Source organism: Syngnathus floridae, chromosome 3, assembly GCF_059516105.1.
Source record: "Syngnathus floridae isolate MCC-2025c chromosome 3, RoL_Sflo_1.0, whole genome shotgun sequence".
In the NCBI taxonomy this organism is placed as follows: Eukaryota; Metazoa; Chordata; class Actinopteri; order Syngnathiformes; family Syngnathidae; genus Syngnathus; species Syngnathus floridae.
In genome coordinates this window covers 12,625,112-13,112,698 of record NC_142415.1, presented here as the reverse complement: position 1 = coordinate 13,112,698, position 487,587 = coordinate 12,625,112, and the positions used below count along the sequence as shown (strand labels likewise).

Sequence of the window (487,587 nt, the reverse complement as noted above, 5' to 3'; positions counted from 1 at the left end):
ATGGGATGACAATGAGGAAAAAAAATCATCCGGAAGTATCACAGGTTATGTAAAGCTGCATAACACAGTGGTTATTAAATATACAGCCGAGGTTTGGCTCGCAAGCGAACCGAGGTAGATAATCAGCGAAAAGGACTTCCCTTTCACTCCAGTGATAAACTCTCTTAAATAAAGTTTGGTTCTTTAACATTCATGGTGGGTGAGATTTTTTTTAAATGACATACAAAACAAATAAAGAGAATAAAAAAAAATGAAAAGAAAATGCCTGCTGACAAAAAAAAATTGTAAAATGGAGCAGGCTTGAAGATGAAGATTAAAAAAATTGTCTCTCACACACACACACACACACACACACACACACACACACACACACACACACACACACACACACACACACACACACACACGCACACACACGCACACACACGCGCGCACACACGCACGCACACACAGGGAATGCATATACACGCACACATAATACACTCACACAACCTCACACACTGAAAGGCCGACCGAGCACTTTGGGCTTCCCGATGACAGCGGAGCTCCTCATCAGACTCCACCAACCTCAAAGTCCGACTGATCATCCTGTGCGAGATGATGCATTTCTACCTCTTCCTCACCACCACCGCTGTCTTCCGCCGTCAGAGACGGCTGGCGGCTGTTCGGACCGGACGATAGATCGGTCATGACTGTGTCGTTTTGCGAAAAGCGACCGGAGTCGCTGCTGGAGGAGCCTTCCGAATCTCCGGCTCCCCCCAGCAGAGAATGCAGGGAGATGGGCTCATCTGCGTTGACCGACAGTTCCTTATTGTAGGTCAGTACGGTGGAGCCTGGCTGGTAGGAGGTGGGCCCGAGTCTCATCTTCTGCAATATACAGAGCAATTGTTCCGCATTGATACGCCCTAATTATTGTGAGAAATCATTAACATTCGGGTAGTGCATCTCTCCAATAAAAATCGATTTGATACATACCTCGACAAATCAACAATGGTATGTGATATAATAGTCGAACCATTTGATTCGGTTCAATTCGATTTGATTCGTGTCTCGATATATTCAAGTTTATGAGTGAAGTGATTCGCTTTAGTTTGACTCATGCACTCATCTTTTAAATTGAAACCAATTTTCCGATTCAAATTGTTGTTTGTTATATTCCATTATTAACATGATCACTGTCTTGACATAAATAAATAGAATTATTCCCGATTCCTTAAATCCAATTGAGATGCTGCGATACATTGACAGATCACCATTCCACTTTTAAAATTCTTGATTTGAGCTATTTACTTACCTGCACGTCCTTAACACTCTTGTTGCCATGACGAATGAAGGAAAACCATTTGCTTTTCTTCTCAGCGCTAGGCTGAACTGGACCAAGGGAATTGATGATGAGATTTGTTCCACCCTGCGACAGCAGACAAAATAAGAATAAGCGTCCTATGAAAAGATAAAGCTCTAGTAACAAAAAACATAGGAATGGAAAATGGACGACTGGATGATTCACGCGGCATTATGTTCTGTGTTAAGCACCTTGCTATCGATGAAATGATTCTGGCTCATCATGGCTACGCTCACGTCGGTGTTCTCAGCCAGGTCATCCGAGTCGGGGCTTTCTCCAGAGGAGGCGGATGGGCTCCTTCCTTTAACACCTGATGGTTTCCTAGAGACAATGGACAAGCAATATAAAACGGACTGAAGCGTGGATACCAAACAAGAAATATTCTGTAGTACCTGTGTTTGCCTCTGCAAAGTATGACGAAAGCACAGATGATGATGCACGTGAGTGCGATGGAGACCCCCACAGTGATGCCTGTCATTGACGTTTGGTCCAGGTGGTAGAAGCCATTGGAAAAGGCTGTAAAAATCAAGATGAAGAGGTCAGAATGTTCCTCGAGGCTCTATGCTGGCTATTTGTTTCCACCTTGCTTGTTTGATGAACCAGTTTGTCTGCATTAATACAAATGGAGTGAAACTTTACAGGGGTGGGGATTTTGGTTTGATTTGATCATGTTCAACTTCAGCTCTTTAAATAGATAAAAAATGAATCTCTTTGTATTCTATCATGGCCACTTTTGGCAAGTATTTTGTAATTCCTTGTTATTTACAGGAATGATTCACAATTTGGATCAAATTTCTTTCATACTAGAGCCAATACTTTTTAAAAAGTGTTCTACCAGATTACATCATTTAACAGTAAAAAAGGGCAAAATTAAATACTACAATAGTCTTAATTTTTGTACGGCATTTCAAATCTTGTCGCACTCCTATGGAACAAATGACTGCCAACTTTAGTTTTAAGAGACTACGCCCTCTGCTGACCAAAAGAAAGTATTACATTTCATTGTAAGTGGATGAAGCTTTCTCTTCTGGATGGAGAAACACTTTGCTTAGCAATTGCAAGTTTTTCCAAAGTGCGCATTGTGTGCAAGGAGCAATATTATTTGCATGACTATGATCACATTAATGAGAAGAACTGGTAAAATTGTAAAAATGAAACAATCATCAACATCTTGGAAATAATAGCCGATACTTAAGGCCAGCAAAATTAAACAAGCCTTTATTTGGAAAAAGAGTAAACATGAAATGAAACGATGACTGACCATTGGAGCTTGTGGAACCTCGTGAGAGCCGCGGGTCGTTGCCGGAGGAGGGATTTGTTTGCACCGTCAGCTCCACCATGTGAGAGAAAGGCCCATCGCCCATGTTGTTGGACGCCGACACTTTTACCAGGTAGAACTGGCCGGCCTTCAAGTTCTCCAGCAGCGCCATGGTGATGCTCCCTGTCAGCCAAACAGACCCAGTGCTCTTATTTTTGTTTTGTTTTCACCAAAATGTTGACACGTAAAGTTGTTAAAGGACAGGAGAAAAAAAATCACACATTATTGAAATATAAACATCTTGTAGGGTTGCAAAGTGGTGATGCCACTGTGTGGTCACAGAACGCACTGACCGAGCAAATAAGTACAAAAAAAAAGACATTGACCACAAGTGAAAAGTCTTCCATTACTCAGTGTATCATCACAATCTAGGACTGGCGCATGAGCTTTGTCCAATTATCTGTCTCCCTCTCTCTTTCCACATACACACATAGTTACCTTCTCTTTGCACCACCTGCCATTCCCCGGTGAGCCACTCATTTCTGGAGGCATACAAGATTGTGTAGTGTGTGACAGAAAGGTTGGCTTCCTCCGGGGGCTTCCATGACACCAGGGCCGTGTTCTCCTCGATCAAAGTCACCTTGATGCTGGTGGGAGGCAGTGTGGGAGCTGGGATGGATGGGAGACAAGACAAGTCAAGTCAATCGAGGTGCCTAAACTTGTCCGACTTCCAATATGTTGTCATTTCTCCCCCTCATAATTGATGTGATCCTAATGTGCATGTTTATAGAAAAAGTCAATGTGCTAACCATTAGACCACTGCAAGTTGCATACAAAGCATTGAATGACAAATTTAAGATTCAATGATGACATTATATTAGGGATTTGTACATGAAAAGGCACTGACCCTGAGGGAAAGTGCTCTGGTAGACCACGGGACTCCATGGACTGGATAGCTGGTCAATATAAAGCCGGATAGCAAATTCATACTTAGTGTTAGCCTGCAGATCTTGCACTAAAAGGCTTTGCTCATTCCTAAATAAAAGATAGACAGAAAAAAAACATAAGCCTGATGCATACATGAAGACAAGGCTACTTACATGTTTGGTTCATGGCACATGTCGAGAGAATAAGATCTTACGTTTGCAGGTAGAGCACCAGGGAGGCGTTCTGCAAGCCGACGGGGTTGCAGCGGACAGTGTAGTTGACTGCTTGGCTGGAGGTAAAAGCTGGTCGGCCCCAGTGAAGTAAAATGCTTGACGAACTGTTGGCCTGCGCGTGCACGTTGTGTGGAGGCGGTGGAGGCGGCACGAGGCGATCCCGAACAGCTGAGAAATAAGAGGAGCGTTAGATTGGTTGGCGTTGGTATCGTGACGACATGAAGATCAGAAGGTAAAATACAGTGAACCTCTGCTAATAGCGTGGTTTGAAAGTGTGTTCGAAGAAGTTCAAATATGCATGAGAGCTTCTCATGAAAACATGTTTACATCTTTTTTTTCAGTGTTGTTGACACATGAAGTGATTTTCATTTGTAAACTTACAGACACATCCAGGGGTGCTGATAGTCTGATCTGCCTGGTAGCCATCTCCGAGGAAATTGTAAGCCAGAAACTTCACATGGTACTTCTTTCGTGGGTCTACATGTTAAGAGAAAAAAAATGACAAAAATCAAATCATGGAAATCAGTTGTAGATGCTGATAAAAGAAGAGTTCTGCTTGTGATTACTGAGAATTAAAAGTACCTTTTCACCCTGACTGAACTGAGTGGCCATTGTGGGCTTTGGATGGGATGATGTGGTGGGACTGAGAGCAATGGACAGATGCTTTCACTATAAGACTGAGTGGATCCATCACCCTGACACCCAGCTTTTGAATGCAAAAAAAAAAAAAGGATTTTCTCCGGCCCAGGTCACCGGCCAGTGGACACTTCTATTCACAGTCACAACTGGGGGTGGAGGGGCGGTGACCGGACTAACAAAATCTCCTGGGAAGGTCACTGGGGGTGGTCAACAGCAGTTGTGAGCCACAGTGACCTTAAGAACCCTGGTCATGTGATCAAATCCAATTCAATTCAATTGTTTATGTCAAATTTCAAAGGTATAGATCAAATCTAGTTATGGAGTGCAAAATATTGAAATATGTAATGTAAGAAATGTTAAGTGCTTCTAAAAACAAACATAGAACTGTGTGATATTGTACTTCCTGAAAAAAACATACAGAAATGACAAATATAATTTAAATAATTTTTTGCCACATTTATTTCCTGGCCATTGTGCAGCTCTTTCTGGTGTCATTCTTGACCACGAGGGGGCAGTAGAATAAAGACATACAGTAAGCAAGCTTAGCAAGCTCTGAAGAAGCCTTATCATGATCATTTGAATCAGGATGTTGGATGAGGTTGATGTAAAACATGCAGGAGAGCGGCACTTGGTTTTGGACACTGTATATGAGCCAGTCTGAAGTATATACTCGCAAGTCAAAGCACAGAAAATAGGCAAGGTTGCTCGTGTTTCAAGGCCAATACTTCTTATACAAAGCTATTGTCACAACTATTGGTGCACGTGTACCTATTTTTGTGATCAGTTACATGTATCATGTTAAAGATTAGCAGAGTAAGCAGAGAAAAAAAGTTGTGTGCATGAAATGTTTAAGAGGGGGAGGAGTAGGCTCTCCTTCCACCCCCCACACAGGCCAGCGGAGTTGCACTGGAGCCGGACCAAGGCCAGGGGGTCAGCCTTAGATAAAACTCTGGAAAACTCAGGTCACGGGTGTGGAATATGAGAAGAACCTCACAGGCATGCTTATTAGTTCCCCTAAATTTGCCATCATACTCTGCATGAAATTACAAACTGTTTGAGCAGAGATTTGGATGTTAAACTCAAACACCTGACTGAACATTTAACTTTGACTCCTCTGTGTCCACCTCAAAAGAGAAGCATTACGTGCATCTCAATACAAAGGAACTGGCTTAATTATGTCACAGAGGATCTTTGACAGAGTGGGTGGGAGCTTTTTTTTGAGGGGAGTGGGGGGTTAGGAGGCGTAAGCTGTGACATCTGGGCTCTGACCTTTGACATAGAATCCGGGCAAGCTAAATCCTGCAAAAGGAGGGGTATAGGGCTTTTTGGGAAGGGGGTGGGGTAGGGAGGGGTGGGCTGTGGGGGTCAAGCACAGGAAGTGAGTGGAAAAACACAGCAATACTACTGAGTGTCAAATTAAAATATTAAACTGATTGAAATGATGAAGGAAGTGTGCGGGGTTCATTATTGTTACCGTTTGTTGTTATGGTTTAGTACAGCCAATCTTCCAAAAACGTGTCCCGGGTCAGTTTGGCTGGTGCATTGCCAAAGTACAACTCAACTCACTACGCATTGAAAGGAATGGGAATGCCATTAGTCCATTTCAACAAAGATTTGTCACTCTTCGCAGAGGATAAATTACACATAGATCTCTGAGACTACTGTTATCTCTGTTGCTGCACCATTTGTGTTCTGTCGCCTAAATCGACCTAAATGTAATTTGTTAATGTTCCCAGTAATGTGTTAGCATCAAGCGAGCAGACTTTAAAGCTTCAATTAAAAAACTGCTGCTTGTTGTGAGTTGACTCGCGTTCACTGCCAAGCCGTATCTCAAATATTTACACCCAAGTCAACGCAAAATAGGTTTGAATGACTGCTCGTGACACGAAAAACGTAAGTCTTGACACACGTTTCTCTAGGCACCAGTGCAATTAAAAACATTTGCCTTTTTCTAAACAATAACATTTCACAATAAAAAATGTCTCTCCCAATCAATAGGCACCAAAGAACCTAATAAAAGTTCCCAAATATTGCTTCTAATTGAAACAATTCATTGGCTACTCAATCCAATAGGATTAAATTATTCATACACCTAGATTACAACAAATTGTTTCATTAGAATACTGGATTCTTTAGTGGGGAGAGATCCCTCGAGTAAAGGATTTTCCTGTCCTTCCCACTGGTGTAAATCTCTCACGGCTTGACTTCCATAAATCATGCTGTTTGTATTAAAGGGCATATTTAGGCCATTAGTGGTCACTCTTTTCTTCTTTTTTTTTTTTACCTCCAAAATGCAGATCCCATTGGCCTCTGAGGTTTTGTTCTGCCCTGCGAAAGGCCCCCCAGGCGAGCCTGGCCTGAACAGGGGTCGTAAATGTCAACTCCCCAAATGAGCCCTCACCCCAGCATCTATCATCCCGTCCCCCGCATCCTTACTCTCACCCTAGCGCACACAAAACAAACACAAATGCCAGTGCAAGAAGTTCACTAAAGTAATTTCAAGAATAATATGCATCATGCATATTGGGGTTGCATTACTGTAGAGCTTCTCAATTATTTTCTTATATGCCCCCCAGGAAGAAGAAAATATTTCACCCCCACCCCTCAGTGACTATAAATAATATAATTTGTCTATAAAATAATTACAAGCGCAATTAAGCCTAATTAATTCAATAAGCCTAATTAACATGCTCCCCCCATCCCCGGCATCGCACTGCAAGCCCACCAGGGAGACCCGCCCGACTATTTGATAAGCACTGTATTAACAGAATAAACAAATGTGTTGTTGTGAGACACGAAGTCACATGACGTGCCTGGTGCCACAAGGTATGAATTATTTGAGCACTTCTCACAGTCCAGGCAAAGGACACAGTCCACAAACACATACGAGGAAAAGGTCACACCTTTTACACCCGAGCGGAACCTCCGGAACACATTCCTGTCCCTCCCGGTGGGCTTTCAATCATTTGGGACTGTCATTTTCAACTTTACCAGACAGTTCAAAGCACGCCCTTGTGCAGCCATACACAAAGAGCTGACTCAGCAACGTCCACTTTGGTCACAGCTGAGCATTCCAAAATCAATGTTATTGACAACAGAAGGACAGGACAAATAGATGGATTGGAAATCCCATTTACAGTACAAGAATATTCAAATGATCAAGATCTTCCCGGCTTCAGGAAAATGAATCTGCAGCATTTGTTAAGGACTTCATGCATATTTGCTTACATTGCAGCCACAATATGTGGTGAAGCCTAAAAAAAACCCATGATGCTCCGGTCTTATTTTTATCCACTCTCATTGAGTGGGTAAAAACACACACACACCCCACAATATAATTTCAGGCACACCAAAAGACAACCCACCAAAAATGGTGTGTGAAAGGAACCTCAAAAATGAAAACGGAAGCCATTGAACAGTTTTAGATGCTGATTGATTCTGCCGTGCAAAGGATCCCTTTAAATGTCCGTAGAGGGTGTTCAAAGTTTATGAAGTCCACAACATGAAGAATTCATGCCTCTAAGCAATATTATCACAATTGAACCCTAACCACCATGAACACAAGCTAGTAAATGTCCCTATTGTGGAACTAATAAAGGTTATCTTGCAACTTTCAAGATGTTAATGGATAGTCCCTGCAGCCCAGCAGGACTTTCACTGGCACAGTTTGTATTGTTGCCTCACAAGAGGCCAGATGCTGTGTTTTCCATATCAGTCACGAGAAAAGAACCACAATACACATACAGTACTCCTATCATGTCTGAACACAATACTTGAAGGTCCTCATAGATTTATTATCCATCTCTCCATTTTGCAAGACTTGTATGATGAGAGTGGATTATCCATCATTGCTTGTCCAATCAAATTTTTGGTTTGGCTGTTTGATATGTCTGATATATGTGTGCTAAATGAACTTTTAAAAAGTTAGGTTTTCCTTAACGCATGGAAACACACCGATTGTTTGGCCTACAGCTTGGCCGGTGAGGGGCCACGTTGCTTTCAAGCCTCGGCTAATAAACCAGCTTTGTGACTTTGAAAGCCAAACACAATGAGAGGCTTTGATGTCAGCAACACTGCTCACAGTGGCCATAAAAGGCTTAATAAATCTGTCCCCGCTCTTCAAAACACCACCAAGGCTCTCCTTTGGAAACGAGGGATCCTTATTTAGTTCAAACTTTGGTTTGATGTCATTTTAAGTTCACAGAGTGGCATCTATTTCCACACAATTGAGGTATTTTATTCAAAGCATTCAGTCTGACATCAAGTGAAAACATCTATATTTTCATACACTGTAATGAAGGAAAGTAAAAGTGACAGCTCAGCTACCATTTGTTCTATTTTAGTTTGCAGTAACGCATGCAGCAGGACTACCTCAAAAGCAAAGAGCTACATGAAATGCTGCACAGTTTTTGCACCGCAGGCAATTTATTGCGCCTGCTCGTTTCTCTTGGATGCTATAGAAGCATCACACGGCCTGATTTACAAGTCAGCTGTTAGCCACCTGGTTGACCCCCTCCGGCCACAGATGGTCAGTTGTCCACTGCATTGCGTGAGACTTCTCCCAAACAAAAAAAAAAAGCCACAATGAATGTGAGTGACCTAAAGGGCCAGAGGAGCTGTGATGTGCTCCCAACACTATCCAGCAGCTGCTGAAAAGCCACACACACACACACACACGCAGTCCGTCCGGCGAGGAGGTCACGGAAGTGAGATGAGGTCCCGTATTGTTCTGAACAAAAGTTAAGCCAATTTATCAGGAAAATCCAGCTCGCCTGCCATAAGATATGCAAAAACAAGCTTCTGCATGGAAGGATTGCGGACTTTTGAGGCCACATCATGTTGCATTGGTTAATGATGGGAACAAATAACAGAGGAACAGTATTGATTTGTGAAAAAAAAGAATTTACCATCATTTAAAATTGACCATATTTGGACACAAGGCCTGACAGCATCAATGTGTACTTATGTCAAATGAAATTATTCCGATAAACTTACCGAGGCCTCCAATCGTATATGAGTGGTCTGATGCACGCAGCTGAAGCGGGGCGCTCTCAGGTTGGCTCTCCTCGTGGTAGAACAGCTTGTAGCCTTGCACGCTGGCTGAATTTCTCGGTGCCAGCAGCCAGCGCACCAAAATTGTCGTGCAGTTTAAAGGCTCCAAATGCAGCTCAGGAGAAAGAGGAACTGTAGGGGGGTGGAAGGGTGTTTAATCATCAGAAAAAGGATAGCATCATATTTTCCAAACAGTCATTTATTTAATATCCAGCTTGGTGGATAGTTATAATTTTTACGAGTCACACAATTCCGCACACCCAAAGGACGACTATCGCACATTAGAAATATAATGTCTTTCTTGTAATGTACAATGTTAACTAGTACAATTTTACGTCACTACTTACTAGTAGTGCTAGTGGCAAACAGTTGTCAACTAGTCAACGGCTTAACCTCAATCGTAATATGAAGTTGTCCAACTAGTAGGCCACATGGATCTTAAGCGAGTTATCAGGTAAAAATCTCAAACGGCTTTCCATGCTGTCAAACTTTTTCTTGGCAGGAAGCTACACTCCCCGCAGGAAGCTGTTTCTAGTCAGAGTCGTCGTCTTTGAAAAGCGAAACTCATTTGATGTTTACCAGCTGCTCCACACTTAATCCACAGCAGGCACGACCTCCGTGACGACAGAGGGAGCGATTTCACACATTCTTATTTTAGGAATGTTAGCAGACACCTGAATTTCAACAGAAGACACACAGCAAAGAGAATCCCACAACCGCCCCAGACTCTTGTACCACCACCTCAAAGCTTCTAAATAGCCATCATCTACTCTTGTCTTTCCCACCCGGAGGGCTGAGTGGCTCCCTTTATGACCCATGACTGAAACCCTTCCAATGTTACTGAAAGCGCAGGGCAAAGGTCAGCGAGTAACAAACGCAATGCCTTAACAAGATTATTGGCAAAACTCTCGAAACAGTGAGACGGAGAGGAGGAATTCAAGGTTGGTGCCTTTGCCACCAGTGTGCAAAAAAATTGAACAGATAGATAGACATTTAGATTTGATGCATTGACACAAAAAACATGTAAAAATGGGGAAAAAATGGATTTGTTAAAGCGATCGATACACTGTTTGTACAATATTCTTGTCTTATCAATTTCTCCTTCTCTCTCTATATATTATACTACATGTTAAAATGTGCTTGTTGTATTTTAAAGTGGAATTAAAGTCCTTTAAAAAAATAATTTCCATAAATGCTATCGAAGTAAGGCTAGGGACTGTTTGGTGCGGCCATGTTCACCTTGAGCATTGGATGCCTTTGGGGTGCGGTGGGAGGTCCAGGCCGACTGCTCACCCCACCCAACGCTTGTGGCGGCAGCAATTCGCAAGAGGTAGATGGTGTCAGGCTGCAGGTTTTCGAGGAGGTACTGCGTCTTCTGTGCCAGCAGCTCAATTTGAGAGGCTAAGCTCTCAGTACTAGTTCGGTACCACAAACGGTAGGCAGAGACTCGGCCCCGGCTCAGCTTAGCGGGAAGTGGTTGCCATGACACCTGAATGTCGGTGGGGCTGTGGCTGGTGAGGCTGAGCTCGGGAGCGCGGAGGGGAACTGTGAACAAACAAGACAGGAGCGATCAACTTTGCGGGCCAGGAGATCAAATGAGGAACTCCAAGAATCTAAGAGAATGTGATATGATGGCTAACACAGCCATAAATAAGCTTGTGTACACAATCAGACAAACACAGGCGGGAGAGATACTCGACCCCCACCTTTACGTCAACAACACCAACGATACTCATTAACTGCAATAAAACATCTTGTAAACAAACTACTAACTTGTTTTAATATTGTAATTTAATATTGTTTGCGATTGTGAAACGACTCACCATCCTCGAGCGTGTGCTGGAACATGTGGTCGGACATGCGACTGGCTCCCATGGGCATGTAAGCCACAACATAGAAGGTGTAGTTACGAGCTGGCTCCAGGTCATCAATAATATAGCGAGTGGTATCGTTTCCGATAACAATCTGGTACTCTTCGTTGTTTAGTCCTGGACAAATGAGAACAATTAAGAGTAGCGAAGGGTCAAGTGTCACAATTTTTAATAAATTACTGCACTCTTCAAAATGAAAATGAACCAATGGTTTAAAAATAATAAAATAATAGTTATTACATTTTTGAAAGGTCCAGAGTTATAATAGATTTGTATTTTCATTTAAGTTCATTTTTATTTCAGGTTGTCTTAACTATGTTTCAATAACTACATTTCCACATCCTAGTTTTTGTAATTTAGTGTATTTAAATAATAATGCAGGCAATTCATTTGTGTTGCGTGGCAAAACTGAATTCATTCAAGATCTGGTAAACAAAGTACTTTAAAAAAATTCCTTCCACTGAATGCCTCTTTCAAGCTTTCCTGAAAAGAGTAACAAAGTCTGCTTGCCTGCTTTTTAATTCATACCCTCCAACTAGCTTCCTAGGATATGCACTTTTGGATACTCCACCACACAGGCTAATTAGTTTGGTCTTTATAGAGACTCTATTTAGTGCAAGCACTTGCAGCTTCAGGTGCAGGGCTGACTGTGTGCCACACTGACATGACAGCTATTCTCACATCCTGTTGAGATGTCACGGCATCTACTAAATCACAATAAGTATAACCAGATGGCCGTATTTAACAATAACTACTTCAAATTTCTTTTTTTTTTCTCTTACAACATCCGGCAGGTGTTCCTTTTCCTCTGTTGCATTCTGTACATTTCACCTCACCAACTGAAGTCAGTGGAATTATAACTAAGTGCAGCTCTTGAATGAACAAGTTTTGTTTCTTTTCTATAGGTGCAACATTGTTCCATTCTGAGTTTTGTTGTCACTAGCAAGAGTTCCCAGGAAGTCTGAAAGTAAATTTTGCTGCCACACTGCTATCCTTGTGAGTTGTTTTCCCTGCTTCCTGAATGTTATCAGCCAGAGGGACCGGCCGGGATTCTTGAAACATCACTGCACTTTTGCTCTAAAAGGGCTCTAATCCTGTTTGTCAAGATAAGGAGGTCTTTCCTCTTTCTTTCTGAGCTCTTCTTTGACTGACCTTCTGTCTGACCATGCATAACAATTGCACATGGTCAGCTACTGCGTGTGATTCAAAGATGTGTACAGTCAAAGGCAGAATTTACTTTCCCATCATACGAGTATCTTCTTATCAAATGATATAAATGTGACATAATAATAAGAGAGTCACTGGATGCACAATGGGTGATTGTTGCAGTGACCAGCAATCCTAATTTCTTCACTCACCTTCAGCTTTCATGTAGTGCACAGAGTAAGCAATAACTTTATCAGCGTTATACAGCGGCCTGTCCCAAGCCAGCAAGATGGCCGAGCTCGACACGGTGTCCGCTCGGATATTTCGCGGAGCGCTGGGCCGGTCCTCTGACATGACCACAATGAGCCTCGCCATGGCGAGCACAGAGCCCTGCTCGTTCTCAGCCTGGCACTGATAGATGGCGTCGTCCTCAGGAATGATTTGGTTAATGACCAGTTTGCTGTAGCACAGACACATACACACAGTTGATCATGTAGTTGATCTCTCAATTCCTTAATTACCTTTAATGAGTATTGAAGGTTAAAGAGCTAGATAAAAAAAATTAAATACAAAAACAACTTCAGCATGCTGTTTTGATGTAAATTATTCACAATGAAAAGATATGTTAGCTTCTCGCGCATGCTGTTAAACTTAAATGAACTAAATATGAAATATATATACTCATATTAAAAGAACTATACCTACCTGTTGTACATCTTGATTCGCCCATTGGAGTGAACTCTCTCTCCATTCTTGAGCCAGGTGATTTGAGGGGTTGGAAACCCCTCAGCTTGGCACACAAAGCGAGCCGTGCCAGCACGTGGACGCGTCAGGCTCTCCGGCCACTCCACCAAAGAAGGCGGTGCTGCGTGGGAAGTGCATCAATAGGAAATTACATTTTAGAAACAGATTGGCGTCCACCAAATTAAAAAATGCTGGATAATCAGTCACAGTGACAACGTTCAGGTACAATATAGCATGAAACATAAAGTGGATTTTTACCAAGTACGGTAACGTTGGCCACTGCGACAGTAAAGTTTCGTGTCCCGGGAGTGGTGGCTCTGCACACGTAGACTCCTCTGTGCTGGGGCTTGATGTCCGTAATGATGAGATTGCCATTTCCCAGCACTTTGGTGTGGTATACATCAATAGATTTGCTGTCTGCTCGACTCCAGGAGATGATAGGACGGGGGTTGCCAGTGGCCATGCACTCCAAAGTGGCACTCTGATGCGCGGACACAGAGATGTTCTGCGGCCCAGCTATGATGCGTGGCCTCTGAGGAAGCCGGGGGCTGGGAGCTGCAACACGGGGACGGAAGCATGTGGCATATGCAATATGACAATGATACATTTGGTAGAGCACAACTGTACCAAATATATTTTTGAATATTTTTTGATGGCATGACAGAATTGAACATTTAAATAAAATACATATCAGTCACCTGAGATGCTCATTATTAAATATATTTAACATGGCCAGAGCACTATACTAGATCTTGCGAGTGGAACAGTTTTGCTCTGACTAACCAATTAAGGATGGAAAAATTATGTTATTATTGTGTACCCAACGCAGGCGGTCAATTTGAGATATGATGATTGATTAAAAAAAAAAAAAAACATTATCATTCTTAATGTAGTTACGTAGACCAACATTACTGATTCTGAAAAGCCATGGGCAAATTAGATTTCACACTAACACAGAGGCTGAAATTTTATTGGACCAAAAAAAAACCTTCCACGTACTAGATTAGAAGTAAGGCAGCAAAGAGAAATGCAAAAGTGAATGCACATGATTGTGTTTTGGGACCCACCAGAGGTAACGGTGAGCATGGCCTCCGTGCTACGCCGGCGGTTCGCAATGTTAGTGGCGACGCAGCGGTAATTGCCGCTGTCTGAGCGCTGTACGCCATGAATCTGAAGAGCGCCACTGGGCAGGACAGTGATTCTGGATGAGACAAAGGTAAGAAATGTAAGATACTACTCGCAGCATTGCAAAACTAACCCTGCTGTCCAGGAAGCAGGAGAAAAATAAATAGCACGAGGTTGGAGTGAGAACATCAGAGTGCATACCTTTCAGTGGCGAGGGGTAATGTAAGCCGATTGAATTCCCAAGTGATGATGGGAGGAGGGTGTGCGCTGATTTTGCAGGAAAATCTGGCAACCGAGCCTTCGGTTGCCACAGTGGGAGTTGGCTGGATTGTAAACGATGAAATACCTGGAGCAGAACAGAGGAAAACATGACTTTTTTTACGTATTCGAAAACAAAATCCGGTATAACAAATATTTCATTGGCATTATTGTGTAAGGATTTAAATTGTCTTGGCCTAGAATAAAATGCTCCACAATGACAGAGGGTATCTCTGGTCTGTTGAAGCACTAAAAGCCACAAGGTCACAAAGGGCTTCCATCCCCCACAAGCCTCAGGTCAGGCATTAAGGAGCCTCTTGTACCTCATTTGTGATTAGTCACCATGTTTGTCAATCCCAAGTCGGTAAAATAAGGTTTTAAATAAAATAATTAATTAGTCTACTAGATTAGATGGTGAAGCCCCTGGTAGGTGACATGGGTGTCAATGAATGAGAGTGTCGGGTTGGCTAGCTGTTAATGGACTAACACGTAAACTAGTTTGCATGATGAGTGACCCTTGTCAGGATCTGGTCCTTTTTTGGGGGGAGGGAGGCAACCAGTGTCATGTTTAATCAGATTAGTCCTGAGCTGTCGCTTCTGTGTTGTAAGATCCACTGTGGCCGCTGGATGTCAAAACACAACTGGGCAATGGCATCCCCCCCCCACTTCTTCACCCCCACCCCCATGTTCTGACCGGAGGGCATGAGAGATGAGCAGCACTGATCCTCTACTTTCCTTCTCAGAAAAATCATGACGGATTGACAAACAACAGGGTGATCATTGATTATTGACCATCTACTGAGTCAAGGTGAAAAATCAATAATTGTATGGACGTATTCACAGCTGAGATTAGACCGCTGACCTCAAGACTTTGGATGGTGATGTTTTACCAAAGGGCATCGAATGTGCGCATTCATTTATCACGGGTAACACATCCCAAGTGATGGAGATTATTTTCATACTTGAGTGTCTTTTTTTGTTTTGACCGATCATTTGTATTTTTTCCCCTAACAATTGGAAGCAGAATAGATGCTAAGTGAGCCCATTCCACAAAAGCAAAAAGAAGCTGACCATCTGCCCTAGCTAACCTCTGACTTTTGACCTCCACAAATCCCGCATAGCACCCAGCACAGGCAAGAGCTATGCATGGCCAGTCCAGCCTTCTGAATTCATCAACAACCACAGTGCATTTCCTACATAATATGGAAATTAACTGTTAAATGGTAACAGATTTGGCTTGTATCGTAATTTAAAATAAACATCCTGCATAAGCTTTAAAGGTTGATGGAACTTTTGTGTGCTGTTCCTTGCAACAGATGCCAACAACTCAGCAAACGGGAGGTCAGTGCACAGGTCAAGCCCAAACAAAGGTTCCCTTACAAATACCAGGAATTAGTTCAGCCACTCTGCTCTGGTTACTGCATCTTTGGTCTATACAGCTAACCACTTCTCTCAAACTACATAGCCATTATAAAAGAGCGGCACATTCTGTGACCAAAGTATAATATAGAATTGCTCTAAATTTTGCCATTGTTTGTTTTGACAAACAAAAAAGAGCCTTTAAAAAAATAAACCGTTTTTATAAAACGTGATTACAGTGGACCCCCGCTATTTGTAAGCTGACACACTGGTCATCACTTCTGTAACTTAACTACATGGATACTTCCAATAATGCTCTCCTATCCCAACTTAACTCCCCCCTGAGGGTTTAATGGGTGACATTAAAATTGATCACCTCATTCATTGCGAAAAGAATCTCCCGTGAAAAATAAATCCCTCCCACAAAGCACCACTAAAAAAAAAAAGGTTTGAAAATTGCCCTTGTCACAGCTGACATCAGTCGCTGCAGTTCTATTGAGTTGGGTCACTAATTAATTGAAGAAAAGAGGCCTTAACAACACGCGGTGGTTCCCAAGAAAGAAAGCTTCCCTGATAAGCGGGAGGAGAAGAATGCAAAGCTGAAAAAACAGCAACAAATCAATCAGCAGCGGGCTGGCGGATGTGCTGCTGCTCTACACAGCCTGCAGGACAGTCAAGTGACCACTGGCCTGACTGCACAAAGAACTATTCCCATGAGGGGCATGACCCCCCCACCCCCAAGAGCGCACATCCCCCACCTTCTGCCTCTTATCTCGTCTCCAAAGTTTTTCAGTCATTCAACACTAGCCTTCTCCTCGCCGCACACAGTGATTGCATTGTCTTTAATCTCCAAAATAAAAGTCAATGTGTAAACAGGGACGGATTGTTTAACAGCACCTTTAAGATATCCCCGAGAATAAGACAAACTAGCACCTGGACAACTTCACAGAATGCAAAACATGGTTATCGACGCAACTGTGGAACTTTAAGTATCACTGGACGGAAGATTAGGGAACTGGGTTCTCCATTGAACAATTTAGGGAGCCCTTTGACCTCGGCGCTCGTCATTGAGGGAAACCATGGTAACCTTTCGGGTTCAGCAGAGGAGGAAAAACAAGGTTCCTCGCTTTCGTTGTCTAACTTAAGGCCACTTCATTCATTTACGCCACAGCTTGCACGCTGCAAAGTTTGCTCTGGCCCTGTTAGTGTTCCTCCACCAGTACAAGTCCTTAGCAACTATGAATAACAGCATGCGACTTTTAATCCATTAAAACAAGCCCGACAAAGGCAGCACAATAAAAATGACACTTGTGAGGACAGCTTGCCACACTGGTATTCCGGGAGGCCGCTGGCTTCACTGCTTAGGTTGTTTTACAAGGTACAAGGCCTAATAGAAGACTAGTGCCCATAACGCTTGAAATAAACTAGCAAGTTGACAATAACAAGCGTGTAATTTCACATTTTCTAACAGATCAGGACAAAAGATAAGTGGTAAGAGGCAAATTGCAGGGGTAGCACACTAATGGTACCTTTTGGGACTCAACTGGAATCCAGTCAGTACCTTGAAATAAAGTACCGTGTAAAAAGTACAGAACTGTTGTTTTAATGACCCTTTTTATAGCAGGTATTTTGACATATAAAAATGCAGTGTTTAGACACTACATCATGGTTAAAATTTGTTTTTTGGGGGTTTGCATGCTTGCAGTGCAGTACCACAACATGCCAGGTGGATAGAAAACGCATCAGAGGCACAGCAGAAGATTTGTGTGCCATTTACACCTAACCCAACAAGTTGTAAGTGCTTTCACACAGTCACCAGTCAGCAATCTGATAATTAAATCACAATATCAACGCCGTCGTCATCAGAGAGGAAGAACGGAATGTCAGGTGTTAAACTCAAACCCCCATCTTTGGCCATGATGGAATACACTGTCCATGTTAAAGGTGTTATACGATCTCTCAAGGGAGAAAATTGAGTAGAGAAAAGAGACAGCACTAACTTTAACAGCCGGTGTGCTACAGTTGTTAGCAATTAGATTAACTATGGTTCTAGTCTATTAAAATTAGGGCAAGATCCTGCTTGAGAGTTTGCAACGGAGTTGTACAAGTAGCCTAAGAGATGTTCATTTATTGTCACAGAAAGTAAACTTGAGCTTAAAAGGCCAAAGCGGCAAACTAAGCTATGGGCTGAAATCCCCCATTAACCTGAAATCTATTGACAAAAATCACATGACGTGGCTAGTGTGTCACATTCCACTTCATCGGGGCCAAATCCCTTCTCACCTTTGTGCCCTAGTGACCGTCGCATTGTCAAACTAGTACCACCGCAGCACAAACAACATGGACACTTAAAATCAATGCCTGATCCTTCCTTTAACTGATCGAATTAGCCTCGCTGGGGTTGAACAGCTCCTGTGGTTCTGATGTCAAAACAGATCGAGAACTTTTCTTTTGGGAATGTATTGGGAATAATGATGGAAAAGAGTGAGGATGAACAAGCTTTTCACTCTGTGGCCAAGGGAGCACGCAGGAAGAACAATTGTGCAAAGCCTGCGGTCGCAACTGACCTGCAATAAAGTTTGGTCATTTAAGCTGGTGGTACAGGGACACAGCAAATCACATTCGTGTGTGTGTATGTGTGTGTGTGTGTGTGTGCGTGTGCCCCCCCCAATTACTGCTATGTCCTTCAACTGAGCATTTCCCAGGTATGTGCAAATTTTATGAGCTTCCAGATAGACCCTCAAGCAGGCCTAAGTGTCGTTTTAAAACAAACTAGCAACGCTTACAAGCTGCTCTTATGTTTATTATTAACTCAATACACTTTTTTTCAATGGGACGACAGCTGCACCAGGAAACGATAGTTGCATTAGCAGAACGAGAGGTTTTGTACTTTTTTTATACATGATTATTTTGTGTGCTGTTTGTGTTTGGATGTCACTATGGTCGTACAGGTGCTGCGTTTTGATTGTTAATAAATGTAAATTCAGTGACTAATGCTTGCGCAATGTATGTCAGATGCTGTTAGCCTTAAATCACTATTGTTCTACTAATGCCAAAGTAGCTACACAATCATCATAAGAAGTTTTCCTTCATTTCACTGAACATGAATTCGGAGATGACATAAAATAATGTCAAATGTGTAAAATGTGATTGCAAAACTTCTGTCTGATTGGTGGGAAGAGGAGGAGAGAGACGTCCGACACCTCTGCCTGGACATTGTCCCTCCTCCCCCCAACAGGGAGAAGCACAGGAGAACACATTCCAAAAGAACAATTCAGCCAACGATCAGGGTGCAATAACATGAAAGCCCGGGCTAGTGAATAGGGGTCATCTGCTCCTTAGCTTTGGGAGGTGGTATCCTGGACAGCGCTGCTCCTTCATTAACACACCAATGGACACATCCCCCTTTCAAACCGTATCTTTCTTTTCCCCACCATGGCTACCCTGAATAATGTAGACCACTGTGCTGCAAAAATAACTTGTTAAATCTCTTGTGCAATTAAATTAGGGTTGAATCATTAATCAAATATAAATTGATATGGAAATGGTCATTTTTATTCAAATGTTTTGAACAATTAGGGAAAAAAAACCTGCTTCATTTCCGTCAGTTGGTAAGCAGGTTAGTTAGTTAGTTAGTTAGTTAGTTAGTTAGTTAGTTAGTTAGTTAGTTAGTTAGTTAGTTAGTTAGTTAGTTAGTTAGTTAGTTAGTTAGTTAGTTAGTTAGTTAGTTAGTTAGTTAGTTAGAACACAGAGCGTGATTCCAATGTCCTACTCACTTGCGATTGTCAGCCGGGCCCTTTGGCTGAGGAGGGCTCCATACTTGTTTTGGGCAAGGCACTGATAGAAGCCCTCATCTGATTTGTCTCCTCGTCTGCTCTCCACTTCGGAAATGTAAAGGGAACTGTTGGAGAGCAGGTACACCCGCTCGTTTTCCACCACTTTGGCGCCGTTTTTCAGCCATTGGACGTCAATGGGCATTTCTCCATGCGCCTGACAGTCCAGAATGACGGCTTCTTTGCGCATGAGTGTCACATCATGGGGCTCCTTGATGAAAAATAACTCACTGAAGCAAAAAACACCTGAAAAAGATAGGAAAAACATGTCAGCGGTAGTTGCCTAATTTCAGTGTAGTACCAAGTGGACCCACAACTGGGGGGGCGCTAAGCTCTAGAAACGCAGTAAAAATTAAGAGCAAGAAAGAGGGAGAGAAGGTCTCCTATTAAGCTACAGTCAATATCCCTGCAGAGCAGAGAGAATATATTACTGGTATTGTTTGTACAAGCTTTGTTTAAAACTATTTTAATTCAAATACAAACAAATGTAACATCATATTTATTTACAAATTTTACATACACTCTTTGACCGAGACTGAAAACGTCTAGTTATAAGATGAAAAAAAAACATCTAAAATTGCATCAGCTATCCAAACAATGATAAAAATGTAAACAGCACAACATCGATGTCTTTCATAATTACCAAGCCCCCCCAACATCTTGGACAACACTCCTTTTATTAAAAAAAAAAAAAAACTTTTGTAAATCAAGCCCAATGTCAACAAGTATTCACTATTGTACCTTGTACATTATTGTAACGTTTTTGATGATTTCAAGTCTGACCTCTATTTATGTACAGTTGACTATTCCAACGATATAGGTGCGTTGAAATGCAAAATGACTTTTTGAATGACAGCACATTTTTCAGAATCCGACACTGTTATTTCTTGTTTTTTTTTTACTAAAGTTTCCAATGAAATAAAAGTACACGGGTTCTTTAAAAGATTAATATGTCAAGTATAATTTCAACACACAGTTGATGCTGAGATCGCCAATAGTCACTCTTGTGATGTCACTGCTCGTGTGCTGACAGACTTGGATAAGTCAAAAAAAAAAACCAAAAAAAAAACAGGTGTTCAATGAAAAAGAGCTCCAAACTTACCTGAGATTGGAAGAAAAGCGGCAAAGAACAGCAAACGCTGATATATTTTCCTATTGACAAGCGCCATTTACGTGAATTGTCCTTGCATGCTAGCTAGTTTGTCAGAGCGACTTCCTCCAAATGAAGCACGATGGCACGCTGACTGACTGAGTGGCCGACTGGCCGGCCTCCCGGGATTGCTGAGTGGAAGCGTGGGGGAGTGTGACCCACCCTCCATGGGACCGCATTATTATCAATCCCGGCTCCCCATTATGAAAGTTTCCAGAGTATGGCGGCATCTAGCGGTAGATGTATACATTGCAACTGCATCAACCACTTTAGTCTCATTATGCCACCTTAAAAAGACACTAAATAAATGATGTGCATTTAAGGTCTATGTTCTAGTATGCACTTTGTCCTCCTTTGGCATAGAACAACTACATGATGAAGCAGTTTAGTGCTACTAGTAGGCCTACTAATAGTTGTTATCAAAAGCTTAACATGTAATTTCCTACTAGTGCAACAAAGTTTCACGAGAGACAGAGACAGGCTGCCCATGAATCATGAATAGTTTGTGTTAAAAGAAGAAAAACACATTTCCGACACTTGTAGTTGAAACCATAAACATACTACAAATAATGCCTCCAAAACACTTACATGGCGTTATGAACATACGTACAGTCTATTGAAAATTCTGACTTGTAAAAATCAAATGCTCTTTGTTTTTCGAATAATGGGGAATAGATTCCTCAAAAAAAATATCTGTGAATTCATGAATTTACAACCCCAACTACAACAATGTATAATTTCACATTTTAAATATGTGTAAAGATGTTCATTTTGATAATAAAATAATAATATCGTTTTTATGAATCAATGTAATTATAATTTTGTGGTGGTGGTGGTGGTTTAATGCAATGAATACATGAATACATTAAAAAAATGTTTTCATTTTTGCCCGTGTAAATAAATACATGAATAAATAAATAAAAACTGAAATAAATTAATCAATGTAAACTAACACTTTTCAGGGAATGAAACAACTAAATCAATGCAACAACTATTACTGCTCTTTTGATAAACATAAATGTGTGTGCATTCCCAGAGTGACCTGTGATTGTTGACACATTTTGAAATAGAGACTTCAGCACCGCAAAGAGCTGACTGCAACACTTTTCTACTAATCTTTCACTTTCCTTTATCAATGCGAGCAAAGCTGAGATGATAAGAGAAGACCTCCCAATATCAGCTGCGAATTGCACACCAAATGTTCTCCGTTGTCTGGGGAAAAAAAACCATCATGGAAATGAGCTTGTCCTTTTAAAGTGGGCACCTTCAATTACAAGGAAGCATTGATAGAAACAGGACAGCTGCCTGGTCAATGTCGATATTGATCCCATGTCCATCACTTATTGTGTAGATGGATCGAACTCCCTCTCCCCCCTTCCCTTTGTAAATCTTTTTGTTCAGCAACCCAGCTGTGAAATATTCTGTCACCACACAAAAGACTGCATAACTCACAATTGCGTTTAAAACAAAAACATAACACAAAAGGCAAAAATTGTGGTGTGCTTGTATAAAAGATCACTGTTGATACATTCTAGCCTATTTGACTGTTGTAGTGTGTGCAGGTTCCATTCACAATACAATGTGAGATGCAAATACTGTTTAGTGTAACACTAATTGTTGGTCCCAATCATACAGCCAAGCATTGAGTGACAATAAGAACATGTAATCTCCGCATTACACAAACTGACCCATTGCTTACATAATGTGGGAAACTGAGTCTTTGCTATCAACCAAACTCTCCCTAGAGTGTCTAATTAAATCACCAACGGTGGCCAAAGTACTTATAGTCTCCTTAAGTACACATACTTGTTAAAAAAGATGGTTAGATTACCATACTTGAGCAAAATTGGAAAAACTATGGCATCATCAAAAAAACCAAATCCTTTAAGCAACATATATTTCGACACATTTTTCTATGGTGACACACATTGACCAATAGTTTACAATACTCACATCACATGCATATATATTTTTTAATCCTGTATGAAAAGCGAAAAATTTTACTGCGACTTACTGAGGAGTTTTGACCAACTCAAAACTAGTTTTTATGTCTTTAGTGGACTGCCATTGAATTGAAGCACAACAAATGTGGCACAGCTTGTTGGCCAATGTGACACCTCTCTGAAGACCTGATAAATGAAGTAAAAGTTATGAATGCTAGCGGGATTGTGAGCCTGGTAGTGAGGGGGTCGGTGAGGCCAGGAGGCCGCCTGACAGCAGGGCAGCCCCCCACCCATCCCCACTGACCTCAGCGGTGTCCGAAAGGCTGGCCTGAATCGTGTGTGACCTGTCCCCTGACCCCTGTGAAGGTGGGGGAGGGTTGTTTTAGTGCCACATCAAGGGGGGTGCTGGAGAAATGATGGCTTGACCACGCAAAAGGTTCCCACCATGAAGATGTGGAGGAGTCCACCCTGGGGAGCACGTGCTTGTTAACAGTAAACATGTGCCGAGTGAGGCAGTGTGAGGGAATTTCATTAGTGGTACTAGTTGGGCCTCATAGAGTTGCTAGTGCTGAGAAGATCCAAAAAACAATAACAAATATGGAGGCCATGTTGTTTTCATGTTTCTTTATTAGTCAAATATATCTCTTTGTTTGCTGTGTTAGCAGCAATTTTCAAAGCTACATTTCATTCCATGCTTTAAAGTGTTTTCATATACATTATGTAGCATGAATGTTTGCTATAATGCACTTACAGGTGACGTTTGAAAGAAAATTTTAATCCACGTGGTATTATCTCATAAACAAAAGGCACATTTAACAGTACTTTTCAGGATTAGAACATCATGTATATCGATGACAAAAATAGGCGATATGTCATTTTCAATACGAGAGAGAAAGAAGAGAATGTGCTTCATTTCAGCAATGTTCACATGTAAACATTTCAACGGGTGCACTTGAAGCAGAGGATCGTTTTAAGAAGTGTGCAGGTGGCAGTTCAGAAGTAAGACTCGTTGATACGAACAAAGTGCGGAACTTTATAAAAGCGTCATATAGCTTTGTTGTCCGTGACGAGAACAATAAAAGGTTGTTAAAAAACTTACTACTTATACCACGGTATGAAAAGACCATCTTGAATAAACAGTATAGAACACAGTTTGTCAAAGCATATAAACATCGTTTCGAGTTGACCGCTGCACTTAGACTCCTGATAAATGATTCAGTCACGTGTCGTAACGTTCTTTTTTTTTTGTACACACGTACAGCAGACGTAATCGTATGAGATACGACAATTAGCATAAAGCGTAATTTTAAAGGTACATAGCTGTACACCAACAACTGTTTTTATTCACCTTGAGTGCCATAATAAAAGCTTCATCATTTTGTAGGAGGCAACAGTTTGTATATGATGCATAGTATTGTAACATAATCAAAGCTCTTTGCATCTGTACACAGACAAGAGAATTAGTCAAGCATTAAACTGGTCCTGGCATTGGTACGTTTTAAGCCCCTTATACTATACATATACTTGGCTTACTTGCACATAACCCGCACATTTTCTGTATTTAAGGCGCATACACTCTCCACCTCAGTGTGTCTAATATACTGGAATGAATAATGTAAAAGCATGTATACAACTTAATAGAAATAATCTGAATTGTGTTAGTTAATAGATGCATCGTTTTAAAATATAGGTTATTTCCTTTTTAAAGGCAAAAAGACTTCAATGTCAGAGTGGATTTTGATTTAAGAATACAGTGATGACTTGGGATACAAGTTACAAGACTAATGGGTTTGTTGACATACCAACTGTCATTCAGCTGATTTCAAATGAAATAAAAAAATGGCCATTTCAAATTGACGTTTACTGTCAAGCTAAACATAAAACAATTGTGTATTGACAGCAGGCACACAACTTTGCCTTTAGGTTTGCTAGCTTAATGCTAACATATAATGTGAAACGCCACTGACGGGCTAATCAAAAACATCTATGGATGTGACGTGTCAGAACCAGTCAAGGAATTAATATTGACATTTTAAACATGTGGAACAATTCATGTGAATAGGTAATATAAAAATCTATTTGGTCTATATTTTTTATCCTCTGTGAAGACAAATTAGCATTAGCTAATTAGCTATTTGTATTTTTTTCATTAAAAAAATACATTCCAATATTTTGGGGAAGGGTCTGGTGGTGTTTTTTTTTTTTTAATTAATGGCATTTATGTTGAGGTGTAAAGAAGATTTGGGATGTGAACATTTTGAGTTACAAGCATGGTCACTGAATGAATTAAAATTGTATCTCAAGGCATCACTGTGGATGACTGGGCAATTCATTAGAGGTAAAAGCAAAGGATCAAGAGGATGGAATTTTAAAAAAGAAAGGTTGAGGTTAAAAAACTACATCTTTTTTTAATTACCATCATTTAATTATTTCATTATTTTATTTATCATTTATGGGGAATTCATTAGAGGTAAGAGCAAAAGAAAGGTTGAGGTTAAAAACCACATATTTTTTTATTACCATCATTTCATTAATTATTTCATTATTTTTATTATCATTTATGGGGAATTCATTAGAGGTAAAAGCAAAAGAAAGGTTGAGGTTAAAAACCACATATCTTTTTTATTACCATCATTTAATTAATTATTTAATTTAATTATTATTCATGGGGTATTTATTAGCGGTAAGAGCAAAAGAAAGGATGAGGTTAAAAACGACATCTTTTTTTTTTAATTACCAGTAGAAGTGGGCAATGATTCCACACCTGGACCCAAGATGCTTGAATTATTTACACAACCCTTTACTCTGTACATGACCTTACTTTACGAGAATAAAGTAGGACAACTATATATTTGTGTAAAAAAAAAAAAAAAAAAAAGTGACGTGAAAACAAAGGCATGAAATGTTGTCAGGTTATATCAAAGTGAATCCAGAGACGCCCTGAAAAGCCCTAAAAATATGGCTGTGGTCTCATGGTTAGTGTTTGTCATTTCACTTGAGACGAAAAGACTCTGATGTGTAAACTTCAGAACACTCGTAGAGATATAACACCTGTCACTCCAAACATTTGTTGAGTTGTCGGTCCTCCAAGCGTCTTCGGCCGCTGGCTGTGGTTTGGAACTTCACAACATTTGCGCATGGGTTCTCACTTAGCGTCATTTAATGTCTAATCGATTTCAAAGCCTTGTGCATTCTCAATGGCGATGTTAAGTTTCTCCCTCAGTTCCTCGAAGGACTCGTAAGGTGGAAGATCCAGGCGGTTAAAGCTTGATTTAAAAAAAAAAAGAGAGAGAGAGGATCCAAAATTAATCGTAATTGGAGTCCAGAGGGAGTTTGCGTGTTCTACCCGTGCTTGCATAGGTTTCCTTCGGGTGCTCCGTTTTTCTCCCTCATTCCAAAAACATGGTAGGCAGATTGACCCCTACAGATTGCCCATAGGTGTGAGTGCAAACCACACTGGGACATGGACCTTGGCTGGATATCAAGAATAAATGACAAACACATTTTTTTTCCTTTTATCACATTAAAGGAATGTGGTAAAAAAAAAAAACTCACGTTGCAAGTATTAAATGAGTCCACTAGAGGACGTCAACATACTGTTAATGTCAGAGTATGCAACGGAGTCAAACAAGCATATGAGTAAAAGCATTCCGTTGGCTCATTACTACTGTGATAAGCGTGTCTTGGGTAACAAGGTTCTCAACACCATTCCGTACAGTAAATGGTGTTTCATGGCTTAAAAAAAAAACCAGTTCCGTTCCAAAAGGGTCTAATTATCGACCTGCTTCAAGGAACGGTCAACACATTACGAAGTTTACATTAACTAGTGGGGTTGAGACGGATGATTTTTTTTTTTTTGGACAGCTCATATTTAATAATGTCAAATCATTAAGAAAGTTGTTTTTTTAATGGGAAAATAACAATGCACCTCATGAAAGAGAGGTGCAGGGCGCTGGGGGCATTCAAGACGATAAAGCAAACCAGACCTTCAGCATTACATATTGAGAATCTTTGGAATGTGGTAAAATCCTAAAAAAAAACACCACCACATTGTCTTGGAAAATTTCCACAATGTGATGTCTCCTTGCAGCAAGAAGAACAGAATGCAACCAAATGCAAGTTTGCTCACATTCACTGTAATTTAAAAAGGTTTAAATTTTGGTAAGTCTATTCAACTAGTTTGAGCCTTATACAACAACTATGTACAGTATTTAACATAATATTTGTGTTATTCTGCATAGGCTGCTCATGAAAAGAATGAATCAAATTCTCATGAGCAGTTGACACAGTCTAAGATTACTCACCATGTGTGTGCTCGGGGCAGTTTGTCACGGGTTCCCCACAGCTCAATGGTGAACCGCTGTGGCCCATTAGAGCCTAGAAAGATCATTAAATAGCAGACAAACAAGAGTCACTCCAGGTGTGCCCAACATGTGAAAGAACAATTCCGAGAAAGACGGAAAACTCATCAACTCAAAATGCTGTATGTTATTGATCTAGCTCACCATAGAGTTCCGCAAAACCGTTCATTGGGACTCGGGAGGTTCCCGTCACAAACTGCAAGAGACGAATTCGTTTTTCGGCATCCATCAGCAGTACTGCCTATAAAAGGACGGAAGAACAATAATGAAGCTCTTCTCAAAGACACAATAAAATATTCACACAGTCCCTTAAGAGATGTGCTTTTTTAATAAGAAAAATAGCAATCTTTCTAAAAATAGTGACATTCACTAATTAAATATTCAACGTGGAATGAAACAGTTTTTGCTTCAATTAAATGGACACTGTTGCTTTTTTAAAATTTAATTCAAATAGAAATCACAGTGAAGTAAAAAGCAGTTATCAAGGTGCAAATTCTGCAAAATGAGGGGGGCAAAATCATTTCAGTCTGTAGCATTGTTTTTAATAAATATATATTTGATTTTATTTATATAGTGTATAGTTAATAGTCAGTGCTCAAGTACATTCTTTGAGTTATCTTAGTTAACTATTTTCATCTCTCTGTATTTTGCTTTTAAATGCATTAAGTTTGGTTTTGAAATTATTTTTCATTTGTCGTATTTTTCCTTGAAATATTGGATTTAATTGTAGTTTTATAACTACGTGTTGCAGATTGTCTTATCTTGTGTACCAAATGTGCTACACTGTGAATAAAGCGGCCTTGCCTTAACAACTCAAGTCCACATGTCTCGTGGCTCCAGGCATGGAATGTTACTTACTTTCCAGAACCAGTGGATAACTACGTGGTCGGCGTTGTAGCCACTCTTGTACTTGGTGTTCTGTCTCCAGTCGTTCACGTCCACATCCCCCAGACCACACATTAGCAACTGTGGGACGAGAAACCAAGCAGCAAATTCATTAGTCATGAAATAAACTAGAGAATCAAAGATGGACAGAAAACTCACCTCAAGCTCGTTCTCGTCAAAGATCTTGATCAGATCTTGAGGGATCAACTCAAAGAATCCCTGGAAATAAAAGCATGCAAACATTTCCACTCAAACGTTGAAATTTTAAACAGTGCAAGTTTTTTTCTGACAATGAATAGTGTCATTACATCCTTGAAGGCGGTCATCTGCTTCTGTATTCGGTTTACAAAGCGCCACTGCATCACAAGACTGTTGATTGGAAAATGCGTACAATGAAAAGTTGAACAATAACAAACAAACATTTTGTTGATCAGATATATTTTTTTGTTACTTACTGGATGTATTCCTTCTTGTTTTCATTAGTGACGACAATCTCCGCGCCATTGGGCTTTAGCTCGTGCTGGTGAGTCTGGTGAGGACAAACAGGATATAAGTGACAGAGGAAATGAATATAATCTTGGTAAAAAGCCAAATATCACATAGAACCGACCTGTCCAAAGAGTTCCTCATCAATGGTGAACATCAAGTCCAGGTCAGTTGGATCATTCTCCAAAATCCATTTGAGTGAATTAAAATATTCACTATCCTGATTTAGTCAGCGCAAAAAAAAAAAAAAGAAAACCACCAGATCATTTGTAAGATTGAAGGAACTCATCATTCACCATAAGAGAATGTAAATGTAGAGACTTCTTGAATATGTCCACTTACGACAGACTCCATGTCCTGCAGAGTGATGGGTTTCTGCAGCATCATCTTGTAGAAAGGCCGAATGAAGAAAGCTTGACGTACAATCATAACATAAGGTCACTATCGTTCTTATTTTATCAGCCATCCTACAGTACAGAACTACACTGCTCACAAAAAGACAGCTGTGTTTCATCCTGAAATTTCACCTGAGAATTTTTTTTTGTGAGTACTAAAGTGAACAAAGACTCACCATCAAGCAGTTTTCCATGCCAGACTGCCATGCCTGCTACACGGCCAATACACTTGAAATAAGTCAGGTGGTCCTCATTACACAGACCCGAGTTGGGATTAATCTGCAGTGTATAGTTGTCCCTAAAAAAAAAAAAAAAAACAATCACAGCAGAATGAATGTTACTTAAAGGCATGCTATTCTTTCTTTTAGATGGTCTAAATTTAAAGATGTTCTCCAACACTCACGTTGCAGAATATTCAAAGAGTCCGTAGTAGGGGTTGAACATCTCCTTCGACATGAGGAAGAACCACTCCCGGGCCAAGCCTCCGTAGTCCAAACCCTTTTCTCCCTCAAACTCCACCCACAGCTTTGCTTTCAACAAGTCCGCCCGCTTCACGACGAGGATTTGCCGGTACGAGTCCTCCAGCACTGCGTTTCGTCTTACCTTTATGCTAAATTTATTTGGTATGTTGACCTACAATAGAAGATGTGTTATGATTCCTTCGCAGAAATCACATCAACAGGTTGCTCAGCAGAGATTGACAACACTTACTGGTTTCTCCAGCTTCTTGCGGAAGTAGTCATACTTTTGTTTATAATCTCTGGAATAAGGCACTGCCTGTGACCAAGCATAGATGGAACCAATCAATCCATAACTTCGTTTTCAATGACGCAATTAATACTTACTGGTCCAGTTATTGCTGAGGTTTGTAATCTAGGATCATCCCACTGTGTGATCTTCGTGTCTAAGAAATACAGACAGAAGATGTTTAGTTCACGAAATCTAGACATACATATATATCTATGATCAGGTGAGTCGCTCACTGTGATCAATGTAGAATATCCTCCCGTCCGTGTGGACTCTCTCCTCCCAACCAGGCTGGGAACAATAAAAATGTTAACAAAAACTCACACTAACATAAAACAAGGCATTCAATAAATCTATTGTATAGACTTACTGGCAATGGGCCAAGATCAGAAGGGTCAAGTGATGCTCTCCTTCTCACATGAACAGGAGTCGTAAGCCTGGGATCTTTCTGATTAGGAGCAAACAAACTTGTGTCACTCAAATGGGGAAATCTAACAACTCAGCATCGTATATCTTTAATTCTCACCCAGGTAGTCGTCTTTGTGTTGTGGTCAATGAAAAAGGGTCTTCCATTGGGAGCACTGCGGACTTCCCAACCAGCTGGCATGGAGCCTGATTCAGATGCAGCTTCCGGGCTGGGAGTGTGCTGGGGAGATGGATGAAGGGTCGCAGACTGGAAGGATGGTGTACCAGAACTATTTCGTGAAGCCGCAGGGGTTGAATTTGTTCTCTGTCGGACAAAAATAGAACATTTAAAGAGATCTTACAGCAGGACTGTTTGTATCTTATTAAACTGCCTGTAAAGTGACCAAAAATATCCGTATCTTGTAAATTGGACAAAAAACAAAGCGTACTAAATTATTGTCAGCCTCACACTTACCTAAAAAAATATATATTTAGAAACAAATGACTTCTTAAAAATAAAAACCATGTGTCGTACATGCAAGGTGGGTCGTATCCATGAGGTGGTTCGGGTATTGTGGTTGATATAATAGCGTCTTCCTTTAGTGTCCCTCTTCTCCTCCCATCCTGTAGGCAGCGCCGCAGAGGTCTGAACCGGCTATTGAATAACATGAAAATAAATAACTGTGATTACTACAGAAATCATTTAAGTATTGCATAATTAAAGTAACAAAAATGTATTTTGAGTTTGACACGCCAGAGTTTGAGAACGCTTAAAGAAATCAGTCTAAGAATGAGGAAAACTGAAATAGTGACAAACACTTTGATGCTATATCTCCACAATTGAGTACGACACATTCCAGCAATTGTCTTTTAACGGATAGTGTAAATCCCTGAATTCACTTTACAGGTGGGGTGGACACTGCGTAAAAAAAAAAACTAAAATTTTGACGTAAAGTTGGGTTGGCAAATCTCAGGAAATGAGTTCATAAAGGGAGGAAATACCACTGAATTAACAGGATGCTCCTCTGATGTTGACAAGTGAAAAGTTCTTGTGCGAACGGAATGGCTCGAATTACATGCATGATCCTGCAAGCAGAGAGAAGAGGACGCATTAATGACAAGACTTCCCCATTAGTGTCGATACTGGCCTCTCTGAGGCACATCATTCACATTATGGCTCTACTTGAGTTTTGTAATCTTAGAGGAGGGATCACAAACACGGAGCCCGCTGATAGGCCTTAAGGAGCATGAGTAGCCCACAGGCCTGTTCTAAATATTAGCTTTCCAATGATGGGACATTGTGATTTTCTAGACATGTTATGGAGATGATCATATGAAAATGTACAAAAGTGGTGCATATTGATATTTATCGCTTTCCTAAATACTATTGTGAGAAATCATTAATATAATGATTCTTCACATAAGTGCATTTTCATTAATTATTCATGTTAACAGCAGTTCTTGGTTTTTAAAAGGTTGGCTAATCCTGTTTTAGAGCAATGTGGAAAAGACATGACTCACCACCTGGTGCTCACGAGTTGTGCCCCCTTGACTATAAAGGTTTCTCAGCTCCTCAACCAACATCTGTGCCTCCGGGGGATTCGGAGGTGGAGGCAATGTGACCTGGTTGGCCTGGCTCAAATTGACATCATCTTCTTGAAAAACCTCCCATTCCTACGGCAATAGGACAGTTCCTTGTCAAGCACACATTGAAATCAGACAAAACACCCAGATAACTCAATCTGGGTTCATCAAATTCAAATTGACATTGCAGTGTTTACTGTACAATGCAATTTTTGCATCGCCGTAAACTGCAATTTGTTGTAGAAAAATAATTTTGGTTAGACTTTTTAATATACTCTATGTGTACTTCATTCATTCATCCATTCATTCATTTATTCATTCATACCATGCCATCCAAGTTAAGTGCCTAAAAAGTGCAGTGTACATGTTTACATATTATTACATCAAACATAAAAAGTTGACATCATAAAGCCACAGATTTGTTTGCATACATAATTGTTGTCACTGTGAGTTATAATCATGTCACATCATAATAAAGTAAGAAAATACCTCATCTTGTGCAGTGGTCTCATCAGGGTCTGAGATCTGTCTACGTGTAATATAATTCTGCGCCCTCTGTCTTGCAGTGTTTTGTCGCCTTGTGTCTGCATTATTGTCACTGTTTAGGGGAGACACAAATGCACTTTGATGCTACGGGCCCAGAACCAGAAATATTACAACATTGTGTCTTAACTGTAAGGCTGGTGGCCTCCACTGTGTGGTCCTGCTCTCGTGGTGGACATAGAAGGTTCTTCCCAGGTTATCTTGACGCTCCTCCCAGCCAGGTGGCAGAACAGGTGTCTGCTCACTCTGCATGGGGCCTGACATGTCCTGAGATTCCAAAAACTCCCATGAAGGCTGCAAAAAAAGAAAAACTACACTGTCATGACTGTTTTGTCTTCAAAATTATTATTGTCTTCGCTGTACACTTTTCTTCAGTAAAATCGGAATTTTTTATTTCACGAATAAATTTAGAATAAAACGCTAAATTTCACGAATATCAGAGATTTTAAGAAATCCTTATTTATAGTTTTTTACAGTATACAGGCAATCAGAATTTAAAGTGTAGCACCACGTTGTGCCACAAGAGCTCTGTGGTGTAAAAGATGCAGTGTCATTTTAGGAGAGCCCCAACTGCGGGGATCGTAAACTCCTTGATAGTCATCGGTCGACATTTATTAACAAATGATGTTCAGCCTCTGCGCACAAAGTTCAGCATATCGGATCCATGACACCTATTTTCTTCACATGTATATTGATTAATCAAAATTCATGCCCATATTTAGATACAAAAAATATAAAGGTATATGGCAGACTTACATCTGTGTTGTCGTTCTGATCTGTTGGTTCTTCAGCTGAATCAGAGTTTCTTGGCATGTATGTCATTTTGAGTCGCAGATGGCCCTTAACTCTGGACTTGTGACTGCACAAAAACGTTTTAAAAAAGGCGTTCATTTTGTTTTTAATACATACGCCAATTATTGGAATGCACAATAGAAAATTAAACGCTTAAATGGATGTGAAGTGACACCAACCTTCTGGGATGAAGCAGAAAATCCTTGAATGTATATGGCCTTCCATAAGATGAATTATTTGTCTAAGGATAAAAAAAAAGTATAATACATTTTAATATTCAAAGCAAGGTTAAGCACTATACCACCACACAGTATATGAATTATTTCCTATTTACTCAGTGAACGTCACATGTACGTACATGTAAGGGTTCATTTGTGAACATTTTGTTTAACATAAAACAAATGGAGTAATGTGCCATAAACATTTTGGTCTGTGTTTTCATAACTGGTGACAATGATGCAGAACAGAGGCAACGCTAAGGGTGTCCATATTTACATGGTGGTAAGCGGAGGTCTGTGCTTGGGCACTAAACCAGATCACATGCAGTGGCCGTGAACAACACAACACAATGAACAAAGGACTTGCTGCTTTTGGCCAATAACTTACTGGTATCTGACTGAGAGGAATATCCACCTGTCCCAGAAAGTCATCACGTGTCTGACGAGAGAAATGGAGACAAAAACACATCAATCATGCACAAACCAAATCATTACAGCATTTTACGCAAGCATACATTCAAGCGTCTGAAGGTAATATACAGTGTTTATATGAACAAATACAGATTGGGGAATCCTTCAAGTGAAAACACTTCAGTCAACATATGTATATGGTATATATATATTTTTTTTTGTGTGGAACCTGCAGGGTCTAATTACACTGTCGAATTGCATTGTCATCAGCCCTGTACTGGAAAATAACAATCAAGATAGTCAAGGCAGCAGCATTCTTATGTGATGATCAATGAAATAGAAAGTCAGGTGGCAAAAAATCACGCCGTGTGTTATCACTGTCAAACTGCCATGCCACGTTTGTGTACATGTTTACTCCCTCTTGAATATGAGTAAGCTGGAAAACTACTAAAAGGCGTCAATTATGACCGTAGTCCATAGTCCAAATAAAGTTGATGTTGATAGTCATAATAACGTGAGTAATTTTTGTATGGGTTGCATATTGCTTATCATCAGTGGATTTGACTTTTACACAATTGTAAAAAGTGTATACAGGAAACTGTTTTTAAACAAGGCAAATTATATCTTCTCCATCTTCCCATGTTTTATCTAAGAACGATGGTTACTTTTCTGGTAAAAGTCAGATTCAAAAGATCAGAGGTCAAATTGTACAAATGATCTTGATTCTAATTGGGAAAATTATCCAGTCAATAAAATGTCAGAGCTGTGTTTCATAAAGGGTTACAGGCCAACGATGATGGCAATCCCAGCTGGCGGAAAAAATATCGTCACTGTTAATCAAGAATGAACATGAACATTGTCAATGGTTAAAAAAAAAAAATCCCCCAAAAGTATGTCAGAAAATTGATGGACGCACTCAATTTTGAGGTTTGTAGCAGAGTCTTAACACAGTGAGGCATCTGGGAAGCAAATAACCTTAAGTGATATTCATCTCCACTTGCCAACTTTAAACTATGTGACAGGTGGAGCGCATAGCTTGTGAAAGTGAAACCTCAACTTCTGACAAGCAAGACCGCTAATGTTATTGAACCGGCAGTACTACAAAGTGTCAAAAATGAAGCCGGCCTGATCAGGTGATTCAAAAGCACCAAAACAACACACTATCTGTGTTGGCTAATAAATAACTAGGACAAAACAAGTCACCCCTCTGTTGCTGTTTTATATGTTTACATTTTATAGCAAGGTGGGGCTTGGAAAATTACTGGGCTTTGTTTTTCTTGGGCTGAATTGTTAAAACAACACTCACGGGAATCTGAATCTGGGAGAGGACAAAGTTGAACTTGGAAATGGAGACAACCCCCAACCCCCAACAAAAATGGCGGCAGGTGCATCGCACCACTTAGCTTGTCAAGTGAATCTATCGTGGCATTTAGGTCAAGTTGAACGTAGCAGATGTTCGAGTTATTCGTCATCGCCGGACATTTTACACGCCATCTAAGCACACTATGATGTGAGAGCAGGCACTGGAACTCTGACTCACAACTTGCGACCCAAATAGCAAAAATTTTCTTAATCTATATTTTAGGCTTTCTTATGTCATTTTTGCTCAGTTGTTCATTAACTCATGACATCATCAATATGCTGATAACAATAGGCCAAAGAGTCAAAGGCACTTTCACTCATCTTTTACAACCTGCTAACCTGATTGTGAAATAAACACATGATGTAGTAGTCTATGGGCCTGGCTCTAAACTTTCCACTCTTAATGTGGACTAAATTGTAAGTTGATTTATGCTTTAATCATTACTAAAGGAAAAAAACATAAGATAAGTAAATTGAAATTGGCATTTCATTCATTTGTTTCTTGGCCACACTTGTACTTGAGTTTGATGGACTTGTACAAGTTGTGCGTTTACAAATTCTACTTTTGTACTTAGATGCAAAGTGGACCACTCGGTCTGTTTGGCAGCGGGTGCTGAAAAGAATAATAATAATGCTTGATTAAGGAAAATGATTGATGGAGACAATACAGAGCAACCTAAACTATTAACATTGTGCAGTCTTAACAGATGTTAATCTTTCAAACTATGCAGGGAATTTGTTTCCAATATCTGAGTGGCAGCCAGTAGAGCGGCACATTTTAATCCATCTGACAGACAGGTATGTTTACATACCTTCACTTAGTGCAATTGTGGTTTGCAACAGAGTTGGCAACAAAGTGGATAATGGGTTTCGCTGTTACGTTTTTAATGTCTATTTGTGAGCAAACATACGAAAATGTTGAAGTGACTATTATTGTCATTTATTTCTTGATAGGAAATGGTGATTCAATTGGACGACGCACATGGCCGGGGTTATTCGTGTTCTTGATTATCATCCAATCTGCCGAATTTTTTTTTTTTTATCTTATTCAAGGAAAAACCTCAGTGATTCTGGACAGAATTAAAAGCATCAAATTTCAGGTGACAAATTAGTCATGATCATAACACACAACCCTCACAACACAGCAAAACACATCTGAGTTCACAGAGAGATTTTTCTAATAGATACACACTGAATCTGCAGACTCTTACTTGACAAGCTGCTAAATGCAGGAGGGACACCCGATACTTCACAAACACGGTATGGAAGGGGCACCCCACAGAGGAGCGAGCACACCGTGCTTTTACTGAGAAAGGCTCACGCTCTCACCCTGCCAAGTTTGACACCCACCAATACCAGCCCACCCCATTTCCAGACATGGTTGGCGTAACTCTGGTATCATGCTGTTAAATTTGAATCCACGGGACTGAGCCGTGCTACAGAGCACCAGACTATCTGGAGTCACACAAAGTATTTCAGAAGCACTTTATTTATATATCAGCAAGGGGCAGTGCTTTTCTCACCACTAATATTAGCTTGGGTAAATACTTAGGGCGATTACTCATGGTGCAAAGAGAATAATGGTATATTGTAAGTGATATAAAACTTAGGCTTGTCCCTCTTAGTGGATGTTGAGTTTACTGTCAGTATCAAGACTTGTAGGGGTAAAAGCGGTGGAGTGTCATGAACGGAATAACCCTGTTATATTAGAAGCTAATAAAGAAAGAAATATTCTCAAACAATGAACAGGAAAATTTCTGCTTGCGCAGTGTTTTGCTGATACATAAATGACGAAAGCAACTTGCTTGAATCTTCTTCAACCGGTTAGACCACAACATACGCAAACCTTTGTTAATCTTAAAACAAAAGTACAAAGAAGCTAATTGCCTTTGAAGTTGGAAAGAAATATTTGAATTTCCACTTCAGGGTGGATTGGATTACGTCGAGCAACGACACTCACCTCAGCACTTTGACTTAAGTTCTTTGCGGTACTGCTTCCTTTGCAGCTTGAGTCTGCATCGTTAGGTAAGCTCGGCAACGTAGTCGGAGCGCACGGAGACAGATGAATATGTACGTGTGGCGAGCACGTACTCCCGAGTTTGGTGTTTGAAACGTGACATGAAATGCCCGTGTTTGCATAGGGCACCTCCAGGGAAAAGCTCCGTTGTATGGCGCGATGACAATTGTTTTTCTCCAACCTTTCGTGTCCTTTTGCTAAGAGTTTTTCCTCTGACGGTTTCACCGAGGAGAACAAACAAGCTGAGGTACTACGGTACAGTTTTTTCTTGGGGTCGCGTGGAGTCTCAGGCTCCGCAAGGAAGGAGGGAGCATCGGGACATTCGGCTTTGACTCCACACAATGATGGTCTTTGATGGGCAAAGTGTAGCAGAACGCTTCTTGAGCGATGATGAGATTTATCGTTCGACGGTGACTGCTCCATCACATCGTTGCCGCCCTCCACTTTGCATTTAGGTTTGTCTTGGAGAGGAATATTAAAGTGGACCATATGTTTGGTGTCCCGACATTCAGGTGCAGGGTCTCCCTTGAGACAATGTTGGCTACTTGTAGATGTGGCCGACTCTTTACAAGTCATTTCCTCTTCATCCCGTGAGGAATCAGCGGCAGGTGTCTGGAGAGGAGTTCTCGTTCCAAAGAAAGCAGGAAGAGCGATTAGGTTTACCGGAGATGCGGGTGGCGTGCTGCAGGGGCTTTTGGGGAAAATAACTAAGGAGGAACAACGTCTCAAGGGAACTTTGGACTTGCAGCAGAGAACACTCTTCTCTTGAGTGGTCCTGTGTTTTTCTGGAGTCTCTGGCTCAAAGATGCTGTTGCTACTCCAGTATCCGGCATCGCTGGCCATACTGCTGCTACACGAACCCCCATCAGAGCTGGCAATCGCTCCCGTTTCACTACTCACGGGATCTCCTTCCCCCACGGTGCAATCCAGGTCCCCGCTGAGCGTGGCGCAGGGCTGTAGTGATATCTGCACGACGCTTTTTTGACTACATCCTTTTGCGTTAACCCTCGGAATCAATACCGAAGAATATCGTTGTAAATTTCCATAGTCAGGTGACGGCGAAGTCACCTTGAAGTGTAGAGAACTGTGCGCCAGACTCTCTGCGAGGCTATCAGCTGACAAAATAACTCCACTCTCCTCACCATGGCTGCTGAGGCACTGTGACAGAGGGTCGGTGTGGCTTCTCCTTGACGCAAAGTCCAAACGGAGCCGGTGTGCCATTCGTTTAACTCTCTAACCCCTGCAGTACTTTGGAGTGCTGCATGACAAAAGTTGGCGGTCGGGCAAAAAAGTAAAGCAAAGCAACTGCTCCGCTCTTTGCGATCACAATCATTAGTGGGTGTACATAGCCAAAATAGCTCTGGGGACATCCTACATTCCACTCCAGGCTGATCTCAACACTTAGTCAGAGGAGGTCAGTGGTTCTCTTTGGAGACATGACCCAAACACACAACCTTTGAAACAAGAGTTCAATTCCAGGGGTTAAATTGTTTTTAAAGGGCAGATACACAAATCTGATGAAGAACCTAAACCTTTCGGCTCGTTAAGTTGCTCCGGGTTCCAGCCTGTTTGCCGTCTCAAAGATTCCGTCTTGTCCGGTCGCCTCACTCGAGTAGAACAGCCGAGACCAAAGATCAACCCGGTATCCTTCTGTGCTGCATCTTAAACCGAAGCACTGGTAAACTGTTACATCTGCCTGTGCCCTCTCACTCAAGACTCTACTTCCTGCTGCGGCTAGCCTTCTAATCTTTCTGCCGCTCCGTGCCCCCACAAATATTTTTACCAGCCGCTATTGAATTTCAGGAAATCAAGGGGAATGAATCTAAATAACTCTCCCGAAATTCAGAGTGGTTAACAAAATCACATGTCCAAAAAGTCTGGTCTCTGTCAATAAATGGTTCTTCACTTGTCTGACTTTACTGGCCGTTGTAAATCTGTAACATTATCTCACCCTCGACAGAAAAGAGCAAGGGCGACCTGATTTGACTGTGGCATAAGTGCTGTTATACGATACCTCATGTAACCCGCCTGTACTGGTCTGATTTCCTTACACTGCTGTTGCTGTTTATTAATGGTGGGCTATTGTGAACCAGGTTGTGCTATTTAAATTGCCATGTTCTAAACCTTGTGACTGGCTATTAATTGATGGACTGAAGAATGGGTGACGCGTGTGTATTTATGTCCAGTCATATGTGATAGGAGAATGAACCGCTCCGCCTCTGAGGTAATATCACCTCTATAGTGGCCTTATTTTAAAGCAGGGAAAACTAAAAGGATCATCATTACGTTTTGATATTGACTACAAAAAAGCACCAGGACACCTTGGGCAGCACATGGACCTTACATTCCAATGCCATATAATAATGGGCAGCTTTTAAGATATGATGTTATAGAACCGAATGGTGGTATTAGTAAGCAAAAGGTCAAGCTCTGGCTATCATTTAAAAAAAATAAAAAAACGTCTTCACATTCTATTCCTGTTAGTGACATTTCACAGTTGACCAATCAATGGAAGGAATGATTCTAGCTCCACCTAACACTAACTTACAGTACTGTTCCATGCCAAGTCAGATGGTAACCCAATGAAAGGGTGATGAAAGGCAGGATTGTAAATCTCCACCATTTTCATGACTCTCACAACTTTTGACAATGGGAACACAAAACAGTGCATACTGCACTCAAATTACCAGAAACATACTGTTTTTTTGGAAACTTGAACATGGGCAGATATTGCAGTTATTAGATCAAGAAAGTTTTTACTTGCCTTAATTTTTAATCATAGAGGAGAATGGACAAGTGCTTGAGTTTCTTTGGGCAGGACACTACTGCCAGCTCAATTTGAGTTGGAAAAGACCCTACGCGTTCTGGTCAGGAACCTTCTTTGTTCATGATTTGCAAACTTTGTATTCGTGCTGTTTATTGTACACGATACATTCCATTTCAGAAGTTGTCTTTGTCTATTTTTGCTAACAAAGTTTTACGCATAAATCAATCAATCAATCAATTAATTAATTATGCACAGATCACCATCAATCATCTGAATATATACGAATCCTAATTTGTATAACTGATTGTTGAAAATAGCAAAAGGGAGTAGCTCACAGGCACTATTTGTTCAGTCACCTCTTGTTTTTGTTCTAAAATGAAACAAGATGTCTGTTACAGGAATTTCAACTCCTTCCACGCAGATGGCCGCAATGGCGGTTCCTCTAGACAACATTATGTTGCTAGCGTCAAATAAGGAATTTAAAACATTTAGAGGAAGTTTAACAGCCACCATGAAAGCAATATTTAAATCAAATCATTTTCAGCTCATAATTTTAATCACAAATCTCTTTGCATTATCTTCTTTGGCTGCAAAACACAAGAAGCCTTTGGATGTGTTTTATGATAAACTCATCCCAGGCAATAACTAATAATCTATAAATGAAGATTCCTATCATCTGGATTCAATAGTCTATGTGACATTTTTTTCATACACCTTTAGGCAACAGGATGCTTTTAGGAGAGATTTACCCATATTGACAGTTTGAGAAAATAAAGTGTTGCGTTTCTCAAACACTGCTGTACATGATGGCAAAATAAGGGCCGCTTAATCTTTAACAGCCAGTCAAACCTACTTTACCTCATCAGTCTTGGCCTCCTCTCCCTAAACAAAACATACTACCCGCAACCATAAAATAGGACACTATCCAGCACTGATATTGTTACAATTTGCTGAATTTCAATGTACAAAATTTTCCTTTGTAACAATCTCTTAAGTCTCAGAAAAACCTCCATAATAGTCAATGTGTTGCAAGGCGCAACACCGCAACTAACTATCCACTCAGGCATGATTCTCAAAGTTTGGTCAATGACCCAATTCCAGCACAATGCCGAAGTCAAGATTACAAACTCAAAGGTCGGCAGAAATATGTCAAGCAGGTGCGTAAAACTTCCAGACATTAGATACATCACAATGAGCTCGACGACAGGCACATACGAAGCAGATATAGGAGGACAAGTTTATGTAACATTCCAGACGCAACATTCCAAACGCAACTCGTTTTCGATTGCAAATGGGCGTAACGCTTACCAGACGGTTTTCGTCAAACACCTCCAGCAGGAGGCGGTGCTTCCTGGGATGGACCTGAAATATGAAGGGAAGGATAACAACGTAATGATTAGCTGTGTGTAATAAAATGACATATTGAGGAAGGCCAAAAGTTTAACTTAAGTAATTCTGGCTCATTGTATGTTCATGAGAGAATTGTGGTTAGCATTAGCATTGAAGTTGCATGTTCTCCAGCTTCATCCCACATTCTTAAAACATGCCTGTTTAAGTTTATTGAAGACACTTAATTGTCCACAGATGTTACTGTGAGCGTGAACGCTTGTTTGTCTACATGTGCATAAGGGGCTGAACAGAATAGTCGACTCGTCAAATTTACAACCCTGCAATGCTAGTTACATAAACTATATACAATTACATATTTAGAATATAAAAATCTGCGGTGCGGTACAGTGAAGCTACAAAAACAATAAAGCACGATTGTACCAAGAGTGAGTGAATGAGCTTCTGTTTGGGGGTGCGCGCAGCAAGTTGGCAACTGAAAGAAAAATCGATGACATCACCGATTAATCGAAGTCAACTATCATCACTATTAAAAATCTGAAGTCATTCAACACCTAATCTTCCCTGACTGGCAACCAGACCAGGATGTGATCAGCCTCTCGGCAAATGTAGACTGGAATAGGTTCCAGCTAATCGGCAACCCTAATTCGCATAAGTGGTTAATGAAAATCATGTATTGCGTTTATGATATACAGGATACACACTTACTCTAAAATAGAATTCCTCGTTCCATTTTGGATCCAGTGACTTCAGGTGACGGGAGATGGAACAAAAAACAAAAACATGAGGACAGACAGTACATACCACCATGGTAGCATATGAACTGTCAATATGCGTTCTCTGTCACCTTTTTTATTGTTTTAGTTTGGTGAATTGCTATTTCCCCACTGGAAGGATCATAGAGAGTCAATCTAGTGTACGGATCACTGCAAAAGAAACAACATATTTTTAAATGCAATCATGAAGTCAACATTGAGTACAGTTGTGTGCATTTGCTCTACGGCGGTTGTTGCCCAACCGTGACCAAAGAAACATTAGCATCATGGTTAATGGCTCGGCTACTTTTTACTTCACGTAAAAAGGACTGTAACTGGTGTTTCATAATGATTTGGGTCAATGACGCATATTAATACCACATTCATTCGAATATTGTCCATTAGTCTTAGACCAGTGCATTAGCAGGCTAGTGTTACATTATAGTTTTACCAATGAATGCACATATATTTCTGGGAAACAGCGGTACAAATCAGTATCAAGTATTGTGGTAAAATACGCAAATACAAATACTAGATCGGAAACTGGTACTTTTAGCAGAAAAAAAGGCAGCTCGTGACGTAACTATTATAACTGTTACACATTAACCTTCATCGCGCTCAGAAGAACCAAAAGCATTTCAAAGGTCAAAGAGCGTCAAGAAATATGAAATAACAAAATGTCTTTGTTACGCATAGCAAAACAGCTTTCTGTGTCTTAATGTCATAATCATAATAATAATAATAATATCTGACTTACCTTGCCCCAAGGATATCTTTTTTGGCTAGGCGAAGCCCAGCAATAACCTCTATTTTAAGGACTCTGGCTTCACCCTAAAATAAATAACAATAACAAAATTATGCATGCAATGTTTTTACATTTTGTTTGAAGGAATCAAAGTCAGAGTCTCTGTTGCCGCGGCACAGTGAAGGTCCTTTTCAAACTGTGCTGCACCCTCATGGATCATCCTGCTCCATAGATCTCTCTTGAGGGCTGCCTCCTCCCAAGTGTTTGGATTGATGTGACACTTTTAGGTGGGTTTTGATATTTTCCTTGTATCGCTTACTCTGTCCCCCTTGAATGTGATATCCTTCCTTCAATTGGCCAGACAGAATTTGTTTAGGAAGGCGGTTACAAGGCACGCTGACAACATGACCTGTCCATCGTAGCTGGTGCCGAACAACGGTTGCGGTAATACTGGCAATGTTGCCCTCCATCAGGACAGTTTGCCTATCCTCCCAACCTATCTTCAGGATCTTGCAAAGATCCTGGTCCAGGGCTTTAAGGTGTCTGCTGTAGGTGGTCCAGCTATGAAGCATAGTGGGCACAACCACTGCTCCGTATACCGGGAGTTTCGTCTCGACCTGGATGTCTCGATTCTCTCTTTCTCAGCCTGGCAAAAGCTACACTGGCACACTCAATACGGTTAATTTCATCATCAATTGCAGCTCTTGTGGAGAAAAGGCTGCCCAGATAAGTGAACTTATCCACATTTTCCAGTAGGCTACTATAGTGGGTGACAAGTGGGAACTCGTTGGGCCAACTAATATTACTCGTGCAGCAAGCAACTTGCTTGTCAAATCTAACTTCATACGGTTAGGCCTAAAGTAGTTTAGAAATGACTGACAAGACCTTTACTTCCACCCTAGTCATTCTAGTGTGCTGAAGTATCTTATTTGCAGTGGTGGAGGGTAAATCACACTACTACACTGCAGTACCTAAGTAGTTTTTTTTCCAGTAACGTGTACTTTACTCAAGTATTTTGTGACTTTCTACTACTTTCTACTTCAATTCACTATGTAAATTTCCTATCCTCAGGGAGCAGAGATAAATGCTAAAAACAACCTGTGACTTCCATCACGTAGAAAGTTGTGAAAGCGTCTTCTGACGTCACGTGTTGATGACGTGTACGAGGATGACGGGCTTTCGCAATGACTGACAAGAACGACTTGAGCCCAAAACAGGAAGCCTACTTTCTCCGGAGATAAATAAATCGATGACGTGTACGAGAATGACGATTTTTCGCAATGATTAACAAGAAAGATGTGATTTGACCACAAAACAGGAAGTGTACTTTCTCCGGAGATAAATAACTCTCGAGCCCAAAATACTGAAAAATAGAAACTCTCTTTGAAAACGAGCCGCGTCAACTTTTTAAGCAGACTTGTCAACAAAAGTCAGTTGCAAGTGAAAAGCAAGCATTCATTCGGTGTTGGCGCTAATTGGCGAGACATTAGAAGTCAATCGTTAGCAAGCTAGCTAGAAGGTCTGGTCACGTGAACCGAGTTCAACAGCGCCAAAATCTGTTGAGACTTTTTTTTCTTTTACCTCCGCGTCGTTCCACTGTCCTCGGATCTCTGGCGAAAGTGCGGCCATGATATCCCAAAACTTTCGCTTCCCGGAGGAAGAGAGCAGATAAACGGCACTTGTTATGAATCCCAAGGTTTGTAGTTGCGACAGCTGGAATGATTCCCTCCGTATGTTTACGCGAGGAAGTGCGACATGGCGGTCACTCCCACCTATCCATCCCTCTCAACCTCCCCGCCTTCGCTTCCTCCCCCCTCTTCTTTTGCCTCCGCCTTTTACTTAAGGAAAACACATTCAACCTCAATTTCAAGCTACTTTGCTCGAGTTGGAAAACGCACACTTTTAAATGATTGTTTTTACCATCCAGTATATATTGGAAGAATATTGAATATGAGTTGCCCAAAACATCTGTTTCTAACCAAAAGCGGCGAGAAAACAAACAGCTTTTGTAAAAAGGAACATGTCAAAGAGAACAACGACTTGACATAAGATGTTTTTTTGCTTTTGTTTAACCCAGGATGATGCCTGTTGGGCTGGTGTCGTCTGGGGCCGATGTGGTTCTATTTGCTTATCAATCAGGGAGGGAGCCAGGATGTTTTCGCAACCGGGGCTAATGGGACAGCCTGTATGTACAAGTATCTACAGTATCTAAAATGAATTAAGTGGTGGAACAAACATTTCTAATGTGGCTGCCTTCGTTAAACTGTGGCGAACTTCGGGACCAGGCCTCTCACTCAACAGGCCTGCACTTAGGGGTTATTTGTTACGATCGTGTTGTCTTTATTGCTTTGATGACTCATCTCGAGTCTCTGTTTAGGCAACAGTCATGGAATAAAAATGTGTTCCTATCACAATAATTACAAATTTTGGCACGGTCTAAATGGATTTAATCAAATTGGTAGGTTAATTACAAATGAATGGAAATTGTGACGAAGGGTAAAAACCTCACACCTTGACATCTTGTTTCTTGCAGGCTGTCCTGGCTAACGAAATGGAACACATCCATTATTTATGGTACGAGTTACACGTGAGGTTTGTTTAAGAGATTGCCTGTGAGTCATAATAGTGGAAAACACCTGTGATGATTGCTTAAGCTATGTTCATCAAATTCTTGTTTTTCATATTTTGTTTGTGAACTATGTTTATAAAATTATTGGTTTTTCATATTTTGTTGTTGAACTGGAAAGGATTTTACATGGGCACTAAACGAAAATACATGTTTGCCTAAAATATATTAGTAAGTTTGCTTGTAGTCCATGTTTTAAATATTATAAATGTTATTTGTATTTAATTTATCAATGGTGCCTGCGTACCTCTTGTGGTACTCGTACAGCGTTTTTGTGACATGCAGGTGTTAACTCAAAGCACTATTCTGGTCTACAGAAAATGGTTTATTCAAATATTTTAAAAAAACTTCAAAAAACCAAACACTTCTCCTTTAAAAAGCACAAAATATATTCTTGTTCACCTGACACAGCAACATTAACTACAGTGGAGGGCAGTTGTACAGCTCTGCACCACTTACAAGAGAAGTCATAAAGTCTTACGAACATAAATGTCAGTGCAAACCAAATTGAGTATTCTTAGACAATAGACACACAATAAAGATCAACATGGAAAAAACAGTAGTGATTTAACATAAATAAAAATGTTCCAAATAAAGTTCAAAACTAATACAATAAAACACATGTTAATAGACCTGTACTTCTCTACTTTGAAAAATAAGTGGTATTCTGTTCACTCATGTATAATGGCATGATGCCGTCAAAGTTATCCTGACAAAGTATAATTAACAATTCAACCGTATCAATAATTTGCGCTTCACTGGATCCTTTTCAACACCATAACAGTACAAGATGACACGGTTTTGACAACACACTCACTTCCAACTGTACAATAAATTAAATGACCAACACACAGCTACTGTGAACGAGGGGGAAAATCATAAATAAATTAGCATTCATCACTTTTTCATCTTGTCAATACAGTGCTAAAATGTCCCCCCCCCCCCTCAAAGTCTTCTTTGTACGTTTGTTAAAGCCCTTGAAAAACGCAACAATATCTCCACTATTCAAGACAAGATGTTAGTGCAGGTTATGTTTTCAAATGGCTCTTTGGTAGGGACATAAGGCCTTTAGAATCTTTTAGTCTCACAGTTTAAAAAGCACAGTGCATTTTTGAAGGAGAACCTCGCAATTTACAGATTGTCTGTGCAGCACGACGCTGGTAACAACCATCTCGATTCAGTTCATCCGTTTTGCACCTGATTGCATATTTTTAGCTTAATTTACGTACAATAAGTTAAGACAAGGCAAGTTTAAATTTTGATTCCAGTTCAGTTCCAGTGCATTATGGCTTCAATTGAACACTGATTTGAAAATGGCTTAACTAACATCTCTTTGGCGCTGAGAGGTGAGTTCATGGATATTTCATAAACAGACAACTGACCTTATAGGACGTGTTTTACATTTATATACAGATTGGACTGGCACCATTGCGTCCACTTATGTTTCTGGTTACTAGATAACCTGCATTCACTCCATCTGTAATACACAAAAAGTAAACACCATGCTAAACTTCCTATACACACACATAGTAATGATTATTATTATACTTATTTACTGAATATTTTGTACAAAGTGCTCCAATTTCCTCATGCCTAGGTTGCATCTCTTGAAATTGCATCATTTTTTTAGTGAGCCCCATTTGAAAACTCAACATTTGAGTTGGATGGAGAATCCACGTTGCACACACCATGGCATGTTTTTAGTATAAAGTTTAGTAGCACACATCATTTTGGGGGACTTTAATAAGTCTTGTCATCTTTGTAAAATAGATTCCACAAATTTATGGATGTTTCAGTAATGTTGAGAAAATACAAAACATTTGTAATTGAGTTTTTTGTATAAAATAAATGGAAACACGTGAAGGAGGTAAAATGATTTCATCCCGAGTTTTTGTTCACGTGTCACAAACAATAGGATATGAAACGTTTGCTCAAAATAAATGACCAGCATTTTGATCAGAGGGCTGCAGCAATTTTTCAGATCAGGTCGGCACTTAAACTGGACAACGCGGCTTGTGTCCAGTGTTTCATGTCAAAGTTGGAAAACAGCAAAAGATTTTCAAAAGGCCCCGCATTCATCCCATCAACCCGACAGTTGTGTGATCTTTGCTCTCGAGCCACTCGAGCCCACTAGAATGCGTCGCGTCGCTGGTGATTTGCTGAAACAGCGGCTGATTAGCCATCTCCTCCGGAGCGGCGCTTTGAAATTGCCCTTGCTGACGACCGGGGTCAAAGAGGAGGTTGGCATCCAGCGTATTCAGGTCATTGATGCTACCGGACAGGTCCGAAGTCATTCTAAGTTCACATGGAAAATCTGCCCCGCCTGCCGCTAACCCCGGCACCTGTTGCACCAGCTGATTGCCGGCGGCAAGGTTGCTGTCCGGTTGGACGCCTTTAAAAGTGTGGCTGAAACCCAACTGCTGTTGGCGTGAGCTCAAAAGTTGCCGTGTCGCCTGATGCTGCTGATGCTGCACCTCAGAGGCCGACTGAGTTGCAGCGGAAAACATTTGTTCACTAGTGAGGTAATTGGGCCTTGGTGTGCCGGAGGAGTCCAGAGCGATCGGGCTGACATTCCCAGACTCGAGGATCTGAGTGAGATTCATCCGCGCCGTGTAGCTCGAAGGCATATTATTCATGCCCATACCTCGTGCGGTGTCGTGGTCCCCGTCCAGCTTACCCAGAAGGACGTCAGTGATATTTATGCCGCCGCATTGCTGGCCCGTCATCGGCGGAACTTCCGTCTGCATCATGATGTTGAGTGGCACGGAGCGACTTCTTTGAGCCACGCTGCTCACCCCGAGATTTCCCTGGTTGTTGGCAAAGATGTTTAACATCTCAGGCGTTACCGGTGAGTTAAACGGGGAGACGCACTGCTGGTGGATATTGTGAAGGCCACTGGCTGCTGTGCTCGCCACCAAGTTCCTCTGGTGTATGGCGGGGCTAACACTGCGACATCGAAAAGATCCACTCGCGGGAAGGTTGCTGCCTTTGTTATCCAGAGGAGCGGGCACGGCGAAGCCCTCCTGCTTGGTCGCGCCGGCCATGCTGGCTACCTGCTGCTGCACGGGGGATATTGGAGTCAACCGGCCAAAACGGCTGTCGTGGTGCCTTGCGTGGGGGACGGCGAAGGCGTGAGGCTTTTGAAAATGGTCATCAATGAGGCCCTGATAGCCGGGTAAAATTCCCACGGCGTTGTTCGATTTATTTAGGCTCCCGTTGCCGCTGTAGCTATTATTCATCCAGTCCAGCCTGGTCTTGTCCGGGTGGGTGGCCGTTGGCCTCTGCATGGGCTTGACGGGGCTGCTGGAGACGGCGCCGCTGTCGTGGAAACTCGTAACGCTGGAGTTAATGGGGGTGAACGCAAAGGGATTCCTGCACTCCACAGGGCTGGGAGGCACAGTGCTGCTGCAGCTGGAGAGCGGAGTGCCGACCGGAGTGTGTCGACTGCTTCCCAGGGCACTGTCGACCGGCGTTATGGGGGTGATACGCGAGCGGGGGCTCTCTCTGGTCAAACCTTGAACGCCCGTCATTTCCGACGTGGGCGTGGGTGTCGGTGTTTGGACTAGATTGCTGAGGCCACTGCTGTTGGCGGCACGGTAAAAAGTATTCACTGTCTGATTGGCGGACATGGTGTTGTGTGTCATCATGGCCTGCTGCGCTTGCAGCGTGACGCTGTTTCCAAACTCTTGTTTATTCAGTTTCATCTGCTCTTCCATCTGGACCAGTTCTTCCACGATGCTGTCTTGAGTAACATCATCGTCAAAGGGGAAGTATTCGATTTCTGTCTGCATAGGGAGTTGGCTTGACGTGGAGGCTCGGTCCAAAAAATCCAGTGGTCCGGAAACGGCTTGAGCGTAGCTCTGCGGCTGAAGGTGTCGTAGACCTGCTGATGAATTTGAATTATCCGCTAAGGTATACGCGTCGGACATCAGGTGCTCCTCCGGTTGCTGCGCTATAGGGTGGCTGACACCGGTACAAGTTTCCATAACATTGAAAGTGTTTTTCCTCTGCATTGAGCTCTGTGTTTTGGCAACAGTGACAAAGCCGCTGGCTCTGGAAGAGGCATTGCCAATTGTATTGACTTGACCGGGCAGAAAAGAGTTCATTTTCATCATTTTCATCTCCATCTCCCGGGCGACTGGCGCGCTCTCGGGTCTCCGACTGTCGTATCCGAGGCCAGCGGTGCCCTCTTCTGGGTGTGGGGACAGAAAAGCCCTCTTGACAGGAGAGGGGGCCGGACTGAGGCCCGAGCGCTTCCGGAAGCTCTTAGCCGCACAGATGCCTTCCCCAAATGAAGATGCTGGGTTGCTGTTGTATGTTGAGATAACTCGCATATTCGGACAGGAGGGAGCTAAATTCAGAGATCTCATATTAGTTGGGGTGTTGTTAACGACTGCTGCGGCGTTGGTGGTCACGGGGACATTTGCATCATATTTTGAGCTGGATGTGGTTTCCATAGTGTGGAAGCCTTTAGTTTGAGGTATTGGAACGCTAGCAGCCCTCTGCGCCATCGTGACACTGCTCACAATTTGTTTTTCTCTATTCATGTGTATCCCTTCGACCTCCATTTCGACATCAATATCATGGGCGTCAACCTGCGGGGCCAGAATGGGGAGGGCGGAGGTACTCCTTGTATTTTGACGGGATCTCAGGATGTCCTCTGACAGGCTGCAGCTACTGATGCCTGCAGATGCCGGCCTTAAAGTGGTGTTCGTAAGGGAAGTAGTGGCATTGCCGCTGTGGGGTGCGAGTGAGATGGCTGTCATCTTGACCAGACTGACAGGACTAACATGACAAGTGGTCATCACAGTCTTGATGGGGTTGTTGCCAATGAGCATGGTGGAGGGCGAGCACAGAGCGATAGCATTGCTGGTCGCCGGCTTGGGAAGGATTTGAGGATAGCGTGGACGAGCTGAGCGTTCCCCGACTGGACTTGGGAGAATATTTACGGAGCTCTTGGCGCTTTGTTTCGGGGGCTGAACTGGCTGCGTCACCACTTGGAAGTTTATAGGCAGCAATTTGCTCTCCCCGGTCCCCACTGGACTGGCAGACATCAGCTGGCCGCTTTGCTGTGTCTGCGGACAAGGAAAGTCGATCAGATACACCCGATTATTTCAGTTTTGCTAGTCAAATGCTATATTAGTACCATACACAAACTTTATATTTTCTTCATAACTTATGTAATTAATCTGAGATGTTCTTGGAGAAAGTGGGGCCTGAGAGTCTGTTATTTATTTTCTTTATGTCTAAGTCAGTTAAATAGAAAACAAAGCGTGAATCCTCCGTATTTCTCACCGTGACGGGTCTTGGGACAGCAGCAACCACGATACCGATGGTCGGCTGAGCAGAAGGAGAGACTGGGCTACCACATTGGCCGCTGCCGTCATCCGTCGTCTTGATTGGACCCTCTCCTGGTATGGGTGAGTGCAGCTTTTGTTCTTGTTGTTTCCTCTGGATTTTCCTCTGGAGCTGCTGCTTGGCGTCGACAGTTGGCGATGACAGAGTTGCCGTTTGAGGCTGGAAGCTGTGTGCGTCGGCGGTCGGCACAAAAGCTGAGACTGCCTGCAGAGGCTTAACTTCTGAAATAAACAAATAAATACAAATTAAAATGTAAATAGTAATGGCAATCATAAGCTTGGTGCTTAACTAAACACTCCCAGACTTCACAATGAAGAAGTCATTTTGTAAATAAATTGAGACATGATCACTATGTCTTACTGCTAATGTTTTTTACCTCTACCGAATGACATTTCTGCACACCAGTAGCCCAACTTTGGGATACTAGCACAACAACTACTTACTCCCAACGACAACAAATTAGAGCAGTACCAAGCTACCACCACTAGATGTCACTGTAAGTGCGCATGAAAGGCCAACCGGCTTCCCACCTGTTGCCGCGCCTGTCATAATGGTGAGAGCTGCCAGGGACTTGTTGCTGATGTAGTGGCTGTCCATCAGGAAGCGAGCCAGCTCTTCCACTGCCTCGAAAGGCCGTTTCAGCACCTTTTGAGCCCACTCGCACACCAAATCACAAGCCGCAAAGCGAACCTCCTCCTTCATACTGCCAAGGTAGCCGCCTGCTGAGTCCAGTCCATCGCACTGTGGCCAAAACACAATGAAATACATGCTTAAATTGGCAATCTAAGATGAGTGAGAAGTTCATCCAAACACAAAGATTAATTCTGAAATGTAAGAAAGAAAGATGCAAATGTGCTCACTCCTTCTCCAGTTTTCTGTAGCTCCAGACTTGGTAAACACGGAAAGTGGACAAAAGGCCTTTTCCTCAGTCCACTATAGCAATATGTAAGGCAGTGTTAAGATAAATTTGTCAGATTGCAACAGATTTTATGAAGCGTTTCTTGGACCGTAAATACGTAATGGAAACTGTGTATTACCACATCCCCCAAAAAATGAGGTTTACTTTAAACACCCAGGGTGAAGGACGGTCAACAAGCCAAAAACAAAAGTTTCACGCGTCATGAAGGTCAAGATCAAAGGTCAAGATCACAGCAAATTCCCCCCAGCACTTGTGTATTATGCCCCTGCTTCGAAGGGGGAATTTATTTCATTTCACGTCTATATTTAGAGAGCTTATGAACTGTAAGAGCAGATGGCCGGTGAGTAGAGACAGGCGGTTACAGTCCATTCCAGGGAAGGATATTTTGATTTTCCTCTCATGCCAAGTCGACGCGCCTTCATGTTGGGGAAGACATTTTTCATCATTTTGCCAAAGTCTGCAGCACTCAGCGGATGGTAATTGAGATTGTCACAGAAGCTTCTGCAGAAAAAAAACAACAACAGAAATTGGAAGTTTGATTCATTTGGACTCGTCCATTCAAACAGTAAAAAAAATCCCCAAAAAATATCACTTTATAATTGACAGAATTCGATTAAAGCATATTTAGATGTCGACCATGGGGTTGCTTACTGCAATTTGTGACTAAAGTTTCTCACTCACACGATGGACTGCAAAAGATGCACACTGCCGCAGTATTAAGGCTGAAACAATTAACTGAATAACTGGAATTACAAAAAAAATTACATTTGCAATGGTCACAATGTGTTACGAGTAACAAAAACAAAAAAAAAAACGCATCCCAATTTTACATTAGCATAATCAGCATTATACATTAGTACAAAAAATAATCTCTGAATCTGCAAAATGGGGAACCGCCATACAGTGACTGCATTATGAAACAGAAATGAATTAGGACTAAAATCGGCTTTTATGTTCAGGAGTGGCGCACATTGTGATCTCTTGGAGCCTTTTCACCTGTCCACCCCAAAGGCGCCAAAATATCTGTGGGTGGGGCCGAATTTAGTCGAAAGACAGTTACATAAGAGTGCCAAAGCATTTCAATGGCCGTCTCAGACTTTCCATTCTAATATTACCAGCACATGCTGCTCTATGATTCTCAGGCCCGCGGCGTCTATTTATAATGAGGCTTCAGTCAACAGCAATTTGGTTTGGTTGTCATGAAGCAGCAATAACGCTTTTTATTGACAGTACTCACTTGTATTCGTCATAAACTTCCTGTTTGGGGAGCGAGGTCTCAGGGTATTCCTCTAAATGATTGTGGATCCAATTGAACGCATGCATCTGCTGCGTGCGGCTGGATGACACAGCACTCTGATCACTGACAAAATACATTTCCATTCAATTTAACATCCAATTGAACTCGTTACCAAAAATAATCTTACGCTTTACCTTTTCTCAACGCTGGCGCTGCTGATGGGGCCTGAAGGCAACTTAAGGTACAAGTAAAGTTTTTCAATGTCTGTGAACTTCTCAACATCTTGCTATGGAAGTAGAACAAGGGGAAAGGAAACATGTTATTTCTTTTTAAGAAAAAACACAAAGACACTAACTAACACACTCCTGCCTGGAATGAGGTATACAATATTGATGAGGCATCCCATATTATCACTGGGCATCCGATTATATAAAAAAGAATGCATATCCAAGATGGATTTTTAATGCAGAGTTTGATTGAATCTAATTCACGTCTACTCCATTAAATCTGAAGTAAGATGATTTAATAACCACACACATGTCTGTCTATGACGGACATGCCTTGATTAGCATTAACATTAGCGCAACAAAGCCAACATGCAACCTTACGCACGACCTCTGGGACTGTTGATGACAGGCTTTGTTTAATTCATGCTCTTCCCCCTCACACATACAAATCAGTATCATGGAAATAAAGACAAAAAGGCAAAGTTCTCCAACATACTAAAGAGAGTTTCACCAAATGGTGCATTTTTGTTAAAAAAAAAATAATAATAATAATGAAAATTAAGCTTGAAAGGGGCCCTTCCTTTTCTGCATGTTTGGAACACAGAAGCATGGTGGTCATTCATCATGCTCAGCTTTGGCTCACTTGTCCTTGACGTTGCCTCCTCAGCAGAGACTGGCACTGTGTACTAATGATGCTCAAGGATAAAGGGACAAGCGAGGATGCTGAGATGCCTGCTAAATGTTCTTTTTGCTGTGGCCAACATGGAAGGACCATGAATAGAATTTTTGTTCTCACATTTGGACTCAAAAGCCCTGGCTAATAGGAAAGTAGTAACTGGTGCCAAGGAAATACGCTCAACTGAGAGAATAGCATCTTTGTATTGTTTGTTAGCTTGAAGCAAAATCGACTGCTACGCACGCAAGTATTGTCACATTATCGGTCTGCATGAGTTGCAGTACCGTTTGTGTTTCAAATATCTGTTGCTTAAAGGATTCTAACGCTGATGCTATTTGTTAGCCTGACTATTGTCTTTTGCATTGTTAAGAACAATCACTGAAATGCAATAAACGTATCTAAGAGCTGTGTCCAAAGACTTTTGTCCAAAACCCAGAAAGGGGCGAATGGGGTCAAATGAAATCAAATCTGTAGCTCAGGATGCCCCACTAAATGCAGAGTGCGCAAACACATCCGCAGTGCCAACATGTGCCCCCACTCAGACATTTCTCTACTTTGACTTCTCAGAATAACCCCATCCAGTTCACCTTTTTTTTAATTCCCCTCCCTGTTATTATGATTGTTGTTGTTGTTGTTAGGGAACCACAAGTTTCCAGGGGCAGCAGGCAGCCAAAATGTCACGATAATCAGGGGGTTGGACATACTGGAGCTTGAGTCCCTATGTCTACATTTACTCACTGGGGATCTTCGGAGCTAATGCAGTGGAAGTGATACAACTTGGAGTTAAACAATTTTTTGGGAAAACCATGCCTCAGAAGTCAAAAAAGGAAGAGTCAGCCCGTCTATGGCATTTTGCTTTCTTTGCTAGCATTCACCTCAACAGAACCAAAGCTATGTGGCTCTTTTAAATACACAACAATTTGTTTCATGTTTAAATTGACAATTATCTTCAACTGGGAGCGGCACTAAACACCTTTTTTCCAAAGAATTGTTACTAACTCGCTACACCCAAAGTCACACATTGCGTCATCGTTATTTTGATCATGGTGATGTTGGCGGTCATCTGAAATTGTATTTGAAAATAATACAATTAACAAACCAAAAAAATACTCACCAGAATGGTGTCCACTTTTGATTGAACCGTTTTGCTGAAAAGAAGAGATAATAGTATCAATTAGTATGCTCGTGGGCCGCCGCTATGTAACATGAGCAGCGCTGGTGCATTTATTTATAAAGTGGAGGAATGTCTGGCATGAGTTGACCCTCCCTTCAGCATCTCTCAGGTCATGTAGCCCACCACCATGGACATATGCTGTCACATGTAAAAAGACATTGTCTCGTCGCCTGTTCCAATCCCAACCTTGAGGTGCAATATTTTCAGGTATTAAATTTTGTGTTCAAACTTTGTAAAAGATGAACGAGTCTCACAGAAAAGTTTAGATATTAAAGTTACAGTATAGCTGTAGCACTCTTGAATGTCCAATCAGAGCGGCTTTTGAATGAATGATGGCAGTTTATTTCATCTACACACCTCTGTCTTTTGAGAACTTTATTTGGGGTAAATCAGAGGCACTTTTATGGTGGTATTTCATTTCAATCGAGTTGTACCACTGTATCACAATAGTGGTGTAAAAAGTTTTGAAATGATTTAGGTTTGTCTCATTTTCTTAATTACAACAACCTTGCATTTGATTAGGGGTGTGTAGACTTTTTATAGTCAATGTACATTTATGGAGTGTGGGTATCCAGAGCAGAGGCAGGAGCAATGGAAGACCAGGTTTAATTCCTAATCTGCAGACAGGTCATTTTGTTGTTGACAGCGAGACAGAAGGTATAGGCGAGTCACATTTAAGGACACCGGCTCGGCCTGGGTCAGCGCGGATGCCTTAAGCCGCGCAGAGAACAGTTCATTATAATTCGCTGTTACCGGGCTGAGTGGCCGGGGATCTCATTATCTTGTTTTCAGGACACATTTAGCAGGCACGCTGGATTAGACCTGAGATGTGTTTCTTTCGACCGACATATTAGAAACAAACTTGTACTTGTAGAGATTAAACAGATCCATGAAATCCCAGTACCACGATTTCCTCACAGCCATCACCTACTCAGAGTGAGCTGGGGTAGGCTCCGACAGGAGATACATGAACATCCTTTTTGTGCAGCACTTGTTAATGTTTTTTCTTCACCAGGAATACACAGTACATCTGTATTTTACACTGTAGCACATTCGTATTTGTCCTTTATCTCAATGTATCAACATAAATTCAAATGCAAAAGGAGGCTTGTAGCTACAGAGATATGCAATCTAGAGGCAAGGCATTGTAAAAACAATCTTCAGTAGGGCTGTGCAATTAATGGAAATTCAATTAAAATTATTACACTTCAGGATTACAAAATTGGCATAACAGTAAAAAATCAATTATCAATATGCATTAATATCCAATGCACTGTGAATTCAAACAAGGAAAACATACTTGAATATATTCATTTGCACCTTTTTTATATTTTAATATACTCATTCTATAAATTTTGTAGGGTCCAAAAAGACCTCACATAATTAGTGTTTCAAAGAGATGTGTCTTAATATTTTTTACATTGAAACATTTTGCACCAAAAAATCATTTGAATAATCGTGATTTCAATTATTACCAAAATAATCATGATTCGTATTTTTTTCATAATCAAGCAGCCCTAACTTTCAGGATACTATGTAAACTACAATCACAATAACACTATAGTTTTGCGAATGTCATGTGACCAAATCCAGGAAACAAGTGAGCCGTGATGTTCGCAGACTATTTTAAAGGGAAAAACTGACTTGACTATTCCTTTGAAATACTGGGGTTTTAGTTTGTGTTCAATTAATCCTTTAAATTACTTTTTAAATTAATTTTGGACGGGACAGGAACTGAGATGAGACCTGCTGTTTTTAGCAAAAATCCACTAGTAAACACCTTCCCTAAAAAGGTTTATACAGTTCTGTAAATAGTAAATAGAACCTAGAGATGCCACAAGATGGTGATAAAAATACAGCACAGCATATGACCTATTCTACTGAAAAGCAGAAATCTTGTCATGTTGTTAATTTTATGCTGTTAATCAGTGGCCCAAAACAAATGGACCTGGACCTGTTTTAGTTGCCTAACCTCAGTTTGAAAACCATGCAATTAATATTTGATCATCTCTCTTTATGCCAGCAACAAATAGTGACAGACAGAACAAATACAGGATATTCTACTAGAATCTCATAACTACATGGTAGAAGCTACAACTTTTAAAGTAAGCACTTTTTGTTTGGCGTGGGTCGTGAGATTTTTCTCATACATATATAGGTTGGCAAATCCAAACATGCAAGCATGGGCGCCCCTCACCAGATGGAGTTCTTGATCCGGAGCTGTAGCGCCCCGGCCTCGGCGCTCTGCAGCCCGGAGAGGAGACCAGGCTGGAAGCTGCCCGCCCCTCGGTCTGCATGCTGCTGATGCTGCTGCTGCTGGGGGTCCTCCTCGGCCATCGCAGGAGTCCCTGGCTGGTGCCGCGGTACACCGGACGAGGAGGCGTGCACGGGGCGACTCGCCCTGGCGGGCTGGCGGCTTAAACAAGAGTAGGAGGTCGCCGAGCTAAGCGGTCATCGTCATCATCATCATCAGCGCGCCGTGTTGTTTTTGTCGTCGTCTGCCCGCAGCCGTCCGACATCTCGCCCCTCCAGCCCACCGCACTTTGCAGTCTTCATGAGAATTCAGCGTCACACACTCACTCGCTTCTGCGCGGATAGAATAGTAAATGTCCAAGTAGTGCGCGCAGACATGTGAAGAACAACAAGCTTGTCCCTCCGGTGCCTCTCACCGAACCTTACGGGAGTTGTGGAAGACTGCATGTGCATGTGCGCCGCGTAGTCGCTGTCACCCATGCGCATGCGTAGTAACGTCCACAGTAATAAAAACAAGACGTAAGCACAACGTAATGATGCCACTTAGAGTATTATGCAGCAAGGGTGGACACACTTGAAGCACATTCTAACCAGTTTTTTTTTTTAAAAGCACATTCGTGTGTGTACTAACTCCAATGTTTTCTTCCTCACGGGGGTCACCAAGTATTTTCTAATAGGTATTAATAACATACTCAATCAAATAGGTCTAGTACTTCTTGTCCTACTATATATACTGTTCTGTGTTTTATTGTTTTATATATATATATATAAATAATATATATAATATATATATGGACTTAGAGATGAGACTTTAAGATATATATATATATATATATATATATATATATATATATATATATATATATATATATATATATATATATATATATATATATATATATATATATATATATATATATATATATATATATATATATATATATGGAATGGGGCAGTACGTGTATAGTACTAGTAGCAGTAGCGCTAGTAACAAATAATTCGTCAGCAAGTTGATTTTATGCGTGACGCATATAACAACCACGTGATAAGGGCAGTCCAATGACGATATACACGATTAAATCGTTTGTTTGTCTTGTCTATCGTTTGTGTTATTTGTTATTTTAAGTCGCTTTAGACGGAAAAGCCACTCAACTAATTTCTAATTCGGCTTCCGTAGTTTAGTGACCGTTGTGGTAGTTGCTAGGCGACTAGGATTGTGTGTACTTTTTGGAAACGCCGCGTCTTGTCGCCCTGGTAAGCCATTACATGGGGGGAAAAAACAATATATCGATAATATAAAACAATTTACGTGTGGCGCTAGAGAAGGTTTGTCTTGATCCAATGGGGAAAAAAAGCTAAAATGCCAGCTCTTGGCTTCTTTGTAGTACACGATACAAAATGTCATTAAACCTACGTTTTTTACTGACATTTAGGAATTGGTTTAGAAAAAACGCTTAATGTGTCCAAATACTCTTGAGACAGTTTACATTTTGTTTGGCTTCACAAAATGCATTTAAAAAAAAAAACAAGATTACTATTTGAGTCACATTGAAACATTGTGGAAATTTTCACCCACAGGAAAAGAATAAGGCCACCAAAGATGCCTGCGAGTGACCTTTTAGCGAAGGAGGAGAAATACAAGTAAGGCCATTCTCTTTCATTATTTGAATTAGAGCTGCAACGAATGATTATTTTAATGATAAATTGATATTTAATGATGAATCAGGTGAAAAAAAACTAGCTTTAATTCCCATCCCGATATTTGAAAACAATTCAAATTGACAGTCCAGACAATAAATAAACATAAGTTAAGATTTGGTCACTCGTCAGGTTCTTAACATGGCAGAAATATTGGTCATTGTGTCAGCAGATGTTTGCAAATTGTATTTTTTGATTCAACCATAACTCTAACACATAAGTCTGCTTTCATAAAGGACTATATTGATATAAATCTAAGAATATTTTGAGGTGAGAGGCTTAAATTTGGAGAGTTGTAAATGAAACAAGATACCAAAATAATCTCACAATTGTCAGAAATAATTATCAATTAATTTGGTAAATGATTAGTTGTCGATTCATTGTCGCAGTACCTCAAATTTGAAAATTAATTTTAATATATTTTACAGAAAAACATTTACTTATATCAGCCCTTCTTTTGATTATCAAGGATGACTATAAAGTCACGTCTTAGAAATAGTATTCTGTCATTTTCACTGCTTATTTTCTTCAGGCTGCTCAATGCAAAGCTGGAGGCCAAAGCGGCAAATCTGGTAATGCAAGCAGATCAACTAAAAGTGAGTTTGTACACAAATGTAAAAAAAAAAAAAAGATGCTTATTAGTGTACTTTCACCTCCATATTGCTTTTTTATTTTTTATTTTATTCTTAGAAAGAACGAGAAGATTTTCTGTCAAAGTCTTCAAGTGCGCTCCCACTCAAGGATTTGGAGGATGAAAAAGCATCAAGGTGACCATCTTGCTGACTAGCGAGTTTGTCTTGCTTTCTGTTCCTTGCGTGGGTTCTCTAAAGCTTCCCACATTCCAAAAAACATCCACATTAGGTTAATTGAAAACTACATAGTTGTTTGGTGTAAATGTGAGTGAATAATCGTTTATCTATCTATACGTGGTCTATGATAGAGTGGCAACCAGTACACGGTCTTGCCTGCCTCTCATCCAAAGTCAGCAATAAAAATTTGATTTATTGCCAATTTCACTGATGTCTCTTACAATAGTTTCCATTCTCTTTCAGTAACACCAAAGACGGAGAAACGCCTGTGCCGAAACCTCGTAAGGTACCAAAAGAAGTTTTAATAAAGCATCTTAAAGTCCAAGTAATAATCCAACACACTAGTAGTAGAAACATACTGCTGTCTGGACCTTTAACTGGATCTCACGATTAGGTAATAAATGCTCAAACAGCAGTCCATCTACCATCATAGCAATCTCCAAATGGCAGTTATCACTTCCTCCAAAGTGAAGGTATAACAATTCATTTTACGACCTGTTCCTAGGTGGAGCCCAAAAAGTCACAAAAGTCAGAAGCACAAGAGCGTCATTCGAACCCTGCGTGAGTTACAAAACGTATGGAATGGCGACAAAAGCAATAATGATGAAAATGGTTTTATATCGACTTTTAGAGTTTGCGGGAACGCTTTAGGAGCGGCGGGAGATTCGGCTGAGTCTTTTGTGGCAATGACGATACAAAATGTGGAGGACAGGATGAACCGCTTGGTTCCTCATGACAACGTCTTCGGTGACGGAGACAACGAAGGGACGGGTACGTGTCTTCCTTTCTCCATCCTTACAATAACTAATACACAACATGGAATCTCAAAAAAGTGAGGAGATCCCATTTTATTTTGATTTTCATCATTTTTCCCCCATGTCAAATATATTTTAAGTGGCTAGGATCTGTGCCCTCTATTTGACTCTTTTATTTCTTTTCAGGCGCTTCATGTGCACAAGTCCACGCCCTGATGGCCAACATTGCGATGATGCAAGAAGAAATTGATCATCTTCTGAGTGACAGAAAAAAGAAGGTACAGAGCAGTTCAACAAAATGTCTGGGCCACCTCTCACCAGTAGGGGGCGACATTGTCACTGTGGCCGGGTCAGGATGATGAAAACGTCAAGCTGAACGCCAAAGTTAAGCAGCTAGAGGAGGAACGGATCAAGCTCCAGAGGACCGTCAACATCCAACAGACAAAGATGGACAAGCTCAAAGCGTCGGAGAGCGAGGCCGCCGTCAAATGTGACAGCCTGCAGCTGCAAGTGTCCGCTTTGCACAAGGTAAGAGAAGATCTTGAGACCATTTTCCCACTGATGGGTGCAAACAGGAAAATGGAAGAAGAGGCTAGTACAACTCATTTACTGTAACGATTGTTTGTTGTTGTAGACCGACCACCTCAGACATGCGTTTTTACCGACAGGAAATGGAGAAGCTGAACAAATCCAGCAAGCAAGGAACGGCCGCCCACAACACTGTTGAGATTCGTCTGACCAGAGCTCTAGATGAGGTGGAGCGCCTGAAGTCAGAACTCAACAAAACCAAACAGATGAACAAGGCAAGAGGGATAATTATTCAAAGACTGAATCTTAAGGGGAAACTCTTCAGTGTGCGTTTGAATGAAAATACTTTCGGGGCAAGGTTCGTCATTGTCACCTTTTGCATCAATCCAGGACAAGACCAGTGAGGAACAGCAGACTCGAGAAAATCTACTGACAGAAAACAAACTGCTAAAAAAGCAGAAAGGGGAGCTTATTGTCGGGTTAAAGAAGCAGCTCAAGCTAATCGACGTTCTTAAAAGACAAAAGGTGCCCGCCCTCCTCTACTCTCTAACTCGGGAACAATCAATCCACTTGTGTGCTAACGTTCATGTCTTTCTGTGCAGATGCATCTTGAGGCCGCCAAGTTGCTTTCTTTCACTGAGGACGAGTTCATGAAGGCCCTCGACTGGGGCAAAACATAAATATGATTAGCAAAAAGTCTGGTTGGATTTTGGAAATGTATTTTTAACATTCTTTCTCAACACAATGTCATTTTGGGACATAGTGAATGACAGAATAAAAAATACGACTTAACATTAAAACCACTGATGTCAACCCCTTCACTTGGGTCTTGTGTGTTTTTCCATATTCACAGAACTGAATTGGATGTGTATATTTTGAACAGGAGTGTCAAACATTGTCCACAGGCTGAATTGGAAAGTAAAATGAAATTATGGGTGCTAAAAGTTTAAATAATTTCGAGGCTCAGACTTGATTTGTGATTGACCGTGAGAGGAGAGAAGAGGCGGACATCCCTGACCACAATCCCTGTGACAATTCTTGCATATACATCAGAGTCAGAACACTGCGTCAGATGGACATTTCAGCGTGGGTGGTTAAAAAAGCAAATGGGGTCACTGGGGTCATCAGCTTTGTTGATAAGGCCTAAGATCAAAATTGGCCATTGGCATCTTGCACATCAGTTGAGATAGGAGACCAATTTTGTTAGGATTTTACTGTTACTTTGCAGCAAGAAAAATATCTTTGAAATATACACGTATACCATCTACTGAGATCCAGTGTAAGAGTTGTATATAAAAAAACTGCCATTAAACAATTTCACTTGTTTTTGACACTGAATACTATTCATTCAACAATATGCTAATCAGTGTACACAGTATAACTGTTTGTAAATACGTTGACCTTGTCATTAGCACTTCTCATGTTAGATATCATGCATGTGATGCGCTGTGAAAGCGGGATCACATTCAGTCCATAGGATTGTTTGAGGCTAAAGTTAAAATGGATTTAAAAAAAAAAAAAGACTTGAAAACAACTCAATCATCTCCACCATGGTCTTCAGAGTTCTCAGCTTGACGTGTCTGCAATTTTTTCTGAAATTCTTCATCAAAGTGCTTCAGGTCATCCTCACGAAGTAAACCCTGAAAAAAGGCAGAGGGACATTTGCTTGCCCAAATAAGATATGTGTATAATATTGCAGTGTAAGTGTTTCATAATGAGTGTTTCATAATGAGCTCGCTTGCGCTAATGGCACTAAGGGTGCTGGGGGGGGGGGGGGGGGGGGCAACACCAAAAAAAACCTAAAAATATAATTTTATAAATTCTAGTTATAGGTATTAACTTTTTAAATGGAAACATAATGTAAAGTAGTACAACGGGTGGGTTACCTTAGGTAGGTGTCCGAGAAGTTTTGTTGCATGTCGTTGGAGAAGCTTGACCCTCTCCTCTTCGATAATCTGCCTGCAGATGGCCACTCTCTCTTGCTCAATTGCCTCCTCTCGAGCCTTCATATCCTACGAGCGAGAAAGAGTCAGAAGGGGAAATTGATGCAAAAGTGAGTGAGCACTAAGTAGTTGATCTCCATCTTAATGTCCGGATACTAAAATGCTCAGCGCACTCGCAGAAGAATTAGCGGGTACCTTGTCGATCTCCTGCTGCCGTCGTCTGTCTTCCAGCAGCTTATCCGCTTCGCGTTTGTGCTCCATCATCTTCATGCGCCGCTTTTGGGCGTTCATTTGCTCGATGCGGTCGTCTTCCGCAAACTTGTCCATGATGGTTTTCCGGAAAATTTCCTCCTCTTCTTTCTCCGCCTGCCGACGCATCTCCTTCATGGCCATCTGCTCCTCGCAGGTCCTCTGCAACGTCAGCCTCAGCCGGATGTTCTTCTCCATGTCTTCCTGGAAGACGGGGATATATTTCCATGTGAGGTTTTGAGCTGAAAGTCCGCACTTCCCTTCAGTACTACGCCAAGTATCACTTCAATGAACGCTCCAAACTGTAGAGAAAGAAAAAAGCATGGGAAATACTCTTACAATCTCTTTCTTCCTATAGGTTTCTTCTTGTTCCTCGAGACAAAGCTCCTGGCGAATTCTCTCCATCTCATCACGCTGTGCATTCTCATTAGCCATCTTCTCTGCGAGCTGGATAAAAGCAGGGACAGTTTGTCGAGTGAGCACTAGTGACATGTTTAACCAAAAAAAAAAGAAAAGAATATCTTGATTCTATTGACCTTGTCTCTGAGGGCCTGTATTGCATCTTCTCGTGCTTTGATCTTGTCCATCCAGGCCTGCTGTGACTTCTGCTGCCTTTTTGCAAACTCCCTGATGCGTCTGTTCTCTTCCTCCATCCTTTCTTTCTCCAAACGCTGCCACTCGATCCGCTGCACCTGGAAGTCCTTGATGTGCTTCTGTGTGGCGTGCACCCTCTCCAGCTTCTTCTGGAGCTCCCTTCAACACAGAACCATTATCAGTTTTTACTTTCCGGACCCGGATTTGATAGCTCTAAACGTGACCATCCAAACTCACATCTGATCCTCTTCATAAATCTTGCGCACAATCTCATCCACCATGAACTTCTCCTTGAGGAAGTCGTCGTAGGCCGCTTGTCTCTTTTGCTCTTGCTCGACAAGCTGCAGGTTGAGCTCGTGCTGGTAGCGGAGCTGTTCCTCTTGTTTCTTCTGCTCCTGCTCCTCCTCTTGAACGGTCGCCTTGTCATACAGGATCTTGATCTTGTCGTCTATCGCCGCCTCTTCACGCTAAGGCCAGAGAGGAGACATGGACAGTGCAGGGGATAACTATTTGTTTTGGGGGGGATACCGTTCAAGGTGCGGACGATGACGTCACCATTGTCTCTAACTTCATAGCTTCATGCTCTGCCATCTGCGCCAACTGCTCCTTGCTCACGTAGGCCAACTTCAACTTGGACTCTAATTCTCTGAGCTCAATGCTGAGAGGGTGATAGAAGAAATGATTCAAAATGAGCCACAAAAAAAGAAGGTCAAAATATAAGAACACCAATTTGTAATTTTACAAGAATAAAGTCAGAGAATGCATTTGGGCAGCCATTACTTCGCATTCCACTAGAGGGTGCCCAAGTACAATAGTTTCTAATAAAACCATTAAATTGAAAGGAGACGTACTCTCTCCCCCTCAAAAAAGAGAGATTGAACCAAAAATGAAATATTTGCCAAATCTGATGACAGCATTCACGTCTTAAGTTTTGGTGAGTAGTGTAGTACCTGTTCTCTCTAATATGCTGCCTGATCTTGCCATCTCTCAGCTTCTCATTGTTGATGCGGGACAGCTCTTTAGCCAGCTTCTCGTCTTGGAGATATTTTTTCTCCCTCAACATTTTCTCGGTGTGGGCCTGCAAGTTGGTTAGGGAGTGGCAGTGAGAGGTGATCACCCAGAGGGGTTGGTAGGTTTAAAAGTCCCTCTAAAGTCAAAATACAACATCTTGTAATTTAACACACAACAAAGAGTTTTGTTGAGACCCCGGCCAAATTCAAATGATGATTTTATTAAAACCACACCCTGCTCAACTATCAGTGAAATAAATCTGGAAAATGGATGCTATTTCATCTATATGAAATCTCTGAATTCTCTCTCCAGAGATGGACAGACAAATAGATGGAGTGATTCAGCACAGCGAAAACACACCTTCAACATGATGTTCTCCAGCTCTCTTTCTTTCTGTTCCTCCTGCACCTGCCTTAAGAACCTTTTCTTGTCCACATTGTCCTCCTCCTGTATAGCTGCCACCATTTTCCGGTCACGGTCTATTCGCAGGGCATCCACATGCTTCTGCTCTTCGAGGGCGCGCCGTTGCGCCACCATCCGATACTGCTGACTGCGGCACAGGTGACGACTCTTGACAAAGCAGAAAAGATAACAAGCACGCTTATGGAAAGCCTTGGAGTATTTATGATGCATATACTAATACTAGTAATAAAAAAAGGGGGCCTTTTGGTTTTACTTTTAGGGTCCAGAAGGCTCGCCAAATGTGGTGTGCAGTAGTTTCTAGTAGTACAATATGAATGTCTTACTAAGAAGACAACACTAGTTGCACAGCATTTTCTTACTTTCTACTATTTTATGACATTTTTTGCACACTCCTGAGACAGTTTTGGCATACTAGTGACACAACTCCATCGTACAAGTGAAGCCAAAATACAATTGAACATTGTGAAGGACACTTGTGCATGATGGCCGCCTGTAAGTTGGACCTACTGTTACTAGTGGTGCAAAAACTTAACAAACCAATCAAAAACCCTTTGACTTGTGTACTAGTAAAGCACACTAGTATTAACAAATGTCTTGAAATAATAGTAGTTTTGCCTCACTAGTAACATATTGTTGTCCAACTAGAACTAGTACTATGCCTAGATAAGTGAGGACAAAGTGGTTACATGCGCGCGCATCTGTAGAACACATACCATCTTTGACGTCCTTTATGCAGTGTTCAGTTCCAGTACCTTGGCACGTGCCGCCTTTGCTTCGAGAAATCTTAAAAACAACAAAACGAGTTCATGCAAAAAGCAGCGTCAACAACGATTCATGTTATGTAGCCTTTCTTTTCAACTGAGCTAGTACCGTGTCGGAGTAAAGCTTTCAACTCGTTTGAAGCGTTTCGACGACGTTTCTGCAAATGTTTGTGGATGTTTCCATGGGAACCGCTGGTTAGTTATTGCGTCACATCCGGTAACTCCGGACTGTCCGCAAGATAGAATTACGCGTTGAAACCAGCCCTCCAAATTACATTCAACAATGGTGTCAAAATGTTGCACGTATACATTTTCATTACTAAAATTAAAATTTAACTAAAATTTATTTTAGTTTGGAACCAAGGCTTTTTCATGATTGTATTTGTGGGCGTGGCTTCGTTTAATACCTGCCCCATGGAACCAATTTGAGCATTTATTTTATATCTAGTTTAAAATGCATATACTGGCTATTCCTCACACTACTACTAGTACTACGTGGGCCTACTAGTTATGTGTCACACACTAGTTTAGACAACCATACTATCAAGAAAACAGTACTTTAACTAATAAATTCTATGAGAACAGTTGTGCATCAGATTTATCATGCTTCTTCAGCTACATTTTTTTTTTTTATATTTTAACTTCAGATTTGAGTTAAACTTTTTCTTGGAATGTGGAAAAGAACCAAAACCAATGTATAAATTCAGCATCTAACTTTTTGGGTTCATGGCCAAAGTATAGAATTATATAGTCAATGTTGAGATCTTAAGTCAGCATTTCATGAAGCAGCAAAGATTCCAAGCGTGAAGACAGCAAATGTTGATTTTTCTTCAGGGTTTGTTAACGTTTGCAATTACTGTTCACCAAGTTTGCTTCGTCATAGATGTTTTTGCAGCTGCTGACAAAAAAACAAAACAACTACCTTCTACTACTTTTACAAACTGTTGCAATCATTCGTCACTCAATATAGGCCTTAATGTCGGGTCATGAATGATTCGGCTTCAAATATAGTGCCTTCTTGTGGCCTATTTTAAAGACATTTATTTCTTATGTTTTTCAGGTCAAATGCAATTAAAATAAAACAAATGGCCCATCTTGGTACATGACATCCAAAGTATTGTAGTAAAGATATTTACATATTAAATACAAGTGTTCTGTACACAAAAAGGTGCACCGGATGGATCATCGCGCAGCTTACCAACGGGAACTAATGATATTTCCAAATGTACCCATAAGAGGTTAACAGCACCCATTTTCATTTCATATCATACATGATGGCTGGACATTTGGAGTGATTTATGTTTAAATAGATGACAAAGACTGAAATAATTTTCTATGGGGAACACCTGAAAGGTTTTAGAACTATGAAAAACGTTCATAGTGATTGGCATTGTTCGTTCCGCCGTTTGTTGATCAATCAGGGATCGAATCAGGGAAATGATCCTCAATGACGTTTTCGCTCGGAGAATCTTCAGCAGCTGAGGACACAAACTGTGTCACGTTTCCGCTGACAGAATCTTCAGCAACTGGTGGCAACACGGGCAAAGATTGAAGTTGTTCAACACTCGTGTGAGGTAAGTGTTGTATCTTGATTTGTACAGGTTCTGAGGTTGTTTCTGTCTGTGAGGATTCCAAAACGGGGATTGGCTGTGAAAAAGCAAAAAAAAAAAAAACATCCATCATCTAGTGTCACTATCAATAAAACAATGACCATGTTGGCTTGAGTGTGGAGGCTACAAACGAGGTGAGTAAGGCTGCAACTAACGATTATTTTTAGTGACGTTCCAGTACTGACACCAGCCTTATTTCCAGGTATAGAATAGTTGTGAAGGCTGCCGATTTCAGCGACCAATACCTGAAGGCAAAAAAAATGATAATCTGACGTTGAATAAAACCTCATCACCAATTCATTGTGCGACAATTACAAGCACATAAAAGAAATTTGGGGGCAAAATATGTTGTGAGCACCTAAGAAAAATTTTTATGCATCGTCTGCCAACCCGAAGAGCATACAATATGAGAGGTAGAAGAAAAATGTTGCATTTGAGGTTCTTTTTTTTTTTTCCAGCTTCAGAAGAAAAAGTGCCTTTGAACATTGTTATACTGTCTATGTCTTTAATATTTGTTATTTGAAGGAATATCGCTGCCAAATTGATGCTAATGTATCTCTAGCATGTCAATAGGATTTTTCATTGACATGAGCATTAGTACTGGCGATGTATTTTTTAATGAAGATGACTTGTACGTAAATATACAATGCATGTAAATATTTTTGTTGTGATTAGTTTGACAGTAAATATCAGTAGATACCTTCGAAGAGTCATCGGACGTTTCTGCGTTGTTTTGGATTTGGATTAACAGTTTGTCCTGTCTCAGGCAGACAATATTCCCCCCTGGTCGAGTTTCCTTCAGCTTTGGGAGTAACTCCTTCCTTTTCAGTCGGACGGCATCACTGTAGTCCTGGCTTGAGTCAAAAAGCCAAAATAACAAATATTTAGACCTATTTTCATCTTGGCACAAATATTGAATTTGAACTGTCGTGTTTCCTACTCACACTCCAGCTTCGCCTTGGACGACTGTTGGGTTAAAAATAGAAGACTTTTAAGAGAAGTGCAACAACACAAAACGTGACGTCCCAATCTGAAAAACTCACCTTTCTCCTCAATGACTTTGCATACATGATTTGGTCTGTCATTTAAATGTTTGCTCATCACATCACCGCCTGATGCATCCACCAGGATGTCGCAGTTGAGACACACCAGTGTTAATCTAAAAGAAAAGTGTCAATGCATCAGATGTGAAACAACATTAAATCATTCATTGCCACCAACCTAAAAAAAAAAAAAACAACCTCAGGCTATTTCGTTTTAGGACAGTGTTGCAGAACAATTTTTTTTCTAGCCTTTTACATTTATTTTTAAAATCACCAGTAGAACTTAACGGAATGTGGAAGAGAAACATGTCGAGCAGAGCACTGATTTTGCCGCTATTATTTGGTTGGAATCCAGCTGACTATAAACATCCACTGAGTACATAAGAAAGCAATAAAGAGTGTCAATTCAAATTAGGAAACCTACTTTACAGCAGATGACTGTTTCCTTTGATCAACTTTGGAAAACCTGCTCTTGTTGATTGTGCTATGAAATCTGGACAAAGAGCAAAAAAGACAAGACTTATTATTAACCCACGCACACTGGAACAAACTGCCTAAAATAATGGTTAGAAAGGTAACCTTATCATGTGATTTCCAATGGCAACTTTGCAACTTGTCCGGTAATTGCACGCGCCACAATCAGACGACAACAGGAAGTGGGAAGAGAAGTCGTCGATTTTGTTGTTGCACTCGATGCAGGTGTGGCAACTTCCATTCGTACTGAAATTTGGAAATGAGCAATTGATAGCGGCATTCTCTTTTTTCTTCTGAATTGTCCTGATTTTTCCAGCTTCGTAAGTGATTCGTTTGGTTTTGACCAAACCGACATGCGGTTTGATTTTTGGACTGCTGCTTAACGTTTCGGACGATAAAATAAAAGAGGATCGATCCGCTGAATTTGCCATGCCGGCCATTTTGCCGCTCAGGGAAGCTCGAATAGTCACCTGTGGAAGTAAAACAAGAGAAAATGAATGTAAGGGGGACACTTTTCCAGAGCGGGTGGGGACGGCGGTCCCACCTTTGTGCCAGCGGGCAGGCCCTCCAGAACTGAAGGCTTTCTAAAAGTCTTGTGGACTTGAGTCCTGTGCTCCATTCGGTCTTTGTGGGTGAGGAAATTCAGTCGACATTTTCCACAGCGATGGATGCCTTTTTTCTGAAACCCAAACCAGATTGTACGCAATGTAAACCGTTGATCATTGTTGCTAAACTTTCTTTCGAAACGTTTTGTTAAATTACTGTAGTATTTTGAACAGCAAATGAAGTGACGCGATTCTCCGGTGCAAATAAATGGAATCAAATTACTTTTGAAAAGTAAAATGTGCGCCATGGTTCAGTGAAGAATGGTATACACAGCCCTCAACTATTGTCATAGGTCACATTCTGAAATGCTCCATTGCTTTATTTGAAAGCATCATTGGAAGGCAGCATCTTACCTGATGTTTCATGAAGTGATGCATGTAACTCTGGCTATTTCTCAGAATCCGGAGACAAAAAGGACACAGCAGGTCTTTTGTGTTCACGTGGACACTTCGGAAATGTGTCTCCAAGTCCGAGAAAAAGGAGGACCTGTAATTGCACACCTGTACGGAAGAGAAAGCCGTGATTTAATCTGCATTGAGATTTGCAACATGTTTTGAGTCAGCAGACCTGGCAGACGTAGGGCATCTCCCCGGGCTTGTGGTTGTCTTTCATGTGCTCCAAGAGCACTTGCTCTGACTCGAACGCCAGCTCACATATCTTGCAATTTGCTAAAAAGAAGGACATAATAGTAAAAAGTGAAACTCGAGCTGATGCAGCAGAGCTGGAGGCCTCAGTGTAACATACTGGACGACTCTATGGGGCTGTGAGCGCTCTCGATGTGGCACTGCAGCTGGAATGGAGTCATGTACTGACGGTAGCAATGCTGGCAAGTTGTGTGGCTCTCCCATGATTCGTTGTTCTGCTTCTCCAGCTCTAGGTGGTGCTTCATGTGGTTCATAAACCTGGAACAGATGAATGGACACACTAATCACTTGAATCTGGGAAGCAGTTGGGTCAGAATAAAGTCTAGAGAGGGTGGTAGAATCTCAAAATGGCTCTCGCGGAAATGAATGAAAATGGTTGAATAAATCTGATTAATTAGACAATTACTTGTTGTTCTGCCTAATGATGCAGTGGCGCTAGAGGCATCCGCAACTATGTGCCACGAGTGCCTGATGAAGTGAGGCCCATTGTTCAGACTGCTTTCTGCTACTTCAGCTCCCCTACTGTAATCTCTTGTGTGAGTGAACTTTGACTCCTGCAGCGAGAGGGCAAGTGGGGTACGCATGTGCTCCATTAAAAACTGCTTACAGAGAGCTTTTTTAAAAGCATTTCCAACGCAATTAATCAACGGAATGATTCATTCGCTGCTCATTTTTCAGCTTTCGACTCACGGGGGTTAAGAGTCTACTAGTCTGCTCGACATTTTGTATTTTAAACGGCTACATGTTTTTAATCCTTATCTACAGTCCATTAAAGAAAAAGCACGGAGTGAGGTGCAGAAACATTTTGCTTAGAATCAACGCAAGTCTCAAGATTTCATGTTGATTATGAACATACCTGATGTTGCTCTTGAGAACTTTGAAGCAGCTTTGACACTTGAAAGTGACACTGCTCTTCTGCACAGATTCCTTGAGAGGATCCCCCTCAAATCTGCCGTAGTAGAATTCTGACACCAGCATGATGCGTTTATGCGTGATAACGTTATCGGATAGCGGCGTGCTAACTTCCACTTTAGCCTGGCAACTCTGAAACAAGAGATTTAGACATGAAAATCCACAAGGCAACAAAATGAAACACTAGCTAACAAAATACACATACATACAGTCATATGATGATTCAATGCCTCCTGCTGAAGAAATTCTTCTTTACAATTGGGGCATTTTTTCTTTATGTCACCATTTGCCACTGGTTTGCTCACATTTGCTTGGCCTAAAGGTACACCAAAGCATAGGAACAACTCGAGTAAGCATTTCCACAATATATTTTTGTTAGTCGTCAGGATTATGCAAACCTTTATTGCAAAATACACAATATAACAGAGGTTAATTTTAGCTGGCAATAAAAGTTATAAAACTTACTACTTACCGACATCTAATTTGATTTTTTTCGCAGCCGTTTCAATTTGCTGAGCTGGCAACACCCGCCTCATTGTCTCTGTGAGGCACCCAAAAACAGGACAAGAAAAACCAGACTGATTCACGTGTTCTCAAATATGCGCGATGCCTTCTAAGAGCGCACCTTTGCTTAAGCTGTTCGCTTGGACAGGCAAGGTAATGGGCTGCAGCGTGGTGGCCTGGCTGACTTGTAGCAGGTGCGGTTTGGCCGTATAAACAGTAGGGTTCTGCACATTGGCCAACGTCACCACGTTGTTTCGGATCTGCTGCACGTGAGGCCGGTGGACAACGCCGGGTATCGCAGTTGTTACTGGGGTGACCCGCTGGATAAGCTGCTGCGGCTGAGTGGCTGGAATACAGAACATACAAACTTTGAAAAGTGCCTTCAAAACCACAACAAAAGATTCACACCATCCCCTTTAATATTAAAAACACTACAAAGTGAATTCAGAGATCTGTTGCTTGGTGCCTATTTGAATGTAATTGTTCAATAAAGATTGAAAACGAAATAGTAGCACAATTTTTAAGATGCAGTATAGCGTTTTTCACCATTCCAGTTGCCCTAATTTTAAGATAACTAATTTTAACATTAAAAAAAAAACTCCAACATGACAGCCACCATGTGGACAGGGATTTCACGTTTATGTGTCCGCTTTAGCATTACTGCCTTGTTATTGTTGTATGGAAAAGCCCCATGTTAGAGTCTATAAACGGTCATATTTGTGCAGCCAAAAGTGACGTTTTGTGGAGGCATAAGAAAGAAGCTAGACTAGCCATACAGTTGAGCAGGGCGTGGTTTCAACATATTTTAACAGACACCCCCACAGCATCTCAGAGTGGAGACAATGGCTGTTGATCTTATCTCTGGTGTTCTTCCAAACCTGGAGCACAGTTTTTACTTAACAAGAACATTTAGTATTTCTGATGACATGCAACTCAACGTTACCTGGTACAATGGCAAATTTGGTCCCAGGAGGATACTGATTCCCAAGAGTGGCAATGAGGTTGTTGTTGCTGGTTAACTGTGAGGTTACGATGAAGCCCTTGGATTAAAACACATCAATATGTAGCATATCATTTACTCAAGTCACATGGAAGAGGAAAAAAAGAAAGTAAAATGGTTTAAATGACAATACCTGATCATTAACAATAACGGGCTGTGGAGTCAGTGTCGTGAAACTGCCTGCAGGAGTACTGATGGCATTTCCAGCTATTTTCAGAGGTAACATTATAGAAGAGGAGGCGAGGGCTGGCGCAGGAGCGAGAGCAGGAGCAAGAGTTGTAGCAGGAACTGTAGCAGGGGCAGGAACTGGAAATGGCGCAGAGTTGACCACTTGCTTCTTTACATTGATTTTGAGAGGAGGTGTAAAGACAGATTGAACCACTTTTTCTTTTTTTGCTGGAAAACAGGTTTAAAACAGGATCACATATGGACATCTGATATTAGGTGCAACAACCAAAATAATTGCTTGGGACAAATATATTGCAATATCAATTAGGAAATCTCTACGTGACCAAACAAGTCAAGTGCTGGAGTGCATCAAATTGGTATCGCTGTCATGAAAATATGTGCAAACAGTAATTCTCATAATAATAGTAAAAGTACATACAAACTACTCCAACAAAAATGGGCTCGTCATCATCGTCGGCATCCTGAATCAACACCTCAGGAGCTGCTTTCTGCCAGGGCTCCAGCTCTTCTTCCTCACACTCCATAAAGAGTTCTGACATTTTGGACCTATAATACAAACCGCATTTACATTAAAGCAAACTATTATCTGTATAGCACCGTAAATACATTCCGATTCACACATACACAATGCATTTTAAGTGGCATTGTAGACTTGCAGGGGTGTCAAACTCATTTTTGTCACAGGCCGCATCGTAGTCATAGTTTGAAGCCACCCCCCCCCAACAATGCATATTTTCCCCATCATGCTGGGTCTCATTCCCTCCATCCGTGCCGCTCTTTGTCTTCTTATTCAGGGACTGTGAAAATCTTTAGGTGTAAGGCCAGCTTTAGGTATATCTGAAGGTGTGACCCAAAACATGAGTTTTGCCATCGGTTTCACTTCAAAATCAGAAGTAACGGATCGTTTTCTGCCTCTTGGTAGGACCCTGCATGATGTTTACAAACATTATGAAATGGTATGATGAAGTAAACACCAACTCAAGTTTTAATCATTGTTTCATGGCCAGTCAGCGCTGTTGTATTACAAACACTAGAAAAAGGTCCATTAGCAAAACGCCCTTTGGCAAGACAATCTTAATCCACCCAAATCACAACCTAAAGCAGTGAAATACAGCCGCAAACAACAATAAACTATGTAATTTAGAGGGCTGCGAACAAGAAAACAACTTGTTGAAATATTTCGACTATTGATACATGTAAAATGTTTCAACGATCTGTTCATGTATTCGCACAAAGCTTCCGTCCAAGATGGCGGCGGAATTGACGACGGGTGCGGGGTGGCCGTAACCACATTGCAAGTAAATTGTTTCAATAAAATAAAATAAAATAACTGCTCACTAATTTTATTTGATGACAAATATGTGTCAGTATAAATGTGGTACATTGCCATACACAAAATAAACGACATACCGTGATAATGTAAACACAAATTTGGGATTTAAAGACAACACACGGCATGGGATTATTTTAGTTGACAATACAGCCCGAGTGAACATGTTTTTCAAATGCATCTTAAAATACAAGAATTAAAGAAAACACGTGCACGAGTAAGCATTTTAAAATGTTAGCGTCAAGTTCTACTGCAGCAAGTAATGCTAACTTGCTAGTAAGGTGGTGTGTTGTTTTTTTTACCCTGCCTTTCCCCCCCTCCCAACAATTTCTGGTACAACAATTTACAACAATTCCACGGCTTTGGTGCATTAATTCAATCATTCAGCCCGCATTGCTTGTTGTGCTCGTCGCAGGAGAACCTTTAGCTAGCATTAGCTTGTTGTCATTGTCTGATATGGATGCTGGAATAAGCTGCATTGTGCAGTGAACGTTTTCATGGAGCACCGAGAGAGCTTTCTGCTTACCTCTCTACCAGCCAATTCAAATGATGAATCACCAGCGTCGCTTTGGTAATTGGATGTGGACGTTGTCTTGCAGATCCTGCCTACTTTTTTTTTTTACCAGCAGTGGAAATGGTGCCCTGTATGTGAGCCGAGCGCGGCGGAAACACTCGATGCGCCTCTGGACCAATCATGGCGAGTTCCTCGGGAAGAGCAGGATGTACTAGCGCCCCCTGAATTAAAAAAAAAAAAAAAAAAACTCGAAGGATAAATGGAAAGCCTGCGAGCATTTAATGGCTGTCTTTGATATCCAGTTTTCTTTACTTTCCATGATCTTTGTCCTCACCAGTAGGGCAACCTTGGCATACTACGAGTACAGTCAGGTTACTTTTCCCCCACTATTGGTACTCGTGCCGTATAAATAGCAACGTTTCCCACAATCCCTTGCGGTCAACCATATTGTCAGTCAATCAGCAATGCTCGTGTAAGCATTTATATTATTAGTTATTGTTATCACAAATCTACTTTTCTAAATAGCAGCATGGTGCGTTGCTGTGTGAAAACATACTGTCCATTGTTCTGGCCGGGTTTGCTGGGTTCTGTGCAAATTTTGGTGGTGTCCTGTAAAGGAAAATGTGCTTTTGGTAGTTTGCAAACATATTTTTAAGGTTGTGTTAAACTTATAATCATATTCATATCTAGTATTGGAGTGCTCGTGTGGATTGGTGGGGGCCGAGGAATGTGCAGGCAAACTGCATGAACTTGTTTTCTTCGAAGTGTTGTGGAATAGGCCCGGATAGGGAGTACCGGAGGAGACCATCTCAAGGTCGGTGAAGGAACGAGAACAACAGCACGTCTATGAGACCGGCCTTCGAGGGGAAAACCCAACCGTCTGACCTCAGCGACACCTGGACTGGGGAGGAGATGGCCGTCGACCAATCATCTCACAATATTTTGCATGCTTTAATATTCATATTGTGTTTCTTTAAAACTGGGCAACCCGGAAGAATGTGTCGTCTTTTGGTGGTCACAAAAACGCACGAGTTTTAGTGTGAGGGACCCGGGACCCAGGCCTGTATTAGTGCGCTTTGTCAGGAATAAATAATTGGTAAATTTGGTCTAATTGATCTACTGGTCTTCTCTTTGACAGAACGAACTCGCAAAATTGTTAGGTGCGCCAGTGTGTGGATTAGGACATTGCAATTTATGTGTTAAGTGTTGATCGCAATTTGGAGTCAGATCAATAACTAAAATCCGTAACCTAACACCTGTTACGGCTCTCATGAGCGGGCCCCTGTGTAAAAGACAATGTCAAAATGATCTGCATTCACACAGAGCTGCAAAAGTATCCGTAGATCTACAGACTTACAAGCAATACTTTCACAGGTTATTTTTAGATGTGTTACTTGGCAAAATTTCGAGCACAATCATTTGTGCCAACACAAATCACTAACTAGATATGAGACTGAATAACAAAAATAATCTAACATGCATTGAGGTTTAATGACTACATATCGAGGGTAAACAATCGGATGGAACTTTTGGCTTTGCATTTGTCCAACAGGTGGCAGTCTAGAATTATTAATACCGATACGTATTCTTGGGTAGCTGTAGATTCCATTTTTATGGGGAATTTGCGCCACCTTGTGGAGACGTAAGGGGCCTTCAAGGATTTTGCTTATAAACGTTGGCGTGAAAGGTAAGCAGTGTCAAAGGTCGTTATTAAATCTGTTTCCTTAATTATATATTTTTATAAGTTGGTTGGGGGGAGAGGCAAAGTTAGGGTGAGCCACTGGTGAGCAGAAGCTGTTTAAAGAGCCGGACTATCATAGGTACATTTGAACTTAATAAGGCTTATGTAGTGTATAATGAATGCATGTTTTACAAGACCATTTGTTTGGTAAAATTACCATAGTTTCTTTTTGTAATTGATATTTGATTAGGTGAAACAGGCCAAAATCAAATGACATTTCCTGATGTCTCCCTTGTCATTCAAGGTTAACTCAAACTTTAGTTTGGGTTCTAAGGTGTATTTTATACCGGGAAATATTTAACTTTAGCGTGTATAACTTTTGGTCAAACCACCCTAATTGCAATAGTTATTTAAATTGTCCTGTTTTAAATAAAAAAGTTGTAAGTCAATTGTAAAAAAAAAACCCACATACCATATGCAATTAAATGCTGATGTCTTGAAAACATTTGATGCATTTTTGAGGGATGAGGACAGCATAAAATGGTGCAATAAAATGGTTTGTGGACTAAAATTGCTGTTAAATTCTTTGTGGAAGCCAAATTCACTGCAGTCCCTGTGAGCTCATCCATCACACACCCACTCTTTGTGCACTGTTTCCTAGTTTTATTGGCTTGGGTCATTCAAGGACAACCACACTCTCACGACAAAGCAGACATGAGCCCTACTGAAAATAAAACCTCACAATATTCGACTGTAAAAAAACGGAACTGCTCTTCAGAAGTAAACATTGGTTGTTTTTAGCTCATTGGGTGTATTTAAAACATCCCAATAGCTTTGCGTTAGACAAGTCGGTTAATCTAAATGCTAACAGTGTAAAATGCCATGGAAGGGCTTGCAAATAGCATCAATGTCAGTGTTATAACCAATTTAAGCAACGGATATTTGAGCACACATGGGACAAATAACAATAGATACATGCACATATTCTTTATCCTCTGTGAAGAGTGACTTTTATAGCCACGTGGATGTATTATACTGCCCTCAGGTGGCCAATGTAAGCACACCTTAATTAGCAACACAATTAAAAGAAAAAAATGCCAAAATATGTTTGAGGTTTTTTTAGATTATGTATGACTATGCCCTTAAGGTTAAAAAAATGAAGGAAAATACAACATCCTTATAAAACCCAATAATTCACTCCAGTTTCATTTGCGTTACCAGCTTTGTCACAGAACAAATGAATTCCTGTCTCATGGCACCAAAAATCTTCTTCTTTTCCCAGAATGTTTTTTACACAAATATGTGTACTTCTACAGATGGGGCATATTTTGCCACCGTTGAATAGTACTAATCAGCACCAACGAGGAGCCTTCAGCCAAAGCAAACATGAAACTGACTTCACTGCAGTCCTCGGAGTCTAGTTCCTCGCCAGCGCGGAAGAAAAAGTAGTCCCAAACAGTTCGTGCCCTGCGACGAACCAGTGACTCATTTGGAGCAAAAAGAAAACAAAAATGCTTTTTATACGTTTTTGTCTACTTGAAGCATTGAAGCAATAAATATAGTGCGTTCTGTTGAAAAGTTTTGCCAAAAGACCATTTTTGTTCACATTTCACACAAGTCTAAACTGTATTGCCCGAATTTGTTCCCAATACTGTGTGATGGAATGGCTTCTTTCTTTCTTTCTTTCTTTCTTTCTTTCTTTCTTTCTTTCTTTCTTTCTTTCTTTCTTTCTTTCTTTCTTTCTTTCTTTCTTTCTTATCATATTATTTGTCCATCTCAACCACTAACCAGTACATTTTTCCATAAGAAATATTACTTGACACAGTTTTCTGTTCATTTTACTTGTTCAGCCTGGTGACGTTACACTGCTTATTCATGAAAAGGTAAAAATATATTTTTGAACAATTCCTTTACAATTAAAGGAAGTTACATTTTATTTAAACACGAACTTAATTTTAGTGTTTGGCCAAATTAAGTAACAGGGTTGCAAATCATTGCTAATTTTTTGCTAGTGCAGTCGCGAGCTGTGTTGGCTACTATACTAACACATCAAGAACAAAGAGCTACAAATTCAACATAGCAACTTTCCTTACAATTGCATGAAACTAATGACATTTTTTTTATTTTTATCATTTTAAATTTCTAGTTCTTGATTGTGAAACAGCCACAAAAGGGTGGCAGATACCGATATTTTAAGGTTGTGAGGCTGGTATCAGCACCGATACCGATGTACTCGTCCATCCCAACAAAAACCTCCAAAGAAAACAAGAAAAAAAGTAAAATATCATCCATAGGCAATCCTGATCTTTTTGAGATTCTAAACAATACTGGACTTTTTTTTTTTTAGAATAACTACACAAGTGCATGTTTCTGTATTTTGTGCATGGATTATTTGACATTTCTTCTCTTTTTTTTCCCATAGTGGGCAGTCATCCATGGATGTTGGTAAAAAGGTAACGAGCCTATTTTGGCAAAGTATAAAGGAGAAAGTATGTTATTAAGTGTATGGAGTCGAGTGTAAACGTTAGACAATAGTCAAGTAAAATACAGATGGATAAAACACGTGCACACAATAACAATAAGTATTTGTACTTCGTTACTCCCCACCACGGGGTTTGACGACGCAGAGGTCGACAACAAATGACTGAAGGACCCACGGATGATCAAGCGAGGCGTTGGAGGCGATTAAACCGAGATGATGCGCGTCCTCAGCCGCTTCAAGAAGCAGCATCTCCCGCTGTGAGGGAGCACCGTGTCGCTGTGCACGGCGGAGGGATACACTAACCCCATGTCATCTTGGTGCTGAGGCACTCGCACAGCAAAAATGTCTGCCTAAGGGGAAACTCTTAAGTGGTACAAATAGAGCATATTTCTCACTGCTATTGCCGTTTAAAGACACACTTTACGCGTGTCGAGGCATACACCGAGGAAGCGAATCTTCACCAGATCACCCTAGTCGGGATTTTACTTGGAAAAAAGGTAAGATAACAGAGGGGACTCGGGCGAAATGGGTTCGGACCTGTGAAAGAAGTTGAGAGTTGAGAGGAGGTCTGTAATTGCGTTTTGTGCTCTGCTGCTGAGATTTCACATTGTCGCTCGTCTATTTCTCATAATGTATATTCGCTCAATCGTGAATTGGCATGACACTTGCTTGCAGGAGGCGTTTTTCTCTCTACTTAATGTTAAAAAAGCGCTCTGGCAGTCTGCTAGCTCGCTCCAAATCCTTGTGAACTATGAAGTCTTACTATAATTGCGGCTAGCGATAGCAACTTAGCAATGTCACTTGTCACCTTATAGCCATCTTTTCTAAAAGCCTTAAATACACAACTACAGTATGTGTTAAACTTACAGTCCGTGTGTGTTTGTAACAACGTGTAGTGTCTGATGATCAGAATATGCAAGGGACGCGATGCTGCTGCATGGCTTGCACTGAATGAACACGAAAAATGCATTTGAATGTGCATAAAATGTCTGTATATTACTTATAACGCACCAATATTCTTGCTTCTTCAATTTTACCCCCCGCGGTGAGGATGCATATCGTGCTGTGCAACACAGCTATTAAAATACCTTAAATGTCATTCCTCTACCCAGACATTCGATGACTACTCCAAAAGTGACCCTAAATACACACAAAAATGTAATTATTTTCTTCTGATGCTGCAAAGTTTGTTCACACTCCATATCTAATGTGATCCATGCCCATGAAAACGGATTTCATTAGGTGATTCAAGTAAAACTGAACATGCCATATATTGGTCTATTTTTTCTTATTGTACAGTGATAACAATGTTAAAGAGGGTGTTTGAAACAATCCCGAGCGTCTTTTCTGACCACATTTGCTCACATTATCACAAAAACATGTACCTGTTGATCTTTGAAGGGAGGGAGCTCATAGCAGTAACATAATCAAATAATGCACAGTCGATTTTGCATCTTCACGAATATGCAAATGAACCTTTTTGATATTTTTTCGATCCCTTTCCCAGAAAAACTTGCCCATTCCTAATTATCTGAAATGCACCAAAAAAGTTTCGATTTTTTTTGTTTTTTGGTTTAGTTTCGTGGTAAAATGCGGTCTCCAGCTTGTATAATAGTTTAGGTCTGCAACAATTATTCAAGTTATTCAACTTAAATAATTGAATAACAAAAACTTATTGAGGCAAAATCTCTGTCTCAAAGCTTTGTAGGGCTCATTTCTACATCGACGAATGTTACTCCGCATGCACGAACAACTCAATGTAGGAACATGTTAGTGCTACGTTAGCATGAGCCGGAAGGAAAGCGTCTCTAAATGACCGGAAATATGCGAACTTTGTAACACAACATTCATAAATTTACCATTATCATTATTATTTACTAAAAATGTAATAGGCATAGTCATATATGAGTTGCAGCTGACTCCAACTGACAGAGACTACATTAGCATGCAGTCAATAACCCTTTCAAAACCCGACTATTGGCAGTATTTGGGTTTTGAAAGGCCATGTAAACAAGCATAAAAACCTAAATATGTGCTTATTTGGATTAAACCTCTCGGATAATGCTTTTCGAACCTGAACATTGGTTGTGTTAGCTATTAAGGAGCCATCACAAACGTCACTCACCAGGCCTTTTAAAGTTACCGTTTCTTTTTATTTTTTCTCCAAAACGTTGATTGAGAATTTATTATCCATTCATTAATTTCAGATAGGCTATTAATACATTTAGAACAAATCAGTGGTTCACAATTTGGTGTAGACAAATTATTAATAGGATGCCAAAATCCACATGGAACATACGACGTGCGCATGGAAAAAGAACAGTGTGTGTGGGTTTACAAAACGATCCCACAGTGATGTGACCTGACGGGAACGTGTTTGTCTGTGTTCCCTCCAGGTCTTAAGCTCGCCAGGATGAATCCTCAGCAGCGGATTGCCGCTCTCGGAACAGACAAGGAATTGAGCGACCTCCTTGATTTTAGTGCGGTAGGAGACACTTTCCAGTGTTTTTTTCCATTCGGGTCTCTCAGAGGTGTTCGGTAGCACTTGAAGCTTTGCTCTTTCATCAACGCGCATTGACGATTGTGATCCCTGATTTCAAGCCGGCTCGTGAACCGCAGCACTTGGAAGGTTGGGATACGTTTTGATTTCTGTTTCATTTAGTCCGTATTCATTTTCACAGATGTTCTCTCCACCCGTCAACGGAGGAAAAAACAGGCCAACGACACTTGGAAGCAGCCAGTTTAGTGCATCAGGTAGGACCCACCGGTGTTGTGCAATAAATGTCTTAGACGTGTCTTAAATATCTTTTCATTCCATTTCAGTGGAAACAGTGTGTCAAAAAATCTAATTACCACTGTAGTGTTTTAGTTCATCAGTTTTATGTCTGCACAGCAAATCATCAGTCCCCCAGAATGACAGCTCTTGCAGTCTTGGAGCACCTTAACTGACAAACAAGTTAGTGGGTGGTTTGTTTCGAATCAACAGAGGTCAGATTTCGCTTCCCCGCCGTGAATGCGACAGGACATTAAACCATAGCGTATCTATTGTGTGACGCCAGAAGAGAAAGTCAACAAAACAAGTATTATGTTTTCTGAGAGCATGTTTTGTGTGCGCCCACAAAGCCTTGTTGTCCTCAGTTATCTGCGAAATGAAAGACACACATCGAGAGGAACTGAACAAAAACACAAAGGCGGGAGAGCAGAGCTGTCCATCCATTAAGTGAATTGGAGGAGGATTTTTTTTTAAACACCTTATCCATCCTTATGAAAGCAAATAACGATGAAAATCATACAGAAATACCCCATTTTAATTTAAGATCCAGACTAGAAACGACTCTTTGATTGAGAAGAGACCAAAGGATTCACTTTCAGAAAGCATCAAACAAAGCGTCCGTATTCCTTGATTACAGCGAGCCTCCTAACACGTGGTTACCTTTGACCAGTCTGAGCTCTCGGCTGCTTGCATCACAACATGGTGAATCGTGCAACAAGAAATGAGCTACAAGCTATGTGAATGTTGTGTATGTGTGTGCGTGTTTTTCTGCGTGTGCGTGTTTGAGCGAGAGATACGCTCTCCCCCTTCTCTGTGCCACATGACAGGCTCAGAAAGAAATCTCCCTTCCGGAGACGGAATAGCAGGAATTTATCATTGATGAATATCTTAATCTTATTTTGATCGTTCAAAATTGGACTTCCCGAGAGAAAATGTGCAATGTAAGGATTATGTTGCCAGGATGAATGTTCTGTACAGCGGTGCCTTCAGATACAAGTTTAATTCGGTCTGTAGCCATTCTCGGGTAAAAAAAATGCTCCGATACTAAGACACCGATACATGGCATTCGGAGTGTCTACTTGATTGTTCGTCTTCGTCTTTTGTTTCTTTCTCTAAACGTCCTTGTTTACTTCTTTTACACAGTGCCCCCTGGTATTAGCGGACAGAAACATGATGAGTCAGCATCCCATATGCACTCATTGGTCACAACATTAGAAACACTTAAGCAATAGAGTTATGAGATCTTTTGTGAATTGATTTTCTGACATTTCATATAAAGTAATTATGTGCAGTAGATTTTCAGTAAGTGGACACTTTCCAATTAACAAAAGCATAATATCAAATAAAAACAAAAATATTATTTAATATACAGCAGAATAGCTTGAATGTTAGTTAGCAACTTTGACACAGTCAAAAGCATATTGCTAGCCATGGAGTTGGCTATTTAGAGGCTGAGCCGTTCTATATTTGTTTACAGCGTCTAAAATTTGAATATATATATAGCAGTGAACTTAAATTCACTCACTTAACAAACAGCCGTTTGGCAGATAAAATGAAAAAATAATCATCAAGCCTTTTCAAGATTTTGCTTCTAAGAGTCATAATCTCACCAATGCCAACGTTTCAACATATTGGCCCAACTTAAATGTCAAAGAGTGCTTGCTACCTGCAGAAAATTCTGATGGCAAAATAAAGTGCTGAGCCTCCAAAGTATATCTGGCCAAGCGCGTGTACATCCCTCCCGCGGCCGGCCTCCAGTTTGTCCTCCTGTGTTTGTGATCCTCAAAGAGGGAAGAAGCGCCTACATAAGTGATTGTGAACATAAGGCGAGGGAGTGTGCAGACAGAGGTGTGGAAATTGGCTGGAATGAGAGTTTGGACTATTGCATCTCAACCGGGCATAGCCGGATAATTGAGGCAGAGCCTAACCGGCAAGACATGCCATGGAAAGATGGATTGGAAGAAAAAATATATTCCCCGGGCCTTTGACAGAGATTCATCACTTCTACCTTCCAACTGTGTTGATGATGCATGTTTACGGGGCCATTGACTCTTCAGGATAGTTGCTGCTGATGAATGGCTAGTGTGAAGTTGGCTTGGTAAAGATGCTGAGACTGTGTGAGAGAAGTTCTGCTTTCACACCATCATGTCTTATTTGGTGGTTTGAAGAAGGAAGCAAATATGAAATTGCAAATACTTGATACAATAGCATTGAATTATATAGCCCGACTACGACCCTTGGGATTTATTTCTGTTCTGGGGCTCCATTTCTTCGCTCTAGCAAACTGCATCGAATGTGTAGTTAAGTTACACTTTGACGTAATTTGTGTTTGGTATTGTTACTTTTTACGGCGTCAATCATTTATTAGGCCTTTTTCTATTTGAAGGTTGAACATATTAGATTGGATTATTTTCTTCAAATGTTCAAAATAACAACGGCGACAATCAATAACTGCCGTTACTGCGAGTGCAATATCGCAACAAGCAGCACAAAAAATCAAACATATTTTACTGACTGCATCACCCAAATCTAATTTTTAAAAATCAGATATGTGTTTCAGCATATGCCAGATGGGCTACCTCTGCAAATGTGGTAGGGGTTATTGATTTTATGTATTTATATGTTTGAACATAGACGTTTACTTTTATTTTGAATGGGGTTTGTTTGAGTGTTTGAATGTTTGTGTGCGACACTTGAAATGCAATTTTGTTTTCCTATGACACCTTAAGATCCACCTCACACTAAGAGATACTACCTGATGTGTCTAGATGTGAAACTTAGAATGTCTCTGTCGTCACACTGCATGGGTGAATGAGGCGATCAGTCATTGCCAAAGCCTCTCAAAATATCCACACTCTCTCCTTTATCGTCGCTCATTTTCTCTTTTTGTGCCATCTGCTTGTTCCTTGAAATCGCGCCATGTTTTTGTAATACAATAAAAAGTAATACGAGCCTCAAAATCCGAGGCTGGGTTATCGTTTTTCTGGTATCGCAGATGCATCAGTAGATGTGAGAACCAATGAAAGTTGAACACTGCATGCATTGTAGACTCTGCACAGCATGCCACAGGCTAGGGCTGAACAATTTTTGGTAAAGATTGAATTTCAATTTTTTTGGCAGGTATTGCGATTTTGATTCAGTTTTCCTCAAAACAAGCTTCTGTGCAATATTCCCTCTGTACACTAACATTTACAAACATGTAGAATGTGTAGTAGTGTTTGTACAAATACATTTTTGAGCCAGAAATGTTTGAAATGGTATACTAATATTCATATTATATAACATATTAATATTGGGGTTTTTTTTTTCTTTCGTTTTTGTCAGAGGCTTAACTATTTCAAATGGAGACTGAGCAATATGGCCTGAGATTCATGTTATGATATAAATGAAATCTCTAATTTTGCAGTAATAGTTGCATTCCCAATATGAACTGAAGTGGATACATTAGATTGGAAGTCATTCTGGATAGGACATTTAAATGGGAAACGTAAATATATCCTGTTAAAAGGGTCAAATAGTATCATATTTCGTATCATATCATATTCTCGTTGCTTCTTTTTATTCAAATTTTGCAGTTTTATGTAGAAATCTGCATTTATCTTTTAATTGCGTTGTTTTAGATTTTGATCTAAAAACTTTCAGCCCTACCACAGATTGTCACTGTGCAGGATTCAGGCTTCATGCGTCATCTTGACTTAATGATTGAGTTGTGTTTGCTCTTCTCCGACAGGTATGGATGAGCGGACCAACCTTCCAGCATCTTGGGCCCCAGGTGGCGATTCCAGTCCTTCGTGCGAACCCTCCAGGGTAAGAAGACCCATACCTTAACAGCTCAGAATGCCCTTTCTGCTCCACAGCACATCATCTAACCGTCATCATGCAGAGGTGGTACATTGACCAGTGAATGACCTGTAATAGACATAGACCGGGTTGATGTTCCGACAGTTGCTGAATATCGTGTAATACTTGCTTTCTTTGTGTCCTAAGATATTTTCCCAAAAAAACGGGAATCGGGTATTATAAAGTATAGAGGTCTGTTTATTTTCTTCTATAGGAGTTTTTTGTGGTTGTACTTTATTGCCAGATTTTCTCTAATCGTGCAGTATTGAAAGAGGGCATCTGTGACAGAGCATACTTGTGAAATGCTGGCATAGTAAAAGTTTGGACCACTGCTGTTTGGTGCGTAAGCACTAACAACTGTCTGGCCAACCGAAGGCAGTGAACCCCAACATATTGGCACTTAACCCAGGGGCAATAGGTATGCTCACTCTTGGCCGGCACCACTTGGCTCTCACCACGTCCAACTCCAGAGGGGAACAGAGTTCAAGAAGACTGGTAGCAGAGACCAAGCTTTGGGTCAACTCGGACTATGTCGAGTTGGAGCTTTGTGACGTTGCATACGACTTTCCTCTTTCTGAAATACACAGTCCCCTCTGAGCTCTCTATGCACCTGACCCACAAGGTCTCTCCCACAGTTGGTGAGGCCTGAGAAAATGAAGTGATGACTCAGGTAGCGCTTCAAATATCTATGTATATTGTGTAATTAGAAACAGATATTGGAATCGTCTTTGCAGGGTCTTCAAATATTGTTGCAGACTTGTGCTAGCCCTTGGATAAATCCAGCATGCTAAACATATCTCCTGGGCATTCCTGGACCATCTTTAATTGTGTGCTCGTGAGCCTCCAGTTAAAGTGTGCAGACACCGGCTAGGGCTTCATAAAAGTATCCAGCTATATTGAAGTGAGATGTGTGAACCACTCATCCTGTTTGTTTGCCCCTCACACATTGGTCGTTCTCCATGTCCTGTATGAATTTCATTTAATGTCAATCTCCTGTCACTTTCCATCAGAATTCAGTTAAATGTCAGCGCCCGCCACTCTGGCCGCCGTGCCTTGTTTATTGCTCCGTGCCCTTCCCGAATGAACATCTACAGGCAATGGTAACGCTGGCAGCTTGATTTGAATTGTAAGACAGTCGCTTGGGATATATTTGCTCCAGGTGCATATAAATGAATGTTTGTGACATTGCAAGGCGCAGCATCAGCCAGCAGACAGCTGTTTACTCCATCACAAGATGCACACATAGACACGGGCGCACGTGCACACACACAGCTGCATAGGCAGTTGACACTGATGCTGAATTGTTTTACATAGCCCGGGAAGAATTATGACACATGAATTGTTATTTAAGTCTCAAGAGGCTTCAGTATATCTATTCTCTGATGATATCATTAAATACGCTTTCACAATCTAATAAAATCCTCATACAATTCAAGCAAGTATGAAATATATTCCAAAATGGTCATGTAAGGTAGCTGAAATATTTAATACACCTTTCACTCTCTTTTATTGGATCTTATCAGATTATTATATACTGTATGTAAACCTATTGGCCAAGTGACTTGTACCTCTATATGACTCCAAACTCTTATATGATTTCAAATTCCCTTTCCAACATTTCCCTGAAAATAAATGTTTTTCAGAGGTTTGATTTGATGACAATGGATTGAGTGCCACAAAAATGTCATTTCCACTGACGACCCATGCTAAACATGCTAAACTCCCCTAACATACCAATGTCTTAATTTGTTGAGGTGTTACCCTGTTAACATGCTTCTGTGACACCATTTACCAGTTTCCTGTTAGCCAGGGCTTTGTCGCCATCTTGTGGCATTTTGATGCGTTACAGAAAGAGCATTGGGAAAAAAATCAAAACGGATAGGTGAGTTTTCCAGCAAATAGCTGAGGAAAAGTTCCACCAAAAACAACACGAAGCTGTTAATAGTGAACTGCAAATAGGTTAGGGTTTACCGTATGTTGTTACGATTGAGTTATTATATCCATCAAAGCAATATTATTTGGGGGGGAAAAGTATATGAGCGTTTCCAACTCCCCAAGACTGAATCCATCAACTTAATGCCTTGGACAGCCAAGCCGTCTTGTGTTTTGTTTGCCACAAAGCAAATTCAGACCTCCTCTGCACTTGTTTGAGCCGCAGAGCCACGAGTGTATGTGATCAGTCGACTGTGAACGGTCCCCAGTCCTGTCGCGCTGACCTTGGCTCCAGGCCAGCCGCTGTATCCTGGCAGCTGCGGCTGTGGGCTGCCACTCTGACAGCCGAGACTTTGCCGCCTCCGCCGCACGACACCGCCTCTTCGCCCCCCGGTGCCTTGCTCCGACTTGATACTGGACCTCGTACGCATCCATCATGAGCGCATCCTCGCCTCCCAAGCTGCGGTCACATAATCACCTGGGATGTAGCGTCAAGAGAGGACTTTTGAAATACTGTTGTGATTTAGAGCCCGGGTGGGCTACGGACGGCCTCCTGCTACAATCATCTGACAGTGATTTAGCCACTAGTGCTCCGAGTGCCCCGTGGCAGCGATGACAGCATGTGTTAGCGTCTTCCATGGATGCGGGCCACTAGTGTTTGATGAAGGTTCCGTGATTGACGATCTAACAGTTCCGGGCGAGCAAACACAAGACTGACCATTATCCCTCCCACCTCCTTTTTCCTTCTCTTCTCGAGCAGCCCTGCTAGCCTTTTCCTGCTTCACACTGGCACTCAAAGACCACATGGACAGGACTGATTAAATTGTCCATTACCAGCAAGCACTTTCTTGTTTTCTTTGATTTAATTATGTCGATAGTTTGACGTCTTTTTCTGGTTCTGCTGCAGTTGGGAGGAAACGCAACTCATGTTAGTTGTGGCCTGTAAATCTGTGAGCGGGTGAGCGTGCATGTATGTTTGCTTGTTCTTCTCACAAGGCTTTTGTTGTCATTGAGGCTGTTCATGGTGTGATTAACAGTGTGTGCGGCCTGGCAGCAGCACAATAGGGAATCTCATAGGATTCCCTCCACACAGAGCAACCCTCTGCCGCCTTTGAAATTCCTCCATCACCATCCTCTCCCGCCTCAAAAAAGATGGATAATAAGATTTTTTTTTCTCCACAATATATTTGATTCAAAGGGTATGAGTTGGCCAAAATAAGTCTAGAAATGCAAGCCAACTGCTGTTTGCGATCTCCCCGGTGGTAGCTAATGCTGCTCGTGGAGTTGTGTTTGACTGAAGCACATAAGGATTTGGGATTAGGACAGTAACAGCGAGTGTCTTTTATTACTTTGGACCTCGAGTTTTCAAAAACCATGCTGTGGACCATATTTAGACCTAAGCCTCTGAAGCAGATGACTGTCATGAAAAGGTACTGTTAAGCTGCTGGAGGGGAAAAACAATTTTTTTGAACCTACGGGTTCCTGTCGATGATGTCGGATTGCATCTTTCAGATATTTTTTTTCCACATAAACAGCACTTTGGTACTTTGAATTATATTTTCAAATAGAAAAAGTTATATTAATTCAACCCAACACCCCAGTTTAAGGTTTGATGCCTGACGATAAGTCTCATGAGACCAAGAAGACGCATCTTACAGCGCTTTAAATTAAACAAGCTTATACACAACTGATTTTGTAATAGAGCTCTCCGCCTACTCATTAAGCGTATGTCACAGGACTCAATTAGGCAAGTTTTCCAATATTGTGCTTAATATTGTGCTCTCTTCCCTCAGGGTTTCACAGACAGCCCTCATTATGGCGATCATTTGAGTGACAGTCGATTAGTGTCCCATGAAGGATTGTCCCCGACACCTTTTATGAACTCCAACATAATGGGTGAGTAAATGATTCTCTTCTGCTCACTCCTATCATGCCCTTTGGTAGCGGACAGACATTGTGTTAAAAAAAAAATGCCTTGATGATGCTGGGGCACATCATTCATCTAGAGGCAGCAGTAGTGAGTGACTTTCCAGGCTACTGGGATATTTTTTTTTTCACTCTCCTGCTGTCTTTATTCCCTCTGTTAATCCCCTTCCCGTTACTGCAAGTCCCTTTTCCGCCTCCTGCCATGACCCTCCCCCAGGCTCCAAGTCGCACGATCAGTATAGCTTTCCATCATAAGAAGCTCTCCTGACCATCATCATCTCCCTAAGCAATTTACATTGTCAGCTGGGTGGAGGATGTTGTTAAACAAGACCATTGCACCTACTCATAATCGAAATCTGGTCCAGACTATTTATTGTTGCTTGATTTTAATGTTGTTGTTCTCTTAATTGGATCAATTCCGTCTGCGTTGCGGCTATCTTGCAGCCACATATTTCCATTTTTTATGGCTAACTAATCATTTGTCCATAAATATCATTGATAGCAGACTTTGCCTGAATAAAAATTGGATTATAAATTGAGGATAATATTATTAAGATATATATATATATTTTTTTTAGTGCAGGTCATTTTAATAGATGTGCAAAGTTAGCGGCATTGCTGCTCCACCGAAACCAGTAAATAAATTAGTAATTTAATTAAATAATTAATAATTACATCCTGCTTTAACTAAGCCACATAGTAAGTAACTTTGCCTTATGAAATTCCACTAGCTTAATGCTAACGCACAAGGCAAAACATCATAGATAGACTAAAACTAGCATCATTCTGACACTGCAAGCAACGGGTATTTGAACAAAGTGCAGCAAAGACTATGGACAGACAAGAATACAATACTAACAGGCTTATATATTTTATCCTCTGGGAAAATTGAATAATAAAACTGCATCTTACTGAGATTAGAGGAGATTCTGTATCTCTTATTGTACTTGATGAAAGTAACCACTGGAGAGGCACCGCTTGACTATGTCACGTAGTTGTCATGTGCGAAAAGGCCACTTGTGCCGCAATCCGCTTCCTAACCTTGACGTCATGCACTGCACGCTGCCTGACAGGTGGACACCACATTGCTCATGTTTATAGTGCAATCAAATGACAAGACTTTCATCAGTGGTGTTTGGTTATGTGACACCATCTGACTCACATCAGCTGGTGTCATATTCAATTTACAATTACGTCAGCATTCTCTTAGACGCTACATACGATATAGCTGGATTATAAATTCTAATAAGGTTGGCTTTAAAGATGACACGTTTGAGGAGTTTTAGTTATCTATTTCAAACTATTACTTTTTTTAGAATTGTATTGTATTATTTTGATGCAATTCACTCCCACCATGACATCTTTATTACCTTATTGTTTTTCTATTGCTTGTATGGAGAAGACTTCCCCCACATTCAGCAGTCCTAATTATCCACACGGATAGAGAGTTCATATCCCCGACAAGAAGTAGTGAGGTGTAATTACCTAATACGATTTTTTTTTTTTTAATTCTTGTGTCAGCTGGATGAGGGATGTCTGGTGGGATGTTGGGAGTGCTTGCTATCAAGCTATCTGCCTAATTACCACACGGAATGAGCTCCAACTGAAGGAACTGAACTCTGCCCCTTTCTATATTGCACCGTGGCTTAATGTTTTGTAATTATTAACTTAATGGACTGACCTAATTTTCCTTTAATTGTGTCTCTGTCTGGTATTGTTCTACACGAAGACAACGAGGACAAAAGACTGATATTCAATTACAAGTTGAAGCAGAACGTAAAAATGTCAACGTTCGAAAGCTGGTAAATACTATAACAGATTGTTTTGAGACATGGTTGATGTAAATCTTGCACGTGTTGTTAGCAACCCTCTCAAACATTCAAAGTTCAGCTTCATCCTCACTACGTCTTTGCATTAAATCCTTCAGTCCATATGTTTTATAGGCGTGACACAACTGCTGAGTTGTAAATTTATAGTCACGTTCCCCCTGGTGTGCTTCCTCCATATTACACATGCAGCTTTGGCTTTGCATACTAACTCATCATCTGAATGGCGTCATCAACACACACAAATAGGAACATGAATCACACATCCACATGATAACGCAGCGTGACTACCTGAGAGGGACTGAGCTGCGCTGTAGATGACATGATGACCACTGAACACATACAATTATTGCAATTACGTACGTATATGCATAGACGAGCCCGTCACTCATGGTGCATTGGACGGAGACTCCGCTTTCTACACAAAACATTCAAAGAAACTTTTGTCACTGTGTCACAATAACATGTATTTGTGAGCTCATGGTCATCACGTTGAAGAATTCAAAGGGGGTGATTAGAACATTGACGAAGAAGTAAGCTAGCAGTGTTCACTCCCACAACGTTCCAATTGCCACTTTCCATGGTTAGACTGCACTTTGCGGTGGGGTGTGAAAATCAGACACTTGAGTTCAAATGCAAAAGCAGTCTCCATTTTTTTATTGAATAAAATGAGTTTTTAGATTTTATTTCTGGTTTGGAACTGGTACATATTAAGCATTAAAAGGCTGATTTGGAAAAAAAAAATCTGGTAATCTGTATTGAAAGGGTCTTTCAAAGATTATTTAATCACAGAACCAGACAACGCATCCCTGTATGGCTTCCTCCATGAACCTGTGTTAAACCTTGATTTTGCGTGAATGTTTGATTTTAAGTGACAAGCGCAAAATGCACATATATATCTCCAGTTGATATGACAAGAACAGGGTGTTGCAGATGGAGGACGAGGCCATGCGGTGCAGTACAGTTTAGAGGATGGAGCCGGTCATTATGCTGAGCTGCAGGGTGTGCTTATCTATTACCGAGGTCAGTGGAGCATGAAGAGCTGAAGACGAGCTGAAAGAGCGCAAATCCTTTTTCTCCATCCCTATGCCGCCCACATCTCTCACGTTCCCCACCCTTGTGCCTCTCTTGGCCCATCTTGGCCCTACCCGGCCTTTCCTTCCTCGGGCCCCGGCCCCCAATAGTTGACTGGGGAGGCGGGCCAGCTGCAGAGGATCAGCTGTAGGCTCAATAGGCCTTCGGGGAGGAGGTGCTGTGTCTTTATAGTGGAAATAACTGAGATTTGACCAAGATATGATGACTTAATGAGTCTCGAGGAATCAGCTGCAGAGGTCACAGCTTCATGGTAATTCTTATCACTGCAGAATATTTTTATATATTTTTTTTATTTTGAATTCGCTGTTCCCATGGGAAATTACTAGATGATGAGCCCAAAAAAAAAAAGAGCCAAAGTGCTATATTTTGTTCCCAATGTGTCATTGGTCCAGGCAGAACAGCGCCAGTGCTGCACCTGCATGAGTTCACAATCCGAGCTCCAAACACCTGCAGCAATACACTCCGCCAACATGGCAGACATGCTGCGCTGAGCACTATATTTAGCCACGAGACGGCTAGATTTTGCCAAACCAGTTCACAATAATCATGAATAAAATTACGTTAATTTAACCACAGTTGCCTACTAATTGAATTAGTACAATGCATTACAAACTACAAAATTCTCTTGACATTTTCGACTTGTGTCCAGTTAGTCAGGGATTATGAATTGGTCACCGAAACCACTGACTGACTGCACCCAATTCTGTAACAGAATGTTAGCATTCAAACTGGAAGTTGTGTTTGCATATATTTAAAGCAAGTGGCACGCAATTTATTGTCCTGCTTTTCCCACCCTAAGCTGTTTTTGTTTAACGGTTTTCTTGAAATGCATCCCTTGTGCTGGTACGGCATTCCAAAGCCATGTGTGTATCACTCTTTGTCCTTCACCTCAGTTCTCTGTTGTTTTGCCGTCCAACAGTTGTTTGGCATCCGATACCAAACATTGACACATACTTGATGTTTCATGCCGACTGGATTGTAATATCCAGCTGGGAGAAATTTTCTCAGCTTGTTAAATGTGCACTGTTTCTCTTAGACAGCTGGTAAAGGGATGCAGGGAACATGTTAGCGGCATCCATTACAGTGTTGGTGTTCGCATGGCGGGAGACGTTATTAGGGAGTGCATCGCCTCACTCCTCTTAAGAGAATGGATGTGTGATTATGAAGTCATCAGCCGTGAACCTGGGCGGCTTTGGAGAAGCACCCCTCCTCATGGGTCCTCAGGGTGCCATTGATTGGTGACCATGTGTTTGTGCCCGATAGACTGTGAAATGGTGTGTTGCTGCACGGCTGTGTCACACCTGCGTCCCACCGATGTGATTGATTGGTTTGGTCATGTGGAATGTTCCCATCTGGTCCACAGTAATGCATTTTTTTCCCCCTCATTTGCGAATAAGAAGCACAGGCGGGAGAAGAGCGGGGCTTGGGAAAAAGGCAAAGGCCATATGAAAATATCCCCCCCCCCCCCCCCTTCATCTTGCCGTTTTTCTTTTTAACGTTTCAGAAAAAAAATTAAATTGACCAAGCTTTGGCATCAGACAATCTGGGCGTGGGCTAAATACTATCAGGAAATCCACATATGTAACAGAAATTGATTTTTTTTCAAATCGTTTTTCCTGTGCCCTAGCAGCAGGAATACCTTTATTAGCCGTGGAGATAATCTTTTCTACCCCCAAGCTTAATGTTATTTTTAGAGCAGTGAAATGACGAATAATGATGATTTGCACATTAGGTCTTTGAATCACTTAAGCACCACAAAAAATGTGGCTAGATTAGTTTCCACTACCTCTCAAGATAGATAAAAAACTGTGATTGCTGGTATCATGCATCAAGCAGTCACAAAAAGGTTAATGCAATACAATTACGAGATGGTTTAAATGCCATCCGTGTTGATTAGTGGACGCTAATGAAACCGCCCTTGTTATTTTCTTTTTCATTCTTGCATTCCCCCAGGCTTGATTTCTCTTAATCCTGATCCTTTTTCTTAAATTGATCTAGTTATTCTACCTAATGGCTAATTACACATCAAGCTGCATAAGTGGAGGTATTTATCATCACGGTACCTAATAATCAGTGGCATTTCAACAAAGGGGGGAAAATGCAAATTAGAACTCATTAACATTTGCTCTTGCTGTGTTGAAGTCACCACTGACAAGGGAGTATGCAGAAATGAAGGTTGATCTTATGGCAAAGGAGATATGTTTCCTCTGAATTGTCATTTTCTGTCCTGCACATATTTGCAATGCTGGGCTGGATTCCAGGAAGCTGATTTGATTGTACCCAACCACCCTCGTCCGCTTGCACGTCCACGTTGACCTAACCTTTAATCCAGTCAGCTTTCATTTACTATCTAACAGAGCTGGTAGAAGCCTCAAAAAGCTTTGTACTTAGGGACATGACAAAAACTCCTAAGGGAAGTAAACAAAAGGGCTATTTCAAAGGTAAGGTGACTGGGACGCAACATCCATCTAACACAATTTTACTGAAGAAAGCCCAGGAAATCATTTCATGTATTGTAACATCAATGCTCAGAACTAAGGCTTTGTCTTGAAAATGATAATATTGTGCTATTTTAAACTTTCAACAGTTAGTTGTAGCCATAAATATGATTACAACATTTGGACTCGGGTGGTTCCACAGCGTTTTCATGAGTTGTAAATTTCAATCACATCAGTTGAGACAATTCTATTAATCCCATTGGGCTCTTCCTTTGCAGCTTGTCTTGACAGTCAGCCGGCATCAAATTAATTGTTAAAATATCAGAGAAGCCAATAAAATGTCATGGGACAAATTATCATGCTATTAGAAGCAATAATTAATTTTGTATGTGATTATTTAGAGTGCCATAAAATGGAAACTATAACCTTAACACATTGGATAGCAACAGCAAAGGTGAGAACTGGAAAGGAAACGTTTGAGCTGGTGTGTGTTAAGCTAATTCTGTTTCAACATTTTCCCATCCCGCACTACATGTTTGTTACCTTAGAGCAAGGAAAATCGACTCACTCGCTGGATGGAAAAAAAAAAGGCTCTTGGAATGTATCTCACGGGTACTGAAGCATGCTCTCTAATTGCTTGTTTTTGTGGTGAGGGTTTTGAATTGATCCCTGGAGACTCTTAGGTCACTACCGCCGGTGTTATCAAAATATGTGTGGCTCAATAGAATGCCACACTGTTCTGCGGTGCAGCCATCAGATCGATAAGTTCACTGAAAAATGGTCAGCTTTGACTTTCCATCACCTAATTCAGTTTTATTTTCAGTTTTCAGATCGTTTCATTTGAAAAATAAACCGCAAGTTTCAAATCCTCTTTTTAAATATGCTATAATGCCCCAAAAAGTGTGTCATGATATTGATACTAACAAGTACATGGACTGACACTGAGTTATATTTATATATGGCGTTCCAATTTCACGATCAACATTTTTGTCATCTTCATTGGAGATGGTGTGAAATGTGACAATAATGTGAGGTGAACATTTGCTTTGCCTTTGGCTCGAACACATGACAAACCCAAGCCGCTTTTGATAAAAGACTCATGACAGCAGCCTGTAGTCTACACAAAAAAAAAACAGCAATAGTCTCAAAGCTTGAGGAAAAATCTTCTGAGGTCTGTGGAAACAATAGTTGAGCTGCAACATAAAGTGCTATATTTAGCTTTTGGACTGGGCACCGACTCCATCGCTCAGATGACGCCATCCTGCGTACACACTGTGGGAGACAAATAACGTTGCTACGACTGTGCAATTATTAAGGCCATTACTTTCTTGTGTTTTTTTCCCCCATTGGTTTTGTTTATCTGCTCACATAATAATGACTCTCAAGCTGAGCGACAGTGAACCGACTGGTAAATAATGCTATTAGGGATTGGTATAGCCATCATCCATTAATCATGACGTATTCTGTTGACTGTATGGAGCTGATTGTTGATTAATCACATCTTAAAGTCATTTAATTAAAGTGGAGCGCACCAATTGGCTAAAACCAGTCATTTAATCTCAACTACTTTGAAGTCTTAAGGCTACACGTTGTTCCCAGCAACCAAGGCAGCTCCGGTTTCTCAAAACAATGTGGGCAGTGGGGCGTTGCGGTGGTTCGTGTACTGACGCTTAACACGCGACAACCTCTGAATCATCTCGTGTACCAAAACATGCAAAAAAGCCTGTTATTTGCATGTACAATGCTCTGCCCCTCCCTCCCACACATTGTCAGATTTATTTGCATGGAGACCATTTGACTGTTCTTGAAACAGGAGTTCAATACATTCTGATAACTTTCAGAGATTGAAGAGATGATTTAAAATCATAATTGTCAGTATTGTGGGTGGTACATGGTGACTATCTATAAAGAAGCCTCTCTTGGTTTATACTATTACGTCCCTGCCCACTGTCAAACATTGAAATATGAAGAAAGTCACAGTCAGACTGAACATTTTTTATAATAAATATTTATTACTTTCATAATTGTTCCATGCCAGTTGTATAAGTAATATTCTGGCTAGTATCTTTGCTGACTATTTTGAGATTAAATTTTCATTAGTCTAATGATTGCTTGTTCTGTATTAAAATGTTACTGTTGAAAGTTTTGCAGGTGTATGCAGGTGAAAATGTCTGACATGTTTCCATAAAAATATAGCTAAAGAAGTACAAACTTCCCCTGTTTTTTTTTTTATTTTGTTTATAGAGGGCAGATTAGTTCAATATAGGAAGTCAAATCCATATAAATTAGTGGAGTGGAGCGAAAAGATTCAAGATTAGATAAAAAGGTCAGAGCTAAGAGATCTGTTAATCTGTGACCTCTATACGTGGCGTGGTGGATTAATTTGCCGGCACTCTGCCACTTGGTCCCGTTCCATCCTTCTCCCCTTGCAGCTGATTTGTCACGCGTTGGGGGAGGAAGGGTGCAATGTTAAAAATGTGCTGCCATGTCCACCGCTTTAGCTTTGTCTCTGATTGTTATCCTCTTATGTATTGTGATTTTGTCTACCACTCATGTTTAGCAGTGCTTCATCTTGTTATCTGCACAAATACATTTTTACACCAAAAACACTATAGTACAAGATTACTCAATCACAATGTCGAGAGCTTTGTTGGATTTAGAAAATCTTGTATCAAGCCCCAAAACGATGTCACTCGCTTGTTTAGACAAAAGTGATTACTTGATGAAAGTTCATCTCCATTGTGTTATTCAACTTATTGGATTTGTGAACATTTTGGATCCTCAAACGAATTATACTTTCAATTAATGGAGAATAGCGTCACTCTCTGATGAACGCAAACATGTACTGAAATTGGCACATTCATACACAAGCGGACACGGACCCACAAATAATTCCAAGTATGTTGATTTTTTTTTTTCTTCCCCCTCCAATACAACTAGGAGATTTAAACTCTCCTTCAGGCAGCAATGACTTTTTGTCTATTGTTTATCAAAACTAGATCATCAACCCTACAGGCTAATGATTGGCGCAAGCTGTGCGACATCATCAGTAAACACTGTGACAGCATCATTGCTGTAAATATTTATGGAAGCATGTCAGGTCTGCATTTCCCCGATTCCCTGACCTGCGTTTACACTACGTTTAGGTGTTATTGCTTCGTGAGTGGATTTGGCAACACGTCCTGTTGTATGATCCGAGTGGGTGTTTGAAAAGGCTAAAACTGCAGCGCCCAGCATCAATTATTCACATCAGACACCAAACATGTGCTGCCAATGAATATTTTACTCGTTACTTTCAACCTCTGTGGACTTTTGCAGAATGATGGCAAATCCGGCGAAAGAATCCTCAGATATTTGCTGAGAGGATATAATGAAATAAAAGTTCGGACGAAAGGAGATAGTTCATCTTCCTCCAGCGATAGCGCAAGGTGGTAGTATCCGACAACTTAATCCTTTTTCCAGAGTGATGGCTTGGAATCGTAGCGTATTGTTGTTACAAGAGAAGCGGCTTTGCGAGATAAACCATCTTCCCCGATAGACTCAGCTCTCATAGTGTTCAGAGATGTAGTCCAGTCTGCACGTTGTAACTTTTTTTCCCCCGTAGAACTGCTCGGATGATGCATTAGCCTTTTCTCAACCGTGCTTGTGATGCAATGTTCACTTCAGATCCATCATTGTGGAACAAAACATTCCCGCCATGCAAGTTTTTAGCTCACCAAAGTAATCACCTGTACTGTGACGTAAACAGAATTTCACACTGACTCTGTGCTGCCTTGTAGTATTTGGACTTCTGGCAAATACTGTGTTATATATGACGCTATTAAGGTTATTTATCTTCCCCATGAAGTAGCTCACGTAGCTTTTGTTTTTCCGGGGGACTAAAACTGCCGAGTTTAGATTTTGTCAAGTGTATGATTAATGTGCTTCTGTGTGCTTGCTTTATTTCTCCCTTTAAAATGATATGCCATGTTTGGTAAATTTGTGGGCATTGATACAATATCGAACATGGATATAGATCGATACTGTAGCTGCTCATGTTTATCGTAGCTCTTGAGGGTGCAGATTTTCCGTTATGCTTTGACCTACTCACTTTGCTGAAGTTCGAATGCGTCACTCTTTTATTCTCGAATTTCTCTGTAATATTCCTAAACATTTCCAGCCCCCTTTTATGATGCATTTGATCAGTTCATAACCGTGTTTGCCTCATAGTTGTGTCACAGAAGATAACCATCAACCTTGTTTTTCAGCCAAATCAGAGAGAGCTGCGTTACATGGCTTTGGAAGGGAAACTGGAGCATCCGGCTGTCAGGTGAGTTCCATACTGGCAAAACTATACTTCACTTCTTTATTTTTTCTTATTTATACAGATACATGTATGTATGTTATAGATTATGCCCTGATTGATTTTTTTAGCCTACATTACACATGGAACAATTCAGTTGGTGTTTGCCAGGTTTATAATCCAAATAATTGAATTAGATCATTGATCTACTTGCCACATGGCCACTTGCCTGACATAGCTAATGACTTCTCATGCTTCAAAAGAAGTCCTGCGGTGGATTGATTTGCACTGCTTTGTTCATTCGCCTCTGCCTGTCAACCTCAGGTGGCACCTCATTTCCATTACATATTAATTTGTTAACAGCTATCACTTCTGTTTGTAAACAGATTCATTTAAATATCTATAACCCTGACTTAATTGAATGCATTGCATGGACTCGGTTCGGTCTCAGAGTCTTCTTTAGCGATTTTTCTCTCCGCCAGAGTGAGAGCAGATTGTGTTGAGGCAATGGTTCAATATCATTGAACAAAGCCAAGAGCACAAATGGGTCAGTGATGTGACATCAGTGACAGCTTGTCATTTTGCACAGCCAGTTTGTTCCTTTTGGATTTCATTTTTGGCACCGCGTCCAATAGTTTTGATGACCTACATTTTGCAAGGAGGCAACTATAAAGCATGTTTTGTGACTTTGACGTTATGTACCGTACATGCAACGCACTGTATAAACAACTTTGAATTGAATTATTTCCATTTCTTTAGTGCTCATGCAAAAAAGCAAAGATGTGTTTAACTTACTAGAGTTTATCCACTAGAAAGGTCAAATATGTCAGTGTGTCAATCGTCAGCCCGCAAAGGGGATTCCCAGAGGCACGCGCCCGAGTTGGCAAGCCAACGACTAAACATAGCTTGCTGTTGTACTCACCATTGTGAGGTGGTCCGTAGCTGATTACTGTAATTGGGAAAATCCCCTAATTGGCCTCTTAAACCTGTTAGCTAAGGTTGTTGGGGTCAGAAAGATATTGGATGACATTGGCATTGGGAGTTTTATGCACGCAATGTAACATTTGAAATTTAGATGCAGTACGATTTGATCATATGCAAATCATGAAATAGGAGACCACTGTCACCACTCATTCCCTCTCATTATGGAACAAGTGTAGTGTGGCAAGTGGCAGCGTTTGTTTGACCGATATCAAACGATGTATTTGCTTATCCTGTATTTCGTTGTAAAAACGCAATTGTTGTTATTTTCCCGTATTTTCAGTCACAGCCATCTCTACGCTCAGACGTGGGAGTGACAAGTCCTAGTTCAGGGACGGCGTCGGCAAAGTCAGCGGCTCCCTTCTTTTCATTCAGTGCTGCCAATCCCAGAAGACGTGCTTTGCAGGACCCTCCGCCCATTGGTCAGTACCACTGAAGTCACAGATCAAAATGAATGTCAATTCTTCTCTTTGGGCAAAACTCTCTTTATGTGGCAGATGCCCAAAACCAAAAAAGAAACTTAAAAAATGGTAAATGTATTTTTCATGTCATGAAACAATATACAATAGTGTAATATGAGGCATATCCTTGCAAAATATTAGGGCTGCAACGCTAAAATTCTGGGGTTGTGACTAACGATTATTTCAATAAGCGATTAATCTGTCTATGAATGAAGTTAAAAAACATGTTTCAATTTGCATCTCTTTATCAAAGAATATGATTGTCTTTCAGATTCATAGTACCTAAAACAAAACTTTCTTTCGATTCAGTTAATGCTCTGGTCGGTCACATGATGAAAAATAGGCAAAAATGTTGATCATGGCTTGCAAAGTTAAAGCCAATGTTTTATTTTGATTCAACGTAAAGAAAATCAAAAATCAGTATTGATTAATTTATGCCATTAGTTGTGATTAATTCATGCACCTCTATGAGCTACAGTGTCTCATTGAGATTCATAATTTTTATAAATTCTTCTAGTTTGGCCTCCCTTGAATAGTTGGTCATTCAAAATTAAATGAATAGATAATTATGATTTATGTTTACTTGCTATTGCCAAATACTTATTGCCAACCTTCAACACTATACACTCTGCAATATCATGTACCAAAATCACATCTTCACCAAAGTCACCAAAAAGATTGTTATCCTATTCTGTTTGGAGTTGTTTTTATAGTGTTGGCAAAGTGTTTTGTTTGGAGCGCATTGTCTTGTGTTTGTTTGCGAATGATTAAATGCGCTTTTCGCTTTCATCTCTTTGCACAGATCCTCTCCAAACAAAAAAGGTTCGCAAGGTCCCTCCTGGCCTGCCTTCATCTGTGAGTGGGAGATCATCTACCTCTCATATAAATAGATTTCACAGTGAGCTCACTTCAGCACACACACTAACACAAACACAAACACACACACACGTAGAGCTGTGCTACTCAGAAAGCCAGCCTGTCAAGGCCTGCACACAAAGAGCGCTCTTGACATTGGCCCCACAACCAGCGAATGGGAATTTGTTGCTTAGTACTCCTGTTTCTCTTTGCTGGCCAAGTTGTGGCATCTTGTATTTGTTGTTTAATGCAGCAGCGCTTAAAGCAGGCTTGTGTTGTGCTGTGCGCCTGCTTGCATGTGTGTTGCACTGGAGGTGATTGATTTTCCGTGGTGCCCTGTCACAGTCCAGCCTCCTCACGGGCTCTCCGGGGAGAGCGAGAGGCTGTCAGAGCGGATCCCCAGCTCTGCTCTTTTGATGTTTAATTAGTCATTACGTCGCTGAACAGGAGGACAGACAGAGATTAATAGCACAGAATATCTGAAAATTCTGCTAGTAATGATCCCAGCGGAGCAGAAACCATTAGGATGCAGAGAAGTGTGGAGCTCAGCTTGCGTTCACTTAGGCGGGGGGTATTTGGGGTTCATTAATATGCAGAAATCACTAAGTCAGATGTTCTTTTGTAAAACCTTAGTGAATTGCCAAAGTTCTTTTTTTTTTTATGTATGTCAAGTCCTTGCTTGAATTTTCGAGACAGGTCTTTTTTTTTAATGAGAAGCAACTGGTTTGCTAAAACCCAATTTTCCCCTCCTTTTATTAAACCATATTTCTTGTTTTGGTAAGGGATTCTGAGACCGGCTTTACCTTTCATTGCTTTGATAATCGTCACCTCTGCTGCTGCCGCCGTTACTCAAAGATCAAATGTTGAACAGGCTTCAGAACATAAAAGGCTGACACGTGTTTTGTTTCTGGATTTGTGTTTGAAGAGAAGTTTGTCAGCGCATGAGGGAGACAAGGCGTCTGTGGCAGCGGCGCTCTTGCCGCTGCCTTCTTCCTCTTAAGTAAGTGATATATCTGAGGTCTTGTCAGACGGAGGAGGAGGGGGGGGGGGGCAGGCAAAGAACGGTTGCCTGGCGGGTTACATCTCTTTGTTGTGTAAATGGACGCTGGGCTTTTATTTGTCACTACTTAACACATGGGTGCAGGTGCGCTTGTGTGACTCATAAGAGTACAATCAAGCAGTACAATGGAGAGACAGGGAGAAACAGTGACAGAGCACGGAATAAAATACAGCTTCTTCTTGTCACTCAGCGCTGCTCAGGCGATAAAGCCTGGAGCTTGGCGGGATTATCCCAGTGAGTCTTTGATCCCATTTGAAAGAAAAGAGATGGAAATGTTCAATTAAAAAGGCTTCAGACCTCTTTAAATTAAAAAAAAAAAAAAAAAAAAGGACCAGTTCTTATGGTTTTATATAAGAGGTCATGGATTTCGGGATGGAAGCGAAAACTATCTATTCTTTTGTCTGATTCATCAATTAATCAACAAAATAATGGCAAGATGAATAATTAATGTAATCATTCGTTGCATCCCTTTGTAAAAATCTTTATGCTCATCGTGCCAATTTGTTTCTAAACAAAAAGATGTTAGTGTGCAGTAACAGTATGTGCGGAAAATGATTTTTCTTCAAATTTTTTTGTAATGAAATGATTCAATTATTCGAATAATGGTTTCACCCTCTATTTAACACATTAATATGAGCACAGAGCAATAACCTTTATATATAACCTATAAGTAAGTGAGCATCAGTGTTTTTACTTGCATCATGGTAAAAAATGTGATTTTAAAAATACCTGCATACGCATAGACTAACAGGAAGCACAGCCAAAGTAAGGCGGCGACAAGGCTTAAAGCAGTACTTGTAGTGCAATTAGATGATTATCAGCTCGGCTCCGTGTTTGCGCCGCCGTCAACGACACAGGAGGTAGCGAGCGGCCGCGGTGCTGAGGAGTACTGAAGCGAAAGCGCACCTGAAGCCAGAGGCAGCTGTGTGAAGAGCCTGCGGCGTACCTGTAAAGCATGAATGCGGCTGCAGATGCCGCTGAAAGGTTCTGCTGGTGTAAGCAAGCGCGAAAGCCTCACCAGAGACCTGAATAGATGCCTGATTAAAAAAAAAAATACAGGGACACACACACACACGAACACAGCGCTTCCTATCATTTTGGTCTCCCCCTGGGAATTGTCCTATTTATTTATTTCTGAAATCCCACGCTTTCCTGCTCGCTTGTCTTGGGACTCTCGGCACCAAAATGAATAAATGCCGTTTCAGATCAGACAGGCAATGGAAGTTGCAGGTCCAAGCATGATGTTTGTGTACAGGATGGGCCTGAATCAAAATATTTAGCGGAGCACATCCTTGCCGCATTTAGGGTTTGACACCACCATGCATCAGGATGTGAAGGCTATCTGGACAGGACAGCTGGTGATTGCAAACAGTAAAAATGTTCATGGGTCTTTTTCATCTTGTACTGTATACAGAAACACTCCTCTCCGAGCCGCACATACTTTCTGCTCGCTGCAGCCACGTACATAGGAGTACAGCTGCATTTTTGGAATTAGAAACATAGTATCTATAGAACAACTAAATAACTTCAAATTGACATCTTTGAATTTGACCTACATCTTGTGAGTCAATAGATTTAAAGGCATTGCTCTTGCAACATTAGCCTCCATTTTGCGTGGATTTATTTTTCCCTGAGTACTCACTCTCGTTCATGTAATTATTTCATGCTCCACTGTCGTCTGTAAATGCTTTCACACTTTGTCGGACTGTGCAAAGCCAGTGTTGAAAGTGAAGGTCGTCGTCGTCGTCGCATGTTGTCACTGAGCTCAGCAGACAGTCTGCTTTGCAAGGGGGATGCTAACAGGCAGCTGCGTGGGCACCTGTGTGACAGGAGCGGTGAGGAGAGATTCTGTCGCTTGTGGGGGGAAAACTTGCATCTCTGAGGATATTTATGGGAAGCCGTTAAGACACAATGCGGATGTGTGTGCATGACAGTTTGTTTGTGTAAATACACCCCCCCTCCCTCTACGATTCCCTGTCAGAGACGCCGAGGCTTGATGTGACACTTCTCCCCAGCTTCAGTGTCGGTGCGGCCGCGGGAGAAAAAAGAAAAAGTGGTGGGCTGAGATTCAGATCCCCTCGGGGACGTTTGCAAGTGAGAACCCTGAGTGGGGATGACAAAAAAGATTGACGGTTGCTTTTGATGGATCATTCAGACACCCTTGTTTCGGAGAGATCTGAACTGTGTGAGCTGTATGAAAGGAGGCCTGCTCTTGGCTCTGATGATCCTGAAATGCTCCTCGATGAGCTGTTTGGGGCTTGACATTCAAAACACTTTTTTACCCCATCCAGCTTTCCTCAACAGTGTATAGACTAGAGATCAAAATATTGTGCTACTGTAACAACACGATGTTTACATTTCTGGGGAAGCTGCTGAACTTATTTCGTCCTTTTATCCACACACAGGGAGACCAGGATATGATAGTCAAAATTCAAACTATGCAGAATTTTTGTCAAAATTCTATTTCTACTTTTTTCTTTCTCGAGTTGAAACCTTCTGCCTACCTTGTGCTGTGGGTGTTAGTGAAATACTATTTTAGAAGCTCATTCAAAATCTGACTATATTATTGTGGTATATTATTTTTATGTCATTGTTTTTTTACCTGATATTCATTGTTAAAGTAACAGCACCAAAAGTAACAGGAATGGGGTTTTAGCAAAATATTAACTAATAAAAAGCCATATGACATTTATGGCACCATTGAAAAAAACACTTTTGTTGAATACTTGATTTACACTTAAAACTATAGCATTTTAGTTCCAATACAAAAAGAACTTCTCATTTTTTGAGCTGCTTCGGTTTAATTTAATATTCATTGTGTATTGCGCACATGATATGCATTATGCATGTCCTTCTGAAATGCCAGGGTCATGAAATGCGTTTATGTAAGGTGTCTCCTGGTGATAAAATCGCAAAATTGGCCCGTGCAGCCAACAGTGTTCCAGTCTTTGCCCTGACCCCAGTTAGCAAGGCTCCCTTGGGATGGCTCCATCAGATGGAAGATTAGATAGACACTGCTGGTTTGACTGGGATGATGTTGAACAGTCGCAGCTTCCTCTGGGATCATGAGCTTAGTGTTTGTCTTTGTCTGGGTTGCTGAGATGTACCACTTACATTAGAGGCTGGAGATAATGGAACAGGCAAACAAGCCAGAGGTGTAACCCTCTTTCATCTGTGAGGAGGGAAAGGAGGGACAGTAAAAGGACAGAGAGTCTGAAAATAATGTAGGCATTTAAGCGGGGCCTGTTGCAAATGATAAATTGCGTGACCTTACGACATTAATGCAAACCTTGATTTCAGATTGCTGGCAAGCCTGACCACAGTCGCAAAGGTGGAGCATGTTTATGAAGCTCACATGTTGACTGATGTTCAAAACTCAGTCCAAGCTTCAAGCGTATGTGGAAGGTGATGTACAAGGCCAGATGAGAAAAAATATTGATCAAATTTGTCTTATCTTTTTAGAATCGATGATTCTATTGACTATTCCATCCATTACTCAAGTAACCACGGTGGTAGTTTATTTATTTGAATCCAGTCTCGTAAAATAAAAGCTCTATAGCAATCTTGAGCATAAAACAAGTGCAAAGTCGTATGAGCTTATATGTATGAGTGGTCCATCGGGCTTGAAAAGAAGAAGGTTGTCCTGGAAGCTGTCAGGGTCTACTGGGTCTCATTTTGAATAAACTAGGTCACTCTTTCCTTGACTCTCGTCCCTTCCAGGATCCCCACTGTTGCTGTGACCTTGCCGATGCAGCCGTAACTGAATATTGAATTAGGATAATTTCTAATTCCGCTGAAACTAATCCTCGAAAAACGGCTCCCTGCTCTTATGTTTCACGATTCAAACCATCTTGTTCACATTTTGTGCTCTTCCTCATACTTCTTTCATACTTATTCCATTGCATCGAGATACATACTGTGCATACAGTTGGTTGATCTGTGACACAGTTCATTATTTTAGGGCTGCTCATATTTTACTTTTTAATAACAGTACTTAAGATCTCAATACAGGGTAAATTGAAATTCATGACATTTGTATTCATGGATTAAACTTGCTAACAGCAATATTCACAATGTCTTTACTGTCAATTATAGTATGAACAGATGAGTAGGCCTCCTCAGTATCTTTAAATGCTTTAAGGCGCTGAAGTTAAAAGGAGAAAATTGCATGTTTACGCTGATGAAAATGTGTGTATTCAGTTATTCATTGCTGAAAAGATAGATCGATAGCAATAGATAGAGAAGTAAAGTCACTTGGGAACGGACAACTTACTTGGAGCCTCCAAAAATGCAGTTTGACAGGAAGTCTGGCAGACACAACACAATCACAAGACGTCTTGACTCGGAAAATGCAGCGCAGTCGTGTCCAAGTTGAGCAATGAGGAAGGAGTTTATGATATGAAAAGAACGCCTTCAGAGGAATTTCAGCAGGGAGACTGCAGAGAGAGTTACTAACAGGGGTTTTGAATCAAGAAAATAGCATTAAGTTGAAGAATTTAAGATTTTTTTGGGGTGTTGACCAAGGTCTTAAAGACAGTCTTAATGGCTTGTTTCAAATCCAACCTGGTCCACTTTCATATGTGGTCCTCGATTTTTTTTCGGATTTTTTTGCAATTCAATCAATCGTCAAGCTGTTGCCTTTTTATACGAGCCTTGATAGAATAAAAACTAACATCCCTTGACGTATACTAAAGCCACAACCAATCATTACCTTTTTGTGATCTGCATATTTGCAACTGTAGAATTCATGCAACTAGTGGATATGGGCGGAAACCTAAATATACATACATTGGGGGATGATGGGGGCCAATACCCCCAAATCCACCCCTGAGATCCCCTAAGTAAGCCCTCCCTAATTAGAAGCAGAGCTTCTTACAGGAAACAATCTTGTCGTCTGGTGACATCATCGTCAAATCCCTGGCTGAGAGTGAGATGATCTCAGCCTGTGGATTTTCTCATTGTTTTTGCAACAGCTCAACAAACTCCAAGAAAAGCACGCCACGGTGACTCGTGCGTCTTTAGCCAGGCTAGCGTAAACAAGTGGGTGGAGCGTGCCCTTCATCTCCTCCAATAATTTAGACTGTTATTTGATCGGATTTCTTTTTCCTGCTCTGTCACGGCTGTTACTTTTCTTTCGTCCTAAAACATTACCCTCACTTGAGACGCCCTGACCTTCAATGTCAGCGTCACAGCTATGCGAGGCCGTCGGCACACTCCTCTAAAACGAAATACCAATTTCCTTTGTGCTTTTATGTTTCCTCATTCACGATGCAGCGCTGGGCCTGGACTTGTTTTAGTCCCCTTCAAACACTTTTATCACAGCCATTTCTTCCCTTAAAGCATCGACTTGAAACGGCTCCAGATATAAAGCGGTTTCAGAATGTAGAGCCAGTGTTTTGGAAGAGTTTAAAAGAGTTCGGCAGAAGAAAGGGGGATAAATAATAACACTAGCAAAGGCAGAGGATAATAAAGACCTAGTTTTTTCGAGGGACTCGGACGCTTTAATCTTTCTATAACAATATTGTCGTAAATGAGTTTGCGGGCCTGCGTTTAGTCCGGGAAGCTTTGAGTGGTAGTCATGAAAGGCTCCAGTAAGGCTGGGCTTTCAATGGAATATCGTATCAATCCTCTCCTTTCTTCTGCTCCCCTTTTGCCCCCCCCCCCCACTCGATAAAGGTGGATAAATGGGAAGCTGTGGGGCTTGGAATGACAGTAAAGCGGGATAAAATGGCTGTTGATGTTTTTGCTTTCCTCTCCAGCGCTCCCAGCTTCTACCCCCCCCCCCCCCCGGGGGAGTTTACGAAACGGTGTATAATTTTCCTGCAGGGACGTCACGAGCCAGCCCCCTTTTGCAGCTGTTGCATGCTTCACAGTGTTTACACGCGCTTCTGAAGTGAAGCTTCTATTCGGGCACTCATATTTTACATCTTGTCCTGTAAATAATACGCGTTCAGATTTTCTTTTGGATGCTGATGTTCATTTTGCTTCATTGAACACATTGTTAATGACTTCTCATTTGCGTGAGAGCTGTCTGTCTGTGTTGCCAAATGAGTGGGTCCAATCAGAAAGGGAAAAAAAAAAAACCTCCGGATTTAAATGTGAAAAAAAAATCTGGATCTCTTTTGAATTACTCATATAGTGTGTATGAAATCCAGCAAAGAATAAAAGTATTTTAGTTCCAGTTTGTTGAGGTACTATTGCATAAAATCAGCATTTTTTATGCTTGGAATTAGACGTGCCCCCATCCGCCCCCGCCAACTCTAAATCGGCTCACACATTTGTTTTCTATCCCACCCACTTCCCTTTATCTTTTTTATACCCACCTCCTCATTGCTTCCCTTCCCCCTCGTCCCTTTCCTCTTTGCCTCAGCACTCAGCGGCTTAAGAGAGGGACGTACCACATGCGCCACTCCCTTCTGACAGTCCCCCCCCACCCCTTCCGCTCAGCACGCAATGGTAGCGTCCTGCTTTGCATAAATTTCCTCTGAGTGGGCAGTGTGGAGGCCAGCACTGAAAGAATTATTAGTCCCTTTTGAACGCTTTGGATGTATGTCCAGAGAGCTTGCGTCCCGTTGTAATATACTTCCGAATTTGTTCACGCTATTATGTATTGCGCGTATCCCGTCCCTGGAATGGGAAATAACTCTTTAATGTACTACTACAATGGCAAATCGGTGAGTAATTTTGGGGGGCAATTTGTGTGTGAGATGGAAGAAGTGTGTTTTGTGTCTACCGCACTCATCTTGCGTCTGTCCTGTGTCGGAGTTGTCTTTTTAATGTAAAAAGTGTGTGTGTGTGAGTTTGCATGTGACCTGTTCAACTGCCTGACTCTAAATTTTATCATACATTTTTGTGGAAATAGTATTTTCATCTTATTTCCTCCACTATTCAAATGTGAAATGCAGGGAAAAAGTTGTGCCAAACTTTTTTCCCAAAGAATCAAACACTGTGGGGTGTTTTCTGAACCAATTTATTTTCACTGGCTGGTTGCTGGAGCTCCGAGGCTGGATTGAAATAATAACAAGTGGGAGTCTGGGAATGATTAGGGAAAAGAGTCTGCCTGTTGAGGTTCGACTTTCCTGTTTGCAGATTGAGCTTCAAGCACCAGTGTTTGCTGTTCTTCCATCTGCTTTTAATCACGTCGACATTCTTGACACCACAGGGAGCCTAATGTGATTTCTGAACATCTCCGTAATAACTTCTTTGATATGTTTGTTTCAAACTTTCAGAACGCCTTTTCGTAAAGGCATGCAGGCTTTTTTTTCCCCACCCCGAGGAATGCTGAAGTTGTTCAGTCACTCAGGATTGGTTGTCGTATTTGTTTCAAATTGAAAGGAAAGCACATTGAGTGAAGGTGAAGTGATGTAATAATCCTTCCGTTGTTATCCTGTCATAAGCAAATAACACCTTGCTGATTTCCACCTGTCATCTTGAAACTAAGAATGACACTATTTTGATGTTGCTGTCGTCAAGGTCATCTTGAGCTTACCATTTCAACTGTCCTTGGAACCACTGACAGCATTTCCTGTGCCCCCAATGAACACAGATGACTTTGATGTTTTTTCATATTAAGTATTAACAGGCTTCGGTTATCGTTAGCGATGGGAAGGAAATGGATAACATGTGGACAAAATGGGTCTCTGATCAAAAGCGCTTGTTGATACCCCCCCCCCCCCCCCTTGATTCCTTTGCAAGGAAATGAGAAATGTGGTGCTCATTCTGCGAATCAACTCGATTAAAATGAATTTGTTGTCATGTCGAGTTGCTTAGCAGGCTCACCATCTGGATCACTGGGAGAATTCACAGCGGGCCATTGACTTGTGAGCCGATGGCACGGAACCAGTACAGATGGAGCCGCTCACTAAGCTTTCTTCCTTCGGAAGTAAACGCCTTGCAGATATCAGGACATTTTTAGTGTTGTTTGCAAATGCGTTTCAGATGCCGTTCTCACTACAAATTTCGAAGTGGTGACAAGTTGCCTGTTAGTGGTTGTTTTGTCATCCATCTTTAGTTTCCAAAGGTTATGCAATCATTAGCTCCCCCAAGTGTGTATGCATGTTATGTTGCACAAGCAGGTTGATTGACATTGGATTCGGTTTCTGCTGTCACTAAAGTTTATCTAAATAGATGTTAAGAGTTTGAAATTGAAGGGATTGATTGCTCTTTTTGTCCAAAATTTACTTTATTTGATTTTTTTTTTGGACATAGTTTATGCAGGATGTTGTTTAATGTAAAGAAATAGCAATGGTACCTCATGAGTTATAGCTTTGTTAGAATCTGTGACTTAACCAGGCAAGTATGAATTATTTTGCTTCAAATATTTCTAATATCATCTGCCCTCAGAAACCTCTTGCCAATGGAATTTGCCCGCGGTGAGGCATTTTAGTATCGATTTTATGCTTGGAAAAAGTCAGGGGTTGTTGGCGGGTATCAAATGTTGAAGCTGAGAAGCAGTTAGAAGATGCAACGTGTGTCATGCACACTAAGGCCTTCAGGAATTCAAAAGCTAATCATAAATTTTCCAGAGATATGGTTTGATTCCAAGTAATGACATGCATCATAAAAACAGGACATGAAGACTGCGCTCGGCCAGCCGTTTTATCATTTACTAATTATCTTTTTATTATTTCTGTGACCTTCCTGTCATAGTTCATAATTAGTGAAGGATCACTGGGTATATGGTATAACCCTTTTCCCATTGAAATGAAGAGTCTATTACCTTTTCCAACTTCTCACCTAAACAACACATTTTATGATATTTAATGAGGGAAATAGTGCCCTGTAACATTATACTACATCATTAAATAGAACAAAAAAATAATAAACACTTTGTCCTTCAATGCACATTGTGTTGCTTATTGGTATGTGCGCCTAAGCCACCTTGGCCTGGAATAGAATTTTTCTCAGCTTCTCTATGACAATAATATTAGCCGTTCTTCACAGAGGATTAAAATTATAGGCCTTTTAGTATTGTTGTATTATCTGTCTACATGTGTTGCTGCAGCATTTGTGTTAATATATCTGCTGCGTGAAGCGTGACAACACTTCTACATCGTTTTGGATTTTGCCATTGCATGTTAGCATTAAGGTAGGGTTAAGAATGAATCCCCATTTACACTGAAGTGACTGGTTAATGTCTGTGCTACCCTGCTTATCCGTGTGAATGATGGCTTTTAATTAATGGTCTTGTAAAAGGAAATCCAGACGGGCACGCTCCTCCATAGGCCGCCGGTCTTTGGAATGGTTTATTAATGCTTTGACCGGTTAGCCTGGGGTGAAAAAAAAGAACAATTAGCATTATCCAGTGCCATATGCTGCCCAATGACTAGCAAAGAACAAAAGCCCGGGCTCCCTTGTGAGGCTAACCTGAGCTCTCCATACAACTAATATCAGCGCCAGTCACATGTGTAAGCCAGAGGACCCAAGAGAGCTCCACCCCTGCCAAAGCACTTTAATTACACACCCTGACAGCAACGGGCTGGAGTCATGCTCGCTCAGCAAAGCAGCCGGAGTTCTCGGTCCAACCGTGTCCTGCATACATATCACCTTCACATGTGTTGTGCAGGCGCAAGCGTGTGTATGGAATTAGCATATTTTCCATCAATTCGCAGACAACTCATAAAACCATTTCAGCAAGTAAACAACCATTATGGGCATCAAGACTTGCAAAAGTAATAAAAGCTCATCCTTTGCTAACATGGATTGCCCTAGTGTTTATGCAAGGTTTGTCAGAAAAGTTACAGGATTAGTGTAACAGAGGATATATTTCAAACATAAACTACGGCTTTTCCCCTTCATTGAGGACTAGGTGATCTACAAAGAGATCATGTGGTGTTTTATTCCATCCTTGTGAACAAGAGCTGTGACAGACCAGTTCATGGCGCCTCACAATGCCCTGAGCATCTGGCAGTTCCTGGCCAAGAAGAACATTGCTGTGCTGGAGCGTGTTATTTGGCCAAGCAGATCCTACATCACTATGTAAAATTATAAAACTCAACAAGTTGTATCTTCCCCAGTCTCCACTTTACTGCTGTGATCATTTTTCTTCCTGTTATTTTCAATTGAAATGGTCACATTACAGCAGTCAACAAATGAGCTCGGATAGAGACACCCTGCAGTGGAAAAGAAACAATTATATAATCTGCTCGCTTCATTTTTTTTTCCCCAGTCATTTTTATACCTGTTCGCGGTTCGGTGATTCGATTTAATTGCCTCATGGAGTGAATCACTTTCTTAAGCTGTGGACACACTACATACATCAGGACATGAAAGAATTAGTGTATACAGTATGACTGCACACATCTGGTCCGTAGTGTGATGCGAGGCCATTTAGAGAGGAATTCACGTGACAAGTGAGTAGAGAGGGAGGCATTTACTGGGAATGGGCAGGTGGAATATAGCTGGAAGGTCTGCCTTTGATTAGCGTGACATGATAAGGGTCATCCAGTGCTCTCTGTGGGAAGTCGAATTTGTCGGAACCTTCCATCTATTCTTCCCCTTCCATGTGCTCTGTCCGCTTTCACTCAGGCTCTTTCCCTCCATCTGGAGTGGATGAAGTCACAAACCACATCAGTGGTTTTTCGCCTCCAGTCTCTTTTGATCCTCCTCCCACCAAGTTGGCACGCACGTAGCTGTACAACAGCGTGCCCATTGTGCTCTCGTTTGGGTACACCGTCCGCTTGCAGGTACAGATCTAAAGACAGGCAGTTTTTGTAGCGTTTATTTGAATTTTTGCCTCTCGGGAATGTGATCATTTGCCACAGTCATTTAGAGTGCGCAAGTGTGCGCGGCTATCATTATACCACCATTAGAGACTGTGCTGATCTAAAATGCAAATACTGCTGTTTGGTGTTACATGAGCTTGATTGCTTGCTTGTCATTAAAGTGGATGCAGATATTTGCATTTGGAGCAACAGAGCTCCAGGGCAAATCATTAAAAAAATATATTGGTGTATACATGCGCAAGGTCAATTCCTTTACATACTGGGGATATTTGGATTTCAGATCAAAAGATTCATATGAGACAAACTTTTAAAAATCCAGCTTTTATTTCAGGGTATTTACATCTAGATGTGTTAGACAACTCTAGACAGAGCACCTTTTGTTTGAAGCACCCACTTTTCAACAGATTGAAAGTAATGTAAGTACAGACATTATACAATTAAAGTGAATAACATTTAATATTTTGAATTGCATCAAGCCTGATGCATTCTTCATTTGAAGTGCTTTTCCAATCCTTTACTGCAGCCTCTTTGGGTTCTTGTTTGTGTCTGGGGACGTTTCTCCTCTTAGTCCCCTCTTCAGGAGGCTCTATTTGGTTAAGGTCAGATGACTGACTTGACCTGTCTAAGACCTTCCACTTTTCCCTCTGATGGAGTCCTTTGTTATGCTTGGCTATCTGGTTGCATAATGAAGCTTCTCCAGATTTTTTTTTTTTTAATATAAATTGCCAGACAAAATGATAGCGATACATCACTGGTTATCTACAATAATCTGTTGTGAAGTTTGCTGCCACCACTAAGCACTCGCAACTCGCATTTTTGCTCATAACTACTCATAATTGGGTCAGTGACAGGTTGAGAGTAATCACATAGGTTGTGAGCCGTTGGATAGTCAGCACCTTGCTTGGTCATGCACGGGAAGTAAAATGGCAGCACAGTTACAAATTGGTCTGTAAAGTGTGTGCTACGCATTTTGTCGTCAGTTTATCCTCCCTTGTTCCTCAAGCCAATTTGTTTTTGTCTTTAGAGGTTGAAAAATTGACCTTGATTTGTCTGGAAGTTAACAAAACACTTTCCTTTAGATCCCTACAACCTTTTGCTTTGTTCCTATTAATATTTATGATGTGTTCGTAGGTGTACGCACCATCTCCAAACTCAGAGGACTTCAACAGAGATTCGCCTTCCTACTCTCCTCCCAAACCCTCCAGCAATATGTTTGCAAGCACTTTTTTTGGTAAGTAAAGTTTTATTGCTCTTTGAGCTCATCCTTTTAATCATACTGGAGCATTCATTATCCGGGCCTTTTGTAGACATAAAAGATGAATTGGTTGTTTGTTCCACTTTTCTATTATCTCAGCTGCGTTGAGAACCCGGATTGAGTTTCATCCCCATGAGTGAAAAATAAAACCCTGCTCTGTGGATGATCCCATGTTGAGGGTTTACAGCTTTGTGTCGGGACTCTAATGCACTCTATAAACACATCCATATATTTTGTCATTAGATGGTACCCACGGTTCATCTGACCTTTGGAACGCAGCCAACGGGATTAGTCAGCCTGGCTATGGAGGAATGCTTCCAGGATCTTCATCTCACATGCCACAGTCGGGAAACTACAGCAGCCTGCACTCGCACGACCGTCTGGTAAGCCAATCGACGGGTGACAATCCCACACCCAAATATTTGGGAGCAGCAATACAGGCCGATCAATTAGGGTTGCACAGGATATATCGGTAGGCTGCTCACAAGAGTACCGCGATTCCTCGTTATCAATTTGAGGCCCGGGGGTTTTCATTGCAGCAATGATCTCTATGTAATTTCCAGATGCAAGCGTGCAGATTATACTCCACCCCCACGTTTTCTCAACACAGCCACCACAGTACGAGGATATGTGTGAAAAGATGCTGAGGATGTTACTTAAGCTCGGTGTTTGATCTCCTCTTGTTTGTATAGTAGACTCCTCTACCCTTTCTTTGACTTTGCTCCACATACAAGAAGGATGAACCTCATCTTTCACGCTTTCAAAGTAGCGTTATGTGATTTTTTATTTTTTTTTCCCCCTCTCAGAACTACCCAGCACACTCCGCTTCCCCAGACGTCAATGCCAGTCTTCCTCCCATGTCCAGCTTCCACAGAAGCAGCACAGGCACTTCACCATTTGTCTCTGCAACAGTCAACAATACAGATGGGGTGCTGGGTAAGTTATCACTTGCTGCTCTTAATGCAAATACGGTGGCTTGTTTGAATGCCGGGCTAACTCGCACTTTCTCTTCACGTGGGAAGCTGCCGCAAATCGGGGGAACGCAACTGGAAGCTCACAGACCGGAGATGCACTTGGCAAGGCTTTAGCCTCGGTGAGCTGCAACCACACAACTGTCGTGCATTTAACTGGAAGCATACTTGCCAAATTTGTGCAAATATGCAGTCGAAAGACTTGATGATGCAAAATTCAGTGTGGAATTGTTTTGTCGTCGTGTCAAATCTGTGCTCTCTCAGGTGTTAACAACAAAATATGGAAGAAACAAATAACATTATTATTGCTACTAATTCTGTTAATCATTTAGATAAAATTCCTCCTTAGATGCATTGCTGCAATTTCTGCACTTTCCCTGTACTAAATTCAGCCTTTATCCTAAATTCTACTTTTCATTAAATAAGCTTACCCAATGTGTGAAATGACATATTTGTATTTCAATGAACATTGCATGTATCACTGCAAAGGCTGGACAGTTTTCTTTTTCTGAATGGAAAGTCTGAGTTTAGGGATGGTAATAACAAATTAAGCCTTTTATATTTGGAGACTCAATTCTATTAGCATGACAAAGCTGAGAGAAATGGACACGGTTGGACAGCGTGGGGGTGGGGGCACTGGGGAGTTTGGAACTGCTGTGGCTCAACTCCACGGGCCGCCCTTTGTAGAGTTTTTGTTCGCCGCCCTTTTAAATTGGCCCTGCTTATTGGCCCCTCGCCGCCTGCGGGAGTGTGACTGATGGAGAGGCGGGGCTTCATTTGTTCCAGTAAAATGAACCGTGTTTCACTTTGAATACGGCGTCCTTGGCCATATATTGCTTGGTCAGAAGTCACGGTTATAAACAACTTGCTTTTGTGAAACTGAGGCATGTTTGGGGATTTGTGTTGAGTCTTGTTTGTATCTGACACAGTGATGACCGCATTATTAATCCGTCTTAGTATTCCACTGAATTGCGTGTCTGAGTGTAGAGGAAAGAGAAAGACGTAGCTCTCCGAGTGTAGAAAAGCTTAAATAGCTATTCTGAACACCCCCCCTCCCTTTTCTTCCATGCTCAGTGATACACTTGCCTGATACTCCAAGTTGATTGAAAACGTAAAGCCCAAGATCAAGATTGAATAAGGAGATTATTAATGAGGACATTCTATCATCACCAAAGAAGTCAAACAGTTTCCTGCCAGCTCAATTTGATCATTACTTAGCGAGGAAATCTGTGTCTATCTGCTCCTTTTTCCTGCTAATTAGAGTGGATCCATTTCTAGCGCCCTTTTCTCAGAGACATGTTCCATTACGGCACAATATCCGCTGATTAAAAGGGAAAAAATCGGGGAAGTGATTGTGCTTTAATCCAGCAGTTGCTTACACAAATGAAATCCCTGTGGGAGTTGAAGAGACAATCTCCTTCCCTTGTAATTGGCATTATCGTAAAACTCGTTGTCCTCAGTGAAACCCAAATGGGAGCCTCAGATACATGACTGTTACTGCTAATTGTTTTTTATTGTCAATAAATGGTAACCAGATACATTAAGTCACGTAGACGAGCATAAGGGCATTTGTTCTATTCTTTAAAATGCGGATGGACAATTAATTTTGCAAAGAGGCCATTTGAGAAACACTTTACGTGGCTCAAAAAGTTAAGGATAACATGTTGGATGTTATCCTTAACTTTGTATATGTATGTCTTGTTTCACTTAACTTGCTACGTGTACATGTGGTAGGTCAAAATTACATATTTACAAATATATTGTGTGCCAACCACCAAATGATATTTGCCGTTCCTCGTCAAGACTCCCAAATATTGTTTAGCGGGAAGTATAATATGATTGATACATTGATGACTTCTAACACACTTAATATGTACAGTATATGAAACTGTAAAATTGCTTACAGAAAAATCTTTTTTCCCACCATGCAGGAAATACGAATGTTGCTAAACTGTTATCATTTTTCCCAGTCTCTTTTTTGGAAGTAATGGTTCAGTAATAGTGGTGGGAATCCACAACATCTATAAGCGTCTTCAAAATATAAGAACACAGTATATTTTACATTTTACTTTGGCTACATGATTACTGTGAGGGCCGTCCAGAGACTGCGGGTGGGGTGGATGTGGCCCCCGAGCCATATTTTGGCTAGTCCTGATCTAAAACCTTAACATGAAATCAAGGTTTTCCAACACTTGATATAGGTAGATAGATGTAAAAAGTACAGGGCAACAAGCGATTGTAATCAAAGCGATTGTCCTCTTGGACGTCTGACGCCGCATTCTGTCTGCTCTCACAGATTTACTCACCTGACCACACGAGCAGCAGTTTTCCTTCCAATCCGTCCACGCCTGTGGGTTCCCCTTCACCTCTCACAGCCACAGCAGGCGCTGCTGGCTCAGCAGGGACTGTGGTAACGTCTGCCAGCAACCCGTCTGGAAGACCAGGTAAAAACTCAATTCTCCTCGTAGGAGCTCGTGTACACAGGCTAAAAAGAAGGTAGGCAGCAGTTCCATCGCTGTGGCCGACAGGAACCTAGAATAAATATAAAGCTTTCTTCACAAGTTAGCTGTCTGAGTGAATCCACTTCTGTTATCCAGGGTTTATCCATGGAAACATTTCTCAGTTTTCAAATGTTTGTGAATGAATGCAACAAAGAGATTAGAAGGTATCCAGCAGTTTGAGTGAGCAGCTACTTTCACTTCTTGCTGGCGCATCTCTTGCCGAAACCTCATGCGATGCAATTTGTGCAAAGTTGACAACAGCGACAGCGCATCTTAAATCAGTACCTGACTTTCCGTGTCCACTATCTTTTATAGTCGCACAACCCACACAGCTTCACAGTGTGACGGAAATTCTCGTCCCATCTTTTGCCCAGAGCTTTGACGCTCATGAATCTATGGCTTGCTGACACGCATCTGTTTATATAATATTTCTTTTTTTTTTTGGAAGTGATTGAAATATTTAATGACAAGCCCCGGAACAACAATGGAATTGAAAGTGACTGAGGCTAGGGCTTTTGAGCTGCTTAAGGATTTAAAAAAAAAAAGATTTGTTTGAAGTGGTTTTGAATTACATCGATGAAAAGCTTTTTTTCTTTTTTGTGTTCGACTGAGCAGAACATTGTGTAGCATTTTAGAAAGTGGCTTGTGGGTCTTTGCGTAGTTTTAATAATACGCCTCTATTTTTGAGCGAAGATTTTGTTACACTTTTAATATCCCCATTATTATTATTTTTAATTCTAGGAGACTTTTGTAGCCCATGTCTGACTTCTTGACATTTAAAAGCATTTAAAAGACTGGCATGGATCCTTGCAGACATATTAAGGCACTAATGCGGGAAAAAAGGAGAGGGAGACACCAAGCAGGAAAGCCCAGTGTGTTATTTTAATGGACAGTTGTGTCAAGTATGGTAATGGACTGCTGACAGCTGTCTCTACCTATGCTCCCCTCATCCTCAGCTGTTGCCCTGCCCCGTGGACAGCTGTTCCACCAACACACAACCCTCACACATGCACACACACACACAGAGCTGCAAGAACCCTTTTTTTTAATCTGGCTACCCAAAAGTATGGAGCCCAAAAAGAAGTTCAGAAATGTTCCATCCTGGATAGTCAAATGAAGAAATGCATTTTGTGAGATGAGTAACAGAATGATTTAGTACAACTCCAGACACAATTTAAGTGCAAACGCCATTCATCATTACTCATTAGATGTTTTAGCAATTAGCCCTGGCGGTTTTCCCGTATATATGTGCGTATGTATTATTTATAGCCAGCAGGCAGGGGAGGCATGTGAAGTTCATGTCTTACTCATCTGGCAACAAGATGGGGCTAAATTCAAGTTCTTTTCATCCTTTCTTCTGAAGTCTGGAGTCTTTTATGCCAAGTGATGACAGAAAGCTACGTATGAAGAGTGACATTCACTGGAACAATTGGAGGAAAACAATTTTTTTTTTCTTTTTCTTTTGTGGTATGTTTAATACCAAACCTTCATTGTATGGAACTCTTTGTCCCCTCTCTTTCCCAAAGTTCCTTTTGTCATTGGCAGTTGTTATCCCCCATTTTAGTGTTTAGTGAATCAATCTGTTGAGGTGAAACACTTTATTTTCTCCATGAGAGAAAAAAAAGAAAAGAAAAGCCCTGCCTGATCTCTAACGTCATGCTTACCGTAATATAAATGAATGACTTGGTTTGGCAATCCTCCATCAGACATCACAGACCTGGAAATTACAGCAGGCAATATTTCTTGCAAATAACCTGGAAAAGTTGTCAAAGTCAATTGTGGTTATGATTGCAAATTACAACAAGTATTTTGCTTGGCTTATTGTGCCCAAGGAAAAAAAAGGAAAATCTATTTGGAACATTAGACACAAAGCAAGACAAAAATCACATATGACCAAAGAGCGGATTCACTTTTAATGTTCTTTTCCTTAATTGTCTCAACAAGCCAGAGATGCAGGATATGGAAACGGGGGCGTTAGACAAACTCCCAGCCAGCTCGCGTGTCAGGATGCCGCTCAGACGTCAGGAAATGATGTAATCTCATCCTTAATGATAAAAATATCCCCTGACGCCAGTAAATTGGCTTGTCAGCGTGTTATGACAGTTTGCTGTTGCCGGTGTCTGTAGTCAGTGAGGCATAATGCGGCTATCATCCGTGTTGATATGGAACGAAAGCAGCATCACGTGTCAACAGTGCACCTTTGTCTTCTTGCTCAGGTACCAACCAGTGGCCGCGTCCCAGTGGACAGACCCCGTCTTCTCCAAATTATGAGAACTCCCTTCACTCACTGGTAAGCGTTTGTCTTTTGTCGGCCTATATGGATGCTCACTTTGGTGGCGTTATCATGACAATGAGGTTCCCGCAAATGTTTGCAGAGGATTAAGTGAAAGGTCAAGGATAACTGAACAATACCTGTCCCCTAGGACTTGCCATCTGTCTCCTGCTCCAGGATTGACACTTGGGGGGGATGGGGTTAGTTCAAGGGGCTGCGAGCAGCTGTATGCAGAGCCACTTCTCCCAGATTCCTTTGCTGCCATGCTGCAGATTTAATTTCACCCATAGAGACATTGCCTCAATCCATGCAAAATAAAAGTAGGAGTCAGATTTTCCAAGTAGCCAAAGTTATAATTGCCTGTGGAGTTTGGAAAGCCCCCATGACTTTGGAGCAACTGTCTAAACATGCCACTTGAGGATTTCATCACAGATAAAGTGACTAATAGCTGATGGATTGAGACACTCTCGGTCATTTTACACAATGAGTTAGCCAGCAGGTTTCCACTTGCCCCACGTGTCATAGAAGTATATGTATAAAGCGTTTTCATTTGAAGTCTGTAATAGAGGCATTGCAGCAATTTCATTCCAAGAGCTCCCAATGAAAGGTGAGATACTTTACACATCGACTGGTGCGCTGCAATAGAAAGACCGCGGCCCTGTTATGTTTTCATGCTACTGTGCAGTTTTTATTGAACCACAAAAACATACCACGTTTGTCCAGCAAGAAGTGGTTGTGCCTTTTTGATTGGCAGTCCCTGTGGTGTTGCAATCAAAATTCTTAATCGCAGTAAAACCCATGGCCAAAGGGTTTGAAAACGAGCTGCAGAAACCCCACACACTGTTTTATATTGAAATTGTGAATATACTTTTATGCTCAAGATGAAAGAAGTAACCATTAATGTCATAAGATGTACTAAGATAGCACACAACAAAACACTTTCATCCTCACAGACTGATTAGTCAGCAGATGTTTGCCGGTCTGCAAATCCTTTTTCTTCTCAAACTCTCTCTCTCTCTCTCTCTCTCTCTCTTTCTTTCTTGTTCTCTCAATGAATCTCGGCTCTTTCTTAATCCTCTTCTTATTTCTTTGGACTTTGACAGAAAAACAGAGTTCAGCAGCAGTTACATGAGCATCTTCAGGATGCCATGTCTTTCTTAAAAGATGTCTGTGAGGTACTTTAGATCCAGCTCTTTATCTATAACGTGTTCCATAAGTCATTGTCCACTTTTTGGTTGCTCTCATGACCTCGACATTCAATCGTTATTTTTATTTTGGACTCAGTTTATGTTGCCATTGTTAGGTTGTGTTATTAGCTTGCCACAATCTGCTTCAGTGCAGATGTTAATCCACTCCATGTGACTGCTATTCACTTTCAAACAAACAACTGTATGTATTTTTGTTGATGTTTGGAGCCTCTTGTGATGATGCCTTTGAATTTCCTTTATCTTCACTTTTCAAATCCACGCCATCCAATCAGTGTTTTCAATTTTTCCGTCCTAATGTGCTTATACTAAGCTGCTCTGTCGTTCCCCCCAACCCACTCCTCCCTCCCCCCCTGACCCTCCACTCTGCAATCCCTCAGTCGCGAATGGAGGACCGTCTTGACCGGCTAGATGATGCAATCCTTGTTCTGAGAAACCACGCCGTGGGCTCCACCGCCAGTCTGCCCAGCGACATCCACAGTCTACTGGGCCAGGCACAAAATGGACAACTGGCAGCCATCGGAGCAAGTTTCCCTGCCTCAGCGTTGGCTTCCAGTCGGACCACAGCGATGGTACAAAGACCCGATTAAAGATGTGCATTTTTCTGTCTCCATAATCAAGATAATGTGTTTCAAATACATCTGGGAAACAAAAGCATCATTTTTTTTTTTACATCTAACTACTGCCACCTGTTCAGAAACACTCCATCACCATGTGACAAAAACACACACCACACACATACTATATGCGTGACATATTTTCCATAAGTGTAATTACTGGTTACAATATTTTCTTGAACAAGAAAGGTGGAAAGATTTTAAAGATTTTAATTTCTTCATTCAAATCACTTATGTCAGCCTGATAAAATAGTATCTGTTTTGTAGTATCAGAGCATTTTTGAGTACCCCACAGTAAAGAGCACTGTAGAAAATATAAATAATTGGGAATGTTCCAACAAAATACAAAGCGGCTTCACTGAAAAGTATTCTTTGGAAATTCCGCAACAATGTATCGTTTCAACCAGACCTCATGTTGTTGTCTCTTTTAATACTATTTGCGCCACCCATACATGAAATGTCTCGTTCCTCAATTGATTTTGTCGTGTTTGTTATCGAGCACCATGCCGCGGCAGTAATGTTAAGCGACTGTGACTGCCAGATAGACCATACTGTGTTTGCAGTAAGACAGTGCTTCCTGTGTGGGGAGAGCTCCCCTCCAACAGGCTCACCAGCCTCGACACAGCCACGGGCTTTTAGTCTGCATGGCAGCCCACCTCCCCCCTTTTTGTCCCCCTTTTCATCGCTTCTTTTTAACAAGCAAGGAAATGTGAATGGTTGGAAACGTGTGTCTTCACCCCGTGCCTCCTCAGCTGTATGATAATCAGGCCCAGCCATGAAAATGGCAGCCTTCTTTTCTTGCCAGAACCCCGGCATTCCCCTCCTCCTCCTCGTCCTCCCGTGCACAAAGACTTGTGAGGGCACCTGTTGAGAGCACAGCAACGATTAGTGTAGCGCCGAAGAAGGGGAGGGTTACGAGGTTAACCAAGGCCAACAGTGACAGGGGATTACATCAATAAACATTTGGGCTGGAAAGCAGGGAGATACCCTCCAACCTCTGTGACACTTTCTCTGTCTTCTTTTGGAGGTAGAAAGAGAATTGGACCAAAAAAAAAAAAAAAAGCATGTGGTGAACATCTGAAAGAATGGGGATGGTGGTACTGTGTACTAGTTTTTATGCCACAACCGGGGATTCAGTTTAGCTTGATGTCTTTTGAAAGTGAACACCAAAGAATTCTAAAAATAGTCTACTTTTCGACATGAAAAAGAATCTTAGTTGCGGTTACAGAGAGTCATGAGTAAACTGTGTCTCATACTGTTTGGAATGGTAAATGACTCATCAACTTGTCCTGTTTTGTACCAAGTTGACATGTTTATTTTCTCTCCCAAAAATGAATGCATGTTTCAAGGCAGCATTTTACGACTTTTTTTTTTTCCATCTTTGAACTTTTTCCACACGATCTAGCTGTTTCTTTCTTGCTGCTTGGTCTTGCTGTTGTTTCATTTGCAAAGGATGTCAACTTCCCGTCTTGACAATGCACCTCCTGTTTTTGTGGCAGGGTTCTTCCCATGCTGACGACACGGCTAGTCTGAACAGCCACGGAGGCCTGCCAAGCACCGGCTCCACGTCCAGCACAGAACTCAACCATCAAGTGGAAGCATTCCGAGGTCTGACGCTCCCCCGTGCTTCTTCTTGACCCATGTTATGGCTGATAGCCAGCTTACCTTAACTTGGTTTTTTTTCGCCTCCTCCAGGCTTGGCCAGTCAGGTAGCTACCACTTTGGCGCTGAAGGTAGAGAGGCAAGACAAGGATGACATGAACGATTCCCTCTCGGGCGATGACAAGTCGGATGATGAAAGCGACAGCTTGAAAACACCGCGCGCTGGCACGCGCACAAGGTACAGGCGTCAGGATTTCATGTGGTGCTTTTTCTTGGTTTTGTGAAGACAACAGAACAGGAATGAATCAAAATATGTTAAACACCAGTAAATATTGCAAAAGTGTTTTCTTGTACCCACGCAGTCTGACCGAGGACGAAGACCTGAATCCAGAACAGAAAGCGGAGCGTGAACGAGAGCGGAGGATGGCCAACAACGCCCGGGAGCGATTGCGGGTGCGGGACATCAACGAGGCCTTCAAGGAGCTGGGTCGAATGTGCCAGCTACACCTGAAGAGCGAGAAGCCTCAAACCAAACTGCTCATCCTCCACCAGGCCGTGGCAGTCATCCTCAGTTTGGAGCAGCAAGTTAGAGGTGTGTGTTCAAAGCCTCTTCCAAATGACACTGCTTTTTTTTAATTGTGTAACTATTAAGCTATATATCATAACTTATATCATAACTTCATATGATTTTGTCCGTCCGGCCCTACAGAGCGGAATCTTAACCCCAAAGCGGCCTGCCTAAAGAGAAGGGAGGAGGAAAAAGTGTCGGGCGGTTCCGGTGACGGCCAACAAGGTCACACGGGGGTCCACCCGAGCTTGACTGACACATCCAACCCCATCGGCCACCTCTGAGGCCCAGACAGGTACACCTCACTGTGTAGCCAAGCCATCTTTTCATGATGTGCTGACAAAATGTAAAGGTCCTTCTCTCATCTTTTTCACCAACAGTCCAAAAGCCAAACTTAGTGTGTGTCATGTTATATAAAATGGCAGCAAAACATAACAGAGGCCCTTCACATTGGACAAGCTACAGTAGGACTAGGTAACGTTGGGCCACTCTATTTGATGAATCACCAAATGAATCAACAATTCAACTGCTTGCCAATTCATTTCTTTTTTTGATTGAGGGTCTGATTGAACATCTCGAGAGGTGGCGCGCGAGGAATCATGAAAGTGCACATCACAGTGGATAGAGAAAGTGAATGTGCGAAAAATTGACTGCAGTGATCTGATTTCCTTACGTAGCAAGCTAGCTATGACTCGTTCTAAATCTATCGACAGTGTCTATCTCTGTCGCTTTCTATACCTGTATATATTTCTCTAGCTATCTCTATCAGTATATGTACAGTATCTACAGTACTGGCATAGCCCTCCAGCTCTCTGTTTGTCTCTCTCTCACTCTATCTCTATTTTTATTGCTCTATAGCTCTCTGTGGAGTATCTATCTACAGAATCTTTATAAGTATCTCTCTCGCTGTCTCTTTTTTTTCTTCATCTCTTTCACTCTGTGGCTCTAGCGCTCCAATTCTATCTCTATAGCTTTGTGTCTGTTTTTGGTCTGCCTCTTATCATGTTCTCGTTATCAGTATCACGAAATCTTTATCTCGCTCTCAATCCCCTCTCTGTCTCTACCTCTGTATTTCTGTCAGTCTAATTACACTGGTCACCATATTTAATTTTTTTTTTTTTCTTTTAAATATGGCACTACCACCAGTATTTTCTTTCTTCGCCAGTTCCCCTAGTCCGAGGCACTATGGTCAGAGCATTGAAGCAGTATGTGTGTTCACTTTCTGCATCAACTACAAATGTGTTTGACATTTTCTATGACGTCATAGCGCCTCCTCTGATGATCCAATTTATCTTGTCTGTGACAGATCAAACTTGCAGAACATTTTGTCCCCTCTGAGATGGCCACTCCTCTGACTTCTCGCCACCTTGCAGAGGAGAATAGACCACCAGAAGCCAAAATCACACGACTAACGCTATCCAGTCCAGAGACTGACAAGGAGCCCGCGCGGTACTCCGTCCGCAAATTTCTCCCCCAAAAAGCGAGAAGAATCTCGAGCACATATCACGCAGATCTGCAAGAAGCGTGTCGCTTCTGAACAATCAGACTTCGCAATCTCCTCCGACTCTATGTGGAGGTTGCCTCGTGCCTAAACTGAATTGACGAATGCATTGTAACAGCAACTTTTATTTTTGTTCTCCTTCTATTTATTGCGCCCATGAGCTCAAAGTGTATGTCTTAAGGGAAAATGTATACCGTTTTCAGTTTAACCCATAGTTTGCCCGTGTTGATACAAACAAAAGCAAAAAGATGAAATGAGGGAAAAAGTGAGATTGGCTGTGTTCGAAATCACTCCCTATGCACTATTTAATGCTCTTTATTTGTAGTGCTTTCCGAATATCTAGTGAGCATAAATTCTCCCCCGTTTAATGTATCCCACAGTGCAGCTTCAAAAGAACTGTCAGAAAAGTTTCAGGACTTGATTTCAAATCCAATCCTTGAGTTTCCAATTTAGTGTCATTAAATGGAGATAAATTGCTTAAATTTGTATTGTAAAATTGACCGTAAATTCCACATTCTTATTATAATTTATTTATTTGTTCAATATTTATTGCGGAGGTTCCACCAGTTGACATCTGTTGATCCGGTAGCCAACATTTGCGCACCCGAGTAGGGTTCAAAAATTTTTTTCATTTGAATGTTAAAAGTGCACTCGTTAGTTCACTTTATTGTTAGCCTAGTTGCATCATTGCCTGAGTCATTCATAACTTTGTTTTCCAAAATCTTTAAAATGTACCAATGTATTTGTTTTTTGTTTGTTTTCATTGTTTGTTTGTTTTCTGAAAACTTTCAAATACGACATGAGCAACTATGCTTTTAGGCATTTCACAGAGGAAAAAGAATAGATGCCTGTGAGTATAGCTGTTGCTTTAAGGGATATAACTAACTGCGTCTTAGCATTGAGTTAGCGAACGTTAAGACAAAGTTACGTGGTTCTTTAAACAGTACAGAAGCATGAATTAAATAGAGCTCACAGTCATCAGCCAATGCTTGTATTTCAAATGTTTCTTCGCAGGCCAAAACAAAAAGACGGCTAAACAGTGAGTGCCTCGTTCTAAAAAACAAAACAAAATCAAACGTATGTCAAACCACCACTAGATGGTGATTAGAAATGGAGTAGGGACGATTCCGAACACAGCCAGCAATTTATTGGCCGTTTGTAACGCATGTTTAAAAAATAAAACAAAACACTAACTGCCCCCCCCAGAAACAAAAATCTATTTATAGTTATATTGATTTTTTTATTCTCCCATTAAGCGCATGTACTTAGCAAACGTTTGTGTTCATTTAGTTTCAGTCATGCTTTGTTCACAAAACAAACTCAAGTTTGACTAGAACATTTTATTTGACATTGTAATAGGTTTAAAATGCTAAGAATACAATAAACACAACAAATCTTCGCATTCCCTGCCTATTTGTAGTGTCTTAACTAAAGGAGCTTCCTTTAGCCAGAGTACTGTTACATGTAGTTTGACACTTAACGTTCTGTTTTCAATTTGTTATATTGCTTTAAAACAAATAACGCCGACCACTTTTTTTTTCCTGGACTGATTACATTATGCCTTTGTTTCTCAATACAAAAAAGAAGGTATACTTTTGTGTCGTCATTTCTTTCAGCTTTCCGTTATATTGTGCTCAATCCTAATAAAATAAGCCCGACTTGATATTTCACACTTTGCTGAACATATATTTGAAAAAATGTAATTTTGTTGAATTGTAGCACAACAATGAACAAAAGAGTAGATTTCTCTTTGGCTATGGCTTTATTTATGTTTTGGTGTGCATGTTTTTTAAGTCTTTGGTCCCTGCTTTATATTCCATTTAGTTGTCTGTATATTGTCTCCTGAGACTTTAGTGCAAAAAAAAAGGGACTTCCATTAGACTCAAAGTAAAAGTTTACATTCGGAATCAATCATTGAGCAGTTTTAGTTTGTCTTTTGTGTGTGGGGGGTGTTTTCTCGGTCGGTATGTGGCCTTGTTGCTCATGACAGTATTCACACGTGTATTCATAACGTTAGCGCTAACGATCCATGTGACTTCCTGCTCCATTTCCTTCATATCATATGTTCCTCTTCGTATTTCTTTGCCAAGTTGCTGTATTTCCACATGCTTTTCCCTTGTGTAATATAGAAAAAGGAAAATCAAAAGGAAAGCGGTTTAAAAAAAAAAAACGTTTGGCTTATTTTTCACTGTAGTTAGTCTTTTATACAATAATACTTTAAGAATATTTCTTGAATTCTAAATATTACTCTTTCTAGATTTTTGAAAGCAAAGTTTTGAGTAAAAAGTTTCTTACTTTATTTTACTATATTAGGTAGTAAAATGTACACGGTTACTTAACCATAACCTGTTTCAGTCGTACCGGAAATGTCAGCGTCCATTTGCAAGTCTCTCGTGGTTGACATTTGTGTCAAAACTTCAAACATGTTGTCAGTGCACATCTCAAAAATGCGGCAATGAGAATTACAGTTTTCTGTCTTTTTTCAACAGAAAAACGTTATGTATATAACATTTATGTTACAATAAATGTGCCATCTTTTATAAACTTGAGTTGTTTGGCTGTTTATTTCATTTATATGTACTACTATTGCTCATCAAAAATTAATAAACCGTATAGTCTGGTAAAAACTACACATCAACAAAATAAATGAAATGTTCAATTCTAGAAACTTGTTTTATTAAAGTATAACTGTTCAAAATAATATTTTTTAATATTTAGTTTTCAATTGGCTAAATGTGGATATGAGAGACCCAAAAGGAACAATTGGAAGTGAACAGGATATTATTGATGATGTGTGTTTAGAGGATTTTGACATACGAGAGGTCATATTCTCTCATTTTGCCAATTATTAAGGCTTAATATCAAAAAACCTGAGAAGTTTCACAAAAATAGTCATATTTCTACCAAAAATGTCATAAAAAAACTCAAAAATCTCTCTCTGGCTCTTTCACAAAAAGTAACATTTTAACCAAAAGCCTCATAAAAAAAAAAACCTCAGAAATCTCTCTCGCACACACACACGCGCACACACAAATATCACAGGAAAAGAAGTCACTCCTAGCCAAACTCTCACACAAGAAAAAAAAATCTTAAATAAGTCATCAGTCTTTATTGTTTTATCCCAAGGTTTATTCTTTTTTTGTATTTTGCTTTTCATCTTGTGGCATTGCGTAAATTGTCAAGCTTCCGAGTGCAACCTGCCACTCCAGTATGGCATGTGACGGACGGAGATGGATGCATCCCGAAAGGCTGATGAAAATGCCGCTCCCCAAAACCTGGAAGTGCACCCGCCGCCAGCGTCGTAAATCACGAGTCGCTGGCGCATCTGCACGGAATGATGACTTTCCAGATGTGAGCGCCCCTCGTGTTCTCCGAGGTCTGCGAGACCACATCCGCTCTCCGAGGCTCCACGCGTTAATCACTGCCGTCACTTTTCAAAACTTCTTCTGGGAGAGCATGTAAAAGTGTTGGACCGGATGTGCAAGACCACCGTGTGTGCAGGCTGACTTCCTGTTGCAACCGATGGGCCAAAAAGCCCTCGGTTGACGCTCTCCGAGCAGACTAAAAAGTCGGCGGCTCCCTACGCTGAGTGCACTTGTTTACATTACTGCTGCTTTGTTTCATTTCATTACTTGCATCTCAGGACTTAACAGGTTTTGGGCACTCATTATTTTATGCTCGAAGTCGATCCATCCATCCATCCATCCATCCATCCATCCATCCATCCATCCATCCATCCATCCATCCATCCATCCATCCATCCATCCATCCATCCATCCATCCATCCATCCATCCATCCATCCATCCATCCATCCATCCATCCATCCATCCATCCATCCATCCATCCATCTATCCATCCATCCATCCATCCATCCATCCATCCATCCATCCAACCCCCCCCAATAAAAAAATTCCAATGCTTAGTCCTGGGCATCCCCCAAAAAACCTGACACGCCCAAAAACCCAGATGGGAATCAGACACGCACGCACACACAGACCTCCCCCCCCCCCACACACTGACCCAAAAACTTTTCTCTGGACCAAGAAACTTTTATTGAAACCAATGCAAACACAGAAGGGGTGTGCAGAGAGAGGGTGGGGCCAAATAGACAGTGGCCCTGCATCCAACGACTGGGGGAAGCATTCAAAGCACATCACTCCCATTGTGAATTACAGGCGGGAAATGTGCATCAATTTAAAAAAACCGCCAATCTGTTCCAAACACGGTTTCAAAGAAGGGTTTTAAAGTAGAGTTGTGGTTTCAAAGAAGGGGTTTGAACTTGGATTAGGGTTTCAAATTAGAGTTTTAAACAAGAGTTAGTGCTTCAAATTATAGCATTAAAAATAGATTTTGTTTTTCAAAGTAGAAATAATAACTATATAAATAATTAAATAAATAAATAATGTAAATATTTGTATGTATGTATTCTTTTTATTTTTATTGCCATCATATTTTAGTTATATTCATAGACTGGTGATTAATGATGGTCATGGTGACGATGACTAGTAGATGACTGTCACAAAAATAAAATAAATATATTTTAAAATTGTTATTTATACAGTTTTATTAATCGCTGTGTATCTTCTGTGTGCAATATTGAAATTCTATTACATTCATCAAGTTACATTTTGCTCCACAAGATGGCGCTGTCGAATTTAAAGATTTGCCGAAGCTCCATCAAAAACTTTCAGGCTGTCACACCAACAAGAATTGAATTGTGATTTTAACTGATTTAATTTCGATGCAATTGTCACAATTCATCTTAATGATGCAATAGTTTTAAAATCACAAAACTGAAATGTACAGGTTTACGTATAACACGTAATACACTCAACAAACGTTTGTTGAGTGTATTACGTGAGGGGTGAAAAATGGGCCAATCCACTTATGAGTCCAGTTTTGAAAAGTTTACTAAATGTAACTGTCATGTAAAGTATTAAATATGGTTTCATGTATCCAGGCTGGTCCAGTCGGTCCAGTTTGTGGTGGTGCTCTTGGACCACCGGCCTGCTTCAGGGACCCCGGTGGGCGGGTCGGTGCGCTCCTTTCTGCAGGCGGGGCGGGCCGGTTTCGAAGCTGCAAGCGTCCTCCTCCTCAATCTATCTCCTTCAGTAAGCAGCACTGCGATAAACAAAAGTTGACAAAACGGCAACTTCGCTTTCCACATAGATATTGAATAACGATATTTTTATAGTTATTAAAGGCAAAAGGAGTTTCGGACGGACGACTGCGAGTGGTAAGTAAGCTAATGCTTTCCAATGATGTTCCTACTCGTTTGTTGAGGGCGAACAAAATCAACAAGTCGCATCAAAAGGCAATTTCGAGCAGTTTCGCTCACTTTCGATGCCGTTAATGGCATTTTTTAAAACTAGCTCAATAGCAGTTAGTTCTCCGAGTACTTTTGAGCCACCTGTTGCACCCAGTAGCGATGTGCTCCAAGTGCGTCCGTCAGTCGTGGGAATTGTTGGTAGCTATCAAAATAATACTCATTTATGTACTGTTTGACTTAAGAGTTTCTGCCTAACATAATACTTATATTTTTTTATTTTTACACTCACAATGGTGGTGGGAAGTAACGAAGTAAAAGTACTTTCTCACTGCGTGTAATTAAGCAGATCTCTACGTTTGCCACCTCTGCCAATAAGCAAGTCTCAATGAGGTTACGTAAGTTTTTAATATTTTCCCAGAGTGTAAATCCCTGCTGGTCCATGGTCTTAAGTGATTTAGCTCTACTTTCTTTTGACGTTCTACTCCAAATGGCGCCGATTATAGAGCTTTTGTTTTCCTCATGTGGGTTTAGCAGGTTATCAGCATGGTCAGGCCTCCTCACACTTCACAAGGAATTCCCACGGGGAGATAAAATTGTGCTCTGTCAGATCAAAAGCAAGGATTTGACACCCTAACCTGGGCCCTGTGGTGAAGGCAGAACAACATCTAGCACAAACATTTGGTGCTACTAGCTTTTATTCTTAGGGCATTACAACTTTCATTTTTCTGTCTTTTCTACCTTTCGTATTTGGTAAAAACTGATTTACCCATTCCACATACTTCAGATTTTAAAAACGCACTTAAACACAAAACCGTCTCAAAATTTCTGTAGCGCTCGTGCGAAAATGGGCACATGACCCAAAACCAAATTAAACCTTGTATGTTTAATCATCAAAATGTTCAACCAAACTGTACAAAGTTGTCTAAAAATATCATGTTTTTTTTAATGCTATCATATTATGGGAAATACAATAAATGGGTTAACTGAGATTATTAAGGATGGATGAGTACGGGCTGATACCGGCCTTATTTTAAGGTATTAGGTACTTGTGGAGGATGCCAATACAGCGACGCATACTTTTATATATAAAAAGCACATAGAAACTTTATTTGTTTGATTGCTGCTCAACCACTCAGTCTTGTTTTATCCCTCTAGCCATCCTCTGGTCCTCTATTCTGTCTCTCCTTCTCAAATCTATCAGCCAAGGAAGACAGTTGGACAACTTGGCGGACAAAGCCCGGTTTCTCTGCGAGGTTTTTTTCTTAGAGGGAGTTTTTCCTTTGTTGCCGTCACCAAGTGCTTGCTGATGTGGGTGTGATTCTTGACCCGTCCATTATAAGATTTAGCTTTACAGTAAACATCCTCCATTGACCACCCACTTGCTCAATGTACAGATTTGAAACAAAGGGTGTCGGCCATTAGTCTGTCCTGGCCTGTTAAACCCATAGTGTGACGTATCCTGCCTTGGCCTTTGTTGTCATCCTTATCAGAGCCCTCTTCCAGGCCCATCGTCTTTATATTGTTGCATCAGGTGTCCATCACATTATCAGCAAGACAAACAGGAACTTGCTGAAGGCCATTGTCCACAGCAACATGTGGTGCGTGCTGATGCCTTTGTCTGTTTCAGTCTTTACAGGCATACATTTTTCTGAGCAACATCCTTTTGTTTTTTTATTACAGTATTTTTGTTACTCCTTATGCTCATTTGTAAATGTTTGCAAACTTGTCCCTTATTGTAAATGACAAGGGAAACAGATTTTACATTTTTTACTGTACACACATGAACTAATATCAGTGTGTTATCCTTTTTTGTCCGGTACAATCTGTTCTTTTCAGACCTGATAACTATAGTCATTGTTTCATAGCAAGCGTGTTAGTCACAGATATGCAAACCCTTTGTTAAAGTGTACCTGGTCCCATGTGGCTCATGTTGAGTCACAGATTTTCAGGGAAGTAACACTCTTTCCAGAATGGAAAACACGAATAATTAAATTCAGCTAATGCTCCATGAGTGTCTGGCTGTGGAGCAAGAAAAAAAAACATTGAATTAAACAGTCTCTCATTTCCACCTAATAGACTCTCTCTAATTCTTCTAGAGGAAGGGCGCCTGATCCAGGGAGAGGGATTTATTTTCCTTCTGCATTCCTGATGGAGTCCTACAGAGTGACGGGCATTCCTACTAGTGGACCCCAGCAGAGTTACACCCAAGCATCTCGCTCCTCTCGACCCCACAGCAATGGCGGGACATACGGTCTGAGCATCAGAGTCCAGGGTATAGATGGACATCCCTATGTGGTTCTGAATAACCAGGACAGAGGTCCTCAGCCCTTTATTGACCCCGATAGCAATGGCTACATTGAAACAGAAGGCTCTTTTATTGAAAACTACCATGAGTATGAATTTCGAGGAGACAAGGAGGGTGGGACCAAGAGCCCCTTTGAGGAGTATAGATCTCAGATGATGCAGTACGCTGCCTCTCAAAATGGCTCCGCAGATACACAAGCAAGGAAAGCGCAAGCCCTTCTGAACTTTCAGAGGCATCCCGAGATATTGCAGCCCTATGATCCAGAGACCAATTCTCTGAACTTTAACAGTCTACCTTCAAGGCCGCTTTCTCTTGCTGAGACCGGAACTCAGTCCACATCCACTGTCTCCACACCATACCACAACAGGTCTTCTAGCCTAGATCGGAACAAAGCTCCTGCACAATCGAACAAAACTCAACCTCCGTCTCCGCGCTTGACTGAGACATCATACCAAAACTCCAAATTACCTTCTCAGTCTTTGGCTCCAACCCAGCATTCCCAGCCACAGCCCAAGCCGCAATTAGCTCAGCCGCAGTCCAAACCTCGCCTCAGCAACCAGACGTCACCTACGTCCAAGTCATCACTCAAAAGTCATACCCAGGCATCCACTGTGTCCAGTCCCACGAGTGAGCAGAAGAAAGCCCAGTACAAGTCCCCCACTTCAGTGAGCAGTACCAACTCCAGCCTTGATCGCAAACACCGTGAGCCCGATGTCCTTCCGTTGAGAAGGTCTGACTCCAGCGGTCCTGTTCTTCAGTTGTCCTCCCGCTCACGCCACTCCTCGTCTTCCTCCACCTCTAAGCTCTATGCGGATGACAACCTTGATGCGCTTTACGCGGACACCATCAACCGTCACGAGAACCGCCGCTACATCCCTTTCGTGCCTGGGTCGGGCAGAGACATTGACAAGGGCTCCATTCCCGGTGTCGATGAGCTTATTGAGAAGTTTGACGGCAAAGACGGCAGCTACCATCGGCGTGGAAGGGCCGGGCGAAGAAACCGGATCAGTCCAGAAGATAGGAAACGCTCACACAGTGTGGATAGCGCCTTCGGCTGGGTGGAAGGATCAAGACCCCTCGATGAAACGAGTCGTCGTCGGGGCACATCGATGGAGCATGTCCTGCGGCCTTCGCAGCTCCGGATGGAGAGGGCAGCTGGTAATCAGGACCCCTGGTTCATGATCAGCCCCAAAGCAACATCTCGAGTCACAAGTGCCCCTGGATCTCCCCAGAGCACCATGTCTAAAGGTGTAGGCTACATCCAGGGATACCAAAAAAGCCAAAGCCATTCTGCAGTTGTTGCACTCAAGAATCGAGACTCAGTGGACAGTGCGTCATCAACAGGCAAGCTGTCAACATCTTTATCCAAGTCCGCAACTGGTGGGAAAAAAGTCAGCGCAGACACTGATGTACAGGTAATATCACCTTAACACTATCGTAGGTTTTACCTTTGCCCCGTTTCCATCAGTTCATTTCCATATGATTTGGAGCATTTGTGTTTCCGGTAGTGTGAAGTGGAGCCAAAAAAAAAAAGCATATCCTTTGTTTCAAATTTCAAACATTCCACGTTTGAAACATGTATTATGTGTTTGTAAACGCATCTCTGAATTCACTATACAGGGTTTTTAATCGAGGAGAGTTTCACAAACTTAAGCATGGAGATTGTCTCAGGTCGCTGACCCAGAATAAACGGCGCTCCGCCATTTTATTGATATACAATCAGGAACACAATTTGACACAATGGCCATTTTGATTTATGTTTGTTGCAGTAAATGAAGGTCTGTCGTAAAGCAGTCCGACATGGCTGTCATCACGCTCTGATCATTCTCTCATTTCCTGTCCCATTCAGGCAACACCAGATCTCCTGAAAGGTCAGCAGGAGCTTTCACAACAAACACACGAAGAGACAGCAAAGCAAATTTTGTTCAATTACCTAAAGGACGGGTGAGTTATTACAGCCTGACCTCGTTCTGCTTTACTCCCTCTTTTCACGACTGAACGGTGCTATGAAAACAAAAGTTATTGGATCTTTTCGTTCTAAATTCAACCACAAATTCAGCCCAATGTCACATTTTAGGTCAGGCATCATGTTGGGAGAAGTTGTTCAGTGGGAGTTAGTGGAGTCTTCTTTTTTTTTTTCATGGGAGCTGGACTGTTTGATAAAAGTGCAGGAATGTGTTCTTTTAACCCACCCAGCCAGACAATCCAGCTGTGCGGATTTTTTTTTTTTTTTTCACAACCTCACTTTGCCTCAGTGTTTTCTCTCAGCTTTAGTGTAAATCAAAGGGTAAGCCTCTGTGTTTGCGTCTGTAATCTGACACGTATCGGCTGTCAAAAGAAGAAAGCAGAAGGTTAAACTGAGTAGAAGAAGAAAAATATTTCCCAGTCTAATCGATACGGCGGTTATTGTTTCTGCAAGAGCTGCGAGAGGCAGCAAATGAAAGCCAGATTGTGGCAACATAAATGTCCACATGATCTAACTGTTCAGATTTTACGGATTTTTTGGGACAAAATTTTATTGCAGTTGTTGGCACAACGAATGGTCGTTTCGAAAAAGAACAGGAAACTGTTTGGGTGTGTCGGAGGTACAGGTCAGGAGTCAGAGAACGACAAAGGAAACCCAGATGGAAGTGCTGAGATTGCACCCGAGATACATTCTCAAGGCCGCTAAGACAAACATACGCCAACAGGAGTTGTGGATGTATAATGGAAGTCATCTGTGGGAGGAGAAGAGAGCTTGAGAGAACGTTTGTGTGTCGCCGACCTCATTTAAAGAAATAATACACCATTGTTGTCATGAGAAAGTGGTGCAGCTTTCGATTTATTGATTCTGATGCTTTTCATTCCGCTCACTTTTCCAAGGGACAGTGGATCCTCCCAAAGCCTTCGCCAGAACATACTTTTCATCCACTAAAATTTACAGACACACAAAATATGACCTGTAAAGCGGTGGAATTCATTGTTGCTTTCTGGAATTGTGATAACAAAAAAAATATATATATATAGGATTCCAACACGGCACTGTGTCATTTAGGATTTTCATGTTTAACACCACATATTTGAAAATGAGGTAGTCATGTACAATCTCGTTAGAACTGATTTGGGCTGTTCAAAGAGATCATCTATTTTTTTAGGGCTGCAACGATAGGCACAATTTACGTCGACTCCTCAACAGCATCCCGCAAGCATTTATTAAATTATGATGCAACATAGTTGCGTTAGAGGCTTGAACGAGACTGTTTGCGCACTGAGGTGTCAGATCAAAGCAGCATGACCTTCCTGACCTTCTCTAAGCCGGGAATGACTGATCTCTATTCCCAGAATCGCCAGCATCATCCGCAAAACAGAGTTTCTGTTGTACACTCTGCTGACTGGTCTGTGCATGTCTTTGTCTGCAGTAGCACCGATAATGATGAAACGACCAAGAGAAAGGTCAACCTGGTCTTTGAGAAGATTCAAACGCTGAAGTCTCGAGCCACGGCAGGCCCTCCTGATGAAAAAGTGAGATATTGTTTGAGCTTCTGTTTTTTTCTATCCATTACCAAAGGTTTAACTGTGTAGATCTGCCAACAATATACAATGGACTGCATAGTCTTACTTCGGCACCTGCGGATTCATAAAATTTATTATTTTACAATTATTTTAATTTTTTGGGTAGAGGAGCAACTACTATTTTCCTTATAGAGAATGTTTTATGTTAATTGTACCATTAAATAGAATTCATATATGCTTGTACATGCTATATACAGTTCATTGGGCCAATCGAAACTGCTCAGTAAGCCACAGTGGATCAAATTTTTGCTAGCAAGTCAAAGCAAAAAAAGTTTACGTTGTGTTCTTCTGTCAGGCCTTGGGCCTGTCTGCACAAACCAAAGCCCTGCAGGAGCAAAACACTGCACTGGAGAAAAGAATGGACGAACTGAAAGAACAACTTCAAGAACAAAGAATGGTAACAAAAACTTTGTCTATTTCCTCTTTGATCAACGGGTTGTGTAACTTCAAATTTATTGGACATCTCACAATCAAACCTGTTCTGAACTTCGAGGCTACTCCCTAGAAAGCAAACAATGAGCAGTCGAGAATAGTTTTATATGGACCCTCATTGTGTGTTCACGCATGGAGAAAATTGTTGGTCGCCCTCTTTTAATGAATAATAACTTGAATAATGACAATTGCCCAATGTCAATCAGATAATGCTGAATGCAGAATTAAATGTAAAAATATGATTGTGCCTTGAGAAAAGATTAAAAATGATTTGACCATTGTGACATTTTCAACCAAGGTGTCTTTACACTTTTATAAAGTCGTGCTGCCTATTTAAAGCACAATGAGTACTTACTATACTGTTGGATGACAAGGTGTGTACCACCTTAAACATGGCCCACGAGAAGCAAAATAAATATATAAGATTATAAACAAGCACGTTAAAGATAAAGCCTTTAAGAGCCACCCCAAACAGCTTGGTGTTCCTTGACTACAATTTCACTTATTGTTCAGATAGGTTTTCCATTAGTTAATTTTCATTTATTACTTTAGTCAGATTCACGTTATCTCGGTGACCACTTTGGGTTCCTCTTTCATGAACAGAGGGGTGCCAACAATTTTGTCCTTAATGCTTGATGTGTTTATGTCTGTCAGAAAAACAAGACGGACAGTACAGCGGCTTCAAGATTGAAGGAGCTGCAGCGGGAACTAGACCGGACTACAGATGAGTGCAAAAGCTTGAAGGAAAAACTGGCCAAAACTGAGGCTGAACTCCAGAGCACCCTTGAAGAGTAAGAACTCAAAGGATGCACACCTCTACCAACGCGTTTTTGACGTTGATGATGCCCTTGCTCAGTTGTATAATAGTTTTTCTGAGCGTTTTCACATCACCTTGGAAGCAATTTAGACATTCGTGACATGTCATTTGACCTCAACCCTGACCTGGCACAGGTGCTGCTGTTGGCATGTGTGAACAACTGTTACATGTGGCGTGTGGGCCGGCTGATGTGTGTTGTGACGTGTTGCGTGGCGTTTCAGGCTGTTCCAGGTGAAGATGGAGAGGGAGCAATACCAGACAGAGATCCGAGACCTGCAGGACCAGTTATCGGAGATGCACGACGAGCTGGACACGGCCAAGACGACGACTGCTGATGATGACGAGAGAGAGGCCATCATGGCGGTAAGGGGGTGTTCAGTCTACGAGAATTGATCCAATCATCCAGCTTCATGTTCATGAACTAAAACGATTAGCGGGAATTTTGGTGCTTGCTTACTAGTCGGGCAAAAAGTGGCACTGGTTGTGAAAAAAACACTAAGACATAATTGAATCTGTGGCGATTGTATTTTTACATCATTTTTAGTAGATGCTTCCATAAAATGAGACTTTAAAAGTCTTTCAAGTATAATGTTCTGCGTTTTCGCAAGTTAAGATAGTGCCAATAGTCCAAATATTTGTTTTTCTAGGACATAATGCAACTGAAGATGGAGTTGCAAGAAGTTCTCGTGGCCAAGGAAGAGCAGGAGGATGTTCTGAAGAAGCGTGAAAGGGAGCTGACGGCATTAAAGGGGGCCCTGAAGGAGGAAGTGGCCGCTCACGATCAGGAGATGGACAAGATGAAGGAGAAGTATGAAAAGGAGATCAGTCGGCTGCACAGGTCCTTGGAAGAGGCCAAGCAGGTAAGCGTACAACAAGCTGTGATACTCAAAAATGGCCGCCCTGTGAGATTGATAAAAAGAAATTTTCTGCTTCACTGACATCATTCAAATATTCCACAAGCACAGTATTAATCACACCGCCACAGCGTATAGAACAGAATATTGCAACGAAAATAATCGAATTGACTCCCTCTTTAAAAGTTTCATTATCTAACCAGCAAAGCACCATTTGTTTCGGTAGTGTAAATAAAGCAGATGGCTTCATCCGCATCTGCTGCATCACAACAGTAATTATTACTCCTGCCGTGTTATTTTATCAGCTTGCCAAGCAGCACTCAGCATAAAAACAAAAACAAACATTCGTGCTTTTGCTCTCTGTAGTGTGTAAATGGGCGTGCCTCAGTGTACTCTACAAAAAAAAAGTTCAGTGGAGGCACATGATGATGAAATACGTTTGTTTGTTAAACAGCCGATGTTGCACGCATTGTACTTTTTCTCAGTTCTCACGCACGCACACACACATACACACACACAACTGTATCCAGAGCGAAAGAACCTCAAAACACAATGATAGTTAATAATATAGATTGTCAGCATTTTTCTGCTCAACTTCGTCAGGGTGTTATTTTTATTTAAAAGAACATTGTTTGATAATGAAACATTTTGGAGTTGGGAGTTGCCTGCAATGTGGCAATGCCATTGAAATGATTCCAAAGAGTAAAGGGATGCGGCGATATATTTACTCCTCTTGATAACCCCCACATGTCGGCCTCCCTTATGACTCCGACTTTGACAACATTACAAGTGATAAAACAGTCCATATCTCCGAAAAATAAATAGAGGAAATTTTATACCGTGCACAGTTTTAGTGAAGTTTGGAGGAGGGGTGTGTGGCAACATTGTTTCCAGTGCGTCTCAGTACGACGCTGTGCGTCCTGTTTTTCTCAAAGGGTGGAAGTTGTCCTTGTGATCGACTTCCTGAGGGTGCTGCTGGGGGGGGGGGGGTTTGGCAGACTGACCAGTGTGCACGGTTCCTTTGTTGTCCAGAGGTACTGCACGCCCCACGTCCCAGGGGAGTTTGCCATCAAGGGTCTTTCCTCACCGCTTTTGTTAACATTACGGAAGATGAAGTCATTGTTTGCTTTTCTTTTAAGATCTGAACTTGCTTGCTCATTAGGGGCTTTCCTTTTGTGTGCTTTCAGTATTGTCCTCACTCCAGTCAGTCTCACCTTAAGATGCCTTTGAGACATCCCTATTTTACCAGACAGGAAGAAAATCAAAGATTTTCCATTGAATGTCATTTTCATTGTGTTAGGTAGATGTGAGAAATGCTTATTGGTCAAGGTCCCAATTATTATTATTTTTTAAATAAAATAAATGCAAGCAGACAATCTACTTGCAAACAGCAAATTGCGTGAGCTTGCTGACAGGATGGACATGATTGTTGCAACATGATTCAGTCAGCAAGCTGACTGTTCTGTTTCTGGTATACAGTATATAGTTTTTTGTTTTTTTTAATCTGTTGATGTTGATCTGGCAAACTAGCTTGACAGTACAACCAAAAAAAAAAAGACAAAAATGACCAAATATTAAGTGATAATATTTACTCTGCATCTAGTCACTTGGCCTCTGTGGAAGAAAGACCAAATGCTGGTTTTCTATGCTGACAGTTTGATCAACAGATCATGCTGGACTTTTTAGATATCGTGTTAATTGCTTGACATTAAGATGATTGAACTTAAAGGAAGCACTCGCCTCACATACTTTAACTTAGTTTGAGGGGAATGAGTGCGAACCACCTCCTTTTTTGTGCGGCCCACCTCTTTTGGGGTGACAATCAGATCCCTCGTACAGGAAAGTGGAGCACCAAATTTCTACGTCTGCAAGGTAATTGCAATGGCAAGCCATCACTAATCTAATGAGCATCCATTCCCCAGTTTGCGCTGTGCCCCCTCTAAAAGGCCTAAAAGAGAGAGTGGGGGCAATTGTGAAGCTCGAGTGAAAATGAATGATGAGTTTGTTTCACACAATAACACCAGCGGGGGTTGGGACTGTCTCAATAAGTGGGTCAGTGTGCTGTAGAAAGGGGACTGCAAGGCCAAGCCCCTGAAAGGAGGTGAGGGGTCTGTTTTGTGTCTTTTACTTGAAAGGCGCTTTGTGTTCTCCATCAGCAGAAATGTGTGGAATTTGATGAAGCTTACCAAACCGTCATCAGAGCTCCCTCAAATGGATCGGAACTCGATTTCAGGAGTCCCCCCTGAGCTCTCGGCGCTCTGTAATTGAAAACGTGTGCACTTTTGGAATGAGAGCCTTTGGCGTCAGCATGCGCTGGTATGCAGGCAATGTGGACGGGTGAGGTGCGGAGAGTGGAGAGACTGGTTTGCTTCCAGGAATGTCAAAGGTCAAAGTGGAGAATGTGTACCCAATAGACCCGCTTCATTCAACTCAAGCTTTGTGACCTGGGGCTCCTTCTCAATTTGTCTCTGTGGGGTCCTACAGTTTCTGTTTGGGCATTTAATGCATCTCAGATGTAGTCTAAGAAAATTAGGCCTACTCCCTATCGCATTTTTATTTTCTAGTTCTTATGTCGTACAAACATATGACAGTTTGGAACAGTAAACCCTGATCTGTCTTGTTTGTAATATAGATTCATTGTTGAACAGGATCATGTCGACTTCTTGTATCTGCTGTGCTGTCGCTTAGCTCATTTTGCAGCCAGTTGTGTCCTCGCTGGTATCTTCACCCGCCTCTTGAGTCAACTCTCGAAGGGTGTGAACTGAACTTTCACTGTCTGATCATCAAACTTTCTCAGCCTGGAGAAAAGCCTCCCCTCAAAAGGGGCCGGCATGAGTCTGTGCGTTTGATGATAGCGCCGTCGCTTCCAGCGTTGCTTTAGGAGTTGATTAATAAGCAGGTGACGGTGGAGTGGAGGAGCGAGGAAACAGTGGACGGACTGTCACTGTTGACGGGCGTATCAGGAAATGAGATTTTATACTTTGGGGAATATTTACATCCTTCAAAAGCTGTACTGTACATCAGAAAAGAAGCAGCCCAGATCATTTTTTGCAGAATCATTTAAAAGTCAGGCCCATGTGAAATGAGCCACTGGCAAGAATATTTTGTCTTGTTGTTGTCCTCCTGTCCTAAGAGACCAAACTCAAACAATAGAAGTCATTGCTTCTATTTGTTATGAATAGAACGTGACTCAGACTATGCTTTTGAATTGATGTTTGAACTTTGCATCTATTGCCAGTTCTATTTAGAATATTTAATTATTTAAATAATGAATGACAATCTGATGTCTTCGTTGATCTTTGGCTCGACTGTCTTCTTCAACCTGGAAAAGTAGTCTATAGCGTAAAAAATTGAACACGTGCAATCATAACTAATATCGTTCATGATCATGGAGCCTCTTCCATTTGCTTCTGGTCTCCGGTTAATCTGGGTTACAATGTTATTTGTCGTGACAAACTTTATTGGATGCAAGAGGTGACTATTTGCAAATGAAAGATGCCTTGAGTGAAGATGCCCAAATGGCTATCCAAGAAGTTCAATCACTGTCATGTCAGTGCTGTGAAGCAAAAGAGTAGGAACTTTGTAGCTTGCTCGATTTGCTAACAGTTAGCATGTTGTTGCAGCTGCCTCCGAACGGAGGAAATCATGCGTTTGGGAGCTTCCTGCTCAGCAGTCATCGTACTTCACACTAACAGGAAATGAGAAAACTGGAAACAGCTTGTCATCATGGAAAACAAAAGCAGTGTAATCAAATATGTGATGCATTTTCACACAACCAGCAGTGAAACGTTTCAATTGATGGCGTTAAAATGTTTTAAGAGTCTGGTTTCCTAATACCAGACAAGCATGCTTTTTTTTATTGCTCCATGAATGATGTTGTTGTTGTTTTTCTTTTCATATTGCTATTACAGAATTATTGCTTTTTAAGTCCAGTTTTAACGAGAAGTGCTCCTCATCCTGCTGGGCATTGAATCGCTGGGAATAGCAACACGATTTAATGGCTCACAACTCGCAACGCAAGACTGCACAAAGTCAGTTAATGTACAACTTTGTACAAACACTTTGAATATACAAGTCCCGAGTGAAATGAGAAGAGGGAGATTTGCGGAGATGAAAAAAGATTTTCAGTCCTTATCACGTAACGACACAATAGTCATTGGTAATATTTTGATGTTTCACGTGTTGGCACTCGCTTCATTTGTATTTCAAGAGTTACAAATCATACGTCTTATTATGGGACTGTTTATTTAGTACTACTAATCCCTCAGTGATTGCTGGGTAAGCTTGAGGAATGCGTGTTTAATTATTAACTCTTTATCATCATGACTAAGAAAGCAAATTAAAACCACAATTATAAACACCATTGTTCAATTAATACTTTACTGACCGTGTCAACCCTGACTGACCTTTATTTTTGTAAAGACAGAATTTTTAATCCTGCTTGTATTGGATCCTATTAGATTTTTAAATGTGAACCTAATCTTGAGGCCGTCTAGTGTGTATGAGTGCAGTCCTTTCAGTGACCTGTCACTTTACAGGTCAGTGGTTAGTTGATTCAACACAGTGTGGGAATTGGGCCAATGAACTGCTGGTGCTGTACTTTGTGTGCACAAGGCTACACTGCCCGTATCAGTTCTGTAACATTTTTGGAACTTACCTTCAGCCAATCTCTCTTACGGTTGTGATCATAAGATGTGACTGTTTTATAGATTGCCATTGATTCTTAAAGTTGTAAAAAAAAAAAGCAAACCTTTTGGAGAGATTTGTAACTCGCTCACGTTAACCAGCACCAAAAGAGATCTCAATTCTGCTTAGACTGGTTGAACATTTGCACTTCTCTTATAAGTTTAACAATGTTTGCAATGCACATTTACATCTGAGAAAAATGTCACCAGTGGATCTCCGGGCTCCTGTAGGGTGACTTGGAGAACTGGCTCGACTGGCCTGTCAGCAGTGAAGCTGTGTGTCATCTTTTCTGCCCTACAGAAGAAATGTGTCTATTCAAGTGGCGGCAGCGTGATGAGTGGGGCCTTTCAACTCAGGATATTAATGGTTGAAGATTTAAGTTTTAGGTTACAACAGAAACTCCATGGTCCTTATAGAAATGTACTATAACTACAATACGATACTATTGCTGTATTCAAAAGCTATTAAGCCAAGGTATATTTGACAGTACAACAATTTCACGGCACAAAACCAAAATGTGCCAAAATAGGGATGTTAATTGTTTTAGAGTAAGAACTTGAACATGTCCACTGTGAGAGAAAAAAAATCTGGATAACACATTGTATGAGTTTTCTTTTTAGAATTTGTTTGTATCTATTTATTTCTGTTATTACTGAAAACTTAAGTGTCTTTCCTATGTGTACTCGCATGCGTGCACAATTACACACACACACACGGAGTATCGGCGCTGACATACTTGGCACCGTTCGTCTAATTAAAATCGGATCATAGGTTATGTCAACAGGCAGCCCTAAATAAAGTCTTTAAGGCTTCAAGAAGAGTTGACAAAAACAGTCTGTTACATTGCGATGATCTCACATAAGCAGATATGAAGCAGAAATGTCTCATGTTATCTTCAAAAATCACTCCCACATCTCCATTGAGCAATTTCTTGTTTAATAAGTTCAGACAGGGTAGACCATAACTACTTCTCCTTACATGGTAAACATTATGACAGAACAGAACATTCCATACAGCTATCAAACATGTTTACTGTATGTACCTATATGTTCTGTTGTGGAATATTTACGATGGTGGTTGGGTGCGCACATGAGGGCCCTGAGCAGAGCTGAGATAAACAGCGAACTCCCAAACCTGTTCCTTGACATTCCAACCAAATGACACAAAGTGTTGCTTCCGATCAAATCTCACTAAGCCTCCTATCTAACCAAGCTGTCAACTTGACTGAAACCACTTATCTGGTCTACCGGTGTAAGATTTGCACTTGCACTGCTGTTGTCAGCCAACTCTTGTAAACTTACTTCCACCTGCCACTCCTATTTTATGCACAGCGTTCCATCACACGCTCATGATAACAGTTTGTCCTCAGAAAACATGGTCCAGGAGTTGTGTGCAAAACCACAAATCCCAAGTCATTCCGTCAGGTTGTTTATTTTAACTCTGCATTATAGTGTATGCGGAGCATAATGCATCTTTGTTCATCTCTCTATGTCAGCTTCGTGTACAAACATATTCAAGCCACATATCAAATCAACAAAATATTTCAAGGAGTTTCAAATTTCACATCAAGAGTCACATTTCCACCTTGTGAGCCTCATGTGTGCTGAAGCCAGTCAGTCATCTTGTCTCGTCACTTCCAGAGCAGCACGGCGGTCGTCCAAGAGAAGGCTGAAATGGAGGCAGCCAAGGGCACGCTGGAGGGCCAAGCGGATCGTCTGAGCCAAGAGGTGGAACGGCTGCGCAAGCGGGCGCAAGAGCTGGAAAACGAAGTGGCCAAACTCAACCGCATCATCGACGAGGCTAAGCTGCAGGAGAGCAGGCTGGGAGACCGAGTCGCACGGATGGAGGTGACGCCCAAACGTTCGCCCGTGGCGACCGAGAGCCTGAAGAGTGTCATCAAATTTTTGAACTTGACTTCTACAGAAAGAGAAGAAGCAGCTGGAGGAGTCTTTAAATGAAATCAAGGAGCAAGAAGAGGAAATGTCTCGTGCTAACCGAGCTTTGACGTTACGACTTGAAGATGTACAGGTGAGCAATTCTCAATTTGGTTGCTCTAAGGCAAATCTGACTTTCGGATGATGTGATATGTGCTTTGTTAGCGGAACTTCTCCAAGATGAGCGGTGAGCACAAGCAGTTGGAGGAGCGTCTTCAAGAGGAGAAGCTACAGAAGGAGCAGTTTAAGAATATGAAGAATGACATTGAGGACGAAAGGCGGCTGCTGGACCGAACGGTGGAGAAACTTCAGAAAGAGGCATGTGCTTCTCTCCCAGCATTTTAGTTACAGCTGTAAAGTGACTTTACGGATTTGTTGAGTAACATGTTATACTTTTACAACCTTGAGGGTAATGGTCCTTTTCTCAAATCACAATCCTCTGTCCATGAGGACCAGAGCGGTTACTTTGAAATGTTGCAGGGCCACACGTGCTTGAAATTTTTGAATCTGTTGCATCTTTCACAACAAGAAGCTGTCTCAGTGAATTATGCGCTTGTTCCACCTGATTGACTTTTCTCACCGATGGACACATTTTTGTCGTTGTATCAGATCAACTCATTCGGGCTGACAGTATTGCGTAATCTAAACAATACAAACAATTCTAATTCTCACTTCCACACAAACCTTTTGAACGGGTGAAAAAAGTAGCAATACACTTTTTAAATTAAGTCGAGGAAGGAAGCGAGGAAGGAAGCAAGGAACCTTTACAGGTGAACTTAACTTGACCTGTTGTCTGCTCTTTGTGCCCACAGATGAACGACATTGTAGACGCATCCCAGTCGTCAACACGGGAGCTGCAGGAACAGATTGACATTTATAAGGAAAAGAACCGGCGGGAGCTGACAGAGCTGCAGAAGCTCCTTAAGGAGCGAGGCCAGGAACTCGACAAGTACCTGCTGGCTGCCCAAACGCTGCAAGAGGAGGTACACCTCAAATCAAGGCTTTCATGCAGAACAACATCCGTTGTGATTCATCTCGGCCCGATAACACTCCGTCAACATCATCTTGTGCTTCATAGGTGGCATCTCTTAACATCTCTTGTCGCAATGCACTGTTTGCACATGACAAATTCATCCTCGTCACTCACGTGAGAATGTTAGGAATGCCTTTGTTCATTGTAGAAGTTGATCAATGGGAAGAATTATTCTTTAAAAGGGCACTGGCCTTCTATTCTTTTATGTATTAAGCAAATATTTACATACCCAAAGGCGGGCATTTGAGCATATATTTACAATTGTCACTCTGTTCCAGTTTTGAGTTTGATAAAATAGCGCAAACGATGCTGGAACATCTGGAACAGGATCTATTAATGTGAGGCATTCTGAGTTCTACAACTGCAATTTTGCTGTTCACTTCACCCCCCACAAACTTAGAAGTAATTTGTTTGCCTTCACTTGTGACCAGCATAACTGGTAAAACCGGAGTGGATCTGGACAGTGCTATATTTATCACTGTGAAAACCTTGGGTGGAAAACAAGGAAGTTTCAGTTTTGGGATAGTTGTCAAGGCCGTTTGAATGCACGTTACTGCCACCTACATACCGTAAAGGGAATATAATTGACCATAAGCTTTGAGCTCACCCTTGAGATCCAAGGTAAGGTCCATGTACTAGTATGCGCTTTGTCCTCATTAGTAAAACAATCTGATGCGTTTTTTTTTTTTTCCTCCAACGGCTGCACAGGAAATAGGGGGAGGACATCCAAGGTTGTGATATCATTGTTGTTAAAGCTGTGCTGGCTGGATTCACATCCTCCTTCCTTCAGCTCTCCTGAGTTTGCTTTTCCAGCTGCTCTGAAATGCCCCAACAGTCCGCCCATGTCAACTTGGCAGAATTTAGATAAAATTACAAGCAGACTTTTCTTTACATCTTCTCACAATTGTACGACTTGATTCTCCTAAAATTATGATGTGCCGTGATGTACAATATATAATCGGAGTTATTGGCCTGCGTTCATGCGTTTCAACATTTAGGTACATACATTTTCAGAAAAAAAAATGCAATTTTAAGATTTCTCTTTTTTTTTTTTCTTTCATCCTTGCTTTTAGCTGTTGCGCCGAGAGGATGATCTACGTCGTTGTGAGCAGGAGCGAGATGAGGCTGTGCTCAATGAGAAGATGTTGGAGAAGAAAGTTAATGAACTGGAGGTAGCGGTGAAGACCAACACTCACTCGAAAGATGATAAGATTCGACAGTTCAAACTCATGGAGGTGCGGTACACCAGATGAATTGTTCACACATTTTAACGTCCAAGAACACTTTGCATCACCCAGTGCTGTAAAATATTGGGGAGATATTGTACATCATTTATTAATGGGTGTGACGTTCTTCAGGACAGAATCGCTCAGCTGGAGTTGGACTTGGACGAGGAGCGTCAGAATGGAGACCAGCTGATGGACAGGCTCGACCGAGGGAGAGAGCAGGTACACACATGAACATTTTCATCATAAGCACTCACCTGGGTCAATGACCTGTTGTCCACGTTCATGTTAGTTCACCCAGCTGTGTCTCTGTTCTCCATCTAAACCTGTAAATGAGATCCAGATGTCATCGCCCCGCTACCATCACGTCTTTAGCTACTAATATGTGAATAACAGCAACATGTCACCCACTCACAAGATGAACGTGTTGACTAGTGTACATGTGCACATTCACACAATCATATTCACACACAGACAGGCTGACTGCAGGTCACTGCTTTGTAAGGATGGTCTTGTGTAATGTGTGAGTTTGGCAGCCTGCCGGCTGCAAAGGACCATTAAAGTCCAAAAATGCAGGCGGGGCTCAGGCTGCAGAGTTCACTTTCAAGTTGTTCTGTTCCTTTTGATTCTGAGAATAATTGTGATTTCCATGCAGCAAGACTAAATTAGTACTAAATACTATATCATGTGTTAGGCTGACTTTTTGCCTGGCTTAGCAAAAAAAATTACATTCGGGTCATAGTGGTTGTAAACTGTTGAATTTCATAGTCAAATTTAAAACAAAACAAAAAAAATTTAAATAAATTTCCCTTTAACTCTGCTAGCTTAAGGCTAACACATAATGAAAAAGCTGCGGACGGGCTAACAAATGTGAAATTAAATTTTTAATGCTGTGCCAAGTCTCAATAAAGATTTCAATAAATTAGAATGTTGTAGAAAACGTACACATCAAACATAGGAAAGTTAAAAAAAAAAAAAAAGGGGAACTCTAATGCATTGGAGAAAAAAACCAAAAAACTACACAACACCTGCATTTAAACTGAATTCCTTAAATGGGCTGTATTCGTCTGTCACATACACTGATTATCAAAATGATGTTAATTGATAAAAGCACAAAATTACTTTCAAATAACTCAGGCACATTTGAAGTACTTATAATAAGGTAGCCGATGACCATGTTTTTGTCTCTGCGTGTTGCGTAACGTACTTGTTTGGTCCAATCACGTGGACGGTAGAATGACGAGTTGGACAGCTTCTTTTCAGTCTAGTGAGTTTTGAACTTTTGTAGTCCAGGGGAGACTTCAAATCTCCTTCAACTCGAGGGGGAAAAAAAAAACTTGGCAGAGACAAATAAGTGGCTTTGGTTCAGGGCGGTTGTCACGGCAACACTTGAGCTTTCATTCCAAGAGGTTGAGAGCTTGCAGTGTTTGACTGCATGACTGCGCCCGCACATACGCAAACACTATGGCGAACTGTTTGAACATTATTTTTAATATCCTGATATCCAGTTGAAAGTCTATAGTCTAGTACAGTCTTAAGAAACCTACGCCTGCAACATAGCGCGTGTCAGGCTTAAACCAAGCTATCTACAACAGTGCCATTTATTGATGAAATTACTTTACAAACACTTGGAATGTGCATTCAGAATTTTGTCAGTCAGGCTATAATATTTGTGTTACTTAGTATCTAGTGTACACGATCAAATGGCGAGCCATACAAACACACACTTAGGGGCGTTGTGGGCATGTGTGTGTGTGTGTGTATTGCTATGGAGGCAGCAGGAGGAACACCTGCGTCTCTCCTGGTACCAGGTGCTCCCCTCCTGTCTAAATGAGAGTAATCTCCCCTTCTCCTCTCCCAAAGCTGATTAGTTTCACCGCACGTTCCAGTCTGCTGATTCAGCGCCCCCCAAGCGCCGCGCTGGGTGCGCCGCGTTATGGGGCCCATCGCTCATCACAGTGGCCCGCTGTCACCCGCTAATTGGCATAAAATATCACCAATTCTAAGCTTTGTGGCCAAATCGATTGGTTTTCATCTTGCGCGTTGGTTTGAACTGGGCTCCCTGAGCGTGTCATGTTCTTGTGGTCATCCTGCGTGGAGGAACCTGATTCTTAAATAAGGACGGCTTTGGAATTGCGGGATCCTCATTTGAAATGACACATTAGGGAATTAGTCACGACTTACTCCAGCTAAAACAGAGACACTTTGTCTCTATATATCCATTAGCGAAATGCTAAAACATAATGGGAAGCACTAGCTAACTAATAGCATTTATGTGATTGCATTCTAAAATTTCAAGCAATGTATAGTTGAACAAAACTGCCCAGTCATATGGCAATACTCACACGCATGTATTGTTGATTTGACGTATGATTTGATTGCTTTGATGCACGATTTGATGAAATTCTGACATGTCAGGAAGACAAAGGCATCTAACACTACTTTTGGTTTGTGCTCTTATCTTGAAAGCTATCCTCACTAGGCTTTCCCATCATACTTTGTTGCCATTGCAAGTAACCCTTGTGATGTGTTATGCCACTTTAATATGTTATTTTTGTGCAGCCAGGGTGTATGAAGGTACTGTGTTGTTTCTAAGCGTTATCAAATTATTGCTACTTTTGATTATTGTAACTCTCTGACACCCTTGGTAACAGAGGTAAGGAATCAGTGCTGTGTATATAATATTATGTTCTCCCTGAAGAGTTTTTAATCGGTGGTAGCGGGATTCTAGACTTGTGGACGTTCTTTGTTTACTTATTTCAAAATGGATCTGAAAGTTGCAAGAAACCAACAAGCGGGAATTCATCAGAACGTCCAGATGAGTCACTCTGGGGCTGTAGTAGACCAGAAAGAGCTGCGTTGATTTAATCATGATGCAAATTCTCGACATCCTATTTATTTGTTTTTGTTTTTTGTATATAATTTTATAAACTACGGTGTTATAGTGATATCTTACTACTTAAAAGACACTACAAAAATGTTTGATATTTGCATTGAAACAGATTAGTGACAGATTGATTCATTTCCATTCAAAGATTTGAGTGGTTTGAAGTACAAGTGTGGTCACAAAGCTATGCATGCGTTTTCTTCTCCCAACATTGTCTCATCGAGAGGCAACATTGAAGGCCTCCGCATAAGTTACAATGCGGCTAAACCAGACAGTCCACTATGCCAATTTACCACAGCGCCTCTCCGCTTCAACGACAAGACCTCTATTGTTTTTGCACCTACTCAGCGCAACATCGGGTTTGTGCAGACAGTGTGTCACAGTAATTGTGAAGCCCTGACCGTGTCTGGGCTTGACAGGTGGACCAAATGAGGAATGAACTCATGCAGGAGAGGGCTGGCCGGCAGGAGGCCGAGTGTGACAAGATGGCTCTGGAGAGACAGGTACATACCCACTCCTGCGTTAAAGGAAGACTGATTCAAACTCACACGAGACTATCACGTCATCCATGTGTCTTTCCATAATCATTCTAGTAAAATTATGGCTTCAATTCTAACATCCGTTTCCTGTGTGAGAGCACAATCATACAGTCTCATGTACCTCTTCGTGATCTCCACAGAGCAAAGACCTGAAGAACAAACTGGCTGATCTGGAGGGCTCGCAAAAGTCCAGCAAAGTGGGCCAGGTTGCGCAGCTGGAGGATCGCATTCATGAGCTGGAGGAGCGTCTGGAGGCGGAGGAGAGGTGAGGTCAAAGTACACAGCGGGAGTGGAGAGAAGGCGATTGAAGGGATGAAAATAGAAAGGTTGTTTCAAGTTTTGAAAGTGAAGACGCAGAGAAGTTCTGTTCTCTTGGTAACAGTCATAATTTAATTCCTGACACCTTGTAAATGGATTTGTCCCGCCACAGCTCAGGGCGAGGAACGGCAATAAATAAAAACTAAATAAAATCGTACTCCCCAGATGGCGATGAGTTGAATATTAAAATGTCCGTAATGTCTTTCAGGGAGCGGGCCAACCTGCAACTGTCCAATCGCCGGCTGGAGAGGAAGGTTAAAGAAGTGATGATGCAAGTGGAGGAAGAACACCACAGCATGCAGGATCAAAAGGACCAAGTACGTCAAACCCGCTCACTCTCTCCACTCCGACAAAGCCGGCACACCTTTTTGACCCGTGCCCCTGTGCTCCGTAGTTGAATCTGCGCTTGAAGGCCCTAAAGAGGCAGATGGACGAGGCTGAGGAGGAGATCGACAGACTGGAGCACAGCAAGAAGAAGCTACAGAGAGACTTGGACGAGCAACAAGAAACAAACGAGCAGCTGCAGAATCAGCTCAAGTCTCTACGCAGTGAGATGAGGTAAAGAAGAACCGTGGCCGTACAGCACAGTCAGCAAATAAGGCTGGAAGTAAAAATGTGGCCCTCAAGCACCATCACCTTGCCCACCACGCACAAATACCGAATGTGGTTTTCCACTGCAGGCGTAAGAGCACCTCAGCACCACTGCTCAACAACCTGGACGACGACGACGATGACGACGATGACATCAGCACGGACGGGGAGACATACTTTAGCTCCACTTCCAGCTACAAGCGCTCGTCCAGTCAGGACAACCTCCTGTCTACCTTCAGCATGTAGGGGAGCAAACAAATGTAACGACGCTGAACTTCACTCTTGGACCAAATGACTGCGCTGAAATGATTTCCATTCGGCAGTGGGATATCATTGAATTGCTTCAGTATTATTTGAGCAGCTCCGGGGTCATCGAAAGAGATGTGTCAATACTTTTGAGTTGGTTTGTATTTTCCAGCATTCAAGTATGGCCAGAATATGAGTAGCCAACTTGAATGGACTGCACACGACTGCCTCTGCATGACATTCCCTCTCTTTTTATAACTCTATCAAATGTCTCATTATCTTTTCTTTTTTAATACTACTCTTTTAAACGGAATGTACTTTTAATAAGCGTATGAAGAAAGGAGTTTTTTTTATTTATTCATGTCTATATGAACAAAAAAATCCTAGCTTCATTAACGCTTTTCGGGAACATTAATGAGGGAGGGACTTTGTACACACATTTTTTTTTATGTTTTTATATCTGCCTCACTTCATCTACTGAAGTTTTTCTTTACTCCCATTACGCAATTGACAGAAAATGTACTTTAACTGCCTCTTATTCAGTTGAATGAACAAATCATTAACTGCTTACCTTTATTTTTTTGTGGCAATCAGTTGTTTGTGTTCCCCAAATATTCCTGATGGAATGTGATAAACTGACAATCAAAAGTGTTGCATCACTGTAAGAATTATTTGCACTCCCTTTAATGAAGCAATAGGCTGCAAAGTGGGTTGAAAGCTAATTCCTGCCACTACCTCTCTGTACTGTTCTGCTGTGACTTCAATAAACTTGCTTCCATCTTATCAAACATGCTCGTCTCATATCATATTATTCTTTTTCCAGAAGTGCAGTCATCCTTAGTTTCAGGTTCCCGGTCACCTCTCAGCTCTGTTATCCCAATCTTAAAAAGTGATCCTATGATCACTTTCTGCCCCTAAAGTTACTGAAAGACAATTGATTCTTCCAAGTAGGTGCAAGTGAATACTTGCGGCTGCATTTCGAGTGACCTTTGTGGGTTGCCATTCAGTGTGAAACGGACAAATTGACCTTTGGTGTGGCCCTCCTCCATCTGTGTCAAGTGGAGCGGGTTAACGTGGCTCGGCAAGAAAAGCACAGTAACAAGGTGATCATTCTTGGGATTCCAACAAGTGCTTGAGCCACTTCAGGCAAGTTGGCTCTATTGACAAGTTAGTGTGCAAAGCTGTTTTTATTTATTCATCCCATATCCTTGATATCTGTCTTCAGGTCCATTTGTGCACTCATAAACTCTGTGTTTTCACTCATGAGACAAATCAGTGTGCACTAGTGAAATGACGGTAGGGCGTGCGAGTAGAACAACTATTGTTTTACTACTAGTAAAACTTTTTGCCTAATAGTACAACCTTAACTGGGTAACTAGTGTCTCTACAGTGCACCCTAATGCACCAAATTGTCTTTAGTAAGTGCAAAGAACGTGCAGGAGGTGGGGTAGGCCCAACAGAGTACTATACTGAAAATATTTTTTTCAGAAGGGATTTATGTTCACAATAAATTCGTCTTTTTTTGGTCACGTGAAATATTTGAATTTTATGAAACTGGATTTCTTTTTTAGCCTTTCTGAAATAATCATCAGAATGTAAATAATCAAACAAACAAACAAACAAATAAATAAATAAATAAATAAATAAATAAATAAATAAATAAATAAATAAAATATCCCACTTGAGTGGTAAACTAATAAAACACAAGTTTCACTTTATGTTGATTGATTTCCTAGCAATGTAACAAATTGTGTCTCAACGTAGCCATAAATACAACACATACAATACTATGCTGCTCTCTAGCGGTCAAAAGGCAAAAGGGCAGCAAAACCTGTGAAATTAATCCCTCCCACAATGTCTTTGTTTTATGCAGTATATGTAAACAATTGTAAAAAATTTGAAACAATTGAATTTTGAAAATTCCGTTTCATGAACACTCATACATCGTGTTTGCTAAAACAACAACAAAACAACCAAACAAAAAGGTTCATGTGAAATGTTTTGTACATATTCATTATTAGCTCAACAGGAACAGGGAGTCGCTTAATTGTGCAGCTTGTGATGAAATAAATGCTATAATAAACAATTTTTAGCACTAATTAGGAGAAATAATGTGAGCATCCATTTGTTTTTGATTGGTTGATTTCACTTGCATGTGACCTTGTGACCTCAGACCTTGTGACATGAACGTTCCGGAAGTTTCACGGTTGTGAACACATCAAGTATGGGAGCAGGTTGAACCTGCTGTACAGACTCATTCGATGCCTGAGGCATACTTTGATGTTAATGGCTGGAACACGGCGCACAATCAACTCAAGTACGTATACAGTGTTGTATTTTTTTCTAAGTAAACATCCATCATTGCCTCTCAAGACATACATGTGCATATAAATGTGAAAGCTGCAGTGAGCGACTCCCCCCATACTGATGAAGTCCAGACCAAACACATACTTCAGACAAAAACACTGAGAACATGCATGTTTATCACGCGATTTCCTTCCATTTCGCAATACACAAATTCATTATTCGTACAACTAAAAGAAATCAAGAAGCATTTGTGGAGTGTTCAATTCGAGATCACCTTCACACTGTTGCGGAGTTAAAAATGTTCGTTTGGCAACTTGTATTACTTTCTGTAAATCATGTAAAGTAGTTTCGGAAACAGGAGGCATGTCACTCTTAATTGTCAACACTTATCCTTGTATTTAGCGTGTTTGTGTGGCAGGCACGTAGCAACGACAGCTTATAATAAATGGAACAATACACGCCTATTGTTCCTATCATCATTACGATGGGGTTTGTCATTATTAACCGTTAATGTTGGGCTGCAGACTAAAAATTAAAATGAATGTTTTTGGTAAGAACAATAGTATTTGGCAGCACTGTACTTTAAAAACATACAGTAATAACATAAGGTAAAGTTTTAACGTTTTGTGCATGAGGATAGTGTCGCTCCTTCTGATGTGGCCAACAGGGGGCAGTATAATGCTGTGTATATGGGTACACACAATGAAGCCGCGCACAACTACTGTTGTTTGGGGATTTTGATCATTTTCCTATTCCCCGTTTGATAAGTGTTTTTTGCACATATATTTTCTTTACACCCCTCTATCCGTATGTTACAGATGTCTGCTTTTTTCGAAGACTTGTTTACCATCTGGCAAACTGCTGCTTGTGTTGGCTGCCTTTTGCCTACAAGTCAAAATAAAGAAACCAGTCAAGCGCTGGCTGATATCTCTAAAAACTTGTAAATCACGACATCAAAATTTACGAACATATTTTGTGGAATTGTAATATTTATTTTTAACTACACTATATCCATATTATTATTATTAGTAGTATTATTATTATCATTATTATTATTATTATTATCATTATTATTATTATACAATAATGATAAATACATTTACTGTTAACATGATCATCATGCCAAACTGCACACTTTGTTTTACTTATTAAAATATTCATGATTTGCTACATAACATAAAATGATATTCTACTGCCTGAATATGATGTATTCACGGTTTAATGTTCTGTTGAAATATGCTATTTCAAGCACGCTGCATGATTTTGCCTCTGGAAAAGCCACGCCCCATAATGTCACATTGTTTACAAACTTTGAAGGGGTCTGTAGCATAGTTGCCCAAGTCCCATATGGACGTTTTCGAAAAACATTTTAAAAATTCTAGCAAGCATATTGCATTTTTTTAAATTGCTATTGTTACCCAAATACCAGAATCGCCAAAGTCAATTTTGAACTTACTCTCCCACCATCAATAATGTAAATAGTACTTACATTTTACCTGCCTCATATATTTTATGTTTACAGGTGCCTTTGATGTAATAATTTTTTCTGATTAAGGGCTATAAAAATAAATTTGCCTTGACTTGACTTTGGAGCACTCAAAGTTATTGTGAAAACAGTAAAAGAAAAGCAAACAGGAGGAACGGAACCTAAAACTTGAATGAAAATGTAAGTGTGTGTGAATGTATGTGTGGATGTAAGGTACGTATGTTTATGTGTCAAGCGTCCATGTGACTTGACCATCCACTTGTTGACCTATTGCATAAGTGTGTTTGATGTGCGGTTACACATTCACTAAATCGAGCCTGCATACCACTTGTGTTATTATTTTGTGGTTATAGTTTCATAGCATGAAAGGAAGGACTTATTGCTTTAGGGGTTTGAACTGTTTTCACTATCACTTCCTCCACTTTTTGTTCCATATGCAGGGAGTGTCAGGAAGGTAGGAATGTGAGCTGCTTGTAACCACGATTGCCTGTTGGCATACACTCACACAGTGGGGACATTAAAAAATCATGCCACGGTCATCAATGATTCATTACCTGTAACAGGTGCCACACTGAGTCACTTTTGACAGTCCTGCTCGTGTTACGTTATACATAAACAGTAACATCTATGCCATTTTTAGGTCAAATGTATTCTATATTATTACAAATTACAGTTTAAATGTGTTATTATGGCATCAGCACATATTGGAGTTATGCCTTACAGTCAGGTGTTTCATTTCTTTGTTGCTTGTGTAGGTTTCGTCCAGGTACTGTGGATTCTTTTCACATTCCAAAAGGTTCATTGAAGACTCTCAAAGTGTCCGTGTGTGACATTCTGGTTTGTCTCTAGTATGTGCCCTGTGATTGGCTAGCGACGATATAGATTCACTGTATTAACATTTTTTACAGCCCGCATTTCATTTCTTCCTTTTGGCGACATTGTTTCTCTTCCGTCGTCATGGAGTTGAACGTTCTAGTTACATTTCATTGTGTCAAGATAGTGTCAAGATTCTTTCAGGTGACATGAGCCGCAAGCAGCTGTCAGCCTGTCACCTAGGCGCTGCACCTGCCCGGGGCCGAGTGGGAGGGCCCGGCCCGACCCGGCCCATGCACCCCGCCCTCTGCGATGCCTGTTCTCTCACAGAAGAGGCAGGAAGGTGAAATGTGGCTCAACAGGTCGGATGGGAGCTCAGACAGAAAGACAGCAAGCCTAGTTGCCGAGGGACTCATCAGCCGGGAATCGGATCATGACCCCGCTGTGCTTCTGCTGAGTGGGGACCTTTGCACTGATTCACGCCGACCCGATCACCTCACTGGACGAGAAAGGATTTCCCTATGGTGCCTCTGAGAGTTGGAGCACAACTCAGGAAGGAGTCGTGAGAGGAAGAGTGGGAGGAGGGTCAACAAAGGAGGAGGGGAAAGAGGGGCTGGGGACACACACGGTGGGATCGTGGAGTGGACACAGGCGGAGACATGCTTCACTACGGGTCGCGACGTACCTTTTCCAGCACCACCACCACCACTGCTGACTCGCCAGAGTCCAGAAGCGAGGTAAGAAGTCCCACAGTGAGAGGGCATCTACTCTGTCTTACAGATAGCTTTGGTCTTCTTGTCCAATGTCCGTGCTTTATTTTGCAAAACGATGTGCCCCCCACCCTGTTTTTGCTCAATGCATCTGGACAATGTGCGTAAAGCAGGATGTGTACAAGAAGAGCTTGTTAGGCGAGGCCAGTGAGCTGCAGGCTGACCACTTGTCATTATTGCAACAATGCACTGACATAACCGGCTTTAAAAAAAAAATAAGGTGTTACTTATTAATTGTTGATAGTAAAAAGTTAATATTTATGACTATAATTAATGTCTGATTATTTACATGAATAAGTAATACCTTTAAAAATGCATTTTGGCACTGGCTGTCGATTGAAAATGATATATGTGCTCAAGGCTCAGGTAACGTGTCATGAATGTGGATGTCACATGTTACTGGAACGAGGCAAACAAACAAAAATAGTTTGAGTTTAAAAAAATATATAAATTTGGTTTCTTCTTCTTATTATTATTATTGGGGATATGGAGGTATACATATTATATATTTGTGTCAATCCAGATTTATTGTATATGTGGAGGCTGCTGATGCCAGCCATTGATACTTCAGGCCAGGCATGTCAAGCACCAGTCCTTAAAGGTCACTTTCTTAAGCTGTCTTCCACGTTTCCTGCCTGCAACACACCTGATTCAACTGTTGAGCTCATCGGCAATGTCTGAGGAATCTTGATAACAATCCTGATCATTTGAATCAGTTGTGTTTGCATTTCTATAATGAAAACATGCATGTACTTTTTCAGATGTCATATTTCCATTTGACTTCATTCTGTTCATGTGTATATTATTTAAATCATATATTATAGGAAGGTATATCTAATATATATATACGATATATGTTAATATTTATGAACCATAACATTGTTTATCCATTAATAAAGAATGTTTTTTTTAAACGTATTTTTAATATTTTTGTAACATTCTTAACGGTGTCACAATTGTATGAAGAAGATAACCATGGTAAATCATTTAAAAGTATTAAAACACTGCTGGAGTCTTAATTTATATTTCTTGAAATGTGAGAATTCATCACAATTTTTTTTTTCTTTTCAGAGGTCAATCACTCGCCTGAGGTTGACTCTGCATCCGGAAGATGCTAAGAAGGAACACAAAGCTGCTAATCCAGCAACTGTGAGTGAACCCCCCCTTTTTTTCCCTTTGATACATTGCCGAAATTCCACATTTTACCGTAGTGCACTTCCTTGACTGAAAAGACTTTCATCAAAAATCTCCTCAAGATGTCTGGTCTGTGTTGTGTAATCATGACTGAAGGGCGTGTGCAACAATGCCTACATGTGTTTCACATTATACGAGAGGACAACTGAAGCTCTATTGACCATCTCATGTACTGTACAGGGAGGGCTAAAAGTAGCTGTATGTTTTTTAAATTGACTTTCATTTAAGAAAGAAGGAAGAGAAAAAGGATATGAGAATTGTAAAAAAAGGAACAAAGTTGGAATGAAACAGTATTAAGGTCTCCACAGGTCAAACCCCAAAGATGGACTTGAAACTGTCCAAGTCTTTTTACAAAGCACCACTGCAAAACTTTTCTCTGAACGAAACACCTCACCTCACTTCAACATTGTTCCCTTGACAGCAAGATGCGACAAAATGACGTCAAAGAAATACTGTTATTGCTTTGGCCTGACCACAAAATCACTGAGAAGGGATTTGTTTTTTGTCCCAGCGAATGACGGAGAATAGATTCCCCGGAAAAATCTACAAAATGATGCAGAATAGCGACTAGCTATTTGTCACCTACTTTTTCCAAATCGCTCCCATTTAATTTGCTGTCTGCAGACGTATAGTCTGCCTGTTTTTTGTTTCTTTTTTCTGCCTGTTGTATTGAGTGTTTAATGATGAGTGCTTCTTGTGTGTGTTGACTGTGTGTACACGCTGCAGGCGCTACAGCTACAGTTGCGTGGGTGTTTGCAATGGGTGTCCCCACCTTTGTATGGATACGACATGACGAGATGACTCGTCAAATAGTTGTGATGGGTCTGTTTAGGACCCTGACGTAGAAGTGATTGCCTCGAGTGAGAACTTTGACCCGGCAGGACTGTGACCGACACACACACACCCTGATAATGCAGTGCTATAATCTGTGAGCGTGTTTCCCTTCCAGAGGGTGTGGTCACGTGTTGGAAAGGACGACATCTTGTTAGAACAGTGACAGGCCAGGAACACGTTTGCCGCCTATAATGACGTGTTTGGTGTGCCTGCAATGACACGGACACGCATTGATATCTTTAGCTCGTGTAAAGATCACAATGCGGTTTCATGGCTCATTATGATGGAGCTGTTTGACTGTTGTATTTAGTAAGAAGCCAGATGAGCCACGTCATTTGTCGATGTTTTTTATTATTTACCAAAAAAACAGTAGGCATGTGATATATCAATACAGAAAATATATTTGTAACTTGAAGTGGTAAAGTGACTTTAAGTGCTAGGATTTTCTGTCAATTCTCATGATGACATCACAGCCAGCCTTTCTGTCCATGAACTCAAATTTGGTTCCTCTGGGAAAAATTCGAGGCCGTAAATCCAAGTGATGCGTCGCTGATGCCATTTCAACTGTTTGTTGAATGGGCTGTCTCACACTTACGCACACATGCACGCATGCACAAGCGCACACACAAATACAAACTAAAAACTCTTGCATGGAGCAAGAAGAAGGCACTGAACTTCATGTGTGGTAAACGGCTACTACTGTGTGTGTGTGTGTGTGTGTGTGTGTGTGTGTGTGTGTGTGTGTGTGTGTGTGTGTGTGTGTGTGTGTGTGTGTGTGTGTGTGTGTGTGTGTGTGTGTGTGTGTGTGTGCGTGCGTGTGTGAGCGAGAGAAAGCGAGAAACACAGCTTGAGTTTTCACATTAACTCGGCTCTTCAATTTGGAAAAAAGTTAAATTAAATAAATTACACATAAAACTTCAACACAAATTGTATTTAAATAAAGGTTTAAAAAAAAAAAATCAACATTGGCACATCACTGGCACAAACCACTAATGAGTGATCAAGCGCAATGAAAGTCGCTTTACTCTCCAATGTCATTGACAGACTTCCTTATCATTCACACAATGAATTCTTCGCTGCACGCCGGAGGATTTCCGGCCAAGTGCTGAAGCAGTGCGGCCGCTATTGTGCTCCTTGGCAGATAGCCGTCAACGCTGAGCTGATTCAACATATAAGCAAAGTTCCTTGAGGTTATAAGATGACTTCCTTGTGTCCTCTGCATGGAGATCAAAGTTAAAATCAGACACTGAGGTCAAAGACACAAGAATGCAAATGCTTAATTTTGAACTTGTAATACAATGAAATGACCGTCAGCATTAAATAATTTTTTTTTTAACATTCTTAAAAGGAGTTCCTAACACATTTGTTGATGCAGCCAAGCCAGTAGGACTTATTATTTTTATTGATGTAGTTTAACCATGTAAAGAAATTTGTGTGTTCTGAAAAGTGCTTTACAGTATTTACTCACTAACTTACTTACTCGTATATAAAAGGCCAAATTCAATAGCCCAGATCATTTAACAAGGTTATGGGACATTAGTCTTTAACAACGCGTGTGCTTACGGTCATTTTTGTCTGCTGGCTGACCAAGGCAGATTGAGCGTGGCTCCCTCCACATCTCTATGCTGTACCACATATATTTTTAATATTAATTTTCATCCTGAGGTACAAATATGCAAAATAAATTTGTATATTTTCTGAGGTTGTCTTCGTCGTGAATCCGTATTCAAAATCTAATAATAATAATAATAAAGCTGTTTGATGGCCCTTGTAAAAACTATATTGTACATTTACTTTAGAAATATGTTTACAGCAATCTGGCACAAAATGTACATATAACAAGTGCCATGAGACACATAGAAGTTGCCACACTGAGTGCATTGGAATGTATTTCCACAAAAGTCTATTTCCTCCCCCAAGTGGCCTTGACTGCCTGTTATATGAAGACTCTTTGTTTTTTTGTCTCGTTCATGATAAAGTCATGCGATACAGAGGAACCTTTGTTCAACACACACAACAACACAGTAAAGTGTTTTACTATTGGGCAAGCATGTAATTAATTCAAAGACCAGTATTTAAGTTGTTTGTACTTATACTCCCTTTGCGACAAATTCACACGGCTTTGATTTCGGTGACATAAAACCAAGTAGTCACTGTCAAGGATTGTGTATTTAAACGCATTGTAACAGTCCGAGTTGGCATTTATTCTTCTGTTGTTGAGAGGTTTAAAGAAAAAGTCGGTAGTGGAGCCTTTACTCAGGAGTCAGGTGAAGTGATGAAAAAATAAGGGGCTGGCCTGTGTCCATACGACAACACTGCTCTCCTTGTTCTGGTCCTCTTCATTCTTTATCTCTGCTCCAGGTGAAGACTGATGTCTCCTTTAATGGGCAACAAGCCTGGAATGTTAGTTTAGATGTTTGTTGACACTAAAACAAAACATGTTTTCAATCATTTTCGAACTTAAATGATGAGCCAGTGTTGCTTCATGCTAATATTGCTGATCTTTGCAGGATGGTTGGAAGAAGAGGAATGGCATTATTCAAAGAGAGAGGCCGCCTGGCAGAGAGTCACCCAAGCAGGTACAGTCCAAGATGCATAAATAATAGACACAGTACTTCATATACACCTACTGGCCAAAACATTAGGTACACATGTATTGTATAAGAAAAAAAAATGGTTTTGAAATAGACATAAGGTTGATATTACAGTCATGCCAACACAAATGAAGAGTTTCTCAACTGTTTAAATAATTGTAATATTTGTCTTTTTTTTTCAGAGGATAAAGAATACAAGCTTGAGATTGTTGATTTAGAAACTTAGAGGCTCTTTTCATTTATTTTTTTTCCTATGTGCTAAGCTGCTGCTTAACTGCTGTCAAGTGAGTTCAAATGAGTTTATTGTAAATTGTGGCAGATTCGAGTATGTGTAAGTTTCTTAATGTTTATCTCAGCAATTTGCAATGTGATGCAATATAAACATATGATTAGCACAAAGAAGAATCATCAGACCACACATAGAAATAGACCACATTTAAACATGGCACATTCAATATTTGCTGTGTCTGCTTTGGTTCATCCGGCTGCTGGGGATCCAACGAGACAGCAGCTCATGTTATAGCTTGCAGAAACATGACACCCACAATTCAGCTTTCTTTTTCTTTTTTTTTTTTTTTTAAACATCCGTTCACAACGTCCTGTTTCCACTGTTGAGCAGAAACAGTGCTGCAAATATCTGATGTTGTGCACATAACATGCTAATGGAAACTCGTTTGGAAATTTACTTGATAGCTGATATCCAGCTAAAGGTCCATGTACTAGTACACTCTTTGTCCGTCCGTCTGTCCATCCATTCATCCATCCAAGTCGGTCAACTTTGGTATACTGGACAGACAACTGCATGTTACTCGTGAGGCAAAACTGTGAGTGGGCATTTTGATGCAACTCGCAGGGCTCAGTAATCCACCACTGCATGGCACATACCTACTAGTTGGACCTAGGTCAACACATGATTTAGTTGTAATAGTCAAGTAAGACACAGCTGTTCACCTAGTGCTGTGTAATAATTCTACTAGTGTGTTGACTAGTTTTAATAGTGAGGATACTAGTACACACACACACACGCACGCATGCGCACAGTGACAGTCCCAGCTGGAAGAAACCTGAGCGGTGTGTTCTTTTCTTGTCTCCCTCAGCACCTGGATGAAATGACCAATGGGCAGGCCGAGCCCTCGCTGCAGCATCACGGGCCCAAAATGTACGGCGTTGTGCAGAGTAACAACGCTGACAGACAACAGCAAGTGATGGCCCGTGAGTGGACCGTCAGTCACCTTCATGAAGAAATGAAGTACATCAAGGAGGTGAGCGGAGGACCAACACAACGCTGTACAACACATTGCGGTGATATGTGCTCAGGTAACAGATTTTATCTGCGCGCTTCATCTCGATGCGTTTATACAGGTGAGAGATTCTCTGGAGAAGGTCAGAGAGCGCATGTACGGCCAGTTTGGAGGCATGCAGCAATCTGTGCACAAGCTCTCGCAGGAACTAAAGGTGAGATAAGCATCACGTGATCATCGCAATCACGCTTTACTGTCATTTGATGTCAGAGGTGTCCAAAGTATATCTCAGCATGGACTAAAATTGAGCCACTGAGAACATTTATGTCATGAAATGAATGGAGGAAAGGCACATCTTCCACATGAATGTAGATGTGTGTATTGATATAATTTGCTAATTGTGAACAACACCTGTGTGTGGTTTATAGACTTCCAACTCCCAACGCAGAAGTCTGGAATCTGAAGTGAGGATCCGCACAGCAGCAATGGAAAGATTTGATCAGATGAACAGCTCCCTAATGTCATCCAATATTGGCCTGCAGGTAACAAACTTTGTCTTTGCACATGTAAAGACATACGGAGTTGTATGCTGAGAACAGTTCTGTTGCCTCGGCAGAAATCTCTTCTGGAGAACTGTCAGAATCGTATGGACGCAAGGGAAGAGTTGAATAGTTTGCGGACCACTTGTGAGAAAACACAAGAACAGCTCCGAGATAAGGAGAGAGAGCTGGCCGCAGCGCATGCCGAAAACCAGACGCTCAGACTTGAGGTAGGTTGCTCGTTCATCTTTTAGGCCTCAACCGCTCTTTGTTGACATCACTGTGGAAGGACCTGCTCTGACACATTCATTGAAAAATGTCACTTGGACTGGTGTGGCAAGTCGGGCTGCTCGGAATAGTCTGATAAGAGACGTTGGACTAGTTGTGCAGGATTGTGCAAGAAAAGACACATATTGTTTACAAGTATCAAGAGCGGCTCGACACACCACATTCTGTTATACTAGATATGTACTAGATAGCTGAGATGCAGGTCAAAATGATCAAATTATAGAAGTTTGCTACAAATAGAGAAAGACCAACAGTAATTTGCACCACTTAAAAAAAGGCTATTGTAATTGACTAAAGATGACACTATATGGCGGCAAAGGGCTACTTTTATCTAAATGAAGCTCATCGATTCACTTCAATTCAATAGTACCTTGGCACCAAGATGCCATCAGGTGGTGCCTATGCAATACTGTTATACATAGCTTATGTCAGAAAATAAATGTGTTTTCACAGTTTCCTAGGATGTAAATAAGTAAATTTACAACACCTGAGCCACAAATATGCGCAGGCTCCCCCTACCAGACACCTTCTGCATTTTTCCATGAATTCCCATGTAAGAAAGTGTGATACGATTGCACTACCTAGTGGAGAAGAAGGTAAATTGCATTTCACTGACATTTAAATGATTTCACAAAACAATGGCGTTCATTTATCAACACAGAAAAAAGGGGGTTGAATGATTTTTCAGCATACAGCCAGTGAGGTTTGTGGAAATGTCTTTACACTCACTTTTCCTTCCCTTTAATTAATCCCATGTTTGTATAAAGAACTCATTTCATCATCCAGCATCATCAGTTCACATCAGCTCACCCTGCTCACAGCACTTTTTTTTCTCACCTTTGCTTTCCAGGTGGAATCTACACGAGAGGCCAACAGTAGGGCCCTAATGGAGCTCTCCGCGGCGCTCGAAAGGGACTACCAGGAGAAGCTGCAAGAAGAGCAAAGGAAACACAGGGAGGAGATTGAAATACTCCAGGTCTGCACTATTTACTTTCTGATCAATGCCAAGAGACACAAATACATGGTTCATACGAACATGTGTTGGGAAATTTCAAAGCGACGTCAGAGCAAAAACATTTTTGTTCTATGTATTTGTTTACACAGGCACAACTGGACGACTACATCAGACGATTAGAAGAAGCTGAGATGAATATCAGGATCGCAGAGGCCAAAATTGCTGAGCGGGATCTGAGGATTGGTGAACTTGAGCGCTTGCTGGACTGCATGGGAACGGTAACCATTGAAAAAAAAAACCCAAAAAAAACAACAACCATATATTACATGCATGGGAGTCATATGAGCAATCCCACAGGAAAAGAGTCAACTCCACCAGAAGCTGCAGGAATGTGAACGGCGTCTTCGCTTGTTAGAGAGGAGCGATGCAACCGATGGAGCTGTAGCTAAAAGGTATTTCATCAATGTCCACAATGGGAAGACAATAAGTTGAATATCTGATCAATGTCCAAAGAGGAAAGGCAAAGTTTGGTAAACACTGCTTTCCGAGTTTTGTTTCGGTGAGTGCGACATCAGCTCAGAGCAGTTGAAGCTATCAATGACTGCTGGTATTTGGCAGGTCACATGAGCTGCAAAGGGAAGCTGGAGGTCTTCGAGAGAGAATCAAGCACTTGAACGACATGGTCTTCTGCCAACAGCGAAAGGTCAAAGGAATGATTGAGGAGGTGAGGGAGGTCATTTGTGGTCATGGTTTTTTTTTTTATAGGAAGCCAATTGAATCATGTATTGCTTCATATGCGTGTCCCCTCCCCCCCTTTTTTTTTTTCATTGTTGACAAAGAAACAAGAACAATGGTGACTTGAAAAAAACCCTGCCGGTCAAATATTGGGGTTTTCAGGTTTAAAACATAATACTAAAAATCTTATTGGTGAGTGGTAACTGTCCTTACAAATCACAAAGAATCCGTCAACTTTTGGCATTGCACAGAATACTGACAGTATGCTAACTTGTTACTCAAAAGAGCATTTCAACTCCAGCAACTTTTTGCTATGAAGCAATAATATAATCGTACAAAATAAAAATAAATAATGATGATAAGATAATAAAAATGAATAAGACTATACAAGCGAAAGTTATAACTGTAACTTAATGTGGTATGATTATCTGCGTTTTCTTCTTCAAACGGTGAAGGTGCAAAAACTACGAGCTCAAGTTGCAGAGAAGGACATGTTCATCTCAGAGCTGCTGGACCGAATTGCGATTGTGGAGTGTGAGGTAAGACTGTCTGCGTGTATGTGTGTGTGTACGCGAGTGTGAGCGTGTCAGTGAGTGTGTATTTAATCCGGGCTGGTGCGGTTAACTGTTCTTTTGGTATTGACCCCTGGATCGCCTGAACTTTGAGCAATGGACTTTGGTATGTGGTGACTGCAGTCTTTGCATGAATATGACACTCTTGTTTCCTGTTTTCCTTTTCCTAGAATAATGAATTAGAAGACAAGCTCAAGTATTTTATGTCCACACAGAGTAGTGAAGAAGAGGATTTGGACTTTGGGAAGATAGGACAAGTCTGCAACCCTCTTCCAAGGTAAGAAGCAACGTTGAGTGGAGTGTTTTGTTCATGGGGTGTGGCAATGAAACAACGAGCCTTCTTTTGTTTAATGCATGACTGTTTGAACAGAATTGAAGAATTACCGGGGCATGATGTTGAATCTCCTAATCTGCATGAACCAATTCATCTTCATCCTAGAGATCTCCTTCCATCCAAACAACCGTTATTTGTCATACCGCCTCCGCCACAAATACGACCTCCTCCACCACCCCCAGATCCATATATATATGACGCTTCAATACCTCCTGAACCTTTTTTATCACCTATACAACCTCCCCTCCCTCCACTGCCTTCTTCACCCACACCTCCCTCATCACCCACACCCCCCTTGTCTCCAATATCACCGCCATCGTCACCCACACTGCCTCCATCCTCACCCACACTGCTTCCATCTTCACCCACACTGCCTCCATCTTCACCCACACTGCCTCCATCTTCACCCACACTGCCTCCATCTTCACCTACACAAGAATCAGATGAGCCTCCTCTCCGCCGTCCTTCCCTCTTCCTTACAACGGTTACTCAATCGAGGACGTTGAAGCGTAACGCCCCTCCTCCCAGCAGGGTTGAGTCCAGTTTACTTCGCTACACGCCGGTTGAGTACAGCCGCTACCTTGAGGCCAACCCGACGCCCCAGATCGAAATGTACTCCTCCACCCGAGTGTCATCGGAATCCCAAAGTTACGAGAGCCAGCCCATTGACGAGGTGGACGCTGAAACAGACACTCAGATGGCATTGAATCAAGACAAAAGGAGAACAAGATCGGGGGTTGCGTATTTTGATACGCCATTCACGAAATTAATGGAAATGACAGCAAACATCAAAGTAGAGTGATTGGAGCATGCAGCATTTTTAGTATACTGTATGGTGAACATCTTCATTGTCTTAAATTTTACATGAACTGTCTTTAAGACAGTAGCCCATGTTTAGCTTTGTTTATGTTTACATATGCCATGTCATATTTCTGTAAATAAATTCTGTACATTTATTTAAGTTTTGTCCAAAGACACCAGCCATAAACAAAACTAAATTTGAGCAAGTTTGAGTTCAAGCCAACATGTTGTGAACCTGTTGTTATGCTCGTTATGTTGGCATGCACAGCAAGTCTGCTAACTTCTATTCCAGGTTTGGTCAATCGGCACTCAATCGGATTGACATTTACTGTGAAACTGATACATAAAAAAAAAAAAAAATCAAAAACAATTTATTTCATAGACCAGAAGGTTCAACCAAACCATACCGTGTAACCCAATAAATTATGATTAAATTCCTGCGATGGAGAGGGGGTTTACTGTACATGCAAAAAACTATAGCTATAAACACAAAGTATAACAGTGGTAAGTATGGAGAAAAGGATTGTAGAAAACCTTGACTCTTTTCTACTGAAACCTTTTTGTTGTATGACTTATAGAATAAAACAATATACTATTTATAGAAAATCTGTTATTTACATACAAACAGTACAGGCAATTACGATGTGTCTTGAGAAATTACTAGTCAAAACAGCATTGTACGTTTACTTTGATTTATTCCTTTTTCTACATTTCTTTTGACTCATTTGGCTATCTAATTTTGTGAACACATATTGGAATTACAGTTGATTTACTATGATATGAAATTTCATACTGTACGTGTATATAAGCTCATATTGTGAGTCATTTTGTAAATAGTATTGTTAAGGACTACGTTTAGCTTCTTTGCAATGAATGTAGCCCACACTGCTCAAATGAACTGAAGGGGGAAAGAAAAAAAATTACTATGTAAATTTTCCTGAACAAATGTATATTGGCGCTGTATGAATAATAATAAAAAAACATTTTCTATCTGTAGTTTTTACCTTATGTACAACATATTTATTTACATGTGATGTGCCTTTGGGGGTGGGAATACATATTAAAAACATTTTACATACATGCAACCTGGCATGTTTGAGATGAAATTGTTGGTAATAATCACTATATATATAATGAGCCACATTTGTGAGCCACAGACACAAGTAAAATCCAACGCTGTGTGCACTGCCATCAAGAAAGAGTTATAACAGCAACATACACTGAAAATAATGAGACCAACCTCTGCTTCATTATCATAGACCATACTGTATGAGTAACCAGTCCGCCTCATTTTAACAGTGACTATAAAGTAAATGTACTCGACCTTTATGTTGATGTCCATGATTGGGGCGTTGTGATTTTGGATTTTGTAGAAGCTATCCTTTGAAAATGTAAATACTTGCAGATTTATAGAAATAAAGTATTGTATTTTGACATTTATGTTTTCTATATTGTTATTTGTTTTTGACAATGTGACAAATTATTAACATGATAGGTTTCTTCAATAACATGGATATCATCAACTGTTTTCAATTGATAATACTATATAATTAAAATAATTTGAGCAAACCTGTCATTTCAGAAATGTGTATCAATTTATTCACTTATTTATTTATTTATTTATTTATTTATTTATTTATTTATTTATTTATTCACTTTCATGAGTACCCAAAACCTATAGTCCTCATTTTAAAAGGGTTGGTGACTCTAAATGTACATAATCAAGAATCCTGTGATGTTTGTTGATGTTTTTTTTTCCTTTTAAAAATCGTCAATTAAAATGGAAACATTTATCTAATTAAATGATAGGTTAATTTAGAGCCCAAACTGTAAAAAAAAAAAAAAAAAAAAACCCTGAAATGTGTTAAGTAGAAACGTTTGCATGTATAGTACATTCAAAAATCTAATTCATTGTTTTAAATCGTGGGTTAATTAATTTCAAAACTTGTTATATTTTCAAAATCATTTTATTCATTTGTTCAATTTATTTGCATTAGTTTTAGTTAAAACTATTATGAACAATAAAGAATGAAAAAAAAGCGCATGAATGATTATTTTAGTATTTTGTGTGTTTTACATAGGAGATTTTTTGTTTGTATTCTAATTTAAAGAAAGTGGTTTCAGTACATCGCCTGCAGAGGGCGCTCGAATACATTCCCCAATCGTGTTGAATATACCAAAGAAGAAGAATCCCACTTTGAAATGTTTTCCCTTCGATTCCAACAAAACATGTCTGTTTTAACTGATTTTATGTAGTTTCCTCCTCCAGACAACGGCTTAGGAACCCCTACAGATTCAAGGAGGACTATTGTTTTCATGAGGAATGCCACGTTGAGAAGTGCCGCGTGTTCCCGCTTTTTGCGGCTGTGGCTTAGCTTGTTTAGCTTGTCAGGATGTCGGAGCGCCAGGGACAGGTGGGAGACTTGAACAAGCAGAGCAGAGAGCAACTCCACGAACTACTTCTGCGACAGAACAGCATCCTTGCTGACAAGTAAGACCCAAGTACACTTGACTACACTCAGACGATGATAACCAGGCTGGAGGTATTAGAATGATATGAAAAGTTAGGTGGATTTAGAATTCAGTTTGAGCAATTATGTCCTTGATATCCATCTTCAGTTCCATGTACTAGTATGCTATTTAGGAAAACAGTTTGAGCGCACAACTTGAACGACCTTGTCTAGTAACGTGTTTTTCTATTTTTCATATAGTAAGTCAGTAGTTTTTACTTGGAGGCAAAACTGGACATGGTTAGGCTACTGGTAGTACAGTAGGCTAAAACATGGCTACCAGTTGGTCCTGTACTGTAATAGAGGGCCTAAAGTGTTACCATGAGAACCCCCCCCCCCCCTCTAAAAAAAAACAAAAAACAAGTCAGTCACTCTTATGTGCACTCTGGTTGTTCTACTCTGCAGAACATGCAAAGCGCCACACAAGTTGGCTAAGTTTCAAATAACGAATCACATAACTGCAGACAGTAAAATACCCCTTAATTAAAAATAGAACAATATGGTTGCACAACGAGGTGTGTCACTGGTTTCTATCGGCCCACAAAACTGGTTAGACTCTCAACAAATGGAGACAGGTGTTGCCACACAACAATTGACAGCCTGATGTGTAACCAAATGAATCAGACAGACTGGGACAATGCGTTCACATAAAATAATTTGAAAACACTTGCCCTGCAGCACTTGTGAGTGAATGCACTGATGTCATTTATATATATTCAATGGTCATCAGCCACTCTCAGGCCACATTTTAAAGTGTGCAGGGCTTGAGGATGGTGTCCACAGTGGACAAAATAAATACCCGCACCCCACATGCACTTATGTACGTATATTGTCTAATAATATATTTTTATCAAATTAATAAATGAATTGATGTCATTGACGTACAGTAGGAAAATTAAAAATTAAAACCCTCCATAGCTGCAGCCAGAATTGTAAGCCACTGTAACAATTATGGACAGTTTTGCACAACAGTTTTGTGTTTTTGTTGTTTGCAGGAGATTAATCGAGTCTCTCCCTGACAAGGGAAAGCGATTAAGGGACTTTGCGGAGAGGATACGCCTCGCTATTGAACGCCGTGATGAGGAGGAACGGAAGCAAAGCTTGGTGTCAGCAGCCAGGGCAGAGTTTCAGTCCAAGTACCATCGTGCCTTCACTGGGCAGCATCGTGCTGAGCAAAATGAGGGAGCAGCATCACAACAGACTGACCCCTGCGTTCATATGAGGGAGGAGGAGGAAGAAGACACTGCTGAAACCATGGCGATGGCTTCCCCTGGGGCCTCTCTGAATTTTGTTGTGACTAAAGAAAGCGACCTTGCGGAGGTCTTGGAACGGGTTACAATCTCCACTGGCACCGGTGACCAAGACAAGGATCCTGTCAAAACCGCTGTGACGGACAATTACTTTCTCAAAAAGCAAACGCCAAAGAAGCCTCATGTTGTAACCGTCCTGGAAAGGACAGAGAACACGACACCCGCAAGGCAAAAATTCAAACCAAACCAGTGAGCAGAGCCAAAAAGTTATTATCAAAATATAGCAACAATGTAAATGTCATTCGGTATCCTTGTAACCGTTTTGCTTTTGTGACTTTGCAGGCTGCCAGACAAAAGCAGCAACTCTCCATCTGGGTCCTTATCACCCGGCCAGTCGTCCGAAGGCTCGTCTCCGCTCTCTGAGCAGGCTCGGAGGGAACGCGACAAAAAGCACCTGGACGACGTTACGGCCGCAAAGCTGCCTCCTCTCTACCACACTCCAGCCCAGCTTCTGTCTCTGCAGGAGTCTGCTGACCTACTGAGAACACAGACAAAGAAACAACAGGTTAGTCCATTCTTGCAGGTAACACGCATTTTTCTTCTTTACCCAAGTATGAAAATCAAAATGTTTTATCAGCTAGAGTTTTATGAATTTTCCCATATTTGTCCCCTAACATATTTGTCTCCTCTGATGTTTGATATAAAATATACAGGGTTCGGCATAAAGGTCTGACACATTTGTAGGTTTAATAAAATGCTAATAAATTAAAGAAACAAAGCAATTTTTTTCTTCAAAAAGTTTATATAATGCCATTTTGTTCTGTTTCGTTTCATTTCATTTTCATTTCGTTTTCGAATAATGTTATTTTGGTCTCACTGCTGCCACATTTTCTGGAGTTCTGGCAGTGCTTTTGATTTGATTTTCGTTTCAAAAGCGTTTGAAAGCGCGATGCTCACCGATCCAATTAATGTTAGCAACTGAAACGAAACAAAATAACATTATTCGAAAACGAAGCAAAAATGAAATTAAACAAAACAAAACAAAATGGCATCTGTACGTTTCGAAAATAATAAAAAAAAAACTTTTGTTTCTTTAATTTATTTGCATTTTATTAAACCTACAAATGTGTCATATCATTTTGCCGGACCCTGTATATTAAAAAAACAAAAATAGATTAGCCAGTATTTCACTGGCGACTCAATTAGAGCCATTATTTTTGAAGCTCTTAATTAGGATTCAATCAATTTCACACTGTTCAAAAATGTGATTGTAAGAACAACAAAAGTATATTCATTATAACATCATATTCATTGTTGTTGCTGGTTTTTTTTTTGCTGAGCACTGCTTTTACATTAAACGTTTTGTTTTACCTTGATATTGTATATGTATGTTATGAAAGCCACAATTATAAAATTAGCTCCACGTCGGCTGTCATAACTATGTCTGGTATAACAAACCATTCTGTGTCAATTCAGTAAAGAATTCAATGATATATGATTAATTTATTGTAGCTATACAGAGTAATAGAAATAATATTAGCAAATCTTTATTTTTTCTAATAAAATATAAACTTTATTTTGTATTTTTTACCAGGCAGGCTCTGCCTCTGTTGCCTGCCTCGACTGCATGTTGCGTCTACCTGCATGTCGAACACTTATATTTAATACATTAGTCAATAAATGTTGCCTTAGCTGATGTTACTATTTATCAAGCAAATAGTGGACCTTCATTTAGTAACATGATTCAGTCAGAGATGGCAGTGTTCTGTTTAACACATATTAGACCGGCGACTCATCAGTTAAGAATTGATGCCATAATTCGTAAGGTGGCGGCCATGGCTCAGGCGGTAGAGCGGGTCGTTCAGTAACTGGAGGGTCGGCCGTTCGAAATCGCTCTGTCTGAGTCATGCGTCTTTGCATGTCATATCCTCCAAAGAGCTCTAGAGGGCAGCATTTAGCCAGTAACAGACTGCATGCACAGAATGGAAGTAATGCTTCTACTCATGGAAACCCGTGGGACCCCGTTAGCCAGTCTAAAGTCTCGGGCCGCACATTGAATCTCGCTTGTCGAGCCAAGCCATGTGTTGTGGTTCACGTCAGGAGCTGCAGGCCAAACTGGCAGCACAGAAACTGTCCGAGGGTTTGAAGATGTCCATGGGGAGCTACTGTCCTGACGGCGGCCCCACGGCGGCCTACAGAGAGGTTCACGATGAAGGAGCGCAGACTTCCTCAGAAGAGGACTGATCCTGGACGGTCAGATGGGAGGAACACCTGCTTGTTCCTGAAGGGCTTTCACTCCAAGGGAATTCATAAGAGGACATGTTTGCTGCCTGCTGCCAACAGTCAATGCCATAAGACACTACTGATGGACTTTGAAGGACAGAAACTTGATGGAAACTGGGGATACATTTCAAATAAATGCATTTCTAATGAAAATGGCCTCTAGCGTATTCAAATAAGCAACTAACCATTTAGTATCGGAAAGTTCTGGCACAACAACAAAGTACGTGATATAAATATGACATGAACATGTTCTCTCTCTGGGCCGTGTTGATGTGCACTCATATTTTCCTCTTGTCAAGCTGCTCCACTGTGTGAACCCCAACAATGGGTGAACACAACCTGCTTTCCGTGCCTAATATTTTGTAGTGGAACATAAACAATAATAAGTCTATAATTAAATAGCATGAGCTTAGGCTTAGTTCTATAGTTGAACTTGACTGAACTGTCATGCTGTCATGACGCTTGGTCATTTCTTCTGCCGACCAGCCGGCTGCCGCTGGGAGGTACCTAGTAACTGTACTGGAATACATTTTAAAAATAACCCTCCCAACCCTGAAAATAATGCATACATCATGTATATATTATTAGTGATACAATATATGGATTCTTGTATTAGCACTGTTTATACCTTTTGGATGAAAATGAAAAGAAAAGTATGGTACGGGTGCAGCTGTAATGAATAGAGCCAGCAGCCTTTCAAGTATTCACACACCATTTATCTCTTGCAAGTAAATATCGTTTTATAGTGTTTGCTTCGTGCAAATATGCCCATTGCTTTATGCTTGTCAAATGGTGCAGATGAAGCCGCTGCTTGTCTCAGATCACGCAAGGCGTTATCACGCAGAGATCAGTGGCACGCTCGATAACAGCGATCCAAAAGGGAGTGAAATACCGAAACATCTGGACTGGATTTGAACGGTGTTATTGCTGGCGGCGGCGGCCGCCGTTGCAGTGGGCGGGCAACATGGCAAATCGCGTCTTTCCACTTTGCTAATACGTGGGAGATAAGATGTGCCAGCTACAGCCGGTACCTTTCCCATCATCCCTCATCCAGCACTCAAAGCGCTCGCCACGTTAATTCAAACAACCTGATGCAAAGGAAGGGATCACGCAGGTCAGAGTGACGTCTCAAGATGCCCCTTGATAACCTTTTGGAAATGGTGCTGAAATCATTGTTCTGATTGCCGATAGGCTCCAGAGTGGCCCTCGTGGATGACGTCCAATAACAAACTGGCTCCGTGGAGGATCCTCTTTGCGCTGGAATTAATCACAGCCCACCTCGGTGACTGTTCCCAATTATGGGGCACTCTTTTGTCGCCATTCACACGCTTTCTATCAAACTTTTCACATTGTCCACTGATGAGGTTGTTTATACTTCTACTCGGGTCCCCCGGGCCCCTAGTCTCACATTTACGTATGAGCACCCCTTGAAGTCGTCTGCAAGTGATTTGCTTCAGCTCTCGTGTCCGAAATTTGATGTTTTGGAGCGGGAAATGGAATATGATGATCAAGAGCAGTCAGCTCGCTCTTAAGTTAGATATAAAAGTATGATGTACGCATCAAGTTGGGCTCTTTGTACCATGACTGGATTATATCTGCCAGCTTGCAGAGTCTGAGCTCATACTTTTTTCCATATTCTGGGGGGCACATGAGTGGATGAAATAATGTAATGCATCGCAGCTTTGTCCAGATGAGGTTCCAGACTTTCGGTGCCAGCACTCCCTCCACCTTTAGCACAAAACATGAGTCAAGTGAAGCTGTTTTCCCCCCTTTGTATCATTTCTATCGCTCACATTTTCCTTTTTTACTGGGGAATTGTCAAATTTTTTATGCGCTACATTTTTCTCTCCTGGCAGATGTTGCCCGTGACTTTTATATCTGAGAGACAATACTGTTGGGATTTTTCTTCAGAACATGTCAGAGGGTTGAAAAATATTTTCGGGTTTGTTTGCGAAGAACAAGTTAATTAGAGGAGCAGCTTTCATTATTTATTTTCACATTGTGTATTTTCTTGTCGCGAAGCAAAGCGAAATGCATTTCAAACAAAACCGACACAGCATTCAGCTAACTTTTGTATAGCAACTAGCAACTCTGATCTTTGCCTCCCGCGAGCCTCTGTGCAATCACTTTATACGTGATTTGGTTCATAAAGTATGAAATATATCTAATGTGCAGGTATGCTCTTTTAACTTAAAAAGAATCTGTAACAAAACTTTTAACATTGAAAGTGTATTGAAGCAAATGCGACCTGTCTTCTAATTGCTGTGTTAAAACTCTAACATGCAGCATTCGGACAAATGTTTCTGCCGTCTCCAATGTTTTAGCTTCTCAAAGAGTTACTCGTGTGTGTGTGTGTGTTTGACTTTACATGTGTTAAATTTGTCAAGTGTGACAATCTGCAGAGCCCCGCTTTGTTTCACACTTGGAAATGTCGTCGACTGTGTGAACGACAACCACGAGACGTCGTCCATCCTCCCCAAAGGTCTTTGATTGTCTGCGTGTCTTTATCGTGACATTGATCATCAAAGATCATTGCTCTTGCATTCTTGTCAGAGGAAGACGACACATGCTTGTAATTATTCTGCAAGGCATACAAACTGTTGTTTTTTTCTTTCTTTTATTGACACTGTTGGGATTATTCTTCCAACAAGTTTACTAAATCAAGCGATGGCAAAGGTTAACAATGCCCCCACGCACGTTTAGTGTTTCCGTCTCCTTGGACCAATGTTTACAATTCACAAGCCACAAAATGGACCACAAATGGGAAAAAGCTGTGACGGCTTATTCTTGTGTCGTCACTCGCAGCAGATGCATCGCATGCATGTTTATGTTCAAGATTGCTTGGTAGTAGTTCCACTTCCACGCTAGGTGGCAGTAGTGCATCTTTGCAGCTCATGTTTTGGCTCTGCCAAAAATCTGCTTCAACCAAATGGGAGCCATCATCAAGACTGTAGTGAAGTCATTATATTTGTTTGTTGATCGAGTAGCTGTGCAGCAATGAGGAAATTTGACGGACTGGCACCGCCATATTCTTTGTTTTGTGCATTTTCTATACGAGTGATTCCCAACCACTGATACCATCAGCTCAGTGGGGTTTTCATTCATGACCATAACTTTTTTGTAGTTTTACTTTGCTGCGTTTTTTTAAGCCACACTTTTCAAAAACGCAAATTTGCAAGCTTAAGATGTACAGGAGAGTATTGATAAGATTGAAACGTTCCTGCTGCCCCCGCAGCCTACTTAAACCCACTTAAAACTCTTTGTAGACATATTTCGACTCCCCAAAAAACGTGCCTCGGAGTTAACAAGCACTCTCTTTCTGTCTTTCTCTTTCTTTGTCTGTCTCTCTCAGTCTCTCTTGGTCTTTTGAGCTTTCCCTTTCGCTCTCGTTCAGTAACTTCCTCTCTCTCTCTTGGTCTCGCTTGGGCTCTGTCTCACGCTCTAGGTAGGTCTCTCGATCTCTCTCAGTTTCTCTCTGTCTCTCTTTTTCTCTTGGTCTCACTTTGTCTCTCGGTCTCTGTCGCTCTCTGTTTCTCTTTCCCCCTTTCTCTTGTTACAACTCATAAACCCACAAGTTCTTCAGGAGAATAATTGAAATCACATCGCTTGCTAAACATTGGCGATTGGTTTATTTAAACTCAGTCGGTGAGCTAAGTCCCAAGTCCTGATCTTGTAAAGCCTAATAAAAACTGTCTTGGCTGAGAATCCATTCCAAATCAACTTTGTGACTCACTAGCCTCGGTGTGATAGTTTCAAAGTGATGGTGCATGGACCGGCTGAGGCTTCAGTTTAAGACTCGGTGGTTAAGCCCAAATAGAAGTGGGCGATCGGAGTCTGGCCCTACTTATCGTGCCGTGCAATGAGAAGTTGAATACGGTCAGCATACGTGCGCGCTTGAAATAGCGCGATGCTCGGAAAGTTTTGCATAACAATCCTGAGGCGCTCGGAAGGAAAGACGGGGCGAGGGAAGAACGAAGAAGAGGAGGAGGGGGAAAATGGGTTGAAGCCCGTGATGCGCGCTGCGGGCCAAGAAGCTGCCAGTGTCCCAGCCGCTGCATGTCTGGCCTGGCACAGCATTAAGCGAGCGGCCTGTTTTGGGGCCTGTCAAAAGCTCATCACAGCAAGGAAGCCATCTCTGTGGGGATGCGCCAGCTTGCCAGGGCTCGGCAGGGGTGGGGCGGGGGCAACTACAGATCTGGCCCAGCTGCTTGGTCATAATGAGGAGGAAAATTCTTATTATTGTATTCCCATTAAGGTTACAACAACAATGCGCTATTCTCCTATTTTGCTCTCTCGCTCTATCTTTTCAGGCTTTTTTTTTTTTTTTTTTTTTTTAAAACTTCACATCTTCTTTGTTTACTCTCTTTGGAGAAATGTGAACCCGTTGTTATTTTTATAGCATGAGAATTACGGGATCATGTTTAATGAAACACAGAGATCTTTTTTTTAATATATACAAGAAACTCTTGAATCTGAAATCTAAACTTCACATGTTCCTTTCCATTATCTGTCCCAAAAGGCCTAGCTGATTGTATGAGTGCACTTTACTCCACAATTACCTCGTCGTCAGAGGATTATAAAAATCTGGGTAGCGTTATGTGTGCCAATCAAACGGTGCACATGTTGAAGTTTCTTGTACGAACATACGAACACCACCACGTTTACATTCATCTGACTTGACGTGCTCCAAAGCACACTCAGTATGCTATAAAATACACAATAAAACAAAAACAAAAATATTGAGAAGCTTGTGAATGTCAAATTTTTTATTGCACTGCAGTAGTGACATACTAACAGTGGGAATGGTGCGAATGGAGCTAAGCTGGCAACTGCCATGTTTCATAATGCTGAGAAAAGTTCCAGAGAGTGAGTGAGTGACGTGCCGTTTAGTCCACTCTTCGTAGTTGTTAGTCATACTATAATACTATATTCCTGATGCCAGGCGCTGTGCCAGAACAACAATAGTAAAATGAAGCAGGAATCCTCTTCAGTCCAACAATTAGGGGGCCTCCATACCAAGTAGTTGGCTGGTTTCGACGCTGTAATGTTGTGACCATTCCAAGCCCGCAGGCCAGGTGTTTTTCATTGCGTGGCTCTGACCCCACAGGACGCTCGGAGAGGACGTCGATAAACCAGAGAAGTGGGAGTGAGAGGCTCAAATTGTTCTGTTTTTCTGTTTCTTCATGTCTTGTTTTTTGACGTACGGAGCAGGCGTATTTATCGCCTGTTTGAGAAGGAATGCTTCATTTTTAAAGTGCAAAAGGCTGTTGAGCAAACCTCAAGACACTGAGTGTATGTCATACCTTCGAGAAACCAGATTGCACTCTTCAGCTTCTATGACCGACACTCCAAATGTCACTTGTGGCACAATCTGCACATTCATCATTCTTTTGAGTTTCCAGTATCTCCTGCCCTCCTCCACTTCTTTTTTGCCAAGTCATTGTCATTGCATCTGTTATCGATAATTGTGTGTGATGATTGTGATCAGGAGTGACATGGCCAAACAAATATTTTGTTTCTTGCTTCCTGTCTCTGCTGACTGTGTAAAGTGTCACTGAGATGGTTGGCCCTTTGCACGGAGCACTGTATCATCATTGAGTGCACATGTGAAAAGTACTTTGAGAATCATTATTTTGGACGAACACGAAATAGATGAATCTCTTTCATACACATAAGCCTTCTAGCTATGGAGCGTAAAGGACCGGCTGTCGCCCTCTACTGGTTCATATTCGTAACTCAAATTCATCCGTGATGCCCCAAAATTTATTATTGCAACTTTCAGTTTGTCGTAATTCTATGATTATTCCTTATGGTACCGACTTATGTACAAAATATCTTGTAGGTGAAGGTCGAAACAATTGTGTGACCCATTTAAGGAGCTGTTTTAGCAACTTGATAATGACGGCAATGTTATTAAGGGTTTAAAAACTCTATACTGTACATGTAAAGACCCTGGTGTATATCATATATGTATGTGTGTATATATATATATATATATATACTATACGCACACACACACATAGGGCTCCATTGTGTTTCATATAACATATCTATCAAAATTCATGATTTAATCGCAGTAGCTTGACCCCCCCCCCCTCACCAACATTAGACAAAAGAGTTGATATACTTGTAGATTACAACATTGTTATTAACCAAAAATCCATGGCCAAGGATGGACCCTGCCTCTTGCTCAAAGACAGCTGGGATATAAAAAAAAAAAAAAAGATTGTAAAATTATATTCATTGTATTAGCCAACACTGTGTTGATCAGTAACGCATGATGTTAGTTTAAGACACAAAGAAAACACATTGTCTCTCATAGCTGTTTCATTATTCAAGCAATAAACATCAAAGGAATACTTAGCAGACTTTAGGCAGTTGTTATAAATCTGTTGTTATAAATTCATTCGTGCTTTCAGTTAAACATGATTTGATGCTGCTGTCACGTCACATTGAAACAGTGGTGGTAGTATTTATTAATAGGAAGGTTTACATTACGCCTATAACTCCAAGTCACAAGAGCATATTAACATTTGCGACATCAGCGGTTTAAACATGTAAGATCATATTATATACAGTAAAAGCTACAAAGCAAACTGACAAATAACTCGTTTTCAAATCAGACAAATAAAAACTGGTCAAATATTTAAAATAAAAGATATTATTAAAAGTGAAGACAATTTGCAATTCTAATAATGACACACAAATTTGATGCACAATTTGTCTTCGCGGGCCACATAAAATGATGTGGCGGGCCCCCGGGGCCTTGAGTTTGACACCTGTGCTTTAGATGAAATGATACTTTATTCTTCCATGAGGGAAATTCACAAATGAAGCTGGTTTGCTCGTTGTTTTTTTTTTTTTTTACAGTCAGTGAGTATAAAAAGAGGAACATTTAAAAACATAGGAAAATTTTAAAGCGGGCCGTGACCAATGAAGAATGTATCGCACTCGAGCGAACGTTTACAGGCTGCAGATGGTCCTGCTTCACTTTCGGTATACGTACATGCCTATCTCAGGCCCTACAGGTGCGGCGCCACCGGTTAATAAAAGACAGAGGGTGGATGCCGAGGTAGAGGCGCCAACGAAGCAGGCTCCCTTGTGGCTTGTTTTACAAGCTGCATCATCATGTGTGTGCTTCCTTAAGCAGGTGTTACATTGCAACTTGATAGTTCTACATATTGGATATATTTCGATGAGTTTGTTTGTCACGAAGACTTTTGTCCACCAATTTGTTGGTCCAAACCTACGTTAGCTGTTTTTTTGGGGGGGGTAACCTGGTGATCCTGAAAGGGGGATCCTTCCATCTGTGGTCCCTTCTCAAGGTTTCTCATTTTCCCCTGGCAGGGGTTTTTTGAGTTTTTCCTTGCCCTTTTGGGAGCTTATGATCAGGGGATGCTTTGAGAATAATTGTCAATTTTTGGCTATGTGAAGCCCTTTGAGACTCTGTGATTTAGGGCTATACAAATAAACTTGACTTGGCATTTTCTGTATTCTACAAAATAACAAGTACGAATCAACTGTTGCCTTGGTTTGATTAAAGAGGAGCTGAGTGACTCATAAAAGTAGGGCAAATGGTTTAAAGCTGTGTTCTGGTGTAGAGCAGGTGGACCCATCTGATGTTGGTCCGCGTCGCTGAGCTTGTACTGTTGTCGTCAGAGAAGTTAGACTGTGCTCTTATCTTAAGACACATGCTGTAAATAGGCTGTAAACATGTCATGAGTCATCCTGAGGATGAAGTTAAATCCCCCCTTTCATGTGCTTGCCCTTCATTTTTCTTCAATCTCTTCCACCTCACACACTGGTCATTTAACGTCCTGCGAGTTTATTTCTTCAAAGTCGGAAATTAAAGTCTATTAACATGGCTGACTCAGAGCAATAAATTGTCTTTAATGTATACCAACTTGCTGCACTTACTCATGTTAATGCTGTTACCGGGCCTTTTGGAAACGTTCGCCAACGTATTCTGCATTACTGTCCACTTGATAATAGCTTCTATCGACTTTCAGGGATTAGAGCCCTATTTATACATCATGCTCATCAAAGGTAGGCTACACCCCAAAAATTCAGGATTTCTTCACTTAAGATCTCGAGGTGTAACTTTGGCAGAGCTCCCCCATGTCATTTTCTATCATCAACACGAACTTTGATACTTGGGGAATGACTAACAACTACTTTAAAACAGAATAACTGAGGGTATCTGAGGTCGAGTTGGCCAAAATCTAGTTTGATTTTGTTTCAGCACCTTGCATCACTCTTCAATAAGCACACACACACACATACACACACTGACGTGGTTTGGACTTGTGTTGCAAGGTGATTGTTCTTCAAAGGCCGATTGTGATCAAACTAGGGCAGACAATTTATGGCAAACTTGCACATGGAGTGCGGCTGGTATGTGCTTGGAACTGATCTTGACGATACACCCGTGGTAGAAGCAATGTACCCAGATATGGAAAGTTTCATCCGAATTTTTTCATCCAATTTCCTGGATAATGGTGGTTTTAACCCCCTGCTTTGTGCGAGTGATTTTTGTTCAGGAAGCTTTCCATTAAGAGCCATTCTTGTTTCTCACAGCAGTTTGTCTTGTCCAACACAGCAGTAAACTGCATTTCCTGGAGGCCTCGCTCAGTGCCAGTGCTCTCCTTTGTGCATGCTGGCTCACTTGCGTCGTTTTCTGGGCCACCTAAATGGAACGGAGCCATCCGTAATGTTATTAGTTACACCTGACAAGTCCAACCGTCTGCTGGGAGAAAGATCTATATCAGCGGATGCGATCATTTCCACGATGGTTGTTAAATCGGGAGGATTTTTCCTCATTGCCTCATTACTGATGAGTATGTATGGCTGTTTCCAGCTCCCATATGATCAATAGAGGCTTTCAGTATTGGTAAAGCTCATTCTACAGACAGCAAAAACACATTGTGAAGAAGAAGACAGTTCATTCCAGGTTAGGTTTTATTTTTTTATGCATCGCCGCAAACCTCTTGTCATTCATGTCACTTCTGGAATGCTTTGGTGGATTTTAATGACATTTTTGAGCGCTTATTGATGCCAGTCTGTTGATAAGGAAGCATACTAACCACTTGAAGACATTGCTGTTCTGGTCCGGTGTTTATTGGTTCCAGAAGTCTGGCAGGGCCCAAAATTGTGGTTCTCATGCAATGAATTATTAACTTGAGTGTTGGAATGGATGGAGTGATGTCTTTGGACACTTTTGAATATCATGGCACAGTTCCATGTACTACAGTCGCCATCCATTTGAGAGCACAGCCAGCAGTGGTACCTCAAGATGCTATCAGCCTAAGCAAACAAACAAATGGCAATAAAGACCTGGCAAAAGTAGAGAAGCAGCTGTGATTGTGTCTGTGTCCCACAGTCCTTGGAGACTATTCTTTAATCCTGACACCTGCAAGCCATTTCATTATGATTTACAGTGGGGGGAAATGTAGTCTGGGGGCAGGGAGACCACCAGAGGAACTGTTTTCACAACAAATGATGGGGAACACGTTGTTGTTTCTCGCAGGCCAAGCATTTGTAGTGCGTTGCTCACTAACATATGGATAACTTTGTTCTCCCAGAGAATAAAAATAGGCTTCTCAAGAGAGCTTGTGACTATTTATTGGATTCATAAGTGCACATAGGGCCTCTCACAATTTTTTTTTTTTTTAATAGACAAGGAGTGTTTGAAGCCGTGTAAACATAAATACATTGGAGGTTTTGGGACAGGATATGAACTTTGTATGAATGGTCATTAAACAAGATCTCCAAAGACCAGCGCAACAAGGTTACATGACTTAAAGTCACCCAGCTGCTCACCAATCATGTCTTGGTATTCTCTTTGTGCGGCCACTTTCCCATGTGTATAAGTTAGTTGAAAAAGTCGCTGCATTGCGGCTGTAATTGCGTATGCCTAACACTACTCACATGTGCTCTAAAGACTTAGCTTAACTTTGTCCAAACATTTTGGTGTCTGACGGTTGTTAAAAATCAATCCTTAATTTGCAGGAATACTTGCACGATCTTGAAACTGGAAATGGAATAGCCTCCCTCAGGCTGATTCAGATGTCTATTAAATAGTGATGAGTCATGAGGTAAAAAAATTGAATCAGAATCAGCGACCTTTAGTTTGAATAGTTTAACTATATATCGTCGAAAGGTCTCTCTCGCAACTCAGTTTTATTTACAAACACTTTCAAACCACCGCAGCTGAGACAAAGTGCAGTTTATAGTAAGAAAACGGAACATTAAACAAGACAATTGAACATAATGTAATGTAAAAACAATAAACCGGTCACAAAGTTGAAAGAAAACGAGACACTAAAACTGAATCAAAGCAGAGTCTCCTGAGAGTCTCATGCTGGTTTGAAAGCCAGGAACTAAAAAATGAACTCTTGTTTTAAAAATCAACACTGAAGGGGTTTGTTTAATGTGCACAAGGAGGTCATGCCATAATTTGGGACCAACGACAGAAAAATACTCCAATTGAATTTTGGTATCAAATTCTGGGCAGGAAGGAGTGCAGAGATGTGGCAAAAACATTTAAAGAGTTAAAAAGAGAACAGAATCTTAAAATTAACAAAAACGTTGATAGGCCAAAATAAGAGTTAGTTACGTGTGCTCTTATGTGTTCCAATTAAGCCAGAGTTGGGGGAAAAAAATTGATTTAACATAACCATTTTGTGAGCCGCTCATCCTCACTAGTGTCGCGGGCGTGCTGGAGCCCAAATTAATTGCCCGCCCCCCTCCATGACTTACAATAGCCACTGAGCTACCCCTCCGCTGGACAAGAAAAATGCGTGATACGTGCAAATGTGTAGTGACATTTGAATCTGGTGCACCGTTAATATTTTCAATATTTTCAGTGCACTTGCTCTCTGCACTTTTAGCCACGTAGTAAATATTGATTGTGCTATCTAAAGTTGCGCTTCAGCCACAACTGTGAGTTGAACTTACCTTACTTGGTTCTCCTGTCATTTCTTTTTTTGGCCTCTTCCCATATTTGTTCACACACTTAGCCCGCTTTCCATCCCGTCTCCCTTCCCAGAGATGTCAACGTCATATTTTGAAACATCTCTCTCTCTCGTTTGGCATTGCTGTGCTTCCCTGCGTCTCCGAGTATTCCTCTTTTGTTGAAGACCACACAGAGGGATGACATGTTGGAGGCACATCCAGGCTGGGTGGCCCGGCTGCAGGAGGGACGTGGCTGACAGGATCAGCCTTCAACAGACTATGGCAGTAATGCGTGTAGACAGAGTAAAAGTAGCCTTTGGGAGATGTGTAGAAAGAGCAATGCTGGCAATTCTGAATAAATACACTCACACAATAGAAAGAAGAAGGAACAAAAGTTCTTTGGGACCCTTGTTTTAGTAAGTGGCGGTCTCATCCAAGGGACTCCCATGCACTACTAATGTCCCTTAACTTCTAATAGTAAATTCCCACCACTTCATTCGACGGTCACTTGGTTAAAAATGGCTAACATAAATTTCAGACGCAATTGAATCGGCTGATCTGTAGATTGTGTCAATCAACAATTTTCGTAAAGGAGCTGTTTTGTATTTAGACTGCACTTAGTAAATTAGAAAAGGGTATCAGTTAATAGTTTTGTAATACTTTTTTTAATGCTGAAATATTTTCAAGAAATTGTCCAAGTTTGTTAGTCCAAGTTTCAGATTCAAGTTAGTCAGGTCCAAGTTAGTCTCAAATACATTCTTAGTTTTGGTTCCAGCAGAAAATGGAGCCAATCACAGGTTTTCCCAGATAATCACCTTGTAGCATTTAGCACCTACTTAACAAAACAGATGGCTTGTGTGTGTTTGAGCAAGTGATGCTGGACTTTGTCAAGGCTGAGAGGCTGCAGAGTAAATAGATCACAAGTGTCATCACTAATCGGCCTCTGGATCCCCGTGCGCCGACATTCTTGGTCCACTTGAAGAATGGTGCGAGGGGTGATTGTTTATTTTGTTTGGCTATCTTGTCTTTAGTTTCCCCCTTTTTTAAGGAGAAGGTCCAGAAGAACTCTGCCTCCTGGTTTGTCTTTTTATTTAATTATTTTTTTGCAGCTTTGACCAATTAAAAAAAAAAAAAACTGGTCATTTGGTCCCACTGTTTGATGATTAGAGAAATAGCAAACACAAAATAGTTTACTTGACACGTTTTAAAGATGTTGATGTGTTTGTGTTTATAATGCTTCTCCAGCAAAGAATATGATTTATCACTCAAAACTTGGAATATTGATATTTATTATCAACTAAAAAGTGAATTTGGGGGAAAAAATGCTGTTTCCTGAGTGTCTCTAAATTCCTTCTTGAGGATGATCTAGTAAGTGAATCATTCCAGTTCTTTTTTCTTACCTGATAAGATTAATCCAAATTTATTAATCTTAATATTTAAAATAAAAAATAATTCTTTGTCTGCACATCTGGACATCCGCAGTAAGATGCGGTCCAAATGATTCGTTTGACATTTTAATGTATTTTTAAGCACGTGATTTAAGATTAAAATGGTAACAGTTGCTTTTAATGAAAGAAAATATAATCCGCTGTTTTAATGAGAAAAAAACCCATTGATCAGTTTTCAGGGGACATTTGGGGGGCCCAGGCAACTGCCTGTTTGCCTAATAATAAGCATGTCCCGACTGGAATGCATATTACAGCAGTCTCATTCGCTGTTGCAGGTGAGTGTGAACGAGTCTTTCATTTGAAGCCCTCTCCAAAGGCGTTCCCTCTTTTGAAATCATACCTTGGGAGTCGCAAGAAAGCATGATAAATAACTGCAGCAGGGAGAGGTGGCACCAGTAGTTGGTCAGGTGGTCCCCTGTGCTCTGGAATGCCCCCCCCCCTCTTCCACCGAACCCCTCGATGCCATTGTGATACACGGGAGCCGCATGACTGATGCCATAAAAGAGTAGACATTGATCTTCCAAAGCGAGCCCTGCTCTCACCACGCTGTGTTGTGTACTCAAGGAAATGAGCTGATCCTCTTGAGCAGACCATAACTAAGCTTTGCCTTTTTTATTTCAAACCATAGTAGCTCTTAATCCACAGCTTCAGGCGGGATAAAAACTGGAACCAAACAGGCTTTGTATGTTTTCAGCACGCACAGAGTGATAAGTAAATCCAAAAGGTGTCACACATTTTTAAAAGGCAATGTTTGGTCACCTTAAGATTTCGACGGCACATAGTGGAGCTTGTTATTTTGCCTGCCTTATCACGTGTTCATTCAACGGCGGCTCCCATAAAACAATCCAGCTGCATAAACATGTTAACGAACGTGTGAAATCACAGAGCATCTTTAATGCTCCCTGGGTGACGCTGTCTGCTCCAGAGGCCAATAAATCATTTCCCAGTGTAAGTCGCTCACTATTTGTCACATTGTCACGTGGCACCACGCTGGGCCGAGGTGTCGCCTTCTTATGTGTCCATTATTGTGAAAGTTGGCTTTCCCAAATGGCAGAAAGGGAGGCCCCATTTGGGGTGGCCGCATGAAGCTGTGCTCGTGTCCCCTGTGTTTACACCTGTGTGTGACACAAGGATCAGCCAGCTGTGCTCTCTTGTGGTGGCTTCAGGGACAGGCTGGAACGTATCGTTTCACAAAGGGATATCCGACAATCCAACTCTCGGTCTTTTTTTCGCTTCTGCATTTTGCTTCAAAATGGCCAAAAACAACATGCCCAGATATTAAACCGGGAGTCCCTTCCTTTTCTCCATGGTTGGGTTGTGTCACCGATGCGTTCAGTGGAACCCTGTAGAGAATGTGCGACTTTTTTTTCCTTGGTTTTCTCGCCCGAGATAATAACCAGCCAACAGAAAAAAAAATTGCCCACCCTAAATTTGCTTTCTGCTCACCAATGTCTTTGTTCTCAAAGTCCGCACTACTTTTGGTTATCTTCTCAATTTCCCAGCCACCTACTCATGTGCTGAAAGAAGATTTTATATGTCTGACTTAAGTTAGCATGGTCACCAAACAAACCAAACTCGTATTTGAATGCACCTCTGGATTTGACTCGGGCATTGTTTGTTTTGCACTGTCACTGTTTTTTCAACATGCCCAACTTTGTGTCTTTTGGGCCAAGGGGCCAGTCATTGCTTCGCTGAGTGTAATCGCTCCCTAAATAAGCATCTCTCAGGGGTGGGCCTGCCTGCCATTCACAAAACGTCTGCACAGCGTCCTCTCTCGCTCTAACACGTACAGTGGCTTTGCTTTGCGTCCCCGGGGCCGCTTCATCAAGTCCGATTGCCGCAGACATTCCTCAGGTGGCCATACGTGCGCTCACCTGATGTGAAGCAGACGCATTTATGTGGCTAGCAAAACGGGAGGTGGAAAATCAAGTGCCCAATTTGTCAAAAACCAGAGATGGGGGAAAAAAATGTTTTTGGGGTAGATAGTACACTTAGAACGCACAGTGAGATCCCATAACCTTCCATTTAGTGCATCGTGAATGCTCTCAGCCTCTACTCATTCAGTCCCAATGAGGTAGAACAGCAGTGAGGGCCATTAAACCCAATGAAACAAGTTATTGAACTAGTTCAAGTGATTCTCATGAAAAGATTTCACCCCAGAGAGAGGCCTCTCCTTTGTTTACATATTCCACAAAGTTAAGTGTGGCGAAATCATTTCATCAGAGAGGAAAATCTTTATTAATGACCCCGACAGTGACACTAGAGTAGGTTCAAGCCCTCCTCCATCTGTTTGCAATCTCAGCGTAATGCTATCATCACCTGTTTCCACGGTCCTGCTCACATGTGGCTTGCATTAGCGACATTTAAAAAAAAAAAAAAAAATCACAAGGTGCATTTTTTTTTTTTCTTGGCTCTGTGCGTGTTTTTTTTTTACTTCATATTTACAAAATATGCCACGGCAACTATTCTCAGAGATCAGGCAGAATTTAAAATATCTCAGATGTAATTTCCTTAACATTTGGGATTTGAATAAACCCTCTCAGGTTTAGTGTAAAAGTTTCAAAAACCTAGTGTCAGCATATATAAATGCAGTATGACCATTTTTCAGCCGTCAATCCTGCCTATTGCATGCCTTCAGAAAGTGCACCGTAAGACCCTCTTGCCCAGGAATATGTATTTCCTCGCCACATCGCAGCAGTCTGGAATTTGTGTTTGCATGTATCGTTTGAGTCTCTCCCATGGACACCAGCTGTGCTGCTGCTGATCCATGCTGGAAAACTGCAGCTAGCTTGTAGTCGGGAGGGCTTTTCTAACATAACACTCCCGTGTGCAGTCAAGGAAACGCTAAAGTCATGCAATCGAGGCCGTGTTATCATTGCGCGGATCCCGAAGAGTGATGTCAGAGGAAAAGGGAAAGTCGCTAACTCCCAAACCAGCAGAGCAGAGGTGAGACGACGCTTGGCAGAAACCCAGATTGCCTTAAAGACTTTTCCGTACACGTTGTTCCTTGTACTTTGCTTAAAAGCATAAAAGCGCTTGGTCCATATGGCCCGCGTGGCCAGGATGCCGCCTCCTTTTGGCACATCTGATGATCACCTTTGATTTATCTTAATGGGAAAGAGTTGCCATTTTGGGGTTAAAGATTTTTTAAATGGAACAGGCTATGAAATGGCCCTGCACTGATGGAAGACGCCGTTGTAAATGGACCAGACAAATGGATATTCACGACAAATTCATTCATTGGCCACATTAAAGCAAGGTCTTCATTACTTGGAATGAAAAATCAACATCACATAAGACTGCTTTCTGTCGTCTTGGAGTTTTCTTTGAGATCAGCGTTCTTCCTGCACTAAATATTGAAACATGAAACCATGTTGGATATTTTTTATTCACCCACAAAGTTGAGCATCTCTGCATCTTCTTGATAACTGAGCACAATCCCCGATTAATCGATAGGATAATTGATTCCAAAAAGATTCGATTGTGGCGCATGACTTTTCAGTTCTTTCTCCATGTGCTGTCGAAGAGTAAATTACAGGAGTCACTCCCTCGTTTTGTTGCAACAAGTTTGTATACAGATTCTTGGAAAATGTCATTTTACTGGGAATAATTCAATTTAAATATATTTTGAGGGGGTTCTCATGTGACATCATCTCTTTAACTCTGTATTCTTGTCGTAGTTTTATTGGTTTTTACATTTTTCTCATTTTAATTCTCATTTTCTAAACTAAAAAAAAGAAACGAAAACATTTTTGGGGGTAGAAAACATCCTACTGCAAGTTCCAGGTGGCTTGTAGTTCCAGTTCCATGTGAGCCTGTTCTGGATAAGTGGTACAGAAACAAGATGGATTTATTTCCTTTCAAAATGAGAGAGACAACTCAATTTGTGCAACTTACATCACACTTCCACCCCCTGTGACTCACTTGATGGACAGATGGAAACCATTTCAACATAATTACAGCAAGCATTACAATCATTAAGATGACATCATCTTTGGGAGACGGCTTTGGTGATTTTTTTTCGGGGGGGGTAATGCTTCAGAAATGGACAATCTTTGGAACTTTACAAAAACGTCAAGCTTTTTTGCGTGCCATCGAGTGTTTAATGTTGCGTTGTTTTATGGAGCGGCGAAACGCTGCGGCCTCCGTGCCGGGTCACTTTGATGGCTGTCTTGGCAGTAGACGTGTCAAGATCCCATTTCATGACGACATTCAAAGCCGCAATGTCACCATCTCATTGACATCCCCAAGGTACGCAGCAGTCATTTCACGAATGAATTTGGCGCGAGCGGAGCACCAATAGATCACAACGCTAAGTCTTTTCTTCCTAAAGTTACATATGAAGCAAAATGGAACCACGGCGGCTATTGAGCCGATTGGGGGGATTAGCATGAAATGGCTCTCATAAATCGTTTTTCTGACCAAAGGGTAATAGCTGCTGAATGATACTTATCAAGCTCTGTAAGTGCTCCTACCAATAAATACATAGTGTGGAGTGTTGATGGATATGGGATTAGCACTTAACCTTGGACTCAATCCAAGATACAATTTAAGTCATTCTCGAGATTGTCTATCCCATAACGGCATGACCAGTCTTTAAGGATAGCACCTCTTAATGCAAACTATGCTTTATGTGATAGCTTCAGCTCGAGGTGTTAGTGACCTATTTGTCACGTCGGCGCACTCATGACAAGGCATCACTGTCCTTTTATGCCCAAAGGTTCTTACTGGATGGATGTTTTATGTGTAGCAACTGTCTTATTACTTTATTAGCAGGGCAGCTCAGACTTGAGAAAGGAAAATGTCCAAAATCGGACTTGTTTCTGTCTCTCCAAGCTCCAGTGCCTGCTAACAAAGACTCAAAACGTTGATGTATAGAAGTTGATTATGATCATGTGGTTCTTAGTATGTGAGCGGCTCTTATTTCCCCACCAACACTTGACCCTGACCCTGCCTGACACAATTATGTTTGAAGGCTTTCATAAGAAAACACTGTACAACATGTTGGTGGAATAATATGCAGTGCCAGGAACAAAACTCGTTTTTATTTGACCAGCAATGCTAACGTCAAGTCATGGCAGCTGTTGACGTAAGTCGGCATGCGCCGTTGAATCTTTGAGGCCAGATGAAGGCTTTGTAAGACAACAGTCATGTTAAAATGAAACTGTTTGTGTACAGATAGTACACGGTAGCGGTTAGCGCGACTCCCTCACAGTTAAGAGGTTCTTTGTTTGAATCTCAGGTCAGGCCCTTCTGTGTGGTGTTGTTTACATGTTCACAACCATGAAAAATCCTGTTCCCACGTATCACTCGAACTGGTCTGCTATGTGATGCACCCGTATTTTTAGTGGGACTGCTGATGTTATCTCCTAAATGTACCTTCCTGAACTTTGTGGCATTTTTTTGTCTGGTCATATGCTATTTTCTCTTTTTTAAACAAGCTTTTTAACTTTCTGCTAGTCTCTAAATCCCATTAATTCATTCCACACTGGTCCCCCCCAAAAATATTTTGTATTTTTGTTGTAATACAGAAATAGCATTCTATTATATTATACTTAAAAATATAGAAAAATACCATATTTAGATTGAATGTAAATCATGAAATAGAGTTGGCACATCATTTCCATTGTAAATTTGCATTAAGTTAGTGGGTGGCGTTTTGAAGGCAATCTAGTGTCGCTGTTTTAAAGGGCAAGTCAAGGCAACAATTGTTTTCTGTGGGCCCCACTAGTCTAAAAATTCTATTCAGGTTAATATTTCATTTGTGGAACATTAATTCCGCAGAAAAATGACATTAGTTGCTCAGATTGCACTCAATCATGGCTCAACTCGCAAATATCATCTGGAATCTCAGGAAATAGATGAGCTGTGATTTATCCTGTGATATCATGAGGTGTATTGCTGAAATAATTTAAGCTAAAGCAACTTGAGCAGCCATTGTATGATTTTAAATTCAAGCCACAGTAATGACGCACAGACTAACAATGTATAGGATTTTTCTTTTTACTGAAAAAAAAAAAAAGACTATCGTCATTTTATAATTTTATAGCATATGGTTGTATAAACATAACATAGATGGACATCAATGACAATCAGTTACATATAATTTCCAACACAACTAGCCCTCTTTTAGCAGGTGAGAGTAATTTTTTTTTTTAAGAGGTTCAAATCAAAGTCAAAGGTCACCATACAGTGTTAAGTCAAGTTAAAACAAAGACAATTAGAAATCAATTTGGAATTAACATTTCATCCATTTAAAACTGAGGCGAATGACAACATCAGAGGTCTTGAAACCAGGGGGCACATGCTTGCATAAATCCAAGCCAAAAGCAACGACGCGTGAGGTTTGACGGCACTGCCTCCAACACAGACGGTATTGAAATGTTTGAACGCAAGTGCAGCGACAGAGTCCGGCAGCAGCTTCTACACGCTCTGAAGAGGGAAGTGTAGTTTGGGATAAGGGTGTAGCGGTTGCAGGTTATTGGGATTTGCCCCATTGTCTTTGTGAGTGCTTTAGTGGAGTTAGTGGAGGAGGTAAACGGGGTGCTTCAGCGGTGATCCGATGCACACACTCGGGTCAGCTGGACGTCGCCACGTTGGGACCGGCCGACTGTCCGAGGGGCGCGAGAGGGGTGAGAGCAGTTGGGGGCGGAGAGCGGTCACAGCCTGTAGTCACCATGGAGATTTTGATGGTTTGTCACCCATCGCTACTGAGGAAGATGCTACCTCCTCTTCCAAAAACCAGAGGATGCCTTAAGAGTTCTTGGCGACCACCTTCATTGTGATGGTCTTCACCTCTGAGTACTCCCTCAGGCCACTCTCTCCCCTGAAAGGCATAAGGGCAAACATTAGCACTCAGGTGCTTATCTGTCTTGCATTCTCAAAAATAGTCCTTGATTGGTTGGGCAGAGTAGGTCAAGTTCAACAAGCAAAATATGTCTCTTGCAAGCTACACACATGAATTCAATAAATGATCGTCGATTTTGGCGAGTTGTATTAAAAGGTGGAAAAAGTCATAAAATAAATCTCCACCGAAGGTCCTTGTTCCAAATGCACCACCCATCACTGGCATATGTGAATGTTATGGTAGCGTATGATGGGATTTTTTTTGTGGGTCACATTTTGCTCTGTGACTAACTGTAGAAGTTTCTTGGCATAGGAATATGGTTATAGCCTCTCAAAAAGCCCTAAAGTCAATATTAGTGATGTTGTGGTTCATTGTGTACACTCGTGGACAGTTCATACTCACAATTCACGTCCATTGCCAGACATTTTATATCCTCCAAATGGACACTGTGTGCTGAGTGCATTGAAGCAGTTTATCCTAAAAAGTACACAAAACATTCATTCTTACTCCTGTCCATTGGACTCACGACATGGAATTTTTGGCCGAAGAAAAAAATATATTAGCAGCGTTCATGAAGATGGATGGAGGAACATATCATCACCAGCGCCATTGCTATTTTAGCCACCCTCTGGATTTGATAACATAATCCCATTAGTTTTTAGCAAACACAGCTGAAAGTAGTCAGTCGCATATTTGGGAGTTGCTTAACTTCAGCCATCTGTGAAAGACAACATGGAATTATTCTATGCAGGAGAAATTCCAACACGGAATAAAGACTTCATTGGGAGGAAATGTCACAATTTGGTGCCAGTTTCTCGGGAACATTTGAATGTAATGTTTTGAGACAAAGCTAAAAAGACTTATATCCTCAACCTGTGTCATGGCTAAAACTAGATAATTTGTACATTCTCGTAAAAAAAAAAAAAGGAAGACGAATTGTGAATTACACAATCTGACCCCAGGCATGATGAATTTAAAGAAGCAGTCAAGAACAACCATGAATCACAGCAATCCGGTTTCTGACGAGTGCTTCAAGTGATAAATTTTGAAACGTAAACAGTGGATCCTACAAAGTTCAACACCCTATAAGTGGCACAATTCTTCCTGGAATTATTTGCTGAACAAATCAAAGTAAACTTCAGAATCAAACCTCCATCACTCTTGTGTATTATCGCTCATCATGACGTTTTAATTTTTCATCGGCACGCACAAGAAACGGTGCGGTTTTTAGGGGGTGATTAATATTAGTTTGTTTAGTTTACAGTTGTTAACAGTATACTTGGCTCATATAGGTAAGGAATTTTAAATGGAACTTAATACAGGTACACTTGATAAGTGTTTTTTAATGGCAAGACTTTGAATCTAAAACAAAGAAACAGACTTTACATTATTATTTTTTGTGTTGAGCGGTTGGTTGTTGAAATTGTAGCAATTTGAAAGTCAGTCAACATCAAACAGATTGTGTTCCATCTACTGAATTGATTTTTTGAAAAAGTAAATGAAGCCTTACTCACTGCTGACAGCCAGTATTTCTCGAGGAAGAAAAATTATAATTTGGTTCTACTGAAAGTTCCAAACAAAAGTTGAGCAGAAAGATGAAGACGCAGGATTGCTTTTGAGCACAGTTAGGAGAAATATTTCCTAAGGCTACGTTGATACAAAATTCACTGGAGCCACACCAGCCTTGTTTGCCAGAAACGTGATGCATCATGGGATATTGGCTATTGTTTTCTTCGTATTCAAGTCTTGCCAAGTTGTCATTGACACGGTGCGTGTCAGATGCCACGGAATATAATGCTACTAAGGCTAGCCTACAAGGTGTGTAACGTCCTATTATGTACTGTTCAAATCAGTTGTCCCATTTTATTACGGCCCACTAGTATTATAATCCGCTCATGACTACCCCTGCAAACATTTCAATAGTTTAAAGGGTTTATCTGGCATCCACGGCAATCACGATTTATCACCACCATCCCTTTTGTGCACGGTGGTCTGAAACGGTGCTGCCGAGGCCTCCGGCATCATATTGTGAATGTTGCTTTAGCTAGTGCCGGATTGTAGTTAACTATGATAAGTGGTGAAAAATGTTTGGCTCATTCTGAATGTTAGCTTGAAAACTCCCCTGAGCCAGAGCCATCTGCACGTAATTATAGAAGAAAACTCAACAATTAGGGGTGAAATCAAGACGTAGCATTTTATAGCCATTTCATTACACAAAGAAACTAAGGTGTCGATTTACATATACAATTGTGTTGTAGTTGTGTGTCGTCGCATTCTGTTGGCGTGTTTTACATCTAGAATGTCTACGCTGCAGGGTAGAAAAGGAATAATGAGAAAGCAGGAAAGGAAACATTTCTTGTGTAATGATAATGAAATGGCAAATGGCCAGCGTACAGTTAGCGGGGGCCAAACGCACAAGGGGCAGCAATTGCCTGCAGGAGAGGAGTGGAGGAATGAAGCGGTAAATGAAATTTACCAGACAGTGCCAGCTTGCATGGCTGTAGATATGGTCATGGCTTTGTTGATGTCACTGGTGAAGACAGCAGCAGTCAAACCATAGTTTGTGTTGTTGGCCCGCTCAATCACTTCCTCCACCGTCTTGAACTTCATGATCTGCTGTACTGGTCCAAAAATCTGCAAAGCATTTCAAAACATACACTTAGAGGTTTTAATGGTGATTGACGAGATTGTTACCTCCCCCAAGGAGATTTTGTTTTCATCGCAGTTTGATTGTCTAGTCGCAAGAAAATGCAAAAACTGCTTTGGGCCGATTAAGAACTCATTCACCCTTTTTTTTTTTATTATACTCAAAAAAATACTTGGAAAGTCCTTGTTTTTTTTGTTTTTTTTTACTCTTTAACGCCGTCTTGATTTGTTCTTTTGTTTTGAGAATTTCTTTATTATTTTTTGCGTAATATTCTGTTGCTATAGGAATTAAGTATGCATTGTCCAATGGGACCAAAATGCGCATTGTCCAATGGGACCAAAATGCATTTCACTGCAAATTCCAATCCTTGGTGCACATTGTAGGTAGTGTAGTATGTATTTTTTTGTAATTCTTAATTTTTCTTTTTTAACAAAAATGTCAGAGTTCAATAATAAGATCAGCTGAAATAGTATTTTATTAATTTATTTTGATTATTCAATTGTTCATTATTTATATATTTACCTAACCTTGGTCAAAATGTTGAGTTATCTTGGAAACAATTTTTTAACATTGATCAAATACAACTGTGTTTTGGATTCACTTAACATTTTCATCATCGATTTTAAATACTAATATTGAATATTAATTTTAATTACATTGACTTTGTGATCAGTGTAAAACTCTCAAACATAAGGTGACATAATGGGACATGGCTACCACAGAGTGTGGGAAGAGGTGCAGTTTCATAATATGTGGGGATAAAAATAGGAAAAATAAAAATTAAACTGGCCATCTTAAAAGCTTAGTAACTATTATGCATACCTCTTCTCTGGCTATGCGCATGTCGTCCTTCACGTTGGAGAACACCGTGGGCTCAATGAAGAAGCCCTTCATGCCCAAAGGTTTTCCTCCACATTCCAATTTGGCACCTTCGCTGATGCCACTCTGAATGAACTCCAGCACGCGATTTTGATGCTCCCGACTGATCTGTTAACAGAAGAGACATGAAATGGGAGCAGGCCCCAATTTCCCCCCCCTCCCCCTCAAAAAGGTGTTCACCCTCTCACCTGTGGACCCTGCTCCGCGGTGGGATCAAACGGGCTTCCTACCGTCCTCCTCTTGGCTCGCTCTACGCTTCTGTGGACAAACTCCTCATAGATGGGCTCCTCCACAAAGACACGCGAGCCAGCGGTGCAACACTGGCCCGCATTGAAGAACACGCCCTGGTGGGCCTGTTCAACAGCCAGATCCACTGAGAAAAGAGCAGGTCATCAATTTAAAGGTCATTAAAATCTTTATTGAGGTTCTTCAGCTCAGGATAACAAGGCCCCCCAAAATGGAGAAAATTAAAGTTACAGAAACCATCACATCTGCAAGGCAAACATTTTTTTTTGTCTGAATATGGCTACTACCTTGTGCAAATGTGACACCTGAGAGACAAGACCCTGCTGTTCCGCACAAAGGGTTAATGGACCCCCATGATTTATGGGTCTCAGCCAAAGCACTGACTGAGTCTGGGTCTATTTTCCTGATTTACAGACCTCAGGGAGACCCTCTCACGGCTGTTGAAAGCATTTGAACGCCTGGCCTCGCACAGTTTGGTGAGCCACTTCAAATCTATCTGAAACGCATCCATCCAACGTCTTCCGACAGGGTTCCCACACCTTGTGCTTATTTCTATGGATTGAGGGTACCGACAATACAACGTATGGGTGCTTGTTTCTAAGTGTGTGGGCAAGGGGATACCATTATTTATTCTGAGACCTCAATCTTTGTCCTTGCTTGATAGCTTCTTGCTCACACTTGTCCACAATGTATAAATGAGGAAAGCATAACTCATAAACTCACAGTCAGCATCTGCAAATATGATGTTTGGATTCTTGCCTCCCAGCTCCAGTGTCACTCTCTTCAGGTTAGTCTTCCCAGCTGCTTCCTGGATCAGTTTTCCAACCTAAAGGGAAAGAAAATATATAAGTTAAGTCATAGTGACGCAGGCCCCGACGCCTCCTCACTAAATCAAGCGGAGTTGTTCAATTCCTTCTGTAGTCAGGCCTGGCACTACCTCAGTGAGTTTTGGAGGTAGTAACGAAAAAGCAATATTTGTAAGGACTCAGGAGGGAGGAAGCAAGAACAATGTGTAGGTGGTGGGTTGTCAGCTTGCCATAAAAGAGAAGAGGAGTGCTCATGTATCAGTAGGGGGGTTTGCTTAGTAAGCATTCTGCTTTGCTACTTTCATACAAATGCATACGGTCATTTACTATCTCATCAACACACTTCAAGAAGAGCACGTAAATCATGTTGGGGTGGTCTCTTAACTCTGGAGAAACAGTCCCTGGCCACTTCATTAAGTATACCAGCACAGTCTGATCTAATTCCAGAGCTATTTGAAAAAACAATCTGCCTTTACAATGATAGCAATGCTTAGTTTTGATTGAAATCAAAACCTTATTGAGCTGCAGGCGGGAGAAAAAATACTGGAAACACCTTCGAGTCGGATGCCGTGTAGTTTGACAATACTTCAAACTACAACCACAATGAAAAACGTGTTGAATTAGACCTCGGGAAATTTGTTTCCATACACATTGGAAATGTTTAAGATGATTGCTAAAACTTAGTATGGAGTCATTGAGCTCTCGTTTACCTAAGAAAAGCGCCTCTATGACCAAAAGACATTCTTTCTCTTTGGTTCCTCGATAGTCAGGTGTGCCTTGTTGGCGCTGCACCGCAAATTTAATCTTCGACTCATGTGTCTTTCATCAGCGTAGTGGCTTACAAAGGGGAGGCTAGCGTGTCCTCAGTGAGAGGTAAACAAAGCATGCTGAGCTGCCAGACTATCTCACGAGGAGTCAGAGACTCACGTGAGTCGCCGTAGGGGGAGTCCAACCCGAATCCACCTGCAGCCACACGAAGCACTGAGCGAGGAGATGCTCCTCTCCCTGCGATATCTCGCTACTACTTTTGTGGTGACTCACTGTCTGGGCATGGTCAGCTTCTGACAGCACTGGCTCTTTTCCACACTAATTGATTCCAGATTACACGAAACAACAGGAAAACTTGTTGGGGGGGGAAAAACATGTTGGCCACTCACAAGGGAAATGTTCAATCAAGTCCGGATGATTAAAAACAAAAAATATGTTTGTCTTACTACGTGTAGGTGTCTTGATGCAAGATTGCGTGAGAGGGAAAACAAGTTGTCTTTTAATCAGCGTTTTTTCCTGTAGAGCTCTTGTACATGGATTTGGGTGAAGTTAGCTGCTAGCCGTATAGCGTAACGCCGATACTGCCCTTGGAAGGTGCCCAACAGTGGTACCCTACCCCAACTTCTGACAATGGAAAACATATTGAAGTGTAGTGCTTCAGATCATATCAAAGCTTTAAGATACGTCTGCTTTTGAAAGTGCCGCTTTTGGCTCCTTGTGATCTTTACGTGGGGGCTTATCATAGGCTAGCTAACAACACATACCTGGGCATACTCCTAGAGTCAAAACAGACCGTATAGACCCTATAATCCAAACAGGTCATGGCTCATTTGACAAAAAGGGGCTTGTGAAATACTGGCTGGCAACATTCAAACTATCACTGCTTTTGGTTTACGGTAAAAGCTTTTATCATCGTATGCAGTTGGAGATCTCAGATATGTATTAATGGTCTGCAGGAGAGGAATCTGCTGAGTTGCCAAAGAATGCAGTTGGATCCATTCCCTAACATGCTTGATAATTTAGCTTGCCGTGAACTATTTCCTTGTCATATAAGCTACAATAGTGCCTGGATGTTTTGTGGATGGTTAACAGAGGAGGACCAGAGTTTTCGACAGATGTGTTTGTGTACTCTCGACAGAGCAAATATGCGAACATGTGCAAGATAAAATTGGAGCTGCCTGCCAAAAGGAATAATGACAGGGACCCACCGACTTCATTTGATTGGCATTTAAGCTCCAATGCAGGCACAATGATCTTTCATTATCCAGTATGCATCTTGGTCACTGTGTCACTATTCGCTGGTCTTCTACATCCCAACGTACCTCTGTCGAGCCTGTGAACGCCACTTTGTCAATGCCCATGTGCGAAGCGATCGCTGCTCCCGCCGTTGGCCCGAATCCCGGCAAAATATTGACGACTCCCGGTGGAAAGCCGGCCTGTCAAAACAATACGAGAGGAAATAAGCCTTAGCGGAGATGACAGCAGAGCCAAGTAAAACCACAGGCAGTGCGGGAGAATCCGGACCCAACCCAACCTCCCTACAAGCAGCAAACGTCAAAAGAGAGGAAGGACATAGACAGACAGTCTCCAGATTTGCAGGATGTGCTAGACCAGGATAATATTTTTCTAATCTCCTCACCATACTTGTGATTTTTACACAAGTGAAGACGCTAGTCCTGTTGTCAGAGACACGATGGATGGCTTTTACTTGTTCCTTTTCTGAGCTGTTGTCTGTCGCCACCTTAGTTTGATCGTCATGCAAATTTGTTCATACCAAACTTTGGGGTGGAGATTGATGAGACTTTCACAATTCTGATTCCATTATGGATGCTGCTTTTTGCTCTGATTTTGGAGTCAGGAAAGCTGAATTGGTTTTAAAATAGAATCCAATGAAAAATACATTTGGAGTTACCCTTCATTTTTATTACAGAGCTTTATTCACGGAAAAGGCAGTTACTATATTGAACATCGTATGAAAATCGTCTTAATTGGATTGTATCATTCCCCAAAAGCGATATGTGTTGAATTGTTTGTCCTTATATCGATGCATATTGGATCGGTCAAAAAAATGTGTCCTCTATACATTCAAACTAATTGGGAGAAACTTCATCACGCATCAAGATAAAAACCCAAAACACATTGGCAACACAACAAAGGGCTTCACCATTATCAATTAATCAATGGTGTAATTGGTAGAATTATTGATTCTTAGAATATTCAATTGTGACAGCCCTTGATTTTTCCCTGTCGTGGTCCGAATTGAGCTGAATCTCATGCTTTACCTCCTTGACGAGAGCCGCCATGTAGAGGCAAGTGAGTGGTGTCTGCTCAGCAGGTTTGAGGATGACAGTGTTTCCACATGCCAGCGCCGGCCCCAGCTTCCATGCCGTCATCATGAGAGGGAAGTTCCACTGTGCGTGACACACAAACACACACACACAATAAAACACATCATGCATTAGAATGAGGCTCTGGGTGGTCACGAGTCAAGCATGATAAGTCATTGCTCTCCAGTCATTTACTTTCCCTTTCAGTCTGTCTAAACAGAGTCAAGTGTGAAAATGTTCTCCTCCCGCTGCATTATGGCCAAGTGGTAAACTCGCAACACGTGAACTAGAGTGAGCTCGAATAAATACTGACTAAGGCTAAGAGAAAATGTTCTTGCTTATATAGTAGTACCTTGAGGTATGAGTGTTGTTTGTCACATGGCCATGCTTGTAAGTAAAGACATTTTTGTCTCAAATCATATTTTCTCACCAAAATGAATGGAAATTATTAATTATTCCCCCCCAAAAAAAGTCCACTTTAGAATATTGTACTTTTTCTATGCTCGTGCGTGATCACTTTTAGTGAAAGACATTAAATGTTACTCGATTTCAGCCAGAGAGTGGAAAATGTTCTGATCGTTTCTCCAACTACATTTCTAACATTGTCACATTTTTTGAATTAAGTCAAATATGCACTTACAAGTATAAGCAAAGAGTCAGTCGATTGTCCGCTAATATCTCGAAAAAATCTCCCAAGACGCATCACTCGTATGTCAAGGCACCGCTGTATTTTGCTTAAAAGTCCATTTGTATTATGATGCTTGTCACTTGCGCAGATTGTAATACTCACAGGGATAATTTGTCCACAAACTCCAATGGGCTCATATCTGGTAAACGTCAGATATTCTCCATCTGGGAAGGAACACGTGCACACACAAGAAGAAAACAAGTTTATTCAACTCTGGCTTTGCTTTCAATGAGGGAAACATGTGAAAGCGGTCAGTCCGCGTTGCCCCTTCACGCTCGTTCGTCGTAAGCGGATCCACCCACAACGCTCTCGCTTCCTCTTACCCCTGTGAGAGATTACGTTGTGAACAACACATGGCATGTGTGGAAGTGTTTTAAGGTCATGGACATGGTGTCATGCTGGAAAGGCGCTCTCATTCCTCTTGCATTACTTGAGGGTGTGCCCACTCTCAGCAAACAATTGATTTTGGGAAATGTTCAGCCCTCAGCTGACACCCTGCCTCAATATACATTTGGACAGGAATGATCAATGGCGAGCACGGTTTAAATCATGGGAAAATAGAACCCAAAACACGCTGTTTTTATTTGGGGAATACGCAATTGGACGTGTGCTGGTTGCTTGACTTCATTTTGGAAAAATAGACCGTAAACTGTTCGGACAAATGTGTTGAATATAAGGACGACGCCCATTCCTTTCACACTGTCCGTGTTGATCAACATAATATTAGTAAAAGGCTAAATGCGCCTTGTTGACGGTTGTGGCCGGCTCCTCCAGCCGACAGATGTCCAAATACGAGCACTTGGATCATTCAGGCAGTAGGAATACCCTTGTTTGTTTTCTCTGGAAGTCTACGAGAGGAATAAAGATTAAACTAAAGCCCTGGGAAAGCGCTCGCTGTGGTTGCTTTGGCAGTCGAGTACAAGAGAAGCTTTGAGAGGGACAATACAGCGGTATCGGGAGGTTTCCCATGTCCTTTCTTATTATTCCCCCCCCCTCTCTTTTTTTGTGCCGCCAACTTTCCCTTTTTACACCCCCAGACTCATCCCATTCACTGGGATGAGAGTGGCGACACTTGCGGCAGCCTCCTCAGGACAATAAATGTTTGCCTTCGCATTGATTTCAACTTTGATAGCTTACTGAAAAGTTGACGACTTTGGTAAATAAACCAATAGTGATCCCCCGAGCCCCAATATTGCAATTTCCAATCATCCATTCTCTGAACCGCTTCTCCTCACGAGGTTCACGGGTGTGCTGGAGCCTATCCCAGCTGACTTTGAGCAGTAGGCAGGGGACACCCTGAACTGGTTGCCAGCCAATCACAGGGCATACATAAACAAACAACTTGCAATATTCTTTTCAAAAAATGTTTCTAATGTACTTTTCAACAAATGTAAGCACCTAATGTTAATTTACAGAGCTGACTCAACAAAGATATATTTGTGATGAATGAATAATAACTTTCAGACCAATTTAAGTGCAAGTTTGTATTTACTAACATGTGGAACGGTCCTCTGCATCTATGGGAGAGCCCCACACTGATCAGCTTTAGAACTCAACTCAAACTATGGCTGAAAACAAACCAGTCATGTGACCGCTCGACTTGTGTTACTTATATTGCATGTTATAGTTTCTTTCTTATGTGTTTATACTATGTATGCATATACGTATACATACGTTATATTTTCTTTCTTATGTATTAGGATGCCTGGGGACTACGGATGAAACCTAGCTTTGTAGCTATAATACAACATATTTACAAATAGATAAATGAGTCTTTAAATAGTTGTCATAGCTCCACTTTGTCCTTACCCATCGGAATCGAAGTACCATGGATCTTGTCTGCATATCCGGCAAAGTATCTCAATGTCTTTATGGTCCCTTGAAGGTCCACAAACAGAGTAGGCAGAAAAGGCTTCCCACTGTTGAGTGACTCAATAGTCTGAGGAGAGATGGAGGAAGGATGGGGCCATTTGAGAAATATGTTGTATAACCTTGTGCTCCTCGCATATAACTCCATCCTGCTCCAGTTTTTACACTCACCCCTGGCTGAAATGTGAAACTAAGATAATAGTAAATTTCAAATACAGCCGCTAAGTTACAGTTATATGTTTCCCTACTGAGCAAAGACATTTTATTTATTTTTACTTGACACAGAAGTAAGTTAAAAATGCTTTTTAGAAAGCATGAAAGAGTATTAAATAGCAAGGAAAACATCTTAAAGATAAACAGGCAGGGGGCCAAGAACGATGCATCAACTGTAGTTTCACGACAGTTTGAAGACCACAAATCATTTAAATTAAAAGTATACATTAAATCTTCCCTTACAGCGAGATAGATGCTGTCTCTCTCCACCAGATCAGCCAGTTTGGAGAGCAGTCGTCCCCGCTCGGAGGCGTCCATCCTTCGCCATACAGAGCCCAATGAAAAGGCAAGACGAGCGGCTTGCACTGCTTTATCAACATCGGCCTGGGATGGAAATAAATTCATGATTCCACCTTTGAATTACAGAAATTGAAAAAACTGACTGATTTCAAAGAACAGCGAAAGAAACGTAAAGAACCTTGTCTGCTTCTTGGACATCGCAGATCTGCTCCCCAGTCGCTGGGTTGAAAGCTGGAAAGACCTTCCCACTGACAGAGTCTTGCCACTCATTATTGATAAAAATCTGGAAGGCAAAAAACATGATCATAAAATGAAGAATAGAACAAAATAGGATGAGTGCCAAACGAACTCAGTCATCCCATCCAGACCTCAGTAAACAGAGCAGAGCATTGGTTTGTTAAATATCACTCAGGTATGTTGTAAGACCAAGGGAGCTTTACGGGTGAACAGTAAATTTTTTTTTGTGTGTAGCAGTCAGCAGACGTGCAGCAGCGTACTGCAATCATAAGAGGCAGCCTATCGAACATCAACATATGGGGCATTACAATAATCTCACCTAGTCAAGATAAACACTTGTGAAATTGTCTTTGAACTGTTAAAAGACAAAAAAAATCTTGACCCAAAGCCTTTTGTAAGCAATGTCATCTAGATTTCATCAATGAAATGAACGCTACTGACTGCGATTAATACATTGATTCCCACCCCAAAAGATTCGGGCATTCGTGAAATATTGTGGCACACTGTGAGCGTGTAGTAGACTTTTGCACAGTTCGCTCGATCCCACTCTTAGGTGATCGGTGACCGTTGGAATCGAGAAACAGCAAAGGCCAGGCCAGGCCAAGTGAGGCAAAGCCAAGCTGTTCTGGAACCTGTGATGGAAAAGCGCTTTTAGTCGTTACAAATGAGTTGTCCAAGCTTTGATATCAGCTAGGCTGTTGAGTAAGCACCAGGGTCCTTTCTCGCCAGTGGAAGGGAAATTTGAGAGTCATCTGGACAAAAATAAAATCAGATGCCAGTTTTTTTAACCCCAAGGAGAGGCAGGTACAAAGAAAAAAATATAGGCCCCGGAACAGAACCAGGGGGCACTCCATGTGAAAGAAAGAGAAGCAGATGATGACTAAAATTCACCAAGAAAATCCGATTTTTTTTTTTTGACATCTGAGACTAGAACCACTAGTCTCTTGTCATTCTAATGTGTGAGTATTACGCATTACAAGTGAAGTATTTATGGCAGCATATTGGCAGCAGGATGTAGCATTATGAGGCACATCCAGACTCTTGCGTAAAGGATGTGGGAGAATCTCTGGAAATGTTGTCTGAGGATTCCTACGTGTCCACCATGGCTCTCTTGGGAGTACTCCACCATCCAGACAAAAGCGAATGGGGGCGTGGACAATGATAAATCCCTATCAGACACCAGACGCCCATCCACCATCCCCCTTAAGCACACGTTTCACAACATCACTGCTCGTTTACGAGATCATAAAACACGTGCCGCACTCGGTCTCTGTGATACGTTAAAGCAAGCCTTGCGTTAAACAACCGCCTGGGATTCCGTACATGGTATATGATACGCAGCCTTTATGGGGATCACCAAAAACCAATCCCAGGAACTGTCTTTGCTCGACGCTAAAGACCTTGATGTAAAAATGAGGGCATGAAAAAGAAAGAAGAAAAAAAACTCTTGTTGGACATGTTAAGATCCATTAGGAAGACTGTTTTTAATGACTGCCAGTTTCTGATTGATGACGTGCAAGGAGAACATCTGCTGGCTCCAGTCGTTCCGTATATACACTATTCCTGTCTTTCTCCTTTGGAAAAACTTAGATGGTCTCAGAACAAACCTGAAAGCACCACTCAAGTCATCGTTGCCGCCTGAAATGCTGTACTCAGTGCTGGATTAACAAACCCAAATTTGGCAGAAATATTCGTGAAAAAAAAGTTTTGTTGTCATTCCACATTTGTTTATTTTCAAGAGCGAACCCGGGATGTCATCTGTTCAATTTGTCATCTTTAATTTTAGTTTTTTTTCACTTTGCTGTCTCATTAACACATGCTTTGTTTCTCATCTGCGGCTATACTAGCAGGTGTACAATCTGCATCACACCAAAACTCACTCTACTTCTTTTACTTCTAACTTTTACTTCTAACCTTATTTCTAACTCTTTTTTACTTCGTAACTAGAAACTATGGAAAATGCAGTTCTACAAATGTAAACCAACTAATTTACACCTATTCACAAATGAAGTATAGTCATCAAAATCTTAACCTTACTAAAACAATCGACAATTAAAAAAACTCTTTACCATACAATCGTTCAAAAAGACGTGACATCATATCCTTTTGATTTCTTATACCAGCGAGATGACCTGAAGCTACTTGGAGAAAATGTTCTTTGAAAACTGCTTAGAAAAGTTGCCTTGATACAACCTTTAACCCACCAATAGGTTTTTCCTTACCATTCTTTACAAAAGGCAAGATGTTACCTATAATCCTTTAGTTTGGGTCCGCCATGATAAGTTCATTGTAACCTTAAAAGTTAAAAGTAGGTGTTGAGTATCATGGCGTACCACTTCCCAGAAGCGTACGTTATCAAACCTTCCCTTTCGGTGCACCTTTGTTCCGGTGACCCCGGCACACAGGCCAAGCGAGGCTTGTCTCAACCAGTCAAGTATTCTCAGGCGCCTTCCATCAGAGGCCACCTTTAATCTGCCGCTCATTAAGAGCACTTCATAAAATTGTCAGGAACGATAAGTAGCAGCGGGGCCAGCTACAAAAACACAAAGTCCTGTAGAGCACTGAATTAGTTTTTGAATTTATAGGCTCCACTGAAGTGGGGAGTCCTAAATCAGCCGAGCCCCCCTGACAGCCTGAACAGTCCCGGCAAGAATGCAGACGGTGGGTAGCTTTGTGCGTGGCGTAACCCCTCTCACAAGGCGCTGCTAAAAGGAGACACGCAAGAGGAGCGGAGCGGGCCGCCATCTAAATCACGCTAAGAAAAGGACACGTTTGGCTCGGCCCTTCCTCGGCCTCGGACTGGCGTTAAGACTTTTGTCTGGTTCCATTGAAGAGCTTGATTGAGATGACAGGGCCGCCGAGTAAATCAACTCTCGAGGTTTACGAAAATTGCTTTTAGGATCATTTGGAAGAAGGGCAAAGAGCGCAAGAGTGAGAAAACAAGAGCAAGGGTGAACATTTTCAAATGACAAATTGTGTTTTCTTTCCCATCCCCTGCCGGGTCGCCGCCGTGCATTCACATGATGTCTTCATGTTCGGGAAAACCAATTCTCACACTCTCTATACCTTCACTTATCACAACTAAAAGCTTTGAAAATCTTACATACGTACAACCAGTTGCCTATGTTGTCTTAACTTTGTCGTGAAGTTTCTTCAATCCAACTGTTAAATTTACCGGATTTTGCTGACATTGACTATTCTAAGTCACCTTTTTCTATCCTAAGAAAATGAAATATGTCACTTGCAAGTGTATTCAAGTTATTTTGTCTCTGCAAATTCTCTTTCAGTTATCTGCAATTAATTCATGTTAATTATAAAAGATATTTTGGCACATTGTGGGATTCAAATGATAACTCATTCCCTTACGCTGTTTCTTTTGGCATAGCCCGCAGCGACAAATAACGTCATCCAAGTTGAAACACCACCTCTGAGAGTGTTCATGTATTTAATATTAACAAGGCGTCGTGTATGCTTTGGTGGGGTAATTTGGTTTTATGAGTGGGCGGCGGTGGGAAGAATTAAGAAAAGTGAAAATAAGCTGAAGCAACCAGTCAAACATCTGTTTGGCTGCTGAAGCTCCGCAGCTCACAGCAGAAAAAAAAATTGCAGCAGTACATATTTTTTTGCCTTATTTTTTTTTTAAGTGGACACTAGAGTGGAGGTAAAGGGAGTCAAAGCGTGCAAATGTGTGTGTTTGTAGAACAACACGGCAAGATTCCACAGTCTTGTACTAGCACACCTGCGAGACTCGTCTGTGCAGGAAGCTTCATATCCTCCTTGGTCACGTGACCTCCATTTCCTCTCTGCTTAGTGGATCGGTCGCTCGCTCATAATTACTGCAGTTACAAGTGAGCGTGCTCTGCCGCCTTGTTTGACCCTGCAGACGATGCCACCCGGTGCTGGCAGCTTTGGACAAAAATGACCTGGGCATCTTTGTCTAGACTCTATGAGTGTGTCTGTGTAGACACAAGTAAAAATTCTTACATTGGAAAAGATTATGTCGGCAGAATTTGTCTTGTCTATTTAGATTCTCAGTCATGCAGGTCGTAATAATCTACAATGTTTGATTTAAGGCAACTGGACTTGTTTGTTGAAGACGTTTCCGTTAGCCTCTCCTTCTCGCCGTCACGTGTCAAAAAATGAAAGCCATTTGCCCCACCAAAACAATCTTAAAGATGCCCGCCGTATACATTTTTGTATGACACCGCAATAACCGACTTGGATTTGATTCTACCCAGTCCGATCCTGGTGAATAAGTTTAACTATTTCAATTACAATTGTTAATTTCCTAAACACTTTGGCTTGCAGTTTTTTAATCGATCATTAAAATAGCTTACCAGTAAACATAAGTCGTACAGTATATCAAATTATAACAATAATTCAAACAAATCTGTGGCTTTATCACATCAACTTTTCATGTTTCATGAAAAAAATAGAGGGGAACGTGGACTGCAATTTATTAGTGATCCAACCTCGACACTAAAATAAATAAATAAATAATACTATTTTTAAAAAAAATCATACCAACTGACCGAAATGAAACTTTTTTTTTTTTTTACTAAAATTGCCTTTGCTAATTGAAAAACGCATTTGATTAATTGTTCGCTTTCTGCGATTTTTCCACTTTGTGTGATTTGTTTTTGTGAGTTTTGATGCCTCTTCATCATTCTCGAAAGCTCAGGTCAAAGATATATTTAAAGATGTTCTACACATGGGATCAGTGGGTGGGGTTGGGGGAAGCAATCATTTCATGTCCAAGACATGTGATGCTTTTCAACAGACAAATAAACATCTTGAAAAGTGCTTGCGTCTCGTGTTCGCCGGGGGGAAGGAACCGATTCCAGCAGATTTATGAAGCCCAGTGTTTTTCCTAAGCACACCTCGAGGATTTACACGTTCTCTGTCAGGAGGCCTGCAGAAGCGAGGTCTTATAGGAAATGAATGGAGCTGCCTCCATGTCACTGGCCTTCCCCTCAAACGTGATTAAGAGACCGGGGACGTCATGTTGACATGTGTGTGCCACGGCTAAAATTTACACTGGCTGCACAAGTGGGCATTTCACACCAATGGACATCTAAATGACAGTGAGCACTTAAACCGTCACAATCAAGGAGACATGCTTTAGACTTGAGATGTGGCCGTCAGTGTGAACAGGGAGATTGTGTAAAGCGAGTGGAGGGAGAGGAGACGAGGGGCGGCGGTGGGAATTCTAGCTGTGCCGCTTGTGATAAATCATTGAGTCGCACAGTACCCCCTAACTTGCTCTGTGTTTGATCTTAATGGCAGCAAGATGGTGGTTTTGAAGTGAAAAAGTCCAGAACTGCAGGTCAGGCTCTGGCGAAGCAGGGCCACGCACCCTCACGGTGAAGCCGCATCATAATTTACACCCCCGGTGGACAGCGCCGAGCATCGTGGTGCCCCTCCCGCACCCCCCCGTCTGTACTATCTCAATCAGTGACAGATTGATGGAGCCCCTCCTTCATCCAAAGTGAGTGCGTGTTTGCGTACTAACGCACACAATGCATGGGCAGCCAGGTTACGGAGCGCAGGTTCCTATGGTGAAAGCGCACTCACAATTTATCACTGTTGAACAGATGACCAGATCTGGAATATAATAGAACGCTATTCTCTAGCCCACATTGAGAGTACACTTTAAATGACCCATTTGTCAACAGTGGGCAGCTTAATTGCGCCTCACATGCTCATTACTATAAAGGCCCAACAGTCCTCATGCATATTCTTGGATTTTTTTTCTCCCCTTATTAAGTTGGTTGCTCACCGTTTATGAGAAGTTAGGCAAAAAAAATGAAGCTACTGTATTTTATTAAATTGACCCATCAATATTTCCACAAACTTTTGGTTCATTATGTTTTCTATGAGATACTAAATAACAAATATATATTTCCCTATTAAATAATGGTTATTATAATAATAGTAATGTAACCATATTTAATGTTGGTCATTATACTGATGCTTTGCGAAATATTTTTTGAGGTTGTATTTATTTGAGAATCATTAGTCAGTTATTTTCAACTTGACATAATAACCATTAAAACATATCAATGTGCTTACGAAATATTTTCTTCTTCTTTATGTCTGTGTAGTCTCAGTCATCCAGGTCATGAAATTGAGCTAACGTGACTGATATTCAGTTGTAATATTAAAACAACCATGCCTTGAACCTAAAGGGGGAAACAAGTTCACATTTGTCTTAAAAAATAAGAGTACTTCAAAATATAATTGCAAAGTAAAACACAACTGAACTGTGCTACAAAAAAATAAAAATTTTAAATCTGTATTACTTTACATTACTTTACAACATTTAATTCTAATATGTTTAAAATGTTGTAACTTTTAGTCATTTTAAATTCAGTGATTCCTTCCACTCGAGAGTCCCCACGTACAACTTGTATCGTACTTTGAGAATTCCTGATCTTGACTAAAAGTACAAGCATGTTTCTATTTCTGTATGCAATTGTATTCCGTTGACGACTCTACCCCCCCAAAAAGATCACCCAAAGACAACAAACATTCCCTCGTCATTCCTTTATTATTCCTACAACGAGCATCCCCTCCCTTCTTTTGCCAGCAAAAAGCATCAGTATCATCTATCATGACTGCCTTTATTTATGGCTTCCGTCGTGGTCCTGACAACCTTTAAACTGCTTGCGTTTTGTAAGCCAGCTGTTGGCGCTTTCATGCTATGGAAATGTGGGAGAGGGGGAACACGGTGACAAAAAAGAACGCCTCATTGTATATTTTCTGGCTGATCGCTCAAAGTGACTATACTAAAATTGTTTTCTTATAAAGATTTGAATAAGCCAATACAGGTGTGTTTCAGAGAGCACAATTCGCGAATGGGTGAAAAGGACAAGGAGCAAACCTCAATCGCCTTTATCGTCAATGACGATACTGTATCAGCTCATGGGGTCACTCAGATGTCATAGTTCATTGCGCTGCATTGTTTGTGCAACGGCTGGGAGAGGCAATGACTGTGACACGGAACGTATCATCTCGATCGTGTATGGGTCATTGCGGAATTAGAGGTGATTTTGTGAAATTTCAGCCATCGGTCAAAATGCAGAAAAGTGCACTTATTCATTAAATGCTATTTGTTCTGAAACTAAATGTAATTAGCTGCATTAAAGTGATTCTCAGAATACCAAATAATTCCTGAGCACCCTTTACAGTGGCTTTTATTTGTCTATTGTCTTATCCGCTTGACCTACTTAGATATGAAATCTAACAACAAATAGATCTTTAATCATATTTTTCGTATGATTTTGTGGATATGACTTCCTTGTACAGGTTAATTTTTTTCTATATTTATATGCATTTTTTTAAAAATGTAACTATACTCTGAAGTTGCATCATAGAAGTCTTTTATGAAAGCCATTTCAGGGAAGACAAAAAAATGAACTGCGTGACTCAGCATAAATTGCATCATCAAGCTAACTGCGCTCACCTAGACAAACTCAGTCCCCACTTTTATTTCTCTGATTTTTTTTTTCAGCCATAAATTAATGTTTTTTTATCATAAAAAAAACAATATCAAAGTTTTTCTTTTATTTAATTGGAATAGCAAGATTTTTTTCTGACCTGTTAGCATAGCATCTAACACAGCAAGCATGTGCTCTTGAGCAAAAAGTCTTACATTAGCATTGGTTTGCAACACTGTGCATTTGGAGCCCCGCTTGTAATCAAATGAAATGTAACGTTTCTTATTTTAGTGTAAATGATTTATTCAACAATAGTTTATAGCAGCAATAGTTTCTTTTTAAGTGTCTATCTGACTGAAATATTATGTGATGATTAAAAAAATCTCATGAAAACATGCACTGTTGCTACTGAGCTGGACGAATAAGTTTACATGATCATTTATTACCTGTTTATCTTGAAAACACGACAAAAATACGATCAAATAAATGGTCGATTTTTCAAAAATGTCAGAGCACAAATTTTCCTCTAATTCTGGAATGACGCATATACGTTGAAAGGTCGAAAGAAATCCGTGAGGGAGGCATGTGGCTGCATTGTGGGCCGGTGAGCCACAACGCTGGGCTGCCTGTTTCCCTCACAGTCAGCCGGGTGGACAACAGGAGAGCCCACGCAAGGGGTGCCCATAAATCAGGACCCTTGTGCCCCCTGTGTCCACCAAACCATCCGGGACTGGATGATCCAAATTCCTTGGGGTTAATTCACCAAGTCGCTCCCAAACATTTCCTCCTGTATGAGGGAATGGAAGAGCAGCTCAGAGCTGACACACACACACACACACACACATACACACACACACACACCATCCCCTTTGCAGCGCAGCAGCGGCGTGACCTTTGCACTTGTGGCACCGAGGTATGTGTTCAGAAAGCAATTATGGAACTGAATGGACTTGCGCCACACTATCATCCAATGCTGCCCTTTTATCTCGCTGTCATAAAAAAACTTATTCCCAACAGCGGTGAGAAGTAACGAAGTACAAAGTACAAATCCTTCATTACTTAATGAGTACAGTAGATATTTCTGGTATCTTTACTTTGGTGCTTGAGCAACGCAGATATGAGACACATATGTGAAACTTCTCCTTTATCAAAATAATCTACCATCAATTACTTTTTCAAACCAGTGCATGATTTAAAATAAATCAATAAATAAAGTTAACTACTGTTGAGAGCTTGACCGATAGAGATAATGGTCATTGGGCTTGGGGAGGAGTTGGAGGGCCTCTGATGTTGTGCCCCGTGCCAGCCTAAAATCCACCAGCTTCGTGCATTCAAAAATTCATAAATTCTAATCAAACAAGAAAAAAAAACAAAAAACTTATTGTTAGGCTCCTAGCAGAATTGCCTATGCTATGTTTATTGTTGTTTATTGTGACTAATTTAGAATTTTTCACATTCATTTCACTATGTTGGGAAACTACGAGAACACGTTTTGATCGGGAAATTCAGGTCAATGCTAGACAATCAGTGTTTTTTCAGAAAAATTAGTTTTTATTATAAAAATGGGTGTTGCATCAGTACTTGTACTAAGTGTAAGTCGTGCGAGTACTCTCCCGACTGAACGATCAGTTGCGTAGCATTGTCTTGTGTGCAAGCTTTGCTTTAAATCTAACAGCAACCACAAACTAATTTACTTAAGTGTGTTAGAGAAAATGATGAGATTCGAAGCATATCATTTGCCAAAGACAGTAATTTCCTAAGTCATTTTAACATCACAATATCAATAAAATACTTTTGTGGTAAATTAATTTATTTTTTTATTCTTTATTTATCTGCCTGTGTGGAGTCGCAGTCATTCAGGTCATGGTAATCCATAAATGTTGAACGGGGGAAACGGGAACCTTCTTTGCCAAAATGTTTGAAAATGACTCTGTTAATTATAATTATATTTAAATTAAAATATGGCGAAAATCTTCCTTTGATGCCAGACACAGTGTTGGCAAAATATTGAACCACTCAGCACAAATATGCAATCCTGTTTAAGTGAACATTCTTTTGGCGGTGGTGCAGCTCGAGTTGCTTCACAAGCCAAATCAACATCTTCGCGTGACTCCTTTCTCCAGCTGTTTCTGCATCTCTGTCCTCCTCCCACATCCAGAAACATTTGCGATATCGCCCTGAGCTCCAACCAAACTTTTGTCGCTCTACCATTAGCCTCTCACTGCTGGCTTTCTTGTGAGCGAGGAGACCACACATACTAAGACTTTACTTTCACCTTTCCCCACTGATGCTTAAAATGATTGACAGCAATCTTAGTTACGCAAAATGAACACGTTACGAGCCAGTGATCAGCATAAACACACACACTGCTTGCTACTACTGCGGTAAAACGCTGTCATCATTGTGGACTTTTGTTGCTTGTAATTTAAAATCTGACACTTTAATGGTGGCTTTGTATTATTCCCTCACTAAGGCTTTCACATGCGTTTGTTTTTACCTGGTGTCCTCTATTCACGCATAATGCAGAAAATAGGAAAAGAAAATATTAGGTGCACGGTCTGAAGACAAAATGTCAAAATTCTACTTTTGTAAAGATAAATATAATAATGCTGGTGATGTTTTAATTCAACAATGTTGTTTGAGAAATTAATGAATGTACGTTTATTGTGGCTGTAGTTTTCAAACTTTAAAAGACACTGTGATAACTTTGTTCATAGATCTTGAAGTTGTGAATTTTGCTTTTTTCTCAATTTTAAATTGTTATTTTTTTAACCTGTGGTTTAAAGTTGAATTAGATAACCCTAACCCTAACATAATGAGAGGTGTTCCTAATATTTTGTAGCAAAATAAGTTCACCAAAATATTAGCGGCATGTCTCAGTCAACAGCAAACTAAAACACAATAAAACATTGTGATAAATGAATAAGCCAAAACTTAGCACTAATAGGTTCAACTTTGAATCTTTAAAATTTAATGTATTGTGGAATTTAAAAACATTACAACTTTCTTTTAATTGAAAACTTATTTTAGTGCTTACTGAATTCAATTATTTGAAAAAACAAAATCAGCTTGTTAATTAAATTTTCCTCATCGAGTGCATTGCTTTTATGTAAGTGATGTGCAGCGTTTATGTATACTTTTTTACATACCAAACACTTTTCACTCAATCAATTTGGACTTGACTTCTGGTGTAACTTTTTAAAGCTTTTCCTCCGCAAAATATTAACTAACCACAACCTTTCCCTTTTTTAAAAAAAAAAAAATCTAAGTGCGAGAGCCAAGTTGCAGCGCAACGTACTGAGTGGACGAGTTCCCGTCTCGGGCGACGCAAGGTGGACCGACTGACCTTGGTGTACTTGATCTCCGGGTTGGGCACCGGCGTGGGCATAAGCTGCAGGGATGCCATGAGGGCGGCCGGGTCGCTCTTCACCTCCCCGGGCATGTGGATTTCACTGGAAGTCATCGCTGCGTCGCTTCTCGCGTCTCTTTTGCGTCCCCCCACGGCCGAGCGAGCGAGCGAGTAAGTAAGTGAACGGTGCTGTGGACTTTGGGCTTTTCTTCCGTGGGTTTATAGCCAGGTGTCACTCAAGACTCGCTTTCATTGGGCCGACAACAGAAGGGCTGTCCTTTCTTTTCCTCCACTCCCGCCCCCCCATCTAACTCCGCTCTCGTCCGCACATTTACATAAAGTTAAGGAAGAGGGACACGCACCACACCCACTCGTCGGTGATTCACTCCTCATCACTTTCCATACCGTTTGCTTGCAACTTCCACGGAAAGAGTGTTTTTTTTCTTTGCTTCTTTCGTTCTCCCCCGTGCGTGCATTTTTAATCTCCCACTTCCACGCGCACTTCTTCGACACCTTCATTGTTTGCCACTATTTCCTCAGTGACACGGGGGTGCCAAACGACCGTCGACCTCCCTAAAATGTCATGTAAATGAGCGCTACACTACACTGCTACTACTACTCTACACTACTAACTCCTGCAGGTGATAATCCTCCACACGTAGCGCCTCCATCCAGCCTCGCAATAAACATCCACAAATCGCGCTTCTCCCCAGAAATAATCAAATAAAATCAATCGCAGATTAGTCACCAACACTACCTCAACTTCTCCTACTAATGACACAGCATTACTTTTACCACCACCGCTGCTTACTCAGAGGTGGGTGGAGGAGCCACAAGTTTTACTCAAGTAAGAGTACTGTTTGTAATAATATGACTCCTGTTAAAAATAAGGTTTCCAAATAATTTGTTGCGTAACTAAGTATTCTGTGAAAAACTCCTTTAGTTGAATAAATATTGTCCAGCAATATCACTTTATGCATTATTTCAAAATACAAATTAGAGAGTAAACACAAGAGTTGGTCCTAAATTATGTGTCTTTGTTTACACTCATTGAACAGCACAATAGGCTTACCAGTTGAACATTACTGGAAATTAATTTAGAAAACTGCTGTTGTTAAATTCAAACTCCACTGCTGAACTGTCAACGGGCAATGTCATAATTGAAAAGTAAAAGTTTAACATAATGTAGCTCAGAGTAAGAGAATTAAAAAAAAAAGTAATATATAGTAACATGTATCTCAAATTAAAGCTTTTCTGAAAAGTATCCAAAAAGTTATTTAAGTAATTCAAATTGAATAAAAGTAGTAATGATTTAATAACAGTAATACATACTGTACACACACATAGAGAGAACTACAAACTATGAAACTACACTGACAAGTATTTGAAAAAAGCCAAAATACATAGATGTAATGGTATAAATATAGCATTTGTTAAAAATAAATAAATAAAATTCTAAAGTATCTTGCATTGAAACCACTGTGGCAAGTGCGGTTTAAAGTTACTCAAGTAAATTCGACGTAAATGTAACGCATTACTTACTACTACTCCTACTCCTACTACTACTCCTACTACTACTACTCCTACTACTACTCCTCCTACTACTACTACTACTATTACTACTACTATTAATAATAATAATAATAATAATAATAGTACAATTATTTCTAATAATACTCCAATTTATATTTCTCCAACCGAAGCCTATATAGATAGATAACTGTCCTTCTACTACTTTCACCACATACTGCAATTGTGCTACTATTACCCTGCTAGTCGTACCAGTACTAAATTAACTACTAATAAGTTATAGTAGTGGCAAAACTACTACTCCTTCCAGCACTATCACAACCACAACCACCACAGCTTCTATTGCTACTATTATTATCAATTGTATTGCCATTATTACTTCTATCACAGCGGCTACTTGTACTAAAACTGAGACTACTATTACTACCACTCGTACTGCTGCAACTGATGCTTTTCTAACCATTGCTTCTAATATGACTGATACTACCACTAATAAATTTACTGCCACTATTAAGTAACTGTTGTAGTGGTAGGACTACTTCTACCACTACTATCACCATCACAACTAATTCTGACTAATACTTGCTACCATATAATTTAACATAATCCATTCTGTCTCCACTTAATCTCATATTTCTTTTATCTCAAACAGTGGTTGTGATTTACCGACATGTTTCGGCCAAATCCTTTCGCCTGCATCAGAGTGTCCAAACTACTACCTAGTTTAGTATGTCCCTGAGAGAAGAAACTTTTAGTAGGTTCATATGAGAGACCGCTGTGGATGATGATGATGATGATGATGATGATGATGATGATCATGATGATGAAATTGACAAAAGGACGCTTGTTGTCCATCAGCACATCATCAGAACTCTTCTTTTTCTTGACACCAAGCAAGAGTGTGTGCGTGTCTTCAAAGATGACACAGTAACAATGATGACTGCATTGCAAACGCGCGCATCTTCAAGCATGTCGCCTGAGCTCTTCTTCATAAAACCAAGGGAATGGAAGATAAGGCGGCAGGCGGACGGGGGTAACAAATCTCAGCCAAGACTGTGTAACGCATTCATGGAGCTCCCTCTGTTGGATGGACGCGGCCTCCATCGACAGACGCGGTCACCTTAAAAAGAGATACAAATAAATAAAATATGCTTATATATTTATTTATCATAAATATTATTATTATTATTTATATATTTATCATAAAAAATATATAAATATTTTTAGGTGACTGTTGCAGAATATGTTGAACAACAAAATATGGCTACAATATATTTTATTAACTAATGAATGAAATGGGGCTTCAACTAACAATTATTTTCATAATCGATTAATCTGGTGAAGTTTTTCTTGAATCAGATTCTAAAATAATATTATAACTTCCACACCCTTTTTCAAAAACATAACTTCATTTCAAATTGAAAGTTCAGAAAATCCACATGCAAATTAATTATGATTCTGTTATTTTCTAAAGTAAAAGCAAAAGTTTTATTTTGTTTCCACACAAATATAATTAGCCAACCTTCATGTAGCATGCCAGAAATTGCGAAATATTTACTATTGAGAAGCTGCAGTTTTGATGTTTGGACAATTTTACATTAAAAAGGTGCCTGAATGATTCATTGATTATCAAAAATAATTCTCAGTTAATTTGATAATCGATTATTTGTGGATTAATTGTTGTACCTGTAGTGTGGAAAATTGGAAATGTGGCAAGAATTGGAGAGTGGAAAGCAGATGTTTCAAATGAGCTGAACAACTTGCATTTGGAATGGCAATGATGGGGGATGAGCTTGCATGTTCTAAAATTTTTAGTGCAAAATCTAATCATTTGGGGTTCATCAGAAGCTCTGCAGTGATCCAACATTATTCTCTTATGGCAACACCCATGTCACTCACCACACCAGGCTTTGCCCTTTAAAGCCATACACACTCAAAGTCACAGAACAAGAAGAATGGGCAAAAATGTTTTCGTGTTTACACTATTATTGCAAAATACAATATATCCAATTAAGCAATGGGATTATCAGAAGAAGAATTGATTTTTATTTTTTTTAATTGCCTTAGTGGGCTTTCTCTAATGATATGTGAAGGATTTACTGTTTGATTACATTTCAGGTGTATTTAACGATTGGGTTAAATATATTTGCACGTAATCTGTTTGTTTTAAAACATTTATTGAGGCACAGTTTCTCTTCAAATTGTATGTGCACTACTTTATAATTAATATTGACGGTATTTTTTTGTTCCAATATTTAAGCACAGTGTTTATGTTCAAAGAGGTCATGAGGATACATTCACTTAGAATGATATTAAATACACTTTTATGAGGGGATCCTCATTTTGTATGCCAGTATAGGCTACCAGTATTGGTCTGTTGATGGGATTTGGAGAGCTATTTTTCTGAGGTAGTACTTGGTGTCCAAAGTAGCCCCACTAGTGGTGGCAAAAGGAGATGCATCCCACCGGGGCTCTGGCATGGAGTGGGAGGCGGCAACCTGCAGCGAGCATCGTTGCTTCTCGCCTCTCCTTCTCGTTATGTGTTTATTGTGTGCAAGGAGCACATAACAGGACGAGGGGAAATGGAGAGTGAATGCCGAAGAAAGTGGAAGGCAAGATTTGCCCTGAGGCGAGACATCTTGAAGGAGTTCCTGGCTGAGTTTCTGGGGATATTTGTCCTGATAGTGAGTAGCCGTCCCGTCTGCCTGTGTGCACCTGTCATTCAGCTTAAACCGCCGCTTTAAAGCTGCTAATTAGGTGTCTCCATACCTCTCGTGGGACTCTGCTGTCTGTCACATATGTGTCTCTATTAAGACACATAGCGCACACTTTGATGTGGAACAACTTCAGCATCACAATGTTTGCTTGTTACAGTACATGTGGTATATTTGCGAGCTTTTCCCCACTTCTTTCCACCTCCACCTGTCACCACCTAAGTTCAATGACTGTGACCCATTAGTGCAGACTTCTTATGTGTGGATGAGTGCTCTCATTTGTTTTGTCCTAACTAAGTGGGGGGATTCTTTATTTTGCTCGGACAAATTGCGTCTGGCAGTTGGAAGCTCTTGTTGGACAAGGGGCTAGTGTTGAGGCTGCCTATAATTGGAATGGTGGAAAAAAACAACAACAACAACAATGAGCGGCTTCTCGTCCCTGTGTGTCTCGCAGCTTTTTGGATGTGGTTCAGTGGCCCAGGCGGTCCTGAGCAAGGGAGCTCTGGGGGAGCCCCTCTCCATCCACCTTGGCTTCACTCTGGGACTTATGATGGCCGCCTACATTGCAGGAGGGGTTTCAGGTAAAAGCACCTGGACACAATGTTTGCCTACTTGTCCGAAATGTGGTGCAGACAATCAAATAGCTGCTATTTACACGGCTGAAAAAGCATGAAATCCATACATTTTTATAATCGATACAGTGCGCAATGCAAATCAGTATGTGACAACCAATGAAGTTTCTTATAGTCTTTGTGGATCTAGTTACAAGCTAGATGAATGGATAGATTTGGTACTTTATCCACAGCAGAAATATTCACAATTGCACCAAAGTAGTTGCAACCAACAAAGTCAAAAGAAAAAAAAGACAAGAGCAGCATTTGAGGTGAACCCAAGAAAAAAATTTAATCTAATCTGAGCTAGAAGAAAAGGAGACTGATATTTCAGTCATCACCTGTTAGTCCATGGAAAGTAATGAAGATTAAAAGTCATACATATGATCCAATAAAACCTCAGCAGTATCGCTGAGATGTGCCTTCTTCCCATGTTTTCATAATCTCCTACCTTGCCATTATACTCTGTCTTGCTAGGATTACTAGATCCATCTTTGCAGCTCTGGATCATTTGAACAGTTGATTGGATGCTTCATATTGCTAATGAGTCTCTAAACTTTATACATTTGTGTTTATGTCCAAAATGCATGGTGTTCTTATTTTTTTCCTGTGGTACTACTAGAATGCTCCCAACTGCGGGAGACAAATTCCTCATGTTGGCCAATCAAAATTCTGATTCGGATTCTGATGTAGTGGCTGGTGTAATTTGTCTGCACCGACAAGTTGGTTGGAGTGGATGATGCTTGCGCTGTCTAGTTGCTCACTCCGTGGTTACTGAGAATACTAGTGGTAAGGCTTGAGAGGACAAGGAAGTTAATATATGGAGAGCTTCTGCTGCATGACTGGGCCATTGGGTCCCGGGGTCCACAGCACAGTGGGAAGCTTCTGTGGGACGACATGTCTGAAGATGATCATAGGTATTGGACTAATGAGCTTTACAGGGGCATGGGTCTCCAGAGAGGAAGGTAGGGGGGTAGGGGGTCAGGTGTGACGAGCCTGCCTTTCAAGACTTCCCTGGCGGGAGGCCCCCGTCGCCGAAGAAAACACAATTGTCTCCTCTTTGTAGTCCCCCATTTCGGACGACGGCGGAGCGCAAGTGTGACACATCCTGGTCACTCTAATGACCCGCGCTCTACGTGTGCCTTAAGCCGCTTCAGCCAGATTATGTCACATGCAATCGGGCCCGCCGCTTCTGGCTGCTTTGTCGCGCCCGGTGTTTGTGAACAGGATGGGGAGACGAACAATGGACGCATGGTCGATGCCCCCCGGCGGTGTCACCACAGAGAGGTCAAAACGGAGATCCCAGAGTGTTAAATAAATGAGCCCACACTGTCAGCGCAGGCCCGCAACATTTGGATGGAATGTTGTTCACTCTGGAGTTTTAGGGTGGATGATGTCGGTGAAGGGTGGAGCTCATAGGTGTCAAACTCAAGGCCCAGGGGCCAGATCCGGCCCGCCATGTCATTTTATATGGCCCGCCAAAGCAAATCATGTCAACTTGTATGATCCTTGCTAAAACCTGTACCAAACTTTAATTTGCATTTGCAAGAAATAATAATGTTGAGATTCTTTTATTACTTTTTTACAGTCATTTGAACAATAATTTAACAATATTATTTCTGATTTCAAAACTAGTAATCCATCCATTTGTTGTGTATATGTATTAATATGAGAGGATTAAACATTTATTTGGTGTCACTGTCACAACGGCCCTTGAGGGAAGCCACACAATCTGTTCTACCAACTAAGCCATACCAACATGCTGTTGTTGCACTGCTGCTAGCTGGTGCCACCAACAAGACTAGCTGGTTACCACATATACCAGTTCCTGGTTGCGGCTTGCCGGGTGACTTTGGCTCATTTGGTTGAGCAGACTACCCACTCACAGAGGGTTTGGATGTTTGAATCTTGGCTGTTTTGCTTTTGTTGCTATTTTGCTCTTGCTGGTACCACGAGCAAGCTGTTGCTCTTGGATCTCCGTCGATGCCATTCTGGTCCCTCCAGCTCCAAACGAGCTCTCGTAAGTAAGTGTAAGTGCCGCCCTCTGAAAACCTTTGTGGCTGCCCAGCAGATGCACAGACTGTTGGATCAAACGTTGCCCCTAATGGGGAAAAATCTATGCATAATTCACGCCAGGCCTAAAAAGTTTGACTATAATGTGCGGTAAGTGCTTCTAAATGTCACAAAATGCTGGCAAATGGCTATTTTTGTCTTAATGAAGCTGCTCAACTCACCTCATAAACATGAGCCCTTTCCATCAGTACAATGATGATGTGTTTGCGGTTGTGTTGCTCCAGGTGCCCACGTGAATCCTGCAGTCACCCTGGCTATGATGATGCTGGGCAAGATATCCTGGAAGAAGTTTCCCGTGTATGTGGCCGCACAGTTTTTAGGGGCCTTTGCTGGGGCCTGCTGCGTATATTTGTTGAATTACGGTGAGTGAAAATATCTCAGAACATTTTCTGGCTACACTCCTTTGTGTTTGTTGAAAATCTTTTCTATGACTGATTCCATGTCTACATGTGCATTTTGTGCTTTCACTGTTCTTTGATTGCATTTGTTGTTCTCATAGATGCTTTAATGGAATTTAGCAATGGAGAATTTATTATTATCGGAGAGAATGCCACTGCTGGAATATTTGCATCTTATCCTGCTAAGCATCTCTCTACGCTCAACGGATTCCTTGACCAGGTAATAACTAAAAGAGGCCATGTTCAATTTTGGTGTTGCGACGTAGTACCTGTATGTTTGTTAGACAAAACTTTGCCCATTGATCTGTGCTCTTGGTTTCCATATAGAATTGTTGATGATGAGGAGTGCAAATAATGTTACGCAACACTGACTGTCCTGGATGTAGAAACTACTAGAGCATGTAAAGATGCTTGAGAGTACACATACTGTGCACTCTTGGGCACGAACGTTAACGTTGATGTGATTTGTTTGCCGACGAGTGAACAATTGCGCACAATGCTGAAAATAGATATCACGTGTTTGGGATATGTTGATGTGGGTTGCAACATTAAAAGCCATACAGGAGGATTACATTTGCCGTTTTCTGATTTGTATGGAAACAGCCGTAAGTTTCGCATAAAGCTGCCTTGAGAAGCCAGCAGGGTAAAGGGGAAGTCATGTAACAAGCTTAAACCAATCACGGGTGATTGCAATTTAAAAAGATCTTGTTAAAAGCGGCATCTTAGTTTAGTTGCTTGTGGTTTGGTGTTTTCACGGATTGAGTGCCTGTATGTCTTGTCAGGTGGCAGGAAGTGCTGCATTGATCCTGTGCATCCTGGCCATAACAGACTCGAGGAATATCGGCGCCCCCAAAGGCATGGAACCACTGTGCATCGGCCTAATCATCCTGGCCATCGCCGTGTCCATGGGTTTGAACTGCGGCTATCCCATCAACCCTGCACGAGACCTCAGCCCGCGACTCTTCACCGCTGTGGCGGGATGGGGGTGGGATGTTTTCAGGTAAGTGAACCCCAGGAAATACACTGGTACCTTGACTATGTGTGAGTTTATTTCATTCCGTGATTAAGGTCATAACTCAATTTCCCTCCGTGAAATGAATTAAAATGCCACAGCCCAAAAGTCAACACCTTATTTTGTTTGTATGGTTCTGATTTGGGAAACTTACATTATACTGTAACATCAAAAAAACAAAAACCATTGAAACGCCATAAAAAATCTTAACACAAGATAGGTCGGATTTTATGTTTCTGTAATTTTCTGAAATGTCAAAACAAATTAACATTCCTGAAAAAAAATTAACAAATTGCTCTTGTGGTAACGTTGCACAGTTGTGACCAATCACCTTCCAGTAAGTTAGAAAAAACAACCGCACTCATAGATTGCGTAATAGAAAATGGAAAATTGTAGTTGTGTGTTTAAAAATTGGGGGCATAAGATTTTGATGCTATTAGCACGTGCAGTGTTGTTGCCCTGGCTCACTGCTTGCTAACACTCCCTCAGTGCACATCCCCGCATGAAAAGCAGAAGTCACAGCCACATCTCTTTCCTTTCAAGACTCTCTTTGTTGTTAATATTTCAAAAGGCGCTCGTGTATATGTGCATTCTGGAATTGTACCGTGCCATTCAGGAGAACATGGAACATTTCCCTGCCAGTGATATGAAATATTTAATGATTTTGTTTCTGAAATGATGATGAGGTGTCTTGACCCTGCAGTCAGATTTGACTTTAAACTACTGTAAGTGTGATCACACTCCACTACATGGTGCACATTGTGGCAATTTTGTAGAATATTACATATTGCACTGTAACTATAAAAAACAAGTATACATATTTTGGGATTCCTTGAAAAATCTTTGTGAGAACAACACGGCCAAGTCCATGAACCCTAACTGACAACTGCTTCTTTATTAGATAGTACCCATCCATTTTTATCGAAGATCCTATAAAGTAACTAAACTGCATAACATTTTGGGGACTCCTAAAATGTTTATTCTTTCTCAAATGAGCTGATCATACATCAATGATCAATGTCTTGCGCCACACAGTTAAGCTTGAATTCCTGCTCAGGCAAAGTCCCTGCATGGAAAGTTGGACCGTATTCATCTGAACTCACTGATTGGATGACATGTTGGTGTGTCAGTTGCACCAGACTTTCTAAAACCCTGTTGGCAACTTTCCATAGAGGCGCTTTGAAATTCCAACAATAAGTGTTACGTCGTGTAAAGACTCTCGAGATCATATTGTGTCTTCATCCAAATCAAGTCTGCATTGTTTTGATGTGACAAATGAGAGGGATTGAAACCAATACTATGGTCCGTCCGGAAAACATTTACAGAGCTTCCCCTATTTTGTTTTTTATGGCCTAATTTAAAACCGGTTACATTTATCCAAAACATTTTGCCTCACATAGCAGTCTCTTATGTAAAAATCATGTTTTGAGATTCACTTTGACAAAGTGAGCCCGTGTCCTGGGCAGATCACCTTAAATGAGGCGGCACATAAGTGGATAATCCGGTGGCATGCTGCCTGCCGACAGCATTGGACTTCCTGGGAGCCTCCAGGAGGGACACGACAGACCCCAACCCTCAACAACACCCCCCACCAGTCACTTGTTCACTTTTTCCTTTTCTTTCATCTTAAATAAATGTGTGTCTGCTTTCACCTGCTGTGCTACATTGCTAGAGACTAATGGCTCACTTAAAGAGTGAGCCAAAGTGACAATGAGGACACATGCAGCAGACACAGAGCTGCTTATTAGAAGACTTGACTTTAATCAGGGATAAGGACGGGACGCTTACATGCGCCAGACATCAACATTCATGCACACGGCTAGCCAGCAAGTGTGCAGAATTTCGTCCGCGATCACACAAATCATGTATTTTCATTAAATATGTCCATGAAATCGCATGACGATTTAACACTTTTATTACAAATTAAATCAATTGACTTTGGTGTGTGTTCATGTTCATGTGTTTTTCTGGCAGGGCTGGAGGTTGCTGGTGGTGGATCCCTGTGTTTGGACCTATGGTCGGCGGGGCAGTGGGAGCCGCTATTTACTTCCTTTTCATCGAGCTGCACCATGCCGAGCCCAAACCACAGGAAGAAAACAATGGCCAGCAAAAGTATGAAATCATAACTCTATCTTAGAACTAAATACAGTAACGAAATAAACGCCTCCTTATTAAGCAGTTGAAGAAATGTATGATTTCTTCTAGCCAATCAATGAAGAAAGGCAATTGTAATTACAAAAACAGTATTGTTTCATAAAAAATAATTTACTCTCCTGTTCTATCATTATTAAAGCATTTTTTTAAATTATAGTTACTTAGTTAACAAGTTATATAGTTAGTTAGTTAGTTAGTTAGTTAGTTAGTTAGTTAGTTAGTTAGTTAGTTAGTTAGTTAGTTAGTTAGTTAGTTAAAAGGTCATTTCATCGACCATAGTTGACCCGGTACAGCATTTCAAGGTGTTTACTACAATAGAATTTCTTCATTCAAAATAATTTATTGGTTTTCCTCAGAATTATCAGTAAATCTAGGTACGTTACAATCTGAACATATATCAGGCTATTAATATAACAATTTAGTAGGAAAACTGTACTTGCACATGAATCATGTATGTACTATATATGTCAAGGGTACATGTATACTTAGGGGTATTTACACAATGAGACACGTTCATTCTATCTTAAAAAGCATGCCGATTAAACGTAGTGTACTTACTGTAGCTATTGCATATGTTAGCCCCTAAATAGGTTCATTTGGTTATTCTCTGGAGGAAATAATGTAGTGCCCCTTACTTATTTTTACTATTATCCAAGCCGCACCCCCCCCACACACACATACACACACAAACATATTGTTGAACTACACAGTTTTGTGAACTTCATGTTTCACATATTTTATTCCGAATAAATAAACAAGAATGCAGCAAATTAGTATTTAAATTAAGGAAATCAAGAGAGAATAAAAAAATCAACAACTTAATTTTAATTAATTTGATTTAGATTGCAATTTCGGCTTATTTGGCCTTGTGATATTTATTGAATTGTATTAATCATGTCTGAGCAGCCAGATACGTTTACTGTGTGCATTATGGAGGTTACACTATATAAGAATGCATTAGAGTACAAAGTACTTGTGTGTTTGGTAAAATCATTATGTTTTGCATGTGTTCAGAGCTGTGTCACTAGATTGAGTTGTTCCTTTTTCATTTAAATTTTTTTGTTCCTAGAAACTCCCGCCTTAAACAATTCTATGCATGTCCCTTTGTATTCTGTGGCGGTGACACCTAAAGGTTATGCGATATATGGTTGCGTCATTATAAAAGCCCTATAACACTGTAATTGTTTACATGTAGAAAATAGAACTTTAGTGTAAGATAGAAATATTAAACACATTTAACCTATATGTATTGACTTGACAGTATAGGGTTATGAATTGCCACATTGTGTGTTTCATTTGTTGAGGACAGTTGAAATGTACACATGAAGTTATTTTATCTTGTGTACATTTTGTGGATGTGCACGCGTGCTTGTGTGTGCGTGCATTAGTGTGTCTGCGCTTGTATGTGTGTGTGTGTGTATGCATGTGTGTGTGTGCGTGTGCGTGTGTGTGTATACAAGTACTTTGGTCGCCAATAAAACAGAAGGGGAAGCAAACAGCCTAGACCTGCCTGTCATTAGAGCTCTTTTGCAGGTCCCTGGTGTCAATAATAATGTGATCGTCCTAATGTGAATCTAAACATTCTCACTAATATGGTCAACAATGTGGAAGAGCAGAATTATTGATAAACCTGTGCACTTAATGGACATTGAAATAAAGATTCAAGTTTTAAAATTCACATATTTATTGAATATCATTCAGTAATGGTGTTGTAGTGATTTCCAACAGGAGGTTGAAAGCTTGTTTGGGAAGCCTTTTTTTAAATAATATTTTTAAACCCTCCTGTCTTTTCTTTTGGCCCACCAAAAATATTCATGGCTCATTGTGACTCTGCATGATTAAAGGACAACTTAAGGCAACATTTTTCTCTGCAAGAATTTGATCTATTTGCCCAGACTAGTCTAAACACAAGATTTTTATTGTATTGCGTTTGTGGATGAAGAATTAAGATTTTAAGACCCTTTCCCACAAAGAAATTTTGATCAAAACAAAATGTACCAGCGAAGATTTGCGACTTTAAACAAACCCTGACGAGAACGCAACATTCACTGCCGTTGAAAACACTCGCAATTGTTCGCTCCTCAATGGGATAGGGGTGCTTTAACGCGGCCTCAGCTGTCGACTGAAAACTGATATCAAAATGTGCTCGGGTTTGCACTGCTAACGGGATGTGACCAAACCCAGAAAACAGCTGAGCCTTGACTTCCCAATGGACACTTTGACATCGCTTTCAGTTGACACGATATGACAAAATACAACCTTTTTCATGTAATATTACAGGTTGTGTTTTTTTTCTTGTAAAACAAGACATTGTTCTTGTAATATTGAGAGCTCTAATTTGGTAGGCTGGCGCATTCAGCATAAAAAATTGGACATAACCTCTTTTTTTATGCTAGTGCATGTCTAATCTGTAGTCTTATCTAGTCTCACTTTGGGGACGTGTTGCTCCCCTTGGTGATCCAGCGTATCGAGTTGTAAAAAAGTAATATGTGATAAAAATCTTGAGCACTTTCCCTTGTGCCAATGATTCTTTTTTTATGAAACTGATGCACAGTTGTATTGCTAAATGCATTGAACAGCAGTGGTCCTAAGATGTAACCTTGAGGAACTATCTTGGGCAAAGCCGCAAAGTAGATAGTGTGACTGAATCCATTTTAGGACATTAACAGATGGTTTGAAACGGGTCAAGCAAAAATGCTTTGACAGCCTTTGGCGTTGTTAGACTAATGAGGAATCTAAGAAATACACTGATGCACAATTCATTTTTCCATATAGTGCTGTTATATAAAGCTTATATAAGATCATGGAGAATGGATGAAGGTTCCGTAGTCCCAAGAGTGCACCCTTAGCTCATCTAATAATAATAACCTGACACTATAACAGCTCTTACAGTATGTATGAGCTGAGCTTCTCTATTCTTTCTGGGTATTTATGATCCTTTTTTTTTCTTCATTGGCGTAGACAGGCGAATAGTAGAATGTTACTGGATTTGTTTCTGATAGGCTGAAGGTGGAAAAGCATGAAAGTAGAAAGTATTGTCCCGTCTTGAATAAATCTTATTCATAAGAATTCACAAAGTACTTCACAATAGTAATAGATTAGTCACACATACAATACAGAAAGAGAACATTTTGCACTTCATAAGAATAGAGAAAATTTCCACACTCATTTCTCGGAACCCTCCAATCATTTCTATTTGAGCACTAAGCACTGCCAGGTAGTTCATGGGTCATGTTGTGTTGCATCAGACACCCTCCACACTGTTCATACCTCGGCTGTTTCGCAACCTGATGGCTGTTTCGATCCTCGTGACCTGACCCCGGCCGCCCAATCAGCACAGACCCAGTGCCCCTTATCCAAAAGCAGCCAGCTGCCGGCCTTGCCGTTATGTACTTTACTGTAATTCTCGTCCTTTTAGTCCACATGACCATGAAGAGACCACTCTGACACAAAAAAGAATCTCATTGAAGGAATGATGAGCGAGTCCACTGTGTCTGTACTCAAAGTCCTGTGCTGTCTACTTCTAACATGTCACGCTGGAGATGGAAGGAAGATGAGAGGAAATCCTACAGGTAAGTAAAGTGAGGACTTCACATTAGCAAGTATTTGTGAGTACTTATATCAACATACTATATGTGGATATACCGTATGTATATGTACACAGAACATATACACAGACTAGTACATTCATACACTATATAATATAAATATGTAGTTATACACACATACCTACATATAGTGCTGTAGAATTGAAACTTTTTACTAAATGTTGTGTGATATTTAGTAAGTTGATGTTAATGCTTAATGAAGAGTTAATGTTTAGTAAAATTCAATTTTTAAAAAGCCTTCCTAGGTATTGTTAGTGTAATGGGACAGAATTTTCAAGTTATGTTGAAGTCTCCAAAGGTTCCCGCTTGTTTGCTCAAATGTATTTTTTTAAAACCGTTTGAAAAACAAACAAAAGAACTGAAATGTTATACTGCTTGTTTCTTATTATGCATTTGAATATGACTCAAGCCACTAATCTAATACACATTGTGATGCATGTGATGAAAATATGATGAAAAGCTCTGATCAGCTTCAAACAACAAGTCATCAGAGTTGTTTTGATTTCATCACTGCATTCCCGTTTCACTAGCACATCATTTTAGTGTGCGGAAGCACTTGAAACAAGTCTCAAATATAGCATTTGTAGAAATTCTCGTGCTAACGGTTTGCTGGTTGGTTCACTGACATTACAAACAACAGAGCGAGGTGATTAGAGAGCTCCTATGGCAATGACGGTTTTTCTTTTTCCAAGTAGCTCACAAGATTTTGCTTCACTGTAAAGTAGCAACTGTAAAATTACTGTACTTGCAAAATACCTCATTGCACAGCATTAATGTCCAAACTGTTTGCAACAAACATTTTGAACTTTATTGTATTAGTTGTAATAGAAAAATGCTACGAGTAAAATGGTTGTTCTACTAATGCACTGGATGGTCCTACTAGTGAAGACAAAGACTGTGTTATCGAGAGTCCATATACTGGTATGTACATTTTTTTTAATTCAGTATAGTAGATTTCAATTCAGCTGTCTTTAACTTTGTATAGCATTCACAAAGACAAAGTGAACGGCTATCTAGACCTCAAGCTTGATGTCAAGGATATGGAATAAAGGCTCAAGCAATTTTCCACATGCAATTGCTACGCTCGCATAATTCCGACAATACAACAGTTTCGATATTACTTGTAACTATTCACCTGAGAGCAAACATGAGAGTGCGTCAGCTGTGTTGTGTTACTCACAGATAAGCCTGTGTGTGTTTTCTCTCCCTGAGATGCGGCCCTCCCAGCAGACAAGTGGGGCTCTCTGAAGGCAAAAGAGCCCCACGTCAGCAGCTCGCTCTTCCGGCTCTTGGTGGCGGGGGAGGACACCTGCACGCTGGAGCCGACGCAGCTGCACAGCCTCTCATCCTGCGGCTTCAACGCCACTAATCCCCTCATCATCATCACTCACGGGTGGTCGGTAAGGTCACGGTGCCGGCCAGCTCGCTGTGAAGCGTGACGTGGGAAAAACTCGCTGGGGCTACACCTGCGCGGTTTAATGAGGGTCTATCAAAAAGATCACAATGCGTACTTTGGATTGGATCATTCATTTAACAGCTAGTTTTATTGTTGTGCTTGCTGTTCACACTGAGAGCCTGTGATAATATGTCCCCCTCATTTAATAACTAAATCAGGTGACCGTAATGTTAGAAACAAGATGACGTTCAGTTCTACATCATTATTATTATTGTTGTTGCTGTTGTTATAATAATAATACTAATGATAATTATTATTATTTTATTATTATTATTTTACTTTTTACTAATTTCTTTTCTGGTTGTACTTCCAACTTGTATTCCAAATTGAGTTTTGGTGGTCGAGTGCAGAAGAGTTTGTCCTGTGATGTTTGGTCAGGTGGACGGGATGATGGAGAGCTGGGTGAGCAGGTTCGCCTCCATCCTCAAGACTCATCTGAGAGACGTCAACGTTGTGATAACCGACTGGCTGTCTCTGGCTCACCAGCACTACCCCAGAGCGGCACAAAGCACGCGCACAGTTGGAAAAGACATAGCACATCTATTGTCCTCACTCAAGGTACCAAAAAGAGTTTTCCCCAACTGTACAACATTTCTGCAAGTGGGACTAGTTGAACAATAACACTGCACTTGAATATTGGATTTGCAAAGCTAACTGCACTTAACTAATGATTCAATTTGAATGCATTACATGAAGATTTTATAAATATCTTATTTGGAACTTTGACACCAAGTTTTCAATGACTATTAATACTCGTGATATTAAGTAATAACAGACGACTATTACTCCTGCTGTCACAGGAGCGCTATGAATATTCACTCCGGAAGGTTCATTTGATTGGCTATAGTCTCGGCGCTCACATCTCTGGATTTGCCGGAAGCTATCTTAAAGGGCCAGAACAAATCGGAAGAATTACTGGTGAGTTTGAAGAGCAATTTTGTGGGGAACAGCAATTCTTGCTGACCTTTGACATTTGCGCAGGTCTGGATCCCGCTGGGCCGTTGTTTGAGGGCATGTCGCCAACTGACAGGCTGTCGCCCGACGATGCCGAGTTTGTGGACGCCATTCACACGTTCACCCATGAGAGTCTGGGTCTCAGTGTGGGCATCAAGCAGGCTGTGGCTCATTATGACTTTTATCCAAATGGGGGGGACTTCCAACCCGGATGCCACCTGCACAACATCTACGAGCACGTTTCCCAATATGGCCTTCTTGGTAAGAAATGAGCATCGTAGTGGTTGTTATTGTTAAATTGTTATTCATTTATTTCGAAATGATTTATCTTGCAAAGACCGTCAGTCAGACAGGAAGGGCAGCGTGGCATCCTCCTCCGCTGCTCTGTCATAACATTGTTTTTTCTTAATTGGTGCCGCCACCTCAAAACAGAGATTTGAGGAGCCTGGATGCGCTGAGCCCGTTCATCTTCGCTAGTGTTGACAGTTACTCCTTGTGTGCGTTGGAGCAGATGAATTTAATTCCCTCCAGCTGAGTGCGAGTGGCTCGCTGATTTGTGATGTTTTGGTGCCTCTCTGTGAAAAAAAAGATGGCGAGCGCCACATTAAAGTATCTGTCAAGCTCGGTAGTTAATTAGCAACATGTGCCTATCCTTTCCTGTGCTCGGTCCGGCTATCCGAGGCGAGCTGCCTCCAGGCTATGCAGTCACATGATGACTTGAAAGGGGATGTGACAACAGCAACGTGTGACAGGTGTCAGCCTTAGACAGGAATTACGTCCATCTACGTTCATCTAGATGTCGTTATGAAAGCCATTCACAGCCCAAGCCCGCTTGATTGATCACTGTTCAGCAGCGGTGCCTCGAGATACAGATTTAATTCAATTCCATACATCTCAAATAATCTTTCCCAGTTGACTTGAATGACATAAATAATATATTCAAAAAAACATAAAAGAAAAACAGAACAGAAAGAAAAAAAGGTAGGCCTGATGTGTGTTTGTTTTTCTTGATATAAATAGCACTAGGATTTCAAACTAGGGTTAAGGTTTTAACTGAGCGCAGAATTTTTCAGATAACCTATGCTTCAAGAGTTCAACACTCACAGGCATGTTTTCTTTATCCTTAGTGAAGGATGACTCGGAGTTAGTTGTGACCGTTTTTCATGCACATTTGGCAAAAGTGCACATACCACATGCAACAGATCTATTCGATGATGTCATTACTTGAGTGCTATCTTTAAAAACTTGTAAAAAGTAACTCTTTCCTACTATTTTGTCAGTATATAGAAATTTTGCACAGTACTGTACTGTAACTGTCATGAATAAATTCAGCCTTGAATAAATATCATTTTGATTTTATGCCGCAGGCTTCGGGCAAACGGTGAAATGCGCCCATGAGCGTTCCGTGCACCTGTTCATTGACTCCGTGCTGAACGACGAGCGCCCAATCAGGGGCTACATGTGCAGCGACAACCGGGCCTTTGACAAAGGCGTCTGTTTGGACTGTCGAAAGAACCGCTGCAACACGCTGGGCTACAATATCAAGAAGGTTCGCACAGGACACCGCAGCAAGAGGCTCTACCTGCAAACACGTTCAACAATGCCCTATAAACGTACGTACAAGAAGAAATTCTCCTATGATTCTACCATAAACCATGAATCTTTTTTGTGCTTCTAAAGCATGCTTCCTTTGCAGCTTGGTTTTTAACAATTATTTTTATATGCAGCGGTGCCTTGACTTAGGAACGTAATTCATTGTGTGAACATGCTTTGTAATTGAAATCCTCTTTCTTCAATGAAATGAATGAAAAAGTGAACAATAACCAAAGGCACAGATGTCACTGGGGATAGGGTTGGGGTTTTATAATTAATTGGCAACTCCACTAAAAAATGTTAACAAAAATCGAAAAGCGATCACAAATGTATTATAACACGTAGTAAAATATTATTCCGACATTTAGCAATTTCCTTTTAATGAGAAAAAGATGGCCATAATTGAGCCAAAATAATTTTTGTATTCAAAGAGCTGAAGTTGGAAATGACAAAGTTTCAATCAAGCAGCTAAAATGGGTTAAGTAAAAAAAAATTTTTTAAATGGACAATGATCAGAGCGTTCTGCCTTAATCTTCCTCCTGTACAGTTTATCACTATCAGATGAGGATCCAGTTTGAGCATTCCATGCAGAGCACCAAACCCTCGCTCAGCATCTCCCTCACTGGCACAGAAGAGGAGAGCGGTGCACTTCCCATTGTCTTGTGAGCACCACCTTCTGTCATACGTGTGCGCCATGCGCTACTATTGCAAGCAAGACACCCTTTACAAATTAATAATTCACAAAATATGCAGTTTCTTAATCAAACAAGATGTTGTTGTATATTGTCTAACACAGCTTCATTTCTCAACTCTGCAAGCACCGAGCAGGTTTTGGGGAATAAGACGTACACCTTCCTGTTCACCATGGACAAACATTTGGGAGATCTGATGTTGCTCAAGGTCCACTGGGAGGGCTCAGCTTTGTGGACAAATATGTGGAACAGAGTGCAGACCATCATGCCATGGGGTGGACATGACACCAAATCACTGCTGACAGTGGGCAAAATCAGCATCAAAGATGGCGACACACAAGAACGGTAAGAAAACCTGGCTTTTTCACAACTCCAAAAATGGAAAAAAAAAAGATCTTATGAATAAGAGTAGAGTATAACACATACGTATGTGCCTGTCACTATTGTTAAATTCCCTATCCACATGTGTTGCGTCACCATTTTTATTCAAACATACGTTGCTTCTATGGATTGTAACTCACACAGATGTGACAGTTCTAAGCTTATTTGGACACTAATTAAATGTTTATTATTTACTATGATTATTATGATTACCATGTTATAAACACTGTAGATTTTGCCATTCGTTGTAATTTAAAGCTATGACATCTCGGGATTTTTTTTTTTTGAGTCCCCCCAAAAAATAGTAAACATTTGTTGATCAGTGTAATTCTCTCTGAGACTTGAAATAAGGGTGATACATTTTTCCAAGACTCGAATTCATTACTGTGGAATTTCAACGCCATCTAGTGGATGATCTTCCCTCTTGTAGTATCTGTGTTTAAAGTTTGCCTGTGTGCCCCCCCCCCCCTCTCCCTCCTTCTCCTTGTAGGACAGCTTTTTGTGCCATGACAAATGATGGACATGTGGAAATGTCCAAAAATAAAGTGTTTGTGCGCTGTCAGCGGGAGCCACGAAAACAGCACAAGAGGAAGCACAGTTAAAGAGATGAGGCACACACCTGCTCCAATGACTGTTTTTCTCTTTGGGCTCCGCTTCATGTCTAGGTGAGGATGTATAGTGCAAAGATCGGGAAGGTTTCATTGGATATGTGACAAAACAAAACCCCAAAAAATTTTTATTGCAACACAACCTTCCTGCAGATAGCGTTCAAAAAAGTCAGGTCATGTGGACCCGGGTTGGTGACCCGTGTTCTAACATTTCTGGCATTTGGGAGAAAACCATTTGAACATGGCTAGTTTAAATATTAGCAGGTGACACTGAACTCGCTGTTGGAAGTTCAGTGACATTATGTTGACTTTTCTAGGGCTATATCGTAGTAAATTTAAGATTGCAAATGTGAAAAAATGTCAAGAGTGTGTTAAATCTCTGGAACAACAAGAGTGGAAAATGTTAAAAAGTTGGACTTTACAGCCAGTGTGTATATTGGGGCTTTGTGTTGGTGTGCTATATTTTCAGGTGGGACTTTTCAATTTGAGCACGACTGCAGTAAGATAACTTGCTCCCTTGTTCTAAAATTTAGATAGAATCAGGCAGTAAAACACACAAAAAGCGTACAACTTTCATATTAAGCAGAGAAAAACACGCAAATTGTATGAATTCATTCTGTAATTTTTGAATGCGGTTTTGATGGGTTTCAATAAAAAAAATCCACCGTTCATTCCATTTGCAAAACCTCCCAAAAAAACAAACCAGCATAGAGCCCAAAGGTTTAATGCATTTTTAATGCTTTTTTTTAAGGATACAAAGAACAGCAAAAACATTTAAGACAACTATTTACATTACAAAAAAATGAGGTACAAAAACATCCGCCAAGTAAAGCTGCAATTTTTATAACTTTTTTTTTTTTGGTTTGTTAAGATCTGACAAACTCCAGTGTAGAAACACACGCTCACAAAAACCTTTAAACATTTTCACATCCAATTGACTTCGACATACAAAGCAAGTACCGATAAAAACCCAGCAACATAAAACTGCAATTACCCCCACACGTATTGAGTCAGTATCCATTTGATGGAAAACATAAAAAGGCACTTTTCAGTGTAGTCTAACTGCTCAGTAACAATCACTCAATTCCTCCAACACCATACATTTAACAAACTATTTGGTCTATCTCATAGGCACATTTTTGTGCATCATGGGTAGACAGAAACAAGGATGGATGAATGGATCGATAAATTAAAGCAAACTCTATTTCTGCCTATACCAAAATTGTGGCCTCTCTGTTCCAATACTTCTGAAGAGGCATGTAGAAACATTTGTACTAGCACATGTCAAGAATATAAAGGTGATATATTACAGCAACAAGACATCTCAGTGTTGGCTGACAGTAAAATTTTGCGTATCCATTGGAGTCCTGCAGCAGTCTCAGCATTGAAGACCAAAAAATAAGGAGAGTTGAAGCTCCATCCCTTCCATCAAAAAGCTATGATATGCTGGCTGTCATAGCACAGAAGACTCGAGCATCATTTCGGAGGGAGGGATTCCTTTTGAGGCTGTTGCTAAGACTTGCAGTCAAGGTCCAGAAACTCTTTCCATCAAGTGCTTCCAGTGTAGGCACAAAAAAGAAACAAAAGGCCAAAGATGTCAATGCCTTAGCTCAGCCATCTGGTATTCCTGGGCTCTGTTTTGACGATGACGCCGCGGAGCATTGGCGTGTTGCTGCCATCTCCCGGTTCCTGCAAGGTAAATAGAGCTCAGGTCACACTTGGTTTGCTGACCAGTGGCTGAATGCTTTTAAGCAACCTCACTTAAATTCACACACAACCTATCAAAACAAAAGCACTCAAAAAGTGATATACATTAAATTCCTTAACTTATATGGTTGACGGCCACAAAGAAGATGGTATCATCCTCTAGTATGACATAAAAACCTTTCCCTACTGAAATAAATAGAAATGCAATTAATCGGATTCAGACAAAATAAACACTAGATACAGGTACCGCGTCCGCCGTGCCTGACATTGCGACCGCCGCCCCAGCTCATCTTATAACCGCAATGGAAACCTAGGCTTCTTTCAAATTCTGGATCTTTATATAGTCACCCCTCATCACAGCAAGATGCTCTTGAACAGGCTTGTCAATCTATTATTGATCAGCCGTGCAAATCATTTGTTTACGTTGGGGCGACAGTCGTGTGTTGAGGAGGGGGGCTGCGGAATGCTGTGCAGCTCAATACTGTGTCTGGTACCTGGCAGCGGCCTTGGAGGAGGCAGTTTGGGGTTGCTGCTGGGGGTGTGGACGCTGCAGACCTTGATGAAACCAGCCATTAACAAAATAAGAGCAATGCCCATCAAAACCACTGCCCACCAGTGATCCTGCAAGAGAGACACACATCAAATGAAACCAACAGTACGTTCAATTATTGGATGCGTGATATCCCAGACACTTACCTCGATCCACTCTGCAATGGTCTCGTAGATTTCCGCATTGAAAATAGTTTTCTTTAGTCTTGACAGAGGCCCGTCAGCATCCACAAGCCGACACCTCATGAACACGTCGCAGTAGCCCTTGAAATTGTTGCACGGTGAGCCGGGCTGCAGACTGGTGATCTTTCTGTTGAAGAACTTGGCCCATTCCTCAGAGCCAGAACTTCGACAGGTGCTGGGGTTCACTGATGGCAAAAAAGAAGATTTGTTTCCTGAATATCCAGATCCTTAAAGATTTGGAATTACTGTCACCAGCATGCATGAAAATGCTCAGGCTGTTTTTCAGACTCTTAACTCACTTTTTTCCATGCAGCACACATGACAGAGTTCAGCCGCCTCATCCTTGTCGCTCTCTATAGCACATGTGCATTCTTCTAGATTGTACTTCTCACAAATGGAACCGGAACAGACCTGCTCCAAATAAGTGGATAGAGGCCGTTTAAATGAAATTGTAGTCCAATTAGAAGACGTGAAAGCGAAGATCACGTACCCCATTGATACAGACTTGTGAGTCCTCATTGCAAGAGGTGAGGTTTTCCTTGGCTTGGGGAGCAGGACACAGAGCAGAGTTTCCATTGCAATTGCTTTGAAGAGCACACTCAGACGCCTTCTTGCACATGTCAGGTGTGCTCTTGAAAGTGCATTCATCAGTGCAGCACGGGCCTTGGCTTGGACTGCAAGGAAAGGTTTGGGTTTTTTATTTTCAGACATTTGGTTTGCATTTATTCCAATCGTCACAGTCTGATTTAGGAAGGCAAACCCTGAGCCACTACTGGCTGGGGAGACTAGCCGATAGCCTTAGCGTCTTTAGTTTGAGTTTTTAGCGAGTTTTATCTTGAAGTATAATAAAAGAAATGGCATCCTTGAACTAAAGTGAACTGCCCGTCAAAACCATTCATCGGCCCCAGAATGAGCGCATTCACAAAAATGTTCACAAAGCACGATTGTGCAACATTACGTTCAGTTTGTCAAAAATATCTTATGAACTTTTATTCATTGAACGTGTTCAGGTACCACACTGTAGCATTTGAGTGCAAGTTAAAAAAAGGTCATAAGGATATAGAGCAATACCAAAGATAACATAAAATGAACCCCAAAAGCTCATGGATGACGTTATAGAAGTACAATGGCAATGTATGCATTTGGTGTAAATATATATTGATCACGTCTGACCTGCAGAGCTTTCCAGGTTGGAGTTTACATCTTTTTTCCTTGTCTTCTTGGGCATCATAGCAGCATGGGTCCTTACACTGATCCCTGTAGCCGCAGTCACACTCTTCTCCATCCTCCACAAGTCCATTGCCACAGATGGGCATTCCAGAGACTGCATTCAGACACAGCGCAATGAAAAGTGAGTCTCACCAACAGACTCAGAAAACATCTAGACAAGAAAATAACTCATTCACTGCCATTGACATCCATTTTCACTGATGATGGTGTGAAACTTAAGTTTGAAAACTACCATGACTTAGATACCTGTAGAAGGTGGCATTGCAGCACATTGGATCGCCACATTCGGGTAAAAGATGTGAATGATGGAACACAATGTAAAAAAGCCAGACCCTCACTTGGGCCATACATTCAGTCAGGGTCGTTGAGGGCGCATCTCAGTTATATAGCTGATATCAAAAGCTCTTCTAGAGTCTTTTGTTTTGAGATGTCACAAAAACACAACTTTCAGTTACTGTCCTGCTTGACAGAAAAAACTGATGTCAATGAAGCCAGTCTACAAAAGACATCTGATTACATCTAATTATAAAAATTGCAGTATTTTTTTGAAGATAAATCAAGTCTAGAAATATCTGTAGACAATGATTTTAAAACATTTAGATGTGCACAACGTTACACATTATCATTGGGATGTTTGTCCAATTCTCAAGGGAAACCTGCTGCAGTTTTCAAGTTTGATGTTCACTTTGACTTGAGCAAGTTGCCACACATTTTCTGAGTTTGTTTAGCAGTGCTAAACAGATCCTCTGGGATCTTTCAGGTTAACACACAGTGCCTCTTGCTTAGGTGTGGCAGCCTCTGAGGTCTTTCTGGCGTGTATGTCCCAGCGGCCTTTTCAGGGCTTCCTTACAATTGGGTGAATACATATGCAAAATATTGTTTATTTAAATAAAAAAAAGAGCAGAGAACGTATGTTACTGCCACTTTTTTACAGAAAATAGCATCTCCATTTAAATAAATAGCATCTCTATTTAAATAAATTTATCAGGAGCAGAGAATAAATATTACATTTTTCAGCCCCTTTTTTTAAAGAAAATATTTACATTTCACATTTAATTTTCCCTTTTGGCTTCTCTACCAGGAGCAACGAGAATGTCACATTTTCTGCCCCCACTCCCCCCACCCCTTTTCTTTACAGAAAATATTACACTTCATTTAATTTTGAGAATGCTACATTTTCTGCCCCTCTTTATACAATTATTTATATTTCACATTTAAATGTCCTTTTTTGCTTCTATCTAAAATAAATGCACCTCAATCTTCTTAATGATTTGTAACCATTCTGCAGATTCAATTGGAATTTGTAATGTAACAAAATAGTTAAAAAGGGTGTGTGTGAATACTTTTGCAATGCACCGGGTTCCCTTTGTTAACATTGTCCCAGATTACAATATTCTTAAAAGATGAGTCAAAATGTTATAAAACAAGGCGATAGGATCTGAAGATGGCTGGCAGCGAATGAGTTAGGGGATCGGAGAGTGGCACAGCAATATCAAACAGTAAAGGGCATAAATATATCTACAAAACGGTTCATGAGCACTAAAACTAAAAGATTTACCAACAAAACAGTCATCCTTTTTCACTGCCAGAACGGCGCTTATATTGCCGATGCTGCAAGTTGAAAACTTGTTATTGTTGATCTTGTCTCCTGAGGTGGCTCGTGCATACATAATGTAATTGCCCATCTCCTTTTGGATCGGATTGCTCGATTCTCCGGGGGTGCACTGGATCCCAGAGTCATGCTGCCAATATAGACAACGCGTTGCTGATTACAATGCTGAAAGAAAACGGTGCCACCGCCAGTTGAGCGTTTGTGTGTTTGCATTTACAGGCGAGCCCAAGTTGTGTCCGATCTCGTGGACGAGGGTGATGTGCGACACCTTTGGAGGCACATGAGCAGCGTAGTTCTGCACGGTGATAATGCCGGTGTTCAGGGACTTCCTCCTCCCGTCCGCGAACAATCTGTTTTTCTCACAGATGCCACCTGAGATTCCTGTAGCCAGAGCAACACTGATTATTGCATGACTGCAAAAAGACGTAGGATGCTCGTCATGGCTAGTGATGTTAAAAAAAACTCCAAGGGACATTCAAACAGCCTCTTCTGAGCTCTTCAGATGACGCAATATCAAGTGACATGACTTGTGGTTTTATTGCATAATAATTAATTGCTCAGTTATTGCTGCAGTTCATTAGTTACGATCACCCAAACTGTGTGAATGTGACACACCTGAGGGAGAGGCGACCCAAGCCAGGCCTAGGACGCCTTTGTCAAAGTCTCTGTTGGTGAAAACGTAGGCCAGGCAGTAGTCATCGTGGTTCTGTTCAGAGTTGAGATCCAAAAACTTCTCCACGCCGATGTTGGCGAAACGAAAAGGGTTGTCGGCCTGGTTATTTGTGGTGTTGATCTAAGAGGTGAGGTGATCAATCAGGTTCTTCTACAGAGACAACCCCTTTGCTGTATGTGCAATCATCACTCTTCTTGATGTCTTGGTTATTGCCAAGGTATCATTTCAGTTGCTTTATCAAGGTCAGAAGTCAAAATTTGCAATCCCTACATAGCACAATACCAATCCCTAGACCTTGGCGTGTGAAGGCTCAACACAGCTTTGTTAGATCCCACTCACCCTGATCCTTTTAACCATGAAGCCGATATCTCGAATGCCATTGAAGTTTGTGATCTGGTAAATGGAGTTTAATGCTTGAACATGGCTGGCGATCTGTGACCAAAGTTATATCAGCTTTAGATTAATGGAAAAACATCTCAGGACAACTCATGCTCTTTCAGGGATAATACCTGTGCAGTGACAGCTTCATGGCTGCCATAGTAATTGTAGAAAAGGTGGTCGGCCTGAATATAAAGCTGGCAGATATTCTTATCTGCTGCCGCTGCTCTCTTCTTTCGTAAAATGACAGGACCGTAGACGTTCTCATCCACATGGTGACCAGTCACACTCTATATACGAATGGACATTGGAAATAAATTGTTTTTTAAATAGAAGTATAAAATGTAGAGGTATGGGCTACATTAGCAATAGTGTAAGGATGGTTGTGATGCATTATCAGTAACGTTGGCACTTACTTTGACAGGCGGGTCAATCTTAGATGCCTGATACTTTCTCATCCTTTCAAACACTGAGTGATCAGCACAGCCTCCATCAGAGCCATATTTATGAGGGTAAGCTGGCAGAAAAAAAGATGATTGCCTGGTTAGTCAATATAGTCTATTGGCTCTTTTGTAGCTATGTGGTCAATTTCATTCATGTGTTTTCCAATATCCACTTATTTCCCGTTTGACATCTACTTTGTTTTTCCTAGTCTAGTATAATATATGCATAGTTTATATCAAATTTACATATGCATAATTAAGCCCCACATAAATCTCAGCTTTTAGCATTGTGAAAACAGAAGAAGATACTTACTGATGTCATCCTCATGATAAATGATGGAGTGAAAGGGGGCAGTCTTCTCCTTCAAATACCTTTCTGAAGGTTCAATGTAATACATTCCCTGCTGTGTTTTAATGAAGCCCTCGAATCGCCCGTTGATCACAGAACCATGGCTCAGTGTTCCTTCTTCACCTGAAACACAAAGGTGGATGGAAGCACTTTTCAGTGAACCCTATGGTGGCAAAGTGTTTTACTTTTCGCAAATTAAAGCTGCAGAGATGAGGATTTCATGCAGCTTGATAAAAATGTTCCTCATAAAACCACAGAATTGTCATTCTTAACACATTTAATGATAACAGATTCATACCCTTAAAGAGAATGATTCAAACATGCAGCTAAATATTCCAAGGGAAGACCCTGAACAGGGAGAGAATGTATGTCTCATTCTGTCTCTCTCAGACACACAAACCTGACAAACAGGATATTTGGACTTTGCACGAGAAATAGCATGCGGGTTTGCCCAAAGGGGGATGTCATCAAGAACAGAAGGAACTCAGATCTTATAAATTGTGTTGTGATGAAAATTAAGAGAACCTACCAAGAAGTTCCCCACTGTAGATATGTGACGTGTCAATTGGTTCGTCCTCCCCTGACACCTCCACTCTGAAATCTGGAGAAAACACTGATGTGTCCTTCTTCATCTGCAGATTGAAATGCCTAAATATGGAATAAAAGTACAGTATGTCACATACATGGAATAAAAGTACAGTATGTCACATACATCACCATACAAGGCGCATTGGAGCAAAATGAAGATTCCTCATTTATGTGGCGGAGTGGGAGTAATGATTTAGACTATTTTGGTGGCATCTTTGAAGTATACCCCAAATTGCCCATAGGGATTTTTTTTTTCGTAGATGTGATTGATAAAGTGGGAAGAGCGCACCAAGTCTGTTTTTTCCAAGATGAATGCGCATAATGTTTTGAATTCTTAGCATGTCTTCACATTGCCTCAATCAGTTCCTATCTTAAGCATGTGAACCTTCCAGGATTGGGTAGCATGCCATAAATATTTAATTTTGAAACAAGACATGAAATTTCTCATGCTAATACCTAGTGTATGAAATGAGTTTTCACTTTCACTTCGCTTCCTGGTGATAGAATTCTCAAAAGCTGCAAAGTACCATTAGTAGACACGAGCGTACCAATGAAAATAATTGTTGTTGATAGGAACATCTTCAACCATTGTGTGTTGAATTAGGAAGTATAGTGAGCAGTCATTGCATTGCCTCAGGTTTGGGCAACTCCATAGCTCATGTGCACTTCATGTGATGTGGTGGAATGTGATTTTCAAAGAGATTATGCAAACTGAAGTCTGGCTCTGCATGTGGTTATTCTCACAAGATATTCCACACACTCATCAGTTATGCAGGCACATAAGGAGAGTACCTAGTTTTTAATGACTACATTTGTAAGTGACTCATTAAGATGCTACGATGTTTGTTATTTCCTGTAGAGGATAAAGAACGTATGCCCCTGACTGCGTTTTTTTGTCTACATGTTTTGCTCCACTCTTTGTGTTCATATCCATTGCTTGTAAAACCGCTATTACATCATCCTAACTGTTTGCATGTCAATGGTGTTTTGCATTGTTAGTATGAAGGGAAGTGAATCTTATCAAACCTTATTAACCATTCCTGTTTTGTGTGTTTGCAGTTGTTTAAGTGATCACTGTTATTTATGTAACATGGGTTGATTGTGTACATTCTAGATCAGGGGTGTCACTCATTTTTTTCGTGGGCCGCATTGTAGTCATAGCTTTTTTCGGAGGGCCAATAAGACTGTCAACCCAAATAAATGTATGAGCACCTCATATTATATACAGTCTAAGCTACAAAACAGACAAATAACTCATTTTCAAATCAGACGAGTAAAAACTGGTCAAATATTTAAAAAAAAGACATTAAAATTGAAGACAATTTGCAATTCTAGCAATGACATGACATGATTTAAAAAATAAACAACTATGGTACATCTTTGTGAAGAAATAATTTACCAGGGGGGAAAAAAGTCTTCCTCGTTATTATCGCCAGATCCTAGCATTAATATTCATGTGAGCAGGGCATCACAAGAAGGCTTTTCTTTTGTTACAAAAAGCTTTTGTGGCGGCATGTAGCCTCAAGAGCTCAACATTTTTCAGAATGGCAGAGACAAAAGAGACAAAAAAGGTTATTCTTTTGGGCTATTTACACTACTTTTGTGAAAAACAGAAAACGCAATCTCAAACTGCTTCTGTCTCTGCGTACTTCAAACATGACATCATCAGCGGTCTTTTATGACTTGGGTGTGGAAGAAAGTAAAGGGTATTTGCACAGGGCAGAAACTATCCACACAATTACAATGCATGAACAGTGGATATAAAAAGAGCCCCTGTTCAAATGCCAGTTTTTTTGTGATACAATAAACTGAGGCCCACTAAATCATTTATTATTATTTATTATCTTTAATGAGACCTTGAGCAAAATGTTCCCCGACTGACCTGCCGTGGGAATGGAAGTTCAGGTGCAGGGTTTCGTCTTCAGGTGTAAGCGCCCTCTTGACTCTCTGGTGCTTCTTGTGCAGGGCCTCGGTGTCATAGGATAGACCCTCATAATGGCCAATGTATTTGTTCAAGGGTCTTTTCAATAGGGCTGCAAAGAAATAATAAGGTGATGTCAAAATTCTTGAGACACAAAAAACATTTTTCACTGGTATTGCAATAGTGCCTTGAGCTACCAGTCAATATGGGTATCACTAAAATTTTAATATTACTATTCTTAATAATTGTGCATATCGATTAAAACCATCAAAACAAAAAACAATTTAAGCATTCAAAATTGTAAAGTATGATTTGGTGAACTGAGTACATTTTATTTCATTATAATATTCCATGCAACACATGTCACAAAGTTAATCCTATTGGCTTTCATATTGACCACTTAGTTTTTCTTTGTTCTGTCTTTGGGGAACGACAAAGTGGTCCATTTAAACCTCAAACAAGAATCACATGACGAACAATCCTTTACGAATCGAGGATTGTTTTTTTTGTTTTTTTTCCCCCCAGGAGGCCCGTGAGGCACTGTTTTCACTCAGTAGTTCCATTCATGGTCAGGTGGTTACATACTCCTTCATATTCTCAGTAGAGCTGAAGCTATTGTTGGATATTTAGATTACATTACCAATGATTTGTTATTTTGCTTTACACAAGAAAATGTTGGGATGAAGGTCAACGTCAATTCTTGGAATTCTTGGAAGCGTGTGGGGGCATTACAATGAATTCTAACTAGCAATTCTCAGTCAAAACAATAGTGCATTAAAGGGGAAGTCAACCCAAACATTTTATTTATAATATGTTGTATGTGATTACAGTATACGTAGTCTAAACACAGCATTCAAATTAATAGTGTTTGTGGCAAAATTAATTTATCCATCTTGAGGGGCATTTTGCCACTTGCTGTCAACTGAAAATTACATCACAGTTACTCAGACAGAACCATTGTGATGTCATTTTCAGTTGACAGGAAGTGGCAAAATAGTGGGCTCCTGAGATTGGTAAAAACAGGTGGGGCATTTTGTGTTGCAACATTATTCAGAAAGCTGTGTTTAAGACTAGTTGAGTTACACAGAACACATTATTCTAAAGAATTTTTTGAGGGGGTTCTCCCCCTTCGATGAATAAATGTAATACAGCTTGGCTATAAAAATCATGGATGCAAACTTCTGAGATCCTGTGCTTCCTCTTGAGAACTTAAACGGAAAAGTAACTATATATATTAATCCTAAATGCCAGAGACACTACCTTTGTCACGTTGCTTTTTTTTTTTTTTTTTTTAAACATATATGTATATACTTCACTCGGTTCCATGTAGCAATGGCCTGACAGGCAGAGACTCTTACAGGCTCGCAGCAACTTGTTCATAAAAGCCAACAGACATACGCTCACACAGATTCCTCTGCCTGTCCTGAAGAATTAGAATCAATGGCGTAGTAGTACATGGACATTAATGGTTGGAAGTCTAATATTAATGTTACCATAGTGTAGCTACAACTGTATATGCTTAGTCTAATATAATGTTGGAAAGACATTTGAGCATTAATTTGAAATGATTCATATTGAGGAAACATGCTCATATGGTTGACGTTAAGCTGTTAAGACCATTTAATCGATAGCCTTGCGAAAGGTCCCACTGTCCCCACTAGTATAACAGCTTCGTTACTAGTGAAGAAAACTGCACGCTAGTTGTACTAATTACTAATAGTACCATAACTACTCAGGAAAATTTAACATTTAATGCAGTTTTGCTCCACTTACTAAAAACATGCAGTTGTCCAAGTAGTATGACAAAGTTGTATTATTTACCAGTGTGCAGAAATATCAAATTTGAAAACAAAGTCACTATAAAGACAGTGGTTACACTAGTACGCTTCTTACTTAAGACTAAGAGCGTAATAATATAGCGATTAAAATGATTTAATCCAAAAGTGGCGGTAGGAGTGTGCGCGACTGTGTGTTGGGGTGGGAGCGTACTAGTAATAGATAAGATTTTATCTTAGTCGACTAAGATGGGAAACATCGAATAAATTCCGAAACGGCTAATTTTAAATAAATGTTCATAAATTTATTCCAAAGTCCATAGAAGGAGACAATTCTTATGTACGTGAGAATTCGTTACAAGCCTTACCTGTGTTGTGGAGAATGCAACTAAACGTGAGAAGCAGTTTAACTAATATCATAGCGAACATTCCCTTTGGTCAAAAAATAAATAAAATAACTATGTAGGCGAGGTTGGTAGTTGTTTGGATGAATTTTTAGTTGTGTTGAAATAGTGGCGCTTCCTAGTTCTGCGGCTCCTTCACCGGGTTAACACCTCTGCGTTTCTCTGACAGCGTGACGTCACGAGCGTAAAACCGCCCCCCACAGTTAACGATCTTCGGCAACAGATCTGTGACAAATTAAAGCACACTCTACACGAAATAAAAAAAACACGACGAAACGATCGTAAAACGACAAGTGACGAGACAGAGCTTTGGTTTTATGCGTAACATAAACACGCAACGCCGGTGAGTACGGTACGGTTTGTTTACATGAACCACTCAGCCACTTTGTGTATTTCCGCAAATTCAAACATCCGGGTTCGACAACTTTGGGAGTGACAGTAGTAAAATATAGATTTTTAGTTCTTGATGATTGTTATTGTATCTATTACTACTATTGTTCATTTGATCAAATTAATAAATAAGCTATTAATTACCAAGTGATCTTAAAGAGTTGGGTTAGGAGTGGATAAAGTTTACTGTAATCATAAAGACTTGGCTCTGGTGAAATCCACAACCCAACTCTATAATGCAGTATCGCATTTTTATATTTTCTGATTTGAAAACAATGACAACAACTTCGCTGTAATAACGTACAGTGCACGGACTGACGCTCAGATCAATGTATAATGTAGGGCAGAGGTCCCCAACCACCGGGCCGCGGACCGGTACCGGTCCGTGAGTCACTTTTTTTTTTTTTTTTTTTTATCGACGATCAATTAATTCAGGTCAAGACGCTCGTCCCGGTCACGTGACAAGATTCCCCAGTCAAGCCCGCAAAGCCAGCAAAAATGAGTAAGAATTTATTTGGAAAAATATATTTTAAAAATTTGCGATTCTTTCCCAATTACATCCGTCGGTTCAGGTAAAGACGCTCGTCTCGGTCACGTGACATGTCTCAGTCGAGCCTCTGCTGTCAGACTTTACAACATGCATGCCACCTGATAAAATGAATGTGTTTTGTCTCTACTAACAGCACTTGTGTTTGTCCTTGTCTGTTATTTACCTTTTTTTTGTAATTCTGGCACTTGTTTTATTCTTGCACTCATACACGCTGCTGTGACAAGTGAATTTCCCTGCTGTGGTATGAATAAAGTTTCATCATCATCATCATCATCATCATCATCATCATCATCATCAACAAGCAAAAAATGAGATGCTTGGAAAGCTTCTTCGGAAAGGGAAAAAAGACCAATGAGGAGACGGAAGAAGAGGCTACGACTTCTAAGAAAAGGAAAGCTGCATTTAAAAGAACATTTCTGGAGTCCTACTTAAAATATGGATTTATTGCCACAGGTGACACGCATGATATGTGGCGTAGTGTTGGCTCGGGCGTGAATGCTTCGTTCAAAAGATCGAATTTTTTTCAGTGAACCAGAGTGAATTCAGTGAGTCACTTCCTAAAGTGATTTGTTTTTTTTTCAGTTAATATGACTTCAACCAGTAGGTGTCGGTAACGCCCATTGAAGCTGGTGCCACCTCGCCACAAAACACAGCGAAGAAGAAAATGACGCAACTTCTCCTTCACGAACGAGTCGTGAATTGCATTTCCCGTTCATCAACTGAACGGGTCTGTGAGTGAACGAGTCAGAGTGGTTTCCATTTCCAGTTCATCGCGAGAACGGATCAGTGACGGAACGAGTTATTGGGTGAACTGCCTTCCCGTGCATCAACGGATCAGTCAGTGAACGTGTTGCGTCTCCCTCCTGGCGTGAACTATGTAAGCCAGAATGTTGATTTACGATTTGCCAAGGAAAGAAAGAACCACTCACTGAAACACCATTTCTTTTATGCACGTTTTCTCCAAGCTAACGGCTAACTTCATTGCATGAAGGGATGCGCCGTTATGCAACAACGGGGAGATTATGCTTCTCTTTGCGTAATCTCGATTTTATACCACTTATAGTAGTTTTTCAATAACGTGTGTATACATCTAAATATTGTTATCCAATATATCTACTGCAATTTCACATTAATTGGTTGCTGGTTTGAAATTTACTTTTTATATTATTATTATTTTAATAAACATTAAAACCTGTTAAAACTTGTCTGGTGTCTTATTCCTTGTTTTTATTTTTTTGGGCATGAAAATAAAAATCTGCTTTATATGACAATATGTATATGTCTTTTACGTTGTGCAATATGTGTTGGTGTCCCCCAAAATAAGAGCAAGTAGTCAAATACACATTCTTGACACGTACAAAAAAATGCATAAAGTTATTAGGTACACTTGAAAATGGTGATGTACCTAATGGAGTGTCCGTGTGACGTCACAGATCAACCAGCCAATCAGGAGGTGGGGGTGAGGGCGGGTGTGGCACTTTTCACTTTCAGTTCAGCTTTGGCCATGATTTTTCCCTAATGAAGTGGCTTATTAATAGGTACACTTGAAAATGGCGGCGTACCTAAAGGAGTGTCTGTGTGACGTCACAGATCAAACAGCCAATCAGAAAGTGGGGGTGAGGTTGGGTGTGGCACTTTTCACTCTCAGTTAAGCTTTGGCCATGATTTCTCCCTAATGAACTGGCCTGCTATTAGGTACGCCTAAAAATGGCGGCGTACCTAATGGAGTGTCTGAGTGATGTCACAGATCAACCAGCCAATCAGAAAGTGGGGGTGAGGGCGGGTGTGGCTCAAACCAGGGGTTTCGACCTCCAAGTCCTCGAGGGGCCGCGTTCCAATATGTTTTCCAAGTTACCCTCGTTAAACACACCTGCGTGAAAAGATTTAGCTACTTTCACGTTCTGCAGGAGCTAAAACTTTTCACGCAGGTGCGCTTAACGAGGGAATCACACAGCCACTCCATTAGGTACACCGCCATTTTCAAGTGTGCCGAATAACAGGCCACTTTATTAGGGAAATATCATGGTCAAAGGTCACAGGTCCTCGGGGCCGCATTCCAACATGTTTTCCAAGATTCCCTCGTTAAGCGCACCTGCGTGAAAAGTTTTAGCTACTTTCACGTTCTGCAGGAGCTAAAACTTTTCACGCAGGTGCGCTTAACGAGGGAATCACACAGCCACTCCATTAGGTACACCGCCATTTTCAAGTGTGCCGAATAACAGGCCACTTTATTAGGGAAATATCATGGTCAAAGGTCACAGGTCCTCGGGGCCGCATTCCAACATGTTTTCCAAGATTCCCTCGTTAAGCCCACCTGCGTGAAAAGTTTTAGCTACTTTCACGTTCTGCAGGAGCTAAAACTTTTCACGCAGGTGCGCTTAACGAGGGAATCACACAGACACTCCATTAGGTACACCGCCATTTTCAAGTGTGCCGAATAACAGGCCACTTTATTAGGGAAATATCATGGTCAAAGGTCACAGGTCCTCGGGGCCGCATTCCAACATGTTCTCCAAGATTCCCTCGTTAAGCGCACCTGCGTGAAAAGTTTTAGCTCCTGCAGAACGTGAAAGTAGCTAAATCTTTTCACGCAGGTGTGTTTAACGAGGGTAACTTGGAAAACATATTGGAACGCGGCCCCTCGAGGACTGGAGGTCGACACCCCTGGTTTGAGCCACACCCGCCCTTACCCCCACTTTCTGATTGGCTGGTTGATCTGTGACATCACTCGGACACTCCATTAGGTACGCCGCCATTTTTAGGTGTACCTAATAGCAGGCCAGTTCATTAGGGAGAAATCATGGCCAAAGCTTAACTGAAAGTGAAAAGTGCCACACCCACCCTCACTTTCTGATTGGCTGTTTGATCTGTGACGTCACACAGACACTCCTTTAGGTACGCCGCCATTTTCAAGTGTACCTATTAATAAGCCACTTCATTAGGGAAAAATCATGGCCAAAGCTGAACTGAAAGTGAAAAGTGCCACACCCGCCCTCACCCCCACCTCCTGATTGGCTGGTTGATCTGTGACGTCACACGGACACTCCATTAGGTACATCACCATTTTCAAGTGTACCTAATAACTTTATGCATTTTTTTGTACGTGTCAAGAATGTGTATTTGACTACTTGCTCTTATTTTGGGGGACACCAACACATATTGCACAACGTAAAAGACATATACATATTGTCATATAAAGCAGATTTTTATTTTCATGCCCAAAAAAATAAAAACAAGGAATAAGACACCAGACAAGTTTTAACAGGTTTTAATGTTTATTAAAATAACAATATAAAAAGTATATTTCAAACCAGCAATCTAATGTGAAATTGCAGTAGATATATTGGATAGCAATATTTAGGCGTATATACACGTTCGTGAACAACTACTATAAGTTTTGTAAAATCAAGATTACGCAAAGAGAAGTATAATCTCCCCGTTGTTGCATAACGGCGCATACATTCATGCAATGAAGTTAGCCGTTAGCTTGGAGAAAACGTGCATAAAAGAAGTGGTGTTTCAGTGAGTGGTTCTTTCTTTCCTTGGCAAATCGTAAATCGACATTCTGGCTTACATAGTTCACGCCAGGAGGGAGACGCAACACGTTCACTGACATATCCGTTAATGCACGGGAAGGCAGTTCACCCATTAACTCGTTCCGTCACTGATCCGTTCTCGCGGTGAACTGGAAATGCAAACCACTCTGACTCGTTCACTCACAGACCCGTTCAGTTGATGAACGGGAAATGCAATTCACGACTCGTTCGTGAAGGAGAAGTTGCGTCATTTTCTTCTTCGCTGTGTCACCCACAGACCCGTTCAATGCGCATTACCGACACTTACTGGTTGAAGTCAACGAACTGAAAAAAGAAAATGACTTCCTCAAGTGATTCGTTCACTCTCGTTCACTGAAAAAAAAATCGTTCTTTTGAACGAAGCGTTCACTCACGAGCCAACACTACCATAAAACCATATACGTACCCTTCCATATCGGTCAAACGAAGGTTTCGTCGTGTAGTGGTTAGTCAGCCTGACTAACAACCCCATGACCTGAGTTCAATTCTCAGTGGTACCAAAAACCTTTTATCATCGAAAAATACATGAGTCGCTTTGATAATTGTTAAATGATGTAAACGGGACAATCAAAATTAAGAATAAAGTTTAAGTGTACTATATAGCCATTACAATTGTAATGTTAACATGTAATGTACCACAAAACGTGAAGCTCCTTAGAATGGGTTCATCTGTGCCAGAGATTAATGATCAGGCCAATAAATTGTATGCGTCCATGTACTCTCATTGCTTTTTGTTGCATTTATTGAGTTTTCCGACTGAGTGGTCCCTGAACGCACCTGGGTACTCCAGCTCACCATAAATTGTGCATTGAGGGAGGATTCATGGTATGTCAAAAGGACAGATGAACAAAAAGAACAGCTACCGTACGCCATGTGCGTTGTGAGTTTTGTCAAGAAAATCACCCTACTCCACATTAAACTTCAGAAAACCTATCGGGTATCACTGTAATGTATTAGCCTGGACTGTTCTGTTTCACAAGTGTTGTAATTAGTAAAATATTTTTCTTCGTTTTAATGAAACTGATATTGTGTAATATCTAAAGCTGCATATAGAGTATTTATTTTGTTTCATGTTCATGCTCCAATTACAAATAAAGCAGAATCCAATGATTCAGTACTTGAGTAGTCCCCAATACTGATTATTTAAGCAATTAGTTGCGGGCCACTTATCCCTTTTACACGAGTCATGGAAACGGTGCCAGAGTTGTAAATAGGAAAATATAAAAGTGTAGTAGTAATCAACACAAATCAGAAGGCATCTCCTCGAATATCCGAGGATATCCAAACGCACCAGCACCTGACTTGCGTCTCGAGCGCCCCCTAGTAGGCCTACAAAATAAATTCTCATTCTGATGACGTCACCGGTAGAGTTGTCATGGCGTCTTTTGGACCGAATCTACTGCTGCAATTTAGCTAGAATCTGTCGACAGTCGCTCAATCGAAATGGAGAAAAATGCAGACGTGCATCGAGACACCGTCGGGAGCGACACCATCGGGGCGGGCACCGGCGACGCTCTTGCAGCGGGAGGTGGGAAAGGAGCGGCGCAGAAAAGCACAAATAGTGAGGCTCGCCTCAGTACTTTGCTGGATAAAGATCGCTGTAATAACAGCACCGCTGAGGAGTCTAGCACCCTTCACGTCAACCCCGGCGCGTGCAGGTGTGATATAGCCGAGGTCCTGGAAGTCCTGGCCGACCAGGGGGCGAGGAATAACGCCGAGTCGAGGGACTCGCGGTCTGGAGAGCAGCAGATCAGTAACGGGATGGGGTTGGATCCTGATAAGGAGGGTGGTGCCTCAAAGTTAGTAAACAACCAAACCGACGGGCCGTGCTCAGGTGCGGACGAGAAGGAAAGCGAACCGACCAAACTTGCAAAACCTACCCATCTATGCCCGGGTAGGACGATCCCAGAGGACTTGAGCGCCCCGCACGCCTTATCTGAGGGGCTGGCGAGCGGCAGCGACCTGGACCCGGACGCCAGCCTCGGGGGTTGCGAGTCCCGAAGCCTGGACTCACTGGACGAGTCATTTTCCAAGCTCAACTCGTGCCCCAGTTCGGACTTGAACAGCGAGGGCCTGGAGGAGCGAGGGCTGGCCCTGGCCCTGCAGGGCGAATTCGGCCTGGATGGCATCAAGGCGACGTGCGCCAAGGACCGCGCGGCCGGCCAGTCGATCTACCACATCAAATGGATCAAGTGGAGGGAGGAGAACACGCCGATCATCACCCAGAACGAGAACGGCCCCTGCCCGCTGCTTGCCATCATGAACGTCCTTCTGCTTGCCTGGAAGGTAAAATATGCACCTAGAGGTGTTATTCCTAAAAAAAAACAATTAACATTGTAAGCCACTTTAATAGGCAGGGTTTAAGCATCACTGCATGAATTTAGGAAAACGAGCTGATGATTCAATTAAATGTATTGTACACAAAATTACAAATGTTGTACTAAAAAGTTAAATACAACGGAATTCTACCTTAGGCAGTGGTTTCTTTCCAGCCATCTTTATACTGCATTATCTTGTTGAGGGTCATGTTGAGTTGGGGCCAGCTGACTTCAGGTGAAAGGGTCAAAAAATGGATGCCTATTGTTTACAAACATTATGAAATATTCTAGTATCGTCTATTTTATGTCACGTTCTTACAGCACGTGCTAAACTAAAATGTTACAAAAAATTGATAAAAAGTAAATACGACTGCATAATACGTTCTGCCATCTAGTGGAAGAGTTCTGCCTGTCACAAGATAGACGAACAATGTTACGTTATTTGTAAATAATAGCTTTTGCACCTTGCCAGCAACCCTAATGAGACCAAGCAGTTTAAAAAATGTTTACACCTCTGTTTTATACCATACCCGACATAGTTGCTTTGCATCTCTCTGTCACAGGTTAAGATGCCGCCGATGATGGAGATTATTACAGCCGAGCAACTGATGGAATATCTTGGTGAGTGTTCCTCTTTGAGCATTTAAATGTAATTAATAAACTTGGCTTGACTTGGCCATACTGAGCAATCTTTGTGTGGCCCTGCAGGAGACTACATCCTGGAAACTAAACCCAAAGAGATCTCTGAGGCCCAGCGACTAAATTATGAACAGGTAAGTCTTTACTACGGTACTTGATCAATGCACAGCGTGACTAATGAATAATGCAATAGTGTACCTTGGAGAACAACAAGAAACTAAGCTCTACAATAGCCTTTTTTTGACAGTGTAGAGATGAGGATGTTCTTGACTGCAACCATTTACGCAGAGTAAAGCTTAGTTCTTTCTACATGACTCTGTATTACATAAGATGCGTCTTTGGAGACTGCGAACAACAGAGGTCAGGGGTGTGTGCTGTCGCTGGCAATGGCGGTAAATGCTTAGAGACGCACGGCTGGGTTCAGCCTCTGGCTATTACCGAGGTTTGCTTTGTGTGTTTTTGTGTGTGCGGTTCACCATGCGAGAGGCGCTCGGGTTGGAGATAGAGCTCCACTTTGCTTCCTCTGCTTCCTCCCATCTCCTGTGGGCTGCCTACGTTGCGGCCTGTCCTTGCTCCAGCAGCACATCTGTGGATGATTTGAAGCCACGTTTTAAAAGCGAGGAGAAGTTTTTGGCGGCTCGCTGATGCTCAGTTTTTCAGTGGCACCGGCTTTCTAAATTTAAGCGGGGCTGAAATGCAACTTCTTAAATAAATCAGCGGCGTCTTTAGGGAGGGGCTCGAGTTTTGCATTGCACAGTAATTATGGCAAGCTAATCCTAGACTCTGGCCTGGGAGCTCTAATGCATGAAGGTGTCCGTTGCTGTAGACGAGCTCAGGTCTGAGGGTGTGAATAATCATTTGTTCTCTCCATTTTCCAATATATCGTGGCTCATTATGGGCCGCCACTATATTGCAGATTTTTTAAAAAGTTTTTTTTTAATACATTTTCACAGCCCTTGCTATTCACATTTTAGTCTCGTGGCTTGCTTTTCTGTTTCGTCTAACATTCCAAATTAAAAATGACAATAACAACTGATGAACAGATTGTGAATTAGCTCATTGCATTCTGAAAGGACATTTGTTTTCATTGCATGCTGGATTGAAGCGTTCAGACCGGGACTTCACAACATTTCTATTTTTACATTCACATTCATACGTCATTTGTCACACGAGTGTATGAGGATTAAAATAGCAGTCGCTGCTCTTTAGCGGTTGTTAAATATTTACTCAGAGGAGTTGTGTAAGTGAAGGGTCCGGTGTTGCGATGTGTATTGGTCTCAGTGGAGCTGAGCTGCACCATTGCACGGCAAATGTCCCATTATAAACCTCATTTTAATGGTGTCTCCTTGAGCCAGTTCTTGCTCAAACTACAGCACACTAGACGTGAAGGGCCGCAATGTGTCCCATGGGGATTCCTCCAGTTGTTCAACCAAATAACCAGTTTCCAGTAATAGAGCAGCTCTGACACAGTCATTCTTTTAATGTGCTCTAGTCACTCTCCTACTGCTCGGAATTGTCTTACTAATGAGTACAAAGAGTGCACCATCTTATTGACTAGGAGTGAACAACATGGAAGAATACTCAAACTGCAATAGCTCACGCGCAAATACTTTGACTTGCAGTAGTTCACTATGACACAAGTGTGGCGTAAACAAAAGATGCATTGGAGTACGATCATTTGCAAATAATGCAAAACGAAAAGGCTTTGTTGCTTTTTGTTTCATAAAAAAATATCCAATAATGTTGTGGACTGCTCAGCTTAAGCACCTAAGCATCTACTAGACATTAGTCTAAAAAAATACATAAATATTTTTTTGTTACGTCCCTCATCTATTTATGAAAAAGAGCCTAGAGAGCAACCAGACTGAAATAGTTTTTTTTTTTTTTTTCAACATTGGATCCTTTGCATTTTATCAAATGCATTCTACAATTTAAATTTGATTAATTCTTCAGCAAATGGCCGATTGAGTGTGAAACATTGGCCAATTCAAACCAGGTCATGTTGCTCATAACCCTGTGGAGCTGGGATCCATCACAAGCCAAGATAAGTGCAAGTGATGCGACGCTAATGTCATCTGCTTGTGCTCATCTATGTTGAATGGACCAGATGTGGTCCATTATAAAACTTCCGCTAATCCCGATGTCTGTAAAGATCGTGAGCGTCCTAATCCGCACACTCTCAAATGTGTCCGATTAAGGATTTCCACCTCAACACTACATACAGTACGCATAAAATTTGATTTTATTTTAGATCAATTTTTCCCTTCTTCCAGAGAAATAATATAGATTTATATCTTTGTATAATATAGATTTGTATCTATTCTGTCCAGATAACTAAACATAGTCAATTGCAATAATGTGGTTGCGCAAGTCTGCACACCCGTTTATAACTGGAATACAGCTGTATTCAGAATTAACTAATCATATGTTAAAATAGACTCCTGCTACCATTTGAAGTGCTTCTAGTCTGATTAATCCCAAATACAGTTATGATGTTCTAGTTGGTTTTCCTGACATTTTTTTTTTTTTTCCACTTTCGATGAAAAAGCTAGTTTTTATTTTTTGCTAACGTTGACTGTGGTTGTTAACTGTTTTTGTTGCCCTTTATTGAATAAACATTTTGGTACCTAAGCATGACTATCTCCGAAAAGGGCTTTTGGATTTGGCTCTTGTTTCTGATCCAATTTGTACAGTCCAGTGTATTTGGCTTACCTTGTTTCCTCCCAGCGGTGTAATGAAAACGTTGAAGCGCTCAGATGTCAGTCATAACTGAGATGTAGGCCTCAGCTGCAGGGCTTATCCTGAGTCCAGACTTAAATGGCAACGTGGCTTGCAGCCAGCAGGGAGACGCTTTAGGGCTGAATGCAAGAATGGGTCGGACTCGGATTCATCAGGTTCCGTGTGGGCGCCTGCCGCTTGCTCTTCATACTCCTACAGAACAAGGTGTGTGCGTGAGTAACAATGAAAGTCACCGCTTAATGCTCACCTTCTCAAACATGTGGGTGTTTTTCAAAAAGATAGTAGGTTGTTCATTCCATGCCTTTTTACTTCTGCCAAGTACAAAAACTACAGTTCCGATAATACGTGCCTTCACTTTAAAGCCATCCAATTACAGCTGCTACAATCAAAAGTTTAAAAGACAAATTAACTTCTTTACTCCCTTGATTATCTTAGCAGTTCAGCGTTATTTTGTTTGTACAGTAAGTAGCTGCAAGACTTAGAGAAATGTATTTTGTATGATTTCCTATTTAACACAGATGGAACATGCAGGCATTACACAAAGATAAGTCAGTGATCAAATCATTTGATCATGTCTTATAAGCTTGTCTCTTTTCGTCTTCCGGCTTCAATTTTCTCTAATGATCATCCTGTTGATTTGCTTGGCTGAATGGCTCAACAGCCATCATCATTGACATTATCATGTCACATGTATGTCATCACATGGTCAAACCGGACAGACCCGACCGAGGAAGAGAGGCTGTGCTATGGCTGAAAGCAATAACCGCCAAGCAGCTAATGGTTTCTTGTAAAGATAGAAAAATCAATGGGCTGTTATCCTGTCAGTGTGCAAGCTAGAATGTGCACTGCTCATATTGGATGCTATTCATGTCTGTTAAAAAAAAAAAGTATTTTCATGGGTTTACCGTAATCTCCATCTATTCATGAATTCACCTTTTTGTGTTTTTTAATTTCCTACGGGTGTCAAAATTAATCGATTAATTGAAAACTAATTGATCATCAAATTCATTGAAAACTATTTTAATACTCGAGTTAACATTTAGAGCCACTGTTTAACTCAAAATAGGACATTTACAAACACATTTTACACCCCCCACCTTTCTTTTTTTCTTCCTCTTAGAACATGAGCGACGCCATGGCAGTGTTGCACAAGCTCCAGACAGGCCTGGATGTGAATGTGAAGTTCACAGGCGTGCGAGTTTTCGAGTACACTCCAGAATGCATTGTTTTCGATCTGCTGGATATCCCTCTCTACCACGGCTGGCTAGTGGACCCTCAGGTACGGCTGGCTCATTCACAATAGTGGAAATGAGCTAGAATAATTGTGCCATTTCATACTAGTCAGGTTGCTTGTTTCAACTCTGCATTTTTTTGTCATGACTAATAGCTTTGCATCAGTTCTTGGCAACTGTTCTTTCTCCACAATGTCTATCTTCATTTGCAGATGTGCGACATTGTCAAGGCAGTGGGCAACTGCAGCTACAACCAGCTGGTGGAGAAGATAATATCCTGTAAACAGTCAGACAACAGTGAGCTGGCAGGCGAAGGTCAATACATCTCTCTGGGCTCTCCTTGTACTTCTTCCCCGCTTGTCCTACACTGCAATACCTACCACCCATATGTTGAAGTGAGGGGAGGAGCTTCTGTTAATCAGCCGCATTGCTGTTTAATAGCAAAGCAGTTTTTGCTACTTGGCAGTAATAGGGTAACTTATAGTTCATGTATTGCTTCACAAATACAAAACAACGCTGGGGCATAACTGGGAGACAGATAACATCAGTTCATTGGGAGGCACATTCTTCTGCAGTGCATATTTCTAATGGACTCACCTTTGTAAAGCCACTTGACACAAACCACTGGCCAAATCAAAGCGAGACAGACGCAAGTGTGGCGCCACACTGGTGACCCACTTAGACAAGTCATGCTTTCCTCGCTGGGACACTTGTCATGTGAGATTGTGATGCCATCTTCTTTAGGTATACAGTACCTGTGCAAAAGAATCACATATTTGCAAAGAGTTAGTCTCAAATCTTCAAATGAGTCATTCTTGGCAGAGGATAAAGAATATATGCCTTGTATATCATCTGCCCACATGTTTTGCTACCTCATTTTGCTTAATAGGTTAAAACCGTCACATAGATGCTATTAGTTAGCCTGTCAATGACAATTCTCATTACGTTAGCCAGCAGACTTGCAAAGTAATGTGGTTGTTTGACATAAAAAAATGTAATGCTTTGATTTGTGTTTAGTTTGGCGGTTAACTGCAACTAGGGGTGGCAGTTGAGTTCAGTGTTGTCATATAGTGCTAGTATACATTTTTTTGCTTGCAAGTCAAGCAAAAAAATAGGCTGAATGACAGTGAACCATTTATTTAAGCCATACTTAAAATGTAATGTATTCCCATTTAAGGTCAGCCAAGAGCCAGTCTTCAAAAAAAAAGTACTTTTTGCATAATCCTGCTCACAAATTAGGAAAGATCAATGAAAAGCTTACCTTCTTAGCACAGCTAAAAATAAATGATATACGTATTTATATATTTGAAAGGAATACCTCCCTGACAGTGTCAATCATATATGATCATCACAGAAAGTTGAATTAGCTTAGGCACTGCTGCAGTTTTTTGGGGGGAAATGCTTTGCAGATTATGGCCCATGTTCATAAATCAGTTCGGAGGGTGTTAGGATTGTAGATTTGATTGAAGCATTGATATTATGTTTTACTTTGCTAAAAATTGCAATCTTGTTTCTGCACCTGTGTGTGGCAGGCATTGTGGCAGAGCAGTTCCTGAGCAGCACAGCCACTCAGCTCACATACCATGGCCTGTGTGAGCTCACATCCACCGTGGAGGAGGGTGAACTCTGCGTCTTTTTCAGGAACAACCACTTCAGCACCATGATTAAATACAAGGTAAATCACAATAAGTACAGACTAGCATCTATCCATCCATCCATCCACTTGATGTTTTTGTTCTCCAAGTAGTAGCATCTGGAAAAAAAATGAAAATAATTACTCACATTTTCCTCTTGGTTGAAGCTCTCAGTCTGGCTTTCACTGTTTTGAAAGTGATAATTAAAAAAAGCTGTATTTTTACATGTAACAATTATGAATGGGTGTGCTTCTGCTAAGCTGAACTGCATGCAGCTGCTTGGCTATATCACCAGTGCAGCTGGAGCAGACTTTTCCTGTTATCTGCAGGAGGGGAAGTGACTTTTTTTCCTCTATATTTTGAACTCTTCACTACCACACATTGGCACTGCCAATGCAGGCAAAGCTTTTGTGTGTTATCTTAAAAAAAAAAAGAAAACATGTGTAACTTGTGCCTCAGCTCAATGAACTGGCCAGGCATTTTCAGGCGGCTGTTTCACTTCATTTGTAGACTGGTGCCATCAGATATTGTGCGGTCACACTGGACCAATGAAACTCCAAAAAAAACATACCTAGTTCGTACGTTGAAAAACTCCCAAGCTGAGTCACTCAACAAACCGGTGCATTTGTTTCCTGTGCATGTTTTATCTCCAGGGTCAACTATACCTACTGGTGACCGATCAAGGTTTCCTGACAGAGGAGAAGGTCGTGTGGGAGAGTCTTCACAACGTGGATGGAGACGGCAATTTCTGCGATTCCGAATTCCGGTTAAGGCCTCCGTCAGACCCGGAGACGGTGTACCGAGGACAGCAGGATCAGATAGACCAGGTCTGAGCACTGATGCAGGCAAGGCCAGCAGAACCGGAATTTTACTTCTCCTGCAACCAGGATGTTCTTGTTACGCCATCAAAAACTGTAAAAAAAACAAAACATAACACAGATCAATCTCGTAGAATATGATTAGGAAGCTACATGACTATGTTCTGTTCGGCATAATTGTTTAGTGGTTAAGACATCTGCAGTCCCTCTGGCAGACATAGGATACAGTCCTGCTCCAAGCCTTGACAATGTGGGGCTAAAATAACAAATGGAAATGTAGTTGCCACTTCCCAAATTCAACTGCACGCTTGTCGAAAATTCTCAATAATAGATGAGTTATAATTTGACGCCCCCCTTCCATAGTCCTACTGCAAGCCCTAAAATCCCCAACCAATATACCAAAGCTTCTCAGTGGCCCCTTAATTATTCATCAGGCTTTTGTCTCCTCTGCAGTTTTGCTGTTTTCAAAGCCATCTGTTTCAAACAGAACTTGCTGACAAATTCTCGACTCAGACAATAGCTCGCGCAGACTTTATAGATGACTTGTTTACTCAGACAGGCCTGGTTTGAGGGGGGAAAATCAATTTCTGAAGGTATAATCAACACCTTTAGATTAGAGCAAGCACTAATGAGACCCACGGTACAATTAGGTTGTTTACACCAAGATTGTAACCAAGAGGGAAGAGAATATGTCGTACGTTAAACGTCAAGTGCAGCTGGACAACCTAATGAGATCCAAACGGGAGCTATATCAGTATTGTGTAATGTGTATTGTTTTGAGTGTAGTGTGCGGGGAAGGGCACTGCATCATACTGAGAGCTGCCTAATTGAATCGTTAATCTAGGTCAGTGGTTCTGAAATTCTTTACAAACAAAACCTTGGCTCTTTAAGTAACACTATTTGAACTAAATGATTTAATAACCAACAAAACAAAACTCAGTTTAAATGCACTTACAACAAAATTGTGTATATGCAACTTTACTCTTACTCTATAATGGTTTAATTTTTTCCATCGCCCGAGTAATTCAATACACTTGCTTCTTAAATTAACTTTCCTCATTGAAAGGAATAAAAATGTCATTATTCTGTTTCAGAAGCTCTTAAAAAAAGTTATTCTAAGGCAGTTTAATTTGGTTTCCATTTCAATCAATATTGTGCTGCTTCTCCTGGCAACTTGGGGCAGAAAAATAAAGACCTATGGAAAGATACGTACACATCATCGGTCAAAATTACCCCATTAGCCGCTTCATCATTCTTTGCGGATGATAAAAAATATCTCTCCTCTAATATTTGTCATCTGTATACAACATAAACAATAAATAAAAATTGTAGTATACCGCAATACATGTTTGGCAATAAACAGTTCAAAAAGATTAAAAGCAAATTTACATATTGCGTGTTGTGATTTAACCTCATGCTTGTGCGCGTCAGGACTACCTGATGGCGCTATCACTACAGCAGGAGCAGCAGAGTCAGGATCTGCAATGGGAGCAGTTGCCTGCAATCAGCGACCTGGAGCTGGCCAAGAAGCTGCAGGAGGAGGAGGACCGCCGAGCATCGCAGTACTATCAGGAACAGGAGCAAGAGCAGGCAGCGGCGGCGCAGGCGCAGGTGTGTGTATGCGTGATTTTTTTTCGCAGGCAGGATAAGTGGCTCGAGGCAGATGAAAACGAGTCAGAGGCAGGTGCTTAAGGGCTTCACTGCACCCCAGTGAAGAGTGTAAAATCTGGGCCTGTTTACTTGAGCACAAAGTTCTTATTCTGTAACACAGGTTTATTGTACTTTGGGCCGTCTAGTGGAAGAGCAGGGAATTATTCTGTCTGACATATTGTTTGTTATTCATTGAATCAAGACTACCGTATTTTCCGGACTATAATCCGCACTGGACTATAAGGCGCTCCTTCAATGAATGGCCCCTTTTAAAACTTTGTCTTTATATAAGGCGCACCGGACTATAAGGCGCACCATTAATGCATCATGTCAGATTTTTAATCTAAATCAAATCATTCTCCATTTTATCTTTTTTATTTCAACTTCAGACGCAACAAATTACTTTATAATTACAAAATAATGATCCATAGTCTTTTTGATTCATGATTCATAGTCTTCAGCGGGCCACTTATGATTGATTTCATGACACAATGCTTCGGGCCAGTTTAAATTTAGGAATTTGGTCCATATATAAGGCGCACCGGACTATAAGGCGCACTGTCGGCTTTTGAGAAAATTTTTGGTTTTTAGGTGCGCCTTATAGTCCGGAAAATACGGTAATTTCTGTCAGTCAGTTAGTGGAATATTTTACATTTACAGCAAGTATTGAGAATAACGATGTTTCTCAAAGTGTGTGTCGTATAGAAAATGGTTGGATGATACCTGTGGTTGTGCGTGTGCTGCAGGCTCAGCAGGAGGCTGCAGAGAGAGACGAGGCGGACAGAGGGGCAGCGGGAGTCGATGGTCCCGCAGCTGGCGCTGAGACGGTCGCAGCAGCGGCTGCCGCTGGCCAAGCCACGGCCAGCCCAGGAAAACAGTCGTCTAGCGGAGAGCGCAAGGCCAAGAAGGAAGCCAAGGAGAAAGACAAATGTGTCATTTTGTAACGTCAAGCGAGCGTATGGCAAGCCGTTTGACCTTCTTGCCCATATGCGTCATATTCAGTCCTTGCGCTAGTAACCAGTGAGACAATTTAGGAGCCCACAGTGGTCAAACGGCTTTCCATGAATCCATGTGAGCATTTGTTCAACGCTGCCAAATAGTCTCACTAGTTGATGGGCCTTGGATATGAAGGATATGGACTAAATGCTCAATGGGTTTGCCATACGTGAGTGTTTTTGGCGAAGGAAGGAGACACACTAGGAGACGCTCACAAGAGGATTTGCTTCCCAAACCACTGGTGCCTGCTAGCCTCCATCCTCAGCGGACCACAACGCGCCCCCGCCTCTCCCCCCATGGGATCTTTTGTCAGCGGAACTTTGTTACCAATTGCCATACTGCATTATATTGGTCACAAAGGCAATCTTTTTTAAGGAAAAGACATCATTTCCGGAAACTAAACGTCACTCATGTTCTCGTTACAGCAAACCTTTGAACTTGTCTTGTTTTTTTTGTTTTTTGTTACAGTTCATTTGCTTTATGTAAGTAAGCTTGTTGATGCCAACATTTATTTCTTAATGTTGCCAGTTTACTTTTTACACTAAAAAGCGTGGAAAGCAATTTGAATATTGCATTCTACTACACTGCAATGTCGATTTGAATTTGATTAATTGTTCACACCTACCATGTACTAGTTCACACTTGATTCTCACTAGTAAGCCAATTCAGTGCGCTAATAAAATGAGTCTCACTAGAATTTGATTTTTTCCACTGCTAGAGTCACTTCTGGCCTACAAGTATGCAAACAAGCATGACTAGTAAATTAATGTGCTGCGCTAGTAATGCCGCTAGGCATGTGTTACGCACTAGTAGCCAGCTGCACACTAGGAGGAAAACTGTTACGAGTGAGGCAAAACTGTGCATTGGTTGACAAATGTGTGCTACCAGTGACATAAAATGTACTTGATAACATCTCGTGCTTCACGTAGTCTTAGTAGGACAGATATCAACTAGTGCACAGGTTTGTCTCAACAGCAATTCACAACTGTCTATGTTGTAGTTGCAGGCAGGAATGTCATATAACGTCGAAGTGCTCATTTGACTATTCAGCTGATTTGTCTTAACTGTGAGAACTAAGAGTGGACAAGTACATGGACCTCAAGATGGCTGTCAAGTATATTGACTCAATGCTCAAACGACTTTGTAAGGGATTCTTCTCTACTAAGGACTGTTGGGCCACACGGGGAAAAATACTGCAATAAAAATAGAAATCCAAGAATTGCATGATTAAAATGGCTAAGAATGGAGTCACGATACAAATTTAAAAAATGACAGTATACAAATGAAGCTGTGATATCACGAGAATAACGTGAATATTTTAGAGAAAAAATTGCAGAATGATGTAATAATCCACAAAACAAAAAGTAATTATTTTTTTAAAATTTATTCTCGTAATTTTACTTTTTCCCCTCCCTTATTCTCATAATTATATTTCTTCTTGTACCACACAACCTTTTTCCATGCATTTCATGACTTCATTCTTGTAACATTACAACTATTTATTCCAACGTATAACTTTTTTCTCAAAACATTACGACGCCATCCTTATGATCGCTTCCTACTTGTTTTATATCTCACTGTTACATGTAAGATTACACCTATTCTTTGTCACAACTTTAATCCCTACCACTTTTTTTAAATTAAAATTATTAAATTTATTCTTGTAATATTATGGCTTAATTGTAACATTATAATTATTTATGGTCGTACTGTTCCAAATTCTTGTGAAATTCTGAGTATATTCTGATAAAATCGTAAGGGTTTCTTTGCTACTCAGTGTGGCCCAAATCCTCCTTTTGAATATTCCGGTTTGTCTGTTTTGGAAACACAATGCAGAGCTTTTGTGTGCTCACTGAAGAGGTTCTGATCCCACAACGGTGTACTTTTTTATTTTAGCACAGTTTGGCCTTACATGATTATGTGTGTCATTGCGGTCTGCTCACTTTGAATGTTGTGTATTGTCGAGTAAAGTATTCGCCCACTTTGGAGAACAGCCAAACATTTGTCACAATACTGGTTCCAGACTTTTACCTTGGTGAATAATTATCGAAATGTTTCTGTGGCGCAACCGGACGGGACGTTGGCGACTGAATGAACTCTCTATTGTCCCATTGTTGTGTCGAGGTGAAGTAGTAGAACCCTGGTCATGTAAAGCTGTAGCCAATCACATACATGTATGGAAATCCCTTTCAGCATTTAGGATACTGAACTAGTTTTGTCTCACTAGTAACATGTAGTTGACTATATGTCGGCGCTGCCCTACTAGTGTCATATAACAGTGAAATCAAATGTTACAGGTAAAGGTACGTTTGTCCTCCATAGCGCACGAGCACATCATGGATCTTAAGGTGGATATGGAAGAAATGCTGAAACGGCTTTCCATACAGGTGCATTTCGCCAAGACTGTATATATTTCTGACATGCATCTGCAAGAGGATGCTCCTGAGACCTTTTTATATCAAAACATTCCAGTCGGATGCCTTGACTCAAGAGGACAGAGGTGGGTGGGGACGGGGGTTTTTTTTTTGGTACAAGGCGCCTTATGATGTTTTTCTAGGACAAATCCAGGCGTCCGAGCAGTGTGAGACAATCCACCAACATGCCAACTACTCAGGCCTTTTTGTGAAGATATACTATGCTAGCTCTTTTTCAAGCTTTGTATGGGCGCACTTCCTCTGGCCTGCAGTCTTGTTGAACTACTCTTGCACACACGATGAAGCACGCTTGATTTGTAGACTTCACTCTAAACTAAAGCTGCTCATGCATGCGGACTACCTAAAAAGTACAATGAACCCCTGTTGTTTTTTGTGTGTGTTGGTTGAAAGTGAACCAATGAGTGAGTTGAAGAGCTTCACGTAGGGCTTTGCCATCATTTTGCTGCCAATTAACTATGTTGGTGAGGTCAGGTTTTTTTTTTAAAGTAGTGCTTTGTCACCATCTTGGTACGAAGAAACTACGTTGAAGTGAGTTCAGATTTGTGTGGAGGCATCTTGAGGGTTAGGAACTAAATGCAAGCGTGTAGTAAAGCTTTATGTTGTGCTTTACTGCCATTTTGGTGCCAATGAACTATGTTGAAGTTGAGGAGCTTTATTTAGTGAAAGAAACATTTTGCCATTATCTTGTGACGACTTAGCACTAAGGAACTATGTTGAAGTGAGTTGAGTAGCTTCAGGTAATAATTTGTTGCAATCTTGGTGTCATTGAACTGTGTTGAGGTGGATTGAGGAGCTTAACGTAGTACTTTGCCGCCATTTTCACTACATTGTTCGTCATTTACAAACCATTTGGAGGGTGTTAATTAGTCGCGGCTGAAATAGCAGGGGTTCATTGTAAACTAATACAAGCCTCTTTTCAACAGGGTTCAGCAAAATTTCCAGTATAATATAAATTGTGAAAAGTAATCTTGCCTTTGTAATAAAAAAATGACAAAAATACATATTATTCAGTTGAAAACAATACAGTGGCATAATGTAATTTATAGGTGAGTGCCAACTTATAATTGTGTTATTAATCACCTGATAGCCAATTTGATGGGGCTGTTGGTTTGTTTGGTGAGACATTTTGATAATGAAACGATGGCGGGAGTTGCTTTGGATGAGTGAGCAGCCTTTTTTTTTTTTTTTGACATCCCAGTCATCATCCCCAAACTTTCATTGTGAAGACTAATTAGTTGATAGGAAAGACTGTGTGTCAATGTGTTTATTGTTTGCCTTGTTAAAAAAAAAAAGTGAGGTCAATTCTGTAAAATGTGCATTTCGACACGTTGGAAACTAATAAGAGTAGTGGCTATCATTTGGTTTTTGATATGCACTAACAGCAAAGCAACATACCTCATTTTGTATGGATCATAAGTGTGCAAAAGGCACTGTTGTCATTTTGGGTACCTTTTAGAATATATATATAAAAAAAAAAAGACTACTGGCCAAAAGTTATCAAAACTTGGTAGCAATATTAAGCCAGCTGAACTCTTAATTTATTAACATACAAAAAGGGCTGTTTTCATGTTGTGGCTGTTGGCGACTATTGCAAATTGCTACATTCAGGTTAGTTTGAACGCACTTCCAGGGGAACCGCAGCTTTGTGTTGACAGAAATGATTTAGTTCTCATTTCCATTCTTTTCATTTCCTGTTGGACCCTGAATGATGTTTTTGCAGCAAACACTTGTATCAACAACAAACTCAATTCTGCTAATTTTATCTATTTACATAAATGACCAAATAATGTATGTAGCCTTTCACATTGCAGTCACATTATGTATATGGTGGTAAATATATATTTAACTAAATGCCTTATAGACGAGGGACATTCAACCTGATTAGAATTGCCAATAAAAGCGCAATCATCACTTCAACTTCTGCTGTCATCATTTGAAATGGAAAATGAACAAAAAGTTGGCATAAACGCCAAAAGGTTGTTGAAAATGTTTTTCTAAAAATGCTCACAATATTAATTTGTCTTATGACAAAGAATATTGGTACATGGACTGAGATGGCTATCAAGGGTAGGTTATCCATTTTGAACTCATTCAACATCATCCATTCCAGTTAAAATGCATTTTCACATCTATATCTGTCAGTAGCAGTGAATATAAGCTCCACATACTAGAAGGCACCACCTTCATTGGTAGGATGGCAACATGGGACTACTGAGGCAAAAACTGCACGACATTGAAAAAAAAAATGTCTCTGTTCGAATGCAGTACATCACTCGCAGTGTAGATGTCAAGTAATTGTTTTGCCTCACTAGTATACTAGTAGTAACCACTGACCGTTGTCATACTAGTGAGGACGAACGTGAGGAAGATACAGTAAGATAATCTTCAAATGGCTTTCCAGAATATCAGATGGAAACAGTCAATGTTTTATTTCATTCACAGGTGCATTAACTGACAGTTTTGAAATGGTATGCATGTAGTCTAAATTATAATTCCATCATTTTACAAAACAGTTATGACAGCAAATCTTGTTTTGCCACATGGCAAATAATTCATAAGTGGGGGTAGGAGAGCACAAATTGCCTTAACATAAAAAAAACATAAAAATAAATGACAACTGAAGAAAAAAATAATACGTTACAGACCTATAACAATCTACAAGTTGTGCACAAAGCGGAAATGTCAGAAAAACCTTATAATGAATACTTTTATACAAAATAAAAAGTCTTTACCCCATCAACGTGTTTGTGCCACCTAAAAGATATTCTAAAAAATAAAATGCAGCAGAGGGTCCTCCTCTTTTATTGGTTCGATGTGATCAACATTAGAACTGCCGTGTTCCTTTGAAAGTCTTAAAGCTGCCTGTGCTGCCACCGCTGGGAATGGAGCTGCTGGTGATTTGGACGATGCGACTCATTCCAGATGAGTGACTGGTGAGGGGAGAAAAACTGTTAAGAATATCCACTGTTTGATGACAGTATCTACCGGTTGTCCCAAAGATTAGCCCAAATAGTACGAATTGATTTTGCATTTTCGAAATTTTCATAGCTGCCAATTTAAAGGAATTCAATATTTCTGTCAGGAACATTCCGAAGAGTGGTTTGCATCTTTTAGTATGGCTTCCAAGTGTTCTTCCAACAGTGGCGTGTAATAGCTTCATCCTTGTCCTCTGGAAGTTTGCAGCGGTGTCACTGACTGTTATCTTTGGCTGTTTCCACAACTCTCTCAATGTTGATACCCGTGGTTGATGTCTTTTGCTCAGTAGAGCAGTGGTTTCTGCTCAGTGTTTGTACAATACCTCCAATCCATTTCTTCGCTCATGGACAGCTGTTCACTCTTTGCTTGCTTAACAGCATATGCAGCTTTCACAGGTAATAGTCACGCTCTATTTCATGGATTTGACTTTTTGCACGCATTTTTGGAACATAACCATCACGATAATCAAGGGAATACTGTATTGTAAAATTCCATAAAAATATCACACTGTGCAGGATTACTACTTTCGAGTTTGCCTTTAGTTTTCCCTCGAGTTCGCCATGAGAAATTAAACAGTCTACTGCGCAAATGATTCCATTTTGGTCCAATATCCTGACAAGAGATCCTATACACTATTAGAATTCCATTTTATAATCAGATTTATCAGTTATCTGAATTTTATTCTGTCAAACATCAGAATCGTCACTGGCCTAAAAAGCCATATAAAATCTGGCATTTAGTTGCAGTTGAGGCAGTTTTTGAAGTGCTCAACAAATGAAACTGAATTGTGCATTTTCATCATGTTAGACGCTAATAAGGTACACTGACCACAGTTCACAGTGTATATATACATATATATATATATATATATATACACATATATATACACACACACATATATATATAGTGTGTGTATATATATATATATATATATATATACATACACACACACACACACACATATATAGTGTGTGTGTATATATATATACACACACACACATATATAGTGTATATATATATATACACACACAGACACACACACACACACATATATATAGTGTGTGTGTATATATATATATATATATACACACACTATATATAGGTATATACAGTACGTATACCAATATATGGAATATGTGTGTGTGTATGCGCGCACGCGCGCACGCACACACACACACAAAATCTATCCCCCTCTTCTGAAACACTTTTTGAACACAGTGTTGAGATATATGAACATGGAAATCCCAAAAATTCCACAGATTTGTCTGTTTGCTATTGTAATGCGGAAGGGACAAGCCTGTTCAAAAGACAAACTGTTTTACCCAGACGACGGCGACATCATACTGCTGCGACTGTTGCTCATCCTGCGATTGTCAGAGAAGCTGCTTCCTCCTCCGCCTCCTTGAGAAGCTGAGCCACCTTGCCATTCCTTCCTCATGCCCTGCTCCCTGCTTTGACGCTGCACCACCACTCGGCGGCCTGAGTTGAAAGCCTGCATGGAAAACCAATTGAGCGTTTATTTCCAAATACTTGACATCCAGCTAATGCACACATTTACCTCAATAGTGGCATGTGGTTGTACTACTAGTATGCTTAAGTTATCCTACTATAGTGCAGAACTAGTAATGGTAAAAATGTTGACAGTCCTTCTAGTAACACACCCAAGTCTGTTCAATAATGCATGGGCTGAACCATCTGACGAGCGAGGAATCTGGTAGACTCGTACTATATGGACTTTATCGGAATATCAAGGATGTAGAACAGTGGTTCTTAACCTGGGTTCGATCGAACCATAGGGGTTCGGTGAGTCGGTCTCAGGGGTTCGACAGAGCCTCCACTGAGGAGGTCCGAACAAACCTGATTTATTGTGTAAATTCTGATTTACCAGTATGTAATTTGTTGTGAGTTCATGCATTGTGTTGGTTTTGTTCTTTGAACATGTTCATGCATGGCTCATTTTGTGCACCAGTAAAAAACATCTATGTCTAGAAAAAAAAAAAAAAAAAAAAAAAATTCACTAACAAGGGGTTCTATGAATGCGCATATGAAACTGGTGGGGTTCGGTACCTTCAACAAGGTTAAGAACCACTGATTTATAATGACATTTATTCTACGATTGTAAGCACACCTGGTTATTCAACACGATGGCTCTTCCGCCATCTCGATCATTAAAAGATCCTCTTCCTCGGCTGGCTGAAGAACTTCCTCTAAGTGTGGGACCGGGCTCATCTCTACCAGGTCGCTCCGTGCGAATTCGCATGGGGCCGCTGCGTAAACGAATGCCATAGCAAATAAGCTGAGGTCAATACAAAAAAACCCCAAAAAAGAAACAGGTAGGGAAAAAAAAAAAGCCTTACCGTAGCTCGCCCTTGTTGGCATTCATGTCGGCGTCATCCTTCCACCCATGGCCTCCCTCCCTGGGGGAACGGGTGTGGGCCATGCCAGACATCCTGGACCCCATCGGCCGATTGTGCATTTGGATGGGCCGCCTTTCGTCTCGATCCCTGCGGTCTGTGTCGCGGAGGTCAGTGCGCGAAGGAGGAGGCTCATCCCGGCGCACCGCTTCAAAATTCTTGGGGTACCGCTCGAAGCTGGTGCCTTCTCGCTGAAGATTTAGTCGACTCTTCTTTGCTTCAGGCTCACCATCAAATCGGTTGCGCCTGGAAAAATATGAGCGAGTGAGTTGTTCTTAGTGGGTGACCATTTTGTCAGTTGCTGTCGAGTGTCGACTAAAAATGACTTTAGAGTGCCTTAGGGCTCAGCTTGTGAGCATCACATGAGCAAACCCAGAAAAAAGGTGCGCTTTGATTGGTCGGTACTTGAGCCCTTAGTGATGGGAAGAATTTTATGTCCTCCTGAAACAACTTATTGGCAACTATGGGAGTGTCTGTACTTGGACGCCTAAAACACTGTAGTTCGGTGACAACTTTTCTCGCCCTTTGTATAGCTCAAATGCCATGGATCGAAGCAAACCTGTCAAACGTGTTTGTCTGCTCAACAGCAGCCTGCGGAAAGCGGCCCCTTTGGCGGGTGTTGAAGTTGGTGAATCGGTTCTGCGGCCTGTTGAAGTTGGTGCCTTGGTTAAGACGAGCATCGGGCGCATCAGCCGAAACCTTCTTGTTGCCATTCCAGTATGGATTGTCTCGCCGACTGAAATGTGAAACAAAAATTGGGATTTACTCTTGTTGCCCCAACAAAAACATATATTTTAAAGCATTTTCTCATTCTAAACCATGCCCTTTCTCTGTAGCCTACAACAAACACAATGATGTCTCTTACAAAAAGAAACAAGTAAATGAGGAAAATCTATGTGGCATACTGGAGATGCTGCTGCTGACATAGGCTATATATTTAAAATACGATACTAAGTGTGATGGAACTGATTTCAGCATTGCTGCAGCATCAAGTCATCAAAACAATGCATTAATTGCAGAGGGTACTGACCCATGTTCTACATCACGGCCTCTTTTAAGGTTTCTCTTTTCTTGCTCATAACGGAGGTGCTCCTGCTGTCGTCTGAGCTCTTGTTGGCGTGCAATGTGTTCTGCCTCTTTCCGCCGCTCCTGAAACAAATTGCACATGTCAGAAACAAATAATTTCAAAACTGATTCTTTATAATTCTTTTTACCCAAATTTCTTTCAGTCTGTGTACGTACTTGTTCTATTCGGATTCTCTCCCTCTCAAGCTTCTCCCTCTCAAAGCGCTCCCTCTCCAGCTTTTGCCTTTCCATCTCCAGTCTCTGGCGTTCACGGAAGAGGTTCTCCCGCTCTTCACACTCACGATCACGGCGTGCCTGTTCCATCATTTCGCGGTGCCTTAAAAAATTCAGTATGAACAACTAAATTTCCTACTGAAACCATACAACATAATATGCAATGTCAAGTTCTGCTTGCAAACTAAAAACTGCAACCTACAACCAACATTTACGTCAATTTTCATCCACCTACCTGCGCATCTCTGTAGCCCGACGAGTACGCTCCATCCGTTCACGCATACTCTGCTCCTTTATCTTCGCAAAAGGAACAAAGCCGCCCTCCTTGTTGACAAACCGTTGTTTGTTTTTAAACATCTCCAGCTGCAGGGGGAAAAGTAAAATTACATTGATGAACTACCCTACTGACAAATTAAAAGAAAAGAAATAGTGACAAAACATTTAAAAACCTCTTCAGGGGGTATCAGCCATTTGGGACGTCTTTGCATGGGCATAGGAGCAAAAGGCTGGAACAAACAAAACAGAAGTACATAAGTACGATAAAGTGTGGGTGCAAAAGAAAGCAGGTTGTTTTGCCTGCAGTGTGAACCTTGCCTGGGTCAATGTCTTACCTTATCAAAATATCTTGTTTTCCTAAAAGGTTTTGTTTTTATAAAATTTGACTTTCCTTTGGTCTGATCTCCCTCCACCGCACCGCCTGGACTCTTTGACCCTGAACAGAAAAAACAATCTGTTAAACTGAATTAAATGTATAAAAAAACATACAAGTAAAACATACGTCCACAAGATCTGTCATCTCTTTTTGAAGAACTTTGGGATGAATTTGAAGTACTGGTATCACATTTACCACTTTTGGTGTCCTTGGATAAATCTTTGTCCTTTTCTCCAGATTTGTCATCTTTTTTGTGAGGTTGTTGTGATCTAAATGGAAGGGGGTCACATTTAAGTCATAATATCGGTAAGACAGTCCTTTTACTATTTTATTTGCACCCACTTGCTAGACAACTTTGTCCCTGCAGAATTGCGCTTTTCACTTGATTTGCTGGTACTTTCTTTGTCATCTGATTCGGTCTTTGACGATTCTTTTTTGAAGGGGTAATTTTTGGCCTGGAAAAACAAAAAGCAGATGAATGAAAAAAAGTAGGAATGTACCCACAGACTGAGTATGAGTTAGAATACAAGTACTTTCAGTAATTCCTCACCCAGTGTAAAGAAAGACACAAAAGTTGTTTTGCATCAAGTTTAGTTGAAAACATCAACTTATAAAGAATATAGTATATGTTTAATTGGTTCAGATCGATCATATATTAAATATGGCATAGATGTATGCAAGTTTAAATACAACACAATATAAATATAAAAATATAAATTGTTAAAAACAAAAAATGCATAATAAACTCTAAACCAGAGTATTGTTATTTTCAGTTTACAATACATTGCGGCATTTTGTTTTAATAGTTGTTGCTTAAGGGGTTTATATTGTAGACTTGATGCTATTTGTTAGTCCATCCGTGGAGTTTTACATCACGAGTTCACATTAAGCTATCATCAGCTTACTCTTTCAAGACAAACCTTTTTGTTCAAATTGACCATGTGATATGACAAGCGTAAAGAGTATCAACTGTTGTGGTATCTGGGCATTGTTACGAGAACGAGGTACAAACGCATGCATTTCTAGAAAGTATTGATGTTTACTTCACTTACACATTCAACATATATTTGCTGGCCATCAAGCTCAGTGCAGTCCAGTTGGGAGATGCAACGTGTTACCTCTGCACTGGAAGACATTGTCACCAGGCCATAACACTTTGAACCGGGACTGCGGGCGTTGGTTAGGACCTTGGCACTTAAAACCTGTCAACAGATAACATTTGGATTTCAATCCTAAGTGGTGGAGAATAAAAAGACAATGCAAAATTACCTTGCCATATTTGCCAAAGAGGTTCTTCAAATCTGCTGCTTTGGTGTTGAAGGACAAGCCGCTCACCCAAATGTTATGAGAGGAGTTGATGTTGCTGCCGCTGCCGACAACTGCTTCCCACAACAAATTAGAAAAGGACAAGGTGTAAATTAAAAAATAAATGAATAAACATCAACAGAAATTAAACTTTCCAACACGCCTTACCCTTATCATCCTTTGCAGCTTTTCCATCTCTGTCTCGTGAAGAGCTACAAAGCAAATGTTGCCACAACAAACAGCAAATGAGCTTCAATAAATGAAACATTCATGCGAAGTGACGAGGGTACATCTTTTGAGGTGGGGGGAAGGGTTGAGACAAACAAAGACCTTCTGAACTTTTGCAAAAGAAAAACAATCCTGTGAACAAGGCGTAGATGTGACAATGTCTCAGGCTTCAGAGCTTTTCCAGTGGTGATGGGTCAGGTCGTAAGCCAATTAATTCCCTTGACCAATGAACTCTTCAGGTGGTTTGTGGACCTTCTCAGTGAATATAAAAAGGTGCCATCAAGGGAACTAATGCTCTCACTGATGTACATCAGCCAAAAATGGGGAAGGCTTTAACAGCGCTGGAAGAAGCAAAGTAACAGAGTAGGCCTTCTCAACTCCTGGGTACTGTCGCAAATTACCACGAAGGGAAAAATGTTTAAAAAAAAAAAAAAGAGGATTGGGATCATCTGTGAACGCGTCCCTTATGGCAAAAAAAAAAATATCTTGAAGCTACCCACAATGTTGAGTTGCTATAGAGGTGACCTTGATAGTAGTATCAAAGAACTGACATAGAAAGACAAACCTCTTTGCTTGACCAGATACCCCAGTAGATGAGGGTGCTTTCTTCCCAGAATCCTTTTCTTTATCTCCAGCTTCAGCTTTCTTTGTGACCTCTCTGTCGTCCTTTGAGGGCTCGTCCCAGGCTCCGTCATCTTCCTTACCATCTTTTTCTTCCATCTTCATGTCATCATCTGTGATCACCTCGGCAGAGGCCTCGGGCTCGTCGTTGCCCTTGTCAGCCTCTGAATCTGGAAGTTTCACATGTTTACCTGTGTCCAGAAGATCATCGCCATCAACATCTAAGGTGATGGCATCTTCATTTTGTATCGACACAGAAAGGTGATCATCCTCTGCTTCTTTCGAGGAATCCATGGCTTCGGCAGCCATCTCTTCTTCAGACTCCAATTCAGGTTCGGCCTCCCCGTCCGCCTCAGGCTCGGCTTCCTCGTCGCCCTGCGGCTCGCCCTCTGCCTGATCGTCGACTCGGGGTTCATCATTCACCCCATCGTCGACGTGCGGCTCCGGATCTGCTTCTGCCTCTTGCTCGGCATCCACCTCTGGCTCGGCATCCACCTCTGGCTCGGCATCCGTGTCAGGATTCATCACCTCGGGCTCTGAATCAGCCTTGGCGACCGTGGCTTCTGTCTCCGGTTCAACGTCAGCTTCAGCAGTAGTCTCAGCCTCGGGTTCAGGCTGAGAGAGGTTGTCCTCGTCGAGTGCAGGCTTACAATTTTCGCGTGTACCATCATCTGTATCTGTTACATCTGAGGGATTCAATAAGGATAAACATGGCAAAAACACGTTTAACATGGATATGTCACATGTTTCACCTAAAAGTAGAATAGAAAAGCACATTTCGTGTTAGTGGTCATCGAGGGCGCTGACACCACAGGAAGACACAAAACACACAATCTTCAGCGGGGATTCAGCAATCATCACTGGGGAAGGACTCCAGTTAAGCCAATTCATTGTGAATGTCTCGTTCCAGATGCCACCCAAAAGTGGGGAACCTTTCCTGGTGGGATTGAAATCAGAAAGCAAGCGGAGGGAAGTCTCAACCATCCATTCTTTACTTTCGTCGATCGCAGTGGTAAGTTGAGAAAAAAAAGTCCTCAAGTCCATCCTTTTGATGACTGTCTTTCTTTCTTGACTGTCCGATGTGTCCAGTGAGCACGAGCACAGCCGTGTGCGCAACGTGCATCTCTGTAACCAAACCGTGTCTTTGTCGAAGTCCAAGCCACGTTGAACTGTCGTGCTGCAGCTTACGACTATGTCTTCATCGGAAAGACATCCGTGCAGTTTGGCTGGACAACTGACTTGAAGAATCGATCAAGTCCTGTGACATTCCCAGTGCCGATGCATTGTTGTCTTTTCAAATGATGTAGCACGAGCCGTCACTTGCAGCCATCTCACTTGATCGCTTTAATAGCAGCGATTTCGTTCACTTGGGCTGTCCGTGACGTCGTGCCCATGATGATTTGATAGTATCAAGAGATGAATATCCTCAAAACAAATGATGATCCTCTACGTCCTCGTTTGGATCACAATCGAGGTGTCAATTAGAATGACGTCCGTTGCATCTTGTCACTGACAGTGTGACAGTTGCATTCCAGATCCATTGCAAGTGGTGTAAAACCAACAGTATACTACCTACAGACCATGTGCGTGCAACGCCTTTCCAGAGCAAAATGTGGGACATATCGATATTAAGCATGTCCATTAGTGAGAAGTGACCTAGAAAATGACGCCACTCGCAAATCAAACAAACCCGGTGTGCAAAAGATGCTTCTTGCCACCATGTGGACATGATTTGTAGAGTATTAAAACCTTACACATCATTGTGTCAGCATACATACCTTTCTCTGACTCATACTCCTCTGTTTCCTAAAAGAGAAAAGCATCACTGAGTGGATTTGGTCAAGTATGCGATAAGATTAAGATTCTTCAATAGACTTCATTTCAACAACTTTAGTTCTGCTTTCCAGAGACCGCAGCAGCAGTAAAAGTATGTCGCTTACCTCTGAAGGCGTACCATCTTCCATGGTTGTGTCCAAGTTCGAGTCCATTTTCTTTCCTAAAATGTTGAGTGCAGACATTCTAAACTGTCAATATGGTTTTAAAAGCCTCAACGCGAGTAGTACAAACAAGAGATTACCTTTGCCTCTTTTACGAGTAGATGTGCCTACAGGAGCTTGTATTTCAAAACTACTGGAGTCTGCATCTTCACTCTCGATAGCCTTGAAGTAGATAAGCATATTGGTTAACCCTGTCAAGTTCATGCTTATTTCACTTTATAGACAAAAAGTGGCTACACAATCCATGTCAGTAAAACGCTGAGCCCACCTTCAGAGACTCAAACACCCTGAACTGTTTTGTCAATGACACTTTATAAATGCCTCTTTAGCTTCATCAACGTAGAAACGCAGTGGTTAGGGCTCCACAAAAATGAAAAATTAAAGATAAGAAGGGGGTTAATCATAAGTAACTCAGAAGTACCCCATTGCAGTAAACTACACATCACGCTAAAATAACATTCACGGCAAAACTACTGTAATCACAGTAAAAATAGACAGTTAGGGCAATCTCCGAATTCGTTAAACTGAAAATCGCCACACTTGCGTTAACGGAACTGGTTATCTAACTAAAAATGACTATGAGAATGAGATAGCGCGGAGGGGAAAGGGGGGGGGGGGGCAAATGCGAATATTCCTATCTTTCACGTAAAGGCTAAAGATTCTACAGAACAAAGACAACGCTTTCCTGCGTGAGCTTTGTTTGTCCCTCAACATGAACGTAAAGCAATTGTAGTATTCTGCTTGTTTTTCCACCGCAAGAAGTTATCATTACTCGCCATTGTTCTGCATGTATTTTAAATAGAAACAAACGCAGATAATATGATGCCTTACAACACAATGACAAGGGTTTTTGCTGTTGTTCATTGTATGAAACACGGTCTCATTTTGGATGTTTAATCGCATCGGTTTGGTGCGCCTGCCTTTAGATCGGCTTAGTATCGCCTAGCTCGCAAGCTAACAATCAACTACATTGACACCATTGCATTGAACACAACATTCGCTGTCTTTACCTGCTTCAGTCTGGCAAGAAGTACACTTTTAACACCCGTGGTGTCCAAATTCCGTCGTTTGAGCTCAGATTTAAGGTCAACAACCCTTAATTCTGTTATTTTCTTCACCGCCGTGGAAATGGCTACCGACGCCATTTTAACGACTGAATTTTATTATCACGTGTGCAGCTCGAACGCGGGCAGGTTTTTCCTTACTGTTTTTAACCCCCTTCTGCAACAGTACCTCACACTGGCGTGGAGTGGAGGATCAACATGACCATGTATTTTTACTAAATCCGTCCATTCATTATGGGAGAAGAATATGAGTTGTATATATATTGAAAAATAAAACATGTTGCATTTTAGATCACATTAGGGCCAACGGCACTACTGTATTCACTGCTGTATTTTGAAGTTGGGCATTATAGTTGTACTTGGAGAGCAAAGTATTTGTAAACGGTATTGGATGTAATAAGTTTGAGAATCTGTGCTTGGAGAAAATGGTTGGATAGATAAAATAGCAGATTTATTTATAAGGTCGCACGTACGCTTCGCTCTGACCACCAGTAGGCGCGCTGGTATTGCAAACAGATTGAGTCGATTGAGTCAAAATCCTAATCTGTAACCTTGAGGACATGGCTGCATTTCGACAGTGTTATAGCTCAATCGATGACCTGAATAAAGACATTCGTGTATTCATTCATCATCCGAACAGCTGAAAGGACAAGTTAAAACAACCCCCTACTTTTCACAAGATGTGCTAAGTCCACGAAGCTCACTGTCGTAAAAGTGTCGCAAATATATACCTGCGATCTGGTGCCCCCGTGCGGCAACGAATACAAACCCAGTATTGTAGCCAGAGAGAGCGAACAGACGACCTGCTGGGTAAACAACAGTGTCGACTCGAGAGGCAGGAATGGGAACTTCGTCGAGGGCTAAGAGTGAGATATTTCTATATTATCTCATAGACACACTGTAGAGATGTTGCTCTGCCTTTGTTGGTTTGAAACGAGACGATCGCGGGTCTGAATAGTGATGGAAAATCGCCTATTTGTTTACTGGAGTTGAGCTAGCCTTCACGTTAGCTTAGCACGCAGCCCTTCAGGGCCCATTGCTTTCGATGCTGCTTTTCAGCTCTCATCGGGACTGTTGTCAGTTTCACAATCCCAGCCATTAACAATTGGGACTTGTATGTAGGCCTGCCGAGTTACGGTTTGTGTTAACGTTGATATTAATGCCCCGATTCAACGTCTGTCATCATTTTTTTTCTTGCCGGGTTTTAACCTTCTACGTCGAACTGAAAGGCGCGTTTGAAAATTCTACATTTAGAAAAACATATGTGCAATCTCTGTTGTTTTCTGTGTGGACTAGTATGTGACTACTAGCTCTCTCGTGTAGTTTTGCCTTTTTAAAACTGCTGTCGCAAATGATCATTCCGATGAGCTACTTAGTACTGTTTCCTGCGTTTCTACACGAAAACAAGTTCATAGTGGTTTCGACAGCTATTGTGGAAGATATTCGGACAGCTGATAGTAGCTGTTCACCAACGGCCCTAGAAGCCATGACTCGCATTTGCATTGGTTAAGAAAATTCATGTTTTTATCCCTTTTTTTTTTTTTTAACTAGGCCGAAAGAAGATCCAGTTACTGCTTTCACAAACGCGCAGCTTCACTTATTTTACAGTTGCAAGTGCGTTTGAGAGTATTTGCTTTGAGCATCAGTAGCATTGTTGGCCCTAATATCATCATTTGATCTCAGGGAGGATAAATCTTTATTCTTAGTGTGAAGAGAGTGTGTCTTGTGACTTCTGATGATGAGCTGGAGAAAGAAAATTGCACACAGCGATGGTGTGGCTCATAAGCTCGATTTTTTTAAAAATTACTTGAAATCCAGTTCAAGTGACCAATGCTGTAATACAATGTTGTAAATGTATAGTGGATCACTGATGACAAACAATCAGTTTGGGTCTTTTGCTATAAATGTTCTGTGCATTTCAAAATTAAACTAAACTATATGCACGATGCAGTTGCACAAATAATATGAAACTATTTACAAATATAAAAGAAATATGTGAAATGCACGCTGCTGAAGAATTTTTTTTTTGTTTTGTTTGTTTGTTTAACTTTTTTTTCATTTAAATTTGATCTGAAAATTTTTTCCTTCACTAGCACCTACATAATCAAAATGTAATTAAGATTAGAGGAAATCTTTCTTTGTACAGCATTACAAATTAGTATATTTTAACAAACTAGGTAATATTTGATTGCTGTGTATTGGCATTGAAGGCTCATGAAAAATATGGCTTTTCCTGAATGACCAGATTTACCAGGTAATGAAAGCAACACTCGCAACATTTCCTGCCTCATTGTCAGTCACATGCTTACAAAACTGTGTTTCGGTTGTTAATAAACGTGAGTTCACTGACTAACACCTCTTTGATCCATAGTAGACACAACAATATGTTGCCGCACCTAACAGACATCGTGTTACAATGTGCCTGAGTGTGCTAACCCTGACCGTCAGAAATGAAATCAGGCATCAGCCACAATGTTTTATTTTAGATGGTCGAGCATTACTGACTAATCCACAGTAGACACTACAATATGTTAGCGTGCAACAGGACATTGTGTTACATCAAACACACACTGTTTGTGCTAATGTTAACTTCTAACTGCCCATGTGCGCCACGAACCTGCATACATCCAGGGGACGAAGCGGGAGAAAAAACTGTTTTGTGGGAACCCCCCCCAAGAAGTGCATACATGAACCACTCGTCCACTATTCAATGATTTTCACGTGAATACTCAACTAATCCTGGCAGGCCTATTGCCCACTTTTCAAGTATGACATTAAACAACAAAACAAGTCAATTTCAACTCGGTAAAAACATGCTGTCAAAAATGTCTGGCACGGGCGTCACCAACATTTTTGAAAAGGAAACAGAGGTGACCAGTTTGCAACGACTGACAAGTGGGCAACATTATTCTCATGTTGTAATGTTATCAGGCTCCTCCGTAACAGCTTTACTTAGGGACACGTGGGGAAAAACGGAATTAAAACAGGCCAAGATCGAGACGCGGAGGATTGAGTTTAACCTAAATTGAGAGTGTAAAAATGAGTTTTGTCTCGACATTGAAACGGGTTAGGCATCCCATTGTACTGAGCCCAAGTAAAGAAAACTAACTCAACAATTTCTTTTTTGCACTCCATATAACAATTCAGTCTTTTTGTGAGAACTGTTATGCCATGTTTATAATTTTATCATTCGGGCGGGGCGCATCTGTAGCTCCATAAAACATCTAACGTTCTATGTCATCTAATATTATCCTGCTCAAGCGGATCTCGACATGCCCTCTGAATTTATCGCTGTTAATAAAACAGACCATTTCTAAATGGCCTTTATTTAGCATAGCTTTCATCTCAGTTATTGGCTCTCAGGATGAAGTCACTAATAGTAGGCTTTCAGCACAATGACTTTAACTGTCGTGTTTTTCTTTCTTGCTTTTGTAGGTGTTGTGAGATGAAATGGTTTGAAGCATAGGAACCGCGCACGCACTCTTAGCTCGGTGCGGACAAAGCTGCCACTATGAAGAGTGAAGTGCCGTCTGAGGCCTCCAGCAGACAGGAGCATCTGAAGGAGCCGCTGGTGAACCCGGAGCCTATGGAAGCAGCCAAGAACTTCTCTAGCAATATGGAGGTGATTGGAATGGCAGACAGCGAGTTTGCTACCCTGTGTTCCGAATCGAGGCGTCGGACCTTGAGGGATACGGCGGCTCACAAGGACTCGGAGCGAGGCCTCCCTGGACGCAGAAAAAGAAAAGTCCAACAGGCTGGACCGTCTGACTTTAAAGTCGGACATTTTAGCGAGACTTCCGTGGCCCCTCAGCGTCCCAGGGAAGAACTCTTGCGACACTCTAGCGAGGATGAACACAATCATGAGTCATCTTTTAGTGACTGTGCCTCGTCCCCTTCCTCCAGCTTGCGATTCGGTGACTCGGAGACACTGAGCTCCGAGGAGGATGTGGAAGCTGGACCGACGGGGGGCCAACAAAAAGCCCCCACCCTCACGACACCAGCCACCGGAGTTAGTCTTCGCCCTGTCGTGGGTCGAACGAGGCGGACCCGCTCGCATAAGTGGGTGCGCTCCGAGGCGGAGCCGGTGTTGCTGAATCGGCCCTGTTTGAGCAGTCGGCGGACTCTGCATAGGAAACGATTTGTGAAATCAGTTCCTGGGGGAGGGCAGCGTACGCAGAAGCAAAAGGAGCGACTACTACTGCAGAGGAAGAAACGAGAAGTGATTGCACGACGAAAATATGCTTTACTCAATAGCACAAGTAGTTCAAGCGAGGAGCTGAGCAGTGGCTCGTCGTCCCCCTCCTCGACCGAAGTGGAGGATGAGCTCTATGTGGATGTCAGCAGCACCAGCAGCCAACCCAACAGTGCTGCAGTAGCCGCAGGTAACCTGTAACTTTGATGCTCTACTTCTGTATTATTGCTCGTCTGGGTATCAATAGTCCACCGGATGTCACATGACATTTGTTTACATCACCATGCTGGCGGGATAGTAGCGATATTGGCAGGTGAAGGCTCTACAATGATTTGAGCAGTGATAAAATTAGAGTTAGGGTTGCAGTCCTCCAGTATCAAAGGGTGGAACAAAAGTTTTGTGTGTTCCTGTACTTCAGTAATTAATGTGACACTGCTTCTTTGAAGTTACTAGCATGCCTTTTATCATCCCCCTTTCTGTGACTGTCCATGGAGGTATAAGCGCTACAGCTCAACATTCTGGTTGTTTTTGTTTGTTTTAATATATGCCTATGTAATTAAATTTGTCTAGCGGTACGTCGTTTCACCACAAATGACAGGAGGACCTTATGTTTTGCTGTTATCGTCAGGTAAGTTACGTTTGTGTGCGCAAGGTTAGCCCATTTTGTGTTATATCCATGCGAAGGGTCACGTATTGCTACAATTGACGGGAGGACTTTGTTTTGCTCTGTTATCGGTAAACAATATTAAGCCCCGCTTCCATCGACAAATCTAACCATCTTTACTCTCCTTGCTTTTTTTTCCCCCCAGTACATCCTCCTTTGTAAATCTAAAAAAAAGTAGCCCAGTTCTAAAACATGTAAATATTTTGGAGGCCAATAATTGGGTCGAGACAATGCGTTACATGCATTTTGCTTGCAGTCACAAACAAATGCTTTTGAGTTACAATCTGCAAAGTTAATGATAGTCATGTAAACTTAACATGCTTGCAGTGGATCTCAAATGCCACATTTTCAAAAACAAAAGTCTGTGGTATTACGCTCGTTTGCTTTCGTTTCCACATCCTTCAAAGGGCTTATTCTTTTCATGTCTTCTAGCTGAAATAAACAGCCACAAACCAAGCACCATCTATTGCAATCCATCACATTCTCCCTAGTTTTTGTTAGTGTGTGCATGCAGTGCGCGCTAGCAACGTGACGTCACTAAGGAGGTGCGTAGGAGAGTAGTGGCTGTTTCAAATGTAGAGAAGAAAAGAGAGGAGCAAGGTCGATACCGTCAGTGGAAACGAGACGACTTAACCAAGACGAGATCCTAATGTGTGTAGAAAATGGAGGCTGCTGTATTTTTACATAGCTTCTCTGCGAAGAATTCAAATTCCAATTGAACAGGTGGTAGTGTTTTTATTGCATATTGTAATATGCATTGTATCAAACTGACACTTTCATTAATGGTACTGTTTTATGCGCTTTGTTTTAAAGCACTATAACGGTGCTTGCAGGCATCACAATCTGTGGTGTTGCCAAAATGAAGTGCAGTCCTGCACGAACGAATGCTTTTCAGTTGAAGTGATGCAACGTAATGTAATATGCCAATGAATAGTTGAAGAAGTGGGTTGTACAACTAAAGCAGATTTTAATCACAATTTAGAGTGCTGATGTGGTTCATTTTGGAATTCACTGCACAATTAGGGATGAATTTGTCATTGTCTTGGACGAGCTAGCGCATTACCTAGTCACATAACAAAGAATATCTCTTTTTTTTGAGTGGCACTATGATTTTAAATGATCTAATTAAGAGCCTGTCCATTCTTGAATCGTAAAGGGGATTTCAAAATGTGATCAAGTTGGCACAGTGTTTTAATTTCTTGAGCAAAACTGTGCTGAAGTTTCAGTCCTGAAGATCAGAGTTGTTTTGGTAATCACGTCAACGCCTCACCGGTTATTTGGAGAGGGTGCTAAGCAGTAGTGCTCAGGGGACAGTCAGACTAGAAATTCCCAATGGGAATCATGAACTTCAGTTGCAAGTCTCTCGCAACCGTATAAAAAAAGCACCACTGCAGAGCAAAACAGTTATCGCAGTTCTAGCGTTAGTGACACAGAAAAACAGTCTGGTCAGTGAAGTCAATATAGATACATTTTGAAAATGATTCATTGAGTCACTTTTAACAATGTGTCTGAGACAAAATGAACCAATGTCCAAAAACTGCCATTTCACTCACATGCATGTCACGTTCCCGTCCACGTGCACAGGCGCTCTGGATGAGGACGTGGTGGTGATTGACGCTACTCCGGCTCCGGCACCTGCCGTCCCTGCCAGCGAGGAGATCAACGTTACCTCCACAGACAGCGAGGTGGAAATTGTCACAATTGGAGATAGTTTCAGGTAGGCGGCGTTTTGCTTTGAACACCTTGAAAATGCCTTTGTTTATTTGAGAAACGTTGACTAAATAGGTAGGCAGGCTGCAGCCTGCATTTGCAGCCAATTGGTCATTCAAGCCTGTCTTCTCAACCATCAGGAAACACTCTAGTTTTTGCCACACGGATGACGTCATGATGAACAGTCACATTTGTGTTGCTTTTGTTATCTCCAAAAACATTTTTATTTGGTAAAATGCACGAGTCATTGGACTTTCCCATGCTTATTGGTGATTAAGCAACTACATCTTCTCCCAGTTGTCTGTACTGGGCCTACATTTTTCCCAGGGAGCAGCTCTTTCCTGTGAATACATGTTGATCAGTCTGCTGGCTGTTTTGTTGCCGCTGCGCCCTTGCACAGCAATGCGTTCAGAGAACATTCCAGTGTTTCTGCGGTACACAGTGGGATGCTTTCGAGCGACGTCCCGCCCAGATCGCAGCGAACGGCGTACTCGATATGAATCAATAATAAACACACTTGATCGGCCCCTGGTCTCATTCTAAAGTTGAGCTCAGGACATGCGTGTTGTCCCAACATTGCTTGTCTGCTTGAGCGTGACTTTAAAACCACAATGTTGGCTTTAGCAACATTTGAATTAATGGTTTCATTTAGGAACTAATTTGTATATAAATAATGTGACATACATATATTTTGTGCAACCTACATTTTCTGCAGATGGGTGGATAACATTTGTTTTGTTCTAACTAACCTGCCAAAGCTCATATGTGAAAGATAAAAAGTCATGTGGCATTTAACAAAATGGCTGCCACTATCTCAATGCAATGTGCTGACATTATGCCTCATCATTATTCCTTCTTGGGTGTTCTGTTGTTTTATTGGTTTCCAGGCTGTTTTGCTTTGCTGAGCTACCTCCTATTGCACTAGTATGTTCATGTTTACGGTGAAATGTTGTCCTCCGGGCTTCACCTCTCCCATCCTCAGGAGTTTATGGTGGCAAACAGATATTTACAAAATAATCCAGAGTCTACTTAATTAGGGACCCTTCCCTTGTGGATGTTAGGAGTTGAGGAGCCTGGCCAATTACTGTGTTTTCTTCTGCGTACTACTTGGCAATCGCACAATTTTGACATTTTGTATACGTGTGCGTTTGTCCTAAAAGTGAAGGTCAGAAAATAAAAAAAATAATTTTTACATGCTTTAGTAAGACATGAAAGGAGGTTGCAATTTGGCGTTAACAAGTTCCCTGCACGCACCTGTGTAGGTTTGGAAAGCTCATGGGATGAGAGGTGTAATGATATTCCCCAACCACAAAGCTCCATGGCATCCCATACAAATAATAAAACAAAAAGGTTTGAATTAACTTCCCTACCAAAAAATATTACAATTCCACAGTGCAAAAAATGCACAAGTATAAACTAATTATTGACATGTTGCTTTAGTCCGTAAGATGTCGGAAAATGGGCAAAAATGCAAACCATTGTTTTCCCATGTAAAAGCAGTATTTGGGGAAATTTTAGGAAAATTTAAGATGCTAGGACAGGGTGGTCGATACTTAAGTAACGTTTTGGGTAACATATGTCAGGATAGATTTAATGCAGCCCCAAAGCAAACATTGCCGGCGAAATGCGAGTGTGCCTTTGCTGAGGGTAATGTATAAGCACCATTATCCTACCTTTGTTTCTAGGTCGCGCTCTTTGGGTGGTCTTGGTAGGATATGGGCTAACAGTTGCTCTCAGAGCCGTCTCCAAGAACCCCGAGGACGCCACAGACTGTCCACCGTCATCCAGCCGCTGCGTCAGAACTCTGGAGAGGTGGTTGACCTAACTGTTGATGAAGATGGTAAGGAAAACATAAGGCCGAGTTAGCATTCAGAGCTGCCATCAAAGCTCAACTATCACTAAGCAGAAGAGTCTGATGAGTATTTTGAGAAAGCTAATGTAGTTTGTTTTTTTATTCCCATGACACCCCACACACCATTATCATAGTGTGAAAGGGTGACTGAGGCAAAACTATGAAAGCACTTGAAAGGGGCTACTTTTATGAACTCCCTCCATTTGGCACAAAATTCTGAAGACAATTAGAAGATAACATTTTCCAGCATGTTGAGTTTGCACTTTTAGCTCTCTGCTCAACTGGAATGTGGGATTTTTATTCATATCTCAAACATGGGTGAATGTTAAAGTTGAGACTTTTTATGGAGCCTGAGATTAATTTGTGAATAAGTAAAGTCGATGGAGTGCGCACACCAGAATGCTAATGAGAATCGGTCTCCTCCTCCTCGGCTGTTAAGCATCTGCTGACCAGCACGCACTCATTCTTAACAATAATGCACATGCATGCACACACAGGCATAACTATGAACACATGGAAGTGTGTATTAATTTTCTTTAATCAGATTTTATAAATAGATTGTCAAAATGTGGCACATTCACCATCCTGATCTGTAAGCTTTGTTCTTAAATGGAAATGGATGTTAAGCTGAGGCAGAGTATCAGGACTGTATGTGGCAGTGTTACAATTCAAGTGAGGGATATTAGAAGACAGACAGACGGCGGTATATATTCTTTATCTCCTGCAAAAAACTACTAAGAACAGTTTTCACAGTCAATTTCTGCATATATTCTATTTTTTTTGGCATACAGTCATTTTCTGCATATGTTATATCTGCTCTGTCTTTGATTTTAGACCTCTCAGTTGTGCCAACAACCTCTGGCAGCATTCTCCCTCAAACAGTCAGGTCGTCCTCGTCGTCATCTTCCCAGCATGCCTCTACCTCAGAGCTCAATGATGCCGCCGGTCCCTCCACTAGCTGCCCAGGCTCAGTCCCCAACAACATGCGCACACCAAGGCCGAGTGGCTCGACCCGAATAGCCGCCGAGGGTAAGATAGCATGTTGCAACCGTATGCTTTTATTTTTCATGGATTTTATGGAAGCTGTATTTATCTAGGAAAGGTCATCGAGAACTATAGCCTTTGTTTTCGTCTTAAGCAGATGACAGCAGATCAGGCTTGTCAGGTTCAGCGGGAGACACCACAGGCACGGCCATGCCCAGGCTGCCGTCGTGCTGTCAGCAGCACTCGCCATGCGGAAGGCCCTCCCCCGGTCATCTGTCCCTCAGCCACTCCCATTCGAGCTGCATGCAGGCCTCGTCCTCTCAGGCCAACGGCTCCCAGCACGGTCACGGCAACGCGCACCATTTTGTCCTTCATGTCCACCACCCCACACCGCAGCCCCCGGGTACCCTGCCATTCCAAGAGCCGAGCTGTGCTGTGGAAAGGCCCAGTGCGCTCCCTGCAACCTGTGCCGGAGTGAGCGGCGGGAGCGGCAATAGTGGAAACGGCAACAACACAGCCCATTACCACGAGCAGGTAATACTCTACTGCATTGCATGCTAACATAGTAGTGACAAACATCGTACCGTCGTCTATGTGATTATGGAAAGCTAGTTCTGGCATTTATTCAATATCCTTGATATCAGATTTAGCATTCTAGTGGAATGGCTGTTTTTTTTTACTAGTAACATATTTTTTTTTAATCTTGGTTGACAATTATGAAGCATAAATGAGCAATGAATTGAAATGTGTCCCTCTCCTCACAGCAAACGCTGCCAGTGGACCTGAGCAACAGTAGCGTTCGAAGCAGCGGTGCTAGTTTCCATGGCAGCACGTCAGCCTTTGACCCCTGCTGTCCAGGCTCCACCTCCCGGCCTCCTCCCTACGTTTCCCAGGCCACGCCTGGCCCTAGCCAGCCAGCTGCGGTCGACTCTTTCAGCTCCGGCATGGCGGCCCAGCCTCAAACACAGCTACAGCAGCCATGCAGACATTACATACACCCCTCATGTTAGTATGGACGTGATCAACTGTCAGATGGTTAATTTAAGTCGGGGAAAATATGGACTGCGAACACAATGGACATTTGTTGTTGGCTTATTTCATATTTTCTTCACAGATGGCTCGCTGGCACGCTCATTGCATCATCAGCCTTCCACTGCCTGTCCTCATTCCCATGGGAACCCTCAACTTACACCTCAGCCTCCTCCACAAGGCGACTATGTCCTTCCCCACAATGTCCACTCCTTTCATCCACCGCTGCCATCCCATCCGTCAGGCCACACTGTACCCAGTGGCCCTCCTCTAGCCGCCCACCACCTCTCCAGTTCCAGTGCCCCGCTGACGCAGCACCTGCCCCCGGACCACCAGACCCTGCCGCACCATATGCCACCACTAGGATCAGTTCAACGGCTCCATCAACACGAAATGTTGCAGAGGATGGAGGTTCAAAGGCGCAGAATGATGCAGCACCCCACGTTAGTACCTCTGTGTCGTTAACGCTCGGATATCGAGTCACCCCAAATAGTGAAAGTCACCCTTCCTAAAAGGTCTTGTATTTTAGTAAACACAACCACCGAAAACAGACAGGACCATAAAGCACCAACACCAGCCACTTTCACTCTTCTGGGCCCGTAGACTGCTGCATTTTTTAATCTGGACCACTGAACATTTACATTCTTAAGAGTCCAGTATTATTCACTCTATGCATTTATTCCCTTTTAGAATTGGATAATGAAGATATTAAATTCATTCTTCATTGTTTTATTATTTTTATTGTTTTATTTTTTTTCAGGGGATTAGTTAATTCATTAAATAATACTACAATTGAAGTTGTAAAGATATAGAATTTTGTAAACACATTTGCTTTATTCCTTTTACAACAAGTCACTCATAAATTATTTTATCATAAAACAAATATTACTGCGTTTGGCTGGCAACCAGTCAGCTGGGATTAGGCTCCAGCTCACCACCAACTTTAATGAGTACGAGCGAGTCCTATAGGAAATTGATCGAGGGAACATTTTGTTATTAAAATATGAGCATTTCAGCTTTGTAACTACAAATGACCTGGCCCAACTTTCCATTCCACATGCATTTTAAAAGGCAAATGTTGCCCTTGAGCATAATTGTCTAGCCCAGTGTATATATAATGTTAGTGTATATTATTGTAACCCATGGTTATTTGTGACGTTCCAAAGCTCAGCTAAGATTAAACGTAATTGTAGTGATTACTTATTAATGCATATTAGGGTTCGTTTTATGAATTGTAATTAGATTAGCAATCCTGTATGGCTTATTCATTGCAGGCGAGCACACGAGCGTCCTCCTCCCCACCCTCACAGAATGCACCCCAACTACGGCCACGGGCACCACATCCACGTGCCGCAGACCATGTCTTCCCACCCTCGCCAGCCGGAGCAGAGAACCGCATGGTTTGTGTTGGATACTCTTTCCACGCTTTTCTGTTCACACCTACCGCCAAGACCATTACTGAAAGGTGACAAATGTGTTTGTCTACAGGGAGCTCGGCATCGAGGCTGGAGTGACTGTGGCGTCGTACCCTTCGGGGCACCTGCACTCCCACCTGCACCATTACCACCCCACTTCCAGATTGCACCACTTCCCTATCCCCTTCATGGTAACACATCAGCATACATTTGCATAAATACCACTCTGTTTTAATTGAATTGTGTCTAAGATCATTGATGCTCCCCCCAAACACACACACTTGTTTTAAGGATGGTGTGGCGAAGATCATGAATTATGCAAAGGCAATTAATAAAAGCTCATCAGGCATTTCAGGTGCATACTCAAGAAGCCTCGAGGAGAAGTCTTTGCACAAATACGGTCGACTGCTTCCTGATATTATTTTTTTCCTTTTGGAGACAGTGAGATGAAAAGCGATTCAGACAGAACATATTGATTTCACCTTACTTTTGTCTGATATTCATTTATCACAGCATACATACAGAGAAAGTAAAAGAGTTTACGGTGCTACTGGCATATGACATTTTGTGTTTTAAAGTGCTCAAAAAGGTTACCAGGATTCCTACGAATCCTTAAAAAGTGTTGATTTTATGATTGCAAATATTCTCCAATCTAAAAATAATTGAACATTCTTTGGAAAAAAAAAAAATAGATAAACCAAATGTCTCTCATCATGCCAACATGACGCAATTCTGAAAAAGGAGGGGGGAAAAAAAAGGTCATTTTGTAATAGCTCAAAGTAACGTGTGTGTGTTTTTCTTCCTGACAGCACACTGGTATATCTGAAGTCACCTACCCGCACATTCGCTACATCTCATCTCGAATGACTGGCTTTGGAAGAACCTACGAGGTGAGTGCACACTGATTGCATTGTCTGCTCGTAAAGACGTATTAGTTGAGTTGAGCCGAGATGTCTGTATTATACCATCCATCCATCCATTTTGTGAACCGCTTAGTCCCCACGGGGGTCACGGATTATACCGCTACTAAAAAAGTATAGCCAAGCGATACATCATTGGCAAAATTGAAATGATGCCATGTACCATGTAGGTACCGTTACTTCTGTGCAGTTTGGAAGACACCAAACAGTTCTTCCAAAAAGAATCCAAGCTGTTTAATTTGCCACTCCTGTAAAATATGTATTTGTATGAATAAAGAATCACACAGGAGCATACTTAATTGAGCCAAGTAGGGATGGGCAGCCCCTGAAGCAGCTATGGCTCGAAGTTTACTGTTGGCGTTACCCAAAAAACAAATTCAGTTAGAACACCAACATGTTCAGCCAAACCATACAATAACGGAAGCTAATGCTAACATAATCTGTAATACTTTAGATGAGTTCACAGATAGTAGCATTAATATTAGGGTCATTAAAAACCCAGGGATGGGACGGAAAGATGAACTGTCTCGTCAAGCCACAAAAGCTAGATACCAGTAACCTGTAAACAAAATTTCCCGCATCTCTACCCTAAGCTGAGTTCTTCAAAAATTGCACTAAAACACTGTGGACAACGTGGACAAAGGCCAATAGGCATGTTTTTTTTTTTAACTATGCCTCTCTCCGTGCCTGAGGCTCAGAGCAAAAACCTCTTGACATTCAAATTAACAAGCCAGACCTGTGAATCACATGTTGAGCATGTCAACATGTGAAAACAGTCTTGCGACGACACCCAGTCCAGCAACTGTAAACATTTGCTCACTTCTTAAATATTAATACTACTTTTCACTTAAAAGACTACAAAAAAATCTCATATGCATGTTCTTGTTTGAACATGCACGCAAGAGCTGCAGCTCAGCTTCACAGTTGCCGGTGTTAAAGACACATTCGGTGTACGAGCGAGGCAACATGCGATGAGGAGCGTTGAGTGTCTGTTTGTTGTGCCCCTTTGAAGGACCTGCTGCATTTAGAGGAAAGACTGGGGACGGTGAACCGGGGAGCCTCTCAGGGAACCATAGAGAGGTGCACTTACCCACACAAATACAAAAAGGTGAGACTTTTTAGGCTGTCTAGAGCAGCATATTGAACACGCACGCCTATTGTATGCATTGTCCTGATACGTTTGTGTGTCGTGCTGTTTGGCTCTTACCGTGTGTTCTGGGACAGAGTGGTCTTTTGTACTCACTTAGCCAAGTGCTGTAGTGTCTTTTAGCTGTGAATGCAGATCTTGTTGGGGAAGGCTTTCCCTAGGTGTAACTAAACAGGCCGTCTAACACCCTGCCACCCAATACAGAAGGTGTTGGAGAGAGACATTGACCAACAGTTAACCCCCGAAGCTTGGGCCTCTATTGGGAAAAATATGCACGCAAGCCCTGAATCGGTGAGAAATAATGACCCAATCAATTTGGAAACAAGTGTTAGCTGTAGTCTTGGGGGAGGGGCCATGTTGTTTTTTCCTCTTTTCAGGACAAAAGGACCATTCTCTCTGTCCCCAAATGGAATGCAGTGTTTTAAGAATAGATAACTCTTTCAATAAAATGTTTGCATATAGTTAAATAGCTATAGCAGTCACTTTAGGTGAGCAAATTTCATGTTTTTTTTTTTGTTTTTTTTTTTGTTTTTTTTTTTTTAAACAATGGGATTATCTGCACGTGGCTTCTGATGTCGCCAAATGTTTGTCACCTGTAGAGAAAGCTGCACGGCAAGCAGGATGAAGACGAGGGGGCGGACGAAGACACAGAGGAGAAATGCACCATCTGTCTGTCCATACTGGAGGAGGGGGAGGATGTCAGGTGAGTCCCCGAGCTCATTTCACTTTGCTCACTTTCACAACCTCCAAGGTATCTGCAGAAAACCCAAGAGTGTCTCAAAATGAGGTCCCACTGGGCTGCCATTTTGACACTTGCACAGCATTTTTCTAAAGGCCTACCCTCTGGTGACAAAATGTGTCTTGGCCCGAAAGCATAATTGCATTAATAATTGATTAATTAATTAAGCATTTATTTGGAGGGGAAGGGGGGGGTAAGAACAAATTCACCAAATAAAAAGACCCCGTTTACTTCATTTCAACCTCAGCCAAACATGACCAGGGGTGGCGCTAGCACTTTGCCCCTTTAGACTACAAAGAGGATATTCATATGTATTCAGCATAATTTACAAATCTGAACTTCTAAGAGTGGCTAAATAATTTTCTTCCCAACCAGGCGTTTGCCGTGCATGCACCTCTTCCACCAGCTGTGCGTGGACCAGTGGCTGCTCACCAACAAGAAGTGCCCCATCTGCAGAGTGGACATTGAGGCGCAGTTGTCTGCTGAGAGTTGATGCTGTTTGATTTTTTTACCCCCCGCCCCTCCCATCCGTGCCACGTGTCTTTCTAACGAACACTTTAGTTTCCATATTCATCTTCATTTCCTCCTGAGTACTGCAGTCAACCAAAGAAGGCAATGAATAGACCTGCGCAGCTCTACTACTAGGAACATCTTGACAGTGCCGGCTATCACTTCTCCATTAAGAGTTTATGTATTTATAAAGCTTTTATGTAGCTTTTGGATTGTTTTGTCATATTCCCCGCCCCCACCTCCCTCCTACCCCGCATGTTTCCTTGCAAAATGCATTTGTTTGCACATTTACCCACGGGCTTAAAGGCAAGGACAAGTTGCTCTTGTAAAGCTGCGAGGCCTCGCTTTACTAGACTAGAATGTCAGCCTCCACAACAACATGGTAGAGTTCATTTTTACCAATCATTGTATTGAATAGTTTGTTTAGAGGATGTGGATTTTTAGTGAAAGATGTTTTTGTTTTAAATAAAGAAGCATTCCTAGACGTTCCTAACTAGGGGAAACTATGTTTAACAAATCAGCTGCTGTATTAGTGCACATTCACATACTTGGACACAGTATTTTCTCAACTTACGCCCCACAACTGTCAACACGCTAGTCGCATCTGTTTCACGCAGAAAGAATGTTACACAACCCTCGTCCAGAAACGGGGCTTGTAGGTACACATGCGGGTGGTCACATCACGGATAGATTGCTCGACGGATAGCTAGATGGCTACATATAGTGTCCCCCCCCACACCCCAACCCCTCTGTGTCCGTAGTTGAGCATCAGCTGTGCGAAAAGATGACACGCTAAAGTGTTCACTGGCATAAAACTTGCACAAGAGAGAAACGGCAGGATTAGTTGTGATTACGACGCCATGTTGAGGCCATGTATTTCCACTTTGACTATGAAACCCCGTTAAAAAAAAGAAAAAAAATATTTTGAACGGAGTGATGAAATGCAGTACTTAATGAATCAAAAGCAGGTATACATGCTCTCATCACACACCCTTCAAAGGCACCAGAAGCATATTCTGTGGGATTTATATTAGTTTAAAAAATATTAATAAACTTGGATAACTCTTCTTCTGAGTGGTGTCATTTTTGTTCTTTGATGAAAATATGTATTTTTGCGTGAAATTGAAAGGGTTGAATTTTTTAAATGGAAAAAATAATCATCACGGCCACTAAAACAACAACAAAAAAACCACTGCTCAGTAACTGGGAGGCATGTGGAAAAAAGTCTTCATTTCAATGGGAATGGAAAATGTAGGAATTAGGGCAGGGGTGTCAAACTCATTTTTGTCGCGGGCCACATCGTAGTCATAGTTTCCTTCGGAGGGCCATTGTCAATAATGCCTTATATACAGTATAGTAGTGACGTACGGTGAGGCTCATGACTGGGGAGGCACTGACGTCACCCCTCGGTAAAAATTTGTCCGGCACCTAACCGTGTCACAAAAAAGGTTGGGGAACGCTGCTCTAGTGTGGCTTATTCATTATTTAATTTTAACTACTTTAATTAAAATCTCATCAGCAGTCTTCTCACATAAAAACACTCAATACAGCACATGAAATCAAAAACTTGTTTTCGATTGTACGTACCACTCCGTTCCGAAGTCCCGTTGTCCGAATCAAACTTTTTAGCTCCGGAGTTGGTCTTCCTTTACTGATGACCTCCTGCTTCGACCTTAAATCGTTTGAATAAGTAATCCTCCATTGTAAAACGAAATGTAAAACCAGAAGAAAAAAAAACGTGTGTAAAACGAAACAAATGGACGACTGCTCCTCAGGTGTTCACTGTCAATTTGAACTGGAGATCTCTTATTCTACAGGTAGGTGCATGAAGCATCCCGGGATCACTAGCACCCCCTGCCATAAGGCTGAAGAACTTTTTTCGTTGCCTCCGTTGGGTCTCTTTTCAAAGCCGTTTGTGAAACACGACGTTACAGACAGATCACAAAAATCACATTATATACACCAGTTTAACTACGGAAATTAATTAATATAGCCACAGTGTTTGAACACTTAAACAACGACATAAAGACAGAGAGCAGTTCAGTAACCTGTCAACATAGGTAGCCGTGTGATTACGCAATCCTCAGAGGAGGCTAAACAGGACGTTGGCTCCTCCGAGCGAATCGTCTTCGGTTTTAAAATAACTATAAAAATTCAGCGATTTTGGTTCAAAATGATACACAATTATTGAGGTTAAAAGGAAAATGACTTTATAATAAAAACTATTGAATTTGTTTTTCCCCTTTTCATGATGGCAGGGGACGCGCAGAGACAAGTAAAAACTTCAAATAAAAAGATGACTGGTACTAATAATTCTGAGCAATATTTTAAAAGTGAATACAACTCGTAATTTGAGTATTGACACATGAAGTCGTTGCACAATTTATCTTTGTGGGCCACAAAAAATGATGTGGCGGGCTGTATCTGGCCCTCGGGCCTTAGGTTTGACACCTATGAATTAGGGTGCTGCGATAAAAACAGCTTCCACATATGCCCGACCGAAATTGTAATGGTTTTAATCGGTGGAGAAATGTTGAAAGTTTTTCAGCATTCACACAACACTTCAGGTACACTCATTGGAAATAAAAATAAACCCTGTTCAACAATACATGCTTTATTTAAAATAAAAAAGTTTCATTTACTGTCTTGTATTGCACAAGGATGCTTTTGAACCATCCAAGATCCAAAGTGATAAGTCCCAGCAGTTGAGAAAGCAATTTGGAGCACATGTGGTTATTTGGTCAAACATAACCCAAGTGAGGAATGCGAAAGAAAAATGCAACTTGCAGTGCACAAAAAGAAAAAAAAATACCTCTGTGAACACAAAACAAGAAAAAGGAATCACCGTCGTGTGTGAGAGGAGCCTTAAAGCGACCCTGTGAGTATTCAGACTAATATACAACAATTCTTCATTTACTGACAAAACGCCGCTCTTTGTTTGGAATGTCATCGGAGCATTTACTCTATATTTGATATCCATCTTAAGGTTTACGTTCTAGTATCCTCAGTTGTCCACCAGTAAGACATTTTATACTGCTGGTGCCTTTTTTGGCCTACCAGGGCGACCTTAAATTGGATATCAGATTGCAATTAGTAGGACATTTCCGAACACTAGTAGGGAAAGTTTGGCGTACTAGCAAGACAACTAACTATTAGAGAAACTCTGCACAAGATTAGTGTATGAAAATGTGACTGGCCAGTTTTACGAGTGTGCCCTAATCGGTCCACTAGTGCTCTGAGTTGTCTTACTAGCAAGGACAAAGCGTGTTACTAGTGCAGGTTCTAGGAGTAAATGCTCAAAGGGCATTTCATTTGAACAGAAAGAGAAAGGGCGCTCAACATATCATTGTGTAAAAGTGTAAACAAAATCCCGTGGGCCTTCATGACTTGACTCAACAAAGTGTGTGTCCAAGGTAGTAGTACCTGTACTGATAAAGTGCTAACACACCACAGACAGCGTGCTCAGGTTCCAGTACACACAGAGATGCTGACTATCTTTGGTGTCTAAAAACGGTATAAAATCACGACTTAACATCCATTCCCTGCAAGCTTTACAATTACATAATAAATATGACGCCATCTTTTAGTTAGGAATCATCTCACGGTAAGAAGGATTTAAAAAATAAAAATCATAAATCACAGCCTGTTCCCAGATTATGTGTATTGTAATTTTGAAAGGGTTCCTCAGCAAAAAAAGGTGATCAGGACAGAAAGCATGTATAAATACAATAAATAATTGTGTTGTTTTTTTTGTTCAGCACTTCCGAAAAGGACAAAGTAGTCCCTCTTGTGTTGGGGAAGTTGACTGACAAAGAGAGTTTACATTCATGGATTATGCAAGGCAGTAGTGGAGGATTCACCTAGAAATCCCACAGTGCTTCTTGACGCTCCACCGGGAGGAACGTCATAGGAACTCCTTCATCCTGTCCGGTGGTCCATCCGTCCTTCTAGATCTTGGCCACATAGTTGTTGGGGAAAAGGCCTTGCTTCCCTCGCAGACGTCCTGACCACCAACCAGAAGCGTCTGAAATAATCCACATTTTAAATAGTCTCTTTTGGACGCCGTTCAATGATCACTTCCTTTAAAATTCGTAATGTCCACATACCCTCTTTGATGATATCAATAATGTCGTTGGCATTGAAGCTAAGCTCGTCCGTGTCCTGGGCGTCGTAGGCGTACAGGGCTTTGCACTGGGGCACCTGAGGTTTTGGCTTGGGTGCAGGCTTGGGTCGTCCGCCGCCTGGTGGAGGTCTGGTGGTTGACGGTCGGTGAGCTCTAGTTACGACACAGCAAACAGTAATGACGTGTATTAGTGCCACCTGCATGACCACGTGATAACTGCACCCTTCCGGCTCCCCCCCACTCAAAAACAAAACAAAGAATGATTTTTAAAAAGAAAAAAGCATTAAAAAATACAAAGAGATAGTTTCAACTCCTCAGTCACACAGGATAAAAAATATACCACATGTATTTGTCTTGTCATTGTGCAAATGCTGAGATACACATCCCTTCACATGACATTGGTTTGTAAATTCATTTAAATGAAGTGCAAATAATGTCACGAGTTGAGCAACTTGTTTTCATATTTCTGTGTGAATGATGAGATACAAGGATTTCCATGACTGCTATTCCACTTAAACGACTGGAGTGAAAATGGTGACAAGTATTCTGTTTTACTGTCAGGTTAGAAAATTGTTTAAATGCATTGCCACTAAAGTTTTGTCCAATGTTCTTACTATTTTGTGGCGGAATTAAAAACACCCACTTTTCATTGTGGTAGTGTGAAGGCTAACAGAAACACTGACATTTTTGCTATTGTGATATTTTTTCCATTTTCCTTCCCTTTTATTATGTGAATGCTTAGGAAAACTCATTCAGAGTTGAGGGTCAAAATATGTTTTTATATTGTGTGACAACCCTTGCCACCATTATTGTGTACATATTATTGTGCAAAAAAAAAAATAACTTGAGCCTTTCCATTTTAAATGCAATTTGTGTACATATTACTTTCTGTGTAAAGAATAATAATAAAATAAAGCCTTTTCATTTTAAATGCAATCTATTTTTGTTCAGGAATTGTCACTCACTACTTGTGCCTCCTTTGGCCTACTAGTATGACTTTAAGATGGATATCATTGAATAAATACTCCAATGACTATGCAAGAGGCAATTAGTAATCGCCAAATGGTACTATAAAATGGTACTGGAATCCCAAATTTTACAGTTAGAATAAATCAACATTTTAGTGTAAAATGTGACAGCACACACTCACAAAAATACAAGCATTAACCTCAGGTATCGTGACAGCAAAGTGCATCACTTTGCTATTATGGGATGTTTGTTTCTCAAGTCAAGGCGTCGCAGTGGAGTAAAAGACATCTGTAATTGAGAAACCTTTTCTACTATGATCTAACCACCACCCAAAACACAGCAAACACTCACATTCTTCCATTTGAAGCTGCTCCACTGACTCCATGACTACAAAAAGAGTACATTATCCAAATTATGTTAAATTAGAGAGACACGTGTGTGCGCATGACCGACATGACACGACCTGGATGGCGTCATGCTTTTACTAGGTGTATGGGTCATTCCACAATGGAAGGACGTTTTCATTTTCATCCCTTTAGAGCACCAGAGGCGGGGCCTAACAGCACCGAATGACCAGTATTGGTTTCTTGTTCAGCAGTTTTGTGCTGGTTTGATGCAAAATAACCTTTTGTACTGGGGGAGAAACGATTGTCTGCTTCAAAGTCCCAGCATTTTCCTTGCCCACCCGTGGCCCAAATCGTCCTTCAATTCTGCAATGACCCAAGTGTGTTTGCGCAAAATCAGACGTGGTTTAAAAAAACACCTTCATCACTCCTCACATGTGCGTATATAGTAGGCAATCACAACACTAATGTGACCATGACTGTTTCGTTGCGCATAAATGTGAGATTCCTCACCCTGCAGCTCCTTGATCAGGAACCCTGAGAAAGTCCAGATTGGGTCCAGGTCCAGGTTGCGGTCGTACGCTGCCCCTCTCCCTAGGCTGACTGAGGTTGCTGGGGAGGTGAGGTCGCACGGGTTCGCCCTGGTGGTGCTGATGTAACGAGTTCCGCATATTGGCCATGTGATTGGTGTTCTTCAGGTTGCCGTTCTGGTGAGCAACTGCCAGGGGGAGAGCGGAAAAAAATTAGGGCCTGACTAAAAAATTTCTCTCCTGAACTCAAAAAGTTGAGAACTCCTATTTTGGAGAATTGGCAGTGTGAGAGCGCAGCACCTGGGGGACCCGGTGCGGCCCGCGACGGCGTGTTCTGATGTGTTCGAGAGCGTCTGTAAGTGTTGCTGGGCCTGGAGGGACCTGACAAAGGAAGGTGATGCAAGTGAGTTTTGTGCACATCATCAGGGCTCATTTTCACTCCATGGTGGCTCTCTCTACTCACGTGTGTTCCGAGGAAGTCCCGGCCCGATGCTGACCTGCAGGTTTTTGCTGGAAGGCTTGAGTGCGGCCATGTCTCCCTGACCCTGGACAAAGGTGACCTGTCGGGAGCCAGCTCCGCCACTTATGATGCCCCAGTTCTCCTTCTTCAGCTTCAATGTCAGTCTAACACGCAAAGAAAAAGTTAGAAATTACAGTGAACCCCCACATAGTCATGATTTGGCATTCGCAAATTTATATTTTTCCCAGATATTATCTGGACAGTCATTCTTGGGGAATATCCATCTGGACTTTTATAAATTTGTGAGTATGTGTCCTTACGTGTTACTAAACTTGATTGGTAGAGCCCTCTGGGTTTTCTCCTCAAACCTGCGGGCAAGTAAGCTGAGGAACTCCGTTTTGAAAACACACTCCAACAAGCTGTCGTACTCCTGCTCGTGCAGAATCATGAAGTCATCCTGCAGGGTGCTGGGGTGGGGGGGGGGAAAAAAACATTTATATTTTGGGGCTTACAAACTTTAAATATTGTCATCATGTTAATAGTATTATATCAGAGTAATAGTAGGAAGCGCTTCCATGTTTGTATGGCCTTCACATGAGTTAACTTACTAGTGAGGACCAAGAGCATACTAGTACAAAAATCTTAAACTGGATCTCAGGAATATGAAAATAATACTCCATTGATATGAAAATAATACTCCATTGGAGCGAGTTAGTACCTCATAGACACACCCAAGATCCTCTCCACGCCGATGTTCCGCTTGAGCACCTCCTTCACTTGTCCTTTCTCCGGCCCCTGTTTCACTTGTTCTCTTCCTATGAGGTACACCGACCTCGGCGTCAGGATCAAGTCCCTCTTGATTGGCTGAGCGCAGGAAATAGAATTCATGAGTACAAAATCAATCTGTAAAGATGTCAAAAGAACCGAGGTTCAAACCCACCTTGAATCGGCGATCATATTTGGTGACTTTGTCCGCAAAGTCGATTTTCTCCCTCTTGGCCAAAAACTGCCGTAGCTCCGGCCTGTCTTCCATGCCCAGATAGTCTCCCACAAAGTTTCTGTTGATGCTGTGTCGTCGCCTTTCCTTGTGATTCAGCAGGAGGTCAGATGCTATACACACATGCAAAAACACAACACAAAAACATTGTGAGCAAAGCACAATATGCACACCGGGCTTGGATGTAACAATTGACGTACCTTCCTCTCGCATCTGGACGTACTTCTTGCGGGCTGCGTATTTCCGCCAGGCTTTTTGGATGGCTCTGGCATAGCCATCAAACTTGCGCTCTCTGGTCTCCTCAAGCAGAAAGAGCTGTCCATAGAGGGCAGAATCATTTAGAAATCAATCGCAAACCCCCCAAATGGACTGAAATACATAGACACCAAAAAGACGACCATTTTTACGTCTTTTTCCCGAGAAAATTCTTCAGGTGTCCTGTGAGAAATTATCCAATTTAACATAAATAATCAGAAAATAGTGTATTTGCTCCAAATAATGGCTCACCTTTGATTGAGTTATTATGTAATAATTGAATAAAAAACTAAGAGTGCGACACACCCGCAACAATATTTGTTAACAATGCATAAAAATAACAGATGGCCTGTTTTATACAGTCCTATTTTCCTCTTCTGGGTCATCTAAGGTTACATGAATTACACGTTGGCCAGCAGGTGACACTGTGGTAAAAGAAAAGAAAAAGTTTGTTTCTCTAACTGCTGATCCCGCATTTTCAAATAATATTTGCTGTTTAAACCTTTTCCAAATAGCACATGCAGATATCAAAGTTCTTTTGGAGATTAAACAAAATAATTATGGCTCATTATGACAGTACAGAAACAAGTGATCAAACAAAAACATGAAAACAGAAGCCGCAGAGTGTAAGTCACTTTCAAAACTCTTGTTCTGTAAACTTAGTAGAGCAGCGTTTCAAATTAAATGTACATAAAAATACTTGTAGTGTATTATATTTAGAACATTTTGTCTTTTTCCACTTTCCCATGTCATTTCACACCATTCAGCACAAAATGTCACTCCAGCCAGGGTGTCCATATTTGGCTTAATAATATGAATGACAGCTCGCGTCAGATCATCAATCACCACTTTAGGTCTTTGCGGCCATCTGGTATAGTATCAAACAATCTTCACTTGTTTCGACTAACAACTGGAAAAAAAAAACCTCAGTCCGAAATATAATTAGCCAGCCTGTCTTATCGCAGAGAAAGGTTTGTTTTGAGAGGCCTGTCAGCCGCTTTCATTCGGTGTCATGTTTGACTTTCATAAGCGCACCTCGGTGACGTGGACTTTGAGCGTGAGGCGGGGGGGGGACGGCTACTGGTGAATAAGTAACATTCAGTATCAGCTGTGAAGCTGAATTAAGACTAAGTTGCCTGTGCATTCATTTCTACACGTGCGTGCGTGTGATGTATACAAATCTCAACAGGCACGAGCACAGACACGACACAAGCGGCGCTTTCATAAAAAATGGACAGGGTGGAAAAAAAAAAAAGTCGAGTCTATTGGATGTTGTGTCAACTCTGAAACCACACTGCGTACTTTGTTGAGTCAATGCTGACGCGGGGCGACGGCTCGGGTGGCGTCTCCTCCCCTACGTCGATTTGGGATACTGATGCCTATGGAAATCTGTTTGGGCATTTGTTCCATTACCCTTCACGTACGTGTACGTTTCTTTGGCTTCACGAGTAGAACAACCAACCATGTCACTACTTGTCACATTCATTCCACTCCTGTATCACAAATTTGCACACTTGTAGGACAGATTTAGCACACGATTTGGTCAACTACATGTTACCAGTGAGGCAAAATGAATAGTGGGCATTATAGTTCATTCCAGTAGGTCAAAAGTGGCAAAACTGCGTCAGGGCTCTACACCCTACACTTAAACAAAACATATACAATGTGTATGACTTAGTGGAATGATAGTAACCATAGTTTATGCTCAGAGGCAAAAACCTACCGACTCGGGGGCTTTGACGAACACCTTGGTCTGGCCCAGCTGGAACTGATCCTGGTCCATGTTGACGGAGCGCATGAGGTGGAGGACGCCTTGTTTCTCATCACCTTGCCATGAGGGCCACGACTCTCTGGTAAGGATGGCATACCTGCAAAAAAAAAAAAAAGTTTGGCAAATCTCACTCAGGAGTGTCATGATCCACTCGGAGTTGTGCTTATGTCCCAGTCTAAAGGTCTGCGGTGACACCAGGACAGACGTCAGTTCATTCCTGAGCTGGATTATGTCTCGCTTCCATGGTGGATATAGCCTTATTTCGTCACTCTTTAAATATTGTTGATTATGACATGTCGCTACTGAGAAGGTTTTTCATGTAAAAGACATGCAAGAAATTCAAACTTTAGGCTGAGAATGTCAAAACATGCTTAAATTGCATATATTGTTTTAATAGCTGCTCCTGTGTATACTTTAGAGCAAAGTATTTGCAGATTTCACTAAGCCAAGACTTTCTTTGAAGACCTCTTGGAACACATTTAAACATCTCTTTTACTAATGACACCGAATGAAGGTTGATGGTTTTGCTCATTGCGCTCTCTATTATGCTAAAATACTGTTCAGTAATTGCAAATACTTTAAGTGTTCCCAAAATACCTCACTTGTATATTGTATCTGGCATTCAGAAAGCCTTTGAACAGGCAAGTTAGAGATTATGTGTCATCTATTTTAATTAAGGTAGGATTAATGCTGGCCGGCGTGATTAGAGCCAAATGTCAAATAGTTCCAACTTGCACCTCATTAATGCTTATCATCTTTTATCTGACTGTTACATAAATCTCAATTATTTCACAAATTTAAAAAAAGATACATAAACAAATATAAACTGATGATTCCGCTTTAAGTCATTTTTCCGACGAACTGACCTACGAGCCTGATTGGAAAATTCCTAAGGATACAAAATTGTTTTTTTCAAATCCTTGAATTGCTGCTTCTGGCAAATCTACAGACTCTTCATGTTGGAGGTTGTGTTACCTGTTGAGGAATTTCCTGAAGACGCGGCGATAGGCGTAGCCAGCACGCCTCACCCTAATGTTTTCCTTCAGGCCCAGATATTCCACTTGATGCTTCACACTGAACACAAAAATATATGCATCAACAAAATGACACCTGACTTATTATTATTTGTATGACTTATTTGACTTTTGTTTTAAGCATAAACGTTTTATTTTCAACAGTCCAACAAGCATGGTTTTGAACTGATCCCTTGTCCATATGACTGAGTTAATTTGAAAAAAAAAATTGCTGGGAAAGTCCTGTAGGTAGCAATAATAGGTTTTATACAGTAGATGTCGACTGCCACACAGGAAGCTTTTTTTTTTTAACACTACTGCCATCTGATTGTTCTCTGTTATAATTGGGCCGAATACTTAAAGAATGGACACAAATTTCTCAATCTTATGAGCAACCTTTTCCACGTACACTCAGACTTCCTGTCAAAACATCGGTTCCGGTGCTAATTAATGGGTCCGACTCAACAGGAAGTACATGGACTGTGAACAATACAATGCAAGTACTTCTCAGCCCTCTGAGCGGGAAACTGAAAGAAAGCGATAAAGAAGGGGAACGTCCCGCATCATAAGATGGCCTTAGATGGAAAGTTAAAAAAAAAAAAAAATGGATGGATGGATGGAGGAGGCAGGAAGGTGATGAAGAAAGAGGTCACAATGACTCGCTCGCTTACCGGCCCTCTTCCCAGTCTCTGGGTTTCTTGGTCTCGTTGGGTTTGATGCAGCGGATGTAATGGGGAGTACATTTCATTAATGTGCCCACCAGGTCGTTGGCTTGTTTCTAGTTGGTTGAAAACAACATGTAAAATGCTTGCAATATCTCAATGTTAAAAGTGAAGCAATTTCTCAGTTTGGGGACAGATTTTGCATTACGTGTTTTAGAGAGCCATATAAAATTACGTATTTAAATTATTTTATTTTACCTTTATTTTACTGCCTGCAGTAGTCGGTCGACCCTTCTTTTCCGCATTGAGGTTTTCAGGGAAGAGAGCTCTGAAGAAAGCGCTGTTGGAGGACAAAGGTGAGCAGAGTCGCTTATCATCACCCATCATCCCTCGGCAACCCAAAACAAAAATGCAGTTAATGATTCATCAACCGAAAGGCCTTTGCCAAACGTCAACAATTTACATTTCAAGCCCACACAAGGTCACAGGTGTAGATAGTTAAACTGGGAAATGATTCGTTTTACACTGACAGGAAGAAAATCTGCCTGAGAAAGTGCAAATGCACATGTGCTGCAAAGACTGAACCGAGGTAATTGAACACTTCTTTGTTGTGTATTTTTTTCTTGTCTTACAAAAACATTCAAAACCGACTTGGCAATAATGCAATTGGGCTGAGCGTAACTATAATTCACAGGTTTTTGCCTCCTTTTGTTCTTATTTAAAAAAAGAAAATGCACTAAGCGACTCTACAATTTACACACGTAGTTGTTATTTTATTAACCTTTCTCTTGTCGGAATTCTTCGCCCATTTTGTTTTCTATCTAGGTTTATTTAGATTTGAGCGTGGGCCTCGAAGCTGGATGGCCGGAGAACAAAGGCCCGCAGGTTGTGTGTACGAATAACGCGCAGCTGGACATCGGTCATTTCTTTCTTCTCTTTTAACCTGCTACGCTCAAGAATGAGCCGGTTGCCTTCCTTCCTGAACTTCCTTTATGACGGCCACATGTTTTTATTGCATGTACGGTAATTGTACTTTGACTTTCATTTTGCTCGTGTCAAATCACTTCTCCCCATTGAAACAAATTGTAATGTAATTTAAACACTTCAGCCCTCCAAAATCCACCACTATTTATTTAATGTTACATGCATTTAATCCTAAAAAATAACATTGTGTTGTAAATTATGAATGAAAAAAAAAAAGGGAACTTCAAATCCTAACTGCTATGCCACTGTGCTGCCTTAATGGAAGAAGATTTATCATTAAAAATCCAGGTTGAACAAATTGTAAAATTTAGACACCGTCAAACAAGTAACTAATGCACAAAGGGAATAATCCCACCCACCAATGAACAAAAAAACATCGAATGTGATCTCAGGTGGCTGCATTGAAACAGAAATGACTCACATTTGACTGCTCTGCATCAACTCAATGAGGTCACTGAAAAGAACGTCTCGGTTCCTTTCACAAAATCCTTCTGCGTCGTAGGACACCTGGAAAGGAGCAGAGGGCCATTATGGAAGGTTAGGCTCCACTGTTTAAACCTTGAACGGGATGAAAATTGCACATGTGGGAAAATAATAGGACTAAATCGATGGATTGTATTTTATGAGATTGGGGGAAAAATGAGTTTATGCCTCACAGGTGTTCTGGTATTAAAAACAGAGCATAAATTGAGCAATATTATCCCTCCGCTGCCGTAGCCTGATAATGGAGGAATATCTGGTGATGGGAGCCCCTCAAGTTATTATGGGATGGCTCATTAAGCATGTGGCATGTGTGGCAGGCCGAGGCCACCGAACATCTGGAGGAGTACGATGACCGCCAGAGCCCAAAATGAAAGAAAATATTAAAAAATAAGTACGGCTGAGGATTAGGTGTCACGCTGTTGCGTAACAGGTGTGCTGAACCTACATAAATGGACAAAGCAGACATGCAACAGAAATGTTGGTTTAAACCCCCCAAAAAAGATGATGACATCATCACCAGAACTCTAACCACCAGAATTAGAAGATATATTTATAGGAAGCAGCAGCAAATCCCACACTGAAATAACAATTTAATAATGCTGCAAACCGCCAAAAACAAGGTGGAGTAACTTTATGGTCACAAATTTATGAAGGAGAACTGACCTTAAGCATAAAACTTTCTAACAATTCATTCTGTGACCACAATCAAAACATTTCCATCTAAAATCGTCTTTCCCCATTAAAATGTATGGAAATACCATGAATCCGTTCCAGACAGGCCATTGCCCATTATTACAAGTTCACCTCTGAATGTTCATCTAATCTGAGTTTAATTAAAACAAACTTTGCACATGTACCTAATGTGCGTGTTCATGTTTCTAGAGAGCGGACAGACCTTGCCGGCGTAGTGGTGAATAATGAAGCCTTGGTTCCAGCTGTTGAAGTGCTCGTGAGTGTTGATCTGCATGCGGAGCTTCTGCAGCATAGTCTGGTCCGCCCCCTCGCCGACCGCATGCATAGTGGCACACACGTCGTCCAGGATGCTCATAATGCCAGGAGGATTCTGGGAAGTCAAGGGGGGAAAAAAAAAACCAGTCATTCACCATTATTACATTTTCATCTTATCTTGATTATATCTTCCATCTGGTACTAGGTATTTTTTGTTGTTTGAGAAAGTTCTTCCAGTAAACGGGATTGTGCTGATTTTGTCTTACATTAAAATGTATGTATGGAAAGGACCCATTAAAAGTTATCCAGATTTGTAGTTTACAGATTTCCTTAGTGTAGATAAAAGCATAAATAAAATTGATGACAAGCAAAAAGTGAAGAAAAATGTATTTTCTTTTTTTCTGTTTTCAGTTTTAAACCGTCCATATGTGTGAATGTGACAGTGAATGATTTTCTGGTTTTGTGCCCCGGTACTGGCTGGTGGAGACAGATTTGCAATTTGGTAATGTCCCTTTATGTGTTATGGACCTACTTATTGATTCATCCCAAACATGCCAAGTAAACACAAAGAAAAAGACGGATGAATCTAAAGGGCATTCAGGGATTGATGATAAACAGCCCCTCAATAGTATAATGGATAGGATGATATGGTCATAGAGACGAGTTGTAAAAGCCATGGTATAAATGTGACAGTGTGTGGAGCAGCGTGGGGGTCCAGTGGACACACACAAGTCAACAGTGTTGCCCCGTTTGACACTCACACAAGTAGACGCTTGTGAACTTGCAGTTGAAGCACAAGGCGCTGATACGGAGCTACTGTATGCCTCCTCTCAGACACTAGCAGCTTGTTTTAAAGCTCTTAGACATCTCAGCGGGACTGATGAATCTCATTATAATCACTCTTAATCACACACTAAGCTACTAGTTGAAAGATCGCAATCCTACTTTTCACATTGCAGAAAAAGAAGCATTGACGTGTACATTTAACCTGGATGCATGTACAGTAACCATAATTGTATTTACTTTGCTCTCGATGAGGTCGCAGACGATCTTGTTATTAAAGTACTCAATAGGACTCCACTTGATGCCCTCCTGAACATACTCCTCCTATAAACACAGAAGAGAGGCAGAATATAAACCACCCATTGAGGAAGGAAATGATTAAAAAAAAATGTAAAAATGATGTTGAGGAACGTCACCTGTTCAGCCTTTAGTGTCAGCTCAATGAAAATTTGCTGCAGTTTTTCATTCACAAAGTTGATGCAGAACTGCTCAAAGCCATTTTTCTAAAACAAGGGGGAGGGACAATGCCGTGGTTAATAAAAGGCAAACATGCTAAGCGAGCTTTGTCTTCTGCTGAAGACGGATATCCTCTGAGCTCAATGGGCTTTGTTTGGGGTGGGAGCTTTAAGCAAGCTGCCTGCTATCAAGAGGAAAGGCCACATTATGTAATTCACGGCACATACAATGGAGCTTCGGCCCGAGCCTTACGTGCTACTCGTCTGCGTCTTCCTGTCTTGCTTACCTTTTTAGACCGTGCAAAGAAAGCCTTGAAACTATGGAATTTGATTCAATTCGCAGACCGTAATGTTGACGCCTTATTTGCAATCCATAGAAAAGCAACACTGATCTAATAAAAGCAACTAAACAAACACATAATCAGATTAATTGTACAGGTTAGCATCTGTTCTTTCAATCAAGAGATGGAGACCCAGAGAGGTCTTATCCTGTGTGTTTAATCTGTTTATATGTTCGACCTTAAGACCTGTTGATTTAATGCTTACTCTGTGACATCTTGTCAAACACTCACTTGGAAAATCTCAAATCCGTAAATGTCCAAAACGCCGACATTCAACTCCTGGTGATCCTTTACCATGGCTTTATTGATGGACTGAAGGAAAAGGAAAGGTAGTGAATTAGATTTTGTGAAGATTTTTGAATGCATTTAAGACAGCAAGACAGACGGATTCAACTTCATTTACAGTAGCTTCTCCTCTGAGATATTACACTGATCACAGTGACCAAACTAAGAACTCAAACAACAACCAGAAAGATAATAATTAAAAGTGCAAATAAAATCAGAAATAAATTGAAGGGTCTGAATATACATATGTATGTATGATTTTCCGCTCATTCTAATGGTGTATGAGTGCAACGAGTGACAGCTACCTCAACTAGGAAGTCAAACACCCGTGAGTGCAATGCTTTGGAGAGAGCGTCACGTGTGTAACACGCCTGCTCCACGTTCAAGGTCACGTCAATGGACTCCTTGGTGCTGCCCCATTTGCTGTCCATCTTGCGACTGGTCAGTTTCTCCTTTAGGCGGTTCTGGTCAATACCCAGCAAGAAGGCAGGGAAGGCTAGAACTGTAAGGGAAAACGAAAAGACAATTAAAAAGACATACTTGGGAAATTAGTGAAAGGAAATTAGTGAAAGGAAATTGTAAAAGGCGTAAACGTGCCCAAATTGTAGGCAGCGGTTACAATGGTGTGACTGTTCTATTCACATTCTGTGCTGCATTCACTCTTATCAAGCGAAGATAAAGTTTTAAGTCCAAACAGAAATGTATCCAGGAATGACATCAGTGTGTTCAAATTTAGCAAACAGTGGCATTTTAGTCTTACGCAATTGAAATACACGTCAGGAAAAATGACTACTGAATACAAGCTGCTTAAAAAAGGGCCAAGCGCATTTTCCCCAACTTGGCGTTAATCCTGTCCCCTGAGGGACCCTCCCTGACTTAATAACGTGACTCACTTCCCTTAAAAGGAAATGGCCCTCAAGTCTGCACATTGACTGTGTCTGGGAATGTGTCATGCCACTGCACTAGTTCTCCTTTTGGCTTGGAGCGGGTGTAAAAGTCACCTTTTGTGTTGGTGGCCATTGTACATCAGGTTGCACCATGGGAGCTTTTGGGTAAACTAAGTGGCAGCTGGCAAGAATATGGCAGACAAAAGCATTGATGGATAGACTGACAACAAGGCGACAGATAGACAGTAAGAAATGCACACATAACAGGCGAGCTAAGTACAGAAGACAGAGAAGAAGAAGACAAATGGGCAGTTAAGTGGACAGATACATGCACAACGAGTACAAAAGCAGACCAACAGACAAACAGACGAACAGACACAAAGGAGTTAGACGTAGACAGAACATTCATCAAGTTTGATCAATCACATTCCACATGCTAAATTAATCCAATTGCAGCCACTCCCAGTATTTGATGCGTAAATGGAGAGCTATTTTAGCTTACTGAGGAATGTCAGAAATGTTCCAGGACTGGTGTCACAAATGATTTATACAACTTGCCCTGGTGTCTAAGCACTTTTTCAGCCTTCTGCTGTCCACGCCTTCAAAACGGGATCTCTTGACAACCTCCTTGGAAAAGTGGCCACTTACACTCTTCGCTCTCCACAGCAGCGTAGTTGCCTGCCTCCTTGAAGCTGATGTTGCCCACATGCAGGACGCCAGCCACAATCTGAAGCACCATGGCACGGTCCTGATCCGAGATGCCGATCACCTTCATGGCATGCTAGCAACACCAAGAGCCAACAATGACGATAAACTTGAAGGCCTCTGTGGAGGCACTCACTGGGACAGAGAAGTATGCGTTCAGTAGGTGCTGCGGTACATTACCATGGTCTCCTGGAAGTCATTTTTGTCATTAATGTCGTCCACTTTGTAAGAACCAGACTGGTTGAGGTAAGTGTAGTAATCCAAACTTGTGATTCCAAGGCTGTTCTTCTGGTCTTCGCCTGCACCTTCTATCAACTGTACACATACATAATGACATAAAATGCTGTGCTGGTTCACATCCATCAGATTCGAGATACATGAGTTAAAACACATTTTCAAGGAGCCAAATGGTTCATCATTTACCATTGCACTGACAGGAAGTGAAAACAGAAGGAATTAAGGAGTTGGATTGTCATTATCACTTTTGGGAAAATGTTGGAGTGCATTTGGGAAAATTTCTGTCCATTAATCCAGATCAATAGGTATTATTCACGAAAACTAAGAGGGCCTAATGGCTCCCAATCTGTTCGCGTTCATCGTAGAAGCGTTTAAAGTGGGTCAAGTCGAGGCTCTAGCCCACTCCCCGTTTGATACATGAACGATTATGAGATTGCAGCCCAATGCTTGAGTCCATATCCCGATTTCCCCTCACAGACTGTGTTGGTGAGCCAACCATTTTCTCATTGCTGCACAGGTCACAAGTAGCCCCCACCTGATAGAATATATGGAAACTCCTCTCGCCAGGATTCCTCATGACGACACGTGACTTCTCCAGAAGGAAGTTGGAGATTTTCCCCCCGTCTGGCTCGCCGCCATTGCTGAACTGGATCTCAAAGTATTTCCCCTGATGGACCAGAGAGACATTTTGACCAGTGGAGTGGGCTCACAAACAGGAGCTGTGGGCTCTGACGTGCTCCTGTGTGTGCTTCCATATGAGCGTTTGACTGCATTTTCACTTTCTTTCACCAGACGGGCGTGTAACGTGATGTCTTTTCCAGGCGCACTCAAACTGAGAGCAGTAGCCCGACACTGAATAGACACATTATTCATCCAAAGACACGACCTCAAAAGCAGTTATTTAAGGCTGATGGAGCCAAAATGAAGAGATTCTTCCCGAAACAATACAGCAGGGATGTGGGACCTAAGGTCTGTGGGCTATATACAGAGCATTTGATCTGGCCCGCCAGGCAATTCTAAAGACAAATATATAACCCAAGAGGAACCCACACACTCATAATATAGAATAAACATGTGTTCAATTTTTGCATCATATACATTTAGTATAGACGACTCAAATGGTCCCAATAGGAAAACGGTCCCCCACCTTGCAAAACAGTTTTGTGCCAAGTAAACCGCAAGACCATTTCGTTGGAATGGTTGGTTTTCATTTTAAGAAGCTAACCATCATATATATAACTGGGGAAGTTTTTGCAAACAGAAAGCTATGGAGGTTACCAGTTGGATGAGCTAACTGCCTCTCTATGTGTACGTTTGTATGACTTTGCTTATGGTTTGAGGTATTGGGAAGTCTTACAAATCTACTGGAGTTGTTGTTCCTAACTGTCTTGGCGTTCCCAAAGGCCTCCAGCAGTGGGTTGGATTGCAGGATGATGTCTTTGACGTGCTGCAACGACACACAGGGACATGCACAATGAACGACATTTCACACTCACACACACGTACCGTAGAGTGTATTTGGTAAAGACATCACATTCTTCACACCCTCACTAGTGAGTGTGATTCTGGAACTTTCCACTCGCACACTCTTATTGTACAAACACGCACTGTCTGGAGGACATCTTTCCTTTGTGTACTCTCATCGGATTGAAATGACAGACTTCCAGTCATTTTATGCAGACTGGAATGAATTATACTACTCTGTAAAAAGATCGAGATATTAGGTTTGCTGGTGACATTTCAGGATGGAGCTAAAATGCACGACAAGATTTTCAGGTGCTTGCAGCTCAGTGGCCTAGTAGTAGAGTGTCCACCCTGAGACTGGAAGGTTGTGGGTTCAAACCATACCAAAGACTATAAAAATGGGACCCATTGCCTCCCTGCTTGGCCCTCAGCATTAAGGGTTGGAATTGGGGGGTTAGATCACCAAATGATTCCCGAGCGCGGCACCGCTGCTGCTCACTGCTCCCCTCTCCCCCAGGGGATGAATCAAAATCACATGGGGATGGGTTAAATGCAGAGGACAAATTTCACCACACCCAGATGTGTGTGTGACGATGATCATTGGGACTTTAAATGTCTGAGTGTCCACATCTACCTGTTCATTGTTTCAATATTTTTTATTCTCCAAGAAGATGCTGAAATACTGGCTACATTAATGCTGTACTTTTCTCTTAGCTAATATCATATGACATATTGTTGCTATTTTTAGATATCGCAGATTATTTATAGACTGTTTAGAGAATCGCTATATTGGTGTATGTGGAAAATGTGGATAAAACTCTGAAGGACCACGGTCAATAAAAAAGACTCTAACCTCTCATTTATTAAAATAGTTTTACTTCAAATACTTGAGTACATTGAATACCAAAAAACTACTTTTGAGACTTATATGTATTTAATGTCATATGCTTTAAGACTTTTACTCAAGTAATATTCTACTAACTGCTACTTAAGTTGTTTTCCGTTCCAATTCTCATACTTTAAGTCAAGTATCCCTTTAAGGTATTTTATATATGCTCGCCACACTACTATTATGTCAGACTACTCGCTGAGCTGCTGCAGCTATCGCTATCACGCCCGGCCGACAAGCATTGGAAACGCGAGCCACTTTGGGTTTTACTGTTCCAGGATTTCGTGGTGAACTGAATTGAACTGTACTGTTTGGCTTCATGGAAACCAGGACAACTGATCAGTCATGAAGTTCTGAGTAAAAAATAAAAATGTTTTCCGATTTATTTCTGTGTGGGGGGGTCCGCACTGAAGTGAATGCAAAATATGTAATTCAACTGCAGTTGCATTGCAGGCATTTCCTTGTCACATTTAGATCTTTATCAAGCTAAGAAACAAGACGTGCTTATTTCAGACGATGACAGATAGCTGGAGAGAGAAACTGGTATGTCGAAGCGAGGCACTTTGATTTCCTGCACCACAAATCGACCATTAATTGTGGATTCAAGTACAAAAAAGGATTGTGAAAATATTTTTGACATGATTGAAGAAGGTCTCACCTGCACCCTTGGTCCACCTCCCGACACTCTGGAGATGTATCCCATTATGTATTTGGCCGCCACAGTCTTGCCGGCTCCACTCTCGCCACTGAAAGAGACAAAATGCAACATGTATTGTCTTATTATCTTTAACTTAGACACCAAATAATATGAGGAAAAGTTATGTTGTTCAGAGACAAATTGTGCTTTCTCCTGTTATCTTTAACTAATACACTGAATAATATGATGAAAAGTTGTGCAGTTCACACAGTTATTGTTTTACCAATTTAACTTGTGCATGTCCTCTTTTTCAGCGTAATTGTTTTCCCAGTTCTGGATTCTTTGTGGTTTTGGGCATTTAGTTCCTGTTTTGTGCTAGAGAACATTCACAGTCATAAATTGTTAGTCTACTTTAATGATGGGAAGTTGCAAAATATAAATATATTATTATTTTATCATTGGTTGCCTTTTGTTTTCGCAACATCAATTTTGCTGCATCTGAACAGTAGATAAAGGCTTTTTTTAATTTGTATTTTAGTCACACTTCTGTTTAGTACTTTTTTACAGTTGTGTAAAAAAGGTGAGTCTCTGAAAAGAACGTAAGTCTATGTACACACGACGCTGCATGTCCTGTGGAACAGCAACTTGATGTCTTTCCTGGACAAAGCGAGTATATTTTGAAGATGCTGACAGTGTTGTTGATATATATTCACCTATAGCGACCGGAAGTTGGTGATAAAAATCTGACTGACCTAGTATATGCACGACAGGAATCTGGCCAGCTAAGAGAATAGCTATGAAATTTGTTTGTTCTCTCAAATGTTACTGTGTTCATAAACTAAATAAATATTATTGGTGACGGCATGTAAATCCTGTTGGGACACACTTGCCTTCATCCCTATTCCCACACCCTACACTCTACTTTCCCTTCTTGACTTTTGGGTCATACTTATTTGGACGCATGCGGTTTGGCAGCGAAAGGCTGTGGAGTCTTGTTTTTATATGTTTTTTTTTCTCCATCGCCTTAAAGTAGAGTTGCCTTGCTAAATGCTGTGTTAGAAACAGCTGCAGCCTGTTAGCGGCGGCCAGAGGAAGTCATGGGAGCCACTTGTCTATTAACCCTCCCCCACAGTCCGGCACCTCAGCTCTGATGGGGCCTCCGAGTCCTCACTGTACAGTAGAAGTCATCACACTTCTGCACGCGAGTGTACATTTTGGGCCTCCCTATTAAAATGTGTTGTTTATTTCGGGTATATCGGTGCGCGTAGAATGCAATGTGGCATTATGTGCACTTTCTCACGCCCCATCACTGCTTATATTGGTCATTTTCCAAGTAAATAATGAAAATTAGAAACACTTGCCAATGCTGACCACACTGCCTGGCCAGCAGTTGGCGGCAGCCTTTGTTTGCCTCATCATGACACCACTTCCAGTATTTGTTTGCTGATTTGGTCAATCGCATCATCCAACTGGGTGCCTTTATGTTGTGAAAGCGAGTGACTGAGCAAGTGCTCGCTGGGCAAACACAACAGGCTTAAAGTGCTGAAGCAGGATCCATTCATCATGAGGTAAGCACTATAGGAACCGCGGCGCTCAGGCGACTGCACCATAGGATAAAAGGCCCCATCATGACACATCACTCCTCTCAGCACAACTCGCTCCAGAAACAACACAGTGCTGCATAAAGTGGCCTAGAAAACAGCTTTTGATTCAAAGAAGGAGTCAAAAATCACAGAGGTACACTTTCTGTTGTTTGTCAAGTGATGTCGATTTTATCTATACAGTGCCAAATCACATCAGAAATTATCTCAAGGTACTTTACGCTTCAAAAACCACCGTCTACGAAGAACTAACCAACACATGAGCCAGCACCTCACAACAGAGGCCAAAAAAAGACTAAGCAAGACGCCCAAAACAGAACCCACAATGCCATCTGTCTCTCTCTGGTTTTAACAGAGACCTAGAGAAGAGCAATCGAGGGCAAATTGAGAGCGAAAAGAGGAGTTGTGTGACCAAGGGAGCGATGGGAGAACTATGGAAAGAACTTTACTATCAAAAGTAGACAATTTCAATCACAAATGCACACAAACGGCATAAACTTTACCCCCAATGTGGGCCTCATTGCAAGGGTTTAACACATTTAAGTTCTTACAGCATATTGAGCAATGGATACTGCAAAAATATATTGGATGGTTGTTGGGTTTCATCGGCTTCGTCCAAATGGAGATCTGCTTTTGCGTTTAAACTAATAATAGTTCCACAATGAAAGCAACGACGACGGTGCCATCATAGCCTATTTCCTTTCAACTGAGCCCATGTCAACTAGAATAAACAATGACTTATTTGGAAAAAAGGCGTCTTTTCCCGTAAGTCGCCTCCAATAATGACGGTGGAGGAACCTGTTAGGTTCGTTCTTCCGCACTCCTAATCTATAATCATATTCACCTTTAGACTGCTTTCCAGTTAGAATAGATCAGCTCAGATTTCCCATCCTGAATATGAGTGAGCATTCGGAGCAAACACTTCATATCTTCTTGCCATATTTTTTTTTCTTTTTACCTAATGATGACACACTGGTTTTCTCGGTCGATCATCATGTTTCGGTACATGTTGTCTGCCAGAGCGTAGATGTGAGGCGGGTTCTCATACTGGGCCTTATGGGAAGGAAACAAATCACAAGGAGAGAACATTTCAAAAGATTTGTTCAGACATTTCGTTGACTATCAATTTACCAAAAAATGATTTCCCTATGTTGTCAGCCATATATCCGCTACTATCCAAAAGATAATTCAAAACATGCATTGCACTGTTGCTTCCGCTTTCTATTCTTGAATTCCACATGCAATGGCTATAAAAAAATCTACATACGCTTCCTTGTTCAAATGCAATGTTTTTGTGACGTACAAAATAAAATGAGGACGATAATCCCACCATTGTTGTGACACATACATGTCCAACCCAATTTGATGAAAAAAAAAAAAAATGAGTGAGAACAATAAAACGAACAACTGAGTAATGTGATAGCATAAGTCGGGTTTTACATTAGCAGTGATCCGGGGCCACTAGCATCATTGAATTTTTCTCAACGCTGTGCACAAGTATGTACTGGCACTAAACAGTACAGATAAGCATTGCATCCTTTGTTTTTCCCGTAGTTACTATTTGCGAGTCACTATAAATACAATCTCTTATTTTTAAAAGCAACCGGTACATTTCTCTGCACAATATTGACTATTTATTACAGTATCCGGGACTTTAAAGTGTGCAGCTGGCCGAACACACAGTTCTATGACGGCACTGCCAAGCTTTCCCAGTGATCAGGGCCAGTTCCTGACAGGCAACATCTGCCCCCGCCAGCTGGAACGCTCGCACTGAATCCAACCCAGTTCTTTTCAGCAACTTTGTTCAGCAGACGGTAACATCTTAAACGCTGCGCAAACAGCAGTGACACAGCCTGAGACGATGCATTCGGGTTCAATTCAGCTACTCACCGCGCCTTGATAGATCTCCACTTCTTTTTCCCCGAAATAAGGCATCTGCTTGAAGGGGTTGATGGAGATCAGCACAGGACCAATGTATGTCTGACAAGGATGTTGGTTAAGGGTCATACAAAGCAGTGTAATCTAAAGAAAAAGCAAAAGCTAAGCACACTGGGATTGGCGGACATTACATTGAAACCAAAATGCTGTTGGTGATAAATAAAAGTGCTATTGTAGGTGGCCTAGAATGAGCAGGCAAGTAGGCTGCACAGTTTGCTGACCAACATCTAGATTTAAAAAGAATTTCAGGCCTGAAGCTGCCAGTAAAGTTCACAACCCCGAGAACTGCCATAAAAGTGCTTCTTCTGAAAGAACTTTTTTTCAAAGGGCTTCGTCGTTCTTCATTCATGAGTTGGTCATTCACTGAATTGTGCGTGTACTTGGATTACAAAAACACTAAACCCTGAGAGCTGTGTAAAATCACAACTTCTCATGCAATTGCAATGTAAATGACTCAACATATATTTGGGGCGGGGGACTTTTTTGGTGGTTATTTTTAAGGAATCCGCCTGACATCAGCAAAAAAACACATTGGATGTTTTGTCAGTTTGCACCCCAGTGAAATCTTCTTTCTTTGAGCAAGTGAGTCAAACATCTGGCAGTGGTAGCAGGCTGACCTGTGCCCCCTCAACCGCAGGAGGGGCGGGCGTTAGCTTCCGACAACGAGGTTACTCACTGTCGCGGATGACGCACTATCGGGCTATTCTGGGAAAAGCGGAGGTGAAGTGAAGCTCGCAATTCCTCGCCGAGGTGCGAGGCGCCACTGTAAGGTGAGGATACAAAGATGTAGTCATCCATGTATCTTTTCTTCAGGTTGTCCACTATGGCGTCCTCGTTGATCTTGCTGAGCAGCACCATGTCATCCACTCCGCTCAGTTTGATATTATGGCTCTGCCAGTGGTACCCGAACTGACCCCGACCCCCCTAAAATAAAACACAGAAGGAAAAAATAGTTAGATGGGCCAGACAGTCAGGGAATTTGACTTTTTAGTAGACCTAAAATGAGATGAGTAAATAAGGTAACCAAATTGGAATCCAATTGGAATGAGCCACAATTGCTTGACATGATACAGTAGAGTCCAACCACAATAATATACAATTATGTATCTCATAAAAAAAAGAATACTTTATAAATGCAGAAAGAATGTGCATTTAAGCTTGAAAAGAAGATTTTTTTCAATTTATTAATTGTATCATGATTTTCTGTTCAATCTTGCACCCCACTTAACATTTTCTTGAGTGGAATTAAAATAATAAATAAATCACCTATATTAACAGACAGATATATGCAGTCTATAAAACAGTAAAGAAATATTTGATCAGTAAATACCTTAAAATAAATTAATTAAAAAAATCAAATGACAAAAATGTTATAAAAAAAAAAAAACTGGAATAGGCTCTATCTAGCACACGCAGTATAAAAGATGGATAGATAAAATATAAAAAAGAAGTGTGGGTTTGAGGCATGTGGCATCTCCCCAAAAGAGACACACACACACGCACACACACACGCCATGAGGTAATCTGACAAAACAAACAAGAACACTTATTCTAAATCTGCACATTGTGTGATTGTTGCAATGTGTTTCTTTTTGGATCCGACTTCTCTCCACATCCGAACATGCAACTCTTGTTTTTTTGCATATGCTGACTGTGAGATCATCCATCATGCACTATGAGTCAGTGTTGTGTCACTCAGTGTGTGGCTACTGTGGAAGAAGGTCACATCACAGAGTGTGGCCTGGAACGGAGAATGACTCTGCGAGTATCCACTATTTAACCTTTGACTTCCTCCCAAGAGCAAAGTAGGAAAGCATGGTGAGGGGAGTCTCCTTCATAATATCAAAAAGTACTAAAAGAAAAGAAACAATCCACAGTCACTGTCTGAAATAAATCCATAGCCTGTATAAAAATCTCGTGGAAAGTCAGACAGACACTCATTAACTTGTTATAGAGAGAACTGGTGTGTTTTTAACATCTTCCAGGGTGAATTTAGATTTTACAAGAGGAAAATCAACCACTTTACACACTGTGCGATGAAAGAAAATGTTCACAGCTTTTGCAGACTAACCCAGGTACTTTCCCTCTCTGGTACAACAACCAATTACTGCCTAATTAATCCTTCAGATCACACCCATTAACATGTTCAACTGCTTTTTATAGGTGGGGCCAGGTAAATGCACATGTTTTTCTTTCTGCAATAACATACCAATGTCACATCAGTAGGAATGGAAACATATGTCATAGGTGTTAAGTTCACGGGGACTGTGCTTTTTAAAGTTGGGCCAGTGAGTGTTTGGTTAGAAGTGGGAGAGAACTATGCAAAAATGGTGTTGATTACAGACTCAAAGGAGCAAAAGGTGCAATTTGTCTGGGAGTTTTGACAAACATGCTTCTTTTACTATTCAACTTTTGCACTCAAGAGGTCACAGCAGAAGAGTACTTTAGTCCTTTTGTTGAAAAAATACTTATTTTATATTGAGCTACTTGTATTTTTAACTATGGCTATCTATAAGCATGTGGGTGATTTATTTTTGGTTTGTTGGGCTGCGGTTCATTCGCAACCCAAGTAAAGAACAGTAAGACAGGAATTCATAAACGGACAAAAAAAAAAAAAAAAAAAGGATTGGCAACTTTGAGCCACCCTGTCAATGTCATGTCATTTCAGCTGATAAGAACGTCACTTAGAAACATACAAGAGACTGTTTGCGTCAGCATTTGCAAGATTTGAAGCGCTGTGGAATAAAACCAGCAAGTCAACCACAACACTTAAATGAAAATGGCAGTTTCTCCAACCTAATTACTTGTTGTAGAAAGGGTTAGGCGCATTCATAAAATACAGGTAGAAAAGTACTCTATGCACAGCATTGAAGAGAAAGCAGAACTGTTTTTGAATAATGAAACAGATGAAACTGATAAATGGGAGCAGATCTACCATTTCAAAGTTCAATACTTTATTGTGCTAGTTTACCTCATTTATGAATTTATTACGGCTTAATCTGGACTTTGTTATTTGCCAGAAGAAAATCATTCTATTTTTAGTGTTGGCGTTGTCAACTACGCACGCATTTTCATTAGTCATGACAAGGCTTGGTCTCGTTCCCTTGAGAATAACGGGGCGTCACTACATTGGACTCACCCCACCCACCTGTTCTAAACACCCAATCACAATTTTGAGCGATTTAAAAGATCTCAAGTGATGTACCTAGCACACAAAAGACAACAGTAACTTCCGATTGTGTACAACCTCGTACCACACAATGTGCTGCATCGCTTTAAAATATGCTGAGCATTTTACATAAGCATGTTTTGGCTCCATAGACAAAGCCAAGACCCACAAATGTCTCATATCACTAATTGACTGCAGAGTGTATGGGAAAACCATCCAGTGGAAGGGGAAAAAAAAACATCTCTCAAGTGTGCCACAATTAACCTGTCTGGAATGAAAAAGTGCAGATTCATGATGAGTGAACTAATAAGTCGTGCACGTAGGAGGAGCATGTCAAATGTTGGGAGAATAGCTTCGTGTGTTTTGACTCGAGCTGGTTTAATGAGGCAAGACGACTGAGAAAATAGTCTTGCATCAACAGTCACAGGCAGGGAGGAGCTGGCCCGGGAAAACAGGGCGGCACGCACAAATACAGACATACACACCAAGATGCCTGGGAGGTGCCTTGATTGAGGCTGCGGAGGGTTAAAGGTCATAGCGCTAAAGTGTGATAGTGGTTGAGAAGAATCCCACTTTCCAACCAATGTTTCAAACTTGTTTTATGGTCAATATACTTTGACACCATGGAATGTGAACTTCTGTGTGTATTATGGCTTGAGTTTGTTTACAAATAAACCTGAAGCAAGACAGTGTTTCATAAGACAAACCCAAACCAAAGAACGGGGATTCCCCCCCACACCCACCGACATAGAAAAGGCATTCCAGCATCCGTCCTGATCCATAAGTCTAGGCTTTCCCTTCCATGCAAATACCATCACCATATATGGAGAACGCAGAGCAGAAGCTGGCTCAGCAAACAGGAAATGGCTGGCTTTGATTCAGTATCACAAGCGGCACTTTTCCCCTCATTTCTTCCTTCTGTGCTTTTCCACCACACAAGCTGACACACAGTCCAGCCTATGTTACCACCGTGAGCATGAGAAACACAAGCCCGCCCTCCTAAAATTAGAAACAAGTCAGGCCGATAATCATTTTGTAGTGGCAATCTGGAAATATTGCCCTACTTGTACTTGAAAACAACAGAATGTATGGCAGTGCTTTACAGATTGTGATTTTACCTTCCACAAAAGAAATAAAATTGAGCCAGGTGGCGTGAATTGAAAAAAATTAAATTTTCCTGAAGGCCAAGCGTCATGTGGAGCAAAGTGAAACAAAACGGATATTAATTGATGGGGAATAATTTCCATATATTTAATTAGGTACTTCAAGATTTCTTCTTAATGTGAGCCAAAATTTCCTACAGTGAGCTGTGAGAGCGTTTGATAAGCCCAAATGTGTTAATATTACCGTTGCCACCATGTTTGACCTGATTATTTTTAAACCAAACTGTTCTTGTACCTGCACTCAATTTATTTTTTATTTACAGTGTTTTAAAGGTCGACTAAACATGAATGTGTTGCCAGATTTCCAAGAACATTTTTAAAAAGAAGCAGCTCTCTAATTAGAATACACTGAACTAGGTCAGAAGATATCAAACATACAGGGGAAATGCTTTGCTAACATTTTGTAGACTCCTTTTGGGGGGGGAAATTAGTCTGTCGCCAATATTTTGCTAGCAGCAGGGATACCGAGATTAAATCCACATTGTCAGATTATTTCCTTGCTGGTTATTGGCAATAAAGCTAGTGATGATAGAGCCAAGGATTAAGACTCAGATAAGCTCATTTTGTAAACATATGTCACAAATTAAGGCACTTTTATCTTAGTTGAATCTGGTCTATGAATGTCTTCAAAATATTTACATTGCCTCATTGTTTTGTATGGCCCAAAGTATATATTTAAAATCATATATTGTAAATTTGATCATGTACATATGCTGTAATAAAATATACATCAAAGAAAGAGGAATCAAAAAACACATGATGTAGTGGATGTGACTTGTTATGCTGCCGCACTATTTTTCTTATGTGTACATGCCAACCATGGTGGCGTGCTTTTAATTTGAATGACGAATGGAAATCAACAGAGACATGAATTTTGCTTGTAATTCCATACCCAGCAATCCATCACGGGGAATACGATGGACAAAGCGATGTCACTGAGAAGAACAGAGACTGCCATTAAAAATGCTTCCTTACTACTGTATAAATACTTTGCCACACTTAACAATTCCTAAATAATAGTTATGGTACCTATAATGTAGAAAACCATCCCACATCTATGTCGACATTGTAATATTGTACTTTGTTACAGGTCAAAAAGATTAAGTTGCACATTTTAGTCTAAACCACAACTGCAAACAGCAGCCATAACCCATAAATATTGTTACCATAATAAAAAACTGAGCATTACCAGCTTTCTAAGTGTGATGTTAGTCACAACTCATTGTGACTAATGTGACTGTGCCTAACGGTGCAGAGAGGCCATATTACTCAGAATTTTGACCTTCGCCAAAGATCTCAACTTCACACGAGAGCTCGATCAAAAGAGTAGACACTAGTAATTTGTTACTTTTGCTGGATGGCGGTAACGTGAGCTGACCAATTGTGAAGTCACATAATGCTGTGCCTACAGGGAAGGGTGTGTGTATGGAGAACACCGTCTTGCCAAAGAAAAGATCCCAAACACATCATGAACTAAAATTACACAGCGTTTCAGTTACGTCCAGGCAATGTTTATCCTCAGGGCTTATTTGAAACATCTCAAACAGAATTGGTATTTCGAGAAAAAAAAAAAAAAACAACAGAAAGATATATAATCTCTGAGATGATTGGGGTTCGGGTAGGAACTCTGGTGGAAATCAAAGACAGGAACACGTCACACCAAATACAGGAAAGTATACGTATTCTTTTAGAGCAGCATCAGCGGTGGTTGAACATAAACAAACCATCTACAGTCATGACCAATCTCTGTGTGTCACCAGAACTTCCAACTCAGGTTTCAATCAATTATCCTGAGGCACTTTCTACTGAACACTTGCAAAGAAACAATTGCACACTCGCTTTTAAAACCTGAGCTACAATGGTATTCATTTCACACATGCTAAAGAATCCTGTATATATTCCCATTTCTATTCCTTGTTTTTCATGGTCAAATGTATTTTGAAGGTTTCAGTGTTTTTTGAAGATTTTTGCGGGGGTTCAAAATCCATTTCAATAGGCGTAAATTATATTTTTGATATTTGTTGGCTGAGCCAGTCTGTATCCCCCCGAATAGTGGCAGACTCCATATATCCAGATTTAAAAGACCATTTTGTGTTCTTCGTCACTGATCCGTACGGTTCGATGAAAACGGGCTTTAATGGCAGCTCCAGTATCAGATAACAGACTGTTAATGGAGAAACACATTAGATGGGTTGCAATTCAAACGATCTTCCATATGGGAAGGAGAGGTCAGTTTCAGTCAACGACACACGTTTTTCGTGAGAAGGAAATCAAACAGCCCTGTTCATTACGGTTAATGCTCTTTGCTGCAAGTCTTAGCTAAAAATACACCTCTCCTCTCATTAAACGGAGCTGAACAATGGCATTAGTGTCTCCAAACACAGTATCACCCTGTGACATGGTGTGGGGAACATGTACGCAATAATGAATGGCACTTTAAAGAGCTTTGAGTGAACACAGTTCAGTCACTGAGAGCAAAGCACAACATCTGAGGGAAATTGTTCTTTATACAGTACACATTGTGCCGAGGTAGTATTTTTACTATCTATCATCCCTTCCTAAAATAACATGCAACCTACGTTTGTTTAAAGCTGTTCATTTTTAGATGTTGCTTTAATTCCTCATTCCTACCATTCCAGTTTCACACCACAAATGGGCAAACAATCTCTTCCTGGTTGTGTGGATGCAGTGTGTGTCATGGTGTGTTAATTTCCTTTCCTATTTTGAAGCTGATTTTGAATGTCGCCTCACATCAGGACGCATCTAGCTGTTCAAGAACCATATCCATTCAACCATGTTTTTTTTTTCCTGATAAAATTAACTGATTCGCTGAAATAGTACTGTACAGAAGTATTTTATTATACATGGACAGGAAGCGGTGTCCTAAAATAAGTGACTGTGTAACAATGTTCCAGAGGAACAAAGGACCTGACAAGCCTTTAAATACTTTGACTTGGTTATTGTTCCCTTTTAGACTGTCTACATTTGTGTGAGTTTTTGCCACATGATCCAGAAATGTGGTGTCACACCACACTGATATTAGTAGGCACTTACAGAGATCAATTCGATTAATTTCAGTTAATTAACCAGAAAATAAAACATAGAAAAGCTGAATTCATATCTATGCGTTGACCTCAACTCTGAAAATTAATGAACTGAGGCCGTTCACAGTGTAACAGTGTTCACATTATTTTCTGATAACCCTAACAGCAGTTCATCAGATTGAAGATAAATTCTAAAGGTGATAAACTAACACAAAAAGGCGAACTCCAAGTAAAAATGGTTGAAAATGACCGGAGCACAAATCTTTGACCTTGTTGACAGCCCGCAAAGGCAATGAGAGAGTGTCATGCAAATAAGTGCGGCGGCTCTTAAAGACAGCTTGCTGTAGTTGTTGCGGCGTGATCAACTGAAAAGTTTTGGCTGAGATGCAACAGCAACATTGGACCTTACAGTGACAGTCTAATAATATTATTGTTGTATTAGATCACAGCCAAGTAAAAGGCTTCAGGCTTTACGTTGGAAAGCGTCAGCTATTAACAGATGAGCTACTGAGGTTAATGCCTTCATGCTTTTTCAAAAGCGATGTTGATGTTCAGTAGCGTCATGCGGATGCCAAGCAAAATTCTTGTCTCTTATCATACTAACTAAATACTTAAACTGAATAGTCCAGGTCACATGAAGAAACACACATGGAATCAGATAGCCTCAGATACAAGTCAGCTTTCGATCACATCTAGAAAACAAACATATCCTGATATCCTCGTCATTGCTGAACAACGATAAATTAAATCGATCGATGACATGCACAGGCACATGGAAACAACCCACCAATGCTAAATTGAAGCACAAGCAAAAATTCTGAGCCGATTTCTGGCATACGCAACGACACTCGTTGCGAATAAAGAGCGAGGTTCAATTCTTTCCATCCCCAACTGCAGTTCAGTCAAACAAACTTTCTCTGACTTTGCGAGATCGCCTGCTCTAGCAGTTCTGTGTTTTCATGATAATGTCATAAAATATTACTGCTGTGTAATAATTATCCAGCCGGGATGAAGTCCAAAATGTCAACACTGTGCATCTGCATCATTAGCTCATGCAGCTAACTTTTCTCATTAGTCACTGTGAAATGCAGCAAGATGAGGTTACAACATACAAGTCAAGGATTCACATTACTTGAAGGTCTGGCTGCCAGTCAGTCGGAAAACAAGGCCGAGGCCTAAACACAGAGTCGCACGATCACAAAGATAGTACACACGAGGAGAAAAGTGCTGGGTACATACTAACTGACCTCTGCGAGGGTTAAATCTGAGTCAGGAAGATTTTCAGGGACACCAAAATCTCCCATAAAATGCGGTTAACAAATTTGTATTTGATATGAAGCAATTGTTGTTTTAAGTCTAGTGCTTAGAAGTACATTAAAATATACTACAAAAATTACCCCTTCCTTTTTTTATAGGGCTGTGGAATTAATCAAATTTTAAATCATACTTTCAATTTAGACTTTTCTCAATCTTAAAAATATTATAATGGAAGAAAAACGATTAATGTGCTGATGGGCGAAGTGTGTGTGCAAGTTCCCAAAGTTGCGAAAGTAGAAAGGAATGTTCTCAAATTCTAAGTTTCGAGTTCGTCAAAAACATTTATATTCAAAATATTTGCCGTATGGATGTGGTGGGTGTCACTCTTGGGTACCCAAATGACCAATTACACAATTTCCACTTTGAATTGGTATTATCAATGTGGAAACAAAATATAAAAAGATGGCTCCTGTCACTCCTTCCGTCTATGCTCAGATATTAATAAATGTCAACCTGGTGAATAAATGAGCTGAGCTTTCATTTTGCATTCTGTCATGTTAAATTCAACAGTCACTTGCCTAAAAGCAGCCTTTCAAAGTACATTTTGGCCTGTGTGTTTAAATAAAATCAAGACAACATTTGTTTTGATTTAAGTTGGCATTACGCTGTGAAATTGCATCAAGCTTTCATGTGTCATAAAGTCACTGAAAACATCAAAGACTCTCAAATGGGCAGTTCTTATGACAGGGGGGCAGCAATTTCAAAGACACAAGCAAAATATGCAAATATGATTGTGAAAAAAAAAAAGAATATATATGACCAAAATGACTCAATTCATTAAATAACTTATGCACAATAAAACAATGAAAATTTATTTTGTTTTGCAGTACCATTAAGCATTATACACACCTAAATTAGCAGAGCTGTTTGTGGAACATGCAAATATCATGTATATCCAATGGAAAAAAAATAAGGTGTAAAATGAAAGAGACATTTTAAAAGACTTGGCCACTTGTAATAAGATTTTATTCGGTTACACTCTTACAAGGACAACTGAGAAACTGATATTGAGATTCACCCTTAATTTATTTAGTTACTGAACATGGCCGTGAGTGTGCCGCGGTGATCACAAGCCACATCAGTTCTGCGAAAAGACGGACGGACGTGTGGAACCGCTCGAGAGGAGTGTGCTGAACCACAGCAACAACAAGCCTAACGAGTTCCCCAGGTGAAAATGGGTGTCCGTCCTGTTTCAAGAGAGAGGGAGCTGGAATTCCAGAGCAAATCTCAACACCAGCGACGGGTCAGAGAACGACGCGCCAGCTTTGAATGCGACTAAGAGTGAGCGGGGGCTCAGTCTGGGAAAAAGTGAAAATAATGCAAACCATCTGCTGTTATACCGAAGTGCTCGAGCGAGAACTACCGAGCGATGCTATTCACTTAGGGTGGCAGTCTAAATATTTACTGCCGGTTTGAATCACATGGCATATTCTCTCGGGCCTTAAGAACAGCTAAATATGGATGAACCTAACAAGGTTTTCCTATGAGTTTAATCCCTTCGTTCCTATTTTTCATATCGGTGCAGTGCACGTTGGACCAAGAGCCATACATTTAAATGAATTAAATAGTTTGTTTTCCACAGACTCTGCAGACTTAGTGTTACATATCCTTTATTCTTTGTCTTACAAGTCACTCAAGTTTATAAACTGCTACCGTCCTTTACTGAACACATCAAAGATGAAACTCCAGATGAAACAAATGATCCAGAGTAATAAAAGGCCATCTTCTTCCTGGAATTGTCATTCTCTTGGCAGATAAAGCCCGTTGGTCACCTTCATTGAAGATTATTTAACAACATTCAAAAGTTCTTTTTTGTTTCTTTTTTTTTTTCCCCCAGTGAACATCAGGCCACCACATTTTGACATTCAACCTGATGGTTGAAGGAGCTATTGCCAAAACACAGCGCTGAGTGAGGCCACATAACCTCTAGGTGTGTCTGTTGCAGGGATGCCATTCAGTAACCAGGAAAAACCTGTCTCCATGCAATGAACCAACACACACAGACGCTGAGCCTGACACATGCCACCTGATTCTTGTCGCATGAATAACCGGTTTGTGACAAAACCACGTCTTTCATGTGTCAAACATTGGATGCACAAGATTCATTGCACTTGTTTTATAAAACTGAAAGGAAAACAATACAGCTTTAAATTTTAACTATATTTTGAACTAGTGCACTTCATCTTGAGTTTTAATACATCAGACAGTATTGCATTGCATTTATGGGGGGAAATATGATATATACATCTCCGAACTGAGAAAACGGAGCATTATCATAAAACAGGTGTACCTAATGAAGTGGCCGGTCAGTGCAAACATTCCGGGCCCAACATCCCATGTGAATGTCCCATAATAAACAAATACAAAAATAGTGCCGGCTTCATGTTAAAAATTTGGAAATTGCGACTTTTTCAAGCAGTCAAAATAATGTTTTATGTAAAAGAAAGAAAAAGAAAAAGAGGTCGTTAAAAATCACTCACCATCTTCAAAGCAACTGTGTTCTCCTTCCCCGGCGGTCCAATGCTGTGTATGTTTAGAAAGAGTCAACTTTGTAGCTGCACGGCCAAAATCCAAAACAGACGGCAGATATTTCCGATAGTGTCCGTCTGTCCGACACGCGTGGATGCGGCCACTTCAGCTGTGTCCTCCTTCCATCGTGAGCACTGACGTCGTCTGATCCCTTTGACAGCAACAGGCGGACTAGTTCGAACTCTGATCAGCAGGGAGCGAGCAGTGCCTGAAACAAAAACACAGGAAACGGAGCCACGACGGTCCAATCAAATGGTGTCGAGCTTGAATGCTCGTTAAATATTCATGAAGTTAAATTGCGCATGTGCAACTTTGAGACATAAACTAATATTAAAAAGTACCGTACTTTAAATATCCTACGCACAAAATTCACAGAAGAATATTATACTTCCTCATTCGCATAAATGTCGCTTATTAGTTTTTGTATTTAATTTTTATTTTTTTTATGTTTAGTTTTTAATTTGTTTATGAGAGTTTGGAAGTTATTATGAACTCTTTGATATGACATGAACCGTTTTGTAAATTTGTGCGCTCCCCAGCCACTCCACATGGCCGTCATACATCTCAGATATTAAAATATATTTAAAAATAGATTAAAATAAAGCACTTGAAAGTGATATCTGATAGGTTTGCACGATTATGAAGCTGCAGATAAAATCAACAATTGTAGAGATCTTCCCCCGTTTATTGGTAAAGAATATATTAGCAGAAACCGCTACAAATTGCAAATGAACAGCATGAGTGATAAACGTAGAGCACGTTAGACCGCAGTATTTTATCGCCATCTAGTGGAGTTTTATCGTAGGGCATACGAACGTGAAAAATATTAGAGAACCCTTAGTTATTTGTATATAGTTATTACTGTAATATTTTTCATCTTTTCAGTATTTTCCATGGTCAAATATGTAAATTTGATCATATATCCGGGGAGTGTGGATAGAAGAGACTGAACTTAAATACTATAATAAAAGAGAACATAAGGCTTCTCATACTACATATCATAACGTTTAAAACAACATAAGGACGGCGAAAGTGTGACGAACACTTATGTTGTTGTTTGTAACGTATAAATAAAGTTAATGTTAAAAAATAAAAGCCCTGTCAAAGTGTACATGGGAGTTGTAGTCCATAAAATATATACCTTTCGACTGTTTATGGCTTCTTTGGACTAGAAACGACAGTTGAATGCTTATATGTTACAGCATAAAACCTTAAATATCTGTTCAATAAATGTAATTGTCAATAAACTCATTTATTTTAACTTTTAAGTGCATGTGAGCTTTTGATACGCTAGCACTTGAAGTCCGGAAGTAGGGCGGGACGTCGCCGCTTAGTTTCCAAACATGGCCGCTAAGCCGTTGACTGCATCTTCTCCTGTGTTCGGCTGAATTAGTCACACTTTGAGGAAGTCACTGGCAGCTCTGGACGTCGGTAACAGGTGGTTACGAAAATGTAGACGCCCGTCGGAGGCCTCTCTATTTTCCTAGAAAACTAAAGTTGTGAGCGTTTATCATTTTCAAACTTTTTATGCTTTATGCTAACGTGCGCGGCGAGCTAACGCAAACATCCCAACATTAACTTGGGACAACTTTTTCTACAAAGCGGCAAGCCCGAAATGGAGGAGTCCTGTTGTCCTTCAAAGACGTTTGTGTGATATTTTTTCTAAGGACGCCTTGGGCTCAGCTTTGAGACGGACTTTGACTTAAAGGCTCATTTGATTTTTTTTTTTTTTTTTTTATTACCCTCCAGTGGACGCTAGCTAGTCAAAACGCCCATTAATAAGAACGTCGACAGGGCGGACATAAACAATGTTTTCTGTCAAACCCATGAAACCTACCTTCAAGAGTTATCTTCCTCCTGTGCAGGTATATGTACACAACACAACACAAAAGTTCGTGATCTTTTTTCTTACATGTTATGTGGGGAATTTCGCAGATTCCCCAATGGATTGCATGCACACTTTCACTTGCAAGCCGTGGTGACACACTTTGATACATTTTGGTAAATGTAAAGTGATTCAACTCCCGTGCATAATTAATTTCAAATCAAAGCCTATGTTATGGATCACCTGACGTCAAAAAGTTATCTTAGACAAGTTCATAATTGGGGAATATATTGTTACCTCAGTTTTAATACAGATTCGGATATCTGGCAGAATAAAATACCTTTTAATATAAAACAATGAATAAAATAACTATGATGATGATTTTTTAGTCCCCTAATGTTTGCATAAATACAATGTGTATTTATCTATATCTATATTTATGAATAATAGGTGACATTTCTGACTGTCTTTGGTATTTACCTTAACAACTGAGAGATGAACATACAGATTTCTTTGAGGGGTGGCAGAATTTTGGGGTAATTTTGAAATGAATGTCATAATTGATATGTTGTAATGTAATCAAATTTATTTTTAAAATATGGTTCACTGAGTGTGCACTGTCTAGGAGAAATCAATAAAACGAGTTTCACTATTTGACTTGAATGACTGGTTTTCATAGTTTTTGGTGCACGGAACAAACATGATGTGTAGCCAAGATGGTTAGGTTACCATTCAAATAAATGATAATGGTATTTGTTTTGGAATCATTTGACGGCTCTGCCCACATAAGACTATTTGGTCAAACAGGGTTTGTACAAATGAGTGTTTGGGGCACCTCTGTCCGCATGGCTTCTCTTTTTATGGGACTCTATAAACAAAGTTACAATTCTCATGACCTACATTGTATTGTCACATTGTTGCCATCACTCAATAACCACTGACTGCTGGTTATCATGTTTCCTGTTTAGAGTGATGTGAAGAAGACCATTGAGCCCCCTATTAAAAAGTTGGAGCCCAAGCTACTTCCCGGTAAGCCTGCATAGATGGCAAATGTCTCCTTAAAGTCCCCAAGTGGATAATTATAATACCTGCACCTCACTTTCCCATTTTGTCATTCAAAAATGAACTTTTCTTTGATTAGTCAAATGGATAACCAGTGTAAAAATCCATTTAAAAATATTTGATGGCTGCAGCTTGCAAACAAAATTCCATCTGATCTTGTGACATTTGAAATACTTGTTACAAATAGTTTTTGCACAGAACAATTACTGCAAAGCCCTTGTCATGAAAGTAAGTTTCATGTGTCTTTCTTTAACAATTCAGTCTCACGTGCAGCTCATTCATTAACTGGAGCTGCAGAAGTGTTTTCAATTCTAAATATAATTCTGGTTTCGTGCTGACCAGATGACAAGGGACCCTGAAGGGAGTGGCTCAATGTAGCCTTTGAACTAAAACTTTGTGGTGTGCCATTTTGAGTAATTAGTTAAAGGTGAAATACCATTTAGAGGAATAGATCAAATCAAAACGCTATACTTTATACTTGCATAATGCATTCACATGGGGTGAAAGTGACCAGTAACAAAAATAAAATTTCCGTACATGATTTACCGCAGCTTCCTGGTTCCATGAGTGGTCCTCTTCATAAAAAAAGCTTCCCCTTTTTTAATGTGCATGTGCAGCATACATGTCATATAACTATAATGTCATATAATTACTGTAATCTATCCTCTGGTTAACAAGCCACAACAAAACAGTCAAAAGAATGGGGAGGGGAATAATCGTACCAAAAGCTGCACCCTGAAGCTCTTAATTAAAATAAGTTTAACATCCTTTTCAAATGCCCCCTTTATTATTTTATTCTAAAATTTAAACGCGTCTGATTGCAGGGGAGATCGTAGTGAACGAGGCAAACTTCGTGAGGAAATGCATCAGTGTTGAAAGCAGCCAAGATGACCTGTGGGGGAAGTTGATATGTACCAACTTTAAGGTTTCCTTCATCCCTCAAGATGCCCCATCCAAACCAGTAAGAATAAAGTTGTTTGGTGCTCATGCATTGTACTTATTGATAAGCTGTAAGAAAAATAGGACTATCTGTTTTTCACAAAATAGCAAAAGGGTGAATGAACGACTCAAAACGGCCTGCTGTCTTCCCACTTCCATGTCTGTTGTGTGTTTGAACTGGGAATGAGGAAGTAAACTTTCCTGTTCTTCATTGTGAAGTGAAAACGTGCGTCATTTCCACCAGACTGTTGCGGCGATGATGAAGCTGAACCAAATTGTTGTGGATAGAGTCACACGTTCTGCTTTTTGTTTTGTCGTTCAGAAGTTCCAGCTGTCCCATCTGCTACTCGGAGAGCATGACATCCCCCTGACATGTTTAGAGCATGTGGTAACAGGTAAGACCGGTCCCTACATTGGTTGCAACAACTCTTGGTATGACTGTCTGCTCTTTAGCTGTTGTCTGATCTACCCTCTGATAACAAGTGATGCCAGCACAAAGGCAGTGTTTTGCATCCGATTACGAATTAACCTTGTGTACACATCTCACTAATGGCTTACAATGCTGGCCCCACCGAGCGCAGAAGCACGTGTGCTCTAATGATGAGGCACGTTTGTTTCATGCTCACACATCGGGCTTTGTCTGAATCCAAAGGACGTTATCAGGCCGAACTGTGACTGACACTAGATTGTGTTTTCTAGTTGTTTTCGCCGCTCTACCTATCTTTGTGTTTTATGTTTTACCCCCCATTTAATGAAATACTCAGCTCATACTTTTATTGTTTTCAGTGAACGATACAAAGGGGAAGAAGAAAGTTTTGGGCTCAAATCAAAAGCTCAAGTTTAACCCCACTGAGCTCATCCTTTACTGTAAAGACTTGCGAATCATAAGGTTCTGCTTTGACGAGGCCGGGCCTGAGAGTGCAAAAAAGGTGAGTGATTGAACTTTGTCTTGGTTAAAAATAAATAAATCCTCTGAAAGGGTACTCCAAAATCTATAGAACAGACAGAAATGTACATTTTCATTGCTTAAAATGTCCAATACAGTGTAGCCTTGACTTCCGAATGTAATTCATTCTATGGTTAGACTTAAATCTCAATTTACAAGCGTCTCAAGTCATGTTTTGCCATTAAAATGAATGGCAATTTGCATTGTGTGTTTGCAGCTAGTGGAAAGCACAGTTATTAAAAAAAAAAAAAACTCATAAATCAAAAAAATAAAATTGAAAAAAATTAATTTTAAGTTGAGGCATCACTATAGTCTTGGTTTACTTATTATAAAATTAGGAGCGAAACTTTTTTTTTTTTACAGTGGACAACACTAATACATCAAGATTAAAGCAAAATGCTCCAGTTCTATTGAATTCATAACAGAGCTGTACACAACATTAGAATTGGATTGCCCTGAGCTTCATTTACAATAATACAAAAGGTTCCTAAAAAACTGAAGAAGTCTAGTGGGAACGACGTATTTTGGTTGTCTGCAACCGTGTATTTCTAAATACAAGCATTTTTCTTCGACATCATGCAAGTGGAGCTTAGTGCTGACTGTCCAATTTGTGCACTTGCTTCCTCTGTACATGTCAAAGTTGTATGCTGCTGCCCCGTTCATTTCCGGACTTCTGCGTACACACACAGCTTTAGTGCCACAGCCACTTCCTCAATGACAAGATGAGGATAATTATAACATTGAATTACGTTTTCCTCAGCAATAGGCACAAAATAAACATTTTTGACCAGTGCAATTCAGTTATGTTGCGAAAAAAAAACAAAAAAAACACCTTTGATGGTTGGCTGGGTTTACAAACACCATCTAACTGAATGGTCTCATGGAAAATAGTCATATTTTCATCCTCTCTATTAGAGTAACTGCAACATGGAAGTCCTAGAATGAAAATGTATTAGCCACTCCTCACTGCTGTGGATATTTAGGGACACAATGTTAGTAATTACAGTGTAAAGTTAAAAAAAAATAGCCCTGGCCCTTTTGCTCTTTACGACATATGGAATTAAGCCAGCCTATAATAACTTATTTTGCTATAGTAAATTACAGAGTCGGGTACTTCCTTACGCACGCACGCACGCACGCACATACGGGGTGTTTTCTTTGGTGTCCTCATGCTTTTCACAGCTTCTCTACTGAATGGCCTGCTTTGTGTGACTCCAGTGCAATCCTGAGCAAAAGGATTGGTTCCCAGGTCACTCTTGTTCTTGTGTTGGAAGCATTTAAAATGCCTTCATTGTAGTTTTTTGGCACTCTGAATGAAATTGTCAAAAATATGTATGATTCACAGTACAGTATGATTCAGTCATTCATGAGTACATCTGTTGCCCTTCTCTTATTGTAGGTTTGTCTCGCTATTGCTCACTACTCCCATCCAGCTGATCTGCACCTGCTCTTCGGGTTTGAGTATCAGGGAAGGCGGTACCATGAATCCAAAGGTTCCAAAAATATTTTCTCGTCATAATGAAATATTACCAAATGTGTCGTCCTCATACATGCAAACGAGATTGAATGTCTTTGTTTTCCAGCTGAGCGACTCAACACGCCCGTCCGGCGAGGAGGATTACAGACACCTATTTTTGATCGACGTTCCGAGTGGGATCGAGAGATCAAGAGAACGGGCGCTTCGGAGTGGAGAGTATGCTCCATAAACGAGCTTTACAACATCTCCTCAAGGTTTGGGCCGCTGTTACTTCTCAAGTGCAATGAGCGTGAAGGAAAGTATGCCTGCACCTCCTAGAATTTCATTGAAAGTCCTCCCTGTAGTCATACCTGGTATATTTTGGCAAGACCGTATATTTACACTCTAAACTGTTTTGCTCATTTCATTAGCGGTTCGCTGTAATGCACGTCTCCATTTGACAGGAGGTGCCACTGAGTCCCGAGGTGACCTCATAGAGGTTGCATTGAAACCATTGTCCAGTATTTTGTGCGCATGTATTGTTTACCTCTTAGTAACGTGGCACATGAAATGACTGAACAATGTACTTGATTGAGCTAACGCATACTTGCATGAACAACAAACACTTTTTGAGGGCATACATTTTGTGACTCATTGTGCTTTTTTTCCTGCTGGTTCTCAGTCTTCCAGAGTACATTGTTGTCCCAGTTTCTCTAGCAGACCAGGATCTTAAGCAGTACTCTATATTTTTAACTGGCAACCGGCTTCCAGTGAGTATCATTTCCACTTGACGTGCTGTTAATCCCAAAAAAATCACAGGCAATGTTTTCCATTTGAGTTCCCAGCAAGTTGAGCCATTGTTTCCTTTGCTGTAGCTTTGGTGCTGGAATCACCGTAATGGAAGTGCTCTTGTGCGCATGGCCAGTGTGTGTGACCCGGTGCAGCAGAGGAAGATTGAGCAGAGGTAGCACACACTTCCAATTGTGCATGGATAATCTAACAACGTATATCTTCATTCATAACCACTCCCTATTTATTGCCTCTTTATAGGGAGTTTGACATTTTGTGGTGCTGTTGGTTTAGTGCTTTTTCTACATCCTCAGTGCTGTGTTGTTTTTTGTGCTAGGATCATCACGGCCATTACAAAAAGTCATCCACAATGCAGTGAAGTCTTCATTTCGGACCTGGACAAGTGTCTACCCAGCATCCAGGACATCCAGAGTTCTTTTGTCAAAATCCGACAGATCTGCGTCATAGGTTAGCCTTGTTACTGGGTCCCATCTGGACACAGAAGGAATTCGTCCGCATTCTTGTGTTCAGTTTAGATTCCAAGCCTTCTGTTTTGATTATGTGCAGATCCTTTTGAGGAATCTGAGGAAAGGTGGCTTTCATCCATTGAAAACTCACGATGGCTTGAGTATGTCAGGTATGGAAAGAACCTGCCAGTGTCTGTGGTCGTACTTAATAAACTACCCGAATGTAGAAACCCTTACACTTATTTAGAATGTCAAAAACTTTGGATTTTTAAAGAATCACAAATGTTGGCCTATTTAATAACTAAAAGCAGTTGCTATGTTTAGCCTGCACATGATGAGATTGGCTGTGTTTCGGCGACTAGTGGGAATGTTTGGCTTGTTGGGTTTAATTTGAAAAACATTTTTAAGACATCATCTCTGATTGCAGAGCCTTTCTCAAGCACGCATCTGAGATGGTGTACCACTTGGATGGAAGGAATGTTTCAGTCATACTCCAAGGTAAACACTTCAGGCTCTATAGAAATGTTTTCTTGCAAACAAGTTGATTTTCTTCCCTGTGATCTTCTATAGAGGAAGAGGACCGTGACCTGAACTGCGTGGTGTCCTCTTTGGTGCAGCTCATGGTGGATCCTCACTATCGCAGCCTTGTCGGATTTCAGGGTTTGGTGCAGAAGGAGTGGGTGATGGCAGGCCATCGCTTCTTGGACAGATGCAACCACTTAAAAAAGAATGACAAAGAGGAGGTATTTGCCCATTTGTACAAGGCAATGCACTTGGGTTTACTTATCAAGACACATCATTTGTGTCTGTTTTCTTTCTTCTTCTTCAAGTCCCCGCTGTTCGTGCTGTTCCTGGACTGTGTGTGGCAAATGATGAACCAGTATCCAGCTGGATTTGAGTTTACAGAAGCTTATCTGACCGTCTTAAGTGATAGCATGTGGATCCCACTCTTCAGCACTTTCCTCTTCAGTTCTCCGAAACAACGTGCCCAGTACTTGATGGTGAGGAATGTTGAAAACAGAAAACAAGTGAAAAAAAAATAGGCATTTCTTTTTAAGTATATTCCTGATATTGATGTGGCCAGTTTGCGTTTGCGTGTCGCTTGTTTGACTTAATATAGTTTGTTTGATGACTGATGGAATGCTTTGCTTGAGGTCAGAAATATCTGATGGCATCTCTTTTCTGTAGGACTTTGCAAGGAATAAAGCCATCCCTCAAGGGGAGGACCCCGTTGTGTACTTCCCTCCTGTGTGGGACTGGTCACAACAATTCTCCGCCAAAGACCAAACCCTTTTTAACAACCCCATGTATGTTGGCAAGGGAGCTGCATATGTTCTCAATGGGGAAGTGAAAAGCTTTAGGCGCACTAAGGTAAGACAGCTTGAGCTTCTCTGTCTGCTGAGGTGTCTTAGTTTATCGACCATGCCAATCACGTGTGCCATCTCTGAATATGTCTTGATTTTTTTTTTTTCTCTCCCCTTCCAGAAATATGGCTCCGCCTACCGAGGAGCCTCTGCAACGCTGCGTAATGGACTGAAAGGCGGAGAAGACCCGCTCTCCCGACGAGGCTCCCTGGGGTCCGAGCTGAAAGCCGAATTCTCACCCATGAAATATGTGGTGGAGAGTCCGTCGGAGCGCTTCTTCAGGGAGTGGTTCTCTCGACCCGCTGACCAGCGGGGCCTCTTGCTCCCCCAGCTCACACCCTCCCACATGGCCCTCTGGAAGCTCTACTTCCTCCGCTGGGTGCCGGAAGCCTGCATTTCCAAAGGGGGGTCCATCACTGCCTACCACAAGCTCTCTCAACTGGTGGACGAAATTGAGATCCTACAGAATCACCTCAGGCAGTACAAGGCACCCACCCCAAGCGGCACCCCCCTCCCCAGCCCAAAAGGGCCCCCTGCTGATCAAAGGCGGATGTATTTTCAGGCCGCTTCCCCAAATGATTCCCCTCCAGAATTTCTCTCCTCTTCTTTTCCTTTCACCCCTGTAGGAAACCTGTGTCGCCGCAGTATTCACGGAACCCCCATCAGCAAGTTTCTAAATGGGGCGAGGATCTGGCTCTCCACAGAGACGCTCGCTAACGACTCCCTCTGAGAATGTGCGGTTTTGTTTCAATTGCTGTTACCACTCTTAACAATGCAGATGATAACAAAACTAACTTATGACTTTTTTTTTTAGATCTTTATAAGCTAAAATTTGCAACATTGATGCTGCTTCAAAATCTGAGGCGACAACTGGGAGAGCATAAAAAAAAGGCTCCATAAATTATACAAATTAATAAATCGAGAATGCAAAAAAGTACATCCTCCTTGTTGGCCAGTGTCGTGCTACTGTGATGTGCCCTCATACTGTGAAAAATACTAAAAGATGTATTTTATTTTATCCCACTTAAATCACTCTTTTAAATTTGCCGAAGATAACCGCTCTTGTTCGCCGAGCTTGCGTGATCCGCAGACTGTACGGGATTAACCCATGGTATCACGTCGTGAGATTAGTATTCACGAGTCTCACAGTCCAGATTTTATTGCAGCAACAATGACGCATTTGACCAACACTGATTTCAAACTTATTGTGTACCTTCCAGGAAATATGTTGACTAACCACAATATAACACTACCGCCCGCCCTGCCCTGCCAAGTGTTGCAAACAAAATGCATCTTTGTGTGTTCACAGTTCCTACAAAACATTAATACTGTTTGCTTCCAAATTCTAGCACTTGTTTGGTGTTTTGCTGATTTGAAATGACTTTAATCTGTGGTAAATGTATATAGTGCCTTTCAATATGAACTAATAAGGTCTTAAACCATTCCACATTTGTTAGTTTTCTATACAAGGGCTCCCTCATGTTTTGTAACTGCTGAACCAAAGACTGGATGATCAAAATGAGTAACTGGTTCAGTTTTTTTTTCTTTCCAAATAGTAAGAAGCTAGTTGTGAAAATATTTAGATCAGGGGTGTGGAACTTGTGGTGCAAGAGTAGTCTAAAGACAAAATAAAACCTCAATAAAAAGACATTAAAACCAAAAATGCTCATAAGTTTAATAACTGAAAGTTTTTTTCCCCCCTTTCCTTCATTCCTTTACTGTAGCCCTGGAAGGACTTAATACAAATTCCAGTGGCCCCAGCTAGAAAGAAATGTTACCCACCCCTGATATTAGAAAGTACTGACCCATTTCACTTAAATGTAAGATGTCTTACCAATAACTAATTGTTCAAGATGTGTGTCGGCTGTCTGACTTACAAAAATGCTATTAATTGCACATTTTACCCAATTTATGGGTCATTTTAGGGAGATTGAACATTAAGTTTGGCAATTTTTCGTCAATAGAATTTACGAGTTTGAAATCTGATATTTTAATGGTACTAAATAAGTCTAAACGTAATTTTGACTATATATTGTATGGAGAGATATTTATGATTATCATCCTCTGCTGATTCTATGATGACTGTTCTCTCTTGCACAGTTGGATCAGCCAGCAGATGTATTTATTCATATTATGCAAATTTTCTCTTGAGACGTCTTGGCTACTTTTAGTCTCTTGTGCCTTTTGGGAAACCTTTGTAACAATGCTCTTTATATATCTCACTTGTCTTTTTGTGTTGGTTTCAATGGCGCGTTAAACCTTTAACAGGTACTGCACTGAGAAAAGTTTCCTGGCAGAAAAGAGGGCTCAAAGTATCTGTAACTAATCAATACATTGTATTTTCAAATGAGGAGCCTGTCTTGTTTCTTTTTCTCACCACGTAAAGTTTTACTGGATAAGTTGACGGTAGCTCATGAGTTACTTTATTAATACAATAATATAATTTTCTACTTTTTTTGTCCCATTGGAGGTTTTTTGCAAATGATCTACTCAAACTGCAAGGCATTGTTTTGTTTTTGACAAAATTGTTGAATATTTAATTCAGATATACAGATATTAGAGATAAGGTCTGAACAAGGATATCATTTGGTAACTGAGCGTAAACTTTGCCATATATGCAGTTAAATAGGAATAAACGTGAGTAAAAGGCATTGATCATTATGTGGACTTCAACCGCTGATTCGGTTTGTCACAAGGCTGTCACCCCTCTAATTCTAGAAAAAAGAAAAAAAAAACACTTTTCCATAATTCTAAAATTTGGACGCAGCCCCACTTTTAAATACAATTGAGTGGGCGTCAATTATTTGCTATTCGTGGGCCGGGCCGGCCCAGTCACTATCTGCATGAACGGAGGGTCCCTCGTAATCGCTCCGAAAAGCTGATAACAAGCAAAGAATGGATGACGTGACATCTTATCCGTCATCCCGAAGACTGCTGACTTCTCAATTGTTTGAATTTTGTAAGTGCAGCGGAACACCTTTAATTAAATTAAAATAAATAAATAAAGTCATCTCGAGCGATAGAATCAACCCGGTGACGTCATCGATGAGCGCCTCCGCTGGCCTTCGAAATGGGCTCGACTTCTGAGCCTTGATTTTTGTCACACATCGCTCATCTTATCTCCTAATTTCCACTCCCTTCAGCAAAGTCCTTCCGCGATGACAATTGGAGGTAAGGCCGCGTTACTTCGCTGCGTCGCCGTGCCTAACAAGAACAAAGTGCGCATTGCTGTGGCGTTTGTGAAGAGATATGAATCGAACAGGAGTGGAGTTGAGTGAGCTAACAACGTTAGCCGAGCAGCTAACTAGCCGGAACCTGTGTCCAATAGAGCACGACACGAATATTGAATAACAGGCCTTCGAACTCCACTTTTTAAACAGCAAAACGCTTGTTCACATTAAAAGACAGCTTGTACAATAACGCGCAGTTTCCGTTATATAAAGTGCTAGTTAGCCTCATCCACTACTAGTTAACGGTGTATACAGTGCCTGTGCTGTGTAACGGAGTTCTAATGACTTTTGGGCTCACTGCGTTCCAAGTCAGAACCAGGAAGCCCATCGATGTCGTCGTTGGAACACTTCCCCCCCCCTCCAGATAATTGAGCAAACTCATGTCTGTGTTGTGCCCTTCCCACGATTGCGCTGGTTGTTACTACAGGATGACATACTCGTTTAAAAATGACGTAAACGCTTTAATATGTCATTGTTGTTAGTGTACTTTGAAATCCGTTTGTGTTTGGACTCGGTTTCATCTAGCGTTCAATTTGCTTCTAGTATATAGCTTGATCTAACTCAAGAGGTGTTGAGCAACCTTATGACAATGTGGTTGTAAAATATGGAAGCGCTTGTGTGTCTTATTGGTATTAGTCATCCACCCTACTAGTGCAACTTTTGGCCTACTCGTGCATAGTTAAATTTGACTTGTAAACTACAGGGCTTTACTTGTATCTACTTGACCACACTAAGTAGTGAGGTATCATGCACTAGTAGCCCACTAGACACAAAATGCTTACTAGTAATTGTGTGTGTGAAAATAAAAGCTTTATTGAAAGTGAGTGTGAGTTCACTCGTGATGGAATTAAAATTAAATACCAAATGTTATTGATGGTCATTCCAGATAAGACAAAATAAGAATTCTTTTTGTGTGCTCCTGTTCTCGAGAGCAAAATGTGATCAGACAAAATGTTGTTCAACAGCGGAGTTCCAAGTAGAAGTATTAATAGAATGCAGATAACTTACAGTAGCTTGTAAGCTAAAAACCTCAACAGCTCTTACAGTACATTGGACATGTACTATGTACTTATAATGCACGCTAATTATTGCATGTGATTGATAACAGTATTGTTTATATTAAAAAAAATAGGGTGTAGCATTCAATAGTTCAATTACAATATTGTCACCTCGAGAACTGCCATGCATTACTTTCACCAAAGCAAATCCTAGATTCTAAATTATGACTTTATTGCTGATGGATTTTAACAGGACCATTCATGTTGTGTGCACAGTGACTTTTTAAAAAATCCTGTACATATAGTTTGTGTAACGGTTACAAGACAATGAATAATTGTGATTTCATTATCAAGCAAAAATGATTGGGGTTATCTTTTCACACAGTCGCCCAGGCCTAGTCATAAATCTATAGATGGCAGCAGTGCAGATCTGGTGCAAGATTGTTGTCTTTGGTTTTGAGGATAAACAGCAGTGCCAGTACTACAACAGTGACATCATCGAGACAGCATCATGACCATCTATTATTCATTCCAACCACTAAATTAAATAAAGAAATCTCAGTCGGCCATTCTGTCATTGTGCCCCGAGGAAAGACTTTGATTTTGTTCTCCTGCTCATGTGTGCTTTGTTTTGCCCTTAGGAGAGCTGCCAGCGGAAGTCAGCCGGAGGATTTCAGAGCTGGTGTCTGCACGGCCCGACTGGCTTGCCAGTGTCCACTCCTACGGTGTCCAGTGAATTTACTTTGTCAGTCCCAGCGTCGCAATGAAACCAGCTCAGGAACGCAACCAGGAGTGCCTGCCTCCTAAGAAGAGGGACCTCCCTGTTAGTAACTGCGGCGGCGCTGCGGGGACACCGGCAGTTAGCTGTGCCGTTGAAAGAGGAGGAGGGGGTACGGGCGCCAGCGGCGGAGGTAGCGCTGTTGGAGAGGAGGAAGTGGGCTCCATCCCAAACTGCGTGGCCAACAACGACTCTCAGGGAGGCCCTCCGTCCGGGGAGTGGCTGCGAGCTCAGTCGGGACTTCACTACGGCGTGGACACTTCTGAGGGCGTATCAGCAGTGCCAGTCGACCAATACAGTATGCTTTATAAAGTGGCTCCACCGTCTGTTACATACTCGCCCACCAGTCCTCACACAGTGTTAAGCCACATCTCTCCAGCCTACACTGTACACTCGCCCCTCCTGCAGCATCCGGGCCTTCCTTATCCCCATTTGGGCTACACGCAGCTCCCTCATTCTTCCCTCCAGTTTGTCAGCTCCCCATACGCGGTGGTACCATACGCTTTACCCCCTGGCTTTGTCCCCGGGTCCTTAATCTCCCCCCCGGCGACCATTCGTCAGGCCCACGCCGTGTCACACCTCGTCCCTTACCCGTCTGTCATGCAAGAAGGCGTGGTCTCCCCGCCTCCTCAGGCTCAGGTCGCCGCTCATACCTTTGCCAAAGTTTCCGCATCTGGCGGCGTCCCGCTGATGCTGCCTTCGGAGCAGGCCGCCCAGCAGCACCTCGGCGCTGTCGGTGTCATGTCCGCCGCAGAGCTCAGCTCACGGGGCATGCCGGTCTACTATCACCCTCAGGGTGCCACCAGAGCCACTGCCTCCAGGGACAGCCACGGTGCGCATCAGGAAAAGGAGCCAGAGATAAATGGAGGGGATAAGGAGCAGGGGGCCAGGGAGCTATCTTTGGACTCCCCCTACCCTGGCAGGAACGCACGTGTGCAGCAGGTAGCTGCAATCTCTGCGGCGCACGAACCCAACCAGAGACGCCAGCTGAGCTCACCGGGCCATCGAAGCACTCCAGACAGTGATTTGGAGGTGAGTAATAGTCACTGGACGACCTGCTCTACCAACTGATCCACCGACGCCCTATGACATAAATATGCCTGCACCTCACATACTTATGTTATCGTGCTTAATGCAGTTTTTAATGGGTGGACTAATTGGTAAAAACTACTCTATTGTACAAGTGCTGAGTAGCTGTAGCCTCTCTCTTGATGCATACTTGAGACAAAGCCGAACAAAATATTGCCTCCAAGTTGGCAGATTTTTAAGTTAAATTAGATTTGATTACTCATATTTCATGAAATTTCCTGGTTCTTGTTGCAGGTGCAGCAGGTCGTTGGCAGTTTGGCCTCGTCCTCCTCCAGTCAAGGTGTCAGCGGCGGGCGTAAAGAGGTCTCCTTCGCCCCTTTGAATCTGTCTCAGATTTTTCAGCGAGCCAGAGACGTTCATGGAGAAAACCCAGATCTTGCGTCCGGCCGATCCAGGTACGTGGCCCAACCTGTGAGCTATGCTGATACCAGATTAGAGCAGCAGCAACAACAAGCGGGGCAGCCAGCCCACGCTGTCATGCTCGCCAACGGGCAGCCGGTGCTCGTCCCTGTGGAGTATCAATCGCAGCTTCAACAACATTACCCAGCACAGGCGAATGACGGCTCTCCTAAGACCTCCTTCAAAGCTTCAGATCCTTCAGGCCAAGCGTTTCTCTCTGAGAGGGCTGTGTGCGAGCCGATCGCACCCCAGCAGCAGCAGCAGCAACAGCAGCCTCCCGCTGAAGTGACACAGGCTTTAGCTTCTAGCGTCGTCCCCGGCCCGGCCGCGGGCAACCCATCCCACTTCATGAAGGGTGCCATCATCCAGCTAGCCACCGGGGAGCTGAAGCGTGTGGAGGACCTGCAGACTCAGGACTTTGTACGCAGCGCCGAGCTGAGCGGGGGGCTGAAGATCGACTCCAGCATGGTGGTGGACATTCGCGCCAGCCAACAGAGGCCCGGTCTAGTGACGCTACATTTTACGGTGGGGGAGCAGCAGAGCAAGGTGACTATCGACGTACCCCCGGAGCACCCTTTTTTTGTGTTTGGCCAAGGCTGGTCATCTTACAGCCCAGAGCGCACGGCGCAGCTTTACGGCCTGGCCTGCCATCAGATGCAAGTCGGGGACGTGTGCGTGTCCATCACGCTGCAGCGGCCGCCGTCACCGCAGAAAGCCACCGCGCAACCCCATCACCCCCAACAGCGGAACACGGCCAGGACGTTAAGCAAAAGCGCTTCGGCATCCGAGCCCGCTCACCGGCTCATGGGGCCGCCAGCCCCGCAGCACTCGCGTCCTCAGGCTCATCTCAGGACGGAGCGCGTGCACAGGGACAGGCCGAGGGAGGCCGAAAAAGAGGCTGCGGACAGGGAAGAAGCCGCTCACCACCCCGAGCCTCACGTCAGACCGAGTCGGACCTCTGGCGAGCACCCCAGGAGTCAGAGCGGCTACCGGTTGCATGCGGACGCCTCTGCCTTGGCTGGGGCCGTACTGGGCGCTTCTCAGAGACGCTGGTCCTCGCCCGGCCTCCAAAGATACAATATGAAGGGAGAGCACGGCCCGTGTCCGCAGATCAGCACCTCGGGACATGTCCGGCCCTCGTTCATACCCCAGGAGGTCAAGCTGTCCATTGAGGGCCGCTCTAATGCAGGGAAGTGACGACGGTGTTTGGTAGCACGTAAGGCTGAACGATTCATCAAATTCAAAACGACATCACAAAGTAGTAGAATGCAGTTTTCAAATTGCAACATGACTGACGAGTCACACATTCCTAAGAAGCACAATCGCCGGGAAAAGGTTCAGCAATCTCTTAAATCTTCACATGCTCAAAGACACAACTGATAAACAATCTCATAACGATTGCTAAGATCCAGTATGATTATTTGGTGACATTTTAATAGTTTTTATTTCAGAACTTTAACCCCAAACATACAAACTGCATGACCATTTCTTAATTTTATGGATGAACACATTTTGCCAATCACGCCCACAATGAGCACAAATCAATACAAGTGAAAAGTTCAACTTTTAGTATATTGAACGAAAATCACAAAAGGACCTTGAAAATATAATCACATATTCAATTACAATTACAATATTGAGGTAAAAAAAAACAAATAAATCGCAATTAGATTTTCCTGAATCGTTCAGCCCTAGTAGCAACGGTGGAGGAGACCTACTGCAGATGGAGAAAAGAGTGTGAATGTAGCCTGAGAATGTTGAAGATTTTTTTTGCACATCCAACTGACAAAAAAAACAAAAACAAAAAAATCTTCTGTCGCCCAAAGGGAAAAGTTTGTAGTTTCCAGGAAAAGTCCCCTCACACTGCATTTCTCCTCCCTCTGTCACCACTTCCTCACTGGAGGTCGCCATCTCAACGGGAACGCCCCCGACCGGCTTCCTTATCGGACTGCACTTGGACTACTCCTGCTCGCGCTGGGAGCTGTCTCATGTTGAATCCATTCCCGGCTGTCGGCGTCTGTTACGCGACGCCGACGCACAAAGCGCGGCGCGGCCCGTCGCTCGTCTTGCAATCCAACTTGTGAAGAATCAATCACACCCTGTTTTTGTCCACTAACGCCTCTCAATGTCTGTCTGTTTGTGTGTCTTTGCTTAAGTGCAACAAACTGGAATCAGTGCTTGATTCATTCCAGTATCGTCAGCGAGGATCCCCCTCCTCCTGCCCCCCACTTTACCTCAAACCTTCTTAAACAGCAGACTGGGAACTTCGGGAATAACCCGTAGAATCATGTTAGCCTTTGTTTCGAGTCTGCTCGTTTACCAAAATTAAAGCAATAGAGCCCAAAGTAGGACTCTCCTCATTGGATATATTGTTTTTCCCCAAAAAGTCAACCTTGTCTCACCCCAACTTTAAAAAGTGCTGCACTAGTCCCATCCTCCATTTTATAGGCTTGTTGATTGCCCATTTTGATCACACTTCTTCAATTTCCTCACTTTTCTTTCTTTGTCACTGACCTTTTGCCTCACAGCGCGCCAAGGCAATACCTTTGGAAAACTGATGTGCATTTTTTTTTTGTATTTGTATTTTTTAAATCTGTTTACAAATTAGCCAAGATGAATGCTGCAGTTTCCTCGTGCTCATTGAAGATACAGTACAAGTGCAATTAGAAGACACGCAAACGCGCCAGGGTTTTAGTAATCAGGCAGCACATCACAGACATTCCTACTGAAAAAGTATAACAATTTATTTTTTGTTTAAGTTAGGAACATATACTTTTGGTTCATATCATCTCCTGTCTGGCTGTCTTACCTTGTGTTGTGACCAGTAAGCTTAAATGTTAGTTCAAAAAATATATATATCTGCAGGGTTTCTCTAAAGTCTGGACACATTCATATTTTCATGAAATGACATTTTCAATAACATTTAATTGGAATAGTATGTTCCTCATATGGTCACAGATTTGGTTTTCTTTTTAGAAGGAGGGGCTATCTTGTACCACAATCTCTGCCAAGGTACTATGTGGAAGTCAAGTAGGAGGTGCATTTTGTCGTGACAAAGCCCTGTCTTATGCGGTGCCATCAATTCCTCAAAAAGCAGGGTGATGCTGTATTAACATTTTCAGTATCATTTCAAATATTTGTCAAGCAATTTGTTGATTGGTTTTGCAAAATTCAGGTGAACTTGATGCAATAACTCCCCATTGCTGTCAATTGTGTGTCCAGACTTTAGGGGTGAGGGGTTTTGACGCTGTTAGCGATACGGCTGCAACGTCGTCTTCTATGCAGTAAACACAGCAGTAGCGCTCAGCCCATTGCTATTTTACTCCACTGTTCTTCTCTTTGCTTTATGGCTTGGGAAATATTTGCTCCCGCTCGCCATGCAAATCTGAAAACAAAGAAAACCTCAGAGAAACTCGTTAGAAAAGTCCAAAAAACATCAAACCTGAATCATGTTTGTAATACGTAGTAGTAGTTTTCCTAACCTTTCTCCAGCCAAGGCGTATTTTACATGAGAAAATTCTCCTGGCACATCACCAAAAACAAAAAAAACACACCACAAAAGTATACACAAGTCAGAGAAAGTAAGCTTGGCTTTTAAGTAAAATTTCTAGATGAACCTAAATCGCACTAAAACCTCTAATGGTGGATTTAATTTGATCTCTAAATGTTTGCTTGCACATGTCTGAGTATTTTAAATGTTTCAAAACCAATAAGAAGATCAATGGCAAAATTCTGGTGGTTCAGGGGCGTGGTGGCCATCGGGAATTTGGAGAGTTTTTAGTGATTTTCCTGAATGGCCAGTCTATTTCCTGGCCATCCCAGTATGTTCTTAGAACCAATACATTTTCTGGTTCAAAGAAAGCAAAAAAAATATGAGCAACCTTCTTTTCTCTCTCTCTTTTTTTTTTAAAAATAAAAATCAAGGCAACTTCAAGCAATAATGCTAACAGGCTTAGAACATTACTTTTTGCAGGGCTTTGGGAAAATAAAAATCATGTTCGTTTGAAAAAAGTTTCCTCCCCATCCCTGATTTAGGGTCAATCACAAGTTATTAACCCCATGACGGGTCGTGAGCAGTAACGCTAGTCTTTACCTCCTGACCTCAGGGGACGCTCCATGATGTTATAGCACCGTGCCAGCCGTTGGTGTTTTGTTTTGGGCCACTTGTGTAGACTTGGCTTGCTGTGAGTACTTGCACTAAATGTCCACTTCTTGGCAGTGTTGTCGCTTTAACTTGAAGAGTCACAGGATGGAAATCACGGGTTGTGTGTCGTCGTCATCGTTGCATTTGGAAAAGTCCTTTGAGCATTTATTTGAGATTTAAACATTGAGTTCCATGTGCACTTTGTCCTCTCTAGTAGGAGAAGTTGGCAGATGAGACAAATCTGTGCATTAATTGAAATCTGCATGCAACTGCTGAAGCAATAGATATTAACTTGTAGAATTTTAGAATGTCACTCGTGCACTAGTATGAATATTATACATATATATGTGCAACTGTCTCTAGCTCACTAGCATGATACTGAAGTTTAAGCCTTTATTTGGTATCTTGCTAGTGTGTTGAATTGTCTCACTAGTGAGGACGAAGAATTTACAAGAAGTACACGGACTTTAAGTTGAATATGGAATAAATGCTCAATGGATTTGCCCGAGTTGTGTGCCGTTGCCGTTCACAAGCTTTGACCACGATTGTTTGATGCCTTAACTCCCGCTTTGTATAATGTGTGTGAGTGGTGGTCGACTTCCCGGAGGTGAATCTTGAGGAATAGTTCCATGTTGACTTTAAACAAGGAAAAAGAAAAAAAAAAAAAAAGCGGAACGGTTTCAAGTTTTAAAGATGTATTTTTCCTTTTTTTTTTTGTGGCACAAGATGACACTGCATTGTATGTGAAGTTGTAATGCGTAACTGAGGAAGAAAAAAACAAAACAAAAAAAAGATTTTTGTTTTTCTTTTCCAAAATGCCTAAATCTGCAAAATATATGCAAAGATGTAAATGTAACATTCAATCCTCAAGTATAATCCAGGTCGTCTGATCTTTGTATAGTGACTTTTAATATCGTATGGTCGTACCCATATGTATTGATCTTTTATGAGAAGCCTTATAGAGTTGTCCACCCAAAGTGCGCCCTTAGAACTACCCTACACCTACCTGAATTTAACAAAGCATTAATATTTCTATTTTGTTGCTTTTGTATTATTATTTGTACCCTTTATTGGATAAATTAGATTTGTACTGTATATTTGTACCTCTCTGTGAACTACTTAGGCCGTTATTTTGTTCATTGTTTTTGTTTGGCTGTTTGAATTTTATGTACTTTAAGGACACAAAGATATTGTATTTTTATTGTTACAGCTAACTTGGAGACGTTGCATTCAACATGTTAAGTCGACACAATATAATATATATATATATATATATATACAAATATAAATATAAACTATTATCAAAACTCTCTGCTGATTGTTTGATTTGTTTGTGAAATTATTCCATGTATGCAAAAAACCCAACTTTTTTTTGCATACATGGAATAATTTCACAAATGTGTTCGTGTGCACTTACCCTTTAATAATCAACCAACGCAGAATATTTTAGAATGATGTAGAGTTGAGAGCTGAACCCAAATGTAAAAAAACCAACATGAGAACATTAATAGTAAAATCAGTTTATTTGCACGTTGGTGACTTGGTTCCATCAGTACTGCACATGCCGTCAATCAGCCTGTTACTGAAACCTGCTTGCCCGATAGGCTGTAAACACGGATGGTAACAGGAAATCCTGATAGATACCAACTAAAAGGCCATCTTTGATTCAATTTTTTTTAAATCATGTATTTAAGAAAAAATGGTAGGCATAAATAAAGAGAACATGAGAAGACAACATGCACATTAAAAATGACTACACTAAATTCGACTTAACATCAAGCACATCACAATGAGTACAGAGATGTCAACTCTTTTTGCATCACTAGTATTATAGTTGTCCAATAGTGGTCATATATACTGAGCAAAACATACATGCAGTACCTTTTCCCCCACAAGATAAAGCTTCTAATTAAAGATTGTTTTTAATGTACACAAAAGACCTATTTTTTTCCCTCAAATCTCTCTAATGCATGTCAGTGATTGGTTCTCTTTTGACATGGTCCTCACAGTTGCAGTGTGGTGAGATTATTGCATGGGTGTGTCTTAGGTTGCCCACAATAAAAAGCCACTCTAAAAAGTGCACTTACTTACTGTAATGCAGTATAATGGCATATTTTAGTGGCCTTTTATTCCACCTACAGTCTGCAACAATCTACCTATGCCACAACTGTGAGGTGGATGAGTTATAAGGAGAGGTGCTTGCTAACATTTAAACACATTTGTGAGGGAAATAAGTCTTATGTTTACATTGAAAAATTCTTTCAGCTCAGATCATGAACAAAAGAAGGAATAAACACTCAACTTTGTATCCTTTGCTATGATATTCCGCTGGAGGAAAAAGTGAGAGATTTGCAGCGTAAAGAGATAGAGAGAGGATGAGCAGATCTGATATCAACCTGCCCAGTGCAGGAAGACAAATGTGACAAACACCCAGTTGACTTCCTCAGCTGGCCACCATCCAGAAAAAAGTCAGAAAAAAAAGTCCACTCACTGAATTAGAATCTCGTGAGAAGCTTCTGCTGCTTCAAAAAAAAAAAAAAAGGAAAAAAAAGTGAACCGCGCATAGTTTCAGTGATAAATCAGCTCATTTAACTTTGGGATTATAAGTACAAAATCATAAAAACATAAACGTTGCATGGATGTTATACACACTTTGACAAAATTCTAAAATATTTTGTAGCTTTACACTATACTACATTTTTCAGCTCAGTTTTATTTCACTTTTAAGTATTTATTTAATGAAAAAAAAAACAGTTCTGGGCCACTTTTTTTAAACCATTTTCCCTTTTTAGGGGCAAGACAAATTGTGAATTTTGTGATTTTAAAGGTCGTGTCTATCTTTTCAGGAATACTAACATATAACTTGTAAGCAATATGTGCAATTGAATTTAAAAAAAAACTGTCACAGTAGTTTACAATAATATGAAATAATATAAAATATGTACGCATTTAAGATTAAATCCTTTGCCTCATTTTAATTAATTGAACACTATCCACTATATTAGTAATGCCGAGGTGCTTGTACAAAGTTTGAGATGCACTGCTCCAAATGACAATATTTGTACTTTGAATTTTGGAATTATGTTGTCGCATTTGATGAACAAAACTATTTCACAACAGTTTACAGTGTTATCTGACTTTATTCTCATCAAATTGGTTCTGTTTCACAGTTATTCCCTTTGTTAGTGTGGCCCTAGGAGTGACTCAAACAGTCTCTGCTTATTGGTCACTGCATCGTGTAAACGTAAAAACTGAAGGTAAATAATATATATATATATATATGTATATATATGTATATATATATGTGTATATATATATATATATATATATGTATATATATATATACATGTATATGCAGTAATAGGCAGTACAAAAAAAGCAAAAGAACACAAGAACAAAAATATTCACGATATATTGCAAAATGATGTGCCAGGACGAGCTTCAAGCATGTGAAACGTATGGAAAGCTGTAAAAGTTTAGTCCATATGCTTGATATCCCACTTAAGGTACTAGTAAGCCTGCTTCTCATCATGAGTGGAACAACATTGGCATATTACTAGGACAACGACGTGTTTTGAAACTGTGCACTACAGTAGTTAACATCTGTGTGCTAATAGTACCACTAGTGAAGTGCTGGATGTCCACTAGTAGAGTTTGTCATGTAGTGCACAGTTTCACTTAACTGGTAATATGAAGTTTACCAACTTGTATGCAAAAGTTTTTTTTTTTGTAAAAGACAAAGAGCTCTTGAATGTACTAGTATACCCTTTGTGGTCACTAGTCAAACAGTTCAGGCACTAGTAGAATGAGTCTCAGCTCTTTTTTTCCCCCACACAGCTAGCACGCATCTTGACCTACCAGTAGACAAATAAACTTTAATAGTAAAGTACTGTATTGCAAAAGTAACAAGGGCATGGGCATGCACTGGTAACCTTGTGGGTCCTACTAGTAGCACAAAAATGCCAAGTAGTTGCTTTTCCTCACTAGAAACATTAATAATACTTGTATGCATAATACAGAAGGTGCTCATTTTAGAATGACATTTTACTATGGGCAGCCTAATAGACAATCCACTTACTAAATTACTACTACTGCAATGGAAGATGCTAAGTAGTAGAATTTTCTATCTTCACTAATGCTACTACTAGTTGTCAACTAGTGCACAGTTTTACCTCACAAACAACATGGAGTTGTCATACTCGTCTACAGGAATGGCAGACAGTAGTGGGACGTAAACTACTGTGCTGCACTAGGATCAACGAGAAGGCATGTGTCATACGAGTAGTTACTACTTACCCTACTTTGTTCTACTAGTACATGAACTTGAAGCTAGAGTTAAAGAATGTGGACTAAATGCTTTCCATACGGGCACTACGAAGAAGGGGCTGAACCAGGACGGTGACGTCTCAGGTGGATTTCAAGCTACGGCAACATTTTTGGAGGCGCTTACAATGTATATGAACCTTAAGAAAAAGAAAAAAAGCCACAATTTCATATGAAGGATATTTTAAACCAAAATGCTCCTGTGAGCTGAAATGTTGTGACTTAGACGAGAACCTGGATTGAGCCGCCACAGCAAATTAGTACTTACAGGTACAGCTCAATAAATTTGATTATCATTGGAAAGTTGATTTATTTCAGTCGTTCAATTCAAAAGGGAAACAATTCAATAGGAAGCCAGAACTTGAGCCTTGGGAGGCAGACAAAATAATCATTAGTCCACTCTACTACCTTCTATAAACTATAATCATCAAAATTCCATCGGTAATTCTATGTACAGTAATACCGTTTACATGTTTCAGGTTTTGAAATGAACTGCTGAAGTTGATCAAGTTTCCAGCTTTACTCCAATAGATTGTGATGAGTTGAAAATACTGTGAGAGGTAACATATACTGAGAACCAGCAGCAGAGATGTAAGGAGGAAGTAGAAAAGGTTGTGTGGTGGTTAGTGTTGCAAAATTTCTGCAAAGTTGGAAACCTTCCATGGGAATTAACCCGCAACAAAAATTGACACCCTGCCATTGAAATATTCAAAGTGGGGTCATTGATGAATCAAGATGGCAGCAAAGCACTTTTCTATCTAAAACCTCACTGTAGTTCAACACACTTGGCATTGAGGTGCCAGCAGATGAAGCCAGAGCAATATTTTTTATTTAGACATGGATGTGGCCTGAGCACAAAAATGATGGATGGGTTTTTGTGCGGATAATAGAAGTTGAGTTCTAACCCCCATAATAAAATTCTATGAAAACTGAAAACCAAACTGTGCATACATACGTAGGGGTTCACTTTACTGTCATACCCTCGCAGATGGACAAGGAGAGCGGTTTGCTTTTGCATATATTCTTTATCCTCTGCAAAAAACAACATTACTGCAGCTTACTGATGATCTGTGACCCTGTTCTTTTTTAAATCCGCATGTATAAAATTATATGGACCCCCCCTGATGAGTAATGACTGTAATCAGGAAATTATTTCAACTACCTCAAGGCATCGCTGCATGTATGCCCTCCAGTCCCAGTTCATTCTGATAAAATCCCGTTAATTCCCATGGAAAGTTTCCAATTTGGTACATCTCCAAAATTCCCAATTTTTTAATTCCCAGCAAAATTTATTGAAAAATTCCCACCCCTTTGCTGCCCTGGGGGAGTGTCATGAAGAGAAGCAAGGTTGCTCAAGGATGCGTTTTGGTCCCGTTAAGTGAAGGCAGTAGAAAAAGAGTCGTCATTCAGTCAAGGGGGGAAGGGGTGAGGTAGAATGTCTCCAGGAAGCGGAACTGGACTGGAAAGTGGACCAGTGAGGAGGGCAGAGGGGTCCCCCGATCCCCGCTCCCACCGCTGAGGGGTCCGTGTGCAAAACAATCTGTCTATTCTTGAGAAGTACAACAAACAGTTTCAATCTCTTTACAACATGCTTGAAGGTAGTCGTCCATACCACATGGAACATTCGCATCAATTGGAATAAATTAGAGCAGGGGTGTCCAAACCGCGGCCTAGGGCCACCTGGGGCCCACCGTCCATTTAAAAGCGACCTGTGTTGGTTGCCAACATTATACTACTGACTTTCGAAAGATCCTATAGACTGAATTCAGACACTTGTTTCCAAATATATTTAACATGCAAAGACTGAGAACTGTGTTGTACTGAACTGTCGAGTTATAACTTCAGACTGGTTTGTGCCATTTTAGTTGAGTGGGCCCTGTCTTATTATATTCTGCATGAGTGGTAAATTGAAGTTGGAGTTTTCATAAGTGGTTTTTATTTTGTTAGATTTTCTTTTTTAAGTTTAGTTGGAAGGCCATGTATGACATTAACAGAAGGATTCAAAGGACATAATTGTTGTGATTATAGCTTGTTTTATCAATGTAATATTTAGTTTAAGTTAAATTCTTTGTTCCTTTTTTTTAGAAGCACTTATTTGTAGGAATGTGTACATTGGCTTGATTTATAACAATTTTAAAGGCCAATTTTAAAAACTTGGAGATTTTATTGAATCATTAATCTTTGGAAGAATTGCTAACAACAGTCCTCTTAAATTCAGACATTCAAGTTTCACTTTAAAGGGAATTGGATGGTGAAGAATGTCAACGTGGCCACTTTTCTGTATGCGGCACTTGGAATAAAACGTTTGGACACCCCTTATTTAGAATGTTTGTCAGAGCCACGGTCCTCTTAGGGCAGCTTCATGAAGAGTCCATTACCCATGGAAGGGACGGGCACGGGGCAGGGGAACTGAAAGAGGTTCATGTCGGCCGTGAGCGCGGCCATGGCGGCTGGGTCGTGCTCGATCTGCGTCCTGAGCGCGGGGTCGATCTTCTCCAGCCGCCGCTTGATCCTCTTGGCCTCGCGCTCGCGGATGAGCCGGGCCTGCCGCTTCTCGGGCGTCTCGTTGGCCCTCTTAAGGCGCATGGCGTCACGGTCCCGCTGCAGGCGCCGTGCCCGCTGATCCTCCGACTCCTGCATCCTCTGCATGCGCTTGGCCTCGCGGTCGCGCAGACGCCGCAGCTCGCGTTCCTCGTCCGTCTCGCAAGCGCGCTTGTTCTTTTTGGCCGTGCGCTCACGCTCCAGCCGGTGCAGGCGGGACTCCAGGGGCTCGTTCTTGCGGCGCAGGGCCCATTTGCGCATGGGGGACTGGGACTCCACGAGCTGCTGGTAGGCCACGCAACTGTTGCACACCAGGAGCACGCCGGCCGGATACACAGGCATCGGACTCAGGATGTCCGGAATGGGAGGAAGACCTGAGGAGGAGGAGGTGAGGGCATCTGGGATGGACGCCAGCGACGGTCCTTCGGACAGCAGACTGTCGGGCAAGGAGGGAAACGAGGGCCCTTGGCTTGAGGGGCCTTGACATGGGCCGGACATGTGGCACGTTCGATGGCCTTGACAGAGGCTGCTGCTGGGTTCATGGACTTGACATGACTGGGGACCTTGACAGGAACTGGGGCTGGGTCCAGGTCCATGACAGGAATGAGAGCCAGGTCCCGGACTGGACATGGGAGTACTGGAAAGCGAGTGGGTAAGGGGACAAGTATCACTTCCGCCGGAGGCATCCAGCCTGGTCGTGTCCAGAACATCCTTGAGCTTCTCCCTGAAATAAAATACCAGCAGAGAAAGCCAAGATTAAAGAAGATACACACAATTTAAAATCACACTTTGACTTTTCTTCTCCTGACACCAAATCAACCACTGAGTTCAAGTTCACACTCCTACACCAAATACAGTTCCCAAAATTAAAACAATTAATTTATTTAAATAATGACTGCATGGTATAAACATAATTTATTAATACTAATTAAAATAATATGGAATATTTATAACAAATACATTTACAGTGTAATTCTAATCTTAAAAATGCACATTAAAACAAATGAAATACAAGCGAGTAACACCTGTTGAAGTTGTCGGTGTCTGTGAAGTGCGCGCCACACACGGCGCAGTTGGAGAGACGGTCTTCCGAGTGAATGAGAAGATGCCGTCCGAGCGAGCCGGGTGAACTCAGTGCTCTCCCACAGACGGGACACACGTAGCTCTTGCTGCTGCTCATCAAGCTTGTGTGCTGCTTAGCAAAAGATTCACATAAATATGATCACTTGAAAAAAACAAAAAAACCTTTGCAAATAGTTGCTTTTACTTTGGGAAAAAAACTATTTCCAACATTCATCTCTCTTATCTGACTCGTTATGGCATTTTCTGCACTGTCAATTTGAAATTAAGTCCTGTTTTTGAATAACGGGATAGAATCTAACAAGAATTTTTCACCGATTCATTGATTAAGCAACCAAATAATTGAAAGATTATGGAAAATAATTGTTTGTTGCAGCCTTAGTACTGCTATAGTGCAACATAGATGCTAATTAGCATTAACAATAATCACGAAATATCTTAAACATCATCTTAAAATACTTGTCATGTAAATTACATGTAATGTAAACATCAGTCTGTCCATTCAAATTATGCAAATATCACTTATATTGGTATTGTCGATTCCATTTCATGGTGGAGCTTCACGAACGCAGCTTCATCTTTGAGTGACAAGCCTGTGCTTAGCTCACCTGGTAGACATGGGAGATGAGCTTCTCTGGGCTGCTAAAGTCCAGCGTGCACAGAGGACATACAAAGTTGCTGTTGTGGTCTGAGCCTTCCTCATTCTCCTGCCGAAAAGCAAGCTCCTTTCAAATATAGATTGTACACACACAATGCACATTCCTAACAGTTCATTCTGCAAAGATGTTAAGACCCTAGCAAAAATAGGTTAAATTGTGCGGTGGCCCACTGTCCGTTTCCCCCACTTCCTGAAGCCTTTCTGCCGATGCAGTTTAATGACATGTTAAATGTGCAAGTGAGCCGCTATGACTCAGTCATTGAGACACGGTGCAGTGGAGCATCTTAGACATGACTCACCCTGATGCTGAAATAGAGAACATTTGCTAAGCAATAAGAGCTGCTTCGGCCTTTCACTTGTCTTTTAAGGGGAACTGAACGCTGAGGTTTTTGTTCATGTTCATTATGATGTAGACAGACTGGTAGGCGAAATCTATCTGACGATTGTTTTCATTAAAGATGGGAGAGTGATCTATCGGGCAGTCATGAAGGATGCAGATATTAACCACTGATACTTCATGCAAAAAAAGAAAAATCTGACTGAAAGCCTTCCTCGCCAGCAGTTGGTCTACTGCAGCCAGTTGACACATCATGTGCATCAGAAAACTAAAAAGGTCTCTTCTGAGAATTATGTCATTGTGCTCACTAAAATTTGATGTATGCACCCCCGTGGAGATGAAGGGGGAAGTGCCACCCCCACATTAAGTGATTGTGTTACATCCCTCACCTCTTTGACTCCTGCTCCTTGCAGGCGGCACGGCGCCCTCTTGGCAGTCATGTGGTCGTCGGTCGAGGCGTTGGACGAGGAGTCCGGGTCGCTTTCGCTGTCTTCTATGGAGGCAAACACAGCCCTATCAATACAGACGGGACAACAGAGCACAGGGCAGGGCTTACTCTCACTAACACCCCTTTAGTGCAATCAATGTTGCCGCGTCCCTCCGTCGTCCTAACCTGTGGCGCTCTCGTGTCCGATCACTTCCTGCGAGTTTCTGCCGCAGCACTCATTGTCTTCGGTGAACTCGTCCCTGCCGTCCATGTTGATAGTGTGCTGAAATCCCGTGATGCCGGAAGTGTGGAATGGCCCTGGAGAAAAATAGTGGGATATGATTCTCAGGTGTGCCCTACATAGAGTGCTAGATATGGTATTCTTGTCAAGATAAAAACAGAGCACGGACAAAAAGCAACAACAATGAAGTGACTCGTGATAAAAATGAGTTTAAGACTCCGCTTAATATAAACTGATCAATGGTAATAAAATGATTTATAGTAGGAGCCCATTGAACAGGGGTGTGTAGACTTTTTACATGCACTATAATAATCAGTTTAGTAGCAAATTAATGACAGGGATGGCCATGCGACTATATTTAGCTGGAGCTTAACATAGCAAAAATGTATTAGGCAACAAAACAATGACACAAGGCTCTTCATCTCCATAGCAACGTAGAATCAGCCTTTAGTGTCTTATTTACCATAAGAAGTCATTAATTTTTCAACACTTGTGCATGCACCAGCGGTCCCCTGAAAAACAGTAGCTCGTGCGAGCCTCTCCTCTGAGAACACTTATTTGATTATCAATGCTTGCGAACAAAAACTAGACACCTCCCAAAAATCTCTGTAACCACCTAGTTAATCATCATCAAACAGAGCTTTGGAATGCATAGGAGGAGCAAAACAAGGCAGACCAGGCCGCTTTCCCATCAGCCGTCCTGCGCTTGGACATAATGAATGCGATGCCAGCCGAGCGCGTTGACATACGCGCACACTTCATTTGCATCCCAACCCCCCACCGCCGTTTCACACGCACATGCAGTTTGATGCATGCCGCAGTCCCACAGGGGGAAGTAGGTTGCACTCTTTTTTTTATTTATTTTTTTTTCCTGGAGCTCGCCATCCTCCTTCTCTTCTCTCTCACTTCCACCCACACAGCCAACAGCCCGGCCGCCCTCGTGTGCAGCTCCTACTACTTCCATAGCTACACCGCCAGCTCAGAGTAGCAGGACCAAGCTTTGGCCATGTGAGACTTCCTTTTAGCTCCATCACTTATGTTAGCGCTCTTGACCCCTGCAAAACTGCACACAACATCCCTTCTCGGGAGATACCACTGTGGCATTCACACCTTGAAAAGGAATAACCAATAATATTTGTTGATTAGGTTTCACGCGATCAAGATTTTGGAGCCGATCAGCGAGTTTAAAAAAGAAAAGCAATAACCGATCACCACCATCAGCAGCAGTTTGACACATTGGTGAATCATCATCTGCTTCAGTAAAAAAAAAAATGCCTGTTGATTTATTGTTGTGTAATTAAATTTGACATATCAAAAATACTAAAGGCATAGGCACCTAGTATCTGTGACTGGTATCGGTCCAAAACACATTTAGAATTTTCCTACAATTCCTAACCTTTTAAATGATAGTGAGAAGCTAGATTCAAAATTGTCATCTGTATGTCACGAGGAGGTTTGTTATTCTACTTCTTGGGCACTGACCAAACAAAACTGACGTGCGAATCCAGTTTGGGCACTTTTCCCATACAACCCCGTTTGTTTGCACTGTTGGAGTGCGTCCGAGTACTGAACTATGGACCGGCACGACGAGCGAGTTTCACACAGCCTTGTGATTGATGTGTGGGAGATGCTCCCTCCCCCCGCTGTGAGTCTGTGTCTGTACATCTGTCTCTCCTCCCTCCCTCCCTCCATCAGTCTTTGCCACTGCGATGTTATCTGTGAGTGTCTGTGCGTCTGTATGCAGGAGGTGACGCAGTGTCTGACTGAATCCAGACAAAGAGACAAACTCATCAGCCAACAGACATGAGACGATGAAGAGGAGGAGCAGGGGGGGAGATGGGATTGAGCAAAACATAGAGCATAGAACGCCAAAACTCAACTTTGTGTGCCAATCAATGAATCCCCCCCCCCTCTTCTCATTCTTCTTTCAGTCACCATCAAAATGCTGACACAAAACACTGTCTGAACCTGCAGGAAATGCCGCATTAGGGTTCTGATCTGAATAGCGGGCCCGTGGACTTTGCTGCCGTGCATCAATGTTAACGCTTGAAGTTGACTAATTGCAAAGAAGACTTTCCACTTGGCCATCCATCTGCTGCCGGTACAAGACTGCAACGCTCTGCAGGACAGCGCAATGTCCAGCTGACAAAACGTCTTCATACATCTGTGCTGGTTACAGCAGTTAGCTGCGGCCATCTTTTTCATCAAAATGTTTCACCTAATAATTCACAGACAGCAACTTTGTGCTACAACGTTCATTGATGCAGCAACTTTAACCTAAGAAAAAAAAATACACAAAAAAAACTTGAATGCTGCAAACAGACAGACGCAAATCCTCCAGGCAAAAAGCAAAACCAACTTCAAACATCCATAAACGTAGTGAACTTTGGGACATATTTCAAACTTTATCAGAAAGTCTTTGCGTCCTTCTTTGTTGAATTACTTGTATAGACAAGACCAGTCATGATGTCACACCAGCTATTTTGGCTACACATGCTGAGGTCCAAACACATGCCAGATCAGGATTTACTATTCCAAAGCGTACCATGGTAAAAAACTGGCTCACTCGGCGGAAACATGACTATTTTACTATTCTGTTATCACACTCAACTCATTAGGGGTTAATCAATGCACAAAGACTGACTCGACATTTCAAACTAACAACCAGTAGCTGATTATATTTGTGCTCCTGTCCTGAATCTGGGATGTCAGCTTGTTCTTTTGTGTCATGAAATCAATTTAACAAAAATATATACAAGTCTCTTAGAAAAGCATAATTGTTTTTTTTGAGTCATTTCGAGCCCATTATTGTGTAGCTCTCAAAGCAGTATTGTGTGTGTTGCAAAATAGTGGAAATAAATGCTGTCAAATCAGCCTCCGGCAAGACGTTTTGCACGGGTAGGATGTTTTGGCAGAACATCGGCAGTCTCTCGAACCGAACACATCCATGGGAGTTGAGGGATGGGCTTTACCCCATGTGATGATGAAAGGTGGGGTAGATCCTGGACAGGGCAATTTACAAAATCCTTTGTAAACACATGTAGTAACATACAGTACAGTTTCACGCGGCTCCGTGTATTTCAATGGTTGACTATAGAAAGCTTGGGCATGCATCAGAGCTGCATGAAGCTCGCACCTCAGTACTGAAATCAAAAGGCTATGTTAACTGTATTTCATTCTTCCTTTGGAAAGCACACCAGTCCGGCCATGTGCGGTGTCGGCATTTTCAATTCTGTTGACAGTCACACAAACTGCCAAAGTAAGCGTACTGTAGTAATCACACAACAGACCTAGGTGCACTTGCACATCAATAGCTGAAATACCTACAGTCAACTTTGAAGGGGTTGGTCTGTTTTCGCCTGGACATATTATGGTCCACCCCCAGGGAATGAAGAAAAAAAGGATGAGGAATCCCCTCCGAACCCCCAGGACGCCCCCTCCCCACACCGGTCCAGGTGGAAAATGTTGTGTGCCTCCACTAGAATCGTCGATTCAGAGGCAAAAAATATATATAATATTAATTTTAAAAACGACTTCATGCGTCACATTCCTGCGATGGAGATAAAACCAAAAAGGTATTTCCAATGAACGGGTTCCATTTTTCAACGGGATCGACGGAGGAGCCCCGGAGGAGCTCTGGTGAAGAGCCGCTGACGGGCGCGTGCACGCCGCTGACGGGCGCGTGCTCAGTGCGGCGACGCTCGAGCTCAGCTGATCTGTCACGTACAGCCTGCCGCGGTGCATTGCGGGATACGCACAGCCAACGCGGAAGTGTTAGCCCTCAAGCTAGTCGTGCTAGCAACTAGCAAGTACAAATTTGCAGAATAGTCCCTTTCAGGAAACGCGTTCATTTTGGATGCAACAAAATTCGTTTCATTATTGAAAACTGTGAAAATGTATGTAATTGACTCTCATATCAAGAAACAGGTGCATTTTTAGGAAACAGTTGGAATTTAAAGAGAAGTATGACTGTGACTATTCATAAAGTGTTTACATTTTGAAGTGGTTGCTTCTGCAGCATTTTGTGGAAATCACAATATTCCATCACTGGTGAGCAACTTTTAGAATAGGCCCACGGGTTACTCACTCCCATGTGCCCAAAGGCACCACTTTGGTGAAATCTGCATTCTAAGGATTGTTATTTTCACCAAATCTGATTTAGTGGATAATGAACATAAGATTTTTATGGTGGAAGGTCTTGTGTTTTATGGGCCCTCAAATGATTTATACGCCCTTAATGACAAAGAGTGTTCTAGTGCTTTGATATCAAGTGCAGGGATATCGAGCACATAGAATAAGTGCTCAACCGATTTGCCATACACAACTATTAATCAATAATCGTTGGTTTTTGGACGGATTTTCATGGATCGTTGGGATGGAACAAATACAAAAGGTGCCACGAGGTGGCGCTCTTCGCCTCCACACACCCAGTGCCATAACATTACACTAGTCGTCATCACTGAATGCCACGAGTAAAAGGACCGCATCACAACGTGGGATAGAAAAGTGATATTCTTCCGCTGGTGAGACAGGAGGGGGAGCTTAAGCAGAAAGTAATCCACATCAACAAAAATGATATCATTAAAAAGTGCCATTCGTGTTGGAATAAGAGGCGCCTCAAACATCCAGCACAGAGCAGACGGCTTAGGATAATGACTTTTTCAGTTCGATTTGCTTGTAAAAGCAACAAAATGACGTTAGCGAGCTGGCTAACAGGCTAGCTCTTTATAATAACGATGCATTAGGGCAGGCGTTAGACAACACCGCGCACGTTCTAAACCAATGCGGATCTATAGTACTGGCGGAACAAGTGCTTTACCCATGTTCTCCGGCGATCATCAGCGGATCAGGCGTGCGTCTTGGAATAGAACAATGCCAGGATTTAAACAAGTCCTCCGATGAAAGCTAACGCTACTGTACGCTGCTAAACTTGAGCAAACCTTTCTTGCTCCAAAACCTTTTGGGACATGTCAGTGTAACCCTCCGCCTGCAGTAGATGTGCTGAGGCTGGAGTAGCCACCATTTTGCATGTCGAGTGTGTTCCTCCCTCCATTGCTTATAGAGACGATTCCACTTACTTTCTGGCATCACCACGGCTGGTAAGTGCTTTGCGAGTGAACCCCTGTCACCCGGCGTGCGGAAACGGTACTATGTGATAGAAATAGTTGTTCGTTTTGTTGGTATTGACGTTGACAACTCAGTGTCGCGCTGCATAGGAAGTGCTCCTCAGTGCACCGGGCTTGTGTCTGTCAGAAGCTAAGTTAGGTAGGCTACACACACCATTCATACTGCGTGACTACGAGCTACAATCGCCGTGACAGCACCGTAGATCAAATTCTATCTTACCCGGCTCACGCAATCATCACACTATTTGGGTGACAACGCCGGTGATGTTCATTGAAAGAAAACGGGGGTATAAACGAGTGAGCAGGTAGCAGGCTAACAACGCCTTGAAAAAGGCCGCATCATATCCTGTGGACAGGTTCAGGTGTAATTTCCAAACACGATCGCACATCCTCTTTACATCGGAATTATTTTGAGACCCAAACGTCGTGTAATAGTCCAATGTCAGTCAAGGGGAAGGCAACTTATTCCCAGGGTGTTAACTTGAAATGCTATTCCTGTTAGCATGTTGCTAGCCGAAATGTGTAGGTGTCATTTGTGTCACTGGAAGCAACGTTGCAACATTAGCGAGCAGGGAAATGTAAAGTCTTGCTGTGGATCTCTAACTTTTTGGACAAAATAATTAACCTGTTTAAGTAACACACTAATGATCAACAGTAAAATACAGTAACTTAGTAGGCCCAAGTGCAAGTAAAATATTTGACTTATGAAGGTATATTTAATATTTGCAACGCACTAAGAGGGGTTCCTAATATTTGGAGACCTTATTTCACCACACAAGATGAGCATAATATTCCACCTTTCATTCAGTCGTATTCCCAGTTGCCACACTCATCAGAACTAAACATTGTCGAAAACATGTAAAAATAACTTAACCACAGGTAAGAGACAAGGCACAGCGATTTCCATGTACGTTCCTTTTATCGTCAATTATTTTTTTACTGTCAGCTAAAGGGAGAATTTGCGATTTGAATACTGCAAATAAGATTTAAATATAGCGTCACTTTACTAACCTCCCTCCACTTGTACTGAGCGCAAAATCTCTAAAAAGCTTATGCATAAGATTACCATGTTACTTCTGAACTGCAAACGTACCCTTATTGTCTTTCTGACTGGAGCGTGGCAGGTTCGACTGTAGAGCTAAAAAGTATTGTCATCCATGTTTACCTGTCATGCTTGTGAAATGGTATCGATGTGTAATATCGGTGCAGTTTTATGAATAGTATTGGTGCAGACATTTAGATACATGGATGTTTGCACTGTCTACATTTGACAAACAATGAGAACTAAACTATGCTAAATGACTTTTTGAAACAAGTTTTACATCTTTTTGCCCTCTGTGTGTCCTCGTAATAATGAATAATTCACCACAGCTTTCAAGAATGCGATTTTCAAAGGCTGTTTAATCTGTTGTTGGTGCGTGTAGTACTGCAGGTTGACTTCTCCCAGCGGTAAACGGATGCTTTGGCAAGCTTGTTTGTCGGTGTCAGCGCCCTGAAAGAAAATCTCGTACAGCAAAACTCACGAGGGGGGGGGGAAATGTTAGGAACATTTCACACTACATTCAACTATTCCCATATGAACGGCATATTTGGCGCCTCATTAGGATTTTTCGTGATATGATAAACTCCTTCTTATTCCACCCCTCATCGTATAGGTTTGAGTATTGTTTAACATTAAAGTCATTCAAACCACTTCTATATTTTTTTTAAATGGTCAGAATTTGAACCGTCTTTGTGAACTCACAAAATGCTGCCTCACTCATCCTGACTCTCACCACAGTGACATTAATTCCAATGACTAAGAGTATTGGGTATCAAAAGAATGTAAGATGTAAGAAAGCTGCCTTGTTCTGCATCCAGGAGGAATTTTTAATTAAAACAGGCAGCTCTTAATAGGGGCTGGATTTAGTGTTCAACACAGCAAGCGACTCCAGACCCCTTTTGAAAAGACTGCAGGTTCCATGGATGGTGTTGGATCACACTCTGCAGTTTGCTTTGTAGCAAGAGTTATTCCCCTCGACGCTGGATTTGACATTTTGTCGCAGCCTATTCTTAGCTTGTTTATGAACTGACAATTTGTGTCATGTTGCGATATATAGTTTTATTTTTTGTACAGCAATGGCTTTAAAATCCTTGTGACAGTTTGTTAAAAAGAAATTCACAGACGGACGGCTCTTTCACAACCCTTGACCGCTTCAATACTTTTCCAACTAGTGATGGTTGGCTATATTAAACTAGCTAACATCCATTTGTACAGATGCGCTGTTGTGGTGCACTTTATTAGGGGATGACTTAAGCAACTCATTATACCTGCCATCTGTGGTCAATTTTAAATGTTGTCATTGTAGGAACACTAAACGAATTGCAGCCAGGGACAAAGTATTTAACCACACAATGAGTGTGGGAAATCTTGTGAGAATTTTCTGGCACACCCTGTGGTGCACAAATCCATTTTGAAAACATTGGGTTTGCTTACATTTGCTACACAAGCTTAATTGTGTTTGGCAGTCTCCCAAGTGTACTAATTGGCGGTCATTATCAACTGTAATAGTTTCTCGGTCCATAGTTCACCCTGTTTTTTTTTTGTTTGGTTTTGTATTTGATTGGGTGTTAGCGTTAATAATCATGGGAGAATTTAAACACAAGGTGTGTTCCACATATAAATCCATCAACCTTTGCCCAGGGCATGAAGCCTGTTTGTTGTCAGACATTTACCAAGGTTTAGGGTTTTGCCTCATAATTCTCCTCGCACTGTCGAATGAAACGACCCCAAAATGGCTTATATCAATTGGAAGCTCTTAAGTCAGTTATTAGTCATCCCATCAGCGGATGTTGTTTGACGTTCTATTTTGGACCTGCCGTTTTAGTTTGTCATGCTTGTTTGCCGCCTCTGTTGCAGAGAATGCCAGCTCCGATCAGATTGCGGGAGCTGATCCGGACTATCCGGACAGCGCGGACCCAAGCAGAGGAGCGCGAAATGATCCAGAAAGAGTGTGCTGCTATCCGCTCATCTTTCAGAGAGGAGGACAACACATATCGTTGCAGAAATGTGGCCAAGCTCCTTTATATGCACATGTTGGGCTACCCGGCGCACTTTGGGCAGGTAAGTTACCAGCATCGTTTGCAGAGTATAATACTGATAGTCTCTCGGTAATATCACAATCAAAACTCTCCTTTCCTTGTGTTTCATTTCCAGCTTGAGTGCCTGAAGCTGATCGCATCGCAGAAGTTTACTGACAAGCGAATAGGTTATCTGGGAGCTATGCTGTTGTTGGACGAGAGGCAGGACGTGCATCTATTAATGACAAATTGCATTAAAAAGTAAGCTGGCAGCCCGATCTTTATTCTGCTGGGAAATCTGTTGTTGTTCTTCAAGCAAACGTGTTGTCGATGAGTGTCCCTAATCTTTCTGACCTGTCTCTTTGTTTAAACGCAACCAAGATGCATATATTAAACAATGTAATTATCCTCTGTTGATCCTCAGTGACTTGAATCACAGCACACAGTACGTCCAAGGGCTGGCCTTGTGCACTTTGGGCTGCATGGGCTCCTCAGAAATGTGCCGTGACCTAGCCGGAGAGGTGGAGAAGCTGCTCAAAACATCCAACTCTTACTTGAGGAAAAAGGTGAGCTGCATGTCAATGAACAAAGTGGTCCCTAGAATTCAAATGAATGTCGTCTCAAGCACAAAACTTGCAATAACTCCTCCTTTTCTCTTTCCGTTATCCGTTCCCCTCCTTTGTTTTGTGTCTAAAATGTTTGTTTTGCTGCCAGGCGGCGCTGTGTGCAGTTCACGTCATCAGAAAGGTTCCTGAACTCATGGAAATGTTCCTTCCAGCCACAAAAAACCTGCTGAGCGAGAAGAACCATGGTTAGTGCAAACGGTTTGTCAGGATTTGTTTAGTGCCTGCCCTTCACCACTGCGACACTCATACTGTTCCCTGATTCTCTTGATGTGTCAGTTACAGGGCAAAGTAGAATTAATGAGCACCAAAACAAAAACAAAAAAAAAGATACTGATTCGGTTGAGAAATTCGGATGATCAATAATGAGCATTCAGACTTTATCTCGAATGCCTTACAGCTTTAGGTTGAATAAACTGTTAAAGTAATTTCCTCTTCTCAAGTACCAGTGCTGTGCTGTCTGAAAATATTTTTAATAAGAGTGTTTAACACCAGCATATTTTATGAATTCATCAGACAAAATGCTGAAATAATGACTCAAACAAGTAATTATCATTTTATGTTTTTCATCTCAGCATGGTAAAACTACAGGTACCCGCAAGGGTCATAAAGTCAGCAAATTGGTGTTTTGAGTGAAATAAATTGTCATAGTAATCAACGTTTTGTCCATACACTTTTGACCTGCATTAATTAATCTGTCTCAGATCAGTGAATTCTCTTTTTCATCATTTATTTCCTCAAAATGGTTCAGTTCAAACATGTGCGTCACTGCTCATTTCTTATGCAAAGTGAATGGGGGGGGAAGTGTGGTCTAAAGCGTAAGTACATGTTTGAAAGCGGCTTCTGGAAGTAGAGAGACACTTCGGTTGTTTGGCCGCACACTTTCAAGCAGACAGAGAATATGTGCGCATTCACTTCAGTGGACAACATCAATGTGCATGTCATATCGTTCTTGTCTCTTATTCGCAGAGTTACCATGACACCCCAACTGCATAATTCGCATTGCTGTTTGAAAATAATCAGTTGAAATATTTAGCGGGTCATTCTAAAGCGCCTGTGTAGGATATGAGCCACTGCCTCGATTAGTTACTGCAGCGTCAGTCGCGCTATTTATTATAATAGCTGACCAAGTGTGATGGCTGCTGGTTTTGCTAAACCTGCAAGCTCATCTCCAACTAGCCAGCTAAAGTTTAGGTACCCTTCTTCCCAGCTGCATAAAACAACAGGGCACCCCCCCCCCACACACAGACAACTCCCTCACTGTAATGATTTCTCGTTTGTTTATCCCCCAGGTGTTCTCCATACATCTGTTGTCCTCCTAACTGAGATGTGTGAAAGAAGTCCTGACATGCTGTCTCACTTCAGAAAGGTACAAACAAACGCTGTCTTATTAGCTCATGATATTTACCTGAGCTAATATGATTAGTTGATGTTTTTCCCTCATTAAAAGTGCACCAAACTAAGCTGCTTTAATGGAAAGGCTGCATGTGATGTAAGAGATGCTTGAGCTGCAACAAAAAAATGGACAGAAGCTAAAGGTAGAGAAGATTTAGTGTTACTGCAGTCTCATACCACTCGGTGTAGAAATAAGTTGATGCTGTGGCGGCAAGCCAAGAGTAAAAACTTTGTAAAAGCCTGAGCATGTCCAAAGTTGGGAAGAATTTTGGTAATAAATTGCAACAGCACTTCTATGATTGCCTACTCATGAAAACCATCTGTGTTAGCAAATTTAATATACCATTGTTGGGTAAACTGTATTGTAAGGTGGTGCCAAGCTTGGTTAACTCACCTGTTAAGGCCCTACCTTGAAAGACATACACACTCAAAGTCACAGATAGGACAATAGAATTAAAGAATGGCGACCCGAAGTGGACAAATATCTCTATCTCGCATGCATGCTAAATATTTTGTTTCAGATTAATCAATGTGATTATATAATGAGTTGAATACTCAAATTTATACATTTTTGATAGCTGCAGCCCTAAAAGAACAGCCTGCGATAATGCCCCTGTTTTGTTCCACTTTTCACAGACATTACATTTGTGACTACCTCTGCTAATGGCAGCATTTAATGCCTGCATTTGTACTCTGCACTTTTCTAATGGATTTAGCCGAGTAAGATCATGTCATACTTAAAAGTGTCATACTCGAGACCTCCCTTGTGTTCACATTTTCATCTCTCAGTTTAAGATTAAGTGAGCACTCGTAAGGGAAAGTTAATGGCAAAGCTCAGCGCCGTCAAAACATGCACATCCAGCTATTTTTAGGTAACGTGCAGGATAAAATGTGTATGGCGGCAGAAAAAACTGGGATGTCTGCACACTGGATTAACAGCTCCCAGCACTAAAATGACTCGAAGCAATGATTCACCAGGCAAACCATTAAAGCCAAGAGAGAGATTAATCCCGTGTGCCTATAGCCACTTCTCTAGCAAATAAAAGTGGCCATTGGCCAAGTGGAATTCTGACTTACCCACTGTAAGACAATGCTAACACCTGGGATTTTGACCGTATTGTGCGTCGGTGTTTTATCTTTCTTTTGCTGATCTATATTTTTTTTGCTTGTACTCTATTTCACTTGCTGCTGTCGTCTCTTGATGCAGCAGAAAATATGCCTGAAGCGCCACCCCTCATGTTCATGATCTACTTATTTTGAGCTCTCTGAAAGTGAATGATTTTCCACTCCCTAACATCTACCTCATATTTTTTCTGTCATTTGTCCTTGTTACAATTCCTGCATTGTGTTAGAATGAGAAGGTAAGAGTGCATTCTGATTTCATAGCTGGTGCATGCTGTAATTAGTATTCACTCTTCACAGTCACCTGAGATGTAACCAATCTGTCCTGTAATTCATGGTGCTTTTTTTTTTTTTCCTTTCCTCAAAATTGCTTTAATTTGGATTATCTTGTACGGTGGTCATTGCAATGTCAGTGTTATCGATAGTATCCAATGCGGTGGTTCATTTGTCAACTACATTTTTTTAATCTGATTTGCTAAATACGCAACTCATTTGGTCAGTGTTGAATGGGTTGATTCTCACGTGATCACCACAGGTGTTGTCACTCGGAACCAGTACTCGCAGTCTTTGTCACAAAGGTTGTTTCCATGTACCGGGATTTACAAAGATAACCGCCTTGTGTGTGTAGTCTGAAATTTAAAAACACAATGCTAATGTTAAGTTATGGCAAGAGATTTGTTTTATTTTAGGTTGCTTGTCGCCATCCGCACAATTTCTGTAAAATGTGTGTATCCGCTCAGCTTGGTTTTGACCAGAAACCACTGCACAAACCGTTGAATTAGTTTCCCAAAGTAGAGCGCTTGATTTTCTTGTGCTTTTTAACAAAATCTAATTCTAAAATAATGTTTATTTTCACAAAATTCTCAGTGTAGTCATCCTGTTACATAAATGCATTCTTCTAACCAAATATTTCTCCACAAAAGATTTTGACATATCAAGAGATTTTCATTTTGATTTCCTATGTTTTTACTTTTTAACTTGCTAACCCCTCCGTTTTGTTCTCGTTAGTTGCTAATGATAATAATGACCCCATTGAAAATTGTATTTTTCCTAAGGATTGATGCAGAGTATTGGAATATTTAAACATAATATTGTGACACTACCTCTTTTCTCTTTTGATCTTGGTCTTTTTTGCAGCTGGTTCCACAACTGGTGAGAATTCTGAAGAACCTAATAATGTCTGGATACTCGCCTGAGCATGATGTGTCGGGCATAAGCGATCCTTTTCTGCAGGTAAATCTCCTCAAACATCAGTTTGAAAATCAAGCACACTACTTATGCGTAACCCTGATTATAAATATGGTCAAATATTATTGTAAAACACTATTTCAATTTTACTCTTACAATTTCTCACTCCATACCTAGAAATAAAAATGTTGTTGCAAAAGCTAGTATTCATTTGGGGCAGAGACTCTTAACGCTTCGCTTTTTCATCCATTGGCACATATGAAATTATAGCTATAGACAGTACGTACTTTGACTTGGTAGTTGCGGCGACTGGCCCAATCTCACTTATACCTGGAAATGTGTCTTTTGCCAAAATGTCCTATGACACAACATGACATTTTTGATGATGGTAATGTTGTGATACTGTTCACTTGCCATGCGAAAGTCCAATCGAGTTTGGCAGGGTTGTTTGGTGTGCAGCAAGTCATAACAAAGTTAATTGCATTTCATGTCCGTTGACCGACTTGTTTTCCTTTTCTTAGGTGAGGATATTGAGACTACTGCGAATTCTAGGCAGGAGCGACGACGACTCCAGTGAAGCAATGAATGACATACTTGCACAGGTTAGTTGGTTATTGCTTTAGAAGACAGTTTGTTTCTTTTTTTAAACTCAGCTGTGACATTTCCTGCACAGTCTTTCGAGGAGCAGACACACATTTAAACTAGCACATAGCAGCTGTGCACAGTTATTGTGTTCCATAATGAGGCCCAAATAAAATTCTTAATAGCACAAGAAGGGGACTGATCACACAGGAACAAATGCTGTATGATGATAAATAGAGTGATCCATCGTCTGAAAGACTGCTGATGCTTTATACTATCTGACAGCATTCATTAGCTCGTTGTGTTAGACGCTTGTGTTCATCAGTCCGTACACAAAAATATCAATGATGTTAGATTCACAAAAAATGAATACCTGACCAAATGCTATAAGGTTGAATTTAACAACTATGTATTTGATTGTACTTGGGTTCAGGTTGCAACAAACACTGAGACAAGTAAAAACGTGGGCAATGCAATCTTGTACGAGACTGTGCTGACCATCATGGACATCAAGTCCGAAAGTGGACTGAGGGTGAGCAAATTCAATTTATACCCATCTTTTATTTATTATGCCGAGCTGACGTATAACGCTTTGTGTTACAGGTTTTGGCAATTAATATATTAGGTCGATTCCTCCTTAATAATGACAAAAATATAAGGTAATTCCTATTTTTACTTGTGTTTTACTGTCTTCTTGATTGCAAAACTCCCAAAATGCTATTTAAGTTGGATATTTACGAGTTTTCAAAGTATTCACCTGACACTTACATTAGGCCAGAACTGAAGAGGAGAGAGTGGAATTTAAAACATTAAGCAATGTATTTTAAAATTCACCCCTGCAGATATGTGGCATTGACATCTCTACTAAAGACGGTACAGACTGACCACAATGCAGTGCAGAGGCATCGGAGTACCATTGTGGATTGTTTAAAAGACCTTGACGTGTCCATCAAGAGGTAAGGGGGGGGACGATTTTCAGTAGTTTGACACCGAGGACATTCACCCATTCACCTTTTTACGTAACTGTTTTATTTCTGTCCTTGATCTGCTCCTCGCTACTGCTACTGCAGACGTGCAATGGAACTGAGCTTTGCCCTGGTGAACGGCAACAACATTAGAGGCATGATGAAAGAGCTGCTCTACTTCCTGGACTCGTGCGATCCAGAATTTAAAGCAGACTGTGCATCGGGAGTCTTTCTAGCAGCAGAAAAGTACGACATTGACGCACGTTGTCCACATCGCTTACTGTTCAATGACGACAGAAATGCTGTGTGATGATTACAAGAGTGATCCATCGTCTGAATGAATGTTGATTCTTTGTATTATCTGACCGCATACGTCACTTTATCACCTTGTTGTGTTGCGTGTCACAAACGTAACGTTTCCTGAAATATAAATGTGGCCTTTGTGTTACAGGTATGCCCCTTCAAAAAGATGGCACATAGACACTATAATGAGAGTTCTGACCACAGTACGTTTCAGCATACACCACACCCAGTGATAAAACCGTCCATTAAAAAAAGAGTTATTTCTATCGAAGAACTACTCGTGTTTTCATCAACACATCTGCTCGTTTTTTGCAGGCAGGCAGTTATGTCCGCGACGACTCCGTGCCCAACCTTATTCAGCTCATCACAAACAGTGTTGAGATGCACGCATATACAGTACAGAGACTCTACAAAGCTCTTCTGGATGACATCTCACAGGTCAGAACTGGGACCCGGCGTCAGATGTATCGCAATTCTTGTGCACTGTTTTTATATCATAGAGAAGAAGAGATGAACTCTTGTTTCTGTCTGTGTAGCAACCTCTTGTCCAAGTGGCATCCTGGTGCATAGGAGAGTATGGGGACCTATTGGTTTCTGGTCAGTGTGAAGAAGAGGAGCCCATTCAGGTACATGTGGAAAGATATGAACACCAACGGTGCAACATCTGTAGACTGATACTAGTATAATACTCAAAGGCATCTCTCCTTTGTAAATTATTGCTACAAAGAAGCTGTGAGAGAAGCTGAGTCATTAAAAATACATTAGCAGTTTCCGAAAGGTGTGGGGAGCCGGGAATTGCCTGCTGTATTTGATGACTCGTCACAGCCCTATGTGCAAAACATTTGTCCATGCTTAAATGTGCATGTTTCTAAACAAGGTGACTGAAGATGAAGTTCTGGATGTGCTGGAAGGGCTTCTAGTATCCAATCTGTCTACGCCTGTGACTCGAGGTTATTCTCTTACCGCCATCATGAAGCTATCTACTCGCTTCAGCGGTGTCAAGTGAGTCATTGGATTTAACACTACGTATAATGAGGCTTTGTAGTAGTGAACTAATTTGGAAAAACATGCACCCCTTCAATTTCCTGCCAACATTGAATTTTCTCATAGCCGGATCAAGAAGGTGGTTTCGATATACGGCAGTAGCATTGACGTCGAGCTGCAACAGAGAGCAGTGGAGTACAACGCACTTTTCAAGAAATACGACCACATGAGGTGAAGTGGCAGCTAAACCAAAAGACTTAATACAAATAAAATGGACCATTCAGTAAGATTGCTCTTTTCTGTAGTGTTGCTGTTTGGTTCATCCTCCACTGCTTGTTATCCCCCTCAGGCCAGCTCTCCTCGAGCGAATGCCCATTATGGAGAAAACAGCCACTAATGGCCCCACCGAGATTGTGCAGACCAACGGAGAGACGGAACCCTCTGTTGGCGACTCAAAACATCCACCCCTTGTCAGTCAGCCAGCCAACCAGGTGAGCGAACCCACCCACAGATGGAATACATCATTTTGGAGTGAAGCACATGTAAATACTGAAGAGGATGACGCACTTGGCACTTATTCCTCGCAGGCGAATGATTTATTAGACCTGCTGGGTGGTAATGATGTGGTGCCAGTCATCCATACCGCAGTGCCACCCAAACCTACGTCGTCGGGAGGAGAGCTGCTGGACCTGCTGGGTGACATCTCGCTAAGTGGTAGGGTACTTCAAATCTACCATATGTGGTTTTGTTTCGAACTAGAAAAACATGTCATCACCATCGTCAACATTATACTGACTCCGTTAATTCGTAGAGGCTACGTACACCGTTCCAAATTGTTATGCATGTAGGGTTTTAATTAACCTTTAAAAAAATAATTCTGTGAAATATTGTTCGTGCAAATTATTTTTCACGATATCGATCTGAAACAGGTTTGCTAGTTTATTTCCCAGCTGAGCCGATTTCTAGGGAAATTACTTCCACCTTATTAATCATGTCACCGTTTTCATACAGTCTGGGGAAAAGAAGGATCTTTTTTCTGATTAAAAACCGTGAACTAGTCCTGTCTTGCGACAGGAATAAAAACACTGGCCATCTGTGGTTGTAGTTGTTGAAAGGCCACAAGGCTGCAATGTCAGCAATTTAGCGGACTGAAGTTTTGTCTTTGAGAATCCATGTTGTAATTGGTAATGGCGCATCAAACTGTGGTGTGACCTTCCCTTCCCAAGGCGCTCCAGCCCCTGCTCCTGCTCCCTCTGTTCCTACCTCCCAACCCCCTTTTCTCCTGGATGGCCTTTCCTCCCAGCCCCTCTTTAATGACATTGCAGCTGCAGGTGAGACTCCCATTCTCCCTTTACCCTCCACAGCGCATTCGAGTGGCTCATTTCCAAACACCTGCCCGCTCTCAAATCTTCCCGCAGGTATTCCTCCTATGACGGCCTACAACAAGAACGGCCTGAAAATAGAATTCACCTTTGAGAGAGCAAACCCCAACCCCAACGTCGCCATCATCACCATCCACGCTTCCAACTCCACAGAAGCAGACATGACAGACTTTGTTTTTCAGGCTGCAGTACCAAAGGTAATTGGGCAGGCACCAAATCTGCCAACATTGTTAATCGTTTGTACAGGAACACGCTTGTTCTCCTCTTTTTTTCTTGGTTCTTGTTTGGTTGGCTCATTTTGACTGGCGGGATCAGTGCAGGGTCTTTCTTACACGCGTTGTTTTTTTTTGTCAGACATTCCAGCTGCAGCTTCTGTCCCCCAGCAGTAATGTCGTCCAAGCGCTCAACCAGGGAACCGTCACACAAATCATCAGAGTCCTCAACCCACAGAAAGTTAGTATGCGCTAGTCTGAGTCATGGTGTTTTTAAATTGTCTACACACCCAGTATTTTTAAAAAAAATGCCAAGATAAATCATCTTTTCCACCATTAATGGCCCTTGTGGACCGGAGCTGGACATGCCTGTTCTAATTTTGAGTTGGAGGGAAAAAAAGCCTGATAACTTGCCACAACCATAATCATGGCCAACCAATAAGACAATTCAGTTGTGAGACTTGGAGGTTTTTTCTTTTTAAGATAAGGCTTTTGTTTTGCCACCCTCTCCCTGTCTAGCCCAGGTTATGAAGAAAACACGAGAGTGTTGTCTATACTCAGCAGCGGGTACTTACTTGAATCCTGGTGTTTGCGCAGGGGTGTGTAGACTTTTTATATCCACTGTATTTAACTACTCTTCCAATTCTAGCAACAGTTGCGAATGAGGATCAAGCTGACGTACAACCACAAAGGCTCTCCGGTGCAAGACCTGGCTGAAGTCAATAACTTCCCTCCTCAGTCGTGGCAGTGATGAGTTGCTTCTTTTGCTCCTAAAACCCCCTCTGACGGGGACTATGAATTTTTTTTTTTTTTCACTTTGACCTTCCTCCTCCCTCTTTCTTCCAACGGACTCCCCCTCAGTGACATCACTAAACGCACAGCAGAGCGTCTTTAACAAAGGAAAAACCAGTTGAGATGAAGAGCCGTTCGATAAGCGGGATGATCTGTCAGTGAGCTATCTGTTTTCTTTCTTTACTGGTGTCATCATCTCTTGTTAGTCATGCCACTTTTGTTCCCCCCCCCCCTCACATGAACATTGTACTAAATATAACAATAACTCACTTGATAAAATGAATATTTATGATTGCGCTGAGCCTTTAAAGCCCTAATAATACAATCTTCAGATAATTCACTTTTGTGACCTTTCTCAGTTGAAAATGTCGTTGCATTTCATCACTGTCCGGTGGAGTCCTCGCACATCTAAAATTACTACTGTTCAGGAAATACGAACAAAAGGGCCATTTTGCTTGTTGCATCATTCAAGTTGGCGTTTTAATTCCCACTGTGCATCAATACAACCCAAAACAGGCTTACTCAAATGTATCTGTCAAAGTTTGGATATCAAAACACATCCGGACTTTGAATCCCAATTTGACATAATGCTGCACAACTCCCACAGAGTTGGAAGGAGGGCTTAGATAGTTAGTGTGCAAGCTATTCAATAGATTTGTGCTGAACCTGTTTTCAACACTTTATAAATTGTTTAAAAATCAGAAAAATAAAACAATGCAATTGGTACATACCATTATTATCGTTGTGGAAATAGTTTCTCCCCGACAGCGATGATATTCAGCGACGATATTCTTGCAAGGTAGACTATCCGGGCAGTGTGAAAAATATATTCCACTTTATAAAACACTCACATTTTGAGATGATTATAATCGTGATGCGTAAATCACAATTTCTAATTATTATTTTTTCCCCCTGTGTGGCTCTAATGCAGTAAGCTGGTTAGTGAGATGCGTTTGTTTTACCCAGTTGAGCTTCTCACCTCGCACAAACTTCTGTAAATGAAGCCTGTTCTGAATGTAGTTACATGCACTGAATGCTGTTCTCCCCCATCTCCTTATTTCTCCTCCATCAATGATACGGCCATCACATCGGCACTATTTCTGTGAAAATATGTTTGATTTCTTTCAGTAAATCGACTTGATTATTTATGCCTGATATCAAAGTGACGTGCCTTTCTGACTAGACGAGAAACGTTTTGCTCGCCTCAAAGTGAGGGAAGTGATTGTGATGGATTTGAACTGCTAGATCATCTTTCACCTTATTCAAAGCGCATTTGGTTTTCACTCTGGAGAGCTTTACCGGACCTCCACAATCACGCAAATGCTCGCAATCTGATCCCAATTGTCCTGTGAGTGAAAATGTTGCTGAGCTTTATTTTTTGCCTGATAGGCCCCAAACGAAGCAAATCGTTAAAAAAAAAAGGCAGCTAATAGATGTCACCTTTTTTTTCAAATGATGCCATCAAACGTTGTCACAAAATCTCATTTAATGTCCTGTCCCAGTTTTCAGATATGGATTTACCTAATTAATCGAGTGAGGACTTTTTTTCGTCGTGCGATTGATTTGGCGGCTCTGGTCTTCTCTGTCACGGGAGGCTACCGTTGATACCTCACAATCTTCTCTCTTTCTACTGACTCGGAGTGGTTGGCCTGCTTTTCGTCCCCGGTCGCAAGCGAGGGGCGCACAGCTGCATGAAAGCTGACGGCCGTTTGTACACGTGCGCCGTAACAAGTTAGCGACAAACAACCTTAGCGGCCCCACAATGCTTTGATATTCAATCACTATGCTTCACTATCTAACTCCTGTGACCAAAATCGGAGAGACTATTAGCTTTGGAAATATTTTTCAGCTACAATATGTGTATATGGAGGAAAATAATTTCACTTTTTTTCTGTTGTTGACAAATGCTATATTAGCTTGTTTTCTGTACATATTGAGGGCTTTTACAAAATTTTTGTCTCTTGTACTATCTTTCATCCTTTTTTTAGATACCATTTTCTAAACCAGTTCTTCACTATGTATATTGTCTAAATTAGTCAACCGTAGACTACATCAGGCTTCCCTGTATCACCACTCATCCATTGTAAAAGGTATAATATGATCTGCTACCTGTACATTGTATATAATTGTAAAACAAACAAAGGCTGATCCACTTAAATAAAAACCCACATGAAGACTTCAAACGATTAGCTAGGACATCAAATTGTATGCATATATGTACAAAAGATTCTTAAACTGCAATCGATTGACGAGGATTCCTACTTGGCTCATGGGTGTGGTGGATGTGTCGTCTTTTTACAAAGATAACTACTGAGGCTAGTCGTTAGGGTTTGCTTTCAATCATCAAACGTACTACTGAGAAACGGAAACGTTGCACAAGTAAGCTTTCACAATGCACCCCCAGCTTGCTTCGTCTCACCTTTTCTGTTGGCCTTGTGTGTGCCGCTTTTTTTAGTGTGATTTCGTTCTTACATTTTTTTTAATGCAGTACTTTCCCGACACCTTTACGATAATGGTGGCCCGAAATGCAGGACTTTCCCGACACCTTTACTATAATGGTGGCCCGAAATTCACCCCAATTCAAGACAATAATACAACTGCCCCCCCCTCCCCAATTATTACAGTACATGAATCCTCTCAAACAATTTGAAAGGAAAGCTGTTCGAGCATTTATTCAATATCCATCCTAGTAAGCTCTATTCTCATAGTTGGACATTTCAGAACACATGCCGAATGAATGTTTTGTGCTGCACTACTTGTAGGCATGTCACACACTAGTTGCAACAATGACATGAAATTGTATTTCTTGTGAGCAACCGAAAAACACTGGACAAAGATGCATTCTGTAATTGTTTTATCATGAGTGTAACTAGTGACATGATCAAAATGTACTTATTATAATCTAGTGCTTCACTGGCAGTACTAGTAGCATGCAGACGTCATACAGGGTACAATTTTTCCTCACGAGTACTAATATGCCAAAGTTGTCCAGTGATATCATTCAGGAGTGGGAAAAATTACTATTAAAACACTTCGGTAAGATAGTCATTCATTTTGTATATCCTAATCAATCCAGTAACTAGTGAGTAGTCGTAGCAGTACGTGTACGTCAAAATGGATATCAAGGATATGGAATAAATACTCAAACGGCCTTCCCATTAATCTCGACTGAAAACTGCTTTACATCCCATTCGCCACAAGGGGGAGCTGCGCAACACTAGAATCCGGGTGGAAAGGAAAAGTTCAGTCCAGTTTGCTCCCGTTTGTTTTGTGTGTTTTCGTTTGCTTGTGGTTTTCGAGTAGTGCGTCTTCTATGCTCGTTTTAGTGATGCTCATCACTTTGGTAAATGAACCTAACACAAGTGCTTTGTGCACACTTGAAGGAAGAAAAATGATCTGTAATATGTGTGTGCGTGCTTGGTTTACCTGATTTTATTTGGTTGCACATTCTGAGCTTGCAAGCTGCATGTAAAAAAAATGTCATTTCTACTTGACCTACTCATTTTTGTTTTTGGGGTAGCTAATGCAAGGAACATTTGTGAATCTATCCCACCCCGTCATAGGTTACTCGTGTGTACAATAGGATTTTGTTCAGATAGTGGTCACATTAAGGATGAAAGAAATGAAGTGCACCCCTCGGCTCGTCCTGACTGTAAAACAAAATTGATTTGTTGTAGCGGAATGAGCGCCTCTATTTTTCTTTTATTTTAACCCCGACCAAACCCCACCAAATTTGACGCGTTGAACTGAACCCTACAGTTCGTGCGCGGCTCGAAGGTGAGTGTGACTGTCAGACTGAAAGTATATGATATGATTGAAGATGACAAGTTGTAAACTATTAAATGGGATATTTTTAATTGATGATGTGTGTTCTTGTCATTTGGGTTGCAGAAAATGATAAAGCAAATAAAAAGTTAATACTGTAAATCTAGCTTGTTTTTTTTTGGTGACATGGAGCATCGATGCACCACGGACATTATTGAAATACGAAGACTTTATATTTGGAGGAAAGACTGATCCAGAGAGAATGTAAGTTCTTCCTGTATTTTTTTTAAATACAGCAACATACTGCAGAAACTGTTTTATTGTATCACAGCTGACAGTAAATAGTAATTTTAGATGATCAAGTAAATATAATAACTGGAATGCAATGATGTCTGTTTTTATCCCTCTATATTCCTTTATAACGTTATTGATGACAATTTGACTATTGCATTTATTGGGCAAATTTAAGACTTGTGAGAAAATAACATGACTAAATAATTTTCTTGCTAGTGATGACAAAGGGCTACAAGATGGGTCTGAACTAATGCTCAAAGGCTTTGAGTGTGCTCAAAGGTCTGTGGATTTCCCTGCAAAGGGGGCCGAAGCTGCCAGAGCCCGCCCACGTCATGTTTATTGATCCGGCAGCGGAGGCCCTCCCGCAGGGAGCCTGGCAGCAGTCGACTTCAGGGGGCTCACTGACTATGGAGCTCCGGCTCCGTGTGCGCCTCCCCGTGGGAATCAGTCGCCAGCCAGCCCCCGCCGTCATCATCATCATCATCACCACGCCACTCGAACTCTAGTGGTCTCCGCGGATCGCGAGCACCCATGGCGATGGAGGATCAGCCTGACAACAGCGGGGCTTGCATTGACAGGCAGCCGGACACGGTGCTCCACCGAGGCGGGCTCATCCACGTCGGAGGTCACGGTTGTCGCACCGGACCTTCCGCCGCCCCGGCCGGGATACGAGTGTTAAAGGCAGGTGATATTTACAACTAACCCCCCCCCTCTCTCTCTCTCTTTTGCACTTGTGCTTTAACATGCCTTTCGTTGAAAGGCGTCTTCTTGCATGACAGGGCAAAGTGCATGGGATACTCGTAACATTATGTAACGCGCTCTCATCTCGATACCCACGATTATGGGAATTATGATGATGTATCCTCGGAACGTTCACATCGAGCCCGGCAGGAATTGCGGGCATCGACATGCACAAGCATCTCACGCTGATTTAAAGGCGGGATAGACACGCACAAACCACTCTACATCTTTCCTGTGATGCCAACAAATGAAATGCTCAGTTTTGATGGACACAGTCGGAGAGGTTTTAATTTAGCATTATCTTCTACTGCGTGGGCTCGAATTACTATTAGATCTAGTAGACTATTGTGATGCAGCGTACTGCACGCAACAATCACCCTACTGTAGTATTAAATAGTGTCAATCGATATTTAAGCTTTATTGGATTTATTGTTTGGACAATTTTTTTTTTATTCTTATTGTGTTGATGAGGTGTACCTAATGTTGTGGGCAGTGACATCATCCAGGGAATGACATCATTTTATAAGCGCAAAAAGAATATGAGGAGATATTTGTGTGGTGGCAGTGAACTCAATTTCACAACAGGCAGCACTTTGTTAGATTGTGAACAATTCGTAAAAACAGCTCCAAGATTTTTATTGTCAATTCCAGTTGAAGTCAAACGAAACAATGAAAAGAATTGCGGAATAAAGGTTTTTGTACAAAATAAATGTATCTGAATACAGATACTTTTTAAACAGATGCGTAGTCTATTGACGAAATAAAATTCAGTTAAGTGAACCATTTTTTTTCTTCAGTTTAGCTTTACCTTAGTGGTCTGTTTAGCCTAATCCTGCAGACAGGCTAACCCTTTCGGCGCCTGATATCTGAACACAAATGGTGGAGCAAGACATGTAGACAGACACTATAACAATACTCATATGAATGTGTTTTTCCATTGCAAAAAATACTAATATTACTGCAGTCGTGAAACTACAATTATCACTAGCTACTATGCTAGTTAGAGCATCCTTTGGACTGGTGTCATCAGGCGCTAGAGATGCACAGCAACGTGTCGTCATCATAGCTGTGGAAATTCACTCCATGCCTCCCAATGACTTCGCCAAGTGGAACCATATTAGTTCAAGAATAAGCAACCTAAAATTAAATTTTGAGGCGTGCCACATGTTAATAGACTTTCAAGACGCATTTAACAAAACTTACCATTAAATGTCTGTCAGTGAGGTAGGATAAAAAACATTTAGCATAATGAAAAGTCATTATTTGTCTGACCTACTCAATATCGCATGTGAATGAGGTCCAGTGTGTTGTGATGATGTGCCAACAGGACAAATGTCATCCGCATAGGTCAGCACACCGATCACCTGACCTGTACCGTGACAGCCATGCCCATGAATATTGTGACTCTGAGAGGTCAAGGTGCGCTCTTGACAAATGACAATAGCAGTCTGTTGGCTTTTGTGTTTACGAGTGCAAAGTCATGGTGCAGCTCTAATACGCAAATGCTGACATTTTAGTGCAGAGGTGTGATTTAGATTAACATAAGGGGGAGGTCAAGTTCTTGGAAATGAATGCAAGCCCGTATAGTTACTTTATGTGATTAAAACTCACCTCATCAATTAGGAAATGTCGCCTTATGTAATAAGTTGTCAACTTTGACATTTAAATTTACCAGTGTGATGGGATTCTTAAAACTGTGCAAATTTACATATGTTCAATGTCAGTATTTCTTGTGTGACTGTGTTACCAGTGTTTACGAGGGAAAAGCATTTTATAAAAAGCTGTTTCGAGCTGTTTAGTGCCACTCCTAGTTGAAGTTTATTGTCAAACATAAAACAAGATGAATTACTGTACACAGTGTGTTTAAAAACAAGCACGTAAATGGGCTTAATGCTAATACATGATAGGCAAAGCCATAGACGGGCTAATCAATTGCATCAACGTTGCGGTGTGATAGCCTTTTAGGCAATGGATATTTGAACACAAATGGCGGAGCAGCACTTGTTGACAGATAATACAAGACTAAATTCTTTATCTTCAGTGAAGAGCTACTAAGGCTTATTGAGGAGCTGAAATGTCTCCCATCTATATCTGTGTCTGTATTATATTTCCCCTAGAAAGCACCCATCAGAAGGAAGATCACAATGTCCATTGAATTAAAACACAAAATGTGACACAAAGTGATTTCGTTACATTATATTTAATTATAGCATTTCTGTGAGTTTTAACATGTTCATTTGTTTGTGATTGTCCACAGCGCAACATGAAGCGAGTCGGGAGTCGCGGCTGCTTGACAAGAAAGAACAGATTCGGATCCCGGGAACGCGACTGGCTGAGGAGCGACACCCAGCGAGGCTGCGTGTGTCTCTACGGCGGCACGGTGGACCCCCAATTACCTGCCTCTGGTCCCCAGGCCTCCTCCGCTCTTCAGCCCGACTTACAGCTGGTGCTCTGCTCCACCAGCACCACAGTGGAAGAGATGTGCGCCCAGAGGGATGGACAGGGCCTCTTTGTCCAACTGCATGGAGATCTACTCAGGTAAATACATATTTATCTCGGCAGCGTTGCTCTTTCTTTACGGGCTCATTCAAGATGGCGGATAGGCTGAGTGGCTCCACTTTATAGTCCTGCGCTGATGCACTTAAATTGCCTCTCTGTCTGCCAGTAAGACCTGATCCATTTAAAATTAATAACAGAAATCTCCAAGATTTAAAACCAGGATATTGCTGACATTGGATTACACTTGTATACCGTACTGGGATTGCGACTTGATGGTTTGTTTGTTTATTTACTCTCCTAGTGCTCTACCTGGACAGCTGTTTTTAAAATCCACAAAAAGAAGAACAGTATATTTTTGGGGAATAAAAAAATTTACCAAAAAACGAAAGACGTTTTTAGTCCTAATGAAAAAAGTCCTATAAACTCAACTGCTTGGAAATGGCAGAGACATTTCTCAAGACACCTGGTAACTGTTTTAAAGTGTGAAAAACACCACACAATGTGTCTCCTTTAACAGAGGACATCCACCCATCCTGGTCATTGTTCTATTTCTGGGACTTCTCTAAGTGTGTTGTAGGCCAAAATGACGGGTAACGCCAACCGGTCGGTCCCAGGCCAGGTTTTGGTTTCCTCCCACTTGCTCATGGCCAAAACGTTTTCCAAACGGGAGACTCCCAGAATTCTCGATCGCCTCCTCCTAAAGAGACAGAGAGGGTACACTAGGACAAGTGGCCTATTAAGGCAGCTTGACTAATACATTGAGGTCAGGAGTCTCATCCATCTTCACTTTGTATGTACGGGCTGCAACTGCGGGACCTCGTGGCACTTTTGAGGGCTATAAAATGTTCTGACAAATCTCACTCTCCAACTGGATTTAATATGCATGTCATACATGAATAAATCACACTTCCATTAAAACTTTTCTTGTACGATAATTAAAGCCGCAGGAAAATGTCAAATTCGAGCTGCACCTCACCGGAACTTATTTAGCATCACTGGACACAAGTGAAAATAACAACTGCAATAATCTTGTTGCACAAGAGTGCATACCCTCCCAGTTATCAGAGAGTATGCAGACTTGTTCAACTATATATTATGTCAGTTCTTTATTTTAACTTGCCTTTCCCCTGAGTTGAATATGTTATAGCCAGGTCGCATAAATGGTGGAAAGTTTTTCAAATATTCTCAGTCTCAGTTTTTTATTTCACAAGAAAACCTCCCATTTGAACAAGGGTGTGTAGACTTTTCTTATATCCACTGTATATGTAATTTCTATTGCAAAAATATAGAATTTGTTAAATAATGTATCTCTTAAAATTATAAAACGTCTGTACATATAAAAACATTAGTTCTGCATTGAAGTGAATGAGAATGTCAACACGAGTGCACAGCTCATTCCAAAAATGATATTCAAATTGCAACATTTCCGTTGTATGTTTTTGTCAATCCTAGCTGGGCTTTTTTCCGGGTGGGTCAGATGTTCAATGGTTTTTTTTTATTCAGCAGATTTCCACTTGTGCAAATATTATTCTATTTCTAATGAAAAGCACAACTCGGTGAAAATAAAGTCCTTTCCCTTTCCTACGAAACAACAACACGCTGCTTACTGTGAGATATTCAGCTCACCCGCTGTCTTCATAACAGCTCCAAAAGTCCTCCTTGCACGTTTATTGTATTTATGTTTCCTGTTGTCATCCTGCTTTGTGCTTGCGTTCTGCCGCAGGAGGCTGGAGCCTACCGAGCGTCCTCTCCAGATGCTTTACGACTATCTGGCCGTTATGGGCTACGCCGACCCGGTGCGTGTGCAGCAAGAGGCTGCCAATTCAGACCTCAGCTGCTTGATCCGCTTCTACAGCGGTGAGTACCGACCCACGGGGCCCATCATCATCACCGTCATCATCATCCATCTTCATTGTCTGTTCATGATAGCGGTCCGGTTTCCTCTGATGGGGAGAAAGGGGCCAGCCGAGCAAAGGTTGAGTGGAGTTACTCGTTTTGGCATTGTTATTGTTACAAAGGTATTGTTGTTCATGCAGTTCTCAAATTGGATCTTGTTCAAATATGTGAGTGTGGCTAATGAAGTGCTTGACCTGTAGTGACCTAAGCATTCCTAATTTTGCACTATTCAGCCCTCCTGTAGGCTGCCTCATTACTATAGATGTTTTGTTTTTTGTCCCTTATAAGCCACTGTACGTTCCTTTGTTTCTGGCAATGGGGAGTCAAACAAATCATGTAACATACAGTATCACACCTGTTTTGCATTTGTAGCTGAATTTAATTTATCAGTTTTATTTTCTTTGATTATTCCAGTAAGATGCTGCCAGGGTTAGGGTATACTGCAACATATTTAAAGAATAAATTAGTTTCTTCCGCCAAGGGTGAAGAAGAGAGTTTTTATTAAATCACTATTCTTAAAAATCAGTCTTTGTGGAGCTCTCAAAAGCCTTAACTTATCCTAGAATATTTCATTTTCTATTTACTTCTAGTTTTTTTTTTTGACACTGAATTTCTTTATATTGTATATGCACATCATTTCTTTACATTTTATATGCACATAATTTAGATACAGGAATTGCTATTGCTGCTGAGTCAGTGTAAGGCTACTTAATCTTCTTTTTTAAACATAATACACAGTAAATTTATTGCTGCGGCATCAGACTCAACCTACACAATTGCCTCCATGCATTTCAATGACAAGTCATCGTTATGATTTACTCAAATTTCTATTTGATGTCAGTTTTCTGTGAATGTATAGAATAGACTATAATATGTCTTTGGTTAATGTATTTTTTTTAAATTCATAATTTGCAACTCCAATTTGAATTATTCAGCCAGCCGTTGGTTGGGTCGATGTACTCTACCGAGCTTCATTGGAGTATTTACCATCCATCCATTTTCTATACCACTTATTTTATATCTCTGTTTAAATGGATGAAAATGCATTTATTTCTGTTCAACTAATTGTCTTTCTTTTATATATAGTTTACTGAAAAATTCATGTGGGAGGGCCAATACTTACCTTGAAGCCTATAGTTGCCACCATACAGTGCTCATATCTTGAATTTTAGGCAACTCACATCTCTAAAAAAACTAAAACAAACATTCTTATCCTATGGTTGTTGTTTTTTGTCTTATTTGATAAAGAACGTCATGTTGAGCCGCCCCCACGTGTGCGCCTGCTGGGCTGCTCTGATGAGATGAAAACAAACAGTAATGATGGCTTAATGCTGACTTCATCAAAATCCTGCGAGAGAAAACAAAGGCAGGGGACCCGTGGGCCAGTGGTTGTGTAGGTCAGTCCTGTCCGCGCAGCTGTAGGGAGCTGGGCTGCTGTCATTTCATTTTGGTCCTCTTGGGCTGTGTTCTCGCTCGGCCGGCGTATTTGAGACCCACCGTCGCTATCCCACAATGAGTCATGTGGGAGAGGTGAGATCACAGCACATACAGTAATGTTATTGATTTGGCCCCCAATCAAAGTGTCAGTGTTTAATAAGTCGCATTGTTGACATATTTCTGATACCCCAGAGTGTACTTATTTGTTCTTATTACTTCGTCCCATTTGTACATGGATGGACTGGAGCTTATCAGATCATAATTATAGTATACCGCCAGTTAGGAAGGGCGATTTGCAATATAAAGAAACCATTTGAAATTTTTTTAGTTTGAAGTTCCAAAAAGTAACTTTACACCTTCCACACGCTTTAAATGCATTGAAACGTATTGAAACATATATTTGAAAGTCTTCCTCAGCACCTGTTTTCACTCTCTCACTGACATTCCCTTTGACAAAAATGAAATGGGAAAAAAAGACTCTCGCCCACAAACTCGTTTCAAGTGGTTTGTTTGTCATTCTCAGTTGATGTTTATTGCAAAACTGACACATAAAAAACAGAAAGTTAACCATTGTAAGTGCAAGCACTAAAATCCTCACCCAAACTGTATAAATTTGTCAAAAGAAACTCCATGAGCTTAATACTAACATATAATGGGAAACGCCAAACAAAATTGCTTCTTAAAAACCTACAGATCAGTAATTCTTAGTGTCAGCAACAAAAAAGTTTCAATAAACCTTGCCGAACAAAATCCACTAGCTTAATGCGAACATATTATGCAAAACACCATAGACTAACTGAAATTACCATCAATGATATCACAAGGGTGTGAAAAATGATTGGCGATATACGTAGATTCATATAAAAAGCTTTGGATAATAATAATGTGAATAAAAACTGCCAAGCAAAAGGCGGATGTAGATTTTCAACTTCATACTGAAGTGTATCAAATTAACAGTGAATAGATGAATGCAAATTAATGTAAAAGTGAAATACAAATGGCCCCAAGCGCAAGCGCAGAATCCTATCATTTCTTGACAGCTCCTCATAATGTGACGTGTCTGTGATAGAGCTTTTCTTTGGCTTCGAAAAAACATACATAATTTCCTTTAGAAATACAGAAACAATAGTTGAAAGTGAGTGGATAGTGATTAATGTGAAAGTCAACCAGTTTAACCTCAACCCCAAACACTGCAAGTTTTTGTCATCCTTTCAGTTCGCTCGGGTGTAGTCAATCACTATTTCTGCCACCCGGACGTATCGTGGCGCCGATTGTTTGCAAACCTCATAAAATTCTGTGTAATATTATCTTTATAGACAACTTAAGTCCAGATTTTAAAGAGCAACAAAGTCCAACCTAGAGGAGGCACGTGACCGAACGTTTTCAGTTCCAGCAAAGGCGATTGCTATTCTGAGTGTGTCTTCTAAGTGCTTGTCAGTTGCCTTGAAATAATCCATTGTATGATTTAAAAAAAGATTTGAATGGTATAAATATCATGCAGATGGAAAGCTGGGGTTCCAGGAAACGAGACCAAGACAAAATTCTTCGCGGTGATTGCACAGACTTTGCAAAGTGACGAGGAATTTGCGGTGTCCTTTGCAAGGTCTTAATTGAGCTAAAGTACAATTTTTGGGATACAATATGGACCAAATTCTTGGGACTCATTGATACATGGGGACTAAATCGCGAAGAGATCAACTCTTGTCTACTTAGTCACGTTCAGCCACATTGCTTGGTGGGCAGTCCTTAGATATCTTTTTTTTTTTTTTTTTGTCCCAATGATCGTCACACACACATCTGGGTGTGGTGAAATTTGTCCTCTGCATTTAACCCATCCCCGTGTGATTTGATCCATCGGGGTATGACTCTCCTTTTTTACCCCCCACTTCATTTGAATCTGAAGTACGTTTTGATTGGCATTCAGATTTTGGATTGCAACAACACAATTATACTAAAAACAATTAATATATATGTTTTTTTTGGTGTTCGGAGTATATGATTGGATGGACTGTATACATGACTATCTCAGGGGAGCTGCCATTTTGACCGCCCTTAACTAAAATTGACGTCAAACTGCCCTCGTACGTAAGAAAACCCAGAACGTTGTGACGTTTACAATGCGAGCCTTAGGGTAGATTAACGTCACTTTCAGTCAAGGTAGACATGCAAAACCCTGGATGAATGAAAACAAATGGAAACAGAATTGAGCACAATGAGGGTACATACAACATATTATTGCAAAGAAAATATTTGCCCTGACCTCCCCCAACAGTTTTTCTGTGATGTCAACATCAAGTTTAATGGCATTGTAGCCCTCCGCCCTGTTGTGGTTAATGCATCCATTTCCCGTCGAAATAATTGAACATCACATTTTAACCTTGCCCGAGCCTCATCACTCGCCGCGTGAAGTCACATGTCAACGACTCTTCCGCCAAGCGAAGGCCGTTCAGAGGTGACACTCTTCCCCCGTCGTTGGGAGGGCGTTTTGCACAGGGTGACAATTAGTCTGCCGGGCCCCGTCTGTCATCGCGCTCTCTCCTCCGACGCTGCATACGCTTTGATAAACAGCCTTGTGCAACATCCACTGACTTTTAACCCACTTTAAGCCCCATGGAGTCAACTTTATTTGCAGTCATGAAGCAGGAGGTGGACGTTTACTAGCTCGGACTGGACTTTGATTTGGACAACAAGCATATATCCATAGCAACTAATAACACCGCAGACCTCGGGGGACAAAACTTGTTTTAGAGGAGTTGGCTCTTTATGGTTAGGACACATTGTGTAAGGCAACTAATGATTTTCAGATGTGTTGATAGGGTCATGCAAGAAGCAAGCATTGTGTGAATATCATGTGTCCAATGCACATGTAGATGTAGAAATGACCGGTGTTTCCCAACTTTTATGAGGCACACATTTGACATTGTTCTCACTAGTATGAAAATTTAGTCCACTAGTAGAAAGACTGTCTTGGTAACGTCCCCCCCACTACTGCCTGACATTCCTGCACAATAGTAATCCAATGTTGGCATACTACTAAGATGTTACTAGCGATGCACAGCTGGTAAATAGTTGATGCAACTAGTTAGGGTGAAAATGGCTCAAAATGATGTATCGATGATGAAAATACTTGTCAATGAATGTGCTGATCAAATAACTATCGATTCATTTTGGCACCTCACATTCTTTCAGGTAGTGTACCTCACCCATCCACAAATGACCATAAATAACATGTCACAAAAAAGTAACGAGCAGCAATAAGGATGTAATGTTGATTTTTGAAGGCGAAAGAGTAAGAATGCTGCATGTAATAAGAGAAGCAGGAGGTCATTGCTCATTTATGCTGCATTTATACCACAAATACTGTAAATTATATGCGGATAATTAGAGATGATGGCATTTAGGTGAAAGCTGTTTTGGAACATGGCCCTATATCCCTTTTTAAAGGCTTAGACAGCAAGAGAAGTGGGTCCAGGCGAGGCTTCTCCTCACTCAAATGAGTTTAGGGCTCTCTGGAGAGTTGTTGCTGTGTGTGTGATGCCGAACAGTTGGTGCAGTGTGCCGTAATGTTGTTTGTTCACACACTCTCCACTGATCCCCACTAATGAAGTGAGGTGAAGGTAGCGGGATTGATTTTTTTTTCTTCGCACCAATCTATTGCTTATTGCTACTTCATATAGATATATAAAATAGTTATAAAATAGTTTTGATCCCTTCCATGAAGATGCTCATAACGCAGTATAACACAATCATGCACACACAAATGAAGTTACAGCACTATGTACTATTCTACTATCACTGCCACTACTACTATGACTACTACTACAACTACTACTACTACTGCTACTCCTACTACTACTACTACTCCTGCTACTACTGCTACTTGTTTTTCGCAGATGATAAAGAATACATGCCTGTGGTGTTTTTCATATGTTCTTATAAAGATAATAGATCATAAGTCAAAAGGTTGTTTTACACAAGTGGCTGACCACTACTAATCCATAAGTATCTTCTACTTAAAAAAAATCAATAAATTGTCAGCCCAACAAAGTGACATTTTTGAATAGTGCTCTGCTGTGCAAACACATCATTAAAACATTCTATTGAAAGCAGTGTTGAATTGACCTTGAGGTCTTATAATCATTACCAAAAAAAAAAAAAGAACCTGTAAAAAACAATTGTTCATCCATTGTAGAGCACTCGATTGTGGAGTGAAGGAAGAGTCGCTGCCGTAGATGTGCCTGGCAGACAGTTTGTTGTCATAAGCTCTTTTGCTCAGTCATAATCACTTTTGCTGGCGAAGGAAGACAGGCTTTCCTTGCTGTTGGACGTCCTTGACAAGGAAAAATGAAGGTGGATGAAAAAAGGATGTTTTCTAGTCAATCACAGCCTCTGAGTGGGAAGCACAGCACAAGACAGTTCAAAGAAAATTAAGGAAATCTGTAGGAGCAGTCATTCTGTATTCCTGACCTACTAGTAGTACTTTTTGTCTTCTCTAGTAAGATAATTCAACGCTCTAGTTGATGACTAGTAACATCTTTTCTGTCATTAGTGCCTGCTAAAATACAGCTCTGCTAAGTATGTAATAGCCTCCTGGACATTGTAGTAGCACCAAAATGCCCACTTTGCCTCACTAGTAACTCCAAAGCTTTCCCAATGTAAAGGCATACAGTTGCGGAAAAAACATAACTCTGCTGGTATAAAACCCACACATCGATGACGTCAGAAAAAAAAAAGTGTTGACCAAGCAACAGCTCGTAAGCTTATTGTTGGGAGTATACTGTGGTTTTGTTCTCTTGCTGTGCATTACAGCATCTGTTATTTGAAGGCGAGGCTTCCTGTGCATGAGAGAGATGTTTGTGGTTCTGCACTAACCCTGTCAGGGTGTATGTTCTCACTCTCATTCACTCTCTCGCTCTCTCTGTCTCTCTCGCTCTCTTTATCTGTCTTTCCTCAGAGCGACCCGTGAATGCGGACCAGCAGGAGCGCACCCTATTGAAGGGTGTGTTCAGCGTCCGGAAGGGCAAGACGCAGCTGCACAAGTGGGCCGAGCGGCAAGTCATTCTCTGCGGAACGTGCCTCATCGTGGCTTCCGTCAAAGACAGCCTAACCGGCAAGATGCACATCCTGCCCCTGGTGGGCGGGAAGGTGAGTGCCCAGTTCAAGAAATTGCTGGCTGAATGCACTTAATACACTGAGGAATGATGCCTGGGCCTGGAATATCCTCCCAGCTGGATGCTGACGAAACAACGAGGCACTCTAAAGCGGCCACTCCAACGCAAGGCCCATGATCTTCATCAAATTGGGCTTAAAAAAATCCTCCTCCCCCATCCCACTTCTGTCCGTCTGTCTCTGCATCATATGCACGCACGAGTCGCTGACAATGAGTCACTCCGAAGTAGCAATGACAGTAGATCTTTTTTATGATGTGTGTTTGTGTTCAGGTGGAGGAGGTGAAAAGGAGACAAAACTGTCTGATGTTCAGCTCGGCCGGATCTCAGGCTCAGACTTACTTTGTCAACTTCGACACGTTGGCCGACTACCAGAGATGGCATCGACAGGCATCCAAAGTAAGATGCCAAACTAAATAATAACCCATTATTTATGTCATGACATCATTATTATGCGAAGCACTTTTACTCCTCTGTTTGTTACCAGTTACTACCAACTTGAAACTGAAAGAAAAAAGGGTGTATTAAATGTACTTAATTTTACTTCGTCAATTTAGTGCAAATTAAATCACCTTGATCCAGTTTGAATATTTTCTACATGACAAAAACCTGGTATTTGAACAGGGGTGTGTAGACTTTTTAAATCCACTGAATTCCTTGTCCTCCATTATTGGTCTTATCCATTATTTGTCCGTCCATTCAGCTGCTCTTTAGTGCAATATTGAGTGTGTATGTGTGGCTTCGCTTTGTCTCACTGAATGTCTCTTGCGCTTTAGCTCTTTCTTGCAGTCGAGCAGATGTTGTGAGCGTATCCTCAGAGGTACAGGCATCTTATGATGGTGGCCATGAGAGGCGACAGCCAATAGAACAAAAAAAAGGAATCCAATTAGTTGCAGAGTCACTCTGCACTATGTCTTTCTCTTTGCCATGTCCGTATGGATTTCTGTACAGTCTTAGAGTCCTCTGGATTTACATAGACGTAGACGAAAGGTTGTTTCTGAGGAGATAAGCTCATTGATGAACACTTTTAGCGGGATAGACGAATAACCACCTTGCATTCGGTGGCTAATTAAGGAAATGAAAATCTTAGACACCTCTGACCTCAATGACAGTGTCAAGCAAGAAAGAGTAAGGCAATGAACTGAGTCTGGTCTAATTTTTATTATTCATAAAGCAATTCAATATTGTGGCAGAAATTCACACTAGGGAAGCATTCTACCCTGGAAAGAAATGTTAGTTGAACTCAAAATGTCAAGGTAACAAACTTCGATAACATTTGTGAATCTGTAAGCTTTGCTGTTGTGAAGATTCCACAACAAAGATATTTTACAGAACAATTGTCCCTTCTTTTGAGCCAGAACTTAAAGATAGAAGTAAAAACAAGTTGCTCACTTTGTTGGGCTAACTAACATTTTGAAGTCAAATGTCATAGTGGATTGTCATATTTCTACAGCCTCTGAAGGGCAGAATTTACCATGTTTATTAAGTCATATTGATGATTTAAGTATAATTATATCACAATATAGAGGACGCAAAGCCCAAGGCATTACTCTACCAACAACTTTGTATCATGTACTCCATTGTATGTACGTTCTAAACAGATCTTCTGTAAATATTATTGGTTTGATTTCTGCATGCAGGTCAAAATCAGATGGCGAAATTAGCCATTAAACCATGAATTATGCAGCAACATTAGCCTACAAATTATTGTTGGACCTGGGTAAATAGCCCCGTTTGGTCCACTGGGATGCAATATGGCTTGCTATGACCATGCATGACTAGTGGGACTGTGGTATGAAGTAGGGTATCTTTCATTGAAGCTGTTGTGCATTGTGTAGCCAGTCTCGTCTATCACAGTGCTTCAATTATTTAGACTCACAATGTTTTCTTTCTTTCTCCCTTCAGTCAATCTATTGCTCCACTCTCATATCACCTAATTAGTCTCATCTATCTTAAAAGCAGTTGCTCTTCAACAGAGAGCGTCGGAGCGTTTGTGTGGGAGATGAGCAGTTTTGTCTTTGTCATTTCCCAAATCAAGTTATATGTGATGTCATGCTCCTGTGAGCAGCCGGCCCATTTTCTGGCCCGCTGCTCAGGGTGCAGCCTCGCGGTTAATGCGGGACGTTGTCCTCAGACTCATGCAGACCAGCATTGAACAACAACACGCAGGTCGGTTTAGCTGCACGAGCCATTGCTTGACCGATTTTTAGGGGGGTCTTGAGTTGCGAGCAGAAATAACTGCTGAGCTCTAAATGGAGGCAGCAAACTTCACAACAGTTATGTCAAAAAAGACACCAAGTGCAAGTGGTTGGTTCTTGCCATTCCCAGTTAAATCAAAATCATAAAAAAGGAGAATTATGTGTTTATATTCAAACAAAGTGTGCTAGCTAAATACTAAGACATAATGCTAAGCACTATAGTTAACAAAACTAGCATCAATGTTTTGCTAGTTACATCCCCTAAGCAATGGCTATTTGAAAACAAATGTAGCCACACATGTTAGCAAAAAATATAAGAATACTCACAAGCATATATTCTTTATCATCTGAGAAGAGCAACTAATTTAACTGGAGCTTACGGGGTTGCTTACTTGTGAAACTCTTCTCTGTTGTTTAATTATTTACTTTATTTTATTACATTATATTATTAATGGATGCATTAATAAAGTACAATATATAAAAAAATGCTACAAAAATGTTTGTCTGTGTTTTTAAGGTGGTGTCACAGACAGTCAGCCTGGTGGACCTGTCGTGCTACAGTCTGGAGGCAGTACCCGAGTATCTGTTCTACAGCCAAGACGTCACCCACCTCAACCTGCGGCACAACTTCATGAGCCTGCTAGGGCCTGGAGGTCTGCTCCACCTCCCTAGGTAAGCACTTCACCAAAATATAATAGACATGATGGTTCAGCATAGGGATGAACAACGAATCTAATTCAAATCGGCATTGGAATGTAGTAGAATGCATTTATTATTTATTGCTACTTTTTCTTTTTTTTGTTTTGTATATGTGTAATATACACGTTTAGTCCAGAGTTGATCAAATCGAAGTGATAAAGCAATGGAAAAACACAATAAATGCAAGAGAATATTTAAAAAATAATTGCATATTCATTTGTAACATCGAGGGGGGAAAACACAATGTGAGTTTAGCTACAAAATTACATAAACACACCAGAAGGGCATCAGACTACCTTAAAATGACATTAGAGATTAGAACAATCATTATTTTGCTTGAAGTTGCAATGAAGACTACAAAGATTTCATTTCGTCAGTTCGATAAGATTTCAAAGGTAGTCTTTTATGGGAAATTGGGTTTTTCAGAACAGGCTATCAGTATATATAAATCATCTAGAAATGTCCCCATTTGCTCCCATCTAGGCTATTAAATGTACATCATGCTGTGCTTCCTTACACTTTAATTGCCATATTTTGTTCTTGGAACTTATGTGCAGTACAGAAACACTCACTGGAAACCTTTTTAGAGACGCACACTTTCCCTGACATGAAGTGGGAGTGAAAAACAAAGTCCTTGATCCTTTTTCAATTAGACAAACACACGTACAAAATGAGAACTGGGAGGTAATTCTGCTCACTTGATCCTTAGGTTCTCTCAGTTGAAGAGCTTGAACTTGTCTCACAACCGTCTGGGTGTTTTCCCTGAATGTGTGTGTGAGATCCTCAGCCTCACAGAGCTTTGCCTTTCCTGCAACAATCTCCACACCGTGCCCGTGCAAATCGGCAACCTACAAAGGTGACACACATACAAGGCACAGTAGTACTATTTGGCACAAGTAGTCTTTTTACTGTCAAGTTTGTACTTTTGATACATATTTCAATTAGTAGCAGTACTTTTACTTCTGACCTACTTTTCTTTGGTTCCCTTCCTGTGATGTAGCCTCCAAACGCTGTCTTTGGATGGAAACCACTTGAGCTCTCTGCCTGCTGAGCTGGGCGGACTGTCCCAGCTCAGCAGTCTCGGCCTCTCCTTCAACGACTTCAATCACATCCCCCCAGTGCTGGAGAGTCTGAGTGCCGTGGACAAATTATCCATGGCGGGGAACCAAGTGATGTGTTTGGAGGTGTGTGCTCTGCTCAGAATGAGCCACCTGAAACACATTGACCTCAGGTAAGAATAAACAGCTCTTTGTCTCTCTTGAGGACGAGTACAAACCGAATCAAAACCTGGTAATTTAAAAAAAAACTGCATCATAATCTTACCTTGCTAACAAAATATTAAGCTCCACTCAAGTACTGTAGGGGTTGATATTAGAAAATTAAAGCACTGTCATGCAAAGCAAGCATTTTTTCACTAAAGCTCAAAATCTGATGGGTCATGGCTCCAGCTCGGCCCCAATGATATTGAACTTAGGTCCAAACGCGGTCCACAAGGGCTGCTAGCCTGCATGTTTTAGAAGTATAGGCATATGTTCATCCATTGTGTGTTGTCGTTTTGACGATTATTACTGCAGCTCACTGAGTAGGTTTTGAAACAGGGCAGGATGAAATGGTTTAATGGCATTTCCATTCATTTCACTGAATAAAAATCGTTATTCCTAACGCTCCACTAGGTCTTCATTCTGGTTTGGATTTATTGCGCTTTAATGATAGAATGACAGTTTGTTTAGGGTATCATGTTTTTTTATTCCCTTCCTCACACCCCAGATCTTCCTAGAGCTGCACTTACTTGTATTTGTTGGCTCAGTGCTGCCTTTTGAAGAATGGCCCTTCATCGCTCATTGATTTCTTCTTCTTGCCCATATTTCCTTCTCTCGCTCGACCTGTGGCCTGCCCTCGGTTGATAACTCAACCAGAGCGCTACGATGGGATGTGGGTAAAATAATGAGCGGGTGTATCCGCAAGGACAAGGTGCATCTGTGATGAATTAGTGAGCAGGCAGCGTTCGTCGTGAAAGGGCAGTTGTTTATTCATTTTTTTTGCATGACATTTAGAAGAGAGCTTCCCGCACTTGACTGGAGGTAATGCGAATAAACACAAGAGATAAAATCGTGCTGTCGAGTGAGTCGATGATTCAACAGCTGTATATCGAGGCAAAGACTTTTTATCCATCACGCAATAGTTGCAATGATCTTCCACATACTGTGCACCACTCACAAAAAGCCTCCATGTTGGTTGTGTGTGCGTTTTAGTAGTTGATCAAGAGAATGTAATCAAATATAGGCACGTCCTCATTTCCAGTTTTCTTTGGCTGTCTCGTGTAGGCTAAATGGACTACGCTGTGTGAAAAGCGAGAGTCCAGAGGCAGTGACCCAGTTGACCCACCTGGACCTGAGGGACAACTGTTTGGACTCGCTGGACCTCACTTCCATCTGTAGCCTGGAGACTCTCCTCTGTCAGCGTAACCAGTTGAGGGCGCTGACAATCGACGGCTTCGCGCTCCGAATGCTCTACGCTGGCAGCAACCGTGAGTCTGGATTGTTCATTTCCTATCTGGACCTTCAGTGGGGACTTACTGGACATAATTCATGTTTTAATACCAGTAACATCGTGTTGCATCAGTTCTATACTAAAAACACAATGTGCCCCATATATTGTCTGGGCCAGATTCAAGATTAGCGAATGATATGACAAAAACAGGAACGTGTCAATGAAATTCATCATACTCACCAGATATTCTGATTATTAAATGAAAAAAAGTATCAAGATCCAAATGCTCAGTAGTCTTTGTGTGTTGATGGCCTTGCATGGTCAGTTGGGAAAAAAAACTAAAGTGTTGGGGGTAAGATTAATTTCTGTAGTACAGTTTGAGTTACATCAGCCAGCAATAATGATTATGAAGGCCCAGGGCAGATTAGATGGACATTGCAGCACATAAAGGCTGAAATCCAATCATATGACAAAAGAGAATAGGGGATCTCTCACGTCAGCGCACCTATCGTAATGTCCAGTAAATATCTGACAGAAGAGTGCTGAGACACTGCTAACTGCCTCCTCCATCTGCCCACAGGCCTTAGCGCAGTCAGCGTTTACCCAGTCCCAAATCAACTGACATACTTGGATCTATCACAGTGAGTTCTGACTGTGAGCAATGTGTACCCATTGTTTATTTATTATATTAAGTGTACTTTATCAAATGAGTGTTTGTGTGTCTGTGTGAGACAGGAACATCCTGGAGCATCTACCAGACTGGGTGTGTGACTGCAGAAACATGGAGATGCTGGATGTCACGCACAATCTCCTCACTGAGCTTCCATGCAGGTTAGGGTGCAATCATGGAGAGAACATACAAACTCCACATAGTAAGGTCCCAGTAGGGATTCACACCCAGAACTTCTGATTGTGAGCCAGTGACTCTATCCAAATCCTCCGTTGTGCTGCCCTCATTCACAAGCACAGTCGTCATCTTCTGCGTAAAGCCAAGTTTCCATCTTTGAGTGTGTTGGCATTAGTTACACCAGCTACTATGGAAATAGCGTGACACCCTAGAAGCATGACACACAGTAAACAAAAGGGAAAAATAATGGACATCCAAAATTTTTATTTTCTTGGCATGTGATTGCTGGTGACAACCACTTCATCCAACAAACTTAGTTTGAGTCCACAATGTTTTGAGTACCAAATTGACTACATTGTACAGAACCATTTTGGCATCCTTCTCTTGTGATACTAGCCAGGCAGATGCCGTACGTAATGAGCGGAACACAAAGTAAGCTGATGAGTTCAGGAGGTTCATTTAGACTAAAGTAGTGCTTTGCCTCCATCTTGTGGCATCTTAGTGTCATTTTGATGCCAAGGAACTATGTTGAACTGAGTTAAGGAGCTTTATTTAGACAAAAGTAGTGTCTTCCGGCCATCGCGATACCATTTTGGTTCCAAAGACACTATCTTGTAGTGAGTTCAGGTGCTTCGTTTAGATAAGAGTAGTGTGTTCCCACCATCTTGTGACAATTTACTGCTAAGGAACTATGTTGCCACATGAGGAGCTTTATTCTGACAAAAATAGTGATTTGCTGCCACCATCTGGCATGTACTGGTAATTTTGAACAATGACGTGAAAAAACGGCTGTATTGAACCAAGCTACAGTCTTACCATTCATTAGCTGGAATTGCGACATGCACTGCTGTGAATAGCAAAAACCCGTGAGTAATTGACGCCCTCCAAAAAGAATTCTAACTGTCAATAAATGCCACAAGATGTCGCCAACCTGACCACAAATAGTGAGTTTTTAATTTTTCACCACCCAACAAGGGATTGTTTCCCCCCAAATTCTGCAAATGGATGCATTTACAAATGCCAAACCGTGAATGTGTTCTTTGCTACAGGTTACTCAACAGCTTGAGTTTAAAGACGCTTCTAGCGGGGAACAATCACTTGCACAGATTGCCAGACTTGCTGGACCACATCCCCTTGGAAGTCTTGGACCTTCAGCACAATAAGCTAGGAGAACTACCGGAGAGTCTCTTCTTCAAGGCCTTGAAGTGAGTCCCACTAATCTTTTTAAATCTTTCATCTCTTCATGTCTGTGTACTATCGTTTTGGTTTGGTCATCATGGTTTGTCTGAGGTGACAACTATTTCTCATTATTTAGCTGGTGTGTATGGAAGCGTTGCGGTCTAGATGGATATACTAAACTGCAACGTGAGCTAGATTTAGCTGCCTGTTTCCTGTGAGCTAAATCACTTAACACCCATTAGTGCTCTAATGGACTTTTGCATCTCAAATGCTGAGACGTAATCATGGCGGCGGATTCACTATGCAGGATCCAAGCGACAAGAATGTTTGGAACTTCTTACCCAAAAAGTGGGGATCTTCCCTTGTTACATCAATAATAAGGGAGAGAACTGCCAATACATTGGGAGGCTGACTAATTCCGGCCCCTCATAGTATGTATGGTGCAAATAGCATATGTCTTGTGGTATGTAGTCAAATGTGTGTGTGAGTAAGATGATGGAGTGAATGACAAACTCAATGTAAAAAAAGCCACCGATGCTCAGCTCGAGCCGATGCGGTGAGTCAGCGTGTATTATTTTTCTATCAAATCTGTTTTTTTTTGTTCTATATATCAACGTGTCACCAAAGCAAAATATATTGCGTTGATGTCACTGCTCCTTTTTACAAAAGGTCATTTGCTACACTTTTTGTCAGAAACTAGTGATGCATGGAGCCAGTCTGTTTGGCTGTTTTGTACTCCATGCGCCTTGCGAGTGTTTTCATTTTTTGTTTGAACTGCTAAGCGTGCAAAAAAAAAATAAGGTGACTATTGTATTTGCAACTCAAAAAACTCATTGGAGTCAGCCGTATATAGCAGTTTGAAGGTAACATTCTATGGCTTCTGTTACAAAGACAATAGGGGCGGGGCTAGGGCGTCACAACTAGGTACGTGGCTTCTTACCTTTTGAAAAAGAGTCCAGACTATACGAAAAAAGTGACAATAAAAGCATTTTCACTCTTGGAGGCAGCACTTCATAATCTTGTCAATTATGGTGCGCATCCGTGCATATGGCCAATGAGGCACATGGAGTGGAAACACAAATATGACTGAGAAGGGTTGAGTCTATTTTCAAAAAATGGCTAATAACAAAAGATTTACTTGATGAATTCATTTCACACTTGATGGGTGAGCAGGAACCCCAGAGACCCAATTATTTGTATACAAGCCATTAAAAAGTATATTTCCATGATATGTCTCCTTTAATGAGGATCGAAGGAAAACAGCAAGAAACTCACTTTAAATTTTTTATTTATAGTGGGCAAAACTACTTTTGATAAAGTACATTGAACTCAATGTGAATGTATACGCTAACCGAAGTATTAGAACCACCTCTCAATATCATCCAGAGCAAAGTACAACATAAAAAAAACCATATTGTTAAATTAATATCACTGTGACTAATATTGGATGATTGTATTGGAGGTCGAAGCTGTTGCCGAGAAACTAATTAGCACTGCAATGATTCTTCCTTCCCTTCACAGTCTAAAACATTTAAACGCGTCTGCCAATAACCTGGAAAGTATCCCTCCCAGCGGTCAATCAGATGACAGCCTAAGCACGCTGCAGGAGCTCTACCTAACCAGGAACAACCTCAATGAAAATTGCGGCGCTCTATTGGTAGGACATCACAACCTGAGGGTCCTGCACATGGCCTACAACCAGATGCTCTCCTTCCCTGCCAGGTTTGTTCATTTTGAGCCCGTTTTTGGTGTCTATAATCTTGTTTAGCACAAGTTGGCTACGTCTGTTTGTCATTAGCAAGCTGAGTAAGCTGGAGCTGCTTGAGGAGCTCAACCTTAGTGGCAACAAACTGAAGAGCATCCCTTCCACGGTGTCCAGCTGCAAGAAACTGCACACTCTCATAGCGCACTCCAATCACATTAACGTCTTCCCAGAGATCCTTAACCTTCCTGAAATCAAGGTCAGACAGCTTTTAGGGATTTATATGTTAATTGCTTTTTTTTTTTTTGCACATTTGAAAAGTGGGTTATGTCCTGTATTTGCAGCTTGTGGATCTGAGCTGTAACGAGCTGACTGAGATCCAATTGCCCGAATCGCTACCGCCGAGCCTCCAGGAGTTGGATTTGACGGGCAACAGCAGCTTGATGTTGGAACACAAAACTCTCAATCTCTTCAAGTGAGTCACCCACCAAAATTATTTTGCACCCTACCTTAATGTCCTGGACGTGACTAGCTGTGTGCAAAGGGTGAGAACATTTTCAGGAACATTTTCCCAGCAAGGTAAGCTGGGGGGAGTTTTGGAAATATGACAAATTGGAAACTTTTGATGGAAATTGGTGGAATAGTATTGGAAAGGTACTGTATGAAATAAATAAATAAATAAATAAATAAATAAATAAATAAAATTATAATAAATAAATAAATAAATAAATAAATACATAAAATTAAAATAAATAAAAAAATTCGTATCCACAAATGTTTGTACATGGAATGTTCATAATTGAAGAATAGCCTATACTTAATTCCTCAATATTTTTTTCACTTCAGTAGAGCTAATACTTCAAATTTTGGCTTGAAGTTGGGCCACTTGTAAAGTAAGGTACGACTGTACTTACATGAAACCTATTTGTTTAAAGTCAGGATTGTACTAGAATTATATTTCCCCAAACTATATTTAATTAGCCCTTTAAGAGCCAACCAACACTTTTGTAAATTCCTTCCAAATTTCTGTTAATCCCCATGGAAAGTTTGTGAAACCCTTGCAAGCCTAGATGTGAGATTGTTCTTAAAAGAATTTCATTGAGTCATCAGCTCTATTTGTGGTGATGTACTAAAACTTATTGTATTGTATCTCCCTCCTATTTAAAGTCACATCACCACATTGAAACTGGACCAGAAATCGACTGCAACGGGAGACTCACAAAACGCCTCCGCTCCGTGGAGCCACGGCTACTCTGAAATGAGTGGCCAAAGGAACAAGTGAGTCTTTCAACTCGTGTCAGAAAATTATACTCTACTGTACATATCGCCAAATTATAATATCCATCTGAATAAATGAATAATGTCAATTTTCATTGTTAAATCTAAAAGTACATAGCCAAACAGCTTTTTAAAGACATCTTTGTGTATCTGGATACAATATAAAGAAATTTGAAACTTTTTTCCATCTGCAAATCATCACAATAAAAACATGTATTTGAAGTGCGCATTTGAATTCACTTGTTATGTTTGTAACAAGGTTGTGTGTGTCCGTACTGGCCATCGACCGACTTGGAGACAGCTTGGAAGCGTGCTACGGTATTTTTGACGGCGATCGCAATGAGGAAGTGCCTCGGCTGCTGCAGTGCACCATGGGTGACGTGCTGTGCGAGGAAGTACAACATTCCACGATTGACAGTGTGTATATGAGCAATACATTCCTAACATCACACAGGTTTGTGCAATTCCCCCAAATATGATTTCTGCGGTTTTAGTCCATCTCTGACCACGGTTTGACCAACTGAACAGGAAACTAGGTACGGTCGGCCAGAAATTGGGTGCCTCTGCCTTGCTGTGTTATATTCACCACGAGTCCTCGGAGCCAGGAGGCTACCTCAGTGTGACCGTGGCCAACGTGGGGACCTGCCAGGCGGTGTTGTGTCGGGACGGTCGACCTGTAGCCCTCTCTAAGGTGTACAGCCTGGAGAACTGTACTGAAGAGATGGAAAGAGTTAAACTCAGCAAAGCCATCATCACTGAGGTAAATTTCAGATTCTAATGGGCTCTTCAAACAACCTGATGGCCTATCTGGCATGTCACTGAGTTTATGGAAGACTGAGCTTTTGTTTGATGCCCTGCTTAAGCTCCATGTGCTAGAACTTTATTTGTCTGCACAATTCAGAGCAATTTTGGTGACTCATTCATAAGAAACAACCTTAATCTTTGCTCCCTGCTCACCATGCATACCACTGTCCGCAATCGCCATTCCAGCAGTTTTATGACCTGGATGACGGAGAATCTATCCACAAATGAAAACATACTCTTAGACAGCGAGAGTTTTTCCTGAAATGCGGTCTGCTTGCCAGTGCGTATAGCTGAAGATGAAAATGTTTTATCCATCCTTCATGTTTGTCTGGATATTCATAGTCACACGCGCCTTACCCCGAGGAATTTTCTGTTTAATAGGATAACAAAGTGAGCGGTGTGACATGCTGCTCCCGCCTGCTGGGCTGCTCTTATCTGTCTCCCTGGGTGCTTCCGAAGCCCTGGGTGCACACCGAGCCGCTCTCATCCCAGGATGCCTTCTTGATCCTGGGGAATCGCGCCTTGTTTGAGCACGTATCCTACCAGGAAGCCGTGTGCACGGTTCAGGCCGTGCGGGACCCGCGCGCTGCCGCCAAGAGGCTTTGCACGCTGGCCCAGAGCTACGGCTGCAAGGACAACATCGGGGCTGTGGTCGTGGCCTTGAACATTGCCGAGGACAGTTGCACTTGTGAGCCACACGTCTACACCGCCGAACCCCGGGGTCCTCCTCCCGTCCCTGCGACCGTATCTATGACGCCAGCCCCAAGTGACACGGGCACCTTGTCATCCACCAGTGGGGTGGTCTCCGAGTTCAACAGCGAGACGTCAGCGTCCGAGGTAGGCAGCGAGGCGGGCTCCACCGCCTCCGATGAGCACCCGACTTTGGGAGGCGCGCCGCGCCCCGAGAGACGTTGTAGTCTGCACCCCACCGCGACGTCATGCGGTATCATGGTTCCCGGCTCGGTCGGGCTGGGGAGCCACATGGCCCTGTTCCAGCGACAACCTTCTTGTGCTACGTTCTCCAGCAACCACTCTGACAACGGTTTGGACAGCGACGACGAGACTCCGCTGGAAGGCGTCATCTCCAATGGCAGCAAGGTGGAAGTGGAGGTGGACATTCACTGCTGCGCTTTCCAGCTGCGGTCCGGGGCCCCCGAGAGCCTGAAGGAGGCAGACTTTGAAAAGCGAGGGTCCGATTATCCCAATGGCAAGACGCGCAGACAGAACAGCGTGGTGGTCTCGGCGACAAACGGCTGCCTGCTGGCTGTTTGTGGAAGAGAGATTGCAGACCTGAAGAAATCACCTTCAACTTCATGCCTGTTTGGGAAGAAGCTGCCCAACGGGTCTGTGGTGGCCCCCGAGGACAGTCATAATCTCATCGAGGTGGCCCTGGAGGCGCCGAAAAAGAAGTCTGGGTATTTCACCGCGCCGGCTCAGCAGGACCCGGACGACCAGCTGATTGTGCCTCCTTGTCTGGAGCAGGAAGTACGGGAGCAGCTAAAAGGCCAGAGCCCTCTCGTCTCAGCCCCCTCGGCACCCACCGCACCTCCTTCCTTAAAGGATGCGGTGTGGGATCAATCACAACCTCCTGCTCAATTTGCCCCAAGCTTGGTGCCAGGTCCTGCAGCGACCCCAATCGTAAAGCCCGAGGTCTATGATACTGCCCTGTAAAAGGGGGAACACAGCACAACTTGGCTGCCATGCTGTTATTGTGCCATCGCAGGAAAGCAGAGCCGATGTGTCCGTTGAGGAATTATTGGGGAATTTCTCGAACATGACTTTGTGACTCAAGCCTGAAACTGTCAAGCTTGTCATGTTCTTGGAAAATCACACTTTGTGCATGACGATGCTCAGTGCGGGTCATATTCTTCTAGTAAAAGTGCCTACTGCGGACGACTCAGCCTCAGAGTTCCCAGGCTACACGGCTGTTTTAGAGTAGAGCTGAACGAAGGCCGACACAGCTTGTCCTCCTCTTCCAGTAGCTTATTAAAGGAAATACGGTTTACATTACGGATGCCATTCAGTGTCATATAGGCCCGTTTCCGTCAAACTTCAGTTCAGTTCACCAGACGCTGAAGTGGTTTGTGTTTCCATTATGGGATTATGTGATCGTGTGGGTTGCCAAAGCTCAGGAGGAGTCCTGATTGCACCTGTCTAAACTTTTTACGCCTTGGAAAGCATAAAGAAAAATTGAAGCATGGAGGGGGGGCACTTTGATATTTTCCACTTAGTTCAATACATTTAAAGGAAAAACAGCCTCAACTATGTGTCAGGTTTGTGTTATGGCTAGCAGAGCTACTGAGTTTCCATGATTACCAACACTGTGGGGCGATTTCTTAACTTTTGATTATTATTGTTCATTTTGTTCCCATCACGGCCATTATTATCCTTCACGCTTTGGTCACCTCGAGTCTAACCCGTGGACTTGGATTCCCCAGTCCCACCGAGCATTTATTAGCCTTTACGGCTGCAGTATTTCTTGCCTGTGAGCCAGAGCAAATCAGATTTTGAAATTTAGCAACTTTGTCAATGTTATGCCCCAGATGAATGCCCGCCCATAATATGCTACTAATAATGTGACGTCAGAACAATAATCATGCCATCTTGGTTGGAAGGTCCCAAAAATGGATGCACATTGCTGTATGCTAGTACCATAAATATATTTGTATTCCAAAACTGAACAAGACCAGACAAATATAAAAATATCGTAGTGTCTAACAGTTTTAGCATTAAATTATTAAAGTGCGAGAAACTGACAAAAAGGTTTAAAATTGCTTCTTGATAGGTGGTGGATAGATGGTGGCAAAGCACTACTTTTGACTAAACAAAAAGAAAACTAAGCTCACTTCAGCATAGTTCCTTGGCACAAAAATGCCACAAGGTGCCTCCGAATACTTTCATTGCTTTGTTTTTTTTTTCAGCAAATAGAGGATAGGTTTCAAAAAAGTGAATACACACATGTTGTCCATGAATATGCGGTGGTTCAGTGTATACATATAGATTCCTTCTAGGAATTTCTAAACACTGTCTGATAATGCCAATAATGCTTTCCATTGTTTAATCTTTTAAACTATATTATTGTTTTTTTTAATTCCGAGGTATACACCTCAGAATTCAGGCCAACAACTCTCGGTTCCCGGTGCCAAAAGAGAAAGTGTATGTTCAGAAGACCAAAGTCTGGTAATTGCACACGCCAATTAGACGTATTGTTTTGGCATCATGGTGCAGTTGTGGCATTCCATAGTTTGACTTTCCAAAAGGAAGAAGAGCCATTGGTTGAATCCCACTCATGACGTGTTTATTATCTCTGAAGCCTTAATTGTCTTTGTCTTGTTACTTGTCATCTTCAAGGATTCAACACTAATTACTGAAGCACTTTGTACTGAGTTGAGTATGTGAGAATGTAATCTACATTGTGTGCTTGAGTGATTTTGAGATCATGTAACCTACATAAGTGCTGAGAGCCCTTTATTTTCATACAGTTACAGTTCCCCTGCAGTAATCTTTTTTTTTATTATCATAAGCGCCATAAGCTAGCACAAATTGCAAAGCATTATCATTCAATATAAGGAACTAGACTTGGTTGAAATCCCTGCGCAACTGCACATCACAATGGTTAATAAAATGTGAAACAAACTGAAGAGGCAGCATTTGTATTATGTGAAGTAAACAGACATTTGCTGGAATCAATGAGGAAAAACATGCACCACTCCTGACTATAAATAATGAGACATTGAGCAAATAATAAATTCGTGACAATGCATTATAACAATGACTGTGCCAATCACATTTTTTGCACCCAAGCCAAGTCACTTGATGTGTGTGTCGTAGTTAAACAAAGAATGAGTCAACACTACTGCGTAGTTCAATGGGGGGGGGGGGGTTAGGGGGGGGGCATGTGAGGTGTTTTTAGGCAGAAGTGTGGAGAGATGAAAATTAGTACATTACAAATGTTTTCTCATAAATGTTGCAAAATAATTACCATCTCACACAGTGTGTATTCGTGCAGTGGATATAATATGTCTACACACCCCTGTTGAAATATAAGATTTTTGTGAATAATTAAACCAATAAATCATTTCACATATTTTTCTAACTCAATTGAAATTTTTTTTTTTTTTTTTTTGAGGAGAGGCAACACACGAATTTAAACAACAAAGATTATGTGGTGTACACACCCGTTTATATCTTCTGATGTGGTGTTCTTCATCTGACACAATTTAAACTGCCTCTGATTAAGCCCCCAAAAAACTCAACTGATCTAGTCGGGCTTTTCCTAACATTTTTGTTTTGAGCAAACACTGACGTGGACGTATTTGGAACTTTTCATGATTTATCTACCTCCACCTTGAGCTTAGGCCCCATTTGGAGAATAGTAAAATAGCCTCATAGCATGCTACTGCCTTATTTTAAGTTTTCAGATCTTATTCCTATTTTTTTTTTACATTTGAGCAAGGGTGTTTAGACTTTTTATGTCCACTGTATTGCGATATGATATCATTTTTGCAGCAACTAAACTCGCTTTGATCATTTAGTGAGTGTCATAAATTTAACAGATGAGTTTGGTTAGTTTCTTCCTCATTCAATGCCTGGACAGCATCCCTAATTTCCTTTTAATAGAAATTCATATATATTATACAACATTACAACTTAATATAAAGCTTCTCTGTCCCCACGTTCAGCGAACACATTTGTATAGATGCAGGATGAGCGAGCACAGGGTCGTGGAGCACAGTCCAGTGCATTACTGACAATATTCCCTTTAACTCTTTAGTGGAGCGCGTCCAGTACCGAGTGTTCTTATTATGCCCATGTTGCATTATAATGGGATCCCATGTATAAACTTTTTTATGTTCCAAAATGTCTGTGTTTATGTGTAAAATGAAGCACATATGCTAGATGTGCAATAAATGTATGCATGTTGTTGTGAATATTGTGAGTGGAAATGATCCAAGACAGTGCGGTTGTTGATCATGTGACCTAAGTTGCCAGTGCTCAGTCTCCAAGTTCCTCTATGTATGTTATTTTCTAGAACGGCCTGAATATTTTATTTTTCTTGACACCACAAAGCTGATTTTTATTTTTTTTACTTCATTGCAAATGAATATTTCCCTATCTACTATGGAATTTTAAATGATGGGGTCTCATTCTAGTACTGGATGTTGATGGATGTTGACAGCATGTCCTCATTATCACCGTAAAATATGTATAAACAATTTCATTTATACAAAATTGGGTATATGTAATGTTTTAGGTTTGCATCTGAACATGCAAATTGATGCTGCTGTTAACCTAATTTTAGGATACCTAATTAGAGAATATAGGGAGAAGATGAAGCTACAATGAGAGGTCATGCAAGGTTAGGTTTAAAATCCTGCAAAGTAGCAATAAAATTTGGTTCTGAGTCTTTTTTGTTGTTGTCAGGCTCGACAAACATTTTATGAACATTTTACACTAAGATTTTGTTTTGTCTTGTTTTTCATTCCAACATTTGTATTAAACTCCTGAATGTGATTAGCTATTTTCTGGCATCCATGAAGAAGGGTCCATTTCAAGTTGTCCACATAATTGTGCAGAAAATAAAGCCTTTACGATACAAAAAGGGTACTGGTTCCATATTTAGGTTAAAAGCTGAATACAGTACATCTGCCATCTGTTGGTGGAACAAGTAATGACAGCTTCAACTCGTAGATGCTCTGGCAGCTTGTCTTAAAGACCACTCAAGTTTATTATGTCGGGTAAAATGTGTAGTAATGGCAAATGTTTACCACCTCAAAAACAATATGGTAATTCAATAGTTTTATCTAACTATTCAGTTCTAGATTATGCAAATTGTACTTGACCATTGATTACTTCTTTTACCGGAGAAAGAAAAATAAATAAATGAACATTTATAGGTTAACAGTACTTTAATATATACATAGTAAAAATAGTAAAAGAGTACAAAATATAAATGTATGTAAACAGACAATAAAGATGCTAAGAATAAAAAAAAAAGCCCCAAATAATATGTGACAGACTACTGTGTTCACCTGCCTTTTAGCTACTGTGCTCAAGCCAAAGCTAATATAAATGTATTGCTTGGCATCATTTTATTGCATCTTGGTGCCAAGAAACTACAGAGGTGCCTTGAGAGACAAGTTTAATTTGTTCCGTGAGCTTGCACATATCTTTCCCATTGACATGAATGAAAATACCATCAATCATTTCCCCCAAAACAAAACAAATGTGTTTCTGAATGAGAAAAAATAGGTTGTGTATGTCTTGGCCACCTGGAGGGAGTATAATATATGTATATTATAGTATATGCTATAGAGTACTGCACTGGAGGCTCAGCTCCTCTCTCAGTCTCTCGATACGGCAGTGATATTACTTGCGCTTCACAGTGGAAAAAATATGTTTGTGAGTTTGTTATCTGTCTACATGTGTTACTGCACTGTTTGTTATCATATATCCTGTGCTTAAGCAAAGGACAGCAACACGGTCACAGATGCAAACTCTTAGCATGTGCGCCGATGGATGGAGTTTCCCATTGAATGTTAGCATTAATACAGCGGAGACTATGCAGTTGTTTTGAATACACAACATGTACTTTGCTTTGTTTCATGTAGAGTTAAACAATAACCTTCAGCCGAGAGTGGCAATAAACAGCTTGGAGCCTCTGTTTTGAAGATTATTTTCTACTATTTCTTTGTCCCTATCCAATGTGAATAATTGGGGGAACACTAATTGTAATTCAAAACGTGTAAAAGGTTCCCAGATTCATTGAAACCAGTGGGACTCTAATATGTTTTCCCAAACAGTCCAAGTTTTGCTCCAACTGTCCTCAAAAGCGATCATTCGGATTGTTATTTTGCTTCTTCATTTCCCGCACGGTACGGAAAGCTCTGACGGCCAACACGGCCCCGAAGATGAACACAAAGACACCCAGCACGCCAAAGAGACCCCCGGCAATGTCCGCGCCGTGAAACTTGCACTCGAAGCCCTTGTGACCTTTGCTCTTGTACATGCGCTCCCTCTCTTGACAGATGGGGTTGTTGTAGTTCTCCTGCAGTTTGATAAAGAAGAAGGCCAGCGCAGCGATGTAGCCCAAACCGATGAGAAGGTTGACCAGAGCTTCTCCCAAGAGCACGGGCGGGTAGCGGTACGGCACTCGGAAAATACCCAGGGCGAGCATGGCCAGGGCGTAGATCATGACTATCCCGCCGCACGCCATTGCAAAGGCGTATGGAGGCCTCTTGAGCTCATGGAACAACCTGTCCAGCTCCTTCACACGGTCTGCTTCAGCACCTTGGAAGGCACCAGCTCCCCCGAAGTGATAGTGGTAGATACCGCCCAAGCTGGCGAGGTCGCGGTAGCCGCCATTGTTGCTGTGAGGCACGCCGGTGCAGATGATGATGAGAAGATTGACAAACACCTCCATCAGCTGGCAAAGGCCTGGAACAGCCATGAGAAGCAAAATTTTGATGGAAGGAAGGAATACTTTCCCTATGCACTAGAAGCCATGCCCAAGCTAGAAGATGCAGCGGGCGGTTCTATCTTCTTGTCATCACACAACACAACTGACCTCGGCTGGTGAGGATATATCGAAGATTGTAAAGAGCTTCTCTGGGTTGTCGCTCATGATATTCATCATCAGAGGAATACACTGAAGGCTGTCCATATCTGTGAAGAACACATGGACTAAATTTAGCTACACAACATTCTGTATACAGGACAAGATTTTTTTCCCATTGTTTTACATTTGTTGGCCATGGAAGCTCATGTATGAATGTGCTTATCATATTTTTTGATTGTTTGCCAAAGTGATTGAAAGCACACCAGTGCCTACGCCCATCCTTCACCAGTGATTATCTTCTGGCTTGGGGTGGTAGGCTATATTAACTTTGTTTATATTACCTTGATTATACACTCTGTAATATACATGCAGTAACATTTGTCCATGTGGGAAAATGATCGCACGTAATTTTTAACTCAAATTATTCGATTAATCGTTTCAGCCCTTGTGACCACAGTATGACTCATTTTACAGCGTCACTGAGACCAACTCCTTGACAGTCTGTGTGTTACTGTATTTGGTTGCTTACAGTGTTGAGGGTCCTTGATGATGGTGGTCTGTGAAAGCAGGTTGAGAGGGATTTGTCATGTCCCTCTGTCTGGGCCTCCTGTCACCAGCAGAGCCTCTCTCGCCAGCGAGTCTGGGCTTTTCTTTGTGATCTCTGCTGTCATACTTCTTGAAATGCTCCACGCTGTGAGGGGAATCCTTGTCTCTACTCTTGTAATCTGCATACGCATCTCTCCTCGGTTGGTATCCGCCCCTCTCTGGCATCTTCTATTGAGGACATACATTCTAATGCATTAACGCTTGAGCAAAACACATAGTATTAGAGTAGTTGACAATGATAAAGATCAATAGGTGGCTGGGTGATTTAATTTACAGTTAGGACTGAAATTCCAATATTAGGTACACTTGCACAATGAGACATATGCATCAAAATTTTCCTTTAAAACATTTTTTAATGTAACACTAATCCCATATCTGCATCAAATTAGCCTTAGCAAGGATATTTTTTTTTCAAAATTTAACATTAATTCCATATCCTTAGTAACGTTATTAAAGTCCAAGTCCATTCTTTGTCCTTGCAGACAAGGCAAGTCATTGCACTAGTGGAATGATTCCTGTCTTACTAGTGATTTTATTCCTATTTAGCATGTGTCATGTAGTCCTCGCCTCCTGGATCCAACTGGTAGCACTAAAACTAGTAGTTGTACCTGAACAGCATAACTGCGTTTGTTCAGACCGCACTTAACTATTTTATATTGGATGTCTTTAAATCGTGCAGGTGTACACAATGAATTGTTTAGTGGATGAAAATTAATATGAATTCACAAAACATAGTACATAGCACAATTAGCCTACATTCGGTACTAAGTATTTTTCTTTTCATTCGTTTCAAGTGGCCAGTATGTAGTGACGTGATCGTAATTTTCCATAAAGCAAAATCGGTCAGATTTCACAGTGTGCAGTGTTCGTTTAAGTTAAAACTTAGTGTAAAAGTCCCCTACCTTAGTCTGTGTGAAAAGTAAATTTTGAGCGTTTATACGAAACAAAAACAATAACATTAGAATAAGGCGTTTACTTCCGGATTTGACGGCTCACCTGTGGCGCACCACGCCCACTGGATTTCTATCGCCAGCTACATTTGGACGCACAAAATAAAAGCAAAAAAATAATTATGCTCCCCAATTTGTGTTGTACTTAAGTATTAAAGAGGATTTGTGGATTGGTAAAATGTGAAACTTGCACACGAGGGGTTTCAGTATCCACCATGTATGAGGCACAGGCAGTTGTGATAGTCTCGAAACAGTTATGTTCTCTTTGTAAAAATAAACAAGTCATACACATTTATGCACAGCACATTTGTGGTCATTAAAGCTGAAATAACCAGCGATAAGAAGCATAGCTAAACCATATTAAGTACGGGGGCACATGGTCAAGTCTTTATGTGAAGTTTGCGGTTTCACGATACTACAAATCATTTTGTGCTTCCGCTTCCGAGACGCAATCCACAAGAAAAATAGTACAGACGTAATCAAACTACAATACATTTTTGGCTCGATAACTGTTGCTTAAGGGTTGAATCCTAACCAAAACTTGTTGTGAATTTTACTGCCAGCACACAGTGGTATCACAAATTTAGTTTAAAAGCCCAAGCAAAAATATAGGCCAAAGGAAGGCTCGTATCTTGAAAAACTTGTAAGTCAGTCGGGGTCCTTCGTATCTCAAGGTACCAGTTTGTGAACTTTTGAAATCAGCTTTGTGTGCAATAAAACGGGCCTAGAATGTTAGCGTTGTTTGAGGCAGTATTAGAGTAATCCCCTTGGCTCGATCAAGATTGTTAAAGACGTTTGACATTTTATTGTGAAATCTCAATCTGACAACGGAAGTATGTGTGGTTATTCATTGAGCTCCCGCTGCCTGGCCAAACCTCCCCTAGCCGCGTAGCAAGCGAAGAAGACGCTGGACAGAAATGGCGGTGACGGCGAGTCCCATGGCATGAGGTTGCTAAACGCCTTTTACATGGATCGGACACATCTGACTGCTGGGGAAATGACATTGATGTCGAAGTAGGACACCCGTCGAGGCGGCCCCTTCTAAGCTCCAACATCTCCCCGGGAGAGTTGTCTTGTCCGACGAGGAGAGCAAATCTCACCGGGAGCATGGCTTCTTACGGCAACCAGGTAGTTAGCGAGCTAACGTTCCTTTTAGACCTCACTGCCACATAAACGTTCGACTAACACTTTTATTTTCGCTTGAGTCGTGTTAAAGCTACAAGTTAGCGGCACGGATGTGAAGATGTTATTATTGCAAAAGACTCCTGTTGTCATTGAAAGTGTGAGTGTCGAAAAGTGCTTGCTAATGCCCCCATTAAGCCTCATTGAAACAGCACCAGCAAGCATGGTGAGCTAACAGGCCCCACGTTGCTTTCGTCGAATGGGGGTGATACGGATTTCTCAACTCCTATGGGAATGACGTTTGTTTTTATCCATACACTGTGACACTTTGGACGGAAAGGGTGCACGAGTTTATACCGAAGAGTCAAGTGACACTGAAAAGTGCTGCGTGTTTGCATGGCCCACCTGCTCCGGTTAGCTAGGGGCCTTCTTCGAGTGCATGTTGTCGAACACCACTTTTCAAAACACGTTTCACTTTGCCACCACAGGAGCATTTTTTTGTGTGTATTGTTTGGTTATCTAGTTGTGGCGTTTAAATAAAATTTGCCTTTATAAACACACTCCACCGTTGACTTAACTGAGTCAGCTAGCAGCTTTGCACAGGTGGCGGAGGTTTAACATTTCAAAGTGATCGATAAGGTATGTAAATGGGGTTAAATGTCCTTTAGCTTGTTAGCTTAAATTGCAACAGTTGAACTGGCCTCCGTCTTTATACATACTTTACATTTTGTTGTATATACAAAAAGGGCCCCACGCAATGCGTGTCATCGTAGTGGAAGTTGGAGGGGAGGGGCGATTTGGTGAAGTGGACGCATGGCAATTCTGAACTTTATTCGGTTTGCTCGAGGCGGCGGCTAAACCGAACCAAGGTCCACTTGCAGCCTACGTACTGACACCGCGTTCCCGGTTGCGAGACAGTTAACCACCGCGGGTTGGATGAGTTCACGCACATGCTGTTGTTCCGATTGAGCATCATGGGCCTGATTCTGAAAGTTGAACCGCAAATTTGGCTTCACCCGTTCTTATTACAGGGTTTCTCCAATACTTAAATTTGAAATGTCCACATGATGTGTAAGATTTTAATAAAGAACACAGCTGACTTCAAATTACAATAAAACAGTATAACTGTACTTTTATTTTCAACATTTTCCCCTTCTACTCTGGTTTCTCCAAGTCCACACATTAAAATTATTTCAAAGTTTAAAGTTTCATAAAAAGACTTAGAGCGCAAAAGGAACTGAGAACACAAGACAAGCAGGCACTCCAAAGTATGAATTAAATGGAAATTATGAAAAGTATCAACCAACAAGTCTTTGTTTTTTAAATTCAAATAGATTGGAGGTTTAAATTCCAGTGGGACAGGCTGAGGGTGCATGGGAATCGGTTTGCAAAATATTGACAGAGTAGTAGGAATGCCATATTAGCGTTTCCCTCCCAGGGTGGAAATAAAAAGCCTTTTGGCACGGGTAGGGAAGGTTGAGTCTGGGCACCCTACAACTGAAGCTCTTTCACTACCGGGAGATGGTGCTCTGTGGTGGATGCTGTGGGTTGCCCATCAGAAGATTCAACGTTCTGCTACAGATGTCAGGTGGCACAATCTTGTGCCCACAACGGAGCCTGCCTAAGGTGGTTCAGTCAAGAAGCAACATCCCCTTTCCTTATGCTAGGACATATCTACATACATGAAGGCACTTGCTTATGTCACTTCCAAATTCAACTCTTAAAGTGTCTCTCATTTGTAATATTATAAACGCCACTATTGGGTTTGCTTGAACACTTGGAATGTGCATTTACCTCCATCTTATCTGTTCTATATTATGAATTGACTATCACAATAGTTGCTGCTGAATTTGTGACTAGCTTAGTTGTTGATCAATTGTCGCACTTGCATAGTTCATATCCAATTTGCTGCTTCTACTCTCTCTGGCTGGAAGGTACAAGTCGGGTTGGTAAAGTGGTATTGGAGTTCAGCATCAGATCTTTTTGATCAGATCTTTTTGAGTCTTGAGTACAGACATGTCTCAGCACTGATACAGCCCTCATGTTGAGTCTTATCTTGCTATGTGCTTACCGTATTAGGAGATGGGTGTTAGTCCCAGCACTGAATTCTTTCTGGTTCTGCCCCCAAATTGGCAGCATCTCTTTCCTTCCTTCCTTGCACCCTCCAGAGTGGTGGTTCTTGTCACTGTGTTATTACATGACACAAAAATGCATGCACATGCTTTCTCCAGGGCGCTTGGGGAGGCCCCCATGGCAGGTGTGCGCACATTGTTAGTGGAACCCTTCAGACTTTGTAAACAATTTGATGTTTTTTGGGCAGATTGGTCATAGTGTTCCGACATTTAACGACACCAAAGTTGCCACAACTCAGATCATCTAACGGCTAAACGAACACTGCAACTTCCTGCTAGTTCCTCTGGCTTGTCCGGGCAGAATTGGCTTCCCATGGCTGAACGAACAAAATTAGCAGAATGATTTCAGCTTCTTACCAACCAGACGTGATGGCAGAGGGTGTGTCCCATACATGGACTTGATGGAAAATGTAGGTCAAATGAAAAGATTTCAATGTAATATCTAACGAGCTATGATTTATGGAATGTGATGGTTTCAAGTGTTTGTTTTTGCGTTTACAGTTTGGCAACAAAAACCACAACAACATGACATTTTTGGGCATAAAAGTAGCAGTGATCAGTTATTTTTCCCTCGAGCTAACATTGTGACGTCATAGTGACATAGTGCTGCAAAGAATCCATAGAAATCCACAGAAATAGTTCTGAAGTGTAAGTCACTTAGAGCTTGTTGAATCTCAAAATCCAACAACTTGCAATTGTTGTGGTATGATAGCTGCTCATGATCGCGCGATCCTGTTCTGTACGTGTGTGTTGTCCTGGCTAAAGTGGTAAAATGATGCAGATGGCTAATTTGCTGTAATCCTCAGTGGAAAGCATCAGCAGAGACAGCTTAGCGAGCTACGCGTGGCACGCCTACAGAGGAAAGCAACGCGACATTCACCCCGTTGTCATTGTATTAGCCGCCCGAAGCCACCGGATTACGACCGCCTATTTGTCGTTTGTTGGAGTGCAATTTCAGCAATGCGGGCCCTCGTGCGTGGGCCTCGTTTGCAAAGGGTTCTATATGCTTGACTTGCACTTTCTTTTTCTGTGTGCCTCCCCCGTTCTCGCCCCCACTGTTTTACCGTGACGGTTGAAGCAGGGGCGCGGTTGGTGAGCTCGTGGCACCTTTGCGCTTTGACTGCGTAAATGGACTCTTTGATTGCACCGCTCCGTGACATCTACACATCCAAAATGACATCATCAGTAGCCTTGGTCTGTTAGTGTTCTGTTCTCCACAAGCACTCTTGTAGTTCTACTTTAATTTTGTAGTTAACACACAGACTATGATTTTTGTAGTCACTTAACTATGTGCAGTTGTCCTATCACATAGTGGCCCTAGTGTTAAGACACCACAAGTGAAATGCAACATTCACGGGAAATGTGGAGCCTGACGGTGAGAACATGCAGTTGGTTGTTACAATTTCAGCAAGGGCAAGTTGTTACTCTAAAGAATTTTGTATCGGAGAAAGTGAAGCAATATGTATGCCATGTTTATGGTCTTAACTGTGGTCTTTGGATTACGTGATTAAAAGGAGGCCAGCAGGTTCAAACTTAAGTATGAATTCGGGTCCGTTATAAACAGAGCACCCCCAGATTTTCATTCATGAATCAAGAACAAACTACGTTTATACCTTTTTTTTTCAGATAATGTAAGTATTAATTGGCATACAAGTCCATTTTTTGAATGGGTAAGGTTTATGTTTAACTGGGCATGACTCAGCACCTTGAGTTGCTTTAACCTTTGCTCAAGCTATCAAGAGTTGCTCTTACTACTGAAATACATTTTTAAATAATTTTCTAATGTGAGTAGACTTTGTCCTCAGTTGTTCACATTTATATGACCACATTCTAAGCATTGTAGGACCACAACAGGCAATTAAATGCTGAATATTGCCTCTCCATCTAACTCATGTTTGTATTGTGTCTCTGCAGTATATCTTTGGGGAATTCAGCCCAGATGAAATCAATCAGTTCTTTGTGACTCCACGATGTTACGTCGAGGTAAGGAGGGTCAACGTTATTTCTCAAGTTGTTGTTGAGGAAGAAATGTTTCCTGACTTTTTATATATGCTCACTTTGTATCAGCTATACAATACTGCTCTAAATTTGCAGATATGTTGTACTGCTCTTGGCAGTAATATGATGGATCAGTTCAAATTTATATTGGCACATATATATTTGGGGGGGTAATTTTTCAAGACATCAAGAAATACTCATCTGGTCGTCTCAGTTTAGTTATTTAGTTTGCAGTCATCTGGGCTGTTATTATTGAAAACAAAGCTATTATTCAGAGGGAACACTATACATAACATACCATAACATAAGGTTGATACACAGGTCAATTGTAGCTTTTGCCATCGATAGTGGCAGACTTAAATGGTACATTGCAAATTTACAATTGTAGAAAATATTTTTAGCTCCATTTAAATGAAACTAGATAACTTCCCATGGCACACTTGATGATCTCGCATTTCACTCGCCTACACCATGGAGCTTTCTGTTAATGTTAATATCCGAATATCAATTGTAGCTTTTGTATCTTATGTGATGGTGCTAATGTTGGCTCCCCCTCCCTCTTTGCAGCTTCCACCATTCAACGAAAAAGGGCCATGTGTCAGTCAGTCTTCCGGTATGCACATTTAACTTTTAAACTTTGATTACTACTGATATCATTGACAGTTTTCAACATAAATGAGCACACCCTGAAGTTTTTTTATTTTTTTTATTTTTTATTTTTTTATTTTATTTTTTTTTTTTAAACCTTGAGTTTCTGTCACCATGGCACATTATCCGACAACATAGTTTCATGCGTTAATTTAAAGTTTAGAAAATTAATACACTGACTCAACACCAAAGCTAAACTTTACAATGATGTAATCAAACAACAAAACAACCACAAGTGTAAAGAGAATTGTGAGAAATGAACAAAAAGCTGACTTTGAAATTTATGCATAACACATTTTCTCTAAAACCTACTTTTTATCAAAGCAGGCTTTGAAATTGCAATACTATTTATACCCCAGGCTGAGATGGTCTCAACAGAATAGGAAGTGAAGAGCGTTACATTTTTACCACGTGTCTGTACAAACATGTATTTGCAATTAACAATATCATTACATTTAGATCTCTGTATTTGAAGATTACATTTAAAAAAAAAAAAGCCAAATGAAAGCCACCAATTAACAGGCACAATAAAAGAACGCATATGCACATGACTGTTGTTTAACTTGATTTGTATTGACTATTTAGGAGGTTACTGCACTCCTGCTGTACCATATATAATGGAGTCAATGGGACTGCAGGGTTGCGGTGAGTGGAGAAGCCCGACACTCTGTGGCTTGACTCGCTGCTGTGCATTTTGCTGTCAAAAGTTAAAAACAACAACAAAATATCAGTCTTCATAACTGGTGGCTTCCAGAACTTTGTGCCCGTATTCTTTCTCTTGCCTGTTGGCCAAATCTGTGAGCTTTGCATGCTCAAGATCCTGCTATGTATCTTCTCTTCTCTTGCGTAATAATTCATTTCACCTCTGCAAGGCCCAAGGTGAATTTCCATCTATTTGGGAAGATTTGGATCTAACAAATTGACTTCTTGACTGAGCGTGTTCTTCTTCTTCTTTTTATTATTGATGTGTTCCTAACACATGTCGTCGTGGTTCAATTGCGGCGTGTGGTTTCAGTCCTACTAACAGAGGGCCTTTTCTTATCTGGGCGAGTAACCACAGTCTTCATGCCCTGTTGACCATTGTGCACATTGCGTTACCAGTTTGCTTAGTCATTGCAATGAAGCATTTTCCTGATTTGCACGTACTAATACTTCTTTTTGTTCACGTTTTGATTTTGAGACTCACATTTACACTGCAGCCATGCACGACATTCTAATAACAGAAGTGCACATTGATTTTATCGTGGATGACTTTTAGGTGTGACTTGAAAAAACATTGAAGCAAATTTTAATTGAGTATATTTGTAACGCAGTATCAGTTATGCATCAGCTTGTCGTAGTTTGACAAAATAATTAAGTTTCTTTAAAAACACTTCACATTTTTGAAATTCAAAAGTTTTCCAAACAGTGATTCTTTTTTTTATTATTATTTATTTTTTTTCTGGTCAGAATAAAATACACAGACAGCTGCATCTCAATAAATAAGAATATAAGTGGTGCAGAGAATGGATGGCTGTATCATTTCTAATCCAAGTTTATTTATTGTTTTAACCCTTTGAGCAATTATTTTAACATAATTCGTGAATCAATACGAACCAAGAGAAAATACAACAATACTCAGTGATGATCTTCCTCTGAAAATATAAGGCAATGAAGTTGTAGTCTCCTCAGTCGAGCAGCTTTTTATCATGTCTTTTGGTATTACACTACCGCCTGGTGGCCATTTCTTGCACACAAAGGAGCACAACGGATAGCATGGCAAGTCGTTTACAAATTCTTTTGGAAAACAAAAATTTGGGTTGTATCAATACAAACGTTTGCTGACAAGTTTGATGATTGGGAATCCACACAGTTGTACAGAAAAAGATTCAATTTTTAAGTACACATATTTGTACTTTTATTTTAAAATTACTTACCGGTAGATAATTCTTGCTAAGAAATTCAAATTTATTCAAAGCAAATTTGGGGTTTTCGGTAGCTGTAAGCAGTAATCAACATAATAAAAATAAATACTTAAAAGTACATCCTTTTTCACTCTGTCAATTCAGTTTCTGAATTAAACCACAATGCTGATTAAAAAAAATCTTCTGCAATATTCCAATTTATTGAGATGCACCTTTATAGTTAGGGTTTGGGGTGAATTTGTGTACTTGAATCCTCAACTTAGTTCATTTTATCGCTCCAAATGTGCCTAATTGATTTGCATGTTTGTACATTGTTATTTTCAGGAGATGACTATCAACGCATTAAGTTTGGTGTTGATGAGGTCATAGACTCCAAGCCCGTAGGCGGCATGAACGACAATTTGTACAAGGTGTCGAGCACACTGAACCCACAGGCTCCCGAGTTCATCCTGGGCTGCCAGTCGGCACAGAAGACTCAACAGACGACGACGACGACTCCGGTGGCCGATGCCCTGGATGGAAGCCACTTCAACTCTGAGGACGGGCCCGACTCGGAGGCGTCGGCCCTGGACAATCATCAGGTGTGCCAGGACATGGACGGGCTACCTGGTGGCCTGGCACAGCGAGAGAGAAAGAAAAAGAAAAAGCGGCCCCCGGGGTACTACAACTACCTAGACCCATCAGCTAGCGGCAACAACAGCGGCGCTCCTGCAGACGGGGGGACGCCTGTGACGGCACTCGTGAATGGACACGCACTTGGCGCCTCGCAACATAGTGCAGAGGATGCGGATTGTAAGACTTTAGTGGGGACCGGTTTTTCATCTCCGAGCGTCGTCTCCACGGCGATGGCTGCTCCGATGGCCACATCCGCTTCCAATCAGAGGACTTGTGATAGCCCCGATTACTCGTCATCGGACTTAAAAAGCGGGGCCGCCTGCACCAATGTAACTTTGCCCTTTTCGTCCTCATGTCAAAGCAGAAGCATGACTGAGGGACCAAGGACTGCAGATGAGCAGCCAGAACAGTTGGCTCCACAGAGCCCCCAACTTTCAGATAGTCCGCACAGCCTCCGCTCCAAGTCACCTCTTCCTGCTTCTGCTGCTACGACTACTGAAACCGAGGGCGGCGAGGTGGCCGAGAGTAATGGCTTGGCAGAGGCCGCCACTCCCATTAGTGCACATGGACACAAGGAAGACTGTGAGAGTGACGATTTGACCCCGCAGGTCTCTCTGCACTGTGCTGCCCAAACGGCGGCAGCAGAGGTGTCGCAGTCGCCCGCAGGTCCGGCCGCGCAAACTGCCAACCCCCCTAAATCGTGGGCTAGTCTCTTCCACAACTCTAAGCCACTTCCTGGCAGCCCTCCGGCCTTTGTGGAGATTAAGAATGCCGTGGAAGTTGTCGCCCCTCCACCCTTGACACCAGAGATGCCCGAGGAGAAACCTGTTGAGGTCAAGCAGGGCCCTGTCCATGTATCAGAGGACCCTATGGCTCCAAAGCTTGCAGGTATTCATCAGGATGCTTAATGTCGCTGCTGTACAAAAAGGCACCCTGTATGGTAGTCGTGCAGTTTTCCCTCACAAGTAACATGGAGTTGTCCCGTTCATATGCAAAATGTGTCCTATTAGTGTGCAGAAATGGGCGCTAGTTGTAATTGCATACTCGTAGCCGATCAAAAGCCGTTTGAGCACGTTTTTGATGTCCATATTAAGGTTTAACGCAAATGTCAAAGATGGACAAAAAGTCACTATTACCACACAGCTGCTTCCGAGTCGTTCTGCTAGTGTGGCAAATTGTTCTGCTTGTGACGTCTTAGAGACCTTAATCTAGATATCAAGGATAGTGAATAAATGCTTTAATAACTGCCTTTCAAGAAATGCAATATCTGTTTGGCCACTTGATGGCAGCGTTTGTCCAGATTTGAGTGCATAGTGCAAAAGTGAGGAATTTTTTGTTTATTGTTTGCAGCGCACATCTGGTAACAGACGTGCATACTGAAGTGGTATCTAGTTCATCCTCTTGGAGAGCTTGTAGATGTAACGTTAAGGACATAGTGAAACAATTTGAGCATTCATAGACTTCGAACTACACTTGACATATTGGTTGCCTTGCAGATCAGTGTTTTTGCTGAATGTGTCAAATGACTATTTTTGCTGCACGTTTAAAACGGGACAAGGCAATACTTGGCAAACAAGGAAATGTTCTCTGGGTTTTGTTTTTGTTTTTAGGTTCCTCATCTGGAGCATTTTCAGAGTCTACAAGGCTCACAGGCGACTTTAATTTTACTCTGATACCCGAGATCCTATTTGCAGTTTGCTTTATAACATAAATAAAAGTTGGATTAAGGGAGCAGCTGTCCAAATGCTCCCCCCCACGCCCCATCCTTCCAAAATTGCCGTTACCTTGTCCACGTTTCCTTGGGAGCTGTGTTTTAATGGCAGTCTCCCTTCCTAGGCGTGGTACAGAATAGCCTTGCTCCCATTCACAAGTCTCTTGTGTTGATCTTGCCGTCACAAGAGACATGGCTGGAAGAAGGAACATGTTACTCTACATCTGATTGCATGTTACTGATAAGTGTGCAAGGAGCCTGCCTATTTAAGATTGTTGTCTGTTTGAATCCCCAGAACTTATTGAGAATGTGAAGTTGATACATAAACCAGTGTCTTTGCAGCCGAGAGGACTTGTCAACAAAGGAAACTGGTGCTACATCAACGCTGTATCCTTTTTGCCATCTGACGTTACAAATGTCTAATAACATAATTTACCCTTTTTCTTGTTGGACAACTAAATGAGTGGTTGTGTGTTGTTTATTTTCCTTTTCATGCAACCGTTAGAAGTTGCTGTTTGAGTGTTTAATTGTTTACATTTTTTTTCCAGACTTGTTTAATTTGGTCAGTGAGTTCCACCCATTTGAATTTACATTAGCATCAAATTGTACATGTACATAAAAGCCCACCTCTCCATTTTGGCCTCTTGCTGTTCTTTCACCTGATGGCAGAAGGTAAATAATTCAACTGTGCAGCCACCTGGTGCTATTCATAGAACACAACTTGTATGCCATAATGTACACGCACCAAGTAAATTTTCTGACTCAATTGAAATGAGTTAATCAGTATTGACTTTTTTTTTGTCTTGTGGTGTGCCGTGAGATTTTTCTAATAAAATCTGTCCTTGGCTCAAAGTTTGGGAAGCGCTGATCTCATGAATCATCAGTGATTTTTTTACTTTTCTCCCCTATGCCAGTTTTTCTTTCCTGACTCAAAGCCCTCAGACTCTTCAGGCCCTGATCGCGTGCCCTCCCATGTATCACCTGATGAAGTCCATTCCTCTGCACAGTGAAACACAGAGACCGTGCACTTCCACGCCCATGATAGACAACTTGTAAGCAACATTGTTATCCTGCTATGCGCTTGAGTCTGACTGTGCTTTGCTAACCAATGATTGCCTTTTGTGTCTTAACTATCAAGTGTGAGGCTGGTGAATGAGTTCACAAACATGCCAGTGCCTGCTAAGCCAAAACCAGGTACGTGAGCTTCTTTTCCTGTAGATGGTATGACTTAATTTCTTCTCTTTGCAACACTGACCCCAAAGCGCTGTCCACAGGTGTCGGTGAAAAGCTGGTGAAAGACATTCGCCCGGGCATCCCCTTTGAGCCAACGTACATCTACAGACTCCTCACGCTCATCAAGTCCAGTCTTTCGGAAAAGGTAAGCAGCCCCCAAGATATCTGAGGGAGTTATATCAAGGTGTTGTGTATTTCCTTTTCACATGGTCTTTTGGACTCTTTGTACTGGAAGCCAGTGTTCTTAGTTTTTCCCAAAAGCACATTTTTAATTAGAATTCAACTAGGTATGGAAATATAAGGGCTGGAAATGCTGAATCCTGCAATACTCCAAAGGTATTTTCTTGCTAATTGTCTGAAAACACGACAAATGTAATAGCGTCTGAGGGCACCCACAGCTTGACTCAAGAGTTTTCTATGACTCTAAGCATTCCTGGTGTGTTTTAATTGGTGCCCATGTGCTGCTAGGGTCGGCAGGAAGACGCAGAGGAGTATCTTGGCTTCATTCTTAACGGACTGCATGAGGAGATGCTGGCTTTGAAAAAACTAATCTCGCCTCAGGAAGAGAGTAAGCACCATTGCATGCTGAAAATAATTCAACGAATGAGAGATGATGAGGTGGCGTTTTTTTTTTAAACAAACACGCACACGATCATCTCAAGTGTTTCCCCTCGTGTTACTTTGAGCAGAAGCCCCCACCCCCAATGGCCCAGAATCCCCGCCAGGTGTGGAGGAAGACAACGCCGGCAAGGACGAAGACGGGAGCGAGGATGAGTGGGAGCAAGTTGGCCCTCGCAACAAGACTTCCATCACTCGCCAAGCTGACTTTGTCCGCACGCCCATTACTGACATATTTGGAGGACACATTAGGTACGCGGACCAAACCAAAACGAAAATAGCGGTGCTGTTTCTGTGAATGTCTCATGGGAGTGAAGGCGTGTGGTATCCGCTCACAGACACACTTAACCTCTGGCCCTCTTGAAAGGCAAGACCCAGAGTGGGTGAAGCTGGCCTTAATAACACGTTCTTTGAGATTCGAGTCTGGCACAGGCCACATTTATTTTCTCAACATTGTTTGGAAGCAGAAAAATAGAACACGGGGGTTGTATGTTTGTCTGCTCGTTCGCCCTTTATGCTTATTTTGGGCACTAGTGAATGTTAGTGTATTTTAGAGAAGAATCAGCTTGAGGGGTGGGTATCCTGTTTTTGAAAGTAGTCTTTGATATGAAGAGGCAAACGAACATATTACAAAAATACAGAAAATGAATTGGTCATGCTGATATATCGCGGAAGCCAGAAACGACTTGAGACATTTATTTGTGTATTTAAACATGTTAAACAAAAAAAAAACGTAAGGGCATAATGTACCGTAGTGAGCACCCAAACATTTGCCATTAAGTTTCACCTGAAACAAAATAAACGAGTCATTGACATTCAAAGAGTGAATACTTTTTAGGGACCCCCTGTAGATAATGTCATCCAGAAAGGCCACTCCTTTGTGTGTGGCCTGAGATGTTCTATGACCTGAAGTTCTGCTTGTCCGTCAGGTCGGTGGTTTATCAGCAAAACTCCAAGGAATCGGCCACACTGCAGCCCTTCTTTACGCTGCAGCTCGATATTCAGTCAGAGAAGGTCCGCACGGTCCAGGAGGCCCTGGAAACGCTGGTCGCCCGAGAGTCGGTGCAGGGCTACACTTCCAAGAGCAAGCAGGAGGTATGAAAGCACCGCCTCCACATGTGGCTGCTATGTGCTGCCTAGACATCACACTGCTGCTACTATTCTTGGCTTCTACACTTAGTTTTAGTTGGGTCATTTGTTAGTCAATATCCTAACCAACCAATTCTTTGCTAATTTTTCACCAGAGTGGCCAAGATTTGTTGTTGTCCTCTACTGTTTTTGAACATCTGGTGTGGTGTGGCTTCTTGCTAAATTTTTGTGTTGACTTGAACCTGCTACAAATTGGTGTGTTAAATGCCTCCAAAAGACCAAGATGATTTACAACCTTGGCGAGATCGAAATGTTCTCTTCTGTTCTCTTGCGTTGCCTTTGCTCTCTCATTTGTACCATTTTTCTATTAGGTTAGATATGATGTTCCATGCTTATAAATCATGTCATCCAAACTTTTTTTTTATCTTGTTACCCTGACAATTAGCTTTTGTCCCACGTGTCAGATTGAGGTCAGCCGGAGGGTCACTCTGGAGGAGCTGCCCCCTGTCCTCGTGCTCCATCTCAAGAGATTTGTCTTTGAGAAGACCGGAGGCTGTCAAAAACTCAACAAGATCATTGAGTACCCCGTAGATCTGGAAATAAGCAAAGGTATGGCTCTTTAAAGAGACCGCAATCCTTGTAAAACTGTTCATATGTGAATTTTATTTTACCAGACGGCCCAATACTGTAAATCAAATCTCGAGTGTAAAATCCTTTTATTTCACGCCTATTTTCAAGCACGTTCACGTTAGTGGCTGCCAATAAGGACGGCAATAGAGCAAGATGCAACTCAAAAATTTTCCCCTCATGTTATGCAGACCTGCTGTCTTCTGGAGTGAGGAGCAAAGTTGTGAAAGGCCAAAGAACGTACAGACTTTTTGCAGGTGAGTTCAGTGGCTGTGTTTGTTTTGAAAACGGAGGTTTTACCTTGTGTATATTTTATAACTAGCCATACCTTTTTTTTTTTTTTGTAACAAGCAAACAGTGACTCACTAATAACAGTTGTGAGCATTTCAGTGCCACTGTTTGGGTTTAGGAGGCTTCTAGTGCATGACACTAGTCTACAAGTTGGGCTTAGCAGAGTAGTTTACCGCACATGTAGGGTTTAATTGAGAAGTAGAAAGGCAAAAGTGGCACTAGTGGAAAAAAAATACTTTTAAAACTGTCTCCTCTAACTAGTTAGTACATGGACCTTAATATCTCCCAAATAAACAGCAAGCCATGTAAATTTACTATTTACTACCTTGCTGAAGTTCAGAAACGAGTGAATAGGCTTTAAAATGAAATGGTTTGTCTTTGGTCCCCGGCAGTGGTCTATCACCATGGGAACAGTGCGACAGGCGGTCACTATACCACGGATGTCTTCCACATCGGTCTTAATGGCTGGCTGCGCATTGACGACCAGGCGGTGAAGGTGATCAACCAATACCTGGTGGTCAAGCAGATTGCTGAACGCACCGCTTACCTGCTGTACTACCGCCGCGTTGACCTCTTGTAGGCGCACCCACACACACCACATACACACACGCGCGCATGCACATCAGCAACGGAGCAAGCGACATGCATACACTCACAAATACATAACCAACACAGATCCCCTCATCTTACACGTGATACACGCAAACACACATGTGGAACATATGATGAACAGGAACACTGCCCGACTTTGTTCTCTTGCAAGATTTTCCTCCTCTTCCCTCGTGTCCTTGCTTCCTTGAGAGCCAGCTTTTCCAGCACCTCTTCCCAAGTGGAGACACAAGTTGCATTCACCAAGAATTCCTTGCAACGGCTCGCTTTTCTCTGTGCACAACTGCTGTCGTTTTATGTTCTTCTCGAAAAAGAAAAAAAAAAGTGAAAGATTAGGCAGTTCAGATGAAGAACTGCAAAATGCACCGCTGGAGTGTCTTCTCTCCCGGAATTATCAGTGTTGCCCTTTTTCATGAGGAGAACCACAGCGAAAAGGCCCGTTTTTGAATGAGCCCATTGACCAGGCCTAGCACCAGCATCAACATCCCCTTCATCACCACCACCACCATCATCATCATCATCCCCCCCCTCCCCCCAAGACTCCTCGTCTCCTTTCCTCATCCAGGTTGAGCCCTCACACAGTGAGGACTGGGCTACACGGAATCTGAAGTGAACACTCTTTGGCTCTTTACGTCTACACCGTATCTAAGCAGTCTTTATTGCGCTTTAGAATTTAAGATAACAAGCTTTCTGTGCACAAAGTATGAACTGATGATGATTACGTGGCAGGCATATTTGCAATTATTTAGACTTAAATTGTCAACAACAAAAAATAAACATGCAGTCCTGAAGGACTTGGCCTGTTTTTAGATTGTTTGCACTGGAGATGGCAACTAATCAAAAGATAGATTCCACTGCAAGCTCCCCTTGTTTACTTTGTGCGTTTCTTGTTGGATCCATTTACCGTCTCTTTTGTCGCCCCTGGGTTCAGGTGGCTCCTTAGTATGTCTGAGCCACATAACACCCATCCAACTCCCCTCAAAAACTCAGTTGTGGGGGCCAGGGGAGGGCAGCCTTAGGTTCAATATGTGATCTTTTACCCCCCCCCCCCAAATGGGGCAATCACATTTGAAGTGACACGTCCCCCTTGTGTCTGCGGTGCGTTGAAGGGTGCAAAAGAAAGTAGGTGACACCAGCGCTTGGACGTGTGCACGCACATACACAAATAGAGATAGTGTTCGCTTATGTTGATTATTTTTTTTTATTATTTTTTTTTGCATAATTCATTGATTGTGATGATTTTTGTTTGTTCACGCTACTAAAATGTTAATTTTTGTTTCGGTCACTCATTGGATGTTCCCACCTTAATGCTCCCCTCTGACTTGGGTTTGTTTAAATTGGATGTTTTCAAAAGAAAAGACAGGTCACAGCATAACTTTGAATAAAGATGAAGTAGTTCTTTGCTCCATACTTATTTCATTTTCTGTCACTCGCACAACCACTTTCGCCAACATCACATCTTGCACGAAGCACCCAACAAAATGCTTTATTCAAGTGCACTCCATTCCCCCATCTCAAAGTGTCAAAGTCTCTGTAAAGTGAAGACATTGTTTGCAAGAAAACTGTCAACAACCCCGACAAATTTGAATGATTTGATGAAATGGTAAGTTTGACACTTCAAATACTGTAAAAAATCAGTTTATGCAACATAGTGTATTAGACCTAAATCTCGATTTTACTAACTTTGATCCTACATGACTTTATGTTTGATCATGGATCCCAATATTATTACATTTTCAAGTAGTATTTTCAACAAAATGTCAACAGACTTCCATGTGTGTCGAGCAAACTGACCCCCTTGGCTGCCCAACAACATGCCTGACCTAAATTAATGCAACAAAGAACTCCTTAGGCTGCCTAAAAATATGCCTCTAAAATAACAAGACTTTCGATACAACACACTTTAGAGGTTAACGCGACTCACAAATTCCTGACCCCAAAGTCCGTGTAAAATCGAGATTTAGGTATATTTTACCCCAACAATCCCTACATGTTAATATATCAGGTGCATTTCTGCCATCGTCCAAATCTCTGATTTCACTTTACAGGGCCTTTTAATTAAGACCAGGTCGCGCCTGAATTCAACACTTAAAGAATAATTTAGTGGATCTTGATGTGTTAATGTCATTCCACTTACATGTTTTTTAACATTTAAAACGGTTGCCAACTAAACCAAAGGACATCATATTGGATCCCCCTGCTTATTTGAAAACTTTTGGCCTGTCTTCATCTCCTACGTTCAAATTGTGCTGCAAGCTTTGTTGTGATTCCTTCCCAAACTGTGACATGGATCTTTATTTGCGTATTTATTCCTCCAACAAGAATGTCAGGACGTTTGGACTATGAAACGGACAATGTGAGCTTTCCGGTTGCTTAATGTGTGTCTTCGGTATGAGCTCCTAACACTGTTTGTCTGCTGGAGTTATACAACAATCTCTTTTGTCTTTTGAATTTCGGGCCTCCGCCATTCTGTTTTGTTTGTTGTTCGAATAAAGGATTGTGCAAAAAGCGGTTTGCTAATAATGACATGGAGACAGAGCCGTCTTGTCGTCTTTCAAATCCCCCGCAACAGACACAAACAAGGTTGAGTCGGCTTGGGGCGCGCGCTGTCAACATGTGGTGTTTGTAGCAGGTTGGCGACTGTGGTGGGACTGGCTTGCGTCGCAGTGCGCTCGCTCCTGCGGCGCAGCTCGCCCCGACATAATGGAAAGCAGACCCGTCATTGAAAAATCTGCTGGCTCTGCTTGTTTTCAACCCCTCCTTCCCCTAGAAAACTAGGCTGTCCTCAAAAACGTGAACGCTTTCCTCAGCGGAAGATCGCCAACACTTGTCAAGTGGAATAGAAAACTTGCCTTTGACTAGTATGACATTTCTGCACACTCGTAGATATTATACTTTTTGTCCTCTACACAAAACTTTGCAACAGTTGACATCTGCATATACACATTCTTAACGTAGATCGTACCGGCAACATTCACCACTGGTCTTTAATCCGTGAATGCACACAAGCACATTTTGTGCTTTAATTAGAATAGGTAGTAAAACTGTCTTCTTTATCATGCTGTTAACCAAGCAATATCACACAAGGATTGATGGTCATTGCTTTTCAAAGTAAATGCAGATGTAGATTTTAATGCATCCCGTTACGGGATGAATGGATGGATCCGATTATTGGATTACATGTAAATCTCAGCAAGAAACCAACTCTCAACATTTGTAGCGCAAGACCCCCGCTGCTTTCCTCTCAAGTCTGTTAGCTGCGGTAGAATTTTGTCAAAAGTGACCTCATGGCATCACCATGTACCGTTCTTAATAAAATACAGGGCCACAATCCTAAACATACATGAGCGGCGTGACCAGGACGCCCCGTGCTGTAAGTTTTGGAGACAGATTTGTAACCTTGGGCTCTCGTGTGAAGGCCATATTGTTCTGTGCGCTCTCCAGCGCCTGCTTCCAAATGCACCTAGTGAGGCCTTTTGAACTCACGTCAGCATGCGTGTCAGAAGCGTGCTTCCAATGACATTGCGCATGCTTGTGCCAGTGAAGCTGTCAGCCTAAATTCAAGCACTATGTGAATAATTACAGGCCGTTGAAGCCATTCTATTCTAATATTCATAGTCGGACCACCATAGCCTTGAAGTTGGCATCTCATTTGACTCGGAGTGACCACAAAAAAGCCTTCCAAAGTCTCAAATGTACCACAAGGAAGCCTACGGGGGGTTTGCATGTATGAAAGCCGAGCGAGTCGTTTATTATAATGGAGCCCGTTTTGGTAAAGGAATGTCTTCCATCTGAAACGTGAGCTAGAGGATGAAAAATGTATACCGCTACAATACCGCTTAACATGTCCAGAAACAATCAATGTCCTTTGCATGTTGATGTTATACTCGTGCCATGTACATGTGGTTTCCACAAATCCGCAATAGCAATGTTTTATCTTGGCAACGTCATTTGGCCTGCAAAAAAATGACGTTTGGATTCCGACTGGTATTTAAACCTTACACGCAACATCCATGTTTTTTTAAGCAGGGGGTTGATATTAAGTGCCCCAAACGTTACAAAGCCATTAATCAGTTCAACCGATACATTGTTGATACATTAATACGGGTCAAGGTCAGCCATTTTGCCTTTTTGCATCATCTCTGACCACAGGCGATGCACATAAAATCAAAAGAATCCTTAAAGTCGCTCAACCTTGTGTCGTCACGCGACCTGCGCAGACATTTCAATGCCCTTCTGTGGTTTGTTTTGCTAATCAGCCTCATGTTCCGTACGCCTTCTTCATTTAGTCTCTCGGCTGCTTTGTTCCCTACTGCAGTTCGCGTGTGCGTCATGTTTAGAGGTTCTGCAAACCACCTTCGGCTTCTATCTAAATAAACGCTCGCTGTAATACTTATGGAGTACAGTATGCGTGTGCGCGCGTGTGTATGATGGTGGTTCCGACTTGAACGCCACAAAGAAAAACGGCAAGCCCACCTGTATATGATTATATAACATCAGAAGAGTTTCCACCGAAACTGTATGAATTATGTATTAGAGTGTATACTGTACAAAATACACGACGCTCCTCATCCAGTGAGAGGAAGTACAAAGAGCAAATACTTCAGTGGAGTTAAGTAGATATTTTGGGGGGTATTTTTCTTTATTTTTCTGATGACTTGAAAAACTTTATAATTTCTACTCTGTTACTTTTTTTCAACTTCCATGAATGTAAAGGTGAAAAATAACTTAAGAGAGTTATATTCGACTGCAGTTGAAATCTAGATTAGTGATTTTCAACGAATGTTATGGGGGCTCCCTCCAGCGTTATAATTAATTTTAGCACAGTGTTAATGTTCAGTTGATTATGTGACAATGGTTTACAAAAATATATTTTTAAGGAATATAACGTTGACCTGTTTTTTTTAGGAACACTTGGGCCTAGTATGCTACTGTATTTTAATGTTGCCCCAACAAGGACAAGTATTATTAATTTTTTTAACCTAATCAGTACCCACTACCATTTTTTGTGAAAGGTGAATCATGTGTCATAGCAACATATCTTAATATTACAATTTAACTGCAATAAATGTGGAAACCCCCTCGAGTTGCAAACTATTTTTGTGCATTTGCGTCAAATAGCCACTTGCCACACTGATTGCTTAACTGGATGATGGCTTCTGTTTTTTTAGAGAGTAAACCAATTGGGACACACACACACTCTCCACCCCCTTAATCAATAACCGATCAATCAGGCAAGGCCTTTTATCTCTTTCTGAATCATCTTATTTTTATTTTAGTAAGCCAATTTGTATGGTTGCATGCCATGGAAGAATTTGAGGAAGGGACATTTTTCTTCCAAGGCTGTAAAGGCCTGCTTGGAGGAGTTCAGTATGACTGAGTGAACAAAAGAAATCCTCACAGACGCACCCCAACATCTTGTACAAAATGTTCCTATGAAGACTGGTAGTTGTTCATATAGCTGCAAATGATCGACACCAACAATCAACCATCAATTGGTCAACTACCAATATTTGTACCAGTGCCATCTTATCTAAAAAAAAAAAAAAGTATCCGATACTACACACCTGTGCCGTCAACTGTCTCTTCTGTTTATATTCTAAAGTCATAGACGACACTTTCATAAAGTTGTTCCTCTGGATTCGAAGAGTAAAGCATCTTTGTGTGGTTGCATGCGCACACGTGTGAGCAACACCGAGTCAGCCAAACTCCACTCAGGGCTGCTGATCCAGCTGCGCGACTCATTTGTCAGTATGATGATTAACATTATTTGTAGTTTTCCCTTCTGACGTGAGGCTGCTGCTGCTGCTCGTGTGCATGCTGAGCCAGGAACATTTCAGGGAGGCTGGTGTGGGGGAGGATCCCCCCCCCCCTCTTCTCCCTTCCCTTCCCCTCCTCTGATCCTGAGTGGTCCTTTCCCTATATAAGGCTCCCGAAGCTGCTTTGACTGTAGATGCACATCCCGCGTGCAGGCAACTCTCGGCAGATCCTCACGGGAATACAAGACAACCCTCAAGCAAGTGAATTGTGACAGAAGACAAGCAGAGGTGAGATAACAGTTTTTTTTCTTGTTGCCTAAATCTGCTTTGAGAGTCTCCCCCCTTCATATCACTTTTGTCTTACTATTCCTTTATTGAACATTTTAAACCGAGACGAAACTTGATTCTACGACTTCCACATCTGTCATTAATTCTTCTGTATATCATTCTAAGGCGCTTTGATTGACAAGTAAACAGACTAAGCGCCAGTGCCATTGTGATTGCCATGACAGAACTAGATAAAAAAAACTGATGAATGACATTATGTAATTATCCATTCAATTCTCACCCTGACAGAATTTATATCTTGAACTAATCACATGTCAAGGCTATCAAATGTATTTTATGCAAACAGTGTTTCACTCAGTCACCAAATATGGTTCCTTGTCTGAAAAAGACAGATGGAAGGATGTAGACAGATAGTGGAGATTGATACGTATATTCATCCAGTGAGGAAAATTAAATCTATTGACACTGAAAATATTAGGTATAAATATGGAAAATAATATAAATAGTGTGCATGGATGTCCAAACTTCTTCCACCTTTTTTGCCCATGACAAGACAAGAATGGGTCTAAAACACACGAGTCAGGACATTTAAAAGATGGGCAGCGGGCCACAAAATTGCTCCAGGGCCACATTTTGGACACCATTATGTATGTCGTCTGTATGTCCCTTAGGATTGTCCTTACTTTATGTCTTACGGCATGCATGAAATCCATCCTATTGTCAATCAGTGACAGAAGTGGAGTTGACATGCAAGTGTCGGGCTGAGGTGAAGTAAAGGTCAGCCTCACCCCTCTCCACAGAGTTCTCAAGGGGCCGGAATCCCTGAAGGAACAGTATGCGTCCATGTATTTTCGCCCCATCTGTCACACGGGGGTCTAAAATTCAGGAAAGCCATGAGAAGAGCCCGGACAGTGTAGCCGCTCTCGGTTGAGTGTGAGCAGCAGCGGCAGGGTGTGGCCGTCGATGCCTGTTGCCTGGCTCGGTTGCCCCTGGCACGGTGTGTTGACACAGAGCCGGTGCCAGACCTCAAGCCGCCTCTTTGCAGCCAGGGAGAAAGAGGTGAAGGGATTCAAGGATAAGGAGCGAAGCAGTGCGTGTTTATTTTCTTCTCGGTTCACACGGACCCGTTGCACCTTTCTTGCTTTATTTGAACAAGTCCTCCCTCTTGTTAGACATTAAATCATTATTGGCCACAACATTAGTAACAAAATTAGAACCAATACTCAGCTTTACTAAAAAGTAAAGAAAGAAAAGCCTATTCATGATTATAATGGTCAGCTTTCATTGAGCCTTGACAGGTGTTCAGATTGTAGTCATAGTGTGGACTTTTCGCTTTTCAAATCTTTAAGCTTAATTATCATTAGTTGTTATCTTTAAGAAATGAATTTTTGATATGCTTGTTTGATAGGATCTCATTGGATTGTATGATTGTACCTAATAGTGTTTGTTTTTTGATAGTTAGAGTTTGTACTTGTATTTCATTATTAATTGCATACTACCGTTTACCATTCAGTTAGGTGATTAGTAAAATTGGTACAGTGGTTCCTTTGAGACAGCAGTTCTTTGAGATATGAGTTAAAAAAAATTTGCGACACTACGAGTAACTCAAAACTCAGATGTCAAATCATCGCTCCCTATGGAAATGAATGGAAATGCCATTAATCTGTTCCTGCTCTCTCCAAAAAACGACAAAATGTTTATAATGTGATTCTTAAAAAGGAAAACATCACTATTTAATGCAATATATGAAAACACACAGTGATGACGTAATTAAATTGAATATCAAGAATTAAACAGTTTGTTGGGATACAGTTGCTTCCATTGCACATTGTGTACATTGTGCATCGTGTTCTGGTGTGTCTGACTTGGCCACCCGGGGGCAGTGTGATACAAAAATATGGATATACATGAAGGTGACTCTACTTCCCACTAAGCTGCAGTAATATTAATCATTCTTTGCAGAAGATAAAGAATATGTGATTATTCTATTCTCCATGTGTTGCGCCACTGTTGGTGTTCAAATAAAGTATTGCAACGTCGGCCATTCTAAGTTAGAATCAAGGTAGAGGACTTTTTTAGCTTCTATTTTTTTCTGCATTTTCCTTGGAAAGTGATTTATTTGGACTTGGAACTTAATGACACATCAGATGTTCATTCTTTGAGCATGGTTTGTGGAAACCAGTGGCATAGTAATCTAAATTCCAGTCAAAAAACTGATGTCATTTGTCTTTAAAAAAACATTTCTTTATGATGCTCATGATGGCAATGACATGATCTTTATGAGTCATTGATGCATTCATCCTATTGTCACGTTACGCATAATAGCTTTGCAGTAATTTGGCATACTGTGATGCAGTAAAAGAGGAAGTGTAAGAAATGTGTACTCGGTTCACTGTTGTAATCTGTACTCCCACAACAGGGAGAAACTGATGATAAAATTTTCCCTCTCGGCAGGTTGTGTCAGGACCAGCTCCCCTCACATATAAAAAACACACCAGTGTGTTCAGTCGTCGCAATGTCAACAATGGCCTTCATCCCTCTCCTCACCCTCCTGCTGCTCTCCTTGCTCGGAAACTCGGCGTCTCTTTTCCTGCCCGACTCGCAGGAGCTCAGGCGGCTATTGAGTCGTTACGAGGACCAAGAAGTGGGTCACAACAGCACAGGCCAAGATGGAAGAGGCAGCAGGAGCAGACGTGCCATCCGTTGGTCAGACCGAGAGGAGATCCTCCAGCTGCACAACAAGCTGAGGGGCTCGGTGTACCCCAGTGCGGCCGACATGGAGTACATGGTGAGGCATACTCGTTTGCACATGAAGCCTTTTGGACAAGTACATTGGTTCCCACAGATAGATATGTTTTTCAAAATTGTCCGACGGTGATGTGTATTTTAATGGCACTGTGGGGAGGGTGTTAATGGAGGAGCTTGAAAGAGAGAGAGACACATTTGCACAAGGGTCATGGAAGCATGCACGTGTTGTTTTTAAAGGGTCATGGGGAATCTCAAAGAGTAAAGCAGAAACTTAGCGTAAGAATGATCATACATACGTCAGAGGGTGCCTTGACACAGGTTCGAGATCAAATAGCATGTGCAGTGTAGCAAATAAAAAATAAACTCTATCTTTTTGCTTCAATGTTGATTAAAGATTCCTCATCTATTTATTCAAGTCAAACAAGCTATGAATTAATTTTGGAAAAATTTATAGGTTATAATTTCATTTAGACAATGAAATAAACTGTCACTTAGTTAACCACAGCATGGAAAACTGGAGTGTGCCTAATGGGTTAAAATATTATTACAAGGTGCTGTTATAATTTAAAAAAAAAGTCTATTCTCTCAGCTGGAAACATGCAGTCATGGCGGCACGCTATTAAGAGCCTGCTGTGTCGTGTGTTTCTTTTTAACAAGCTGGATAATAATGCTGACTTTGTGCTGTCTACCTCCTTCATGCTGGAGAAGACAAGTGAGGGAGGGGGGAGCTTATTAGGGGCCGACATGGCACTGGAGTGGGCAAAGTAGAGGAATTATTGATGTTGGGACTCCTTGAAGGTTAAGCAGTGTACTTGGAAAAGTGTGTGTGTCTGTGTGTGTGTGTGTGAGAACCAAAAGACTGGAAATTTACTGAGGGGTTGCTCTCAGGGTCCTCTCTGCTATGAGAAGTCGTTTGAGCAACTTTTTGATATCTTTAAGGTCCATGTCCTAATATGCAAAAACTCTTCTGTCCGCTACTCTATTCATATTTTGTAGATTTTTTTAATGCTTTTTTTCTTGTGAATGTCGGCAGGTGTGGGACGACGAACTGGAGAGGTCTGCCACTCACTGGGCTGAGAATTGCCAGTGGGATCATGGCCCACAGGACCTTCTCATGTCCATTGGGCAGAACCTGGCTGTTCACTGGGGCAGGTGAGACCGACATGTTTTCTTTTGGCCACTTTTTTTATTATCCCTGTTGAAGCTGTCTCCTAAATGAGTTGTATCTACAAGTACAAATGAATACAGCGTGGATTCCAAGCAGGACACAAAAACAGTTAAGCAAATAACATCTGCCGGTAACTCATTTCACATTGACAGTCGCTGGCAATCACTTAAGTGTTGTTGACAGGCCCGTCTGGCTGAGAGCTAGTGGAAATCGTGCCAATTGCAAGTACCGGTAGTCTTTTTTTCCTGTGTCCACGGCTGGCCGCCGACATCCCGTGTTGTCATTCATGCACCCCCTCTGCTAAAGGGCACCATAAATGGGGCCAAAAATCTGCCAAACTGTGCTAATCTGTTTTTTCTATTATACATACCCCTGCTGCTTCATTTAATCTTTCAGGGGGATTTTTTAAAGATGTGTTGGGTGGAAACAATTGTACCATACACTATGTGGACAAATATATTGGGCAACACCTCCATCTCTAATGGTTAGTTTTGTCCATGTAGTGTAAAGTATATAGGGGTTGACTGTTGTATGCGTGCTCGTGTGTGTGTGTGTGTCCACAGTAGACCTTTGTGTATGACCGAGTATTGCTATCACAGCAGGTGCCCTTCCAGGAATCTGCTCTCATTCTCACCGAACCGTCATACCTCCCCCTTTCCCTGCTTTTCTTCCCGTGCCAGCACACCCACTGAGGATTCCCTTCTTTCCGCTCCCTTTGCTCTCTCCCCCATCATGCTGTGCACTCTTCAATACCCTAAAAAGGCATGTTTACAATACTGATTTGTCAGGCGGTGGGACCGTGTTTAGTTTGCTTAGACTCTCTGTTGTTTTTTTAATTTCCCATCTAATGGAGGGGAAGAGGTGCAGAGAGGCTCACATGGTGCCCAAAGCTGTTGGACTAAACCAACTGTTTTGTTTGACCAGATACCGCTCACCCGCCTTCCACGTTCAGGCCTGGTACGACGAGGTAAAAGACTACACCTATCCCTACCCTCAGGAGTGCAACCCCTGGTGTCCTGACCGCTGCTCCGGACCCATGTGCACCCACTACACCCAGGTGAGGGGAGAGCAAACGCACAACAGATCTGTAAGGAAGCATCCTACTGCATCATACAGAAGGGTGTTCATAATCTCAAATCATTGTTTCCCACTGAAATGAATGAAAATGCCGTTAATCTGTTTCTTTATTGTATACAAAACACATATTACAAACTATTGAGCCACTAACTAGGTTCAAGATGGTGTGAATCGAAACTGAGTAGCCCGCTATTATCTTTGGAAGGTTATCAAAGAGGATTTTGAAGGTACTGTCACTTATTTTTAATGGCCGCTGAGAGTAGCAGCATTTAATAAAACTTCCCTTCTAAGTTTACTTTGAAGCTGCAGAGCTGTGTTTACAGAAACATCCGGACTCCTCCATCTGCCCCTCAGCCTGAAACTTGACCAGGGCCATCTGGTAGTCATTCACACTCATCCCTCCACGTTTGACCTGGATTCCTCTAAAGATGCTGCAGGGAGGGGGGCGGGGGGGGACTGCTTGAAGCGAGCATCCAAACCTTGCCCACAAGTTTCCTGCTTTTGAAATTTTCAGAATATACCCTTAAAAATGAAACGATGCCTACTGAGGCAGGTAATTAGCGACCCCTAATGTTTAAGAACTCGAGCACCTTCGTTCTCATCACTGGTCACCCAGCTCAATTGCAATTTGCAGTTAGTTAGCTAGCTCTCTGTAAACCCCCATCTTTCCTTCAGGGTAATCAGCTGGTGTGGCTGTTTTAGAGCGCCTCATTGTTGGCCCTGAGCGCACACATGTCAAGGAGCGAAGATGGAAGAGCACCGTATTTGCCCCACTGAGCAATCCTCGCCAAAGATGGAGACTCCTCAGCACACATCACACATGAGTTCTGCTTGCTGACTCACTGCTTCCAGTGGCCTTGAAATGTCTCTACCAGGAAAATAGATGAACATTCCAAAGGAGGGAGAGCACGTACACACATTTAAAGGCAAAGGAGGAAACGTTAGGAGGGGTTTTGGAACCTGCAGTGTTGTATTCCCCTTCAAATGGCACATCATTCATCTTTAGCACTACTGCAGCAGTTTTCCGTTTCATTAAGGTGTTTTATTTTACCTTGGACGCTTCCGAGTAAGATATTAGAGCATGACTACTTTTCCATTTGCTTGACGAGCGGGATCGAGGTAATATCCCAGAGGGCAAAGTGTGTTCACACGAGACGGGCGTCTGACGGGGGCATAAAAACAGGCTGGCTAGTCCACCGCGTCCCACCGGCCTTGTTAATTGTGACCGCATGTCTGTTCGCTTCCTCTGGAATGATCCATTGACCCGAAAGATGAGAGAGAGCGAAAGAGAGAGCGAGAGAGAGAGAGAGGACGTTAGGAAAAATGAGCCGCCAGTATTATAGGTTACCCTACTAGATGTTTCTTTTCATTCATTCAGAACATCCATCTTACATTAGCCTGTCTTTCATTCCCCCTTTCACAGGTGGTTTGGTCCACCACAAGCAGAGTTGGCTGCGCCGTGCATGTGTGTCCCAGGATGAACGTGTGGGGGGAAACATGGGAGAACGCTGTCTACCTCGTCTGCAACTACTCCCCAAAGTAAGACTAAAGATTCCAGAAATGACACTTTTGCTATTTGCTTACATTTTTCTTCCTAAAAGGCCTGGCAGCAAACTGAACTTTCCTAACGTCCTCACAGCTGTCGGCTTGACCGCTCATTTCAATGCTGAATGACATTTTGGGGCCACTCAAATTCCTCCAGAAGTCAGAAAATAGAAGCCTGATAATGAAGTATTGGGAAAGAAAAATAAGAGCTTGTTTCCATTCCATTTAGAGACAACGAGGCGGGCTTTTATTATCCTCTTAGGAGTGTTAACCGCAGGCGAATCGTGTTAAAGTCATTACGAGAGCAGCGAGCAAAGTGATGCTGGCAAGTTCCAACCCTCAGTCAACATGTGTGCCATGTGTTCCTGCAGGGGCAACTGGATCGGCGAAGCGCCCTACAAAAATGGTCGCCCTTGTTCCCAGTGCCCTCCCAGCTATGGAGGAGGATGCAGAAATAATTTGTGCTACAAAGGTGAGCATAGTGTTGTTACATTCCAATTAAATATAGTGTGCACACCAAGACAGATTTTTACGCAAAGTATCACCTCAAAAATACTTCGCTCTAGTGATGCCTTGAGATAGACAGGACCCAACCTTTAATGTATGAAACAAATATTTGAAAGCAGAAAGTGCAGCAACTTTTGTAGCAAAGCAAACTAATAGGCACATATTCTTTATCCTCTAAGAAAAACAAACAATAATATTATTGCATGAAACTCTTCTTTGTTAACGTCTGTATTATACTGCCCTCAAGTGACCAATTTCCATTGATAATTTCAAATACCCAATTTGAGTGTGGCAATGACACCTATTACACTTTCCGCTGCATTTGAGAATATTTTAAGCCACTGCACAATTTAATCAAACACTGTTGAAATACATGTAAAGATAAATTTAAACAATAATCAATTAAAATGTGTTGCACATAAAACTGTACCTAAGTACATGTACTTTTGTACTTAAAGGTTATATACAACCGAACTGTACTTTATAAGTGGACTGTACATGAAAAGTAAAAAAAATGTATTGTACTGGATTATATTTAAAAAATAATAAATTGATTAACAGGTCCGACTTTCCACTATAAGTGTACGCCCCATCCCGACAACTTGTCTTGACTTTGTACCCAATGCTAGACTCCCAGCGCACAGAGACCGAGGATATGAACGAAGTGGAGAAGCCTCAGGTGCCTGTCATACCTCGCACAACCGCTAAACCCAAACCCAAACCCTCCGCTCCAAGGAGACCTGTGTCCAGGCCATCCACACCCAGCAACCCACCTTCAAGGAGTCCTAGTAACACCAACTTGGGTAAGTAGTAGAACACTCGCATGACCTCGACATTGTTTTTCCTCACTCCTCACCTTGTGTATGTTTTTTTGCAGCTCAGAGCATCAAGTGTGAGACCAGACTGCGAGACAAGTGCAGAGGAGTAACCTGCAACAGGTAAAGTTATTCATATTCAATTATTGGATTTGTTAGCGACTTGCAAGAAAAATAGAGGTGTTTTGTAGACAGCTATCTGAAGACATGTTCAATTTAAACGTTCTGTGGTGTCGATTGAGGAAAAAAAAAATTATAATCTTGGCAAAGACATCTTGGTTTTATATTTGTTTATACTATATCTATAGTCCTAATTATTTTGCATCCTCTTCTAACTTTCTAGATATAAGTGTCCCGCTAATTGCATGAATAGAAAAGGAAAGGTTTGGGGAACACTCTACTACGATGTGGTACGTATCAGAGAATAATACAACAATTCTAAGCTCATGAATAGTGACTGAAGAAAGTGTTTTACATTCTTGGTTTTTTTCTTCCTTCCTTTCTTCGAGTAGCAATCGAGTATTTGCCGCGCGGCCATTCACTTTGGTGCTATTGACAACAACGGAGGACTTGTAGACATCTCGAGGATGGAAGCCAAGGTTCCCTTCTTTGTCAAAGCCACAAAAAATTCGATTGAGTCTTTCAGGTAAGCCTCAATGTTTCCATAGCTATGATTTATGCAGCAATATGTCCAATCACACCTTTAAATGTGCTTTACAGTAAATACAAGCCAGGAAATGCCTTTATGATGGCCAAAGTACAAGGTAAGAGAAGTACCGCACTGGCGTCATATAACCTGTATAACTAAGTCGGACAATGTATATAACATATATTTTGTATTTTCTCATTCATCTGTAACAGAAACCAATATCGACTGCTACACTACAGTCGCCGAGATCTGCCCATTCAAAAAGCCCCTCTCACATTGTCCAAGGTATGTTGACATATTGCTAAGCTTATAACTTGGCTTTGCCTATTCTGGAACTGGTGGACATTAAAAAAGACCATTTATTGTTTACTTTTAGCTTATTATCTTATTCTGGGTGGGGGGGAAGCCATTTTAAAGCGTTCTTAAGAACTATTTGGCATTTAAATAATATTTAGGAATCACTTTCACTACAGCGACAGTTACATTGTATCTCAGCACGACTGCAATTTGAACCACAAGTGAAACTGGGGACCGGAAATGTCCTTCAGCTCTGGAATGGTCATTGCCATCCCTATATAAATGCATGTAATTCCCATCAAACGAGTTGAAGTAGCACTTTAACACTACTCTTGATGTTGCTACATATTGACAGTATTTACCAATTTCTTCCTCAGAGTCTTCTGTCCTTCTGACTGCAAGAGTCAACCCTCTTATTGGTCACCAGTTATTGGCAACAACATCTACACGGACGTAAGTGATGAGCTTTCGGGAAACACGACTGATTCATGTATTCATGAATATAACAACCTCACTTGACTTACATGACAAGCACTATTTGTCACAATACAATACAATACAAAACAAAACAATACAAACGGTTACCTGGGAATCAAATAATTGGAGTACTTAGATAGAGACCCTGAGGAACTCCTACTGGTTCTTTTACAAAAAGAGGTCCAGTGTATGGGTTTGGAACTTCAGAATCAAGAGAAAAATGCATTATACCAAATGTCACCTGAAAATTAAGGCAGGAATAGACTGCAAGAAAATGTTTTCAGGATGAGTGTTCTATTCTGTACTGCGAGCTCTTCTAAGCCATGTAGAAAGTAGATTGCTTCACTGTAAAGCAGACTAAACAGTGATGTGCAAGAATTCACGTCCCCTTCATGAGTCAGTGTGTTGAGTTAGCACTGGCAACGATGCACGTAACGTCTACGTGTAGCTTACTAGGCATTCACCTTGTACGAACTTTGCCTTCGATGACGTCCAGTTGGCTGCACATCACAGCTCCCCAGAGACACCTGGACTGTCGGTCCCGTTACAAGTCAACAGTCATAGACGCAAGCATTGCGTAACAAACGTGCCCTGGAACGTCTCCTGAAAGAAATCTAAACCTGTGGACAAGGTGCTAAACTGTACCTTCTTTCTCTGGACAGACCTCCAGCATTTGTAAAGCAGCCATCCATGCAGGGGTGATCCCACCAGACGGGGGCTTTGTGGACGTCCTGCCTCTGGACAAGAGAAAGAGTTATGTTGGCGCGCTGAAAAATGGCATCCAGTCTGAAAGGTAATCTTTTTATTTGTTATCTTGTCATTGCCGCGAGCAGAATAGATTTCTGGGCCAGAAAAGATCCCATTAAACTACTGCTGCACCATACTCACACGCTAGAAATAAATTACTCAATCGCTTTATTGAACAAACGATAACAAACGCATAACAAGCACATTCATACACGAGCAGGCTCGTGGTTATCAAGTTAACAGCCAGTGGCTAACCAGAGCTCACAACAGCCAACTCTCATTCGCTTCCTCCCACGCGATATTACACCTCACATGCATCTTGTATTGTTTAATGCTAATTTCATCCAGTGGGTAGAATAATCAATTTTAAAAAATATTCCATAGTTGTAACCCTAGTTGAGTCGATTCACAAATCTGATTTTTGTTGTTTAGTTAGAAAAAAAAAACCCTTTCTTGAAAGCAAACACAAAATCTGCTGAATGAATTGTGCATGTTTGGAACCAGGCTAAGAGAAACCCTGTTCAGTCGAAAGACCTTACACTGCATGTAGAGGTCCGACTGCGGTCAGAGTTATCCCGCACGCTGGATGAGTCGCAAAATCAAATCAAAGTCCATTTTAAAATCAAATCAAACATAATATTTATCTTCTTCGGCACCATGCTAATGTCCAGCCAAAACATCTTGGATACAGCTCAAAGTTGAGATCTGGGTGAAAGAAAGGTACATTTATTCATCACACCATGGCAGGATTTATGTGTCTTTCAAGCGTACAGCAGCTTGCTTGCAAGCATGCCATATTTCTCACATCGCTGCGGCCGGCTCAGACGGTGCAAAAGTAGGTGAGGGAGGCCTTTGTGGCTAGCGCTGTTGTAAGAGTAATGGTGTGGTTGGCTATGTGGATGGGCCACACATGGGATCTTTGCTTACTTTATAGCCTGGCATTTCAATTGAGTGTGCAAAGTGCTGAGCGCTCCAAATAATCTGACCGTTCTGAATACAATGAAAGGGTAAGAAAAAAAAAACCTTGTGCAATTGGGCTGGGCGGTCTCAGGTCAATAAAAGACTGGAGTGGAGGTCCGTACTCTTGGCCAACAATGTGGTGGCTATTATAAAGACAAGTAATCACCGTGGATTTGATTACTTGAGGCTGGAATTGCTGACCGCCACCTAATCAGTGCTTTTACTATCAGAATAATAATGTGTGATATGATAGCAGCTGAGTGGGCCTATCGTGATCATCAATAAATGTGCAGCTTCAAGGTCTCATGAGCTAATTATAAAGTTAACACATGTTTGCAGGTCCGTGCCAGCAATGTCACATTATGCCTAACGCGCGTGTTTGTTTTCACTTCAATTGCAAATGAAGCCTTTGCATGAAACCATCTCAATATGGCATCCAACTTGCCACTAGTTGCCATATTATTATAATGTAAAAGTTAAGCAGAATAAATTCAATTCTTTCTTCTTGTAGAAAATATTCATGTATGAACTAAAATACTTATTTGTTGACAATCCTATAGCATAGTAATGTATTTAGTAATATTTTTGAATATTGGCAACATTGGGATCTTTTTCTGAAATGTCACCCACAGTAACTTGACAGTTAACAATTACAAAAAGCGGTAAAATCGGCATTGTGCAAGCTTTTTATAGGTCTATCTTGAAAAACAGAAACAGCTAGAAAAGAAATAAATCAATTTTTAAATCAGCATTAAAAAATTAGTCCATTTTTGATTCTGCTGGTAACCAATGTCGTCTGCACCGCAGAATCACATTTATCAAAATCTTGAAGTGGGGGTTGCCAGCCAACCATTGCCCACCATTGCCTAATTGTGACATTTGTGAGATCACATCTAAGCGTTCTGTGAAAGCAAATGCAAGATTTAATTTGTTCAATAAAATAACCTGGTCTTTCTTGCAGCAAGAGCAACACAGAGGGAGGCTCCTTCCGCGTCTTCACCGTGAGGGAGTGAGGTTTCTGTCATCACATCCTAAAGTCACCTGACCTGCTCTTGTGGAGCAGGGAGTGCTTGCAGGTTCGATACCACCGCGAACATTCACGTGCCTTCGGCGGAAGCGGCGTCTCTCCGCATAGTCTGAACTCTTTCCCCCTTAAGGTAAAGCAAGAAAATCACGTTTTCCCACATAGAGAAAACCTTTAGCAAGGCTTCACGTGTAAATGTTGTAAATTATAATGCATTGAACAGCTGGTGCTGACTCGATGAAAGTTGTTATGTTTACATAGGTGTTATTAATATTGTTTTCATACGCAGGAATGTATACTGATCACACTATTTAATCAGCGTGTACATAATATATATATATTGAAGGAGTACCATGTAATAACATTTTTCTCTTTTTTATATGTTATCGTCTCTTTTTGCCACATTTCCCCACTTCTGCATTTACTTCTGCTTTTATTTCCAATGAAAATAATGTTTGCCTCCTCTACCCGACCCAAGACAGATGAATGTGTCACTTTTACAGTTATAGATGCATTTTATATGTTGACATGGGAGCCAGAATTGGAAGTGTGGAAAGTTTCACATTCAAAATGATTGTTTATGCACTTTTGTAATATCCTACATTTCAATGCATTTTATGTGAGAAAAGTGTCCAAAATGGAATAAATTACAAACACAAACCAGGCCAATCGGTCCTCATGACCAGTAAATCTTGTTCATATCATATTAATGTATGGCCACTAAGAAAATCTCCAGCATATTTCTTTATTCTACCTCAATCCTATCGCTATGCTCGGCAGTCCGGTCTTTAACATACCGCAATCTTAATGGAAAGTATATGATGGGTTTTGTAAAGTTATGGAAATTGTAAATAATTGTAACATTTTGGCAGCAGGTTGATAAAAGAAAGTGTGACTGCATTTCAATTCTTTTGGTTGACTTGTTTTTATACAGGCATGTATACTGTAAATGAGTTTTATATTTTTTGCACAATTTGAAAATAAAATTTAAAAATTTTAAATTGCAACGAGTGTTTTTCATTTTGACGACATAGTTGAGTAACTTCACGATGACTGATTTTGAGGGGAAAAAAAAAAACATTGTTAGCCTAATAGCATATTTGCCCGAGTCCTCCAGCAGCTCTAGTACGTAGGCCAAGTCTTACGCTCAGATGCTCAAATGAAGACGAACCAGCCGTGCTCCTCATGTCACTCACTAGGCCACGCCCCTTGAGGCACAAAAATAGCACTACAGCTCTGTTATTGTTGTCGTGACTCGGCTTGTCCCACTGTACCATAATTAAAAGATAAAACCAAGCCATTTTTTTTTATTATGTTCTCTCATCAAGGCACCGCTGGAGATGGCCATCATGATCAGATGATAGTATTTATTTGGCCATATGTAAACATATGGCATATAGATGTGAAGAGGTTCAGAAGTGCACTCCATTATACCGGGAGCTGTTTGCCATGTGCAGAAGTAAAATTGTTAACAAATTGAAAAATGGAAATACTTACATTCTAGGTTCGAGGTATTGTTCCCATAATCCTGACAAGACCTCTGGGCACCAGACAAAATTATATAATAGATTCCACGCTCATAAAGTCCAGATGCTGTAATGTGGTGACATTTGTCTGGAGCCATTTCATAATAAATGGATGATTTAAAGGCAGATGGAATAGAATTGTGTGGAGAAACATCATCAGTGGAACTACAGTACAAACACTGGCCACAATGTTCACACTCCAATCAAAGAGCCGTATGGCATGTTCTGCTTTCACAAATATAATAATGCTCACAGGATTGCACTATCTAGTAATTTCGAAGGTTTTGTCAACGACTACCTTCCACTGGCTTTCTGCTAACATGTTTTTGTTTCTTCTTACTCAGGTCAATGAAATGTAATAATGAATAGCTTTTAAAAAAGTTAAGACTCTTTTCCTTTGATTTATGAGTCTAAACAAGTGTAATAAATTATGGATTATAGATATTAGCATAGACTCATCTTGTTTAAATGTGGCATTATGTGTGCCTGCGTGGATGTAAACAAATTTGTATAACTCAACCATTCATTTACTTTATTTTAGCAAATCCATTTCAATCGTAAATTATTGTTTTGTAAGATGAAAACAAATTGTTAAACAAACTTTCACAGACTGTCTATTTGTTTAAACCAAAGGGTGGTCTCACCAGTCGTAAAACTGATTTCATCCAATCATGAAAGACATTCACGCCACACAAAAATGCTTCAGATGTTTTTCTTTTAAAGCACAACACCACCATGCTGCTACGGCAAATTTCTCATGCGTTCCTCATCACAATTTCAACTACTTTGGCGTTCTTTTGTTTGTCCTTGGCATGAGAGACAGCACAGTGAATCCCTCTGCCTGGCCCCAGTCCCCCGGCACTTTTGGCACAGAGGCAAGCGACCCCAAGTGTGAGAACAAAGGCCTTTACGAGAAGATGATCAGAAGTCTATGGTGCAGTCAACCAGCACGCACTGGAGCGCTGTCACAATGCGGTGGGGTTCATCTTGTGGTCTAAAACGACAAGAGCTCAGTCATCGGTGCTGACAGTCACACAGTTTTTCCTCTCCTCCCACTTTGACAAATTCTCATTCTGGGAAGAGAACATTGAGTATTCACAGCACATTAGTCAAACGTAAGAGTGCACAGCATTTGTATCACTCGACAGTCAGCATTTTATGGCTCGGCCAGTAATCTCCTTTTATCTGCCATTTACGAACAAACAGACATTTAAATGCTGATTAAGAAAAGGTTGAATTTTTTCCTTAGGGTGAGACATCTAGCAAAGGCCATGTTTGTTCCAGCTCACTTGTGCACTTGTTTACTGATTTTTAAGACATTTAACAGGACTGGTTCAATTTTACTACACTCAGAACAGTATATAAATGATATTGACTGACTGCTCTTGAAGTTACATAAACCCACTGTGATCAAAATATTCTAATTATAGAGGGAGCTTGTTTCTGTCAACACAACTAAGAAGATACACACAAGCCAGTTTTGTTTTGTAGCATCACTCGGAGAAGCCGACACATTATCGTTGGCTCGTCACGGGCGGATGCTTCTTTTGAACTTCCTTTGCTGATTATTTCCCCCTTTTGAGAGTCCACTAAGCCTATGAATGGAGAGTTTACCACCACTTTGGTCTCAATTGAGCAATAAAACAAGTGGAAAGGAAAGCCAACACGGACATGCTCGATGGCTAGAGTTATTGTTAGTTTGAATTGTTCAACCCTCAGTGGACTTGCTCTAGTACCCAGCCAGTGAACCATAAAAGAAGGAAAAAAGACACTTTGGTTAAACACAAGTCGATTGGTGAAATGGAGAAAAACTGTTTGTCCTTCTCTGTCCATGCTTGATTAATCATAGCGCAAGAAAAATATCTTTATATATTTTTTGGAGTCCTCAAACACAAATTCTAATCATAATGTCTGGACTGTGAGCATTTGATTTTTCTGGCATGTGCATTCTGTGGCCGCACAGGATGCTTTTCTGACAAATTGGATGTTTATAATATATATTTTGGTATATATTATTTATATAGGGTATATGGCTTTTTGACTTTTAGAACTTGAGTTTTTGTCCTTGTTACATAAGCCTCTTGCCGCCTCGAGTACATCTAAGCCTGCAGAGCGCAATGTGCGTCAGATCTTGGAGAAGCTTGTAAAAATTGTCTCCAGCAACCACTGTGTATCTATCAGGATTTTCTCGTAAGTGAGGTGGAAAACCAAGCTCACATGTCTTTGACCTTCCCTCCTTTTTCTGAGAAAAATAGTAATGTACCTGTAACTGCCAACGGCCGACTTAATGCTGTTGACGTTAATTACGGGACACTCAATAGAGAACAGAGCCCAGATGGGATGCATTCATCACACTTGAAGAAGACCTCTTCAGGATGAAGCAAGGTTATGTAACAGGCAGTATTTCAAACATTCCCAGCAACAACATTGTTGTGATGGACATAATATGGTGCACGGTGTAGATTCAGTTAAAATTGCATTTTTATCAATAAAAGAGCATTTTGAAGGCCAAAAACTTTCTTTCTTATCTCTCCTGTTTTTTCCCCCGGTCGCTTCATATTATTAATAGATCGGGCCTAAAGTAATGATAATGAGAGATGAGCACTGTTTGTCCATATGGGACCTGGGCCCCTCGGAGCGAACCGCATACGAACGTGAACGCGCACAAGAGCGAGCGCTCATAGATTGAGTACGAGCACGTTCTCCCCTGTCCCTTCTCAGGTCACGCGCGCACAGGTGTCAGTTTGCTCGGTGACAGACACTTCCTCATTCCTCATTCAAAAATTTCTGCACCCCAAGGAAAGCGACGCCAAGATCAGAGACGCAGGGAAAGACAAAATAACCCACGGACTACTGGTGAGCGCTCAATCTACTTAACACTACTGCGCGTCCGCGCCGCCACTCACAGTGATTGCAAACAACAAAAAATATATGAATTATTATGTTGTGATTATGAAATATTTTGTTCTGCACGAAGTTAAAGAGATAAAACGGAGAAAGATTTAATTTGGATTAAGTCTTTCACTTAATGCATGTAGTGCGAATTGGTACAAAAGGCATTTATTATTTCATGTATTGAAGGTTTTTCACCTGATGAAAAAACAGGGTAACCATGTGTTCGAGTCAATCCCTTCTTTTCAAGTTTACAAAGCAGTTAAAATGTGCTTGACAATTACACAGAATTTAAAAAGTCTGCACACCCCTGTTCAAACTTTCATTATTACAAAAATACTCAGACCATTTAAAACAAGCACTCATGCCACTGACAACAAACTAGACAACTCATTTTTTGTCATTTTGCAGAAGTGTGTTGACATTTTATGGCTGCAATGAAAGCTGCAAGATTTATATCTTGATTTATATGGCAGTGATCGCTTTTACCAGATACTTTCGTCAGATTTTAGTTTATTTTGAACATCCATCAAATCTATCAATATTTTATGAAGGACGATGAAGTCTGGTTTTTCAGGAACTGCAGTTGGTCCAGTAGTTGTATTTAAAATGTCTTGATGTTGTTTCATTCAATTCTGTGCTGCACAATCCACTACAATATGTAAATGTGTATCTGGAAGTGTGCTGACGTCAGTGCTGCGTTTTCTCCTGGAAACCGGTCATTTGTGATGTTCTTGTTCAGGAGTATCCTTTAACCAACTACTCCCAGCTGGAGCATTACAAATTAGCTTCCCTGCCAGTTCTATGTCATTAATACAGGGTCTAACTGGGCCAAATGGAATTAGTATCTCAGATAATACCCTGAAGTCACTTTTCCCATGTTACTGATGTCACTGAGCTATCTGCATTCACGCTGGCACTCACAACCGCTGCCAAGACAAATGTTAGACTCGGGCCTCGCTCCCTTGAAACCAGTCCGTGGTGAGTTTATAGTCTTTGAAAATCCCTGGCCTTCTTGCCCGGTGGTTCCTTAAGGGCTCTGGGAAATGTTTGGTTCCCAGACAGAAAAGAGTGAAAAGCGTCAAGCCTGAGACAGGTTTTCTAGGATTGTTGGAAGCCTTTCTAAAAGTTTCTCTCAAGAGTTGAAATATCAGCTTCTCTTTCTAAGGGTGACCCGTATGTTCATCGAAATATCTGGCTTGATATCAGTGATGAATGTATATCATGTTTACATAAGTCTTTGTATTTGGAATCAGCAGCATTCATCCAAAAAGAATGTTTCTCTAGCTGTATCTGGACTTTATTTGACATGCACTGTTTTTTGTTAAGGGAGCCAATCATTATGTTATCGTGGTATAACACGCAAACCAGTGGAGGTTCTTTTTTACCCCCATTCTACAACTCATAGTCACTAATTATGATAGTGGCTGGGTGACTGGATTTGCAAGTGTAGTTATATTTAAAATCAAGTTCAGACAGTCTGTGGGGAGAAGACAGAACAACATTTTCACTCTGGTCCCTCCAAGAAAAATGACCGTAAATTATATTTTGGGAGTGGTGGTTGGATTTGACGTCTGAGTTAACCAACGTAGTCGCTTTTTGCGGCATTGTCTTTTTGGAAGGAACGTGAGCAGTAAGGGCAGATGAGAGCGCTGACACAAGTGTGAATCCTGATAGGTCTGCTGACGCACGTTAACTTCACAGGAACTAATGGAAGCTGTGTCAGCCAGGTGGTTTCTGCGAAACCAATGACACGTGTCTCAATGAGAACCAGACGGCTTCATGATACTGCTGTCACAGTGAAGGGGTTCATCCAGACCATGTTTTTGGACTGTGCAAACAAGATGAAGTATTTGGGGATCGCTACATAAAGAATCCATTCCTTGGACCACGATGCTCCCAAGATGCAATGCCTATTTGCATCTCACAATTTTTCACAATGACAGGCAGGAAGACAAGCAAATTTATTGATCAGACAGCCTATACCTGTGAGTTTCACAACAGACAATAAATCCAGCCTCGAGACGGACTGTTGGATGAACATTCACAGAAAGAAACATGCACAGTGGGAAGAGGACCAAAAAAACTGATATTTGAAAATCCTTAAATTCTAATGATGGATGACTGACACCAAGTGGAAAGAGGTTAGGTGCAGAGCATCTGTTTCAATAAACGTGTTGAAATTTAAATTCTGTTAGTGGATAATTACGAAAGAAATCTGCAAGTAGGAACTGAAAAAAAAACAATTGCTCACACACTTGATAAAGGTTTTTAGACATTTTAGACAAATGTTGTTGAAATTGTGGCAATATGGTGCTTACAGGAACTATGTTGATGTGAGTCGAGGAGTTTCTTTTATACATGAGTAGTGCTTTGCTATCGTCTTATGGCATCTATTGACATTTTTTTTTTTTTTTTTTTAATGAGTGTGTTAGTTACTGGTGGATTTTGGCTATTCACGCCAGGTCTTGGTCATTATTTATCGCAAACAGTTAGGGAACATCGTAAATAAACTGCACATGACTCAGCAATGTGTCTAAAATTGAAACACTCTTCAGCCTGATTTGACAGTATGAGGCTACTTTAATTGAGTCACTATCATAACAGTGAGTGTCACATGTCACCCATGCCAGGAACAGCCATGCATTAGGATTGAGGGATTCAACTATGGTCACACTTCCAAAATGTCACCCTCTTAAAATAAGGGCGTGGGTCATATTTTGACGAATAAATAATTTGTTGCTGTAAACATCTCAGGATCCAGGCGACCTCTGCATAGTTAAACAGATCGTTCAGGGGACAAATGAGGGAATATCCTTGAAGCGTACGCACTTGTGCTTTTCCCGACACGTGGCGAAAACAGTTTTGATCACGTGTTGGATCAACAACGCACGTAGATCTCTCGTGTTGTTTTATTCCCTTTTAATTTTTCAACATCTCTGATTTTTATTTTTCAAGATGGATCAGTGTCCTCATACTTTGACTTACAATTGAGCCTTAGCCCGTCCCCAAAGAAGAAACACATTTTTTATTCAGCATTAGGGGCCCCACTGTTTTGGTGTCTTCAGTCACAGAGGCGTCCTGGCACGCTTTGGGATTGATGAGTTTCTGGGATGATTATGTAACGCAGGAATTTAGCCAGTAAACAATAAAGTGCGACTGCGCTCCATAAATATAACATATAGCTTTGTTTCCACCAAAGTCACTTTTCACGCTGCAGTACATTAAGTCACGCGTCTTCAAACTTGTTCAGCTTGAGATACAAATTCCCTCTGGAAACACCAAACAGAATAAAGTTAAGCTCGGATGAACGCCCCCCCAACCAATTTTTAACGAGAAAACTGTTACAGATGTCTGTGTGGTCGTCTCATAGAGATCGCTACTAAGTATTAAATCAGAAATGGATTCACCCAAGAAGGAAAATTATTTCCAAATGTAAATCTCAACTTGAATCAGGGTTTCAGTGAATAATGTCACAGGACAGTGGGAACATTTCCTGGATCAGACCAGGTTAAAATGTGAAGCAGGACACCTGGAAGTTGTAGCTTTCAGTTCATGATGCATAACAAAAAGAATTATTTTTGCATTTCCGGAATTGTCAGCTATTAAGACTGAAATGGCAACCATGTCAAAGTGAAAAAGGTATACTCCCCCCAGTGCTGCCTGCTTGAGTGTCAATATATTCCATGTCAGCATGTAACCTGTTTCGACCCCATCCTTTGACTGCGTGTGGCTTCATCACAGCCACACACAAGTTTAGTCGAGCATCCAAGTTTAAAAGAAGCTTCGCAGCTTACGCTGTTGGAAACTACCTGTACATTTTTCCAGACACATTAATGAGCCACATAGTGTGCGTCGACAGTGAAGTACGATGCATGAATCAACGCCATTAATAACGCTTACATTTGCTTTTTGTTTGTCTTTATGGTGGCCAACAGACTTTGGCAGCTCTCACACGTTGGCCTTGCTAAGTTGTGCTAGGGAGGGAGGGGCGGAGTCACATCAGTAGTTTGTGTATGTTTGCTTGAAAGATTTTATCACAAGTTCCAGAAGCAGATTCTGACTTGAAACATAGCGACACTTTGAAATTATGATGTGTGAAATCAATACATCATATTTTGATAGTTGAGTGCGCAGATACTAAGCCCGTGTTGACATTCTGGGAACAGGGAGAAACTCTTAAGTAACTTTTGTTTTTCTTTCTCTCCATTTCTGAATGCGTGGAATAAAACAAGCATCTCTTCATGTGCAACTCGCCATCTCTTCCAGAGGCCAGACCACAAGATGTTGAATAATCTTGTCTCATATCTGACATTTCAGGAAACTGATGCCAGAGACAAATTGGATGTCCATAAAACCACGATTCATCCATTTCAGGAAAATATTGCAAATACTTGCACGTGGCCTTGCACTCCAACGGGCTGTTAAGATAAGATGATCTGTCTTAAGTTGTTGTGTAAAAAGGGACCATTACAGCAATGTGCCTGACAGCAGTGGAAATTCCCAAACTAAGACGTGTTGAAGTTTGTTCCCACTGGGGAGGGACTTGGTGTTTTTATGTAACAAGGTGATTTCAAGGCTCCCCTGCATCACGGCGGGCCGCAAACCTCAAGGTCTGCAGCATCTCATCCCTTGGAGCTTTTAGAGTAACAAGACTGGTGGAAATTCAGCACTTTGGGCTTGGAAAGGGGAACAGGGATGGTGCTATAAGCACACATCGCTGCCTCGTCCTAGCAAACACAGCTGCGTCTGCACCACAAGTTACAAATGACCCAGAATGGCCATCCTTGAAACTGTGTTAAACAAGCTTTTACGTGAAGACCCTCAAATGTAAAGTCTCCTCTTTTCTCAGCTTGTTTTGAGTTTATTGCTATATCTTTAAAACTCTTGTAAACATAGCATTCTCTCAAAGCAGAGTCTGTGTCATCTCGTAAAAGTAGACTTTTGAGTTTTCATTAAGAGCATTGAGGCCATCTTGTCCCGTAAATTGCACAATAAAGCTTACTCAACAATTACTTGATTGTACTTCACGGCTTAGCTCCCCGGTGGGAGAATACTATTTGAAACATGTTATTGTAATTTTGTTTGTCTAGCCCACATTTTTTTGTTTTACACTTTATGGGACTGTCTCAGAATTTATGACAAAGGGAAGCACAAGTTGCATACCTGCCAGCAATATGGTCTTTTGCCTTTTAGTCAAAACTATCCCGAAGGAGATTTTTTTTTTTGACCAAAAACTGAAGTGTTTCTGCAGTCGGACGACACCAGCGAGTCGACTTCTGAATGGCTTTGGAGTCACCTAGACTTGAATCCAATTGAAATGCTGTGACAAAATGTCGTTCAAGCTTAGAAAGCCTCTAATGTGACTGAATTCAAACAATTATGTGAGCTAAAATATCTTCGCGAAGATGAAAACTAGTCATAGGCGGTAGCATTAGTTTTTTTTTTAAATAAATGAAATTATCAATCAAAAACTGCATTTTGTGGTATCTGTGTCTAATATTCATATTTGTTTGATGAACTTAAACCATGGGTTCAAAATGACAAACAAAATAAATAAATAAGCAAATGGCAAAAACTACTTGTTTTCGTGACACGTAAAGTAATTTAGTTGAATGATTCATATTAAAGGATTCATTCTTTGTAAAGTTTCACTGAGTGCAAGGCAAGGGGCAGCTCTTTGCATGGCTATATTTAGTTTGAAGAAATTTCCAGTCATGAATACATAACACAAAGAAGACTGCTGTCTGTCTCCACCACTTGAGAGGCTAGTAAAAACATTTGGACACTGGATTTCATAGGCCAGACTTTTCTTTTTTTTTTTTAGCGTCGTATGCTCCCTCTCCGCCCAACTAAACTGAACTGACTTGTATATTAAAGGATGAATATGCATGACCCCTGGAAAGGCAAACTTCCTTGGCTGTCGTAGGATCATATGAAAGGATAAGCCCGTCACTATCTTTCAAAAGCCATTTGTGTGATCTGCCAATCATGCCTGGACAAAAAAATCAGGGATTCCTTTTTGACTGGGGACACCGAAATTACTTACAACTAAGGATAGAGGGCGTTTTGTGAGCTGCCAACATCGTTGAAGATGTTCCCATTCAAAGTTTACGGCCTCTTCTTTCCGCTTCTCACATCAGGGGTCACCACAATGAGTCGTGTTTTTAACTTGCATGATTTATATGGCTCAGTTTTTATGCTGACTTCTCTTCCTGATGAAACCCTCGTATTTATTTGGGCTTGGAAAAAGCACTGGGGACATCCAACATGACGCTTAAAAATGGTACAAAAAGAAACGGCCTGCTTCTGTTTTTCATTTAACTGACAGTTACCATTCACGTTTTTAATTTGTGGTGCCAGAGGGTTTAAGAGATTACAAAGTCACCGTATAGGCAGGAAAGAAAGAAATCAAGATGATCGCAATGTTTAGACACTTTATCGCAGCACTTGACAAGAAAATTTGCTGCGATGACATCAGGAGAAACCTTTGGTAAGAATCTGAACTTAGTTCAGTTCCTTCTCACTTTATTCCTGAACATTAGTGTATGAATAAAGCACGGATATTCAGTAGCAGTTTTCAGTTCGTGTTTCCACAATGGGTTTTTCTGTTCTATTCACATGTCGTTCAAGAAAAGGTTCATAAATTCAACAAGATGATTAAGTTTGACGTTCACAATTTGGGATTCAATTACCTTTGATTTAATGATGTCAGTGTTCCCTAACTGTGTCCAAAGTCTTTCCCGGCAAAACCTTTCCACACCGACCCAATCAGCAAGACTCGTGCGTAGATGGCAACTTTTGAAGATTACACAATATTTATTCATGGCTAGACTTCTAAAGGAATCCACAATGTTTGGCTGCCTCTGTGTTGAAACTCTCTGAATGATGCAGAAAATGGAACTAATGTGAGGACTTTGCATTAATTTGGGTGAAACAATGTAAACAGAGCAAATGTTGAGCTTTGTGTGTCCACCACTGTTCTCTCTTTGAGCTCGCCAGATCAATAGAATACGGACGCAGCGGACCTCTGGGAAAGAAACCAACACCACCACAACAACAACAAAGAATAAGCATAACATGTATCATGTTCTGTTTAGGAAGCCTATTAATTGTTTGGAGTGATCAAGAAAGAAGTGAGCTCAATCAGAATGTTCCATACTGCCATCCGAGTAAGCCTTATTTGAGCAGAATGTCAGTACATTAATTGACTTCATTTGCTTAAAAAGTAGTGCAATTTAAGTCTACAATTTGACAGTTCTACACCTGCTAATTCCCCGTTAACCATAACACACTGTATCAAATACCATACGCTTAATAGGTTTGGGTGAGGATTAGGGGCTGCTGATTGCAAGATACATTCTGATTTAGTTAAAATAAACGAGTGGAATGGCTTTGTTAGCACTGGCGGAGCTAGAGGGTGGCCACGGGGGCACTGGCCTCTTCTAAAATATGTTTGGACTCCTCAAGTGCCAAGCCAGATAATTGACTTGTGGGTATTTCCCGATTATTACGAGAATTTCTTTTCCTGCTTTTTTTTAAAGATCTTAAACACAATCAATATTAGAAACTCTGCTTCTAGTACGTGTAACCCAGTAGACATCTTTTATAAGTTTGAGTTGCATCGCAAAATAAATGCTGTTGTGACGTGGCGAATGGTGAAAACCGGTGTGAACTTCTGCTATCAAGATAATTGAAGAGTGCATAGACTCTACACAGAAAGGCCCTCACAGACAGTGATTTGAACTTGGATTTTTTGGGGGGTATTGTGACTTTAGTGCTAACCACTGAACTGCCGCTTTTTTTTAATTATTAAAAAAAAAAGTTTTTATTTAAGCACCAGTGTGGTTTTTTAACTGCCTGGCTCCATTGCTCATCATAAACGATCAATGTTAAAATAGCGCTGTAATTTTTAATCGCTGTTATGGAAAATTCTGCATTCCCAAGGGTCAAGATCCAGAAGAAAATCTGTTAATATTTAACCCTCATCTGTCTGGGAGCTGACAGCGTAACTGAGTCATATTCACACATCATTTGTACTCATCTCAGTCCTATTAGTGCTTATCTCAAGTAGGCTGTGTCTGAGTCACATACGTACGTTGTATAACAACCCATTCAATCACCCATCTGCCCCCCCACCCCCCCATCCCCTTTCCATATAACAGAGCCTATACATAGATGAATAAATCCATAGTATGAAGCAAGCTGTACAGTATGTACCGGATTGGTATGCTCTCTATGCTGTCAGTGAAATATAAACTTGGGAAGACCTACACCATCTGCGGTGGCGAGACCTTCCAATCCTGATCGTGAACCTCTTAGCTCGATGGGATTATATAATGTTATATAACCGATTAAAACGTTATTCCACTAATTGGGTACAGGCCCGATGCTGGCGGCTCGAAGGGGAAGAGAACGCGTCTCTATTTTGCTAAGATGATTGCTGTCTTGCTTGAGTGTAGATTGTACCCACTGCAGTGAAATCAGTTTGATTTGTTACTGTGTTTTGATAAGATAGCTGTGATTAACGTGAGAAAACAAACGGATTTGAAATGCTTTCATACTCAACACGCATTTGCCAGCAAGTTGAGAAAATAAGTGAATGCAGACCCAGTGAGATGTTGAGGCCCTTTATCCCCTTTCTGATCGGGACTCATGAAATGTTCCTCACTCTCAAAAGCTGTGGAAGTGAGAAACCTGTTGCAAAATCTTGCATGTTTTTATTATGCTTACACATGTTTACAGGCTTTTTTGTGTTACAGCAATATATATGCATATGAAGAAATATATCATACCCGGATTGTCATGGGATTTTCCAAGCCACAACGAAAGTGACTCACAATTTTGCCGGATAACCACTGATGCGATCAAAGTCTCTTAAGTTCTTAAATTGTTGGGGAGAGAGCACTCATGCCAAACACCAAAGTGCGTCACGGGGCGCTGTTTTTATAGCCAAACCCCCCAAAACGTCAAGAAACCCGAAACTGTTTAATACTACAGGCTGTGTGTATATGTCCACAAGTGAGTACTTGATAGTTCTTAACTTTTCACATGTTTTTAGTAGTTATCCTCAAACATACACAATGTTTTTAGAAACAAATCTCTGAATTTATTCTCAAGGGTCCTCGACTGATTATGATCGGTTCTTGGCAACCTGCCTGGCACATTATCAGCGACCCCACTCGCATTTATATTATCCCAAAATAAAAGAGCAGACTCAAATTGGCGAGGAAGTCAACCTAAGTGGCTTTATCTGCCTAACTGACATATGAAACTGAGGATTCTGTTATTTGAAGCTACACTACAGCAAGGCAATGAAATGCTCATGTAAATGAAAAGTTAGAGCTATTCAGCTTTCAGATGAAATTTCCGGATTAACCTCAATCACAACATGACCTTCTTGTTGAACTGAAAATGACCTCTACTTGCACTTGCACCTGGTTTTATACTGCCTTATACTACAATGTGAGTAGGCCTAATATATTTTTTTTGCGAACTTGGAATGAGTTGCCCAATTCCTGGAATATACTAGGTTGGTGCAGTGAAGGCATTCGAGACAAAGCTGTCATTTTATATATAAAACTAATTAAAATAGCACATTCCCTAGAAAGAGCCACAGACACTTTAGCCTAGTACTATGACCTAAGTTTAAAACAGGGATGTGCGGAAAAAGTTAATGACTTTTCCCTGCGTCACACTGTTTCTTCATCCCTATTTACTTGCTCCCAAATGCCTCCATGCCTTGGCCTTACCATATCTGACCTCCATCTCTGCTCTCCTTCCCGGAAGGTGCGGTCATCTGACGCTGGTTTGCTTCTCCATCCAACACCAAACTGCGAACTTTGATGTCAGAGCTACCAGAGTTTTTGCCTCCTATTTTTACATTGAAAAAACAAAGCGCAGGTCATAGAAAAAGAATGGAAAACGCCTCTCCTCTGGTTCTCACAGTCTTTGGGCGCCCTCTGCTGATGGAAGTAGTTCTTGCATGAACGCACTCAGGAAAAAAATATACATGAAAAAGAAGAGGGTTAATGAGAGATGCTTGCATGGACAAAATGATGACCCAGTCATTTTTATGAGCCTGTTTTTGTCCTAACACAGCCCCCAACTCCCAGATGGATTTGTTACTTGCTTTGCTGGGTGCCAAAAGAACGTTATGGTCATTTTTGACATGACTGAGTCTGTACACCTCAGTGCCAGCCGGGTGGGGTAAACCACTAGGAGGAACTGGGTCAGCAGGCCAGACAGACAGATGTGAAGATTGGAATTTAGCACAACACTCCAAGACAGACCGGGTTGAACACAATATTCCAATATGACAGACAGAATGGAGACTGTTTTGTGACCACAAAAACTTCTCCACTCTGCTTAAAATAACAATACTGTGTCTTCAATTTAGAACTACGTGGAAAAAAAATACAAAATAGGAGCATACCATTGCTTTTCTTTGTGCAAAATATGACCAGTGAGTAATGGATAAATGTCTTCATTGGTCACCTTTCATTCTATTTACACATGGCTGAGTTTCCCATTAGCCTTATCATTTATCAAGAAACAAAATTCAATTGACCTCATTCCACCAATAGGGGGAGTTGCTGCTTCATGAAGTCCAAGCATTTGTTCAATGCAGGCCATCCTCCTCAAGTTATTACTCAAAGGTGACATTCCTGTTGGTGCACGGTGCAGCAAGGGATAATGTCAGCTCACAGTGAGCACAGGTGATATCACAATGTGCGAATGAGCCTCAGAAAAGGTGTGAGATTGTGGATAAACTGAGTGTGATGTTTGGAAAGGTAAGCTATCTCTGAGAACTGTGAAGGATCGCGTTTGTCAATCTTCTGATGTTCTGTATCTTCGATGCAAAGGGTTGTTATGCATATAGTATATGAACACAAGCACACAATCACCGAGCTAATGGTGCAATTAATTTGGCTGTGATTTGATGGGTTCCCAAGGCAATTAAGTCATTTCCAAGCCCAGCCTACAGCTAGAATTTTAATGCAACCTACACCTTCCTCATTATTGTACAACTTTATGTAAGCGGTACTTGGTGCACTGGGCCCTCTGATTCCCTCGACTTCACAGATATCCTCAGATATAGTCAGACAGTCTTTAGGACACACTGCTTCATATGTCTGTTTGGTGCATAGGTGATGATGATGTTTATAAAAGTGAAGCAAAATGTGACTTTCCCCAGGAAACTGCTAGTTATTATACGGGAGGAAGGGAAAACTCATTTAAATCGAAGCACTTGGATGTCAGGGGCAATCCAAAATCCACAAGTCTCTTCCCAGTTTTAATTCAAGCCTCCATCTATGTTGCTCCAAATTGCATCCAGCAATGCTTGATTGCTGCCGGATTGTGTCTCCTTAAAAGCACACAGAGGGAGCAGTCTCCCTGCACCGATGCTCATACTGTTGATACCTCGGGCTATAACGTATGTAAATTGCATGCTTAGTTGAGGAAAACGAAACAGCTAGGGATTACAATTTAACTAGGAAATGTTTTCTGTGGTCAAAGATCAGTGCGATTGAATTAAAAGAAATTAGAATCCATTTGCCTTGCAGTGATCTGGATTCGACGAGAGGTCCATCGGTGAAGCTTCTTCATTTAGCAGTGAAGTGGCAACTCAGTGGTCTCATTCAACTCCAGCACTAATTAGAAGCGGGAAATAAGATTACAAGGGAAATTCAATCAGAAAATGTACATGGAGCTGAAAAGATTAGTGTAGCTATCGATTGGGGAAACAGCAACCTATTAATGCTTTGGAAAATGACTTTGAATTTGGCCCTCTATAAGAGCTATTGGATATTGTCAGATAAAATTCCCATTTTTGGCTCACGATGTTTATCAGAATAATCTATCATCTATTCATCAATCCGTCCGTCCCTATGACATTTCTGCTCAATGGGAGGAATGGTTGACGTACATGTAGTTTATCAAATTCCCCACTAGACGACGCAAGTGTATCTGCATGAGAATGACTGGACTTGAAAATCCTCTGTGGGTTACCTTGAGGCAGGACTTGGCAGTGCACCGTGTCACACTGAGAGCTGACAGACTACCATTGCTGAGTTCATTATGAAGCTAAATGTCATCAATATGATAAGACCAAAGACTGCATGCTTGAATGTCTCTATATCCAATTTAGCTAAAACCGTTTATGGTGTTATTCTTTCCTGTACAATCGATTGGAGACACAATCGTGATAAAGTGCTCAGAGAGGGAGACCTTTTAGTAACTGTGTGGCCAGTGGCTGATTAACCTTTGCTTTAGTTTTGGGATAATATATTCAACAATGTTGTAGCTCATTTCAAACGCTTCTACTGACATTTTCTCACAATGGAGACAATTTGCCGAACATATTTTCCTTCTTTTAGACTTTGTGCACCATTCTGAACTCGATATCTAGCCAACCGTGCCTTGACATAAGAGTTTAATTGGTTCATCTATCCCAAATGAAGTTAATGTAACGACTGTTAATTCGTTCCAGCCTCTGCATATAATAAACAACAACAGTTTTGTAATATGTTTTATGAGGAAAATAGCAACACTATACACCATAAACACATTCACTGACAGAGTTGAATATAATTAAATATAATATGATATAATTAAAACTAATGAAATAATTTAAACAGCACATTTCTCCTTCAATGTACACTGTGCTGCTCATTGCACTATTGTCTGACTTCATGTGTTGCTCTACCAGTTGTATTCAATTATCCATTTAAAAAAAAAAAAAAGATTTATTTAATGGAAAAAAAGTCAACCAGTTTTTCTATTAAAAAGGCCAACTCAGCACCACTGTCGTCAAGACAACACCGCATCCAAAGAAGGATGAGTCCTCTTGCTGTCACCCTTGATTTAGTCTGGATTAGGACAGAAATTTGAAAAAATGAAAGACAGGCATAAAGGTGAATGTGGACATACCATTTTTTACAAATTTAAAACAAATTATCTGTCATCCCGCATATGAGCCGCATGGACCCTGATATCCATCATACTTTGATGTAATGGGATTTCCTGGGTGAGCAGCACTCCTTCCTTGAATGGCACGCTGGGCCGCAGGTCAGAACCTCGTCCCCAGCCTCCCACTGCCGCGCACACGTCAGCTTTGTTTGGGTGATTGATAGGTCATAAAAAGACACCAAATGCCAAGATGACTGCCAAATAGATTACTCGGCACTGCTTAATTCTAGCAAATAAAGGACGGAAACTTATAATTTTAAATCTCTTCCCTAATATTTACTAGATTACATTACAGTTGATTATACTTATGTTACATGAGCATCATTTAGACTTGAGAACTATATGTGACCGCTAGGGGGAGACACAGTACATTAAATTCATCCATCCAACACCAGCAACCTTGTACAAGTATGATTAAAATTGAATCGCAATCAGATTATATTTTCTTATAATATGTGATGATCAGGTAAATCATCTTAAATACAACAAAAGTTAAATATTCAAAATTAAACATAATTAAAAGTAATCAAAATATACTATCTAGTATGAACATAAACATTTTTACATGAGCAGTGTAAACTTACTTGACTTGACTTTTGAATGAAAATTTCTGACCATGTTGCTCTTTTCTTTGTGCTTTAGAATTGCTCATAATGTGATTGCAACGTTACAGAACGAGAGCTGTCTTTTCTTAGAACTTCTTTCTGAGTCTGCTCTGTCAATCTCCTACAGCCAGACAGCAACCAAGTCCAAGTGTGACCCTCACTCACATAAATAATTTATACTTTGCCCGGAATTACAATCGCCATGTCACCATCTGCACCGGGATGTATTCTGAGATGTTAAGAGACAGAAATAGAATAAACCCATGATGAGATTTTTTTTTTTTTTTTAAAGATGAGAACATTTCCTTCGTCCAAGCGAGCTCGGCTCCATTTTGTCTCAATGGATTGGATTAACACAGATCGCAAATCTCCGCTTGAACATTGCACACTATCCGAGATTGAAGCCACTGCCTTTGGAGTTGCATTCAAAAATGAGGGGGGAAAGTCAAACAAAGCAGCAAAAATTGGTCATAAAAGCTGGGTAAGCGCTTGATTTAGTGAGGCGATAAAGAGCAGGGGGGGGGGGTCATTTATCATGGAGGCTGGTTCACCAGGAGAGGCCCTGCCACGGTCCCCAGCAAGCCTGGGAGCCGTTTGGAGGTAGAGAACCTCGAGTTGCCCCTGAAGCCTCTTTTGTTCTGATGTCTTTTCCAGATGGATACATTTGAGCCTTCCACGGGTGACAAGCGCTTTGTCTTTGCCGCTCCCAAACTCAATCTTTAGAGTGGTACCGAGGGATGGATTATGTTAGTAGCAAAGCAGAGACGCAGACTTAGCGAAGCTTACGGCTACACGACCAGATGAGAGGGACAGAAAGGCTGGGAACAGGCAATAGTGTCAACTTTTGCCCTGGGCAGATTTCCTAACATGTTTCAGTATCAGATATTTTGGCAGTCCAATGTATTCTTTGCAAAGACTAAAATGACAACAAAAGCAGCCGGCTCTTGGGTAAAATTAACCACTTCTTCCCCCGTGTATAGTACATGTCAGGGATATGTGACGGGGGTATTTTACACTCCCAGGACACTTCATTAAGTACACTGGCACAGTCTAACAAGAGCGAATACAGGGTCTGTATCACAAATTTTGCTTTTACAAATACTAAATGAAATAAAAATGATGGTGCGGTTCAGGGGCTGGCGATTCGCTTTGGAAACGGAAAGCTACTTTTTGGTTAGTGATTAATGCAGTGTACGACTTGTTTTCAACACACGGATGATAGTATTGCTCTCTATAATAAAACAATTATTTACAAATTACAAATGGAAGCATAATGGACACTCTAAATCTTTGCAAGTGTTTACATTTCCAAATGATTATTTCTTCAACATTCCGAGAAAATCAAGTCCCATGATCACTGGTGAGCCTTTTTCTCCCCTCATTTTCCCTTTAAATTGGTGACCTTTATTGTGGTGGTTCACACGCTAGACCAGTGAGGGCAGCATGGGTTCAAGACGGATTCAAAGTGGATATAGAAAATATTCATCACCTTGTCTGATGAAGAAAAAAATTACAAACAACAAAACACCATTTATTTTTATTCTTATACAAATAATATTTTAACTAAAATGCACATATTTCTTGCTGAGACAAAAGTGGTGATATTACCACACGTTCCAATGAGCGCATGTCAGCATGTCATTTCCGACTTCGGCCGTAACAAGTGAGTATGTCTTTCAGCCGCGTGATTTGTTAGTTAATTGTTTTTTCTGAGGGGGATTGTTGCACACGCAGTTTTGAGAAGTTTCTCAACAATAACCGACAGATTGAAGATGTGTTTTGAGTCGTGCGCACGACAAAAACTTTAAAGTTGTAATGTGTATGGAAAATCTACGTTGCAACTTGCAAGTGAACGCCACGCGTTGCAGTGCACTGAAGTTTGCAATGTTTCTCTTTAGTTCAGCGTGCGCGTCTGCAACTTTAGACCAAAAACTAGCATTACAATACAATAGTTAGTAGCTATTTGTGCAAAATTCCAAAGATTAATTGATTTACATGACCAGCATTATCACACAATTCTCCTCAAGACCCTTCCAGCGATTTAAGTATCATTTCCTAGTGATGAAAAGGAAAGAAAAGTGAATGATTTAAACCTAGTGAAAATATGCATGTTTTTGGACAACTTTTTAATATGTTTCAATGTATAGCATGTTTAAATTATTTTCTTTCATTCATTATTTGCAAAGTTAAATTAGAATATAACAAGTATAAAAAAAACTTCTTAAATTGTCAAAATGGTAAGGAAGCAATATAGTGCTGCAACAAAGCATTTGCAGTTGATAAAATTAATGAAAGCATTGGAAGCACACATTTTTTTTTAGCCAACGAGCAGGTTGGAGTAACATCAAAAGCTACCAGGCCAGCAGAGGGTCCCTAAAATCCAGTGACGTGAGGTGAGGGTTGGGGTTGGTGAGGCACTGACTCAGAGTCAGATTTACAAACGTACTGTATGACGCTAAGGCACTGACTCACAAGTCAGATTTACAAGCCTACATGGTTGTTATCCCATTCTTGATTAAATTTAATAACATTTTAAACACACCACTGTACATTTAAACGCACCACTGCAGTATTCTTACCTTTACTTGTAAATAAAGTCTTTTTTAGAGTACCAATCCTTTAGAAACGAACTTGTAGTCCGTCCCGGGAGGCCCGTAGTTTGAATTAATCCTCGCAAATCTGGCGTTGGTCTTCCCTTACTTATGATTTCTTGCTTTGACTGAAAGTCAAGTTTTGAAAAATTTCTTATCTTCGAGATTATATCCTCCATTTTCAGGGAAAATAAAGCCAAATAGCAACGTTGTTTTTCTTTTCTTTTTTTTCTTCTTAATTTACTCTCGCATTTACTCGTGTCGTGAGCTATTAGCCGCAGGCTCACTATTGTCCCATCTTTGAGGCAAAAGTGCTCTTCGGGAGAGGAATGGGCTAAGGGAGTCAACCCCTACAGAAAATCAATTTCCCCTTGGGTTGGTGTCAGGAAGGGCATCCGACTGTAAAAAGTTTTGCTCCAAAAATATTCTCAGTATGGCTTTGAGGCAAAAGTACTGGCTGCCTCAAGCCCCGTATTTTCCTGCTGACTGCAAGCACGCACCGTTTGCACACGCTCAGTACAGTGTGTGAGTAGTGCACACGCTCACACGCACGCCCTGAGAGGCACTACCCGTCACTGCCTCAGCCTCCATGATTCTCGTCTCCCGTTGTTATTTGAACAAGAAATACAGCTATTTTGACTATGAAAATGATCCAAATGTATAGGAAACACAACAAAATTGCATTAAAAGCATAGACCTCAGGACAGATATTATATTATGTTTTATTGTATTATTCATTTTTTAACAACTTATGGTGATAGCTGAGGAAACCATGTTGAGCCCTTTACCGCCCCTGGAGGCAAAGTGAGGCACTGCCTCACCTGCCTCCTGTGAGTGCATGCGCCTGCTAAAATCTATGCGCATTTTACAAAAAAATTGGCAGTATCACCGAAAAAAAATCTATTAGTATACACCAAGTTTGGGATAAGAATAAGTTATTCGTGGTCACATAACGCCAATACAGTTGAAGATGTTGATGAGTTTTTTCCAGACATGTACTACTTTTTGCAGGCTGATACCACTATGTGTATTCACGCAGAGTAAAGTAAATGTGCATTTACATAAACAGATATTTGTTTTCAAAATTGCCATTCGTGCAGACTTTATCTTTTCTTTGATGTATAATTCAAAAAACAAACAAAAAAACCTTGTGCATGACTTTAGACTCTGTGGAAAGAAATAATTACTAATGTGCTGCAAGGTAACACAGTCAGTGCTGCTGATTATCTGTGCCAGCATGATCTTTTAGTGCCTGGGACAAGAAGACGGACATTCTAACGAGGACGGATCTCATTCAGATGAGGAATCTGTGAGTTACGCTGACGAATAACTCATTCAATTTATCTTTCTACTTCCTAGCCCCCCAAATCCAGCCCATATCCCTCAAAACAATGCAATGCCACATTAAACTTGTCGGGCTGGATGTGACGTCACAGTAATGTGTGAGGGGAATTGGGATGATAATATAGGGCAATCTGACAAGATGGACCAAGAGGTGATAGATTTGTCATTTGTTATGAATTCTTTTTCATGGCTGGTGAGTCTCTGCGATATTGTCCCGTGAGGTATGTTGCTAGGCGACCAGGTGCTCCTCGAGAAGGTCACTGCTAAGAGTTTGGTGCCATGAAAAGCCTTGATAGTATTTGTTCATATAAAGTGGCGTTGAACAAGTCCTCTTTTCTTAGCGAGAGGCTAATTAAAATATTTTTCTTCTGTGTTGACTTGTTTTTTTAACTTAGGTCCCTCTTGTCGGATTCTCGTGTGCACATACAACAAATTTGAAGCATCAAAGCCTTTCATAATATGTATATTTTGAGTACACCTGATCTTGAACTTGGAATTACTCCAAGTGGTGTCAATTAAGTAATCTGAGACTTTGGGTTGAGCAGTTTACCGCTAACACAAGTTCAAGAATGGATCAAGTGCGGGGCCCGGTATGCCGCTTTTCTTGTCGGAATTAATATAGCAATTCTTTGCAGGCCCCACTTGAGATATCTTCACATGCTGCCCATCTGTTTCAAGTGCTTTTTTTCTTGTTGTGTTAGTGGCACAGCCAACATCATAAGAGTGGGTGGAGATTCTGTGTGTCAGGATCAATAACAGTTTGAAGTTGCATCAATACATGCTCAGAATAAGAAATGGACCTTTTGACTTGCATACAATTTGCCGTTGCTTATAAAGTGTGTTCATGGCTGCGGCAGTACAAAAAGACCACTCTGAAGATTGTTAAGAATATTTTTCCTCTGTGAAGCTGTTGAATTAAAACCACTTGTTCCCAAACCTTTGTATTAGTCATATTTTAGGGATGGCAGACCGGTCCAATGAAAGTTGATGGCAAGAGCAGATGTTAGTGCAATGCACCCTGTTTTTATAGCTATCACAACAATTTTAGTTCTTCTTCAAAAATTAACTGGTTTTGACAACAATCCTCTTGTCACTGCTTTTTTTTAGGCAGATTTTTACGGCGCTCGTATGATAAGCGTTTTTGTCTTTTTACAGTCGAGAAGTCGGGTAGATTCGAACCAAATTCTTGGATTCTTTGAAAACATTAGAAAGTGGCTACATCTGTCAACTGTTGATATAATTGGAAGTTCTTGAGAACAGCAAATTATACCCTACAAATGGGTAAGTAATTCAGCTCAGGCAGCAACGCACCTTAAAAACAAATACATTTTGGGAGATCTGTCGCTTTGTTAAACTGTGTGTGTGTGTGTGTGTGTGTGTGTGTGTGTGTATATATATATATATATATATATATATATATATATGCTATGAATGTGTGTATTTGATGGGTTTATCAATATATTTCATGACAACCTGACAGATGTTCTGAATTATTATTATTATTTTTTAAATTGGCTATTCCACGAAGGCTTTCCATCAAAAAGTATGCAGTATGTGGTGTAGTGGTTCATTAGCAGTCAAATGCATCCTTTATAGGAGTGCCTATCCAAGGACAAATCATCTCATATGCTTGTGAATTGACTGTCAGAGTGGAGCAAAAACAAATAATATGCAAGCTTTTCACATCAAGGCAATGATCGTAGTTAGTTTGGCCGGCGTTCCTTTAGTGATAACTGAATACCTACTTTGACAGATATTATGAAATCATGGCTTTGGCATCTTTAATCACATCTTTTCCCTCTCTTACCAGTTGCGAATTAGCAGCTCTCTGGGAGACCTTCGGAGGCAGGAAGAAAAACAACAAGAAAATGACTCTGCAAAGGCTTCAAGACAAGGTATGAAAGTATCCCCACTCCTTTGAGATAATGTCAAATTTATGAGACATTACAGTCAGTCCATTTAATCTTATTTGCACAAAGTACATGTTGCTCCCATCAAGCACAGCCAGGTGAGGGTGAACTAGTTGCCAAAGAGCGAAGCGGCACACTCGTCTGAAAGCAATATGCACATAATATCAGAGGCAGGTTATGAATATAAAAGTGCTTGTCCTGAAGCCCAAGGCATATGCGCCGTGCTAAACCAAAGATGCAAAAGAGGAGACTGTGAATAGATGGTAACATTATAAGGAATTTCTGTAAAAAAGACGTTTTACACATGATTGTGAGGTTGAAGTACCTTTTTTTATTGTCACATTAATGCCCCTTCTCTGTCAGTTGTGCTGCACTATTCTTTCCTCACACTGGGTATGTGCATTGCTTTCCAGAGGATGGGTTATGTTCTAGGAGCAATGAGATTGTCTGTTTATGCATTTATTTATTGTAAGGACATGTAAGTTTTTGATGTATTACCTGATGTATTTTTTACTTTTATTTTTTCCTGCAAACATCATTTTTTTAAAATGAATTTTGAAATTTATCAGCTCTTTTAAAATGGTCAATCTTTGCAGATTGATTTTATTTACATATTGACATATTACAGCATGACAACAACATTTAATCCCTCTAAAAATCAGCAAACAATTGCCCATTTCTTATTGCTTTTTCCCTCTGTTAAAAACAAAGCGTTGTAAAACAGTCAAATGTTCTGCCTGCATCTCATATCTTTATTGTTATAAGTGGTAATTGAACAAAATAGTTTCTTTTTATTCATTACACATTTTATTCATTAATTGGCCGCTTAACCTGTTGTCAGAATTGTAGTCTGTTAAATACTGAAATCTGCAACCGAAAAAAATAAAAACAAATAAGAAAACTATCCTGCAATAATCAAACTCGATCATCCTCAATAATAATAATAATAATAATGATAATAATAATAATAATGATAATAATAATCTTCAATAACATCTTCAGATGTTTTTGATGAAATGTTATCATTAACATGTAAAACCTCATTGTGATCCCCGTCTGGCATTCAAAGACAGAAATTGTCAATAGGATGTTACAGTGGTTAGTTCACCCCACCCACCCCTGTTCAACTGTCAAGTTTTGATGATATAAACAAATGCAACAGAGATTGATCCTTTCCAAACCTTTTCCACCATTCATATGACCTTTAATGGGGTAAGTAAAACCAAATCAAATAATGTGGTTGCACAAATGTGCACACGCGCTTGTAACTAGCATGTTGTTCAGAATGAACAAATCACATTCAAACTCCGTGCACCCTCCAACATTTAAGCTTTAATATCTTCTTTAGACTGACAAAGCAAAGATTGTCATCAGATTGCAATTAAAACAATGCCACAGAAAAGCGGATCCGTGACTCTACGATGAAAAACTGTAGACCTTACTTAGTTGACACAGTGGTGTGGTTTTACGCCGCCTGGGCAAATGTGAAAATAAATAAATAAATAAATCTAAAAGCAAGAAAAGGGAATGACTGCTCTCTTGGCTGTACCCTTGGTCCCTTGCTCTTTGTTAAAACCATATCTCCGCCGCTCCATTGCCCCCAGCTACATTAAATCCCATTAAATTCACCTTCATTAAAGCGGTCCTCTCCACGCTGGTGCGGGCCTCTCAAGGACAGAGCAGTAATGAGGCTGGGCTGGCTGTAACCTTGAAGAGCACAGGTTTTCATTTCCAAATCAATAACTTATGCTTCAAAACTGCCAGTAGATCTTGGCTATCGTTTTCATGCGTTAATTGTCTCCCCGGCGGTAATAAGCTTTTAACTGTATGCTGCACTCTCGATATTGCATATTGCTTTTAATTTGTTTTGTTTATGTTGTCACATGGATGGGATAACTCAGGGTAGGGGGCGGGGCCTTCAAAGAGTCTCAGAAATGACTTTTGATGCAATTACAGCAACACCAAGCAGAGGGCAGTAAGTAGGTTTCCTCATTTCTCCTCGGAGTATTGCAAACCAGTGTCATCATTCAACCCTAAAAGGTGGAAAATACCTTCAAAACAGGTTCATACAGCAAAATCTGGTCTTGGAACTCATTAAAAATGAAAATAAAAAGAAGAACAAACAAAAAAAGTACAAACAGAAGGATTAAGGGACAAAGGGGAAAGAAAAGCTGTAGCCAATATAACAATGTGAACTCTTTTCCATTCTCATGTTTAAGTGCGATACTCCCTTTATCGCCGTTTGCAATTACCGACATTTTGTAGAATGTGTCCTGTGGTGTTGATTTCTGCTTGACATGTTCGTAATGTGAAGTATTGGAAGTTTTTATGAAATTGGGAGGATGGCAACAGCGATGACCACTGAAGCTTAATTTCTTTAATCAACATCTCACTCAAATGAGGCTTTATTAAATTACAAAAGATCACATAGTGGGAGGAGGGCAAACATGGCCCCGTATTAAAAAAACCCATAAAAAAAGCAGCGTGGGATAATTAAATGAAATTAATAAAAACCATCCACTAGGAAAGCGGAAGCAAATGGAAACATGGAGCCATTTTCATGGTTGGCGTTCTTTCATCCCTTCTCATTAGCGTCTCAGGAAATTTAGCACTGGAAATCATGAACAGAAGAATGAGCTACAATAAGGGTAAGACGTGCAACATTTTTTTCCCCCTGCTGTTATAGTCATGTTCAGTGAAAATTAAAAAAAAAATCATTTGGATCAAATTAAGTTTTAAGCACTACAATTATTCTTCATAACTGTGTAGCCGTTTTACGTACCGGCATTTTATAGAGTGTTGGATCCATTACAGATCATATAGAGTGGAAAAAAAAATCCAAGATAGTTTATCCATGCATGACGTGACCTATCTCGTTTGCAGTCGGTAGCTAACATTTAGGGGGAGGTAGTATGTAGTAACTATAGCGCTGAACAATTCTGAAAAATAATGTGATTATTATTCCCCAAATTTTAAGATTTTAATTTTAAATGCAATTATTATAAGGTCCTTTTCCCATAAATTTTGTACAAACATAAACAATGAAAAATCTGTATCATGATGAACATTATCGGATAATCGGAAACCAAAGGCAAATGAAGCGCAAATAAAGCAATCAAATCTGTGATCAGCCGAAATGATGCAAAAATAAAATGGAAAAAATAAAATCTGCATTCTACAACAATTACATTTTGTATAACTTGTACTTGTCAGAGCACTTTTAGCGCAATATTCCTTTTCCTTTGAGTATGTTTGTGAATATAAAATGCTCCTTTGACTTTTACACCGAGCAACATTCCGCTTGCTACTTTGATTTTTATTTATCATCGCTTGCACGGTCTAACTAGTACTGACGGTTGACTCCATTTGACCAATCAAACCAATCAAATTGAGCCGGCATTATAAATGGGAACAAAACTGATTACATAGCGTACCTATTAGTCCCTAAATGATGTCCAGTGATTATTAAATGGCAGGTGACCAGTAATGTATTACTTGTCATGCAATTAAACACGTCCAGTTTTAGCACAGCTAATTACAACACTGATGTATTGTCATTGCTTGACCTCATTCGTTTTTATGGCTCAATCAAAATGGACATTTCCACCATGTTTACAGCTCGAGTCCCCGCACAAGTATAAATTCTCGATGTAGCCCGACTAATATGTTCTATGCTACGTACACTGTCAAAAATGTCTATGGCCTCTCTGTCTTGTTTTACTATTGCCATTAACACCTCAGACACCTGCCCTTGACATTTTGAAGAGCACAATCATTCCGTATAGTCTGTTAAGAGGTTGTAAATTTTCCATCAGGGCTATATAATTCTTCTTTCACACGCAAAGACTCAAGTGCGAAATGAGAGAATCTTGCCCTTTTGTTTGAATTTCAATTTAGTCCACCAAAAAAGGCACATTGTTGGGGAACAAAAGACAATTAAAGGGCTGTAATGCAGTAATTTGTGAAATAACACCAGTGGTACTGTGATGACTTGTAATTTAGAAAATTACCGCCACATCCCTGATGGCCAATCAAAAGTAATGGTTGCCTGTCTTGAATACCGCATATTCCAAATCAGTTTTCACAAGAATTTAAACCTTACCCTTTTAAAGGGAATTTGTTATTTATCTTTTTTTAAGTATTTTTAAAATCAAGACTTTTCTACTCAAAATATGAAAGTAGGTTGAGTTGATAAAAAACATCAATTTCAGTGTTATGGTCACACATTGTATTTAGTTCGCCCTAATAACATAATTGCCTTGATAATTTTTTTTTTGTGTTTTGGGGAAAATAAGAAAACACTGCAAAATGAACAAACTAGAAGAATCCGGTTTCCATGATTTAATAATTTGCAGAGTAGCATGACTTGGATGACTGAGAAACTACACTGTCAAAGAAAAAACAGGTTTTATTTATTGTTTTTTTCTTGCAAGCACATTTGTATATTTTATACTATTCGGTCGATAATTAGTAATGCATTTGTCCATGTTTGACTGACTTTTTAAACTTCTTTTTGTCTGATGCGGTCCAAATAATTCAACGTAGCGGCATTTTGGCATTGCCCGAGTTACTTTCTTACTTCTACAGTCTTACAGCATAGTTATCAAACGAATAAGGGAAATACCGTACATTTTGGACAAAATCAAGTTTGTCAAAATAGAATAAAATAGTTTTCTTCCAAAAAATTGTTCTTCTGAAGCGGTTAAATAATGTTCACTTTCAACTTCTGACTTTTATTTGTCGAGGTTGTCACAAGATCTCTGACTGGAGTTCAAAGCTGACAATTTAGTAAGTTGATTTCATTCTTAAGGTTCTACTTCAAGTCGCCAGCGAGTGTGGCGTGGGGCCAATTCAAAGCCTCTCACTGAGCCTCTGAACTTTTCCACTTATACCCAGCATGTAGTGAAATTGCTAACACTTTTAAGTCTGTCTGTCAGTCAAACTTCATAATGCTCCGATTTCTTCCTCGACTGACAGAAGTGTCTCTTAATTAAATTATGGTGGAGGGATAACCAGAGTTGGGAATGCCAATTTGTGTCCCAGACAGTGTAAAATTTGCTTTTCCACTGCTGCCAAACAGAGCAAGTGAAAGCAGACCAGGTCCTCGAGCGAACAGCAGTCGACCGGTCCTTAAGTTTCTTTTTCTTTCATCCCCTCCTCGATGCTTCACCATCAATAGTTGTCTGTTAGACGTATCTGGTGATAAATATAGATGTTGTTTCTCAGGACAATACTACGACCAAAGTTGAAAACCGCTCTTTTGTTCAGGGTCAAATTTTGCTCTACTCGTGTTGGCGTAGCTCACTTGCAGTATCAAAAAAGTATCACGACATGACTTGTAGTAAATGCTTGAAATTATCTCATGTTTCTATCATAAGAATTCTAAAATGCACTGAAAAAGATAATTGGAGATTTCCTGAATTGCTCCAGACACCATGTTCATACAGTCTGATGCAAACGTGTAAATTGTGAGAAAGCCGGTGAAGGAGTTGACTTGGCAAGTGCTGCATAAATGTAGTTTACCCACTGGTAACAATTTACTTTACAATGGTCAGTCTTTTTTTTTCTCTCGAAGAAGAAGAATATAGGCAATGAAAGCAGCAAAGTGAGCAGCTGCAGGTAATTCCAGCCAGCTCGCAAATGACCCAGGGATTCAAAGTAAACATGGAAGGTTTCCACCATCAACAACATTTACAAATGCAGGAGAAGGAAGCTACTGGATTTGTGAAGAATGTGCAGCGGGAATGGAAAGCACACAAGCGTGAAGCCGGCAGATGTTGGAAATTAAACACATGCGGCATGCGGCTAACGGGGCTGTTGGCCTATTATTCCGAGGGCAGAGCCTGCAGTTCGAGAGGACAGCTGTTCAAGGTTAATGCTTGCAGGTTTTCATCAAGCCAAATTTATCTTAATGGGTTTTCTTCAGGGGGAACTGATGTTTAGTTTTGGTGCATTTTTGTGGCTACTTGTTTAGAACTATGTGCACATAGCAGGCTCAGCGACTTACAGGTAATTAAAAAAGGTCAAACTATCCGAGTACCCATACTCATAATGCAAAAAAGTTTAAGCACATTGGTGACAGCTAGGGATTATTCGCTTTGCAGTACGTCAACTAAAACCAACTTAAACCGAGAACACAGTTTTGGGTGATTTTATGCTTGTCGGCATAATGTGGTGATATATTCATTCATCCTCCATACTGCTCATCCTCATAAGGATCACGATGAAAAAAGAAAAAAAAAACTTTTGTCTTGGTTGCTAAATTGAAAAAAATTCAAGGGAATTCTGGCAGCTGTTTTGTTTCCAAGACGCAAATACAAGTAGTGAATAGTGTTTTCCGTTTTAAACTGAGTAAACCTTAAGGCGACGCTCTGTGGCCGTTTGAAATAGATGAGTTTTTGTTTTTTAAACTTGACAGTCTGTGAGTGCCATTAAACAGCTTGGTGTTTCTTTTTTGAAGAACTGATCATTCACTGTCATATTGCTAGAATGACTGCATGGATTTGAAAATAACTTGTAACCGAGTCACTCTCATCTAAGAGCACCCCCTTTTTGTATTTTATAATTGGTCTCAATTTTTGATGCCTAACTATACAGAAAAAAGACGTGATGTTACATTTGGGACATGTTTTTAATGTCTTCTGAAGAACATATGACGTAAAGCGGTCATACCAGGTGTGTTTCAATGTTCACCCCGCTCATCTGGTGGTTTGTTATTACTTCATTACGGCTGTCGCCTCCCATCAGGCTTGAGAGTGAATGTTGCCAGCTGCTTTTCTCGACTTCTAATTTCCCCACTTGTCCGTCTCACTTTTGGTCTACCTCCACCTGTCTTAAAACATGTAGGGGTGGCGTGGCTCAGTGGTAGAGTGGTCGTCCCCCAATCCAGAGGTTGGGGCTTTGACCTCTGGCCACTTGACCATGTTGAACTGTCCTTGAGCAAGGCACTGGAACCCCTATTTGCTCCTGATGGCATGTCATCAGTAGGTGAATGCAGTTTGAAGCGCCTTGAATACTTCAGTTGAGGCTTAGGTTGGTGGGAGTATTCTGCTGCAGACTTAGCAAACCAGTTTCCAACCACTTTAGTCCCCAGTGCAAATTTAGTTGCAAGCTCATGTCTTTCATTGTGCTTTTCTCGTATATATTTGCTAAGAGCAGGTTAAGATGTTTTCGATAAGACGGCACACGTCTCCCCGGACTGCTCCCCTGTAGATTCTGAGATCGGGAGGATACATCATGTATCTTGTGCTAAATCGCATCTAAATGCAGAGCAAGTAGAATTTGGGGGAGGAGGGGAGCCAAATCTCTGTTTTGGATTTTTTTTTTCTTTCTGCAGCTAGGGGTATGTTGAACAAAGTTGAAGCCCACCTTGTCCCCTGGAGGTGTGCTAGCCTAGCATCATTAGCTGAAGTTTTTGAAGTGTTTGGCCTTTTGATGTTCCAATGTCCTCTTCAGGCTGCCTGGCCCGAAGGACTTTTAATATCACTCCTACAAATTCCCAGTGAGGAATGATTTGAACTGAGCATCTGTCAAAGAAACAGCCATTTAAATACATTGGTCACGGTTCAAGAGGCATAAAATGAGGCCAGATTAGACGGAGCACCTTTCTATGAAGGCTGGGTCCGCTCCAGTCAGGGCCAACCTGGGGCACAGCGACCCAGCCAAGCTAATTTTGCTTCGAATTCATCAAGTATCTGACACCACTGAATTTTAAACTCCCCCCTGCCTGCATCACTTGTAACACAACTAATGAATGTAAAGCATTCTAGATTTGAAGAATTTTTTTCAGGCTACTATTTATACAGTACTAAAAAAAATAAGGATGTTAGACTTTAGGGTGAACTTTTAGGATGAGCCTGAAATGATTTGTAAGCTTTAAAGGTAAACTTAATTTGACCTTTTCTAAACTTTTGATTGTATATGTCCATCTGTTCATTTTTCATTACTTTTTGCCAAAACTTGCTGGTCTCTAACAATGGAACTAAATGGCATATGTATTTCCCCATCAAATCATTTTTTTGTGGTTTATCCACTAGGTTGTGCAGGAGGACCTTTGTTAGTCCATCCAGGATTGTGTGTGGACACAATCACAAGCACCCTTTCTTTCATTCATTCGTCCCCCCGGCCTTATCATTTGCAACATAGATAGAAATTGTTTACATTGCATCACTATATATTTTTTTAAGGCTGCAGTCTTGAATGCAAAGTAATTTTCTCAAATCACTTCTGACAATTGATTACAAAAATATTAACTCAGCTCAAGGAAACCACTGTTGTGTATATATAATGCAAATAAGATTTTTTATCTCTCCAAATTTCAGAACCTTTTTCTTCATGAAAGCGGTGTCCTTATTCTATCACATGTAGCCGCACCGCAATTATCTCTAAAATTGTTCATTAAGGTAGGGAGTGTTAATTCTCTAAAAATAGCTTCATCACAAATGGTTTGAATGAACCAGCTAATGAATCAAAATTCAGATCAAAAGGAAAAAACGTCTAAAAAATAATGTGCTTTGGGCAAAATATGTTTTCCTTTTTGTAGGTCACTTGAAAGGGGACAGATTGTTGAACATTTGCTTTAGATTTGTGTGTACGATTAGGCAGGTCTCTAGAGTCCCTCCCCACCCCTCAAGTATAAAACTACACAAGCAAGTAAATATTTTGTTAGCTGCCTATGATTAAAATGTTTTCATAAACGAATGTTTTCTTAAAGCTCATTCTCAATATCATTAACAGTTTATTGTGTCGTCATTGTACTGTACTGCCTGTGGTCGCGACCCTGAGTCAACCGAGTTAAGGTTGAATAAAGTCGGCCTTTCAATCACAGTGTCTATAGCTTGGAGATTTCCTTGATATTTAATGTGCCAAGGCATTGTATTGTTCTCGCTACAGGGCTTCAGTGAGATATCAGAGTCTTTGTAAACGTGGCGTCTTGTCCTCAATTTGATATGAGATGGTGGGAATGTCTTGCAAATGGAAGCCCACACTGGGATATGCTTCAAGTTTCATTAGTCTGCATGCAAAAAAGGGTTTTTCAGAATTTGCCTTCATCTTAAGATTTGCAGCAATGATCTCTCGCTGTTTTTTATCAGTAAGTTTTTGGTACTTGTAAGACAGGTTCATTGCGTTTTAAAATCACTGGTATGAATCTTTTTGGACGTCATCTCAATGAGTATCCAGTTAGGAAAGTTACTTCTATTCCATTAAAATAAAGCGCCAGGAAGGTACGAGTTGAGGGGACAGACAAAAAATGAGGTGGTCCATCGGCCTTGTGGTCCCGAGTATCCTTTCTACCAGTGCTCATTATCTCTGTCATTAGCTGAAGAGAGAGTTTGGCCATGAAAAATAGAAGAGTTTTGTACTTCCTGGATAATATAGTGGTGCACAAAGCTTAAGAGATGCCCCTCTTTATGACAGCCACATGGGAGATGGGAGAAATAGAGGAGGAGGTGAAAGGCCAGGTGTCTGCGAGAGAATTTAATTAGGAAGACTGGAAGCCTTGTCCTCTGCAAACTTGCTCCAGGCTTTCGTTAATTGCCCCGTTCTCTGTTTCTTCAAGTAGTCTCTCCTCTAGTTAATTAGTATTCATTTTATGCAAGAGTTTGAACACTAATTTCATATTCTACCTCCCAACTATTACCCTGATTGAAGCCAAATTTTGTTGCAATTGAAGCCAGAAACATGGAGCATAAAATAATGTAGTAGTTAGACAACGCCACAGCAATAACGCTGACAATGTTTCAACTGATAGATGGAAAATGAAAAGTCAAATCTGTTTTCAGTATGAAGTCATACCCAAAGAAAATAGACGCCGATATATTCAACACAGCCTCTCCAATAAGAGATAGAGGGTATACCCTTCAAGTACACACATTTTGTGCTGCAGAATAACGTGCACAACAGTTGCTGGGAATTGTTAAATCACAGGGGAAACACTCTGTTGGTTGGATTACTTCCGAATTTGCCCACCATTTCTCGCCTTATCACATTTTTATAGCCAAGTTAAGACCAGTGTTCCAGTGTTCAATCCCATCGTCTGTAGTAGCTGCAGGATTATGTGTATGATAGGTGAAAGTCAGAGCAGAAAAAACTTTTCATATGCATACTCAACTTTGTTAAAAATGTTTTAAGGTAGGTGAAGTTACATGCGCAGGAACTCTTTACAATAATACGTAATTATATTTGTACTTGCATATGAAGCTGTAGCTAAAAAGTAAAGCGTAAAGAGTCTGGGCCACTGTCTGGGATTTTTATATTAACCAGCTACACGGGGGAAGAGAAAAGTCATACAAATGACGGTTCTTTTACGAAGTGCATAAAGTTAATACTCCCGCCTTCAAAATAAAGCTCTGAGTGTGTCAGAAAATGCAATCTTGTATGCCCACTGTGGCGTCCCTGTGTTTTTGTGCCTTCGTTTTTTGATGCCCCCTACATGATTCACTTGTGAATGAACTCTATACCTGCTGTTTTAAAGGTACATTTTTAGCTTGTAGCATAAGCTGATTTCTGTGGAAGAACCCCCCCCCGATAGATTGTTGAAACCATTGATCTAATTTTGAAAGCCTCTCATTCCTTCCCTGCATCCTTTCCTTTTTGTGTGGTGCGGCATAAACCTAATTTGCCCGTGCCTCATGCAGTGGCTCACCCGGCAAGGTGGCAAAATAGAGTGAATATATAAATAAAGGAACCCCAGAAACAGGTCTTTCACAGCGGCAGTGATTTTTATAGAGCGGATCAATTAAATTTGTCGTATTTGCAACGATGGGGGCTCTGTAACTCAATAAGAAGTAATGTGGCTGAAAAGGCCTCTCACGGCGCGGCAGCCAGTCGGTGACTGTTACCGTGGGAGTATTAACATGCAGGGACTTCAGAGGCATAAAATGGGTCCAGGCCAATTAAAATCAAGAGCAGCCCAGAAAGCGGAGATGTGGGTGGGCATCTTTGGTCACCGGGCCCGACTGCGAGGGCAAACGGCACAGAGGACATCACGGCTTGTAGTTTTTGAACCAAGCCCAATCGGATCCTTTCTCCTTCCACACCAGCATTGTTATATTGGCCATGTTCTAAAAATGTGTTGAAGGCTGTGATATTATTTATTGGAACGAATTAGTTCCAAAATGCCAGGGCACAAATCCCACTGCTGCCACAACACACTTTTGACATGCAGCCAGTTCTGGTGAAAGTTTTTGTCATCTAGGCTTCCCACCAACTGACACAAAAGACCGATATGAAAATCTTATCGAGTATATCATTTCAGTTGGTTATATTGATGTATGTAAAAGGCTAGTTTTAGCTCCTCTCTTTATTTCATTAATAATTAAATCTTTCTGGTTCAATTTATTAGTATTGTCACAGTACTCCATAGTCAAAATACAGGCAATATGGGGAACTCTGCTTTGAAAGTGAATTCAGATCATAGTTCTGGACCAAATGTGGACCATATTCAGTGCCACAACAAACCTCAATCAATAATTCCTAAATCTATACCCAACTGTCCATACGTGTGTTTCTGTGGGTATCAGAGGTGTCACTTGGAATGTAGCAAAAGGTTGGAAACACAAAGTGCCTGAGGACATTGTAACAATGTCCCTTGCGCCACCAGCCCCCCTGACACAATTACCCACTCATGTCTAATTGGCATTTGAGGCTTCGCTGCTTGATCGACCATGGTCACATCAGCATGAAGTGGCAGGCCAGCGTCAGCCAAGCTGTGATTTAGCTGGTATCACGCTTTGTTACTCTTGGAGCTGCTTACATAATTTGCTGATGTAAATTTGCGCTGCCTAATTAACACGGTCAGCCTCTCATTTAATGCGAATAGACGTGGGATGCGGCCGGCCCCTCGCACTCCTCTCTGTTTCGCTGACTGGGCTGTCTCTCCGGACCGCCTCGCAACTTGGTCGAGCAAATCCAAAGCTTTGCGGCGGCTTCTACTCTCGCAAACTTTTCATAAGCGAATTAAACAATTAAGTCGTTCTAATTTGCTGCTTAAGCAAGCCTCGAACTTTGGAGTGGTTCAAACAGCGGTGCGTGGACACAAATGCGGCTGACAGGTCTCGCTCCAGAGAAGCGCTTTGTGATATTTGAGGGGACTACGCTTCAGACAAATAATCATACTCTCAATTAGAGTCCCTTTCTCTACTTTATGGTGTGTGCAATGGTTAATAGGCTCTACCCACAGAACTGTCGCTCCAGGTCTGCGCACGTATCATTATCCGAGCCCATCTCCCGTGTTAATAAACGACAAGCTCCTGGAATATTGATTTGTTAACCTTCAAAGTGGCACCAGCGTATGCAGACAGCAGTTATGGGGGAAATATGCTGAATGTCTGGCGCATAGATAATGCTTTGCTGCAGAAAGTTACTCATTTCAACTGCTTTTACACTTGTTAGTGTGCGATGGATGCCCCTTAATTGGTGAGCGCTTGATGTTAAAACAAGGGCTTCCGCTCACCACTGTAAGCTTAATACGTAGCAAGCCCGTCCAGTCACTCAGCCGCTCGGGATATGAGATGAGAATAGCGGTTTGAGATGATGGCAGGGTCAGTGAGCATCTCATTCGCACAAGCCCGCCCCGCTCCCTCCTATTGCCGCTCGCCCGTTTGTCTCGGTGTCGCACTGCAGGGTAATCAGGACAGTGACACAAAGCCTGGCAGTGGAGGAGATCTCATTTGTCTTTGCTTTGTGCCTCAATGAACAAAGCACAAAAGTTCAAACGGAGCAAACTTTGTGTACCTTCATTTGCATCATATTACTTTTTAATAATGCGTACGGCCTAATTTTTCTTTTGTAATGGTTCATCTTATACTCCTTCGATGGTGTTTGATACAAAGTTCTTGTATTGGTGTGACTGTGAGTTGAGTTTTGCTACGTTAAGGTTGAACGGGAGGCTTAAACACAATCATCCCAAATTGGGAATTCTTTCTAAGAGGCCCAATAAAACGGCTTCCTCGCGGCTTTGTAAAACAGGAGTAATGTGCTTTTAATCAATACAAGCTGTTCCTCTATGAAAACATGCTTTACATTTACTTGAGTCTATCAACACAGCTGGTGAGTTTGTAAAGATTCTGGACTTTGTAGTGCATTGGCGAAAATGGATTAAAATCAACAGAGATTTTTAAAATATTTTTTATTGTATGTTTTTAGAAATTATTTGCAGTCCTCCTTTCATAGCGTGCATGTTTCATGTGTGTGTGCATGTGTGTGTTTGTGTGTTTTCTTTCTTCAAGTTGCGTGCAAAGCTTCTGCAAAGATTTGGTAATAAACAGCAATTCCCCAAGGGTCAGCTTATTGTTGTTTATGTTATGTGAGACGACGTCCTGGAACCCAAAGCAGGAGCGTTTTTTTTTGCGATTGAAGCAGGTGGGTTGTGCACTTCAAAGACCAAAAGATAATCTTAAAAAAAAACTCCAAAGCCTGGCTCTAAAATTCGCAGGACCTCTAGGAGCTTCTGCTCACAAAGACATGGGGCTCATCATGGGGTTCCCGCCAATCCAGGAATGCTTTTATGCTTCTGAGCCCCTAACTTTGGTTGCTTTATTAGACGGAGTTATTATGTATAATATATATATTCCAAATGCTCGTGGGTCTTGAAAGAATTTAGACGAAATCCCGAAGAAATAACCTTAGAGTTGGAGGCTTGTGCCAAAGCATCAGTTGATTCAAAGGCTCAGCTGCAAAGTCGGCCGTAACACAGAGGGAGAAGCGCAAGGTCAATCGCTGGATAAATTGCCCTAAAATCGTTGTACTGTGCAAGCGGAAGAGATTTATACTATTTGGAAACGTTTAAAATCTCTGAGCAGAATGAGAATAAAAGCGAGATTGTGCCGTCACCGCATTTAATAATGTGAGTTGGAACTTTTGGGAGTCAAAATGCACTGATTTGAGATAGCTTGTGTCAGCTTCATTTAAATGCTGTGCCAACACAAAAGTTGTCTTCTCATTGATGATACTTTGGGCTCCCCCCAATATAAACAATGGTCACTTTCTGACTGGTAGGCAGCGTAGGTAACAAAACAAAAATTGCTGCATACATTTTCTGGCTAGCTAAAACTTGTTAAACATATTTAAAATTGGTTGCATAACATGTGCTGTACATTTGTGATTTGGTTAGGGTTAGGGTTAGTTTTTCAAGATCAGGCCAACATCGGGTTTGTGTCGATCAATCACATTTGATGTTGTCGGTTTGTGGCCCTTCTAAATTTAAAGCTCAAATTATAGGCACATGTTAAGTTACGTGATAACTAATGGGCATTTAATTGGGTAATATGTAGCTTGGAAAATACGGAAGGCAGAATAGAAACTGAAATAGGTGTGTGGTTGAAATGGTTTTAGATGGAAATTGCTTCTCTCACACAGTTATGTAACTAGATGGGCCAACTTTGGCTGAGTCTGCAAATGTGCTTGAGCACAATCTCATCTATTCCCATTAAACTAATGTGACATGGCCACCAACGCATCATCTCATTTTCATATCAAAAAGCAGGTCTTTGTGAAGTGTGGTTGTATTCTCTTTGCCTGCAGAGGGGGATGTTGCACTGAACAAAAGCTTGCAGCCTCTGTTTTAAAGAAATACTGCAATGACTGCCCCCCCCCCCCCCCCCCCCCCTTGCTGCTTAATGGTTTGGTTTGCAGGTCTTAAGCACTAGATCATAATACAACTATAACAACTTGTGTTTTGCCTCTTGTTCTCACTTCGAGTTTAATCATATCTTAGGAGCTTGGGGCTGAATGCAATTTATGAAAATTAGACAAATTTCAAAAACAAACGTGGAAGGTCATCATAACGAAATGGTGTATTAGCTCCAGAGCATTGTTACATCTTGAGCTGAGCACACAATTAGCTCATAAAAGACAATGCAGAATCTTGTCAGTTAAAACACACTACGGCATTAAGGGATATATTATGTATATACAGTTTAGCATGTGTTGTAGTGGACCATGAGGAGCGTGCTGTTACAACCCCCCAAATTAATTCCACCATTTCTCAATTTAATTGTGGGAGGCACAAAATGGTAGTTCGGCCATCGGACAGTGTTTTTCCGAAAGCGTTACAATAAGCGCAAGTTGAGGAACAAGCGAGAAAGGTTCAAGATGACACAGTGACGGTTCAGATAGCCTCCCCCCCTCTCTTGCGCTGGTGCCGCCTGTCAGAAAGAGCGAAGTAGCCATTTTGTGGCGAATGGGTGATGCGCTAGAGATGAGGTGGTTAACACCCTTCTGCAGTATCCTCATTTCTCGCCCCTCTAATTTTCCCCCTCTTTCTTTTCCCCGCTCTTTTGCTCAGTCGACTATGAAGACACTTCATCTTCTTTGACAGTATGACCACTGCTGCATGTTCTGATGCGTTCAGCATACCTCGCCGCATCATAAATAAATCAGAGAAATGACTTTTTCTTCTTTCCTCACGTGTTTCTTTATCTCCCCGTCTTCTGCAACAGTTATCTCTCGAAGATGCTGGAAAACGGGAAATGGAGTGCCCGTGGATTTCCTGCGCGCGTATCCGCCGTCACCGTTCTTAATACGTTTGTTGGATGAGCGCCTTTCCAACCTCCTTTTGTGAATATCTCACAGGAATGAAATTATTTTTTGCTCCATAATGATACGCACCGACGTTATCGGGGTCTAATTTCAATTGAAATGTCATGAATGTGAGCAATTTTTCTTGTTTTATTTTTTCTAATAATAAAGATACCCAGGGGGATGCGTGTTTAGCGTGTGGGTTGCATTGTGACATAGGCACTGTACAAAAGAACTATTGCGCTTTGTTGTTCCTTCTGGAGCCAGAAAACACCAACACGCATGTACATTTGTGCTGGCGGAGATTACATGCGAAGGTGGGGGTGAGGTGTGGCTGCTGGGGGAGGGGGGGTAGAGAAAGATTGTCAAGAAGCCACCCCCCCTTGCCCCTCCCCCACAGACTCCTAGTTACCCAGTCCCTCCACCCCTTGCTGTAATCTCCACTCCTCCACGGGTAGTCTCAAACCTTGTGTTCGTCCACCACCAACCAATTACCTGGCAACCCTGCCCTTATCCCCAGCATAGGCGTGATGCTGCTGCATGATGGGGTTTTTTGTATATTGAATTCCATCTCCTGGTGAGATAAAGGGTGGAGGAACAGGGCTCTGCCGCTGTGCTAGATAAGTGTTTCTCGCAAACCGTTCCTCGCCGCTTCTTCTGACACTGATTGTGGAGAAAAGAGACATTGGCTATGGCAGGGGGTGAAGACGTGGGTGTGGAGGGCTGGCTGCTGCAAGCTGGGACCCAATTTCAGTATGATTTCCTTCTTGTTTTTAATTTGTTATAAAGCAGAGCTCAGAGACAAACTTGGATCTCTGCCGCATCGCTTTCCTGCCATGTTTATGAAGTCTACATGTCACCATTTGGATCAATTTTCACATGGCAAGCGAATATTCTTCTGGCATCCCTTGTTCTCGTTGTAGACATACCAAACGGCAGATATTACTCTGTGGATCGATACTTTGTCTTCATTTAGGGCAGCTGTTCAATCTGCAGAGGTGACAGTTATGGGTTGAGCCTTTATTCAGCCTCATCCCTTCCTTCTCAGTCCTATTTGTAAGCTGTCCTGCAAAGTGTCCCCAGGTACCTGTGGCCTGAGCCCAAGCCCATCCATCTGTCTTTGTCTTAGCCACTACAGGGAACCACACACACATTGCTTGTCCGGGGGAACAATGTAAGTGATGGACCCCCGTTCATGCATCAAACCTGCGAGGCGTTTGACATTGCAGGACAGAGGCGCTGAAACTAATGACCACAGCAATATGTACCAGGCGTTAAAAATAGAGCACCGCAGAGGAGTGTTGAAATCTGAAGCTGGGGGAGCCACTGTGTGACCCCGGCACCACCACAGCCACCATGTCCTTCCTCTTCTTTTGAGGTTAATGAAAGTTGCCTTGAGTGCAGAGCAAAAAGATGTTTCTAGTTAGCCAAAATGAGTGATACTCAATGACTCAGACACTAACGTGCCGCAATTGAATTTCTTCCTTTGTCAGCCGGGAGTCGGTCCCGCTGCAGAGCCTCCCTAACAGCTGTGCCCTCTCCGCTCAACCAAGCCCCCAAGGTCAAGTGTGAGGGGTCAAGTTTAACCTGAAACCAGACAGAGTGACAGGAAGGGGGAGAAACGGCATTGCTACTTTCCCGCAGAGCGTAGCTCATCAACAATGCGCCTAATATGTTTTATGAATAACAACCAAACCATTATTTCAATTCAAGCTCTACAAAGCAATTCTTAGATCTTGAAAAGTACAAGAGCCATGTGATATTGTGCAACCCACATTGGACCCCCCTTTCTGATACTTTGAAGAGCCATCTGATTTTAACATGAAGCAGAACCGCACAGCCTGTCTGACTTTCTGATAATGGGTCTAAATAGGCTGGCCCGTTGCTATCACATGCTTACAATTTGGGACTCAGCAACTGTATCGGCGTCTCGTTTTCAGCTGTCGGAATCCTATATCATCCAAATACGTGTTCATCTCTGTCACTTTTCCCTGACACGTAGTCCGCCCACACCTGGTTCGTATCAAAGCTCTTTTATGTTTACGGGGCTATCCCGAGGTCAGACAGTGCTGGGTGTTGAGAGCTAGTTTTACTAGGGGTGACTGGAGCTGGGGAAACAATTGAGGAGAGACTATATATCCAGGTGTAGCGGACTTGACGGAGGTTTATTATCACTGCCTTCGTATATTCCTGCACAAATGTACAGATAGCATTTTCCATGGGATCTTCCATCCGTGATGTTTTAACCAAGATGTGGTCAATTTAGGCTCGCTACCTTCAGAATTACCACCATGTGGTGTGCAGAAAGACGCACATTTTATGATACTGCCGTCTTACATTTATACAGTCCATTTTGGTGATTCTATTGAGTCTCTCTTCAAGGCTGTTGTCTTTCAGTCATTCTTGATTGGATGTAGACCCATCAAAGATGCTGTCCTTGAATTGCTGACCTTTGCACATAGAAAAGCGACGTGATGATTTGTTCTTTTTTTTGCTTTTGTCTGCATCACATGCGCGGTGTTCGACAGCTGTCACTTTTGACCTGGAATACAAAATGTCACAAAATCAAATCATTTGGAAAAACATATAACTCAAAAAAGCAGCTGTGCGTAATATAAAATGGCTGAGATTTGGGAAGCACCTGCGCCTAATGCATGGGACTAAAAGCATGTCTCACTAATTTGCCGGTAAACTTTTCAGCACAAGTGTATTTTAGCAAAGGTGCCCTGTAACAAGCTGCCCTTTGGGGATGCACTAGGTACGTTTACATGCACTAAAGAAAACTCGCCCATTACGTGAAATGAATTGAAACCACATGGTAAAATGTTGGCATAACACAGACTAATTAGAAAAAAAATACTTTTTGAACATTTTAGTTGAGCATCTGCGCTGACTCTGGGGCAGCAAGATGTCTGACCCAAACTTGAGTGAAGCTTGGTGGGATATTTGCCACATCAGCTAAAAACAAGTCGTTATTTAAAGGAAATTGATGGAAGGAAAACATACTTGATTGTAATGTTGCCAGACAGCAATGAAATATATATTTTTAAGCGGTGAGATAACAAATTAGTTGAGTCTGCCAATGTGTATGAAACTACTTCAGTAGAGAATCTATTACCGTATTTTCCGGACCGCTCCGGAGTACAAGTCGCACCAGTTATAAAATGCATAATAAAGAAGAAAAAGACATATATGTCGCACTGGAGTATAAGTCGTATTTTTTGAGGAAAGTTATTCGATAAAATCCAACACCAAGAACAGACATGTCATCTTGAAAGGCAATTTAAAATAAAAATAGAACGGAGGCAACAACAGGCTGAATAATTGTACGGTATGCTAACGTTACAGGACACATAAACAACGAACTGAGAACGTACCTGATGTAACATATTAAGAGTTATTCAGATAACTATAGGATAAATAACATGCTAACAAGTTTACCAAACCATCCTGTCACTCCAAATCACTAAATCCAATGAAATCCTCATCCTCTGTCACTTTTAAACAACTCCGCTAACTCTGGAGGTAGACGATGCTGCGCTTCCTCTTCTACGAGCTTACGTCAGACTCATCGTTAGTTGCAGTTCCAATTATTCCACAGGCCTAGAGCGCCTTCTTGCGGTGTAGTGTGAAAATAACATGTGAAATGATACAATAATGTGTTAATAATTTCACACATAAGTTGCTCCTATAAGTCGCACTCCCAGCCAACCTGTGAAAAAAACTGCGACTTATAGTCCGGAAAATACGGTAAATAAAATTAATTTACTGAAGAATGCGCATACACAGTCAGACCACATCATGAACATGTAATCAAAGAATACATTAAAAACGATGTCTGTGCGGTGGAGCGTTTCTTTTCAAGAACTACATTAAAGCAAGCCAACAAAATCAATTTAATCTACCAGCCTTGACTTTTGATAGAGATCAAGTCATTATGAGTGGGCCTTTATAGTGTTCGAAGAAGACACATTCCAGCAGCTGTTTATGTTCTCTGCCTTTAGTCATCACCATTACCAAAAGAGCCAAGGCAAGTCTCCATTGTACAAAATAAAAAAATTCTTCACACATGAGTTCTGTATGAGTCGCCAGTGTTTTTTAGCAAGCAGAGCAAATTTCCCGTCCTTGTTGATTCGCTACCAGCAAATGAGGTGAAAGGCGTATCAATGCCAGAATATGGTTAATGTCGGCAGACATAGCTTTCCCCCAACCATCAAACTGCTCAAATGGCATGTTAACCGGGACTTGAGAGACTGTGGACAAGTTGCGAGAGTCAGTGAAGAGCTATATTTATGCATGTGAATGTAGTCATTGTCTCCAGGTGTCAAAATTGATTGAGCAATATGTAGTTAGTTAAAGTTAATCCCGTATTGGCAAGAGAGGTGAGGTTTCTATACATGTTTTCTGACGCTGTTATTTAACCATTCCAACCCACTCGACGCTGCCCTGTTGCCACTCAAGGTAGCACCGATGGAGTGCGCCGAGAGCTTCGGTGGAGTTCAAGTGTATGGGGTGGCTTCACTTCCTCAACC

The 487,587-nt window shown here is 41.2% G+C and overlaps 27 protein-coding genes and 5 long non-coding RNA genes across 68 annotated transcripts in view; 20 read left to right on the top strand and 12 right to left on the bottom strand.

The window, feature by feature from the left end:
• Positions 1-331: 331 nt before the first annotated feature.
• prtga (protogenin homolog a (Gallus gallus)) lies at positions 332-21,098 on the bottom strand. Its single transcript, XM_088370233.1, is given in 21 exon segments — positions 332-509; positions 512-560; positions 562-867; positions 1,295-1,408; positions 1,534-1,663; positions 1,735-1,858; positions 2,604-2,783; positions 3,099-3,269; positions 3,508-3,635; positions 3,742-3,928; positions 4,142-4,237; positions 9,395-9,583; positions 10,691-10,996; positions 11,275-11,439; positions 12,681-12,928; positions 13,174-13,333; positions 13,471-13,767; positions 14,280-14,413; positions 14,539-14,683; positions 19,731-20,033; positions 20,890-21,098. Coding segments are annotated over 21 exon segments (3,525 nt in total). The 5' UTR covers positions 20,957-21,098; the 3' UTR covers positions 332-483.
• A 2,391-nt stretch (positions 21,099-23,489) lies between these two features.
• nedd4a (NEDD4 E3 ubiquitin protein ligase a) lies at positions 23,490-44,475 on the bottom strand. Of its 3 annotated transcripts, none has more exons than XM_088370230.1 (29): positions 44,282-44,475; positions 42,713-42,786; positions 42,048-42,126; positions 41,909-41,947; positions 41,162-41,215; positions 33,685-33,735; positions 33,258-33,319; positions 33,043-33,145; positions 32,417-32,580; positions 32,233-32,341; positions 31,681-31,833; positions 31,162-31,245; positions 30,695-30,814; positions 30,281-30,484; positions 30,125-30,202; positions 29,991-30,045; positions 29,853-29,911; positions 29,719-29,784; positions 29,411-29,640; positions 29,184-29,305; positions 28,955-29,025; positions 28,737-28,832; positions 28,582-28,655; positions 28,435-28,495; positions 28,286-28,345; positions 28,100-28,207; positions 27,386-27,482; positions 27,185-27,257; positions 23,490-26,146 (listed from the first exon to the last, which is right to left on the bottom strand). In XM_088370230.1, exons 1-29 carry the CDS (start codon positions 44,327-44,329, stop codon positions 26,047-26,049), a joined length of 2,694 nt encoding a protein of 897 aa, XP_088226356.1. In that variant the 5' UTR covers positions 44,330-44,475; the 3' UTR covers positions 23,490-26,046. The 3 variants fall into 3 exon arrangements, with proteins under 3 accessions (XP_088226356.1, XP_088226357.1, XP_088226358.1); XM_088370231.1 differs by having other exon boundaries at positions 31,684-31,833; XM_088370232.1 differs by lacking the exons at positions 41,162-41,215; positions 41,909-41,947; positions 42,048-42,126; positions 42,713-42,786; positions 44,282-44,475 and adding an exon at positions 37,030-38,322.
• On the top strand, positions 43,851-45,494 carry LOC148400610 (uncharacterized). Its single transcript, XR_015857391.1, has 2 exons — positions 43,851-44,885; positions 45,234-45,494. It is a non-coding gene; the product is annotated as an uncharacterized LOC148400610 (long non-coding RNA).
• Positions 45,495-45,638: 144 nt separating this feature from the next.
• LOC148400609 (DNA-binding protein RFX7-like) lies at positions 45,639-57,810 on the bottom strand. 2 transcript variants are annotated; one of them, XM_088370229.1, is made up of 10 exons: positions 57,592-57,810; positions 57,115-57,503; positions 54,858-54,891; positions 53,035-53,126; positions 52,841-52,963; positions 51,988-52,104; positions 51,545-51,629; positions 51,215-51,425; positions 50,622-50,905; positions 45,639-50,401 (listed from the first exon to the last, which is right to left on the bottom strand). In XM_088370229.1, exons 2-10 carry the CDS (start codon positions 57,252-57,254, stop codon positions 47,402-47,404), a joined length of 4,086 nt encoding a protein of 1,361 aa, XP_088226355.1. In that variant the 5' UTR covers positions 57,255-57,503; positions 57,592-57,810; the 3' UTR covers positions 45,639-47,401. The 2 variants fall into 2 exon arrangements, with proteins under 2 accessions (XP_088226355.1, XP_088226354.1); XM_088370228.1 differs by having other exon boundaries at positions 57,115-57,810.
• Positions 57,811-58,236: 426 nt separating this feature from the next.
• Positions 58,237-61,781, top strand: tex9 (testis expressed 9). The gene is made up of 12 exons (XM_088371936.1): positions 58,237-58,424; positions 58,749-58,811; positions 59,401-59,464; positions 59,559-59,635; positions 59,921-59,963; positions 60,183-60,238; positions 60,309-60,448; positions 60,619-60,710; positions 60,787-60,960; positions 61,101-61,235; positions 61,351-61,485; positions 61,563-61,781. The coding sequence occupies exons 2-12, from the start codon at positions 58,771-58,773 to the stop codon at positions 61,638-61,640; spliced, it is 1,035 nt and encodes a 344-aa protein (XP_088228062.1). The 5' UTR covers positions 58,237-58,424; positions 58,749-58,770; the 3' UTR covers positions 61,641-61,781.
• Positions 61,782-62,153: 372 nt separating this feature from the next.
• On the bottom strand, positions 62,154-66,132 carry mns1 (meiosis-specific nuclear structural 1). Its single transcript, XM_088371935.1, has 11 exons — positions 66,051-66,132; positions 65,894-65,963; positions 65,118-65,327; positions 64,697-64,824; positions 64,302-64,404; positions 63,984-64,213; positions 63,689-63,905; positions 63,492-63,599; positions 63,099-63,356; positions 62,847-62,972; positions 62,154-62,600 (listed from the first exon to the last, which is right to left on the bottom strand). The coding sequence occupies exons 2-11, from the start codon at positions 65,894-65,896 to the stop codon at positions 62,496-62,498; spliced, it is 1,488 nt and encodes a 495-aa protein (XP_088228061.1). The 5' UTR covers positions 65,897-65,963; positions 66,051-66,132; the 3' UTR covers positions 62,154-62,495.
• An 815-nt stretch (positions 66,133-66,947) lies between these two features.
• znf280d (zinc finger protein 280D) lies at positions 66,948-75,198 on the bottom strand. 3 transcript variants are annotated; one of them, XM_088371902.1, is made up of 20 exons: positions 75,080-75,198; positions 74,780-74,988; positions 73,342-73,469; positions 72,868-73,130; positions 72,678-72,774; positions 71,856-72,080; positions 71,703-71,771; positions 71,440-71,546; positions 71,175-71,362; positions 70,419-70,576; positions 70,242-70,342; positions 70,028-70,174; positions 69,613-69,747; positions 69,174-69,538; positions 69,019-69,087; positions 68,595-68,710; positions 68,496-68,517; positions 68,252-68,405; positions 67,707-67,796; positions 66,948-67,588 (listed from the first exon to the last, which is right to left on the bottom strand). In XM_088371902.1, the coding sequence occupies exons 3-20, from the start codon at positions 73,460-73,462 to the stop codon at positions 67,355-67,357; spliced, it is 2,661 nt and encodes an 886-aa protein (XP_088228028.1). In that variant the 5' UTR covers positions 73,463-73,469; positions 74,780-74,988; positions 75,080-75,198; the 3' UTR covers positions 66,948-67,354. The 3 variants fall into 3 exon arrangements, with proteins under 3 accessions (XP_088228028.1, XP_088228030.1, XP_088228029.1); XM_088371904.1 differs by having other exon boundaries at positions 72,868-73,040; XM_088371903.1 differs by lacking the exon at positions 67,707-67,796.
• LOC148400605 (uncharacterized) lies at positions 74,790-75,878 on the top strand. The gene is made up of 2 exons (XR_015857714.1): positions 74,790-75,239; positions 75,533-75,878. It is a non-coding gene; the product is annotated as an uncharacterized LOC148400605 (long non-coding RNA).
• Positions 75,879-79,203: 3,325 nt separating this feature from the next.
• On the top strand, positions 79,204-128,164 carry tcf12 (transcription factor 12). Of its 4 annotated transcripts, none has more exons than XM_088371279.1 (21): positions 79,204-79,427; positions 81,327-81,415; positions 81,612-81,684; positions 85,434-85,510; positions 89,269-89,371; positions 99,008-99,069; positions 100,307-100,445; positions 101,287-101,339; positions 114,255-114,354; positions 114,622-114,761; positions 115,185-115,314; positions 115,401-115,471; positions 117,646-117,793; positions 120,067-120,140; positions 121,226-121,297; positions 121,708-121,899; positions 123,444-123,552; positions 123,640-123,784; positions 123,909-124,138; positions 124,256-124,409; positions 125,421-128,164. In XM_088371279.1, exons 2-20 carry the CDS (start codon positions 81,344-81,346, stop codon positions 124,396-124,398), a joined length of 2,133 nt encoding a protein of 710 aa, XP_088227405.1. In that variant the 5' UTR covers positions 79,204-79,427; positions 81,327-81,343; the 3' UTR covers positions 124,399-124,409; positions 125,421-128,164. The 4 variants fall into 4 exon arrangements, 3 of the variants coding, with proteins under 3 accessions (XP_088227405.1, XP_088227403.1, XP_088227404.1); XR_015857539.1 differs by lacking the exon at positions 121,226-121,297 and adding an exon at positions 124,495-124,588 and having other exon boundaries at positions 79,205-79,427; XM_088371277.1 differs by lacking the exon at positions 121,226-121,297 and having other exon boundaries at positions 79,206-79,427.
• A 2,361-nt stretch (positions 128,165-130,525) lies between these two features.
• On the top strand, positions 130,526-153,093 carry cgnl1 (cingulin-like 1). Its single transcript, XM_088370903.1, has 19 exons — positions 130,526-130,852; positions 132,982-134,605; positions 135,040-135,134; positions 136,589-136,691; positions 137,038-137,139; positions 137,829-137,965; positions 138,213-138,354; positions 138,639-138,851; positions 145,172-145,378; positions 145,455-145,559; positions 145,631-145,783; positions 146,278-146,448; positions 147,572-147,733; positions 147,857-147,946; positions 151,031-151,114; positions 151,291-151,415; positions 151,677-151,785; positions 151,863-152,026; positions 152,149-153,093. Exons 2-19 carry the CDS (start codon positions 133,034-133,036, stop codon positions 152,303-152,305), a joined length of 3,891 nt encoding a protein of 1,296 aa, XP_088227029.1. The 5' UTR covers positions 130,526-130,852; positions 132,982-133,033; the 3' UTR covers positions 152,306-153,093.
• LOC148400603 (uncharacterized) lies at positions 144,447-150,576 on the bottom strand. 11 transcript variants are annotated; one of them, XR_015857475.1, is made up of 5 exons: positions 148,140-150,576; positions 147,982-148,050; positions 147,106-147,798; positions 146,419-146,576; positions 144,447-146,319 (listed from the first exon to the last, which is right to left on the bottom strand). It is a non-coding gene; the product is annotated as an uncharacterized LOC148400603 (long non-coding RNA). The 11 variants fall into 11 exon arrangements; XR_015857473.1 differs by having other exon boundaries at positions 148,932-150,574; XR_015857470.1 differs by having other exon boundaries at positions 150,070-150,573.
• Positions 153,094-156,860: 3,767 nt separating the features above from the next.
• Positions 156,861-168,764, top strand: LOC148400601 (myocardial zonula adherens protein-like). Of its 3 annotated transcripts, none has more exons than XM_088371619.1 (14): positions 156,861-157,648; positions 158,753-158,830; positions 162,220-162,288; positions 163,401-163,565; positions 163,666-163,758; positions 163,973-164,086; positions 164,161-164,313; positions 165,222-165,347; positions 165,476-165,604; positions 165,684-165,778; positions 165,945-166,050; positions 166,517-166,600; positions 166,849-166,910; positions 167,004-168,764. In XM_088371619.1, exons 1-14 carry the CDS (start codon positions 157,571-157,573, stop codon positions 167,767-167,769), a joined length of 2,118 nt encoding a protein of 705 aa, XP_088227745.1. In that variant the 5' UTR covers positions 156,861-157,570; the 3' UTR covers positions 167,770-168,764. The 3 variants fall into 3 exon arrangements, with proteins under 3 accessions (XP_088227745.1, XP_088227744.1, XP_088227746.1); XM_088371618.1 differs by having other exon boundaries at positions 156,907-157,648; positions 166,804-166,910; XM_088371620.1 differs by lacking the exons at positions 156,861-157,648; positions 158,753-158,830 and adding an exon at positions 161,846-162,070 and having other exon boundaries at positions 166,804-166,910.
• A 1,152-nt stretch (positions 168,765-169,916) lies between these two features.
• Positions 169,917-209,838, top strand: polr2m (RNA polymerase II subunit M). Of its 2 annotated transcripts, none has more exons than XM_088370673.1 (4): positions 169,917-170,259; positions 171,274-171,777; positions 171,871-172,093; positions 209,326-209,838. In XM_088370673.1, the coding sequence occupies exons 1-4, from the start codon at positions 170,162-170,164 to the stop codon at positions 209,404-209,406; spliced, it is 906 nt and encodes a 301-aa protein (XP_088226799.1). In that variant the 5' UTR covers positions 169,917-170,161; the 3' UTR covers positions 209,407-209,838. The 2 variants fall into 2 exon arrangements, with proteins under 2 accessions (XP_088226799.1, XP_088226797.1); XM_088370671.1 differs by lacking the exon at positions 209,326-209,838 and adding an exon at positions 173,629-173,964.
• Positions 192,192-215,086, bottom strand: aldh1a2 (aldehyde dehydrogenase 1 family, member A2). Its single transcript, XM_088370670.1, has 13 exons — positions 214,825-215,086; positions 203,981-204,085; positions 203,746-203,886; positions 203,230-203,359; positions 201,523-201,584; positions 200,688-200,816; positions 199,728-199,841; positions 197,555-197,657; positions 196,774-196,958; positions 196,529-196,693; positions 195,536-195,693; positions 193,462-193,536; positions 192,192-193,038 (listed from the first exon to the last, which is right to left on the bottom strand). The coding sequence occupies exons 1-13, from the start codon at positions 214,939-214,941 to the stop codon at positions 192,966-192,968; spliced, it is 1,557 nt and encodes a 518-aa protein (XP_088226796.1). The 5' UTR covers positions 214,942-215,086; the 3' UTR covers positions 192,192-192,965.
• A 3,718-nt stretch (positions 215,087-218,804) lies between these two features.
• aqp9b (aquaporin 9b) lies at positions 218,805-227,832 on the top strand. The gene is made up of 6 exons (XM_088370674.1): positions 218,805-219,041; positions 219,526-219,652; positions 221,980-222,117; positions 222,255-222,373; positions 222,936-223,153; positions 225,140-227,832. Exons 1-6 carry the CDS (start codon positions 218,940-218,942, stop codon positions 225,300-225,302), a joined length of 867 nt encoding a protein of 288 aa, XP_088226800.1. The 5' UTR covers positions 218,805-218,939; the 3' UTR covers positions 225,303-227,832.
• An 834-nt stretch (positions 227,833-228,666) lies between these two features.
• lipca (lipase, hepatic a) lies at positions 228,667-235,282 on the top strand. The gene is made up of 9 exons (XM_088370729.1): positions 228,667-228,891; positions 230,140-230,327; positions 230,762-230,941; positions 231,184-231,301; positions 231,365-231,598; positions 232,705-232,950; positions 233,478-233,592; positions 233,749-233,967; positions 234,494-235,282. The coding sequence occupies exons 1-9, from the start codon at positions 228,792-228,794 to the stop codon at positions 234,603-234,605; spliced, it is 1,512 nt and encodes a 503-aa protein (XP_088226855.1). The 5' UTR covers positions 228,667-228,791; the 3' UTR covers positions 234,606-235,282.
• A 46-nt stretch (positions 235,283-235,328) lies between these two features.
• On the bottom strand, positions 235,329-246,795 carry adam10a (ADAM metallopeptidase domain 10a). Of its 2 annotated transcripts, XM_088370727.1 has the most exons (17): positions 246,388-246,795; positions 244,206-244,356; positions 242,265-242,383; positions 241,700-241,858; positions 241,360-241,460; positions 241,075-241,233; positions 240,905-240,997; positions 240,508-240,685; positions 240,110-240,273; positions 239,839-240,022; positions 238,224-238,374; positions 237,541-237,724; positions 237,350-237,461; positions 237,015-237,235; positions 236,813-236,939; positions 236,440-236,504; positions 235,329-236,302 (listed from the first exon to the last, which is right to left on the bottom strand). In XM_088370727.1, the coding sequence occupies exons 1-17, from the start codon at positions 246,446-246,448 to the stop codon at positions 236,222-236,224; spliced, it is 2,310 nt and encodes a 769-aa protein (XP_088226853.1). In that variant the 5' UTR covers positions 246,449-246,795; the 3' UTR covers positions 235,329-236,221. The 2 variants fall into 2 exon arrangements, with proteins under 2 accessions (XP_088226853.1, XP_088226854.1); XM_088370728.1 differs by lacking the exon at positions 236,440-236,504 and having other exon boundaries at positions 235,329-236,300; positions 246,388-246,792.
• A 5,486-nt stretch (positions 246,796-252,281) lies between these two features.
• Positions 252,282-267,316, top strand: mindy2 (MINDY lysine 48 deubiquitinase 2). The gene is made up of 9 exons (XM_088370337.1): positions 252,282-253,224; positions 253,820-253,877; positions 253,965-254,029; positions 257,755-257,913; positions 258,079-258,181; positions 259,399-259,541; positions 260,154-260,327; positions 261,750-261,929; positions 262,715-267,316. The coding sequence occupies exons 1-9, from the start codon at positions 252,382-252,384 to the stop codon at positions 262,910-262,912; spliced, it is 1,923 nt and encodes a 640-aa protein (XP_088226463.1). The 5' UTR covers positions 252,282-252,381; the 3' UTR covers positions 262,913-267,316.
• A 488-nt stretch (positions 267,317-267,804) lies between these two features.
• sltm (SAFB-like, transcription modulator) lies at positions 267,805-278,070 on the bottom strand. Its single transcript, XM_088370331.1, has 20 exons — positions 277,902-278,070; positions 276,972-277,053; positions 276,835-276,890; positions 276,673-276,700; positions 274,839-275,580; positions 274,214-274,257; positions 274,010-274,119; positions 273,793-273,942; positions 273,083-273,195; positions 272,867-273,009; positions 272,700-272,800; positions 272,538-272,594; positions 272,324-272,451; positions 272,032-272,191; positions 271,820-271,938; positions 271,349-271,525; positions 270,733-271,035; positions 270,504-270,642; positions 269,698-269,867; positions 267,805-268,329 (listed from the first exon to the last, which is right to left on the bottom strand). The coding sequence occupies exons 1-20, from the start codon at positions 278,034-278,036 to the stop codon at positions 268,224-268,226; spliced, it is 3,063 nt and encodes a 1,020-aa protein (XP_088226457.1). The 5' UTR covers positions 278,037-278,070; the 3' UTR covers positions 267,805-268,223.
• Positions 278,071-278,699: 629 nt separating this feature from the next.
• rnf111 (ring finger protein 111) lies at positions 278,700-294,184 on the top strand. 2 transcript variants are annotated; one of them, XM_088370332.1, is made up of 15 exons: positions 278,700-278,821; positions 281,391-282,337; positions 284,396-284,528; positions 286,207-286,361; positions 287,208-287,402; positions 287,515-287,891; positions 288,122-288,362; positions 288,472-288,829; positions 289,661-289,786; positions 289,875-289,992; positions 290,611-290,691; positions 291,734-291,829; positions 292,073-292,159; positions 292,468-292,571; positions 292,983-294,184. In XM_088370332.1, the coding sequence occupies exons 2-15, from the start codon at positions 281,467-281,469 to the stop codon at positions 293,098-293,100; spliced, it is 3,060 nt and encodes a 1,019-aa protein (XP_088226458.1). In that variant the 5' UTR covers positions 278,700-278,821; positions 281,391-281,466; the 3' UTR covers positions 293,101-294,184. The 2 variants fall into 2 exon arrangements, with proteins under 2 accessions (XP_088226458.1, XP_088226459.1); XM_088370333.1 differs by lacking the exon at positions 292,073-292,159.
• A 1,531-nt stretch (positions 294,185-295,715) lies between these two features.
• Positions 295,716-328,296, bottom strand: myo1ea (myosin IEa). 2 transcript variants are annotated; one of them, XM_088370329.1, is made up of 29 exons: positions 328,052-328,296; positions 317,659-317,802; positions 316,831-316,920; positions 315,899-315,993; positions 313,361-313,448; positions 311,707-311,796; positions 310,885-311,016; positions 310,293-310,427; positions 310,056-310,188; positions 308,826-309,022; positions 308,467-308,547; positions 307,856-307,942; positions 307,680-307,763; positions 306,604-306,771; positions 305,647-305,732; positions 304,500-304,581; positions 304,251-304,357; positions 303,542-303,640; positions 302,519-302,663; positions 300,741-300,855; positions 300,484-300,653; positions 300,262-300,407; positions 299,864-300,010; positions 299,547-299,707; positions 299,384-299,464; positions 299,067-299,271; positions 298,561-298,596; positions 297,224-297,393; positions 295,716-297,141 (listed from the first exon to the last, which is right to left on the bottom strand). In XM_088370329.1, exons 1-29 carry the CDS (start codon positions 328,052-328,054, stop codon positions 297,065-297,067), a joined length of 3,354 nt encoding a protein of 1,117 aa, XP_088226455.1. In that variant the 5' UTR covers positions 328,055-328,296; the 3' UTR covers positions 295,716-297,064. The 2 variants fall into 2 exon arrangements, with proteins under 2 accessions (XP_088226455.1, XP_088226456.1); XM_088370330.1 differs by lacking the exon at positions 298,561-298,596.
• LOC148400592 (uncharacterized) lies at positions 304,717-307,030 on the top strand. Its single transcript, XR_015857399.1, has 3 exons — positions 304,717-304,830; positions 305,067-305,259; positions 306,591-307,030. It is a non-coding gene; the product is annotated as an uncharacterized LOC148400592 (long non-coding RNA).
• Positions 328,297-329,309: 1,013 nt separating the features above from the next.
• On the top strand, positions 329,310-339,298 carry mtmr10 (myotubularin related protein 10). The gene is made up of 17 exons (XM_088370336.1): positions 329,310-329,538; positions 329,850-329,965; positions 330,894-330,954; positions 331,812-331,948; positions 332,249-332,321; positions 332,713-332,855; positions 334,272-334,365; positions 334,456-334,603; positions 335,011-335,098; positions 335,204-335,292; positions 335,455-335,585; positions 335,685-335,754; positions 336,012-336,082; positions 336,155-336,327; positions 336,415-336,585; positions 336,773-336,955; positions 337,070-339,298. Exons 2-17 carry the CDS (start codon positions 329,909-329,911, stop codon positions 337,676-337,678), a joined length of 2,298 nt encoding a protein of 765 aa, XP_088226462.1. The 5' UTR covers positions 329,310-329,538; positions 329,850-329,908; the 3' UTR covers positions 337,679-339,298.
• A 494-nt stretch (positions 339,299-339,792) lies between these two features.
• On the top strand, positions 339,793-347,346 carry atxn1l (ataxin 1 like). The gene is made up of 3 exons (XM_088370335.1): positions 339,793-340,119; positions 341,818-342,986; positions 343,278-347,346. Exons 2-3 carry the CDS (start codon positions 341,940-341,942, stop codon positions 344,637-344,639), a joined length of 2,409 nt encoding a protein of 802 aa, XP_088226461.1. The 5' UTR covers positions 339,793-340,119; positions 341,818-341,939; the 3' UTR covers positions 344,640-347,346.
• Positions 347,347-349,090: 1,744 nt separating this feature from the next.
• Positions 349,091-362,210, bottom strand: znf821 (zinc finger protein 821). 4 transcript variants are annotated; one of them, XM_088370341.1, is made up of 6 exons: positions 362,013-362,210; positions 357,139-357,270; positions 356,915-357,018; positions 356,139-356,237; positions 355,476-355,642; positions 349,091-355,174 (listed from the first exon to the last, which is right to left on the bottom strand). In XM_088370341.1, the coding sequence occupies exons 1-6, from the start codon at positions 362,014-362,016 to the stop codon at positions 354,259-354,261; spliced, it is 1,422 nt and encodes a 473-aa protein (XP_088226467.1). In that variant the 5' UTR covers positions 362,017-362,210; the 3' UTR covers positions 349,091-354,258. The 4 variants fall into 4 exon arrangements, with proteins under 4 accessions (XP_088226467.1, XP_088226466.1, XP_088226465.1 ...); XM_088370340.1 differs by lacking the exon at positions 362,013-362,210 and adding an exon at positions 360,521-360,894 and having other exon boundaries at positions 356,915-357,015; XM_088370339.1 differs by lacking the exon at positions 362,013-362,210 and adding an exon at positions 360,521-360,892.
• ap1g1 (adaptor related protein complex 1 subunit gamma 1) lies at positions 361,790-378,788 on the top strand. Its single transcript, XM_088370334.1, has 23 exons — positions 361,790-362,292; positions 365,219-365,422; positions 365,516-365,640; positions 365,804-365,945; positions 366,094-366,190; positions 367,295-367,371; positions 369,657-369,752; positions 370,229-370,309; positions 370,723-370,821; positions 370,893-370,948; positions 371,132-371,245; positions 371,360-371,500; positions 371,706-371,760; positions 371,873-371,995; positions 372,094-372,183; positions 372,435-372,559; positions 372,668-372,772; positions 372,891-373,032; positions 373,129-373,255; positions 373,768-373,872; positions 373,960-374,120; positions 374,278-374,376; positions 374,785-378,788. The coding sequence occupies exons 2-23, from the start codon at positions 365,222-365,224 to the stop codon at positions 374,884-374,886; spliced, it is 2,463 nt and encodes an 820-aa protein (XP_088226460.1). The 5' UTR covers positions 361,790-362,292; positions 365,219-365,221; the 3' UTR covers positions 374,887-378,788.
• Positions 378,789-379,329: 541 nt separating this feature from the next.
• Positions 379,330-405,696, top strand: phlpp2 (PH domain and leucine rich repeat protein phosphatase 2). 2 transcript variants are annotated; one of them, XM_088370327.1, is made up of 19 exons: positions 379,330-379,667; positions 381,985-382,265; positions 383,950-384,083; positions 390,514-390,704; positions 391,001-391,126; positions 393,443-393,597; positions 394,334-394,480; positions 394,625-394,855; positions 395,949-396,151; positions 396,695-396,755; positions 396,850-396,945; positions 398,011-398,166; positions 399,662-399,862; positions 399,939-400,101; positions 400,187-400,317; positions 401,010-401,120; positions 401,380-401,574; positions 401,649-401,880; positions 402,306-405,696. In XM_088370327.1, the coding sequence occupies exons 1-19, from the start codon at positions 379,518-379,520 to the stop codon at positions 403,593-403,595; spliced, it is 4,254 nt and encodes a 1,417-aa protein (XP_088226453.1). In that variant the 5' UTR covers positions 379,330-379,517; the 3' UTR covers positions 403,596-405,696. The 2 variants fall into 2 exon arrangements, with proteins under 2 accessions (XP_088226453.1, XP_088226454.1); XM_088370328.1 differs by having other exon boundaries at positions 379,538-379,671.
• A 2,118-nt stretch (positions 405,697-407,814) lies between these two features.
• marveld3 (MARVEL domain containing 3) lies at positions 407,815-411,120 on the bottom strand. Of its 4 annotated transcripts, none has more exons than XM_088370322.1 (4): positions 410,991-411,120; positions 410,012-410,256; positions 409,492-409,589; positions 407,815-409,361 (listed from the first exon to the last, which is right to left on the bottom strand). In XM_088370322.1, exons 1-4 carry the CDS (start codon positions 411,045-411,047, stop codon positions 408,751-408,753), a joined length of 1,011 nt encoding a protein of 336 aa, XP_088226448.1. In that variant the 5' UTR covers positions 411,048-411,120; the 3' UTR covers positions 407,815-408,750. The 4 variants fall into 4 exon arrangements, with proteins under 4 accessions (XP_088226448.1, XP_088226449.1, XP_088226451.1 ...); XM_088370323.1 differs by having other exon boundaries at positions 410,012-410,253; positions 410,991-411,107; XM_088370325.1 differs by having other exon boundaries at positions 410,012-410,288; positions 410,991-411,089.
• A 780-nt stretch (positions 411,121-411,900) lies between these two features.
• usp10 (ubiquitin specific peptidase 10) lies at positions 411,901-427,045 on the top strand. 4 transcript variants are annotated; one of them, XM_088371436.1, is made up of 15 exons: positions 411,901-412,166; positions 416,207-416,275; positions 416,858-416,903; positions 417,524-417,583; positions 419,167-420,345; positions 421,464-421,555; positions 422,111-422,220; positions 422,307-422,362; positions 422,443-422,546; positions 422,870-422,969; positions 423,091-423,271; positions 423,949-424,114; positions 424,573-424,717; positions 424,927-424,992; positions 425,419-427,045. In XM_088371436.1, exons 1-15 carry the CDS (start codon positions 412,146-412,148, stop codon positions 425,604-425,606), a joined length of 2,583 nt encoding a protein of 860 aa, XP_088227562.1. In that variant the 5' UTR covers positions 411,901-412,145; the 3' UTR covers positions 425,607-427,045. The 4 variants fall into 4 exon arrangements, with proteins under 4 accessions (XP_088227562.1, XP_088227564.1, XP_088227560.1 ...); XM_088371434.1 differs by lacking the exon at positions 411,901-412,166 and adding an exon at positions 415,538-415,667; XM_088371438.1 differs by lacking the exon at positions 417,524-417,583.
• A 4,490-nt stretch (positions 427,046-431,535) lies between these two features.
• crispld2 (cysteine-rich secretory protein LCCL domain containing 2) lies at positions 431,536-444,703 on the top strand. Its single transcript, XM_088371793.1, has 15 exons — positions 431,536-431,682; positions 434,137-434,470; positions 435,464-435,582; positions 436,523-436,655; positions 438,099-438,214; positions 438,592-438,692; positions 439,357-439,530; positions 439,605-439,665; positions 439,886-439,952; positions 440,055-440,188; positions 440,263-440,306; positions 440,404-440,476; positions 440,866-440,941; positions 441,628-441,758; positions 443,634-444,703. The coding sequence occupies exons 2-15, from the start codon at positions 434,198-434,200 to the stop codon at positions 443,683-443,685; spliced, it is 1,554 nt and encodes a 517-aa protein (XP_088227919.1). The 5' UTR covers positions 431,536-431,682; positions 434,137-434,197; the 3' UTR covers positions 443,686-444,703.
• Positions 444,704-447,940: 3,237 nt separating this feature from the next.
• On the top strand, positions 447,941-453,129 carry LOC148400582 (uncharacterized). Its single transcript, XR_015857610.1, has 2 exons — positions 447,941-448,078; positions 452,435-453,129. It is a non-coding gene; the product is annotated as an uncharacterized LOC148400582 (long non-coding RNA).
• A 10,199-nt stretch (positions 453,130-463,328) lies between these two features.
• zfhx3b (zinc finger homeobox 3b) overlaps positions 463,329-487,587 on the top strand; it is a 292,407-nt gene continuing 268,148 nt past the window's right edge. For all 3 annotated transcript variants that reach the window (XM_088370361.1, XM_088370365.1, XM_088370366.1), the window contains exons 1-2: positions 463,329-463,354; positions 467,437-467,521. The gene's annotated coding sequence lies outside the window, so the exon portion shown is untranslated. The remainder of the gene's footprint in view (positions 463,355-467,436; positions 467,522-487,587) is intronic.

Bases quoted from the DNA above. Each gene is read 5' to 3' on its own strand.
- adam10a (XM_088370727.1), bottom strand. From the start codon at position 246,448: ATGTTCGCTATGATATTAGTTAAACTGCTTCTCACGTTTAGTTGCATT. The intron at 244,357-246,387 runs GTAAGGCTTGTA...ATTTCTTTGCAG, and splicing joins TTGCATTCTCCACAACACAG to CCCTATTGAAAAGACCCTTG. The intron at 240,686-240,904 runs GTGAGTGGGATC...CTCACCTCTTAG, and splicing joins TCATGGTTAAAAGGATCAGG to ATCAACACCACAAATAACCA.
- usp10 (XM_088371434.1), top strand. From the start codon at position 415,635: ATGCAACATTCACGGGAAATGTGGAGCCTGACG. The intron at 421,556-422,110 runs GTATCCTTTTTG...CAAAGCCCTCAG, and splicing joins ACTGGTGCTACATCAACGCT to ACTCTTCAGGCCCTGATCGC. The intron at 423,272-423,948 runs GTACGCGGACCA...CTTGTCCGTCAG, and splicing joins ATATTTGGAGGACACATTAG to GTCGGTGGTTTATCAGCAAA.
- myo1ea (XM_088370329.1), bottom strand. The intron at 309,023-310,055 runs GTAAGTGGCCAC...TTTCCCTTACAG, and splicing joins TGCTGTGGAGAGCGAAGAGT to TTCTAGCCTTCCCTGCCTTC. The intron at 300,011-300,261 runs GTACTAACTCGC...CCCCCACCCCAG, and splicing joins ATCTTGGGTGTGTCTATGAG to CACCCTGCAGGATGACTTCA.
- phlpp2 (XM_088370327.1), top strand. From the start codon at position 379,518: ATGGCGATGGAGGATCAGCCTGACAACAGCGGGGCTTGCATTGACAGG. The intron at 390,705-391,000 runs GTGAGTGCCCAG...GTTTGTGTTCAG, and splicing joins TGCCCCTGGTGGGCGGGAAG to GTGGAGGAGGTGAAAAGGAG. The intron at 401,121-401,379 runs GTGAGTCTTTCA...GTTTGTAACAAG, and splicing joins ATGAGTGGCCAAAGGAACAA to GTTGTGTGTGTCCGTACTGG.
- tex9 (XM_088371936.1), top strand. From the start codon at position 58,771: ATGCCTGCGAGTGACCTTTTAGCGAAGGAGGAGAAATACAA. The intron at 60,239-60,308 runs GTGAGTTACAAA...ATCGACTTTTAG, and splicing joins GAGCGTCATTCGAACCCTGC to AGTTTGCGGGAACGCTTTAG. The intron at 60,961-61,100 runs GTAAGAGAAGAT...TTTTACCGACAG, and splicing joins AAGTGTCCGCTTTGCACAAG to GAAATGGAGAAGCTGAACAA.
- polr2m (XM_088370671.1), top strand. From the start codon at position 170,162: ATGTCGGAGCGCCAGGGACAGGTGGGAGACTTGAACAAGCAGAGCAGA. The intron at 170,260-171,273 runs GTAAGACCCAAG...TGTTGTTTGCAG, and splicing joins AACAGCATCCTTGCTGACAA to GAGATTAATCGAGTCTCTCC. The intron at 171,778-171,870 runs GTGAGCAGAGCC...GTGACTTTGCAG, and splicing joins CAAAAATTCAAACCAAACCA to GCTGCCAGACAAAAGCAGCA.
- tcf12 (XM_088371279.1), top strand. From the start codon at position 81,344: ATGAATCCTCAGCAGCGGATTGCCGCTCTCGGAACAGACAAGGAATTG. The intron at 115,472-117,645 runs GTGAGCTGCAAC...CTGCTCTCACAG, and splicing joins TTGGCAAGGCTTTAGCCTCG to ATTTACTCACCTGACCACAC. The intron at 121,900-123,443 runs GTACAAAGACCC...TTTTTGTGGCAG, and splicing joins CCAGTCGGACCACAGCGATG to GGTTCTTCCCATGCTGACGA.
- aldh1a2 (XM_088370670.1), bottom strand. From the start codon at position 214,941: ATGACTTCCAGTGAAATCCACATGCCCGGGGAGGTGAAGAGCGACCCG. The intron at 196,959-197,554 runs GTGAGTTTATGA...CTCTTTTCTCAG, and splicing joins CATATTTGCAGATGCTGACT to TGGATCTGGCTGTTGAACAG. The intron at 193,039-193,461 runs GTGAGTATGAAC...TATGCCTTTCAG, and splicing joins TCTGGCAATGGACGTGAATT to GGGAGAGAGTGGCCTGAGGG.
- crispld2 (XM_088371793.1), top strand. From the start codon at position 434,198: ATGTCAACAATGGCCTTCATCCCTCTCCTCACCCTCCTGCTGCTCTCC. The intron at 440,189-440,262 runs GTAAGCCTCAAT...TGTGCTTTACAG, and splicing joins AATTCGATTGAGTCTTTCAG to TAAATACAAGCCAGGAAATG. The intron at 441,759-443,633 runs GTAATCTTTTTA...TCTTTCTTGCAG, and splicing joins AATGGCATCCAGTCTGAAAG to CAAGAGCAACACAGAGGGAG.
- nedd4a (XM_088370232.1), bottom strand. From the start codon at position 38,307: ATGGCACACCGGCTCCGTTTGGACTTTGCGTCAAGGAGAAGCCACACC. The intron at 29,641-29,718 runs GTAAGTGTTGTC...CTTCTATTGTAG, and splicing joins GCAAGAAGCTGGAGAAACCA to GTCAACATACCAAATAAATT. The intron at 27,258-27,385 runs GTGAGCTAGATC...TGATCTTTCTAG, and splicing joins CGGTTTTGCGGAACTCTATG to GCTCTAATGGGCCACAGCGG.
- rnf111 (XM_088370332.1), top strand. From the start codon at position 281,467: ATGAAGAGTGAAGTGCCGTCTGAGGCCTCCAGCAGACAGGAGCATCTG. The intron at 286,362-287,207 runs GTAAGGAAAACA...CTTTGATTTTAG, and splicing joins CCTAACTGTTGATGAAGATG to ACCTCTCAGTTGTGCCAACA. The intron at 292,160-292,467 runs GTGAGAAATAAT...TGTCACCTGTAG, and splicing joins TGCACGCAAGCCCTGAATCG to AGAAAGCTGCACGGCAAGCA.
- znf280d (XM_088371902.1), bottom strand. From the start codon at position 73,462: ATGTCAGAACTCTTTATGGAGTGTGAGGAAGAAGAGCTGGAGCCCTGG. The intron at 68,518-68,594 runs GTGAGTTTTTCA...TTAACCCAACAG, and splicing joins CAAAGTCATTGAGGAGAAAG to TCGTCCAAGGCGAAGCTGGA. The intron at 68,406-68,495 runs GTGAGTAGGAAA...TTTTGACTCAAG, and splicing joins GTCCAAGGCGAAGCTGGAGT to CCAGGACTACAGTGATGCCG.
- cgnl1 (XM_088370903.1), top strand. From the start codon at position 133,034: ATGGAGTCCTACAGAGTGACGGGCATTCCTACTAGTGGACCCCAGCAG. The intron at 151,416-151,676 runs GTGAGGTCAAAG...AATGTCTTTCAG, and splicing joins CGTCTGGAGGCGGAGGAGAG to GGAGCGGGCCAACCTGCAAC. The intron at 152,027-152,148 runs GTAAAGAAGAAC...TTTCCACTGCAG, and splicing joins TCTCTACGCAGTGAGATGAG to GCGTAAGAGCACCTCAGCAC.
- LOC148400609 (XM_088370228.1), bottom strand. From the start codon at position 57,254: ATGGCCGAGGAGGACCCCCAGCAGCAGCAGCATCAGCAGCATGCAGAC. The intron at 54,892-57,114 runs GTGAGGGGCGCC...TCTTCTTTTCAG, and splicing joins CGGATCAAGAACTCCATCTG to CAAAACGGTTCAATCAAAAG. The intron at 52,105-52,840 runs GTGAGTACTGTC...TTTTTTCTGCAG, and splicing joins GAAGTTTATGACGAATACAA to AAGCTTCTGTGACAATCTCA.
- marveld3 (XM_088370322.1), bottom strand. From the start codon at position 411,047: ATGTTATTGTTTTTGTTTCGTATAAACGCTCAAAATTTACTTTTCACA. The intron at 410,257-410,990 runs GTAGGGGACTTT...TGTCCTCAATAG, and splicing joins TACTTTTCACACAGACTAAG to AAGATGCCAGAGAGGGGCGG. The intron at 409,362-409,491 runs GTCAGTTGTGTT...TGGCTGTTCCAG, and splicing joins ATATATCCTCACCAGCCGAG to GCCTTTGCCAGCTGATGGAG.
- mindy2 (XM_088370337.1), top strand. From the start codon at position 252,382: ATGGAGAAAAATGCAGACGTGCATCGAGACACCGTCGGGAGCGACACC. The intron at 254,030-257,754 runs GTAAGTCTTTAC...TCTTCCTCTTAG, and splicing joins AGCGACTAAATTATGAACAG to AACATGAGCGACGCCATGGC. The intron at 258,182-259,398 runs GTCAATACATCT...TGTGTGTGGCAG, and splicing joins CAGTGAGCTGGCAGGCGAAG to GCATTGTGGCAGAGCAGTTC.
- aqp9b (XM_088370674.1), top strand. From the start codon at position 218,940: ATGGAGAGTGAATGCCGAAGAAAGTGGAAGGCAAGATTTGCCCTGAGG. The intron at 222,374-222,935 runs GTAATAACTAAA...ATGTCTTGTCAG, and splicing joins TCAACGGATTCCTTGACCAG to GTGGCAGGAAGTGCTGCATT. The intron at 223,154-225,139 runs GTAAGTGAACCC...TTTTTCTGGCAG, and splicing joins TGGGGGTGGGATGTTTTCAG to GGCTGGAGGTTGCTGGTGGT.
- ap1g1 (XM_088370334.1), top strand. From the start codon at position 365,222: ATGCCAGCTCCGATCAGATTGCGGGAGCTGATCCGGACTATCCGGACA. The intron at 373,033-373,128 runs GTGAGCGAACCC...TATTCCTCGCAG, and splicing joins TCAGTCAGCCAGCCAACCAG to GCGAATGATTTATTAGACCT. The intron at 374,121-374,277 runs GTAATTGGGCAG...TTTTTTTGTCAG, and splicing joins TTCAGGCTGCAGTACCAAAG to ACATTCCAGCTGCAGCTTCT.
- LOC148400601 (XM_088371618.1), top strand. From the start codon at position 157,571: ATGCTTCACTACGGGTCGCGACGTACCTTTTCCAGCACCACCACCACC. The intron at 165,348-165,475 runs GTCTGCACTATT...TTGTTTACACAG, and splicing joins AGGAGATTGAAATACTCCAG to GCACAACTGGACGACTACAT. The intron at 166,911-167,003 runs GTAAGAAGCAAC...CTGTTTGAACAG, and splicing joins GTCTGCAACCCTCTTCCAAG to AATTGAAGAATTACCGGGGC.
- sltm (XM_088370331.1), bottom strand. From the start codon at position 278,036: ATGGCGTCGGTAGCCATTTCCACGGCGGTGAAGAAAATAACAGAATTA. The intron at 276,701-276,834 runs GTAAGCGACATA...TTTCTCTTTTAG, and splicing joins AAGATGGTACGCCTTCAGAG to GAAACAGAGGAGTATGAGTC. The intron at 272,452-272,537 runs GTTTTTAAATGT...TTCCCCCTGCAG, and splicing joins GGCTGATACCCCCTGAAGAG to CTGGAGATGTTTAAAAACAA.
- znf821 (XM_088370339.1), bottom strand. From the start codon at position 360,560: ATGTCCAGGCGAAAACAGACCAACCCCTTCAAAGTTGACT. The intron at 357,271-360,520 runs GTAGGTATTTCA...ATTTTTCTCCAG, and splicing joins CAACCCCTTCAAAGTTGACT to GGCCATTCCACACTTCCGGC. The intron at 355,643-356,138 runs GTGAGCTAAGCA...TTTGCTAAGCAG, and splicing joins TCATCTCCCATGTCTACCAG to CACACAAGCTTGATGAGCAG.
- atxn1l (XM_088370335.1), top strand. From the start codon at position 341,940: ATGAAACCAGCTCAGGAACGCAACCAGGAGTGCCTGCCTCCTAAGAAG. The intron at 342,987-343,277 runs GTGAGTAATAGT...TTCTTGTTGCAG, and splicing joins CTCCAGACAGTGATTTGGAG to GTGCAGCAGGTCGTTGGCAG.
- mns1 (XM_088371935.1), bottom strand. The intron at 63,906-63,983 runs GTGAGTTTGGAT...TCTGTGTTGAAG, and splicing joins ATTTATGAAGAGGATCAGAT to GGAGCTCCAGAAGAAGCTGG. The intron at 63,600-63,688 runs GTCAATAGAATC...GCTTTTATCCAG, and splicing joins TACAGGCCCTCAGAGACAAG to CTCGCAGAGAAGATGGCTAA.
- lipca (XM_088370729.1), top strand. From the start codon at position 228,792: ATGATGAGCGAGTCCACTGTGTCTGTACTCAAAGTCCTGTGCTGTCTA. The intron at 228,892-230,139 runs GTAAGTAAAGTG...TCTCTCCCTGAG, and splicing joins GATGAGAGGAAATCCTACAG to ATGCGGCCCTCCCAGCAGAC. The intron at 230,328-230,761 runs GTAAGGTCACGG...ATGTTTGGTCAG, and splicing joins TCATCACTCACGGGTGGTCG to GTGGACGGGATGATGGAGAG.
- mtmr10 (XM_088370336.1), top strand. From the start codon at position 329,909: ATGTTTTCTGTCAAACCCATGAAACCTACCTTCAAGAGTTATCTTCCT. The intron at 330,955-331,811 runs GTAAGCCTGCAT...GTCTGATTGCAG, and splicing joins GGAGCCCAAGCTACTTCCCG to GGGAGATCGTAGTGAACGAG. The intron at 332,856-334,271 runs GTGAGTGATTGA...CTCTTATTGTAG, and splicing joins GGCCTGAGAGTGCAAAAAAG to GTTTGTCTCGCTATTGCTCA.